The 576,716-nt window shown below is 41.3% G+C and overlaps 3 protein-coding genes and 3 long non-coding RNA genes across 22 annotated transcripts in view; 1 reads left to right on the top strand and 5 right to left on the bottom strand.

The window, feature by feature from the left end:
* The first annotated feature begins 42,631 nt into the window (after positions 1-42,631).
* Positions 42,632-347,944, top strand: NTNG1 (netrin G1). 11 transcript variants are annotated; one of them, XM_065554304.1, is made up of 10 exons: positions 121,815-126,448; positions 133,197-133,900; positions 221,859-222,499; positions 268,597-268,769; positions 280,908-280,934; positions 291,154-291,219; positions 293,287-293,346; positions 297,910-298,077; positions 305,082-305,219; positions 346,709-347,944. In XM_065554304.1, the coding sequence occupies exons 2-10, from the start codon at positions 133,655-133,657 to the stop codon at positions 346,933-346,935; spliced, it is 1,746 nt and encodes a 581-aa protein (XP_065410376.1). In that variant the 5' UTR covers positions 121,815-126,448; positions 133,197-133,654; the 3' UTR covers positions 346,936-347,944. The 11 variants fall into 11 exon arrangements, with proteins under 11 accessions (XP_065410374.1, XP_065410375.1, XP_065410370.1 ...); XM_065554298.1 differs by lacking the exons at positions 121,815-126,448; positions 291,154-291,219; positions 293,287-293,346; positions 305,082-305,219 and adding exons at positions 42,708-42,727; positions 43,050-43,135; positions 44,445-44,485; XM_065554302.1 differs by lacking the exons at positions 121,815-126,448; positions 291,154-291,219; positions 293,287-293,346; positions 305,082-305,219 and adding exons at positions 42,632-42,727; positions 44,445-44,485.
* LOC135973035 (uncharacterized) lies at positions 103,659-108,896 on the bottom strand. The gene is made up of 2 exons (XR_010589725.1): positions 108,064-108,896; positions 103,659-104,726 (listed from the first exon to the last, which is right to left on the bottom strand). It is a non-coding gene; the product is annotated as an uncharacterized LOC135973035 (long non-coding RNA).
* Positions 347,945-382,998: 35,054 nt separating the features above from the next.
* VAV3 (vav guanine nucleotide exchange factor 3) overlaps positions 382,999-576,716 on the bottom strand; it is a 258,222-nt gene continuing 64,504 nt past the window's right edge. Inside the window, exons 3-29 of one of the 7 annotated variants that reach the window (XR_010589724.1) lie at positions 549,411-549,469; positions 545,794-545,862; positions 543,924-544,032; positions 539,577-539,669; positions 539,397-539,465; positions 528,081-528,184; positions 524,502-524,601; positions 523,361-523,456; positions 520,241-520,309; positions 517,981-518,067; positions 517,457-517,542; positions 516,909-517,041; positions 516,412-516,521; positions 493,894-493,995; positions 491,302-491,402; positions 484,815-484,837; positions 480,927-480,972; positions 456,276-456,412; positions 438,469-438,534; positions 432,485-432,519; positions 430,222-430,338; positions 429,448-429,535; positions 425,909-425,945; positions 423,809-423,938; positions 413,300-413,451; positions 412,160-412,302; positions 408,572-411,482 (exon numbers count right to left, since the gene is read on the bottom strand). Coding sequence is in view for 3 of the 7 variants with exons in the window: in XM_065554295.1 (XP_065410367.1) it covers positions 411,441-411,482; positions 413,300-413,451; positions 423,809-423,938; positions 429,448-429,535; positions 430,222-430,338; positions 432,485-432,519; positions 438,469-438,534; positions 456,276-456,412; positions 480,927-480,972; positions 484,815-484,837; positions 491,302-491,402; positions 493,894-493,995; positions 516,412-516,521; positions 516,909-517,041; positions 517,457-517,542; positions 517,981-518,067; positions 520,241-520,309; positions 523,361-523,456; positions 524,502-524,601; positions 528,081-528,184; positions 539,397-539,465; positions 539,577-539,669; positions 543,924-544,032; positions 545,794-545,862; positions 549,411-549,469 (2,223 nt within the window). In the remaining 4 variants the exon portion in view is untranslated. Of the gene's footprint in view, positions 383,058-408,571; positions 411,483-412,159; positions 412,303-413,299; positions 413,452-423,808; positions 425,946-429,447; positions 429,536-430,221; positions 430,339-432,484; positions 432,520-438,468; positions 438,535-456,275; positions 456,413-480,926; positions 480,973-484,814; positions 484,838-491,301; positions 491,403-493,893; positions 493,996-516,411; positions 516,522-516,908; positions 517,042-517,456; positions 517,543-517,980; positions 518,068-520,240; positions 520,310-523,360; positions 523,457-524,501; positions 524,602-528,080; positions 528,185-539,396; positions 539,466-539,576; positions 539,670-543,923; positions 544,033-545,793; positions 545,863-549,410; positions 549,470-576,716 lie in introns of those variants that run through there. The other 6 variants (XR_010589723.1, XR_010589721.1, XM_065554296.1 and 3 more) reach the window with 6 other exon arrangements.
* LOC135973034 (myb/SANT-like DNA-binding domain-containing protein 1) lies at positions 397,721-408,433 on the bottom strand. The gene is made up of 2 exons (XM_065554305.1): positions 399,451-408,433; positions 397,721-398,456 (listed from the first exon to the last, which is right to left on the bottom strand). Exons 1-2 carry the CDS (start codon positions 400,025-400,027, stop codon positions 397,981-397,983), a joined length of 1,053 nt encoding a protein of 350 aa, XP_065410377.1. The 5' UTR covers positions 400,028-408,433; the 3' UTR covers positions 397,721-397,980.
* Positions 446,575-447,147, bottom strand: LOC135973037 (uncharacterized). The gene is made up of 2 exons (XR_010589727.1): positions 447,013-447,147; positions 446,575-446,852 (listed from the first exon to the last, which is right to left on the bottom strand). It is a non-coding gene; the product is annotated as an uncharacterized LOC135973037 (long non-coding RNA).
* Positions 494,099-516,405, bottom strand: LOC135973036 (uncharacterized). Its single transcript, XR_010589726.1, has 2 exons — positions 512,180-516,405; positions 494,099-512,121 (listed from the first exon to the last, which is right to left on the bottom strand). It is a non-coding gene; the product is annotated as an uncharacterized LOC135973036 (long non-coding RNA).

Raw genomic sequence — 576,716 nt, forward strand, 5'->3', positions numbered from 1 at the left:
TGCCCAAGACATCTTAAAATGTTATTTGCAGTGGAATTTAGTATATTAAAAGTGATAAAAATATGGGAATCCCATGGACGGGAAATGGCAAACAATATCCTGTCCAAACACAAAGGTGGAAGAGATAAGTGTCGTAAGAGCTTTCCCCACCAGTTATATTTTAACAGAAAAGATTATTTTGTCCACTGGATCAGAAAAATCACATGTTATGTTAATCAGAAACAGCCTAACAACAAATATAAGCAAATGAAACAAACTTTGCTTCATTTTCATTTCTTTATACATCACAAAGTTTTGTTGAGGTCTGTCACATACTAGATAGCAGTTCCAATAGCATTCATTGTAAATAACACATGGTTTTATTTTTGATTTATTCCCAAACAAAAAACAGTTTTAGAAAAGGGTTGAGATTTAGGTGTTTTATTGGAGTCCAGCTAACACTCAGAAAACAATATTAAGTTTTGTTTGCAAAAAATTCTACATCCTTTAAAAACTCAAGTGTTAGAACGTCTAAATATGAACCATTAAGCAATCCAGACATTTCCCTGCTGCCATATAATCCTTCGTCACCCTTTATGACTCCACCCAGCTTACCCTATCCACCAAACCTTAAATTGGCCTTCTACAGTTTGCAAAATCCACACTGCTTCATAATACCTCACTAAGCCAAGTTCTTCTCCTAGTTAGTGTTGCAACAACAAATAAACTCTATTGACTTCAGCAGAGTTATTCTGGATTTCTGTCTGGTGAATTTAGAGCAGAATTTAACCCAGTTTTCAGTTGAACTTAGAGCAGAATTGGGCCCATGTTCTCTAGACCTGGAATAATGAATGCATAGTCACCTACTGGGTGTGGTGCTCTGTCCCATCTTGTAACACCAGTTGTCGGTGGGCGGAATTGGACCTCTGGAGCTTAGTGCATGAACCTCTACTGCATGAACTAAAAGCCACGTGGCCCTTAGCTAAGGCTGTAGAGCAGACTCATTAATCTCTCTCTACGTGGTCTCGGTGCCTCTTGATGGGACAGAGCACCACACCCAGGAGGTGTGTGGGTTACATGTAATGTCCATATGTAGAAAAAGAAAATCTGTCTTTAAAATTATATAAATATTGTAAGTCTCTCTATGTCTACTATAAACCATAGATATTTTAACCCCTTATAAAAGGCTGGAAAGCTCTGAGGCTGCTAAAAACATATATTTTTTCATAGACTTATTCTTAAAGTCATTGTAAAGTGATTCTAGGAAAATATTTTCTGGAGCTAAATTTACCACTGGGAGTTTAGTTTTCTGCCATCAGTTTATATAATTTGTTTTCAGAACTGACCTATTCAAGGGCAGAAACAGAGCATATATTCTAACGTGCCTTCCCTATGCACCTGCCTCTAGTGCGCCTTTTGGTTGGTGATCTTCAGGGAGACTAATTTAGCAGGAGTATAGTAAAATCTGTATAAAAAGTTTTACTGGATTTGGACCAAATAACCAGATATAGCACTGCTTCTTGTATATTCAGAAAGTGAGTGCCAGTCTTAGGCTGATTGTCAAATACAACTCACAGTTTTCTTAGCATCACATTTAATTCCCATCTCTAATGCATTAAAGACAACATTTTCAGAGGTGCCTCCTCATTTTGTATGCCCAACTTGGCACCCCTAAGGTTTTATTGTCAGAGGTGGTAAGCACCTGAAGATTCCATTGACTGGAGTCATGGGTGTTTTTCTGCATCAAAACCAGGAAGCAATGCCTTCTTTATGGCAAAAGATATTAATGTTAGCATTAGCTCATTCATTAAAGCTGTGCAAAATTGTTAGAACACAATGCAAAATTATTCAAAAATGTTATCTTTGATTTCTTTGCCAAAAAAGCCCATCCTCTATTGAAAATGAACATATTTTTGAACAAGGAGGTCTGCACATTGAAAATTTGGAAATTCATGGTTTTGCATGTTTTTAGTGAAACCTTGCCATTTCATTGAAATAACTTGTGAGGAAACTGAGGATTGCCAAATCATGCCACCCATTGTCATATCAAATTCTGCAAACTACATATTTTTAATTTTGTACAGTCCTGTTGCTAATGTGGTTTTTAGTTCTTTTTCTGAGAGCATCAGTATTGGTTAGTACTACAATCAGACCATTTACTGAGCTTTGTAACACAATCCATCCTCCTCCTTTATCTAGAATAAACTTTATTGCCTAATAAGGTAAGCCTTGTCTTGTTAAAATCATTATCCCTGTCATTTAGATTTACACAGAGCAGCAAATCCTTCTCACATCCATTCCTTTCTCAGTTTTTCATATTCTGGTTTAGCGATATGTATCTCTTCTATGACAATTATATTAGAATTCTGGAGGGGTTTTTTTAATTATTTTTTTTCTCTTTTAAATTGGATCATTAAGTCCATTTGCATTCCAAGTATTCCATCACTTGGAAACCTTTTTTTATATCCTCTTCTCTTTTGCCAAGTTTCTCCCATCTATTCCTTTCTATTCTTACCTTTGCATATTTAAACCTGCAAATTCAGATAGGGACAATCGCTGATCAGACTGCCACACCGCAGCAATCTCAACATTAGCAAGGATCTTAAAAACACTTCTATTTGTCTTATATGTGCTTATTTTCAGGGTTACACAAAATTATGCTCAACATTGCTAGTTGAGATCAAGCAGAATACATGAAATAAGCACCAATCGGATACCCCAGAGACAGGCCTGACTTGTGCAAACCTATGGAGACTGAAATTTATAATAATAATTGCCTAGAGGTTTTATAATTTTCCCTTTTATTTTAGGAGTGTCAACTTTCATTGATGTCATGTTAGGATCATCTTAAAATAAAAATCCTCAATGGTGAGGAGGCTTGAACCCTAACGCATTTGGAAACATAGAATCCAACAGATATTCAATGGGAAGTAATGCTGAAAGGGTCCTACTGGTGAAAGCAGGGGGCATAGAGGTGAAAGGAGAAAACAAATTAGTATGACTGCAACGGAATGCAATGGAAAATGGAAGCTTAAAAAAAAAGCCAGTGCCCCTTTGACCTGCATGCAGAGAGGTATCACTTCACAGAGCATGGAATTTATTTATCCTGCAGTAAGACATCACCTAAAATATTGTGTTTTAATATCAGGAACCTCAGAACCAGAACTTTATAGACGAAGTGGAAAGAGTTCAGAAAAGAGCAACAAAAATAACTTGAAAGATTAAAAATATCTTAATCTGTATAGTGTGATTGAGGTGTCTGCGATGGGGGCATATTGGTAAATGTGAAGGATGTAAGTACTAGATACGTGCAAAATAGGGTGATTGTTAATTTGTTTTAGCAAAATCTTATCTGTCAGGGTTGTGTTTTGAAAAATAGAACTGTGCTTTTCCAGATCCACATCATGAATTATCTGAAAATTCAAAGTTCAGGCATGGCAGCAGGGTGGGGACAGTTTCAATATTCGCACATCAGAACACCAAGAATGGAGAGGGAAAATGTGGGATGGTATAAAAGGGTATAACTGTAAGTTGGGGATAAAATAAAGAACATGGGAAATCTCAGATGAATATCAGGAAAAATATCCTGACAATGAGAACTGAGGTCATTTAGAACTTTAAAACTAGACTGAATAATGCACTATGGAGAAATCCTGGACTGGAAAGGAGCTGGATTAATTGACCTATCAGGTCTTTTTCATCTCTAATTTTTCTTATTCTATGATTCCCACTGAAATAAGAGATTTTTAAAATGCACTGAACTGAATACCATGTTCCTTATTCTGATCTCACACTAATTTTACAGTGATGTAACTCCATTGATTTCAGTGGAGTTACTTCTGATTTAAAGCATGTAAATGAAATAAGTATCAGGTTCTGAGTCTCATCCTAGAGTCTTGAAATTTGTAGTTATACTTCTCCTCTCTTAGTATTTAATTTTGAGGTTCATGACTTTCTAGATAAAAAATGATCAATTTTGTCAGAGGCACAAATCAAAGCAGTCCCATTAACTTTAATGACCTCTATTGCAACTCAAGGTTTTTTTTATAGTTTTCTCAAGACTTGTTTCACTGTTGGAACTCAAAGCACACACTATGGCAAGAAAGCAGGAGGATGGTTAAAAATTAGCTGAAGCAAGTCAGTAAATGCCAGTACTTTTGAGCAAGAATAGGTTCAGAGTAGAGCTGGACAAACCTTACATCTTCGGTGTGGAATGAGTTTTTGATTTCTTCAGTACTAGAACCCCAAAGTTTTTGAAAAAGTTCAGTTTCAACAAATCAGGCTTTTCCATGGTTAAATAGCATAGAAGATCTTTGATCAAGGATTGGGTTTAAATGGGTTTGAATAACTTCATATCAATTTGCACCAGTACTTCAGAAACTAAAGAGGAACCAGTTGCCAGAATGCAATCTGCCATGTGACTGTCCAACTACCCTCATTTGAACTCAAATGCACTGAGAACAGCAGCTTCACAAAGTTCACACACATCCAGATAGAATACAATAAAATTCATATCCAGAGAGAAAAGTCTGTGGTCTGGACACAGACACATTTCAGGAAAACCACTGCCAGTACATGAGCACATCTCAAGGTCACACCAAGGCTGATTTTGAGTATAGTTGAAGATGTAGCTGAATGTTTTGCATACCTTCAGAGAGCTCAGTAAAGGGTACCTTTTACCCTTCTTATGTTCTTACCTACCTGTGTTAGTAACTATTCACAGAATCATGGAACTGTAGGGCTCAAAAAGACCTCAAGATGTCATCTAGTCCATCAACCCATTCTGTGGCAGGGCCAAGTATACCTAGCCCATCCCTGGCAGATGTCTGTCTAGCCTGTTCCTAAAAACTTTCAATGATGGGATTCCACAATCTCCCCTGGTAAAATTAATTTAACCTAAATCTCCTTAGCTGCAGATTAAGCCCGTTTCTCCTAATTTATGGCACCCAAAACTGGACACTCTACTCCAGCTGAGGCCACGCCAGTGCCAGGCATAGTGGAACTATTACCTCTGGTGTCTTATATATGACACACTTGTTAATACACCCCAGAATGGGGGAGAGGGCTTGGATCAGCGTTCATGTTGCACTCCCCGTCACTACGCATCCCAAGCCAGGGAAGCTAATGATCCAACCAGCGGACCAAATTCAGTGATGAATCCTAATCACGTGCCACCTGAGGCAGGTTGCACATTTGCCCAGAATGACATAATACTTTTTTGCAATTGCATCACATTGTTGACTCTCATTCAATTTATGATCCACTATAACCCCCCAATCCTTTTCTGCAGTATTACTGCCTAACCAGTTATTTTTCATTTTGTATTTGTGCATTTTATTTTTCCTTTAAGTGCAGTACTTTTCATTTCTCTTATTGAATTCAATCTTGTTGACAAATGGGAGAATTGATTTGAAATCAAGGTATTTTTGAATTCTAATCATGTCTTTCAAAGTGCTTGCAACCCTCCCAGCTTGGTGACATCTGCAAATTTTATAAGCATATGCTCCATTCCATTATCCAAGTTTCATTAATGAAAATATTGAATAGTATCACACCAAGGACAGACCCCAGTGGCATCCCATTAGATATATACTCTCAGTTTGATAGCACACCATTGATAACTACTCTTTGCATATTGTTTTTCAAACAGTTGTGCACTCACTTTATAGTTATTTTATCTAGACCCATCTCCCTAGTTTGCATATGAGAATGTTACATGAGATTGCATCAAAATCCTTACTAAAATCAAGATCTGTCATATCTTCTGCTCCCTCCTTTCCCCCTGCACATCTGCTAGGCCAGTAACCCTATCAAAGAAGGCAATTAGGCTGGTCTGGCACGACTTGTTCTTGACCATTCCATGTTGGCTATTTCTTATCACCCTATTATCTTCTAAGTGCTTACAAACTGATTGTTCAATAATTTTCCAGTATCTTTCCATAGATGAAAGTTAGGCTGACTGGTCTATAATTTTCTGGATCCTTTTTGTTCCCCTTTCCAACACAGGTACTATGTTTGTCCTTTTCCAGTCATCTGGGACCTCCCCTATTCGCCATAAGTTCTCAAAGATAATCATGAATGGTTTTGAGATTGCTTCAGTTGGTTCCTTAAATACCCCAGGGTGAATTTTATTAGGCCCTGCCAACTTGAATACCTCTGACTCATCTAAATATTCTTTAGCCTGTTCTTTTCCTATTCTAGCTTGTGTTTCTTTCCCTTCGTTGTAAAAACTAATTGTGTTACATATCTGATCATAATTAACCCTTTTAGTGAAACAAAATAGGCATTAAACACCTTCTTGTCTGTTATTAGCTCTTCTTCCCACAAGTAGTGGACCTACACTTTCTTGCATCTTTCACTTGCTCTTAACTTATTTGTAGCTATTCTTATTGTCTTACATCTAGCAAAGGAGAGATCTCATTTTGTGTCTTAACCTTTCCGATTTTGTCCCTACATGCTTGTTCTATTCTTCTGTTCTTATTCTTCGCAATTTATCCATGTTTCCACCTTCTGTAGGATTCTTTTTTATTTTTTTTTAGGTAATGTAAAGGGCTCGTGATATAGCCATATTGTGTTCTTACTGTTCTTCCCATCTTTCCTTCACCTCAGAATAGTTTGTTCTTGTTCCTTTAATATTGTCCTTGAGAAACTAACAGCTCTCCTGAACTTCTTTTTTCCTTAGATTTTCTTCCCATGGGACCTTACCTTCCAGTTCTCTGAGTTTGTTAAAGTCTGCTTTTTGAAGTCCATTGTCCTTATTCTGCTGCTCTCAGTCCTTCCTTTGCTTAGAATCATGAAATCTATGATCACTCTCACCAAGTTACCTTCCACCTACATGGTAAGTGCCAGCAAGTTTCTGGAAATTCTGGAAGATCCAACCTCTAAGTGACAATGTCAAAAATTCTAATGACCTGGCACAAAAACTTTATTAGCAAAATAACTTGTTTCAGTGGTTTGTTGCCCTAATGCTGCAGTTTGACATGACCAAAGACATAGCCTATGTTGGGCAGAGCTGCAGATATAGGTGGGCACTGGAATGCAGCAGCTCTTTTCCTTTCTCTTCAGACTTGACTCCAACAGAGTTAAGAATCAAAATACTGTAAACATATCTTATGAGATAGCCTTTAGTGACTGTGTCCTGTAAAGAACAAATGTACATTTTTAAAAGTACTGTAAATTGGAAAATATACATACATTGTGGATTCATCTAATGAAACGTTTAAATCTGCAGACTATGGATTTTTCACTATTTAAATAAAATGCAAAGATCATTTTTTGTGTACTTCTGTGTACAAGCTGAAACCACTAATATTCCCTGATTTATATTATCAATATTGTGGCCCAAATCTGATATTCAATAAGATTTTATAATGCTTGCTTAAGAGAGAATTTTAAATACAGATTATGTGATTTCTTCCTTGTAATAGTTTCTGCCTAATGCCCTTGTTCTGCAGGGAATTTCATTAGCATGTGCCCTGATCTTGTCCTCCAAACTCTCATTGCTTTAGACAAGCATGGATTTAATTGAGAGAATACCAAGCTGTGACTGTGGCTCAGGTGTGAAGTCTGTTTCCCTCAGCAAATTAAACCCAATGTAATGACTGAGCTTTCTTTTTCCTTACTCTTCACTTATGAGAGATTTAATACTGCATATTAATTATTATTCTGGGCTGTCTTGCTGCGATGTTGTTTTTCCCATCTTATTTTGAGAAAGATTGATGCACAGATAAAATTGACTGTTTAATGTACTGTGAGGTTGATTAACACGTTGTAGTTGGATCGCAAGGTTATTACAAGTCACCAGTTTTCACATGGCTTCTGCATGAAACCCTGAGCCAGGATCTCCCTTCCCTTTTGGATTATCCAACTCCCTGCAGCTCTCAGCACATCCTCTCATACGTTTTGCAATATTCTGGTGTGTCTTACTGGCCTGCAACCCCCTTGCCAGTTATCTTAGGAGCAGAGGGCTAGGTTGCTCTCCCATCTTCTATATTTGATGGGAACTGGCAAAGAACCATAAACTTCTTCATATAAATCAAATAAATTGATTGATAGATAGTGGACTACCTATCCCCATTCAACAGCAACACTACTGTAAATCCTGCTGTTGATCCTGTCACCACCAGCTTTATTACCCATAACCCTGTCCAGAGACCTCATGCACCCCAGAATATATTGAGTTACTAGGGAATCTGTTCTAACGCTTACCTTCCCACCACCCTAAAACAGAAGATAGAGATGTGGGTCAGCTGTATACCCTTAAAGAATGAAGGGGGCCAGCTGGAGACACTAGACCAGCAGGTTGAAGGTGAGAAGGTCCCCTAAACACACCAGAAGACTGCAAAAGACAATGGAAAGTCCCAGATCTTGTTAGGGAGATGGATCAATGGCCTGAATCTGGAATTTCAACCCTAGTCATCTGAAATTCATCCCAGGCTTATTGAAAGATTCTAAACTTCAGCAAACTTGGACTGAATAACAAATAACTAATCAGGTGAAATTTACCTGACATGGAACTTCTCTGAAAGATTTGTGCAGCTCTATTATATAGCAAAGTCAGTGATAATGCAATGATAGTGATAAGGTCTCTATGTATCACCTCTGATCATCTGGACTGAAACAGTTTTGTACTAAATGGAAGTTGTCTGTGACTCCAGTTCATCTATATGGCCTGGTATCAAGTTTATGGACACACATTTATTTTCAAAAGATTATTGGATCAGAGATTAATAAGCAGCCAGTAAAAACAGTATTAGAAGAATTAATATATGAAACTGATACTCCATCCAAGGATTTTAGCAAAAGATCAGTTTTAGAGACAATGCACAGCAGTGAGTTAATTAAGCCCTTTATCTCTGAAGACCAAGTTTCTTACTGACCTAAAATCTATTATTTATGCTTTGGGACATGGACTATGTCATCAGATATGTCAGTGTCAAGAAAAAGGGGCCCCAATCATGGCTGGGGCCTCTGGGCTGCACTGCAATGATACTACTACTAATAATGATAATTAATAACCATATGTATAAATAATATCTATATTATCTCTCTCTATTGGTCCTATCTGTCTAGATTCTTATACCTCACCCCTCAGCATGACACCTGAGTATCTACATTTAAATGATAAGAAAGAAATTTGAAGATCTAATCAAGTCTCTATGGGATTATAGTGCTCAAACAATACAGCATCTTACCACCCTTTGGTTAGGAGAGACACAATTCTGGAACAGCAGTACTGCTGAAGGCTAGAAACGGGGGCTCCAATCCTATCCTATGTTGTGCTTGCTTTGCACTTTGATAATGTGAAGCAGCCAGAAGAGCAGCTTAATCAATCTCCCAGGTGGGGGCTCTATGTCACCTCATTCCTGGCCTCCTGGGTAAGGCACTCGGCCTATAGAAAGGGGATGAAGGGAGCACTGGAAAGCCCTGAGTGCTGGCAATTCCTGGGTGCTGGACCAGCTTCTTTGAGCCCTGGGCAGACCAACGTAATTCAGAACATCCCTGAGGCCACTCTAAATAGCTCTAGGGATTGGCCCGCTCCCCAGGATCAGGGTGGCAATATGTGGAATAAAGTTATTTTTGCCCTCATCCCCCTCCTAGACTGCATTAAGTGCAGCTCAGAGGCGGCCCACGATTGGGGCCAAGGTGTACTGGCAAAGGTGTGTATGGAAGCCTGCATTCCTCTTGCCTTCAGCTAAGGTATGATATGATTTAACAGTGGAGTACTGAAGTTATCCACTTTGGAAGGAGAGGTTTAAATTGTATGCTGCTCCTACTGAAACCTAGGTCAAAACCCCAGCATTTCCAATAGGAGCTAAACTGGGTCCATAACCTAACATGTATCTTTCAGATTAAATTGATATCGTATAAAACTTCTCTCCAACAAACCAGACTGGAAGGGAAATTTAAACTATTAAGTATCTGAACTGACTCTTTTTCTCTGAGCATTCTGTTCATGTTTGAGACTTGCTATCCATTATAAGTTCTGTTTTTGTCCCCCCCCCCCTAGAAAATCTTCCAAAGCGTCTTTCCACTTCACATTTTGCATGTGCAATCTGTGACTGTGACAGTCTTTTGATGAAATTGAAAGTAATATGAACAAGCTGTTTTTATGATATGGTCCTTCATAAAAAAATAAGCATTAATCATGTTGTGAAAATTCTTCTAACTTTTTTTTTGCCACATCTTCTCACAAAAAAAAAAATGGTCTTAAAAATTTCAAATGACATTTTATTTGAAAGATCTTGGCAAGATCTAGGGCTCTGAGTGATTTCAATGAGCTTTGGATTAGGGCCCTACTGCATATAACCAATTTGGAGAGAGAGAAAGGCATAGTTGGAAATTAGTTCATTAGTGAATTAGGAATGTCATAATGGTTTCTGCTAATTTAAGATGCAAAGGGGGCAATGCTGACCTAAGGATGGCAGCAGCTATCTTAAAACTGTGTCCTTTCTAGAATAATATGGGCCCGATTCTTAGCTGGTTGTAAATTGGCATAGCCTCTTTGGCTTCAATGGAGCCATGCCAATCTACACCAGCGAAGGATCAGGCCCATACTTTTAAGGTAGTGTGTATTACTCACAGAGCTATCTAAGGTGTTCCACCTTGATGCTGTGAATTGTAGTAAGTCCCCATCCTCCAAAATATAAAAAATATGCTGCAGGTTGTCCCAGAATTTCTAATTCTTTTCAAGGCTTTGCTACAGCGGCTGAGTAGAAGTTTTTTGGAGTGACCTTATTTGTGCATCAATAGTTCAGCATGCTGGGGTTTCTTCCAAGTTCAGCCTTAACATTTGGTAGCTTTTTAATGGTTGGATTTTTATAGAAAGAACAACATTATTGTAAAGTTTTTCACCCTTAAATTACTGCTATGTAGTCTCAACCTTAACAGCACCTTAAAGCATTTTGTCTGGGAATAATAGAAATTGAAAGGCAAGAGATTGGATACTTCCTCTTTGAGATTTCCTGAAAAGCCCCCAAATGATTGAATTAAAGGACAACACAGTGGAAACTGAAGGTAAGGAAAGTGAAAAAGCCTATTGAATCAATTTCTGCTGCAAGCACTCTGAAGAGACTGCTCTTGGGTCATGAGCCTGGGTTTGGTTTTGAACACCCTACTCTTTGGAGTAGTTAGCCTTTTGGTTTTCTCTGTTAAGAATAAAATAATCTAGCTGCCAAGACTGTAAGATGGTATTTCAGTGAATATCTTTTTTTTTTTTTTTTTTAATATTTCCAACAGATGCTCTTCTTTGGTTGAGACCAATCTAATAAAAATACCCAGATTTCTTTTGTGGTTGAATGTTGCACAGGGAGAACGTGTGTAGAAATGGGTGAGTATTCTCATATGACCCTTCCTTTTTAAAAAGTTCTTCAAAAGACATTCATAGCAACTAGCAATCATGGTGCTTCTAGTAATATTAGAAAAACCCAATGCTTCTTTGAAATAAGCAGATATCTTATATCAATAGAAATTAACAGTTGTGTAAATTCAAAGTAAGTATGAACTCTACATATAAAAACCTTTAAACTGTTTGGAATGTACAATTATTACATATTTCCTTAAGCAACAGTGATAATTATTTATTATTAGCAGTATAAGTCCGGAAGTGAAGAATACTTTGTGCAGTTGAAACTGCGAGGGTGAATTTAGGTCTAGGTTGATCTTCTCCAGCTGAGGATCTGGCCTGTTATTCCCCAAATTGGAATTTGGCCAGTCCATCAGGATGAACTACTCTTCTCTTACAAAAAGTGACAGGGATATGTAATGACCACAATATTCAGGAATGCAAAGGTATTCCTCATTTGAAAGCTGTGCATTACAAACAAAGCACATGGAATTCGTTATGGATGAATGACTGGATGAGAGGAGTTGATGGCCTTTTTATTATCCCCAGAAAATGTCCAGCACCAAAATCTTTACTGCTGATGTAAACCACAAATGTTTAAAATAATAATGAAGCATATTGGTTTTTATTTTATTTGTGATATAGTTTCAGTTAGTTTGGGAGTGTCTAGAAACTTAGGACTCAATTTAGAAAAGTTCTTAAGCATGTGCTTCAAGTTAAGCATGTGCTTAAAGTTAAGCAAGTATTTCTGTGCTTTCCTGAACAGAGATGTGTTCTTGAATTGCTGCCTTGATGCCCTATATAGATTGCTTGAATCATCTCTCTACATTCCATTCTGCATGTAATTACATAGAATGTGCCAATCCTGACTGTGCTAACTAAAGTCCAATGTGCTATATGTTAACTGCCAAACTGGGACATGAATATATTTACATCTATAGCCCATATTTGTTCTGCTGATGTTATGCTGCTGATGTCATCTCTATATACATCTTGTAATGCTATTTTTGCATCACAGAGAATCACTGATCTGAAGGAAAACCGTGCAAATGAAAATACTACTTTGTAGACAGATGGCCGAGATAAGGTTATTATAATAAGTATTTGAAAATGTAATGTTATTGGTATTTTTTGATAGATTTGCTTAGTGTGTAAACTCAGTGTCTGTTCTGCCTGGCCAACAGAGAACAAACTTCACTCTGAGAGTAAACACCAATCCATTTGTCTCAGCCCTTAGTCAATTCCCTTCCTTTACAATACACCCCACCCCCGACTCTCTCAGCAGTATACAATTTAAATCACAGAATCTAATTTTAAAAGTAATTCTTAAATCTCTGAGAAAAGAGAACAAGAGCAGGGCATGTTAAGAGGATGTTGTCAAACCTGTAGCCACAGGGGGACCCCAGTTTACGCTTTTTTGTTGTGCTCCATTTCCCTATTATTGAGTATAAGCAGTTTCTCGCTGACTAAGATAATAGCTTGAGGGTCCTAGGGAACTGGGATTTCTCTCTCTATCATGTACTCCCTGGTTGGAGTACATCACCCTCTCCTTCAGTTGAACTCACCCTCCCAAACACACACCATTTCTGGATTCATTGCTTACTGCCCACCCCCCACTAGGGCCATACGCTCCTACTGACATGACTTAGAAATTGGGGCACAAACAATAATATTACACACTTGGGCTTTGCAACCAGGTGCCCAATGTAATGGATTTGGATTGAACCCCAGATTTTTATTTTTATGTTTTTTAAACCAGCCCTGTTCAGAGTTAGGAAAGAGATTGAAAGCTCATACCATTAGAAAGGTACCGTAGCATGAAATATGGGGCCAGAGGCACTTCCTGGGTCATGGCTGTTTATGATGGTAAGTCCACCTGAAGCATGGGCACAGCGGACTCTCCACTGTTGAAGATACCTAACCCAGCTGGCACGCCCCTTCCCTGAAAAGTGTGGTCCAGAAGTAGATGGGGCCTGGATGGCCAGGAGATTCATGATTCAGCACTTTTCCTGGGCAGCCTCTGTTGGCAAGGCTGCTACAGATCCCTGGCCTGAACAGATTTTAAAGCTGTCCTCCCATGGCTGTGCATCTTCCTGCACTATAGATGCTGCCAGAGGAAAAGGGGGTGGCATTCTACCCACAAACAGAATCTTAGTTAGGATTTTACTTTGCTTTCAATTACTTTGTTTCCAATTACCCTTTTTATTTTCAGAGAGCATCCCATTGACTTTAATAGGAGATGCTTAATTAAACCCTGTTCTCTGCTGACAATTTATCCCAAATGCTCTTTTTTAATTTAATTTGGTTTTACAGTGGTGTTGTGTTTTTAATTCAATGTTCTGATCATTTTTTTAAAATCATTTATTTTCCCAATAGCCTGAAATAGCTTTATCAGCTAGATCGGGATTTCCTGTCCAGTAGATGGAATAATTAGTTCATCTGGACTGATCCCAGGCAACCAAGTGAATATATGTTTGTAAATCTTTTTCAATGCATTGTTGAACTGTCCCAGGCACAATTTTCTGCAGGCAAGGGATGAAAATTCAAGACCCAAACTCAGCTCTTTCGTTAATGCTGGAACGCTACAGAAAGCACTGCATGTCGCTCTTTAGTGACATCTCTGGCTATTCTGAAGAATGGCATTGACACGCTCTTCTTGTCTTGTCCTGCTCATTAGAGGGCAGGTTGGAAACATGTAATGCCTTTGTGTGCAGGTTGATGTTGAGAAACATAAGGATAACTAAGCCCATTCGTTTTCAGTTTAGATGGATTTTTACAAAAAAAATCCCAGGTTTTACAAAATGTATTGTTTTTTTCCAATTTTCACCCCACTTTTGTATCATTCAAATATATAAAAAATAACGTGTTTTACTAGGAAAATGCAATACGTGGCATGAGATATATGTATTACGATAATATATTAGTCTGTTTGTATATGCAAAGCTGCCTGTTGAAGTAATGCTATGTATTAATCTAGAAGATACACACAATAAACACACAGGAAGGCACGCAAGCTCTGAAGTGTGTGAGCATCTGAACATACTGATGACTCTCACGCCCACCATGTACACATTTTAAACTGTTAGCAGATAACGGTTCAAAGATTTGACACACTAAAATGAGAATCAAACAAAAATCTGGATCAGAATATGTTTCAGAACACAAGGAAGTAGTCCAAAGTTTAAAAAAAAACAAAAAAACACCAGGAAAAGAGGATGAAGTTGAGTGTATGCACTGCAAATGGTGTGGCTTCAAAGTTGACACTTGGGCTGACTGGATTAAAGAACATTTGGAGAGCAAATGACACTTAAGACTAAAACAAGGCGAAAATAAAAACAAGCAACTCTGGAATCAGCATATCCTCTGGGCATGGCCGAAAGAGCAAGATCAACACGATGTAGTAAGTGAATTTGTATGTGCCCTCTGCTTTTCAGGGCAGCCACTAGATCTTGCTGATTATGTTAAATGATGTTGCTCTGGCCAACAAAATTAAAGATAGGTCGGCTGGAAATATAGTTAGTTCTTTGATTTTTGACAAATTGCCAGATGTTCTCAACTGTCCTACCCTGGTGATTTTGTTTTCATTTTTTGATTTTGTTGAGGAGAAGCCTGCGCTCATTTTGCCAGATTTGGTGTTTGTAAAGTTAGCAAACAGTTGCAGCTTGTGTCTGTAAAACTTTAAATGAATACGCACTTACCTGGAATCTATGTTGACAGTGACTGAACAGGACAACCTCCCAAAAGCTTTCAGAAGTTTTTACGAAATGCTGTCAAAAAAGTGGGAAACTACTGTCACTCGCAATATGTCCCCTGAAGCTTTTCACAGCAAATCATCATTCTGGAAAGTCATTGTTCTGTTTGATCCTCATTGTAAAACTGTGGCCTCAGCTGATAAATTTAAAGAATGTGCTCGTATAATCTGCCCTTTTGTGACTTCTGACAAAGAAGGTGCAGAACTGGAAAGTGAATTCCACATTTACATGGCAATGCCTTCCCTGGACAACGGCTCCAGCGCTCCTCTTGAATTCTGGAAAATCCACTGCACCGACTTTCTGATGTTGAGCCATGCTGCCTCTTGTATCCTCAGTGCTCCACTTGGCTCAGCTGATGTGGAGAGAGTATTTTCTAAATTTGGTTACATCCAAGACTGTAGGAGAACAGGTGTTGGAAAAGACTCCTTAAAAAGATTGCTGTGAGCCTGCGCTATGCAGGACTTTTGGAAATTAACCTGAAGGACTTCACAGTGAGTGTTTATAAATGTTTTAAAATATTGGGCTCAATTATTAAATGTAAATATTTATAGCTAATAGTTCTAAGTCTACAACAGTGAACTGTTTATTCAAATGAAAAGTTTGATTTGGGAATTGGAGATACATATTGTTTTCTTAAACTCAGAGGTGGCATTGTGTTTTGAGTTCTGTTTTAGTTCTGCAGCAAACCACAATGAATTCCATTCATCGAAGCATAAAATCTACTGAATATTTTTCTTGTCCTTCCTTCCACCAAAATAAACCCCAATATTTACCCAATATTTTATTAATAAAAAACATTAATAGTTTTTTGCACCGATTATCAGCTGGTTTTGGTTGTAGTAGTAAACACTGACAAATTCCCGAGAAAAATTAAACAAAATAAAAAATGAAAATAAAGGGCCCTAGGAATACTGAATGCTCCTAGAGGTGCTTAGAAGAATCTCCTTCCCCCCCCCACCAAACCCACGCACACACTCCTACCCACCGTGAAAGGGAACAATTACAGTCTGTCATGTCAGAAAACTACTGTTCATGTGCAGTGGCCACTCTGCAGAGTTAAGTGTCTTGTTTAATTTTTATTTATTTCAAAATACTAAAAGAAAATGGGTCACATTATGGACTAAGCATTTTCCATATTTCTCTGAGTACAAAAAAGCTATTGAAACTGTGAACCTGGAATTTTTATTTTATTTTTATATATAGATTTCAAGAGCTTTTGTATTTTTAACTGATTTTTTTTTTAATTGTAAAACAAAATGTGTTCCTAGATTGAGCCTTTTTGTGGTCAGTTTCAGTCAATGGCAAATGTTCACAAAGGAGTTCTAGCCCACTAGAAATGGAAGGAGTGCTGCAAATTGTGAATTCAAAAAGTCTTCAGGATGATGGAAAGAATACAAAAGTGGCTTTGGAAAGATATGCAGAATTTTTGGAAGGATAAAAATAACAATGTTTCAGTGACGTTTCAAGGGAATGTCAACATTATTATGGATCTGTTGGAGTTAGGCAGTGGAATTGAAAACATGTGTTGTGCCTCTGAAACTATAAAAATCTAACGAGCAAGGCAGTCCCAGAGATTGCATCCTTGTAGTTCCAGATCTAGTTACGAATGAAATCATGGTTTTGTTTCTCAGCTGTCAGAAACCCTCTATTCCTGTTTTGATTGGTATTTTGGTTTCCTTCATTTCTAGTAGATTGTTTTGTTTGTTTGTTTGTTTGAAACCATGCCACATAGACTCCCTGATCATTTTGTAATGGGTCACTTAGAGCCCTGATCTGCACTCCACTAATTTTGCTGTTTGCACTAATGATGCGGGTCAGGTTGAAGTTAAATAAGCTATTGGTGTTTGTGTACCCCAAATCCAAAACATGCTTTTATTATTTTTATTTTATTTCTTTTATTAAGGACTCACATAGTTCCCCAAATATACATGTTTATGCATCAAGCAAGTGTATCACACTATTGACATTTCTCTGGCTGAAAGTAGATAATGAAATATGCAGTGTAATCATTGCCCCTGGACAGTACAGGAATGGTATCTATATAAATACATCTAATAACAATTCATACTAGAATATGACCAGGTATAAAATTGTAATTAACTATTTATTGGGTTTTAACAAGAATGAAAACTAGACATTAATTATAGTCTGAAACACAGTGTAATGAAAAGCAGACCATCTGGGCAATGGATAGAGTACAAGAGTGGGTGTCAAGTTCTAGTCCAAGTTGCCAATGACTTGCAATGAGATGCTGGGTCACTTTGGCAGTCATTTACTGCAAAATTTAGGTATGCAACATCAGAGGTTACTTTTTAAAATGTTGCCTTTACCCTCTCTGGACTTCAGATTCCTTATGTGTAAAATGATGTTAATACTGACTCATGTCTGTAAAGTGCTTTGAGATCTACAGAAGAAAAGCCCTGTATAAGTGCTAAGCCGTATTAGTATGTCACTAAACAACTGACTGAAATACCCTTTACCATACTTTCTAGATAAGCCTGGTTCAGCAACATTCCATTGTCACTCCTTTTCATAAATGAGAGAAAACTGAGGTGCAGTAGAATTTTGTCCATTTTTTCCACCTACATCAAAGATTATTCACTAAGTAGTAAAGTACATTTATGATTCATAGATAACCTAGGTTTTAAATAAGACATTCAAAGATTGATCACTTGTTAATGAAAGTGAGTGATTTTGTATAATGCCTTAAATGAAGGTGATTAGTGAGAGTGGTCTTTTTAAAATAAAAAATCCTATATCCTCTTCAACTTTAATGGATGGCAGGTTATTGTTGGTTAAGTTTGGCGACCTATGCTTGGGACCTGAGACATTAAGATGGATCTGTAATTATTTATCAGATAGAAGTCACTCTGTTACTGCCCCTAATATGCTTTCTGCTCCCCTGGGCACAGAAAGAGTTCACCATAGACCATTTTACTCCCTTCGTATTCATGAACATACACACATAATGTGTGACCATTTTAATGCACCTTTACGTAGAGAGGGTCAAATTATTTGCTGGCATAAGTCATCTGAAGTCAATGGAGTTATTCTAGCAGAAAACTTGGCTAAGGTGTTTATTCTTAATGCAAACGATGCCATTGCAGAAAATTCTGGTAGATTGCCACATTGGCTTCATTCAAGCAAATCTGAAGGAATAATACAGAACATATAAAAATCTGAGAAATAAAATATAAACAAAACATGATGATAGAAATCTAAAGCCCTAACACCATATAGTAATAATTGGGGGACTGAAATTAAGATCTTTCAGGGGCTGAGGCTGGGTGGTCTTGACAGTTCAGGTATACCAGGTATGTGATCCAGAGTTTCCAATGAGTCCAAGTGCTGCCTGTGAGGTAATGAGTCATCCTGAACTAAAGCCTGATTAAGCCACATGCAGTGATGAGTCCTTCCTGTGTTAGGCTCCAGTCAAGCTACAAGCCAGGAGCTGGTCTGGTGACTCTTAGGGCAGGTATATAAGCCTCACAAGATAACTAGTAACTCAACCTGCTTAATGTTGCTTTATGGCTTAGAATGTTCCTCTGTCTGATAGTGGTGACAACTCCAGTGGCCTTGGCCTGCTCTAGCCTTGTTCTTAGTCCTGTTTCAGCCTTGCTTTTTTTCTAGACATGTTCCTAAGCGTACTATTACCTTGTTCCAACACCACATTTGACTCCTGCCTCTAACTTGTAGGCATGACTTCCACTGCTCCAGCCATTAGTGCTGACCATCCTTACCTCAGTTTCTGACATTGCTTTAGCTCATCCATAAATAATTTATAATAAGTATCACTAACAACAATGATAATACCTTATAATTTGAGGTAGGCCCTTTCACCCAGAGGTGCCCTGAGTCTTTTATAGTCTGCACTCAAAGGGATAAATCTAGTCTCTATAAGAGGGTTTTGCTTCTGGAAAAGGTAAAGGAAATATACTGCTAAAGGACTCATCAGTATCCTTGGTTGGACCTCCACCTCTTTGCACCAGGTGGTGTTCTGATGGTTTCTGGGTGACATGAAGGCAGTTAGTCAGCACATACCAACCCAAGGTCAGATGGTGGTTGATCTCTAAATTCCCAGAACTTCTGCTGAGGCCAAAATGCTGTGATTATAAGCACTACCACCATGAAAATTAAGTTAAACAGACTAGACAGGTTATAATCTGGGCAGGCCACAATGAAGATAGTCTTTGATTGCTAGAGTGAAAGCCTGGCCCATTGAAGGCAGTTTGCTTTTGACATCAATGGGGACAGGATTTTGCCTCTAAACCCCCTCTACTGCCTTAAACCAGGAAATAGATACAAGTGCTGTGAAAAGTTAAAAATGATCTCAAATGGAATCTTTTTATAAATGGTGGTTTATAAAATCTAGTGGTCCACACTCAGAACTGGCACAAAGAATGGACCTGCCATTAATTTCAGTAGGAACTGTTTCACTTATTGTAGGGCTAAGTTTGTCCCAACCTGTCATCAATTTAAAAGTTACTTTGTGGGTGAGATCCATACATTAAACATAAAAAAGAGAATGATGATAAATACACTCAAGAGCTTTGTCATAGCCCATTAACAGATAATGATTTTTTCATTCCCCAAAACATATTTATGACTTGTATATTATTATGAAGCATAATCACCAGATGTTATAGCCAGCTCCCATTGAAATCAAAGAGGAATGTAAATAAGTATAACACAAGATCATTCCCAGGGTTTTCTAATTTAACAGATGTGTGGCCAGGTTTTTAAAAGAGCTCAGAGCTATATTTTCTAGTGCTCAGCACCCATAATTCAAAAGATCTCAGATCCCATTTAGGCACCTAAATAATGGACAGATTTTCCAAAATTCTCAGCACCCAACTGCTTCCAGTGGGACCCTTATGGTCAGATTTTTAAAAGAATTCATGCTGAGCTCTTTTGCAAATCTGGTCCCTTTATATTGGTGCCTAAACTGGAGCTGAGCTCTTTTGAAAATCTGACTGTTGTTGTAGGTACAGAACTTCTTTTATAAATCAGGCCCGTAGAGTGTTCTTTGGATTATTGACAAGAATCTTGTCTCTTTCTCAGCTGAATCCAAACAGACAGACCAACAGTGTGACCTGCTGTGCATGGTTTATACAGAAGCAGAAAGCTTATTGCTGTGTCTGAATGTGCCCTGGCATCCTAACTATACATGGAAAAAAGTAGGTTGTTTCCTGTGGCTTTTTTGGTTTCTTGAGTAAAATGCTCAGGTCTCTAGAAGATGTTATGCAATTGTGCATTAGCACTTGACAGCCCACACAAAATGAGCCCTTTAATATTATATTGTTTGCATGATTGTAGCACCCTACCAGGATCAGGATCCCAAGATGCTAGCAACCATACAAACTAAAGCAATAGGAAGAGGCGGCCCAAGCCCTGAAAATTTAACAATCTAAATAGAAAAGATAGATAAAGGATAGGAGTGAAAACAGAAGCACAGAGAGGTCAAGCAATTTGCCCAATCTCACACAGCAGGTCAGTCACAGATCTGATAACAGAACCCAGGTATCCTGACTCTCAGTTCAGTGCCCTATCCAATAGACTGAACTCCTTCTCTACTTCTCTTGTTCAGGCAGGATTTTTTAAAAAAACCCAGTAATTATTGCATTGAAATCTGTAGATCACATTTTAATTGAAAGAAAGTTTTCAAAATTAACAACTAAGACAACCATGAGAACCAAGAGCAGAATGGAAAGAAAGGCATGTTGTCATTTTGTACAATACAAATTGTCACAGGATCAGTCTGGCACATACGGTAAGGGAAAAAAAGAACTGCATGTTGAATATAAAATTCATCTTGTACATTGTGCATGTTTCTTTAAAGGTTTCAGAGACTACAAAGAGACTTTGGGAGTCAGAGATATTTTACCTGAAGGTAATATGATTTATACACACGTCCTTCTGCATCCAGATGAATGTATGCACACAAGTATCCAGAGTTTAGTAACACAGATATTTAAATGTAATATACAGTAAACAGCATTATGTTCGTTACTGTGTTAACTTATGCTTCTTGGATATGCCAAGGATAATATTGAACACTGGAAAACAGTGTGAATATGCCTAACTAGCTAATAAAGCAATGAGTTGTTTGATAGTAAATAATTCCAGATATTATGAATAAGAGATTTTTAATATTGGTGAAGGCAAATAGAAGTTAGTTAAATAAGGCCACATTCTAGCAGTTGCCCTGAAAAGATGCCAGAACCCACACATTCAGCAGGAGGAACACAAGTTAGCCATGGTCCCCGACCATGGGCTATCAGGTTCTAAGTCCCTTACATGGAGGTTTAGGCCTCTTCTAGCTCATCCTTTCAGCCACACTTAACAGTTTGAGGAAAATTGATGTTTCTCAGGTGCTCACATACTCCCATGATGGGGTCAAATAAGTAAATAATAAATCTCAAGAACTGTTTCCCCTCAGAAGGTTGGATTTAATCCACTGATCAGAGACTCCAAAAACAGTTAGGAACCTTTTAGTTTGCGCCTGTATGATCCACACAGGGGAGTTATAGCATAGCACTTTGGTGTGCACTGTTATTCCAAACTGTAGTCCAAACTGCTGGGCAGTGTAAACAAGTCCTTAGAGACATAGGCAGATGCACACCAAGACTGTGGGCCAGATTCCAATCATACTTGGGTGTAAATTAGGAATAAGGCTTTTGAAACCAATGGAGTTACACTGCTGGGATCAGAATCAGGCTGTAAATTTTCCATTCGACAATGCACAACGTTTATTTGAATGAACTGTCGTGTTTTATTAGTGCACTAGTGAAATTAGTATAAGAAGGCTGCAGTAATGAAGACTGAGGATTTCATTGCTGATAAGCTGGCTATGATCAACATGAAAGAAATCATTTTTATCTTGTTTTAATGTTTTCAAATTACTTTTAAACATTGACTGACATGATACACACTTCTAAAATTACCATAACTGTTACTATAAGGAAATGCTAAGAAAGAATTTTCCTCTTTTTCATCATCTTCATTTCTTCAAATAAAATGGGATGCTTCAAAGACATAATAATAATATTGAAAAATGCAACATAAACAGCTGTTAAGTGACAAGATTCGCTGGCTTTAGAAAATGACTAAATCCCACTTGTTTTTCATTTCTCCTAGGGCTGTTAAATATCTTAACTTACATAATCCAGAATTTTAGAAATCTTACTTATGTTATATATTGGCCTGAGAGAGACCTATTCATGATGCATTGGGTCAAATTATTATCTCAATTGCACCACTGTAACTCTAGAGCAGTGGTTCTCAAACTGGGGTTCGTGAACCCCTGGGGGTTTGAGAAAGGTTACAGGGGGTTCCTGGGGAAAAATTCCCTAATGGCGGACAGAGCTGTCCCTAGGGACCCCAGGCAGCATGGGGCCAGCAGCCTGGAGCCCCTGGACTTCTAAGAGCTAAGCAGATCAAAGCAAGCACATCTATCCCACTGAGGAGATTTAAACTTCAAGACTTCTTATAAGAAATGGAAAGGGAGGTGGATATCTTTTGCTGTTTTTAAAATTAAATAGGCAGCTAGTATTGTTTTTAAAATTATTATGAAGAACAAGTTTAAGCTTTGTTGTAATGTGCATTGTTTCCCTGGACTGTTCAAGACCTGAATGCTTGTGTAGAAGGAACTCTTTGAGTTGGCTTCTTAAATACCTTCATGCTGTTTCACATCTGATACTCCTTGATGAAACATAGGAGCCTTGTCTTATAACAGGCTTATTGAAAGTGATACAAGCTACGAAAGTGAGATCTTGGAAGAGTTTTGCCATTTTCATAATGTAATAAAAATAGTGTAATGATTAATAATAAAGAGTGTGTAATAAGCATGTCATAAAAACAAATTTTATATTTCCAAGATCACTGCTTTTATAATTTATACTCAGGTAAAGGAGAAAATTCCTGGAAATATTCATTTTTAGGAGGGGGTTCGCGAGACTTGACCTAGTGAAAGGGGTTCACAGGTTGTTAAAGTTTGGGAACCACTGCTCTAGAGTAACTTTATTTATTGTGGAGGAGCTAAGCTGCATTTACATTGGCCAAACTGGACAGTCTCTACGCAAAAGAATAAATGGACACAAATCTGACATCAGGAATTATAAATTCAAAAACCAGTAGGAGAATACTTCAATCTCCCTGGTCACAATAACAGACTTAAAAGTTGCAATTCTTCAACACAAAAACTTCAAAAACAGACTCCAATGAGAAACTGCAGAACTGGAATTAATTTGCAAACTGGACACCATCAAATTAGGCCTGAATAAAGATGGGGAGTGGATGGATCATTACAAAAACTAATTTCCCCATACTAATTTCCCCCTACTATTACTCACACCTTCTGGTCAACTATTTGAAATGGGCCACCCTCATTACCACTACAAAAGTGATTTTTCCTCCCTTGGTATTCTATTTTTGAGAATAGCCCATTTCCACTTTAATTGAATTGTCTCGTTAACACTGACCCCGCACTTGGTAAGGCAACTCCCATCTTTTCATGTACTGTGTATATATACCTGCTACTGTATTTTCCACTCCATGCATCTGATGAAGTGGGTTTAAGCCCACGAAAGCTTATGCCCAAATACATTTGTTAGTCTCTAAGGTGCCATAAGGACTCCTCGTTGTTTTTGCTGCATTTACACTAATGCAACTGAGATCAGGTGCTGGCCCTTACTTTGTTCATTATGGTTTTGAACTTCAAATCCTGCTGTTCTTACTCTTCAGAGTAGTCACATGTGAGTAAAATAGGTAGTGTGTGGCCCTCACACTTGAAATCATGCAAAGTGCCTCTTCAATTATGCTGGTGCCTTGGTTCTAACAAGCCAATATATCTGTCCCTGACGCAGGGAGAACACAAACTGGATCTTCTTCAAAACTCCCAGGGTGGATCTGCTCTTTGGGGAGTTCTAGAGGCCACTGAGCTTCTTCTTCCAGCAGTCTCTGCTTGGAGGGCGCTTCTCTGCATTTGCACCCTACCATCAGCTGTGTTTAAATATGAGAAAATTGAGGCTATAAAACATAGCTGTTTCCATCTTCAGAATTCTCTGCTGACATGAACTAAACAATCCCTACACCATAGGTACATGCTATTATCCCAGACTACAGATGGGGAAGCAGATAAAGAGAAGTTACGAGACTTGTCCAAGACCATAGAGGGAGTCAGGGTCATAGCAAGAACTCCCTGGTCCTAGTCTTGTGCTTGTCCCCTTTCTAGAACAACCTTCCTTGCAGGGTTTCATTAACGTTTAGTCCCTACCCAAACTAGGAAGTCGTGAGATATGTGAAAATGAAACAAGTTTATCATAATATTTTGAACCTTCAGAGCTGTAAATAAAGGGTCAAGTTGGTTCTAATTTTAATTGAATTAGTCTGCCCGTGCATAACTATGCTTGAGTATTTACCAGAATATTTGGCTTCCTCTCCTTTCCTTTTAATTTTAGAGCAGAGATTGCAGATCAGTCTCCATTTATAATTGTTTTGACGTTCTCACCCTTTGCAGTTTTTCCATCCTCCTGTGTAGTAAGGAGAGCTATAATTTTTGTTGCTGTTTTGTTTTAAAGGGTTTAATTAATATGAGTCATTTTGTAAAAGACTTGGCAGTAGTAACTTCCCCAAAATGATGATTTTGCAATTCTGCTTCTTAAATTGTAATGACAGAAGACTGTTTCAGTTGCTGCAAAATTAACAAAGTTGGCATCAAAGAACTGTCTCCCTGAGACTGTTTATTCTTATCGACTAATCTTTTAGAATTCTTATCAAGTGAATGATAAATTATTAAGATGTAAGACAACAAAGCCTCCTCCTGCTAGAATGATACAAGAAAGACATTCTTATAATTCTAAAGTCCTGCTAATTACTGGAGAAATTGAAGCTGGCAGGGAGATTCATCCCTTGAACATGGGTATTTAGGGTCTTTTGAAAAGAGAGTGACTATGCTGAACCTGAGTCCTTTCATTACACCCCATACACACACCTTCAGATAGACTGCGAAGGTGAAAACTGCTGAAAGAAAAGGTTGTGGGCCAATATTTCTGTTGGCAAAATATGACCATTATAATTTATTTTATCATCATAATAAGCCTTGGCAGTATAGCCTGACTCACAATACAACATATATTTTAAATGCCTTTTTAGCTAGACAGTTTGGAGAGCTATGCAAAAATAAACCACAAGTAAGCAGTTTCAAATCAGGAGTTAAAAGCAATAGTAATTGTTACTTAATTCCTGCTTGTTTTCAGCTCCTACTGTGTGCAGCAGGGAGGGGGACACAGTGAGCAGCCAATGGAAATTCATTACTTAAGCACAGGTGATATGTGAAAGTCAGCAGCCATTGTAGCTGTCAAGACAGACAATCAACAAATTTTCATTAAAGGGATGCATTTGCCTAGTGGAATAGAGCTGAGAAATCCTCGGGGAGGATGAGACAATGACTGACAGTGAATACTAATTGACTAGTGAAAAGACCTGCAAATTGGAAGTAAACAGAAGTTTCAAAAGACTGAAAAATGCACACATCAAAATCATCAACAAGCTTTTAGCCTAGCCTTAACTTTGAGTTTCCTTGTTTGTGTGACTCCTTAGTGTTGCCCTGGAATACTATACTGTAGTGAGATTATTCTTTTTCTTGCACCCCCACAAACATAATACAGTTCTGCTGTGACCTAGAATCCTACTTTCAATGTCTCCGCCTCAAGGAATATTTCCAACACACCACTGAACAGCACACTGACCTAAAGAAAGCTTCCTACCAACACTACAAAAAGAAGAAATCTGCGTGGACTTCTACATAGAGTGCTTCCGTTGATGTGCACGGGCTGAAATTGTGGAAAAGCAGCATCACTTGCCCTGTAACCTCAGCCGTGCAGAATACGCCATCCACAGCCTCAGAAACAACTCTTACATCATAATAAAAAAGGCTGACAAAGGCGGTGCTGTAGTCATCATGAATAGGTCAGAATATGAACAAGAGGCTGCTAGACAACTCTCTGACACCACATTCTACACGCCATTACCCTCTGACCCCACTGAGGATTACCAAAAGAAACTACACCATCTGCTCAGGAAACTCCCTACAGAAGCACAGGAACATATCTACACTGACACACTCCTAGAGCCCTGACCAGGGGTATTCTATCTGCTACCCAAAATCCATAAACCTAGGAATCCTGGATGCCCCATCATCTCTGTCATTGGCACCGTAACAGCAGGATTATCTGGCTATGTAGACTCTCTCCTCAGGCCCTATGCTACCAGCACTCCCAGCTATCTTCGAGACACCACTGACTTCCTGAGGAAACTACAATCCTTTGGTGATCTTCCAGAAAACACCATCCTAGCATCCCCAATACCATCACAGCAAACCTGAACTTTGTGGTTGAACTTTGTGACTTTGTCCTCACCCACAACTATTTCAGATTTGGAGACAGTTTATATCTTAAAGTCAGCAGGACTTAGAACAACGCTTACTCAGCTCTCGTCCCTTTGCACCCCTACTCTACTTTCACTACATTGATGACATCTTCATCATCTGGACCCATAGGAAGGAGGCCTTGAGGAATTCCACCAAGATTTCAACACTTTCCACCCTACCATCAACCTCAGCCTGGACCAGTCCACACAAGAGGTCCACTTCCTAGAAACTTCAGTGCTAATGAACGATAGTCACATAAACACAACCCTATATCAGAAACCTACTGACCGTTATACTTACCTACATGCCTCCAGCTTTCATCCAGACCACATCACATAATCCATTGTATCTTAGAGCTTGACTGTAGACAATCACATTTGCTCCGATCTCTCAGACAGAAAAAACACCTACAGGATCTCTATCAAGCATTCTTAAAACGACAGTACCCACCTGGTGAAGTGAAGAAACAGATTGACAGAGCCAGAAGAGTACCCAGAAGTCCCCTACTACAAGACCGGCCCAATAAAGAAAGTAACAGAATGGCACTAGCTGTCACCTACAGCCCCCAACTAAAACCTCTCCAGCGCATCATCAAGGATCTACAACCTATCCTGAAAGACGGTCCCTCACTCTCACAGACCTTGGGGGGCAGGCCAGTCCTCGCTTACAGACAGCCCTCCAACCTGAAGCAAATACTTACCAGCAACCACACACCACACAACAAAAACGCTAAGCCAGGAACCTATCCTTGCAACAAAGCCCATTGCCAACTCTGTCCACATATCTATTCAAGGGACACCATCATAGGACCTAGCCACACCATCAGGGGCTCGTTCACCTGCACATCTACCAATGTGATATATGCCATCATGTGCCAGCAATGCCCCTCTGTACATTGGCCAAACTGGACAGTCTCTACGCAAAAGAATAAATGGACACAAATCTGACATCAGGAATCATAACATTCAAAAACCAGTAGGACAACACTTCAATTTCCCTGTTCACTCAATAACAGACCTGAAAGTGGCAATTCTTCAACAAAAATCTTCAAAAACATACTCCAATGTAAAACTGCAGAACTGGGATTAATTTGCAAATTGGATACCATCAGATTAGGCCTGAATAAAGACTGGGAGTGGTTGGGTCATTACAAAACCTAAACCTGATTTCCCCAATACTAATTTCCCCCTCCTGTTACTCACACCTTATTGTCAACTGTTTGAAATGGGTCACTCTCATTACCACTTCAAAAGTTATTTTGCCTCCCTTGGTATCCTGCTGTCAATTGAATTGTCTCGTTAGACTGACCTCACACTTGGTGAGGCAAATCACATCTTTTCATGTATTTATACCTGCTCCTGTATTTTCCACTCCATGCATCTGATGAAGTGGGTTCTAGTCCACGAAAGCTTATGCCCAAATAAATTTGTTAGTCTCTAAGGTGCCACAAGGACTCCTCATTGTTTTTGATAAAATTAAAAATCTGCTCAAAAGACATTTTCACCTAGGAGATACTTCTTGAGACTGCTCTCCCTTATAACAAAGGACTGGCCTGGCACACAATAAGCTCACGCTCTGAAGAGGAAGACAGTATTTCCAAATGGATAGAGCACTGGACTGGGATTTAGGAGAGCTGGGTTCTATTGCCAGTTTGCCTTTGGCCTGTTGGTAACGTTGGACAAGTTACTTCATCATTCTGTGCCTCGGTTTCCCCATCTATAATGTGGATAATGATACTTCCTTTGTAATTCAGTAGATATTGTTATTAATAGTAATCACTTTGCACCTTTTTCTCCCTCCTGCCCTAGTTGTGCTATGTGTATCCAAGTAGCAACTGAAAATCTAGGCCAGGGTCCTGAAAGTGCCTTTACATTAGCCATGTTGCCCATGTATAGCCATGTTGCCCATATATAGAATTGTATTCTACAACTTTTTTGTTCAGTGGTATTTCATGGTGTACATTTATGTGCAAAGTGGTCAAGCTGACATTACTGTCAGAACTTAACTTTTGCTATTTCTCTTTTCCTTTTAACTATGCAAGCTTCAAATTGCAGTTCTTTGCATCTGACAAACCTGGAAGTTGCTCCAAAGAAAATATACATTTTCCACATTAATACAAGTGTGCATAATTCTCCACTCCGTAAGAGCCAAATTTGGTCCCACTAAAGTCAATGGCAAAGTCCCATTGACTAGGGATGGGATTTGGCTGTAAGTGCATGTGGCTCCTGTGAATGCCAACAGGAGTTACACGGAAAAGTCTAATAATTTCAATGTGCATTTACCAAATAAATCAACAGATATAAACCACTGTATCCACAATGTACATTTTCCAAAATGGTAGGCTAAATCTTCATGTAAATCAGTGGAGCTATGCTGATTTACAAAAGCCATGGATCTGGCCCCTATATGTATCAAATTATGTATTTGTGATATGTACCATAATGGCTCTGAGGAAGAAAATGTACATCAGAATATTTGTGCACCTAAATATATGAGGGGTAAATAATATATTTGTAAAATCTTTCTCTGTATATATATATATATATATTCATATTCTGGTTTTACAACTTAATAATATACAGTAACTCCTCACTTAATGTTGTAGTTATGTTCCTGAAAAATGAGACTTTAAGTGAATCCACTTTCCCCATAAGAATTAATATAAATAGGTGGGCTTAGGTTCCAGGGAAATTTTTTTTTGCCAGACAAAAGTCATTATATACATTTTAAACAATTTTAAACAAGCAATTTAATACAGGTATTAAACAGGCTGGTAGTCCCCCTATCAACTCCCCTATGCCTCCCCTCCCCCCAGCGCCTCCCACCCACCGGCAGACCTCGTGGATTAGTGCCTTCTCCCTGCTCCCCCCGCCTCCTGCCTGTGGCAATCAGCTGGTTTGTAGCATTCAGGAGGCCGGGGAGGCTGCACGCCACGTCCTTGCTCCTCCCCCCAGCCTCCTGAACGCCACAAGACAGCCGATTGCTGCGGGCAGGAGGTGGGGGAGCAGGGGGAAGGAGCTGATCCTCGGGGTTTGCCGGTGGGTGGGAGGCGCTGGGGGGAAAGGGGGCGCGTAGGGGAGCTGATAGGAGGGCTGCCAGCCATGGACAAAGGAGGTGGCCAAATGACATTATAGGGGACCATTGCTCAACTTTAAATGAGCATGTTCTGTAATGGAGCAGGGACGTAAGATCGAAACAACGTTAAGCAAGAGGACATTAAGTGGGGAGTTACTGTACCTGAATAAGAAGCTAGCTATCAAGGCTAAATACCTGATACGAACTGCTCTCAAAAATATACTCTGACCCTTGCCTTCAAGGGACAGATAGGTATCTGAATGTTTAGACAAGCTGTGGTAGTGCTCCACACTCTTGATCCCATAAGGGGATGAGTATCCTCAATTCTCAGTGAAGTTAATGGGAATCTGAGTGCTCAGCACATTTCAGATTGGGCCCAAGGTCACTGAAGAATAGATACCCTTAGGAGATGTTCTTAATGGTAATCTGCAGAACAGCCAGCTTGGACAGTAAGAGTGAGGAGTTTAGAGAATAGGTAAAAGGACAGGAAAACTGGAAAAAAATAATTTGAACATAAATCTTTAAATAGCTAAAAACATAGGCTAGCAGCTAACGCATATGTTGAGCAAATGAGCTATTTTTCTTACTCAAATAGCACAGCAACATGCATTTGGGGCCTGTTTGAAGAGATTATAGTGGTGATAATATTAGATTCAGTAAATAACTAGGGTACGTAAGATACTATCATTCAGCATATTTTATTACTTAACCCTTTGAATAACAATTAGTCTTCAATTGAATTGGCCAAATTAAGTTGGTAGAAAATTTTTAAAGTGCCAAAACTAAGGCATTTTATTGATCATAAAGGTTTTTAATGCAAACTAAGGACTGCTGAGGTAGCAGAACTGTCTACAATAGGTTACAGTTTACAGCGATAAACTTCCCATCTCCTATCAAGCTTTCAACGTGCTGTTCACTATGCAGTCTTTATCTTCACATGCTGACACATGTAATCTAACATTCTCACTTTGCCACAGTAGGAGCAATTGCTTGACAATTTGATTATGGTTTGCTGTCAGCTCATACGTAGAATATTTCTTTGAGCTTTCAGAAATTGCAAAATATTTTGATTTTACAATGATGATAATCTTCTAGGGAAAACATCATTTAAAATATTGATTTCTGATAGCAAACCTTCCCCAGATCTGCATACAGCAAACAGTTCTGAATGTCTACAGCCTGGTGTGCTGTGCAGCTACATGAGGAGAGAGGCAGAAATGAGAGTAATGTACAAATAACAGATAGAATGAAGGTTTGTGAATGAAAGCGTTTACCATTTGATGGCTGCTCTGCAGTCTGTATGAAATGAGGTGGTGGCTCAGTCCAGGTCTTAGCCGAACAGGCATCCTCACCACAAAACTCCAGCACAATTTGCAGTCTCAGCAGAGAAGCCAAATCCTGAATGGATATGGTAGCCCCTCTTATCCCTAAAGGGTGATTCCTATAAGCCATGACTAGGCATATTGGTAGGGGCAACAGGGCAAGACATGTATTGCTGCTGTCCATATTGTACATGTTATTTGGACAAATGGAGTACTCCACTTCCCATTGCTCTCAATCTGGCATATTTGCTTCCCTTTTTTTAAAGGAACTTTACAATGTAATTGTAAACTGTGATGTTTAAAATGTAACATCCCAGATCTAGGGCTGCAGCTAAAGAGCCCATAGCATAACTCAGTAGATGTGGGTAAAAGTAGATCTAACCCACCTTTGCACTCCCCCAGTCTATGTGCTGAGCTGCTCCCCTACTAGGCTCCTCTTTACAAGAGCTGCCAAAATTCTCAAGAGGACAATATGGCATCCTGAGACCAGTTGCATGCAGGGGAGTCCTGACTAACTCCCCTCTGTCTCAGCCATGCCCCTACACTGGCCACAAGTAAAGGCTTGGAAGGATTAGATTTTTGTTGGTAACCATCAATTTCACTGCACACACACATACAAATACAAATATTTCCATTGATAATAATTGAAATTTACAGATAGGCAAAGTTAAAAAAAAATGATACTTGAGAAATTATTAGAGTTTGATTTAAGGATATTTCCTGTGTATATCTTGACCTGTGACATTGTTAATTTGTGTTTTAACAGTTATAAAGCTTTAACTATTTGAATCTCAATATCTGCTGTCATTAAATAATTATTCTCTGGTGCCCCTACTGTCCAACATTCCCTAACTTTCCACAACTGTGAACATTTAAATAGATTAAAAATGAAAAAAATGCTTTAAAATAAACTTTGCTAGTATCCTCTAAAACAGGGGTCGGCAACCTCTGGCACGCGTCTTACCAGGGTAAGCACCCTGGCAGGCCAGGCCAGTTTGTTTACCTGCCGCGTCAGCAGGTTCGGCCAATTGCGGCTCCCACTGGCCGCAGTTCGCCATCCCAGGCCAATGGGGGCTGTGGGAAGCGGCGCAGGCGAGGGATGTGCTGGCCGCGGCTTCCCGACTGGTGCTTACCCTGGCAAGCCATGTGCCAGAGGTTGCCGACCCCTGCTCTAAAATATAAAAATATAAAAATTGAATTCATCATCAGAAGATGTTTCTACTCTGGAGTGAAAACCGTGTGAACAAATATGCCAGCTTTATGGCCACCTTGTGCTGGCAGCATGGCACAAATTGGCCACAGCATATCTGATGAACTGGGCCTAAGAATGTATTTGCTTTTAAACTGAGGATAAAAATTTCAAAATCACCTAAATGACTTTGGAGTCTTGAATCTGTTAAGTCATTTAGGTGCCTTTGAAAACGTTCCCTTAAAGCCCAATTGTCTTGACACAACAAGGTTTAAAGTAATTTTACCTCCTTAAAATGTAGAACTTGTTTGTGTAAATTGCTGTGTCTAACAAGATATCAGAATAGATTTTCTTTTCATTGTCGCTGTTGTCGTCATCATCCCTCGGGCATGACAGTTACATGAAAGATAGCAAGAAAACAGCTGCAAAAGGAGCAATGCAAGACAGGTCGCAGTGTGGGATGCCTGGAATCAAACTGAAAAGCAAAAATTTTAAATTAAAAGGGGGGGAACGATCCCCAAAAATAATCCTATGACTGCAGCTCTGTGCCTTCAGCTAATTTATGTGCACCCTGAAACATATGTGCGCACCATTAAGACAATCAATCACCTTACCTGGAATTCATCAACTCAGCAGTGGAATAGTCATACATATACCAAGCTGTTCAGCTACCATTAATCAAAGAGCTTTTAACTAATGACTTAAACTTTTAAACAACAATTTGAGCTAGTCACAGTAAATCGCCAAATTGCTACTGCATACCTTCTTTGACAACAAGCATACAGCTAAACATGCTGCCCTCTGATGAATGGTAGAGGAAGTAGCAATTTGTGACACGAAAGGAGCAAATTCACATAATGGGGAGAGCAGCAACTATTGCATTCTCCCCATGGGTACCATGGAATCTTCTCAGTACGGTAGGGGTTCTGTGACTTTTAGAAGGGTAGAGCAAGGATATCAGAGGGGGAGGAACTGAGGTGAAACTCCTTTCTGTGGCACTCACATACTAGGCCTGAGTGGCTTAGTCATGGCCTCAACTGTATCTCCCATTATTTAGTAGCAAGGAAGCCATGCTGCTGTGGAAGAGAGAAAGGCAGGGGAGCTGTGAAGAGGTCCTTCATGGATGTACCTGACCCCAGCAGGTAGAGAAGAGAAGAGAATGACCTGGAGTCACTCCAATTTGGTGCTCTAAGAGGAGGATATCCATGTCTGTCCAGGCACCCCTGATGGACCTTACTGAGGTCTGCCAGCTGAGCAGAGCTGAGCGGGACCCCGGCTGGCAGGAACCAGCAGACGGAGCCCCAGACCGGCAGCGGGCTGAGCCGCTCAGCCTGCTGCCGGTCTGGGGCTCCGTCTGTCGGCCCTGCTCAGCCCGCTGCCTGCCTGGGGTTCTGATCATCCAGGCAGGCAGCGGAATGAGCGGGTCAGGCGGATGGGACCCTGGAAAAAAGGCGCGAAATGATTGTCTGCCATTGCTTTCACGGAAGAAGGGAGGGAGGAGGGCCTGATGACATGTACCCAAAACCACCAGGGACAAAGTTTTTGCCCCATCAGGCATTGGGAGCTTAACCCAGAATTCCAATGGGCAGCGGAGACTGCGGGAACTGTGGGATAGCTACCCACAGTGCACCGCTCTGTAAGTCGATGCTTGCCGCGGTAGTGAGGACGCGCTCCACCGACTTAATTCGCTTAGTGTAGACATACGCTAAAATAGACTGTATAAAATCGAATTCTAAAAAATCAACTTCTATAAAAATTGACCTAATTTCGTAGTGTAGACATACCCTAAGTGGCCATCAGTGGGTTTAGGGACAGAGACTCTACCTCGATCTACAAAGGTAGGAGCAAGTCTTTATTCCTCATGGGAGCAAACTCCAGGAAAATTCCTGAGGCCTAGTTCTTCCCTCACTTAGGCTTTGTCTACACTGGCAACTGAATGACAAAACTTTTGTCTTTCAGACGTGTTAAAAAACGACTCCCCCAAAAGACAAAAGTTTTGCCGATGACAAGCAGCAGTGTGATCAGCTCCTGCCGACAAAGCAAATACCACTTGTCGGGGGTGGAAGTTTTGTCAGCAGTAGAGCTCTCTCCTGCCAACAAACAGTGGCTACACTGCATGCCTTTTAGCGGCACAGCTGTAGTGACAGCCGTGTCGCTAAAAGCTGTGCAGTGTAGACATAGCCTTAGAGTTACACCAAACCAGTGCAGAGCAGAAGAGAAACAGGCCTCCTAGAGTTTTCTGTCTGTCTACAACATCAGGGAGCATGTGGTTCACCAATTCCAAAAAGCATGGGGAAGGAAAGTAGCAATTTGATATGCATGTGACAGAATAAAAATCATATAGATAAAACTGCCCAGCCTCACTGCATCTTATTTTAAAGAAGAGTGATTCCATTGAAATTCATTGTAACTTCTGAAATGGCTGGAATAGTCTCCAAGGTCATTCCAGAAATGTGTCTGATATAATTTTTATTCAGCCCATTTAAAGATGGATTGTTAGTATATGAACACAGAATGGATTGCATCAGAAAGGAGAATCAATCATCTGCAATGGCAGTGTACTTCGACATATGGAGTTTTGCATTAATTTAAATTAATTGAAATTCTTATCTTTTTAAAACAATTATTTATACATTTTATGATCCATGCCAATATACACGTATGGCTGCAATTGCCAACAAAAAACAAATCCACAACAAAATACAACTCAACTTTTTGATTTCTCATAAAACCTCCTCAATTTAAGTTATCCGAAGTTTAAATGGGGTTACTCTGCTAGGACCAATGTGTACAGGCTGCACATAAATCACATGCAGAGCTTGTTTTCTGCTTATCTTCTGCCTTAACTTCTTGATTACTGACACATTATCAAATCAACAATTACTGCATTGTCTTTCAGAAGCAGACCGGAGTCTGTAGCGGTGCTGCCTAAGGAGCAACGCAAGACCAAGACACTGGGTGAAATACTAGAGTTTCACCCTGTAATTTTTATCTTCCCACCAAATTCCCACTTTTTAAACAAATTGCATCCTTGTTGGAAGCCTCAGCAGTGAGGCCAAGAACTGAGTGAGCATCAAGAACTTATTATCCCTAGAAAAGTTTGTCCTGTTAATCAGGTTTCGTGCATATAGGGAGAACAGTATAGGAAATTTTCCAATACCACTGCTGCCTGTGCTCTGTCTGTTCAGCTCTCATAGGCACTAAATTTAGTTAATAAATGAAGAAAATATATTTTTATAATTGCAGCAGGTGTGGAATAAGGAAACTTCTTTATTTATGTAAATAATTAAAAACAAATGTCAGACATACCACATCCCTGCTCATTTAAGTCATTTTGGTGATACATGAAATATAAAAGAAGGCTTCACTAAAGGTCTCTAAAGAGAAAAGGGCAACACCACTAAATAAAGAAAGATTATCATGCTGGGGCAAACTTGAAAGGAGATGGCATTTATACAAAATGCAATTTACTTTGACAGTAATTTTCTGTATTTCCCCTGCTATTATTGAAGATATATGTGTTTGAATAAGAGCTTTCTCCTTCTGTAGCCAGCTGCTCATTCCCTTTGGTCCTGCAGTGAAGTCACAGCTCTGTGTTAATGGCTTCACAGTTTGTTACCTGAGAAAAAATGATTATGATGTCACAAATTTGTCATTTTTTACTTCACTGCAGGGTCAAGCAGGAGAAGGAAATGGCTGTGAGGGAGAAAATCTATGCTTAAAAAGAATTTTTTTAAATAATGAGCAAAAAGGGTAAGGAAAGCTATAAACAATGCCTGAAAGGTACAAGACTTTATGTGAATGTTGGAGATAGATTTTTTTAAATGTCCCTTCACAAGCCTCTTGTTATTAATGGTGCTGAGAATACTGTTTCCCTCCAAATCAGGGCCAGTCCTCCTCCTCTTCTGCCTCTTTATTCAAGCTGGTCAAACACTCCAAAAAATGTGTTTGTAAATATTTGTTCCAATTCTGAGAGCCCATGTTCTAACTCCCTTTTACTTGCTATCCACAAAAGGAGCACAAACAGAGTTTTGCTTCTGTGAATATTTGAGGAAGATCTCTTCATATTAATATCTGGATTCACACGTGAACAAGGGTATTTGGGTTTCAGAGTAGTTGCTATTTAGCATTTGTTATATGTCGTATTCTTTTTCTGCTCCAGCCATCTAAAAGATGCTGTTCCAGTTCTTTAGACAAAGAGCAATATTTTGTATCCATTTCCTCCAAACAATAACCGTAATAGAACTTCGTACTTAAACAATGACTTATGCATTCAGACACTTTATACATGTTAACTAATCCAACACAACACTCCTGTGATGTAGTGAACTAAGTACAGTAGTATTATTCAGAGTCAGAAGCAGACCTGGAACTAGAACCTAAGTCTCCAGCATCCTGGTCTCAAGCTCTAATGACTAGATCATGATGCTTCTCTAATAAATGGATTGGGTGTGGCCTTGAGTGCCAGTTTTAGTTTGAATGTTAACTACAGGATTACTCACTGTCATCTTTCCTTATTCTTGACCTTCCTTAGCCTCATCAACAGTTGGCAGACCCTCCATAGATTGCCCTGTCCCCCAAACATGGATTTTCTCACATGCTGCACTGGATTGGGTGCTCAGCAGATCCTGCTTTTTGTTCCACCTCCTCAACTTCAACTTCCAATGGATTGCTGAGTTTCATCATCTGTCATCATTTCATGCACAATTTTCCAGAAACCCAGCTTTCAGTTAGGGTGAATGTCAGGTGGTGGGCTCTTCAGCCATACCTTCCAGTGACTCTACTTACACTAGAAATAGAAATTGGTCTTAGGTCTTATACAAATAGAATTGTCAATATGTGCTATTCACCATCACAGATTAAGGAGAATTTATTTCAGCATGAGTGATAATTCAGTAATTTATCAAGAGATGTATGGGAGAGGAATAGTACAGATTTTAATACAAGAAAAACTAGAATTTCCATGCAGAGTTACATTTAATTCCTTACCCCGGTTGCACATGTGGGGTTAACTGACATTGTGGGGGAAAGCATATTGAAAATCACAATTCTAATTGTTTTCTAGTTTGTAGTCATTGGAATTCTTTAACTGGTTTCAAATATACAATCTTAAAAGCTAAAAGTGGTTGACCCCATTTAATTTCACAACCTTTGAATTCCATATACCCCCAACAGTGAGGATTAGTCTTTACACTGAAAAACCACCAGAGTAAGATGTAATGAGAACATATGCAATTAAAATGTTTGAGTTTGTTCAATGCGTGTTTAAATGTGAATGAGACATAATCATTACAAAGTCTTATTTTATCTATAAACTGAACCTAGCACAGGCAAGTGATTAACAAACCATCCCCAGAGATGATAGCCCCCTAACATAAAGGGTGAAAATATTAGAAAGGTCACTAGTGCAATCTTCTTTACATTGACCTCCACGTTGTCCAACAGGAATCATCCTCCAGGGACAAATTATTAATTAATTTCTAGATAGCGTTGATCCTAGGCCTCTCCTCAGCAAAGGGATAGAATTATACATTACTTGGAAGATATACATTATTGTCCATTGGGGCTTTAAACTGAACTTATCAAATTCATTCAATGGGAATTCAAGGCTCTGAAAAAGAAAACTATTATCTTGGTCACATGAGTCCATATACATCAGGCTGACAAAAAAAATAGTGTGATATGCTAGTTAGGGAAAAAAAAAAAAAAACAGGAGGTGCTCTGGGTCAGATTGCTCCTTCCCATGGATAAACCTGACCCCGGCAGAAGAAAATGACATCATGTCCTTCTCACTACCAGATCTACACTACCACTGCCGGTCGATCTAAGCTATGCAATTTGAGTTGCGTTAGTAGCGTAACTCAAGTCAACGTAGCTTAGATTTATTTACCACTATGCTATGTTGACGGGAGACGCTCTCCCACCAACATTGCTTCCGCCTCTCGTTGAAGTGGAGTTCAGAAATTGATGGGAGAGTGCTATCCCATCGATTGATCATGTCTTCACTAGACCCGCTAAATTGATGCCATTGTATCAATTGCAGCAGCACCAATTTAGCTCCATAGTGACGACAAGCTCAGTTTGCACCAGATCATTCTGTAGTTGTCCTTCACTTCACTTTCCCTTCTTTTCCTCCACATTGCAAGCAGTCAGTTTGACCAGCTCCCAGAACCCATGGATCCTCAGAGATCTACTGGAGGCATTGCTCATCAGAGGTGCTGCAACAATGTTTACAGTGGAGGTGCTAATGATGGAAACCATGTATTTGGTATTTTTACTACTTCAAGCCAGGGGGTGTGGCAGAACCCTCACCACCCTTACTTCCAGTAACACTGTTGCTCATCTGTGTACAGAGCCCAAGCCTCTGCACTGGCTGCAGCACACCCTGTTTCTCCATCCAGGCCCTATCAAGACAGTTCTGGTGGAAGTAACCATACTGCCAGGGACTCTCCTAACCACTGCCTATGGAGGTTCCTTGTTTTTTCACAATGATCATTTGCAAGATGTATAGACTCTGGCATATACCCTTCCGCAAGAATGGTCACAGCAGTTTTACTGAAACTCAGGATCTGCATGTGTAATATTATCAGGCAGAAAGAGGAACTTGTCCATTTCTATGTGTTCTAGTGTTTATGTTACTGGTTGCACAGTTTTACAGATGATTTTTATTTGAAATCTCAAAAATCTACAGCTCTCAATCCCTAACACACTTGACTTTCTTGCTTTACTCATCTACTCTCATACTAATTTTACCCTGTCAGGACATAAGTATAAGGGGCAGCATGTTTCCACAAGGCATAATGACAAAGCTGTCAAATATCAGGAGAGCTGGTTTGTTTCACAAGAAGAAATTACACATAATAAAATTCCAATCACAGAAGGCTGTTGCCAAGAAACCATTTTCTTTAACTATTTAGTCCATTTCCTGCACAATGTACTAGATTGTTCCCGGATTGTAGAGGTAAAGGGGTCGACATGGCCAAGAATAATCACAGTTCCTAAATGCCAGGGATTACAGGCACTTCTTCCTCATAGCACTCTTCTGGGCAAGTCACCACTAGGAGGGTGGAGAGTGGCAGACAGCTGGTCAGACTATAGGTACGTCTTCACTTACCGGAGGGTCCGGCAGCAGGCAATCGATGTTCTGGGATCGATCCTGGAAGTGCTCGCCGTCGACGCCGGTACTCCAGCTCGGCGAGAGGAGTACGCGGCATCGACGGGGGAGCCTCCGTGCCGCGTCTGGACCCGAGGTAAGTTCGGACTAAGGTACTTTGAATTCAGCTACGTTATTAATGTAGCTGAATTTGTGTACCTTAGTCCGAAGTGGGGACTTAGTGGGGACCAGGCCTAAGTCCTATCTCTCATCTCTCTCTCTAATCAGGGCCGGCTCCAGGGTTTTGGCTGCCCCAAGCAGTCAAAAAAAAAAAAAATAAACTGCGATCGCGATCTGCGGCGGCAATTCGGCGGGAGGTCCTTTGCTCCCAGCGGGAGTGAGGGACCGTCCACCGAATTGCCGCCGAATACCTGGACGTGCCGCCCCTCTCCGGAGCAGCCGCCCCAAGCACCTGCTTGCCAGGCTGGTGCCTGGAGCCGGCCCTGTCTACAATGACAGCAGAGCTGGCTAGCTCTGGCAAGCTTCACTATCCTAAGGGATGATGGAGCATATGTATCCCTTCCACATGCCAGGGAGGTTCTGTTTGGAGAAACAGCTAAATATCTAGGTATTTACCTGTATTATCTAAAGCTCTTATATGTGCAAAATGGGGCTAGAAATCTTGTCATATGGGCCCATGTAGAGATTAGTAGCACTGCTGGTGTACTGGAAAGGGAACCCTCTGAGAAGAACCATCCTTCAGGACTTCCAATCTTGAGCATGACTAAAACCACAGACACATGCAAAATGTAAAACTACTTCATAAAACCGTTTGATCAAACTTTCTGGAACTCTAAAAATATTTTGGTAGAGCTCTTCAACTGGTTCTTATTTTATGCAAACAAGTTCTTTCATCATTTGCTGACAATGGGAGATAGAAATTTTCAATTCAAATTAACAGGTTCTCTAGGTTCATAGTACAGATGATAAACCTTTCATTTGTAGCAGCTCTCTACATGAATGTTGTCATTAAGCAAGTGTTCATATTCAACCATACTGAAACCGAAAGACATTACTTGAATAGAAAATAGTTATAATGGCCAGTGCCTAGTGGCCATGGTCCTGTTAAGTTCTCTGCAGCTACAGTCCTCCACCTGCTCTCTGAATTCTTCCTCTCCTCTTTGGTGGGATTAACCCATCAACCACTTCCTCTCTCTTGCAGAGAACCCCACTGGGTCCCTTACCCTATCCATGATTGTTCAGTTGCTTACAGCATTCATATTCACATACATTTTTGTAAATGAATAGGCACATTTAGTATTTTGTTGTGTCACAAAAACAGATGTATTCCATCGCTAACTGGCAGTGAAAGAAAGTCATCAGCATTTGAAAATTATTTGGTGGCCTATGTGAAATGAGTTGATGGTCTCAATCCAGTTCCCAGCGAGCAAGAAACCACATCATAAAAAACACCATCCCAGTTTGCACCCTTGCCAGCAGTCTCTGCAGAGAGGCTAGGGACTGAGGGCTTGATCCTTCAAAGTGCTGAGCACCTTCTGAAGTCAGTGGAAGTTCTGCATGCTCCTTAAATTGCTATGGAGAATGAACTGCTAGAAAAAGACTATTCAGGTCAGAGCTGAAGCATACAGTTGAGGTGAAGAGGATCTCGACAAAGCTGTGCCTGTTCAGTGAATATAGTGAGTACTTCAACCTCCAGTTCTGTTATTTTGACACCTTTCACAGGCATCAATATCAGCTTAACAATATTCAGGAGACTTTTTTACACTACAGTTTAGCGGCAAGCTTTAACACTGCACTGTTTCTAAAATGTGCTGTTGACAGAGCCCAGGTAAGCCTGAAAGCACAAATGTGGGTCAGAAAATGTCATAATGTAATCTAAAACATCTTTGCCACTAAAAATAAAGCCCTGTACTGTATCTTATGGTTGGTGAAGTAAAATGAGGTGCATGCAAAGTAAAAATTATGGCTGTCAAAGCATTAGAAAACAAACGACTCATAATTATGTGCATAAATGTTATTCCAATTTTGCTGATGAAAAGTGTGTGGGTATTATTAATTAATGTCATGGGCTGGTAAGAGTAAGCCTAGTTACCAGAACACCCGTTGACCTTGTGTAGCTCCAGGATCACCGCAGATGAGAATTGTTTCATCACACAGCAAAGTGTTCATGTATAGCATTATGTTTCTGATGATTATGAAAGGCAGAGGGGTCATTTCGTCCAGTGATTTCCCCAGAGATTTGAGAAGAGTGGAGTGGGGAGGGGGGCGCAATTTAAACAGCTACCTGCTGACATGTTGGTTTATGCCGTAATTACCATAATAAATTATTCTCACCTGAATAGTCTGCGCGGTATTGCATGTATAAAAAGGTTCCTTTATTGTTGGGATTGAATATTGGAACTATTTAGTGTATAATTTAAGTGCAATCTCGCCTCTACTTCTTCACAGGACGGAGCCCTTTAGGGATAAAATACCTACTTGGTGTTAGAGGGAGGAATAGCTCAGTGGTTTGAGCATTGGCCTGCTAAACCCCAAGGTTTGTGAGTTCAATCCTTGAGGGGGCCACTTAGGGATCTGGGGCAAAATCAGTAGTTGGTCCTGAAGGCAAGGGGGCTGGACTTGACTCCATGACCTTTCAGGGTCTCTTCCAGTTCTAAGAAACAGGATATCTCCTTTAATTTAATTTATTATTTACATGGCATGGCTGTTCGGCGTACAGCTCCAGGAGTCACATTGGGTACTCGGGAGATCCGTGAGGGGTGAAGGAAAAGTAGCCTTCCCGCAAACTTCATAGCAGTGAGTTTGTGGGTTTGTGCCCTCGCGGCGCTGCTTCTCCGCCGCAGGCAGTGGCCACTGGGTAGGACAGGATTCAAAGCGGGCCAGATCGCAGCAAGGATATTCAGTTCTGCCCCAGGATCGCTCTCGCGGCCCGCTCAGGTGTTAGCCGGCTGCAGGCATTTCTCTGCAGTTGCACCTACTGGCCACGTGGGGCGCATGTGGCACCTGCTGAGGGGGCAGCCAGTCTGACTCCCCCGCAGCTGGCTCACAGCCGGGAAGGAGCCCCTGGGACGCGGCGGCGGCGGCAGTTTGTGAGAACTCCAGCACCGGCCCCAGGTTCCTTCAACCTCCAGCGACCTACCCTAAGCTCCCCCAGCACAAACACCATCCCACACACCTAGGCAGCTAATGCCCTCCACGCCTGCCAGCCCAGGCATGGTAGTGCCCGGCCAACCGGCATCTAGCTCCCTGAGTGCCCTCCCCACCCACTTCACTGGCCCCAGACAGCCCCCAGCTTCCCCTCACACCCGCGTGCTCTTCCCCAGCCGCACAGTTTTGTGCCACTGACTGAGGCTTATGGGGCTATGCAATATTCAAACAGCACGTGAACTAATTGGCATATGACGCAGCCTCACACAGGGAGCTGTACACGGGGCAGCTGTGTTGGCATGGGCTGGGCTCCTCAAATCCCCTTCTCCCCAGTGCAGCTGCGGGACTTCCAGAGGGGAGGAAACAGAATTAGCATGGTAAGAAAGCAAAGAAAAATGACTGGGTTCAGCTAGGTGGTTTGTTTTTTTAAAACAAAGCAAAATATTTAAAGTCAATGTGAGATGACTTACGAAACATACAAGAATTCTTTAGTGGCTTCTTGTTTACTAAATAATTAACCCTTCAGAGTCAGAAATAAGGATCCCATATCCTAGAAATGTTGCCTTTATCAGTTAGCTCAGAAGAAACTTTTCTGGGTTAGCTTACTCTCTTAGACCCATTACTGTTTAGGAATGAGAATTTCTAAATAGCAAATATTAACTGTTTTGCAATTAATGTAACTTTTAATTCCTGATGTAGGTGAGCTAAGAGATGTACTTATTTATATTTCTGAGAATACTCTGGAAGGTCAGAAAACCAAGAATATTCCCTGCTCATGGCAGGAGGTGGGTACTACCTTCTTAATAACTGCTTTGAAATGCTGGTTCTGACACTCCCTTTCCTATCTATAGGGCTCAGGAGAAATATGATGCCATAGTAAGATCATACTGTGTTCTCTAATGTCTAAATAAGGGCATGGCTTTTCCTAGCTGACAAAAAATTTAAACCAACTGTGTTGTGGGCCAAAGAAATCTCTTAGGTTTTTCAGCCTGGTTGGAAACCCCAAGTCAAAGGCTCAACTTTTTCTGCCCTCCCTATACTGTCACCAAAGAAACCCACTTGGATAAGGCATGCCATGTCTTTCCAATGGTGAAGGAGAACGCATATCCATCAGACTTCGGTTCCTGGGGCAAGATCTCTTCTCCCACCATCTCCTCAGCAATTTATACTGAAAGAAGCACAACTCCAGGAAAGAAAGAAAAACTAAACCGCTAATTCAGCCCATTGGTTGGCCTGGGGACACATTCATCTTCTCAGGATCAGGGCCTGGACTTGGAAGTTTGTTGCAGTATTATTTTAGGAAAGGCCACAATCTATCTTTCCAGATGCATTCATACCTAATATTGTATCCTCTGGCTCTCTTAAGTTCTTTTCTGAACTTAATGCTGATGCTGATGATGGAGAAATTGGATTTGGACACTTCAATTTAAAGAGTTTCTTTAGCTTTTGTTCATAATAACATTTGATGTGTGAAAGGCAAAATACACCTTTATTAACTGCAGCATATAATGTGGTGGTGTGTAATATAATATATAAAAAGATAAAAGCTTATAAACAGCCTGAATATAAAGTGTTACCATGATGAAAGTTGTCCCTCCCATTGTAAAAGGAAAAAAAAAAAAGTGTAAATGATTTATTACTGACACAGCTGACATGAACATTTAAACCAAACAAAACCCTTCCCCTCTGTTTCAAGATGATCTCAGACTTATGAAATGCAAACTATTAATATATTTTATACAATAAGTAATTTGTATTCAATTTAATTGATGGTCCCAATCCTGTAGTCTGATCCCCGCAAGCATGGAGCTTCCACTGATTTTGACATGGCTCTAAATAGGTTCAAGTTCCTCTTGTGCACATCAGTTGCAAGATTGAATCCTCTGGCCCCAGACCAGTAACTGACCACCACTAACCCATCTGCACCCATGTGGAGTAGCTTGCAGGACTGGGGCCTATATTTACCCCAAAGGTCTTTCATTTCAGAGTGGGGGTATATGAATGCATGAAACCCATTTACACCTGTTCCCAAGCCTTTTCCATTCTGGAATATATTCAACCCATCAATACTACTGCAAATCTTTTGTTTTTCAGATGCCTTGTTTTGCAAACCTCAAAGTTTTGGAGGGAAAGAGGTAACCAAGTTTGTTTTTGTTGTTTTCCCAGCATTTAGTAGTAGTATATGTATGGATATCACATATATAAATATATACATGCTGTCACTTGAGTGCCTCATGGGAACAAATGAGATTCTGTCAGTCAAACTTATCTTGGTGAGCTAAATTTTAATTAAATGCTGGAAAAGGAATAGATATGAAATCACTAAACATGAAAGCACTCTCCTCTTGAAATAGTCATATGTAGAAACTTCATTCAGAATAGCGTCTTGCAAGTGTCAGCTATATAGCAGGTCAAGGGAATTTAAGGAGTAGGCAAAAATAAAGGAATAAATATTGAATTTATACCACCATATTAGTTTCATTCAGCAACAATATACTCTAGAAGTGATCAACATATACATATGCTTCAATTACATGGTGAGTATTGTACACATTCATACGAGAAAATGGCAATAGAAAAGAATGTTAAATTCACTTTAGAAATTATACACTCAACCTGTCTGTAGACTTGTGATTTTTTTGTAACATCCGAATGGAAATTATTTTGAACATGTACAATGCACCTAGAAAAATTGCTTAGGAACAGTTACCTGCTTATGGCACAATAGTACTAAAATCAGTATTTAGATCTTAACAGAGCAAGTTGCATAGAAGTTTTTTTATAAAGGACTTACCTTGGTAAATCAAGAATAAAAAATAAACAATTAGATGTTCTTTTGTGCCTTAAAATACAAGACAAAAGATGACCTGATTGTTCTGTAAGATTGTGTTTTGTCCAGCAGTTGATTGTCCTAGAGGTTTGGTTTTGGCTTTGTCATTCACTGTTGTCCTGTTCTTTGTTTTTTCACTTTAACATCAGTAAAGTATTTTTCCAACTAAAATTATGACTAGGGAGGAAAAGATAATGCTAAGCATCCATTGACATACTGTGCTAGACCTGTGACTGGTGTAAATCAGCATAGTTCCCTTTAAGTCCATAAAGCTAAATCGTTTTACACCAGCCAAGAATCTGGCCCATGGTCTTCTCTATCATAGGAGCTTTGAGACAAAAGGTTTGTTTATCAGTATGCCAACTGTATTTTTTTTTAATTCACATGTGCTTTCACTCCTGAATGGCACTGCTGGGGTGATGGGCGAATCATTTTGTCTAAAATATGCAATGAATTGAACCTTTTGTGTGAAGCTTTAACCAAACCTTACTTGAGGTTTGAACCCCGTCTTTTCTCTCCCCCTCAAACATGGGTTTCTGTGTTAGTGGTAGCCTGACCCTCTGCTGGTGAGGCAGTATTTTAGTTGTTAATTTCTGCTTGGAAGTAAAATTGGCATTAATTTTAATATACCACTTAGCAAAAGATAATTTTCTTCCAATTTTAGTATTGGCATTACTTTCTCTATGTAATTCTTATATCTGCAAGAGTCTAAGTTTGGCATGTTCCAGGTTTGAGCCTAAGAACTATCTGTTTGGTCATGGCTTTGTTTGTCTTACTAGTACATCAGTTTAATAGCCATGGCCGGCCTTAGGGAAGAACGCAAACTTGTATTTTGGAACCCCAGGCCCTTGCTGCCTCCCTGGGCTTCTCCCCCCCACCCTTTGCCTCAAGCTCCATTCTGTGGCCTTGCACCCCAGGTCTACCCTACTTCTTGACCATGACTCCCCCACCCTCCCCAACCACAGGACCTTGGGTGGTCACCCATGTTACCCACCTGTAAGGCCAGCCCTGGTAATAGCTACTAAGTCTTTATTTTAAGACTTTATTTAATTGGTGTTATTAAGTCTATAGTTTGAAGAGCTTATTTCATTGTTAATGACTGCTTTTAATGATTTAAATCAGCCATGTGCCCATGGGATGGGGCACCATTATACAGGTCTGAAATATCAGAATGAGGCTGTCATCAAGCAATTCTGCTTTCCATACTTTAATCCTTAGATTTAAAACAGTTTTTCTTCAAAACACTCACTACCATGATTTTGAATTACATCAAACTTGCTTTCGGCAGCACATAATCAAAACTGCATAATTCACATTAGTGAAATCTCTAAATCTGGTGAAATATTCTGGCTGCCATGCCTGTGGATGAAGTCTGTTTTCTGCAAAAATATGTGATTTCCAGTTGTGCAATTCCAGTTCTTTCCATGGTTTGTTCCCCAGAGTTTCAGTTTTCATGTCTTCTTCAGGGGAAGCTGCCTTTAATATTGTAATTCACTGAAAAATGTGTATGTGTTGCAATTCCCTCTAGTGGATAGGGCCAGAACCGCTCAATTGTGTGTTATAAGCCCTGTGCAGCTAGGGGCCTGTGCTTCTGGAGCAGGAGGATCCGCCATCTAATGTCATTATCCCTGGGAAATTCCAAAATGGCCACACTGTATAGAGTGAGCCATGACTACCTAGTTGGCCACTTATTTCTTACACTATCCTCCTCCTTTTTTAGATCTAGTAAATAATTCTCCTTTTCTGTTCTGGCCTCAATACAGGTAACTCTCAAACTTTCCTACAACTTTCAATAGCTTCTATTTGCCTTGCATTACTAATAATCACTCCAATGAGGCTGCAGCTAATTTCTAGCGATACTTTGACATGAAGATAAATTGTCTGACTTCTGAGTATTTTATGGAAAGTACAAAATTAATGACTACAATATTGAAAATCCTTTTATACTGAACTAAAGGAAGTCTCATTTGATCTTTTTATCATCTAGAATATGCAAATAGCTGCATTAAATACAGTTGCAATCACTTTTGTTCTCATGGGTCTGTATTCTTATATTTTAGTGCAACAAGAAATATAGCTATTGCCATCTAAAGAACAGGGACTAGTAATTCACAAAAGTCTACCTTTCTTTAGCACTCTTTATGTACTCAAGAGCTCTTTCTTTCTCCTGTGAGGCTGTCATATCTGTGTGTCAGTACTTAGTAATATAATGCCACTCAGCTGCAGTATAATTGCTCATAAGATGCAATGAAGAGTTCTTGCTGAGGAGAGGTTTTATTTACTGACTTATTTGAGGAGATTACTACTGAATAAGACAAGAGCCATGTGGACTAATAGGTCAAAATAAAAGAAGGGGGGAAATTGTTTACTCAGCATTAATGTAAGTATAAAGTAAGACTTGAAAATAAAATAATTGGGATTTTAGTACTCATGCAACTATTAAAGATCAACATACTAAAATTGAATAATGTATTTAGAAGAAGCACTGAGATCTGAGTGGGTCCTGATTATTCTTGCAGTATAATGCAAACCCACTGACAAAGCCCTCATTAAGTATATTGTAAAAAATGGTGAATACCTGGTTAATAGCACATCAGTAATGTCTATTGGTTTGGGGAGTAGGAAGGTTGGGAAATAGGTTACTGCAGTTATTCATTGAGCACACAGTAATAATATAAGGTATACTAAACTTTATACTAAAAATTGTATACAGAATTAGTAGTGGCCAAGTCCCTCTCTCTTTCAACTTAATATGAATTTAGTCAACAGGGGCAGGCAGACCTGCACTGGGCGCCATTCCAGGTGACCAGGTAATTGCCTGATGGGCTGGTCCATCTGGCTGGAGTACAGTTGCACTCTCAGCCCAACATGTGCACATTGAATGAAGTGGTTGCCTCCAGCTGCTGCTGCTCACAGGTTCTGACTGAGGGCACTCTTCAATAGTACTATAATGGCCATCACCTACATTGCAGCCCAGACCTCTCAGCCAACTATGGCAACCCTGCGCTGCTGGTAGCTGTGTCTCTTCTCCAGGAATTAACAGAAGTTGAGAGTGAGAGAGTGCAACTCCCTCTCCTGTGCTAAAATCAGAGAGAAAATACCCCTGATATCTGTAGCTTTAGAGGAGCTCACCTCCCCCAGAGCTCTCCTTTTTTCTACATCTTCACTGAGTGGGGAACTGAGGATTCATGAGGTGGGAGATCCTGGAGTAGGGACAGCAGAAGGTGCTTGGCTGGAGACTTTATGGACCAGCTACAGCAATGTAACAACACCAGGGACTAAAATTCCAGTGTAGACAAGGACCAAGATTCCAAAGCTAAACTGAACCCTTATGCTCTGCAAATGTATACAAATAAGGGCACTTTAAATGTCCTAATATAAACTGTATTCTCCAAGATTAAAAGATTTGTTTATAATGCCTATATGCCTTTTTAGAAAAGAACAGTGAATACAGAACCACGCAAAACAAGTACATGGAAGGCTTACATTTTGAATGCTTCCTGCCATAAGTGTGTGCTCTATGAGATTGTACAGGAATCATGCCATACAGGAGTTTATCTCGATCTTTGTGCTTCTTGATAGTTTATTTATCAAGATGCTGATTGTTTCCTACAATTCAGCTTTAAGATGGCTTGTAGTAGTCAATAAGAGTCATGTCTCGAGCAGTCAGAAATATGGTTGCTATATGGCTAACTGCACAATAGGCTGAGTATTGAAGAACTCTTATGCTGTTCACTTGTTCTGTGTTGTAGTGTCAGGAACCTGGTGATTAATCCATTTGTCATCCACTGCTACCATAACCAATAAAATTTGCTTCTCATAACTATAATCTATTCTGTTTTCGTCCTGCACTTTGTCAATTAAACCACCCATGTGGATACCTTTTTCAGGCAATTATTTTTCTACTGAGCCATTCCCAGTACCACAAATGCTAATTCCGCTGATCATTTCCCAATATAAAATATTCAGTTATGCTGTACTGTATGTGAATGATGATTACTAGAGGTTAGAACTAGGGGCACCCAGAAGTGATTCATCCATACTCTAATTCAGTGACCTCCTCACTCCTTGTCAGGTGATATGAAGGAACAGATTCATCAAGAACAATGGCCACATGTTTACAGATGTTTCTTGGTAATCATCCTTCCACAGTCAGAAATGTGCTGATAAATTGATGCTTGATTTTTTTTTTTTAGTTAATTTCCATAGCACAAAACATGCTTATAATGAATCTGTGGTTCTCCCAAACCATCTAACTCAAAGGGAGGACACAGAAGCCATATGCAACTATCATTCTGAGAATGTATTCATAGTACATTGGAAAATATTGTGACCGAAAGAGTATTAAATTATCTGAGAAATGCAAAGAAGCTTGTGAAGAATATTGGATGCACAACACATCAGAAAAGGATTTACCAGCTTCTCACGATTAAACATGAGAAAGCTAATAATGACAGGGTATTTTCAATACAAGATCCCTTGACTCAGGGACCTGCGTGCTTGCTATTCACCTGGATTTTCAACTTTCAAGTCATGCTGCAAAGCTTATCTATTCTCACAGGCTTCTCCAAGGGGGTAGGGTAAATGGATTAATAAGAAGGACTTCATTTTAGTGGGTTTAGAGAGTTTTTATTGTGGATGAAAATACTTCTGTATTTCTTCATATTTGTTTTTCGTCATAATCTCTCTACATATAGAGTAGATGGGCGCAGTCAAACAATGCACTTACGCATATGCTTAACTCTCAGCACTTGAGTAGTCCCATTAAAGTAGTCCCGTCTGCATAAAGTTAAGAAATTCCTTAAATGGTTTGCCATATTGAAGTCTGAGAGAGACAAGAAAAGGTGTTCAGGAAATTCAGAATGATGGGCAGTTAACTCATATTTTATAGAAAATAACCTTTTTTTATCACCTCAGGTTTGTGAATAATTAAAAATAACTAGAGGATCCCACATTCATATGGAATGTTGTATGTGGGTCTAAATTTAGGAGTTTCACTTGTAATGAGTGACAGTTGAGTAGGATGACCAGGCAGTGTGGTTTTCAGGAATGCATCCTAATTTAAAGTGGCTGCCACAATGTCCCAGCAGATTGTCAAACTAGGATTTTGTCACAGTTTTAGTATGACTGCTTGGCTGGCCCAGCCTGCCACTGACTGGCTGTTCTGTTTCCCTCTCTTTCCCCTTCCAGTGGATCTGCCTTTCACCTAGGAAAAGGAGGCACTAAGCGCAATAGGAAGGTGTTGAGGGACAATATCCAGGGCATTACGAAACCAGCTATTCGCCGTTTGGCTTGTCAAGGGAGTGTGAAGCTTATTTCAGGTCTCATTTACAAAGAGACTCTGAGTGCTGAAGGTATTTTTGGAGAACGTGATCCGAGATGCTGTTACTTACAGCGAGCATGCGAAGCAGAAGACTGTGACTGCCATGGATGATGTTTATGTGCTGATGCACCAGGGTCATACTCTGTATGGATTTGGAGGCTAAACTTGTACCAGTAATTCTCAGAAAACATCTATAAACCTCTTCCTTTATTTACAGGAGCTCAATGGGAGTCAGGCACCTAAAAACATTTGAGGATCTGGGCTGCAGGCCTCAGATGCCTCTCTGCTGGTCCCAAGCATTCAGTTAGCCATGATCTCTGATGAACTGAGTGTACAGGTGGAAGGGTTTATTTTAAATCTGGGAATACCCAGATGGTAAGAGACATCTCCGAGCAAGGGACATCTATAGCAATGAAATCAGTGTCGCTATTGATGGATTTTAAAAGGGAATTGAACAAGTGAGAGACAGAGAGGAATATTGGGTCAGCTGGAAAGAAAGGCCCAATTTTTCAAAGGGCCTTCTAAGTGTGCTGTTGGAAATTGTGAGGTGCATAGTGCTCTGAATATTCTATACATGCAAAATGTTCAGGTACACAGATAGGTAGGCCTGCTGAAAATCAAACTCCTGAGCTATCAAAGTATTGCATCAAAAGCAATATTAGCTAGGGGCCCAAACAACAGGTGGTTTGCACAGCTTAAGGATCACCCTTTTAATCTACTTAAAGAATGAAACAAAAAAGCTAGAAAGGACTCTTACAGATTTAAGATCTCAAGGTTCATCAGCTGAGATGCGATTATAAGAGAGCTAATCAGTTTAATCTCAAAGTAGCTGATACTATATTTTCTTTGGAAAGCGCCTCAACTAACTCTTGTAGTCTCTCTTTCTATTCCCCCATCCTTCTCCCCCCACGTACAAACATTGTAGCCAGAAGAGTTCATTTTAACTGGAGGAGGGGAGGTATATTTAGAATGTTTCCTACATCCTGACCATATGTCAATTTAATACCATAATAACCTTAAAAATCTGAAGTAAGAGCTCTCTGAGAATTCATCATCATTCTCATTTGCATTTATGCTCATCTTACTGCTCTGTTCAGTTTCAAATGAAAAATATTTCCAGAGCAGGCAGTGCCATGGAAGCTGCTGAAATTGGCTCCACACCTGGTTGTTAATTCAGTCAGAAATCAGCCAGCCCATGCAAGATGTGTGTAGTGTCTATACTGTGCCAAGCCAAGGGAGTGCAAATATGTTCTTCTCCAATGGACTAAAGTCCAGAATTCCCCAGAAGCTTTGATCTCCTGCCAGAGAGAAGGGTAGCTCTTCTTCATAAGCCTGGATGGACTCATTTAAACAAAAACTTGAAAAATTCAAAGCAAACTAAAGCTGTGGAACACAATTAGCTAAAATGATTGTCTATAGAATTTCATTTTATTGGTCTTATTCAGAGTGATTTTCAGTAATGGCTAAAAGATACTTGGTGGTCTGGAAGGTGTGTATGGCAAGTACAAAAATGGTGGAAGTTTCCTGTGTAATGCCATCCTTGTCCCCTACCTGTCCTACTTGTGCCTTGCTAGTGAACTGGAGGGGTCAAGTCTAAGGGCAAGAGGATAGTTCAATCATCATGCCTATTCAATCCTTTCCTTTCTTCTGAGACTAGCAGGGGTGTTGGTGCCAATTCTGGTAGCTGGTTTTATCAGCTGGATGCCTGTCTACTAGGAACCTATTTATTTCACATGCAGGTCAGCAATCAGCTATCACATGGTACTAATTTTCTATCACTACTCATCTGGGAAGGCCTCCAACCTGCCACTTAGAAGTTAAAAGCTCCCTTAGCAATTGCTTGAGCAGTCTACTCCTCCTGTTTTAAAATATTTTTATACTTTAAAGCTTGTTGCACTTTAAAGTTTTTACCTGAACAATGAATGATGTGAGGCTCCCTGGTATCATGTAGAAAATCATTTAATGTTGAAAATGGGTGCATGAAGTACTAAGTCCCTAGCAAAATAGTCCTCATCTGTAGTTTTGATAAGAATTGGACTAGGCAGTTGAATGTATACATAAACTTACTAGGCCAAATTCAGACTTGACATATGGGTAATGTAATTTAAACTTCCTCACACTTAGGCCCCGATAGAGCTGTTCACGGTGTGTCCATTTACTCACGTGTAGGAAATCTAACCTGGTATAATTTCCATGCTAAGGCACTGGAAGCTGTAAGGTAAAGTAGGTGAGCTCACTTTCACTTACTCATGGGTTCACAAATTTTAAATCCCAAAGGGACCATTAGATGATCTAGTCCAACCTCCTGTATAACACAAGCCATAGAATGTCAGTAAAAGAACGAGGAGTCCGTAAGCTTTTGTGGGTAAAAAACCCAAAAGCTTATGCCCAAATAAATCTGTTAGTCTTTAAGGTGCCACCGGACTCCTTGTTGTTTTTGTGGATACAAACTAACACGACTACCCCTCTGATAGAATGTCAGTGTTACTCTTGTGTTAAGACCAGTAAGTTATATTTACCTAAAACATATCTTCCAGGTAGGCAGCCAGTCTTGAGTTCAAAAAGACTTCAAGAGATGAAGAATCCACCACTTCCCTGTGTAGTTTGTTCCAATTGCTAAACACACCCACTGTTCAAATAGTGATGCTTTATTTTTTATTTGAATTTGTCTGGCTTTAACATCCACCCACTGATTCTTTTTATACTTTTCTTTGGTTCGTTAAAGAGTCCTTTACGGGTACTTTCTCCCCCTAAAGGCACTTATGTCCCATAATCAAATACCTAATTCTCACACCTTCCTATTAACTGCTTTTTGCTGTACTTCTCTTTTGTATTCTTTCTACACCAACATAAACTCAGTGAGCCAAATTCAGAGGGGATCTGTAAGAAGGCAGCATAAGTTACAGGATACATTGAAAAGTGAGTGTGAGTCTAAGTAAATGTAGGGTTACCATTCGTCCGGATTTACCCGGACATGTGCTCCTTTTTGTACTAAAAATAGCGTCCGGGGGGAATTTGTAAAGCACTCAAAATGTCCGGGATTTCCCCCCTCCGCCCCGGCAGAGCAGAGCGAGCGGCTGGGAGGGCTGCAGGAAAGTCCCGGGCTGGACTCAGGAGCAGCTGTAGAGGAGCTGGATCCGCCCTGCATTCTGAGCAAGTGTATCAGCACAAAGTGCAGCCCTCCCCTTTTGCAACTGGGAGCGGTTTCTGCCATGCAGCGTAGCAAAACGGGAGCGAGAGCACTTTGTGCTGATACAAGGGCAGCTCTTCCCTGCAGCCCGGTCCGGGCCAGGGACCGGGTTTTGTTGTGCAGGGTCAGGGACCGGGTTTTGTTGTGCTGGGGAGCTCAGCCACGTGTCCGGCTCGCACAGAGCCCAACACCCTGTTCTGAGCAGCAGGGTAAGGGGGCCAGGGGGCAGGAAGGTTCTGGAGGTGGCAGTCAAGAAACGGGGGGGGGGGCTTTTGGGAGGGAGTGGAGAAAGTTTTGGGCAGTCAGGGTACAGGTAGGGGGTAGGGTCCTGGGGGGCAGTTGGGGGGGGGTCTTAGGAGGGGGCAGTTAGGGGACAAGGAACAGGGAGTCTTAGGTAGGGGGTGGGGTTCTGGAGGGCAGTTAGGAGCAGGGGTCCCAGGAGGGGGCAGTCAGGGGACAAGGAGCGGGGTGGGGGGCTGAGAGTTCTGGGGGGAGCTGTCAGGGGGCAGGGGTGGGGAGAGGGATCGGAGCAGTCAGGGGACAGGGAGCAGAGGGGTTTAGATGGGTTGGGAGTTCTGGGGGGGGGGCTGTCAGGGGGCAGGAATGTGGAGAGGGATCGGAGCAGTCAGGGGACAGGGAGCAGAGGGGTTTAGATGGGTTGGGAGTTCTGGGGGGGGCTGTCAGGGGGCAGGAGTGCGGAGAGGGATCGGAGCAGTCAGGGGACAGGGAGCAGAGGGGTTTAGATGGGTTGGGAGTTCTGGGGGGGGCTGTCAGGGGGTGGGGAGTGGTTGGATGGGGCGTGGGGGTCCCAGGGGTCTGTCTGGGGGTGGGGGTGTGGATAAGGGTTGGGGTAGTCAGGGGACAAGAGGCAGGGAGGCTTAGATAGGGAGTGGAGTCCTGGGGGGCAGTTAGGGGCAGGGGTCCCAGGAGGGGGCAGTCAGGGGACAAGGAACGGGGGGAGGGTTGGGGGTTCTGGGGGGGCGGGAAGTGGGAGGGGCTAGGGCGGGGCTCCTCCCGTCCTCTTTTTTGCTTGCTGAAATATGGTAACCCTAAGTAAATGGAGCCTAAAGGGAATCTTAAATTGATGTAACACGTACATTGGGCTGGGAGGGGGCAAAAAAGGTATAAACTACACTAACTTAGATTTCCTCAACATATTGTCTTTACTTACCTCTAAATTTGGTTCATTGTTTCCAACTGGAAGTGGATTCCTCTGTTTATTTCTTTACAGCAGTGTAGCGGGGTGGTTACCCGCTCCAGCCCTGACAGGGTAGAAGCCAACCCTGGGAGAGGGCTAGGAGAAAAAGCCCAAGCTGATTGGGGAAGGAGCTACACCTGGGCCACACCCCAATCAGGGCAGCTGGGCCTTATAAGAAGGCCAGGACAGCCAGAAGCAGATTCTCTCCTCTAGCTGTGGAGGGAGACCGGCCTGGCTGCAGGGGAGTAAGAGGGTACCTGGGAGTGAAGCAGGGCTGGGGAAGAGGCAGGGGAGCTCTAGCCTGGCAACTCCCCAGGCTGCAGGGTCTATCACCCAGGCTCAAAGAGGTACTGGGTGGTAGAAGACGGCAGCAGGTCAAACCCCCTTGCCTGTGATAAGTGGCTTTTATACTGCAGTCTGCCCCAGTGAGTGGGCTAGGTGAGGACTGGCAGTAGCCCAGACTGAGGTGAGGTGGGGGTAGTGGGTGAGGGCTCCCTGGGGAAGAGAGACACACAGAGATTGTTGGGGTATTGCCAGAGAAAATGGGGCTTGGGGGGGGGGGACATGGGGCCTCGTTGTGGTGGATCCCTGGCCTGCAGAGGGTGCTCCAGGCTGGAAATTGAGCTAATTCCCTGACAGACCAGCAGGAGGTGCTGCAGGGGTGAGTCCACACGCTTACAAGCAGACATCGCTGTTCGGTTAACTCTACAAATAGTGAATCATCAGGACCTGTTTAAGTAAATCTGGGGCACCCTGCAGACTCATTCAGTGGTAATCTTAGGCTCCACATGCAATAGTCTCTCAATCATCTGCTCCAATATCCTGTGGTAAGGCTGCTAGAAAGGTTCAACATCACAATTTGTGTTGGTGGAAATAGACAGTGGGCCTTAATGTTCCATTATGCTGCACATTTTGTGGCCATTAAAACAAGTGCAAAGTGGATGTAAAAACACTACCAAATCAGAATGGCAGCAGTTTACATCCACTGTGCATTGGTGTAAATGACTAAGATTCAGGGCAGTGGAGAATCAGGAACATTGTCACCAGAATTTGTATATATGTTTGTGGAGGGTTAAGGGAATAGTTGATGGAGATTTCTAGTCAACTATTAGAGGGTGACCTTTGTTTGAACCAGCTCTGTTAATCAAATACAGAAATAATTATTTTAAAAGATAACATTTGCTAGCAGTTACCATCATTTTTCCTACCCTTAGAGTAGGATGCTGTAAATATGCCACTGCATTTATACTAGTTCATGGCCTACTGAATCAAGAAAAAGTTAAGTCAACTCCTCAGGTTCATGCTTTCACCCTTCAGATGCCTTGATATAGCTCCACATGCTACGCACTTCTGAGAACAGCATGTCACTCTCAGTAATAAGAAGAACAGGAGTACTTGTGGCACCTTAGAGACTAACAAATTTATTAGAGCATAAGCTTTCGTGGACTACAGCCCACTTCTTCGGAATGTGGGCTGTAGTCCACGAAAGCTTATGCTCTAATAAATTTGTTAGTCTCTAAGGTGCCACAAGTACTCCTGTTCTTCTTTTTGCGGATACAGACTAACACGGCTGCTACTCTGAAACTCTCAGTAATCTGTCTGATTTGTCTTATAGATTCTTAAACTAGTCCTACCATTTATAATTTGATTTACAACCAATATTACAGGTATTTCATTGGCCTCCATTCAGGGAAGTGCTTAAGCATGTGCTGAAGGAGATCCTTGTTCAGGAAAACAATTCGACATGTGCTATTGATTTCAATGGGACATAAGCATGTGCTTACGTGCCTTCCTGAATAGGGATGCTTTCATGAGTTAGGGCCTGAGTGAAGGTTCATAACACATGCCTCTGTCAATAATATGTCTCTAATATGTTCATACTTCTCTATAGCTGAGGACAAACCTGATGTTCATGAAGGGTACAGACCACTCATCTTGTGATCTCAAAGGAATTGTATTGAATTGAAAAAACACTCAACATCAAGCCCTCCTCCTAAGGTCACTGGGAAATGAAAAGACACTCAAGGGATGGAGCAGTGCAGACCCTGTTATTTAGGGGCACTGAAGGTCATTTTAAGCCACTTTTGCACTATGCTGATCCTGAGCTGCCCGGTACTGGGCAGCCCCTTGCTGTAAATTAGTTACTATGGGTGAAATCCTGACCTCATTGAAGTCAATGGAATTTTTGCCATTGATTTTAGTAGGGCCAGGATTTTACCCCATAAATCTAGTTATCCAAAACTGAATTTCATAATTGCCAATCTGAAAAGCCCAATCTTGATTCAGGGACACTATCTAATGTATCAGCATTCCAGTCTTGTGTAAATGACCTTATCATAGAAGTCTAAAGTTGCCCCTCCACACATGGCGCCATATGTGGGCTAGGGCTACCTCCATTCTCTGAGATAGAGAGAGATGGGGTGTATGTTCCTTGAATGACTGAATGAGCTGATGTGTAATCCTGGCTCCATTGAAGTGAATGAGTATTTTGCTGTTGACTTCAGTGAAGCCAGAATTTCACCCCACATCTTCAACTGGAGTAAAGTGGTATAGCTTCATTGACCTCACTGGAAGGCTGCTGATTTACACCAGCTGAGGATCTGGCCTAACTTTTCATCTTTGCCTCCATTTTCCTGGGTGTGGGGGGAAGCATTACAAAACAATCTGTACTAATTACACTTTACTTTTTTCTTTATCATGCACTGATGAGTTGTTGGGAACTCATGTGAGCTGCTTACTGACATTGCTGACCCTTGGGCCCTGTAAAGGATCACTCCTTTTTTTTTTTTTTTTTTAATTTATTATGAACATCTGTAGTCCTTTTTCTTGCAAAGATAGTCCTGGAAATGTAATCTGCTAAGAATGAAAGGACTAGGCAGCTGGGCTCTCCGCTGCAGCAGAAGACTGTATAAGTGTGTGTACACAAATTATTTTGGATAAGTCTAAGGGAGTTGCAGCGGGAGAACTGATCTCTCAGGTAACTAGAGGCATATGCATAGAGGATTTAGAATATGAAAACAGAAATCTTGAATTGGAATTTGTCCAGTGGGGAGCCAGAGCAGTGAGCAGAGCACAAGGATGATGTGTTGATGACAATCTGTGTTACTAAGCAGATAGGTGGTTGTGTTTTGTAGCAGTTGGATCACTTTCAGGGTGTTTTGGCTTGATTTCTAAATATGAATTGTAACAATCAAAGCTGGAAGTCTTGATTGTATGGATCACCATGGCTAGATCAGTTTAAAAAAAGTGGGGCTTATTCATCTGGTCAGTTGCAAATAAAAGTGGGTGTGCTTTAAAAATAACAGGTGACAGGATATAGCTGTTGGATTATCCCCATCACACAAGATGTGTCCTGATATGTTGGAATAAGGCCCATACTCATCTACAGGGGAACCAAAGAGTTAAATTACAATGGTCTCCTCTTAAATGAAATACTTTGTTAAAGGAATAAACCAGGAAAGAATCAATTTTTATTGCTTGATCATGCTTCTAAACTGATTGCTACTGTAATAAAATTAGGGATTCCATTTCATTTAAAGCAAGGATAGTAATTTTATTTACTTTTTTCCGTCACATCCCCACACAAGCGCACACAGAGCAATCAGCTGCTGCACTTGTTAGTTTGCTGATTAAATACTTTGTCACTTAACTCTGAACTAATTAAAGAGAATTGAAGCTGCTGTGTATCAGCCAAGATGGTATTAACTTTAACCGAGATTCCCGTGCGTTTACTCTTCCACTGCCTGCAGATTTTTCTTTCTTTTCAACTAAATGTTTACTAACAAACTCAGCCTAAATTGGCTGGGTTGTGGTTTCTCTGGTCAGTAGTTTCGTTGGCATTATTAAATAAGCTGTAATTCCAGGTAGTTATAGGCTGTTCAGCTTTGCAACACAGAGGTTTATGGTTTCTGACTAGTGGGAAAGCACTGGGGCAGGATGACTAGGGATTAATATGCTTCTCCAGCAACAAACAAGGGTGCTGGTATGATCTAACACCTAGCTATGGTATTTCTAAGACACCTATCTCTAAGAGCTGGGTACCAAAGAGTCTAATGTACTAATATAATTACTGATTGCAAGGACTAATTCAACCAATGCCAGTGTTTTAGAACTGGTCTCCCATCTCTTTTTTTGGATGAGTTTCCTCCCAGATATCTGGCAATTTGGATCCATTGATATGATATAATTTATTATTTGTATTGCAATACCTGTTAAAAGTTCCAATCAGGACCAGTGCCCCTTTGTACTATGGACTGTGCACACATAGCAAAAAAGATGGGGGCCTTGGTCCAAGTAGCTTACAAATTCTTTGTTTTAGTGGCTCGCCTTTCCTATGTATCACAAGCATGTGAAGAAATGAATGTATTCTATATGCTGAATACACTGAATTGTTTCTGAAATTATTTCTCCTATAGGCCTCACTCTACACCAAATGTCATAGACAGTCCAGTATAAGTTTGCTGCAAAAGTCTTATGAATGTACTCTGCACATTCTGATGATCAGTTAATTATACTTGGTTCATCTTCAGGTGATCTCCAAGGGTCTGAAGATTCACTTGTGCATCTGTTTTTAGAGAATGTATGGTCCCAAGTCATTTTTAAAAACATCCTTCAGGTGATGCTCACATTATGAACAGAAAAAACTTCAGGAGACAATCCTTGCAGGGTGCACACTTCTCCCCAAAATCTCAATAATAGAAATAATTACTAGTAAATAACAAAACACATTCATAACCAGGGTTATCTTGGTTTTTTAAAGGATACTCAGTGTATCAAAGCCATAAAATACTGGTGGTGTATTAAAAAGCAGAGTATATTCCAGGCATTCCTACCTACCTAATAAAAGTTTTAGGGGAAGTGGGTGACTCTGGATATTGGTAATTGGATAGCCTCTAGCCATCCGTTTATATCTAGCCAAAGGCTCATTTCCATTAAAGTCAATGCCAAAACTTGCATTGACTTCAGTGGCCTAAAAACAGCCCCCACGTTGATAGTGAAGGTCATTATCCTCTAATGGTCACAGTGAGAGAAATGAGTATGATGAGAAATGAGCTGGCCAACACAACTCAGATTTGAATAGATCAGTGTCCCCATCACTAACACGCTAGCACAAATGGCAGCAATTGACATCTTTATAGGCAGTCTGAGCAGAGAGCTTGATAAGGAAGTTTTAAACACCCTCTCCTCCTAGAGCTGGACCCTCTAGGTAAGGGCAGAGGCAAATTTTAAATTCAGATATAATTGAAAAAAAAGTAAATAGGTCTCAGTCCAGTCTGTAGTTTGAAACCCACAACTAATCATGTCCACAATTTTATGCTCTCACAATGTATAGTGTTGTGAACTCACAACTTTATTGCAAGTCTTAGTTATATTTGGTGTTTCTGTTAAAGTCCCAGCTTCTGGAATCATGTGAATAAGTGAGAATCTTTTTTTTCTTACTAAGTTTCTTGTCTTCATGGCTGTGAAGAAATGCTCAAAAACGTGAATCCTAAAAGCTCAAAAACTAGAAGGCAAGGAAAATGAATTCAAAATCTATTATATTTAAAATATCCTGATTTTAAGCCAGACTCATGAATTTGGTGGCTTGATTTATGAACTTTGAATGTTTAGAGTTAGCAGTACTATTGCAAATGGAAAATTGGCTGTTTGTTTTTGGGTTTTTTTAAAGTGGCCCAATAATGCCAAATTTATTCTAAAAAATAGAGCTTTCCTCTGCCCAAACCAAATCAAATACAATGTATTCATAAAGACAAAGTAGATTGTTTAGCGAAATAGGTATGTGTCTGTAGAATTTAGGAGATTGTGATGTAGTGTGCTTAACAGAGATGCTAATTTAGACTGATATAATGAGTAGTATTCTCTGTACAAGTTTCACAGTCACATTTTTCAGAATGTGACCAAAAAGGTGGTACACAGAACATTAGAACTCCTTTGCCATGTATTACTGAAGGAGTAAATGTGCTTTTTGTCATGTCATGTCTTGCAACACTATCATTAAGGCTGTGTCAGCCTTTCTACTATAAACTGTAACTTTTAGGAGTTTGACTTGTCCATACAAATTCACTCTAGGCTGAAAATTGGCATATGAAGTCTGAGTCCAAGAGCCCGATTTTTGTAGAAGAAAATAACTTGAAAAACAGCTGAAATTATCAAACTTGCTATTTTTAAGCTTTTCCTTGTGCGCACATAACTCAAACCCAACCTGTCTTATACAAGTAAATTTTTTGTTCTTTACGTAAATTAATTACTTTGCATATTTTAATGCCAATCTTTTATTTTAAAGTTATGCCTACAGGGCAATTTTTGATGACTGTACTTTTTGCATGTGTTAAGATTAAACAAGCCTACAAAAACTGAAGCTCAAAATTAAGGCTACCACTCATGCCATAGAGTTTACTCTGTAGCAAAATCTAGGTAACTCTCAAATAAGATACCCCAAAATTGATGCTCCCACAGTCACTAGTCATTTTCAAAACTCTTGGTCCCTTTTTCTTAGAAAAATAATAAGGGTGTAAATAATTTTTTTGAGACTTAAAATATAAGAAACTACCTAACCCCATCTTTGTTAACACTGATCTTATGGTGGCACTACCTGGCCCCAATACACAAGGCGTTAACTCCAGTTTCCCTTTCCTCTCTCCTTATGGAAGGTGTACAAGGGAAGGAGAATAAAAAGAGCTGCTGGATAGTCTCGGGGGGAGAAAGTGGGATTCTTTAGCTGACATTTAGGGCTGAGTTGATCTCCAGACTGGCAAAGTTTGTTGTTGCTTACTCTTTTTGCCAATGTACCTTGTTTAGAATGTATAGGTGTTCTCTCCTGCTGAACAGACCTTGCTGCCTGTCTGTTTTTCATTTCTGCTCAGTCATCCCTCCAACTTACAGAGCCATCTCTTGTTTTTGTTGGAGCCCTGCGTAAAATAATCAGTACAGAGCCACATCCACCTCCTACCCATATAACCCCAATTTCCATGGCCTGTGGGCACTCTCCCTTCACCTCTTTTTGAAGCTCTGCAGGTTGGAAAGTGGATGAGAGGAGACCAAGAGAACACAAGAAAATGTAATATTTCACAGATGTTTTCTCTATCATTATGTTCTTTGTTGTCTCTCCAGTTTCCATTCCCCTCATGATCTTTTTTCATTTCTCCTTATGTTCTTTGTCTGAGACTGCAAGCTCCTTGGACTTGTCTGTAAAGTGCCATGGACATATATATGAATAATGCACCATGCATGCTATATAAATAGCCAGGCATGCCATATAAATGCAGTTTGGCAGAAAGGTATACACACTGCATAAACTATGCAGGCTGTGTTATAATGCTGGGCAAAGTGTATGTAAAATGACATTCCTAAGCTACTTCTGAGCATCAGTGCAGGACATTATACAGACCAGGACAGCCAATGCCAATACTATGGCATTGGGGTAGGACAATATAACAGAATATTTTTAAGGAGAAAAATACAAGAGACACTCTCAACTACAGGGGGTACAAGAAAAGCTAAATTCATCATCTAATTTGAACTGAATTAACTGATGTGGGCAGCATAGGACCTATGACTGGGTCCATCAGGACACAACTCAGAAAGGTGCTGTGGGCTGTAGCTGAATCACTCTACTCTGTCTGGCTGAGACATTGACCAGCTTCTTCTCCCCTATCAGTAATACATGTTGTACAAAACCTAGTTGGGGGCACAAGCCAGCTGGCTGGCATGCAAACAGGCAAAGATGGAAAAAAGATGAGGGAAGGAGAAAGTGGCTTTGAGCTATCTTTCTGCCTCTCTCAATCCTAGGGTCCCAAGGGCTGTATCACCTAAATTAGGTACCAGTGCACTGGCTCTGAATTGGGCAGAGCTACAGGCTTGCCAGTCCATCCCCTCCTGTCCCCAGTGATGCTCCAAATGTGGAGTGTGAGGCGCAAATGGCATAGAGCTGGATACACTGGCTTTACACTGTCTGCTGATCAGGTGCATAAATTGATCCTCAGTGACCTTTTTAGGCCAGCGCTTTCAGTGTTCAACACTGGATCAGGGGCTGAGGATTGAGCCGGCCATGTTTAACTAGGATGAAAGTTACTAAAACCAAATTCATGTGCAGAAGACTAGAGAATAAGTCTGACATCTGTTGCAAAGCAGGATTAATTAGATATTACTTCAAATGATGATTCCTGGCCCATTCCCATGTGAGCAGCTGGTAAATGCACTGTTCTAATCAGGTTTTTTGGATCAAGATATTTTGTTATACTCATGCAGTCTATTAAGACTTTTATTAGTTTAAGACTTTTATTAGTTACATCAGACTACATTCGTTTGTTACAGACTGTATCACAACCTCCTAAATAGCACTTGTATTCCATGCAGAAGAATGACATTTTTAAAAAAATAGACTGAAAAGTGAAGCATTTAAAATTACAAAATGCCAGAATTAGTGCTACCTTAATTTGGCCCCCTTGTGTGCATACATTATGATGCAGTCTTAAATTACATAATCTCATGCTATTTTTTTTCCCACTGGACCCCTGCCTTATTCAGTGCACAGTATGGTTGGTGCTCAGGGAATGACAGGTGTTCAATATTTCTTTCTATCCTCATCAGTCAGTGTATGGTCCCATACCTTATTAGTTGCACACATCCAAAACATGCACAGAATAAGGAATTTTTAATTCTTCATGGATTTTTCTATGGAGCTCTTTATTGGCAGACCCAAGTGCCTCATACCAACAGTAATGAACCTATCTGCAGAGTACCTTTTGAGGTAGAAAGGTGGTGTTATCCCCATTTCTCAGAACAGTACGGAGACACAGGAAAACTAGAGCTCAGATTTGCAAAAACGTTCCCCAGACTTTTGGTGCTACAATAATTGGGCAGCGAATTGAAACACCGAATTTTCAGAGGTGCTGAGCATCCTTAGCTTGTATGGACTTCATTTGGAGCTGAGTGCTCAGTAATTATGAAACTCAAACCCTTGGTGTCTCAAGCTGGGCAGCCAGAAAATAAGACGCATACAAGCAGAAGTTACAAACTTTGGCTGAAATGACTTACACACGTTCTATGTGATGTTGGGCAACAAAGCCAGGAGAAGATCCTAGATCACATTTATCCTAATCCAGAGCTGTATCCCTTTCTTTTTGCGTAGCTCCCATCTTATTTTCCACACACCCATTCCTTAGTCACCATTCATCCTCTGCACTGAGTAACACCGGGGGTGCTGTGGAATAATATGTGATCATGTAATTAAAGACTGTATTATAACACATGTGCACGCACACAAGTAGACAGAATTAAGGTTGCTTGGACTGCCTTAATTCTGGCATTTCCTAATTTTTGCAACCTTTATAATATTCATTTAGTATGGAAGTTTCGAGGATCTATTTTTTTAAAGAGAAAAATGGAGGAAAAAGCCCAGTTCCATCATGTGATAGTATTTACTAGGCATTGACTTTTTGAGGCCACAACCATTCCTAACCACAGGCATTTCCTGTGAGGAAGAGATTTTCCCCCTTTGCCACTCACTTCTGGAGAAGCAATGTTGCCATTTAATTTTTAGGGTTTGGGTACAGCCCCCTTCTATGCAGAGCAAGGAGCTATCTCAGCCACACTGTCACTGGCTGAGTCCCACTCAGGCTTCTCAGAAGGAACCCAGAGGGAGTAATACAGTTCTTCTGACTAGGATTTTGTGAATGGGCAAGTGCAGACTAGAGGACAGTGTGACAGAGAGCGTTATCCATCTTGTTTCACGCCCCTCCGACTCCCAAACCACCTCCAAATCCACTTGGAGTGGCAGCCATATTAACCCCAATTGGAGGGGCTTCTGCATGAAGTGGGCACAATACTGCTGAAGTAGCACTCCCCTATTCTGCACAGAATAAAGAGATCCTCACGTATAGGGCTCTTTTGCAGATGGATCTACCTGGGATGCTCTCAGGCCAACATTAACAATTTAAGGTCATAGTCATTAAAAAGCAAATATATCCAGCTTCTGTGCTGTGTAAGCCTGTGCTGCAGAAAATAGAACTTGAGTGCTATGCTGTGGGCAATTCTGGTGTATTTTTCTCAATAAATGCAACCTATTTCCATAACATTATGGATAGCCAATGACTAACACTGCTAAACTTTGGGCAAAATTCTGTCCTGATCTCCACACGAGTCCATGGGATTAGTGAAGTAACTGATATCAGAATGGTTGCTTGGGCATAACTGAAGGAAGAAATTGGCTCAGTGATTCTTAAATTACACTGCTCTACAGCCAAAATGCTTCTGAAATAAATGTAGTCAAACTTTACTAATTCTGGGTCACTGAGAACGAAAATGATGCTTAAAATTGTTGATTGGCTCTAGTTCTCAAGATATGCTATTAAGTCAGTATATACGACCCTTGACTTGGGAATGGCGGAGGATAAGTGAGTTCTAAAGGGAAGGGATCTCAATTTAAACCAGAAATGACTAAAATACATCTTTGACTGGATCTATGACTAAATCTATGACTGGGTTTGGACAGTACTTGCTTTTTAGGCAAAACAATGAATGATGCAACCTGAAGCTGGTATTGCATCATACATGATATGAATTGCATCATGTTATTCCTAGAAGTCATGGATGATGCAATCATAACGAAGCTTACATCACTCTCCTGAACAAATTGCCCTATATCAGCTCTAGAAATCATACATTGTCGTGCTCTCTTATTTGTCAGTGTTTGATTTTGCAAAGGGACACATTTCTGTTTAGCCAAAGTGAGCAGAGATGCCTCGTACTTGTGTGAACAGTGCGGATAACTTCTGATATGTTTGTGATGAAGTGACTTTTGCATCACAAAAGCGCAGTATAACCACTATGGTTAAGAAAGCCTATCACCTTTATTTTGGCAGCAAAATTGGAGATCAGGACAAGAGGTGGGCCCCACCACATATGCTGCAACACTTGTGCAACAAATCTTCGCCAGTGGTTGAACAGGAAAAGGAAATCTATGCCTTTTGCAGTGCCAATGATTTGGAGAGAGCCAACAGATCATACCAGCAATTGTTACTTCTGCATGGTGCCTCCAGTTGGGAAAGGCGTGTCAAAGAAGAAAAAGTGGACTGTGCATTATCCAAACATTCCATCAGCTATATGCCCAGTACCCCACGGAGAAGGACTGCCGGTTCCTGATGCACCAGAATCATTCTCACTTGAGTCAGACGAGGAAGAGGATGAAGCTTGATCCTGAACCATCAGTGTCACAGGACCCACATTTTCTCCCATCCTCCTCCTCTGAACCACTCCTCATAACACAAGGTGAACTGAATGAGCTTGTCAGGGATTTGGAACTACCCAAGAGTAAGGCAGAGCTGTTGGGCTCCAGACTACAGCAGTGGAATCTCCTGGCAGGTGATGTTAGGGTTTCCATGTTCCGTGACCGTCAAAAGGATCTTGTCCCATTCTTCTTCATGGAAGGTGATCTTGTAGGCTGCAACAACATCGATGGTGTGAGGCAGCCCTCAACATCGTTCACGATCCAGATGAGTGGAGACTGTTCATTGATTCATCGAAGACGAGTCTTAAAGCTGTTTTACTGCATAATGGCAATGTTTTGCCATCAATTCCAGTTGGTCATGCAGTCCATATGAAGGAAACCTATGACAACATGAAACAATTTTTGAGGTGCATAAACTATGACCAACATCAGTGGCAGCTTTGTGGCGATTTGAAGGTTGTTGCTCTCTTGCTTGGTCTGCAGACTGGATACACAAAGTACTGCTGTTTTCTGTGCAAAGGGATAGTCGTGCAAGAGATTCCCACTACATCAAGAAAGACTGGCCACTCTGACAGTCATTGGAGCCTGGGAGGAAAAGTGTTCAGCATCCACCACTTGTTGAATCAAGGAAGATTTTGTTACCACCCTTACACATCAAGCTGGGTCTGATGAAGAACTTTGTCAAGGCCATTGACAAACACAAGCAGCTTTCAAGTACCTCCGTGGAAAATTTCCAAGGTTAAGTGACAGGTTAAGTGAAGCTAAGATAAAGGAAGGTGTCTTTGTTGGTCCTCAGATTCGTGAACTTCTTCGAGATGATGCATTTGACGATTCACTGCGTGGCAAGGAAAAGACGGCATGGAAAGCCTTCCAGTTAGTGGCAATAAATTTTCTCGGAAACAACAAGGCAGACAACTACAGGTTGTTGGTGGAAAACCTCCTCAAGGCATACAAAAACCTTGGTTGCAACATGTCACTAAAGATACATTTTTTGCACTCTCATCTAGATTTTTTTCCACCGAACTGTGGAGCAGTGAGCGACGAGCACGGCGAGTGATTTCACCAGGACATTGCAACAATGGAGAAACGCTATCAGGGTAAATGGAGCCCATCAATGCTTGCAGACTATTGCTGGACAGTGACAAGAGATGCTCCATTTAATGAATACAAGAAACAAGCCAAGAAGCGCCAAGTAGACATTGAATAGGACTAAACTATGTACATAATAGTTTTTTGCCTTTTGTTTCATAGTAAATTTTATTTATATAACCCTTTTGCTGATTTTTAAAGTGTTACATAAACAGGACAGGTGAAATATTATCATGTAAAGCAACCATAAACACATGAAAAGACCTAGGTTTACAATTTATGATTAAAACTCTACTATCTACACAATATACATAGACATATAATGTAAATATCTTAACAGTAGCCAATCAGTTGTTTTATTTGTCATATTTGACTTCAGCACATCAAAATACATAATAAATAGCACATTTTATCTCTGAAGCAGACTACTTCTCAAAAATTGTAGACCAGTGTTATAACAAACTATGGGTAAAGTAGTATTCTAATTTTCAATAGTTTCTTACTTATCATATCATAGATCTATACTCCAAACTACAGGATCAGGTCTTTTAGAGTTAATTGCTCTAAGTTGTTTCAGTTTATGTGCCCAATCCTGCTCCAATAAAATCAGTGGAAATTGTCATTTACACCAATGGCGGTAGGATTTAGTCCTATATGCACTACATTTTATAGTTAAGGTAAACATTCTGTAGACTAAGCTCTTTGGGGCAAAGATAGTCTTTTTGTCCTGTGTTTGTACAGTGCCTACTGCAGTGGGGCGCTGATTCATGTTTGGGTTTCTTAGACACTATTGCAGCACAAATAAACAATGAGGATGATAATACAATGATGCTCAAATATGTTCTATACCAAAAACATCGTAGCTGATCAAAATGCATGTCCCTTTGGGCATCAGATATAAAACAAAGTGCCTTGAACATGAGTGATTTTTCTCTGCCAACTGTCTATAGTTATTTAATCCCTCTAAATCTTCCTGTCCTGGTATCTTTGGTATCTTCTTTGCCACTGTAAAGATTTACTCTGATTACGTATTGCATGTCTCTTAGAAGAAACGATACTCTGAGGTACCCATTTTTCAGGCAATTAATATGCACGTCAGCATTTTTTAAGACCGTTACTTTGACCGTTTCAATTTGTTATTGTGTAAAATATGGGAAATATCACTTATTTTAAAAGGTTATATTTAACACAGAAATTGCATTCGTATACAGTTAAGGTTGTGACAAGCCATGAAATGTGTCAAATTACGAATAATGCAAAACTGACTTATTAGTCAATGGGGTAAATGTTCCAAAGTTCATGATACCTTTGCTTCCCTCCCAGGTGACTTATCAGCTCTGAAATCAAAGTAGGCTAAATAGTTGGTATTTTGCCTTGCCATAGGTAAAAGATTTATTTCTTTTTACTCTCTATGGAAAATTATCTTCAATTGTATTGTAATGCTGCGCAAGTATCAAGTTTATTCTTAGCAGTATGTCTCTCAAGTCATGTTGTGAAAGTAATTGTAACTAAGGGAGTATAAAATGTATTATTAGTAATAACATCTTACATTTATACAGAGCCTTTCATCCAGAAGGATTCCAAACCTTTTTTGTAAGCCATTGGCAACGTTTTGCTCTTATGTCCTTAAGGTAGCTCTCAACTCCAGTATTCTGCTGTTACTGCATGTGTGGCGCTTGTGTTGAGAATAATGGGAGTTAAGTACATGCAGAGAAAGCAGAAAATTGAAAGCAAGATTCTTTGTGTGAATTGGAGATAAGATTTTTGACTACCTCTTCTCCACAGGAACTGCTTTACCTGCCATTATACATGTCTCCTGGAGGCTTTGGGGGGAGAGGGGTGGTGGGAATTTCTCAAGCCCTTAGAGCTGTCTCCAAAATCTTGTGACTGTTGGTGTTCCTTTGACTATCATGTTGAAGGTAGCATATAGACTTGCTGTGGGTGGCTGTTGCAATCATGAAGGTGACATTAAAGTAGACTAGAGGAAAAAGAGAGCTGGGTCCTGTCCAGAGCAGCCTAAAGAGGATCATTCCTACCATTGGCTGGATTCCCTTAAAGGGAATATACACCTCTACCTCGATATAACACTGTCCTCAGGAGCCAAAACACATTATAGGTGAAACCGCGTTATATCAAACTTGCTTTGATCCACCAGAGTGCGCAGTCCCTCCCTTCCCCCCCTGGAGCGCTGCTTTACCCCATTATAACACAAATTCAGATATATCAGGTCGAGTTATATCGGGGTAGAGGTGTATTGTGGGCATAATAATGCAGGCAGCAATCTTGGTGGTTGTCTCACTCAGAAGCAATATATCAGCAATATAGAAGCAAAATTTTCTGCTTTCCATTGTACTCGGGTATATCCACACTTATCTCCAAGGTGGAATGTGGTGACTATATCTTGGCACAAAGCAATATTACATGACTATTTAAGACAAAATATGAAAGTACTATATTCTATTAAAATTTCCTCTGTAGTTTCAAGCAGGGTATTGTAATTATCTAAATGGAGTTTTCTGAGGAAGCACCCCTACATTAAAAAAGTGCTATGAAATCTTTATTAAACTATAATGGTCTATGACCTCAGTTTTATTTCTCTTCCAAAACATGGTACATCCAGGAGCAGCACCAGCTAGGGACATTGATTTAAAAGAGTGACACCTGCTGAATCAACAGTACTACTTTCTGCAGTACCTTCTGTTTTCCATAGGCTTTCCCATCCCAGCCCTGACTAGGACTGACTCTGCATAACTTGTATAACATCTGATCAGATCACATCTTGAGATTGTATGGCAGCAAGTAATGTCTTCAACATGAATTTTAGTTAAGAAAATGTTTTGTGTATTTCCAGTTATGGTTTTGTATCAAATTCATTCAGCTATTCCATGGACAGGTCTTATAAGCATCATCCCTAAATAGGATTTCAGGTTTCAGTCCACTCCCCCGCATGCAGCCAGGTGCTCCCTTAAGTCTGTGAAAGATTTTGAAAAAACATCTATAATCGCAAAGAACTGGGACATAAGTGTTTAAATCTCTGGATGAAGGAGGCCAGAAGAGGCCATCAGATCTAACACAGTCAAAGTGTTCTGAGCAGGCTAAGAGGAGTCTCCTGGAGCAGAATAAAAAGGGACAGAAAAAACACACTATTTGGGAACTGGGGGTGGAAGGGGAGAGAAATAAGCTAGTATAGCACAAAGGGAAAGGACAATTTTGAACTGACAAATGACAATGAAAAGCAAGGGAAATGTGCATGTGCGTTGTGACATTTCATCAGCACTACAGCTGACATTATCTTGGGGAAGTGGCTAGGCTTGTGTACTAGAAGATGCATATTTTTTTTACCTGTGGTTTTCACTCATTCATTCAGGTTTCTAGCTGAAAACAAATGATTTGGCCACAATAGGGTTTCAAGCAAAAAAGTAACCTTCATTGTGAGGATGCAAATTCATATGCACAACATCAAAGCAAGAGTTCAAGTAAAGACTGTTATACTAAATGGTTTTGAGCAAATTTTCATTTATTTTTCTAGCTTAAAACATCACTAGTAAATTCATATAAAATCAGTACATTGACTTTGGATCCAAAGTGAAGGGCTTCATTTTAACCTAAGCCTTGGACCCCTGCTAAATACAACCATATTAATACCTATTTTGACTAGAGATGAGCCTTAACTACAAAACTAAAATTAATCTCCAGACTTCCCCATAATTAGAGGAAATTCAGCTCTGGGGCTTAAATCTCCTCTGCCTTACACCATTTTTAACACCAGTGTAACTTGAATGAAGTTACTTCTGATTTACCCTGGCACAACTAGTAGGAGAGTCAGGTTCTTGGCATTTGACTCAGATCCATTTATAAAACTTTGCCCAGGCCACTAAGCTGGAGATCCCACTCCCAATTCCCTGGTGTTTTGGCCCCACTTCTGGTGTCCATCTCCTTTTCTAATTTTGATTGAAGGAATGTCTACCGACAAATTGAATTAATGTGCACGTACTGTACTTACTCTGTCGTGGTACAATAAATGTATGCTGTGACAAAGCAAATGTGTGTATTACATGGGGTAATTAAAATGTAAGATAGTTTTCAGAGTCAGTAAGTTCTGAAGAAACCTCTCCCATCTCATCCTATAGTTATTCAGCAATGTTTCATTCTAATATACAACACATCAATAATACAAAATATGTATAATCCTTAAAATCTGCACGAAGTACAGTTTGGTGGTACAAAGTATTTCTTATGGGATCTGACTACATATAAAAACTTATTTTCTATAATTTGCTTTACTTTTGAACAATTTATAGTGTGTAAGGAGAAAAGTATACTCATTCTACAAAAGGCTATAATTCCTTCTAGGGATTCTAGTAAGAGCACAAACAATGATAGTGCGGCTCAAGAGATTTGTTCATATCACCAGAATTTCAAGATGAAATTACACCCATAATATATGTGCATATTGGGAGAAGCTAATTTATGGGTACATAGTTTAAAAGCTACTCCTGTCCTTCACTAATTGGTCTCTTGTCCTCCTCTTCTCCCTATTCTGTAAACCCTAAACAATACACTGTCACAATGAATCTATCTTTTTGCTAAATTAAAATTCTTTGGAATTTATAGCTTTGTGATCCCACATAGGGATTTGCCCTCACTATGTCCCTTTATGCTCTGAGTGAGATTGTAGCTCAGGGGAGTCTTACCACTTGCTAAAAAGCAATTCAGATTGTTTGCTAAAAGTAACCTAGTCAGATTGGAAAGCCAAAGTTTAGCAGTAGTGGTAAATTCACAGTATTCCTTTACTACTCCTCTTGCATTATTTTTTTCTTGCAACATTTTATTGGTAAGCTAGTAAAATATGTTTTTATAGAACTGCAAAAAAAAAGTTCTGCAGATGGTTAAAGCCAGTTGATCTGGGAAGGTCTAGGTTGCTCTTCACATGCTTTTGAGGGATCTCCAAATCTGTGAGGGGAACCTAATCTTTAACTTGACCTGATTAACACATGCAGTGTCTTGGACAAAGCATACTTTTAGAACAGACTTCAGAACACAGTCTAAGGCTTTTGCTCGGCTAGGATTTAATGGCATGTCCTAATATGTTCTAACAACACATCTTTAAATCCTAGCCTAGTAAAGCCTTAGACAGTGTACTGAAAACATGAAGAAGGTGTGATAGGTTCCCTCCATGGTGCTGCCTGGAAGTGGGGTATCACTGAGCCCTCTGAATCCTCAGGTTCCTCATTGACAGGCTAGAAATCCCTTTAGCCTGGGTCCAGCACTTCCCCCAGTTCAGTCTTTTGTTACTTAGGTGTTTCCAGGAGTTTTCTTGTGTGGGGCATGAAGAACAGATGATGTCACTTCCTGCCTTATAGCTTTAGCATATGGTGGGAACCCTTTGTCCCAAACTCAGATTGTGGAAAAATACTGACATCCCAAGATGGCGTCCAGAGTCATGTGGCCTGGTCACATGCCCTTGCATACCTTGCTGAGTCATAGTAGCCATTACTTACAGGCTGTCTGGAACATTCACAGGAAAGTTACGTTCTTCCAGTATCCATTTTCTTTGCTGATGGGCCATCAGCATTGACTGGCTTTTTCATTGTTGTACCAGAAAGGCTAGTTGTGAATGTCACCCAGAGTAAGCACAATTGAAATACAGATACATAGTCAGTATTCCTAACTTTAGATACAAAAATGATATATGCATACAAATATGATAATCCTATTCAGCAAATCATAACTTTTCCAATGATACTTCACATGATCCATATTGTATAAAATGCATCATATTTATGCCATAATGATGATATCATAATATCACTGTGAAGAATATGGGGTGCGGTGCCACAGAAGGATCTACACTTATTGTGAAAAAGCAGTGAGAAAGAGAACAATAAAGTCTAGCCCTCAGTGTTTGTCTTCCACTTACTTACTTCCCACTTAAAGTCAAAGGTGGTCAAAAATTTTTGACTGAAAATTTTTCCTGTTGCAAATGTGGTTTTTGTCAAAATTTGAAATTTTCTGCAGGAAAATCTTTTTATATATATATATATATATATATATATATATATATATTTTCCAGTCAGGAGAATCAGAACAAAAAGCCTCATTTCAAAATGGTTTGTCTTGGAATGTCAATCTTTTTCATTTTAAAATGTTAATTTGAAGTGAAAATTTTGTTTTGATGTCAATTCAAAATGAAGATTTTATTTTGTTTGTTTCATTGTGATTGTAAAAACAAATTTTTTATATTTTCAGTTTGATTCAAAACTTTTTGGAACTTTTTGTTTTCCAATAATGGTCAATATTTTGACTTTTCGTTTTGATTCAGAATGGAAGGAAATTTCAAAATGTCAATTTCCCATGAAAGAAAAATTTCATTTTTCCAACAACCTCAAACTATTTTTTTTGTAAATTGCAGATGTAGGTGCACACTTGCACTCTTGATCAGTTCATTTCTTGCATTTTCTTGCTTATATATTCACCTGTGTTTTACCTGGAGGGTCTTAAATGTGAGCACGTGGCTTTTTTATTTATTTTTTAACTATCCTTATGCTGTTTTAGGCTAACATGATTATTTTTATTTATTGCACTTACAAGCACAGGTTTACACAGTATATCTAATTTTTGTACAGATATGGGAGATAAATAAGGTGAGGGAGCTAATGGCATCCTAAAATCCCTGCGAAGGAAGGGGAACTATGCCCAGTTGTATTTGGCTACCTACCCTGTCAGATTCAATGCACATTTGAAAGAGAGCTATAGCAAGCTTTGCCAGCAATTCAAAACCTGGCAAGCAGTCCCCTCAGCACTCCCCAACTCACTGTGGTTCACTGACTCACAAGGCAGACGGGGGAGAGCATAAACATCTCCTGAAAACTGTGCCACTGAGCAACCAGGAAATTCAGCTTGTTCCAAGAACGGGAGCTGAAACCATAAGGTAACCTTGGAATGAGGCCACAGCATTACTATTTCATTGTGTATATAGCTAGAGTATCAAGAAGGCTGGGAAGGGGTAGGAACTTGGCAGTAGAGGATCACTGTAAAGGTTTTCCTCTTTGAGGCTCAGAAAGGCAGAGAAGGAGAGAGGGGAGTGTGGATTAACCCTTCAAGGGGCTGCTTTTAAGTATATTTTCACCCCATGGGAGAGTTCATGTTTAATTTTTATAAGAAATCAGATATGATAAAATTCACCCACAGGTGTAAAGATTCAGGAGCCCCCAAGCTCAGCAGTAACTGCTGCACTGGGGTGTGGGCAACTGTGACGTGGGCATATAGGTGAACTCTGCGCACCCTAGATGCAGGGGTGCTAGGCTCTGAGTTTGGAGTCAAAACCAGGTATAGTCTCTGGTCACAGTTACACTGTGGGCTCTGGGCTCCAATAGCAATGAGTGACAGCCCTCCTTGCTGGCTGGTTTCACCAGGGGGTTTGAACAAGGTGTCTTTAATGCTAGACGCATTAGTTTGTAGTCAGTGGCTGTTGTAGATTCCTTACCTTCCTACATAGCCTGACCATTACGGAGGGGCAATGATGAACACTATAGTAATGTGTGTTAAATGATCTTATCTGATCTTTTGTGATCAAGGGTTGGTTGGTGGTGATGTCAAATATCACAAGTAAAATTATGTCAGGCTGGGCCAATCCTAAGGTGGGAGACAGTCCCTGATCCTCAAGAAAAAAGCAAAGATGCACTAGCAAGTACTGCTCCTTCAGAAGCAATACTAAATAGAAGACCCTGCCTGGTGCTAAGGGATACAATGTTGCTAGACGTGCCTCTTTAATAATAATAATAATCATTAATAAAAAAGAAGGGATAAAGAAACAAAGGTTCTGGATGTAGTGGTCATTAAAGAGCCCATGACATTTTCTGCATGTGTGTGAGCGGGGTGTTAAACACAATGGTATCTGGGAAATAGTCCATTTGGATAAATTTAAATTCTTTCTGAATCTTCAGTCAGATGCCGTATTATTTTTTGCTCACTGTCCTAAATTGTTGTGCACTCTTACTGTGTGCTACTAAAGGCGCTATCATGTTTCATTCCAGAAGTAAGTGGTTATTCCTGCCTTTAGGATGAAAGGTGTTCTATTTATATAATGACGAAATATCATACCATGAACGCTAATACTGTGAGTATATTTTATTCTTGTTTGTGCAAGTAGTCAGATAAATGTGTGCTGGGGTTGGAGAATACTTCTAATTAAGTCTCTCTGTAAGCTTAACATGGTACCTGTTAATAGAGCAATTTAGCTTTACCTATATTTTCTAGGACTTCCAGGCAGCAATTAAGCTGAATGTATGTATTATGCCTTGTGGTGTACAGTGTCCCTTGCCTATTCAGGTGATCAAATATAATTCAAATGGGAAACCGAAAAAGAGTGAGGTAATGGCAACTCCCATTACAATGGATTGCTCCCCATAAGTGTAACACTAGCTTCTCAGTAGCATTAATGTTAAAATGTTCAGCTCTCTGGTGAATTATCCAGCAAAACTTTTCCTGGAGAACAAATAAGTATCATTGAGTTACTCCTACCTAAGAACAAAAAATGAGGAGAGACATTATGAGGCGGTCTCCCGATAAGTACTACAAATAATACTTTTATTGAAATATGCATATTTTTTTCAAAGAAAATTTAAATATTAGTAAGTTATGATAAGTAGACTAAAAAGGTAAAATATATAATATGGTCTTTTCCCCCAGATGTTACAGTTCAGATATAAAGAGGGAGCTGAATTTGGAACCACTTATTTTCCAGTGAAAAATATTTTTCTATAAATCAGAAATAGCTAATTCTTTTTAAAAAATATATCAGGCCATTATTATTCATCAGTCTTCATTTAGGGGGGAGGGATAGCTCAGTGGTTTGAGCATTGGCTTGCTAAACTCAGCGTTGTGAATTCAATCCTTGAGTGGGTCATTTAGGGATCTGGGGCCAAAAAAAAAAAAAAAAAAATCTGTCAGGGACAGTACTTGGTCCTGCTAGAGAAGGCAGGGGACAGGACTCAATGACCTTGCAAGGTCCCTTCCAGTTCTATGAGAGAGATATATCTCCATATATTTTTTTTCATTAACCACATTATAATAATGTATAAACAATGGGTTATGTATGAGAAAATTGCACTGATTTAACTTGGTTTTTAATTGAATATAGTAAACTTGTGCAATAGGCTGCACAATTACCTATAGTTCAGTTTGTCTTAAACCTATTCCTAATTGCTTTGAGCTAAACAAAATGCGCCACTTTTAAACCAGAGTAAGTGTGTTCACACAGCCTTTGGCACTGGTTTAACTGCATCTGTTTAAATTCACACCTTAAGTTAACCAAGGCAACTTTTCTGTGCAGGCAAATCTGTAGTTTCCAATTATTGTGATGTCACAATCCTAGTTCTCCAAACATTATCAGAGTCCTTCTGGAAGGACCTGAATTTCAGGACCAAAACTTCTTGGTATTTGTAATGTAAACAAGCAAGAAAAAAAAAGATAAAAAAAGCTGACCTGTTTGTAATATATCCTCAAAGAGCATCACCTTCTTTTCCTTTTCAGACCACTGTTTACTTATTTATTTAGTGGTTTTTGTTATTTATCAGGTTGGGTACTGAATAAATGGATACTCCTGTTCGGAGGAACAGGAGACTGTAGGTTAAAAGCAGTTGCCTGAATTTGAGTTTCATGACTCTTTGTGATTTAAATCAATTATGACAAGGGGCAAGAGGAAATAATGTGTAGTGGCTAGAGCAAGAGACTGAGAGTTAGGGCTTCTGGGCTCTATTTCCAGGTCTGCTATCATTTCCTCAAGATGACCATGTGCAAGTCACATGAGCTCTTTGTGCCTCAGTTTACCCATTTATAAAATAGAATTCAAGAGTTTGAGGCAAAATAAATGTTTGGAAGACCCTCAGGTGAAAGGTCCTATAGAAATGCAAAATAAAATATCTAAATATTATTCTATGCAGGAATGCTGAATCTCAAAACACTTTACCCTGTATCATGAAAAGCAGGACAAAATGTGACTGGTTGGGTTGAGCATCTATTACTGGCTTCTCTACCATTGATTTCTTCCTCCATCTAGGAGACAATTAAGCTGTTTAATCTTAATCATTGTGCTACCTGCCAGTTTTGTGCTTCCTAAATTATGGTGTTCTCTTTGGAAAGAAGTAAAAAGTGTGTATGTACATGTACACCTCTACCCCAATATAATGCGACCCGATATAATATGGGTTCGCATATAGCGCGGGTAACCCTGGGGCTCTGGCAGCGGGGCTCGGGCGGTGCTTTAAAGGGCCCGGGGCTCCGGCTGCTGCGGGGAGCCCCAGACCCTTTAAATCACTGCTGGAGCCCTGCTGCCGCTACCCCGAGGTAGTGATTTAAAGGGCCCGGGCTCCCTGCATCGGTCGGAGCCCGGAGCTCTTTAAATCACCGCTGGAGCGCTGCCGCCGTTACCCCGATATAACGGGGTTTCACCTATAACGCAGTAGGGATTTTTGGCTCCTGAGGACCGCGTTATATCGGGGTAGAGGTGTATATATAAAAACATGGTGGGGGCAAAAGAGAAGTGTGTGGTGGGCAAGGAAGTTTTAGAGTCAGTGGTTGTGCCACATGTGTTTATTAAAGCATCAAGAATCCACTGTTACTTCAGGCATTATATACAAGACTTCACTAAAACAGTGTAGGGGCTAAAATAACCTAATGTAGATCATGTTGGCTTACAGGGAAAGGGGTCATAAAGATGGGTCTGAGTGTGAAGAGAATGAATGGGAATGCGAGCGAGACTGTTGGTTATAATAGTAACCACTGGAGACTATGGATACTGACCTTTCTCATGACAGGGATATTAACCTTTTGCAGCCTTGATACATCAGGTACAAAGTGCCAAGTAACAGCACTCTTAACCACACTCCTGTGTGACACACCTTTATTACAGTGGCACAGACAGCTCTGGTTCCTCTCTCAGGCAATTGACTTTAATGTCCCTTGTTGACACGGAAGGTGAAGCTGGCCCAAGTCTTGAATCAGCATCAGAAAGCCATCCAGGTAGCTAAGCCAAAAGCCATGGCTATTTTTAAAATCACTCAAAATTAGTTTACTTGAATCCACAGTCGGATGACCAGATAGCAAGTGTGAAAAATCAGGACGGGGTGGGGTTAATAGGTGCCTATGTAAGACAAAGCCCTGAATATTGGGACTGTCCCTATAAAATCGGGATAGCTGGTCATCCTAATCCATAGAAGATTTTGTTCTTGCAGCCGTATGAGAGGGCACCTCTCCTTTATTGAAAGCAGATATGCTGCTACTTGAAGGGAAGAGCAGCAGAGAAATGAGGGCATTGGGAACGGAATGTTTGCAGAAAGCGACAGCAAATTGCTACTGCTCCTACCTGTTGTATTGGTTACAAGCTTGGGGAAGACTGCTCCCGCAAGCAAAATCCAGTCATGAAAAATGAATAGCAGTATGTCAATCTAAGGAAAAGCCTGGGAAGAGGAAGCAACTGCCATGGACTTCCTTCCCCACAGGAAATATTAAGAGACTGTTCATAATAGAGAACAAGCATCTGCAGCCAATTGGCCATACACAGATAGAGTACTCAGGCAAAAGTAACAAAACAGCAAATGTAAATAACAAGGAGCACAGGAATGCTGAGTATTCAGTGGAAGGCATATTTTTGCATTAAGGCCTTAACCACAGTGTGCACAATAGCCCATGTCAATGGATGTCTGTAGGAAGGTTAGATGGGGTATTTCTGTGGGACTTTTAATATATTAGTAACCTTTTAAGGTATCAAGCATGAGGATGAAAGGAAGGAGAAGCTTCCCAGCACATATATTAGCTACATTACCAGGAATTGTACATAATCTGCATCTCTCTGCTTGCATGGGTGTGGAATGCCACCAGCACCCCCAGGGTTCTTTGTGGCTGCCCAGTTCCTGCAGGTGTCACGTGCCAAAAGTTAGAGTGTAAATTGATCATTTATGAAGCATCTCCTCTGATGTCACTGCAGTCTAAGGCTATGAGGGTGCTGCCCAGGAGTCCTTGGAACCTTCTTAATGGGTAGCCCAACCCCGAAACAAACAAACTTTCATATATGTGTGAACCTAGATAAATAGGTTTGTGATGAAAATCATCATTGGATCCAATGTGAACCAGAGCCAATAAGGTTCCTGTAGTTCTAATCCATAATTCTAAACACGTGAAATATAACATGAATAGCAACTGTCATTCACGTGAACCATATATTTTAGAACACCAGTGTTTTTAGATCACCAGGTAAATGAAAGCATACACCCAGGTGGGTGTAAAAGTTTCCATGGTCAAAGTAGCAGGATGAGAGAAAAAAAAATAAACACTAAAAACACTGAAAACTTGGAAATGCCTATGCCCATGACTGCACTAGTCTTTTGTGTATAGTCAATCTTCAGCATTGAGGCAGGTCAGAAAATTATAGAAATGGTCTGGAAGGGACTTTGAACGCTCATATAGTCCAGCCCATTTTGCTGAGGCAGGACCAAGTAAACCTAGACCATCCCTGACAGGTGTTTGTCTAATCTAAAAATCTCGTATGTTGGGGATTCCTCAACCTCCCCATATAATCTATTGCAGTAATTAACTACCCTTATAATTACAAAGTTTTTCCTAATATCTAATCTAAGTCTCACTTACTGCCCATTACCTTCAGTGGACCTGGAGAAAAATTGATCATTGTCCTCTTCATAACCGCCTGTAAGGTAATGCATTTGAAGACTTATCAGGTCCCCTCTCAGTCATCTTTGTTCAAGACTAAATTTGCCCAGTTTATTAATCTTTCCTCATAGGTCAGGTTTTCTAAACCTGTTATTGTTGCTCTCCTCCAGACTCTCTCTAATTTGTACGGGTCTTTCCTGAAGAGTGGAGCCCAGAACTGTACACAGTACTCCATCTGAGACTCAGCAGTACTGAGTAGAGCAAGACTATTACCTCCATGTCTTACATACAATTCTCCTATTAATACACCCAGAATGCTATTAGCCTTTTTCACAACTGCATCACATTGTTGGCTCATATTCAATTTGTGGTCCAATATGACCCCCCAGATCCTTTTCAGCAGTGCTATGGCCTAGCCAGTTCCCCATTTCATATTTGTGCATTTTATTTTTCCTTTCTAAGTGTATACTTTTCTTTATTGAATTTCATCTTACTGATTTCAGACAAATTCTCCAATTTATCAAGGCCCTTTTGAGTTCTAATTGTGTCCTCCAAAATGCTTGCAACCCCTCCCAGATTAGTGTCATCCACTATTTTTATGAGCATACACTCCACTATCCAAGTCACTGGTGAAAATATTGAATAGTACTGGACCCAGGACAGACCCCTAGGTATGTTCTCTCAGTTTGACAGCAAGCTATGGATAACTACTCTTAAGTACTTTTTTTAAACCAATTGTACACCAACCTTATAGTAATTTCATCTAGACCACATTTCCTTAGTTTGCTTATGAGACGGTCATGTGGGACTGTGTCAGAAGCTTTACTAAAATCAAGATATAGCACCTCTACTGTTTCCCCCCATCCATTGGGCCAGTAACCCTGTCAAAAAAGGAAACTAAATTGGCATGACAATTGTTCTTGATGAATCCATGTTGGCTATCACTTATCACTCGATTATCCTCTAGGTGCTTACAAGCTGATTTCAGTATCATTCCAAAATGGGAGGGTTTGCTTGGAAAATTAGATGAAAATGGGCATGGGGCAATCATTTTAGTTGAAATCTTCCATGGAATACTTCAACTTCTCATTGGAAAAATTGAAAACTAAAGAATTTCAATTTGGAAAAGCCACACTAGTGTCTCATAAAAGTTGTTCTGGTGCCTTCATTCTCTCCTTTGGTTTGGGTTCTTCAGCCAGACTATGTCTCCCATGATGCCCCACAGGCTCTTCTGTTGCTGAGCCACAGTGGTGCATCAATGGAGTTTCTAGCCATGGCGCCTCATGGAGATGTAATCTGGCTGGGGAAGCCTGGTCCATAGTGGAGAATGGGGGCACTAGGCATCAGAACTACAACTCCCATGAAGCACCGTGACAGCATTTCTAACTTATATTTTTTGGTTTTGCAGTGTTAGGGTTTTTTTGACGAAAAGTTGAAATTTTCCATCAGTTCTACTCAATATTTTTTTGATGGTCACTTGCATTAACTGTCTTATCCACTTAAAAAAAAAAATCACTCTTGCACGGTATGGGGAGAACATGCTGTTCTTCTACAGGCCCTGTAAGAGTGTTTACCTGCTAGTAGCTTAGCTACAGAGAGGCTGCATTTTTTGAGTTTGCAACTAGCAAGGTGTCTCCTTCTCCTAGGACCTATGTGTATGGTTTGGGAGCAATGAGAGAGGCCTTATTTGGAGGCTGGGAAAGAACCCTTTGTTCCTTGAATCTTTTCACAAGGCCTGTGAGTTACTGCAACTTGTGGAGAGGCTAGTAGAGACTCACTCTTCCTTCCCTAGCCCACTGATTAGGACCAAGGAACAATGGAAGAGACAAGAGTTGGGGTGTAGACAGGTGGCCTTCTCTTTAATTTCCAGATACCTGCATTGTCCCAAGAAGCAATAAGAGCCTTGAGGGGTGGATGAGGCCTTATTCTGAATGAACCCCAATATGAAGGGCTGAGGAGCAAAAACCTGAGGGACATTCTTTCTTTCCCCCCGCCCCCGAAGAAGGCCATTGAGCAAAGGGAGACTGGTAGGGGTATAGCTTGGGACAGATCGTTCTTTACTCCCAGATCGGTGTATGGGGTCAGGGAACAATGGCAGTTGGGCAGCAAGGAAGTAGCCACATTTCCCCAAGACCCCCCCAGTAAGTCCCTTGCAGGAGTTTTGATATTTTCAGGACCACTCGCTCTCCCCTGCCAAAAAAGACCCTTATGTAGAGCAATAGGGAAGTGTCCATTTCAAATGGATGGGTTTTTTTAAAAATTTTGGAATGTACCACTTAAATGGTGTGCTATCCTAAACTCTATTTAAAAATATAGACAGTTTTCCAGTGTCCCTTGAGGAAATGGCCCCCCTTAAAACATTTGGTCAGCTGAGTTGACTTTCTGAAACAAAGTAAATAAACCATGTAGAAGATGGCTTTCTACATGCCCAAAACACATGATAAAACTTAGAATCAGGATTGAAGTGTGTTTGTCATAGAGGCATTGAGTGGATTTACTCATAGGTTGCCAGTTTTTGCAGAGAGAAAACACCCTTTCCTTTTTTCTTCTTATTATAAAAAAAAAAAAACCTAGAGATAATGAGTGCAAATGATTTAAACTAAGTTGCAGTCTGTATTATAGAAGCGAGGAGCAAGACCAGTAAAATCCCCAGAATGGTGTTTGGAATTAAATTTGATGAGGACAGTGGCCTAAGTGGGAACAAATGACTTTTAAACAAATCAGTTGCAGAATTTCAGCAGATGAAGGTGATGCAAGTACAGTATGCCGCATAAGAGTGAAAGTTCTAGCTCCTGACACCACCAGGACCCAGTAGTTTTTAGAAGGACAAAGAACATGCTCAACCTTGTGCCAGTCAGGTACCTTCTGCCAGATGGGAATTAGTAGCAATGTTACACTAGGGAGTTAAGCCCATGTTGCTGACTCGGTATTTGTTAGTGCGGTAGGTCATTCCGGCACAGAAGCCAGCAATGACCATGCTTTGCAGAATTGGAAGCAAGACAGAGGAAGAATGAGGGTCATTAAAACACTTGCAGCTGAAAAAATAATATTTTTTAGACTGGCAAGCTTTGAAACCACTGTAGTCAGTAGAAATTCATAAAATAAATCTTACCGTAAAATGTATCTTCCAAGAGTTTCCTTTTTATAGCAGGCTTTATTTTTTTTTTAAATTGATATTCAATCTTGGAAGATATTTACAGCTCTTAGGAGCACAATGATTCCTGCCTTTCTTACTGTTTTGATGTTATAGCTTGAAGAACACCGTTTGACATGCTGATCTTTATTATCAACCCAAGCTGGATTATAAAATCAAAGGAAAAAGACATTGGCTTCCCTGTTTCTTAGGGTCACTCATTACAAAATATGCATAAGTGGTGAGCACCCAAATCTACAGATGAAGTAAATATGGAGCTCTGGGTGCTCAGCACCTCTGAAAATCAGGCTCCTAATATTTTGTATTAATTAATCACATCTGAGACATTGCTAGGGGTCTGTTTGTAGAAATTTAACTCTGTACCCATGAAGTCTAGTCACAATTCAAGCTATAACTAGCCACTATTTGTTGCATGCACTACTCAAACCTCCCCCAATAAGCATTACCCTTATAAAGACTTTAAATCCTTCCCTCCAGAGCTAAAAATGGATGTTGGCTACATGAAGGGATGGTCTCTTGATTAACTGACAGCGACTCATATTGTGACCAAACAACTTTGCTTATGGATGCTACTAGAGGTGAAAGTAAGCTGGTCCAGTCTGGTGTACCGGCAAGAGCCGGTATACCCATGCCGGACCGGCTTCTCCAGTGGTGATTTAAAGGGCCCAGGACTCCAGCCGCTACAAGGAGGCCCGGGCCCTTTAAATCCCCACCGGAGCTCTGGCAGCCAGGCTTGGGCGGGGAATTAAAGGTCCCAGAGCTCCGGCCCCTGCCCCTGCCCTTTAAATCACCACCGGAGCCCTGCCACTGCTACCCCAGCCCTAGCCCAAGCCCTGCCGCCCCGGTGATTTAAAGGGCTCAGAGCTCCACGGCGGCCGGAGCCCCAGGCCCTTTAATTCGCCCCTGAGCCCCGGGGCTCCAGCTGCCTCTGCAACTGGTAGCTCCGGGGTGATTTAAAGGTTCTGGGGATCCAGGGCCTTTAAATCTTGAAAGGCCCCGCCTCTTCCCATAGAGGCCACGCCCTCTCAGGACTCCAGCATACCAATAAGTCCTTTAAGTTACTTTCACCCATGGATGCTACAAAAAAACCATAAATAGATCATTCTCAAATAGTCCAAAGTTTACCGAGGAAATTAGTTCTATTGTGACCGATCAGATGAGGGAAAATATTTTTCCCTTTCCCTTTTATCTTACCATGGCAGGAACCCAAAGTTTACAAAATAAGATTGTTCCATTCTACTAATAACGCTATTAAACCCAGGTATCTAGTGCAAGATATTCTATGGAATTTAAGTTGCAAAGGGGAAATCTAAAAAGATAAAAATGGGTTTGGGAGGAAAATATCTTAGTGTAACAATACCGTGGGGGTATTAAATGAAGTGCAAACTGGGACCACAGCTATAGAAAGATTTAGAATGAGAAGACTTGCATGACTGATACCTAACAAATGAAAACTTATTTGTGTCTACCACAATGGAGAAATTCAAACTTCAATCAAAAGAGATTGTATATTGTGGCAAAGCTCTGTCCTTGTCTCCATGGGTCCCACATTTCCTGGTGGATTTCGCTAGCCTCAGAGGCTCATTGTGACCCTCCACGTAGCCCTTCTCTCTCTACAGGCAAGGGTCACAGCCTACTGAGCTATTTTCATCATAAGCAACCAAGGGAGGTGAGGAAAAGCTATCCTCCCTTGCACAGTCACTGTTGTCTCCCAGTCTCAGTGATAAATCAGTGGGGCAAAGGGGAGAGCCAGGGCCCACCCTCTACTCCGTGCTCCAGCCCAAGGACCCTAATAGTATCAGTTATGGTAGCTGACTTTTTAGAGACAGGACATGTACAATTCCCTGGGCTACTTCCCCACAGCAGTCCCCACCCCCACTTCCTCAAGCTCCACTTCGCCCTTACCTCAGGGCTTGCTTCATTCCTTGTGCCTGATATGGTGTGTATGCCTTAGCCTCTCCAACAGCACAACTTCCTCCTACAGCTCCTGACATGCGCACCCACCTGACTAACTGGGAGGCTTTTAACTAGTTTCAGCCAGCCCCTGATGGGACAACCTGAAGCCAATCAACCTAGTGTCCTCCCTGCCTTCTGAAAAGATCTTAATTGGCCTCAGGTGTCTTGATTAACCTGCAAAAAGCAACAGAGGGTCCTGTGGCACCTTTAAGACTAACAGAAGTATTGGGAGCATAAGCTTTCATGGGTAAGAACCTCACTTCTTCAGATGCAAGTGACTTTCTTACCCACGAAAGCTTATGCTCCCAATACTTCTGTTAGTCTTAAAGGTGCCACAGGACCCTCTGTTGCTTTTTGCAGATTCAGACTAACACGGCTACCCCTCTGATACTTGATTAATCTGCAGCAACTGCTATTTTGTTACCATGATAACAGGGATTTGTTTAGCCTGGGGCTAACATACCTATTTCTCACTACTTCCCTATAGCCATCTGGCCTTGCCCTGGCACATATCCCCCCACTCTGCTCAACACCAGAGTTGGGCAACTTGGGATACCAGGCAGTGTGCTCGTGACAGACCATCAGTGTTGCCGTGGTGGAATCCAGCCCTGTGCCGTATGTGGAACTGGAACAGTTGAGGGATAAGAACCACCTGGTGACCCTTGCATTCTTTTCCTTATTCTGCTGCATCCACTGGAGCGGTGCATGGTCGGTCACAAGAGTAAATCGCCTGCCTAAGAGGTAATAACGCAATGTCTCCGTAGCCCATTTGACAGCAAGGCATTCTCTCTTGACTACTGCGTACTTCTGTTCTCTTGGGAGCAACTTTCTGCTTAGGTAGAGGATCGGGTGGTGTTCTTCTCCAACCATTTGTTACAGAACCGCTCCCAACCCCACCTCGGAAGCATCTGTTTGTAAAATAGATTCCTTGTTAAAGTCTGGTGCTATGAGTATGGGGTCATTACAGAGGGCCATCCAAAGGGCTATGAATGCCCCCTCTGATGCGTTGGTCCACTTCACCATGTCTGGACCTCAGACCTTCACCAGGTCCGTTAGGGGATTTGCCCTAGTGGCGAAGTGGGGAATAAAACATCTGTAATAGCCTACCATGCCTAGGAACGCACGGACCTGCTTCTTTCGGGTCGGCCGGGGTCAGCTTTGAATCGCCTCTAGCTTATTCGTTTGGGGTTTCACTATGCCCCTTCCTACAATATCTCTCAGGTACCTAGCCTCTGCTAGCCCTATGGTGCATTTAGCGGGATTAGCGGTGAGGCCAGCCCGCCTTAAGGTGTGCAGTACTGCCTCAAATTTCTCCACATGGGTTCCCCAGTCTGGCGTATGGATGATGACATCATCTAGGTACACAGCTGCATAACTAGTATGCGGCCGCAGCAGTTTATCCATGAGGCGCTGGAATGTGGCCAGGGCCCCATGTAACTCGAAAGGGAGGACAGTGTACGGGAATAGCCCGTCGTGGGTGGAGAACGCTGTCTTTTCTTTAGTCAGTGGAATACCCTTTTGTCTGATCCAGTGTAGTCAAGAATCTGGCACTACCCAGTCGATCAACAAGATTCGTGATATGGGGTATGCATCGAATTGGGATACTTCATTCAGTCAGCGAAAGTCATTACAGAATCTCATGGTACCATCAGGTTTAGGCACTAAAATGATTAGACTGGATCACTGACTGTAAGATTATTCATTACCCCCTAATTCTAACATTTTCTTTACTTTGGCCTTGATTTCTTCTCTTTTGGCTGCTGGGATACGGTAGGGTCTCAATGTTACCTTGGCTCCAGGGATCGTGTGGATATGGTGATAGGTCTCAGTCGTCTGCCCTGGTTTTGTAGAGAACACATCTCAGTTGCGATTAATTATGTCGGCTGCCTCGATCTTTAGGATCGGCATCAAGTTGGGTGATATCCTCACTTGCTCATGTAAGTTATCCTCCTGGGGTAGGGTCTCCTGGGTGACTAAGCATGCCTCTCAATCGTGCCAAAGTATTAGAAGATTGATGTGGTAAATTGCTCCGGTTTCCTGTGGCCTGGCTGCCGCACCTTATAGTTCACCTCTCCCACAGCTTCGATCACTTCGTAGGGTCCCTGCCACTGGGCCAACAGTTTACTTTCTGCTGGGGGCACCAATACCATCACCCGATCCCCTGGTTGGAACCGTCGAAGCTTTGCTTGGTGATTATAAGGGATTCATTGGGTCTCCTGTGCTCTCTCCAAGTGTTCCCATACAATGGACGTAACTTGGGCTATTCGAGCCCTCATCTGCAGTACATGCTCGACTATGTTCCTTCCAGGATTTGATGACTCTTCTCTGGCTATATCAAATATGCGCCGGGGGTGGTGCCCGTATAGTATTTCGAACGGAGAGAAACCCGTGGAGGCTTGCGGAACTCCCGGATGGCGAACATGAGGTAAGGCAATACTGTATCCCAATCTTTCCCATCCTGGCTCACCACTTTCCTCATCATGGCCTTGAGGGTCTTATTGAACCTTTCCACAAGGCCATCTGTTTGCGGGTGGTATACAGAGGTCCACAGGGCTTGTACATGGAGCAATGAACCGAGATCTTTCATCAGCTTGGACACAAAAGTTGTCCCTTGATCAGTCAGTATCTCCTTGGGTAGCCCAACTCGGGCAAAGATCTGTACTAGCTCCTTAGCTATTGTCTTGGAAGCCGTGTTGCATTGCAGGACAGCTTCCAGGTTGCATAGTCTAGTAAAACCAGCACATGTTGGTGGCCCCAAGCTGTCTTCTCTAGGGGCCCAATCAGATCCATGGCTATGCGTTCAAATGGTACCTCTATTATTGGAAGAGGTATCAAAGGGGCCCGCAAGTGTGGGCGAGGACTATGTAGCTGACACTCTGGACAAGAGGTGCAGTATCGCCGGACAACTTCGTGTATTCCTGGCTAGAAGAGGCTCTGCAGGATCTGTGCCTGGGTTTTCTCTACCACTAGGTGTCCTCCAAATAGGTGCCTGTGGGCGAGGCTCAATATGGCTTTTTGATGTTTCTGTGGCATCAGAAGTTGATGCATCTCTTGCTCCTGCATTTGCACCATGCGGTACAGGAGATCTTTCTTCACTATAAAGTAAGGTCCTGGACCTCAGACCTTCCCGTCCATGGGTATCCCATCTATCTCATCCACCTCTTCCTGCTATTATCATATCTAGGGTCCTCCACCTGGTCCTGCCCAAAAGTGTCTCTCCTGGGACTAACCTGCCTGAGATCCTAGGGGCTGGCTTCTGCTTCTTCCAACGGTTCGCTGCCATCATGGCTGGGACCAGCCTCCGGCTCACCTTCCGGGGTGGTAGTTTCTGTGATAGCTGCTCGTGTCCATCTGCCTACTAGGGCAGTCTTCTGGCCCTGGGTCAGGATCTGGGTTCCCAAAGCTTTCACAGGCTTCCTCTTTTTTTTGTCTTCCGGGTCTTTTGGGGGGCTGAGAACAGATCCTGAGAAATCTCAGTGAGCATTGGGGGTTGACATTCCCCCAGTGACGAGTCCCCACCTCCCTCCAGCCTCTCCAGGGGGAGTAAATTATCAAACCCCGGATAGTCCCTCCCAATGACTACAGGATATGAGAGTTTAGGAACTATACCCACTGTCAGCTCAATGGGATTCCCCTGAACCTCTATCTCCACTGGGATGGTGGGGTAATGGCTCATGGCCCCATGCATGCACATCACTGCTACATGTTTGGCTTGTAGCAGCTGGCTACTTTTTACCAGCTTACCCGATATAAGGGTGATAGCACTCCCAGAGTCCACAAGCGCTGTAGTCTCTGCTCCATTTATCTTCACCGTCCTGGTGTAGTTATGCGGGGCTAATGGGATGCCCTCAAGGTGGATAAGGGATGCCCTCAAGGTGGATATGCAATCCCCCAAGTTACATTGCATAGGTTCCACAGTAGGACACTGTGCTGCTATGTGTCTCCACTCCCCACATGCATAACATCTATAATTGCTTCTAATCATTCACCTATCATGTGGGCTAGGGGGGTTCATCCCAGGGTTTTCCCCCCACTCAGGCCAATCCCTTCCTTCTGGGGTCCCTGCTGGTTTTCGCCCCCCTCCCCTTCTTCCACCTAGGACTCCCCAGGGGTTTGGCTGCCCAACCTTCCAGGGTTGGGGTCGGGTGCTTGCTTTGAAAGGGGCCTTCCTTGGGTAGTCGGGTCAATTCCCTGGCTGTCATGCATCTTTCTACCAGCATGATCATCTCATCATAGGTGGACGGATCGTTCTGGCCTACCCATTTGCGGAGATCTGGTGGCAGTCCTCGCATGAAATGATCCATGACTAGGGTCTCCAAAATCTTCTCTGGACTGCACATGTCGGGCTGTAACCACTTCCACGCGAGGTGTCTGAGGTTGAATAGCTGGGACCTTGGGGGTTTGTTCCCCTGGTATTTCCACTTATTGAACCTCTGGGCCTGTACCACTGCCATCACTCCTGATCGTGCTAGGATTTCTGCCTTCAGCCAGGTATAGTCAGTGGCATCCATGGCAGGCATGTCAAAGTAGGCTTTCTGGGCCTCTCCACACAAAAAGGGGGTGAGAATGCTGGCTCACTGCTCCTGGGGCCACACTTCCCGCTGAGTAGTCCTCTCGAATGAGAGGAGCTATGCCTCTATGTCATCTTCCGACATCATCTTTGGCAGACAACCAGTGGCCCTGGACCCCCAGGCCTGGGTGGTGAGGATCTTCAGCTGGCCCACTACCTCTCATAAGAGGTCGCCTGGCCCGTCAGTAATTGATTGGTTTCCTGCTGTAGACACAGACTCCTGTTGCGACATTGCCTGAACCCAGGTGGCCTCCTGCTGGGCTGCCATGGCTTGTACCAGAGCTCTTACCACCTCCTCCATTGTGGTACAAAGCAAACAAACAAAACAAATATCCAAAACCCCAGTGCACTTTTTAAAACAAACAAAAAAACCCCTCTTTCTTCTGCCATGCTGTGAATGATTATCCCGCCCCTAACACCAGTTGTGACAAAGCTCTGTCCTTGTCTCCGTGGATCCCGCATTTCGTGGCAAATTTCGCTCGCCTCAGAGGCTCACTGTAACCCTCCATGTAGCTTTTCTCTCTCTACAGGCAAGGGTCACAGGTTACTGAGCTATTTTCATCATAAGCCAGCAAGGGAGGTGAGGAAAAGCTATCCTCCCTTGCACAGTCTCTGTTGTTTCCCAGTCTCAGTGATTAATCAGGGAGACAAAGGGGGGAGCCCGGGCCCACCCTCTACTCCAGGCTCCAGCTCAGTGACCCTAATAGTATCAGCTATGGAAGCGGACTTTTTAGAGACAGGATGTGTACAATTCCCTGGGCTACTTCCCCACTGCAGCCCCCACCCCCACACTTCAAGCTCCACTTCACCCTTACCTCAGGACTTGCTTCATTCCTTGTGCCTGATATGGTGTGTACTCCTCAGCCTTTCCAATAGCACAGTTTTCTCCTACAGCTCCTAACATGCACACCCACCTGACTAACTGGGAGGCTTTTAACTAGTTTCAGCCAGCCCCTGATTGGCTTCAGGTGTCCCAATCAACCTACTGTCCTCTCTGCCTCTGGAAAGATCTTAATTGGTCTCAGGTGTCTTGATTAACCTGCAGCAACTACCATTTGGTTACCATGGTAACAGGGATTTCTTTAGCCTGGGGCTAACATACCGGTTTCTCACTACTTTCCTATAGTCATCTGGCCTTGCCCCGTCACAATCTAAAAACATATTAAAATAAAGGAAGTTTTTCTTTTTCTTTTTTTTTTTTTAAGAAGAAAAAGAAGATTGGTGAAGGGACTATGGGAACCTCGCAGGCATGTATTATCATTCATTACGTCATGTAGCACATCAGGAAAAATAAATCAAAGAATTTGGGTGAAGGCCAGAAACATTAGTAGCACCCAAAACAACAACTAATCAGGGTGAGCCATAGTACTCTTAGAAGGCTGAAATCCAGGTGTTCAGCTTTTTAATCTTCATTATCTCACAACATGACCACATATTGATGTAAAGGAGGGGTTCACTTGCCGAGGCTGAGGAAACAGACTACAGATGGAAACATAACTGTGGAAGAAAATTAGAAAGGCAGATACAGTAGCATCATCCTGCAGAGGCCAAAGACCACTGTTGCATCTGCTTCCAACAGTTTTTCTGACCTGTAACAAAATTGCCACATGGAGAGGGTGTGGGAAACAGAGTTGAAAAGTTATACCCTTCCCAGTCACTGACACGTGAAATTTAGCAAGTGATTAGTGAACTAATTCTCAGCTGTCATTCTTATTAGTGCAAGTGAAGTGTAGGCAGGAACACAAAAAAATACGTGAATTTTGCTTATTCTGCATTAAGTGTAGTGGCACTCAGCCTGTCTTCCTTCCCTACCAAAGATTATCACACTGTTACAGTCAGTGCCACTGACCATATGTGTGAAATTCACAAGGCCAGGAAATATAACAATCTGAATGGACATTTTCTCCCTCTTCCCCCCAACTTTGTGATGCAAATCAGGGTCTCCTGGTTAAAAACTGCTTTTTAAGGTTTTATTTCTGCATCCGAGTGCAATTGGTGCTGGTTTGAGAGCCTTGAAGACTGAAACTCTTTTTATCCACAGAATGAAAGAGTAGGGGCAGCAACAATGCATGCTTCCCTGCTTGACCCTGTCAATGTTTTCAACCCAAACCTGAGGATGCAGTGAGAGGATATTTCCTTTTGGTTGCTTATTGTCCTTGTTTGTTTCCCTCAGGCTGTCAGCAAAGGGAGAGCAAAGGCTGCCAACTATGACTTGATGAGGAATCATGCCCATTAGGAAATTAACTGAGATCACATACTTACTACACGTGTCACTGGATGGGGCGAGGGGAAAGGGGGAACCCATTTGGTTTTGCTCATTGGCAATGCAGTAAAACTGTTCCCAGGGGGCAGGAGGGGATTGATTTTTGTGTGTGTGTCTGTGTCTTGTCATAAACTTGTCAAAAAGCAAATGTCACCAGCTACCTAGTGTACATGAACATTCTGTTAGTGCCTATTCGCTAGGGATAGAAAGCCTCAGCACTTCCCAAAACATATTTAACATGATGGGAGTTAAGCCATCTTGAAACCTTTTAAAAACATCACATGAAACTGACTCAAAGCTGCAAACCCAGAGCCTTGCTGTGGATAATGAGGAAGTTAAATCAACTTTACTCTGGGATTACCTTGCCCTTCCAGGTGTCCCCTTGGTCAGGAGTAATTTATTAGAAGATTACCTCTATTAAAAAGAACTCTCTATCCTCCTTGGAAGCATTTTCTTCCAAAGACTAAAGAGCTTATGTTAGTCTTTAAAAAGCTGGTTAATCAAAAGGACGTCTGAGTTAATTTCCCTTCCATTCTTTGAAAAGAGCTGGCATTGTAGGTGGGTGTCCAGCTAACCACACCAACCATTCACCTCCATTTCTTTCCTAAACAAATATACACATTCAGTCTGTTCGGAAGCTTTTTGTATGTTGTATTACATTGTATAACTTCAGTCAAGTTCGAGTGATGGGTCAGCTGTCTAACAGCAACCAATTTCAATTTGCATTTTAAAGTTATTAATTAACAGTACATTGGCTGAATTTCTTTTTTGCATAGCTGCATAGTAAATAATACAACATAGGGAGGCGTTAAGATATTCCCAAAGTATCCTAGCAGACAGGGTCAATGGCATATTTATTAACTTAAAAAATAGATCAATCTGTCCTTGTAGGAGCAGGATAAAAGGTGGTTCTGTCAGTAAGAAAGTATTAAATCTCCACCTGTTAACTCAGAATACAGAGTAAGCAGAGGGAGTTTAAATAACAAATCAATGCTTACATGATCTGATAGTCACATCTGTTCCTCTGAAGTCTGTATAACTATGTCCCTTAAATGGGTGAAGATAATTATATCTGTTTCTTAAATAAGGACAATAAAATATTAAAATAATGTGAAGGTCCTGGTTTGAGGGGAGAAAAAGCAACAAAAGGAAGGAAAAATTCTCACTCTTTCTTTATATATTAATAATAGTATTTAGCACTTACATAGAGCTTTTCATTAGTAAAACTCAGAGCATTTTGCAAAACTTGGTAAGCATTATTGTCCTCATTGTGCAGAAGGGGAAACGGACACACCGAGATGTTCATGTGATTGATGCAGTCACAAAGTGGCAGAGCCAAGGAGTGCATCCTAGGTATTCAAACTGAGGTCAAAAAGCTGTCAGGGAGTCAGTGGGAGTTTCAGGTGCACAAGGAATCCTTGCACTATAACATGCTCAAGTTATTCTTTTGCAAGTTTGGGTTCATAATTTACTGTTTCACTTCCCAGGCTGTAAGGGGCAACACAATCTGGTCAATACACAGAATTCAGGAAGAGTGGTCCAGTGGACAGAGTATCACTTACCTGATACTCCCTGACAGTTTTTTGACTTCAGCAAGAATTTCAAGTGCATTAAGAACTCAGGATCAGTCCCTATAAAATAAAGGATGCAGAGTAAAACAGTTAACTCTGTGTATTTGATAGTGCACCTCAATACTCTGTAAATGTACTAGATTTTAGTTGCATTGTAGAAAAGGAATCAGCAAGTAAAATATGAAGAGAAAAATGTAGCTTGGCAATGGAAAAAAGGCAGAGTTGACACAGTACTAAAATGAAGGCCACCGGACTAGAGGGTTTACTGTGTATTGTGCATAAGCATTTCAGTAAAGCACTTTTATCACTTTGGTGTATGATCTGTGTCCATGGGAGGGGTATTGCTGGCAGCATGCAAATGCCAGCTACATCTTATGGGGCCCACATATGCAATCCTCATGCACAATGAACTACAGTTAATATCCAGAGGCGTTACAGGCTCACAAGGAGTCATTAATGAATATTTGCATATGCTGAATATTCATATCCTTTTAGCTTATGTCACCAACCCCAGTCTTGAGACCCTGTCATCACATCACATCTAAGTGTAAAATTATGCATTAGCAGTTTCTTAAAAGTTGCATGAAAAAGTACTAAACCATGTTACGTAGGCAGATATAAATATTGAAAGTATTAACCATTATAATTTATCATCCTTATATCCTCTGCATGAATGCCACAACCTATTTCTTTATGTGTAGCATACTTTAAAGAATTATTTAGGTCCCAGTCCTGCAATGAACTGTCTAGGTCAGGGATCGGCAACCTTTGGTACGCGGCTCGCCAGGGTAAGCCCCCGGTGAGCTGGGCTGGTTTGTTTACCTGCCGCATCCGCAGGTTCGGCTGATCACGTCTCCCACTGGCCGCAGTTCGCGGCTCCAGGCCAATGGGGGCTGTGGGAAGCAGCGGCCAGCACATCCCTCAACCCACGCAGTTCCCATTGGCCTGGAGCAGCGAACTGCGGTCAGCGGGAGCCGTGATCATCCAAACCTGCGGACGCGGCAGGTAAACAAACCAGCCCAGCCCGCCATGGGGCTTACCCTGGCGAGCCGTGTGCCAAAGGTTGCCAATCCCTGGTATGGATGGACTCACTGTACTCAGGTGGAGCTCATTGCAGGACTGAGTTTTTAGTATGGAAAAGGATTCTTACCAAATATCAGCCTGAGATCTTGTAAACCCTGCTCCTATGAAACTCTCTTTTAATTGACTTCAATCTTTTTAAAGTCATTGAGAGTTTTGTATGTAGAGGTGGCACAGAATCAAGCCCAACATAATAATAATTCTGGTGGCACCTTAAAGACTAATAGATTTATTTGGGCATAAGCTTTCGTGAGTAAAAACCTCACTTCTTCGGATGCATCCGAAGAAGTGAGGTTTTTACTCACGAAAGCTTATGCCCAAATAAATCTGTTAGTCTTTAAGGTGCCACCAGACTCCTTGTTGTTTTTGTAGATACAGACTAACACGGCTACCCCCTGATACATAATAATAATTAGGGCTGTTGATTACTCACAGTTAACTCATGTGATTAACTGAAAAAAATTAATCATGATTAATCGCACTGTTAAACAATAGAATACCAATTGAAATTTATTAAATATTTTTGGATGTTTTTCTACATTTTCAAATATATCAATTTCAATTACAACACAATACAAAGTGCACAGTGCTCACTTTATATTATTTTTATTACAAATATTTGCACTGTAAAAATGATAAACAAAAGAAATAGTATTTTTCAGTTCACCTCATACAAGTACCATAATGCAATCTCTTTATCGTGAAAATGCAACTTACAAATGTAGATTTTTTTGTTACATAACTGCACTCAAAAACAAAACAATGTAAAACTTTAGAGCCTACAAGTCCGCTCAGTCCTACTTCTTGTTCAGCTAATCGCTATGAGAAACAAGTTTGTTTACATTTACGGGAAATAATGCTGTCCACTTCTTAATTATAATGTCACCTGAAAGTGAGAACAGGCATTCGCATGGCACTGTTGTAGCTGGGCATCACAAGATATTTACGTGCCAGATGCGCTAAAGTTTCATATACCTCTTCATGCTTTGGCCATCATTCCAGAGGACATGCTTCAATGCTGATGACACTTGTTAAAAAAATAATGCATTAATTAAATTTGTGACTGAACTCCTTGGGGGAAAATTGTCCGTCTCCTGCTATTTTACCTGCATTCTGCCATATATTTCATGTTATAGCAGTCTTGGGTGATGACCCAGCACATGTTCATTTTAAGAATACTTCCACTGCATATTTGACAAAATGCAAAGAAGATACCAATGTGAAATTTCTAAAGATAGCTATAGCACTCGACCCAAGATTTAAGAATCTGAAGTGTCTTCCAAAATCTGAGAGGGACGAGGTGTAGAGCATGCTTTCAGAAGTCTTAAAAGAGCAACACTCTGATGTGGAAACTACAGAAACCAAACCACCAAAAAAGAAAATCAACCTTCTGCTGGTGGCATCTGACTCAGATGATGAAAATGAACATGCCTCGGTCCGCACTGTTTTGGATCGTTATTGAGCAGAACCCATCATCAGCATGGATGCATGTTCTCTGGAATGATGGTGGAAGCATCAAGGGACATATGAATCTTTAGCACATCTGGCATGTAAATATCTTGTGACACCGGCTACAACAGTGCCATGCAAACATCCGTTCTCACTTTCAGGTGACATTGTAAACAAGAAGCAGTCAGCATTATCTTCTGCAAATGTAACCAAACTTGTTTGTCTGAACAATTGGCTGAAGAAGTAGTAGGACTGATTGGACTTGTAGGCTCTAAAGTTTTACATTGTTTTGTTTTTGAATGAAGGGATTTTTTTACATAATTCTATATTTCTAAGTTCAACTTTCATGATAAAGAGATTGCACTACTGTACTTGTAGTAGGTGAATTGAAAAATACTATTTCTTTTGTTTTTTACAGTGTAAATATTCATAATAAAAATAATATAAGGTGAGCACTGTACACTTTGTATTCTGTGTTGTAATTTAAATCAATATATTTGAAAATGTAGAAAACATCCAAAATATTTAAATAAATGGTTTCCTATTATTGTTTAACAGCTAGATTAATCACGATTAATTTTTTTAATCGCTTGACAGCCCTAATAATAAGTATCATTATGTTATTATTAGGTCTTATCATTCATAGCTCTCAAAGTACGTTGCAAAGAAGGTTAGTATCATTATCCTCATTTTATAGATGGCCAAACTGAGAAACAGAAGTGAAGAAAATAACAGACTTATTAGATAAGGGAAATGCGGTGGACCTAATATACCTCGATTTCAGTAAAGCGTTTGATACGGTACCGCACGAGCAATTATTGGTTAAATTGGAAAAAATGGGGATCGGTATGAAAATCCAGAGGTGGATAAGGAACTAGTTAATGGGGAGACTGCAGCGGGTCATACTGAAAGGTGAACTGTCAGGTTGGAGGGAGGTCACCAGTGGAGTTCCTCAAGGTTCGGTTTTGGGTCTGATTTTATTTAATCTATTTATTACTGACCTCGGAACCAATTGTAGGAATGGGCTGATAAAGTTTGTGGATGACACAAAGTTGGGAGGTATTGCCAATTCGGAGGAGGATCGGGATATTCTGCAGGGAGACTTGAATGACCTTGTAAATTGGAGTAACAGGAATAGGATGAAATTTAATAGTGAAAAGTGTAAGGTGATGCATTTAGGGATGACTAACAAGAATTTTAGTTACAAGCTGGGGACGCATCGGTTGGAAGTAATGGAGGAGGAGAAAGACCTCGGAGTCCTGGTAGACCGCAGGATGACTATAAGTCGACAATGTGACGTGGCAGTGAAAAAAGCCAATGCAGTCTTGGGATGCATTAGGCGAGGTATATCTAGTAGGGATAAGGAGGTGCTGCTTCCGTTGTACAAGGCACTGGTGAGACCTCATTTGGAGTACTGTGTGCAGTTCTGGTCTCCCATGTTTAAAAAAGATGAACTCAAACTGGAACAGGTACAGAGAAGGACCACTAGGATGATCAGAGGAATGGAAAACCTGTCGTATGAAAGGAGACTCGAGGAGCTCGGGTTGTTTAGCCTAACCAAAAGAAGGCTGAGGGGGGATATGATTGCTCTCTTTAAATATATCAGAGGAATAAATACCAGGGAGGGAGAGGAATTATTTCAGCTCAGTACTAATGTGGACACGAGAACGAATGGATATAAACTGGCCGTGGGGAAGTTTAGGCTTGAAATTAGACGAAGGTTTCTAACCGTCAGAGGGGTGAAATATTGGAACAGCCTTCCGAGGGAAACGGTGGGGGCGAAGGACCTGTCTGGCTTTAAGATTAAGCTAGATAAGTTTATGGAGGGAATGGTTTAATAGGATAATATGATTTTAGTCAAATCAACAGCGTGCCATCGCTGGTAAATAGTATCAATGGCCAATGAGGGTCTGGCTGGAGAATCTTGCCTACATGCTCGGGGTTCTACTGATCGCCATATTTGGGGTCGGGAAGGAATTTTCCTCCAGGGTAGATTGGCAGAGGCTCTGGAGGTTTTTCGCCTTCCTCCGCAGCATGGGGCAGGGGTCGCTAGCTGGAGGATTCTCTGCTACTTGAAGTCTCTAAACCACAGGACTTGGGGACTTCAACAGCAGAGTCAAGGGAAAGGGGTTGGGACGGCTTTGTGGCCTGCATCATGCGGGAGGTCAGACTAGATGATCATAATGGTCCCTTCTGACCTTAAAGTCTATGAGTCTATGAGTCTATAAGTGACTTGCTAAAGGTCACCCAGAAGGTCAGTGGCAGACTGGGAATAGAATACAGGTCTCCTGATTCCTAGTCCAGTGCTCTAACCACTAGTCACAGTGCCTAGTTCTGCCTCAGTTTAATCCCACCATACACACATCATTTAAAAAAGAAAATATGAAACTTATCTGCCCATATTTTATACTGTGCCTCACACTCTGTACACTTCAGTGCTCTTGCTAGTCATGTAAAATTGCCATTATAATAATGAACAATTTACTATATATTTTAAGATACACTGGACACTTTATGGCTTACCACCTGTACAGAAACACTGGTTGTTTCTCCTTTTTTGGGGTTAACAATAGCATTATTCTCCTGTAATTTAAGCAAGCTGATTTCTCTCCTTTTTGGGGGTGGGGCAGAGGAGGGGGGAATGATGTAGCTCCTTTTTCAGTCTTATGGCATTTGAACAATTTCCCAAACTTTTAAGACAACTCTATGAAGCCAGTGAACTAACTCCAGATCTCCACTCTTTAACAGTTCTGATGAAATACTGTCAAGATCAGGTGCTTTATTATTTCATAACTATGTGCGACTGCAAACATCACTTCCTCTAATGTCACCAGCTTGTTTTCTGCAGGGTTCATTTTTTAATTAAGTTGTAGCTTATATTTTACATAAGTTGTGTATCAATATCCTGCAAGTATTTTCCATTTTAGTCCTTAACTGGTGAAAACCATGAGACTGGACATCCAGTTAGTACATTCAAAGTCTCAAATATACATTTCTGGTCATGTCTTTCACAGGCTTCCTCAATGCACTGTGCCATACTATTCCACCATTGATTATGTTCATTGTGACAGGCCCTCCTGACTCGTTCAAGACATTTCTTTTGTTCTATAGCCCATTTCCTCCCCTCTTCACTTCTCAACTCTGATCTTCCAGTGCCTCCATACTGCACAGTCATTTTTTCTCTCCCACAATTTGATGGTGTTATCTGTAATCCAATGTTGCTTTTTCATTCTACTTACCCCCCAAAATAAAGTCTGCTCTTCCTCTGTGACAGACATCCAGTCATCCAATATAGAATATTTGTTGGAAATCGCTATCGTGTAACTATTTAGTGATTGCTTCATTATGAAGCTTATCAATGCTAAAGCGTTTTGATGCAATAGAACCCATCTCTGGAACTTTATCAGGAGCCAATGACCAGATTCTGGAGCAATATCAGCACTCCTAAATACACATATATCCAATATGAGTTTAATCAAGTGTTTCCAAACTAGAATATGATCTAAGGTTGCATTGTCACCAGATGAATATTGAAATATTCTTACGGCAGTTCTTGTGCTGAAAACACATACCCATTAAAAATAGTCTGTGTGTGGAAGCAAATTCTAATAGATGCCGACTGCTATCTGTTCTCTCTTCTGTTAAGCTGTGTAGTTCCAATACCAGCTCAAATCCAGTTCTATCATGGCCAATTCTCATGTTCAGATCTCCTAAAATGTCAATATGAAGTCAAGGTGTTGCACTAATACAAAGTCCCCTAACATGGCATAAACAGCATCTTTTTCAGCATCTGGACTTGGATCATGTGGAGCATATGCACTGATAACTACTATGCATCCTACCTTTAAATTCAAAATGGTGACTATCAGGCATGGAGAATAAGTCTGCCAAGTCTCTAGTGCAGATTACCCCCCTCCCCAGACAGAACCAGAGTAACCCCAGTGTGCCCATCAGATGTATAGCAGGCGTGGAACACTTGAAAGGTTTCCACAGGAGCCTTCAATTAAGGGGACATACTAGGGAGAGGCAAAGATGGAGCAAGAGATATGGCAGGCATGGGCCAAACCCCAGGTGTGAGATTCATAGATTCCAAGACCAGAAGGGACCATTGTGATCATCTAGTCTGACTTCTTGCATAATCTAAGTCATAGGTTATTCCTAGAGCAGATCTTTTAGAAAAACATCCAATCTTGATTTTAAAATTGCCAGTATTGAAGAATCCATCCTGACCCTTGGTAAGTTGTTCCCCTGGTTAATTACTCTCACTGTGAAAAATTTACACCTAGTTCCAGTCTGAATTTGTCTCTCTTTAGCTTCCAGCCATCGGATTGTGTTATACATTTCTCTGCTAGATCGAAGAGCCCATTATCACATATTTGTTCCTCTGACAGAGGGCTGGGCAACAGCAGCTGAGCCAACACTCTGATCACTGGAACTCCAATTAGTTGCCCTGGAGCATACCTGACTATGGAAATTCTGCCCACTTGATAGATTGGGATGGGATGGAGACAGTTAAAAAAGATAATTAACTCATTAGCCCAGAAGGTACAAAAGGCACAGAAAGGAAGTGAAAAAGGGGAAGGTGAGAGTGAGTGGGGGGTTGTGGTGAGAGAGGAATGGGAGGGCGCAGGCTGACTGGTTTATTTGTAGCATCAGAGGCATGAGATCTCTCTCCCTTCCTTGCCGCAGGAGCTCAGAGCACCATGTTAGTCTTGGTATAAGGCAGCATAGTCTGTACAGGTGGTGGAAAAGAACACTGTAAATAAACCACACAAGCTGTTTTACCCAAAGGTCTAAGGGGTTAGAAAGTAGGTAGGAGCAAGTCTGCCCTGCCACAGTTCCCATTTAGGTACTCACAGAATGTAATCAAGTCACCCCTTAACCTTTTCCAGTTAAGCTAACTGGATTGAGCTTCTTGAATCTAATGCTGTAAGGCAGGGTTTCTAGTTCTTGAATCATTCTCCTGGTTCTTCTCTGAACCCTCTCCAATTTATCAGCATGTCCAGGGCCAATCTGAGCCCCTCTGATTCTGTGCCCCTATAGCAGCCCACATTGGTGAATCTGTCACAGTGTCAGGTTAAAAATCTCACCAGTAGGAGAGAGAACAAATTGTTTTAGCTATGTTACAAACAACAACTTAGTTTACTAACACTGAAAGAATGTTTTTAAAATCTATTTTACTCATTACCCATTAGCACTTTTGTTTACTGCTTACGTCTTCTTAGCGAGCCCTTCGCTCACTTTAAAGCAATGGAAGATGCTGAGTACCCATCAGTAGGGACAGTAGGCAGCAATCCTGCAATCTGATCTAAGTAGGTGGACCCCTGCACCTGCCTGAAGTCCCGTTGACTTTAGTGTGATTCTGCACAGATGTAAGGAAATGGCTCTGCTCATTAACTTGTAGGATAAGGCCTTCAACTTGGACAATGAAAATAGACAACTTAGTTTTATTTTTATTTATAGACCATTTAAGATCCTGGTATTTATATACTAGTGCGGTGCTGCAGTATTTGGGCTGCAAATATGGCAGAGGAATTTAATATTTAAAAAATTATTGTTTAAAAATTCATGAAACCCCTCTGTCTGAATATTAAGTTTTGTAAAAATTCTTTCCCTGAATAACTATATTTTGAGCTTGCACTGGCGGTACCCTTTTAAATCTCCTCATTTAATAGATCCCTGTAAACTTATGATTCAAAATATACAGTATGTCAGGGTTTGTTTTGGTCAGCCATTCATCTAAGATTAATATAAATGTACATTTTCCCCTACATTTTCAGTTTACTTGGTGCATTTGACAGCACGGTGTACATAATTGGTTCCATTATGATCAGTGTCTCTTGTTGGAGGGCATACAAGCTTGCTTTCATACAACTTTGTTGAAAGAAAAACATTTAAAAATGTGAAAATGTGGTTGGAACACCCCCAGAAATTGTCAGGGGGACTTAAGAGGATGAATAGTATTTGAAAGTGTTTGTTATTTTTTTTTAAATGACTCAATTTTAAGTACAGAGTTCCCCTTTAAAATATTTTGTTAGGATGCTCCAATGACTAAATTTGTCAAAAGTTTAAATTATTGTAAATAAATTAATATCTAGATTTTACACAAAATAATATGAAATAATTTGTTCTTAATGTGTTAGAGATTATCTCTATGATGTAAAATATAAATACAGAATTTACTTTATCTCCATAACCCTTAGCACCCATTTTTATTCCTTTTCCCTGTACACACATCCAAATCAAAGTGACATTGCAGGGCTATGCAGAAGTTAGGAAATCTAGAAACCAAAGCCCCAACAACTCAGGATCGGGCTTCAGAGCTGCAGTGTACTTGATCACTACAGCCTGTGCACTATACGAGTGGCCACTGCCCTCAGTTTGGTGGCTCCCGACCACTGAATCCACATATGCATGGATCCAGCATCCCTTCCCAGTGCCTATCCTCCATATTCCCTTCCTGACAGCCTGTTTACAGGTAGGTGATGGGTGGGGTCGTAAGAATCTAGACAGAATGGAATGGAACCCACCTCCTCATCAATAACTTGAGTCTTATGCATGACTTCTGCCAGGGGGTGAACTTCACCTTAAGTTAACAAAGTAGCAGTTCTGGTATTTATTAAGTACCCTATTTAACACTTCATACACAGGCCAAACTCCTATCAGAAAGGAGTGTTTCTGAAAGCGTTTTCCCTGTGTGAAAACTCATACTTTGTATTTCTGTTCCGAAGGCCAGATAATCTGTACATCCACTGGAAAACTAGAATAGGAAATTAAAGCTGGTGTAGAATTGGCTGCTTTCCCATAGCACTCCCTTCTGTGCTATGGGTAGCTATATAGCAACATTTATTGAGGATTTTAATCTACTATTTACTGTAGATTTCAATAAAAGCAATTGCTCTGGAAACCCTTGTGCTGGTTGATAAGTGTGTTACCAATACAATATGTACTGTAGTGCTTCTTTTAAAAAAAGGCCGCACCAGACGGTGATGTGATGAAATATTGTATCAGCAACTATTTTTGTATAATTATACATTTAATTTAGCAAGAGAAAACCTAGTGGATCAAATTCTTCTCACAGTTACAATGGTGCAATCCTACAGACCTCCTTGGGATTGTGTAGATGTAAATCAGAGCAGAATTTGGCACAGTATCCTGTGGGGGGAAAATCTCAATATTTTTTGAAGAAGAAAGGAAATGATCCATGTTGTCATTCCATCACTTACCCATCAAGCAAAACAGATTCTTCAGATACTAGTGATGACAACATCTTTCATAGTTAGTCCCCAGGGTCAGGAAGCACTCCAGACACCTGCTTCCTTCCCTCCTTTGTGCTAATGCCTCAAACACAGTAGTCTCTCTTCTCAGTTTTTAGGAGTCTTGATAATTCTCAAGAAGAAAATTACACACCACAAACATCTCAGTGTTTGGTAATTATCTTAAGTGCTAGGCTGGGAACATGGGGAATCACCATGAAACATTAGATCAGCACTGGGAATCTAGTCCAGATGAGAGATGAAATTGCATGTCGTATATGTAAAATTATATACCTCAGGCAGAATAGCAAACAATGCAGGAGCTAAGTGGAGAATGGCTGATCTTGAAAGTAGCAAATCTGATAGCAAATATGATAGCAAAACAGTGTTACACTGTTGCTAAATAAATCGAAACCATTGCCAATTCTCAGATGTGTATGTTGTACATAGAGGAAAATCACACATGTAAAAGTAGGGAGGTTTTAGGACTATTCACATAGCATATTTTATTGCATCCCTTAGGCTTGGTTATCGAGACTTCCCTGGAATTATTCTAGATTCAAATTCTAACAGGTTTGGTTCTGCCCTTCATCTTCCAAGGTAAATAACTCAAGTACCACGTAGTTTACCATGTGGGAGGCAGTTTGTGAATGATTTCTCAAAAATCAAAGTGCTGTCTGCACTACATGGACATTAGAGGTTTCCTAGCATTTCTCTTAAGAATATGGCTTCTTCTTTGGGTGGTGTCCCTGTTGATGCTCCACTCTAGGTGTCGGTGCGTCCCTGCACTGGAGATCGGAGATTTTTCACAGCAGTACTCGGTCAGGGGAAGGGCACACACAGGAGTCGTCTCATGCAGCCGTTGGCGTCTCCTGTAGCGCGCACCCCCGACCGTCCCCTCAGTTCCTTTTCAACCATCCTCGGCTGCAGACGGAGCTCCACGGCAGTGCTCTCCTTGATAGTTTCGTGTGGAAGGGGGGGAGTTACAAGTTACATAGGAATTTCTTATTAGTCTATACATAGTTACATAGTTTTGTTAGTTCCTCTTAGAGGTATTTCTTCAACAAAAACAAAAAAACTTTTTTCTTTACTTAGTTCTCCGTTTAGGAATAGCTCTATGGTTTACCACTTCAATTAACTCCCATCCTCATCTATTGCAGGGGGCTGGGGAGGCTTAACTGAAGTCATGCCGAGCTCAATGGGGTTTAAAAAGTGTGACTCCTGCCGTGAACCAATGCCGGTCTCTGACGGCCATGTATCCTGCATCCGCTGTCTGGGAGAAACTCATATCTCCCAGAAATGCATACACTGCAGCAACTTGAAGTCAAAGTTTGAAAGTGCTTCTTGACAGAGCATACATCATTCTCATTGTCCCCACATGGCCCAGACAGACTTGGTTTCCGTACCTCTCACGTCTAGCAGTCTGTGCCCCACAACTGTTGCCCTTATGGACGGACCTCCTGTCCCAGAACAAGGACCTGACACTCCATCCAGACCCAGCGAAGCTCCATCTCAAAGCGTGGCTCCTGTGTGGTTCCAACATGGAGAATTGAACTGTTCAGAGAAAGTAAAACAGGTATTACTAAATAGCCATCACCTCACCACTAGAAAGTGGCTACACATTTTCATGTTAACCAAACAATACAGTTACCTGCCTTCTATCCCAAGTCACATAAGGACTCTCAAGAAGCAACGTTACACATGCTAGATGTCAGATGGGCTGTAGCCTTCTACTTGGACAGAACTAAACCATTTCGCAAGTAACCAAGACTGTTCATCTCTACAGCAGAGCACTCCAAAGGCTCTACAATATCAACCCAGAGACTTTCCAAATGGGTCTCTTTCTGTATTCAAACTTGCTACCACCTACATAACAAAGAACCTGCTGTGGACATCAGATCCCACTTAACACAGGCCCTGGTGACATCAATTGCATTCTTGAACAATGTCCCCTTAATAGACATTTGCAGAGCTGCAACCTGGACATCAGAGCACACTTTTGCAAAGCATTACACTATCACCCAAAGCCTTATCTCAGATTCTATCGTTGGCTTCAGAGTGCTCTCATCACACACTTATACATAACTCCGAACCCCTGCCACCCCTGGTGGGGCACTGCTCTACAAGCACCTAGAGTGGAGCACCCACAGGGACACCACTTGAAGAAGTTACTCACCTTGTGCAGTAACAATGGTTCTTCAAGATGTGTGTCCCTGTGGGTGCTCCAGGGACCCACCCTCCTCCCCTCTACTTCAGAGTTCACACAGCCAAGCTCTGCGGTGGAGAAGGCACAGAGGGGACAGTCGGGGGTGCGCACGCTACAGGAGATGCCAACGGCTGCACGAGATAGCTCGGGTACCCGCCCTTCCCCCGACCGAATACTGCTGCGAAAAATCTCCAGCTCAGGGACGCACCAACACTCAGAGTGGAGCACCTACAGGGACACACATCTCAAAGAACCATCGTTACTGCACAAAATGAGTAACTTCTTCTTTTTTACCGTGGTATCCTTGGCCAAAATTCTGTCTTCTCTAGTGTCACAAAATGTAGAGTTCACTGTTACTACTGCCACTTCCAGAGTGGAAGTATTGTGTGGAAATAGTTTGTGAAGCACTTTGGTTGAAACACACCATATTAGTACAGAGTATTAATATTACAGGAAAAAAATCTTGCTCAACCTGACAGGTTTGTCACAAAATGTCTGTAGTATTCTGATACATCAGGCCTTGAACTATAGTAAAATTAATGTGCTGCAGTAATAACATTTCCAGATGCCTCTGTAATCAACATAGCAACATGATTAGAATGGTAGAAGTGAAAATCCTCTTAATGTTTACTGAAATGTTGTTTCATGTTTCCAAATATTTAGAAAATTAATTGTTTTATACTGTAAATTCTTCTTCTTTGTGCTGTCATTTTTCTGAATTGTATACTCTCAGGGGAAGTCTGCATTTGTATTAGGCTTGGTTTTCAACCAGTGAACTCTGTTCTCAGTAGGAGATATACAGTACAACTGCATTTATCCAAAATATTTTGGGGACATCAAACCTATTTGGATAACAGGATACTGTATATGATTGAGAGATGTAATATTACTTGGCACTTTACTGTTTCAAGGTGCTGTACAAACATTTAACTAATATATAAATTTTCTAACTGGGGGTATAACCTAGATTTGAATAGGAGAAAGTTTTGAATTGAAGGGGTTTTGCTTAAACAGGCTTATTTTGTGCATATTATGCTTTCTTAAAAAGACTTCCCTACAGAACAGAAAGGTGAACCTCTTATCAAAATTGTCCATTTCCAGAATTGGTGCGTATAGTGTTTCTGAGTTTTAGTATAAGCATTTCCTTCTTAGTATGAGCTGTCCACTTGTTTAGTGCTAATGTGAACTGATTGGAACCATAGCTATTTTAAACCAACGTTATCACAACATATTTACAGGAACTACAAATGCTAAAAACAACTGGCCGGTAAGATACATTGACAAATAGTTATTGACAGGCCTTATCCAGGCATGAATTTCTAAAAACTGTCAGTCCACTTTTACAACAGGCATTCTTGGGCGCGGGGAGGAGGAGGAGAGAAAAAATACATGTGTAAATTATGATGCATATACAGTCTAAGGAAAGTATGGATCCTAAATTTGCAAAGTCTGTAGCAATTTTCACAGATAACCTCTGGAAAATGAACGCGCTCTCTCTCTCTAGATTTTTGTTAAAATGTAGAATAAAAAAATTCAAGCAAATGTATTGCACTGCTGGCTATAGTAGCTTTACAGCATTTTAAACAATTGCCCTTCTTATCTCTCACCCCATCTCCCAACCACACATGGAGAGCAGGGACCACCTGCAGATCTGTGTTCAGTAGCATGCAAAGGATGGAGTCTCCCTGAATAGTCTCTCTGAATGTTGCGCCCCAGTTACAGTGGAACTGCATTGATTCCATTGCACTTAGGTCTGTCTGCGCAATTGGGGATGAAAAAGGATAGGATTTGTCCTTAGAAATTTTGGATTCTGAAGAAGTTGTGTTGAAGCTGAAAGGAATCAGTCATATAAAAATTAAAAAGCTTTTTTGTAAGGTTTGGATTTACCTAGCACTCTGTAGAGAAAAACTGGGTCGCTAAAATCACTTATGGCCTCATACTGTGTCTATTTAAGTCAAGTGAAAGACTCAGTGGAAAGATTGCTGTTGACTGCAATGGGCATTGGATTGGGCCCTTACTTGCTGTATTGCAGAATCACTGAATATAAAATTAAAATACATGAAAAAGTAAAGTCATGCTCTACACATGAAAAGGCTAAATGCTGCCTCAAATGCTTGCAGTCAAAAGCTCTATTACCTACACAAGTTCTGGTTTTTTAACCTGAAGCCACACCAAAAACAGGATTCAGACACTTGCTGCTTTTCATCAACCTAGGGACAACTTTTGAGAACAAAATGTGGTGTCCTTAGTGTTTACAAAGTACTCCCATGTGTTTGTCTTTTGAATATAAAGGGATCAGATCCTCAGCTGTTGTAAATTGATGGAGCTATGCTGGCTTACACCAGCTGAGGACTTGGCCCAAACTTTTTGTTGTTTGTTATTTTCTCGTCTCAATACATAAGCATAGGCGTAGTTTGTCTTCTGTATTTGAGGGGGCATCTCTGGCCACGCGAAAGGGGGGGAAGAGAGGGGAGGTAAATTCCTCATCTGCCCAAGGTTTGCAATTTGGGGGGGCAATGCCCCCCCATGCCTGCCCACCCTAAACTATACCCATGTTCATAAGTATAAAGCTTTAACACTTAGCAGTAACATATATTTGTGGAACCTATGCATGCATATCTGGAGTAGAATATGTTATATACAACACACAGTTTACATTGTAGTGATATATATTAAATACTGTACCTGATCACAAAGCCATTCCTTACTTGGTCTTACTTGGGTGAAATTGAAAGTGGCCAGTTTCCTAGCCTTTCTTCGTAGAATTTGTATTCCATTTGACAAATGGTTACTTGCCACAACTTTATTGGGCAGCAGACCTCTCTACTAATGATTCCTGGTGTTGCCAAAGCTAAATATTCATCTCCAATCCAAGTACAGAATTAGGGGAAGAGCTGCTCAAGGAATATTCCTAGGGTAATTTAACACATTTTGCAATTGTTGAATATAATATTCAGAAAATACTTTTTTCCAATGTTTATCCATCTATAGCTGAAATCGGTGGGATGTGGAATATGTCATTCAGTAAGAGTAGGGACAGTGGGGTCTTTGCAATCAAGCACAGATTAAAGCCAGCCTGGGGTAATGCGCAGCTCTTCATAGGAGCAAAAGTTCAGTTGGAGGACTTCAGTTCAGAACCAGATTCTGTTATGGGAGGCTGTCTGAGATCTCTGCCTATAGCCTGTTATGGCATTGTTCAAGAAAGTAACCACAGTAGAATGGTAAGTGGAACAGGCATTTAAAATATAAAAAAATGAATGAAGTTTCAGCCATTCAGAGAACGGCTGATTCAGAGCTCATTGAAGTTGATGAAGAGATTGTCCTCAATTTGAATGAGCTTTAGAGAAGGACTTTAAACTGTAACCAGGTGTGGAGCTTTTATTCACTGATGCCAACACCAATGAGCTTGTACATCTGAGTGGTGGGATTTTAAAAACACCTAGCATTGGCCCAATTCTACTCCCATTGATGTCAAAGTAAAACTTCCATTGATTTCAGTGAGGGCAAGCTTTAGCCCAGGAGATGAGCACTTTTGAAAATACCCCCTGTAGTGGGGTAGTTACCCGCTCCTGCCCTGAGGGGTTTGGAACAACCCTGGGAGAAGGCTGGGGCAGGGAAGCAGCTACTGGGCTGATTGGGGAAGTAGCTGCACCTGGGCCACGCCCCAATCTGAGCCCAGCTGGCCTATATAAAGAGGCCGGGAGCCAGGAGCTTGCACACACACACAAAAAAAAATCAATCTCAATGTAGAGAGAGAAGGGTCTGGTTGCAGGGAACTAAGACAGGGTACCTGAGTGGAGCAGGGCTGGGGAAAGGCTGGGGAGCTCCAGCCTGGAAAGCCCTAGGCTGTGGCCTACTATTAGGCCAAGAGGTACTGGGGGTTGCAGAGGGCAACCCAGGTGTAGGCCAAGGCAGCAGGTCCAAACCCTCCTTGCCAGTGATGAGTAGGCTGATACTGCAGTTTGCCCCAGGCGTGGGGCTAGACAATGACTGGCAGTAGCCTGATACTGAGGTGGGGTTAGTGGGTGAGGGCTCCCTGGGAGGGGAGACCCAGTGTGTGTGGGTACTGCCAGGAGGCAGCACCCAGAGCAAGGGGCACTGGGGTCTTGGGAGGGACACGGGAGCCAGTAGGAGGACAAGGCGGATCACCGGCCTGCAAAGGGCGCTCCGGGCTGGATTGAGCTAATTCTCTGGACAACCAGCAGGAGGCACTGCAGGGGTGAGTCTGACCTCTTACACACACCCCCATCTGTCTTTTGTGTCATTCTGTTATGTCTCCCTTCACTCTATAACACAATGAGCTAACAATGAAGCAGTAGCCTCTTCAGTATTACTGGCTTTATTTGGTGTTTGTTAATCACATTCAATGGGAATTTGGCAGCTATCATCCCTTCTTGCCTTTGAAAATCTCCCCCATTAGAAACGTTTAATCATATTGGACCAAATCCATCCCTGGTGTTACCCTGTTGCCTCCAAAGTGCTCAGATGTGATGGTGATGGGCACAATATAAGAACCTGGATTGAGAAGTAAGATAAAAGGGATGCATTTTGGCCCCGTCTTGTTTTTGTATTTAATAAATGTATTTTGCCCAGATTCTTAAGTGGCTATGAGTAGAACAAAGTAAATCCTGAAATCATCTGTCCTTTGTGAGTTTATATTCTGACAATGTAAGAGAGTGTGAAACTTTCATCTGAAAAAGGAGTATCTCTACATTTTATTATTCTCTCATTGGCATATAGTAACTGAACCTTTATAACAACAATACAATTGGGAAATAAAGATAATTAAGAAACATAAAATATGTCACTCTTCTTGAACCCAGTTGGAATCTAAGTTGTGTGTGTCTCCTAGTGAAAACATGAGCTTTAGTTTTGTCTGTATTCTCATAATTTTATGTAATTGACCATTTGCAATCCTCCATAATCTAAAATGTCTAATAATTATGCTCAGAGAGTGAGCCCTTTTCATAATATTTATAAATATTTCATATGAGCTGGAGTTAATACAATTTATTTATCATGCACAGGAGCCTGCAATGGGTTTATAAAAAATAATGGGTGCTAACTGCAGTAGTGATTTAATAATCAAAGTGATTTCAGAAAAGTAATTAATAAATAATGGAGATTAGCTGGCTCAGGTGACTGATAATAGGACATAGAGGTTTGGCTCTGGAGAGATGTCTGAGGTGTACTTGGCACAGCTTAGTGGGAGGTGCCGCAGTAGCTTAGAGTCACAAATGCGCACCCCCAACATCCTGAAGTCATCTGTTAGCCCAGTACTCAATGAAAATTAGAGTAACCACCACAAAAGCCATTCTGCTGACCAGGGATCACCAGGGTACAGGGTCACCATGTATGCTGCCCTTTTCCTGACCATACTCCCTCTTCCAAAATCTGGGAGGGGAGGAGGATGATGGCATAGGATTTGCTATGGTGGTTCTGTACCACCTGAGGTTCCCCCTGTGCTGGGCCAAGTCCCTTCTGTCATGGAACTACTAAAGAACTATCCTGCTACGTGTAGTTTTATACCTCTGTTGACTAATTCACAAATATGAGGGAAAGTTGTCCTTTCCGATCCACTGTGTGGATCTTTCTCATGCTCTCCACTTCAGGTGGGAGAGGAGAATCTGGCCTACAAAATCCTACAGATGGGGATATCAGATGGATTATGACTTCAGATTTGGGATCCATAAATCAATACATGGTTCCAGTATTGCATAAATTATGACTATTTGTATTGTTATAGCACAATGGGGACCCAGTTGCTAGCACTGTATAAACACACAACACAGACAGTCCTTGCCCCAAAGATCTTACTTATTATCTTCATCAGTTAGAGACATCTTGATCCCCCTATAATATTAAGTTCAAGAACTTTTGTACATGAGAATACAAAATAGAAATGGCTTATACTGTGCAAAAAGAACAGGAGTACTTGTGGCACCTTAGAGACTAACAAATTTATTTCAGCATAAGCTTTCGTGGGCTACAGCTCACTTCAGATACATCTGAAGACTACAGCTCACTTCAGATACATCTGAAGAAGTGAGCTGTAGCCCACGAAAGCTTATGCTGAAATAAATTTGTTAGTCTCTAAGGTGCCACAAGTACTCCTGTTCTTTTTGAGGATACAGACTAACACGGCTGCTACTTTGAAACCTGTCATTATACTGTGCAGGTATTCATTCTGGCACTATTGTTTTGGATATTAACAATCATAATTACCATATGAGATCACACTTTCTGGTCATATATATGCTTAGATCATGCAGTTTCAGCTACATATTGTTTGTTATACATTACCAGAGACTAATCACAATTTCTAAGATGGTCCAGTGATGAAATGACACTTACTTGCATTTTCTCACAATTTCTGCACTGCTCAGCACGAATAAGCTGCGAAATGTATTGGGAAACAATGTTTTTAATGACTTTATTTTAAAACACATTTCAGGTTATTCATGCTGAGAAATGCTTATCTTTTGAACTCTCAGACTGCTGGGCTGAGCAAAATGGGGCCAGTTTTCTTTTAACTGTTTCATATCCCAAAGCTTCAATGAGAATTTCTTATACAAAATGGGAGATGGGTAGGCAGCCATTTCATAGTATTTGGGTCAAGTTTCTCAGAAGTAAAAGGAACCTCAGATGTTGACTTGTGATATGACCTGACTCAAAAAGCTGCAATTCCCATTGCCAAAGGTCTGATTTTAAGTATCTTGTACATTCAATTACATTTAAATATGATTATAAAAAACACTAACATTAATTTACTGTAATAAGTTACCCACAAACATAAGTGCTTTCAGGATCATGGCTATGATATATACTGTGCCACCCAAACAATCCCATAAGCCTATTTTGGTTATTCTCTCTCCTGCCCTCTATTTTCTCCCCCCTCTCCTCCCCTCCTACGCCCACTAACCTGTTATTTCCCATAGTGTCTTGTGTGTAAAGCATCATTCACATCCGTGGTGCTAAATAGATACGAATGTTTAATTAAAAAAATATATTTATGGTGCTGTATAAAGAATGCGTAGAACGTTGTAATATATATGTCAACCACATGGTATTACTGTTTTGGATGCAATTTGTGGTTTGAATAATAAGGCACAGACTATGAAAAATGGGGAACAATATTTTAGTTAATGTTTCCACATATCTTGGCTAAGCTCTTTGGGCTCTGCAGTTTCAGCGAGCACCTGTTTGTTCCTCACGTAATTTAATCACTATTGTTGTTTTGGCGGGGAGGAGAGGGAAATGACTAAGACCATCATTATGGACGGGACAACTAGAAAGATGCACATGATCAACACTAAAAAATTACTGCAAACACTTGTGTGGAATCTGGTATGAACTGACCATTTTTGTAATAAGGGAGATATGGAAAGTAAAGGCCATATTCTCACTTGGTGTAAATGGCATTAATGTCAATGGAGTTCACACCAGGTGAAGATCTGGCCCCAGATTTGCAAACAAAGCTTCAAATATCAAATAAAATGTGATAGTAGATCCATTGAAATGTGGAAGTTGAGTCTCTGGATTTTCAAAAGAGACAAATACGGGGTCTGCATGTATTTAAAATATTGGTAGTTTTGGCATTGACTGCAATCAATGCTGGATGTAGCCCTTGGCATTTAGTTCTTTCTCTTATTTTCCAAAATTCCTGTTTCAAAACCTCTCTCTTTAAAAGTTTATGTATGATGCACTATTCTAAGTAAAATTAAATTATGATCAGTCATTTCTCTTCTACAGGTCCTTTCCCTTTTCTCTTTTATTATTTATGGCTAACCCATAAACCTCTACAGTCAATGACGCCTTTGTTATAACCTGGCCCACTATTCCACTGTACAATCAGCGGTCTGCTGCAGGTGGACCCATTCACTGGGCCCCATATGCTTCCATGCCAATTATGCCTAGATGGAACTGAGTCACATTTCTAGTTCTGGGTTTACATGGCACACTCTAGGGCTCAGCCATCCTAGACCCTGAAATCAGTATTTGAGGCCTATGAAGCCTCCTGATTGCTTACACACACTTCCTCAGAGCTGTGGGCAATTTGAGATTCAAGTTTAACCCTTGTGAGGACATTGTGGCAGGTAAGCAAAGAACTCAGGCTTGGCAAAGTAATTCCTCAATCACAGAAACTACTCTTGAAAGCACTTGAGAGTTGTAGATCTTTGAAACAACAAAGAGTCCTGAGAGCTCCATTTTCTAGTCTGTCAGAGTCCTAGGAAAGAAGGTAGCAATTTTAAATTGTTGTCTCTTGGGACCTAATCCAACACTCATGGTCAGTGAAACCAAGCCCTTAGAAAACAAAGTTCCCTTGGGTAATGGGAGTTCAAATTGCCTTTTCAGCTATGTATTTAGGTAATGTACCACACTGTTAATGTAATAGAAATAAATAATAATGGTGTAACATAATAATAGATCTCTGCATCTATTAATATCTTTCCTGTGAGAGTATAAATATGAAACTTAAATACCAATCTGGACCTTCAGTTCAGTTCCATTTATTGTCTGTGTTGGTTTACTCTTTCTAGAATTTTTGACATGGTCTCTCTGGCTTGGGAATCTGAAAATATTCCCTTCACGGACCATAATCTGTCCATCAGTCGGTCAGAAAATGTTGCCATTTTAATTTAATACAAGAAGTCTTGAGGAAATTCTATAGGATCTTCTTTTAAACCTTCCAAAGAACCACTATCATCGCCCCCGCCCTCCCCCGATGAGTTTCATGATCGAATATGAGTTAAGAACTAAACTGTAGCTTGGAATGTAAATGAAGTTTGAACACATGATTAAATTCAAATGATTTGTTGCAAGAGCAGCGTTTACCATGGTTCACATTCAAAATTCAGCACTTTGCACTCTCTGTAACTGACTGTGGCACTACCATGGAATTGACACCATCACTGAAGGCCCTTCACACCATTGAAATTATGTAGTACACCTCTACCTCGATATAACGCTGTCCTTGGGAGCCAAAAAAATCTTACCACGTTATAGGTGAAATCGTGTTATATTGAACTTGCTTTGATCCACTGGAGTGCACAGCTCCCCCCCCCCCCCCCCCCCCCGAGCACTGCTTTACCGCGTTATATCTGGATTCGTGTTATATCGGGTCGCGTTATATCGAGGTAGCGGTGTACTCTCGCGTTAGGTGAGAGAGACTGGCAAAGAAACAACATGCAGGTCCTTCCAAGCCATATATACCTTCTTACGAGGGTGATCACACTTACACTAAGACAGTGGTCAGGGATTCCTGTGGAGGGGTTATGTAGGGGAAACTCCTAGGCTGGAACAGAACCCAATGTGAGGCTGGATTGAAATCCCATAGTTTATCCATGCTTTTGGGGAGTTGATGCTTCCCCATTTTAATCCTCATTAAATTTCCCTTTTTATATGGCTTTATATGGAGAGGGATACATTTCACCCTTTAAAGCAAACTTCTCCTCTTCTCCATTCTGCACGGCAGATTTCTGTTAATTTTGCTGGTATTCTGTATAGACAAGATGCCTGCAGACTTGAGAGGAAAGTTTCACATGAGCCATTTAGGAAAGAATTTGTTTTATACTGTGATCTGAAAATTTCTAGCATCATTCAAATGAGTGAATACTGTAATGAGGCAGTCTGCTGGTTGCACTTCTTTGCCATTTCTGTCTGAGAAAATCTAACTTCTGTCAGTGTCATTCCAGGTGTCCATTCATCCATTTATTGCTCCACTATTGACAGATTATACACAACTCATTAAGTATTTTTATTACAACATCATCTTAGCTTCTTTTTTAATAACTTTTATTCCCAGCGGTCTTCTATTGAATTTACAAACTAAAGCAAGCTAGAAATCCTGATGTTTTTGGCTAGTAAATGCATGGCCCTATCTATTAACAAAAAGAAAAAGGAAAAAAATAATAAAGGGCCAGTTCAACCATTCCCATGGGAAAACCCAAATCAGCACCATTCCTCTCAGCTTGTTCCATAGTATTCTTCTGGGGTGGGGGGTTGGCTTCCCATATAAATTAAGGGGAGGAGGGGCCTGCCCACAGACCTTGTGGATCTTCCTTTCCTCCCTCCCACCCACCCCAAACCCCATGGCTGCTGGAAACCAGGGATTGGTGTAGAGTTCATGTGCCTGAGCCACTTTTTGGGACTCTGCTCATACTCCAAGACTGAGGAATGCAACTCCATTAGACCCATACTGCCAGGCATACTCCACTGGCAGCTGCCCCTACAGCCTCATGTTAAGGGTATACAACTTTAATATGGATTTTCCAGGGACTCTGATGGGTTAATGCATTTCCCTCTGACCTCTGCTCCCTGGATCTGCAATTTCCTCCTGGAAATCCAGGTGCCCTTTACTTACCTGGCCAGTGGCAAATCTGTTTGTGGAGGGTCACCTTAGCTGCAGATTCAGGGGCTACGATCTGGTCTTAGGTCTTCCTAGAAGGAAATGCCAATAAAAGAATCAGAAAAAACTGCTACAGAAATACCACTGAAAATACTAAATTGGGCAAATCAGTTGAGAATTATTGCTTCAAACAGTTGTAAGTACAATTTTACTGCATGATGTGAACTCACTTAATGTAAATGTTTTAGACATAAAAGTAAGAAAAAAAAATAAGCTTTTATTCACCAAGTAGCAAAAGTTTCTACTGACTTCAGTGGGAGAGTGGGTATGCAGTGAATGTTGCATTCCTTGTGTTCACAACAGACATATAATAATTACTCAAATCTGTTATATGCCAGAATTTCTGAGGTTAAAGTAGAACCTTTTGGATTACTAGGCAATGGCTTGACTTGTGGTTGGGCTTTACACTAATTTTTATCATGTGTCTAAAATGCTAATCTGTGGCGTGCCATCCAAAGGCTCGGTAGAAATTATTTGAGTCAGAACTGGCTGTGGGGTTCTGAGGTGCTGTATCTTTTACTCTCCATATCTGGGGACAATGCTGACTCTGTGGTTCTACCTCAGAATGGTTGGGTTTCCTAAAGCTACAAAGGACAACATGAAAAGAGAAAGTAAGAATGAAAGTGTGTGAGTGCTTAATATATATGAACTGAACCACAACAACTTTTTGTTCTTCAGCTCTAATAATGTTTTTTTCCAGCAATAGAATAAAATATTGTTGGTTGTAAAAGAAACTGCTACAATGTAATATTACTGAAAGCAGTTTGAAAGTAGATAGTAGCCATAGACTTGATCACTTCTTGGCCTTTTTTTCTGCCAAGTGTAATACAGTATCAATCTAATATCTGATGTGTCTTTTATATGGGGACTATCCCATGTATGCACTTAAGGCTCTAATAGGACTTTTATATCTCTACATTTTATACTCAAGACAAATCTTTCAAATATGTTTATTTTTAGAATGGTGCATATTTATTATTTTTACAATTAAATAGGTGCAGCTAATCATGAAGAACCTAAAATTACAAACAAAACAAAACAGCCCTCCTTGTGTTAGAACCAAGGGCCTCTTTTCATAAATTCCTGTGTTAAAAGAATTTATAAAATTTACATGGAAGAAAAGCCACTTTTTGTCTCCCAAAAGAGATCTTATCACAATTCTGTATATTTAATTCATTATTCCTTCTCAAACACCAGGATAAAGAAAATAGCATTTTAAAAGTTCACACCAATTCATTTAATCATTTACAAACATGAATAAAATATGCAAGGACTGATGACAATTCTTTACAACGTAATTCATGTTCGAGAGTGCATGTGTGTATTCTACAATATATGCAATGTCTAGTTCGTACAAGTCGTTATTTCAAAAAAGAAAAGCTATTTGAACTTAGACTCAAAGACAATTACACTAATCTAATTTACGAGTTTACTTGCAAACAAAGATTACCAGCAACATTTCTAACACATTTAGTATTCAGATGTTTGAGATTGAGTTACTGTCCTATCTAAGCTATTGTACAATTTTGCTATGTAGATTTTATGGCATAATCTAATAAAGCAATTAAAGTGACCACTCTGTTGTAATAGGAGAGCTTCAACTCCTCAGTAACTGAAATGCCCTTAACAAAAGTTCATTATAACTAAACTGCTCATTTGTAGCCTTAGTTTTTCTGTTTTTATCAATTTTAAGAGTCTTCTATAATCTTTATTCAGTACTAAAATGGAAAGACACTAAATTAATTGTAAATCCAGTCAAACCATAGAGGTATATGTTATTTAAAACTTTGAAAACAATTAGTATTTTTTGTTACTTAAAACAGTTGGTTAGTGCTGCCCTTTACTGGTTTGTAATGGTATATCACAAATCAAAAATAATGGTTAATTGACAAAATATTATGCAGACCTACAAAATGTTATGCATGCCATTTACACTCAAGTGACACCGGATGACAGAAGGACCTGTTCAATTACTATTACTTATTATGTATTGTGACAAAGTTCCTCCTCTATCTTGGTGGGTCCTGCGCTTATTGGCGGATTTTCTTGCCTCAGATTCACCATGTGGATTGGGGAACAGCCCAGAGACCTTCCCCTCTGGAAGAACCCACAGTCCATGTCAATGGGGAGGTTTGGGGGGAACCTGGGCCCACCCTCTACTCTGGGTTCCAGCCCAGGGCCCTGTGGACTGCAGCTGTCTATAGTGCCTCCTGTAACAGCTGCATGACAGCTACAACTCCCTGAGCTACTTCCCCATGGCCTCCTCCAAACACCTTCCTTATTCTCACCCCAGGACCTTCCTCCTGGTGTCTGATAATGCTTGTGCTCCTCAGTCCTCTAGCAGCACAACCTCTCAGCTCCTAGCACCTCTTACTCCCAGCTCCTCACACTCACACCACAAACTGAAGTGAGCGCCTTTTAAAACCCAGGTGCCCTGATTAGCCTGCCTTAATTGATTCTAGCAGCTTCTTCTTAATTGACTCCAGGTGTCCTAATTAGCCTGCCTGCCTTAACTGGTTCTAGCAGGTTCCTGATTACTCTACTCTAGTGCGGCCCCTGCTCTGGTCACTCAGGGAACAGAAAACTACTCATCCAGTGACCAGTATATTTGCCCTCGACCAGACTCCTGTACCACACTGGTCTGGGTCTGTCACAGTATATTGCAGTAGCACTTAGATGCTCCAAATTAGATCAGAATCTCATTGTACTAGGCAGTGTACAAACACATAATAAGAGACAATCCCCACCCTAAAGAACTTGCAGTTAGAGCTGGTTGAAAAACAACTTCACAAAATATTTCAAAAGATTGAAACTTTCTTTTGCAGGGTTCAAAATTGATCAATTTTCTGTTTTTGGGGGGGAAAATCAATATTTTTAGACAAAATATTTATCAAAGTTATTTTTTTATTAAAATCATTATTGAAAACTTGGTTAGAAAAAACACATTTTCTTTCTGAAAATTGTTTTTGCAGTAAATGAAAAATTTAAATAATGTTAAAAAATTTTTTGGTTATGTTGATAAAATGTTGAATAGGAAAGTCCATGGAAAATGTCACAAAAACAGAATTTCACTAAAGATGACAATTTTTCACAATTTTTTTTATAAAGGCCATTTAAAAAAAATTGTGTGAAAAATGTGGATCATCTCTATGTACAATGTGAGGTCCCAATTTTGTACTGCACTGCCTTTGGTGCCTCACTGAAGTTAATGGGGCTCCATACTGGTACGGAGGACTGATAGCGTGAAGCTCAGTGCAAAATTAGTGCCTAAATAGACAAGACAGACACAAGATTAGAGAACAGAAATACTGTCCTCTCCATTTTACAACTGGTGAACCGGGGCACAAGGAGACTAATGAGGAGTTTTTCAAAGGAGGCACTTAAAGTCTTTCACAATCTTCCCCCATGTGACTTGGCTGAGGTCAAACAGCAAGCCTGTGACTGTAAGCAATGACTGAATCAAGATTTCTTGATGTCCAGTCCAGTGCCTTAACCACAACACCATCCTTGCAGTCAAACCATGTTTTCTCTCAATTAACAGGGTTTGGTCCATGTGTATCCCTTAAATATAGCCTGCAAAATTGGGCTGCTGCACTTTTATGATGCATAAAGAAGGCCTGGAAAGGTTTTGTTTTTAGTGGGGTTTTACCTTAGGAATGTCAAGTCTGACCTTTCCTAGTTTTGTTGGGGGACTGTATGGGGTTTTCAGAATATTTGTTAGCACTTATGTCTTAATTGAAAGGGATAAGGAAGTTGAATCTTTAACAAAGACATCCTTTATCCAAAACATTCATTTTAGTTCAGTAGTTCAATAGATAGTAATTAAAACTGGTTTTTGGTTGAGTTTTTTTTAACAATCAAAAATCCCGTCCTCTTTCAGTAGTTCAGGTTTCATGTCTCCTGTAATGTCACTATTTCACTAGTTTTCCAGTAGTCATAGGCTTGGTCTACACTAGAAAGATGATCCATCGGCAACAACAGATTTCCGTGATATGTGTGGCTGAATATAGTTTAGCTGCAGATGTAGACAGAAAAAAACTGCAGTCAGCTCTGTTTCAGAAACTGAGGTTAAACCATGGTCTAGCGATGGTTGGTAAGGAAAAGGTACATCCCAGATGCTAGGGCAAACACCGGGCCAAATGTCAAAGCATGCTCTAAAGCATGGAAGTGCTAGAGCTTCTCAACAGTACAGTTGTAAAAAAATTTTAATTTGGGAAAACAATGTATTTTCCCTTAACCTTGTTCTAAGAAATGGCTGAACCATTTTTGCTAAAAATAAAAAAAAAAATTAGGCTGAGATGAGTGCTTCTATCAGTATAGCTAATGTAGTCCGGGGAAGTGGTGCTACTGCACCAACAGAAAAATGCCTTTTGACAGCATAAGCTGCATCTACATTGGTGGGCACTGCTGGTATAGGTTTACCATAATAACTATACCAGTAACATATTTTTAGTGTAGATGAGGCCATAGGGTGTTTCTGTCCCATCGTGCACAAGAATGCTGAAATGGACTTAAATAATTAGATATCTTTAGCAGGGGTTTTTTCCCTTTATTTTTGTGTTGCCTTTCATATTAGGGTTAAAAATAATGTGTGTATGTGTATGTAATTATATAAATAATTACTAAAATAGAGCAATAAATAGTATTAGAAATGTAGACTCAGAGTAAAGCCACTTGGGCGAAAGATGAAAGTTTCACCAGCTAAGAACTTTTTTCACTTTCAGAATAATAAGGTAGACTGTGGTTTGGCACAAGCCCTGTATGTGAGGCAGCACAGAATTGCATTTACCTAGCAGCAGACTGGGAAGTAGATTGTGTCTCAATCTGCTTCCTGATTTCCCCTAATTCCAGAGAAGGGAAGGGCAAGCCCTGCACATAGCATAATATCATTCATCCCTGGTACAGTTGGGCCTGCGCATGGGAAGGACAGAGCCCCTGCCTGTCCACTTCCAACCAACCTGTCCAGGAGGTGAAGTGTGGCTCTGTGGAGGCTGTTTCTTCACCACCTAGCAGATATTTGGTCCAATAGACAAAGAATTGTCTTATATCTCTTTACTCCTCTATGCAGGTGCACAGTATGGGCTACAATCCCTAGATTTATATCCTGTTTTTAGTTACAAAGACTGTGTTCTGAGCATGATCTTTTTTTAAAAGGCTGGTTGACTATTTTTTTTTTTTTAAAGATGAATTGAAGGGTGAATTCACTCTTTTAAAAGAAAAACAGATTAATGGAATATTTGTTGAGACACCTTCTTCTTAGTATATGTGCAACATGTGTCAGGTGGCACGTGACCAGGATTCATCACCAAATTTGTTTCCGCTGGTTGGATCATTAGCTCCCCCCGGCTTTGGTTGGGTACTGACAGGGAGTGTGATATGAACACTGATCCATGCTCCCCATTGAAAGTGGCATTCATGTACTACACATGGGTTAAGCAAAGTGGTTGCATGTATTCTGTTTTCTATGTGTGGTGAGATGAGACACCAAACCACCACAGGCAGAAAATAGAATACATGCAACCACTTTGCTTAAGTCAAGTATAGTACAGGAATGCCACTTTAGAAGACACATGTATGTATATCTGGGATTCGATTTCACAATTATAGGCATGTGACATTTTATTAATTGTTGCAATACATACAGAAAATGTTAACATTCACTGGAAAACAAACTGCTAAAGCAAAATCTGAAAAATTGTCAAGTCTTTGTACATAGTGTCATGTGTTTGTTATTGGACACTGCAGGGATCCAGTGTTTATTATTAGAACAAGACACTTTTTCATTGATATTTTGGGAGTAGAAATCAAATCTTTATATGTATTTTTTATCAAAAATTTGATACTTAATTTTAACCCTTTGTACACTGAGCTTGATTTCTCCATTTCTCTAAAAGTTTAATTTATGGAATTCTTGGGCCTTATACTCCAGTGAACTGCATAAGAATAAAAACCATTCCTTCCAATAGGTCTGAAATGGTTCATTTTCTATCCAAACCCTAGAAATGAATAATAATGTTCCATGCTGTCCCAATGAGGTTTATTAGACAGTCTTTCTTGGGGTTTGTACATACCCAATGTAGAGATCTCACACCAAGATGTCCAGCACACAGAAACTCTTATCCCTGAAACAAGATTGGGAAAGATCTCCTTTCCCTCTCAGGGGAACAAGTCATTATCAAACTGCATGAAAACATAGGAAGGAGTAAAATGTCAGACTCGCGTACCTCTTTATGTATTGTGCATCAGTGCAATATCATACTCCCAGCTCGCCAGACAGATTAAGTTACACATTGGCTAGAAGGCTTTCAATAGCACTCTGTGCCTTTTCCACTAAAATTTCCCAGCATTGCTAACACTGGTCATCTCTGGAAATGGTAGCAAAGATGGGAACCTATTCTACAGAAGGCACTTGTGGCCTCCAGTATTTGTCATTGTCATCTATCCCTTCTCAGAGCAAACTTTTTACAAAGCATACCTGTGTGATGGAGGTTTCCACAGGCAGAGATGAGGTATATCATTCCGTCCCCTGCCCCTGTGGTGGCAGTGGGGTAGTAAATGTCTTTTTGAGTGTTGTCTGTTCTGCTGTTTCACTGAACAGTTTTAGGGGTTTGTGCCCTTCCTACTGAATGTAGTAACCTCTTGATTTGTTCACGTATCTCCAGTGCAATTTTTCAAACATTCCTCTTCCACTGGGAGCTAAAAATGAAGCAGCTGGAGGTAGTAAAGGTGCAAGCCCAGATCAACATTCAAATCATCACTGATGGATTGACAGTGTTGGAGGTTAAACTACTATGGGCAAAGCAATGAGAAAGCAGACAGGCCAGCTCTGCCCTTGGGGAAATCTGCTGCTGTTTGGAGATTTGCACCCTTTGCCTCAACTATAGCTGGGTGGTTGTGGAGGGGGAGCAGGTTAGCAACCCTCCTCCTGCTCTCTTGCACACAGTCTGCCTACTACTTTGTTCAAAAAAAGTCTATTTCAGCTGCCAGTTGGAGAGTTAGCAGTGTGTGCTCAATGCATTGGAATAGTGTGTGCTCCTTGCATAGCAGAGTGTGGAGTAGAAAGTTGCACTGCACAAAGGACCATAGGACCGTCACCTGAGCCATTCTTCCAACAAAGGGCTTGCCCCTCTAAGCTGCTCACACCTCCTATAAAGTGCTGAGTGCTCTCAGTTCTCATTGACTTCAGTGGATGTTGAGTTTGCACAGCGTGCGGGAGGGGGAAAATCAAGCCCAAAATGTATGCAGCAGTTGCCATTGTGCAGTGGGCCAGTCGGGCATCAGCCCTCCTCCAGTGTGAAGGATGACAGCACCCAAGATACAGGTACCTTGTCACACCAATGTCTAATTCTTTCATGGAGCTTTGGGCTTCAAATACTGATCGATTTAAATGCTATTTTTCAGACGACAAAATTCCCAGTGTCCCTAAATACTTATAGGCACAGTAACTCTCTGCTCCATCCCACTGGGAGAGTTGTAGGTAACTGGACATGGGGAATACACAAATACCTTTACAGTTTCCTTAGAGACAAAGACACAGGATAGCTCAGGTAATGGAAGATTCATAATGGCCCATGGGATGACATTTAGAGATGTGTGCAATGGCCACAACACAGCCTGAAATCATGCAAAACTTGATTAGGGTTTTGTTACAAATTCCAAACTCGGCCTAGTTTCACTGAAAGGTTTGCAAACAAGGATAGTGCTTCTATAGTCGAGGTGTGTGTTGTTGCAGTTAGGTCATTGCTGTGGATAAATACCCTACTTAAAAGTGCCATACTAGGTCAGACCAGTGGTCTAATTAGTTCAGTACAGTAGTACCTAAGAGTTATGAACACCTCAGGAATGGAGTTTGTAGCTTTGGAATGTACATAACTCTGAACAAAACATTATGGTTGTTTCAGAAGTTTACAACTGAACATTGGTTTAATACAGCTTTGAAACTTGACTATGCAGAAGAAAAATTCTGCCTTCGCTTTATTTTTTAGTAGTTTAGTTTAACACAATACGGTATTTGCTTTTTTTGGTCTCTGCTGCAGCCTGATTGTGTACTTCCCGTTCCAAATGAGGTGTGTGATTGACTGGTCAGTTTTTAACTCTGGTGTTTATAACTCTGAGGTTCTATTGTATTCTGTCCGACAGTCCAGTACCAGAGCAAGATGTAAGAAACCCTGCTGTAGGCAATTATGAGAGAACCTAATCTGCAGGGAAGTTTCACCCTATCCCCCCATGATTAGATGTTGGTTTAAGCCCTAAAATTTTCACATTTATATACATCCAAAGCTCTTAGGGGGTTGGGATCCCCCCCCATACTTGTTGTTAAAACTCTGGATATTTTCTTGTTATCCATATATACATGTCTCATCTTCTTTTGAATCCTGCTAAACTCTGGTGTTGATGTCTTGTGGCAATGAGTTCCACAGTCTCAGTACCTATGGTCATTCTGTTAGGCACTATTCACAATGGAGCTGTGTGAAACTCAGCAGTTTTGTTTCACTGGCGTTTATGCAAACATTTTCTTTTTCTTTGTGGGTCTTCAATCACATATAGTTTAAGCTTCTAGTTCTAACAAATATAAAAACTCAAAGAGAAAATGAGTCCAAACCACTGGATTTCACCTGCTGTCCTATCACAAATCACAACTTGCATGCAGTTTTGACAAAGAACTATACTTTATGCAGCCTCAGGTTTGCCTTCAGCTGATGCTTTAGATAAGGACAAATTCAATCATTCTAGCTGCAGTAGGGCTCTTCCTGACTCCTTCACAAAAAATCTTGAAGCCCTCCCTGCTGGGTTCTTGCCGAAATAGAGAATGTTTAGCTGCTCCTGTCATTCCAGAAAAAGTCCAGTTCTTGAGACTTCCATGGTCAACAGAACTCCGATCCAGCCAGATTCAGTTACCAGATGGGTGTGGGAGGTCGGGATGGGTGTGGGTTGTGATCTGGATTATTTTGATAGATTAGGAGAAGCTGCATATGACCTAAATTTAGATGGTAAAACTGGGGAGTATGCAGACCCAGTAAAAGGCGATGGGTGCCAAATTATAGTTTTTGATTCTTTCTTGTACCAGAATGTTTTGTGGTCCTTCAATGTCTTGTTTTATGACCAAATTTTGCCCGGATCCAGATGCTGAACCTGAGTTTTGTGATACTGTTGTACTGGGAAGCTTCAGGGTCTGTGTTTTTAAGGTGCACTAATAACAGCTAAACATGTTTTCTGATCAGGCATGAAACATAGGTAGATGGGGCTAAAACCTGCCAGGATCCAGCAGGACCCACCTGATGGATCCAGGGTTTGGCAATGCAACTGAGGTGGGATGTATCAGGGTATTTGGTGCAATTGGAACAGCTAGGCTTGTTCTTCATGGAATTTGGAAGGCTGGGCTAAAAATCGGCAAGATCCAACTTGTACCCTGACCCTTTAGTCCATTTCTGATCGAAGGCTCAGGCTTTAGTGTCTTTTAAGCCCAAGATCTTAAAGGCTTTTCCTAAGGAACAAAAAGGAGGTGCAAGGGGGGAATGCAGCAGGAGATATAATCGGTGTCATGAGTTAATAAGGGACTTGTGCGAGTGGCAGGCACGGAAATGCGGGAGAGAAAGATGGAGATCTAAACGGCGTTAGGACCGCTCGGCGCGCTCAGGTCTGGAGGTGGTATAAGGTTTGCAATCCCTCTACTTGCTGGCAGTTGCAGGAGAAGATTGCTTTTAAGTGAAACGTCCCTGCCACCTCTCTGAGGTTTCATCCCCCATAATAGTGTCCTGCCCTTAAGTTTGAGAGCTCCTTTTGCGATGCAGGGTCCGCGCTGATGCTGAGGAGGAGGCACGGGAGATTTCCAATCCAGAAGAATCGCTGGCATGTATATTTCATCCGATGGACTTTCCATGTGGCTCATCTCCCTGCCATCAACGCTATATGCAGTGACACTTTTGACTTGAGCAGAGGAATGCGCGGAGGAAGCTCCGGCGAAACTGGTAGGAGAAGATCTCCTCGGCGCCACTGCTAATTGTCGTGATTTATGTCCCCTCCGAGTACCTTCCACGGCTTCATCTAAAATAAAACGAAAGCTGGGGCCACCCAGGAGCGCAGCCTTTGCAGAGCGTCTCGTCGCTGAGAGCCAGGGAACGTCCTGCAGCTTCCCGGAGCCCCAGTAAAAGTTTAATGCAAAGAAGTGGCTTGGGCAGACGGGAGACCCGGCGGTGCAGCGGGGCTGGCAGGAAACCCTGAGCGGCTGCTGCTGACTTGTTCCAGGGAGAGCGTGGGTCCTGGCTCCCCTTCTCTGATCTGCCGTTCGCCGAGCTTTGCAGTGGAGCCGGAGGAGTTCCTCCCCCTTCGCCCCGGGGCGAGCTCCGCCGGGCAGCTCCAGAGCAGTCTACAGTTCCCGGGGCAGGGGCGGAGAAGGGGGCTCCGACCTGCCGGCTGGCGGGGGCTGCTCTTCTCCAGCCCTTGAACTCCTCGGCGTTCCCAGGAACTTTTGTTGGGCGTGCGGCACACGGCTGCCAGGCTTCCCGCGGCTGGGGGACGGGGCACAGCGGGCGGAGCAGCCTCCCACCCCTGCGCCGCTGGCTCCCATGCTCCCGCTGCCGGAGGGGGATGAGGCTGGCAAGGTCCCAGGCAGCGCGGTGTCCGCTCTCCTCCCCGCTCTAACGAGAGGGATTGCTCCACATGGTGAGTACAGCTCCTTCTTCCCTGCCTCGCTAGCGAACCGCTGCTGCCTGCCATCGCCATGCAACGGGCGGGCAAGAGCCATGGCTGCGGGCGGGAGAAGAACTCTGCCCAGCCCCTCGGGAGCGCCCGCTGTGGTTGGCTAGGGGGGAAGAGTTGGGGCTGGGCAAGCTGGACTTTGCTTTGAAAAACTTGGCTGCCCGGGGGCTAGCGCAGTGGCTGCACACGCTGGGTCTTGGAAGCTGGGCTGTGGGAATCCCGCGCGCCGCGCTGGGGCAGAGGGCTGGTACCGGCCGGGGTGTGGTGGAGTGATATGTGTCCCTGGGTTTGCTCCTAGCGGATGAGCGATGGGAGGGTAGGGAGAATTGCATACACTGGTAATTCTGCCTCTCTGTGGGTTTAGCTTGAATACCGCTATAGGGTTCTCCCTCGGAACAGATCTACATGGATCAGGTGGAGCTATTGCCATCTTATTGGACCCCACGTAACCAATTAAGAGATTTAGCAGGAGGGTGGGGGTGGAATTTAGATACAAATAGAAACTGCGCCCTCTGCTGGTGCTGTGGCCTCCTCGCTGGGGAGCACATTTCTGTGTCTGGTTTCCAGTACATTGCCCCTGTGCTTTGCAAAGGGAGGAAAATTACTAGCGCGTATTTCAAAGGCGCTTTCGTTAAAAGAGCAGGCGATTGCTCGGTTTGTTTTTGCATCCTGAATGGGCACCTGTAGACACAGGTATTGCTCCCACCCCTCCCCCCACCTACAAGTCGATTAATCCATTTCTGATACATTGTCATGCTATTGAATCTCCTCTCTGGATTGTTTTCTAAATGAGCTACCCTCCTACCTCAAACATAGAATTACATTTTGGTTCACATACAAACCTTCGATCTGTTCTCATCAGTTTCCCGGCATGGAAATCAGCTGTGCACTTAAAAAGAAGATGGAGGGCATTAACTTCAAACCGGGAAGTAAAACAAAAACAAAACTGAAACACACCAGGATTTTACAGAACTGTGGAAATGAGTGGTTATAACTTCCGATTTTTTTAAAATTAAGAGTATTAAATAAGCCAACAAACTGGCAAAGGAGGGAATGAAAGAGTTTTTGAAGTGAATTCAGAAGGATTCTGCCAAAAGGGGGTCATTTGCTTCAAACAGTTTGCAGTCTATGAATAAAGATTTTTTTCTGCAGAAAAATATCAGAAATCTAATAAAAAGGGTGGAATTAATGGTTTGTAGAATAACCCCAATCCCATGGAATTGACAGTTCACTTATTCAACTAGGAATAATTCCCTGCTTCAGATCAGAAATGACAAGCAGTTTACATAATCATTCAAAAAATAAATGAAAAATCATTCATCAAAAAACAAATGATTTGCTACATGCTGAATAGCTAAGGCCAATAAAATGAATGGTCCTGTATTCTCTCCTAAAGTTCATATGTTTGTTGGCTTTAATGAACACATTTATATTGCAGTGCATTAGGCTTTTCAATATTTTGTATTTTGTGTACTAAGATTCAGCCTAATTTTTGCAAAGATCTGAAAAGAGGAAGTGAATTAAATAAGTGAATTAAACAGATGCTTTTAAAGAGGCAGCAAGTTACAGTTTTGCCTCAAGCATAATGCAACCCAACGGTTAGACACTGGCCTAGGTAAGACTTCACATTTTTTTTTTTTAATTTACATGGAAAAAAAATCAAAGGTGACAGTTGGTGCTTTAAAGGATGTTTCCCAGACATTTTTCACCAATTAATGTCAGTAGCCTGATCTTTCCTGTTCCTTGTCCTCTGCCCTGCACCGCAGTGGCATTGATAAGGAGTGGAACCAACTTCCTGATTAGAGGTGCAGAATTTGGCAACAGCACAAAACAAAATAGGGGTATTTTTTTTTCCAATGCTAAGTCCTTAACATAACTTTCTAAAGCTGCTAAAATTATATTGAGTTTACATCACAATCTGAAGACTTTACTATCACTACACAATAGATGATCTAGGAGTAGCTTTTGACAAGAGCCTGTTACTTTTTCTGTTAGGAATCTTATTTCTGTAAACCGTTTTGATTGTTCGTCTTAAGTGCATAACACTTGCAAAATAATGTAATTAGTGCTACAGAGTTAACTTAACCAATAAAAGATGGTTAAAAAATTTACAAAGGTTTTATATTAAGAATTTACAGCAGTTAAAAATGAAAGTTTATGAAGTATTTTCATTCCATGCTGAATGTTGATGATACAGTGTAAGTGGTAATGTTCATGTGCTATTTTACAGGACAAAGAAAGATTTAGGGCAACCTAAATTTTTTGTAGGGTATTTTAGAATCCCTAGTTTTATTTTTAGAACTTCATATTCTGTTGTCTTCTGTTAATAGATCTTAGAAGTCTTATTACTCCTTTCTCCTAAAATAGAGAAGAAAATGTTTCCATTTTCATCAAATGTATTTAACTACTTAATAGAAAAAGAATGTGAAGTTCTTCTAGTATAAGTATTGATTTTGAAATATCCTAAGAATTTTTCAGGGGCTACATTTAATCAGATAGGATGTAATATAATTAAACACATGAACATATTTAATTTGCATGGATGAATAACTGCATTTATGAAATGCTCAGATTTAATATATCACAGTATGTCAGTATACCACTGTATGCCAAGTTTCATAAGTGGTAACAGTGAAAATATATATCAGATACCAGTTGTATTTTGTAGTATACACCATATTTTATTCATCTTGGGGTAAAAAGTGATTTAGAAATTATAACCAAAGCAACCAAAAATCACCTTTACTTGTATTTTATAGGAAATATTAATGTACTCTGATTGTAGATGCAAAATTACAATAGATTTCACTTTAAACTATTTTATATAGTCCTACTATTATCATACACAACTGCCATTGACTGAGTTTTTTATACCTCTAAATGTTATTTCTTACACCAGCAGATACTGGAATATGTTATCAGATAACTGACTTTTCACCTTTCTTTCTAATTCATGGTCTGTACAAGAAATGATCAGTAGTTGCTATTTTATGAAATCTGCTGCATAACTGAGTTTTTGGGAGAATCTATAATGTAAGTACAGCAAGTTCACACCAAGAGACTTCTGCAACACAGCGAATGCTAAGCTGCTAGGTGACAATTTTTATAATGAGAAAATTATCATAGTGTGTGTGGGAGGAGGGAAATATTCACAGTGACCAAAACAGATACAAGGAGCGGTGTTTACTAGCATATCCTAATAAGAATTGACAGCTTCTTTTACCATAATTAATTACTGCTGGAATATACTTTTTGGCTGGAGTTGGGCTGGGGCGGGGGAGGGTAACTGAGCAGTCTACATAATTAAAATGCTGTGTGATGTTGGCCTGACTCAAGTGAGCCACCTGGAAACAGATTCATGAGTGTAAAGCCCCTTTTACAGACGATTTTAGTCTTGGTCAACTAATGCCCTTAATGTAGAATTGCTGATACAGAGGTATACATGAATTTATCTTATGTGGTATATATTCACTACTTTACATACAGAGAAATAGTTTGGAAGAAAGCCGAGACAACAGGGGCTTCAGCATTGTTGCTCCACAGTTGCCCAGGGAATGCCTGGTGTTTTTCAGGCAGGAGTTAAGGCACATGTGAAAATTCAAAGGCCTAAATGTTCTACAATTAATACAGTTATTGCCAAGAAAGGTTAGCTCCAATATAGCATGTGCCACAATTTTATTGAATACAGCTAGCATAATCAATGTTTCCAGTAGTTTGCAATCGCCTTTCCTTCTGTCAGTGAAGATGTCAGTCTCTGTATGTCAGACCTTATGGATCGTTTCAGTTTAACACAGCAGAACACATGGTCAGTTGCTGAAGAGAGGACTACAGGGTACAGAGGATTTGGGCACAAGAAATGCGTCGGTTATTATGTTTGGTGCGTTTTACTCCATAGGGCCAAATGTGTATGTATTCATGAAAACAAATCTTGGTTTATATTACCCACAGTTTGCCATGCAGTTTAGAGCTACAATTGGTATTGTTTTAAAGTTCAGAAATGTAATTTTAAAATTTTTGCAAGGTAATTTTTTTAAAAATTAGATATGTTTGGGAATAGACAACCAGGAACTAGAATGCACATAATGAATGACACTGCAGGCATAAATATAATAGAGCTACACAATTTGTTTCTATTATAAAAGCCTCTGTGACCCATAGCATATGATATTTAATGTGCTTTGGTCAATATCTTTCTCTATGTCAATGGGAGCTCATTAAAAGAAGATACTGCAGAGTAACTGAACCATGCCATATTAGTTCTTGCCAAAGCCTGACATTTTTAATACATTAATAATATATCTGTAATATAATGGAAGACTATTAATCACAACTGGTTATGTGCCAGAAATTTAAGCTATAATTGGCTGCTTCTTGTCAGGATTGTCCATCACTCAGTCCTATATCTTCCCAATACTCAAATATCTCGCACTCCACTGCACTTTTTCCTTGTCAGTGCACTAAATTTGATCAATGTTATAGTCTATAATTCTGTGTAATGACCATCATTATGATGCTGACTTTCTTTAATGAGAATTGGTTATATAGTGAGAGTTGAAGCACAGTGGGTGTTGAGATAACAGCTAGCTTCGCATTCATTCTCAATAGCTATATTCTCAATTCCAGTTAATACATCTGTTTATAGCCCTATCTAGTCCCACTTATTTGTAGATTGGCAATGACAGCAGGTTATAGAGGAAAAGAAAAACTAGCAAAGAAAACATTAAAAAAGAGTATATTTCTGACTAAATGAAAAAGGCTAAATTGAAAGGCTGTTTAAACATAGTAACTTGTTGTTTCTATACAGTAACTTAACATTCACTTACTAGTTTTACCAGCTTTGCCCAAGCTCAAAATAGTTTTTCTCATCCTTCAATACTGAATATGCACTGATTTGTCATGATCGTTTAAGAGACTTTGTAAGTTTTTATTTAGAAACAAAGAACGTTCTTTTTCAGGTCAATTCCTTACTTATAGATGTTGACCTTTGTATTAGAGCTGTTTTTTTTTCCCCTCCAAAACAATAAAATAGACTGGAAAAAGTGAATAGAAACCATGTAATTTGCATGCCTTTAAAAAGTTATTTGAATTAATTAATTCCAAAATAACAAGTTAAATATTGCCAATGAAAACAGGAAGAATGGAAGGTGTTTAAAAAAGCCATGATACTTAATGGTCTGATTTTAAAATGTATTTAATTTTTGTAAAGTATCTGAAGTTTCTGGTTTTGTAGCAAATTCAGATTTGAAGTTTACATGTATTTAGACAGCTAATTATTGCTACATGAAAATTCAGATATTCAACACAATTTCCAATAGAATACATCACAAATCACAGCTGTATAATAACATTTTATGAAATGAATATAATGGAAAATTGCACTTGCGTCCATAAGGCAATTATTGTAAATTACTTTGCTATGGAAACACACTTCAGCCATCTGTTGGCATTTCATAGAGTGTGTGTGTGTGTGTGTGTGTGTGTGGCTTATTTCAGTTTAAGATGGTGCAGTATTTAAATATAGTCAACCCGTTTGTGAAATTGCTTTGAAGACAACTTTTGCTTTTTCTTGAAAATGTGTATTATAAAACAAAGTGTATGTGATGGAGCTCCTTTCATATTTTTATGGCATAGGAAGATTCATCATACTAACTAGAATATTAGACTGCAGACATTAATTGAGCGATGCAACATTGATTTATAGTTGTCTGTAAACATGAAATTTAAGAGGTTGTTTAGATTGTAAGTCAGCTAAAGAGTTGAAAAGCACAGTAGTAGCTGAATGCATCCTTTTTTTCCACAAAGGGGCTGATCCTATTCCCATTGAAGTCAGTGGCCAGACTTCCAATATCTTCAATTGGAACAGGACTGATTGCAAAATTAGAGAAAACTACATTGACTTACAAATTCAGAAGTCATTTATATAACATGTTGTTGTTAAGGTTTCGTTTTATGTCCTGTTATTTTACATCTTACAACAATATACAGAACTGTTTGGGGGGGGGTATTTCTGTTGTAGAAATAAACAAGAGGTAGATATGTAAAAATAATTAAGAAAACATGGGACCCATGTTAAAAGGGAAATTGTTAATATAATAAGCTACAGATGAGCCAGTTGTTATCTTTATCGTTAAATGCAATTTAAAAAAAGGAGCAAAGCTTTTTCAATACTAATGAGAAAATCCAAACAGACAAATGTGTGCTCCTAATAATTCTCTTATTAAGCTAACAAAAGCATAGAAGCATACGAGGCATTTTGAGCTCTCCGAGGTCCTCGTTCCAAGAGACAAAAAGCACACCGGTAGTTGTCATCTTTGTCACTGTAATAAAAGATCCGCTCTGCTGTTCTCCTTGGTGGTTTAGGTTTCCCCTGCCTCATTGGTTATAAAATATGAGAAATGTTTAAGTTCTGTTGTTTGCCTTTCAGGTTTTGCCAAGATGGAAATGTCATTTTTGAAGCAAAAACCTGTAGCTCACCTGAAACGTTATAAATCTGTCTTTGTTAGAGAAGAGTTAAATCCTTCATGTTGAAATACTTTTCACTCTGAATGATTTTGGTAGTTTGTTCATTCTAGCAAAGCACCCACAGTAAAGGTTATCTATATTACACCAATTTGCTTTATATTGCATCAGACCTCCAAAATGTCAACATATCATATATTTTATAATGCATTGATTCTTGGACAATAACTCTTACTCTTATTGTTTTTAAAAGGGTGTTGGTGCCAGAAGAAAAGAATGATTGATGGGAAACAGACACCAGGCTGTAGACACTCATCCTTTTGCTTCAGATGCTGATTTATCAGTGCGTCTAGGTATCCCTTGTGAGCTTTGAACACGGAGGATCACTCAGGGTTATCGACAGTACAAGTGAAGACCTACAACTTTGCTAAATTATTATCTGCTCTCGGACATCTTTTACAAAAAGCCCTGATAGACACATGATAAGACAAAGGACAAGCTTCAGATTTCTGTGAAAAGCTGTCCTTTGAATATGTTAGGCTTCCACCAAAGTCTTCAACTTAGTAAAGCAAGTACCATATTCTAACGCTTCACGTTCAGTTGTGGAACCTGTTTTATAAGATACATACATAAATATATGTGTACAATCTATAGACTGTCCTTAAATCAATACTGGTTATAATTATCAAGGCAATTTCAAAGGATTTAGAGATGTATTTGTCAAGATTCCTGTCACTTCATGCCCTTTGGGTTACTGTATCTTCAGTGATGCAGCATTATCCTTCAGTGTGGGGACATTATGATGTGTGTAAGACTCAGATTTACACAGAAGAAGGAAAAATTTGGGATTACATGGCCTGTCAGCCGGAAGCCAGAGACATGATCAAATATGTGAAAGTGACCCTGGATCCCCCTGATATAACATGTGGAGATCCTCCCGAGACCTTCTGTGCAATGGTAAGGCAAACTTTTCAATGCTTCTTTCCTAGATAGTTTCAGGATGTTTCTGTAATAGGCAGAGGCAAAGTGGAAATCCCCAGTTAAGATCCAGGCAAAGCTACATAATATTATGAGCTTGTAAATGTGAAAGGCTTCTGAGAAACAAAGCAATAAGAAATAAGCAATCTTCATTAAAACATATTAGGCTGTAGGATAAATGGTTCATTTAGTTAGAACCCAATGCTGTTTCAATTGAAATCAATGGCAATGCTTGCAGTGGACTTAAATGAAAGCAGCATCAAGCTTCTAGTGCACTAACCTTTCACCTGGGTGTCTTTGCATGGGTTATTTGTGAAAAAGAGTTTGGTGGCTTGATTTTAGTGTGTTCACATCATGAAACCACCATAATGTGGTGTAATTAGGCATCCTTGCCCAGTAGAAGCCTGCAATTAGAATACTTAAACTTTATTGCAGGTTTAAGGGGGAGGGTGCATTGACAGCATTTTCAAGGAAGTATGCACAGCTCTAACCATTGTTAATGCTTCTTTATCACGAGCCATAAATGTTCACAGTTGTCTTTATGGGCAGCATTAAAAGAAACACCATTAGCTAGGGTCTGATTTTTCAGAGGTGTTGAGTACCTGCATTTTCCTGTGACTTTAATTAGATTTGCGGGTGCCCAGCACTTCTAAAAATCATGCCCAAGGGTCTTAAGCCAGACTTTCTGCATCTGGGGTCCCTAAAATTAGAGGCCGATTGTGAAAATGTTGCCCTTGGTAAATAGTTGTGCCAGCTGTAAAGAACTAGGCACTATGTATGTGTCAAAACATTACACCTGAGTAAAGCTGTATGCATAAATGTTTGCCAGGTCCGATCCTAGGAGATTTTTAATGTTGGAAGAAATTTTCAGCTTGTAGAGGACTTTTTTCCTTACGTTATATAGAAAATTTATTTTCTCCAGTAGAATGTTAATTTCTGTTGAAAACTATTATTCCTTGATAGGAAAATGTAGTTTTGAAGTATAAATATATATGTTATACATGGTTCATTTTATTATGATATCAGTAAAGCAATAGAAATTTGTGTAATTTTAGCTAATAATTTAGCTCTGGGAAATTAATGAGTTCTTATTTATAAGTTTACTGTAAATTGCAATAAACTACTAAATATATTTGCTTGCCTGTATATTATCCGTATGGAGATCATTATTACTCAGTGACAAACAGGTCTATTCTGGGGAAAATTAACTTTTGAATAGCTTATGGCACCAGTTTCAACGCCCAGAACTCTTGAAGGTGTTCAGGTCCAATCACACACGCATTTAGGATGTTGTATGCATGCAAACATACACTGCGCTGATATGTGAAGCAATTACATTGGTTTTGTACCTTTTGATTGTACCACTTGCACTCTGCCTACTAATCTCTCTCAACTAACATTGTTTCAAACAGACACCATTTTTATTTTAATAAACATAACTTGCCAGTGTAATATTTCCTTCTCTCTTCCTACTCAGGCTATCAGGTTGGGCAGCACAGCTACATACCACCCCTTCCTGAGAGCTGATTGATTTTGTTTAGAATCTAACCCTTATTAATATAACTTTTAATTCCATTACTAATCCCTGGTTCATAATGAAACCCCTCTCAGACTTTTACCTAGGAAACCCCTAGTGGCTGCTGCTGTAGTTTGCATACAGAACTGAGATTGTTATGAACGTGTGTATAAAGCTGAAATGACAACATAAAAATATGATTTGCTGTTTGTGTTTAGACAAATTTGGCTGTCATAGCCCAATTCAACACCCCAGTGGCTTAAAAATGGTAAAATTATCTGCAATTATCTGCAGCCTGCAGCTAATTTTCTGGATAGGTTAAACAGAAGCTTTGAAAAGAAGCCTACAGACAGAAGAAGTCATCCGCATTTGTACAATTTATGGAGCAGAAGTGCTGATGACAGTAGAAATTCAAGCCCTAGAGTGCTCCTCTAGATTTCATAGTCAATCAAAACTAAATTAAGAAACAAAGATTATTAAAAAGTCTTCTGTGCATGTAATTCTGGCATAATATTATGAGGTGGACATTAAATGTTTCCCTCTGAGACTTTCAGCATCATTAATGCAGCATGTCTTTAATTACAAGTAGGCTCATATTACTAAAAAATAGGGGAAATAAAGTACTCTGTGGTATAGTTAGCAATGCCATTATTGTGTTTACTGAAATAATTAAAAGAAGGGATATCATTCTTCTAAGTAACTTATAAGTCAAAATGTGCAATGAAAATGGAAACACTCTTATGTATGCAGCATAACTGAGTATAACAATTTAATGCAGTGGTATAGAAGCATTATTAAGTATAATTCCACCTAGCAGAATTCCTAGCAGATGTTATTGTGAAAGGCGTTTTTTTCTTCTTCTTCTTCTTCTTCTTTTTTTTTTTTTTTTTTACGGTTTGTAAATATTAAGGTACAAATTCTACTCTGTTACATCTGTGCTAATCTGTTAATAAGCGTGAGATTGTATGGGTTTATTTGGCTAAAGTTGAGGCTGTAGTGGATTGCTTAATGTGAATCTTCATACATGTACATTTGAAGAGACTATCTGAACGTGAAAGGTATTGCAGTCTTTACCTACATTACCTGAATTAATCCATCTATTTTCCATACCTTTTTAATGCTTAGGTTTAATTAACAGTAATTAAAGTTAGCAGTGTTTGCAAGGGTATCTTATGTTCAGATAACAATGTTTTTTGCCTTGGAATTTCCTATTTTAAGAAATATTTTATTATATAGTATAATAAAATTAGGAAATACACTATGTGCACCATGTGATTGTAGGGAACCTTTGCCAACCTCTGTCCCATCTTTCAGCCTCATGTGGAGACCAATCACAATATCACTTCTTGCATTCACTAGAGCATGAGGACTGTGCCAGGGTGAGTGGCTAGCCATTTTGGAGTGGATGAGAAGAAGGTGACCTTACACTTGTCCAACAGGTCCTGAGTTGGCTAACCAGTACAGGGACTACACATTGCGGCCTCATCAGGGATGATACAGAGGTGGCACTCCCTCACATGCAAAGGAACTCCTAAGTGGTGGTGTGCCTCTCTCTCAGCTCCCAATGTGGAAGTGCAACTTTAGTCTTATGAAAGAGAAAAAAGTAAATGTATGTAATGACAGTAGAAACAAAAGATGGCTTGGTGGAACCTGCAGGATGCTTGTTTCCTTTGCAATATAAAGGCAGCTGAAAAAAAAAATCCTCAAGTCAAAATTTAAGACTCGGGTTATGGGGAAATCAGATTTATTTATTTCATTTATTAACCCATTTGAAGGCTCACTTGTCAATTATTGACAAGAATCTGTAAATTTGAATTTAGTGCCAAATTTACATTTTGTAAAAACAAGTTTTTACAAAACCTAAGCTAAGCAGAAATGTGCCAATGAAATTTTTAATGTGTTAAACTGTCTTTCAGTGGAAACAGAATTTTCTGAATCAAACCTACCCTTGCAATGTTTGCACTGTCCTGCAATGTTTGCAATGCAGCCACTGCAACAATGTACCAAGTGCATAAACAAGTACTGTACAGTGTGTGTTAAATGTTTGTTTATGCCTATGTTTTTTGTTTTTCTTCAGTATGTCAAATTAACTGTGAACATTAGATTGTAGCTAACAACCCCCTTTACTGTCAGTAGATGGTTACTGCAATAACTGTAAACGTGAACAAAATAAGGAATTGTAGTGTCACCATGTAAACATTCAGAAGTAATAAGAAAAAATTAGCAGAAAATTATATTAGTGCTCTTACCACCTGGAAACAACTGTATAATGTAACAAGTTTACTAGAGAGATAGCGGTAGACACATAGATTTTCTTTGGTAGACTTAATCGGACAAGCAACATAATTCTTACTCAGATTGTCTTAAATACCCATAGGGAACTAGTTTCTATAACTAGAGTTGGGCTCTGTCCACAAACAAGCTTTCAACCATCTTTGCAACCTTATGAGTGTGGTTGGTTCCAAACATAGGGTACGTCTACACTGCAGTTGAATGTTTGAGTTTTGCCCATGTAGACATAGCTGAGCTAGCTTTAATCGAGTTAGCATGAGTAGCAATAGCCGGGAAACCATGGCAGCAGAGGCTTCAGTGTGGGCTAGGGTGACCAGATAGCAAGTGTGAAAAATCGGGACTGGGGTGGGGGGTAATAGGTGCTTATGTAAGAAAAAGCCCCCAAAATCAGGACTGTCCCTATAAAATTGGGACATCTAGTCACCCTAACGTGGGCTAGCTGTCCAAATAAGTACCTAGGTTCCTGGATGGGCTTGTACAACACATGATGCCACAGCTTCACTGCTGTTGGTACTCACACTAGCCACATTAAATCTATCTTGCATATATCTACACGTGCTGCAGTCACACCTCCAAATGCAGTGTAAACATACCCATAGTTTGCATCCACATACAATGTGGTTATAACTCAGTTCTTAGGTGTGGCAGCTAACAGCATTTCAACCTTGTCATGTGGCACAGAATTGTCTTCCTGTAACCAGCATGCTATTTTCTTTGCTGTGTGGGCAGGACCCTCCCACCCCCAATATGTTGGCTGGTTTTCATTATTCCCAGTTTTCTGCACACAGGACATCCCAGAATGCATGGTCCCACATGTTGCTGGTGCAGCTCTGAATGCACTCTCTTACCTTCTGGGGCATTATGTATCATGGTGGGTATGGATTTGCAAACACAGCATCAGTTTTAAAATAAATAAAATGTATTCCTAGTAAAATAATATTTATTTTAAAAAAAACATTCCTGACAGATTCAGTTCCATTCACAGTTGAATTATAGTGGCTCACTGTCAATATAACTGTGTCAGGAATGTCCCCTGAAATCTTAATATCAGCTGTAATAAAACATATATATATATAAATAAACCCATTTCTAGTAATATACTGCAAACTGCACTGCTACTGCTAAGGTGCAATTGATCTTGAGGCGATGGCTCATGGATTCCAAGCTTTAGGGACCCCCTAAGAACAGGATTTGCTGTAATAGAGTAGTATAATCTATATAGTAGTGTCCCAACAAACGCTCACTGTCTGAGGTTATGTTGTTATGGCGTAACATCATTATATGGCAACGATGTATCATTAGAAACCCCTACTTTATTGTGTGCAGGTGCACTAGAACACAGCAAACTGTAGAGTTTATTTTTGCAAGGGGTGAACCCGAACTGCATCCCAATACAATACTTGCTTTATGACATTATTCCATTGCCATGCCAGCCAAGGAAAGCTTGTGCTATAAAAGCCCATTCCTGGATTACAATACCTACTGAACTCATCTGGCATCTGTGGATTCTTCAAGTCCTGTACAAAGTCAAAAGAACCGTTACTGTTACACTGTACCACAGTAGGATGTTCATATGGGTTCACTTTTAAGATGACATAAGACAGTTTCCAAATATTAGCATTTATTAACACTTTGGTTTTTGATTTTTTTTCTTTTCAGTCATAAAGTGACCAGTCCAATGCATAGACTAAGGTTCCATGCAATCACTCCTGCAAACACATAACTGTGTACATATCTTTATTCACGTGAATAGCCCCATAGTGTTAAATGGGGCTATTCATGTGAGGTGTTATACATGTGCATAAGTCTTTCTAGGATCAGAGCCTAACAGCCATCTCATTCCCTTTGCTTCATGGAACGGAACAGAGAGGATGAAATGCATAGAAGCACTAGCATCCCCTGCTGGCAGTTACAGGTTGTGTTTGAAACCATTTAAGCAAGTTATCCTTTACTCCACGTGGAGAAAAAAAATTCATTACATTGCCTTGCTTAAGGGGACTAGGAAATGGTGAGACTGTAGGTGCTGTTACATTTTCCTCTGAGTTAGTGCCACTCACCTTCATTGTTTTTATTGTGATTCAAGGTAGAAACTGTCTTATGGAGACTGAAATTTCCTGTATGTGAAAATAAGTGTGTGTATTTCCAGATGTCCTGCAAGTAGCCAAAAGCAGGCCCCGGATATTGAAATTATTAAGCTAGCTGTTTCCTCTATCAGTGCAGAGGCCATAATATTCTACCCTGAAAAATGGATAATAGCCCTCGATTCTGTTATGTTCTTTGACTGATGAGGCAAAGGGGCCTTTGCACTTAAAAATTTCTTCTCGATAGACTGAGAAGTGCAACACAATCCTCTGAGCTAATTTACCTGAAGAGACAATGTCCACAGATCTAGATTTATACAGTTTGATTTTGTATACATTTTTCCTCTGCAGGTTAATATATCCACAACAGTCACATGCAGTGACGCCATTTGGATATGTAGGTGTGAATATGGCTATGGATAGTGTATTTTAATAATATTTTTGTCCTATGAAGCCAATGATTTCATGATTTTTGTTTATTTTTATATTGCTCCTCTCCCTCGTCCAGTCCAGTTTCTTCACCGTGAACACCCAATTGCATGGATATGGGAAAGGCCTTGCGTTTTCACCATGCAAATACTTATGCATGCAAGTAGTTCTACATCAGTGCTGTGGTGTTTTCCATGTTCTGTTTTCTATAGAATGTTTCTGTTTCTCATTTAATTCTTTAAACAGTTTTTTCTACATGGACTTTATAAATAAAAAGAGAAATGAGCTGAAGTGAATTTTAATTGATTACTCCATGTAAAAACCAGTTCCCTGGTTGAGACATTTTGTCAAGTTCCAGACCAGAGAGAATTTTTACTGCCAAGTAATTGTAAGGCCTTTAAAAGGGGACAGCGTTATATAAAAAGAGCATTTTCTTACATGTAAATACAGTGTCTTTCCTGTGCTTGTTATATTTTTATCTGAAAAACTGTCAAGAGCCATCACTGTAACTCATCAGTTTGATTTTTGCCATCTATACCTGCTCATAAGGCACTTTCCTCCAGTGAAAACTAGAAACAGAGCCGATTATGGATGACATTTACAAATGACTGCAAAAAAATCTAACTAAATAGCAAACAACATTTTTTTTTAAAAAGCACCCTGTGTATAACCAAAAAGTACAGAATGTGATTCTTGTAACTACTAAAACAGTTCTTACTATATGTTCCATTTTCTACTTCTATTTTTATCTGAGCCCTCCAAAATCTGGTAGACCCCTCGGCTTCGTTGCCCAGATGGATCTAGCAAACAGAAACAATACTGTAGGGATAGCCTGCAGAAATATCCTGGAGAAACTCTAACAAGATGCCTCCTATACAGGAGTATGTTTAAATTTTGTGTAATGGCACTGGAAATTTGAACAGTGCACTCCCCTTTCCCTGTCTAAAAATCTGGGAAGCTCATTATTCACTAGAAAGCCATTTTTTTCATCATTTAGATGATGATGAAATAAAAGTAGCTCTTGAAAATAATAGGGGCTACGTACAAGCTTTCTGCCCATACCCATGCATTCTTCAGTTTGGACATCTCAAATTTTATATTTTCAAGCAACCAAGATGTTGTGCTTCTCTTGATATCTATATTTGCTACCATCAGCAGGAAAACTTGTCATTTGAAGCTGGGAGAAAAGCTTGGGTTTGGGGGAAGATTTAGAAGCAACCATGTAAAGTGAACTTTATTGGTGATGCATTGGTTTTGATTTTTTTAAAAATGCTGTCTCATTTTTTCCTATGGAAAAAGATGTTTAAGGGTAAAGCATGACCTACACTTTACCTTTAAAAGTAAGTGGTTGAGATTTTTTATGTGGTCTATAGAGGACTCTGGCAGACACTAGCTTAGTCTCCTAAGGGCTGTAATACTCTAGTTGAACTCATGTTACTTGGGTCAATACAGAGGTAATTAGGTGTTTAGTGGCCTGTGATGAGCAGGTCAGACTGGAAACTGGAGGTTCCCTCTGTCTTTAAACTCTATGACGGTATAATTCTAGAGGGAGATTTTCAAAGCCACAAATAGCCGTTAGCATTGAAAATCTCCTCCTTGGAAACATATCCTTCATTAAAATTAATTTGCACCATTTAAGGACCTGAACCAACATTGATTGAAGTAAATGGAAAGACTCCCATTGATGGCTGGATCCAAAAATCTACTTACATATGTCAGTTGTGTAATGAAGATATGTGTCTAAATCCCCTAGATTGCTTTGGAAATCTCAATCAATGACTTTCATATATTCATAGACTCTAGGACTGGAAGGGACCTCGAGAGGTCATCGAGTCCAGTCCCCTGCCCTCATGGCAGCACCAAATACTGTCTAGACTATCCCTGATAGACCTTTATCTAACCTACTCTTAAATATCTCCAGAGATGGAGATTCCACAACCTCTCTAGGCAGTTTATTCCAATGTTTAACCACCCTGACAGTTAGGAACTTTTTCCTAATGTCCAACCTAGACCTCCCTTGCTGCAGTTTAAGCCATTGCTTCTTGTTCTATCCTTAGAGGCTAGGATGAACAAGTTTTCTCCCACTTCCTTATGACACCCTTTTAGATACCTGAAAACTGCTATCATATCTCCTCCCAGTCTTCTCTTTTCCAAACTAAACAAACCCAATTCTTTCAGCCTTCCTTCATAGGTCTCTAGACCTTTAATCATTCTTGTTGCTCTTCTCTGGACCCTCTCCAATTTCTCCACATCTTTCTTGAAATGCGGTGCCCAGAACTGGACACAATACTCCAGCTGAGGCCTAACCAGAGCAGAGTAGAGCGGAAGAATGACTTCTTGTGTCTTGCTCACAATACACCTGTTACTGCATCCCAGAATCACGTTTGCTTTTTTTGCAGCAGCATCACACTGTTGACTTATATTTAGCTTGTGGTCCACTATAACCCCTAGATCCCTTTTTGCCATACTCCTTACTAGATAGTCTCTTCCCATTCTGTATGTGTGAAACTGATTGTTCCTTCCTAAGTAGAGCACTGTGCATTTGTCTTTATTAAACTTCATCCTGTTTACCTCAGACCATTTCTCCAATTTGTCCAGATCATTTTGAATTTTGACCCTATCCTCCGAAGCAGTTGCAATCCCTCCCAGTTTGGTATCATCTGCAAACTTAATAAACGTACTTTCTATGCCAATATCTAAGTTGTTGATGAAGATATTGAACAGAGCCGGTCCCAAAACAGACCCCTGCAGAACCCCACTCGTTATACCTTTCCAGCAGGATTGGGAACCATTAATAACAACTCTCTGAGTATGGTTATCCAGCCAGTTATGCACCCACCTTATTGTAGCCCTATCTAAGTTGTATTTGCCTAGTTTATCGATAAGAATATCATGCAAGACTGTATCAAATGCCTTACTAAAGTCTAGGTATACCACATCCACAGCTTCTCCCTTATCCACAGGACTCGTTATCCTATCAAAGAAAGCTATCAGATTGGTTTGACACAATTTGTTCTTTACAAATCCATGCTGGCTATTCCCTATCACCTTACCACCTTCCAAGTGTTTGCAGATGATTTCCTTAATTACTTGCTCCATTATCTTCCCTGGTCCAGAAGTTAAACTAACTGGTCCGTAGTTTCCTGGGTTGTTTTTATTTCCCTTTTTATAGATGGGCACTATATTTGCCCTTTTCCAGTCTTCTGGAATCTCTCTCCCGTCTCCCATGATTTTCCAAAGATAATAGCTAGAGGCTCAGATACCTCCTCTATTAGCTCCTTGAGTATTCTAGGATGCATGTCATCAGGCCCTGGTGACTTGCAGGCATCTAACTTTACTAAGTGATTTTTAACTTGTTCGTTTTTTTATTTTCTCTTCTAAACCTACCCGCTTCCCATTAGCATTCACTATGTTAGGCATTCCTTCAGACTTCTCGGTGAAGACCGAAACAAAGAAGTCATTAAGCATCTCTGCGATTTCCAAGTTTCCTGTTACTGTTTCTCCCTCCTCACTGAGCAGTGGGCCTACCTTGTCTTTGGTCTTCCTCTTGCTTCTAATGTATTGATAAAAAGTCACCTTGTTTCCCTTTATTCCTGTTGCTAGTTTGAGCTCATTTTGTGCCTTTGCCTTTCTAATCTTGCCCCTGCATTCCTGTGCTGTTTGCCTATATTCATCCTTTGTAATTTGTCCTAGTTTCCATTTTTTTGTGACTCCTTTTTTAGATCATGGAAGATCTCGTGGCTAAGCCAAGGTGATCTTTTGCCACATTTTCTATCTTTCCTACCCAGCGGAATAGCTTGCTTTTGGGCCCTTAATAGTGTCCCTTTGAAAAACTGCCAACTCTCCTCAGCCGTTTTTCCCCCTCAGTCTTGATTCCCATGGGACCTTACCTATCATCTCTCTGAGCTTACCAAAATCCGCCTTCCTGAAATCCATTGTCTATATTTTGCTGTACTCCCTTCTACCCTTCCTTAGAATTGTGAACTCTGATTTCATGATCACTTTCATCCAAGCTACCTTTCACTTTCAAATTCTCAACGAGTTCCTCCCTATTTGTTAAAATCAAATCTAGAACAGCTTCCTCCCCAGTAGCTTTTTCAACCGTCTGAAATAAAAAGTTGTCTGCAATGCAGTCCAAGAACTTATTGGATAGTCTGTGCCCTGCTGTGTTATTTTCCCAACATATATCTGGATAGTTGACTGCTGAGCTAGAATTGATATGCAAACTAGATACAATCAACTCCGGTTTGAATAAGGACTGGGAATGGCTGAGCCATTACAAACATTGATTCTATCTCCCCTTGTAAGTATGCTCACACTTCTTATCAAACTGTCTGTACTGGGCTATCTTGATTATCACTTCAAAAAATTTTTTTCTCTTAATTAATTGGCCTCTCAGAGTTGGTAAGACAACTCCCACCTGTTTATGCTCTCTGTATGTGTGTATATATATCTCCTCAATATATGTTCCATTCTATATGCATCCGAAGAAGTGGGCTGTAGTCCACACCAACATTCCAATCATGCGTATTATCCCACTAAGTTTCGGTAATGCCAACAATGTCATAGTTGTACTTATTTATTAGCACTTCCAGTTCTTTCTGCTTATTACCCATACTTCTCGCATTTGTTAATAGGTATCAAAGATCCTGCTTTGATCTTGCGTCCCAGTTTTGCCCTGACCCTCCTTTCTCTCTGCCATTATAGCCCACGCTCCCTCCTATTTCTAATCTATCTTATGTAAAAGCACAATTAGGAATATGCTTTCTGTGTATTTACATTCCATGTCATGAGTACTTTGACTAAAAAGCTTTTTTTCAGTATATTAAACCTGTTTGTTTATTGTGTAAATGTTTGGTTTTGGATTTCCTCACCTACAGAACTGTTGAAAGCAAGGGTCAAAGTCTCCAGTGGCTGGACAAGATTTGATTACTGGGATACATTTTGTTCTTTGATACTTGCCCTAGAAGTGCAGTAAATGTAAGAATGCTCAGATAGCATATTTTAACAATTTTTAACTGGAAAGTGCCATGTCACACATCCGAGAAAGACAAGGTGGGTTAGGCCCAGACCTGAAGAAGAGCTCTGTGAAGCTCAAAAGCTGGTCTCTTCCACCTTTGGTCCAGTAAAAGATATAACCTCACCCACCATGTCTCTCTCTCTTATCATGGGATCAACACCGCTACGACATCACTGCAAACAAAAATGTCACACATCGCAGTCTGGATATTAAAATATATTGTTTTACTTTTGAGTCCCACAGCTTATTTATAAATAACTAACAAGAACAGAAGAACCTATTAATGAATAATCTCCCAATTTTTCTCCATAATTATGCCATCATTAATTGTGGCACTGAATAGTTAAGTATCTCTAAGCTCATCCTTTATAAGCCCCAATTCATGGGTTTAGAAATAGGTCTCAGATCAGGAGTAAATCAAAATACTTTTTTAAAATTAAAAAACAGTTGTATTTTTAGCATAATTAGTTGACTATTAATAATGAAAACTGTGTCCTTTTTAACAGTAAAATAATGGCCAAGTTACTGATGTGTGAAAATGCTTGGTTATTTTTCATATCCAAATTTTTTTAACCATCCACGCATTTCCTTTTCTCTTTTGCACTGTTTCAGGGAACTGAACAAAGTCCCCCTTTGGCAAAAGGCAGAGAAAGAAAACTTCTAAGTTTGGAGTGAGATTATTCCCATATGCTTTGGTTTTAGTGCCAGCAAAGGACTCAGACCTTGCTGTCTGAACTGGTACCAGTTTTGCTGAGCTGCAGCATAGGAATAGAGCCAGCTAGCTCTCACAAATATGCTACCGTTGGGTTGGTTCTCCGTGTAGTGTTCTCAGACACTGTGGGCCAGATTCTCAGCTGGGGTAAATTGGCATAGCTCCATTGACTTGAATGGGGCTATGCTAATTTACATCAGCAGAGGGTCTGTCCCTGTACATATGCTGCTTCTGTTGAGATTCAGGCCTGATACAATCTGTCTCTGCATTCTTCCCTGGGTACCAGCCCTTCATGAGTTCTTCCTTTGGCCGCACTAAAATAGTATCCTCTTCAAAGTGGTGAAAATTGAAAAAAACCCTGTCCTTGCAGAGAATACAAAAGACCGAAAGCTGGAGATGCTTCAAAGAACGCAGTGATATTACCTGTGCCCCCCTGACTGTACATGGTGGATTCTGGATCTGAGAATTTTTCCTACCACATACTAGTTTGAGAAGAAGCCACAACCAAAGGATTTCTCCCTCCTTATCCTCTTCCCTCTCTCTATTGGACAACATAATCTTCCACCAGATGGAAAGGCTTCTATCTACACCCTCAGAAGTCTATGTCCCTCCAGACCCAGGTTGTCAACCAGTGGCAGGTACTTAAATCTTAAGGTCAAACACTTCAGTGGCAATATGATAGAAGTGTGCACTGAAATGTGACTTGTATTATGAGATCTCTCTCAGAATGCCATCTGTGAAGCAGCCACCTTCCCCATATGCACACTCAGAGGAAGTAAACATGCTGTGCAGCAAAAGTACACAGAAAGGCCCAGAAAGTTTAGGGTTTTTAATAGGCAATATTTGATTCTTCTAATCAATACTAATCTAATGAAGAATTTGGAGCAAATATCATTCTGGTAGTTTTATCTTGTCAAGTGCTAAGTAGTGCTAAAACGTGAATTTGGAATGATAAAATTACTGCATAATATCAGACATACATCAGTGAACAGCAAAACAGCACTGACTCCAACAGAAACCTGACATTTTTGTCCCTTTTTCTCAATTCCACTTTCAGAGTAATACAAGGTAGGTAGAGTATGCTAATACAATTTTCCAGAGTCTTGTTCTTCCCCTAGGGCACTTCCTTCTGAAACCTCACTTAAAGCAGAGGTCCTCAACCACCATCACAGTTGTCACTAATTGGTGCCCTTGCTAGCCATCTTAGCAGAAGCCCCAAAAACTGAATGCATGTGAGGGAGTCTTCACCCCATAGGGGTTTTCCCCACAGGTTATAATTGAAATACTGCCTGGGAAGCGTTGGGAAAACTGTTGGTATTGCTAATTTTACTTTGGATCAGCTCTGGGCTTATGCCATACGCATGAAACCTTTCATAAGCACTAAAACATATTTTTAGAAAAAGATAAAATAACAACCTAGGTGTTTAGCACCATCTTATAAATCTGCAAAATACTTTGCTGTGAAGATGTTCAGGTCAATAGTAAATTGCTGAGAAAGTTTAGTTGCCAATTTTTTGCTTTGGGAGTTGAGTACTAGATAGCTCTCTTCCTAGGCAGATAGCCTTAGAGGTCTTTGGTCTCTGTCTCCTGTCAGGAGTGGTAAAGCACTGATACAGGGGAGCTTGGTGATAAGTTAGCCTGCATGCTCAAACCTTATGATAGCAGTGCACAGATTAATGTTGATCCTTCTGCCATAGCCTGTTCCCTGCATTCTATTCCCACAGCAGGGATACAGGGAGCAAGTACAGGTAGAGGATCCAATGAGAACACAGCTCCCAAGCCAGCTGTACTGCTGGAGGGTGGGTGCCATCAGTGTGTATGTTATAGCCTTCAGAACAGTGGGACTGAGATCTACACTTTTCACTACAGATCTCAGGGTTTGTAGGTGTGTTCTCTCATCTCCATGGGAAGTCAAATCCCCACTTGTCTTACGTGCAGGATACCTCAGAAATTCTGGCAGTGCTGTCTCATAGAAACTCTGTTGGAGGACACGATCCGGCTCATAAATACTTAAAAGCAAAGAAATTCATAGTTAAGCCTGAAATACCTTCTTGCCTTATATTATTCCCCGATGCCTAAATATCGTATTTCAGAGGTATCCAAACGGTGTTCTTATACTGTGGTTGCTATTATTTATTCCTTTATAGTCTTCTGCCCCGCGGTTCAGAATGCTTTTCACAGAAAAAGTAGTGCTGTAAATAAAGACGCATAACACAACTGAGAATATCAGAAACCACTTTACAAATAATGTGCAGGGACTGTAAGTGAACAAAAAATTAGAGTCCTTTCCTACAGTGTCTCCTTGCTCTGGAACTCCTATGAAATCCCATGCATGGTGAACATGCAGCTGCAGCCATACAATAGAGCCCTTTGTCAAAATAGGGTTTTTTTAAATTCTTTTTAAGAAATCATTTTAAAATTTACTCTTCTAGGTTTGAATCAGACTGCACTATTTTTATAAATTGTGTGTGTGTGTATGAATGTGATATAACATGACAATTGAAATTGTAAGAAATCTAATTTTAACTTGCAGTTGATTTATGAAATAATGCTGAATTCTTTGACTTTGTGAAAATAACATATGATATTAATAATCCTTTAGAACTGATTTAGCACCAAATCCTATTGGAGTGCCAGTAGGAAGCCAAGGACTTGTAACAAATCAATCACTTGTAGTGACATTTTTATTACTCTTTCAGAAATGCCATGCTTTAATTGTCTCCCCACTTCAAATCAACTGCTTAGTCTGGTTTAGCAAAAGCTTTCTTCCCAGATAGCCTGCTAGTTGTGACTGTCCTAGCTTTTGGAAACCTAAGCTCTGTATACCTTCCTGGCATAATTACTGCTGGCAGGAGCAGAACCAAATACCTGTGAGGCAAGTCTCAGTGTGCATGCAATTTAAGAGAGTGACAATGCCATATTGATTACTAGTCACATTTTCACTAATTTTTTTTTTAAGTTACTGGGCCAAATTCTCTGACTTATAGCCCAGGGATTGAAATGGGTATAAGTCAGCTCAGAATTTGACCTTTTTATTTTAAACTATGTGAAATTTTCAGCAGTGGTGTACAATTAAAAATGGCTTTGTTTTTATAACAACGGGAAAAATACTTCAAATGCTTTTGCATCCTTTCTAGCACAAATCCAAAAGATGAACTGAAGTGCAACTATAAATAGAAAATAAGCTTTAAGACACTGTTTCAGCAATGATGTCTTTGCCAGCTTGTAATAAAAAGGTTTCTTTTTTCCACAGACCCATAAAGGACTCCTGATAAAATCTTTCTAATCTCATTTTTTGTTCCTAACGTAGATTAACCTTTTTATGGTTTACTGAAGCCAAAATACTGATTTGTCTCCAATTGGTTTGCAAACTTGTGAGCTGAACAAAAGTAACATGGCACCAAGGTCATGTCATGTAAGTGATAAACCTCATCAACTCTGGCACTCCAGAGGTCAGTGGTTTTGTTAACTCTGAGCTCTTGCGATTCTGGACTTAGTGGTATTATTATCGTTTCAAATGAGCAGATGGATTTTTGTCTGTGTTTTTGCAGACTTTGAAATGCTGGCAATCAGCAATACTGAAAGAAACCCGTTTCCTGTGTCTTCTGCCTGTGATATTATTGAAAGTCCACACAATGCCAATACAGTAATGGTAGGTCAGGGGCATACACAGTTTGACACCAAAAACCACATCGGCAATTTGTCAAGAGCTGCATGTTAAATAAAATGGGACAAATTGCAACCAACCTCATATTTAATATATCAGTGCAGACACAAAGAGTCCGTGCATGCAATGTTCCATCTCTACACAAGCAGAAAGCTATTCAAATTAATATGGACCATGGAATGCAGGATCCTGTAGACTCTGCATATCCCATTTCTCTCTTTAAGATGAGGACAGCGAGCAACTGCACTGTAGAACTACAAGGCATACATTCCACATTTGGGCTGCACTTTTTCCACCCTGTACTAGATGGCTGGGTAATTATTTTGGAAGTGAATGTTTATGTCAAATCTACCTTTATTGTACTTTGGTAGGACCTTCAATTTGTGCCACCTTAGAGGACACTCTGACTAAAGTAAGATCTGCATTCCCAATCTTGGCATCTGATTCAAGGACAAAAAGCTGGGAAGCAAAATAATATGTGTGCCATGAAAGATGTGAATACTCCATGTAAGAAATTGTGTGTGCAGGTCCAGGACTGCTTTCTGATGAGAGTAATGAAGTTTGTGCTGGATACTTCATTCAGGGAAAATAACTTATGATTGTATAAAGAGAGAGTTAGATTTTTAGGGACTGTAGGGTTGTTGACACAAGTTTATTTTTGGAAGTTAATATTGGATGCTAAGACTAAGTTATGGCAAAGCTTGTGACAAATGGATATATACAATGTGCTGTTTGGCACTGCTGAAAAAAATGATGATGCAGTTGACTTGAATCAGGTAAAATAGCACTAGTGGGTTTTTGAGAGAGGGGAGAAGAGGTTTTATAAAGTTTCAGTTCCCATCTTGGAAGTGTTGTGGAGGATGCTTCTAAGTAATAGCTGTACAAATAATCGCAAATTACAGTGTCATACAACTCCATTAACTAGGTGAAGAAAAAATAGCAACATTTTCATTTTAATGAGATGTCAGGTCTCTCCCTCGCTGTACCATGCATCTTAATGTACCTTGCTGTCTGTACTGACTTGAGGCTCCAAGGCTTTGTCATTACTTGGCGATTCCTTTCTCTAATTTCTTGTGACACATGGTGCTTAAATCCACAAGAAATGTGAGGTAAGGCAGGATTCCTGCAGACTGACTCGCCTTAAGAAGAGCCTTCATTTGCATTATTCATTAGATAAAGGCATTGATTTGCATCTCATTTTGGTTGTCTCAATTTCCAGGCAGAGGATGTAGGAGAATTCTCAGGATTGCAAATTTTTTCTTATATTAATAGCATTCATGTGGGAATAAGTCTCCATTGTTTGCTGCTCTATATTTTGTCTTACACTTATCTTAAATACCTCCAAAAATGATGTACCATTGGTCCAGGGGTGGGAAAACTTTTTGGGCCAAGAGCCACATCTGGGTGGAGAAATTATATGCAGGGCTGGGGCATGGGGTTGGGGTGCAGGAGGGGGTGCAGGATGGAGTGTGGGGTGTAGGAGGGGGTGCAGTGTATGGCAAGGGGCTCAGGGCAGGGGGTTGGGATACAGGGTATACGAGGCTGCTCAGGGCAGGGAGTTGGGGTGCGAGGTGCAGGTAGGGGGCTTAGGGCAGGGAGTTGGGGGGCAGGGTGTAGGAGGGGTTCGAGCTCCGGCCGGGTGCCGCTTACCTAAAGCGGCTCCGGGGTGGCAGCAGCGTGCACTGGGTCCAGGGCAGGTTCCCTGCATGCCCCGGCCCCGGCCCAGCGTCGCTCCAGGAAGCCCTGCGGCCCCTGGGGGAGAGGAGACGGAGGGCTCTGTGTGCGCTGCCCTTGCCGCGCCTCCAGGTACCTCTCCCGAAGCTCCCATTGGACGCGGTTCCCCATTCCCGGCCAATGGGAGCTGTGGGGGAGGTACCTGGAGCCAAGGGCAACACATGGAGTCCTCTGCCCCCTGCCCGGGGGCCGCTTCTGAGAGCAGCGCCGGACCCGCGGCGCCCTGGGGGGCAATCCTGTAGGCCGGATCCATCCCGCAGGCCGTAGTTTGCCCACCCCTGCATTTGGTCCTTTAATAGTAAAATATAGATCTCTACTCTTCAGTGAAAGGTATTAAATTGCTATCATTACAATTTTAAAAGTTTATTTATTTGAAGCATAATTCCATATGTAGTCAATAATTGTAATTAGATTGTAATTGTCTCGTTTCTATTTTTATAAGGTTATAAAGCTCAGATGCAGAGGCTTGTATAGCTGTAATGGTTGTGTATAATTTGATAGTATCTTAAGGTTTTTTCGCCATTCATTAGTCTGAAGCAGTAGCATGTTAAGAATGTTATTCATTCTGTTAAATAACACAGCTGTTAAGAAACACAGTAACCCAGATAACTTTCATCAGTGCTTTCTTCTCTCCTTCTAAATCTTGCTAACTAATTTGCCTTATACTTAGCTCCTCCTTTTTCAAATCCAGCTTTCTGAATGAAACGTTGAGAGAGAAAGCTAACAGGTTTCACTGTTCTGTCTGCAGTATGGTGTGTGTGCGTTCATTATCAGCAGCATTATATGAGCTCTGTCATCCTAAGGTATTAAACACAGAAAATGGTCTTTCGTTATGAGTGATATGTCCCTAGTGAACTGAAGCAGGTTTAATTATTTGGTATATATTCTTTTAAAAAAAAAAAGTACAAAAAATACAATTAACCAGGAAAGGCTCTGAATATCCTGTGCCGTTCCTTTTTACACCTCCATCAGGAGCTAATGATTTCATCACGTGTAGGTCTACCCAAGCTAGCTTTCATCAAGTGTGCTAAAAGTAGCAGTGAAGCTGCTACAGCCACACATGCAGTGGCACAGACTAGCCCATCTGAGTATGTACCCAGGGTCCCAGGTGGGATTGTACTCCGGTAGCTACCCTGTGCTGCCACCCATGCTGCTGAAATGAGGTCACTGCTATTTTAACGAGCTAGCTAGACCAAAGCTAGCCCGGGTATACCTACACTTGCTGCAATCACACCTCCCAATTACAGTGTAGACCAGGAGTTCTCAAACTTCACTGCACCACAACCCCCTTCTGACAACAAAAATTACTACAGGACCCCAGGAGCCCGCTGCCCAGGGCTGGGGAGGGGAACAAAGCCCGAGGACTTCAGCCCCAGGCAGTGGGAGGCTATAAGCTGAGTCTTATCACCCAGGGCTGAAGCCCTTGGGCTTGGGTTTCAGCTCCGGGCTGTGGAGTCGGGTTTCAGCCCCAGATCCCAGCAAGTCTAACTCCAGCCCCAGTGATCCCATTAAAATGGTGTCATGACCCACTTTGGGGTCTCGACCCACATTTTAAGAACTGTTGGTGTAGACATACCTTTAATAACCTACATTCACCTCCTTGGATAGTGGCTCACATGGCTAAAACAAATTATTTATTAGTAGTAGTTTTAGTATTACCACCAAAGACCTCAGTTGGGTTGGGACTCCATTGTGTTAGGCTCTGTACAAAAACACTGGAAGACTGTATCCTTGCCTCAAAGAGTTTACAGTCTAATTTGAAACAAACTGCAGCACGAATGAAACAAGCAAAAGGAGGGAAGGGCCAGCAGGATGAGGGCAAGACTCCATAAGATCTTGCAGTTACATAGACTATTTATTTGCACGATATGAGAGTTCCACATTATTTACAAGATTTTAAAAGTAAATAATATGTATTCATGACTGTCACTCAACCTCTCTATCATCAGATGGTTGATTTCTTGGAGGTGTCACTGCAGAAGTGAATCTGGAGGAAGAATTTGAAAGAGGAGAGGATAGTACCTTTGCACATGAGTTCAAGGAGGGCATTTCAAGCGTACGAGACAGTGTGGCAGAAAGCACAGAGTGCAAATACATTGCAGTGATACAATCCCAAAATGATACAGGTTTACTTTAACGCCTTGTCTACATTGTATCTTTTAACTGAATTTGCCTCTAGTTAGTAACTTGTCTGAATCTAAACATAGTTTATATCCACACACAGCATAGTTAATACATGGTTAGTAACCGCATCAGTTCTTGTCAATGACCAAAGCTGGCATGTGACTCTTTCTGTAACAAGGCAAAACAGTTATTTTGCTGTGTAGAAGGAACTCCTATCTATCCAGGCTGGCCAGTCTGTCTTTCTCCCAATTCTCTGTGCTATAGGAAATCCCTCTGTGTACTGGTGTGTGTCCTTCATTCCATGCTTATGTTCTCTGGGCATGCAGAGTATACTGGGGCACTATGGGATAGCTCTCCAGATTTGTCCAGAACGTACAGATACAAACAGGGTTAGGCCTTGTGGTAGGTGTGGACATACAAATACAATTGGCGCACAGTTGCATTATATAGACCTAAATGAACAACGTTTTTGTTGTGAGTGGGTAGGATTGACTAGAATGCCCGGTTGAAAAGAGCCCTGGCGACTCCAGTCGGCACCGCTGACCAGGCCGTTAAAAGTCCAGTTGGTGGCACAGTGAGGGCCCAGGGCTAAGGCAGGCTCCCTGCGGGTCCCAGAAGTGGAGGCCAGGTCCCTATGGCCCCTGGGCAGCAAGGGAGGCTCCATGCACTGCCTCCATCCCCAGAGCCGGCTCTGCAGCTCCCTTTGCTCAGGAACCGCAACCAATGGGAGCTGCGGGGGCAGCGCCTTTGGGCACTAGGGAAGTGTGCAGAGCCTCCCTGGCCGCCCATGCGCCTAGAGGCCACAGGGACCTAGCAGCCACATCCTGGGAGCCTCAGGAAGTGCCGCTGGGACCCTGCACCTCAAACCCTCCCAACCCCTGCCCCAGCCCAGAGTCCCCTCTCGCACCCAAACTCCCTCCCAGAACCTGCATCCCACTCCCCCACATACCCCCAGCCATAAGTCCCCTCCTGCATCCCAAACCCCTCGAGCCCACACCACCAGCTGGAGCCCACATCTCAACCTCCTGCCCCAGCCATAAGCCCCCTCCTGCACCCCAAACCCCACACTCCCAGCCAGAGCTCTCGCCTCCCCCAACGCCCCCAACCTCCTGCTGCAGCCTGGTGAAAGTGAGTGAGGGTGGGAAAGAGCAAGCAACGGGGGCTGGGGGAGGGAATGGAGTGAGTGGTGGGGCATCAGGAAAGGGGCAGAGTATTTGATTTTGTGCAATTAGAAAGTTGGCAACCCTATGAGTGGGTCTTCTGATGCAGTTATGGTTGTACTGGGCCTGAGAAAGAAAAAGGATGGTATAACAGGACTTCTGAATTCTAGGCTAGGGCAGTATGCTATGAGGCAGCAAATAGGTTTGATTTTGGGCCCAGTTAAGTCAATGGCAAAGTTCTCATTGATGTCATTGCAAGATCAGGTCCATAGAACACATGGCTGAGCTTGTTGAAGCCAACCAGGGGAAAGGGCGAGGGAATACCATTTAATTGCAATGAGTGTGTTGTGAAATCTCCTAGTTTGTTTGAAAATCTCAATATCTGTGTACGGACTTTATTTTTTATACTGACTCTGGTAACATAGAATACCAGGTTTGGCCAAGAAGTGATCTAAACCATTTATTATTCACTTGTGTTAACATGCTCAGAATGTTCTTCCCTAACTGCTGTTTGTACTGTCTGGATTCTGTGATTAATACTGTAATGCAAAGTAGATACTTCTCTTCTTTATAGCAGAGTCTGGCACCAGTGCTATATTTAAGGGTCTTCTGACATTTCCATTATAAAGTCTGTGTTTGAGGCTGTCCTAGTTTGTATCAGGCTGAAGGTTGGCAAACACAATCCAATCTCCTGCAGGATTTATTTTTTGTAAGTAATAGCAGCTTAAGCCAGGTCATCGAAAATATAGGGTTTTATCAGTTCAAGATTCTTAATTTTGTCATGCTTTTTTTCTTAGAAAAGTCTAAGTTTTAAATAATTAAACCTGTCAGGTACTTAGGGCTAAATGCTGCCCTTCACAAGATAAAAAGTGCTTAAACTGAAGTTGTGGTGACCTACGTGCTATATAAACAATAACATTTCTTCCACAATTAGAATATACCTTTTCTTGAACACAGATCCCCCTGATAGTGCTTACAGAGCTACACTTGTGAAGCACATAGTCGGTATTCAGCCAATGGCTAGCTCCATATCCATACCTAACAACTTTATAGCGGTTCCTAGTTCGGGTTTCAAAATGTAGAGTGGGGTTCCAAGCAGTTTTTTTTAACTGACGGGACTCTGTAAAGACTATTTCTAACTAAGAATAGTTTTCTGAAGCATATTTTGAAGTCAACATGTTCTCCAAAGGCTTTTCCACAATGAATTATTCCAAATAATATTTATCAAAAACAAAATGTCCTATCACAGCTTGGCCAGTGCAGCGTGAGCAAAGCAGCTGTTCAATATTTATTTTTATCTTTGCTCTTCAATGAATGTTGGATCTCTGCCTCATCTAATGCCCATTCCTTGACCTTTATTGCATTTACTGAATAGCCCTGCCTCATTTGCTACAAACCTGTCCACTGATGCCTTATCTGTGCTCTCAGCTACACCTGTGTAAACTTGGAGTAAGTCCATTGAAGTAACTAGGTTCAGTCCCAAGCAACAGAGAGTCCTGTGGCACCTTTAAGACTAACAGATGTATTGGAGCATAAGCTTTCGAGGATGAATACCCACTTTGTCAGACGCATGTTCAGTCCATAGCCCCTGATCTGGCTGCCCTGTGCTGCCTTAGCAGCATGAAGTAGCTGGAAAGTAGCCTTAAAGAGGCAGCAAAGGATTCTTCCTGTCACAGGGAGATTCCTGAGGTGGCATAAAGCTGGCAAAGCCATTTCTCTACCATCTGTTCGCCTGGTTTCTCTCCACCTAGGAAGTATGTCAAGATAGGGGCCACGCCAGAGTGGGAAGATGTGGGGCAGAGCACATGGCATCCTGCCAGATCTGTAGTCAATGCGGCAATCCCACAGGGTTGCTCCAAGTTATGCCAGAGGCTGTTTCACACCATAGCCAGTCTTATCCAACCTGTACACTGAATGAGGCAGAGAGAGTTGTATGTAATCATGCAGTTAATGACTGTATTGTAAAGGACACTGTGATGGGGTGTTACTAGGGAAGGGGTGGGGACTAAAATGTGACCTGACTGGAGAGCTGAGTCATGCAAAGAGGCAGACCACAGCAGGACTGGGCTCAGAAGGGGGTCCTACATGGGAGAGAACTGCTATGCCACACCCAGCCACAAGAGGGCACTTTAGTGATGAATCCTCTCTTTTACACACACACAAAGGGGCACAGTTCAAGCTGCATAGGCAGCCTTAACTTTGGTATTCCCTGATTTTGAAGAGAATATCCCTTCACTCCAGGATGAAAATAATCCAAGGACCAAAAAAAAAAAAAAGATACTATCCAAAATTTTCAGAAGTGACTAATGATTTTGAGTGTCTTCATTTTTTTGGGTTCACAACCAAAGATACGTTACAGAGGCCATATTTTTGATAAAATAAATACCAGTAGATATGCTGCAAATAATGAACCATGAAATTGTGTTTTATACCAGAGATAAAGAAAATGAGGATGGAATAAAGGCACCATACTCTAATAGCAGTAAGCCATGCCAGAGCATAAATAGGTCACTTGTTGGCTGTCTGAAGGCACCTGACCTTCAGCCTTGTGTTCATTGAATACCCAATAGTACACCTGCCTACTAGCGCGCACTTCCTCTTGTGCCTTACTAGTACAGTACATCCTGGTTATAACAAGCCCCTTGGGATCCAAGCCATTTGTTCGTTATAGCTGTCAGCCCCTGCTGCAGCCACAGGTCTCGAGGTGGGATCCAGGGGCCAGGTTCATTATATCTGGAGGTTCATTATTATGAAGGGCGTTATAGCAAGGGTGTACTGTATTATAGAAAACTGTCCCCAATGTGTTCACCCTAAAAGCTGGAAGTTTTGGAAGCTGATTCCAAATTTAATTTTCAAATATATTTTTCAGTTTATTCTGAGAGGAGCTTCTTATCTATAGAAAATTCAGAGAACTCATCTGAGAGAAACCATACGAGCAACATGGCAGGGAGAGCGTATCTGTTACAGTGTTTTGGAAATCCACATAATGTGCCTGAGTGCCACATTCTGCATTTGGAGCTCTGATGTGAAGGAGGAGGGAAAGAAAATTCATGTAGCCAGAGAGCTCCCTAATGTTTACACATCTAAGGATCAAAAGCACAAGTCTTTCAAGCTAAGACTAGCATTATCTTAAACTCAAAATATACACTCCATGTGTTCCCTGTTTCAGTTTAGAGCATATAAATAAGTGTTGCTTTTGGCTCATTTCACCCACTTTGGGTCAAACTAAACTACTTGGGATGGCAAAACCCCTGTATATGTGGAAGACATGAGCATTTGGATATGCACACGTTTTTGGGCCAATTGATATTTGTGTAACTGATAAATGCATAAATAAAGCCAAAGGACAAAGGCAGGGAATGTGGATCTAAAAGTGGCAGCCGATCACTTACAATGAGCCAGAGCCTCTCATGTTTTTAAAAAAGCATAAAGCTGCTACTTTTGAAGAGCAGCTACAGTGTGCACACAATTTCTATGTTTCCTAATGACTTTTATTACCCTTACAATTCATGTAATGGATTGTATGTGTGGTATAAAACTCTATCGCTTTCATGGGACTTTCGATAATGTGATTTACATTGTCATAATTCAATTCACATCATATTTGTCTGATGTAAACAGACATATCTTGCAAATTCACAGTATTCTCAGTATGCAGCATACTGTGACTGAAAGGCCAATTCCTACATCCTTTCTCATGCAAACTACCATTGAAATCACTGGCATCTTTGCCTTATTAAAGAGTTCAGAAGCAGGCCTACAATGTGCAAAACGCTAGTGAATGCTGTGATTAGGGTCTCCATGAAGGAAAATTAATATAAAAGGAAGATGGCAGACTGTAATTCAGCTCCCCTACTGACTCATTGTTCACTTCCAATTCCTTTACAAAACTAAATATATGTTCAAAAAATTAAGGAATATTCTTTAAATTCTGAAGCAACTGTTGCATAGAAGCCCCTGACTCATGTGATGCTTCTAGCTCACAGCCCCTTCAGCAATTCTCAGAGTACCTTTATTTAATTGCCATGTAAGGAATCAAAGTTAAAAGAATATTAAGATTTTAAGTAAACACCACAAAAATCAGGCAATGCTCAAGCTACAGTTAAAAGGATTGATTTACAAGCTATTTATTTTTAATGCCTCTTTCTTATCACTTCTTATATGTCTCCTCTGTAAACTAAACGGTCCTAGTCTTTTCATCTAGAGTCTTTCAATGGGTATGTCTACACTACGGGATTAATCCGAATTTATATAATTCGAATTTTGGAAACGGATTGTATAAAGTCGAATGTATGCGGCCACACTAAGCACATTAATTCGGCGGTGTGCGTCCATGTACCGGGACTAGCGTCGATTTCCGGAGCGTTGCACTATGGGTAGTTATCCCATAGCTATCCCATAGTTGCTGCAGTCTCCCCTGCCCGTTGGAATTCTGGGTTGAGATCCAAGTGCCTGATGGGGCAAAAAACATTGTCGCAGGTGGTTCTGGGTACAGCCTCACCCCTCCCTCCATGAAAGCATCGGCAGACAACCATTTCGCGCCTTTTTTCCTGGGTGAACACTGCAGACTCCATACCACGGCAAGCATGGAGCCTGCTCAGCTCAAGACAGCAGTCATGAACATTGTAAACACCTCACATGTTATCGTGCAGTTTATGCTGAACCAGAACCTGCAAAACAAGTGGCGAGGAGTAAGCTACAGCAGCGCGGTGGCGAGAGTGATGAGGACATGGACATGGAATTCTATCAAATCGCAGGCCCCAGTGCTTTGGAGTTCATGCTGTTAATGGGGCAGGTTATAGCCGTGGAACGCCGATTCTGGGCCTGGGAAACAAGCACAGACTGGTGGGACCGCATAGTGTTGCAGCTGTGGGACGATTACCAGTGGCTGCGAAACTTTCGCATGCGTAAGGGCACTTTCATGGAACTTTGACTTGCTTTCCCCTGCCCTGAAGCGCCAGAATACCAAGATGAGAGCAGCCCTCACAGTTGAGAAATGAGTGGTGATAGCCCTGTGGAAGCTTGCAACGCCAGACAGCTACCGGTCAGTCGGGAATCAATCTGAAGTGGGCAAATCTACTGTGGGGGCTGCTGTGATGCAAGTAGCCAAAGCAATCACTCAGGTGCTGCTACGAAAGGTAGTGACTCTGGGAAATGTGCAGGTCATAGTGGATGGCTTTGCTGCAATGGGATTCCCTAACTGTGGTGGGGTGATAGATGGAACCCATATCCCTATCTTGGCACCAGAGCACCAGGGTACCAAGTACATAAACCGCAAGGGGTACTTTTCAATGGTGTTGCAAGCACTTGTGGATCACAAGGGATGTTTCACCAACATCAACATGGGCTGGCCGGGAAGGGTTCATGACGCTCGCGTCTTCAGGAACACTACTCTGTATAAACGACTGCAGCAAGGAACTTACTTCCCAGACCAGAAAATAACTGTTGGGGATGTTGAAATGCCTATAGTTATCCTTGGGGACCCAGCCTACCCCTTAATGCCATGGCTCATGAAGCCATACACAGGCAGCCTGGACAGGAGTCAGGAGCTGTTCAACTACAGGCTGAGCAAGTGCAGAATGGTGGTAGAATGTGCATTTAGCCGTTTAAAAGGTCGCTGGCACTCGTTACTGACTCGGTCAGACCTCAGCCAAACCAATATCCCCATTGTTATTGCTGCTTGCTGTGTGCTCCACAATATCTGTGAGAGTAAGGGGGAGACCTTTATGGCGGGGTGGGAGGCTGAGGCAAATCGCCTGGCTGCTGATGCGCAGCCAGACACCAGGGCGATTAGAAGAGCACACCAGGAAGCGCTGCACATCAGAGAAGCTTTGAAAACCAGTTTCATGACTGGCCAGGCTACGGTGTGAAAGTTCTGTTTGTTGAAAACCCGCCCCGTTGATTGACTCATTCCTTGTAAGCAAACCACCCTCCCCCCTTAAATCACAGCTTGCTTTTAAAGGAAATAAAGTCACTATCGTTTAAAAATCATGTATTCTCTATTAATTGATTATAAACATAAGGAGAGAACCGACAAGGTAACCTGGGTGAGGAGGCTATGGAACATGGTGAGGGGGGAGGGAGGTTATACAGCGGCTGCAGCGGCAGTCTGTTATCCTGCTGCCATTCCTGAAGCTCCACCAGACGCCGGAGCATGTCCGTTTGATCACGCAGGAGCCCCAGCGTTGCAGCCTGCCACCTCTCATCTCGAGCGTCCCTCATGACCTCACGTTCACTGGCATCTGTCCTGTACTTAGATACCGTGTCCTTCCACTCATTCAAATGAGCTCTTTCATTGCGGGTGCATTCCATTATTTCCGAGAACATCTCGTCTCGCGTCTCTTTCTCTGTCGCCTTATCTGAGAGAGCCTTCGGGATGGAAAAAAAGAAGAGAAGTTTTTAGAGATACATTTTACAGAACAAAGCTTATACTCTTTCATGGTGAACAACACTATTCACATTACATAGCACATGTGATTTCAGTACAAGGTCGCATTTTCCATCTTAATATTGATTGCTTGTGGCTTTGGTATTAGAGATCACAGACGCAGGTCCGGGCAACAGAATTTAGCTTGCATGCGGCCATGGTAAGCCATTGTCTTTCAGCTTCTGCGCCCTCCTTTCCCACATACCAAGCAAAGCCCGTTGACTGCTGCGGTTTTCCTGTTAACCTTCAGCAGCAGAAAACAAACTAACCCCCCCCCCCATCCAATTCTCTGGGATGATCGCTGTACCCCTCCCCCCACCGCATGGCTGGTATCAGGGAAGATCCCTGCTAGCCAAAGGCAAAAAGCTCAGCGCCAATTCACCCCCCACACACACGCTTGGCTAACTGCAGGGAAGGATTTCTTTTCAGCCACAGGCAAACAGCCCAGTAGGAACGGCCACCTCTGTCCCCTTAATTAAATTCCCGTATTTCAACCAGGTTACCATGAGCGATATCACTCTCCTGAGGATTACACAGCGAGATAAAGAACGGATGTTGCTTGAATGCCAGCAAACACCGGGACCATACGCTGCCAGGCTTTGTCATGCAATGATACCAGATTACTTGCTACTAGCATGGCATGGTCAAGTGTCCTACCATGGAGGACGGAATAAGGCTGCACTGCCCAGAAACCTTCTGCAAAGGCTTTTGGAGTACCTCCAGGAAAGCTTCATGGAGATGTCCCTGGAGGATTTCCGCTCCATCCCCAGACACGTTAACAGACTTTTCCAGTAGCTGTACTGGCCGCGAATGCATCCCAAGTCCTCAGGGCAAATTAATAATTAAAAAACGCTTGCTTTTAAACCATGTTTATATTTTAAAAGGTAAACTCACCTGAGGTCCCTTCCATGGGGTCATGGTCTTGGGTACTGGCTTGGGAGGGTACTTCAGTCAGGCTGAGAAAAAGATCCTGGCTGTTGGGGAGAATGGAGTGCTATGTGCTCTCCGCAAGCTTGTCCTCGTCCTCCTCCTCCTCTTCCCCGTCTGCAGAATCCTCAGGTATGGCTGATGAGATTACCCCCGCCTCGGAATCCACGGTCAGAGGTGGGGTAGTGGTGGCGGCCCCCCCTAGAATTGCATGCAGCTCAGCCTAGAAGCGGCTTGTCTGCGGCTCTGACCTGGAGCGACCGTTTGCCTCCTTTGTTTTCTGATAGGCTTGTCTGAGCTTCTTGACTTTCACGCAGCACTGCTCTGAGTCCCTATTGTGGCCTCTCTCCATCATGCCCTTGGAGATTTTTTCAAAAGTTTTGGCATTTCGTCTTTTCAAACGAAGTTCTGCTAGCACTGAATCCTCTCTCCATATAGCGATCAGATCCAGTACCTCCCATACGGTCCATGCTGGTGCTCTTTTTCGATTATCAGCCTGCATGGTTATCTGTGCTGATGAGTTCTCTGTGGTCACCTATGCTCTCCTATGCTGGGCAAACAGGAAATGAAATTCAAATGTTCGTGGAGCTTTTCCTGTCTACCTGGCCAGTGCATCCGAGTTCAGATTGCTGTCCAGAGCGGTCACAATGGTGCACTGTGGGATAGGTCCCGGAGGCCAATACCATCGAATTGCAGCCACACTAACCCTAACTCGAAATGACAATATCGATTTTGGCGCTACTCTGCTCATCGGGGAGGAGTACAGAAATCGATTTTAAGAGCCCTTTATTTCGAAATAAATGGCTTCATTGTGTGGATGGGTGCAGGGTTAATTCAATTTAACGCTGCTAAATTCAAATTAAACTCATTGTGTAGACCAGGCCATAGCCTCTAGTGATTTTTGTCACCCATCTTTAGAAAGGAATCTGAGTTGTTTGAGCAATCAGAGTACTATTAGGAGGACTGACTACAGTGGGATGTGAAGGGTTGTGGGAGTTTGCAGGGTAGGGTAAGGACTGAATGAAGAGTGTAAATGGTATTAAAGAGGCACCAATAGAGTGAGCTTAATGGAGGCTAGTGGTAGTCAATGCTAAACTGCTGTGCCTGACTGTGTATTCAATGAGCAGTTCCCATGGTAGCATGGAAACCGTAAATCATCTGGCAGTTAAGATGATGCATTGCTTTCCAAATCCATCACCTAATGTGCATAAGAATCATGGGATTCTGCTTGTTTTAATTCATTCTGTGCACCACACATTTCCTGTTACTTTGGTTGTTTTCTTCATCTGCAGCACCACCCTTTTTTCCTCAAGCTCCAACTGTAGTCTCAGTCTCTCATTCACCTTTTGCAGTCTCTGTGGTAACTGCCCTGCTGCCTCTGTAGCCACATTCTCTGCTTTTCCAGGGTCAGACAGCTTTCTCTACATTTTAAATGGAGGATCAAAGACGCTCTCATCCTTCAACATTCAAGTTGTGTTTCCTTTGTCCATTGGATACATCTCTGGAGGAACAGATAGGCCACTCAGATGGCATCTTCAAGACCATTTGTATTCAGGGAACCCAGTTGTGACTGCACAGACTACCAAAGAAAAGCAAAATTAAGATTATATTAAGGTTTAGTACAGCAGAAAGTTGCAAATTTGTACTGCAGCTGTGGTAGTCAGAGAGAGGGCTTTCCAGAGGCCACTGCATGGTGTGGTCCCAGAAGGATCACCAAGAAAACTCAATATACTTTTACCTAAATTCTTCCACAGTTTTAAGGCAAGATGTATTTACTGTATTTCCAGAGCTCTTATCACCATAGAACTATACTCAAATAAGATAGTATGGGGACTTAACTCAATTAAATCATATTTTGTTTTACTTTTGGGGGTGATGTGAGCCTTACAATGGGGTCTGACCAACTCTTCTTTAGATATCAGCCAAGGAAACTGAATGGAAGATAACAGGCCCTTCCCACAAACTTCAGTGAGGATTATTCCTCTGACACTCCTGTCACAGAGTTACTTTTTACAGTGGTCAAAATAAATTTGGACTCAAACATATATAATAATGATCATGGCTGATTCCCTAGCACAGTGGAATGAATATGGCAGTTCAAAGGTGACTTAGAGAAAAGTGGCATGAGTTGGAAGTTGGCTTAGCGAATGCCTGAGAGAATCACCACTCTTACTGACAGTGGGATATTGAAGAAATCATAAATCCAGGATCACTTTTATCCATGCCAATCATTTGTCCCGATTTTGCCCATAAGCAGTAATGGATTTATTGCACAGATTAGTAATTTGTTGCCTGTGCCATTGATGCCCCCTATAGGCTTTAGTGCAATAAATAGATTTGGCTGTTTGATTGGCTTTAATACTCTTTTTGTCCATTTGATAATACTGTTTATCAAATTAGGCAGAGTTTGGTCACCGTTTGAAGACCAGTGGGAGTGGGGTATCCATGGCGCATCTGCCCCCACGGGCTACCGGTTCCTTCAGAACAGTAACAGCAGCCAGGATTCAGGTTCACAGCAGAGGTGGAAAAATAACTGCCAGCAATAGGAGTATTATGTCTAGCTGGATTAATACAGCATTTTAAGGTAAGGGGGAAAGCAGCCAGGGAGCAATTGGTGCTCTTGTTGTCCATGTTCAAGAGCCAGAGAACTTAAGTTCTTACTAGCAGTAGTATCCACCATTTCAATATGAATAATAGTGGTGACCAGTGGTTCTAGCCCCAGGGACCTGATTTCACCCACCCTTATCTCTGATACCCACAGTAAAACACTGAAAAATAAAATGAATAACTCCTTTATACTGTGTCATGAGGGCCCCATATCTCTCAATAGCTTGTCTCTCTCTTCATTGGGTTCCTCTGCTGACCAGTCTGCAGTCTCTGAGACAGCCCCTTCCTGTGACTTGCTCTGCCCCTTGTTCCTCTTTGTCAGGCTCCTCCTATCTCGTGTTCACGTAGACAGTCACCTCACTGGATGGCCTGCCTGTGAGGATCAAGTCCAGCTCCTCATAGAAGTGGATGGCCCCTTTCAGCCTCTTTAATTTATGTCTCCACAGGAGGGCACTGCATTCAGTGCTACCACCTCAGTGAGTCACTGAAACAGTTGGATGTAGATCTGCGTGTTGTAGATACGAACTCTTCTTGGATCAGATCACCTCATCACTCCAGATGGCAAGCAAGGCCAGCAGGCAACCTGGTCAGAGGCATTCAATGAAATTAGGCATTACTAGAAGCAGAGCAGTTAGCACAAGAGCTAGTGACCTCACAGAAGTGGGTGCTGGTGACGAGGTGCATGGCATAGTTAATTGCAGTGAGTGCTGAGCATTACATACAAATAAGGGGCTTCCTGAACAATTGCTCTATGAGATATCTGGGGCACAGGATGTTATCGCCCCCTTGTACAGAGCAGTTGCTGAAAGGTAAGATGTTTCTTTAAGAAATGGGGAGGTGGGGGAGGGGGAAGGGACTGACTGAATAGCAGTAGCTGTCATAGCTGAGCTTTCTTGCTCCCATTATTGGAAAGTGGTGTAGACTGCACAGCTTCAGCTGGACTGAAGCTAAAGACTGGCTTCTAGGTGGTACTGTGAGTTGTTGGTGGCAATGCTGCCTAAGATGGCATTTTTGTGTGGTCACAATCTCTGTTGATACAAACAATTTCTTTTGCTAGAGTACAAAGACCCCAGCAACCAAATCTGTTCACTGTAAATAATCTTACTGTATTTGAATGCTTGAGCCTTACATTGATATCTGTTGATATATTTAGGAATAAGGTAAAATGGAGAAGCAATCTAAACAAAACCCACCCTGAAAATGATGAAATCTTGCTGATTTTACCAAAATTCTTTGTTTTCCTGTGCCTCTGGCTATCACCAGTAAGTATGAATTCCTGTGAATGGCCAATGTTACAGTATTTTCTTTCAAATATTTCATGTGGTTACTTGTGTGGAATGTTCAGTATGCCATCTCCAGATGTTAAATCTTTGAAGCAAAAAATTGAAACAAGTGTAATGTACTCGATTGTGCTAAATAAGACCAATTCAAATGAGTATATAAATTGGCTAAACATTAACAGTCAATGAGTTTACAAGAGATTGAAGCTACGTTCCGTGCAAAATATGAGAAATGTAATGGCTGAAATGAAAGTAGAATTCTCCCTGCCTGTGAAAAGTCTTTCAGCCTGGAACAGTTCAAATGACCTTACAAACTATGGCCATGTCCATCAACCCAAGTAGCTAAACTAACAGAAGGGAGCTTTGCAGAGGCTGACGGGGAAGCCACCACTGCCCCTACACACACACTCTGCCCTGAGTAATGCCTGGTGGATACTTCGGGGATGGGGGGAGATAGTGGTAAACCTACCAGCTTTACTTCTTCCTTGGCCTGTCCGAGCTCTGCCTCCACACTTGCCTTCTTGAAGAAACAGAGGAGGCTCCAGTGGACTTTGGCTCTGCATCATGCTGTGGGTGTGGAACCTTGTTTGGATTTCTCAAATACTTCCTCTTCCCTGCAGAGCAGAATTGTACCAGGTCTTCTGCATCTGAGGAATCTGCAGCTGAACAGTGGGCAAAATTTGGCCCTTTATGAGCAGTGTGAGTGTGTATATCTATCTTTTCCTCCCACTCTTTTTTTCCCCTTCTTCACAATATCCAGTATCCAGTTCGTTCTTCTTGCCCTCCATTGCATTGTCATATATCACCTCCTGAGCACCCTCCCCTCCTTCTTTCTCTTTTACTTTGATTGTGCGCTCTCTCTCTCTCTCTCTCTCTCTCTCTCTCTCTAAAATCTTCATCCTTGGGGATTTCAGCCTCCATAGTGATGACCCCACTGCCTCTTGCTTTCTCTCATTAACTTCCTCATTCTGTTTGCTCTCTGCTCCTTGCAAAGGATAACTTTCTTCAACCTCGTCTTTGCCAATACAACATGTACATAGATAAACAAACAATCCCTGCATCTTAATTGTAGGTCTTGTCCTCCCTTCCCTCTTTTGTCTGTTGTAAGTGGTATCTAAACTCTGAATGCTCGCAGTTTTGTCTGTATTCTGTAATATAATAGTCAGTCACTTCACCAGGCACTACTGAAATGCAGCCAGTGCTGGGGTAAAATAGGACAGCTGTTTAAAAGTGTACAGCAACATTGCACTGTAGTTTAGGACAGTGAAGAGCATAAATTGTAGAAAGGTCAAATGCAATGTTCAGTTAGTAAATGGACCCTATCCAGGTCTCCATTTTTACTTGCTTTGTGCCAGATTGTGCCTGATTCTTGCATGGGTCCACATAGAAATGGGAGTGGAGGATGCATGGAACTTTTTTTCACATTCCACATGATCACAGAAACTAGGCACAAGCTCAGGCCCTGCACTTAGGCAGTGCAGAAACTACTCTCTTGCTTGGACACAAATCACCCTAGAAGAAGCAAGGATGAAAGACGATTATGATCTCTGCCTCCTCCTTCAATGCCCAGCAGAGCTGGCCTGGGGTGATATGGGGAGCATGCTGCACAATTATAATGGACAGTGCAGTATGCCTACCCACCCAGGTGCTCCAGGAATTACTCCTTGAGGCACACTTCTTCCAGGAGCTTCTCTGGGATGGGACGGCTCTGTATCACCCTTTCCTTTGGGCAGTGTCTTAATAGCACAGTCGAGAGACCTGTTTTTGCAATCAAATTTTAGGCAGTTTTTTTTTTCCAATGTGATAATTTGAAGGCGCTGAGTCTTCAATTCTAGATGCGTCCTGGGACTAAAAGGTCAAGATATTAGTTTATGCTGTTCGTTTTGGAAAATACAAGAAAGTGATTTTTATTACAAATCTACTTGGTGTGCCCGGGAACCAAAACTGTTTTGTTATCTTTTTAAATTGAAAACAAACACTATGAAAAGGCAGTGTTGTATGACTTGATGAGGAAGTTTGCACCATGGCTTGAGTTATAATAATTACAATTATAGGGCTGTATTTCCCCAAATACACCCTTTTTCTCTAATTAAACCCATGGAAATGCTTCATTTTCTGGTTATTGCCAAAATGAGTGTGAGTCCTATAGAAGGGCTTGATTGTACTTCCATTAGGATTCTGTTTCTTCAGGCCATACAGGTGCAATGAAAGAAATAAAATTAATTAAAACTGTCGACATGTTTATCCCCTCCAGGTGTCATAAAATGTACTGGCTGAGACATTTTTCAAGTAATTAAGTAGACAGTTCTGTGTTTTCTAATGAGGTATTGCCCTTCCTTCTTCAATCTGTGTAACAGATTTTATCATCTAGCTATTGTCAGATGATGGAATAATTCCTATTATTCTTTAGCTCAGCCTTCCACTCTCACCGCAGTGTGTTAATCGAAATCAGAGCATTGCTGCAAAGAGGTAGTGACATGCAGGTGGCACATTTCCAAACCCAGGCTTCATATGCCAAGATTTTTCCATAATGCAGGCTAAAAAGTGGATAACACCATTTCACTTTAACCATATGTGGTTTAAATAGATTGAGCTTTTATTCAAGGCACCGTAGAGCTTCTGCATATGCAGCTCCCTCCCCTGCAATGAAAGCAGCGGATCAGCAGAATTTTACATATTGCTCTGTTTACAGGTTTTTCTATATTGTTTTTATATTCATATATATGCTTTCTTATTTAGTCAGAATAATCACACATTTACCATGGGACATTTTGGGTCAGATTGTCACACGTTCGCATCATGAGGGAGAGTTCAAGTTACACGTACAACCTTAATAGTGGCATTTTCTAGCTGTTGAATGTTGTAAGGGTCGGCTTGTGGCCCATTCTGTTTGTCCACCCTGGGGTTTGTCCCTAAACTCCCTGGTACCTGCTCCCCATACCATAGGGGAGGCTGTACAGAGTGGTGGAGAGCGTAGCTTCCATGGGAACGCTATTCCCACACCCCCAACCCAGCAGGAGCATGGAATGAGAGGAGCCTTGGCTCAGTTTTCCCCACATACACACCTGCACACCATGAGATGTATACTGGACCAGGTATGTGGCTAATGCAGGTTAAGTCTGTTTGTAGTGGGAGGGCAGAAGGGGATGGTAAGGCAGCTTTGTGACTCTTGAGTAACAGCCTGCTTCCTTGTCTGTTCCTGAGGCAGAGCAATGACACACTGCCCCTTACGCCGGGCTTGTGATGAACCCACATTAAGCCCTTAATCTTCTCTTACCATAAATTCTGATTTTCAGAGGTGCTGAACACCCTCAACTCTGAAGTTATTGGGACATGAGGTTGTTTAGCACTTCTAAAGATCAGGCCATTTTTAGTTTGGTGCCTACACATGACTTTAGGTAGGTGACCAGATAGCAAGTGTGAAAAATCGGGATGCTTTTTGGGGAGGGCGGGGTTATAGTTGCCTATATAAGACAAAGCCCTTAATATAGGGACGTCTAGTCACCCTAGCTTTAGGTGCTCCAACTTAGGCACCTCTTTTGTATGGAATTTATTTCCCTTTTTGCAGTTTATCTTAAAAATAATGGGCCGGATTTTCAACTGCGTTTCACCTTACATAGTGATTTACACCTGTGCAAAGTGGGTGTAAATGGTGCTGTTCTGATCTGGGAGAGTTTATACTCGTGCACTCAGGTTGCATAGGAGTATGACAACTCATGGTGCGAGGCAATGGAGAATCATTACATTTGAATAGTTAGAAGAAGTAATTAATCAAGTTTAATTTTCTTTCTCCCCTGGATACTTTGATTTTTGTAATCACTATTGATTGCATGCTTCCTAGTCGAAATCAATATGAGTAAATGTAAAATTGCTCAGTCTTATGTTTTATACACTATACAAAATGCAGCACCTGATCATGCAAAAAATAAATTTAGAAAGTTCATGTCTGAAACAAAATTAAGGAAGTAGTTCCATTTAGAATTAATATTCTACTCAAATCACTTAAGAACATGTGTTTTTGCTGCTTGATATTTAATGTTCTAATTTTATTAACTTGGTATCATTTTAATTATAATATAGTAATATTCTCCTACTCTCTACAAAGTTATCTCTTGCAAGGTCATCTCTGATATGATTAATGTGTTTGACTAAAATGCACAAATATAAAAGTCATATTAAAGCACATGGGAATGTACTGAGAATAACAACTCTGTTTGAACTAAAATCAGTAAAACCTTGGAGATAAGATACACATAAACTTTCAGAGCCATATTCAGCCTTGGTGTAAGTTGCACTTATAGATTCATAGATTCTAGGACTGGAAGGGACCTCGAGAGGTCATCGAGTCCAGTCGCCTGCCCGCATGGCAGGACCAAATACTGTCTAGACCATCCCTGATAGACATTTATCTAACCTACTCTTAAATATCTCCAGAGATGGAGATTCCACAAGCTCCCTAGGCAATTTATTCCAGTGTTTAACCACCCTGACAGTTAGGAACTTTTTCCTAATGTCCAACCTAGACCTCCCTTGCTGCAGTTTAAGCCCATTGCTTCTTGTTCTATCCTTAGAGGCTAAGATGAACAAGTTTTCTCCCTCCTCCTTATGACACCCTTTTAGATACCTGAAAACTGCTGTCATGTCCCCTCTGTTTTCTCTTTTCCAAACTAAACAAACCCAATTCTTTCAGCCTTCATAGGCCATGTTCTCAAGACCTTTAATCATTCTTGTTGCTCTTCTCTGGACCCTCTCCAATTTCTCCCCATCTTTCTTGAAATGCAGTGCCCAGAACTGGACACAATACTCTAGCTGAGGCCTAACCAGAGCGGAGTAGAGCGGAAGAACGACTTCTTGTGTCTTGCTCACAAAACACCTGTTAATACATCCCAGAATCATGTTTGCTTTTTTTGCAATAGCATCACACTGTTGACTTATATTTAGCTTGTGGTCCACTATAACCCCTAGATCCCTTTCTGCCGTACTCCTTCCTAGACAGTCTCTTCCCATTCTGTATGTGTGAAACTGATTGTTCCTTCCTAAGTGGAGCACTTTGCATTTGTCTTTGTTAAACTTCATCCTGTTTAACTCAGACCATTTCTCCAATTTGTCCAGATCATTTTGAATTATGACCCTGTCCTCCAAAGCAGTTGCAATCCCTCCCAGTTTGGTATCATCTGCAAACTTAATAAGTGTACTTTCTATGCCAATATCTAAGTCATTAATGAAGATATTGAACAGAGCCGGTCCAAAACAGACCCCTAAGGAACCCCACTTGTTATGCCTTTCCAGCAGGATTGGGAACCATTAATAACAACTCTCTGAGTATGGTTATCCAGCCAGTTATGCACCCACCTTATAGTAGCCCCATCAAAATTGTATTTGCCTAGTTTATCAATAAGAATATCATGCGAGACCGTATCAAATGCCTTACTAAAGTCTAGGTATACCACATCCACAGCTTCTCCCTTATCCACAAGACTCGTTATTCTATCAAAGAAAGCTATCAGATTGGTTTGACACGATTTGTTCTTTACAAATCCATGCTGGCTATTCCCTATCACCTTACCACCTTCCAAGTGTTTGCAGATGATTTCCTTAATTACTTGCTCCATTATCTTCCCTGGCCCAGAAGTTAAACTAACTGGTCTGTAGTTTCCTGGGTTGTTTTTATTTCCCTTTTTATAGATGGGCACTATATTTGCCCTTTTCCAGTCTTCTGGAATCTCTCCCGTCTCCCATGATTTTCCAAAGATAATAGCTAGAGGCTCAGATACCTCCTCTATTAGCTCCTTGAGTATTCTAGGATGCATTTCATCAGGCCCTGGTGACTTGCAGGCATCTAACTTTACTAAGTGATTTTTAACTTGTTCTTTTTTAATTTTATCTGCTAAACCTATCGTCTTCCCATTAGCATTCACTAATGCTAGGCATTAGTTAGGAATGTTAGGCATTCCTTCAGACTTCTCGGTGAAGCCCGAAACAAAGAAGTCATTAAGCATCTCTGCCATTTCCAAGTTTCCTGTTACTGTTTCTCCCTCTTCACTGAGCAGTGGGCCTACCCTGTCTTTGGTCTTCCTCTTGCTTCTAATGTATTGATAAAAAGTCTTCTTGTTTCCCTTTATTCCTGTAGCTAGTTTGAGCTCATTTTGTGCCTTTGCCTTTCTGATCTTGCCCCTGCATTCCTGTGTTGTTTGCCTATATTCATCCTTTGTAATCTGTCCTAGTTTCCATTTTTTTATGACTCCTTTTTATTTTTTAGATCATGGAAGATCTCGTGGTTAAGCCAAGGTGGTCTTTTGCCACATTTTCTATCTTTCCTACTTGCTACTCCAGGTGTGATTTTGCCCCTCAGAGACTTTGTACATTGTTTTTAAAGACAGTTAGCTATTTTAAAGGGATATTTAAAAACTATTTTAAAACTATTTTAGTGCCAAATTCTACTTTCATTTAAACTTTAAATTTAGTGCAAATCCAGAGTACCACCTTAAATGGAGTTACTCTCTCCTTCCTGCTACTGATTGGTTTATGCCCAGAGCATTTTACTAAATTCTTGGCCTCAATGAGATATTGTAGCAATGAGTTCCACAGGTAGATTGTGCAGTGAGTAAAAAGTATTTCCTTTTATAATTTTTAAATTTGTTGCCTCTGAGTGAATGGGGCCTCGTTGTATTATGAAAAAGGATAATCGGAGAACTCTATGTACCCTCTTTGTACCATTCCATCAATTTACCTTAGCCATATTCACTCTTATTTATCTCCTCTCTTAACAGAACCAGTCTTTTCAGTTATTCTTCATATGAAAATCCATCCATGCCTTTAATCATTTCCATTGCCTGTCTCTGAACCTCCTTTACTTCTGTTATGTCCTTTCTTTGAGATAAAGTAAGCAAAAAGTGTACACAGCAATCCAGGTGAGGGCATTTGAGTGATTTATATAGTGGGATTACAATATTTTCAATATTATTTTCTATCCCATCTCTCTGGCATCCTAACATTGCGTTTGCTTTTTTGACCTCTGCTGCACATTAAGCAAAGGTTTTCATTGTGCCTGATATTGTTCTACGTGGGGTTTTTATTAATGTCTCTGCACTAGAGTTTACCCTGGAAAGTATTCCCAAAACTGTTTAATAATATCTAAAGTTTTAGGAGTTTAAGGGTATTTGGTAATACGTATTAAATGAAATAGCGTGAACACTTTCAAAGTCCATCAAGGAAGGAGTTTTTCTGAGAAAATCAGTTTTAACAATTGATATATATTAATCCCTTATTGGGAGAGAAATATGCTTGTTGCATCCTGGAAAACATTCAGTATGGTAGTCAAGTTCTTTTAGAACACTCACTGACAACCACAATCTCTTACTGTTTTTTAAACCCACACATAGAACCCCTTTATGTAGGCAAGTTTCAAGTACCAGGGGCACCCTTGTTAGGGATCAAGTTTACTAAGGAATAAGGGCTTGTCTACATGAGGAAATTGCCTGAAATAACAATTGAAGAGTAAAGTATTCTGCTATTCTGGCTTCTCACGTGGATATTCTATTCCAGCATAAAAATCACTTTGTTCCAGAATAATTAGTGTTCCTCCAAGCAGGCTAATTATTCTTGAAGAAAATCACTTTTATTCTAGAAAAAAATGTGCACATGGTGAGCTATTCCAAAGTAGCTATTGTAGAATAGCCTGTCTGTTTCTCTGTATAAACTAAGAACTTTCAATATAATTAGTAATTAGAGATGGTAGGGAATAAAAATTTCCTGGGGAAAATTACAACTTTTTGGTGAAAAATCAAAACTGAAATATTTTGACTATAAACAAAAATATTTAGCTTTGGAAATGCCACTTCAGTGCCATATGTAGTTTAGGTTCCTCATGTTCCCATTCTTCTCTATAGCTCAGGCTTCCTGTTCAGACCACAGTTTTCATTGTGCACTATGATCTCCCCTCTTGATGAGGGGAGGCAGTGCATCATGGGAGTCCCTAGCTCTGGTGTATCATGGGAGATGTAGTCTGTCCACAGAGCCCTACCCATAAAGGAGAATGTGGATATGAGGCAACCAAAGTACAACTCCTGTGATGTACCCTGACAGCATACCAAAATGGAATATTTCCAGTTTGGGGTTCTTGTTTTTTCAATGAATAATCAATATTTCCTTCAAAAAGCAGACAGCTTTCACAAAAATTTTAGGTTTGTCAAAAACCCAATTTTCAATTACATCTGTTTTGATAGAAAATGTTTGACCAGCCCTATTAATATAATAGGAGATGTAATTTTTCTTCAATCTTTTATGTGCATAAGTGAGCCTGCATATTCTGTTGCAGTTCATGAGACCATTTGCACTGTGGGATATACCCACCTCCATACTGCCCCTTTTCATTATGCAATGTTAGCACTACCATTTCAGAGACAGTATTGTGGTACTATGCATCACAGGAGACATTCTGGGAATCACCTTGCTGCACGCTTCTGGAACTGTACATTGCCTTCACGCATTTGGCAATGGCAGCTCCCACTCACTTCTCTCTTCTGCCAAAATGTGTGGACGACGTGGAGCAAGTCCATGAAGATGTGGTTCTGCTGCTCGTGGGACAAACATTCATGCAGTGCCTTTCCAGATACTGGGGGGAATTGGTCCAGAAATATTTGAGATGCTGGCCAAGAGGGTGAATGAAAATCCAATGGGGTCTCATGGAGAAGATGTCTTCAATGCCAGGATTGCAATGCTATACCCATGGATGGACTGCTGCCTCTGGTTCTGGAAAAGCAGCATGATGTGGTTGGACCACATCATCTTGGAAATTTGGGATGATGACCAATGGCTGCGGAACTTCAGAATGAGGAAGCATACCTTCATATAGTTGCGTGAGCAGCTTGCACCAACCTTTCCAGTGCCTCACCACTCATTTTTGGAAGCCCATATCGGTGCAGAAGCTGGTGGCTATTGTCCTTTGGAAGCTGGTAAACCTAACAGCTGCCAGTCAGTTGCAAATCAGTACAGGATTGGGGAGTCCCAGTAAAGATTGTACCATGGGGGGAAGAAGGGACTTGGTTCTCCAAAAACAACATGGGTTTGTATCCACAGTTATTTTGGGGGACCCCACATAGCCATTCTTAACTTGTTCACGAAGTCTTATCCTGACATTACCAACTCAAGAAAAATTGAGTTCTCCAGGCTGAGTAGTTGCAGAATGGTGGTTGAGTGAGCTTTTGGGCAGCTGAAAGCACATTGCTGATGCCTGTGGACCCATCTCGATGCCAACACGGTTTCATAATCGTGGCTTGTTGTGCCTTGCACAACGTATGTGAAACAAAAGTGAACCTGGAACTTGCATTTTAAGGAATACAACAAAAAAGACTTGATATGGTAATACACCGGCCTAGGCATATGATTATCTCCCTATTGCCTGGCCCCGTGTTACTGTCTCTCAGCTGATGGAATTACTTATTTACTGTAAGTGGTAGGGGCTTGTGCTTTTGTGGCTGAAAACCCTGGGATCAATCCCTATGATGATCTTAGGATGCATATGTGCATGTAGGTACTGTTCACTATGCTAGTCTTAAATTGTGCATTTTTCTAATTGGATTGTGCAACACAAACACTTTCTTCCCTCATTTCACTAGTTTTATCCACAATGGCATTTTGCAGTAAAGCTTTTCTGCCATACAACATTGTTGATAAAGCTATTTTATCATTGCCTTTTCACATACTTCAGAAATTATGATTTTCATTTGTGCGCATTTGTTGAAGTTTGATAGTCACTGGGCTGGGAGCGTGACCTCAGAGTTTTATATTTTCAAGTTTTCAAAAGCCATCAGCATTTGGGCAACCAAGAATTACTGTGACTGACAGTTCAAAAATACAATGATCTGTTGTGCCTAGCCTATGTCATTCTGGGGAATATTTAAATCAATAATAATGCTATCGGAACTGGAAATCAAATGCAAAATAATTCCCCTGGCTTCCTGTGTATAATGACATTTGCTCTTTTGATGAATTGCTAATGTGTTCTTGGACAGAAGAACTGGCAGAACAGCCAAGTCCAGGATATAAATGGTAGGGCTGGGATAGTGGTGCTGTTATTGCATTTACCACTATTTACTCCTAGCAAACAATAGGGCATTCTACGCATGCTGCGTCTCTCTATTATGAATAATTCAATTTCTAAAAAGTCTAAATAAAATGTAAAGCTACTCCTTTAATCTTACAGAAATTGTTTTCTTAAAGTAAACATTAGCCTTTTTTTGTTTAAATTAACTTGAAATCTAATTAATTAAAAATTAGTTTGTTACAGTTGTCCTCCTGACAATTTTTGTGATTTTTACAATCACATTTCCCTATTTTATTACATTTGTTTCTCTTCCCTGTTGATATGTGAGGGAACCACACTAACAACAAGGGGAAACTGCCTGACTGTAGATTGGAAACAATGAAACCTACTATATTCAAAGTATTATCAAATGCACTACATAACAAACTTGGGGGGGGGGAAATTCTAATCTCTTTCATTTAGAATCATAGAATATTAGGGTTGGAAGAGACCTCAGGAGGTCATCTAGTCCAATCCCCTGGGGGTATTTGGTAAATTGTATCATTGCTAATAATTCTGTTGTAAAACATAAATCCTAGGTGTTAGCTATACTACAAAACCACAATAAGTGATGTCAGCATTTGAAACACTAGTTCTGAGATTTTTCTAAAAGGAATACTGTAGTATGGTTTCTTTTTAAACTGGAAACAATTTTAAAAAGCATAAATTATTTGTGGCTCCCCAGTGATTCCAGGTTTGCTAAACATGTTGTTAGAAGATTGTAGTGAGAGTGGTTCCCCCTTCTACCTCCTTCCCCCCCCCCCCCATATGGCATTCTAATAAATATTTGGCAGAGTGCATTCTTTGATCTTGCGGTAGGAAAGGCTTGTCACGCTGGATTCAATCTTTATACTAATTGATTATGCGTAGTTCCTTAATTAAACTAGGAAAATAGTTTACATCATATTTTATAGATTTGTTAGGACTATAATGTAGCCACAGCTAATAGGTTTGGTTTAGAATAATTGAAAACCCTCTTAACCTTTTTCCAGAGCAAATTTTACTTGATTGAAATGTTTTCTACTGTGTATATAAAGTTTTCAGTAGTGGGAAATAAATTTACACTTTCCTCTTTACACACATTTACTTCTTCATTTTCCTTGACTTTCAATTTAGACATCATTAAGTTTTTGCTATGGAGTGATGTTCACACTGCAACATCTCAGATAGAAAATTTAAAATAGATTCATTTCAAAATTAAAATAGAAGATCAGCAATATTTTCTTTTGTTTTAGTGCATTTTCAAATGAATATGTGAGAGGGAACACTTTCACACTGAAGGGTTAAATGCATCTGGGATATAAAATGAGTAGAAACCTTATGTGAGGGGAAATAACCCCTTACAGTGAGAGGTTATTATACATCAATGCATTATATACAGGCATAGCAAGATTTTGATTACCTAGAGTTAAGGTTGCCAGAGGGCTTCTGATTTAAATTTCTAAAGCTTGATCACAGCATCATGGGGATTGTTGGAAATTCCATTTCCCATTACTCCTGCTATCTTGCAATCTCTAGTTCTGTGCTTTAGAGAAATTACACAGTATTTTCCCCCTTTCCACTTATCCATGCATGTAGGTGGATTTCTCACTGTCGCTTTACAGCTGTTTTTGCAATGCCGGACCTTTTTAGAATATCATTTTGATTGAGTGGAGTTGTACAGTGGGGCCCCACTCAGTTGGGGCAGCTATTCTAATAATTACATGAATGGAAGCCTCATCCATTTGGGAAAAAGAATTTATGATGAAATTCTGGCTCCAATGAAGTTGATAGCAAAACTTACCTTGACTTCAGTGAGCTCATGATTTCTCCCTTAGTGTGATGCTGAAAATTTAAGAATTCCCATTTACATTCAGGTGCTGATGAAAGCAGGCCCTAGTGCCCTAGGCATAGCACAAAGGGCTTCCTGTAACTCCACCCCTGCACTGTGGCTCTGCCCCACCATTTGGAGGATGGCTTCCATCCCAAGGAGCTAGAGATAGTGGTATGACAGGTATAGCAGCAGGGACTCCTTCTCCTACCCCAGGAGAGGTGGGGTTGGCACTTGTATTGTTTTATCAGATGTGTGGGCTGGCCCCTGTGCACTTTTCTACTTTGCTGGAATGGTGTTGGTGTGAGGAGGGTGCAGAGCAATGCGTTTTGGAGCTAGCGCCACACTGAGATGCATGGGACAATGCATAGTTCTCAGAGCTGTTTCATGCACTCTGCAGAGTTAGGCAGATACTCTGTCCCTGTGTTGGTTTCACTTGTCTGTCTTCACTAGCAACGTTAAAAGCGCTGCCGCGGCAGCACTTTAACGTGGCTGTGTAGTCGTGGCACCACGAGGGGAGTAGCTGGGGCACTATCTACACTGCCACATTGAAGCGCTGAAACTTGCAGAGCTCAGGGGTGTGTTTTTTTTCGCACCCCTGAGCGAAAAAGTTGCAGCGCTGTAAAGTGGCAGTGTAGACAAGGCCTAGTCTCAAGCTTTTCTTTGCATCCATCAGGGCTAACAACTTAATTTTTTGTAAAGGAAAGTTGAGATTCTGATGTAATCACAGGACTTCAGCAGCTGGGGCCCTAAGCACTGCAGTGCCTATGCCATAATCCAGCCCTTATTACCAGGGCCGGCTCCAGGGTTTTTGCTGCCCCAAGTGGCAAAAAAAAAAAAAAAAAGGTGGGAGTGAGGGACCGTCCGCCAAATTGCTGCCGAATAGCTGGATGTGCCGCCCCTCTCCAGAGTGGCCACCCCAAGTACCTGCTTGGCAAGCTGGTGCCTGGAGCCGGCCCTGCTTATTACATCCATTTAACTGTAGGAGTTTCCATTAAGACCTACTTAATTCCCTAAACTTGTGCTAAAGAAACACCAACTCTTATGTACAAGACCACAGACAGCTCTGACCTACAAATTGAGGGTCAGAACATACCAGAGAAACAAGGTTTTCTTTAATGATTGTCAGAATTGCTAACTTGACCCACAAATGTGAAAGCAAACATAGTAGTGACTCTAATATGCTCATATCAGGTATGAATTCCAGCCTGTGTGCAATAATGGTCTGATCCTGAGAGGTAGTGTCCTATGAATCCCAGCACCTCAGAATCAATCCCCAAATTCTTACATTAGAAGGCCTAGAAAACTCCATTTTTAATTCAAAGGAACCATCCTGGGGTGGGAGGGATATTACATATTATATTTCACTGCAATAAAGATCTACTGGATATACCAATCCACTAGAGGCAACATGTACATTCCTGAACTAGGTGTAGTTTGCGTATTTGGAGAGACAGAGACATCAGATGAGCAGTCAGGCAAAGAGTGAACTTGCATTCTGTACCTCTGTGCTGTTAAAGTGCTAACACTGAGCAATTAGTAAACAAGAAAAATGTTTTAAACGTGGTGCATTCATTTTGCTTCCATTAATTTGTAATATAATAATTCCATCATTTTCTCTTTCATTTGGCAAAACAAGGGAGTGGTGGCTGCTTGATTTATTTCTTTGCTTACATTTTTTTCAATGGTCTTGAATTTCTTCACACGAAGGACCAGATCCAAAGGCCTTAGCTACACTTGGAGATGTACAGCGCTGTGAGTTAAACCTGACTTCGTACAGCTGAGTAGGGAAAGCGCTGCAGTCTGTCCACACTGACAGCTGCCCAGCGCACTGTCGTGGCCACATTTGCAGCATTTGCTGCGCCATTGGGAGCGGTGCATTATGGGCAGCTATCCCACAGAGCACCTCTTCCCATTCTGGCGCCATGGGTTGTGGGAAGGGGGCGTGGGTGCAGGCCATTCTGGATCCTGTTCCAACGCCCCGTGATGCATCGCTTCGCATCCCAGAAATCCCTTTGTTTCCGTCCACCTTTGGCGCCATCTTTCAACAGTTTCTGTACAGCGCGATCTGTCTGCGGGAAATGAAGCCCGAACTCCTGAGGCGTATGCTGACTTATCTCGCCATCACGTCACGTTTGGCTGTCGAACTATTCCTTAAGATCCAAAGTGACAGTGAGAGTGAGGAGTCCAACGATGCTATCGAGCCGCATAATGCGTACGACACGAAATTGCTTGTGGCATTCACGGACACGCTCAGCACCGTGGAATGCTGCTTTTGGGCTCGGGAAACAAGCACCGAATGGTGGGATCACATTGTCATGGAAGTCTGGGATGATGAGCAGTGGCTGCAGAACTTTCGGATGAGAAAAGCCACTTTCATGGGACTGTGTGAGGAGCTTGCCCCCACCCTGCGGCACAAGGACATGAGATTGAGAGCTGCCCGGTCAGTGGCGAAGTGGGTGGCTATTGCAATCTGAAAGCTGGCAATTCCAGACAGCTACCGGTCGGTCGCAAACCAGTTTGGAGTGAGGAAGTTGACCATTGGAACTGTGTTGATGCGAGTTTGCAAGGCCATTAATCGCATCCTACTCAGAAGAACCGTGACTCTGGGTAACGTGCAGGACACAGTGGATGGCTTTGCACAAATTGGGGTTCCCTAACTGTGGCGGGGCGATAGATGGGATGCACATTCCTATTCTGGCACCACCCCACCTAGGATCCGAGTCCGTTAATCGGAAGGGGTATTTCTCTATGGTTCTCCAGGCGCTTATGGATCACCGTGGGCATTTCATTGACATTAACACAGGCTGGCCCGGAAAGATGCATGACGCACGCATCTTTCGGAACACTTGGCTGTTCAGGAAGATGCAGGCCGGGACTTTTTTCCCAGAGCGGAAGATCACGATAGGGGAATTTGAAATGCCCATTGTGATCCTTGGAGATCCCGCTTACCCGTTAATGCCGTGGCTCATGAAACCCTACACAGGGAGCCTTGACAGCAGCAAGGAACGGTTCAACTACAGGCTGAGCCAGTGCTGAATGACTGTGGAGTGTGCCTTTGGCCATTTAAAGGTCCGCTGGCGATCTCTGTATGGGAAGCTGGACTTGGCCGAAAACCGCATCCCCGCGGTTATATCCGCGTGCTGTGCCCTCCGTAATATTTGTGAAGGGAAGGGGGGTGAAAGCTTCACTCAGGCTTGGACCTCCGAGGTTCAACACCTGGAGGCTGAATTTGTACAGCCAGAGAGCAGGGCTATTACAGGGGCCCAGCGCGGGGCTGCAAGGATTAGGGATGCCTTAAGGGAGCAATTTGAGGCTGAAAACCAGCAGTGATATCTGGTGCCCTGCAGGGGAGTGAAGTGCAGTAGTTCCAATCTTTAGGAATCAGTGTTTGCTAAGCAGACAAGCAGACTTGCAGTGCCTGTTTATTTCCTGGGATAAGGAGTCTTTCACTTTATGCAATAATAAAGAATGTTTTCAAAGCCAAAAAAGTCCATTTATTGAAAAGAAACAAGGGGGTGGAGTGGGGAACAGTACAATCACAGATTCGCGTATGTCCTTTCTGGTGTGCTGTGCAGTGAGTGCTGCACTTCAGGATAGCTATACTGCATGGTGATGGGGGTTGAGTGCAGAGGGTAAGGGTCGTGGTTTTCGGGGCTGGGTGGTGAAGATACTGGTGTTGGAGGCAGCTGGTGGCGTGAAGAACACGGAAGTTGGGGAAAGTGGGTTGGAGGTGACAGTGGGGCACAACGAAAAGAGTTTTGGGACAAGGGCTGTGGGGGGGGTGGCGTTTGCGTTTGCCGTACTGCTCCTTCTGCATGGCTATGAGCTCCTGGATAGCGTCTGTTTGGCGCTCCAGGATGCTTATGAGCCGATCCGTGCTTTGCTGCCGGTGCTCTGTGCTTTGCCGCCGGTGCGCTGCATTTTCCTGGCGGATCCTGCTTTCTCTCTCCCTCCAGTTCTGTGCTTTCTCATTCTCTTTAATAGATTGCCGTATCACTTCTTGCAGCATGTCTTCTTTGCTTTTTCGCGGTCTCTTCCTGAGTCTTTGCAGTCTCTGAACAGGTGATGAGAGGGACGGCTGAAGTCTCAAGGTTGATGCAGCTGTATAGGCAAAATGCAACATTTAACAGAGGCAGCAGTGTTTATACCAGACAGAGTAATGATTTCCCCCACACTTAAGGAGTAGAAAACACACAGGGTCTACCTGCTCTTCTGTTTGTCCTCCACCAAGTACCGGCCGCTGCGACTGGCTACCTTCCTCCTGGCTCGAGAAGAGCTCCTGGCTGCATGGCTCCAGGGATTCCGGGGTGTCTCTATCCGGCCCACTACCCTCACTCCCGTTTTCCTCCTCCTCCCCCTCCCTCCCCGGCTCTGAAGTGTCCATGGTGGTGCTCGGAGTGGAGGTGGGGTTAACCCCAAGTATCGCATCCAACTCTTTGTGGAATCGGCAAGTCGCGGGGGGAGCACCCGAGCGGCCGTTTGCATCACGGGCTTTGTTGTAGGCACTCCGCAGCTCCTTCACTTTAATCCTGCACTGCAGGGCGTCCCGGTCATGGCCCCTTTCCATCATGTCCTTTGATACCTTCCCAAAGGTATCGTAATTCCTATGGCTGGAGCGCAGCGGGGACTGTACAGCTTCCTCCCCCCAAACACTGATGAGGTCCAGCAACTCGCCATTGCTCCATACTGGGGCTCGCTTGGCGCATGGAGGCATGGTCACCTGGAAAGATTCGCTGATAGCACTCCACACCACGCGGGGCTGAGCATACAGGAAGGGGATTTTTAAAATTCCCAGGGAATGTAGAGGGTGAGTCACATGGTTGGTTACCTGAGGCCAGGGCAGTAGAGTTCGAACTGATGACCAGAGTGGCTAGAACAGGCATTGTGGGATACTGCCGAATACTTCTGGAGGCCAGTCACAGCGCATTGGGCGGCCACACTGGCGCCACAGCGCCGCAGCGGCAGTGCAATACACGCTATTCCTCTCGGGGACGCGCTGCAAATGCCTTGCCAGTGTGGACGGGGAGTGAGTTACAGCACTGGGGGCGGCTTTACAGCGCTGTAACTCGCAAGTGTAGCCAAGGCCTCAGCTGGTGTATGTTGGCATAGTTCAAAATGTCTTGAATTTTGTATCCACATCAGAGACTACAATACAAACTGCTGTTGCTTTCTTACCACAGAAAGACACCCTGTTTGTCTCTTAATACAAGTGCAGACTTTACTTTTTCAGTGTGATAGATTATATAAGAGGATTTTCACTTAAAAATTCTTTTTCAGTTTTCTCCACTGATTCATTGTTTTGAAGGATCCATTCTCTCTCTCATTTTCTGTGCCATCCCGCAAAAGGTCATCATATTGTTTTTTGGAACGTTTTGAGGAAGAAATCTGGCTTTTTTTTTTTTTTTTCCAGAATCAAAAAAATATTTCCACAGCTGTTGCAGGAAAGGTTAAGCCTGTATCAGCATCTAAAACAATTAGTACAGGATACTTTGTTTGATGGTTCCTAGAGAACTAGTATGCAGTACTGAGATGTTAGAGGTTTCATTTTGGATTCTGGCAAATATTATGTATACTGTGCCTAAGAAAAAGTTCTTGGTATCAAAGCAGTTTTGCTAATAAAGTCCTACCTTCTTTTTCCCCCCACTCCACTGATATTGATAGAGCTTTATCAAGACAAATAGTAAATAATGTATTCAATACACAATAAATCTTTTATCTGCCATTACATATACAAGGAAATACCCACCACCTCCTTGTATTTTTAATAATCAACTATTGGCCACAAGTAATTTCTTTAATTGACAAGCCTTGTAAATCTTCATTTTAGAAACTGAACATTTTGTGAACAAGTTGTTAGATTTAAATAGATTACTGTACATTTGAGGGTTTTAATTATCAGCTGCGCCTGTAATATGCACCTGCATCTAATGCATCAAGAACCTTAAGCAAACCGTATGCAATAGTTTGTCTAGATTAATTGAGCATACATAATTTACCATTTCAATTCACACAAAAAGCATATTTTCCTCATTCATGCAAATATACAGCCCATCTTTGTTGGGGAAAATAAGTGATTTTTACTTTAAAATTCAAGGGATACTGTCAATGTCATATTAATATATTTTTTAAATTCTTTACGTGTCATCATAGATGATTAATGAAAGAATTGTTTTTAATCTAATTTACTTTTCACTATGATTTATGTTTCCATTTTGCTTTTTATTCAATGTGGGTAATAAAAATAGACTGCTCAATTTCAAATACATTTCAAGTTAGTTTCATTTTCTAATTCTAAAGCAGTAGTAAAATGTTGATGTCCTTGTAAAATAAATCAATGCAACAATGTTAGATTCACAGAATCACACAGAAATCTTGAAATTAAAAATTTATTTTCATTGAAAAAGTTTTGTCTTCAATTTATTAAAATATATTTACTCATACTGTAACAGATTTTTAAAAGTTGGAGACTTGGCAAACATAGGGCATGATTCTGGCTGGACTCTTGGAGGAGCTGCACCATCCTAATAATGGTGCCTCGAAGGTGCCTCCGTTCCTATGGGACTTTGGTCTGGTCTACATTACAGAGTTTGGAAAGAGAAAACAGTTAAGGACATAGAGGTGAATGGTAATTGGGATAAAATACAAGATGGTTTTACAAAGGTAGATTGTGCCAGACCAACCTGATCTTCTTTGAGAAGATAACTGATTTTTAGACAAAGGAAATGCAGTAGATCTAATCTGCCCAGATTTCAGTAAAACATTTGATTCAGTCCCACATGGGAAATTATTAGTTACATTGGAGAAGATTTTGATTAATATGAGAATTAAAAAGTGAATAAGGAACTGGTTAAAGGGGTGACTACAGGGGGTTATACTGTCAGGCTGGAGAGAGGTTACTAGTGGAGTTCCTCAGGGATCGGTTTTGGAATCAATCTTATTTAACATTTTTATTATTGATCTTGGCTCAAAAAGTGAGAGTGTGCTAATAAAATTTGCAAATGACACAAAGTTGGGGGATATAGCCAATGTGGAGGAGGACCGGAATATCATACAAGAATATCTGGATACCTTGTACACTGGAGTAATAGAAATGGAATGAAAAGTGCAAGGTCATGCATTTAGCGACTAACAACAAGATTTTTTGCTATAAGCTGGGAATTTATCAGTTGGAAGCGACAGAGGAAGAGAGAGGCCTGGGTCACAGGATGACTATGAGCCGTCAGTGTGAAGCAGCCGTGAAAAAGGCTAAAGCAGTCCTAGGATGCATCAGGCAAGGTATTATACAAGGCACTGGTGAGACCTCATCTAGAATACTGTGTGCAATTCTGGTCTCCCATGTTTATGAAAGATGAATTCAAACTGGAACAGGTGCAGAGAAAGGCAACAAGGATGATTAGAGGAATGGAAAACCTATCTTATGAGAGGTGACTCAAAGCTTGTTTAGCCTAACCAAAAGAAGGCTGAGGGGAGATATTATTGCCCTCTATAAATACATCAGAGGGATAAATACCCTGGCGGGAAAGGAGTTATTTAAGTTCAGCAGCAGTGTGTACACAAGAACAAATGGCTATAAACTGGCCATCAATAAGCTGAGGCTCAAAATTAGACAAAGGTTTCTAACCAGCAGAGGAATGAAGTTCTGGAACAGCCTTCCAAGGAGTGCAGTGGGATCAAAAAAGTATCAAACTCAGTCTTGAAGTCAGTTAAGTTTATGGAGGGGATGGTATAACACGACTGCCTACAATGGCATGTGGCCTATCAGCAACTGCCAGTAGCAGAAATTCCCAACTGCTGGAGACGGGACACTAGATGGGGAGGGCTCAGAGTTACTGCAAAAAATTATTTCCCAGGTATCTGTCTGCCCACATGCTCAGGGTCTAACTGATCACCATATTTGGTGACAGGAAGAAATTTACCCTAGGTCAGATTGGCCGAGACCCTGGGTTTTTTTCCCTCCGTCCTCTGCAGCATGGGCCTAGGTCACTTGCAGGTTTACACTAGTACAAATGGTGATTTCTCTGTAGTTGAAGTCTTTGATTTGAGGACTTCAGTAACTCAGCCAGGGGTTAGGGGTCTATTACAAGAGTGAGTGGGTGAGGTTCTGTGGCCTGCAATGTGTAGGAGGTCAGACTAGATCACAATGGTCCCTTCTGACCTCAAAGTATATGAGGTCTGCCAGTACTTCCCTCATCTCAGGAGCCATGGCCCTGCCCAAGTACAACCCCATTGGGGCCACTGAAACAGGTGGCATAGTCCCCAGCTCATTCAATGCTAGGCTGGATTCTTAGCCAAATTATGCAGCATTGGCATATAAACTGCCTGTGCCTTCCCTTCTCCCCTCCATTAAGTTAGCTTTAATATGGCCCATAATGCGTAAGCAAATGAAGCAATCATCATGCACTCCTGAATAGCTCACACACAGCTCCACCCTCTAGAGTCTATTTCGATGAGGGGGAGGGATGTTGGCCAGGATACAAGGGTTGTTGCATACTCTTTTTCATATTGTCATAGGAGCTTTTTTCCCCCCCTGAGCTGTCACTAGAGTTGGACACGAGACCTCCCTTTCACATCTCAGCTGAAGGAAAGTACCTCATTTCAGCACCTCCTCCCTGACCTGTATTCTCCATAGCAGTGTTTTCACTGGGTGCAAACCTAAGATCTTCTGGGCCAGAGATGAAGGAGCTTCCACCTATTCCATTTCAAGAGCTGTAGACATCAGGCAGGCTTATGTAGCTTCTCCAGATACATAAGCATATGCTTATAAAATCTAAATAATCCTATTATAAACATAAATTATAGTTTCAACTTTTGTTCATACATGTTATTAATTGATACCTGAAATCTTTACAACACATACTTCATTAGTTCCTCACAATTTTAACTACACCTCTACCTCGATATAACGCGGTAAAGCAGTGCTTCGGGTGGGAGGGGGCTGTGCACTCTGGTGGATCAAAGCAAGTTCAATATAATGTGGTTTCACCTATAACGCGGTAAGATTTTTTTGGCTCCCGAGGACAGCGTTAGGTGGAGGTGTATGTTTGAAATATAGACGTTCCTTGGAAGTAGAGAAATGAATTCAGAAACTGTTATAATTCTAGGTTTCAGAGTAGCAGCCGTGTTAGTCTGTATCCGCAAAAAGAAGAACAGGAGGACTTGTGGCACCTTAGAGACTAACAAATTTATTAGAGCATAATTAGAGCTTATGCTCTAATAAATTTGTTAGTCTCTAAGGTGCCACAAGTCCTCCTGTTCTTCTTGTTATAATTCTAATTTTATCCTTTATGACATGAAACTGCCTTTTGGATCAGTAAGTATTATTTTCTAGTTATTCAGGTTCACATTCTGTTCTCATTTGCTCTCATAATATAAATTTAGAACACCACTGACTATGTAAAGTTACTCCAGATTTACACTTGTTGGTTCCATTATTTTTATATAATAATAATAAAAGTAATAAAACTAAGGGCCCCAGTCAAGGATCCAGGTCCCACTGCCCTAAGTTTGTGTAAACACTTAATTAGAAAGATAGTCCTTGCCCCAAAGAGCTTACAATCTGGGTCACAACAGAATTTAACAGGGACTCTTGCTATGGCTGAGAAGTAGGAGGGAAGGAAATTAGTCTGTCATGCCATGTGCAGAAGAGGAAAACGGAATTTTTTTTTAGGCTGAATGAAAGAGAAGGAAGGGGAGCGCTCTGAAGCTGTGGAGAAGAGTGGAGGGGGATTTGAGAGTGAGGAAAGAGAATATGAGTGTAGAAAGAAAAGAGAGAGGCTCTGAGATAGAAGAAAAAATAATTGTAATGAAAAATATCTAAGGTGATATGTGGGCTTTATTATTTTGTTTGTGCTGGAGGGCTGTCCTTCTCTGATCCTCTTTCAGTCTCCAGATGCTCTCCTCTAGTCACCATACAATTTCTGCTTTTTCTTTCTTTATGAGTGATTGAGGTTGTTATTAATAATTGATTTTTCCATTGAAATGTGACTCCTCAAGGTGTACCCGTCAGATTTCTTGGCCCTTGGGCCAGGTCTGCCCTATCATGTACAGTATCAAACTGGTATAATATGCTCCAGGTGAACTTGGATTTAAAACCATGGTTATAATGGACCACATGACACGAATTTTCATTGTAAGTTGAGAAGACTGTCATGAAGAACATTTATCCAGATTCCCCTAGGGAGTGTCTGCCCACTGCCAGCTATTACCAGCTTTCAGGAAGGAAAAGGCAAGGGATTCTTCTTTTTTTTTTTTTTTCCACCTTCAAATATAGAGGCAAGCTAAAGAAACAAACGCAGTGAAGTAAATCCCATTCTTGAATGCATCCAACATTGGAAGGCAGTGAGAGTTGCCTAAACTCATGGAAGGAGGAACTTTGCTCTTTCAACATGTTGTTTGTTTTGTTTTGTTTTAAAGGTTGGTGTCAGGTTGATTTCAGGCCAGTATTTAGATTTTCTGAAAACAAAGGTTTTATAAAAGTTAAGATCAATAGAAGCAACATGTTTTCATGGGTTATTGTTCCTATTTTTAATACTCATGGAAACTATATTTTCATATTGTATTTTCAAACTGTATTGTTCATATTTAAGGAACCCTCCACATTTCAGGCAATACAAACACTCCTGTGCCTGTTAATGCAGGAGAACAAAAAAAGAAACTGCTTTTATTGTCCAATCATATTGAACAGAAAGCTAGACTTTTGAAATTGCACCTTTAAAAATCGAAGGTATCACTATATCATTCAGAACAGGACATTTGCAGTCTTTTTCAAAATCTATGCAGCTGATCCTCAGCTGGTATAACTCCATTGAAATGAACAGAGCTAGGCTGATTTATGTCAGCTGAAGAGCTGACCTATGATTCTTAAAATGACAGGGTCCCTTTAATTAAAAAAGGAAAAAAATGTGCATCTGCCTGTGTTGAGACTGTGGCTAAGCAAAAGCTTTCCCCACCATTAATCTCCCATTTTATGTTCAGAGACCACAATGGCTTGTCTGATGTTTTGTGGTTAGAAGTCTAGATTCAGAGCACTTGTCCTTTTTGTTCTGCTTTGACATTGACATTGTGTTTTGCTTTAGTCTGAACACAAAGGAACAAACAACCTGCTCTGCATAAACATTTGTGTCACCTTTTCCTCCTAAAATTAGTATTCTTCAAAACGGGCCAACATATTTATGCTGCATATGACATCCTAACTATGACAACTAAGAAACAAAGTAATGTACAGTAAGCATGCCAGTTGAAGCTGATTATATTAATTGCTATTCAGGTCAGCACTTAGATTAATTATTTTGTTTATGTAGTATGTTTAAGTGATTGCCTGATTGCTGTTCAGTAGATTGATTACTTGTTACATTTACCTTGTGGTTTCTGCGGGGAAAACATCATTTAGATTTCATCATTTTAAAATATACTGGGGGCAGGGAGGGAAAAGGGAGATGTGGGTGTTCATTTCTTAACATATAACTGCATTAATATCAAGCAGGAAAATGGAAAACGGGCCTCATGAAGCACGCATTTTTAAATGTGCCCAAGCTTAGAGATAATAATGTACCCTTTAGATTCTGCAGTATCTAGAGCAATAATTGGGAAAGAGGAGAAATTAAAAAACATGCTATTAAAATACAGACAACAGTGAATGGGCAGGGTCAACATTGTGTCCACTGAGGATGGGCAAAGTGGTTTGGTTCATATAAGAACCACTGCCATGTCCTTTGCACAGACCAAAACCCAAACCTCTGACCCTTCAGTCTCACCTTTTGATGCTATTGAGGGCAAACTCAGTGAAATTTAACTCTTTTTTCCTGGAATTCTTCTATGAGGATTGAACACCCTGTAGAATAAGCAAGGGGTTCCCATGTAACAAAGCTTTTGCAGGCAGCAAGAGGGATTCAGAAGTTGTGATAACTTCAAGGGGATTCCAGTAAAGCCAGAGTAGGCGGAACCCCAGGATATGGTGAATCTGGGTAGCAGAGGATCTGCATGGATGCCCTTTTTCACCTTTGGAGAATCTGAAATCTGTGGCTTAAGGGGATAGAACCCAGAGCAACCCCATCTCCTTGATATATTTTTTCATATAACAGATATTTGATCATGACAAACCACTTACCACAGTGGAATTATGAAGAGTTCAATGGAAGGCAGGAAGGAGAAAAGGAAACAATAAATACAGAAAAGGAGATTTAGACCTTACATGGTCTAAATGGCCTTGGGAACAAGGTTTTTTCAAGGACTGTCTATTGTCATTTCAGGATATAAGACTAATTTGTAAGAAACCAGGGATAACCATGAACTTTCATTTTGTATTTGTGTGTTTGTTTATTCCCTTTCCTGCTTTTCATTCACCTTTCTTTGTTTCCAATGCAACTGGTGTTTGATCAAACCTCTTGTATTTTGAAAGAATAAAATAAGTTAATTTTAAAAATGTATCCAATTGAAAGCTCTTAGCAAACAATTAACACCCCAGAGACCCTGACGTAAGCCTTGACCTTACAGACCCATCCCAGTGGAGCGAGTAGAAGTTCCAGTCACAAAACGTTTATAGAATCAGGCCCTAGTATATTGTGCCACTGTTCTTATTAACAGCTTGATGAGCTGGATTGTTACATTTTATTCCTTCATAAATTAAAGATAGCCGCCTTATTTGATAGATGTCACCAGAATGGAGATGTCCAGATGCTGTGGTGATGGGCATGCAATAGCTGCCTAAAATAGATAGATAACATTGACTTGTTTTGACCATAGATATTAAATCCCTATATACTGCAAATCAATCTCACGGAGTGACAGCCCAGCTGTTCTGAAAGTTGTAGATGCCTAGTGTTTCCCCATTGACCCTTGTCTGTCTGAATGAATTGCCTTTTTCTGTGCTGAAAATTTTAGATAACAGGAGCTCAGTTTTGCAATTTGTCAGACTCCTTAAGAACAGCCCTGCTGTACCCTGGAGTTGTCTCAGACTGGAAAAACATTGTGTCAGTGACTGTAACTGCCAGGCCACTAGTTCTTGTTTCAATGGAAACACACAAATCTTCTTAACCATGTTTACTGTATCTTTCGCTCTTCTTTTTCCATGCTATTTGTTTTGGGCATAGTGTGGGGATCTTTCTCTACAATGCAAGACTTCAGAAAATAATGTGTGCTCAGGTTCCCTTAGGATTCTTTCCCATAGATGCTTCAGACATGCACACTACACTACACTATATAAAGGCATATCTAGTCTTTTGAGGGCAGGGAGATGAGTGGAAGAAAGAGCCTTTGGATAAGGGCTGTGCTCCTGGCAACTGTGAGAGAAATCCTCTTCCTTAGGGCTTGCTACATCCACTTAGCACAATGTCTTACAGGATGAGGAAAAGAAAAGATATTGGTGAAGGGCGTGGGGATGAATAACTTAATGGTAATTCTTTCATGTAGTCTTCTTTTCCAATCCTAGTTCATCCAACCACACCTCTAAGGTGTTTTTTTTTTTTTTAGGTTGTGAGCCCTTTATTTTCTTAATACTTATTTTTTTACTATAAATTTCTTGTTTGAAGTAGAAGTGGGAAGACTGGCGTTTTTGCTGGACTTGTCTGGCAGCTCTTTTGCATCAGAGTGTTATGGTGAAGGTTGGCTAAAACCTCACTGAAGCTGGTGGGCCTAACAGCTGCCCCTCATTCAGGATGAATGTAACAAATAGTTAAGCTCCTTTTTGGAGTAAGATAGCTAAAACAATAGGAATCACCATCCAAAAGACAAGTCACATGCTAGACAGGTCAGAAACTGAGCTATACAGAAGGAAGAGTTTTTTTGGATATTGTTTGATGGACATGTTTGTGTCTGAAAGCAGAAGCAGCCAGATAACAAGCAGAGAGAAAAAGCCAATCAGACAGCTAGTGGAAATGTGACCTTGAGAGAAAGTGAAGAGAGAGCGCTTTTTGAGCAGAGTGCTAGCTGGAAAGAGGCTTTGAACTGTGAGGAAAGAAACTGCCTGCTGCTGTTTGTTTAATGCTGTGTTCTGGGGAACAGACTTTACATACATTCTTTGTAAGTAAACCAGATTGCCACAAAGAAATACCTGAGACTGTCATCAATTTCTCTTCCTCACGGAAACATCAGACAAGACATAGAATACTTGGCTCAGGTCAAAAGGGGTAACAATAGCTTCCTAGTAGATAAAACCATAACGTTGAGAGCAATGGCTTGTAAGTGTTATAAGATGAAGGAGGAAAACAAAGACAAGCAGAATTGCCATGAAGTCATTTTCTCTGTTTTTAAAACTTCTGTCCTTTTTTGCCCTTTTCTCACCCCCTCAATTCTTCACACCTTCCCTTTTCAGCTTCATACCATTATCACCTCTCTAGTTTAGTCTTAGCCAAAGTTGCCTACAATTATCACTGTTATGTTCCGGAACCTCATTCTACTCTTTCCCAATAACTTTCTTTTCAGGCTAAACCTTCAAAAAAGAGCACGAGTGCAACTGTAAATATCCATGAGCACAGGTTGTGCTGACTAAAACCTGCATTGCAATGAGCAAATGTGAATACCAAGCTTAGACAACTGAGCCCATACTGGATTTGTGAATACTGTCACCCCCTGTTCACACTGGTTGCTCACAGGAGTAGCTCCATTGATTTCAATGAGGCTAATCCTGTGAGTTAATGCTCACTATTGTGAACAGGGGATTCACAATTTGGGCCATAGTTTTTTGGGGGCACAGTATTTGCTGCAGCATTTTTCAATATGCACCTCCTATTTATTGTAATTGAAAATGACTCCTTTTGAGTTCTGATCCACTGTCCATGAAGTTTTACATATTGAAGAACCTATTCTATAGTCCTTCCACAAACAGAAATCTAAATGATGTTAGTAATGTTGATGTTAGTTCACTGGTATCAGTAGAAGTTCTGAGTGCTAAAGGACAGTGTAGACTATAGACCAAATTGTGTTCTTGTTTGCACCTCTGTTAGTGTGAAGTAGAGATGGTTGAAATTTTCTGAATTTTGAATTTTTGACAAATTTTTTTCATAGGAAAAATTATTTTCCAAGGAAACCCTCCCCCCAGAAATCTTCAATTATGAACATTCCTGTGATTTTTTAACTATTTTTTACCGGCTCTAATGTGGAATTCATTCAGTGAAGTCAAAAAAATTGTCAGATTTATACCAATGTATCTAATAGCATTTAACTAAAAATGAATGCAAGCAAAACAGTCCAGATTTAGATCTAATCTTCCCCAACACTTGGGGATGTTCAAATCCAGAGGTTTCATTCAGCTATTATAGAAGAGAAGCCAGCTGTAAACTTTTAGTCCAGATTTGGATTCAGATCTGAACTTCCCCACAGTTTGGAGATAGTAATATTTGGTGTTTTGGTTCAGACCCATTTCTATATATAATTTCTGCTTTATTCTGTCATGTGTCAATGGTAGAGCATCACTTTCATTTAAAACTGAACAAGGAACTTTATCAGTATAAGGAAAACAGTATTATCCCTAAAGCTACTCGGCCTTGCTGCTTCATTGCAGAGATGCTGTATGTAATCTTCCCCAGCCTCCTTCCTTGTATGGCCTCCTGCTACAGTTTTAAAAAAACAGTACACATACCCTCATACATTCCTCTCTGCATTTTCTTGACTTTTACGTTTTCTCCCATATTGGGTCCACACTCTTATTTTAAAAAGTTCTGAGCCCCAAAACAGTAGATATAAGGAAGCATTTGAAGCTATTATTAGAATACTATAAAAATTTTACAAGGACACTTCTTTATGTTGAATGATTACTTTTCACTGTTTCACAAGGTCAGAAAGTTTAAGATCCAAAATATGGCTCAGATTCATCATTAGCATCTATTTTACTAACATTTGCATCCAGCAGACTAACAGAGTACTAGTTATATTTGCAGAACATTTTGTCTGTTCATATTTTAATTAAACACACTTTGCTGAATTATTTTAAATTTCATCCATCATCATTTGTGGATTTTTTAAAAATGCAAATAGAATAATAAGGAATACTTAATTTTACATAAAATCAAGTAAATTCCAAGCAATAAAAGGCAGTGGGATAGATGTCTTCATTTACAATGAATTAAGGGACACATCACCTTTTATCAGTATATCATTCTTTTAACCTTTAGGGTTATGTACCACTAAAGGATTGATATTCAGTAGATCTCTGTTCTCCTCCCCACTCGTATTTAACACAAGCACTGTATCTTCCCTCCTAGCACTAGTTACCTCCCTTATCCAAAAGAAGATTTCCCAACTACCAAGAATCCTACCATTATGTATGCACATTGCAGCACTGGGGCCCAATTCAACTTCCATTTAAGTCAGTGTAAAGCGTCCCACTGACTTCAGTAGAAGTTGGGTAAGACCTTAAAACAGGGGTCAGCAACCTTTCAGAAGTGGTGTGCTGAGTTTTCATTTATTCTAATTTAAGGTTTCGCGTGCCAGTAATACATTTTAACGTTTTTAGAAGGTCTCTTTCTATAAGTCCGTAATATATAACTAAACTATTGGTGTATATAAAGTAAATAAGGTTTTTAAAATGTTTAAGAAGCTTCATTTAAAATTAAATTAAAATGCAGAGCCCCCCAGACCGGGCAGTGTGAGTGCCACTGAAAATCAGCTCATGTGCCGCCTTCGGCACGCGTGCCATAGGTTGCCTACCCCTGCCTTAGAATAAGGTATCTGACTCTCCAGTAGTAGAGAAACCATACCAAATGTGTACAGGCTCAGACTCCCTCCTACTCCTCTCTGTGCGTATGCTTTCTTGTTGCTTCTGCTGCTTGAATTTTGAATTTTAATTTCAGTTCCAACTCTGTTGCTGGGTCACTGCTAAACACCCTTTTGCAAGGTGTGGGAAAGTGCATGCTCATGGACTCTTCAAAGAGCAGCACATGAGTGATGTCATCATGGTAGTGTATGAGACAGGAAGACTGCTTTCTGTATAGACAGTGAAACTCTCTGGCTGAGTTTACAGGATAACAGGCATTGGCAGGAATAACACAGGTGAACATTCAGTATGATAATCCACTTCATATTTGACCTACGGTTTGACCTAGGCTTCAATTTCTAGGACTTTTCCTAGATAATTTTTTAATGAACTAAAAGATATCACAATAACAGATTTAAATAGTCTGAAATGTTTTTATTTTTTGTTTCTTTTGTAAACTAAAGAAAAAAAGGTTGAATAACTTGGGGCTGAGTGTACTGTGGAAGGGAGTGTGGGGAAGAACCTGTTTAGCATATATCCCCAGCTAAAGATTATGGTAATCCCAAACTTCCTGTGAGTAATTATGAAGTAATAAATCATACTGAGTCAAGACCAGGGTGCACTAGGTATCTTTGTACTCCTCTGCTTCTGAGGCAGTCTGTGATAGACCAGTCCCCCTGGTCCATGCTGCTCTAACTTGTGCTAGCTGCCAATGACCCCAAAGGGCCATTAAAGCAGTTGGGGATTACTAGGGCACAGGAGAGTCCTGGTTAGGACTTGTTTCTCACAACCAATCCCCCTGTACCGACTGTAGGAATGGGAACTGGCATAGGAGCTGCAACAGTGACAGTGTGACACTTGAGAAACTCCCTATGCTGGGCACACCCGCTGCTGGCAAATTTGGCAAGTTTTAGGGAAGTGTTGTTGTGCTGCTGGAGCAATACAAAACCACCCTTAGGCACTAAAAGATATGGGCCCTCATAAATGATGGGACAACTCCTGGAGCCCTTAGTAGTTCAATTCTTTGTCAGTCAGAATGACCATTGATATCAATGGATTTTTGCTTGAATACGCAATGAATTAAATCTCAGCATGGACTTCAGGATTTCACTCATTGTAAGCACCTTCAGATTGCTGAAATAACAAGAACATAAAGACCTAATGAAAGTATTTTCTAGCATGCTACCATTTTACAATATGATAAATATTTGAATATCTCATCATATATTCACCATGGTTGCTGATTAACAATAGCTTTCTTTTTGTATGCTGGCAATGTTACAAGAAAAAGTCAACCGTTTCTTATTTTGAAGAAACCAACATTTGGATATTGGGTCGGTTTCTAGTCCTCTTGAACTCATAGTCAATCTCAGTATTGCTGGGATTCCTAATGAATAGGGAGAAGATGGGAGTTAATACAAGAGCAGAGATGAAGCTTCTTTGCAGAACCTTAATTCTGAATTTCCTGGCTTTCAAATGTTTGTCTCCAAAATACCATGCCTGATTAATCTCAATATTAGGGGTGGGAGGGGTGTGGTCTCTAGAGAACCTGCATGAGAAAGTTCAGGTAGAAAGTTGAGGGAGTGGAAGAATTGGTTTAATTATAGAAAGCTAGTTACCACTTTAACCTCAACATCTATATCTTTACAGTATATAGATAAATATAAATAAGAATAGATATATGTTGATGGAGACACAAATGTTTGTTTTTGAGAAGGGGGTAGGAATGAAACAATAGTTTTTTTTAAAATAGCTTCTATAACAGACACATTTTTTTCAGCTTTGATTGTAAAGTTACATCGCTGAGTTATTTAAAATCTCCTTAATAAGCGGATATCAGTTATAACAGTTGCAGATAATTAAAAACTTTTTATCTTTTTATGTAAATTTTTAATGGTTTATTAAGCCTTTACAGTTCACAATGTTCCCACAGAATAACTATTTATTACTTATTTTTTATTGAAATATCACGTTTTCAGATGACACAATAAAATTCACAGAAGGAATTTTAAATCTGTTTGAGATGACTTGGGGTTTTGTGTTGACTTCAGCCATCAACTAGATTTAAAGTTATATTTTTACATTGATTTCTGTGAGGCACATATAGTAGGTGCCCTATCAAATATTAGCAGCAATTAAGACCATACATCTTTTGAAGTTTGCTGCATTAACAGATCACAGATGGTCACATTCATTAGGAATTTTTTGTATTCTATGTAAAGCTTCTGAGTTGTTATAAACATAAAGTAAATCTACACATCATCTTACTTTTAAAACAGCTTTATTAGGGTTGCAATGTATTAGTTCTTAGAGGTTAAATACAAGTATCTCTGTATAAAGATAACTTATAAATCTTTAATTCGGCATATCTTCCAAGAAAGACACACAAGCTTTTGGTTTACAGGATAGTATAGGACTAATTTATGGGTCCGAAGACAGACTTGCTTGTCTTTCCCTATTGCTTTTATTTTTGCACCCTTATAAATAAAACAACCCCTTTTCCAGACAGCCAACTTTCAATCTAATAAATACAGTGTAATACAAATGTATTTGGTGTAGCCCCTTTCATGCAAACTAAAACGCTTTACAGAGATAAATGTTATATAACAGTATATTGGTTTAAATTACTGAGCAGTGGTAGAAATACATTGGCCCAGAACTTCCAATGTGTTACAGCAATTTTGTACCATTCTGGCATCAGAAAGCTGTCTTATCCAGCCAGAAGGGGACATTGTCCATCGACATAGCTGCCGCCTCTTGGGAAGGTGGAGTACAGATGTTGACGGGAGAACGCTCTACCATTGACTTAGGATGTCTTCACCAGACCCGCCAAATCGACACTGCTGCATCAATCGCAACAGTGCTGATTTAGCCAGTAATGTAGACACTACTAAGGGGCATAACCATCACTGGAGGCACCATGGAACTGACTGCATGTAGTGCCCTGTTTATCTGGTCACATTCACACCTCCTCCTGCTACTCCTACCTTATCCCTCTAGGGTGGCTAGTGCCCTAGAGCAGTGGTTCTCAAAGCTAGTCCGCCGCTTGTTCAGGGAAGGCCCCTGGCGGGCCGGGCCGGTTTGTTTACCTGCCGCGTCTGCAGGTTCGGCCAATCGCGGCTCCCACTGGCTGCGGTTCACTGCTCCAGGCCAAGGGGGCTGCAGAAAGCAGTACGGGCCGAGGGATGTGCTGGCTGCCCTTCCCACAGCCCCCCTTGGCCTGGAGCGGCGAACCACAGCCAGCGGGAGCCGCGATTGGCCAAACCTGCAGACGCGGCAGGTAAACAAACCGGCCCGGCCCATCAGGGGCTTTCCCTGAACAAGCGGTGGACCGGCTTTGAGAACCACTGCCCTACAGTACAAGTAGGGACTTAGAAACACCTGGACTGCAGATATACCTGGTTTCTGCATGGAAGCATAAGAAGGGAGGTTCTTTCTCATTCAGTTTCCCATGTAGTAGCTGAGCACCCATTCTAGCCCATGGGAATTTTCACGATTGCATGTGTTTTAAATGTTAGTCAATTATTCATAAGCATAATGGATAATACAAACCAAAAAAACAACGACCCCGGAATATAAAATTCTATACCAGTATTACAAAATACAACCATATCACTAGTGCAAGCTGTTTTGTTTTAGGGCCTTACTATATAATATTATAGTAATTTTTCAAGGGTGTGCAATTATTATTTTTATTATACTTCTATGTCAATGTACATGTAACTATATATGCCTCTCAAAGGCTCTTGGAAAGTTACTAGTGTGTTCCTGGGTGTTACAAAGTTTGGTCATCCTTGCTCCAAGGATATTGAATGGCTTTTCTTTCACTAAATTTAGTCACATTTCTGCAGTAATCTAATGTGGATTTGATGAGTGCCTTTGTTCCTTTTGAAAACTGTGTGATCTATAATCCAAACATGTAGAGATGGCGAACTATTCTTTGTGCATGCTAATAAGAGATCATTTGTCTGTGTGATAGGATACAATTTTTAAATTTGTTTTTATGGAAATCCCAGATTATATAGGTGTTCATTGTGATTCATTAAAACAATATTTATTTTATCCTCAAGACCAACACAAATGGAGGCAAAATAATCTACCTCACCTTTTAAGAGAAGTGAAAAGGAAATTGGATTTCATTTACAGTTGTCACTTTTATTTATGTTACCTTTCCTTCTCCCTTTAAATGGTTCATATACACACAAGGATCCTCTGAGTATGGAAATTTTGAAACAAAAATGATCAAATACAACAGAAACAAGTGCTGAATTCTGTGGCAATAAGAAGACAGACTTTTTTATATTAAAAAACAGTGTTTCCGCATAACATCAGCAATTCTAATTGTGGTGCTTGACATTCAGTGCTAATCCACTGGCTCTAAAGTTTATTAAAAATGTCAGTAGACACATTGGTAGCATAGGAGCAGGTCAGAAATTGTCAAGAACAATACTACCGTTAAGAATCTGAGATAAAATAATAGATGCTGTAGAAATATGATTTTACATATAATCCACAGGCATAGAATCAATAATACACCGGGGTAGAATGAATAGTGCCTACAGATGCAGACAGCCCCAGCAGCACAGCTGAGAGATCCCCAACAAGAAAAGAACTTCTTTTGTCTTTTTAGCATCTTTCATTTCTTGGCTGGCTCTGCAGTTTCTCTTCTCTGTGGAATTAGCAATAGAATTAACAACAAAGAATAAATACGAATTTTTGCTCCTAAAAGAAACAGCCCCATAGGGCCTTGGAATGGGAGTCTGGATATCTGGATTCCATTCATGGCTCAGCCACTGATTATCCCTGTGCAAACTACATCACCATTCCATGCCTCAGTTTTCCCATCTCTACATCTAGGGTAATGATATTTACCTCCTTGTAAGACATTTTGAGAGCTACAGATTAAAAGTTATACAAATGAATGTTTTAATATTCTTTCTAAAATGAATGTACTGGAAAGGGTTTCCAGTGACTTATAATGACCCACTCTTATTCACCCATACTACACAAGCAGGAGTCCTCTTGAAATCAATAGGACTATGTGTGTATTAAGTACTATTCAGGGTGAGGAAGGGTGGCCCAATTTGGCCCAGTATATGGTCATGAGTAATCCACTTTCAATAATCCCAAAGAGAAGGAACCTTATGATTTGGGGAACTGTTTATTTTTTTATCTTGAGTATTCAGGAATGTCTTTGTGCAGTTTAGTAAAGTGTTCATTCATTATTAATTAAGTAGTGCTCTTATGAACGGGATGTCCTCTATTGAGTACAGTCTGCTGAGGGTATTAGATTGGGTCATTTATTCTGAGGTGACACTTTTCTTTTAATATAAATAATTAAAGTAGAGGGCCACTTCTAGGATTTTTTAAGTGTCTCTGTCAGTTTTGCATCAGATTTGACAAATAAGTTATCTCACTGTTGCCACCACTCACGAGCCCTTCCTAGCAGTCTTAAAAACCTCCCACTGAGTAAGCAGGAACCATCCCAAGAAAAATTAGTAAATTAAGGCTGACACTGGCTTGTCACAAGCAGCCATTAATGAATACCATGGAGGATTGCATGCCTTTCTGTTGGTTGTCTTTCTGTAATTTATATCCAGTATCCCACGGATTATGCAGAGTAGATGTATGAATACTTGTAGCTGCACATTTAAGCAAGCAAATAGGATTTTATGAATTGGTGGAAGTAGAAGTGAAAAATAAATTGTAGAGTCTGCTTCCTGAGGGTGAATATTTAAACAAAGTACATATCTTTGAAAAGGCTCGGGGTTTTATCAGTGTTGGTATTGTTTGGTTTCATTGCATGCAAAGGGTTCAAGATAAACATTTAGTGCAGTATAGGTTGGTATGATGCATTATGACACATCATAATTTTTGTCATGATAATTCACAAATATTTCACTAAGCAAAATATAAAACCCAGAATTACATTTATGTAAAATAACATAATGTAACTGCCAGCAAAAGAGATGTACTTTCAAGCTACAGTGCATTCTGCATCTCCAGATTTCTTTCATTTTAAGAAAGAGAAAAATTTTCATAGGTAGCAAAAAGAAAAAAGCTGAACACACAATACAGAGGGAGAAAATTAGGGTATTCAGAGAAGAAAATTAGGATTCTTTACAGCTGAATTCAGTTTGCATGGATGTTACTGGGTTTCTTCCCCTAGCAGTGCACATATAAATTCTGTTGGTGCTTATAGGAGTTATGTTTGCATATGTAAGGAAGAATAGATCCCAATGTTGTAGGGTCAAATCCTACAGTCCTTAGTAAGGTCAAAATCCTAGTGATGCATCCAAGGGACGTTTGCGGTGAAAATGATTGTTTTGGGAGCACAGATCCATGGTTTATGGTCACAATCATGTCTGTCTTTGAAAATATGAAGGTTTTCTAACCTATGAACTCAAATCCTGCAGATCTCACTCGGCCTTACAAAAACACTCTTCCCATTGATATCTGTGAGTCCATTATATAATGCATTTGTGCCCCCCAAAACAGTCTTTTACACAATAAATGGCACTTGAGCACACAGTTAACCATTTTTATGTGCAGATGTTCATATTGCAGGAAAAAAGGATATCCCGTACACATATTTTGCATGTGTAGCCACTTTAAATATGTACCCTCAATATACATACAATTAATCATAGCTTAATAGGAATATGGTAAACTCTGTGCTACTGTTCTGTATAAATATTTGGGGCTTCATTGAATATGTAAAATAATTACATTATAAAAAATACTAATTGGACAGAATATTAGCTGCTGCACTGTCATGTACCTGATCTGTAAGCCAAAAACAATGCCCATCCAGTGCTGACACCTGTGCCAGGTACTGTAAATCAATTTTAATGGGGTGTCATTTAATGGGACATTAGCACTTCAGAGGAACATTACCACATTCCAAAGTGGCACAGAAGCCAGTGGCATAAAGGTTAAATGGGTATCTTTTGAAAACTATTTTTTTCTAATTCATATTATTTGCATCTGTTAACACGGGCTTGTCTTTAGTGGGAGCAATTAAAAGTGTGTGTTTGTTTGTGTCATTCCAACTCGCCCCCACCAGCAGTGATTGGGTCTCTTGCCAGTCTCAAACTTTGCCTCCTGTGGTCCCTCATTCCTGTGGTCTTGTTCTGTAGCACCCTGTAACTTCTGAACTGCTGCTGAAACTGCTTGTGTTGCAACAGCACAAATAACGGCAATTAATTCCTGTCCTGCCTCCCCAATCCTTAATGCTCATTGTGCTGCACAGGGAGGGGTTTGTCCCCTGACAACCCCTGCTACTCGCATGTGGAAAGGGGTCTCCTGTCTCCAGATGGGTTCATGTCCCCTTCATTCCCCATGCTGCCTACAGCCCCCCCATCAACCCCACATGCTTGTGGGGGGACTTCTTCCCCTTCTCGATCAGGCCCCACCTGCTGGGAGAGGGAGATTGCTTTCCCCCCTTTCTGATCTCACCACTCGGTTACAAAAAGTAAGCATCTGGCATTGCTGGCAGGCTGCTTACACATGTAGATGCTGCTAACACTGGAAGCCTGCAATCCATGCTACTGCTGATACTCTGTGGCTGCATGGGCTATAAATAGCTCCCCCATACACACTCTTCCAGTCAGCAGGAAGGGCAATGCAGTGACCTTGCCCTGATCTGCTCCAATTGCTTCCTGTTGATCCTGGTAAACTTTCTCCCTTTGTCCCCATCTACTTTAAGGGAGCCCTTTAAGGGGCAATGACTCTTTTCTTCCAGTTAGTTGCACAATGACCTACTCAAATAAAGGTTGTAGTGGGCACATTATATCTCTCAAGGCAGCCATACCTTTCAAATGGAAACAAATGTTTAAAGGGCCCTCGCTTTACTGTAATCATCCTTCAGATCAGAGGTAAAATATAGGCCCTGGCCACTTTCATAAAAGTTTGGCTGTTAACCATAGCATGCCAGCCAAGTTGCTATATACATATTGCTATATATATGCCTCTACTTTGTATCTCTTCAGATATACAGGTTATTCTGACCACATCAATCCTGTCCTCTGCTCACTGCACAGACTTCCCATAGAATAATGAGTGACCTTGAAGATTTAGGTCCTTATTTTCAAGGTGCTCAATGGCCGGGACCCAGGACATCTAAATGACCACGTAAACCTCTGGGAGGCATGGTCCACTCTGCTCCTATGACACAATGGAACTTTGTATCATAAGGGTAGAGCTCGACTCTTTGGAAGACAACTTTCTCAGGAGCTGGTCCAAGATTGTGGAATGAACTCTTCCAGGAACTAAGGACCATCACAAACCTCAGCATGCTCTGCTCAGAAAACAAGGGGTATTTAATCAACCTGTCTTCTCTTTCTACGATAACATATAGCAGCACGTACATTAAAATAATAATAAAAAACTCTACCAAACCAAAACACTCCATTCTGCATACATTTTTCCCCAGAGGAAAGGATAAGCAAAAGAATGAACCATATGACAGATATTACTCACATTGCTAAATGCACCACTGTGAGCTGCTCAGTCATTGTTAAAAATCTATATAAAATAGAATAGAACAGAATTGAATAATCTACACTAAGACTATCCCTTTTTCTAGAATGATTGCTGGCAAACTAGCTCATACATTCTCCACTCTCTATTTATGTTCTCTCCCTACTTTTTTTCTCATTGACTATGCTATGAAGTACATTACTATTCTGAACCCTTCTGCTGTCTCCTAAATCTAGTTATTAACTCTTCCATTTCTGTTACTTCCATCTCTTATTAATTCCCCGTTCCCCAAAAGATTTCCCTGTTTTTTTTCTCATCCTTAGACCTTTATTGTATATCAAATAATCTGAATCCAATACACAGAGAACACTGTCTTTTTAGGACTTCCTCCAATGTTCCAGTTCCCTCTTCCAATACTGAGATCATCTCTCAGTAATATTGCTGCGAACGTCAGTTCCACTTCCTGCTCTCCGTGTTGCTGCTCCTGCTATGTCCTCAGACATTGATTCCTGCCAATTGCATTGTTCTAAATCAGGGGTGGACAAACTTTTTGGCCCGAGGGCCACATCGGGGAATAGAAATGGTATGGCGGGCCATACATGCTCACAAAATTGGGTTTGGGGTGCAGGAGGGGGTGAGGGCTCTATTTGGGGGTGCGGATTCTGGGGTGAGGCTGGGGATGAGGAGTTTGGGGTGTAGGAGGTGCTCTGGGCTGACACCAAGGAGTTTGGAGGGCAGGAGGGGAATCAGGACAGGGATGCGGGAAGGGGTGCAGTTCTAGCTGGGGGGTGCAGGCTCTGGTGTAGGGCTGGAGATGAGAGGTTTGGGATGCAGGAGGGTGCTCCGGGCTGGGATTGAGGGGTTTGGAGAGCAGGAGGGGGAACAGGACTGGGACGGGGGTTGGGACGTGGGGAGAGGCTCAGGGGTGCAGGCTCTGAGCGGCGCTTACCTCAAGCGGCTCCCAAAAGCAGTGGTATGTCCCTTCTCTGGCTCCTATGTGGAGGTGCAGCCAGGTGGTTCTGCACGCTTCCCCATCTGCAGACACTGCCCCTGCAGCTCCCATTGGAGTGCAGGAGGAGGCCATTGGAGTGTGTAGGAGCCAGAGTGGGGCCATGATGCAGCTTCTGGGAGCCCCCGGCCGGAGCACCGGAGCGGGGCTGAGCCGTGTGGTGCGGCCCGCAACCCAGTGCCCCAGCCGGAGCACTGAAGCGGGACCGAGCCACATAGTGCGGCCTCCAACCCCGCTCCCCAGTGGGAGCTCGCAGGGCGGCTTAAAACAGCTCAGTCCACGGGCCATAGTTTTCCCATCCCTGTTCTAGACTCAACCAATTTCCTTCCTTCTCCCCACCCAAATTTGAGGTAAGGAATTTCACAAAGAAAACTATTTCCTGTTAATTATCATTCTAAATCATGGATATTTCTAAAATTAACAAGACACAAGTAGTGTGATTATTCGTATCCAATCAAAAAATGTAAAGCAAGGAATACCAGACATTCTTATTAGTGACAAAGGAACCAGTTCTCCACTGCAGAATTTCAAGAATTCACCAAGACCTCCTTCATCTCCTTGCCAAAATTCCTACAGCATAACAGAATGGCTGAGAAAGCTATTCAGACAAAAATATAGTAAAGAAAACTGCATAACAATAGAGATCAATATCCACTGCTCTTTGGTTTAGTAAATGCATCAGTAGAAGGATTGGCTTCCCCATCACAGGTGCTAATGTACAGACAAACAATAATGTTGTCCCGTATGAGCAAAAATAGGGATAATCTGCTCAACATCTTAGATGTCTATACACAAATGCGAGGAGTATGGGGAATAAACAGGAAAAACTGGAAGTATTAGTACATAAGATAAATTATGACTTAATTGGCATCACGGAGAGTTGGTGGGATAAGTCTCATATTGGTATAGAGGGGGTATAACTTGTTCAGGAAGGATAGACAGGGTAAAAAGGGAGGTGTTGCATTATACATCAAGAATATATACACTTGTTCTGAAGTTCAGATGGAGGTGGGAGGCAGACCATTTGAGAGACTCTGGGTAAAGATAAACGGGATAAAAATAGGGGTGATGTCTTGGGAGGGATCTACTATAGACCACCAGATCAGGAAGAGGAGGTGGATGAGGCATTTCTAGAATAAATATTAGAACTATTCCAAAAACAAGATCTTGTAGTAGTGGGGGACTTTAACTATCCAGACATCTGTTGGAAAAATAATATGGCAAAACACAAAATTTCCAGTAGGTTCTTAGAATGTATTGGGAACAATATTTTGATCCAAAAAGTGGAAGAAGTAATCAGGGTGAAAGCCATTTTAGATTTGATTCTGCCCAATGGGGAGAAATTGGCAGAAAATCTGAAGGTGGAAGGCAATTTGGGTGAAAGTGATCATGAAATGATAGATTTCATTATTCTAAGGAAAGGAAGGAGTGAGAGCAACAGAATAGGACAACGGACTCAAAAAAGCAGACTTCAAACAAACTCAGAGAACTGGTAGGTACAGTCCCATGGGAAGAAAATCTAAGAGAAAAAGAAGTTCAGGAGAGCTGACAATTTCTCAAAGAGACAGTATTAAAGGAACTGCAAACTATCCCGATGCAAAGGGAAGATAAGAAGAATAGTAAGAGGCCAATATGGCTCCATCTTTAATGACCTGAAAATCAAAATGAAATCCTACAAAAATTGGAAACATGGACAAATTGCTAAGTAGCAGTACAAAATAATAGTACAAGCATGTAGGAACAAAATCAGAAAGGCTAAGGCACAAAATGAGTTACACCGAGCAAAGTACATAAAAGGCAATAAGAAGAGGTTCTTTTAATACATCAAGAGCAAGAGAAAGATGAAAGGAAATGTAGGTCCTCTACTTAGTGTGGACTCAGAGTGAGAGCTAATAACAGGTGACATGAAGACTGCTGAAGTGTTTAATGCATATTTTACTTCAGCCTTTACTAGAAAGGTCAACACAGTATCAACAAGGGAGAAGGAATGCAAGCCAAAATAGGGAAGGAACAGGTTAGAGAATATTTAGATGTATTTAAATCAGCAGGGCCTGATGAAATTCTTTCTAGGGTACTTAAGAAATGAGCTGAAGCAACCTTGGAACCATTAGCAATTATCTTTGAGAACTTCTGGAGGATAGGTGAGATCTCAGAAGAATGGAGAAGGGCAAACATAATACCTATCTTTAAAAAGGGGAACAGAGGATCCGGGGAATTATAGACCAGTCAGCCTAACTTCAATACCTGGAAAGATACTGGAATAAATTATTAAACAATTTGTAAGCCCAAGGAGGATAATAGGACTATAAGGAATAGCCAGCATGGATTTGGCAAGAAGAAAATCTGCCAAACCAAGATAATTTTCCTTCGTTGACAGGGCTACTGATCTAGTGGATAGGGAGGAAGCAGTAGATGTGAGAGAGCTTGATTTTAGTAAGAATTTGACAGTCCCACGTTACTTTCCCAAAAGTCAACTAGGAAAATGTGGTCAAGATGAAATTACTATAAGGTGGGTGTACAACTGGTTGAAAGACTGTACTCAAAGAGTAGTTATCAATGATTTGCTGTCAGACTGCAAGAGTGTATCTAGTCAGGCTCAGGTCCCATGAGAATTAGTCCTGGGACCAGTACTAATGTTTTCATCAATGTTTTCATTAATGACTTGGATAATGGAGTGTAGAGTATGTTTATAAAATTTGCAGATGACATCAGGCTGGGAAGGGTTGCGAGCTCTTGGGAGGACAGGATTAGAATTCAAAACAACCTTGACAAATTGGAGAATTCATCTATCCTCAACAAGATGAAATGTAATAAAGACAAATGCAAAGTACTTCACTCAGGAAGGAAAAGTCAAATACACAACTATAAAACGGGGAATATCTGGCTAGGTAGTACCACTGAAAAGAATCCGGGGGCAGGGTATAGTGGATCACAAATTGAATATGAATCAACAATCTGATGCAGTTGAGAAAAAGCTAATATCATTGGTGTATATTAACAGGCTTGTCTTATGTAAGACATGGGCGGTAACTGTCCTGCTCTGCTTGGCACTGGTGAGGCTTTAGCTGGAGTATTGTCCATTTTGGGGCACTACACTTTAAGAAAGATGAGGATAAATTGGAGAGAGTCCAGAGGTGATCAACAAAAATGAGGAAAGGTTAAAAAAAACTGGGCATATTTAGTCTTGAAAAAAAGACTGAGAGAGGGTACCTGATAACAGTCTTCAAATATGTTAAGGGCTGCTATAAATAGGACTGTGATCAATTGTTCTCTGTGTCCACTGAAGGTAGGCCAAGAAGATTCGGGCTTAATCTGCATCAAGGGAGATTTAGGTTAGATATTAGGAAAAGCTTTCAGGCTATAAAGGTAATTAAGCTCTGGAATAGGCTGCCAAGGGAGCTGATGGAATCCCCATCATTGGAGATTTTTAAAAACAGCTTGGACAAACACTTATCAGGAATGGTCTAGGTTTACTTGGTCCTGCCATAGTGCAGGAGTCGGGACTTTATGACTTCTCATGTTCCCCTTTAGCCCTACATTTCTATGATTCTATTACTTTGGTTACTCAAACTTAAACAAACACTGGACAGAGGAACCAGAGAAATCATAGAAGATTTTCTTGACACGGTTGAGACATATGTTTGGCCAGCACCTATCAATAGTGTCCCAGTCTTGTTGGCCTCTAGGCATTACCCCAATATAAACGTTAATAATAATCATCTCAGAAACTTGCTGATACAAAAGGAAAAGGCAAATAATTCATTCTTCAAGGAACAGAAAAGAGCATAGCAGAATCTGTATTAGTCCCAGTAGATTTGTTAAAAGGCACCGATAATTCCAAAATCACCAAGTGGCAAATCATGGCTGGAATAGCATGAACAAGGTTGCCAAGTAAAAGTTAGGACTGCTACACACAGTACAATCCACTCGGAATGAGTAGGCTGTGTCTGAGAAAGCAGCTAGAGACCTGGGAGTGAAATAGTCTCTTTGTCTAATCAAGTGACTTGAAAAGTGTGTCAAAATCTATTATCCATGTTTTTTTTAAAGACAGAAGTGCAATTAAAGTAGCTAAAAACAGAGAATGTACAGACAGGCATCAAGTGGCTATGCTAGTGTGATGATGTATATTAATGTGGGAGTGACACTGCTAATCTGTATTAAATTTCTGATTATGGCTGGTGTGAGCTAGAAGTTTTCAGAAGTCTAAGCAGACTCAGACTGAGCAAGATACTCACTCAGTTAACATTTGCTCTGTCTTTTCTCCTGACAAACTAGAACCCTTAGTTACTATTTAGCATCGCAGAATAGGCACAATGAGAGGGAAATATATATCTTTATATATAAAGAATCCGGGGGCAGGGTATAGTGGATCACAAATTGAATATGAATCAACAATCTGATGCAGTTGAGAAAAAGCTAATATCATTGGTGTATATTCTTAAATGGAAACACAAACATTAAAAAGTTGCTGCTATATTTGTGGCCCATAATATTCAAGAGAGGCATGGTCTAGTAGCCAGTGGAGCCAGGAATGCTTCCAACTGAATGGCATTGGGCAAATCATTAGGATCTAATCTGGAAAGATGCAGACTTCAACCTGCAAGGTGATGCGCGCTCCTTAGTTTCCACTGATTTTAATCTCTTTACTTCTTTCTCCTTCCTATGTAAATTTGGCATAAGACATATTTGCCTGTGTCACACAATAACATTTACCTCACAGAGGACAGGGGTGTTATGAGGATTAATTAGTTAAATATTGCAGGATGTAGGACCCAAGGGCCAGATCTTTAGGCACCTAAATATGTTTAATACCTGCCCTCCCCCCGGACCTAACCACATGGATTCCACTGTAAGATTAGAGCCTTAGTTTGTAATACAGTTTGAAGATAAAAAGTGCATGGAGGTGATAAGTATTAATATTAATATTTAGCAAACCAGTCTTCCCTAGTTTAATCTTTTAAAATCTCTGTAGAAGCTGTTGATGTAGAAACTTTCTTTTCCCCTGGTTTTGAAGAATTCATGTGGCTCAGCTTGTGGCTCAAAGTTCAAAGTGCCTTTTGACCCTCCAAATACTTCTCACTTGGGAGCTCTGTGGAGAAGCATCAATCCTCCATTGCGATTCTAATACTTAAATCACTTTAACTGAAAATGCTGACAACCAGTGCAGTGTTTAAAAGGTTATTGATGCTGAAGTGTTCTTATCTATAACCATCCCTGTTTTCATAATATCAACAATAATTCTTAGCACTTAAATAGCGCTTTTCCTCGTGAAAGCTCATGACACACATTCACTAGTGTACTATCAACTAGTTAATGTTTGCAAGGTGCTTTGAAAATGTAAAGCATGATGGGACAGATTCTGATCCCCTTACTCACATTGAGTACTACCTCATTCTGTGAGTAATGTATCATGCAGCCTGAGTGAAGCTATCATAATCTAGCTCTATAAAACTGAAAATATTATCTATGTTTATAGTCACTTTGAAGATGTAAAGTGCTGCATAAGTGCAATTGTTGCTATTAATTAAGTAATTAATCATCCACTAGGTACAGCATGATACTTAATGTCTTTTTCTTGTGATGACCTTTCGGGAAAGTAATAAATAATGACTGTCCTATTATTTCCCTATTATTTATTTTAATGCAATATTTTACTACAGGACCTGACTTTAAGTCTTGCTTGATTCAGTCTATATTTATTCCTTGTCTAGTATATCCGAGCTAACTACTTGGAGACAGCAGTATAAAAATCAGTTTCTGTGACTGGCTTCTTGAGAATTTATTTTGCTCTTTCCTAAAATCTTGGCCTGCTTGACCTCTGCGGCCTTCACCAGTTTGAAAATCCAAGCCATAATCCTCTGTAGGGATTTAGCCAGGTGTCTATTACAGCATGTAATCTGTGATACAGCTTCCAATATTCACGCTGCAGAAAGGTTAAGCCCCCCTGTCTTTGTTCCTGAGTAAAAAAGTCCACAAGGTGTTAGTGTGTACAGGGAGCAGATTGAAACAAGCAACAGCTTCAATCAAGTCCTAAGCCTTTGTATATGCCACAGAAGAATCTTTGTGATGAGAGGAGGGAGGCCCCTCATCTGAGAAGGAGCAATCAGATTTTAACCCTTGAGCAGCAATTGCAAAACCCCTTTTCACTGGTACCTCCATTATAGCTCCACTACTGAATTGCTGTAGATCTTTGCCTTTAACATGAATACTTATTTCAAGGTCATTTTCCCATTTGTTGCCATGTTCTCTAGTGTTACCAGTGGCAAGCCATGGAAATTTTCCAATGAGAAGAATAAAATGTCAGCTGTAGTTCAGCTCTCAATGCTTCTTTCTGTGAACTACAGTCTGTGCAGCCAAGCAGAGCAACCTGAGGGGTTTTTTTCAGCCTTGTCTACTTCACCAAATGTTATTGTGTTCAAAAACCATTGTGAAGATTCAAGTTCTCTGACACAATACAGACCAAAACTAACCAGTCAGTGTAGACCAGAACAAATTGTATTCAGCTAATCATGATGAAATCCTGCTGGGACCAGTCAGACCTGGACAGCATTGTGTCAGCTAACCCAGCTCTTCTCAATCATGTCTGAACATGATCATATTTTGTAAGAGAGAGAAGCCCCAAAGAGTGCTGCTGCAGTAGAGAACAAGTCCAGTGCTCTTTTAAAACTTTTCCAATGTGTCAGAATGTTTTGCTAACATCCTGACTTCTCAAAGTGTCAGGAGGCAAAATAATACCAGCATTGTGCGACTGGCTTTCAGGTGCTAATTAATAACAACCTCAGAGAGATACTGTAAAATAATACACTTCCTTTAGAAGGTGATAATGTGGGGAAAACCATCATCCTTCTATTCTTATTATCAGGAACTATTTAGAGGCATTATCTGTTTAATTATTTAGAAAATTCTAATGGTTTAAATATTGCTTTAAAAAGTTGTAAGTATTTTCCACCTTGTCCAGCTGAAGAGCTGTTGCATGGAGCACTTACATTACAATGTACTTAATGCTGCCTCTTGGTCACAAAATAATTACTCAATGCCGTAGTCTGTTAGATGTTGGTAACAAAGAATTTTCTTAGTTTTGACAAATAAGAGAAAGTTCCTCTTTGATGTCTCCATTTTATTGTTAGTGGTGTTAAGCAGGATTATCACCGAGATGAAGATATTAAACTTTGTAATTCATCTTTTTAATGGTGATTGTTTTCATACTAACTTATTCTAAGGACCTGATTCTCATTTACACTAGGACCCCTTTATTCCATTCTGGCAGCGTAAAGGGGGCTTAGAGTGAGGGAGTAGAATGGTCCCACCCCCAGTCTGACAGCCTTTGCGCTGTTGAGGAGGATGACAATCTCAGGGAAGGAGAACATTGAAGTGGAGCAGAGGGAAACAATCCCATACTTGGGACCCTCCTTCCAGATGATGATGTGGTATTCTCTTGCACTTAGCATACCTCTTCAGGGGAGGGAACTCCAGATATTAGGAAGAGACAGGTAATAGTTAGGGGGGATTTGATCATTAGAAACATAGATAGCTAGATTTGCGATGACCAGGAGAACCGCATGGTGACTTGCCTGCCTGGTGCGAAGGTTGCAGATCTCTTGAGACATCTAGATAGACTTATGTGTAGTGCTGGGGAGGAGCCGGTGGTCGTGGTACATGTAGGTACCAATGACATAGGGAAGGGTAGAAGAGAGTTCCCGGAGGCCAAATTTAGGCGGTTAGATAAGAGATTGAAGTCCATGATCTCCATGGTAGCATTCTCTGAAATGCTTCCAGTTCCATGTTCAGGGAACTGCAGGGTCTCAATGCGTGGATGAGATGATGGTGTAGGGAGGAGGGGTTTAGATGTATTAGGAACTGGGGAAACTTTTGGGAAAGGGGGAGCCTATACAGGAAGAATGGGCTCCACCTAAACCAAAATGGAACCAGATTGCTGGCACTTAAAATTAAAAAGGTCATTCGAGCAGTTTTTAAACTACGGGCCGGGGGAAAGCCGACAGGTGCAGAGAAGTACATGGTTCAGACAGAGATATCCCTTAGGGGAGGTTCTATTAAAGGAGGTTCTCTATGTTCTAGTAAGGAGGAGAGGATGGAAGATGATAAAATTCGGGTAGAATCTGATGAGAAACAGTCAAATGAAAGAGAGTCCCATTCAATTACATCATGTAAGGCAGACAGCTAAAAAGTGACAAGTTTTTTAAGTGCTTATATACAATGTGCTTATATACAAATGCTACAAGTCTAAGTCCGTGGTCTCCAAACTTTTTTGATTGCTCACCCCATCAGTAAAAAATTTTTGAGCACGCACCCCCTGGTCCCAGCCGAACTGTCAAAGCAAAAAAAGAAAAAGCCACTCGGACTCCTGGCCAAACTGCCGAAGGGAAAAAAAAAAAAAGGCGGCGCTGCTCCGGCGGCACTCCTCCTGCCGTGCACCCCGAAGGATCCTCTTGCACGCACCCCACTTTGGAGTCCACTGGTCTAAATAATAAAATGAGTGAACTAGAGTGTCTTGTATTCAATGAGGATATTGATATAATAGGCTTCACAGAAACTTGGTGGAATGAGGATAATCAATGGGACACAGTAATACCAGGGTACAAAATATATCGGAAGGACAGAACAGGTTGTACTGGTGGAAGAGTGGCACTATATGTGAAAGAAAGCATAACTAAACTGTTCCATAGAATCTCTATGGATAGGAATTCCATGCTCTAGTAATAACAATATAGCAGTAGGGATATATTACTGACCATCAGGATGGTGATAGTGACTGCTCAGGGAGATTAGTGAGGCTATACAAATAAAAAACCCAATAATAATGGGGGATTTCAACTATCCCCATATTAACTTGATACATGTCATCTCAGGACGGGATCCAGAGATGAAGTTTCTTGACACATTAAATGATTGCTTCTTGGAGCAGCTGGTCCTGGAACCCACAGGAGGGGGAGGCAATTCTTGGTTTAGTCCTAAGTGGAGCACACAATCTGGTCCAAGAGGTGAACTGGACCGCTTGGTAATAGTCACCATAATATAATTAAATTTAACATCCCGGTGGTGAGGAAAACACCACAGCAGCCCAACACTGTAGCATTTAATTTCAGAAAGGGGAACTACACAAAAATGAGGAAGTTAGTTAAACAGAAATTAAAATGTACAGTGCCAAAAGTGAAATCCCTGCAAGCTTCATGTAAACTTTTTTAAGACACCCTAATAGATGCTCAACTTAAATATATACCCCAAATTAAAAAACATAGTAAGAGAACCAAAAAAGTGCCACCGTGGCTAAACAACAAAGTAAAAGAAGCAGTGAGAGACAAAAAGGCATCCTTTAAAAAGTGGAAGTTAAATCCTAGTGAGGAAAATAGAAAGGAGCATAAACTCTGGCAAATAAAGTGAAAAAATATAATTAGGAAAGCCAAAAAAAAATTTGAAGAACAGCTAGCCAAAAACTTCAAAAAGTAATAGCAAAAAAATTTTTTAATTACATCATAAGCAGGAAACTTGCTAAACAACCAGTGGGGCCACTGGACAATCGAGATGATAAAGGAGCACTCAAGGACGATAAAGCCATTGCGGAGAAACTAAATTAATTCTTTGCATTGGTCTTCACGAGGATGTGAGGGAGATTCCCAAACGTGAGCCATTCTTTTTAGGTGTCAAATCTGAGGAACTGTCCCAGATTGAGGTGTCATTAGAGGAGGTTTTGGAACAAACTGATAAACTAAACAATAATAAGTCACCAGGACCAGATGGTATTCACCCAAGAGTTTTGCAGTCTGTAACCTATCATTTAAATCAGCTTCTGTAGCAAATGACTGGAGGATAGCTAATGTGATGCCAGTTTTTAAAAAAGGGCTCCAGGGGTTATCCTGGCAATTACAGCTGGTAAGCTTGATTACAATACCGGGCAAACTGGTTGAAACTATAGTAAAGAACAAAATTGTCATACACATAGATGAAAATAATTTGTTGGGGAAGAGTCAACATGGTTTTTGTAAAGGGAAATAATGCCTCACTAATCTACTAGAATTCTTTCAGGGGGTCAACAAGCATGTGAACCAGGGGAATCCAGTGGATATAGTGTATTTAGATTTTCAGAAAACCTTTGACAAGGTCTCTCACCAAAGGCTCTTAAGCAAAGTAAGCTGTCATGGGATAAGAGGGAAGGTCCTCTCATGGTTTGGTAACTGGCTAAAAGAAACAAAGGGTAGGAATGAACGGTCAGTTTTCAGAATGGAGAGAAGTAAATAGTGGTGTCCCCCAGGGGTCTATACTGGGACCAGACCTATTCAACATATTCATAAATGATCTGGAAAAAGGGATAAAAAGTAAGGTGGCGAAATTTGCAGGTGGTACAAAACTACTCCAGATAGTTAAGTCCCAGGCAGACTGTGAAGAGCTACAAAAGGATTTCACAAAACTGGGTGACTGGACAACAAAATGGCAGATGAAATTCAGTGTTGATAAATGTGAAGTAATGCACATTGGAAATCAGAATTCCAACTATACATATAAAATGATGGGGTCTAAATTAGCTGTTACCACTCAAGAAAGAGATCTTGGAGTCATTGTGGATAGTTCTCTAAAAACATCCACTCAATGTGTAGCAGCAGTCAAAAAAGCAAACAGAATGGTGTGAATCATTAAGAAAGGAATAGATACTATGACAGAAAATATCATATTGCCTCTATATAAATCTATGGTACACCCACATCTTGAATACTGTGTACAGATGTGGTTGCCCCATCTCAAAAAAGATATGTTGGAATTGGAAAAAATTCAGAAAAGGGCAACAAAAATTATTAGGGGTATGGAATGGTTGCAATCTGAGGAGAGATTAATAAAACTGGGACTTTTCAGCTTGGAAAAGAAACAACTGTAACCCCTTTGGGGTTTAGAGAGCATGGCCCTTTAAATCTTTTTCCTAAGGTGGAGGGGGAGAGTAAGGAAAAAGGAGGAAAACTCCAGGGAGCAGCGCTGGAGCTCCAAGGAGAGGGAAAGGCAGCCTGCAGGCCCTGGAAAAGTGAAGCAGTAGAGAACCTGCCCGAGGCCTGAGACGGACAGGGCCGATCGGGGACACCCCAGGACAGGAGCCAGGAGGAGCACTGTGCCAGGGAGGAATTGCCGAGAAGGCCAGGCCAGAGCTGGACCCAGTATCACTGCTGCCCAGAACTGCATGGGGCTGTGAGTACTGGGGCTTCTGACTCTGCATTGGGAACAAGGAGGGAGGTTGCTAGATAGTTAAGTGGGGAGGTGGTCGCTCTGTGTGGCTTTGCAGAGAGCGGCAGAAGAGGGCACGGGAGAGGTTTGTTGGGGGAAAGTTCACTGGCGCCGAAGACGACCAGGAGCACCCAAGACTCACCACTGGACTGGAACTTTGCTCAGGACTCCTGAACTCTGTATGCAGACACATTGCTCAGTGTCTGCCCTTCCAGACTGTGCTACCACTGGGCCTGTGGGGCCTTGGCTCGGATGCAACCCTGTTTTACTGCTCCCCCTATATTTCCCCTTGTTGTTTTTCTCCTCTCATCCTTCTGTAAATAAATATTTCCCTTGTTATATCCACTGTACTTTTCCTGTGGGAGTATGTGTTCACTCTGGGGGGTTTGGAACAGGTGCCCCTGGGGTGGAAGGGATTTCTCCTGCTGTATTCCTGCGCGCCCCATCTCTTGGCCAGAACTGCCTGCAGAGCAGACTCCATCTTGGCCACGAAGGCGCTAAAGTTATACTTGGTGGCCCGTATGGGGACTTTGCAGTACACACACACACACCCCTACGTTGTGCACCCTGGGCTCTTCTTCACAGAGCAAAGAAACTCCTGAGTGACTTTCATCTCAGTTACAAAAAAAAATGGAGAGAGGATTATTAGAAGACCTGTGCCGAGGGGCACGAATCCCAGTAACCAAAGCTGTGCTGGTGGCGGGGTTCCCAGAAGAGATGGAACCAAATGAAATTGAGGAGAGCTTAGATGCAGCTGAAATACTGGGGAGAGTAAAGGTCCACACCCGTATTTACAACCACAAAGTGAAGGGCATGGTAGCACTATGTACTCACTCCAAGGAAACAGATCTTGATAAAGTGCCCAAAGAGGTGCAAGTAGAAGGTATTACCAGGACAATTCTGGGGGCGGAGCAGTCCCCTCCTAGTGTGCCTGTGTCACTTGACGTGGATTCTTTAGCGCAGAAATTGCAAGCTCTGATGGTGGATGAGAAGCGGACAAGAGAAGAATTAATTTTGGCATTAGGAGGGGCTCCAACACCTGCAGCACCCAGCCTGGTGGGATGGGCCAAAGAGCTGGGAAACACTCTCAAAGATGCATTGAGGCCGGTATATGAAAGTGCTCCATACAAGCGGGTACGTTCATTCTCGGGGGTGTCACCTGTACCCCCAGGGGAGGAGGATTATGAGACCTGGAGGGATTTTACGGTGCCACTTGTCCAAGAGTGGGAATGCTCTGATGCTGAGAAGCGGAAACGTGTGCTTGAGAGTCTGAGGGGACCTGCCATGCGAATTATCCGAGCCCTGAAAGACTCACAACCAGCTGCCACAGTGCAAGACTATTTAACCACTCTTGAGAGTGTCTATGGTACTACTGGTATCAGTGAAGACCTGTATTATCATTTCCGCCATACCTATCAGGAGCCCCACGAACGATTGTCGGATTTCATCAGGAGACTAGAGGATTTGCTACAGCAGGTAGTGCGGAAGGAGGGCATCCCCACCAAGCGCATTGATTCCGCTAAGTTGGACCAAATCCTTCGGGGCACCCCCATTTGATGTTGTGGCGACTGCAGCTGAGGGAGCAGGCCCAAAACCCACCCCCATTCCACAGCTCATTCGAGAGATACGTGAAGAGGAGGAGCGATTGTTGAAAGTGGATGCAATGGTGCAGCCGCAGATGGCAGGGAGTCGCACCACCACAGTGCTTGGAGAGATGGAAGATGCCCCGTCAGTGGCAGCAGCACTGAGAGATTTGACCCGAGAAGTGGCCATGATGAAGGCTCAGGGACATACTGTGCCATCCTCAAGAGGGGAGAGTAGCAGGAGGGGTGATAGCCAGCGAGAAGGTTTCTGTTATAACTGTGGAAGAGATGGTCACTATGCCTTGGACTGCCAAAACAAGACAGATCATGCAAGGGTATCTCAGAGATTGCAGCAGACCATTAGGAAGCTTCAGGGAAACACCAACAGGGCTTGGGGAAGGAGCAACCCAAGACCCTGAAATTCCAAGGCTCCTCAGAAAAAAACACAAACAGGGGTTACACAACTAAGGGGGGTATGATAGAGGTCTATAAAATCATGACGGGTGTGGAGAAAGTAAATAAGGAAGTGTTATTTACTCCTCATAACACAAGAACTAAGGGTCACCAAATGAAATTAATAGGCAGCAGGTTTAAAACAAAAGGAAGTATTTCTTCACACAGTGCACAATAACCTGTGGAACTCCTTGCCAGAGGACGCTGTGAAGGCCAAGATTATAACAGCACTGAGAGTAAATTAGAAAAAGATCAATTTTATTGTAATGTAATCAGACACCCTGAATTTTAACATTATCTTAAAACATAGGGACAGGAAGACAAATCACAAACAGAGGCACGTTCCCCATTGCCTGAATGGAAGTGAGGGAAAATGGATATTCATATTTCATGAAACTATAGCTATCCAGAATCATTTACACTAATGCCCATTTAAACCGCTGCTCTGGCTGTGTAAAGGGGCCTTAAAATGGATATCAATATAACTAGGGTCTACCAAATTCACGGTCCATTTTGGACAATTTCACAGTCATGGGATTTAAAAAATCATAAATTTCATGATTGTAGCTATTTAAGAACATAAGGACAGCCATACTGGGTCAGACCAAAGGTCCATCTAGCTGAGAGTAGTCAATGGCTATTAGCCAGGATGGGCAGTGATGGTGTCCCTAGCCTCTGTTTGCCAGAAGCTGGGAATGGGTGACAGAGGATGGATCACTTGATGATTACCAGTTCTGTTCATTCCCTCTGGGGAACCTGGCATTGGTCGCTGTCGGAAGACAGGATACTGAGTTAGATGGACCTTTGGTCTGACCCAGTATGGCCATTCTTATATTCTTAAATAGCTCCAATTATGTAGTAATTTTTGTTGTCAGAAGGGGGTCGCGGTGCAATGAAGTTTGAGAATTGCTGATTTAGATATTTTATTGTTGCTAGCTTCATGATTTTATTCCAAGTCCTATGGTATTTAGTGTTTCCTCCAAGTCCCAAATCTTGGAATCTTGTGAAAATATGAGACTCTCAGCCTTCATTTAAAACAGAGTAAGCTCCTAGCCCTGATAGTTGTTGAGAAAAACTTGAAAATGTGAGCCAAGTGCACCCTAAAGATTCAAAAACCAAAAGGCAAATAAAAAGAAGCCAAAGGATGGATGGATGGAGATTTTAAGTCAATCTCATGTTTTCTTCAGGCCATGATGTTTGAACACTGAGTTGGCAATTCTGACAGCGGTAATGATTACTCTTTGTTTTCAGTGAAAAAACTCAGAGGGGGTGAAATCTACCCCATCCATTGGACCAGGCTTGCCTGAAAATAGGTTTTAATTAATATGAAGTGGTCCATAGGATTTGTGCTGACCCTCAGCTCAGGATGAATTTCATCCCCAATGAACTGAGTTCTCATTTGGACTCTTCACAGAATCAATATCTGTTTGGTATAAACCCAAAAGATCCAATATTTAATATCTAGTGGATTTTTATAAGGTCAGTAATAACTTGAATTTATACAACATCTTCCATCCCAAAGCACAGTATAAACAGATAGGAATTAAAATGCAGCTCTCTCTCTTGTGAAGAATAGCAGCACTGGCGACACATAGAGTTTCATTAATTATGGAATATTTCATTTGCATTGTGCATGGAAGCCTGGAGAGAGCAATAATACAACAATCAGAGATCTCACAAACAGGATTAGGGTGGCTTGGTAGCAGTCAGACTACGTCTACACTAGGAGCACTTTACTGATATGAGAATACCAATATACTGTACTGGCAAAGTGTTCCTAGTACAGATGCAGCAATACCAGAAGCTGCACTTTGTACCAGTATAGTAAAGTACAGTTTTGCTGGTATTACTGCATCTATACTACTGGCTTCTGCCAACACAGCTGTGTTGGTTAGAGAACCACACCTCTTCACATCCCTGAGAGATATAGCTCTGCCGGCAGAAGTCTGTAGCATAAACCTGGTCTCAGCAGCACATTACAGAATTTGCCAACAAACAAGATCAGCCTTAAATCTTTTGGTGGCCCAACCACATTAGACCATGCTGATCTCTAAAATGTAGAGATCGGAGAGTTTGTTCCAGTAAAGTTTGTCTGACTACCTTGAAGTTACCTGTTTTGATTGTCCCTAAGGCAAGCCCTGTCACTGGAAGGAGGTTGCATTCACTGACTACATCTGCTACATACATCATTAGCAATCATACAGTTTTGTGAAGCCTCTTCACCTGCCCAAAGATTGATCTGAAAACAACAAGCAAAGTTCAATCTTTTCCCACCCAATCATCTAGTTAATTTCATTGTACAGTTACTGTCTGCTCCAGTTACTGTAAGGTAAATAGCCTTCCTTTATCCATTCTGGTTCATGAAACATAGTCTCTGTTGGTATCCTGGGACCAGTGGATAGTTTTTAACATAAAAATGACAACAGATCCACATGTGTGTTTTCTGGCTGTGCTGTAGAAGACCAAAGCCATCTTTCTGTTCTGCTTAATATAAATGTCTGTAACTTGCTATCCAGTAGCTTTGATTTTCTCTGTTTTGATATTCCTGAACTCTAGATTAAGTAGCTTTTGCCAGAAAGGAGATTGTAGCATGCATGTTCATGGCTATACTGATAGCTTCACATGGACAGACTGAAGTGACCATATTGTTTGAGTAAATTTCCAGTGATAACGCTGACCTCTTTCTGTAAAGTGCACATTTATATATAATTAAAATATATAAATCCTTACAGATTCCACAGTATTTATAGGCTTCCTGAAAAAAGCCCGAGCAAGTTTGCAGATCTTTGCATTTGTGTCTCTGAGTATGTTTTTAAACTGAGTTTAAAATATAAAAAACTTAGTGGCTTATCCATCCTGCTTAGACTATATTGTTATTTTTCCCTCTGCTTTATTTCGTCCCTTCTAGCCCTATGATTCTATAATGGAAATAGTGATCCTGAGCTTGAAAGCAGGAAAACTGTAACAAGGATCTTCTCAGTTACAGCTACATGTTTAGAGTCTGTCAATTTAATAAGCAATGTTCTGTTTTTCAAATAACCCATTTTCTTCTCTTGCATTATATTTGAGTCTCAATGAATTGTTGTCGGTTTTGGGATTCAGCTACATTAATGGGAAAGAATGAGAGAAAGTATTTCTCTGAGTAGGAAGGAGAAAGTTGCCTCTAGGGAGGTCAGAGTAAGTGCTTAAGACTTTTTTCTTGCATTTAACTTGAGTATGTCAGGGACTGTGGCAGTGACCAAGGTGGAAACTCATTATTTGAGACCTAGCTCATTCAGTGGGTGGGATTGCAAAGCTTCAGATCCCTAAGGTCTTGAGATGGAAACAAACATAATTGGAATGATAAGAAAAAAAGAAAAGAAAATTAATTACATAAGGGACTATTCTCCCATCAATATGTGAGTCGAACTTCTGTTAATGTGAGGAAGAGGAACCTTTATGCATAGATGGGACAGTATAGATGCCCAGCCGCTGCAATTTAACTCTAAAAAATACAGAGCAGTAATTGTTTTCTGAAACAAATAATGAATGATTAAGTAGCCAAATATTAATGTACTGATGAAAGCTTCTAGATTAGGTAGACATGATCCAGGACAGCTTAAAGTAGCCAATAGCTTGCAATGGTTTATCAAGTTATCCCCAGCCTCCAGATGAAGTAGCTTTTGTGAGGAGGAAGAAGATTGCAGTGTGCAAGTTAGTGCATCAAAAGGCCCAGAGCAGAATAATTCACTTTCACCTTGCTATAGAGGACAAGTACTAGTAAAAGCTACACATTATTGGTAAGTTTATGTGGTGGTGGTGTTTTTTTAAACTTGACACACAGTTCAAACCTCCAGCCACCTCAGCAGCCTTCCAGCTGGGCCTGCTGACGTGACATCTCCCACCTATTCAAGTGGTGGATTATCTTGTCCTGATAAATTGGAGCCCGTGTCTGGTAAAAAGTCTTTCCTGAAGTGCTTCGCTAGCCCGTAGCTAATAGGGTGGTAGGTGTCTGGATCAAACTCCAGAGCTTGTAGTGCACTGTGTTTCTAATGATTTGTAGTGAACAGTGTAAACATTTTAAGGGAAGACATTACTAAACAGGAGCACAGTTAAGCGTGATAAATTTGAGGCCAGGGGAAAAGGAAGCATGAAAGCTGTAGTGGGTATTGTTTCATATTGCACACATAGAGAATGTATTGCTGATTCTAAAGCACTTCTCCTAAAAGTGACTTTTTTATGAACTGTGCTCTTGAGGAATGTACTTGTGTTAAAAAGAAATTCTCCTTGCTTCGCTGCTACATCTTTCTAAGAAGAATCAGAGTTATTGAGTCTTTAGACATTTGCTCATTGTTCTTGTGCTTTTGTGACTAGATTACTGGCTCAACACATTCAGGATAAATAAACTGTTTTCTTTCTCCAAAACCACTGAGAAAGCCACATAAATTACAAAGGCAAAGAATCTGTGTGTGAGGGAGAAATCTAGTTAAGATAAACAAAAATCTTCCCTACAAACATTTATTTTCTTTCTTAGATTTGCTCATAAACAATAAAAAGGCAATTCTAATTTGTCAAGCAAAGAATGCCTTTATGTACTGTAGTCATTCATATAATGCTGCTTGTAAAACTGTTTTGTTCTTCGTTCATAGGGGAATCCCTACATGTGCAATAATGAATGTGATGCAACTACCAATGAACTGGCACATCCACCTGAACTGATGTTTGATCTTGAAGGAAGACATCCCTCCACATTTTGGCAGTCTACAACTTGGAAAGATTATCCCAAACCTCTCCAGGTTAACATTACCCTCTCCTGGAACAAAACCATTGAACTAACAGATAACATAGTTATCACCTTTGAATCTGGCCGTCCAGACCAAATGATCCTGGAGAAATCACTTGACTATGGGCGAACATGGCAACCATACCAGTATTATGCCACAGACTGCTTAGATGCTTTCCATATGGATCCCAAATCAGTGAAGGATTTATCACAGCACACAGTCCTAGAAATCATTTGCACAGAAGAATACTCCACTGGGTACATGACAAATAGTAAAATCATCCACTTTGAGATCAAAGATCGATTTGCATTTTTTGCTGGACCTCGGCTTCATAATATGGCTTCCCTGTATGGCCAGCTTGACACAACCAAGAAGCTGAGAGATTTCTTTACCATCACAGACCTGAGGATCAGATTGCTCAGACCAGCAACTGGGGAAATATATGTAGATGAGCAACACTTGGCACGCTACTTTTATGCAATCTCAGATATAAGGGTATATGGAAGGTAAGAGAATATGAGTCTTTAAGAAAGGGTAAATATGTCTGGCCTTAAAGGATATCCACAATTTTCTATCCTCCCTCAAAATGTCAGCAATTTCTACTGAAATGTTTTCCCAAAAATGTAGCTCAGTAAAAACCAGTTTCTGAAAGCATTAGACACTTTTGATTCAGCAATTCTAAGTCATCAAAGTTCTACTGTCATTAAACTTGACAAATCTCTGTACATCTTAAGAGTGGAATACTTTTAACAGCTTCTTACACTAGGTCAGGGATGTCCAACCTTTTATGTCTGAGGGTGAAATTCATCCCAGTTTAACAACAAGGAGTCCTGTGGCACCTTAAAGACTAACAGATGTTTTGTTTTTGTGGATACAGACTAACATGGCTACCTCCTGATATTTGATCTCAGTTTAAGGGACATTCCACAGGGCTCTCCAGGCCAGGGTACCTTTATGCCTTTATGGCCTAAAGCCATTGAAATCACTGGGCTTTAATTCAGGCCCTTGCTGTAAGGTGTAATTGGTCTGAAGGGCCTTGGATGAGACCTCTGCAGTGGGGTGAATTTCACCCTTTCTGCAGGGTATAGTTCTGTTTGAGAGAATGAAAACCATGCAGGCTAGTGTCCCTTACAGATGCTTTAGACTGTTCTAGAATGGAGTGAGTAAAAAATAAACAAATGGTTTGAATAACACAAGACTAATTTAGATAGGAACATAGGCATTGCCACATTGCTTTAGACTGGGGTGTGGAGGGATAGCTCAGTGGTTTGAGCATTGGCCTGCTAAACCTAGGGTTTTGAGTTCAATCCTTGAAAAATCTGTCTGGGGATTGGTCCTGCTTTGAGCAGAGGGTTGGACTAGCTGATCTCCTGAGGTCCCTTCCAACCCTGATATTCTATGATTCTAGGGGTTATCAAACTGGGTTGGGACCCCAAAGTGGGCCATGACCCCATTATAATGGGGTTGCCAAGGCTGGTGTTAGACTTGCTGGGGTCCAGGGCCCAAGCCAAAGCCTGAGTCCAACTGCCCGCGGCTAAGGTTATATGCCCCCCACTCAGGGCAGAAGCTCTTGGGCTTCAGCTTTGGCCCCTCCCCCACCCACCTGGGGTGGCAGGGCTCGGGCTTTGGTCCTCTTCCACATATCCCCCCTCCCCCCCGGGGGGAAGGGGGAAGAGGGTCATATAGTAATTTTTGTTGTCAGAAGGGGGTCATGGTGCAATGAAGTTTGAGAACTGCTGCTTTAGACAGGTGGCCATCCTGTGTCCAGCAATGGCTAATACCAGGTATAAATGTCTCATAATAGAAATAGACATTTGTGCAAAAAGTGCCTATGCAGAAAGTGTCTTCCTAATACCAGGAAGCTAGGGGTTAGTTTATTATCTGAAGCATGAGGACTGATATCCTCTGAAAACGTTAATCATTGCTACAGTACTGTAGTTGTTGGAGATACATTTTTTTCCCCCATGACTGTCTAAACCTTTTTTTGAATCCCACTAAGCTCTTGACCTTATTATATTTTGTGGTAGCAAGTTTCACAGATTTATTTCCCATTGTGTAAAAAAAGTATTTCTTGTTAGCAATTTTGTGTGTGTTATTTTTAAATATGTTAGGTGTCCCCTTGTACTTGTATTATCAGATGAGATAAATTGGACCGCTTCCATATATTTTATTATTTTACTTACCTCTTTCATGCACCTTGTGCCTCTTATCCATATCCTCTTTAAACTAAAGAGTCCAAAATGTCTTTTTTAAACAACTTTATTTTCAGAGTTTATTGAGGACTGATGCAATATCAATAATCTTTGATTGCATACAAACAAAAATCCACTTAACTTACTGGAAGGATAAAGAATATCATGTACATTCTGTAGTAAGCAAAAGATAATTGACATTAATGCAGTAGACAAGGAGATTATATAGCACGCTATTGACTGTGTGTTTGTTACTGTTGTTTAGTGGATTACTTAAGTGGGTATTTTTAGTCTCTTTTATATGGAAGACATTGCATGTCTCTAAGCATTTTCATACATGCAAGGAAATCAATTTTATATGTTGCAAAAAATTCCTGGCAGAATTAAACGAATACAATTTTGCTTGTATTTTTAATATTCATCTAAAATATATAAGGCAGAAAATCTGCTATTTACATGGCTCTGGATTTATCAGTGCATTTTCTCAATGAAAATATATTTTTAATGAGCAAGAACTGTGCAAATCTAAATGAGTTTCGTTGCACAGTTGATTTGCTACAGTTACAATTATTTGTGCCCCATGTGAAATACATAGATACAGGATGATTAATTAAAAATACAAAAACATTGGATCATTGCTTTTGCATTAAGAATTTTAATGTAATACATATATGTAATATTGCCCATAGACTAATATTGTTCATGAATCTTGTAATAAGCTTAGTGGAACATGGGAAGCTTGTAATAGTGGTTTGGATATCTACTATAGTAATCAGAATTACAGCATATAGTTCAGTTCTCCTGTATCCTTTCTTCTATCATTTCCTCACTCTCAAGTTGACTAGATGTAGAGATGGACCAGAACAAAACCCAGGGTTAAAAAAACACCATACTTTGAGAAGGTGCAGGTCCACATTGGAAAACCTCTGAACTTCGGCAAGCAGTCTGTCTCTAATTAGACTATCAGTGTCTCATCCCATAAATCTGAAGGAGAAAGAGAGTGTTGTAAAGGAATCCAAACAGAAGCCTTCCAAAACATAGCTAAAGGAAACAGTAATCCCATAGCAAATTGTCTATAAAAATTAAGTGTGACTGTACAGAGAATGTATCTGATGGTGATGCTTGTTGGCTAAACTACAATAATCAGACACCAGCTACCAGGGGTTATCTGCTATGTAATCCTATCCTAGTAGATTAAATTCGTGTGAGTGCCTTTATCACTCTGTTGCTAATGAAAAAAGAAAAACACCTCTTGCTGGGCTGTTTTTCCCCCAAAGTATGCTGATAAATTAATAAATAAATAAATAAAATTAGAGCTTGATCCATCCCCATGCACATGTCAGGGTGCTCTCAGCACCCTGTGAACCTTTGGCCACTCCAAGAAAGAGCAGGCTGTAATATAGGTTTGCCAACTTTGCTTGGATGTATTCCTGAAGGTTTCATCAAGACATAATCTTTAATTAAAGATTAATTTTTAATTCCTGGAGACTCCAGGACAGTGGTGGGCAACCTGCGGCCGCATGCGGGTAATCTGCTGGCGAGCCACAAGACAGTTTGTTTACATTGGCCGCCTGCAGGTACGGCCGCCCACAGCTCCCAGTGGCCACAGTTAGCTGTTCCCGGCCAATGGGAGCTGCGGGCTGGCTGCCGTTTCCCACAGCTCCCATTGGCTGGGAACGGCAAACCACAGCCACTGGGAACTGTGGGCGGCCGTGCCTGCAGACGGTGAATGTAAACAGTCTCGCGGCCCGGCAGCAGATTACCCTGACGGGCCGCAGGTTGCCCACCATTGCTCCAGGACTGTCTTGGAGGGTTGGCAACCCTATTGTAGTACCACTGCCATCCTCCATCAGGGAAAGACAGCTTTAAGCATCACCAGTGCTCTGCAGAAGACCACTGACAGAGGCTGGCCTGAAGAGTCTGTGAATCAGCAGTACTCCCAGTTGCCTTGTCTCTTACCTGACCGCTGGCCTCACTGGGCAACTTGGAACCCCAAGTGTTACTCCACTATATATCTAATCCAGGTGGATTTTCCACCAGTAGTACCTGAATCCAATAAGTTAATTGGGCCTTAAAGTTTAGCCATGATGTTTGATATTCTGGATATTGAAGAGCTAGTCTGGGCTATTCCATAAGGATAACATGCAAAGAGAGGTTACTGAGTAACTTGGCATGCTGTGGAAGAGTGATGCTAATAGACTCTTTTTAATGCTGTAGCTTATGCTGTAACATTCATCTGTAGGTTGAGGATGGTTAAAATAACCAATCATCTTAACAGCATATTTTTAAAGGAAGCTGAGTTTCTGTGTAAGTTGTTTCCTGTTGAATTTTAGGGATCAATGTCTGTGAAAAGTATTTGTCTGAAAACTGCCATGTTAAATATGCAGCTTTTTAATACCTTGCAACATATTCAAGCTAGCAAATTTGCCCATTTAATATATAATTTGTTTTCTCATTCCGTTGCATTTTGTTGTGAAATGAGCTTGATGTTTATTGTATTAGAGATGAAAACCTCTTGATTAAACCCTTCAGTTTTTCTATTACCAGTTGTTTATTCAGCTTTCATTGTGTGTTTGTTAAGATAATGAAAAAAGAGGAAACATGGCTGTTAGCAATTTCAGCAACCCCATTGCATGCACATTATTCAAGAAACCTGATAATCCTCATGAACTAATTCTGACTTATGGATGGTCTGCTTCACTAAATCAGGGTGATTTTCTCTGGTGAATAATGGACAAGTGTAGTGTGCCAGTACCTTAATTAAAGAAAGCCTCTCTTAGTCTTGATCTCATTTTAATTTACAGGGTAATACTACAATAATATCACTAATGGAAGGTACATTAAAGGGCATCAAGTAGCATTAACTGTATTAAATTATGGCACTTGTGTTAATTAACTGCTGAAGCAAGATGGTCCTAATGGCTAGAAAGGTCAACTAATGAATAAATAAAGCCTGTCAAGATGGGCAAGTAAGAGAGGGTAGACATTTGCTCTGTTCATCTCTTTTTGAGCAGAAAGAATCAAAGGCTGGTCCATGAGACTAAACTCTAAATTTTTTTCTTATTACGCTGCTTGAAGAGGAGGATTTTATGGCTCTGAATATCTTTGATTAATTGAAAAGTTATGTCCTGACAGTCACTTGTGAGTGACAGTCACTTATGCTTTCTGTAGGAAATGTTCATTAAGAGTCTAATACCAAGTCTTTGAAGCCCAGGGAAAGGCTCCTATTGACTGAAAGGGGCTTTGGATCGGGATCCAGAAGGGTAACCATGTTAATTCTTAGAGTACAGAATAAATAACTGTTCAGTTTTACTGTTATACTTTTAATGGTATGTGTGTTATATGCTGTATATTGACTAAAGTTCAGGTTAATAATAGTGGAAAATTATTGCCCCCATGGTTTGAAAAATGATTGGCAGGTTAAGGTGAAGGACACTTTTGCTCATTGGTGGTTAGTTTTTCAATCTAAGAGCCAATACTTTCCTCTAAAAGCTAAAATATCCAGACTCTATACAATATGTATTGTTACGCCCTTTGGAATTTATTTTTAGACTCTTCCTCTGCTTGAGGCTTCTGTATTTGAGCTCCAGGTTATCTGACCCTGTCTCAGCTCCAGTTTCAGCAGTAATAGCAACCTCTGTCTTACATTACGTAAGTGAAAATTTTCCTCAGTTTTAACAATTTCTCTCCCTCACATTGTCTGTGCTAAATGTAATCCACCCAAGAGTCTGAATAAATTACTCTTGGGGAAAGCATAGTTCCTGTTCTCTTTGTTTCTTCAATCAGTATGCCCCAAAATCTGCTCTGGCTCTAAAGTGTCCATTTTTTATAAGACCTCACTGTTTTGGAAGTGGGTGACAGGGCTTAAACAGCCACTTGAAAAGAGCAGAATCTACTATCCATGGTCTGTGACCTGATGTGCAAATTGCAGTGAATGTTCACAAAGAAATGGCTCAGGTTATAATGCTTGTATTTTCTGGCTTATGCATAAGTGCCCTATGCTTCAGAATTTGTCCCCAAGTGGGTTAATCCTGCCCTCAGTTACATTGTTGTAAATCTGGATAACACTGTTTACTTTAATGGCAATTCTCTGTATTTTACCCAAAAGCAGACTTTGGGCCCCACAGAACTTTCAAATTTTAGAGGTACTTTAGTTAACAGGAAATTTTCTCATTAAGCTTCAATTCAAGCCTCAAACCCTCAAAATAAAGATATGCTAACAGCAAGATTTTAAGTGGACAATTGAATGCCATTTTTTTTTTTGGAGTACTGTATGTATTTACTGTACTTGAGGATTTCTTGATTTACAAAGAGAATACTTGTATGAACAATTTGTTTTCCTTTAAAAAAAGAAGAACAGGAGGACTTGTGGCACCTTAGAGACTAACAAATTTATTAGAGCATAAGCTTTCGTGGACTACAGCCCACTTCTTCGGGCTGTAGTCCACGAAAGCTTATGCTCTAATAAATGTGTTAGTCTCTAAGGTGCCACAAGTCCTCCTGTTCTTCTTTTTGCGGATACAGACTAACACGGCTGCTACTCTGAAACCTTTTGTTTTCCTTTGAGGTTTTCACAAGTGATTGGAGTGAATATATCAAATAATTCCTGCAATTAAATTATGAACTTCATTAGAGGACAGGAAAAAAGAGCTTATGTATTTAAGAGCTTGTCAGTTTATCCTTAACTCCCAAGTGCCAATAGAAAATGATTTTTGTATATCTACAGTAAAATGTATTTTAAAAGGAGCCTTCATTTTCTGTAAACACTTTGAGGCTTTTTTTAAGCAAAACATCATGAATTGAAGTAATTAAATGATTTCAGTATTCATTCACCCAGATAAACAGTCTTTCCAAAGGTACATCAATTTATTGTGTACTACCACTCATGTTCTCAAATAGTTTTTGTTCTCAACTTCCATGCTGGTATTTAAGTACTATCAGTTAACTCAAAGGTTAATCAGACAGGCCCCAATCTTCCAATGACTGCAAAGGGAACCTATGAAACTGAGGGTACAATTGGGTCCTTAATTTCTAATGTATAATTTAAGTGCAGGTGTATTTAAAACTTCAATCTCCACTAACCACCTTTGTTATTTGATCGTCTTCTTTGGCCCGATTTTATAAGGAGTCAAGAGTTTCCATAAAAACTACTGACCTCCATCAGCTCCCTTTTGAAGGTGCTCAGCATCCTATAGGATCGATGTTTTTGTGAGGAATGGAACCAGTCACTTTCATTGTATAATTCACTTTGTCATTCAACGTTAAAGACACATAGGGGAAAATCCTAATGAAATGAAATAGAAGTATCCCTACTGTGTTACTTTGGAGTCGAATTCATGGTCCAAAGCATTCAAAGAGCCTTTGTGAATAACTTCAGCGATTCCAACACAAATCATTTCAGGCAGGAATTTTCTTTTCTTCAAGTTTTTTATATCAAAGAGTTTAGGCAAACACAAACAGTTAAATAACCTTACAAATCTATTCATCCATGTGTCTGAAAGGTTCAAGGCACTAAGTGTTCTTCAAAGTTGAGGTTATAGTTACAGCAATATAGTTTATTACTGTGTTAAAAGTTTAAAATCTTTCAACTATTTTACAGGAAGCAACAGCAATGATATCTTCTGTACTGAAGCAAAGCATAGTGTTTTTCCTACTCACACTATTGTCTTTTTTCAGCACTTTAAATGCCATGGTAACCAATTCTAAACTTAACACACTGATCCAGAAATAAAGGGACTGATTCTCTGTTCCACTAAGGCCCCTTTAGACCATGCTAGTGGCACAGAGGGATCTTAAATGAGACAGGATGGTCCCTAAAAACACACCCTGCACTGGTGTAAAGCTGCAAGAGCAGCTCTATAACTGCTCTGCTCCCAGGCTTTGTCATAGTTGGCTTGTAAAGGATGTGCATTGTTGGGGTACAGTGCTCCAGCTATTCCCTGCTGCCCATGGCCCATAGGAGGCCATGAGAAACAGGGTGTAAGTTAGATGGGTCAAAGTCAACCTTGTCCCTCTATGCCCACCCTTTGTTCATACATGGAGCACAGGGACAGATTATCTGAGAATCTCAGTCAAAGAGACACGCAATGAAAATCACACACAGTATTTGAGTATGTGTGTTGTCATTATACCATCACCCTTTGAGGAAGAGCCTGTCTGATAATTAGCACTCTGGTTCTCTTCCCAGCTGCTAATCTGTGATCCCAGTCACCACTGATAGTGTGCATGCAGTTATTTTTGTGCACTTCATTAGGGAGAGAATTACACATGCTCAGGAGTCGATTTTTCCTGATACTGATCAGTGCAGGAAGTACATCAGTGGTTGAGCCCAGAATGTTCACTTGTTTTTCTTGACACAGATGATTATTATCTCTCTTTGTTAATCTCTTTGTTACTTGTAACAAAGTATCATTCTGCCACTGTGATTTATGGAAATATTTAAGGGACTTTAAAAAAATCAATCTAATGAAAAAAGTCTAATTTATCTGAGTTCATCTTTAATTGTATCTACATTGTTCAAATGGTTAAAAGAAAAAGTTACTCCAGTTAACTTTTCTTCATCTCCTGATGCCACTTTTCTTCATCTGTTACTGTGCTGTGGTAAAAGTTGTGCATCATTCTGTACAAATTATATGAAATGAAGTATTGAAATAAGAGAGTATGATCTCAGTTAATCTCCATGTAAGTCAGAGTTAACTGCACTGAAGTTGATGCACTGCCATAAAACTATCAGAATTACGCAGGAAAATTTTAGTCAAAATGTTATAAAAAATAATCCCGATGGAGCAAGCTAACGCTGTTTCTATTTCAAATAAACAAAAACAAAGCTTCTAACCTTCCTATACTTTATGATCCCCAGATAGTAGCCCAGATCCTAAGCTGCTGTAAATTGGCATCATTCCATTGACTTAAGTGGAGCTGTGCTGACTATCTAATCATATTGGAGCGAATTAGAGTCATGCACTTCAGAAGTTAGTAAAATCAATCAAAAAGGGCCAAATTCTGTTTGCCTCACTCAGCAGAGTCATCGCATTTGTGGCTCGTGGTAGCTCTTCCTAGCCTTCACTCCTTCTGTGTCCAGTCCAGGGATTTATGAGTCTGATCGCTGCATCACCCAACAATAACGCAAACACACAGTCAAAGAGAAACTTTGAGTCAGACTCTTAATTCAACACAGTTAGCCTGGTTCAGCGGCCTGAGTGCAACAGAATCGGTTCCAAAGATCCTCAGTAAGGCATCCTCATCTTGTTTAACTAGGCTGAATGAACAAGCTCAGTTTTCAACTCAAAGTTGATCCTGCTTTCATTAACTATAAATAATGTTTATAGAAAACGAGAGCTGCAGAGGTAAAAAGACCTCTGTCAGTGCTATGAATTTAGGTTAGATTCTGTTTTTTGCAAGTAGAGACATGCTAGGAGAATGGGGAAAGAGGGACTACACTTCTGCCAGATTTCTTCCCCTGGTACTTCATTTAGATTTTTAGCAAACAAAAATGGTATATTGTAGAAAAGTAAAACTCCCAATGGCATTATTTGGATTTGGAAATATTGGCGCACAGAAAATCACATAGGAATTGCATTACAGATGTATCTCATTGACTTATTTGCAGACATTTTTGTGACAATCCTTACCACTGCAACACAAACCTAAAACCAACATTCAAACATGAGGCTGATAATCAATAATTGCCATCATGGGGCCTATTGTAGATAATGCAAAACATATGGTTTATAGTTACAATATGTTTGAAATAATAATGGTCAACCTTCCAAAGTTTGCTTCTGTATCTGACTCCATCCTGACTGATGGTGATCCAGTTGCCCACAGCTGACTGTTCCTTCCCTGCAAACTTCTAGTAAGACCTTGGTTCCCCTCTCAAAGTGTCCCACCTCTTCCCGTATACATCCCTAGACTCATTTCAGTCTTCCAAGAGGTATCCTGGACCATAGTCCCTCCCTGCTAGCCAACCCCACACTACACTCCAGCAGCCTCCCAGCCCATAACTTGAGCTAGGCTCTGAGATATCAGTGCTTACAAAGTACTTTGAGATCCTCTGAAGGAAGGTCCTATATAAAAGTACAAAGAATTATTATAACCTGCCCTCCGCACCCATCCCCCAAATTACAGGCTTTTAATGGGAATGCTGGTACAGATGTAATTATACTAGAACTATCATAGTGACAGAGGGATGTCATGGTTCAGGTTTAATTGCTGTCAGTATTTCTGTTACACTGCACATTAAACCTGTAAACTATCAAAAAAATAAAATTTGGTTACAACAAGGATATGTACATTAAGATATGTGTCTTCACACTCAACTAATTAGTTGCCACTGACTGTTTTTTCTTTGCTCAGTGACATGTGGTACATAAATCATTACAATATGTTAAATGCAAATGGTTGGTAATAGGGTAACCATCTGCTCAGTGCTGGAAAGTTTGCAGAAAAATGTAGTAAGCCTTAATTCTAATAATGATGCAAAATGCATGTCCCCAAAATACCAAATATCTAAAAACAGCTGCCTGTGGTAATGCCAACATTACTAATACATCTCTTACCCTTTTCGTTTTCACAAGCAAACTATGTATTGTAAAAGATAATTTTATACTTCAGCTTGAACTTGACTTCAAGGCCACATCCTTTGTTACAGCAATCTGAACCACCATCTCTCAGAGCCTGATTTTTTCCTCAAGTTGCATTGAGCGCTTTTGAACAGCCAATACATTATACACTCTCCTCAGGACATCGTTTCTTCCACAAATATAATTGAACCCTCTTTCTCCCCTACCCCTGCTGCTTGGCCCTTTTCCATGGATGACATTATTCTGTAAGTGACAGATCATCAGTATGTTGCTGACTGATAATGTATTACACTAGACACACTCTAAGTGTACCTTCCATCTAATAATCTACCATACAGTATTAGTATTAAACAGCGCCACTGCAAGAGAGGATTGATTATTTTAAGATAGACATATATTATTGGAGGCTGTCACTTGCCTTCCTAATGAACACCTCTGGGGACACAAGTGACAAGGTAATGCATGGGGAAATTAGTAGTGGGACAAAAGTGAGGGACTGTACCTGCCTAGGCTAATGTTGCACCTTCAAGGTAAAGGAACAGCTCCTTTATCCTTGCCTTTCCAATCATTTCCTGGTCAGGGTCACTATCATGATGCTTAAGTGCAAGCTGCCACATTAGTGATCCATTGCATTAATACCTTATCAGGGGGATAGATCTGTTCAAATGATTAATACTGTACTCAAAACATGGCCTTGACCATAAAAGAAGCTCAGAAATTAATTCAATTCACATTGACGGAATAAAATCAGCAGGCACATGACTTCACTGAACTCAGATACTAGAGCTACTGCGCCTTTCTTGACCCTGGTTGTTGTTGGTTTCTGTTTGGAAGGCTATGTGGGTGTTAACTCAAATACTGTAAGATTGTGCTTCTAGGGAATCACCTGCAGAAGAAGAGGCTGCAGGAGAGCTCATTAGCCCAGCAGATTCTGTGTCTCTGGATGAATTGCACAATACAAAGCTTGCTCCTCAGGATCCTCGAGAACCTGGAGCTTTGTGTAGGTGTGAAGTCCTGCAAAGCAATACAAGCTTTTTTAAAATAACTATATTTGCTAATAGGAGAGATTTTTGTACTGAACACGTTTTCCTTTGTTAGCTCACATGAAAAGAAAAGCTGTCTGAAGGCTGCACGCATCTGGCAACTCCATTTTGACTCAAAACGAACACTTGTCGGGTTCAAAATGGAGTGGCTGCACTTTAAAGTTACACAGAAACATTCAGAGACAGAGCTCCTGCAATAAGTAGCACTTCAATACCTTAAAGGCATAATGCCACAGTCAGGAATTTGATAAGCTAGGGTATTGAATTGGATTCCAACAATGGTCATGTGTCTTAGGAAGTTCTCATTTTAAACTGCAAGCAAGGGAAAAACCAAGCTTCCTACCCTTTTAATTGCATTAGTTTTATTGAACTGTAGCACTGCTTCAGTCTCTAGAACACTGTATATATATTTTAATGCAAGTTACCAGGGATAGATCAGCAGCAGGAATATTATTTCTGACTCTTATTTTTGATAATGCTGATTTTATTTATTTCCCCTTCTAACTGTCTTGTGCATTAGGAATCTGTAGGCTTTCAGGATGGTGTTTACTGAAGTTAATACAGGCATATTAATTTTAACCTCCTTGATCTGGTGTTACTGCTTTAGTGTTTTTGCTTAGGCCAATCCAGAAAAGGCAGAGAGAACTGGAAACCAAACAAACAGGAATTGCAGAGAGTTGGACTCCATCAACATGTGTTGAGTCTTTTGTACAGCAGAGTGCATTAAAGTCCTTGCCTCTGAAAAGGATTCCTTAGAGAGCCTACTGCTGCTCACTGTGACACATGCACCCTGGCAGTGTGGGCAATCAGATGCTTTCCAACCATTGTTTTTGGGGGTTAGAAATTAAAAAAATATCTGCCTTTATTTCTGTAGCCTTGTCATGCTGTAAGGGGTTCTAGATTCTCTCACTGCGTTTATGAAACTGTGGGCCAGTCCATCTCTCTTACTTAGTATCTACAATGTCTAGATGCCCCCTCCAGACCATAGCATGCCCCTGGAACACCCCTTCTAATAGGAGGGGACTGGAGCTAGACAGCATAAAGCTGGCTACGAGAACTTTAAAACATCGTGGGATGCCCCCATGCAACTGGAACGGCCAGTTTCCCTGTGAGGACAACTCTTTCCCCTTTGCACCACAGGAAGAGAGCTGTCAGGTTTGAGCTGGGGCCAGAGTTCTCTTCCTGGAACTGTTTGTTAAAATGAATAGGTAGACAAGGGAGAGTATAAGAATGTCATTTAACTTCCAACATTCTACAAGTGAAAAAGCTTGTCCTGCATCTGAACCCACCCCACACCGTGATTGTCAAAGCTGTGTTATTTTTCTCCCCTCCTTCGTATTTGGCTGATTGCTGTAGTGGTGAATGGTGACTAGAGGAATATAGTAAAAGAGAAACAGCTGCATGGGATGGAGAGGCAAAAAAAATTTACTTTCTATTCTAAAAGTGTTTTGTCTGGATGGAGGCACCTAAGGCTATTTAATAACCCTTTGAGGGGACATGGAGCCATAAAGTGAAGAAATCCTCATCTAACCAATTGGAAGGTGTTTGTTTTGGCAGTGTACTCCTCTTCCCTGAAAGAGAACATAGCAGATTTTGAAGGTTTGTTTGCACAGGGTTAACTTCACCTCAGTTAGTAAATGAACTGCCTACAGCATTTATACTCAAGTAGTATAGTCTTTATCAGAGATTCTTTTTTCAATTAATCTCCCTATGTAAACCACATTGGATGTCCTAGTTCTCTAAATTTATAAACATTTCATGCTCTAGATTTGGTCTCCTAAAATATTTGTCTTCGTGTTTCAGTTCTCCTTCTGTTCTTTCAATTTTTACAAACCTGGGATCCAGTAGTTTTGGAGATGGAATGGGTATTATCCATTAACTTCAGCAGCTACTATTAGAGAATACCTTATACTTAAGCCGCCGTGGACTACATTGTTGTTTTGGTTTTTTGTTTGGTTGGTTTTTTGTTGTTGTTATTGCTGCATAAAACAGTCTTTAGGATTTGTATAGTAGAGATGTTTTTTCTAACTAGCCTGAATTACCACTAAAATGTCCATGGATTTTCAATTAACTTCTTGACCCCAAAAAGTAGATTAGGTGTTCCAGACCCTAAACCTAGTTTGGTATCTGGTGCAGTGTGTTTGCTTTCCCCGGGTTTGGCCATGACTGGGACTTGGCTGGGAGTTGGCTGAAGCATAATCTGGGTAAAACTGAGGTGCTGCTAGTGAGCTGGGAGAAAAGCTAGAACAGCATCTGGAGCCTTGCTGTGGTTACAGGTTGTATATTGGTTATGAAGTACTTAGAGACGTTTTTGTTTGTTGTATGCTTGTCTATGCTTGTGTTTTGTTATAGCAATGTTTTGGGGACATCCCTTCCAGATTCCAGACCAGGTCCTTAGAACATCCAAAGGAGAGACTGTTCCTCAACAGTCCATTCCAGGGTGTACACTGACACCAATGCATTCTTTTTTCAGTGCTGTGTGAATGAATATTCGTGTAATGTAAACCTGATCGCTAGTTAAATCCCAGTGCTTTGCATTAAGGAGCTTTCCAGTAGCCTGGGGCATAACGCGTAGATATACGTATCTTCTTTATATATTTAAAAGAAAATGGATTTCAGAGATACAACAGATATACTTATAACACATCAAGAGGACAGAGAAAGAATGGCCCTAAGAGAAATAGGTGAGGCTTGAAGCTCAGAGACTTGAAGACAGCAGCCAAGGGCACTTGTCAGCCAGACAAGCCCCTTGAGCAGGTGACAGTGTCACACTGAGAGGCATGAAGACTGTTTTGTCAAGAGTGTTATCACAGTTCTCTATCCAGAGTACATTTGTTTCCAGGGGAATCTGTGCATCTTCTATATATTGAAAATACTTCTTTTAAAACACGCTCTTTGTCTTTAGAGATACAGTAGAAGTTCAGAGTTACAAACACCAGAGTTATGAACTGACCAGTCAACCACACACCTCATTTGGAACCAGAAGTATGCAATCAGGCAGCAACAGAGACCAAAAAAAAAAAAAAAAAAGGCAAATAGAGTACAGTGTTAAATGTAAACTACTAAAAACCTGAGAGGAAAGCAGCTTTTTTTTTCTCCATAGTAAAGTTTCAAAGCTGTATTAAATCAATTTTCAGTTGTAGACTTTTGAAAGAACAACCATAACGTTTTGTTCAGAGTTACGAACATTTCAGAGTTATGGACAACCTCCATTCCCGAGGTATTCGTAACTCTGAGGTTCTACTGTAGTTGGGCAGGTTAAAACACAGAGACAACCATGTAATAAGGGGTAAAATTGTCCTGAGGCTTTGAGGTAATGTGGCAAAAATAGACTAAAAGCCTTGAGTATGTAGAGAAAGATGAATAGACACAGTAAGTGTCTTCTGCTAACTGGTTGGCCAGACCATAGCAGCTTGTTCCTGATGTGTGATGGGATTATGTGGCCACACAAATCATCCCAAACTTTCTTTTGGTCAATTTGCTTCACATAATGATAAATCTTTGTACATCATGAAATCCACTAAAAGCTGTCCTTTTCTGCTCTTGAGGTGCACTACACCCTTAAAAGATGCAGAAAGAGCAGCTCCATTGGGGTTTAAGAAGTCCAGATAGCACATACCTGGCCTATGGAGCTTTCCAGGAGGAACACTTTGGCTGGCTATAGGTGTGGGTAAATCTGACCAGTCTGCTGTAGATGGGGTCTGTAGTACTTGTGGGGATAGGAGAACATGGCTGCCACATGGAGCTCCTAAATCCTGTCAGAGCTGCTTGCCTGCTGTTCCATCATTCCCCTAGCCTTTGCAAGACAGAAAACTGTCTCTAAAATGTATCAGTAGCAAATGTCAACTCCCTCATCCCACAAAATTAAGTTTATCAGAATATTTCCTAATCAATTAACTTTACTGCCTAATGTCCAGTGTGCTGCACAATTCACAGGATTTCTGGTGCATAAACCTGGTCTCATAATTTAGAGCTGATGTGCTGCCTTGTATAAAGGGGCTTGACTACGGAAAATTTGCTGTAAGCCTCCCCAATCACCCCGTTTGCTCTCCATTATGAGGCAGATCTGTGACAGTCTTCAGAACAACACATTCTCTCTTCTTTTCTCTGGCTGCAGAGCTCAGCCAAAGAGTGCCTGCTTTGGGCTGCAGTCTCCTTAAATTCCGTCCCTGGCTAAAAGAATGCCAGGCCATAGGGACGCAAGGTGGGTGAGGTAATATCTTTTATTGGACCAACTTCTATGGGTGAGAGAGACAAGATTTTCAGCCACACAGAGCTCTTCTTCTTGTCTCTATGACCAAAAGAAGTTGGTTCAATAAAAGTTATTACCTCGCCCACTTTGTCCTTCTATTATCCTTGAACCGACACAGCTACAACTACGCTACATATGGCATAGGGAAGTGTTTATTTCCTCTTCGAATGTGCACCGCCTCAGGGCAGTGAGTTCAGTAACAGTGGGGGTAAAACAGTTATAGGGTTCATTTTATGTTTATACCATGTATAATATTTTGAGTGGTTGGAGTTTTCGGCTTTTTTCCTCTTCAGGTTAGCTCAAATGTTCTTTGAGAATAGACACAGCCTTTACATTTTTCATTGGAGAGTATGATTGTGGGAAGCCTGAATGACATTTAAAAAGGGAAAAGAGGCTAAAGGGTTTTAAAAGCTAAGTTAGGCAAGATGGAGATAGAAAGGTTTATTCCTTAATATAAATATATATACATTGTTTTTGTCAGCAGTATTTTACAATTTGTTTTCCCCTATGATTGGAATAAATTATTCATAACAGGCAATCTATTCCTAAAATTTTCAGTTAGCTATAGTTATGCTGGTAGGGCAATACAAAATGAAGGGAGATATTGATTTGAAACTTTTTAAATATAAATGAAGTTGTTTGATTCTTCTAGTAGTGGAATATTAAAGCAACTGGATCAGATTCAACCTCCCAGCATGTCTGGTTTCAGAGACAAGAAGAACATGCTTATAACACCTTAGTGGACAGTGCAGTTCAGCTCTAGTTGTATTCTGCTTCCAAACATTCTTTGATTTACTCATGACTTATTAAAAATGAAACATGAACATCACTGTAATGAAATAATAAATAACAAATGTGTTTCTGGATTTTAAGACCAAAAGGGATCATTATAATCCTCCAGTATCATCTCAGAACAGAACCGTGAACCTTCAGCTCCAAATTATAGGCATCTATCGCTTGAGCTAAAGGAATAACAGCATCCCCATTTTGCAGAGAGGGTGCTGAGGCACAGAGACACTTGTATGATATTGCACAGGAAGTCTGTGGCAGAAGCAGGAATTCTGTAGCCACAAGACCATCCTTCCTCAAATACAGAGACCACAGACCATCTATTAGCTATCATGTACAAAGCCAGATTTATCCATAGTATAATGCCATTAAATTTGACCCATAACAACTTAGGCATCAATCTTGCTAACACTCAATATTTGTAACTTTACTCCATTGACTTCAACAGAATTGATGAGAAAGATTGCATATGGGCTTAAGTGTTTGCAGGTTCAAGGCTTCCAGACCTTACTGTAGGGAGCAACAAAATTATGTCTAAAATTAAGCAATAATCACATATATTTTTGGAAAAAGAAACAAAATGGGCTTTCAGCTATGGGGACAAAACTGGTCATGGAAAAAGAGTGAATGAAAGAAGGATTGGTTCCCCGAATTACAGAAAAAGACATAGTGGAAGCCTTACTTCCTGTATGCTTTAAAAGTAGACCAAACAAATAACTTGAATGTGCTGTATTTCTGCGGTAGTGGGGCTAGGAAACAAAACTGCCTGATCAGTCTTTTCTGTATCTAACGTCTATGATTCTATGATACTAGGTTGATTTTAATGTACTGTGCATAGTACACCAAGTAAAGCCATTTTGTTTTTGTATCATTCTAAATTTTTCAGTGGCAAATAATTCTTATCACAGTTATTTCAGAAGGAATTACACTGTGAAAAGAAACTTCAGCACTTTGGAGTTTACAAGTTAAAAACTGAAGATGGCTACTTTAGCATGATAGGCAGTCAGAAATGTTCTTTAAATTTCTTATGTTTTTGTTTGTTTCTTTGTTTTGATTTAAAAATAAAGAAGGTAAGGCCCAAATATTCAAAAGTGCCTGGATTATCAGAGGAAAGAGCACCGAGTGCTCCCATTAATTTTAAATAGAGTTAAAGGTTCTCAGCATTTCTGAAAACCAGGCTGAAGGTAACTCAAGGTAGGCACTACAAATGAGAACCCACTTTTGAAATGTATCTAAATCCTCATACTGGCAACACATATATAGGGCTCTGTTGTGGCCTTTTGTTCTCGAGCATCTTCCCATTGACTATTTGAATTGATGCTAATTTGAAGAGTATTTCATCAGTCATATAAATTGTGTAAAACTGATGAGAGGACTGTCCCTTACTATGCATGTGTACCATGTTTAGCACAACTTTTATTTATGTATTTATTTATTTTAAGATTAAAAATTATATCAAGGATGCAGTCCAAGACTGTGGGCACCTTATGACACCATTATCCCTAACATTAACACAGTAAAATCCCAGCAGCACTAACGTAATAATTTCAACAGGAATTCAGGTGCCTACAGTGACACTCTTCCATCCTGGCACTGTTATGGGAAGCAAATCCTCAGCCCTGTCTGACAACCTAGTCAAACAGGTGTCTTTTGAAAAGTGCCCAGAAAGTCAACAAATTTGGGCTATTTCAGGCTGGGGGTCAGGAGGTGGAGCAAGTCTTGGAGCCCTCAGAGAATGCCCTGTCAGCCACCCCCTAATTTTTGTAATGAAGGGGATCCAGCTCGGATGCCCGTGCTGACTGCAACTGTGGCATTATGGCATGGGGAAGAGAATCAAAGATGTCCCTGATCTCAGGGCCTTTTGGGTGCTACCGTAACACAAATAGTGATTACTGGGATAGCAAAACATTGTGGGGAGCAGGAAGAGGATATTTACTATTACTATTAATAATTATTACTTGTATTGCAGTAGCAACTAGGAACCCTAGTCATAAACCAGTACCGCATTATCAGAGGTGCTGTACAAACACAGATGAAACAAATGGTCTCTACCCCAAGAGGCTTACAATCAAAATACCTTCAGCCTCTCCCTTCATTATGATTGCACCAACATTTCTTTGGTATTGATATTACTACAAACGAATAACCAGCAGGACTGGAAGAGGGGACTGTGAAATAAGATAGTTGATACAGTTAGAAAAAATAAAGAGATTATACATTTGAGTATAATTCATATAAAACTAGTTAAATACACAAATGAAAAACAATCAACAGTCCAAGTCACTTAGGAGGCACGTGTGCCATTAGCTGTCTTGTCCGAATTAAGACTCGGAAAGCCTCCACCACCCCACACTCTGCCCCAAGTATCTTGTCAGTATCTAGACCTTTCACGCTGGCATTCACTGAAAATTAGAGCGTGATTTTACCATTTGAATATTCCCAAAAGAAATAAAAAAGTTCATTTTCTTTCTGGGAGAGTTCCAATCCCAGGCTTTTCAGGAACATTGCCTGGATACAGCTCATGTATGACTATATTTACTGCAGAGCATTAATTGGTGCCAGGACTCAGCCTTGGTACTTGAGTGGTATTTTGTTGCTGGCTGTGTATTGTTGGTACACCTGGAGCAGAAGCTGGCAAGCATATGTAGGATGAGGAAAAAAATCTGATATATTCAGTTTTTCTTTTCTCTTTTTTCTGGCTACCTTCCAGGAGAGGACGGCATGGACATTTCTCACCAACTGCTTGCAGCTTTGGTGCTGTCCCCCAACACCAGCTCTGCCTTCATTTTCCTGGCAGTTCCCATATTTTTCTCCACCTGTTAACATATGAGGCCTGCTCAGTTTGGCCTGCCAGATATTTTCATAAGATCCCCTTGAATGAACTGCTCAGCCTTTGAATTTTTGTTTCTCTGACAGGATTAGTCAACTTGAGTAAATGGTTCTGTTTTGCATTTTTTTTCTCTTGTAACCATGGCTCATTATCTCTTTAGAAACAAGTCACTTCCTAGCTGCTGTGTATTTGGTTAAATGGAAGGTAGAAGTCTCCTTGTTAGGGTATAAAGTAAAAATGGGGTAAAAAGGGAAGAACACAAATGGTAGCAGTAGTGCTAGACACCCAAGGGGGGCAGTGACTTGAAGATGGGATAGCCTATGCCACTCCTGGAAGGGTTCCTTCAGAGCACCAAAGGCATTGTCTCTCCTTTGGAGGCTGATCATGAGTCATTGTAGCTAGCTAAGTGCCTCTCTACACACCCTTACTGCAGCAGTGGCTATTAAGGCCCAATCTAATCTTTAATATCAGTACTTAGGGGGCTCTTACACAGAAATGCTTTAAAATCTATTGAAAAGAGCAACAGATGTACTGCTTCACTAAGCTAGTTTCCCTAGTGTGGGAACACACCACTGATATTCTCCAACACAGCTTTTTCCTTTTGTTTCCTTCAGGAAATTATATAAACCAGTTTAAAATTAACCTTGCTTGTTTCTCTTGTAGCAGCAATACAGTTCACATGACAATGATTTTCATTTCTGTTCACAAATGTACTGTATTCCCTATTGTGACACCGTAGTTGCTACTCCATGGCTCTTCTCTAAGCAGAAGATAAAGATACTGCCACTTCAGTCAGATCTGTCCAATAATTATGGTTGACACAGATATATAACAACTCACTTGGGTCTCTCTGCATGTAAGAACAAAATTTTCCCCTGACAGAGTTAAGTGACATTTTTGAATGGTGCTGTAACCATGTCCACTCAGATGGTAATATAATCTCCACAATTTTAGACCTCCCACACAACAAATTGTTCCTTTTTAGTGGCACAGTGGGGGAAAGGGTATAGGATGCTGGGGAATACTACTTACAAATAAAGATAGGAAGTTCAGTGTAATCACTTGCATCTTAGAGCAACTTTCTTGGGATTGCTGCTGAGCAGATGTAAGACTGGTGTTAATTAAAGAAAAGAAGTGTCACTAAATAAAATTAAAGTGGTAATGCACACTGATCTTAATCCAGAAAATTAAAATCTAATGTTCACTTTTGGTCCTTCCTTTCCAAAGCAAAAACTGTGACACTTAAGGATTTTTTAAAGCTGTGATTTAAGGGTCACAGTATAATAAATCTCTTTACTGACTTAATACAACACCTTTCACAAGAGGATCTCAAGTCACATTTGCAAACAGTTTGGTCAGATTATAATACAGACTTCATTGGTACTGTAGTCCATAACTTTTAGCACACAATGGTATCTGAGATACTACAGTAATGCCTTGTGCTTAAAATAGGATCTAAATATGTGATAACTATTGGCAAACACTAACTTTTTAATGGTGACCTCCATATTTTCCCTATTTTATACATGGGCAAACTGAGGCACAGACAGATTAGGCGATTTGCCTAGATTGCCACCACCTTTTGCAATCAGAAGTTTCACTGGATTATGGCAACCAACAACAAACATATCACAAATGGATAACCTCATGATGATGGATAGAAGGTAAATCTCAATTCCCATGCAACTTTGACCTTTCTGTAGAATCAAACAGTTGATCTCAGGGTTCTACCGACCTGTTTACGTGATATAGCTGTGTAAACAGCACAACATTACAGTTCCAATAGTAATTCTTCTCAAACAGGACCCACAGAACAGTAATGGGTACTCTCCAAGAGTCCTTACTTGTAAAGTTTGACAGGGTTCTTTTCTGTCCACTTCCTCTTTGATACCTATATGAAACCTCTGAGAACAGTTAGGGTATGTCTACACTACGAAATTAGGTCGAATTTATAGAAGCCGGTTTTATAGATATCAGTTTTATACAGTCGATTGTGTGTGTCCCCACATAAAATGCTCTAAGTGCATGAAGCCGGCGGACCGCATCCACAGTACCGAGGCTAGCATCGACTTCCAGAGCATTGCACTGTGGGTAGCTATCCCACAGTTCCCGCAGTCTCCGCCGCCCACTGGAATTCTGGGTTGAGATCCCAATGCCTGATGATGCAAAACAGTGTCGCGGGGGGTTCTGGGTACATGCCGTCAGGCCCCTCCCCCTCCGTCAGAGCAACGGCAGACAATCGTTTCGCGCCTTTTTACCAGATCATACCACGGCAAGCATGGAGCCCTCTCAGCTCAGCTCAGCTCACCATCACCATATGTCATCTGGGTGCCGGCAGACGTGGTACTGCATTGCTACACAGCAGCAGCTAATTGCCTTTTGGCAGTAGACGGTGCAGTATGACTGGTAGCCTTCATCGGCTGTATAGGTGCTGGCAGACGTGGGGCTGCATTGCTACACAGCAGCAGCCCTTTGCCTTTTGGCAGTAGATGGTGTATTACGACTGGTATCTGTCGTCGTCGTACTCCAGTTCAATCATAGGCATCTGGGCAGAAATGCTTTGTCTCCTGGAGACTCAGTCCTGCCAGCAGTCCTATTAAACCGTCTTGACAATGATGGCTAGCAGTCATAGTACAGTATCTTCTGCCAAGCACCCAGAAGATGCCGAGGGCTATCAGTCATGCTGCACCGTCTGCTGCCAGCTTAAGATGTAAAAAATAGATGTATTCATTTGCTTCCTCCTCCCTCCGTGAAATCAACGGCCTGCTAAACCCAGAGTTTTGAGTTCAATCTTTGGAGGGGGCCATTCTGTGTGACAGTTGTTTGTGTTTCTCCCTGATGCACAGCCACCTTTGTTGATTTTAATTCCCTGTACCTGTACGCCATGTCGTCACTCACCCCTCCCTCCGTCAGTTTCGCGCCTTTTTTCAGACCATTCGCCATAGCACTGGGATCATGGAGCCCGTTCGGATCACCACGGCAATTATGAGCACTATGAACACCACGCGCATTGTCCTGGAGTATATGCAGAGCCAGGACATGCCAAAACAAAACCAGGACCAGCCGATGAGGCGATTGCAGCGCGGCGACGAGAGCGATGAGGAAATTGACATGGACACAGCCTTCACACAAGGTACGGGCCCCAGCAATGTGCAAATCATGGTGTTACTGGGGCAGGTTCATGCCGTGGAATGCCGATTCTGGGCCCGGGAAACAAGCACAGACTGGTGGGACCAGTCTGTTGCAGATCTGAGATGATTCCCAGTGGCTGCGAAACTTTCGCATGCGTAAGGGCACTTCCATGGAACTTTGTGACTTGCTTTCCCCTGCCCTGAAGCACCAGAATACCAGGATGAGAGCAGCCCTCACAGTTGAGAAGCGAGTGGCGATAGCCCTGTGGAAGCTTCAACGCCAGACAGGTACCGGTCAGTCGGGAATCAATTTGGAGTGGGCAAATCTACTGTGGGGGCTGCTGTGATCCAAGTTGCCAGGGCAATCAAAGACCTGCTGATATCAAGGATAGTGACTCTGGGAAACGTGCAGGCCATAGTGGATGGCTTTGCTGCAATGGGATTCCCAAACTGTGGCGGGGCGATAGACGGAACCCATATCCCTATCTTGGCACCAGAGCACCAAGCCACCGAGTACATAAACCGCAAGGGGTACTTTTCAATGCTTCTGCAAGCCCTGGTGGATCACAAGGGACATTTCACCAACATCAACGTGGGATGGCCGGGAAAGGTACATGATGCTCACGTCTTCAGGCACTCTGCTCTGTTTCGAAAGCTGGAGGAAGGGACTTTCTTCCCGGACCAGAAAATAACCGTTGGGGATGTTGAAATGCCTATCGTGATCCTTGGGGACCCAGCCTACCCCTTAATGCCATGGCTCATGAAGCCGTACACAGGCAGCCTGGACAGTAGTCAGGACCTGTTCAACTACAGGCTGAGCAAGTGCCGAATGGTGGTGGAATGTGCATTTGGACATTTAAAAGCGCGCTGGCTCAGCTTACTGACTCGCTCAGACTTCAGCGAAAAGAATATCCCCATTGTTATTGCTGCTTGCTGTGCGCTCCACAATATCTGTGAGAGTAAGGGAGAGACATTTATGGCAGGGTGGGAGGTTGAGGCAAATTGCCTGGCCGCTGATTACGTGCAGCCAGACACCAGGGCTATTAGAAGAGTACAGCAGGGCGCAGTGCGCATCAGAGAAGCTTTGAAAACGAGTTTTGTGACTGGCCAGGCTACGGTGTGAAACTTCTGTTTGTTTCTCCTTGATGAACCCTCCGCCGCCCCCCCACCCGGTTCACTCTACTTCCCTGTAAACCAACCACCCCAGCCTTCCCTCCCCTCTTCGAGCACCGCTTGCAGGGCAATAAAGTCATTGTTACTTCACATTCATGCATTCTTTATTAATTCATCACACAACTAGGGGGATAATTGCCAAGGTAGCCCGGGATGGGTGGGGGAGGAGGGAAGGAAAAGGACACACTGCAGTTTAAAACTTTAACACTTATTGAAGGCCAGCCTTCCGATGCTCGGGCAATCATCTGGGATGGAGTGGCTGGGTGGCCGGAGGCCCCCCCACCATGTTCTTGGGTGTCTGGGTGAGGAGGCTATGGAACTTGGGGAGGAGGGCTGTTGGTTACACAGGGGCTGTAGCGGCGGTCTCTGCTCCTGCTGCCTTTCCTGCAGCTCAACCATAGGCAGGAGCATATCAGTTTGATGCTCCAACAGCCGGAGCATCGACTCTTGCCTTCTGTCTGCAAGCTGACGCCACCTATCATCTTCAGCCAGTCACTTGCTGTGTTCATCCCGCGATTCAACCCGCCACCTCTCCTCTCGTTCATATTATTCTTTTCTGTAGTCTGACATTGACTGCCTCCACGCATTCTGCTGTGCTCTTTCAGCGTGGGAGGATATCTGGAGTTCCGTGAACTTAACATCCCGAGCCCGCCGTTTTCTCCTTCTAATCTTTGCTAGCCTCTGTGAAGGAGAAACATTTGCAGCTGGTGGCGGACAAGAGAGAGGTGGTTAAAAAAGACATTTTAGAGAACAATGGGTACACACTTTCACGTTAAATTTTGCTGTTCACATTACACAGCACATGTGCTTTCGTTACAAGGTCACATTTTTCCTCTTATATTGAGGGCCTGGCGGTTTGGTGTGAGAGATCACTCACACGGTGCCAGGCAACAGAATTTGGCTTACAAGCAGCCATAGTAAGCCATAGTCTTTTGACTTTTTTAACCCTCATAACATGTGGAAATGGTTTCAAACAGTAGCGCCCTCATTTCCCATACCAAGGACCCCTTGGGTTGGCCATTTAAAATGGGTTTGCAATGTAAAAGGAGGGGCTGAGGTTTCCGGGTTAATATGCAGCACAAACCCAACTACCTCCCCCCCCACACACACACACACAATTCTCTGGGATGATCCCTTCACCCCTCCCCCCCACCACGTGGCTAACAGCGGGGAACATTTCTGTTCAACCGAGCAGGAACGGGCACCTCTGAATGCCCCCTTAATAAAATCACCCCATTTCAACCAGGTGACTGTGAATGATATCACTCTCCTGAGGATAATAAAGAGAGATAAGGAATGGATGTTGTCTGCATGCCAGCAAACACCGGGACCATACGCTGCCATGCTTTGTTATGCAATGATTCCAGACTATGTGCTACTGGCCTGGCGTGGTAAAGTATCCTACCATGGCGGATGGGATAAGGCAGCCCTCCCCAGAAACCTTTTGCAAAGGCTTTGGGAGTACATGAAGGAGAGCTTTCTGGAGATGTCCCTGGAGGATTTCCGCTCCATCCCCATACACGTTAACAGACTTTTCCAGTAGCTGTTCTGGCCGCGATTGCCAGGGCAAATTAATCATTACTCATTAAACACACTTGTTTTTAAACCATGTGTAATATTTACAAAGGTACACTCACCAGAGGTCCCTTGTGTGCCCTCAGGGTCTGGAAGCACGCCTTGGGTGAGTTTGGGGGTTACTGGTTCCAGGTCCAGGGTGATAAACATATCCTGGCTGTTGGGGAAACGGGTTTCTCCGCTTCCTTGCTGTGAGCTATCTTCATTGTCTTCATCATCATCATCTTCCACGTACCCCGAACCTGCTTCCCTGTTGCATGTTTCTCCATTGACGGAGTCAAAGCACACGGTTGGGGTAGTGGTGGCTGCACCCCCTAGAGTGGCATGCAGCTCCGCGTAGAAGCGGCATGTTTGCGGCTCTGCCCCAGACCTTCCGTTTGCCTCTCTGGCTTTGTGGTAGGCTTGCCTTAGCTCCTTAATTTTCACGCAGCACTGCTGTGCGTCCCTGTTATGGCCTCTGTCCTTCATGGCCTTGGAGACCTTTTCTAATATTTTGCCATTTCGTTTACTGCTACGGAGTTCATCTAGCACTGATTCGTCTCCCCATATGGTGAGCAGATCCCGTACCTCCCGTTCTGTCCATGCTGGAGCTCTTTTGCGATCCTGGGACTCCATCATGGTTACCTGTGCTGATGAGCTCTGCGTGGTCACCTGTGCTCTCCACACTGGGCAAACAGGAAATGAAATTCAAAAGTTCGCGGGGCTTTTCCTGTCTACCTGGTCAGTGCATCTGAGTTGAGAGTGCTGTCCAGAGCGGTCACAATGAAGCTCTGTGGGATAGCTCCCGGAGGCCAATAACGTCAAATTCCATCCACACTACCCCAAATCCGACCCGCAAAGGCCGATTTTAGTGCTAATCCCCTCGTCGGAGGTGGAGTAAAGAAACCGGTTTAAAGGGCCCTTTAAGTCAAAAGAAAGGTCTTCATCGTGTGGACGTGTCCAGGCTTAATTCGATTGAACCCTGCTAAAGTCGACCTAAACTCGTAGTGTAGACCAGGCCTTAGACACCAGAAGCTGTGCTGTTAGCAATATGTTGATGACATCAGCTTTTATATTTCCTTTGCAATAGATGCAGCCATTGCTGTGGATGAAGACCAGTGGCTTATACTGAGTTGGATAGGATCATAGTGATTCTAGTGAGAAGGGAGAAATGTTTTGAGGAACTAGCTCAGAGGCATCTATCTACTGTCCTTATACTGAAGGCAAATGTTTGGCAAATGATATAAGGTCTGATTTGCCCAGTTAATCATTAACCTTGAATGACTAGTTAGCTACAGTGGCAAGAAATGTTTTTATCCACTCTCAGTTTATTAGGAGACTTTGCCTCTTCTCAGAAGGAAATCTGACCACAGTGGTCCACAAATATGGCACCTCCAGATTAGATTATTGTAATTCCCTGGGTTTAAAGTTTGGAGCAACAAGGAGGCTCCAAATAATGCAGAACACAGTAGCTCACCTTCTCAGTAGTCTAACTCCCAAAAGCACATCACTCTTGGATTTCACACTCTTCACTGGCTCCCAGTTCACATCCTGTGTTAGTTCAAGATCTTGGTCCTGACTTTCAAAGCCATCAAAGAATAATCAGAGATCATCTTTCCATCCATGGCCCACTAAGAAAAATGTGCTCCACTGAAACAATGCAGCTACCAAAGCCCAGGATGAAAATGTATGAAATCCGCAGATACATTCGTCAGACTCTGTCCTTTGAATTAGTTCCTTGAGATCAATAGAGCCACACTGATTTACACCAGCTGAGAATCTGGCCCAAAGTGTTCTCAGTTAAAGATGCTTGTGAAAAAAGCTGCCAGCAAAAACAGACTGATTTTTAGAGTGTGCTGCTTTTCCATCAGAACTGAAATCTTTAAGGAAAAACAAAAAATAATACCCAGTAGAGATTCCTAGATCCTTGGAAAGCCAAAGAGCAGAATTCTCTACAAGATCCACAATGGACACTTCCATGCTGATCTATTTTACCAGCTGAGCACCTAGATACTGTAATGATTGGCATTATAAAAAAGCGGAGAGGAGTCAGTAACGGAATTTGGAATAGAACCCAGGAACCATGATTCCAGTCCATTGCTTAGAGACACTCCCTCACTTGTCCAAATCAGGAAAGTCCTTAAGCGCTGCAATGGGCCTATAGCCGTGGTTTTCAAACTGTGGGTCACCACCCAGTACTGGGTCATGGAATGTAAGGCACTGGGTCACCGCGACGGTGGTGCTGCCCGGCTAAGGCAGGCTACCTGTTCTAACACCGTACTGTGCCCCGGAAGCGGCCGGCAGCAGGTCTGGCTCCTAGGTGGGGGGGCCTCTGCGCACTGACTCCGCCCCAAGCACCGGCTCCACACTAGGAGCTGGACCTGCTGCTGCTGCTGGCCGCTTCCAGGGCGCAGCGTGGTCTGCAGTGCCAGGACAGGCAGGAAACCTGCCTTAGCACCCCTGGCTGTGCCACTGACCAGGACCCGCCCAAGGTAAGCCCATTCCCCAATCCCCTGCCCCAGTCCTGAGCCCCACCCAAACCCAGAGCCTCCTCCTGCACCCTAAACCCCTCAATCCCAGCCCCACCCCAGAGCCTGCACCCCCCAGCCAAGAGCCCTGACCCCTCCTGCACCCCATCCCCCTGCCCCACCCCAGAGCCCCCCCACACCCTGAACCTCTCATTCCCAGCCCCACCCCGCAGCCCTCATCTCACACCCCAACCCTCTGCCCCAGCCCTGAGCCCCTCCCAAACCCCTCATCCCCAGCTCTGTTGGGTCATGGGCATCAAAAATTTTCTTCAACTGGATCCCCAGAAAAAAAGTTTGAAAACCACTGGCCTACAGCCTAAATGTGAATTATGCATGTACTTAACTTAAGCACCCATTTACATTCTTTAATAAATAGGGTTGGGGAACTAATAGGAAAGAGAAACTAAAAGGAAAAGTTGAAAAGTCATTGGGTTCAATCCGCTCTGTTAAATAAGTCTGTATTTAATGTGAAAATACATATTTTCTACATGTTAGACCTGAAATGGCTCTGAACTAGCTGTTCTGGTCTAGTGCGTACATGGATAGCTTTTTTTTTTAAATGCTCTTTACTTACCTAAGAGACTGGAATGGCTCTGAAGCTGTTCTTTTCTATTGGTAAAATATATTTCTGATTTTTTAAAATGCTTTTTATCTAGTCAATAAATCAGAGTACCTTCAAATGCTTAAGTATTTAGATCCTTTGAAGAAGTTTACCTAACTTCTCTTGTGTTTCTCCTGTGTTTTGCAGTAGTTCTACACTTGCTGGCTCTAAACACTTGCACTATCAAACATTTTCAATTCTTCCTTTAAAAAAAAAGATGTCTCACTTGAATGTCACATTTTGAAACAGGAAAGCTAAAAATTCATATGAGGATTAGTAACGCTATATGTACTGTAGCAGTCTTCTAAATATGGGCCATATCATGCCACTCATATTTAAGTAAGTTATTCGTTTGTACTAATATCAATACCCAAGAAATGTTGGTGCAATCATAATGAAGGGAGAGGCTGAAGGTATTTTGATTGGAAGCCTCTTGGGGTAGAGACCATTTGTTTCATCTGTGTTTGTACAGCATATTTAAGAGGATGGAGAGGAAGTTAGAGGAGTTGAAGTTGTGGAGTTTCAGAACTTTGTGCCACATCCTCAGTTGGAAAAGTTAATGGAGCTATGCCAATTTACAGCAGAGGATCTGGCCCTCATTATCTGATTTCAGGGTGACTACTGGATGTCATCATGTTGTTTAGTGAATTGTGTACTTCAAAAGGCTGGAAGTGTAAGTTCAGGATGCCTACTTAGCCAAAGCTTATCTGAACCTCTTTGGTCTGCTGTAACAAGATTTCTTTCAAGATGTAGGTAGTTCCCATTTTTAGCATAGCCAGCAATATCATGTGAATGACTTTTGGTATTTTGCCACTTTCAGTTCTGGTCCTAGCTAAAACCCAAAAGTGCAAAGAGGTTCACAACAAGGGAGAATAATGGACATTACATACATGGGTCTTTACTAGGGAATGAGCGGTATCAACTGATTCAGCTGGGAACTGTAGAAATGGATTGTGCTATTCCTTAAGGTCCTTTTGGTCAGGCCAGCTGCCATTCCCACAGAAGACTCAGTTGTATTAGGTGGAGTCGGGTCTGTTCTGGAAGCCCCCTATAAAGAGACTGTGAAAGGAAGCACATCACTATATACATGCAGATATAGGGGGCACAATTGTTCAGCCTGTGACAGATATGACACTATCCTGCAATATCCTGGGCAAACCTTATGGAATTAAATTAAACCTTATTGCATTACTTTTAATACCGTTTGGGTCCCTTGTATTGAAAATGCAAGTGTTTGTGTACTGTTGTAGGATTGTATGGAACTTCTTTACTGGGGACAAGGATTAATACACTCTCTGGGAGATAATCTGAACTGCAAAAGACTAAACTGAACACACAGCAGATATGATTCATCTTTTGGGACAATATGTGTGAAGTGGAATTCGTAGGATGTACAGGGGAGGAGGGAATGGCAACCCCCACCTAGGGACTCAGCCTTGGAAGCTTTGCACTGACGGCGGACCTTTTGTCTATTGAGCACCTGTTGAGGACAGTTTAAAGATCCAATCTGGATTCACCAGGGACCAACAGACAAAGAAAGAACTTTTGAATAAATGGCCTGATCTTAAGCTGATTCAGGACCTTCATTCTGATCCAGCAAACAGACAGAACCTCCGGTCCATGAAGAGCCCCAATCATTAAGGAAGGGTTGGAAGGACTGACACTAGCCAGAGCCCTTGTAGAATGGGCTGGGGGTGATCTTGAGAATGCATGTAGGTTCTTTTATTGTTTTTAATACGTTTTCTTTGTAATGCTTTTATCGTAGGGATAAAATAGGCTTCCTTAAAAAAAACTGTATGTTGTCTTATAACTGTAGTAATTACACTGTGTACTGTCTCTGAGGACAGAGCTGAAGGCCTGAGAGTAGATGCCTTTACTGAACTGCAAAGGGGAAACGGAGGTGCAGTTGCCCTGAGCTGTGACAGAGCCCTTATTCACATTGGTAAGCACTGAACTCAGGAAAGTATCTCCGTTCCTGTAAGCAGAACTCATGTAAGTGTTCACCAATGTGACCAGCACCACAGAGAGATATTATTTGTATTTAAATTCAGCGTTGTCCAGCCATGTTATTGTGCTGGTTGGATCTGAATCAGGTGCAGCAGCTCAGTCTCCATTAAGTTTTATTTCAGAATCACATTTTTAGTTATAGGAGGCCCAGGAGTAGTTTTACTCATGAAGTACAGTGGATCGTGCTTGACCTTTGGGATTTTATTTGTAAAATTTCAAGCTCTCCGAACTAGTTAAAAGTAGACCATCAAGAAAGGAAAGTATGCTCCCTTTGCCTGGGTTATACATTCCCTGCTAGATATATTAAACTCCACAGAGGGGGAATCAGAAAGAAGCTATTTTCCCCAATTTTCCATACTGCCTGTGGGAATCTAATTCAATTTCCACCCAAATTTAGCAGTGAAAACTAAGCAGTAAAGAATAAGGTTGAAGAGGCTTCTGTAAATCACTGGATTCTAAGGTACTGTACTAAGGTGCAGTAGGATTATTGAGCACAGGTTAAACTTCTTTTCCAGCCACAAAGCTACTTACAGATTTAAGAAGCTTAAAAAGCTGATCCAACATTAGTCCTTGCTTTGCAAATGAAAGAATAATATATCTCTATATATAAAGTTATATTTATTATTAGTGAAACCATTTTTTCTTTAGTTGTGGATGCAGACACTTTCTACCAAGAATTTCATGTTTAAGAGGAGAGATTCTAATACCTTAAGTGCATTCAGGCACGGGGACATGGGGGGGGGAAAAACCAGTGAAAAAATGAGATTATATATATATATATAATCTCATTTTATATCTATCTATATCTATCTATCTATTAGATAGATAGATAGATAGATAGATATGACCCATTTTTCCAAGTGTATTTATAAAAATAGCCTGCATTTATTACAGATCTTTAAATATGGCTATTTTTTAATAATGGGTTATATGACTACGAAGGTCAAGTTCAGAACTGCTGGAGAAGGATGTAACACCATTGGCTTAATAGAAGTTGCACCTCTTACACCAGGTCTGAATTTGCCCCTGAGACATTCCTATGGCTCTGAAAATAGTGAAGAGTCCAAATTGGCTTTTTAACTCTAATGGAGTACAGTAGTTCACTAGATCTGTCCTTATAGCAGATGACCACCAGGGTCATTTGCTGATTGCCAGTTGTCCTTAGTTGTTTTGAGTCTTTTAGCTCAGAACGTCCTCAGATTGACTGGTCCTGAAGTGAGCAGCGGCAGTGTAGATTGCAGGAATTATCTTGTTGCCTCTTTTATCTCTGTATTCCCCTGTTACTCTCCAAAAGTTATCTGTAAATTAGTCAGAGATGATTTTATTTCTTCTCAGCACAGTGCTGAGAGCGAGCACTTGAGCCGGCACTCTGGTCACTATTAGTACTAATTAGGTGCCTCTGGAAAAGGCCTAAGTGGACAGAGGTGTACCAGGACAGATTGGGGCTAGTGAGGCAATGAGCCAGTTAGCCCTTTAACAGGGAAGCTTTATAAAAGGACACAGGAAGGTGGGTTTGGGGGGAAGAGAAATAGAGAGACAGAAGGCTAGGAGAGCCTGACAAAGAGAGTCCTCAGAGTAGAGGTACCTTACTTCCCCTCCCCTTTTGGAGAAGGGGTTAAAAAGTTGAGATACAGTGTAAAGGTGTGGAGGCACTGCTATGTATTAGTGGAGGGATTAAAACACTGTAAATAAACAACACAATGGTGTTTACAAGCAAGAATGTCCCCTGGGAATCAAGACTGAGGGGAAAAACAACTGAGGAGAGTTGGCAGTTTTTCAAAGGGACACTATTAAGGGCCCAAAAGCAAGCTATTCCGCTGGTTAGGAAAGAAAGAAAATGTGGCAAAAGATCACCTTGGCTTAACCACGAGATCTTCCATGATCTAAAAAATAAAAAGGAGTCATATAAAAAATGGAAACTAGGACAGATGACAAAGGATGAATATAGGCAAACAACACAGGAATGCAGGGGCAAGATTAGAAAGGCAAAGGCACAAAATGAGCTCAAACTAGCTACAAGAATAAAGGGAAACCAGAAGACTTTTTATCAATACATTAGAAGCAAGAGGAAGACCAAAGACAGGGTAGGCCCACTGCTTAGTGAAGAGGGAGAAACAGTAACAGGAAACTTGGAAATGGCAGAGATGCTTAATGACTTCTTTGTTTCGGTCTTCACTGAGAAGTCTGAAGGAATGCCTAACATAGTGAATGCTAATGGGAAGGGGGTAGGTTTAGCAGATAAAATAAAAAAAGAACAAGTTAAAAATCACTTAGAAAAGTTAGATGCCTGCAAGTCACCAGGGCCTGATGAAATGCATCCTAGAATACTCAATGAGCTAATAGAGGAGGTATCTGAGCCTCTAGCTATTATCTTTGGAAAATCATGGGAGACGGGAGAGATTCCAGGAGACTGGAAAAGGGCAAATATAGTGCCCATCTATAAAAAGGGAAATAAAAACAACCCAGGAAACTACAGACCAGTTAGTTTAACTTCTGTGCCAGGAAAGATAATGGAGCAAGTAATTAAGGAAATCATCTGCAAACACTTGGAAGGTGGTGAGGTGATAGGAAACAGCCAGCATGGATTTGTAAAGAACAAATCATGTCAAACCAATCTGATAGGTTTCTTCGATAGGATAACGAGTCTTGTGGATAAGGTATGTAGTATACCTAGACTTCAGTAAGGCATTTGATACGGTCTCGCATGATATTCTTATCAATAAACTAGGCAAACACAATTTAGATGGGGCTACTATAAGGTGGGTGCATAACTGGCTGGATAACCATACTCAGAGAGTTGTTATTAATGGTTCCCAATCCTGCTGGAAAGGCATAACGAGTGGGGTTCCGCAGGGCTCTGTTTTGGGACCGGCTCTGTTCAATATCTTCATTAACGACTTAGATATTGGCATAGAAAGTACGCTTATTAAGTTTGCGGATGATACCAAACTGGGAGGGATCGCAACTGCTTTGGAGGACAGGGTCATAATTCAAAATGATCTGGACAAATTGGAGAAATGGTCTGAGTTAAACAGGATGAAATTTAACAAAGACAAATGCAAAGTGCTCCACTTAGGAAGAAAAAATCAGTTTCACACATACAGAATGGGAAGAGACTGTCTAGGAAGGAGTATGGCAGAAAGGGATCTAGGGGTTATAGTGGACCACAAGCTAAATATGAGTCAACAGTGTGATGCTGTTGCAAAAAAAGCAAACGTGATTCTGGGATGTATTAACAGGTGTGTTGTGAGCAAGACACGAGAAGTCGTTCTTCCGCTCTACTCTGCGCTGGTTAGGCCTCAGCTGGAGTATTGTGTCCAGTTCTGGGCACTGCATTTCAAGAAAGATGTGAAGAAATTGGAAAGGATCCAGAGAAGAGCAACAAGAATGATTAAATGTCTTGAGAACATGACCTATGAAGGAAGGCTGAAAGAATTGGGTTTGTTTAGTTTGGAAAAGAGAAGACTGAGATGGGACATGATAGCAGTTTTCAGGTATCTAAAAGGGTGTCATAAGGAGGAGGGAGAAAACTTGTTTACCTTAGCCTCTAAGGATAGAGCAAGAAGCAATGGGCTTAAACTGCAGCAAGGGAGGTCTAGGTTGGACATTAGGAAAAAGTTCCTAACTGTCAGGGTGGTTAAACACTGAAATAAATTGCCTAGGGAGGTTGTGGAATCTCCATCTCTGGAGATATTTAAGAGTAGGTTAAATAAATGTCTATCAGGGATGGTCTAGACAGTATTTGGTCCTGCCATGCAGTCAGGGGACTGGACTCGATGACCTCTCGAGGTCCCTTCCAGTCCTAGAATCTATGAATCTATGAATGTCTTAAGGCAGCCAGTAGTCATGGAAAATATGGGAATGCGATATGCTGCCTCTATCACAACAGTAATATGCTCTATACTTTCATCCCTACAAAATCCCTTTTTAATAGCAAAGCGATGTAGACAGTGAGTAAACTTTGGAAATTAGGATGAGCCGTTTTTTACATGACATGGGAAATAGGCTGGTGAAGTTTCTGTCTATAAATGAACCACTGTCTGAAAATGTTTTACTTGCTAGAGCGGTTTAAGGGGAAAAATAATTTTCTGGAGTTCTTTGGGTTGTGTATCTTGTGCGTTTGACAGTATTTTATGTATAGCCAGTTTTACTATTTCCCTCTATAGTCGATTTTTTAAGTGATGGTCCCTATGTATATTCCTTTGTGGGTGCACAGGCTCTCCATGCATTTGAGACCAAAAGATGCTCACTAACAGTGTCCTTTCATCCATGCCTGTGCCCCTCACCTTGTGCGACGAATGGAGGGCATAAGGAGCAATGCAGATCAACCACCTTTTCAGTTCCTTTCTACTGCCAGTGGTCTGAGACCAAACCTCTTCAGTGACCGCAGCAGTTGCTGCCTGGCCCCTGAGCTCCCGGCCAGGGAGCCTAGTCCCCGGCCCCTCCCCCACTGTCCCTCCTCTCCCGCAGCCACGCCACCGTGCGGGCCATGCTCTGGCCCGCCGCTCCTGCTGGGCAGTGCAGCTAGCTCTGGCCGGGTGTCGCGGATGCGAGCTCCTGCTGCTGATAAGGGGGCGGGAGGAGTAAGGGAGCGGAGGGTCCTGGGGGGCAGTCAGGGAGGAGGGGGCAGTTGGATGGGGCAAAGGTTCTGGGGGGGGCAGTCAGGGGATGGGGAACAGAAAGGGTTGGGAGTGGGAGTCAGCGGCCGGGAGGGAGCGGGGGGGGTTGGATAAAGGGGTGGGATCCCAGCGGGCAGTTAGGAGCGGGGTTCTCAGGAGGGGGTGGTCAGGGGACAAGGAGCAGAGGGCGGTTGGATGGGTCAGAGGTTCTGAGTGGGGCAGTCAGGGGGGGCAGGAAGTGGGAGGGAGCGGGGGCCAGGCTGTTTGGGGAGGCACAGCCTTCTCTACCCGGCCCTCCATACAGTTGTGCAACCCCGATGTGGCCCTCGGGCCACAAAGTTTGCCCACCCCTGTGCTAACTTCTTCTGCATCTATCTGTAAATATTTGTAAATAACTTTTAGGTAATTTTAGATAGTTATTAGATAATTAGGTAAATGTAGTTAGGGCCTTCGGGGGTCTGCCACTATGTAAACCCCTCCAACCTGTACGGGGTAACTAGCATGCCCAAGATCCCAGGATTCAAGAACTACATTTTCTGCCCCCAGGCTTTCCTGACGACGACCACCTCAAGTGCCTCTACTACCTTGGAGTAGCTCATATATTAAAGTGTACTATTTGCCAGTCCTTCCCAAGCTGAACCTGTCAAGCCATCAGTATAAACTTCAGAGACACCTGATAAATCAAGCAATGAGGCTCAAATCTGACCATGGCACATAAGGCTCCCCATACAACAGGTAGAGGTGCTGAAAAACACCCCTTTGAGCATGGTGATCTCCAGCCCGGGGCTGAAAAGAGCAGAGCTAAGGACCTCTCCAAACAGGGACATGAGGAGGGTGGGGAAACACTCTCACAAGAAGCAAGAGAAATCCCCTTCCAGGTCCTCCTCCAAGAAGAAGACCTCTTCTTCGATAACTTCCAAGTTGAGTGAAACACCACACCCAAGTTATGGGCGTATCAAGAGCTCAGAAGAACATGGTACCTGTCTCCCAGCTCCAACAAGTAAGAGCACCTGAAACCATCATTAACCATTGGAGCAAGACCATCCCAGTACCAGTGAGAAAGAAATGGAAGTACACACCTCGTTAACTGACGGTACCTTCACACCATGGTAAGGGGTTGTGAGACCACCTTTACCACTTGATGACTATAGGCAATTTCAGGACCTGCTAAAGAGGATCACAGATCCTCCAAATCCCTCTGGAGGAAGTGCAGGACACTCCTCAAACTCCTGGACATTCTCTAAAGTGCCAGACCAAGCAAAGTGGCATTTTCTATTAATGAGGCCATCTTAGAACTGGCCAGCCATGTGCACCCCCACTCTGAAAAGAATGGAGAAATACTTTGTACCAGCTAAACTTTAAGGAGTAAAATTTTTATTTACACACATTGCTCCAGATTCATTAGTAATTCAGTCATTGAAAGAGGCAGACAATATCACCCTATATCCACCCCTTACAATAAGGAAGCTAAATGCTTAGATCTCTTCTGGATAAAGATTTTTATTTCAACCAGCTTACAGTTCTGCATAGCAAACTATCAAGCAGTAATGTCAAAGAATGCTTTTATTAATTATACTAAATTAGCAGAACTCACAGGAGGATAGCCTGCAGTTCAAAGTGCTCATCAAGGAGGTTAAATTGCTTGCTTGATCGTCCATCCAGGCCTCAGTAGATGCAGTAGATACAGCCTCCTGCTTGATGGCAACATTTATAGTCATGTGTCGGGTATCATGGTTTCAATCCTCCAGAGTTCCCAAAGAAGTCCGATCTGTGGTGAAGGATCTGCCCTTTGAGGGAAATAGGTTGTTCAGTGAAAAGTCAAATGAGTCAAGGGCAACCCTAAACTCAAGGGCAACACTCTGCTCAATGGATATCTACACTCCAGTGCCACTGAGGAAATACCACAGCTATCAACCCAACAAGCGGCGACCAGCCCTTCAAACTTTTTATCATCAAAAGGGTTATGAGCCACCCAGGAAACAACAGACGGTGCAGCATGACAGGCAGGATGTCATCCCTTCACCCTCCTTCCAATCCCAGCTTTCCACTAGAAAACACTTTTGAGGGGACCTTCAGGAGCTGCAAATCAATCCCTCTACCACATCCCTCTGTTCAGAACTCCAGTACCTAATTTGGTGGCTGCCTAGCTCATTTATCCCAAACTTGGCATCTCATATCAACAGACAAAGAGGTTCTGGAGATCACTGATACTGGCTACACCACAGAATTTCTCTCTCTTTCCCCTCCCAACCCCTCTTTCTCTTGAAAGACCTCTCTGATGAAAGGAGGTTCCATCAAGAAGTAGTCTCCCTGTTCCATCTGGGAGTCATAGAACCGATATTCCTCAACACAGGGGAAAAGGATTTTACTTGAAATACTTTCTCATCAATTTTCCCATTCCATGATGACTGGTTACTGACTGGGAAATCTCATCGGGAGGCGTGGACATCAACTCTATAACTGCTCAATCTTCTGTGCTCATTGGGACTCTGCCTGTACAGCGTCTTGGGGAACCCTGGACTCTATCAAGGCCAAGGCATACTTTTCTTAGGACAGGTTCCAATCCATGAAGGAGCTTGCTACTCACAGCTGGGTGAGCCCACGGATGTCAGTCCACTCATGTCTGATCTTTCTGGATCACGTGGCTTTCTGTACCAATGTGTGACACCGTTTACAAGACTTTGCCTTCATTGTCTATAGGCTTAGCTATGGAGAGTATACATGCCTAGCTGACAGAGTGCAGATAAACTAATCTTGCTCCCCCACAGAGTGCAAGCTTCCCTCTTCTGGTAGGAGAACGGGGTGTATTTTGGGGGTCCCCTTTGTTCCTTCACTACCCAAGAAAAGACTGATCACTGACACTTCCTTGCTAAGGTGGAGCACTCATCAAGATAAGCATGTAGCAAAGCAGGCATGGACTTCTCAAGAGTCTTGGATCTACCTAAAATTCCTGCAACTGTAAGCGGTCCATAAAGCCAGCAAATGATTCCCACCATTCATTCGAATCCTGCATGTCCAAGTCAAGTCAGACAACAGTGTTCTACATCAAAAAACAAGGGGGGAGCAAGATCCACCCCTCTTTGTATAGAAGCGGTAAATCTTTGGATACATCCATCCATGCATCTATATGCAACTCTTCTTGGACCAATTGACCCAGGACAAAGGCCCAGATCAGGCATTCCAATCTGGCATCCCTCTACCTAACAGCGTGGTATTTGAAAGGGTAATGAATCTAGAAAGGACATGTTTAGAAGCAGTTCAGTCCATCCTTAATAATAGTAAGAAAGCATCCACAAGCAAGTATTACACAGTAAAGTGCAAAAAGTTTTCTATCTGATGTCAGCATTGTTGGATAACACCAGAGGATTCCAACATTCCTGTCATCTTGGAAAATCTCCTCTCCTTAAAGATTTCAGGTTTATCTTAGTTCCATATGAGTGCACTTAATGGCTGTCAGTGCCAGTCACCCTCCAGTTGACAACCATTCTATCTTCACCCATACTGTGACAGTCCATTTTCTAAAGAGTATCATTAGAACCCTTTCCCCAGTACTGAAACTCACCCTAACTTAGAACCACAGTCTAGTCCTATCAGAGTTAATGAAGACTCTGCTTGCACCTTAGCCACACATTCTTTAGTCAACCTATTGATGAAAATTCCCTTTCTGGTGACCAGCACGGCTGGGAGTCCTTATAGCTGGTCCACCTTACATGGTCTTCCGTAGAAACAAAGTCTCCCTGAAATTACACCCAAAATTCACCCCCAGTGTGATTTCGGGACTCCATGTAAATCAGGCTATTCACTTATCTGTCGTTTTCCCAAAACTACAGGCCTATACTGAGAATAAGAAGCTTCATTCTCTGGATGTCCTTCAAGAATTGGCATTCTACCTACAGAGAAATCTTTGGGAAATCACCTAGATTATATATATTCTTTGCAGAGCAAGGATGAAGCAATCTCATCCCAAAGACTGTCTACACGGATTTCAGGTTGTATCCAGCTCTATTACTAGTTAACAGAAACCCCTCCCCCGGAAGAGCTGAGGGCCCATTCATCTAGATCCTACTCTGCATCAGTAGCCTCCCTTTAAGAAGTCCCTCTCCAGGAAACTCTTTAACAGGGAGCTCTGTTCACACTTTCATGAGACATTATGCCCTGGTGCAAGCTTCTATCTTGTTTGCAACCTTGGCAGAGCAGTCCTCCATTCAGTGGTACAGCAGGGGTCTTCACACCCTCCTCCTCCTCCTAATAAATACTGCTTGTGAGTCACCCACAGTGAGACTCATAAGGTTACTTACCTTACAATAATTAGAGTTCTTCAGGACGTGTGGTGCCTATCTGTATTCCGCTACCTGCCTCCAATCCCTCTGCTGCATACTTTATCCTAGGTTAATTCTCAGTAGAATGATACTGGAGAGGTGATTGGTCCATGTTGTCCCTTATGACCTAGCTAGTAGGAGAGAGGCACAGGTACAGACCAACAAACGCTGCTAGCAAGAATATTCCAGTCTCAGGTACATGGAACATATGCATACCTACAATGGAATGCAGATAGGGACCACACATCTCGAAGAACTCCAATTACTATAAGGTAAGTTACCATTCTTTTCCATTGTTGTTAGAGTGAGTTTCCCACACAACACAACAGAGGAGAGGAAAATATAAAACAAAATTAAAAAAAAAACCTGTAACTGTAAAATACAGAAAATAGCAGGAGTTCAGGGGCAGGTGTTTATCTGAAACTACTTTGAGCTTTTTTTTAAAAAAAATATTGACAGTGTTCCTTTAAAATGATGGCCCATCTATACTCCATCTTCATCCATGACAGGGGGAAACTTGTTACGTCATTACAACATGAATTTCCAGCCTCGTCTACATTAGTGATTGTTGTACAAGATCAAAAAGCCCAATGTTGCTAACACTGGTGAAGTTGCCCCATTGTTTGCAACCTTGGCAGCATTCATATAAATGGCTCTCCGACTCTGGCAGCCATCTTCAGCATGGTGTCAGCTCACCCTTTTCAGAGCAGGTGTAACCAGCAAGGTGCTGTAAATAGCTGCTGGAGTTGAAGAGTTGCCTATACGAGGTCGCACAATGCTGCTAACACTCAGTCGTTTTGGTAAAAATTCCCTAATGTAGACAATGCCTCCAAAGCTTTAGCATAGTAGGATACTGTTTATATCCTGTCTACACTACATAAAGGAATTGTGTGGAAACTGGGTTCAGGAGTGTCTCTGTCATGGTTGGAGTTGTAGCATTAGAAGGGCTCTATACAGAATCCTGTTCAAGTTCGAGGTTAGCTGACAGAATACTTGGGGTGAAGAACTGGCTGATGCAGATCTATTTTATGCATGCTTCATTTTGCATAGCAAGTTGTTTTTAAGTTGATTTGTTAAACTTTGGCAATGACATCAAAGGATCCAAAAATGTGTTTAAGTGAGGAACATATGGCTTGTCATTAAAAATGTATCAAAGAGCCTCTCTCTCTTTTGTTGACATGAATGATCCCTCATGTGACCTCCAGTCTGCTGGTTGGCACTTACATGCAAGTGAATCAGCATGCTGTTAGCAATTACCTCAGTGATATTTACAGCATTTTAATGTCAGTTGTCTATATGTAAATAGAATTTGTGAGAAACTCAGGATGCCAAGGCTTCTTTCTCCCACTAAAGCAGAGCTATTCCTTGAACGCACCAGAATGCTTCCTACACCTTATATAACTGCCAAAAATATCATTTGTTTGAAATTGCTTTATGACAAAATAATGAGTCTGTCAAAGATGAGTGGTCAGAAAAACAATTTTGTTCTCCTACACAATTAGAGTGGAGTTTATAGTGTTGGACAGTGATATCAATCTCTGGCTATTCAGAATTAAATTTGCACATTGAAAAGAATTGTATTCTTGTGTATGCCCTAAACACGACATTTAGGCAGTAAACATTCTCACAGGTTGGATTGGAAAGATGAAAATCAGCTGAGCTGTAGAAACATCAGGATGTAAGTTTCCAAATATAGATAAACGTTGTGGAGAGTTGGTATTCACTTTCACAGGCTCAGCTCTGACAAGGTGGCTGCCATAATGACCGATAAAGAGAGAGTTTGGAAAACTGCTTTGTCATCAGATGTAACAGACAGATGAAACCACTCCCTTTGGGCAGACAGCCAGTGTGGGGCCTCTCTCTCCCCCTTTTTCTTCTAATTGCTGGTGGAGAAGTCAATAGCTTATTGAAGGGTTATGAAGATGTGGGAAAGCATTAAACCTTGCCATAACCTCTTATTTTAAATATATGCAGTACGAGACTTATGTTTTGTCTTTAACATCTGCTTTATTCTTACATGATGTACAGTGGGCTACTGAGTATATCCTCGTCCATTTGCAGCATTTTACCTACATTCTGATAGCTCCTCTGTTTGTTCGCTCTGCTCCTCCCCTCAACACACCCAAACAAATTGTTGCATGGTGTGCCAGAGGTAGCTGGATTTCTTTATATAAAAAGTTATGTGCATATACAAAAGTTTGTGAAGCACTTCGGATTTCTTTGGACTTAAAAAAACTCTAGACATGAAATTTTATTAGGATCATCTAACACTTGCTTTGTAAACAGGATGGGAAAAGACTTTCCAGTTTCTATTACATGTCTTCACATATTCTGTCAACTGTATCTGTACAAATACTCATGAAGGAAGTAGGTCCGAGAAACACTTTCACCCTCCCTTCTCTCCTTCCAGCACTCAAGTCTTTCCTATTGCTCTTTTGTGAATCCCCTGCAGTTTATCAATGCATGCATCAAGAAATGCCCAGAACTAACTGCAGGATTCCAAGTGCAGTCTCACTAGAGCAATATAGAAAGAGAATATAGACCCCTTCTCCAGAATGTGATGTTTCTCTGTGTACAGCACACAACTTCACTGGCTTTTTTTTTTTTTTTTTTTTTTTTGGTAAGCATAATATATTGAAAACTCATGTCTAATGTGCTGTCCACTATTATATTTTGGTCTCTTTTAGTATTATTGCTATCTAGGTTTCACCCTCTCAATGAGTAGGGGCCTGTTTCTCACACTGGTTGTTACTCAGGTGTAACTCCACTGAAATCAGTGGGGTGACACTGGCATAAAGGAGAAGAGAATCAGACCTTATGTTTTTCAGATTATCTGACTCACAATTTATTATTTTTCTGCCAGTGTTTCTACTCTCTGGGTCAGGTTGTATGATTTCATTGATATACACTACTCCCAAATTAGTATCCTCTTCAGATTTCATTTAGCACACAGTTTAGTCCCATTTCTAGATCATTAACAATGGTGTTCCAGAAGATCAGACTCAACACTGACATTATCCCTGCAATAGTACTTCATTAAAGATCTTTCCGCAGAGCAATACAATGCCATTAGTCTTTGGGTTTCTTTACGTTGCCCAACAGCATGGACTACAGGGGTGTGACCTGCAGTCGGCACAGAAGTGTTGTGTAGGCCTCTGTAGATCCTGTTAGCGCAAACTCAAAGATACCTAATTTGTGATAATGTATTCCAATTTCAAACAGGACTACATTAATGCAAACAACATACCTTGTAGTTCTTGTTAGCGGAGTCTACACAGGGCAGTTATAGCGCAAAAGTTGAGCACAGCCACAGTTCACATCACAGTAGTTCACAATGTGGGGCTGGGTAGACAAGCCCTTTATCTTTTGTTTCTGGTACAGTTTTTCAGCTAGTTTTCCAATCATGTGAAAGTGTACAAGAAAGTATTTTCTACAATCCAAATATGCTATGCTTGCTTCATCCCCTTCATATTTATGGTATCATTGTGACAGGAAAAGCAGTCAGTTTTTTCTTACATGATTTATCCTTTATAAACATATTGCTACTTATTGCAGTCATGACTCCTTTTTCCTCTAGATGAGGTGGTGATCTTTTTCATGTGATAGTTGTTCCTGTATTTCACTTGGGCTATCCTCTGAGCACTAACTCATTTCTTCTTCTTCTTCTTTTATTTCTTTGCCTTTCTCCTTTTCCTGAAAGCCTTAATTGTTTCTGAGTATTCATCTTTTTGACTCTCCCCTTTTATAATACCAGTTGTTGTTTTTTTAACCTCTGATCTTTAAGTAATCCTTCATGAAATCACATTAGCCACTTCTTGTTCCTTGCAGTCTTCTTCAAGGGAACTGTAGACAGTTCTGTCTGAATAACTGTTGTTTTCAGGATTCCTCAACATTGCCTACGCTTTATGTTTAATTATCAATGTTATCTGAATCACAGGTCTTTATGTCTGTCTCTGCTCTGCCCCCATATATTCACTCAGCCCCCTCAGCACTCTTGAGACAGTTTTCATTTCCAGTCATTCAACATTCAAATTTGTTACTGCTTCTGTAATCCAATTACAATCACTGATCCTAGAATTTTACTCTCTCTCTTCCTATTTTCTACTCTTCCCTTTTCCTGTAATCATTTGGTGCTTGTCTGAGATTTTCTTTCATATGTAGATGCTACATTATTATATTGTTATTTTGTGGGTGATTCTACCATGAGGGTTTTAAACACATGCACTGGACAAATTCTCAGCTGGTGTAAATCTGCATTTTTGTATCTGGCACCTATATATGTATTATGGCAGAGATTGTAATGCCACATATAGTTAAGGTTGCCCAACACTGTGCCGTGGGGGAGTTGGTCAGAGCTGGAGGCTTGTCGGAAAAGGAGGTGGTGAGCTAGAGTTGTAAGATGTGCAGTGAATGAGAAATAAGAATTTCAGGAAGAAAAAAGATGGTCTTATGGTTGAATGCCGCACTCTCTTTGCCTCTGCCAGAGTTCCTGTGTGTGCTGGGAAAGTCACTTAAATTCAAATGTTCAGAGTTGCCCCATACTTATGTGTTCCTTATTGCCTGGGTACCCAGTGTGAGATACTTAAGGCCAGATTTGCAGAAGTCCTGAGCACTCACAACTATAACTAAAATCAGTTGGAGCTGTGCCATGAACATGTAAGTGCTATAAAAATGCTAAGTACTCTGAAAAATCAGTTCATAGGTAGGCTCAAATTGGCCACCCAACAATTAGTGGACACTTTTGACCTTAATATTTCTGGGCTTCAGTTCCCCATCTGTGAAATGGGGATAATAATACTTCTTTATCTCAGAGGAATGTTATGAAGGTAAATTCATTAGTGTCTGTGAAGCACTCAGATACTATGGAAAGAGCACCATAGAACTGTCCATGAGGAAATGCATAATTTTGTATTCAGTACAGGGGCTGGATGGTGTGTATTAAATAAGGCCTCATGCCATACACTGAATGAGGTGGATAAAAGATATTAAATAACTGCTCATTCACTGAAAGAGGCAGGAATTTTGTGGAATAATAGTATGTCATTAAAGACTCTATCGTAATGCACGTACACAAAGGGGCCAAATTAAGGCTACACAGCATTTCCTATCTCTTGAATGCTTGACTTTATAACCTAAACATTCTTTTAACATAGCAGTTTTGGATGTACTACATATATAGAGGATACCATCAAAGAAAGGTGCTAATGTTGTATGAAAAAAGGTCCCTTAAGCAAATTAGCACTACAAATAATTCACTGCAAGCAGTATGTATATGCAGGACACAGCTCATAATTAAATACTGTTTGCTTAACAGTCTCTCTTCTTATTTTTTTTTCAGTCATGTTTAAAAAAAGATTTTTTTTGCAAATTTTAATTTAAAAGGTGTTGATTATATTTCCAGCTAGAGTGAGCATTGTTTAAATAACAAGCAGTTCACTCTGTCTCCTTTCTAACAGTGAGTAGAATGCATACAGCATCTTCTGTATTGCAAATTCTAGTGGCTTTTCTCCAGCTGCCACTTAAGGCAACTGCAAGTTTGTTTTACCCTGGGGATGTGTGTGTGTGTGTGTGGCCACTTGCTTCAGGTCATATTCCTTTTAAATGGAAGTCAGCTTGGCAGCTGTTAATTTGCACTTGTTAAAAATCTTGGCTATTCCATGTGCTGCTTTGCTCTAATTACTGGGCACTGTATGGAACAGGTAACAAATGCCCACATGAGAACCTTTTAAATCACTGGATTTATAATCATTAGGAAAACAAAGAACCAAAGTTGCTAAATACTAGTTTCCTTTCCAGGGCCAATAACAAGGAGATTTTACCCATTTCTGACATCTACTGGAAAGAAATAACGATGCCTTAGTGTCTCTGAAACTAGCTTTTTCCATTCCTGAAAATACCAACTATTTTAAAAACAGTGTAGTTCAAATTCTAATTCATTTAATGGTTTTTATAAGAATTGCGGTTAGTTTATTTCCCATTTTGAAAAAAACACTTCTACCAAATTATTTTTTCTGCCCTTCAGGTGCTATAATTTTGTCAAATTAATTGTCCTTTCTGAGTAATTGGACAGTGCTTAGTACAATACAAAGTAATAACTTGCCTCTTCAACAAGTAAGTTGGCTTCTACAATTTTACATTCAAATATGATGTGGGTAACATATTTTTGTGGATATTGCATATCCGTTGGTACCTGCTATATATCTCTATCTTATCCACAGCCATAAAAACAGGACCTTAGCAAAAGTTTTCCAAACATATGTAATGCAGTACTTCTTGTTTTGTGTAAACATTTTCTTTCAGAGTAATTGGGCTTATTTCCTGGAGACTTTCTAATTACTAATTTATTATCCACTGAATCTGTGTTTCAGAACCTGGGAATTCACACTAGCTCTCTGAGAACATTTTTTCTGGCATCTCTGGTACATTTAAAGCACCATTTTATTGGTTGTATGTATAAAAAATACATCTAAAAATGTTTGCATTTACTGTATAACTGTTCCTTATTAATAAAGAATGGGTATTGTAGAGTACATTTAATGGAAAACCTGTGCTTGAGATGTGACTCTTATCTCACTTTGGGCCAGATCCTGCAAAGATTGAAGCACATGACTAATTTTATCCATGTGACTAGTCCCACTGAACTCTTTGCAGGATGATAGACCAGTGAAAATTAGAAGTAACTCCATTGATTTCAGTGGAACTACACCAGTGTAAAAATGGTGTAAATAAGAGGAGATTGGCCCCTTGGAGTTCAGGTGAAGCTATTATTGTCAAAATGCTGCCAGACAGCAGGATTCCATAATGTGGCATTTATGCATGAAACCAATTTAAGCTAGATAGATTTCTTTGGAGACATGTTAAAACAATAACATCGCAAAGTTAGAGAGAAATATATTGGTTGCCATAAGGAGTATTTTAGTAGGATCTTAGTAGTCTGACATCAAATGTCAACTTGACATAACACCCTACCTTTTCTCTGATAGGTGCAAGTGTAACCTTCATGCCACTGGCTGTAAAGAAGAAAACAAAAAATTGTTTTGTGAATGTGAGCACAATACTACGGGCCCAGACTGCGGGAAATGCAAGAAGAATTATCAGGGTCGACCTTGGAGTCCTGGCTCATATCTGCCTATTCCTAAGGGCACAGCAAATATCTGTGAGTAGTTTTGTACAACAAGGCACTATACATCAATATAATTATAATTCTGGTCCATATATTGATTGTGAGGGGAGAAAAATAGTGCTAGCCAAAGTTTGTCATTTATTTGGGATCCAAATGTGAAACAAATCGATGTCTATAATTTGATGGAAAGATAAAAATATTTAATTGCAAGTCTGGATTAAACTCTGCCCTCATATGCACGTAAACAACTCTGCATGAGAACGGTGTGTTTGCGTTCCAGGGCAGAACTTGGCCCCCTACAATAAAATTGAGTGCTATCGGGGTGGCGGAAGCACCCTAAAAGTGGGGGGCACTGGTGCCTGAACCGTGGCCCCCATCAACTGAGGCCCTGTGCCCTGCTCATTCTTCTCCACAAGACCCTGCCCCCCCACTCACTCTTCTCCCCCTACTACCTCCCTCACTCTCCCCCCCACACTACCTCCCTCATGGCGAGTAAAAAGTGGGGGGGCATGGCCTTCTGGTCCCTCCCTATACCACACTGCGGATCTTTGTTGCATGTTCTCCACTATGTTTCCACACATGGAATTTTCATTAGAGATCATGTGAAGGGTAGGAGATCCACAGTGCAAACTGGAGAAAATTTTTCCCTAAATATGTAGAAAATAATTGAAATGTCAGGGTTGGAGATTTTGGATTGTTGTTGTGTTGTGAATGGGGCAGATGTTTTCATAAATAAATTTCTTCAAAAATTTTGATGCAAACATGGATATGATAAGATAAGTATGCCATAGTATGGTGCAATTTGAAGGTCACAACTTTATTGAAAATCCTTAACCAGTGAGGACCACTCCCCAAACTACCCAACAGGACTGTATCAGTGCAGATTCCAGCCGGGAACCAATGTCCCCGCTACTACAATCCTGGACGGCATGAGGGCAATAACGCTTTACATGAATCCCTGCCCAGGGATTCGGGCTGGAAGCCAAAGCCGCAGACTGTTCTCCTCCTTCACATAGGAAGTAAGAGAGATGAGATAAGGGGAACATTATACATTGTGTGAGACATGGTGGAAGCGTACCCACTTATGGTGCATCATTGTGCTCTTGGCCCATGGGTTATAGGGACCTCACATTGGACCCACTTCCTCCACCCAGCAGTGAGGGGGGGAAGGGCTGGGTATTCCCATTGCCTACAGACCCATAAAAACGCACCCTGGCTCGTGAGGTCAGTCTTTTTTTAAGGTTAAACTTCAGACCAAGTCTTTGTGACCTTGGTGGGTATAATAATAGGTTTTATACACTGTGAAGGAAAATTTCAGATTTTGAGCTATATTCTCTGCTTTGATCCAGATTCATTTATACACATACAACCTCTTTGATTTGTGTGGGATTGCCAGGATATAGGCAGTGAAGGCAGAATGTGACCAGTTGTGTCTGTATATTTCTAGCTCAACACTAGCATAATTGCCAGTGTAAGATGCTTAACCACCATTACAATACAACTTTATAGGCCATCTACTCCTATTTGCTTGATGTTATTGAGAGTCATGTGCACAGACTGTAGACAGGATATGGAGAAAAGGGGCATGAAAACAAAAATACAGGCATCTATTCTCCTATTTATGCATTCTGGAAATATACAATAATTCAGTTTCCTCTAATTCAAGTTATGCACCTAAATCCCTATGAGGAAAAGAAATAAACAAAATCATCAAACCTTTTGGACATCACTTACTAGCTGCTTTAGAGAAAAGGCTGGCATTTCGCCCCGATTAAAAGCAAAAGGCTGGTTTTAGAATATAACCATTCACTGAAAAATTATTTAGAAGAAATAGAGTTATGTACTGCAGTTGAATGAAAAGTTTAAAAATCAGTAGCAATGTGCAATGCTTCAAATGTTATCTAACACTTCAAAACAGCAGCAGGTAGGAATCAAAACTCAAAAATGAATATCACAGGAAGCAGGACCTTATCAAGTGAAACCTGAGAGTAATAGACCAAGTAACAAACCATGAAGTGTGAGGCATGAAATTATGAAAAATTCTTACCAGGTAGAAAAAATGAACCTTCAAAAAGAAAAGGGGAGGGGTACTTTGTAAGAGTATTCTCATTTTTCCATGTTGTAGAAAAAGTGATTGTCTAACTATGTCCGGCAAAATTTTGAGAGCCACTGTTTTTGATCACACGCTCTCTACAGGCTTCATTCAGCATCCCAACTCCAAAATAAACTTGCTGTGCTTGAGTCTAGGGGTAAAATACATCGGTGTGTGAAATCAATGTTCCCTCTACCTCCATATTTGCTGTGCCGTTTATGTAATCGTACGTCAACTGAGCATGTGCCAGCAAAACAATGGCATTGTCACTTGGTATAGATTACTGACTGGCGCTGGTTGGAGAAACTTTAATGGAATCATATTCCATCAGAATGTGCAGTTACATCAAAATGTTTCTTGAAATTGGGTCAAATTTCCCCCAATTTTATTTGGGGGGAAAAAAAGAAAAAGTCCCAAAAATTACAACAGAAACAGGTGTCAAAAAATCCTGTGCTGACATTTTCTGAACAAAACATTTGCATCTTTTGTTTTGATTTTTTTTATTTTGAATTATTAGTATATAATACAAAATTTAAAAGTTAAAATTGAAATGAAATGTTTTGAAGGGCTAGAAATGAAAAAAATGGAATTTTCCTTCGAAGAGAATTTCAATTTTTTTTAATCTTTGCTCCAATTTGGAACAAATGCAAAGTTGAAAATCTCTAAATCCATCATGAAATAAAACTTCTGTCCTTCACTTAGCTCTACTGCTGAAACCATCACAGCCAGCTTTTGTTCATGAAACTTAATAGATCAGTCTACCATAGTCTGAATTTTGGGATAATCCTGTTTTCTATGTTCTTAATTATCATCAATTGGGTTTTTTTCTTGACTGTGCAAAATATTTCCCCTCTTTGCTTTTGTTCCTTGTGAAAGGGCATTGGTTAGTCCATCACTTACTGGAATGACTGATAACTCTGTATTTACGGCTGCTTAACATTTCGAGTTCCATCCTGTTTACTCTTTTGTGTCTCCTGATGCTGTCACATGCCATAGTCAGTTTTATTATGCAACATGTTTTGACACTCCAAGTGATCTTACCAGATTTCCCACGTGCCTGCTATAGAATAGCTTTTCTAGTCAGCAGCCACAAACGTCTGACAGCATTGGTCTTTTCTTTCTCCAATTGTTTAGGTTTTCTTTCACATTCAGGTGTTACCTACTTTGCTCAGTTGAATAATGGTATCTAAGACTATTTTGGGTCCTAGCCACCAAAATGTATCCCATCAGTGAATAAACTGCACCAAACAGTCTGGACACTTCAGAATTACACATCTCCCTACTTCTGCCAGTCCTTCTCCCAGGCCATAGTGTCACATGAAATGAGGGATTGATCAGGACAACATGGACCTAGGTTCCTTCCCAGGCAACAGCCAGCCATAAGCAGCTTGCTAAATTACATCTGCACTGGGACTCTCTCTGACAATAGGACCTGGATGTCAGCAATACTGCCTTAATCCTTCTCTGCCTCATAACTCTTTTTACTTGCAATGTGGCACAGCTGTCACAGAGAGGGGTTTTGGCAGAAGATATGACACTTGAGATAGTATGCTGATTTCTCATCCAAACTCATCTCTTTTGGCACCCATTCCTATTAAAATGTGATGATATAGTGCCATTTTAATGGAGTGATATGAGTGAAAGGGTCCAAGAGTTTGTATATTAGCAGGATTCCTAGTCATGTCCCTAAATAGCTACCCATCTTGTTCATGCATGCCCACAATTAGAGCGAGATCCCATCCCTATTCCTTGTCAAAGCTAAATTAGCTTCACTGAAGTTAGTATCTGAGGTTGGCTCAAGAGACTGGAAGTAGCTTTCTAAAGAGATCCTACTTCGATCTGTAGGTTGGAAGAAGCCTTTGTGGTATGATATGAAGTATGGGAACCACGCCTGCTTGAAGAGCAGTGTTGTACAATGATGATAGATCCATGATAGGCAGGAAAGATGAGATAAGTGGGGTAAAATGTTACAAAATAGAAATGCTTCCTGTTGTTCTCAGCATGTACAACTTACTGAACTTGGCTAGCTCATGAGGACTTAGAGCAGGTAGTAAGCCACAGAGAGAAGTTGGAAGACCTGATGAAGGGAAAAGAAAATAAATTGCAGTGTATTTGAGCTGGGGCATTCAGGGAAAGAGAAATGTCAGGATAAACTGCAGTTGATAAACTGTCTTCCCTCATATTAGACATCAACTTTAATGGTTAATAAAAGGTTCCAGATTCACACTTGAAAAACAATACACTGTAGGTAACATTTGCTATATTTTTTAAAAGTGTGACTTGCAAAATTATTCTAATGCACTGTTCCCTCTCCACTAAGCCTTTGCAGTTGTTTTTGATAGTTATAGTGACACCTACTGCTGGGAGATGGAATACTTCAGTTTCCCTGACTGACTTGAAACAAATCTGTTTACATAGGGTAAAATAAACTGCAGCACTAAACAGTCACTAAATTCTAGCATAAGAAAGCCAGGTAACTGTTGCACAAATTATTAAGAGTCCGAGAATGGATTGTGTTTTATTTGTGGCTTCCAAAAGTTCTTCATGCATTGTGCTTTCTTAGAAATAAAGTATGCCCAGGCATAAAGTATGCCTCTACACACCCAAAACTCCCATTAACCTCAGTAGGAGCTTCCTACATGTAGAGACTGAAAGACTGGGCCTGAGAGACTGAATCATCAAGGGAAAAGGGCTTATGTTTTAAAACAGGGGCAGGCAAATATTTTGGCCTGAGGGCCGCATCGGGTTTCACAAATTGTATGGAGGGCCGGTTAGGGGAGGGGGTCGTGGCCCGGCCCCCACCTCCTATCTGCCCCCCCACCCCGGGGACTCCTGCCCCATCCAACCCCCCCTATTCCCTGATGGCTCCATCCACACACACCCTCTCCCTGTCCGCCCCTGGACTCCCACCACCCCATCCAACCCCTCCTCTCATTCCTGACAGCCCCCCCGGACCCCTGCCCCCATTCAATTCCCTGTTCCCCCCCGACCCCTATCCACACTCCCACACCCTGACCACCACCCTGAACTCCCCTGCCCTCTATCCAACCCCCCCCCCCCTTGCCCCCTTACTGCGCTGCCTGGAGCACCGGTCGCTGGCAGCGCTACAGCCGCGCCACACGGCTGGAGCCAGCCACACCGCTGCCGCCACGCAGCTCAGAGCACTGGGTCAGGACCAGCTCTGCAGCTGCGCTGCCCCAAGAGCTCACAGCCCCGCCGCCCAGAGTATTGCACCGGCGGGGGAGCGAGCTGAGGTTGAGGGGGAAGGAGGACAGTGGGGCAAGCCTCCCGGACCAGGGCCGGACGGTCCTGCAGGCCGTAGTTAGCCCACCTCTGTTTTAAAATACTGATCAAATATTTTCTCATGCCTGTTCAAATGAAATAGAGACACATTTCTAGTGATATTCCTTGGAGGAGCATGAACACAAAATAAGTGATAATCTTCACATACACCATTCTCTTGCAGTGAATTAAAAAATTGTGACTTTCTAAAGCAAACAAATGCAATTTTTACAGTAGCAGGAGTTCTAGGGCTATTACAGGGAAACACATAAGCCAGGTTTCCTGATAAACGTATGTTTTACTGTGTGTAGTCCTCTGGCTCAATAGAAATTTGAAAACACATGATCATAACTAATCAGTCCCCTTGGAGGATTAGAAGAGGCAAGTTTCTTACAGCATCTCAGGATTTTCAATCACTAGGAAATTTAGAGCTTCTAAAATTGATGCTGAAGTTATGATGCTGTAATCATACCTCCACAGGGGATTTGAAAAAGGAAAAAAGACTCACTGCCAGGTCATGCTGCAGTACAGATATTCTAGCAAAGCATCAGATGCGGAACTTAACAGCCCTGAACTGACTCCTTGGTACAGGATCCAAATTTAATTCACCTCCAGGTGTTAAAACATGCACTGTGGAATGCTCCAATAACAGGAAAACATCCTTTTCAAGAAAGATTCTGATATAGTTAATAATCAGCAGTTACTATCAATCCATCTTTGAAAACAATTGTTTATTGGCTGATATATACTTTATACAAACCTGCAAAAGAATTCTAAAATTTATTTTCTGTGTGAGCATCTGATTTTATTAAATTTCTTTACTGTGTAGCTAAAAAAAGTTAAGTATAATTTTCCTTCGATAGGCAATAGAGAAAAATTTGAGATTTCATAAAAATCAGATGAGTGATAATTGGAGAAATCCAAGTTATAAGCCTTTAAAAGGAAAACTCCAGATATTTTCTATCAAATATTGTGTGTATATGTATATATATTTACAGTGAATTTGCTTCTAACAGGTCAAATCTAAAAATATAGATATTACTAGAGAGCTATCTGTGGCAGTACATGGTTCTGAGCTTTACTTATGGAGGTTGCTAATTTCCCTGTGATCAGATTAACTGACAGAGAGAATCTCTTTCCCATTGATTTCAGAGGGGAAAGCATTCAGATATGAACACTGTATTTAGTTAAATTTAAATGCATTTTAAAGCGGTGTATAGGAAAATGCAGTTTTGTTATAAATTAACTTGGTTTTGTTTACTTTTTATATTTAGATGAGGAGTGGGAGTTCTATATCAAGATAGATAATGGGTCTGATTCTCCATCACTCTACAGCCTATTTGCACCATTCCACTGGTGTAAAGGGGCCAGAATCCCCGTTAATCAGACCAACTAAACATTCTCCCAGTGACACAGAAGCTTTAGGCCAGACTCTCCCCAGAAGTCCTGCCATGGCAATGTGGTTGTCTCTCCACTCCAGTTATTCCTGGATGCCAGAATGGCCCATTAGTGCCACAGACAGGTGCATAGTAGAGCAGCCATAAGGTGCAAACTCCTACATGACCCCAGGATCAGCCACAAAAAAAAAAAGGTACCTTAAACTTTCCTTTTGCTCATCACCTTAAGTGCTTGCAGCAAGCACAGCTCAACCAGAAAATCAAGTCTAATATATGCCTCCAGAACTCCTGACAATTGATGTTACCATAAAGCAGGGGTTCTCAAACTCCACTGCACTGCGACTCTCTTCTGAAAACAAAAATTACTACAGGAGCCCAGTGCACTGTGTTACTCTGAAACAGTTAATATTTTAAATAAAAAAATGCACTACAAAAAAGTAGCACTAAATATTTAAATTCACAAGACAATCTTTATATCCAGCAGTAAAAAATAAATATGTACCTCAGGGGACGGGTAGGCTTGTATTGATGAACACAAATCCTCGAAGGGGGCTCTGTGTGGCTGAGATAAAGACAGAGGTCATCTTCAACAGTGAGACAGACCCTGTATTTGTTTTTCAGTAAGGTCAGTGCTAAAAAGCCAGCTACACTCAGGTAGGTGGACGAAAATGGCCTAAGCGCTTTCAGTGCTGCAACTGACAGCTCTGGATATTCTTCTCACACAGAAATCCAGTAGTTAGCAAGAGGTTGTTCGGAAATCCCAGCATCAATGTCTCATCACAGGAAAGGTCCATTAACATTTCTTTCACTGTAAGTGACATAACAGCACTTCTACATTAAAGGGATTTCTAATCCACACCTCTGTTTTCTGATCCTTTTCAGGGAAGTACTCCTGAAACTGTAGTTTAAGGCTTTCCAGGTGGCTGATGATAATGGGTTGCAAGTCATGCTTTGGCAAGGCATTTTCATCCAAAAAGTCATCCACTAAAAAAACCCTTCAAAATTGCCAGTATCCACACACATACCATAAGGAAAGTTTCTTGCTCCACCTGTCAATTTTGTCAGAGAGAGAAGTGAGGTATTGAACTCATTTAGGCATTCAAAAATGTCTGCCAGGTAAGCCAGCAAAGCAAGCCACTTAGTATCTGCAAACTTTTCAGCCAGCAGGGAATCTTCATCTGAACTCAAACAAACATTTGAAAACCTTTCCCCGAGACAGCCACCAAACTTTTCTGTGATGAAGTAACTGATGGTGCTCAACTCCCATCTCACCACACAAAGCTCCAAACAGATATACACTTGTTGAGCTGCTCTTGATTAAGTTGACTGTGCGAACAGCTTCATCATGAACTTGTTTTAGAACAGTTGGCTTTTTGTTGTTGTTGCAAATAGGGCTTGCCTGTGTATAAAATGGTGCATCCAAACTGCTTGCGGTGCAACAGCCTGCACTCGGGTGACTGGCCCGCTGTTTTTTCCAGTTATTGCAGAAATACTGTCACTGCCAATTCCTACACAGCACTGCCATTCCAAGCCAGAACCAGAAACAAAAGCATCGAAAAGTGCAAAGAGCTGTTCCCATGTAGCACGCTGTAGTAATGGCCGGCAGAACAGAAATTCCTCTTGGAGTTTTTCATCGTTCTCAAATTTTACATATGTCAGCACCTGAACAGTCCCCGACACATCTGTTGTTTCATCAAGTTGAATGGGAAAAAAAGAACTTTGCTTGATTTTGGCAATCACTTGTTTAGTCACATCATTTGCCATACTGTGAATACACCTGGCAATAGTGTCATTAGACAGGGGAATTGAATCAAGTTGAGTCGCAGCACCTTGCCCCAATATAATCAAATCATTCCTTGGCACATGGCAGAAAACAAGCTTCTTCAGTAGAGTGTGGTTTCCCAGTTTTACCTATCCAGTATGACACAGCAGAAGATGCCTCAAGGACTCTCTCATTTGTTGTAGCTCCCAAACTCAGTACTCTCTTCTGGCCCTGTAGCTCTCTCAGCTTTTGCTGAAGAAAAAAAGAAATCAAGTAGTTTTGTTTGAATAGAACTGCACCATGTCTCCAAATGGGTGCCACATTTTAGATGGTTTTAAGCTCTCCTTTGCCAGAACTTCACCATACACCAGACACTGTGACCATGGCTCCCCCTCAAAATCAGCCCAGTAAATCCCTATTCCAAATACTTCTAATTGTATTTTTGGTTTCCTGGTATTTTACTGCTGCTTAGATCCTCATTGTGAGCTCTTCTTTTGCTGCAAGTGGCAACTGACTCCCATTCATTGCCTCCCTTTCCTCCACCTTTCTTCAGAAAACAGTCCCTTGCTAAAATTATTTCTACAGCAACTTTTCAAACTGGCTTTAACTACAACACGTGCTGATTCCTTGCTAGGTGCTGAGTAGAGGAAGTGATGCACAGAGCTGGGGTTAAGAGGTGGGAAGCAGGGCAACTACCTGTGGCCCCATGCCACAGGGTGCGCAAAGCTAAGTTGCTCAGGCTTGAAGCCCTGCTGTGGAGGAGCTTGGGCTCTGGCTGTCAGCCTTGCCATGTGCAGAGCTGAAATTTGTGGTATGAAACTCAGGGGGGCAGGTGCCCCCCACCCTCCCTAAATGCCCCCCCCTGTGGCTTCAGTCTGAACCTGATGATTGCAGGACTCAGGGTGGGGCTTTCTGCCCTGGTTCCTTGCCAGTCTAACGCTGGCCCTGGCGACCCCCTTAAAACGGGGTAGCAACCCGCTTTGGGGTTGCAACCCACACTTTGAGAACTGCTGCTATAAAGCGTTTTCCTGTTATGTGCACAATTTATTTTTCTGTCTCCTTCCAGGGCCAAACATATGTTAGGAGACAGAGAAAAGTACACTGTCACTCAGAGCTTCTCTTTCCTTATTGAGAAATCTGTATGGAAATAGCAAAAGAAGCTTCTCAAATAGGGAATGTGAAAACAAGCTAACAAGATTAATGCAAAGTCCTTCAGGCAAGCAGTTACCTTGTTTTCATTACTCCTCATTGCGAAGGAAATGTTCATTGTTATTTTTCATTGAGATTTTTGAGATACAGTAAAGGAAGAGAAGTACAAATAAATAAGAAAACCTCTCCCCACCTTGCAACTTGCCTTGGAGAGGAAGAGAAGGTGTGTGGGGGGTATGTGTGTATATTTGTTTTTTTGTGAGTGTGTCTGTGTGTGTGTGTGTGTGTGTGTGTGTGTGTGTGTGCGTGTGTACACATAAAAGGGAATATTAAAATACCATTTCACAGGGGAGCTGTGAGAATATTACCTGCCTTTTTATCTGTACAAGTCCCATCTGTGTATAAAGAAAATAAAACATGTTAATTAAAAACATGACTAAACTGCCACACAGAAATGTTACTAAAGCTCATCTAAAAATAATGTTAAAAGTTGAGTTCCTTTTCTATTTAAAACAATGGGAAAGAGATTCTATCATTGTTAATCTGTTTCCAAGAAAAGATGGCAGCAGTGGAATGAGAGGTTTTTTATTTCTATAAATATAATTTTAATTTTCTCTTTAAAAATATCAGTGTTGTAGTCTATGATACTAATTATATGATTCTGAAATTTTGAAACATTGCTGGAGTTTCCCTTTAAACATCAGTTTATTTTCAGGAGAAGTAAAATACATTATTTTATAAATAGTGTTTGCATATGGAGCCCAGTCCTGAAAATTGCTGAGAGCCTTCTATAAGGTGATACTCTGCACCTCGCATGACTGAGCACATAGAGTTTCCAAACAGAATATAAGACTTTTAGGGCACAATTCTCACAAGTGCCCAAAAAGCGCCATCTGTAATTGAGGTGGGGAGTCACAAAGGAGCAATTTATGATTCCCTGACTCTGGTGCTAGTAGTGCTACATGGCCCCAATCATGACATAATTTAGAGCTGCCTCAATATGTACTCCTTTTCCTCCCAGCCATGCTCCTAAACCAGATTGCCGTGGGGAATGTACAGGCAGGCCTCAACTTTATGATGTGCTACTTAAGACGAACATCACTTACAACATTTCTGAATTGACATACTGATTCGACTTACGACCATTGGCTTCGATGCTCAGTCCCAATAGTGTGTATTGCAGTTCCAAGTTACAATGTTTCGACTTACTACGCAATTTTCAGGAACCAATTGTGTCGTAAATCCAAGGACTGCCTGTATTCGGTTGTGTATTCTACATCCCCAGTGATGCTGCCACCCTGGCAGAATTCCCAGCAGACTTGAGAAGCCCAAGGCTCTACTGGTGCAAAGAATCTGACAGGGCCTAGGATATAGCCATAATGCAGAGTAGGTTACTACCTAATATATGATAATGAAAATAATTATAATAAAATAAGCCTGATTCTGCAATCCTAGTCTACACTGAGTAATGCATACTCCTGCAAGTCATTCCCTTGAGTAAAGGTTGCAGAATCCATCCCATAGTTTCTCTGCATTAAGAATTTCAGGAAGGAATTTTAAAGGATAGTAGATGCTAATGGAGAAATAGATTTCTACACTATAATCCCATGCCATCAAAAGTCAATAAAACTTATAAAAGGCAAACTATTTAACTGAGATGATGCAAGTAGCAGGGATTTAAATACTGATCTGCAGTTTGTGACTTTAGCCTATGGTCCTGTAAATAGTCTCATAGACATGTTTCACTTTAGCTAAGGAGAACTATATTGCAAGGAGTATTGCACATCCACATTTTCTACAAAGTCCAGTCACACTCTAGAGTGGTTCTCCCACATTATTTCAACTTGAGAATTGAAGTGAGAGCAGAAAAATCAATGAGGGGCATGATCAATATGAGTGACCTAATGTGTTGTATTATTTTGCTCAATTAAATTTCTATTACATAGCTTAATCCAGACAACTGACAGGTAAAAGAGGAACAAAAATGATAGCTAGATAAAGTTAATCTAATAAAGAACCAAATGATTTTCAGCAGTCAACTGAAGCAGCTAATAATGCATCTAGACCTGTATTAAAATAGTTTCCTAGATATACCTGATACATCATGGCCTGTATTTATTGTCCAGAACAGAAACCTAATAACTGTTTAGTATGAGTACAGAATTGTTCTGAACAACTGCATGAAGTTATGAGAGCAGAAAAAAGCTGAATGTCTCAGAAATACTCCAAATGTCATTTTTGAACACAACAAATACCTTCCAAAATTCCCTGCAATCTCATATTAAAGAACCCAAAGCCTCTACAATTAGAAATAGAAGGCTTGCATGATGTATGTGCAAGTGCTTGATTCTAGCTGTTAATTGATACAGTATTCTGAAGTTTATGGAAGTATGAGAAAAGAAGTTCCAAATATTTGATGTAATGCTGTAGCCTTTTAGACACCTACAGTAAACCACTAACTGTGCCCTTTTTGCTCTCTTTTTCTACAGGTATTCCCAGTATTTCCAGTATTGGTAGTAAGTAATAAAAAGCAAATCTAGACTAGCTTTGCTGTGTTATTCAGCTTCTTAGCTCTATTTTCCCAACATCCATTTCTGTTGTAGATAATGTTTCACTGAAATGTGCTTTACGGTAAGGGGACTATATTATTGACCTTGCCATGCTGCATTTACATGTAACTGCATTATGTGATCAAAGAGAATATGATATGTAGCTCATGACAGTACATCTGTCTGAAAACACAGCTTCTTGATCAGCAAATAAAAGCGTTAGCATTACAAATTGGAACATCAGGATGGCATTGGGTAGAAAAATATTATCAAGTACATTTTCTAAAACATCAAACTTTATTAATACCCAAGAAGAGTAGAGCCCTTAAAGCTATATATACAAATAGACAAATATAAGGGGAAATGGAAGAATGCACTAAAATGTATTTCTTTTTGTTTTTAATCTAGTGAATGTAATGTATCAATCGGAGTCTTTCAATTGATTCATAGATTCCAAAGCCAGACAGGGACAATGGTGATCATTTAACGTGATCTTGTATAACACAGGCCATAGAGCTAAACTAGAGAATATCTTTTAATTGACATCAGTTGACTCCAGCTCAGGCCTTGAACAGAATAAATAGTTTCTTTGTTGAGATTCATTTTATTGTATAAAATGAAAACATTTAAAACAGCTAATAAAATACAAAATTGCCTTTTTAAAAAAATCAGCTATTATAAATAAAAACAATGCAAAAAAATAAGAATATGGTCTTTGAGTCAAACCATCCGACAGTTGTGAAGCGGGTATAGTCATGGAATGATAGCTAATTAGAAATAAAGCGCTGAAGCAGAAAAGGTATCATTCAGTAGCTGAGTGAAAGCCTCTGCTTTGCATAGGCTTTAGGCACAGATTTTGTGCTCTGCAGGTCTATCACAATTTTAGCAGTGTCAAAAAAAGATTTGCAATACCTGATATCTGGCTGAAAAGCAATATTCTAATAATTTGGATAAAGCAGCTGCCTTGCTTCTTATAAATGCGTGGTCAGGTCTTTCCATTTATAAATCAGTTCAGTTTACTTAAGCGCATGAACAGGCTTAGGCACTGATTTGTTAAGCACTAGACAGCATATTAAATGCCATCAAAACTAGCCTCTTTGTAAAGGGGAGTAGTGTTTCATGTCCATTTAGATGCCAGCTTAATCCTGTCGCATCCAGTTTGCCACCTTAAATAGCAAAACAGCATCAACAACAACTTGCCAATGAAAGTCTTCAGTTTTGAGAGTCTAATTTTTCTGCTTTAGTGTCTCCCTCGACATTTGCCTCACTGCAAATGCACAATGATGTGCTACTTTCACAACCTTGACAATTGCATTTGCACATGTATTTTGTATCCAAAAAAGGAACTAAATAAAAGGCAATAAAAAGAGATTATCAGACTATTATTATCTGGAATCCCACAATCATAAGTAACAGAAATGGATAAATGGCAAAATAGCTTTTTGGAGCTCAGTTGTGCTACTGTTTGTCAATACTGTGTTGCATGGACTACATCGTTGTGATTTTCACTTTACGCTCCATACAGCCTTCTTCACCACATTCACCATCTCTGAGCATCAGCAGATGTTGGCCTTTGAATACTTAATAGGGAAACTCAAATATTTTTTTAATCAATGGTGACCTGAAAGGATGCATTGTTGACCTCTTAATTCTGTGAACTTTTACAGTGAGGTGATTGGTGTCATTTACTTATTAAAATAGACAACATTCAGTTTAACATCCCTTAGGAAATACAGTAGTTACTGCAAGTCTGTGTATTATCTTAAATATATCTGGTATAGATGTCCTTTGAATGAGATGAGGCAGGGTTCAACAAATTTTCCTACCCATGTGGAATGCATGAAGCATGAGCACCAATTTATGAGTACACAAAGAGATGACTACATTGTTTGGCTTCTACCCACTACATTCCTCCTCCCCGACAGGGGTATTGAGTAGCTCGGGGGGAAAAGTGGCTGTTCATAGCACAATTTTCTAAAGGCCTTTCCTATATGATAGAAATAACAGAATTGTTGTTAAACAATGGAGAGCCCCTTGACTTCTTGATTCTACTCCACTATGTAACTATGTTTTAACAGAATTACAATCAATACTTAAAAAACAAACATGATTAATTATTTGAGGCTGCTTTAATGGATTCTGCATGATTTCTTTTCTTTTTGTCTATGCTAATACAATATTTGTGTTCATAAGGGTAGATTTCTGTCCTCAGCTGGGGACAGGAAATTATTCTCAGGTGAGACCGTTTTTTGCCTGCTATGAAACAATAAACTGGTGTATTGGCTTTTGTATGCTTCAAGCTTTTTCCAGTTTAATACGGAAAAAATGAACACAAAACTGCCAACATACAAAAAAAATGTCACTGCAACAGATGTTCATGTAACACCCATAAGACTTTTACGATCAAAGCATGCCCAAAGAAAAATCAACGATGTATATATTTATCTTTGTGTACATATATGTATAATACTGTGTTCTCTTTGATCTCAAAGCATCTCATATTAAAGCAGCATATCATTAAAGTTTAAACACAAAGAAAGAGTGGTCATTAAGTAAACATCCTTTCTGATCATCTACACACACAAAAAAAATTAAACCAGAGCTTTCCCATTAAGGTCATTTGTACCTGCTGTTGTCTATCAATTGAGTAATAGGTTCTTTGATCATTTCCAGCATACTTGATTCCAGTGCTGGTCTTTACAGCATTTTTCAGCCGTAGCTGGAAAAATATTGGTGAGATTGTTAGCAATTTATGAATCCCAAAACCATTTCATAATTATGTAAGCTTTTATGATCAGTTATGCCTTCATCCAAATTTGTAAATATTATACAAAAAGTTACTCTGACTTACTTTCAACAATAATTGTGTGTAGGCAAATATATTAAAATGTATTTTATTGTGACCAAATAGCAAAGTTATTAGCTTGTACCTGTATGCCTGACTTTAAAAAACTTTAATCTTCTATCAGATAACTTCTATCCTTATTCCTGTGGAGCATAATTTCACTAATTATGCTAAACAGTTTGTTATAAAGAGTATAATTAGACATGGGATAGGATTGACATGATGTGCAAATAGCTTTGTGTGGGTGATTATCACCTCTGAAGCCTGCTGGTGGCAGATGAGTCAGAGTTTAGCGACAGACCATATATTGAAATGCAAGATGCAATCAAGATAATCAAATGGCATTTTATGTTTTGTTTTGAGTTTGTTTTTTGTTTTTCTAATTGCCAATTTCAAATAAACAGAAATCTCTCTTGGAATGATAACCAATTCAAGACACAAAAGTAAAAAGATTGTATTGGCATGACTTTCATGCATTGCTTTCATAACCTTAAAATATCAGCTGGGTGGTTTTCAGGCTTGGCAACAGTGTCAGGATGAACACTTTTTTTTAAGTGGTCTCAGATATGCTTATACGAATTTGCATGTTACCCAAGGTTTTTGCTAACAAACAGTTGAGTTCCAGTTCTCTCATTATTTACATCACTGTAAATATTATGGTCCTGATATCATGCACCACTGAAGTCAGTAGGAAGTTTTGTCATTAACTTCAGGGGTTGCACGATATGCATCCGAAGAAGTGGGCTGTAGTCCACGAAAGCTTATGCTCTAATAAATTTGTTAGTCTCTAAGGTGCCACAAGTCCTCCTGTTCTTCTTTTTGCGGATACAGACTAACACGGCTGCTACTCTGAGCCCTTTTTGTAGAGCCAAGTTCTAGTCCTGAATAGACACATGCAATCTCCATTAACTTAAAGTAGGAGATTCAACGTGCATAATGAAGTGCAGAATTTGGCCCTTGCTTATTAATCTCTATTATTATTTGAGTTGATCTATTAGTGCATAAAGAAAAAGTTTCTCCCAGAAATCCATCCCCCTGACAAGAGACTTCTCAAATGTTTTTCTCCTTGAAGACATTTGAAACTGGCTTGATATTATACAGATGTTGGTTTTGACACAGCAACAACATATTCTGATTTAGATTTTGTTTGATACAAATGTGAATTGTGAATAAAATAACAAGGTTAATCATCTTCTTAGCCAAGCATTATTATTAATCATCATAGTCATAACATCAAAGGAAGCTACAGTATTTGTCCCCACACTCCCTCTGCCTTTGCTTTAATACTTCTAAATCCCAAAAATAAGTTTAATTTTAATTGCTCTTTAACTAATTAGGTTTTCTAGAATATAAAAAATTAATTGTGCAAGTAGAGCATTAATTTGAACTCCAGATCTGGAGGAAAACCTTAATTTCCCATATGAAAAGAGTTTGGGAGTCTTTTATACCATTTCTTCAGTAAGTCTCATCACAAATCTATTTCACATTTGTACAACCTACAGCACTTCCTGAAATTGAATGAGCAAGGGAACTTAACAACTACTTAACCCTGGAAGAGAAAATTCCCATGTGGGGTGACAGTAGTTTAGGAGAATGTATTTGCTGCAACATTGTGAAAGGTAAACAACAAAAGTTTTATTGGGGCGCAAAAAAAAATTTTTTTCACCAGATCCACCAACATCACACATCTGAAGAGCCTGGCTTTAGCCATCAGTAGACACAGCCAATGGCACTTCAATATTTTTCACATTCACCATTTTTGAAGGTGCAATCTTTATCACCTCCAGCTAATTTCAAAGTTACCATGTCAGAAAGATTCTTTTTGCAGCACTATTTTAACTGCCTACACTATAGGAACTGCACTGCTGTCTTCAGTTTAATTGTTAATGAGGTAAAAGCAATCAAATGATGAGACACTGGAGAAAGTATGAGAATGTCAGCAAGCATTTAATCTGTGCAGAGCTGGCTGTTCTTATTGCAAAGCCACAGAAAAATGTATAGCTAAGATGACTAAAAGAATATGAAATTTTTCTCTACCACTCTTTCCCCACCTCCACCTCTTCCTCCTCCTTCCTAACAATATTCAGTGAATTCCATAGAGTATAGAAGACTGAACTCTCCAAATCAGCTCTCTGACTTTTAATCAGATCCTGATTACAGAGCGAGCGAGAGAGATCTTCTGCACCACAGTCTGATACACCAGGTCTTCAACACTTAACAGCCAATTTCACCAGTTCTGTAATAGACCAAAATAATCTACTCCATAGGAAAAGATTCAGCACTCTCCTCCTCCATGAAGTATTTAGCTCTACTATGTATTCTTATTACTACTTCCCTTTAGATAACTAGAAAATGCCATCAAGCCTGTTGAGTTTGAAGAGACCCAGACAGTCTGCTGGTTAGAAACAATGGATTTTTTCTGATTTATGAAAACTTTCCACCACAGGCTCATCGGGGCCCATTGAAACCACTTCTGCAGAAGAGTGCTCTCCTTCTGTGAGAGAATAGCTGGACACCCAAGCCACTAATTCAATTCAAATTCTTCCAACAATTGTAAAAGCTGTTAGGGCTGAGGAGCTTCCAGGCCAAATAAAACAACTCCATCTCCCCTTTAATGCAGAATTTTCATCCGTCTAAGGAACAGGTATGAGATGCCCTACATTGCCCAAAAAAACCAGTCTAGCTAGCACTGGTTTACATTTTTTTAATTTTAAATTTTTGAATTTCTAAAATGAGGGAGATTTAGACTAAATTTTGTAACATTTCTTCTTTTTTGGCTCAGTTTTATTCTATAGTATTCTATTAACCTGTGAGAAAAAGCTGATTTCATCCCTAAGGTAAGCTTATCCCATGAGGTAGGCATCACCCTAATAAGAAATACAATGAGGGGGAAATAGTGTTCTCCTTGTCATCGTTTACTCCCCGAGAGTGATAAAAATATCACCTGATCTAATTATACCCATTTATGCCAGCAATTCATATACAAATCTTCCACTGATTTAAATAGGAGTGACATATTTTTTCATTTATTAATTATTTGTATTACAGTAGCACTCAGAGGCTACAACTGAGAGCAGGCCCCTTTGTGCGAGGCACTCTACATACACACTATAAAGAGACATGCCTTTAACTGAACTTACAGTCTAAGAAGACAATAGCAGGGCCAAGCCTAAATGAAGCTTTACTTCAACTTGGAATGGTTTACATGAAATTGGATTGTGATTTTTTTAAGCCTTCATGCTTTTCTTACTTTTTAAATAAAAGTGGTTTAAAAGCTGAAGACTTTAAAACAAATTTTCCCCAATCACAAAATTCTAAATTTCTCAGACAGTTATGTCACTGCTATTATGTACCAATCAAATGATCACTTGGTTATTCAAGTGGCCCCTGTCAACCTTCAGAGTGAACTAAACTCAAGACTACTTTTTATTAAATTATTTTTATTAATAATTGTAAGCAAATGCAATCTGTGTGTAATAGTAATAGCTTAGGAGACAAATACTCTGGTTAGGCAAAGAACATGCATAGCACATGGAGCAGTAATATCCTCTTCCACACACTCCATCAACAACGTTCCTCAACGTTCCTCTGGAAGGACAGCACCTTGGATTGAGAGCACAGTTTAATCACCATGTCAACTCAGTGTTTGGCCACTTGAAACAGCCAATAAGGGTGATGCTTAATTTCTGCTGACTGTGGCAGTGTCTTTTGTGTTCCAGTCCGTCCAGTTGGAATTGGGCTGAAACTACCAACTCGTTTCACATAAACCCTCCAAATTAAGACCATACTGTGCCAGTTGGTCCAAATTTTGATTTCCAATGGCCATTTGATACATATTCCCTCCGTTCCTTTAGCACTACAGATTGTTCTAACATTGTTATAAAAGAATCCAGTGAAAAGAAAAGCAATAGGGAAAATTCCTATTGGCCTTTAAATCTATGAGTAAGTGATTATGCACTTGTTAAACATCATACAATAGTTTTCTCCTTACTACCTGAGCAAGATGTTGCAGCAATGCACTGTCTGTACCTAGATGGATTAACCAGCAGTACAGAATTTTTTTTCAAGTAATATTTAAAATGGATTGTCTGCTAAGCTACATGTCTCATATCTCTCTACACTTAAATGTGCCTAAAGTACTTACATTTTTAAAAAGATATATTCAAAATGTACTTTCTGAAATCACAATTCCATAGCTTTCCTCTTAAGCTTAACTTAGCTCCTCCTGTGTTCTCAGAACTGTTATTGTTAGGTCTTGTCTATACAGGAAAATTGACACAGGGATAGCTATTGTAGAGTGAACTATTCTGAAATAGCCCCTATGTGGGCACACTATTCTGAAATAAGAGTCACTGTATTCTGGATAAATTATTTAATCACAAGTAATTCTTTCGTAACAATGTGATTTTTATTCCAGATTTAAAGTGCCCACATGGAGAGCTATATTGGAATATATCTATCCCAGTCAATTGCCCCGTGTAGACAAAGCCTGCCTATTAGTAACTCAGGGAAAAAAAAGATTTTCACAAATTGCTGTAAATGAATTGTGTATTAAGGGATTCTGACTGGTGGCTGTTCAGAGGCTGACTAATCTGTTCCAGTATCTAGCTTTTACAGTATGCATGCAATGGGCTCCTTTGATGACTCATAAACTCTTCTACAACTGAGGTTAAAAAGAGAGAACCTAACTGCACAGGAAAATATGCAATTACAAGAATGTGCTCCTACTACATAAAGCCACAGACACGATAAAATACATAATAGAAGGATCCTGTAGGCTTAAAAGCTTAATTTCTAGAATTAACATCTACATTTTTAAACATACATAAAATAATATCACTTTCACATCATGGAATACAGCCCTAACACACTCAAGCCCAGTCAACACAAACCTTTTACCTGTGGATGTTAAAGGTCAGTACCAGATAATAAGGAGGAGAGTCTATATTCTTTGTGAGGTGAGTCTCACATGGAAGTTTTGATAGAGCAATAAAAATAGTACCCAGAAAATAAAACATTGGGTTTCAGAGATGAGAACAAAGGCTCTTCTTGAGAAATTGAAAATCTTGGTGATGACAAGTTCCACCAATAGACAGGGAGGTAACAAAATAAACCTTCTACTCATCATGGAGTAGTCAAAGGAGACTTTTCTAGAAGAGAAGGAAAAAATTCTAAGTAGGAAAACTAAACCGGTCAGTGCATTAGTTACATTACCAAGGTCCAAAAGGTTTATATTTACTTGTACACATCAGGTGTATTTGCCTGAACACTGAGTAACCTCCAGGCACAAAAATGTTCAAAATTACTTCAGTTATAATACAAACACACATTTATCATGTTCTTGTGCATCCCCTTGGCAAACTCATCTTACTGTAAATAAATTTGAAAGGTCATTAGAGTTGTATTTTCTATCCTGGTTCATCCCCTATTTGTGGTCCATAGCTTAAATAGGTTTTCTGAAACAAGCTTTCATAATATAATCTACAACACTTGAGTGAAAACATCCTGTACGGCTATCAGCAATATTGCTGAGAGAACTGTAAATTGGTTGATATCTCTAGTCATGTGATTAGTAGTCTCATTCAGACAAGAGACTGAAAATATAGGTCTCAAAGTAGGAATTGCTCTGATTACTATGATAAGGCATATATTTCAGTTAGTGACAGATCCTCAGTAGGGCTGGTCTTAAATGTATTACAGAGCTTTAGGGAGACAAGGTGGGTAAAGTAATATCTTTAATTAGACCAACTGCTGTTGGGGGGGAGAGAGGCTTTTGAGCTTAGGCAGAGCTCTTCTTCAGGTCTGGGAAAGGTACTTGTGTCACAGCTAAAAACAAGGTGGAACAGATTGTTTTGCTTAAGTAGTTAACATATATTTCAAGGGGCCATTTAAGGGAAAGTGGCCCTTTAACACTCCTCCAGTCATAGGGAGGAAGGGAAGGGGGGAAAAGCAGCTGGGAGGGGGGTCGTTAGTGGGATAGAGAGAGCATTGTAGTAACCCATAAATCGAGTGTGTCTATTCAGTCCATGATTTTTAGTATCTAGCAAAGTTATGAATTTAAGCTCCCAAGTTCGTCTTTTGAAAATGTTGTGCAGATTTCCTTTGAGCTTTGTCATAGTATGATGTTATTGCTGATAATGCCTAGGCCATTTCAGCTGATGGCCACCTTACTATTCTAATTTTTGGAGGGTATGTGCCAAGAAGAGAGCCATTCTGCTAGACGTAACTTTAGTCTGTCTCAAAGATTTTTGATGTATTATTACACAGTGGCTAGGGGAGTAAAAGGATCAGATCCTATCAGACCACAGATAAGACAGCTAGGAGATTCCTATTCTCTTTATTCAGACCGTGCGTGCGTGCATATGTGTGAGACATACAGAGGCTATATTCACAGTCCCTTAACATCTTTAGATCAATCCTCAGTTATTCAAACACAAAACCAAATAAAGTAATTTGTCGACTTGCTTTTGGTGATCCTTTATCAGAGCTATGTCAGTACTCTAGAAAAAGGGAAGCTATCTCACAGGTGCATACAATTCTAGCCACTCTTTCATCAAGTGCTATGGTGATCTCTCTACCTCTACAAATACACGTTTTGATACCTTTCATTCATGTTTGCTCCCTTTCCCATTGGCTCCTGCCATGCACTTTCTATATGTGTGAACTGGTGCATCTGACGAAGAGAAGGCGGGATTCATCTTTTATTGGAAAATCTGTGGTTTGGGAACCTACCCAACTAATTCAGAAATCTTTCCCTTTAATGTTTTTAAGAAAAAAATAATTTCCTTATTTATTTAAAGGAAATCAAGCTATATAAGATATTGATGGAGCAAGGGGAAAGAGATACAAAACACAAAATTAAGAACAAAATAACCCACTCCCCTAGTAAATATAACTTGCTGATAGCAGAAGCTTTTTTTTAATATAAGTATATGTAGGTTTAAAGTCCTTAAAATGAGATGTTATGGTAAGAAATTACTGTATTTATATTATATTGTCATTTTATCTCTGGACACTAGGTTTAAAATAATAGCATGAACAGAAAGGTTCCTGGTTTGGGATTAGTGTTTTATATATAGATATATATTTCTTAACACTGCAGTTAATATCTAAAATCCTGAAAGATAAATTGCTATATACCGTATTTAATGTCCATTCAGTGTTTTGGGAATCATCAATTGCTTGTTCTTGTTCAATGTGGGAGTAACATATTGTTCAAGTGCATCATAGACAAGTCCAGTAGCAGATGTTTGTGGTTTATGTCTTTGTCCATACACTTCTCTGTTTAGAACAATATCACATATGTAAATAACAAATCATGATTTTTCCTGATGCATGCAGATCCACCAAAGTTTGATAGGATATGGCCGAATATTTCTTCCCTTGAGGTTTCTAAACCAAATCAAGGTAGGATTCTGTAAAATTCCTACTGGTCGAAAGTTACTTAAATTGCTTTAATAAAATCCCACATGTTGGCAAAAAATAATAATAATCCAGCTCCTTTTTCTCTTGGTACTAAGTAATGGTATTGTCAAAACCAATCTACTGAGAATTAGCGTAAATGAAATTTTACATGAAAAAGGCTTTTTTTAATATATAGATTCTGGACTAGAAACACTACTGCAAAAAGTATGGAAAAGAAGCCACCAAAGTTGTAAGCAATTTCATAGATTAAATTTAAAGTGAGTCTCTGGAGAAGCCTAGAATTGTATAGACATCACCATTTGCTTTATGAGAAAGTTTCAAGCCTTTTGAGTGCCAGAGATTTCCATTGTCTACATCAAACCCATTTCTTAATGTCTCTCTTTCACTTTGTTTTCTTAAGTGAACTGAATGTTATTCCCATTTGTATTCAGAGCTCAGCTGCATAGTCCAAGACAGTTGGACCATAGTCTCCTGGAATTTATTTTAACAATCTTATATACAGTATTTTCAGAATTTGGGTTTTCTTCCTTTTTTTTTTTTTTAGCAGGTCAGGTCACAGAAGAGATGTTTCTAAGTATTCTTCATTGTGCTCTATAAGCTACATTTCCTCTAGCATTGACAGCAATCTCTCTGAAATCCCTAGTGCAATACTTCTGCATCTGAATTCCAATGACATACAAAAAATTACAGTGACAGACTGTGGCATGATGATTACTGCAGAAAGGGATAGAGTGATTTTTAAGAGTAATAAAATATAAAGTAAAATGCTTTTTCATTTGAATTTGTGTTCATACTAGCTTTTATGCTACAAATTTTGACAATCAAATGTAAGCCCGTTCATTATTTAACATGAAATCCCCTTGCTCTCCCCAACCTCCCCTACACCTTCCCCCCAGAATTGCAGAACTCTGGCCTGCAGCTTGCCATGGTTATTCACAGGATGTTCTTTTTAAACTCTAATGAATACAGATGGAGGAGGAGGAAATGAGCAAGAGGAAGATCCAGGAAATGGCTGTTAAACTAAACAAAATACATTAGCAATTTGTTGGGGAGTTATATTGTAAGAACTACAGTATTAGCCCTTGATCATGGTGATGAAACTGAGACTGCCCTAGATACACATAGGTTACTAACAAATAGAATCATCTTAACCAGCTAGTCCATGTTATATTTTCCAAGTTTCTGCATGTGTTCCTTAAAGAAGAAAAACAAATTGATTTCTGCTCTTCTGCTTTCTTTAAGGATTAGCAGCAAAGTTTAGTTTGTTATTCATATGCATTATCAATCAAAACATCCTCAACAAAATGACACTTAGCATTTCAAATGGATTTCATAGTTTAACAAATTATACTGCAAGTGATTAACATCACTTCACAATGCATCTTGAGCAGTACAAGATTATGCATTGTTCCCACACACAAAAAGTTTTTCTTTAGCTTTTACATGTTAGGAGAGAACACAAAGAACAAAAAACTTCAACTATTTTGTGGTTAGATTACTTGTTCGGAGCATATTGTTAAGAGTTTAATATTTATCAGAATTAAGATCCTTGAGTCAAGTATATGAAGTATAATATATGCACATCCTGATTACAGAATGCTGCCCATACCTGTACATTATTTATTATGCTTTTCTTTATAGTACAATTAGAACAACATCTGTACATAAATTTGATAAAAACTATATAGACCATGAGGCATATTGTATAGTCAGTAATTATGGACTTGGGAAGAAACTCCTTAGGTCATGTATAACATCTGAGCCAAAGCCAAATAAGAATGCAGATATGACTATTAAAACCCTCTCCTTCCTGTTTTAAAACCTTTCATCATTTCCAATACCTTAATCATTGATAGTGCTTCACCCATTTTCACCTCAATATCAACCTTCCCTTTCAGAACAGTAAACAATGAAAAAATACTCACTTATGTTGAATTTTTTAAAGCTAATTAAAAATGTAGTGACTAAAGTAATTCATTTTTAAGCTTTTTTATTTGTTCCTATATGATACCTTTCTAATTTATTATTCATGTTTTTAAACCTATCCAGTTGCTCCCAAATTAGCTTTGTCAACTGTTTCGTCAGTTCAAGTTGCAAACCACAAGAGAGGTAGGAATTCTTGGATTCATACAGTGATTTCCTAGTGTTATGTGTTGTGAGAACATTGCACTGTATGAATCTGGAATATCTGTGAAGTGTACCTATCAGTTTATTGGTGAGGCATGTTTATTGACAGCAATAAAAGCATTAAGTATCACAAACAACATAAGCCATAGCGAAGAACAGAATAAATATGCTTTATAGACAATCTCTGCTTGTATATAAAATAGTGGAGCATTTGTTTTTTGAAAGAATTAAATGTGAGTAAGAATATGGCAGTCCAGGTTGTTGTTTAGAAAACTAACATGTTAGCCTAACGATTATCTTTGTCCTTAATTTACATAGACTGTAAATGAGGAAATGTAAATGAATTAGTTGAGGGCAGGCAATACGGAAATGATCTCTTGTTCATATCCTCTAGAATAAAACAAATACCATCTGGTGTAAGGATATGATATTCAAAAAAGTTTCCTATTGCACTGGTAGTATACCATACATCTCCGTTGTATGTTAATAAAGTACAAACTTCATTTATAGGCATGCATTGGTTTACATATCAACAGATATGATTTTAATATAAACATCACAGAATTATATTGGCATTTTGAAAGGATAGCAGTATTGCCTTGATGACTTAAAGACAAGCAGTTGTAGCTAAATATCTGTCATTCACAGTCTGAAATCCATCTGAGAACTTTTTCCTCATCATTTGATCTGTCTGGTGTATGTATAAAAGGTGTTCTGTTTTTTCTCATTTATTGTTGTCAACAGCTCATTATTCATGAAACATGAGTTACTAAGGCATAGGTTTATTTAACAAAAATCTGAATTAAGTTTGACCCAGTCAATGAAACTGATAATGAACCATACTGTTTGTTATGAAACTGAAGCAGCTTATTTCTGAAGTTATAATGAAAATCTAATTTGCTAGTGTGTAGTGGAGGAAGAGGGAGAGAGATCTGTCAGGAAATGAAAAAATGAGACTTTTTTTAAAAATTCTCTCTTGAAAGAGTCTTGTATTCTGTTAATTAAAATAGGGAAGCAGCAGGTGTCTCACGCATCACCTAAGGAATGTCTTTTTTCAAAAATTATGATTCTCTTCCATATACCTCTACAGCTGTTCATGTGACAGTTTCACTGGGAATGGTTCAAGCCTGAGCTGGAGCTAGACTCCACAGCACAGGACAGTATCATTTCACACATGTGACTGCATAGCTGCATTTCCTCATCAAGGAATGAGAGGTATTAAAACTAGCAGCGGAGAAGAATAAAATAATTGATGGTTGATATTTTATGCATCTCCTTTAAACTGCAATTGTATCTTGATTTTACAATATTGATGGGATTCTTTTTATAGAAAAGCACCTTTAATGGGTCTTCTCGTTCATCCCTTTGCATTTTGATAAGGGATTTGATAATTCCTGATTCATCCAGAGAGATGGTTATCGAATCTGGACTTGACTGTCTCTGCACTCCTTTTCTGTGCTTTAAATATACCCACCTATCTTAACCTTTCCTCTGAGATTTTATTTTCCAAACCATTTACCATTTATTGTTACTCAGCTTTAAACTCTCTCCAATTTGTCTGTCTTTTCTGACATGTGGTGCTCAAAACTGAAAGCAGCATATGCCAACATTGTAAGCACTTCTCATATTTTTTTTGTTAGTGCTTTAGCACCCTAGCTTTTACCACCTTTCCCCCCCTCTATATCAGTGATTGAATGGCTTTGCCTATGATGGAATTCTGCCTTGGCTGCCAGACAGACCTGTGAGTCTAAGAAACTAAAGTTGTATTTCAGCCTATACTAATCAGAGGGTAATAATATCATACTCTGGTCTTTCAGTGTAAGGGTTAGGGTGACTCACTTGTTCCTATGCCAGAAAGGTGAGAAAGCTGCAACGGTGGCAATATGCATTATCTTTAGATGTGGACAGATTAAATGTTTATTGTCAAATGTCAGTAAACTTCAATGTCACTGTACATACACATACCAAAAAAATCCATCAACAATAATGGAAATATACAGATAAGCAAAGTCAGAAAAATGCTGCTTAAGATCTTATTAAAGTTTGATGTAACGATATTTACTGTGTATATTTTGACATGTGATTTTGACAATTTGTGTTTTAATGCATCTAACGTTTTAACTTTTGGAATCTCAGTGTCTACTACCATTAAATAGATATTGTCTGACCCTCCTATTGTCTGACACTCATCCCCATAATTTCCAACTGTGAACATTTAAACTGATGAAAAATGAACAATCCTTTAAAATAAACATTGATATTATCCACCAAAAATATCAAAAAACAAAAATAGAATTCTGCCAACCCTGTTTTATCGTCCTAGCTTGTAGGATATAGCATGCAATTCTAGGTACTATGTTCTACTGGGCTTTGATAACAGGCCTAATATTACAAGTGGAGAAATTACCTGATCCTCATTTACATGAAGACCCCTTTACACCATTTTCACAATGTAAGCCCATTTTAGGGCATCAGAACAGTGTGAAAGAGAATTAGTGTAAATGAAAATCAATCCCAATGGCTACAGGCCAAGGCAGAACGCTCACTATTGTATTAGCAATTATCTTATTTAATGATAAAGAAGCTGTGGTTATTTCTTTCACTTTCCACCACAGCTTACCCTTAATCAGACAGTAGACTGTCTCTGAGGTTAATTTATATCTAGTAACACTATCAGTCTAATGGCCAAGGTTCCCAAATCTTCACCTAACCTTAATGGAGTAAACTATCAGGGTTGGCTACACATACAGCACTGGAACACTTAGTGAAGATTCGGTCTAGGCGAGAGTTTCTTCCATTGAGGTGGGTATTCCACCTCCCTGAGAGGAGGTAACTGGGTTGACAGGAGAAGCCTTAACTCACAAAGCTATTTCTCTCATGTAATAGAAGTATCAGGGTCCATGTTAGTGTGATTAAGTACAAGACACAGTTTCATTTTTTTCTTTAGTACTGATGAAACAAGAACAAGTGCGTGGAGTCACCTATGATATGTCTGTCAGAGTGTGTGAAAAAGAGGGAGAGAAAACTGAGTCAGCCATAACTACAGAATGTGCTTCTTTAGTCCAAACTATATTTTGGACCAAGTTCTGTTACAACACTTTAATGAATTTTTATGCAGCTTTGTTTTTCCTAGCTTTGTAAGAGTTTATGATATTATTGTATTGAAAGGTTACATCACAGGGCCATGCGGGTGAGTTTTGCAGTCATTCATAGCACATTCATTAGCTTCCTCTCTGCTCACTAATAGATGTTAGCAATCATACCGTCAGATTCCCTACCTCCCCTTTATAATGAACATACTTTCATTACCTAATGATCTGATATTATACAACGGCTGGTTGGAAGTTGGCAAAGCAAGGTAAATTATTTCTTCCAAATCCACCTACAATATGACTTCGTTGATTGGCCAGTTGGCTTGATTGTAGGCTCAGTATGTTTGGTGTCCTCATCCCAGAAATTAATTATGCCACAATAGCAGACCACAGAGTCTCTGTCAGACCAGAGAGAAGGGTACAGGACTGCTTCAAAATCTTGTGTTGCTAGCAGGTCATTACACAAGCTAAGGACAAGCTGATCAGACATCTTAGCCTTATGTGTTATGCTTAGTTACAACAACAACAAAAAATTGCTAATAAAAGTTTAGGATGACTTTTTTGTGCCCAAGTCATAAATTGGTTTTATAAATAAAGACAGAATTCCAATGCCTGTTATATTTTTTCAATACAATTATAGTGGCTAAAGCGGGCACTACAAGTTAGATGGCTATGGTAACCATTCTTCCTATTCTACACAAACGGAAGAATTTTCCATGATATTTTTGAAATGCTAAAAGTTCTCTCATCGGTATAAAGATAGGTTGGGTATTGACTCAAGATGACAGTTTAACTGGCATTAAAATGGCACTCATCTCTGTTCCTTTCTGTCCTTACAAGTTAATTGTTTTGGGAATGCTGGCCAAAATTTTCTAATTCGGGTGCATTATGCATCTCAGTGAAATAGCCTGATTTTCATAGGTATTCAACATCCACAACTTTTATTTACTTAAGCACGAGTTATGCTTATTCAGCATCTCTAAGAATCAGAGTGGTTTATTTTGGTGCTTAACTGTGGATTTAAATGCCTGACTTTGGGCACCCCAGTTTGACAATTTTGTCCTATGTATTTAACATTTTGTAATTTTTTTAAGTGTAAGAAAGTTTTGCACGTGTTTTGAGTATTTCCATATCAAATGTGCAAAAGATATGCATTTGTAAACCGAGCCTACAAAACCCTTGAAAGGTTTACAACTGCAAATGCGTCATTTCCATCAGATCTGCTGAGGAGAAGCAATCTTCAGAGTCATGAATGTCTGATCATTTTAACCTGCCTGAAACAGATGTCATGTTCATGCTAGTCAAACATCTGTTGTTGTCCATGTGTTACACTGACTAACATGTATGTGCTCCCATTCATCTTCTATGCATAGTTCATTTTAACCAAGCATGTAATGTGCTATTACTCTGCTACTGTATACATTTTGTATACATTTCTGTTCTTCCTTGCAAGACTGTGAATGCTTCGGCCACTCCAACCGGTGCAGTTACATCGAGCTGCTAAATACAGTCATTTGCGTGAGCTGTAAACACAACACTAGAGGGCAGCACTGTGAGTTATGCAGGCTGGGCTACTTCAGAAATGCTTCTGCAGAGCTGGACGATGAAAATGTATGCATAGGTCAGTTTCATTATAATTCCGGCTTTTGTTCTTTGCCTTTTCAGCTATTGGGAGCTACTAGTGAGTCAGCTAGCAATTTGTACCACTGCTATATATATTGGCCAGCTGACCTAGAATGAGCTTTTTCAATGGATAAGAGCATCTTCTGTGTAGACATTGTATGCATTTTGCCCCTGTTTTAATTGTGGCCTTGGGGCTGTATTTTGAATGTCTATAAGAACAATATAAAGCAGCAAAATCATTGCTAAAGCTTTTAGGAAGCTCTTCACAGGAGCTCTGGGATAAACTGATTGTGCAGTGCTTCCACACAGAAGAAATCACATGGGAGTTGCAAAACATAAGGACTGAGCCTTAAGTTATAAACTCAGATCTTGCAGTTGGGCCAATGCGTACAGACCCTTGCACCTACAGGGAGACCCATAAGAGTTAATCTGAGGGCAAGACCAGTGTCTATATTTGTAACAACATAATTTTTTGCATCCAGATTTCAAAAATAAACATACTGTGCCCAATTGTCTTCTCAGATAAAAGGGTATAAATTCAGAGTTAATTCCCTTCACTTTTAACGTATGCCCTTGTAGCTGAGAGCATAATTTTTCAAATCAGTTATATCCAACAAAATAAGTCAGATGCTAAAACTCACAAAAAAAAATTCTGAGAGCCATATCTGATAGTTTTGAAGAAAACTCCTGAGGGTCAATGATGCTTCAAACATGTATACACTATAATCCCATGAAAACTTCCAAACAGCTAAAACTAGGAGAATGCCAGAACAGAACACCATTAATAAGAATGACATACAGAAGAGAATATAAGACATTAGTTGCACTGAGGCAGACTTACATTATCTCAGATACTGTTTAGTGAGAAAGAGGTTGGACTATCTGGATGAAAATTTAACATATAGTATGTTGAAAGTACAGGTTCATTCTATGGCCATTAGTTAACAAATGGCCTTAAAAGCTTGTTCCAATTATAAACAGAGCTAAAGTGTGTTTTACAATATTGCTTATAACTATGATCCTCATTACAGTCAGTCATGGATTGAAACTATATCCATTCACCCCATCTACAAAGCAGGATGCTTTCTGTCATTAATCAGAGAGTAACCAAAGAGTTAATACAGGACTGAAAAAAAGGAATATTTTTGTGCAATTCAAAAATAGACTGTGGACATTTTCATAGTAAGTCACATTTCATGTGACTTTTTTTTAATTCATTGGAAAGATTCAGCCAAAACATATTTAGATTATCATTTGTTCCAATCTGCAACTTATCAATATATTTTTTATTTAATGAAAAACAAGACACAGGCATACTGTATTTCATGTGTCCTTTTTAACACTGGTTGATACCATGTGAAATAAAGTGCATTATTCCCTTTGACGTTAATTAAACTGAGCTAATATGAACTTCAGTATGACAACTAGAAAGTCAGCAGCTCACATTATCCTGTTAAATAAAATAAACATATGCCATATATAGTACTGTTGAACAGAACTATCCCTTCCTAGTAAATTGTTTGCTGTGGACAAGGGACATTTTCTTTATGACAACAGGGTTGTGTACTTTAAACTGGCTAAAGAAGCTCAGAGATATGGAAAGATATCTAGTAACCTTTCCTTTTTTTCCCCATAGACACATTCACTAGATTGTCACCTAATATTCATTGAAATACTGGGGGGGGGGGGGAATCAATAGTTATTGCAGTGTGGGCAGCATGGAGGGGTTAATAAAGCAGGAGCCAAAAATGATGACTTTTAAAAATAATTTGCAAGCAATACATTTAGAATTAGTTCACAAAATGAACAACTGAACAGATTTCAGCATTCCTCAGACTCAGCAGAAATAAAATTTTAAAAACTTTAATCAGGAAGATTCTTCAGAAAATAAAAATATACAGAGCATTTTCTGACCTTCACACCCTAATGTAAGCAAAATTCTCATGGACTCCTATCGGCATTGTACCCTGTGGGATGACTGCAAAAAGGGCAAAATAGTACCTATCAGACAATGTCATTTTAAATAAAAAATATAAATCAAATATAGAACAGTTCCTCAAGTTTGCAGTTTATCATACTGCATACAAAATCTACATATGCTGACTGATGCCCCGACTCAGGAAAACGTCCTTAAAGTCAGTTTGACTAATGCCAAGTCTACACTACAGACCTATAACAGTACACCTCTACCAATATAACGCGCCCCAATATAACAGGAATTCAGATATAACGCAGTAAAGAAGTGCTCGGGGGGGGGGCTGCGCACTCCGTCCTCCGTCGGATCAAAGCAAGTTCAATATAACGCGGTTTCACCTATAACGCGGTAAGATTTTTTGGCTCCCGAGGATAACGTTATATCGGGGTAGAGGTGTATAACTACATTGCTCAGAGGTGTGGAATACACACCTAACCCTCCCCCCAACGTAGACAGCACTATGTCAACGGGAGAGCTTCTCCCTCCGACACAGCCCTTTAGCGGAGGTGGATTAACTACACCATCAGGAGAAGCTCTCCCACCAGTGTAGGAGCGTCTTACTAAAGTGCTACAGTGGCACCTGTGCTGCTCTAGTACTGTACAAGAAGACAAGCCCTTAGGCACAAACTGCAAAACTTTCCTGAAAAGGGTTGGATGTAAGCATGTGCTTGAGTGCTTTCCTGTGCTGGGGCTCTAGAGACTTGTTCCTGCAAGCCGCTGCGCACTCTCAACTCCCCTCAATTTCAGTGAGAGTTAAAGATACTCAACACTTCCGAGATTCAAGCCTGCAACGTGTCTCACTCTATTGGAAATGCTCATTTGATTACCCAGAGCCTGAGAGCCACTCAGTGTTGTGGGTTTTAATTACACATTTAGTAGATCGGTGGACAAGCTAATAAGGAGATTTGCATTGATATTTACGTATGAATATCTTATTTTTCCAGTGCAGTAGTTTTTCCCATTTCCAGACAGAGTGTTTAGGAAAATTAAAAATGTTTGGCTAAGCTAGCTTTATCAAGGGAAATATTTATTGACATTATTCAAACCAAGTAAAAAATATGCATGGTAAGTGTATGGATAAAAAAAAAATGACAGCTACATAATATACATTAGTCAAGATTAGACCAAATGGAGGAAACACCATATGTTGCTTTTAGAAATGACAGAGATACAAATAACTGAGATACTGAGAATGTTTTTAGCTGTGAACTCAAATAAGAACATTTTATACAGTGAGCTTACATCTGAATCAACAAGCTCTTACACTGAAGGAACAGTAACAGTATTTGAAGACTTACACTTAAATATAATTTGCACAAGGTCTCAAAAGCCATATAATGCTTTATTTTGCAGAGGCCATTAGCTACTTTGTACTGCATGTACATGGTGATTAGTTGTTTTGTAATTACTGATGAAGCACTTGGCTTTTCTATATAAACTTCAAATACAAGTACCAGGTCTTTGAATTATGCAATTACTCTGTGGTGTGATACCGTAATTACATGAAGGTAACACATTTAGTGTCATGTGAATGAACCTTTGTAAGCAAGAAGCTGTGAGCTACCTAAAAATGCAGTTCCATAATAATACCATGGAGCATACATAACTATATCATACAATGTAGTTACAGACGAGACACCAAGTATAGCCATTTCTTTTGCCTCAGAAAGAGATACTGAAATGATGATTTTTTTTAAACTTTCTCAAATAGGTGCCAATCCTGTAGACATTAGGCACATGCTTAACTTTACACACGGGAGTAATCTTACAACCTCCATGAGACTATGCAAATGCACATAGTTAAGCACATGCCTAAGTGTTTGCAAGTGTTTAAATTTTTTTTTTTTTTTGGTAATACCCCTTTAACGTATCTTTTTTAAAGAGGCTTGTCAGAACAGCACATTTATAAAGAGGTTTGTCATAACAGCTTTTTTAATCCAGTATATATTGTCCCCTTTCGTCGCAAAATATAAGTCTGATACTCTTTACTTATTGATGTGATTCAAGGCAATGGGAGTTTTTCGTTGACCTTTAGATCAGGCTTTCCATTTTGTGGGGCAATATATTATATACAGATAGTCTATTCCATGCTTGACTCTTCTCCCACTTATACTCATTTTACATGAGTTTAATTCCACTGTGTTCAGTTGAGTTACTTTCAGTTTAGTGAGAGGAGAATCAGGCCATTTCTTTATAATATTCAGTGCTGTTAGCTTTTGACTTACACTTCTTTAAATAAATGTGACGGTCTGCATTTAGTACCTCAACCGTATGCCTATTTACATAAAGGTTTTGAATGTCTGATTAACATCAGGAGTGCCAATTTTTTATATGGCACCCACTGAGGCATAACTGTGCTCAATGTTCCACAATGTTTTTTTGGGGGGTATGTCAGTATTCAACTTCATTAATTAATGTTGTTGGCTAATTGACTGGATTATTATTGTGGAACTGTGTTTGCCAGAGGTAACTATTCTTCTCCAGCATGCCAAATGTTTGAAATGTCCTCTTTAATTTAAAGTTAATAAGCAGTAAGGCAACAGGTGACAAATTTGTTACTGGTAATATTCCTTTCCCCATAAAAAAAATTTCCATTGGATTTTAAAATATTTTAATGCTTTTTCCTCTTCTGTCATTTGTAATATTGCTGCAATTTAATATAGTCCTAGCAAACAATAGCAGCAAGGTAGCTTGATTAAAAGGAAAAAAAATAAACAATGCACCCAGCAAGGTTGCCAATGGATTTGTATTTCTTGCCTTTGATAGCAGCAGAGATCAGATGTGTGGACAAAATTATTGTTAGAGGTAGGGTGTGGCCTCAGATACAACAGTGGAGTTACTGTAGGTTTATGTTGGTGTAAACGAGATCAGAATTTGGTCCTTACGCTTAGAGAAAATATACAGCTGATCCATAGCAGTGCCAGAAAACTCAACACTGCTGTCAATTATCTTCCTTCTTCGAAGGGCTCTCACCTGCCGTGGAGCCCAGAGCTGAGCACTGCATTTGTGATGGTGTTAAAGAGAGAAGTCTGTGGTTCAAGTAACTCCCCACTTAACGTCCTCTCGCTTAACATTGTTTCGATCTTACGTCCCTGCTCAATTACAGAACATGCTCCATTTAAAGTTGTGCAATGCTTCGCTATAACATCGTTTGGCTGCCTGCTTTGTCCACAGCTGGCAGCCCCGCTATCAGCTCCCCTACGCCCCTCCCCCCCAGCACTTCCTGCCCTCCATCAGACCTCGCGGATCTAGGGTGACCAGATGTCCCGGTTTTATAGGGACAGTCCTGATTTTTGGGTCTTTTTCTTATATAGGCTCCTATTACCCCCACTCCCTGTCCCGATTTTTCACATTTGCTGTCTGGTCACCCTACGCGGATCAGTGCCTTCCCCCTCCTCTCTCTGCCTCCTTCCTGCAGCAATCAGCTGGCTTGTAGCATTCAGGAGGGAGGGGAGAGGAGCTAGGACTCGGCACGCAGGCTCCCCCTCCCACCCCTGCCTCCTGAACACCGCAAACCAGCTGATTGCCACGGGCAGGAGGCAGGGGAGGACGGGGAGAGCGGAGTCCTCGCTCCTCCTCCCCCCTCCTGGCCCCTGAATGTCGCAAGCCAGCTGATTGCCACAGGCGGGGGGGGGGGAGCGAGGACACGGCGCACCTTTCCTGCCTCCTGCCCGCGGCAATCAGCTGGCTTGCAATGTTCAGGAGGGAGGGGGAGCCTGCACGCTGTGTCCTCACTCCTTCCCTCCCCCCCGCCTCCTGAACGTTGCAAGCCAGCTGATTGCTGCGGGCAGGAGGCAAGGGAGGGAGGAGTTAGGAGCGAGGACGCAGCATGTGAAGTAAAGGGGGAAGAAGAGGCGGGTTAAGGATGGGGACTTGGGGGAAGGGGTGGCGTGGGCGGGCTGAGGGTTGAGCCCACCACCCATGGTGCTTGCAGAGAAGGGGAAGCTGCCGCTGCTGCTGCACAATGTGAATCTCCTAGCCTACAGCACCTTCAGCCTCCTTGCCTGCCTCATTGTCTCCAGTGCCAGTGGGCTGTGCTTGTGTGGAGTAAGGCATGGGGCACCTCCCAACTATACTACAATGCTGTACGGCAAAAAAAAATTCCCTGGAACCTAACCCCCCCATTTACATTCATTCTTATGGGGAAATTGGATTCACTTAACATCATTTCACTTAAAGTCGCACTTTCAGAAACATAACTGCAACATTAAGTGAGGAGTTACTGTATTACCCTAGAATAAAGGTTGTGGAAATAAAGGGGTCAACCCAAACCACCACAATTTACTACAGTCTTTGGTCAGGTTCAGGCACATGAGAGAAAAAAAAAATCTATATTTGGGTGCTGGAGTGCTTCACTGGATCTTCCATCCTCACATCCACCCCCCACCCCTCATGGGAGTGGAAGAAGAGAGGTAGAATGAAAATGACAGCTAAAAGTCAGTACTGACAAAGTCTTGTAGTATTTTGCTCCCCACCTCAAGGTTGTTTTGGAATATGTGAAAGGCGCATTGTAAATTCTCATCACTACAATGGCAAGTACCTACATAAATAAACATACTACTCCTAAATATAAAGGGAAGACTATCTTGGAAATAAGTAAAGTGCATTTATATAGCACTTTAAAAATATTCAGCAGAACTCGAAGTATTGAGTGATACAGCTACACCTATTTTAATAATTTAAAACAGATTTCATCCTGATGGCATATCGATTTATCCTTGCTATACAAATCTCTCCTTCTGTTCATTAAACTATACAAAACCTCCTTACTAAAATGGAATATCCATTATGATCAGTTACCTTTTTACTCTACATCTTTTCTGTTTAGTTTTCCCCCTCACATAATCAGACAGAGGTCTGCTCTTAAAAAGACCAAACAAATGAAAAGTGGACCTGTGGTAATTATTCTCTCTCCTCCAAATGTCATTAATAGACAGTCTTCCTTTACTTTTAAACACTAGAATTGCTTCCTTTATTGCTATTGTTTGAATTATGGCCAACGTATGTGTGTTGTCTTGTTTCTGCAGACTGTAATTGTAACCCTTTTGGCTCTGTCCATGATCGCTGTAATGACACAGGATTCTGTGAGTGTAAGGAGGGAACATCAGGGACTAAATGTGATAAGTGTCTGCTGGGATATATCTGGCACAGCTTAGGCTGTCAACGTAAGTAACTGAGAGCTGCCCTTTTCCTGCACCTTTGCTGTCTGTGCTTCTGTATCCCAGCATGTGCAGCTACTTAGAGTTGAAAAAGAGCAAAACTTTTACAAGCTTTAAAAATGCCTTACTGCCTGAACCTTTATAGATACTTCCAAATGAGGGCAGTAAATTGACTGTGCAGTCCATTTATTTCATTATGCTTTTAGTGCCCTCTCCCCTTTTCTGTGCTAATGCCTGGAGGAGCTTGTACTGAAATATGCAGATCTGTGTGTCTTGCCCGCTATCAATTAATTTGTGTGAGCTAAACCACAAGTGCAACTTTCCAAACTTAAAAATTCTTACTGAAAGGCAAAAGGTGATATCTAAGTGTATTAACATATTTCTGTGACTGAACTTCTGCCTTTTTGAGTAACTTAAAAATCTGAGTTCATAAATTAAATTACATCTATATAATATATATAGACCAGCGTACTAACTCATTACTTCATATTATAGCGCCTAAACCAAAAATACAGTCTAAACCAGAGTTAATAAATCTAAAGATTTTAACAAAAATAGCATTTAATATTAACTTTTAGTAGCAGATGATCAATATTTAGCTATACAGTAAGCTTTTTTTCTGGATAACACAAGCAAATGCCACACCATTACATATTGGGCTAGGGTGCTGCTGCTGGATTCTTTGTATTAGCTCCTTAATATTCTAATCTCTAACACTACTACTTTTGAGGATTTAATTCTACAAACGCTTGAACATCCTTTTATTTGTTTCTTTCACCTTCTCTCCCTGATTCTCAGCATTTGTGTCCCTATCTCTCTCTCTCTCACACACACACATACACACACGACAGTTTCTGCAAGAAACACTTGCTCCTGGTTAGTAAGATCTAGAAACTCATGAAAGAGAAGAAGAAGAAGAATTACTGGCATAGTGTCTTAGCTATAGATTCTAAAATACTCTAAAACCAAATACAAATGATATATCCTAAGATTACTTCGCCTCCTAAAATACAACTATGGGGGGGGGGGAGGAGAGAGAGACCTTGGCCTTCAAACAAGCAGACAACAGTTCCAAAGCGAGGAACTTGAAAAACTATCAGGAATTGCACGTACGAAGACTATAACTCCCAAAATAGAAAGTATCAGCTACTGAAGGTTTGCCATAGGCAGTCTATAGAGATGAATGACCTATTCACAGCAAACATTTTATTCAATGAATTTGGCCTGTTTCTACATTTGTGAATTATATGCACACAGATTTGATTTTAACATGTTTGTTATTCAGTAACTGGTTTATGCAAACATATTTTACAGCAACTTTCAAGGTTTTGAAATTTGGTTTCCTTCCTCACTGGAACTAAAACAAAATTTTTCAAATGCTTTTAAGGAAAAAACAGAATTGTGTCGAATTGTACATTTTGAGACTGAAACCTGAGGTTTTTGATTTGGGAATCAGTGTGTCCCCCCCATGCCTTGGTTCAATTCCCTGCTCTGCCTGATTCAGAGTGGTCCAGGATGAAAAAAAAAAACTGCAGTGAAGCAAGCTGAGTAGGGACTTGAGTCTCCTGTACCCTAGCCCAGTTCCCTAACTATCAGGCTATGAACCATGTAAGAGCTCAATTTCCTCATCCTTCTAGTGCTGGGTCCACATAGATTACGACAACCTACTATTGCTTTCAATTACTCCTTTAGCTCAAGTACCAGAGGTCTGTGCAGTGAATCTAAAGGTACAAACCCTCTTGATGAATTATCTGGGTGTCAATATTGTGCCACATGATGGAATTTCAGTTTGCTTTTTTTGAAAACCTAGGAAATTAGGCCCAATAAAGGAAAATTGAGGATGCAAATTCAAGCACTCAAAACCTTAATTTGCCCCCTTTCTGCATACATATTATCATACAGACTTTAATTACGTGATCATGTACTATTTTTCCAGAGGATCTCTGCCTTACTCAGTGCACAGGATGGACTTGCTCCAGAAACGATACAGGAGGGAAGGAAAGGAGGCTGTTCAACCCCTGCTTAATTTGTTGCAGAAGTTGGAAGCTGTATAGTGAATGAGCCAGGGGGACTACAATAAGAGAAAGAATGATCTCATGATTAAAGCAGTTGACTGCTGCCCTGGTGAAATGGATTCTCTCCCTGCCTCTGCCGGAGTGCTTATGTGATTTTAGTCAAGTCATTTATATCAAACTTTTCTCACATGGTCAGTAATTGTGTATATCTTATTTCCTGAGTGCTTGTCCTGAGACCCTGGGGCCTGATTTGCAGAAGTGCTGAGCACTCACATCTACAGCTGAAGTCAGTGAGGAGTTGTGCTTTGAACACATAAAGAGCTATATAATGAAAAAGAAGGTTCTAGGCATCTCAGATTGGACACCCAAAATTAGTGGATACTTCTGACCTTTATCTTTCTGTGACTCAGTTTCACATCTGTAAAACAGGGATAATACAATTCTGTTATCTCACCGGGCTGCCATGAAAATAAATGCAATAATATTTGTGAAGCTTTGAGGAGAGATTAAAAAGACTGGGATTGTTCAGCTTGGAAGAGAGAATATGATAGAGGTCTATAAAATCACGAATGGTGTGGATAAAGTAAATAGGGAAGTGTTGTTCACTGCTTTAAATAACACAAAAAATCAGGGGTCACCCAATGAAATTAGTAGGCAACAGGTCTACAATAAACATAAGAATATAAGAATAGCCATACTGGGTCAGACCAAGGGTCCATCCAGCCCAGTATCCCGTCTACTGACAGTGGCCAATGCCAGGTGCCCCAGAGGGAGTGAACCTAACAGGTAATGATCAAGTGATCTCTCTCCTGATATCCAACACCACCCTCTGACAAACAAAGGGGAGGGACACCATTCCTTACCCATCCTGGCTAATAGCCATTAATGGACTTAACCTCCATGAATTTATCCAGTTCTCTTTTAAATCCTGTTATAGTCCTAGCCTTCACAATCTCCTCAGGCAAGGAGTTCCACAAGTTATCTGGGCGCTGTGTGAAGATAATTTCCTTTTATTTGTTTTAAACCTGCTGCCCATTCATTTTATTTGGTGGCCCCTAGTTCTTATATTATGGGAACAAGTAAATAACTTTTCCTTATTCACTTTCTCCACATCACTCATGATTTTATATACCTCTATCATATCCCCCCCCTTAGTCTCCTCTTTTCCAAGCTGAAAAATCCTAGCCTCTTTAATCTCTCTATATATGGGATCCGTTCCAAACCCCTAATCATTTTAGTTGCCCTTCTCTGAACCTTTTCTAATGCCAGTATATCTTTTTTGAGATGAGGAAACATCTGTACGCAGTATTCAAGATGTGGGCATACCATGGATTTATATAAGGGCAATAAGATATTCTCCGTCTTATTCTCTATCCCCTTTTTAATGATTCCTAACATCCTGTTTGCTTTTTTGATTGCCGCTGTGCACTGCGTGAACGTCTTCAGAGAACTATCCACGATGACTCCAAGATCTTTTTCCTGATTAGTTGTAGCTAAATTAGCCCCCATCATATTGTATGTATAGTTGGATATATGTATAGCTTATGTTCTTATGTAACCCCATGCTCTTGGTGTCCCTGAGCCTCTGACTGCCAGATGCTGGGAGTGGATGGATCACTTGATAATTGCCCTATTCTGTTCATTCCCTTTGAAGCACCTGGCATTGGCTGCTATTGGAAGACAGGATACTGGCCTAGATGGACCATTGGTTTCACCCAGTAAGGCCATTCTTATGTTCTGTGTTCAGAACTGGATTGGAATAGTTAGTGCAGCAAATAAAGCATGAAGGCACATGCTGAACAACAAGGAGAAAACAAAACTATTGAATTGCTGTTCGACGCTGGAAACTTACATTGGCATAGCGGTCTCTCTCAGGGATGTGAAAAATCCACACCCCTGAGAGACGTAGGTATTCTGACCTAACCCTCGATATAGACAGTACTACTGCCTCTTGGGCAGCTGGATTAACTACAGCGATGGCAGAACCCCTTCCTTTGGTATAGGTAGTGTCTACACTGAAGTGCTATAACAGTGCAGCTGCTGCTGTAGCATTTCAAGTGTAGACAAGCCCTAAATGAGCACTGCCCATCCTATGGACTGAATGAGGCAGGAGTCCTGTGGGAAAAAAATATTATGTGATCATGTAATTAAAGATGTATCATAATGCACATGCCCAAGATTAGGATTAAGGATTAAACAGGCAACCTTATTTCTGGCATTTCTTACCATTTGAGAGCCTGAGTTTGCAACCTCAATTTTCTTTTAACATAGTGTTGGCATTCCCTCCGATACCTTAACCTCCCAGCAACTCAGCTTGACTCTGAACTAGTCATTTAGGTTTCTTTACAGGTATACAGTAAAACTACACTGAGTTGATCAGACTCTGCTAGCACGGAGGTTGACACAAGTCCAAAGTACATAATCATTAATCTAATTATATATACATTCCCGAAAGAGAATGCCGTGTGCACATTTTATTTTACATCATATCACGCACTCTGTGATTGGTTCGTTAATTTCTGGGAACCATACTCCATACAAATCATGAACTGTTCACATGCCACACATCTGCCATCCATTACACATTAATCACTACTCTACTATTCCCTTATCTAATAGTTACATATTTATAAGTACTGTGAACACTGCTGTCAATTCATGCTTTGTTCACTGTCTCATGTCCTGGGTCAGAATAGACTTCTTCATAGTGGTTTTTGTGTGTAATATGTAGTTAAACTAAATTTTGTTGAATCAAAGTTCCCGCAAAATATTTTTCAGGATATCTAGTTAAAACACTAGAAGACTGATATATTCAGAAAGTTAAAATGCAGCAAGGGATATTTAATAAGTTTCTTTACTTGGCACAAAGGAAACAAATACCAACGCTCATCTATTCAAAAGTCAGAAAAAACTTGTTTCTGAATGCAGTTGTCAGGGTTATAGGATGGACATCAGATTGCCATGTATTCAACATATCAAGCTGAGTACACACTGATTAAAATCCGCTGTCTGATATTTCAGTGTGCAGCAGAGGAGTCTGTGATCTAGTTGCTTTTGCAATTGGCCCATTTTTTTTCCAATTAATTTCTGTCTGGAAGATTTTATTTACTATTTTCTTCTAGAAAATTACATGAAAACCAAAATCACTGCACTGCATTATCAAGACACTGGAGGGATTATTTGCCTGAGCATGCCAAGGGTGGTGTTGATCTAATTCCCTGTAACAGCTTTCTCTGGGCCATGATGCTACAGAAATATATATAAAATATGGCTTATTTACAAAATTAGGCATATTTATGTTTAGAGAGCTTTCCCAGTGTGTAGTACTGACCTACTGGAGCCAGAAATTTGACCTGCTATCACACAAATCCATATTCTATGCCATGTCAGTTCATAGTGTAGATTTAAAGTACTAAAAAACATTGTTATACATACCAAGTGGATAACATTCCACAGTTGTTAATCCATTTCTTAAAAAAAATTATATACAAAGGCCTATTCTGTTTTATGGACCAAGGTGCTGCAATATTTTTTATAAATTAAGGTCCAGATTGTTCTTAGTACTGCATGGACACAAGTGGGAAGAAGGCATAGAGACACCTAGCTCACCCCTTGCATCCCTGTTCATACAGGGGCCAGATACAATCTTGGTCCTTGCCTTCCAGATCATAAGTACTAACATTAGCAGCAGTAACCTCAGAGTTCAGGGATTCCACCATACAGACATAGCATCTAGCAGAGGTGTGCTGGTTCAAGGAAAATCCTTGTACTAAATAAAAGGGTGCAGCTGATGTGACTGCTTTGTGCCAATCACCCATTTCCATCTCAGGTGCGCACACACACACCACCTCCCCTCTCTCTCTCACTCTCCTCCCCCAAAGTCTAGGAAATGGGTGAAAAACAGTCTAGCCCTTAAGCTTGTTTAGAGTTTGAGAAAGTGACCCAGATTATCAGAGATCCTGTTTTTTATTTTGCAATTCTAGGAATTAAATAATCTTGAATAAAAATAAATACATACATACAAAGCAAGAAGACCAACCACATCTTTGCACATTAGGTCCCAGTCCAGAGTGGGTTCTTAATGGCCTGTGATAAGAGGAGCCTGAATCAGAGTGGGGACACATCTGCATCTAGACAAAGGCACTGTCAGTTTTAAAATTAAAGCTGAGTGAATAATAAAGAGCATTTTCCACATTACATTTCTACATATATTTTCTTTTGCCAAAGTCTCACCTCTTTTGTGTTCAATTACCATACAATTTCAAGGGATTTTACTTGATATATGCAGGAATATTTACAGAAACGAGTTTTTAATTTCCCCTATGCAAGGAGTTATGCTGGAAATATTTGCAATCAGGTAACAGAAAGAATACTTTAGTAGTGATTCTTTCTACCAGTGACAACTTAGCAACACAGTTTGATCAACTCACGGAGTTACAAAAAAAGAGTTTGAAAAAGTCAGATAAAAATCAAACAATGGATACAGTTTAAAAAAAAAAAAACAGCAATCTGCTCCCAGATATTCTGTGAGCAGGTAAAGCAGCTACTGCAATGAGATCCTGGCAAGAAGATCCTTGACTCGTCACTGAGCCCAAGTGGGGATTTGGGGAGGTGTAGCGGTCCCTCTGTAGATCTGATTACATTATTGTTGTGAAGTATTGGATCAGCTCTGTTTATCATCTGTTGATTTAACAGTACAAATCTTAAACAATTAGCAAGCATAACATTCCTTTCAGAAGTGTGGGTTTTCAGTCAGATACCTAATGTTAAACTCTAATTCTTCTTCGAGTAGATGCAGACGTATATTCCAGGTAGGTGTTTGTGCGCCTCTGGATCCAGAGATTTTGCCTAGCAGTACCCGTAGAGGGGTGCCTTGTGTCTATAGCCCTTCCCCTGAATATATGAGGCAGAGCCGCCCTGACCCCTCTCAGTTCCTTCTCAGTACCCATCAGCTGGAGTCAGAGCTCAGTGTGGTTGTTGTCTCACAAACTCGCATTCATCCTTCTTAGCCGAGTTCATTGTACATAGTTAATAGTTAGTAATTAGTGTTAGTTTAAAAAAAAAAAAAAAGCGAGAGTAGTGTTAGCGGTAGTGATGCCCTCACCAGGGCCCAAGCATTGCCTTTTCTGTGGAGTGGCAATTCCCAACGCCTACACAAGATGCTTGCTCTGCCTTGGTAAAGCACACCTTAAAGTGCGCTATTCGATCTGTAGATCATTCAAAAAGAGGGCTCAGTGGACGCGGGACCTTCGCCTCAAGCAGCATCTGCTTGGACAGGCCATGTGGCCTGACTCAGTACTGAGGCCTTTCTCGGGTCACAGATCGTCCTCGGAATGGCTGCTGAAGGAGGATTGTTTTTGCAGCATGGGAAACTCCCACAATTGACCTATTTGCGACCAGGGAAAACAAGAAGTGTCGCCATTCTACTTTAATGGGGAGGCTCAGCCTGGGCTCCATCACCAAACTCTTTCCACTGCAGCAAAAAGTTCAAGGTGGATCACCCTGATGTGGCCATGATAGCTGGTTCTTGGGCCTCCTCACCCTGTCAATTCATCCTCCCATACTGCTTCCTCTTCTTCCTGACCTCCTCACACAGGATGACGACCACATCCGAATCTGGTGATCAGCTCCCTGCACCTTATGGAGGAGGTACTGCATAGCTGAATGAAGAAGAGCATTGCTTGGAGGCAGACCAACTGTTCTTACGTAACAGTAGGAAGCCTTCCAATAAGATGGCCTATTTGACTAAGTGAAAGAGGTTTTCAGTGTGGTCCTTGGCCCATGGGGCCTATCTGGCTGGAACTTCAATCCAGGACATCTTGGAGTACCTGCTACACCTTCAAAATTGGGGTTGGTAGCAGTATTGGCATTTCATCCCCCTATCCAAAGGAAATCGTTTTTTTCCAATGCCACAGTGATGAGATTTCTGAAAGGACTTCTTTGCTTGCATCCTCTGGTCCAAGAGCCCTTTTCTGAGACCTGAACACTTTTTTGCAGCTCTAATGGGGCCTCCATTTGAGCCCCTTGTATCCTGTCCACTGCCCCTCCTGTCTCAAAGAACTACATTCTTCATAGCCATTGCCTCTGCTAGGAGGGTGGGTGAGTTGCAGGTACTTGAAGGCAGGGCCTCCTTACATGCAGCTCTCCAAGGACAAGATAACATTCCAGTTACAGCAGAAGTTCTTATCCAAGATGGTCTCTCAGTTTCATTTGAACCAAGCGGTGTATTTCCCTGTATTTTTCCTTAAGCTGCATTCCTCTCCAGAGAAGCAACGTTAGATGTTAGATGCTGCCTAGCCTTTTATCTGAACAGGACTGAATAGTTGCAAACAGGAAAGGAGAAGCACAAATCACATGCAGACCACATGAAGGGACAAGCAGTCTCTGCGCAGACCATCTCTAGATGGATAATGTCTTATATCAAGACAGTGTATGAGATAACGTGGGGTATGCCTCCTCAGCAGATATTGACTCATTTCTATGAGGGCACAAGCTACCAAGGACAAGGTAACATTCCTCAGTGAGACATTTCCATATTGGACATTTGAACGGTGGCCACATGGTTGTCTATAAATAGGTTTATGCAATCACTGCTTCTTCCAGAACAGACACTAATGTTAGAGAAGTGGTCCTGCAATTCCTACTCACATAGACTCCAAGCCCCACTCCAACAGAGGGTGCTGCTTCTGAGTCACCTACCTGGAATACACGTCTGCATCTACTCGAAGAAGAAAGGTTACTTACTGTAACTGGTTCTTTGAGATGTGATGCATAACCCGCCCTCCGTCCCATCTGCATCGGAGCCTTACCCTAGATGTTCAATGTGAAGGAACTGAGGGGGGGGGGAGGCAGTGTGCCTCATATAGTCAAGGAAGAGGCGATACACACAAGATGTGAATGCTGCCCGTCTACAGATACTGCTAGGCAAAAGCCTCTGGCTCCGGTGTGCAGGGCACAAACATGCCTACCTGGAGTACATATTTGCATCACATCTTAAAGAACCACAATTACAGTAAGTAGCCCTTTCATATATTTTTTGATTTTGCTCCTTTTTCCATTCTTTAATAATTTTAATTAAGGCAGGCAGAGGATTACACTTAAATTCTCATCTCTGATGTTCAAACTATACAAACTGCTTGCATCTGTCTTGTAGACTGAACTTATATCATTCCATAGAATGCTAGATTATTCTGTCAGTATGCCTTCTATATATTACCTGACTATTTAAATATAAATCAGCTTCTTTTATTGTCTGAATTTTGCCATGAGTTACAAGCATTAGCAGCTAAAGCATTTTATGAAAATCATCATGCAGGATGAATTTCCAGAGAAAATCAAACATGAAACCATGAGCCAATGAATTATATAAACATTGCTTGTAGGAAGTTAACATTTGCAATTCAACAAAAAATCTTTTGCTACTGAGAACTTCCAAACATGTCATTCTTAAAAGACATATTACAGCCTTCTGTTCTTTCTAAATAGTTGAAATAAATAAATGCAGTTGTCCTATAGAAATCTCGCCTGCAGGGATACTTAACATGTATATATCTGTGTAGGAAGATACACGTTGTACATCACCCTAAATACATATACATGAATCTTATGCATATGAGGAAGTTATACTGAAGAGGAAGAAGCACATAATTCAGAATCAGGAAGCCTTGATTTCTAATGCAGCTCTGACATGGTCCTGCTATGTACCTTGGGCAAGTCACTTACCCTCTCTACTTCAGTTTCTCCATCTATTATGATTGAGATAATATTTACTAACCTACCTCACAAGCCTGTTGTGGTGGTTCATTAGGTAGTGCTTTGAATATACCAGACCAAATTACACCAGTTTAAATTCAGAGTAACTTGACTGAAATTAATCCAGAATCACACTGATGTCCCAAGGAATACTATTATTGAAACATGTAAAGATGTGCAATCCAAGAACAAACAAGGCAAAATTATGAATCCCCACAGAGTTATTGGGTCAGATTCTCAGCTGGTATAAATCAATGTACTTCAGTGGAGTGTGCTTAGCATGAAGAAGGTGAGAGGTGTTTCAAATGTTGAGATTGCAGTGTAGAATGTAATGAAATCAGTGGATATATATTGGTAGCATTGGTAGTGCTGGCATAGGCTAAGGAGCGGTGCTGAAATAGCATTTTCCACTCTACAATGATTTCATTAGCAATCTACTCTGACCTACAGAGAAAGTGGCATTGTGTCTGCTCCTCTCCATGGACGAAAGGTTTCCATAACAACGCATGACCAAGACATTGGTTGTAAACACAATGGTCAACAGCTAGTGATGTCTACGGGCATTTCAAAGAAAGTCCCAGAAAGATGACAGCCCACAAACAACTGGAGAGGGAACAGAGTAAAGAGTTTGCATCACACTGCTAGGCCATTGGGTTCTAGTGAGCAATAACTCTCCTTTTAAAAGGGCTAGTGTGATCACCTGGTGTATTTTCCCCCAAAATCAGAGCACATTATACATGGACAGTATTTATAAAACCACAGCACCAATCTGGCCATTTAAGAAAAGAAAAGAGCTCCCTTACCATCATGATGCTATGTTTTTTTCTACTCCAATTGCCTTCACAAAGGTGTCAGCTTTCAGGTCTTTCAGCCTTACTAGGGTAGCAACTATTTTTTTCGGATTCCATCATATGGTTATGAGTATTGTCAGCTGTCGAGCTAGCTATTGGAATTTTGACCAAACTAACTCAATCCATTTTTAAGTGGTCGAGAAGCAAAATGCAAAAAATAGGGAGGCTCACAAGACCTAACTACTGAAAAAAGATAAAATACTAATTTAATAAAAATAGGCAGTGCTGCAGGAATTATATTGTACAGATGCGAAGTTATTAACCTTTTATTGAATACATACATAGTATTACAGTGGAAGCTCAGAACTGACCAACCACACACCTCATTTAGAACTGGAAGTGCAACAATCAGGCAGCAGCAGCAGCCCCCAAAAAAAAAAAAATAAAAAAAAAAAGGCAAATACAGTACAATACTATGTTAAACATAAACTACTATAAAATAAAGGAAAAGCAGCATTTTTCTTCTGCATAGTAAAAGCTGTATTAAGTCAGTGTTAGTTATAAACTTTTGAAAGAACAACCATAACGTTTTGTTCAGAATTATGGACATTCCAGAGTTATGAACAACCTCCATTCCCAGCATGTTCATAACTGAGTTTCTACTGTATATGCAAAGAGCCAAAATAAATCATGCTGATTGATATAATAGCAGTGCATTTCAAAGCAGCACTCTTTAAAGAGTGTGCATACAATTTTTTGGTTCATCGGTTTTTGTTGGCGGTGTATTATGGAAGTTTTCTGCATATCTAAATATTAGGAAATTCATAAAAAGTTAAAGTATCCTATTTGTTTTCTTTAGTCAGTATAATTTTAAAATGGTTAATATTTGATAGGTTAATAATAAATATTTTAATATAGTATATTGCAGTCAGGAGTAGATCAAAAGGAGATACAAAGTAAGCTCCAAAAGATAAACTTTTATTAGGCACATGAAATAGAACATAAAGCTTGATAGCAATTACCATTTAATCTATTCATGTTTGGAAACATATTGAATAGGAAGCATATAACTCAGTTAATTGTTATGAATTATTAATTGCTCATTTCAACTGTGATGAACAGGGTAGCTCTTATTGTGAAAACCTCTCATGCTTCTCTTTTAAACCTACTCAGTGGCCTTAACCTTTGTGTAATTTGCTTGCTACCATTTCATGAGAACAAAAAGAAAAGATCCATTCAACCAGTACTGAGGTTTTGATCACATGGGTCTAAAGGGGACAATATAGGTTGAAATAAAACAATCATCATGTTTAATTAGAGACAAAAAAAGATTATTGACCTGAGTTAATCAAAGGTACTTGACATTTCCTTGCCATCCATGTTATTGATGCAATACTGACACAAGTGCACACTAACATGCACAAATATTTCCATCAGTGCCTAAAGTCGCCAACAAGATTTTTCTGTTCATGATAACACTTGCGTGAGAACCAAAGGTTAATTTAAAGGGAGCTGATTAGGCTCCTAGATAGACTGGCTTACCTCCAGCTGATTCTGAAAGGTTCTGGACCATATTTCTTATTGAGGAAATATGACATTTTATGAATGTTAATAAACGAAATCAAGAAAACATATCACTATAACTAAACTGTTAACACTCCTAAACTTAGAATTAAGCAATACAGTCATCAAGTTACAATTAAGGTAAAATCAACAAGTTAACAGTAAGATTGGATTAGAATTAAATCGTCAATTTAGTCAAATCATCAAATTAATACAGCAGATAATCAATCCTTATAAGTCCCAAAACCAAAATTGTGAACTTTCCCTGTGGCACTACTATAAAAATTTAACTGGTTTTATATTTAATATTAAAACCAAATTGTAATTTAATATCTTAAGTCACAACCTCACAGCCAGTGAAAGCTTAAGTGTGTTTTACTGCAATGTGATGGCTAACTCTTTTCATTCCCTACAATACTGACAATGGAAGCCTTAATAGGACCCTTTGATGAGCAGAAGTTTAACCAATCCTACTTAACAGCTTACAGCTGACAATTTAAAGGTTTTATTGGAGGCTTGCACAGAATGAAGAACACTCGTAGCAAGTATTTTTATGAGGTCTGTTTATACCTGGGAAACTTTCTTACTGGTGCCTTCCCTCTGTGGATTTTACAAGTGCTCACACACACATGCATGCAGACAACCACCCTTCCACATCCTAAATTAATAAAAGGTTGGGATGTGTCTCCATTAATAAAACAAAGGACAAAAATAGCAAAAGGATAAATACTATACTTATAATAATAATGGTTATTGCTTCAGCACTCAGAGTCTATTGATTCACATGGTGTAGGAGCTTGATCTGGAGTGACAGTCAAGAAACTATATGGTGACGGGGCTGGAACGGGGCTTCATGTTAGTGGGGCCTTTCAGGTGCTGGGAGACTTGTCAGAGACTGGCGTAACTTGTTCATTGTTGCCTTCCTGTTCCCCTTAGGAGGCTCTCCTCAGGAATCAGAAGCATCAATCTCCCCTCAAGTCCCACTTCAGGAAGCATTTAAAAAAATATTCATTGTTGCACACCATATGCACTGTGGGCTTGTGACCCCCAACATAAAAAGGCACAAGCCTGGTTTTGAGGTACTTGCCATAACCCTTGCTCCTTTTAGGGTGACACGAACATCTGCCCCCCACTTGTAGGTAGGGTGACCAGACAGCAAGCGTGAAAAATCAGGACGGGGGTGGGGGGTAATAGGAGCCTATATAAGAAAAAGACCCAAAAATCGGGACTGTCCCTATAAAATCGGGACATCTGGTCACCCTACTTGTAGGGGAAAGAGCCCTAAACGTCCTATAAAAATAACGATTTGCAGAAGACCCTCAGAGAAAACACCAACCACTCAACATGCATCCATCAGCAATACTAAAAATTAATATGGACATCTCATGACAGATGTCACCATCTTTTCTTGCAAACAAGACAATTTGGCAACCATCATCTTCTAAAATGGTGTCAGAGGTTACACAGCTTGTGTCTGGAATTCCCATTGTAGAGCAGCAAGTTACTTTAAAGCTTATCAAAATAACCCATTTAAAACAGAAATAATTAAATAATTAATACAAGGTCTGTATTCTCATATATGATGTTTCTCTCACACTTAAGTGTTCGAGCGTGCAAGGTGCTGAGGGCCTCCTGAGATGAGCTCCCTTCAATTCTTGCTGAAGCCAGTGTTTTTACACTGTTTATTAACATTATACTTTTTACATTCCTGCAGTCTCCAAAAGACACTATCTGGCCTAGTTCACCTGAAAACTGAATGGTTTGCAATTGGCTTTTTAAGTTCTTTTAAGTTCAGGAGGCATTACTAATGTTACGGTGCATTGACTACTGACTGGACTTGAACATACTAGAAGGATGTAGTCCTTAAGTATCCAGCAATTCCTTTCCCAGGCCGATTCTCTATACAGTATATTTATATTGGGCCCAATACTGCAGTACCTGAACAGTTGATGAACCATATTACTTCCATTTTGGGCATTTTCTGAGAGACTTTGGACTTTTTCACCCATGCACAATATTTGTTATGAATACCCAAAAAATCTTCTGAAACTGAATACCTATTTTATTAAATCTGAGCTAAAGGATTTATTGCTTGGTGTCAGTAGATTAACTACTTTATATATAAATGATCTCCTGAAAATAAATGAAGGCCTGTCATTATTTGCTTCCTTTATGGAACACAAGAGATTAACTTTCACATATCCTTATCTGATTCCTACCTCAATGTATTTTCCCCAGAACCCCTATCTAAGCCAAACTATTTTAAGGACTTGATTCTGAAAACCTTTACTCCTGCAAGAAGTCTGTCTATCTTCAAACTCATTTGGGCCCCAGTACCTGTAGCACCTTTAATGAATGCATCGTGACAACACTGTGCTGAAATAGGCACATTAGTAATCTCATTGACTTCAAGTTTTGCTGACAGTTAAGCATGTGAGTGTTTTCAGGATCAAGGCAAAGTCGCACAAAAATTCAACCACAGAACTGGGAATCAAAGGCATATCTCTTGAGTGCCGGAGTCCAGTGTCTTCACCAAAAGTCTCATAGATTCATAGACTTTAAGATCAGAAGGGACTCTCCTTCAGAAGGAACTCTCCTCTCTCCCTGGTATTTATCCCTCTGATGTATTTACAGAGAGCAATCATATTTCCTCTCAGCCTTCTTTTGGTTAGGCTAACAAAGCCAAGCTCTTTGAGTCTCCTCTCATAAGGTAGGTTTTCCATTCCTCTGATCATCTTTGTAGCCCTTCTTTGCACCTGTTACAGTTTGAATTCATCTTTCTTAAACATGGGAGACCAGAACTGCATACACAATTCCAGATGAGGTCTCACCAGTGCCTTGTATAATGATACTAACACTTCCCTATCGCTTCTGGAAATACCTAGCCTAAGACTGCATTAGCCTTTTTCATGGCCGCATCACATTGACAGCTCATAGTCTTTTTATTGGTTGATCTCAGGATGACTATCATTCTTCCCATGATTTCAGTGGAACTCTTCATCTAAGTAAGGACTACTCACATGAATAAAGATTTGCAGGCATCCATACAGCACATACATGTTAAAATGTTCTACAAGATATTAATATTATTACCCCCTTTCATTCTCTTTCATCAATATGATTTCAAGATACACATCTGTTGATTACCAGTTACTGTTTTCTTACATTGGACCAAAGTTAGTGGCAGAATGACTAAAAGAGACTTCACTGGAAGCCAGATCCACCTTCACTACCATTATCTTCTCTTATAAAGAAAATAATTAAATCAAAAATAAAACCTTAACCTATGATCATGAGATGAGAAGGGGATGATGAGTTACAGTACAGTACACTACATTACAGAAGTTACAGGATTTCAACAGAGAAAGGGAAGGAGATTGATTGATTGATTATGAACCTATTACTGGAAATTGGTGCTTTTTGAAGATCACTAAAGACAAGTCTACACTACTGACTTATATTGGTATAACAGGGGTGTGGCCTGAAAAATCCACACCCCTGAGCGATGTAGTTATACCCCGGTGTAGAAAGTGCTACTTCGGTGGGAAAGTTTCTCCCATCAACATATCTACCACCTCTCACAGAGCTGAATTAACTACAATGGGAGAATCTCTCCCATCAGCATAGGAGCATCTTCCCTTAAGCGCTACAGAGGCTGTGCCAATGCAGCATTTTAAGTATAGACCTGCCCTAATAGTTGAGATCAGCTTGGTAAAATACATTAAAGGAACAGTCCTCAAATATCAGGTATCTCTGTTTATGTCTGGAGCCCAGTAAAGGGTCTGCAGTGTTTAACGCATTGTGTCCAAAGCCATTTCTTGCTGTATGATTACACATTGGACAGCTACATGTTTATAGATGCTATTCTTTCTTTCCAATGGTTATCTGTGCCCTCTTCGTGGACCAAACTCTGCAGATAGTATTTCAGAGCAGCATATTAACATTCAAACAAATACCTACCCACTGAAACTAGAAACAAGTGTTTAGATTTAGATTTATATTATTTTAATGATCATCCATTGGGTCATTTTGACCCTACCGGTTCTTTCCCACTTTTCAGACAAATATAAAACCCAACAGATCTTCCTGGTCTACAAAGAACAGAAGCACGAAAGCCAGATCTTAATACTCATTTATGAGTGAATAAACTAAAATATTGATCTGCTCTGGGGTGCTTGAATAGAAACTGCAAACATTGAGCTGGTGTTTCAAAGCTACAGAACATACACCCTGAGGCTACAGCTAAGCTGCACTTCAGTACAGGGAACACAGTCGGCCATCCTGTTCTTGGTTTGTCCCTGCTTAAATTAGAGCAACTTTAAGACTTCTTTAATGGACCCACAGAGTCATTCCAGCAGCACCTCCCTTTATGGGGGGATCCTTCACTGACTAGCTATGCTGGCTTTAGGGCAGCTTTGGAAAGCAATGCTGAGCAGCCCTAAGGGAAGCACTAGGCCTGGAATCTAAAGAGCCACCAGGCTACCTGACGTGTGCTTACCATTTTCAGTTTCATTTGCATTGACAGGCAACAACAAATATAAACAGCATCCTCATTAAGTCCACAGGAGACAGTTCAGCAGGGTGTACTGATAACGAGATGCTGCCTCATAGTGTTCTCTGAATATTATACATATTTTAAGAAGAAAATGAATTTCTCTTTTAACCCAAACGATCCTTGAAATGGGACTCTTACTTTGAAAAGTTTAGAGTTTTATTTCCAAGGGAGGAAAAGAGCTTCATCACATGTAGCTCTTCCTTTCAAGAACTGACACTGAATTTGGATAATGAGGCTATAGAAACTGAATACTACAGTGAGGACAGGTTCATATCACAGGGTCCCAAACTGCTTCCACTGGCTAACCTCCTACTGACTTCAAGGAGAGCAGGACTGTGCTCACAATAGGATGTCAACTGGAGTCACTAGTGCAAGGAAATTCTTAGACCAGACACAGCACACTAAAATCAGTCCCACTGCATCAGTGCTATGCAACACACTGCAGTTCTGTGCCATCAAGCTTCAGTTCACAGAAACACTTTCCATCCCTGGGAGCTTCTTTACCAATAGATTGTAATGCTGCATCACATACAGTTGGTGCACATAATGGCTCAGATATTTCAAAATGCATCTGCCCAATTTTCACGTGCACAAACTCCCATTTGGTGCACAACCTCTCTCTGCATCCCTATATGCATATGGAAAACAAGGGCAGCATGTGTGCAGCAGAATTTGTGTATGTGCAAAGTTTGGAAAATATGGCCCGATATTTGCACCTCTCACAGAAATAGGGCCAAATATTGTGTGCAGCCTGGTTACCATGTACTGGATCAGAACAGCCTCAGGGTTTCTCTAACTCATGCCAGACTGCAATGGGGTGAAAACACAACTAAGGATAAGTTAGGGCACCTCATTCTCTCCATGCCCCCTGTTCCCTTGTCTGGCAGCATAGGGTAGCCTACAATGCAGCTGGGAGGTGCAAGTCCCAGCATGGCTAGACAAACTTGCACTAGCTTTGCTCAACCTAGCATGCTAGAAAACAGGGTGAACGTTGCAGCTGGATGGCGGCTCAATCTCCCCACATAAATCCAAGCCTGCCCAAGCCCCTCAGAGTGCAAGTTCACAGGCTGATCTGAACTGCTGCCCCTACTGCGCACACTGCTATTTTTAGCACAGTAGCTTGAGCAGAGCTAGTGCGAGTCTGTCTACCTGTGCTGGGAGTCACACCTTTCAGCTCCAGCATAGAGACACCCATGCAGACTCAGTAGTGTAAGGCTGCATTGTCAACTCTACACCACTGGAGGATCTTGATTGTGTTGTAGATACTGTTCAGTGGTAAAGTTTCATATGTATGTTATCCCAATATGCCAGCCAAGGTATCTGACACACTTTTCCTACCCCTCCCCAGCTCCGGTCTTGAGGGGGCCATTTAGGGATCTGGGGCAAAAATCTGTCTGGGGATTGGTCCTGCTTTGAGCAGGGGGTTGGACTAGATGACCTCCTGAGGTCCCTTCCAACCCTGATATTCAGAAAGCCACCATCCCAATCAAATCTACCACATTGCCACACTGGATCTTGGAGTATGATTTTGGTAAGGAACAGACTGAGGCCCAGCATGGGCATTGCTAGTGAACCCACTGGAGGGAAGTCACACACTGGAGCAGGTGGTGGTATTACTTCTTTGAGAGAGGGTAAACAGGGAGGCTGGCTGTACGAGTGAAAAAGGAATGTGGCTGGGTGGAGCGGATAGGCTGGCTGGCTGAGGAGGAAGCATGATCCAAATATTAACAATTTTATTTCCAACTTTTATGTGTGAGAGAAAGATCTAAAAAGATGTAGCTATTTAGTAAAGTAGTAAAGAATTAAAGAATAAAATTGTCAGACACATAGAAGAACATAAATTGTTGGGCAAAAGTCAACATGGTTTCGGTAAAGGGAAATCGTGTCTTGCTAATCTTTTAGAGTTCTTTGAAGGGATCAACAAACATGTGGACAAGGGGGATCCAGTGGACATAGTGTACTTAGATTTCCAGAAAGCCGTTGACAAGGTCCATCACCAAAGGCTCTTACGTCAATTAAGTTGTCATGTGATAAGAGGGAAGATCCTTTCATGGATTCAGAACTGGTTAAAAGACAGGGAACAAAGGGTAGGAATAAATGGTAAATGTTCAGAATGAAGAGGAGTAACAAGTGGTGTTCCCCAAGAGTCAGTCCTAGGACCAATCCTGTTCAACTTATTGATAAATGATCCGAAGAAAGGGGTAAACCATGAGGTGGCAAAGTTTGCAGATGATACTAAACTGCTCAAGATAGTTAAGACCAAAGCAGACTGTGAAGAACTTCAAAAAGATGTCACAGAACTAAGTGATTGGGCAACAAAATGGCAAATGAAATTTAATGTGGATAAATGTAAAGTAATGCTCATTGGAAAAAATAACCCCAACTATACATACAATATGATGGGGGCTAATTTAGCTACAAGTAATCAGGAAAGAGATCTTGGAGTCATTGTGGATAGTTCTCTGAAGACGTCCACGCAGTGTGCAATGGCAGTCAAAAAAGCAAACAGGATGTTAGGAATCATTAAAAAAGGGATGGAGAATATCTTATTGCCCTTATATAAATCTATGGTATGCCCACATCTTGAATATTGCGTACAGATGTGGTCTCCTCATATCAAAAAATATATACTGGCATTAGAAAAGGTTCAGAGAAGGGCAACTAAAATGATTAGGGGTTTGGAACAGGTCCCATTGAGAGATTAAAGAAACTAGGACTTTTCAGCTTGGAAAAGGAGAATAAGGGAGGATATGATAGAGGTATATAAAATCATGAGTTGTGTGGAGAAAGTGAAGAAGGACAAGTTATTTACTTGTTCCCATAACATAAGAACTAGGAGCCACCAAATGAAATGAATGGGCAGCAGGTTTAAAACAGATAAAAGGAAGTTCTTCTCAGACAGCGCACAGTCAACCTGTGAAACTCCTTGCCTGAGGAGGTTGTGAAGGCTAGGACTATAATAGGGTTTAAAAGAGAACTAGATAAATTCATGAAGGTTAAGTCCATTAATGGCTATTAGCCAGGATGAGTAAGGAATGGTGTCCCTAGCCTCTGTTTGTCAGAGGGTGGAGATGGATGGCAGGAGAGAGATCGTTTGATCATCACCTGTTAGATTCATTCCCTCTGGGACAACTGGCATTGGTCACTGTCGGCAGACAGGATACTGGGCTGGATGGACCTTTGGTCTGACCCAGTACGGCCATTCTTATGTTCTTATGTTCATTTCTTTTTCTTTATTTCTTTTTCAGAGAGTATTTTTGAGATAAGTACAACATTCTTATAGCAATCCTCAGATGTGACTCTTCCTTACCTAAGTTAAGATAAAGTAGTCACAGGAGTTTGTAGTGTTACTACGTGTACCCCTCCTGAAATGTTTGAAAGCTATTAACCTAATACTTTGCCACTAATATCGAAAGACGACAAGGCATTAATGTTGTATCTATGGTATTATGAGTAGTTTAGAGAGAAAATATTATGAGTATTTTAGTTCTCATTTAAAGCTCTTTAGTTGGAGGTATAAGAAAAAATCCTCAAAATCACACTTTTAGAAGGTGCGAGTGGGAGACATTTCCAATACAACAATTAGTCATTTTCATCATAACATCTAAGGTATTGGTGCAGTGTTTTAAACATTAAATCATTGATCTTTTTTCCTTCAACATATTTCTAATAGCAGTCGAAAATGTTCCTATTTTTGTCTGTTGACTAGATTAATGGGGGTGATATAATGGTCTCACTGTTCAACTCTTTGACACCCAATGACAATCGTCTAAAATTAGGAACTGCCAAGCTAGGAAAAAATAGTGGAAATAAAATGTACATTTTTAACAGTGAGGGTAATTAACCATTGGAACAATTTAACAAGGGTCATGGTGGATTTTCCGTAACTGACTATTTTAAAATCAAGACGATGATTTTCTAAAAAGATATGCTCTAGGAATTATTTTGAGAAAGTTCTATGGTCTGTTTTTTACAAGAGGGCAGATCACAGTCATCCTTTCTGGCTTTGGAATCTATAAAAAGCACCAATAATTGGTAATATTTTAAATGGAGCTCCTCAGAGCTTTCCCAAATTGCAGCACTGCAAAAACTGACCTGTCAGTGTTGTGTCAGCACATCTGTAAACTAAGGGCACTAGTGAAACTGACAAGAACCAGGTCAACATAGCCCTTCTGCTGTATTAGCAGCTTGTATATAGCATCCTACATAAAGATATCTACCTTTTTGTATGTATGCAGCAACCTTATAAATTTAACTGTGAACCCATCTGTAACTTGCTCTGAAAATACAATAATTAATATTTTTGAAGAAAGGAATAAAGTAGACTAGATAGATATAATTTAATAAAGTTGTAATACAAGGCCTGTGCTTTGATATAGACTTCTTTTGGATATTTATGCTGAATAATACTCAGATTATGAGAAAGTAGAAAATATTGGGCTAAGACATTGACGATCATGATCTCATTTGGGACATCGTCACACCATATTGGAAAAGAGAGGTTAGTATGACCACAGAGGATCACGTTGGAATGCATCCCACATATCTTTTGCCTCTAGTGACTTCTCCTAGTGAGGCTAAGCACACAAAGCACCCTAGAGCAATCTTCCATGTAACAAGAAATGCTGCTGATAAAAGTTATCCCAAAGTGGCTAATAGCTTTAATTATTTGATGCATTATTTTATTATTTCTCATTTTTTTCATTGAATGTTCAACTACAGCTGGTTATCTGTATATCCTGTCACTATTCTGGTAAAATAGGGTTACCATCTTTTAGTTTTTAAAAAGGAGGACACTCCATGGGGAACCGGCCCCGCCCCTTCCCCGCCCTCAGCCCTGCCCCAACTCTGCCCCCTCCCCTGAACGCTCCGCCCCCTGCTCCTCCCCCTCCCCTGCTTCCCGCGAATCAAATGTTCGCGGGAAGCCTGAAACAGGATGCAGCAGGTAGGCTGGGGCGGGGTGCAGCGTGGCCCAGTCCGGCCCCCCTGGCCGAGCGGCTCCCTTTGGCAGCCGGCCGGCCCAGGCCAAGAGGCTCTGGCCCCGGCGTCTCCAGCCCGGCTTGGCTCCCGGCCCAGCACTGCGCCCCCAGCTCCTGGCCCTCGGCCCGGCCCCGCGCCCCCGGCTCCTGGGCCCCGCGCCCCCGGCTCCTGGGCCCCGGACCCCGGCCCGGCCCCGCGCCCCTGGCTCCCGGCCTGGCACCGCGCCCCCGGCTCCCGGCCCGGCCCCCGGCCCGGCACCGCACCCCTGGTTCCCGGCCTGGCCCCTGGCCCGGCACCGCGCCCCCGGTTCACGGCCCGGCACCGCGTGCCCGGCTCCTGGACCCCGGCCTGGCACCGCGCCCCCGGCCCGGCACCGTGCGCCCGGCACCGTGCGCCCGGCCCGGCACCGGCCCCGGCCCCGCACCCCCGACTCCTGCCGAGCACCGCCGGCCCCGGCCCAGCCCCGCACCGCCAGCCTCAGAGGCCCTGGCCGAGCACCACAGAGCCCTCCTTCTCTCCCTATTTTCCCAGACATGTCCGGCTTTTGGGGATTTCCCCCCGGACGGGGATTTGAGCCCCAAAAAGCCGGACATGTCCGGGAAAATCCGGACGTATGGTAACCCTAGGTAAAAGACAGTATGGAATAATACATCCTCCCAAATTGGACTCCATTTATAGTATATTGTGCCAGCATCCAGAAAAAGTTGTTCACAGCAGGAGTGGTACAATTAAACTAAAAAAAACCCTACAACTTTCCTTTTCCTTAAAAATCTGTTTATAGTTAAATTTAATGGACTAGATCCTCAAATAATTTAGATCAGTGTACATCACTCATGTACCAGCTCATGAGCTTGCCCAATAGATTTAGCAAATAAAGAGGTTTCCTTTATTTTGATGGAGAGACTACAGTATAATTAATTCTCATTCTTAATGCTCTGTTTCACTGTAATATTACAAAAAGAAAGGTTAGGTAATATTTTAACACAGAGAAGGCTAAAATGCAGCCCATGGGCAAAAACAGCCAGTGGAAGTTGTACAGTGTCCTTGTTATGGTAAGTATGGAGATGCTGAAGCTCTGATTGCCCATGTCAAGCTAAAACATTGCATGCTAGATCCTGTAGTTAACTCTTTATCAAACAGGGGTGTCTACCTATAACCATTTGCAAATGCTTTAAATGGGCAAGATTGGATACTCCTCTTTTCACATTGCACTTATATGGCATTTGTCATCTGAGAATCTCAAAATTACTTTGCAAAGATTAATTAACCCTTCCAACACTCCTGTTAGGCAGAGTGATCCAGTGAATAAGATAGCAGACTGCAAGTCTCAAGACTGGGTTCTTTACCTTGTTTTCCTACTGACATTGGGAAAGTAATGTAAGTTTCCTCTGCCTCAGCTTCCCCACTGGTTAAGTGAGGATAATAATTCTTATCAACCTTTGAAAAGGATTTTCAGACCTGCTGGAGAAGTATTATTATCCCTGTTCTACCAGTGGTTAAACGGAAGCATTGAGAAGAGTCTTATCCAAGATCACACCATGTATCAATGATAGAACCAGGAATAGAATTTATGAGTCCTGATAACTTTGCTCTAACCAAGAGATTGCTCTTCATTCCATTTCAGCATATTCCTGTTTTACAGGGAACAAATACAATGTAATTACTAATGTAAAACATGTAACTATTAATGATCTGTATGGAAATTCCCAAAATATCTGGCAATGGGATTTTGGTCTTCTGTACTAGAACATTATCATTAAATTATCTTCACACTTCTGACACAGACAGGCAATCAACAGAAACATGTCATTATCCATGTATCTGGTCATTTTAATGTAGTAGATTATGATTCACCCCTGTAAAGTATAGTGATAAATGTTTAAAATAATTGAAAACGTGTTTCCTTTCATTAGGTTATTCGGCCCTTTCCCATTATAACAGCTTTTCTGTTCATGACCCTGTAGCTAAGGATCGATGGATGTTTCCATTATACACCCCTATTATATGTGATTTATAGTTTGACCATAAAGACTCATTTCCAGTTCAGAATTTTTTTGCTACTAATTTTCAAAACAATTAGTTCAGTTGCTTTTAAGCTAAAGAAACATTAAAAAGTGAAGAGTTGCCAACAACAGATGATTTTTTGCTCACATATAACGAAAGAATGCCAATGATTAAAATTTTAAATGGGCATGAAAAATCTATACTGGAATCAGATGCAGTTTTTATTGTGTAAAAATATAAATCCAAGGGATTTTGGCTTTAAAAACTGGCTAGTAAATTGTGCAGTCATTATTTTCAAAGAAATTTCATAAGCAGTTTTGCTATGCACAGCATGTGTCCTCAACAAAATTTTACATAACAGACCTGACTTTTTCCTTGGGAGCCATTCTAAACACTTATTAAAATGTGTCTTTTTCATAACAAAAAATGCATACATAGTTAAGCCAGAACTATTCTAGCCTCTCAGGCAACAATACAGGTTTATGTTTAATTGACATTCTTCATGTTTATTAAATACATAATAAGCATGTTTAAAACTACCGGAATACATGTGGCTCAAACCAGAACGGGGCAGAAAAAGCCCACTGCTGTTAAACAGCTTTAAGAGGTGGGCCTGATCCTACAGTTCTCTCTGCACAAATCTCATTGAAATTATCTCTAATCTATACTAGAGACCTTATAGTGGCACAGCTGTACTGATGCAACTGCACCGCTGTAAGATCTCTCATGTAGCCACTCTATGCTGATGGGAGAGAGCTCTCCCATCAACATAATTAAATCACTCCTAACAAGCGGTGGTAATTATGTCAGCGGAAGAAGCTCTCCCGCCAACATAGCACTGTGTACACTACCACTCACGCTGGTGAAACGTATGTTGCTCAGGGGGTGTTTTTTTCACCCCCCCAAGCAACATAAGTTTTGCCAACATAAATGGTAGTGTAGACATGACCTTAGTTGAAGTTTTATCTGCAAAGCACTGAAGGTTGAGGCCCGTGAATGTTTTAAAGTAAACTAGAAGAATGCCAAGGCATGCACAGGCAGGGCCCAGATTCTACCTTCAAACTGACATGTCATAACTTTTTATTGGCAAACACATTCTGGACCAGGGCTGTCTTTAGGCATGCATGGCTGCTTAGGGCATCCGAAAATTTGGGGCACCCTTGGGTCTTAGTGTCCAGCCGTCCGCCTCTTCCTATCCCTGTTCTGACCCTTTCTGCAGGCTCCCACAGCTGGCTGCTGCAGCCTGGTGAGTCTTCCTCCAGAGGGGATCTAGTAACTTAAAAGTGAAAAAGCCTTCCAGCCTGCCAGACCTATTAGCACAACCTTGAAACTGTTAAAGAGCCATTCGAGTGGTAATGAAGCCATTTAACAGGCATTTGCCAACCCCCAGATATATACTGTCAGTTTCTGAATTTACTGACAAAAACAGTTGTGCATTACTATAATACAGGGGTAGGCAACCTATGGCACACATGCCAAAGGCGGCACATGAGCTCATTTTCAATGGCACTCACACTGCCCGGGTCCTGGCCACCGGTCTGGGGGGGCTCTGCATTTTAATTTAATTATAAATGAAGCTTCTTAAACATTCTAAAAGCCTTATTTACTTTACACACAACAATAGTTTAGTTCTATATTATAGACTTATAGAAAGAAACCTTCTAAAAACGTTAAAATGTATTACTGGCACGCAAAACCTTAAATTAAAGTGAATAAATGAAGACTCGGCACACCACTTCTGAAAGGTTGCCGACCCCTGCTATAATATTTACTCAGAACATGTTAGTCTACAGGACCTTAGTTTAAAATTTGCTTTAAAAATATTTGATTAGTGTGTTGCTGAAGATGCTAAAATCACATCTCTAAAAAATCCTTGCATAGATTTTTAGATGCACAATCTGAGTATTCATCTTTAGCCTTAAATGCTTAGATCTTCAGACATATGGTTTTTAAATAAATCCCTCAAAGGGCCATCCTTATCTAAAATACACATTTTAATTACTATAGTTCAAAAAACTTGCTTCCAAAGTCTTCCTGTCCTTTCTGTCCATCCTCTTCTCCCTTCACCCCCTATTGAAGGGAGCCCTTAAAGGGACAACACCCCTTTTCTTCCAGATAGCTGGACAAATGAGCTTCCCTTTCTTTACTTCTGACTATTTGATGAACTAGTTTTAAGAGAACCCTCCAGCAAAATCAGTACCTTAGTAAGCTATAAAATCCTTTGTTATGCCTAAAATCTTTGGAAACATGTTTATGAAATTTCACCAACTTTAAAAAATGTCTACTGTTATGGAGATCACACAAAGTAAATTAGTATTCCCTGTTTCTAAAAGCAATGAACATTGTTATGAACACACTAAACCTCTAACTGATTAATTTAAAATAATGTCTTTGTTTCAGTGAGTTAAATATGTAGTAATCTGGAATGGTTACTTTATGAAGGCTTAAGAGTACATTTAAAATATAAAAAGCAACAGAGGGTCCTGTGGCACCTTTGAGACTAACAGAAGTATTGGGAGCATAAGCTTTCGTGGGTAAGAACCTCGCATCTGAAGAAGTGAGGTTCTTACCCACGAAAGCTTATGCTCCCAATACTTCTGTTAGTCTCAAAGGTGCCACAGGACCCTCTGTTGCTTTTTACAGATTCAGACTAACACGGCTACCCCTCTGATATTTAAAATATAAAATCAGCTTAGAAATACTGATTAAGAAAACATAAAACAGAGAAGAGCTGCATCATGTATTCCATAATATTTAATGTTGTATTAAGCAGGACAGCTGACTCGCCCTTTCTACAAAGTTTTTGCAAATAAATCTCTGACAAACTTCAGGGTATATCAAAAAACCTGTGACAGACATATTTTATTCCCAAATTTAGTGCTTTTAATTAGGTACCTTCTGCATGCCCAGTCTTCACCTTCTGGCATGCCGTGGAAAACATGCTCCACTTTCTTTAGAAAGAAATTACAGAAGAGTGCTGTTTTTCAAATGTCATTTGCTTCATTTGGGTTTAGGGATTTGGCTGGAAGGGGGTGAGCAGGGTGGGGGAGGGAAGGGAGACAATGGGGAGAGGGCGGGGCCTGGGCAGAGTGGGGGCAGAGAAGGGATGGAGTATGGGTGGGGCCACAGGCAGAAGAGGTGGGCTGGGGAGCTAGCCTCCCCAAGCAGCAGCTTCACCCACCACCCATGACAGCAGGTAAGAGCGGGTGGGCTCCCGCACACCTAGAGTGCACGGCAGTCTCCTTAGGCAGGGGCCGTATTCACAGAGCTGAATGCACCGGTGCTGCGCATTCTGCATGTGGGAGAGGGTACGGGGATCACTGCGGGGAACTGTGACTCTCTGCTGCCGTGAGGTGGGCCGGGTGTCTCGGTATCCTTTGCTGCATCTCTCCCCCCACCTCCTGGACTGCAAGTAGGGTGACCAGACGTCCCGATATTTGCTTCTTTGTCCCGCGTCATTGGTCAGGACACTGGACAAAAAAGAAATTTTGCCCTCCGCTCTGGCACTCGCGCTCCCCCCACCCCCCATTGGCTCCCTCCCCAAATCCCCGCCCTGGCCCCGCCTCTTCCCCAACCACGCAGCATTCCTCCTCCCTCCCAGGCTTGCAGCATGGCGGCGCAAGTCTGGAGGGAGGGGGTGACGGCGGTGCCTGGATCCTGGAGCTGGTGAGTCAGCTCCAGCACCCGGGCACCGGGCGGGCAAAGGGGGGCTGGCAAGGGAGGGAGACAGGGGGGCTCAGCTGTGAACCCCCCCCCGCTGCGCCAGAGGGCTTCTGCCCGGGCTGCTGCACCCGGGGCCGGGAGCGCAGCCTGGAGGCTGCTCCAACCCTGCAGCCCACGGGGCAGCGCGGTGGGTCCGGTCAGGGGCAGCGCGGAGCGGACAGGGGCCAGGTGGGCGGCGTGGGGGCGTGGGCCGAATCCCCGCTGCTGCTGGGGAGCCCCGCGCCTCTCCCTCCCGCTCGCGGCTGCGGCTCCTTCCCGGGATGCGCCCCCCCGGCCTGCCCCGCGCACATGCGGCGCGCGTCCAGCTGCTCCTTCCCGGTGGGAGGGAGACTAGGCGCGGGGGACGCGCGTCGCATGTGCCCGGGGCAGCGGGAGGCGCATCCCGCCGGGAAGGAGCCACAGCCGCGAGCAGGAGGGAGAGGCGTGGGGCTCTCTGGCAGCAGCGGGGATTCGGCCCCTGCCGCCCACCCGGCTCCTGCCCGCTCCACCACGCCCCGCATATGCCTGTGGCAGGCCGGGGGGCGGGAGGCTCTGCGGGGAGGGTAGCGCGCTGGGCCGGGGCCTGCTAATGCCCCAGGCCTCTTTAAAACTCTTTTTTTTTTTGCTCCGACCCCCCCCCTTTTTTTTTGCTCCGCCCCCGTCCCAATATTTTATACTGCTAATCTGGTCACCCTAACTGCAAGCCCGGGCTGCCTTCAGGCATAGGGGCACCAATTTAATAATACTGTGTAGAGCCCCATAAATCCTAAGGGCGGCCCTGTTCTGGACACTTCCTCTTGCTCCTAGCTTCGAAATTTTTGTCAGATGTGATATCCTTCATACTGTTTCACTAATCATGGGCAATTGGGCTGATATTTGGATTATATTTATTTTAGGGGTCAAATTCAGGAAATAGTTGGATTTGGAAAAATAATGGAAATAAATATGGGTAGAATAGGAATTACAACATGCAGGGTAATGAAGGCTTGTTACAAGAGCAGGCAGAGAACCATTTTTAAGTGACCATTTTCGTGAATCCTGCCATGACATCTGTTGCTTCTTCCTGTTGGCACAGTAATCCATGAATGCTATGGGGCCTGCATCAGTATTAACAGCAGTGTTTCTGTCATCAGGTCAATCCTATGCACTCCCAGTCTCCGCCAATCCCTTCCTGCCATTCCAGGCAAAGAGTTTGTGGAGCCATCAGTTAAAGTGATGCTAATCACTGAGACAGCCTGTGACATCTGTAAAGTCTGTGGCACTGGTGCCATATTAATTCTGAGAGCTAGAAGCGGCAATGCTAATGTCAACTTTTATTTTTTAAGTACACTTCTAGCCCTTACCTTTTGTAAATACCCTGGCAAATATAAACCAATCACTGGACCAGGAGTGGAGTTATGATCTGGCTCATGGGGTTGCAATGCCATTCACTCAGATTTGGCCTACCTGGACTCCTGGCATCATGACGGCTGGGCCTAGCCTCAGTGGTGCTGGGACTCCTGGACCAGGGAGGTGAGCCAGGGCAGCTCTGCGCAACAGGAGCTGCCACGCGACCCTTTGAAACATTTTGGTGACTCAATTTTGAGTCCCAACCATGGGTTGAGAAACTCTGCTTTTGGGGAGTCTCTTCTTATCCTCTAACTTTCATGCTTCCTACATAATGGTGTTGGCATATCTTTCTCCTCCAAGAAGATGGAAATAATGACACCGCCACCACATACAAGTGTAATTGCTAAGTTGCTGCTAAAAAGAGGAAAACACCACAGAATCCTGGCCTAGCAACATTACTGTGTTTCTCAGAGCTGAATATCTTTTGACTGTATTCCAGTGCTTTATTTGTAATAAAGTGGTGCCGGGGCTTACGCAATTTCTTTACGTTCATAACGGATGTGACAAGCCCAGAGGTGCCGGGGCTATAAACTGCCAAATCTAGAGGTGCCGGGGCTCAGCCCTGGCACAAATTAAGCACTGCTGCATTCAGATATTATTTAAGGGTGGGATTTTCAAGAGCACTTAATTGACTAATGAGCACAAGTTTCACTGACTTTCAGTAAGACTTATGCCCTAAGTCACTTGGTGCTTTTGAAAATTCCACTCAAAAAACCAGAAAGGTGATATTAAACATTTATAAACTGATATAAACTATTTACACCTTGTAATCTTTAGGGAAATAAGAGATTCCTTCTTACAAAAGGTGGTATAGAAAGACACTGTAAGCCATGACTATTAAAGCTCAGTAATACTAGTCTTCATACATATATGTACCATAAGTAACCAGGAGCAGTACAAGTGTGACCATTTCAGTAAGGTATTTAAGCACATATCTAACTTTAAACATATAAGGAGCCCCACTGATTCCCAGAGGAACTATTCATGTGCTTAAAAAGTTAGGTACATGCTTAAGTACTTTGCTAAATCAGAGCCCAAATGAGCCCTGCCATCTGTCTTTCAATGTCCTAAACCCAGTAAAGTAGTATTTTTGGAAGCGTTAGCAACTAATAATGAAGAAACAGAATCTGAAAACATTTGTATTACAAACTAAACATTTTCCAGTACTGTTTGGAGATTTGTGACAGACCAAAGATTAAAATCTAACAAAAATGAACAAGCTTTGCACATTCAAAATATATTAATTGCATACGTGGGGCAAAACAAAGATTGAAACAACTTAGTTTTCATGATAGGGTCAAAACAATAGCTGGTGTCACTCAGACTTCATAGGCTTATTCCTAAGCCCTGCTACAGCCCCTTTGTGCTCCAGATAAACAGCCATATAGGATTCCCAGTTTAGAGGGAATTTCTGAGTGGCTTAAAGCTGGCACACCCACCCCTTTCCCAGTCTCCATCATTGTGGGGGAGATAGGAGAAAGAAGGGGCATGAATACAATACTGCACTCTGGCATGCCCTAGTTATCCATTTGTCCCTTTTGAGCTGGGGCATTGTTTAGAGCAGTCCTGAAGCTGCTTTAAATTACACTATGGGGCACATTGGCTGTTTGTGGTTCTTCCACCTGTGTTGCACTCATATTGGACTCATTGAATGGTGAATCTAAATGCATACTTGGATTTTTGTTGAAGCAAAGCTATCTACCTCTTCCACAGACTTACAGCTGTAGGAATGGTCATCTCCCTCCACATAAATCCAGACAGATTCAACTATGGCTTTGAGTCTTATTTTTCAAAATAACCTATTGACCAAAGCAAAATATTTTTCCTTTCAATGAGACAAGTATACGTGACTGTTTTAGAGTTCTGAAAGAGTAATACACAAGTTATTATAGCAGCTTTAAGAACTTAATTACAAAATGACAGGGATCCGCATATAATCAAACCATTAAATAGCATGGATGCAGCTGAGGGTTTTCCCTCCCCTTGGGAACCTTCTAACTGAAAACACTTGATCAGAACCAACTCAGTCAGACAATCATACAGCTCCATTACCCATTTCCTTAAACTGAAAGAGATAGGAGCGCTCTGTCCACTCCTGAACAACAGTAATTCTTAGAGGAGTAATCTTGGATTTATTTTCAGTGTCACCCATTTTAGAAAGCAATCTCCTGTTATTTCCTACCAGGCCTGCTACAACAGCTCCATGATGTGGAACTATAGATTCCAGAATTTCAGTTATTTGTTCCACTCAGTGAAAAGGAAGTCCTGAGAATCCTTGCACTGTAGTTTGATAGATTGTATGGATCTTTTCTAATTGTCCAACCAGGGGTTTTAGAGAGAATGGAGACACAGACAGTACTTGTGGAAAAAAATAAGCTATCATCTTTGCTGACTCTACATCACAATTGGAAAAAAATCCACCTTTTCTCTCCAGAGGATTTTGTTCTTACAGGAATGGGACATAATGGGCCAAATTTACCCACATGGATGCCAGAGAGTGCAATTTGCACCTGTGCTGAAGGGCAGGTAGGTAATCACCCCAGTGCCACCACCATCCTTGGACCAGGGGAGAAAGGATAACTTGGAAAAGTAGCTGTGGCACTACAGGAGCTCCCCTGGCTAGGAGAAGCTATGAATGCTAGGTGCACCTGACTGTTTTTGGAGCTGTGCTGGCTGGCTCCAGTCCCCTCCTCTCTGTAATGTTGCCTCCCTTCTTCTCTCTAACTTGCTGCCAAGAGTTTGCCTGAAGCCTGGTCAATGCCGGTGTGACTAGGGAGTGAATAGGAATCAGTGACATCAAAAGTTGTGAGTTAGGGAATAATCTAAAAACCAATTGCTGGCGATCAGTGGAGCAACAATAGAACAGCAATAAAACAAACAATAAAAACAGCCTACTCTGCTAGGGTGACCAGATGTCCCAATTTTATAGGGACAGTCCCGATTTTTGGGTCTTTTTCTTATATAGGCTCCTATTACCCCCCACCCCCTGTCCCAATTTTTCACACTTGCTGTCTGGTCACCCTATACTCTGCAGCCCACACTTTCACATACCCTGGCAATGTTCTTAAATTGGTAAATAAAACAGCTTCAACTCAATGGAGCGTCCAGCAGGAATCCCTAAGACAGGTGCTATCAGTTTTCACATGCCACTCTCATCTAATTAGTATTCATTTTCCCAGATTTGTTTCTAATGCAATGTAATTAGTCAGGACATTGTTTCATATTTGCACCAGAGACCGCCTTCTACAGTTTGTCATCTTATGGCCATTATCTTGATGATGTAAGATTGTCTCCATAGGCTTCCACTTATGAACACTGATTATTTCTGACTTGACTTTGGAATGTTGCCTTGATAGATTTGCACAGAAATGGTTTTGTTTTCATGTTATCAAATCACCTACCTTGACTTGATTTGACATTGTCATAAGGGAGTTTTAATGATATGCCCACTGCAGCAAACATAATTATGAATAGTTACTGTTGTGCAAGAGCAGTAGCTAGTCTTCATATTTTATCTCCGCTTAAACCCCCTAAGAAAGCCCAATCAACATTTAGAATTACTAAATAATGCTATATATGGCATCAGAAAAATTAAAACATAAAAAACCACTTAATCCAAAACTAGATCCAAGTTATATTTTTGTTTTTTTCCTATTTTGTAAAAATCCTTGAAGTCAAGAACCCTAAATCAGTTTTCTGCCCTGTATAATTTCAGATAGGTCAGATATTAAACCCTCAAAATTCCGAGTTTATCAAATTAGCTGTAGCTAAAGCAACATTAATTGCAGAGTCCTGACTAAGGACTATCATTGTAACTTCTGAAGTGATAAACACAACAATGGTCACTCTCAAAAACTAGGCAAATTTATCTTAGTTATGATGGCCCGGGTTTTCAAAGTATTCCCTGTACTTTCCTATGGCCTGAATCCTGCAATTGACGCCATTCAGGCAGAGTCTTATTTAAATCAATGGCACTCTGCATAGGCAGAGGAGTCAAACACAGGTTGGAGGAGCACAACAGGTTGTAGGACTGGGCCTATAATTGCTATACAGAACACCTAGAAAATATTACGGAAACCAAGGTAATCTTACTAAGGGATCTACAATAATTTGGTAAGTTTTTTAATTTATGTCTTAATATGTGATTTGCTGGGGAAAAATTAAAACCTATTAGCTAAATCAGTGTAGGTATTTCTCGTGGCCCTATTAAACTAGTATCAATTTGATAATTTATGGATAAATTCTGCTTCTGCCCCATGCCTGCAGAGGCTCACCTGAATATATGAGAGAGAGAGAATGTTTATAATAGAGAGAGAGACAGTTTCTTTTTGGTTGATTTCTCCTTTCTCCATATTCCCACCAGGGGTGGCTCTATGTTTTTTGCCCCCCGAAGCACGGCAGGCAGGTGGCTTTCGGTGGCGCACCTGTGGGTGGTCCACTGGTAACACGGATTCGGCAGCATGCCTGCGGGAGGTCCGCCGGTCCCGCGCCTTTGGCATACCTGCCGCCGAATTGCCGCCGAAACCGCGGGACAGGCAGACCTCCCGCAGGCATGCTGCTGAAGGCTGCCTGACTGCCGCCCTCATGGCGACCAGCAGGCCGCCCCCCACGGCTTGCTGCCCCAGGCATGCGATTGGTGCGCTGGTGCCTGGAGCCGCCCCAGATTCCCACACCACCAATTTATTGACTTAAGTGAACACATTTTTTATAGAAGAATACTTGTAACAGAGCCTTTACAGTACCTCTAGTTACTCACTGATCTGCATTTGGCAGTAAAGTTAAACCTCTTATATTGCGCTTTGATACAGTGACATTGTTATGCCAAAGTGAAATGAATGTCCCTAATTTTTTCACTGCATGTAAATGTGCTATTTGCAGTTCCACACAAGAGCTAACTGCTCTTTCTATATGTGGACAAACACACACACATTCTGAAGCTGTCTGTGAACACCTTTACTTAAATCTGGGTTCCACTGTAACTGCTCCTCTTCCACGTGATATGGTTTAACAGAACAATCAGTCTGGACACGTGCACACAGGTAAGTATATCAGCATACTGAAAACCTATAGTAAACTAAACTATTTAGATTTCTGCAAAGATGATGTTAAATATCATTCTCAACCAGTGAACATGGGACAGATGTGCACAACCTTGCAAGTGGGACTCATATTTCCCAGCCCAGTGGATATGCATGCTGTCAAAACATGCACCAGGCATGAAATCCTAGGACAGGTGAAGTCAGTTGCAAACTTCCAGTGGATCCAGGATTTCACACTTGGACTGTTGAGGAATGGTGTAGCTAACGCACCATTCACAGGGCCTGATCCATAGTCTATTGAAGTCAAAACCATTAAAGCTGACCAAGATAGGTCCTACAGTGTAGTCAGGGCTGTCAATCCATCCACTCTTGAAAGGTGATACTCATATATTTACTCTGTCATGCTTTTACCCTCTACAACTCACTCATCACATGTATTTAGAGGATTAACAATACCTGTACTCCAGCTCCCAAGAAAACTAAGGGGAGCATGAAGAAGAGAGGACTAACCTCGGGGTGGAGAAATAATTTAGGGAGGTAGAAATGGGAAGGGATTGTGGAAGGAATGCTGTAATAGACAGAGGACAGAGAGTGAGAGAAGATACTGAAAAAAATACAAATAGGCAAGAGACAGATCAGAAAAGAAAAATATCTTGTAGGAAAGAGAGAGGGAGGCTGTAGAGAAAATATGAACTGAACAATTTCAAAAGGATGAAAAATTCTGAAAGGAAAAACTGCAGAGACCTAAAGATGAATCAGGATATAGAAAGAACAAAGGGAAGAGAAAAAAAATGAGACACTAGCTCTATTTTATCAAAAGTTTGCTTTCCATAACCTTTTTACTCTGTCATTTAATGGTCCTTTTAATGTTTCTAGCACACACACATACAATGTGAAGATTGTCCTAGTTTCGGATGAGGAGAGGCAACTCCCCTTTTTCCTGACTCAAACCTTGTTATCACCTTCATTTTCCTTTTGAAAAACTGACTGTTCTCTCTCATATCTATGTTTCTGACCCACCTGCCTATCCTTTTTGGCATTATGATGCTATTTTAAGTAAGCTGTATATAGTAAAAGTAGAAGAAAGTGTCCCAGAAAAAGGAGGGGAACACATTCTCTTCCCTGAACTGACCTTCATACAGGATATAAGGGTACAAAGAGCTCATAATTGGATCCTGCGGTCCCCACTTGAAAGAAACACAGTAATTTTGTATATAATTTTCCTCTGATTTGTAGTAACATCATCTATATAATTGCTTCGTAACTAACAGCAGTCCTGATAAAATCTTTGTTTTTTTTTTTAACTTGCAAATGCCTGAAAGTTAAGCTTTAAACAAACTGAGAAATTCCTCCATGCATTATTCATATGTGAATATTTAAGAATACAGTATGAATTCGTTAAAACTTATCAATTATTCTCTCCTGATAATTAACAATAATGTAAAATCAATATGTTTGATTAAGTGTCCAACTAAATTGTGTGAAACATTATTGTACCATCTGCCATTTGAACTGCCTGACCTGGTTGGAAGAACAGGGCAGGCTTTAAAATTGCCTTTTTTATTATATTATTATTATTATTAAATGACATCGGAATTACAAAACAAATGCTTTGCTGGAAGTCACAAAATATTCACAAGAAATCATCTTTTCAGTATTTATGGAGGTCTTAACCTACAAACATTTTCAATATTTTATTAATGATCACTTTGGGAAAGATGCCTAGTTTTAACTTAGAGAATTAATTCTCTAAGTTAACTGCAGTGTCTTTCCCCTAGGTTGGCAAAGCTTGCAAACTTTGTTCAGTTTTGCAGGTGGCTTTCATCCATCTAGTGCAGTGATCTGAGAATAGCATAATCAGAAGACTGTAGTCTACATACTAATTGCTGACACAAGGTGGGTGAGGTATTATCTTTTAATGGGCCAATTTCTGTTGGTGAAAGAGACAAGCTTTTTGAGCTCCACAGAGCTTTTCTTCAGATCTCACCCACTTTGTGTCTCTAATATCTGGGGACCAACACGGCTATAACACCACAGCAAAATACTAATTTCTGAGTCACCAAAAGCAGCTTTAAATATGCAGGTCATTTCATCAGAAACCATGGAGACCCTGCTGAGAGGGAGTAATCAATACCCCTGAATTCTGCAGAGATCTCCTGCATAGATCTTCGCAGCTCCGATGTGAAGGGTTATTATTTATTTGTATTACAGTAGTGATTAGAGGCACCAATTGAGATTGGTGCTCCATTTTGCTAGGCACTATATATACACACACATAAGGTAAGAATCCCTCACCTGAAGAATGTACCATGTAAATAAACAAAGCAGACAACAACAACGAAAGAGTATCCCCATTGTATAGATGAGTAACTAAGATGCATAAATGTTGAGTGACTTGTCCAAGATCTTACAGGGCATCTGTAGTAGAGCCAGAAATTGTACCCATATCTCCAAAGGGTCAGTCCAGGGCTTCAACCACAAAACTTCCCTTCTCCAATTCAGGATAGGATAGGGATTTGACAAGTGGACTTCTGTATTGTGTGATTCACTTTGGGCACAAAATCCCATGTAGGATGATCAAAAGCACACCATACATCCAATACTCCTCCCCCTAGAATCCATCCTGCTCTGCCCATCTCATTCCTTGTTACATATTAGGCTAGGCACTTGTGCCTCAGGATGGATATACTAGCAGTATATGATCCCATAAATGGTCCTGCAGAGAAAAAAGGCCCTTTTCTTTTCTTACATCTTGAGAGCATTTGCTCTGTGGTGGAAAACAAGCTTGCTTTTGGGGTGGGGGGAGGGAGGAGGGAAATGTGGGGAAACAGAAAAACAAACCTATTTGCCTTTTGGAGGTTTTTTTCTGAACCTGATTTTTTTTTAAAGTAATCGTAGTGAGACCAAAAAAAAAACCCCACTGTACTGTATTGTGCCTGTATTGCATCTTAAAGATAGGTACATCTGGACTGCCTGTCCCCACAAACACCCCCTACTCGCCAGGGTCACTGCTGTTTTCCCCTCTCCCTTCCCCCTGGCTGGGAGGGGGACAAGCTTGCAAGTTCAGAGCCTGGGAAAGAAATTTCCCGAGCTGCTACTGAAACCCGGCCTGGAGTATAAACTGCTGGAGCCGAAGCAGGAACTCCTGCCTGGCAGTGCCTGCATGCTGTGCTCGGGAGGAGCAGCTCAGTTTTAAAGGACCACAGCCTGCACCCCGCACCCACTGGCACTACGGTGCCCCAGAGTGCTTCATTCATCAGCCTTGCAGACGGGCTAGAACCAGCTGCCTGTCCCCCCCACCCCAACTCACCAGACAGCCACTGCAGAGCTGTGAGCCCCCGCTCCAAGCAGTCCGCTCTGAGGAGCATCCCATAATGGCTTGCTCAGAGTTACAAACAACCTCCATTCCCCAGGTGTCAGTAACTCTGAGCTTCTACTGTATTGAAGCTGCCTAAAATGACTCATTTTAATATTATATATTTTTTAACCACACACACACACTGCACCATGCCTCCAACACTAAAAGCAAATAGCTAATCTTTTAAGGTCAATGGAGTTGTGTCTGATTACTCCAGCAGTGAATTTGTTCCCTGGTTTACAGTTCTGGGTAAGGATATAAGTTTGGTGGGATCATCTTTGTCCTATGTATGTGCATTAGCAAAAAATCCACCACACAGTTTGACAGAATTGCCCAGCAGATATCTGCCAGGTTATTAATGAGGTACATTTGTGTTGACACTTAGAAGAAAAAATAAAATTTAAAATTCATTGCTCAGGCACAGCTGACTCTGGACTCTGAAAGCCCTACATAGTTATATTCAAGACATTACATATAGTCCTTTTCTCACTACAGGAGTGACTGCAGACCTCTTACTAAGGCATGGCTTATCTGAATGGTGTCAATAAATGGAAGCAAAAGATGGTACCACAAACTCTGAAAATAACCACCACTAATTTAAAGTAGCTGGATGGGTACTTTGTGGATCTTATTCCTAGCCTAATACATACAGTTGTTTCCACCTTGACGTTTCTTTAATAGAAACAAGAACAAATAGAGCCTTGTTCATTTCACAATGTTGGAAGGGGGATGTTAAATTTTTATTATTGTTTATCATTGGGTTTGTTTGATAGGGAGCAAGTACATAATAATACAAGTATCAGGGTAAACTCTCCTGACAAAATATTGTATTTAACATTTAAAACGTAGAAGATTGGAAAATCTCTTAATTTTTTCCTAACTATAACTAACGCATCGGCCCTTCTCTTGGTCTTTGCAGTAAGCTGAGTAGGCTTAGTTAAGTGAGCAACTTTGGTCACAATTTAAGTACAGATACATAGCTTTGTGCTACTTATGTGCTGGAAACATTATCTGAAGTTAATGCAGGTTCTAAGTCAATAAAATAGTAGCAACATAAATAATGGTAATTTGAATGTAGATAGGGCTTGTCATTTTCATAGCCATTTGCAAACAATGCATCTTTCCTACCAACACCACTGTGATGTAGGTTAGGGTATTAGAACTGATTGGAAAATTAAAACAAATATAAAATTATTAGAAACCAGCAATGAAATTTCATGAAAACTTTCACAACTGTTTGCCCCCATCCTCCAAAACAATCCTAATTATTAGCTATGTATTACAGATGAGAAAATTAAGAAAGAAATGAAATGACTTGCCAAGTTCATAAGAGAAGTCACTGACATTACAAGGATTAGAAACTCGGAATTACTAACTCCTAGTACTTTGCTCAGGCATTAAACTATGCCTTTGTCTACTTTCATTAGCCTTTGTATGTGGTTTTTGTGAGTACACAAAAAGCATTGATGTTGAAACTTTTTATGCAGCAGTTCTTTTTATGACTTAAGAAAACATCAGATATAATGAAAGATATTGGGCCTAATTTTAAAAAGCATCCTAGGTGATGTTGCATCTGCAATTTTGTAGGTGCAAATTATTGTGGGGATATTTTATAGCAGTTAGATTTCTAAGTGCTTTATTGTGTCTGTAGATCAGGTAGAGTTAGCAGTGAATGTGCTGTGGAATGCTACCACAATAATTCACACGCAGAAAACTAGGGATAAAAGATCAGAGACTATCTTAAAAATCAGTGTGTCTGTCAAAAACAAAAATTTTAAATAGAAAATGTACTAGCAAATAAACTTGTTTAATTGGCTACTTGGAAAAGGCAAACTTTGGTATATATCTATCTAATTTGGATTCAAAACCAAACATTAAGAAAAAAGATCTCATCTTCTATTTAAAAAGAGTATTTAATTAACTATTGATTTCTACTCAATTATTCAAGGCCGGGGGGGGAGGGATAGCTCAGTGGTTTGAGCATTGGCCTGCTAAACCCAGGGTTGAGAGTTCAATCGGGGGGGCATTTAGGGATCTGGGGGAAAAAAAAAAAAAAAAAAAAACCTGTGAGGGACAGTACTTGGTCCTGCTAGTGAAGGCAGGGGACTGGACTCAATGACCTTCCAAAGTCCCTTCCAGCTCTATGAGATAGGTATATCTCCATATATGTATTTATTGATATTTCACCACCACTATTGCCCAAATCAAAGAAAATGTTACAGGCTTGTTACATTAGAATAAGCAAAGTCCACCAGCTTTATCTTTAAATAAGACAGTATTTTGTATTTGATCTTTGCTATTGCTATGATTAAGTTAATACTACATAAATTGTATGTATATATAAATATTTTTGGTCTTCATTATAACAGACAACCAAATATTCAATTTTACTTTGAATATGGAAAAATTTAGTTTACCATTCTGGATTTGGTACCATTGTATTCAGTATTATCCCAAACTGTAAATCTCATCAAATTTACTTTATTATTATTCCAGTTAGTTTATATTCATCATGTAAAAATAGCCAAATGTACTATACTAAAGAACACTGAAATGCAGACATATGGTCTTCCTTGTCATAATATCCTGAATATACTGCATTAGTTGAACTTTGATAATCAGTTGAGACACTTATTGAACAAAAACTGTGGATGCTTGTCAATGTTATATTAATTGGTCAAAAAGAAAGAATAATTGAGAAAGGTGTCAAGTGAGAAACTTGGGTAGATGTTGCCTTTTGGTTATTTTCATATTATTACATGTTAGGGAGGAAGCGCATCAACATTTGACTCATTTGTATGAACTGAATTAGAAAGTGGTTATGTATGAGAAAGGATATTTAAGGATGAAAACAACTCATGGTGTTTGGGATGGTTGGACTTATTTGTTGTTGTTTTGGTTCAAGAGGATGGTGTTAAGATGGGGTAGATAAAACATAACTTGGTTTTTGACAAATCAAAGGCATTTTTAGAAACGCTTTGAGCCAGACATTCGTAAAGCTGATGTAAATCACCATACAGCCTTGGTAAAGCTATGTAGAGCTTTACCAAACAATAACATTTGAGAATCTGGGCCACCTGTTTGGATTTTAGCTTTCATGGTATTTATACACTTAAAAAAGTGAAGCATTTATAAATCTATGAATGTAAAGAACAATTAGCATATCTCACAGTGGAAAGACTGGGAATAATTTCTTTTTCTACTTTGCCTCCTTTAGGGTGTTCTCTGGATGTTCCATGCTTAAGCAATATATAATATTGTTCCAAATCCCGGAGGCCTTACACTAGATCCAATCATGTTTTCCTTTATTCAGGGCAAATTCCTAATGATTGCATGGGAATTCTGCCCAAATTAGGAGTGCAGGGTCAGTCCCTTTGTCCTCCTTAAAGTAAAACTAAAATAAACAAAGATCTGCTCTAGGAATTATTTGGAGGAAGTTCTATGGTCTGTATTATACAGGAGGTCCGACTTGGTGATCACAATGGTCCCTTCTGGCTTTTGAAGCTATGAAAATATTCCATTAAAATGGGAATATAATTTATAGCATATTCTACTCTATAATATAATCTAGAATGTATAGTGAGACAATAGCACGGTGTGCCTGTACACCCCCTTATAGGGGAATGTTTCAATCCAGTTTTGTTTAAATAATGGAAAGCAAAAGTCTAGTGACCCTTTCTCCAGTAGCTATCTTAGGTATTTCTAAATTGTGTCTCGCCCTGGTACCTAAGCACCAGACACAATTAAGAAGAAATAAGTAGGTTTTTAATGAAAATGGTGCCCATTCTCTCTGTTCTCACATTGACACGGTGTGTGAATTTAAACTAACGTAGTTTAATACCCATAGAGCATGCTGACTTTCCCATGCCATATCCCCTACTGCTTTTTGTTGATCTTCCAGAACATTAATACATAAAAGTCACTCCGTATCAGGGTCAGATTTATCATACAGTTCTATTCATTTCACCTCATTGTGTTGCATTTTTAATTGCCATTAATGTTTTTCAGGAGCTCTGTGATGCTAGCATACACAATGTCCTTTCAAATAAGGCACTCACCAAGCATTCCAGTTCAATAATAGTAAAGACACTGACAAACAGTAGATATTAAGTAACGTAGTATTCAGTTGTCTGAAATGGAAGCTCATATACTCTAAGATTAAAGCAAGAAAAATGTATGGGAAAATAGCTAAATGATCAAAAATTGTAAACTGCAATTGTTGGGAAACTGGAATCACATATCTATTTACATCTCTAAGGAGAAAAAAAATGTAAGTTCAAAGCTTTCTGTAACAAATGAACTTAAGCTTATTCTGCTCTTCTTCTATTTTTTCCCCTTGTCCTGTAGCAAATGTATGTGACAAAGAACTACTGCAATGCCAGAATGGAGGAACATGCCTCAAAAACATGCGATGCCAGTGCCCTCCAGCCTACACTGGCATTTTGTGTGAGAAGCTGAAGTGTGAAAGGGATCCAGGAGGTTGCAGCCAAAACTCCGGCAACATGGCAGTATCACATGGCCCTCTATTACCGCTGACTGCTCTACTAGGAGTAACTGGGCTTTTCATATTCTAGGCTCCGTCTGGTTGATGGCATCACGTTCAGACTGCTTCAGAAGGAATGTGCCACAAAAAAAAAAAAAAAAACCCCAAGCATTTGCTACTAAAATTTTAAAAAAGAAAAAGAATAAAACCACGTATAAACTAAGAAGGCCCAACTGAACTAAGCCATATTAATCAATTGTGGACAGCACTCTGAGTCAAACGACTGTTAATTTCTGACTCAAGACAAGTTGGCAGCTGCCAAGTCTATTACTACAAACAACAATGCCAGCTGCAAAGAGTACACAGGATTGAAAAGGCTTTGACAAGCCCCCAAAATGGAAAATAAAAAACATTTGCCACTTTGATATGGTGCGCTACTGTACCTCTGCCCAGTGTGTGGACCAACCAAATAGAGGCATTCTTTGCTGTCAGTGCATTGTGGGTATAAGGAAATCTGTTAAAGCTGCCATATTGGCCTGCTTCAGTCCCTAAATCCCTTCCAACCTGTGCTTTAGTGAACGTTGCTCTGTAACCCTTGTTGGTTGAAAGGTTTCTTTGTCTGATGTTAGTGATGCACATGTGTAACAGCCCCCCTCAATAAAACTCGAGACAGTCATATCCTTGTATATTTTAGCAGCACCGCATCAGTAAGATGCTGTGTTCATCTACTGTACAAGAGTGGCTATAGGACAAAAAGTGTATTTATCCTTTTGTATTCAAATGAAGTTATTTTTCTTGAAATAATGTACAATGTAGATTTTTTGTATTATTGACAATTTGTGTTACCAGACAATTTATTAATGTATTTAATTCTAATCGGATAAGAAAAATTACTTTTTATTTAATCTTTTTTTTTCTTTTCTCCTTTCATTTAATTGTGCAGAGATTTCTCTGTATGGGCAACGTGCTGGCATCAAAGAATATCAGTTTACATATATAACAAGTGTAATAAGATTCCACCAAAGGACGTTCTAAATGTTTTCTTGTTGCTTTAACACTGGAAGATAAAAAAAAATAAAAATTCCTGCATAAACAAACAATTTCAGGAATTTGTATTGCAATTTCTTAAGACAATTTTTAAAAATTATTTTCCTTGATCCTTTTACTGTCTGCTATATGGATGAAATACAAATTCGGCGTCAGAATTTAGTTCACAATGAAGTCTGTTTTCTTCTCTATCAAACCACTCTGAATAAAAAGATACCTTTTGTTTGAGGAAAATGTTATAAAAACACTAAATCTGTATTCACCTTAATCATCGCCAGAATTATTCCAAGGGTAATTTACAAAAGTATTAAAGAATATTTTCTTTAAATCATGCAACTTTTGTGGATTGACAGTAATGAAGTCGATATAGCCCCTGCTTAAATGTGTCTCCTAAAGCTTCATTAAAATGAAATGTTTATCTATATAGAAATATTAGTCTGCCTCAGAAACTGCAAAAGCAGTGACAACCCCCTACACACAGAAAAAAAAGTGCAGTGATTCAACTTTTAATAAAGTCAGATTTAGTATTTAGAGGGAGTGTCAAAATATACAGCAGCAAGTAGATAAAAAGTGCTGTTCCAGCAAATAAAAGTTTGTTTTAAGTATTGCTCAAGGTGTAATAAATTCTTGTTTCTACCTTTTATTAGGCCAATTACTGAGTGTGACAGCAAAGGATAGAGAGAAAAGTACAAATAAACCAAAACCATGGCTATTGCAGAGACAAGGAAAATCAAAAGACAGCAACACTGTGTGGATTCATTTCCTAGCAGATTTTCATCATACATAATGTAAATATTTTACCAGTATGATAGCCTAGAATGGAAAACAATTAATCAGCACAGGCAAAAATCCTAACAGCAATAGATTCTACTTGGCTACTTACTCCCCTGTGGTGAACAGACTGTGAATTTGAAAATTACCTTCTTTGATAGCCTCTCCACCTCCAGTGGGGAAAAAGCCCATTGTTGGCAGATACCTTGTAGGAATATTACATGAGGAAACAGCATATCTTAACAGTTTTTGTTTCTAGAAAAACTCATCTGGAGATTGACAATACAGGTAAACAGGTAGTATTTGTTCAAGCTACCACCTCAGCCCCGCCTATGGAATGTTTGCTAATCACACCAGCAGTCTCTTTTAGTTTACAAAACAAGGGTGAGATAAATTAAAGGTTTGGCTGTGTGCCAGCATGGCCTACGTGAAATTGTAGATTTATATTAGACGCATACTCAAGACAATAAACAGAAAATGATATTGCAGAATCACTGCGGAATATAAATGCAAATATAGGTGACATACAGATCTGAAGATTACTTATAATTAAATGGATTTCTAATATTAAAATGTGGAATTTAAGTTGTCTTGAAGTTTATTAACCCAGACCAAATGCAGACCATGTAATTATTGGAAAAGATGCACTTTAACTGTCATTATACAGTCAAGGCTTTGTGAAAGTGCTCAGGAAGCATGTTGTGCATGTCTGATTATACTGAACTCTGCTAGACAATACTAAAGTATAATGAATATCAGATCTTAATCAGCTCATCTGCATTTCAATTTCATGAAGGTACAATCATCTAAAACTATGTGGAATACATAGCTTTCCATATATTTATATAGCATTTTCTGCATTTCACCACATAGGTCAGCCTGCTTTTAATAAAATGCCAATTTTAGGTACATATCCAATGGAAAGTGAATTTTCTTTTCAATCATCCTTTTCATCAAACCTCATTATTTTTGCCATTGTACACACTGTAAAGGAACTGCAGTATCTGAAGATTTTTGAGCGTGAATTCTGCTATAATATTCAGAGTATATGAATAATTATATAATGCACATACACACAATGAGATTTCCGCACTGCTCTGTATTGGTTTAACTCTGTTTCCATTGAAGTCAATGAGGAATTTAGGGAGGCAGAGTGTATTTCCCATATTGAAAATTGGTCAGAACAACAGACATCTTGCTGAAATTGCCATGGGATCTTTTAGTGACCACAAATAGTCATTGTGACAGAGATGGCAACTTCCTGCAATATCTGTGGGAGATCTTCCTCTATTAAGAAGTAGCATTGTGGGCCAGGGATTCTGTGTAATTCCATGGGGGAGGGGGCACCACAGCTCCTCCAGAAACTAACAACAGTGTGGTGGGGACTTTGGGGTAAAGAATCTGAGTTTAGACTGACTCAGGGCCTTCTTTCTGATCCAGCAACTGGACAATATCTTCTGTCCAAAGGATACCCCAATCCTTCCTGGGAAGGATGGGAAGGACATTGGCCTACTAAGGCCGCATAAGACTGATGGATGACATCAGATGAGCTTTTAGCATGCATATAGGAACTTTTATTATTTTTTATGTTTTCTCTGTAATGCTTTCACCATCAGAATAAATGTGCTTGCTTATAATGGGCTGTGTGGTAACTCATAACTGTCAGCAATTACACTGTTGTAAGACTTCGCAGACAAAGCAAAGCACAAATGTTGGACTGTTTAGCCAGTCTGGGTTGGTGGGAATACCACAGTGCAGACAGGGAACTATTCAGCCTGGAAAATCCCTGGATGCAGGTCTCTACCCAGAAGAGGTGATGGCTAAGGAGCCTAGAGTTGGCACCCTCAAGGAACCATAAAGGGGAGAATATAGGTGCCACTGCCCTGAACTGTGACATATAGGGTGTCAGCATGTGTGGGATCTATGACTCGGTGAATTACCATAAGTCCCAACAGCAGTGAAAGCAAGTACCATGGAAGGGAAAAGCAAAAAGAAAAGTCTCAGTTTTTTAGGGAAAGGAAGAGAGAAAAGAGAGACAAAGAGAATGAATTATGAACAGTTGAAGACAGGTCAGATGCTTGATCTATGCAAAGAAAGGCAGCTCAGCAGTAAGGATCAGACAACAGTACTGCTCGTGAACTTGCAGTATGCTGATGACCAGGGGTGGGGAGGGGGGAGAATGATGGTTTGCAGGACACATCCAGCCCACCAGGGGAAATCTTGGAGCCGACTCCCGGGAAGAAGGCCAGAGAGAAGCTGACAGAGGCAGCAACCACATTCTGTCCAGCCCTAATGCATCACTGCCAGTGGTGGTCCAGGTGCCTGCAAACCAGGATGAAATGTGAAATTATGAAAAGTAATGACAGAAACACCATCCACAGAAATAAACCTGTCCAGGAAATAAGTCAATGGGTTTCCCTAGGATGTAGGTCAAACACAGTAGTTACATCCAGTTCATTAAGGGCAAGATGTGGCAATCTCCTGCAATATCTCTGGGAGAACTTATTGTATGAAGTTTATGTATCATTGTGGGTCAGGGATTCGACATAATTCCATGGTAGAAGGTGACCACAGCTCCTCCAGGAACTAAGAACACTAGGGTGTGATTAGGCAAATGTATTTAGGTACACCTCCAGAGAAGTACCACCACCTACCTGGACAGGCTCACATATATTGGTTCAAACTGGATTCTCCAGAGACCAACAGACAAAAAGAACTTTTGAATAAAGAGCCTGAGTCTAAACTGACTCAGGACCTTCTTTCTCATGCAGCAAACAGACAGGACCTTCTGTTGAAAGGGGGCCCCAATCCTTCCTTAACTTCTTGTTCTCTACCTTTCTTATCTTTATTTTGGAAACAAGCATTCCAGGTACCGGTCTGTGAAGGTACCTCCCTAAAATTTCCAGCTCTTATTTTGAATACTACAGTCTAAGTGTTGATGAGCCATAAAAGTACTCCTTAACTGTACGTGGTACAAAGTATTCATGCATCTTTGTTTTTACAAGTTTCTTATTTTCTAATTCCAAAGCTGACTTCAGTTTTGCAGAGTGTTGAGAGATACTTGACATGAGTGAACAGAATTGTGAGAAGAGAATACTACATTCAGTTAGATTAACTTCACAACACTTATGAATATAAAATTAATATCATGCATATAACACCTATTAACATGGTGTATACTACACCTAACATACACGCTGGCTAACTTCTGTAATGCTTTCACCTTAAAAATAAATGTGCTTGCTTATAAAGGGCTATGTGGTAACTCATAATTGCTGGCAATTATATTGTTCATAAGCATGGGAAGAGAAAGCAAAGCACGGATGCAGCGCTGTTTAGGCAGTTTGGCTTGCTGGGAACATCACAGTATAAGCATGGAACTGAGCAGCCTGGAAAAACACTGGTCAGGAGGGAGAGACACTGGTCTCAGTCCAAGACAGGTGATGGCTGAGGAGCCAAGAGCCTAGAGTTGGTGCCCTTAAGGGACCACGAAGGGGAAGTACAGGAGCAGTTGTCCGGAACTGTCATGACTGCTGATTTATATCTTATCTGAAAAAGCACACCTTCCAGTTTCCTGGCACAGGAACCTTGCCCTTCTTTTACTAAAAATTACACTTCTTTAGTGCTACATAAATTGTAATACTAATACCACCAGTGTTCCCTCTAATTTTTCCCACACGTGTGCAGAAACTTTTTGTTATGTGCACCAATATTTAAAATTCATGAGGCAGGGGTGGGCCTGAGGGGTTAGGCGTGTGGGAGGAGGGTCAGAGCTGAGGTAGAGAGGGTTGGGGTGCAGGAAGGGGTGAGGGCTCCATCTGGGAGTGAGGGGTTTGGGGTGCAGACTGCCCCAGGGCTACGGTGGGGAGAGAGGACTCCATCCAGCTCTCTCCACCCACAGCAGCACCTGGTCTCGGGGGGAGAGGTGCCTCTCCCTGCTGCAGCAGCCCCGGGGCTGGGGCCACGGGATAGGCACCTCTCCTCGGGCTGCATCTGGTCCAGGGGGGCTGGGCTAGGGTGCCTCTCCCCCATCTACAGCAGGTCTGGGAGGCTGGGGTGGCAGGGCCGTAGCAACAAAGAACGTGGCCCCCTCCGAACGGTGGCCCCCTCTGAACATATGTCCGGGCGGGGCCCCTTACAATGCAGAAACTGGAATGTGGTATTTATTTTGCCACTTTTAGGGGCCCCCTTCCTTGCGTGGCCCCCTCCGATCGGAGGGTACGGAGGGTGCTCGCTACGCCTCTGCGGGCTGGGGCCAGGGGAGGGTCACCACTCCCCAGGCCACGGCAGGTCCGTTTACAGTCCTGGCCGACAGTGATGGTCTGCTACTTTAGTCTCTGTACCCCAGGGGAGCCCAAAGTGGCAGACCATCTGTCACCGGCAGCTCGGAGGAGTGACAGCAGTTGTGGGCTCCTTTCCGCCCCTCCTGCCTCCCCCTCCCGTACACAGCTGGACGGCGGCTACTGCCTGCCAGTGATGGAGGACGGGGGTGGAGAGAGGAGTCCTCAGCCGACTGTCTGAGAAGAGCGCGGGGGCAGGTCCGGAGACGAGCCAGTGCTGTGGCCACTGGGCTGCAGTGCATGTGAAGTGGAGCACCAGGCCGGGCTGGGTCGGTGCCTGGGGAGGGGTGCCACAGCAGGTCCAGGGATGGGGGAGAATTCATCTCTCCCCACCGCAGCCCTGAGCACATGCACAGCGTTTAATAGGCTGCTGCATGGTCACACAGCTTAGAGGAAACTTAGAATACCACCATACTGAGGCTATGGTTCTCCACTAGATCAGAGAGTATAGTGCCTGCTGCTGAATTACCATTATTATTTTCTGCATCCAATAGACATTCCTTGAAGTTTTCCCATCCAAGTGCTGACCAGACTTGGCCTTGCTTAGCTTCAGATTACAGTCGGAGGTAATGTGACTCTAAACCCAAAATTTATGCACAGGTATGTTAGTTGACAAAACAATCCAAACTTAGTTATTTCTGAACAATTTCCAGGTTTCCTTTCTACTAACTATGGACTCAGTTCTGATCTCAGACTCAGAAACATGCACGAAATAATAATAAAAATAATGAACAAGTTATACATTTGAGAGTCTGACAACAGTTTCAGCTCAAAACTACCATTTTCCTAAAGGTGCATCAAGAAAGCTATGTATGTCTAACATATCTGTGCTGTAAAAATAAAAAAAAGGTCAGTTTGACTCACCCAAACTAATACCCATTATCTCAACCTTCTTATGGGTTGAGGTAAAACCTCATTGAGATTGACGGGGTGTGAATTCACCCTTTACTTAGCATAACTAAGGACAAATCTCAGACAAAAGGAGTAAGTGAACCAGTCAGGAGTTTTGGATTGTGTGTGTGTGTGCGGGGGGGGGGGGGGGGGGGGGTTGCTGTTGTTTTGGTTAAGGTTGTGTGTGTCTAACACAGAACCATTGGGGAAGAGGGGTCAGAGAGACTCAAGAAATGCAAGGAGAAGCCTGGAAGCACAGCATGACCCTGGGAGAAGATAAAGAGAGCTTTGGGATCAGATGCTGGCTAAAGAGGCTTAGGACTGCAAGCAAAGATGCTATCCCCTGATTTTGGGTCCGCCTGCATTTGGAGAAGCAGGATTTTGTACAATCCTTGTAATTAAACAAGATTGTATAAAAGAAAATGCCAGACTGAGTCATCAATTTCTACTCCTAACTGAAACTTAAGAACTGGCATATTGGGTCAGACCAAAGGTCCATCTAGCCCAGTATCCTGTCTTCTGACAGTGGCCAATGCCAGGTGCCCCAGAGGGAATTAACAGAACAGGTAATCATCAAATGATCCATCCCCTGTCACCCATTCCCAGCTTCTGGCAAACAGAGGCTAGGGACACCATCCCTGCCCATTCTGGCTAATAGCCATTGATGGATCTATCCTCCATGAATTTATCTAGCTCTTTTTGAACCCTGTTATAGTCTTGGCCTTCACAACATCCTCTGGCAAGGACTTCCACAGGTTGACTGTGCGTTGTGTGAAGAAATACTTCCTTTTTTTTTTGTTTTAAATCTCCTGCCTATTAATTTCATTTGGTGGCCCCTAGTTCTTGTGTTACAAGGAGTAAACAACCTCTTCCCTTATTTACTTTCTCCACACCAGTCATGATTTTATAGACCTCTATCATATTCCCCCCTTTGTCGTCTCTTTTCCAAGCTGAAAAGTTCAAGTCTTATTAATTTCTCCTCATATGGCACCCATTTCATACTCTACTCATTTTTGTTGCCCTTTTCTGAATTTTTTCGAAGTCCAATATATCTTTTTTGCGATGGCATGACCACATCTGCATGCACTATCAGGGAGGCTCTAGCTTTTTTGCTAGCCCAAGCATGGCAGGCAAGCTGCCTTCAGCGGCGTGCCTACGGGAGGTCCCCGGTCCCGCAGATTCAGCAGCTTGCCTGTGGAACATCCACCAGTCCCACGGCTTTGGCGTATCTGCCACCGAATTGCCGCCGAATCCGCAGGACTGGCGGACCTCCCGCAGGCATGCTGCAAAAGGCTGCCTGACTGCCGCCCTCGCAGGGACCGGCACGCTTGCCGCCCCGGGCACGCGCTTGAAGCAGTGGTGCCTGGAGCCGCCGCTGTGCAGTATTCAAGATATGGGCATACCATGGATTTATATAGAGGCAATATGATATTTTCTGTCTTATTATCTATCTCTTTCTTAATGATTCGCAACATGCTGTTTGCTTTTTTGACTGCAACTGCACAGAGTGGATGTTTTCAGAGAACTATCCACAATGACTCCAAGATCTCTTTCTTGAGTGATAACAGCTAATTTAGATCTCATCATTTTATATGTATAGTTGGGATTATGTTTTTCAATGTGCATTACTTTGCATTTATCAACATTGAATTTCATCTGCCCAGTCACCCAGTTTTGAGAGATCCTTTTGTAGCTCTTTGCAGTCTGCCTGGGATTTAGCTATCTTGAGTAGTTTTGTATCATCTGAAAATTTTGCCACCTCACTATTTACCCCTTTCTCCAGATCATTTATGAATATGTTGAATAGGACTGGGCCCAGTGCAGACCCCTGGGGGACACCACTATTTACACCTCTCCATTCTGAAAACAGACCGTTTATTCCTACTCTTTGTTTCCTATCTTTTAACCAGTTACCAATCCATGAGAGAATCTTTCCTTTTATCCCATGACTGCTTACTTTGCTTAAGAGCCTTTGGTGAGGGAGTAGTAAAGGGGGAAGTAGTTGATCCCACTGACGGAGATCCTGGGTGGGGAAGCATCGCAACATTCCCTTCAGGGTTCGATTAAAACGTTCGACTAACCCATCCGTCTGGGGATGGTAAACTGAGGCTTGCAGTTTCTTAATCCCCAGCAGGGCACATACTTGACGGAACAACTTAGAGGTGAAGTTGGTCCCTTGGTCAGTAAGTAACTCTCGAGGGAGGCCTACCCTGGCGAAGATCTTCACGAGCTCTGCCGCGATAGTGCGGGCAGTGATACTCGTTAAGGGGATAGCCTCAGGGAAGCGGGTGGCATAGTCCATCAAGACAAGGATATACTGGTAGCCCGCCTGACTTTTCGGGAAGGGTCCGACCAGGTCCATCGCTACTCGTTCAAACGGAACGCCCACTGTTGGCAATGGAACCAGGGGGGCCGTCCGGACCCCGGCCGGGGCGGCGCGTTGGCAGTCCGGGCATGACCCACAGTAATCCTTCACCTCGTGGTGGATGCCGGGCCAGAAGAACTTGGCCAGGACCCTAGCCGCGGTTTTCTCCGGTCCTAAATGGCCTGCGGCTGGGATGTCATGGGCTAGCTTTAAGACCGCCCGTCGATGAATGCGGGGAACCACAAGTTGGGTCCGGACCTCTTGAGTTTGAGGGTCCTGCTCCACGCGGTAGAGACTATCCTGATCAAGTTCAAATCTAGGCCATTGGGTCGCGTGCTGGGCCTCCACGACCTTCCCCTCTACCCGTGCCAGCTGTTCATAGGCAAACCGGAGCGTAGGGTCCTCCCTTTGGTCTCGGCTAAAGTCCCTAATGTCCACCGGGGGGGCCCCTGTCTCCTGGCCGTCCTTCCTGGGTGAAAGGGATGGGTCAACGCTGGGGTCGGGGCTCCGCCGGGGGCCTGGGTCCGTCGCAGAGGGGGCTCCCTCAAAAGCCTCTTCCGGAGATAGGGACCGGAGCACCTCGACGAATTCTGGCCAGTCCCAGCCCAAGATGATTGGGTAGGCAAGGGATGGGGCCACAGCCACGTTCATTAACTGAGTTGCCCCATCTACCGTGAGAGGGACCTGCACCGTGGGGTACGGTTTCACATCTCCATGTATGCACTGTATCCGTACCTCCCCGATGATCTGCTCGGTGTCCGGGAGGAGGGACTGGCGGACAAGAGTCTGCCCACAGCCCGAATCAATTAGACCCACAACAGGTGTCCCGGCGATGCTCATGGGGGCCGTCAGTTTGGCCGTGGACGGCGGGCGGGCCCGGCGCTCCCCGGTGTACACCTGGCCAAAATCGCATTCCATCGCCGTACAGTCTCGTTGCAGGTGGCCGTACTCACCACACCGAAAGCAAGGTCCTACCTCTGTGCGCCCCGGCCGTGCAGGGTCACCCGGGTGGCCGCGGGGTTGCCCGGGGCCCGATGGACGGGGCGCTAGGGGGCGGTGGGGAGCTACGAGGTCACTGGCCGGCCTGGGTCATGCCTCCGTCAGCGGGGAATTAGCGGCGGGGCGGCCGCCAGCCAGAGTCTGTAGCGCGCCCCTCAGGCAGGGGGGCGCCGGCAAAGGTCAGTAGCGCGCCCCTCAGGCAGGGGAGCGCCGGCAAAAGTCAGTAGCGCGCCCCTCAGGCAAGGGAGCGCCGGCAAAAGTCAGTAGCGCGCCCCTCAGGCAAGGGAGCGCCGGCAAAGGTCAGTAGCGCGCCCCTCAGGCAGGGGAGCGCCGGCAAAGGTCAGTAGCGCGCCCCTCAGGCAGGGGAGCGCCGGCAAAGGTCAGTAGCGCGCCCCTCAGGCAGGGGAGCGCCGGCAAAGGTCCCGGCGTGGCTCGGCCGGGTAGGGGAACGCAGGCCCATCCTACACCACTGCGTTCCAGCCCAGGGCCCTGACAGTGGCAGGACGAGGGTCCCGCCACTGGATCAGCAGGGTCCTTCCGCAATACAGACTCACCACTGTGCAGCTCTGTCCCTGGGCTACTTCCTACCCGATTGCTCGTCCGAATCCCTCTGGTCCCGCCGGTGCGTCGGGGTAGTCTGCTGTTGGCAGCTCCAGCTCCCCCTCAGGCTCAGGCTCCTCCAGCTCCTCTGGGTACTCGGCTGCTGGCGGCTCCAGCTCCCCCTCCGGCTCCTCCAGTTCCTCTGGGTACTCGGCAGCGGGCAGTCCTGGCAGCCCCAGTCCGTCCTCCAGGTGAGGTCTCCACTGGTCCAGGGCCTCCCCTGGCGTGGCAGCAGGGTCTGAAGGGAGCAGCCCACGGTCTGCGTCTGCCTCCCTCCCTGGTGCTGCTCTAACTGAGCTAAGGGCCCCGCCCTTTATACTTCCTGTTCCACCCCTCCCCTTCCGGGGGGTGGAGCGAGCTTGGGCTGGCCCTGCCCACTCAGGCTGAGGGAAAGGCCCTTTACCCTCAGGTTCGGAGGGCAGCCACCCTGGCTCCCTACAAATATCCTCATTTAATACAAGGCACTCTAGTTCGCCCATCTTATTATTTAGACTTCTATCACTGGTATATAAGCACTTTAAAAACTTGTCACTTTTTAGCTGTCTGCCATTACATGATGTAACTGAATGGGACTTTTCCTTTTGACTGTTTCTCATCAGATCTTACCTGTATTTTATCATCTTCCATCCTCTCTTCCTTATTAGGACATAGGGAATCTCCATTTATAGATCCTCCCCTGGACTTCAATCTCTTACCTAGCAGCTTAAATTTGGCCCCCAGGACCTCTCTCCTATCCTTCCCTATGTCATTGGTACCTACATGTACCACAACCACCAGCTCCTCCCCAACACTACGCACAAGTCTATCTAGATGTCTCAAGAGATCTGCAACCTTTGCACCAGGCAGGCAAGTCACCATGCGGTTCTCCTGGTCATCACAAACTCAGCTATCTATAAAAAGCAACAGAGGGTCCTGTGGCACCTTAGAGACTAACAGAAGACTAACTACTTCTGTTAGTCTCTAAGGTGCCACAGGACCCTCTGTTGCTTTTTACAGATTCAGACTAACACGGCTACCCCTCTGATACTCAGCTATCTATGTTTCCAATGATCGAATCCCCTACTAATACCTGTCTCTTCCTAATAACTGGAATTCCCTCCTCCAGAGAAGTATCCTCAGTGCGAGAAGATACCACATCATCATCAGGAAGGAGGATCCCAACTATAGGATCGTTTCCCTCTGGCTCCAATTGGATGTTCTCTTTTCCTGAGGCTTTCATCCTCCTCAACAGCACAGAGGCTGTCAGACTGGGGGTGGGACCATTCTACTGTGTCCTGGGAAGTCTCATCTATGTACCTCTCTGTCTCCCTTAGCCACTCCAGCTCACCCACCCTGGTCCCCAAAGCCTGTACACGATCTCTGAGGGCAAGGAGCTCCTTGCACTGAATGCACACGTATGGGCAGGTAATCATACGTGCTGCACTGGGTGCAATAAACTGGGTGGCCCCTACTCTGTTGCTGGACTTCTGCCTGCATTCTCTTTTTACTCCTGCAGCTGGTTCCTTTTTTGTTGTTTTGTTTTTATCAGGGGATTTTTTTAGCTTAAGTTTAAAGAAGTTTAAGGAATGACTCCCCCTGTAAACTCCCTCACAAAATGCCCTTGTTAGCGGCTCCTGTTCACTAACTCCTCTGGTCTCTTAGGAGCAAGCTTTTTAAAGTCCTCAGAGACCCATTACTCCTGAAGGCATTCTGCACCAAACATAAAAAATTCTGTGCCAAAAAATTAAAAATCCTGCATACAATATTTAAGAATTCTGCACGTTTTGTCAATAAATGACTTCTGAGGCTCCAGCATGGCAGTGGGGAGCACAAGCCACTGGCTGTAAAAAGATGGGATATCACCATGTAGCTCCCCGCCCCCAAGACATGGACTCCGTGATGAAGCTGCACCCAACCCTGACACAGCGCAAGGCCTGGGTCTGCCCCAGAAACCCTGGGGCCCTGCCCCTCTGCACCAGGTTCGGGGCAGGCACACTCAACCAGGTAGGATCCAAATGTGGAGGGGCTCAGTGTGGGGGGCATCCAGGTGAGGGGTGAGAGGATTCTGGGTGCGACAATCTGGGTGCAGGCAGCTCAGTGGGGAGTCTAGGTGAGGGGGGATCTGGATGCACAGAGGCTTATTGGAGGGGGGGTTCCAAGTGCAGGGGCAGTGGGACACTGTGGGGGCTTCCACGTGAAGGCGGTTGGGACTTAGTGGAGGGGTCTGGGTGTGGCGGTCTCAGCAGGGGGGTCTGGACGCTGGAGGAGTATGGCTTCTTGGGGTGGGGGTCTGGGTACAGCTAGTTGGGGGTCAGTGGCCTGGGGATCTGGATGTGGGGACTCAGGGTGGTGCAGGGAATGGGGCATCAGGGTGGGGGTTTGAGTGCAGGAAGCTCAGGGGGCAGTGGTCTGAATGCAGGGATGGGGGTCTGGAGGCAGGGGGTCTGGGTGCAGGGGGGCTCTAGATACAGGGGTTGAAGTTCAGTAGGGGAGTGCTGGATGTACTGGGTGAGACTCAGCAGGGGTGTCTGGGTATGGGCAGCATGGATTCATGGGGATTGGGTGGATCAGGGAGCGACTCCCTGTCCAATAACCCCTTCCCCCATAGCTGAGGAGCAATGGTGGCAGGAAGCAGGGGAGGATGAGGAGTTTCCTGCAGCTGGGGGAAGTTTCTGCGGGGGTGGGTCTGACACAGCCCCAGCCACTCCTTGCAGGGGAAGAGGAAGTCCCGTCCTCTCCTGCCTCCAGCCCAGACGAGACTGGAAGCTGATCCTGGCTCAATGTAGGAGCTACTGGCTGAAGTGTCCCCAGTCCCGCAGTGATTTACCTCTCTGCTGGCTGCTCCAGGTGCCTGAAACGATGTACCTGCACTGTTAGGGACTGGTATGTGACTGCTCTTGCAGATTCCCTTCGCTTCCCTGTCAGAAAATCATTTTTCTGCAGGGAAGCAAAGAAATCTGTTGAGGACATGAATTCTGCACAGAATTCCCCCAGGAATAAGCCATGTGGATTTGTTATAGCCTAATTGGGATTGTAGGTTTATTAAATACTGAATTAACAACTCATTCGTGCACGGAGTTTATTCACCTGTGAGAGATAATTTGAGTCATATTTTTCACCCAATAAGTGAGACCAGACTTTCAGCCAGGCCTCAGCCCTGCCTTCATGTTTTCTCTTGCAAACACGTAGTCAGAGATCTAACTACTACTATTTGGTACAGCAATTTAATTTAGGTGCCCAATTGTGAGTGCAATTATTTATGAATGCAAAAAGGCACTCATCACATAGTCTAGTGCTTAAAATCTGGCTTATTGTCTGGGTTCTAAATATAGATTAGAAATTAGGGCTGTCGCTTAATGGCAGTTACTCAGTCGATTAACTCAAAAAAATTAATCGCGATTAATGGCACTGTTAAACAATAGAATTTTATTTTTTATTTTTATCTTAATAATGGAGATATCCTATCTCCTAGAACTGGAAGGGACCTTGAAAGGTCATCAAGTCCAGCCCCCTGCCTTCACTAGCAGGACCAAGTACTGATTTTGCCCCAGATCCCTAAGTGGCCCCCTCAAGGATTGAACTCACAACCCTGGGTTTAGCAGGCCAATGCTCAAATATACCAATTGCAATTTATAAAATATTTTTGGATGTTTTTCTACATTTTCAAATCATTATATTTTGATTACAACACAGAATACAAAGTGGACAGTAGTCACTTTATATTTTTTATTACAAGTATTTGCACTGTAAAAATGATAAACAAAAGAAATTGTATTTTTCAATTCACCTCATACAAGTACTGTAGTGCAATCTCTATCATGAAAGTGCAACTTACAACTGTAGACTTACAACTTACAAAAACAAAACAATGTAAAACTTTAGAACCTACATGTCCACTCAGCCCTACTTCTTGTGCAGCCAATCACTAAGAGAAACAAGTTTGTTTACATTTATGGGAGATAATGCTGCCCCCTCCACCTTAATTACAATGTCACATGAAAGTGAGAACAGACGTTCGCATGGCACTGGTGTAGCTGGCGTCACAAGATATTTATGTGCCAGATGCACTAAAGATTCATATGCCTCTTCATGCTTTGGCCATTGTTCCAGAAGACGCTTCCATGCTGATGGCTTTAAAAAAAAAAAAAAAAGTGTTAATTAAATTTGCGACTGAACTCCTTGTTGTATGTCTCCTACTATGTTTTACTTGCATTCTGCCATATATTTCATGTTGTAGCAGTCTCGGATGATGACCCAGCACATGTTGTTCGTTTTAAGAACACTTTCACTGCAAATTTGACAAAAATGCAAAGATTGTGAGATTTCTAAAGATGGCTACAGCACTTGACCCAAGATTTAAGAATCTGAAGTGCCTTCTAAAATCTGAGAGGGATGAGGTGTGAAGCGTGCTTTCAGAAGTCTTAAAAGAGCAACACTCTGGTGTGGAAACTAGAGAACCCAAACCACCAAAAAAAAGTCAGCCTTCTGCTGGTGGCATCTGACTCAGATGATGAAAATGAACATGCATCGGTCCGCACTGCTTTGGATCGTTATCGAGCAGAATCCCATCAGCAGCATGGATGCATATTCTCTGGAATGGTGGTTGAAACACAAAAGGACATATGAATTTTTAGTGCATCTGTCACGTAAAAATCTTGCGACGCTGTGTGAATACCAGTTCTCACTTTCAGGTGACATTGTAAACAAGAAGCAGGAGCATTATCTTCTGCAAATGTAAACAAACTTGTTTGAGTGATTGGCTGAAGAAGAAGTAGGACTGATTGGACTTGTAGGCTCTAAAGTTTTACATTGTTTTGTTTTTGAATGCAGGTTTTTTTGTACATAACTCTACATTTTTAAGTTCAACTTTCATGATAAAGAGATTGCACTACAATACTTGTACGAGGTGAATTGAAAATACTATTTCTTTTGTTTTTTTCCCTGTGCTAATATTTGTAATAAAAATATAAAGTGAGCACTGTACACTTTGTATTCTGTGTTGTAATTGAAATCAATATATTTGAAAATGTAGAAAACATCCAAAAGTATTTAAATAAATGGTATTCTATTTTTTTTTAAATCATGCAATTTTTTTTTACCGTGCAATTTTTTAAATCGCTTGACAGCCCTATTAGAAATATAAATCAGTTTATTTATCTCTTTCATAATACTATGTACTAGAAAGCACAAGAGAATGGAAATTACTTGTGCAAAACATGAGAGCGTACTGCAGCATTTTGTAGCAGTGGCATCTCCCTGAATGAAATGGAAGGCACACTGCTTGTATTATGGTGTGCTAGAGACAAAAACCCAACTTGTGGTAAAGCCATCACATCACTATGTATATAGAACCAAATGTGCATCAGGCTCTTTTAAGACAAATATGACAAGGCCACAGATTCAAAAGCTTTACAATCTAAATGAACAATATAGAAGACTGATATTATGCAATAAATAGAAACAAGCAAGGGTTACCATTGTGCCTTGTAGACTCCTCTGCATTTGTTTTCTGCTTACCTAATACATGTTTTGAAAGAACTAGGATACCGGCCCCTCAATGAAGAAATGCATTTGAAGAAAGGATTCAAGAACATGCATTGTGCTCCAAGTCATGGAAGGCCATCTGGAAGAAGGCATAGAGTTGGACATGAAGTGAGTGCTTAATTGTGTGTCTTGGGCAGAACATAAGTGCTAGGTGGATTAGATTAACTAAAATATTTACTACATGTTCCAAAATGCTATATCAGCAAATGTTTGCAATATATTGATAAAGTATGTTATCAGCAGTGGAAACGTGCCATTTGTAATTAAAGTGAGTAGTAACTATGAAATATTTGACAGAAAAAGCAGTTTCCACAAAAATCAAAATTTCCAAAGAAAAATTTTGATTTTTCAGAATTTTTTTGATTTCCTGTCGGGAAAATTGAAATGAAATATTCTGCTTTGGGTCAGGTTAACCACATCAGAACATTTGAGTTTGTTTAAATGAATCAAAACTTTTCATTTCAGCTCAGTTTGACATTAATTTGAGTCCACCTGAGCTGCCATGGTGCCTCATGGGAGCTGTTGTTCAGGTAACTCATGCCCTCCATTCTCCACTATGGGCAAGGCTTCCTGACTGGACTACATTTCCCCTGGTACACTGCAGTCTCCCATCTGGGTGAATTGCAGTAATGCATAATGGGAGTCACATGACCACAGCACATTATGGGAAATTAAATCTGGCCAAAGAATTCAGCCTATACTGGAGAATGGGGACATGAGTCACCGTGACAGCTCAGGGGACACAGATTAATGTTGAAATAAGCCAAAACAAAACCTTTCAACCAATCAAATTTTTTCTGGACTCTCCATTCCTTGAAAATTTTCAATATTTTGTTTTGTCCTGATTCAAGAAGAAAAATGTTGAAATATCTGTATTTCCTTCATGGATTCAAACATTTTTCTACCAGCTCTACTAAATATTAATTTAGGTACCTTTCTTTAGGCACCCATGTTTGAAAACTTTGACTTTAGTGTGCCAAAAGATATATCTGCAACTTGCACTATTTTGGTACACAAATCAAAATAAAGTCCTATTATAATTTATAAAGTGCAACAAAACCCACAATGAGTCTGGCTGTCATACTCTGAAGAGTCTTAACCCAAGAGCCACACAACCCTATTAGTTACAAAAATGATATATCATTCCTAATTGTAGGTAGGTGTATGCACAGGATAAAAGTGACATTAACATACAATAGGATGTTATGAGAAGCAGGAACTGTCATTTACTATATGTTTGTACAGGGCCCCATGGAGATCTCCAGGCACTACTGCAAGGTGAGTTTAAAATAAATACTAATAAATCATATAAACATGAAATAGAATTTGATTTCATATTAAAGCCCCAATTCAGCAATCAATGGGACTATTCACATGCTTAAAGTTAAGCATGTGAATAAGCACTTTGCACACCCACAGCCTGATCCTGCATACCCAATGCATTCAAAACTCATTGAAGGCAACTAGGAGTTTTAGGAACGCAAGATTAACTTGGTAGATGAAGTGTTTCTGTATTGTGGGATGCACATACCTGACATACTATTTGAAAGAAATGTAGCTGCTTTACTATTAGTGGAGACCCTTTTTAAAATAAATTAATATAATTGTTTCCATTCTAACATGGCATAACAATGACTCTGGGCGACATTTTAAAAAATAGGTCCCTCAGTGGGAAAAGGAGGAAGGCTTCCTCCATTTTTTTGGGCATGATTTAGACATAAATAGTCCAGTATATAATTAATACATTAATTCCCTCTTTGCTTTCTCCCATCACCTAAAAACCAGTTGTAATAGAATGGTAAATTGAACAGAGTGGCACCATTTAAGATTAGGAGATATTTTATTAGCGTTCAATAATTGCTGGCAAAATAGGCCAATATTTTGCAATACCTAATTATGCTAATACTAAATTTTTACTTCCATTTTGTTACCCAAGTCCTAGAATTTTCCTTGGATGTCACTTTTAGTATTCTTTAATTAGTGAGCTATAAATGGTGGGGGGGAAATGCTGACACTGGAAAATGAAAGAAAAAATTCTGCCTTTGGCTGTATCGTCCTCTAGATTTTTATACTGCAAGATCTCTACCTCTTCAGGTTCCCCCTCCCCTCCAAGGGGACAGAGGGAAAAAGAGAGAGAGAGAGAGCCTGCTGCTTCTAGGCTCTCCCTCCAGGCAGGGGAAAAGGGAGACCCTGCCCCAGTTTCTATTTCCCTAGCCTGATTCTGGGGGAAACTGTTCAGGCCCCTCATAGCCCATAGTGAGGAGAATTGTTGGAAACACAAGGGCTGTCCCTAACTAGGTACAAATGCTGCATGAATGAAATATGCGGTCAATGCTGTTTCCACACTCTGGCACTTTGAGTGCAGAAGTTTGGGGCCTGCAAAGACTCTAAAAATACATACCACTCCAGGCTTGTATTAAACTCCCAAGGCTACAGCTTTTCTCAGACCTTGGATTGGTAGATGCTGCCACCACCCAACTGCAAAACCCCTTTGGGAACCCAGGAAGGCACACTTGGGAATTCCTTCCTGTGGGGTACCCTCAAGCCCTTTCATCCCCATCCGGGGAAGAGCAGAGAAAGAAAAACAAAGGAAACCAGCTGTTGCCACCAGCTAATTAAACAACTTGTGCACAAACCTCTTAGGACACAAAATCCAATTCTGTTTTTTTTTTTAAAAAGGTAAATTTTATTAAAAAACAAGAGGAAGAAAATACATCTGGGAACTCAGGCTATTGCTAGATTTAAAAAGAGCAACTACAATGATTAAGCATCAAGAATAGTTTCTTGAGGTCCAGCTTAAAGGTTACAAGCAAAACAAAAGCACCTGGGGTTAGCACAGAGGAGTCCACAAGCCATAAAGAAATAAAAAAAGGAGAAGCCTAATCGCGTCTTCCTAGACATTTCCTGACCTACTTACATATCTGGGGTTTCAAATGAGGAGCTTCTAGGTATGAGACCAATGATTTTTCATACCTGGCCCCAAGCTTCTTACCGCATAGTTGCAGTCCTGTCTGCCTCTCCCCAGAGAACGACAGACAGATAAAAGGGGAGTCTTGTTTCAATTTTTAGAAATTCTAGCCTTCCCTTGGCTCTTTTGGCCAGGTGCCCACTCACTTCCTTTTACCTAGGCAGAGCAGTGAGACTTTTTAATCCTTTACAGGTAGAGCAATTAGAGAACAGCTACTAAGAGGGATTTTATAGCTACTGGCTGGATGAGTGTCCATAAAAGGGAGCTACTCCCAGGGCCGGCTCCAGGCACCAGCCCACCAAGCTTGTGCTTGGGGCGGCACCTGGAGGGGGGCGGCGCGGTGCTCCAGCTCCGGGGAGAGCGGGGCCACGGCCAGGGCTCGCCGCCCTCCCCCCGGGGCTCCGGCCGCCCTCCCCTGCCGCGCTGGGCGGGGGGGGGGGGGGGAGAGATGGCGGCCGGAGGCTTTTTTGCCTGGGGCAGCAAAAAAGCCAGAGCCGGCCCTGGCTATTCCCTCCCCTTCATTTATCACATGTGCACATGAACATGTATGTATTTGGACTGGCTGTGGATGTGCTTGAGGACATGTACTCTTTTCAGATAGATTTATTCCCTTGTCCCTATTGTCTTCCTCATGTCATGTCCAATCACACAAGACAATGTGGTGTCTCTTCACTACATGATAACACCTAACATGACAAGCACTGAAACTGGTAATTCCTTGGACTCCTTAGATCATTCTGTATTGTCCTTGCTCATTCCTTTTTCCTAGCACACACTTCACACAGGAGCAGCCCATTTTTTCCCCCTTTTTCTTTCCAATATCTGAGTCTTGGAATTCCCTAAAATATAGTCTAGTTTTCTTATCTGTTCTTCCTGTGCTTGAATTCTTTCATTTTGGATTCCACTAAAGCCTTTAAATGTTAGATTTCTGATTGGACCTGGGCCAGTTTTTGATCTTTAACCTGTAGATGGAAGCTGGTTATTATTCTGGGGGTTAATTTTCTTTTATTGGCCTTCAGTTTTCTTCTCAGTAAGATCATCTTCTTCAGCCTGGATTTCAATTTGCATTTCTACATTTGACCTTCAGGGAGGAGGAATTTAGAAGTCCAAGAGTTGTTTGTCTGATTTCCATTTCTTGTGATCTCGTCCCAGTTCTCTGATCTTATTACTATAGTCCTTCAAATCTTCCTTTGGGGGCTTTATGATTTGCACCAATTTTTGGGTTACAGACTCTTGACCTTGTAAATCTAGTTTTAACTAACTATTTGAGTCCTTCTTTGCAGATTCTAGGGAGAATTTAATAGATTCACTATTCTTAAGCTAAATTGTACTAGCAAAAGGTAAATAAGCAACTACATTTGTTTTAACTGGAGAGGTCCAGATATACTGTCAGTCATAAACTCATGATATATTCCTAGCATCAAACACACAATCTTATTGTGCTCAGGAAATCCATTAAAGTTTATGCTGAAATTTATAAATATGATTGCTAACTCTGCTCTATAATTCACTATGCAGTTAACATTTCAAATAGATGTATATATCATAAGCATCGTGAATGTCAATAGTTAATCGAGAAAAATTGATCACTGTACTCCCATGACTTCTGTTATCACCACCAATGGGATGAAAAATCAATACTGATGTGACAAATGTGGGGATTTTCTGTAATAGTTCATAAAAATATCTGTATGACTCTGTACCTATCCACTTCGCATTAATGCTCATTGGAGTCGGGAGTTGGTGGGGGAGGGGGAGAGAATTAATTTTCTCCCTGGGAGATGGAGAGATCAGGGCTAGCATTTGAGACATACTTCTACTAGGTCTGTCTGGGCTGGAATCAACACGTTTGAATGGAAGACCTTACAGAGTCAATGGAAGCCTCAACCACCACACATTTACTCCCAGAAAAAGGTTAATTTCCCCCTCACCTCTCTGCAGGGAAGCAGAGCAAAAATTCCCTAGCCAGAGAAAAAAGACAAGATGTATCTTGTGACTGGATGTTAAGGTTGGTGATGCAGACAGAGCAGGGACAGAGGGATTAGGAAAGCCAACTGGGATCTGAAAACAGCACAGATCTTGTGCCAGGGCCTCCACCAATATGGAAAAAGAACAGGAGTACTTGTGGCACCTTAGAGACTAACAAATTTATTAGAGCATAAGCTTTCGTGGACTACAGCCCACTTCTTCGGATGCATATAGAGTGGAACATATATTGAGGAGATATATATACACACACATACAGATAGCATGAACAGGTGGGAGTTGTCTTACCAACTCTGAGAGGCCAATTAAGTAAGAGGAAAAAAACTTTTGAAGTGATAATCAAGCTAGCCCTGTACAGTTTGATAAAAAGTGTGAGAATACTTATAAGGGGAGATAGATTCAATGTTTGTAATGGCTCAGCCATTCCCAGTCCTTATTCAATCCTGAGTTGATTGTATCTAGTTTGCATATCAATTCCAGCTCAGCAGTATCTCGGAGTCTGTTTTTGAAGTTTTTCTGTTGTAAGATAGCCACCCGCAGGTCTGTCATTGAATGGCCAGACAGGTTAAAGTGTTCTCCCACTGGTTTTTGAGTATTATGATTCCTGATGTCAGATTTGTGTCCATTAATTCTTTTGCGTAGAGACTGTCCGGTTTGGCCAATGTACCTGGCAGTGGGGCATTGCTGGCACATGATGGCATATATCACATTGGTAGATGTGCAGGTGAACGAGCCCCTGATGGTATGGCTGATGTTATTAGGTCCTATGATGATGTCACTTGAATAGATATGTGGACAGAGTTGGCATCGGGCTTTGTTACAAGGATAGGTTCCTGGGTCAGTGTTTTTGTTCAGTGATGTGTGGTTGCTGGTGAGTATTTGCTTTAGGTTGGGGGGTTGTCTGTAAGCGAGGACAGGTCTGTCTCCCAAGATCTGTGAGAGTAAAGGATCATCTTTCAGGATAGGTTGTAGATCTCTGATGATGCGCTGGAGAGGTTTTAGTTGGGGGCTGAAGGTGACAGCTAGTGGTGTTCTGTTATTTTCTTTGTTGGGCCTGTCTTGTAGGAGGTGACTTCTGGGTACTTGTCTGGCTCTGTCAATCTGTACCCAGAAGTCACCTCCTACAATTTCTGCTGAACTGGAATTGATATGCAAACTAGATACAATCAACTCAGGATTGAACAAGGACTGGGAATGGCTGAGCCATTACAAACATTGAATCTATCTCCCCTTGTAAGTATTCTCACACTTTTTATCAAACTGTCTGTACTGGGCTAGCTTGATTATCACTTCAAAAGTTTTTTTCCTCTTACTTAATTGGCCTCTCAGAGTTGGTAAAACAACTCCCACCTGTTCATGCTCTCTGTATGTGTGTGTATATATATCTCCTCAATATATGTTCCACTCTATATGCATCCGAAGAAGTGGGCTGTAGTCCACGAAAGCTTATGCTCAAATAAATTTGTTAGTCTCCAAGGTGCCACAAGTACTCCTGTTCTTTTTGCGGATACAGACTAACACGGCTGCTACTCTGACACCAATATGGACTCTGTCTTAAGTTTACCTTTCCCATTCTAGCCTAAGGATTCTCCAATGCTGTATTCCAGGTCAATAAGAAAAGCTACCTTGTTTTGAAAAGGCTGCCTTGCATGACTGCAGATACTCACTGTTTGCATTGCTCCTTAAGAAGGAAAAGCCTCTCTCAGGAGTCTGATCTTGGTTGGACTCCTGTTGTGAGCCACTGTGAGAAATAAGGAGTACTGGTGTGAGACAGCCCAGGATATAACCCAGAGCCTGTAAATCCACACAGCCTCTTTGGAGGATGGGGCAGGGGAAATCTTATGGACACATTCATTTTTATGTCCTGCTGTTGTCTTAGTAAAGAAGGGATATTTCTCTTGGAACCCCATGCTGGCCTGTGTGAAAGATGTGGGTCTGAATGGTGGTGCATGTTAGGCATGGTTAGGGTTTTATGTCATATCATAGCTCTAACCAATATAGTATAAATTGTAACGGAAACATGTCGCTATTAATGACAAAGAATTTTTGCATCAATTTTGAAGGCTTCAGCATCACACTCTACATTTTCTACCTGCTGTTCAAGGATACCCACGATGATGGCAAAACCTCATTTGACTCTGTAGCTGTTGTGGGATGGTTGAAAATGGACAGTGAAATCCTTGTTCATTAAAGTCAATGGCAGTTTTGCCACTGACTTCAGTGGGGCTGGGATTTCACCCTGAATGTATTCTAGTGTGTGTGTAGAGTGGGTAAAGAGTTCCTGATCCTCCACAGTTACCAGAGAAGACCAGAATGTGTTGCAGCAGGGAGCTTAACAAATATAGGAATTTCCTGGTTATGGAGTTCTCTAATTACTGCTTAAAGCATGGCTCTCTGTGTTTGCATCCTCACACTACATGGTATCAGAAGTGAGGTGAATCCTGCTCTCTAAACAAGGAGTAAAGGAAAGAAAAGAACTCCCCAACCAGGCAGTTCCCAACAAAATCCCCAAAAGTATGTTCATAGTCTTGTGCAGAATTTGAAATGGGGATTATTTTACTAAATGTCCATTTTTTCCGTTAAAAGATTTGCAATAATGTTTCCATTATTAGCATTATTGTCCTCCAGATGTATCCCTCTGCACTACATTAACTAACGGTCTAGAAGAGCAGCTATGAACCATTTTTATGAATATCATTCCTCCACTGGGATCATTCAGGAATCTCCTTTATTTGACTTTCATGGTTTGCCAAGTGACTGTAGGTAAAGCGGTTCATCATATCACTAATGGGTAAATATCCCTCTCTCTCTTACCTATTTTCTAAGATAATTTGAATTAAATTGGTTTAATGGGAATTATATTAGGTAATGCAAGTGTCATGAGCCATAGCTAGATCTACAGTAGTAACAAATTGGTCTACAGACAGGTTACATTCATGCACTTAGTTTTGGAAACTTGGTGTTCTGAAGACAGAAATATAAATATTCCCTTGCGCTTTTTACCATTCTGCAATTGTTTTAAAGTTACCTCCATCTACTTTTGTAGATGTTCACCTCCTCTCACATGGCTGACAAGCTTTCCTTGATGGACACCAAATTCTAGCATGGGAAAATACTGAAGCTGCTATAGTATAAATGAGAGATCCATGCATTAGTGTTACTTTTCATTTAAAAATTGGAGATGTATGAAACAGAATGAGTGAGCTCTGGAATTTCAGATAAACCACTGCATGGCAGCTAATCTTCCCATTAAATAATTTGGGTTTTAAGAGATTCATGTGCACAAAATGTCAAAAACTAGAGTTTGTACATTTCACAGAAACATACAGACTTGATTTATCACTACATTTCTAAGGAACCAAAAAAGAGCTAAAAAATGTTTTGCACATCTATAGCATCTTCCATCCAAGGATAAATTAAAAATACAGTTGCAATCAGCAAGTTCTTATCCCACGAGATAGTGTTCATAACAAGAAAGTAAAATAAGATACAGAAGCAAAAAAGTAAACAGAAAATGTCCTAATTTGAGGTTTGTTCATCAGGGGCTAGACAGTACTTTGGAACATCTCAAAAACTTCAAATATTAATGCCTAAAATTGCCCAACACAAATGTGTGGTCCCATATAAGGGTAAAGAATATTAATCCCCATTTTATAGTTTGCAAAAACTGTGGTACAGAAGGGCTAAGTTGCTCAAAGTCTGAGGCAGAACCATTTATAGAATTTAGATCTCCTGATGCCTGGTTCTGTGATTGTCTTCTTCATAACTACAGTTTAGCAAATATGAACTAGTTAACAATTCAAAGGGGTTTTTTAAACTCAAAACAAAATTGGAGTGGGCAAGTTCTTTGAGATTCTGTAGATAACACAAAAATACCTTGTTAACTGACACAACTGAGTAGAAATAGAAAGATCATCCTAAATGATTGTTCTAATTAGATGAGTCAGAATTACATTAGGCTGGTATAGATCCAGGTTTATTTCATGAGCTGCTTTTAAAATAAGCAATGAAGAAAGCATAAAAACATTAAAATAGCTATAAAAATACAAGATCTGAGCAGCAGTAGCTGGAAATATACATAGGGCTGCACAGCATAACATTTATATTCACAAATACCAGTAACTACTGTCAGTTCATGTGTTTGTAAGCCACACGCAGGGTGACATCCTGGCCCTATTGAAGTCAATGAAAGCTAGTAAAAAGAGGCAAAAGCAGGAGGAGCTCTAGTATAGGAGGCCTGGTCTACACTATGAGCTTAATTTGAATTTAGCAGCGTTAAATCGAATTAACCCTGCACCCATCCACACAACGAAGCCATTTATTTCAAAATAAAGGGCTCTTAAAATCGATTTCTGTACTACTCCCCGACGAGCGGAGTAGCGCCGAAATCGATATTGTCATTTCGAATTAGGGTTAGTGTGCCCGCAATTCAATGGTATTGACCTCCAGGAGCTATCCCACAGTGCTGTCCAGAGCGGTCACAATGGTGCAATCTGAACTCGGATGCACTAGCCAGGTAGACAGGAAAAGCCCCGCGAACATTTGAATTTTATTTCCTCTTTGCCTAGCACAGGAGAGCATTCTCCCCAACAGCCAGGATCTTTTTCTCAGCCTGACTCAAGTACCCTCCCAAGCCAGTACCCAAGACCATGACCCCATGGAAGGGACCTCAGGTGAGTTTACCTTTTAAAATATAAAACATGGTTTAAAAGCAAGCGTTTAATGATTAATTTGCCCTGAGGACTTGGGATGCATTCGCAGCCAGTACAGCTACTGGAAAAGTCTGTTAACGTGTCTGGGGATGGAGCGGAAATCCTCCAGGGACATCTCCGTGAAGCTCTCCTGGAGGTACTCCAAAAGCCTTTGCAGAAGGTTTCTGGGCAGTGCAGCCTTATTCCGTCCTCCATGGAATGACACTTGACCATGCCATGCTAGTAGCAAGTAATCTGGTATCATTGCATGACAAAGCCTGGCAGCGTATGGTCCCGGTGTTTGCTAGCATTCAAGCAACATCCGTCTTTATCTCGCTGTGTAATCCTCAGGAGAGTGATATCGCTCATGGTAACCTGGTTGAAATACGGGAATTTAATTAAGGGGACAGAGCTGGCCATTCCTACTGGGCTGTTTGCCTGTGGCTGAAAAGAAATCCTTCCCTGCAGTTAGCCAAGCGCGGGGGGGTGGGGGGCGGCGAATTAGCGCTGAGCTTTTTGCCTTTGGCTAGCAGGGATCTTCCCTGATACCAGCCACGCGGTGGGGGGGAGGGGGTACAGCGATCATCCCAGAGAATTGGATTGGGGGGGGGTTAGTTTGTTTTCTGCTGCTGAAGGTTAACAGGAAAACCACAGCAGTCAACGGGCTTTGCTTGGTATGTGGGAAAGGAGGGCGCAGAAGCTGAAAGACAATGGCTTACCATGGCCGCATGCAAGCTGAATTCTGTTGCCCAGACCTGCATCTGTGATCTCTAACACCAAAGCCACAGGCACTCAATATTAAGGTGGAAAATGCGACCTTGTACTGAAATCACATGTGCTATGTAATGTGAATAGTGTTGTTCACCATGAAAGAGTATAAGCATTGTTCTGTAAAATGTATCTCTTTAAAAACTTCTCTCCTTTTTTCCATCCCTCCAGCAGCTGCAAATTTTTCAAGCCTCCCTCCTCTGTCCCGAAGGCTACCTCAGATAAGGCGACAGAGAAAGAGGACGTGAGACGAGATGTTCTCGGAAATAATGGAATGCACCCGCAATGAAAGAGCTCATTTGAATGAGTGGAAGGACACGGTATCTAAGTACAGGAAAGATGCCAGTGAACGCGAGGTCATGAGGGATGCTCGAGATGAGAGGTGGCAGGCTGCAACGCTGGGGCTGTTGCGTGATCAAACAGACATGCTCCGGCATCTGGTGGAGCTTCAGGAACGGCAGCAGGATCACAGAGTGCCGCTGCAGCCGCTGTATAACCTCCCTCCCCCTCACCATGTTCCATAGCCTCCTCACCCAGACGTGTAAGAACACGGGGGGGGGACGCGAAGCTCCGTGCACCCTCCCAGTCCACCCCAGTGGACAGCCCAACCAAAAGGCTGTCATTATATTGAATTTTACTTCCCTCCTATCCTCCTCCCAAACCCCACCCGGGCTACCTTGTCAGTTCTCTCCCTATGTTTATAATCAATTAATAAAGAATACATGACTTTTAAACGATAGTGACTTTATTTCCTTTAAAAGCAAGCTGTGATTTAAGGGAGGAGGGTGGTTTGCTTACAGGGAATGAGTCAATCAAGGGGGCAGGTTTTCAACAAACAGAACTTTCACACCGTAGCTTGGCCAGACATGAAACTAGTTTTCAAAGCATCTCTGATGCGCAGCGCTTCCTGGTGTGATCTTCTAATCGCCCTGGTGTCTGGCTGCACATAATCAGCAGCAAGGCGATTTGCCTCAGCCTCCCACCCAGCCATAAAAGTCTCCCCCTTACTCTCACAGAGATTGTGGAGCACACAGCAAGCAGCAATAACAATGTGGATATTGGTTTGGCTGAGGTCTGACCGAGTCAGTAACGAGTGTCAGCGACCTTTTAAACGTCCAAATGCACATTCTATCACCATTCTGCACTTGCTCAGCCTGTAGTTGAACAGCTCCTGACTCCTGTCCAGGGTGCCTGTGTATGGCTTCATGAGCCATGGCATTAAGGGGTAGGCTGTGTCCCCAAGGATAACTATAGGCATTTCAACATCCCCAACGGTTATTTTCTGGTCCAGGAAGTAAGTCCCTTGCTGCAGCCGTTTAAACAGAGTAGTGTTCCTGAAGATGCGAGCGTCATGAACCCTTCCCGGCCAGCCCATGTTGATGTTGGTGAAACATCCCTTGTGATCCACAAGTGCTTGCAGCACCATTGAAAAGTACCCCTTGTGGTTTATGTACTGGGTACCCTGGTGCTCCGGTGCCAAGATAGGGATATGGGTTCCATCTATCGCCCCACCACAGTTAGGGAATCCCATTGCAGCAAAGCCATCCACTATGACCTGCACATTTCCCAGAATCACTACCTTTCGTAGCAGCAGCTCAGCGATTGCTTTGGCTACTTGCATCACAGCAGCCCCCACAGTAGATTTGCCCACTCCAAATTGATTCCCAACTGACCGGTAGCTGTCTGACGTTGCAAGCTTCCCCAGGGCTATCGCCACTCGCTTCTCAACTGTGAGAGCTGCTCTCATCTTGGTATTCCGGCGCTTCAGGGCAGGGGAAAACAAGTCACAAAGTTCCATGAAAGTGCCCTTACGCATGCAAAAGTTTCGCAGCCACTGGGAATCGTCCCACACCTGCAACACTATGCGGTCCCACCTGGGCCCAGAATCGGCGTTCCACGGCTATAACCTGCCCCATTAACAGCATGATCTCCAAAGCGCCGGGGCGTGTGGTTTGATAGAATTCCATGTCCATGTCCTCATCACTCTCGCCGCCGCGCTGCCGTAGCCTACTCCTCGCCGCCTGGTTTTGCAGATTCTGGTTCAGCATAAACTGCACGATAACGTGCGAGGCATTTGCAATGTTCATGACTGCTGTCTTGAGCTGAGCAGGCTCCATGCTTGCCATGGTATGGCGTCTGCAGTGTTCACCCAGGAAAAAGGCGCGAAACGGTTGTCTGACGTTGCTTCCCTGGAGAGAGGGGGAGGATGTACCCAGAACCACCCGCAACAATGTTTTTGGCCCCATCAGGCATTGGGATCTCAACCCAGAATTCCAATGGGCGGCGGAGACTGCGGGAACTATGGGCTAGCTACCCACAGTGCAACACTCTGGAAATCGACGCTAGCCCCGGTACATGGACGCACACTGCCGAATTAATGTGCTTAGTGTGGCCGCATACATTTGACTTTATACAATCTGTTTCTAAAATTCAAATTCTGTAAATTCAGATTAATCCCATAGTGTAGACATACCTGGAGAGACCTTCAAGTCTAGGGAAAGGAGGAGGAGGAAAACTCTCACTCTGCTTTTAGCAAAGGAGGGGGAACTGTGCTCCTAACATGTTACCCCGACTATGATCCTGCTCAGCAACTGCAGTTTGCAGGTCAGCTGTCAAGTCAGACTCTGATGTGACTGACCCAGCATCTCTAGCCTGTTTGAGTTGTTTGCGCCAAAGCTCTTTATAGATTGTTGGTTCAACCCTCTAAATTGCAGGTGAGATTTCCATGTGGATTCATAGGGAAAAACTTGTGAGATAGCTACCTGGTCAGTTATTCGCACCCTCACATTTGGCAATACCAATTAGACCTGTCTTTAGCTGCAGCCATTTATTGGCCAGTAGCTGCACCAAGCACCACTGAATGGTTACCTTGACTCCTTTGTTTCATTTCTTGCAACATCTGCTGTCGCTAATTGCTGTTGCTCAGTAGGATAGGAGAAGAGGGTACAACAGAAAATATGCATGGGTAATTATATTTGTTCTTGTCCTCTCTAATCCCATCCTACATCCCTCTTGCCTCCCTGTCTCCGAATATTTTTATGCCCTCATTATTTTGCTCTAGACGTCTTCAACTAGAAAAGAAGTGGGTGTATCGGTGTTTACGTACTTGCCTTGACAGAGATCTTTTGCCTCCCTTCTTGTGGTAGGCAGAGCCATAATAATCTCTGCAATTGTTGGGTAGGGTATGATAAAGTGGTGACTAAACCAGGAAAAATTTACTGGTGAATAATTTCCACAGCGTTAATCATTGTCTGAGCACCTCACAAACATTACTGAGTGTCGTCAGTTCACAGATGGGGAAAGTGAAGCAATGAGAGGTTAAGTGACTTACCCAGTCACTTAGGCCTGGTCTACACTGGGGGAGGAGGGGTCGATCTAAGTTACGCAACTTCAGCTATGTGAATAATGTAGCTGAAGTCGACATACTTAGACCTACTCACCGCGGTGTCTTCACTGTGGTGAGTCGACTGCTGCCGCTCCCCAGTCGACTCCGCCTGCGCCTCTCGTGGTGGTGGAGTACAGGAGTCTACGGGAGAGCGCTCGGGGGTTGATTTATCGTGGCTAGACTAGACACGATAAATTGACCCCTGCTGGATTGGCGGGCAGCGTAGACATTCCCTCCCTGACTCACTAAGAGTATCAGGAGAAGAACACACATGTCTTGACACCCAGTCCCTTCCCCTAACTACTGGGCACAGTGCTTCCTGCTTCACCAAATTTTTGTAAGTCCAAAATCAAACATCTACAAGCATTTTCCAGCCAAAAAAAATACTTCAAATAAGCTTACTCCAAATCCATTTTACATTACACTTTCCATAACGTCATCTTTGCCTGTAACGCGTGGAGTCTCATGATACATACCACAAGAGGCTCGGAGTACTTCATATATGTGATTCTATTCTTCTTTTGCTGGTTCCCATCCTACTCTTGAATCTAAGGCTGGGGGGTAATCCACAGTTACGGCATCCACTCAGAAATGGGATAAGAGCCAAAGTAATGCAGATTGTTTTTGTTCTTTAGAAAAATAGTAAATGCTCCATATTTCTTGCAAAAGAAAGAAGATGACTATATATTATTTGCCACTTTGATTTTTTTGTTGGATTTATTAGCGCTTATATAATCATTTCTATAATAAGCTTATAAATTAATATACAATGTCTTTTGCAGCTGTAGAATTAAATTTATTCCCAAATGCCTTGGTTTCTGACACAATTAGGTTTTGATACATGGATGTTTCTGCTTACTAGAAACTTGGTAGTGAAGGACTCTACATTTTGAATGGCCTCATAAATATATATTAAATTTAATTTTCTAAGACACAAAGACCATTTTCCTTGTATTTGGGTGGTTTGGGGGCTGGTTGAGAGAAACATTTTCTATAAATATTTTTGTTGTGTACAACTAATTAGTTCATAAATCAATATGTCCCAGTATGGTGCAGATTATCCAAAAGCCAGCAAAAATAGTTGAACATAACTGAATTCTTCAGATTTTTACCTCTCTCTAGTGCATACTTTTTACCAGACTATTAACTTTTGTGTACCTATTTAGCTGGTCAGTAAGCATTTAGTAGTGCCTCCACATTTTCTCATTCTACTTCCTAAAATTTTATTCCTATTTTTTTCCTTCCACTTCATTCTTTATCCTAATACATGCAGCACTCCAAGCAATTTTAAATCATTACTAAACATGCTCCAAGTATTTTCCTTATTCTGTGGTATCCTGATGTGAAACCATTAAGCAATAATCAATAGTAAGAATCACAGAATGAGCATTCTGAGTCTGTAGTGAAAACTCCCATAGTTTTCCATCTTCAGCTCTCTAGTAAAAGCATCTCTCGGTAAGCAGGTGAAAGGAGATATGAAAGCTACAAATATAAATTCCTGATGGATGGCATGTTTCTTTATACAGGCTCAGCTGATCAATTTAGGCTCCATCAATGTTGGAAAATGTAATCCCACTGTCCCTGCTGTTTCAGTTCTGTGGAAAAACAGACCCTTCATTCTCCAAAGGTTGGCTAATCTGCATTCACCAAGGATCTGATCCAAAGTCCATTGAACCCAATAGAAAGCCTTCCAATGACTACAACAGGTTTTGAATCAGGCCTTAAATTAACTTGAACAATAACAACTTCAAGAATAGATTAAATAGGGTTACCATTCGTCCGGATTTACCCGGACATGTCCTCCTTTTGTGTGCTAAAAATAGCGTCCGGGGGGAATTTGTAAAGCACTCACAATGTCCGGGATTTCCCCCTCCCCCGGCAGAGCGAGCGGCTGGGAGGGCTGCAGGAAAGTCCCGGGCTGGACTCCGGAGCAGCTTCCTCCTCCCACCCCCCCCTCCCTGCATTCTGAGCCGGCAGCAGCTCCTCCTCCTGCAGCCCGCTCCGGCAGCCCTGTGCAGGGCCAGGGACCGGGTTTTGTGTTGTGCAGGGGAGCTCAGCCATGTGTCCGGCTGGCACAGAGCCCAACACCCTGTTCTGAGCAGCAGGGTAAGGGGGGGCAGGAGAAGGGACAGGGAGGTTCTGGAGGGGGCAGTCAAGAAACGGGGGGGGCTTTTGGAGGGGAGTGGAGAAAGTTTTGGGCAGTCAGGGTACAGGTAGGGGGTAGGGTCCTGGGGGGCAGTTGGGGGGGGGGTCTTAGGAGGGGGCAGTTAGGGGACAAGGAACAGGGAGTCTTAGGTAGGGGGTGGGGTTCTGGAGGGCAGTTAGGAGCAGGGGTCCCAGGAGGGGGCAGTCAGGGGACAAGGAGCGGGGGGTAGGGGGCTGGGAGTTCTGGGGGGGAGCTGTCAGGGGGCAGGAGTGGGGAGAGGGATCGGAGCAGTCAGGGGACAGGGAGCAGAGGGGTTTAGATGGGTTGGGAGTTCTGGGGGGGCTGTCAGGGGGCAGGAGTGTGGAGAGGGATCGGAGCAGTCAGGGGACAGGGAGCAGAGGGGTTTAGATGGGTTGGGAGTTCTGGGGGGGGGCTGTCAGGGGGTGGGGAGTGGTTGGATGGGGCGTGGGAGTCCCAGGGGTCTGTCTGGGGGTGGGGGTGTGGATAAGGGTTGGGGCAGTCAGGGGACAAGAGGCAAGGAGGCTTAGATAGGGAGTGGAGTCCCGGGGGGCAGTTAGGGGCAGGGGTCCCAGGAGGGGGCAGTCAGGGGACAAGGAACGGGGGGAGGGTTGGGGGTTCTGGGGGGGCGGGAAGTGGGAGGGGCAGGGGCGGGGCTAGGGCGGGGCTCCTCCCGTCCTCTTTTTTGCTTGTTGAAATATGGTAACCCTAGATTAAACCACCACCACAGAAGCATTATCCCACAAATGCTATTTTATACACATTTGTACAGGTCCATTTATTGTGCATTATCCTACTTCAACATTGAAATTGTCCTCATCTGAATGTTTTCACAGCCACAGCCCTATTCGTGACAAACATCTTCATTTTAAAATCACACCTATATGGCAGGCACCATTTCTATGTAACTGACAAAAGGAACTCCCTAGCTGAAGCTGTTTTCACCTACTGTTTGTTTGCCAGCAGCATGTTTTTCTGTTTAATCTGTGTTAACATTTTGTTCAGTTATCCTAACTGGCATGTATTTTATCTGATAAACATCCCCTTCTTTTCTTTTTTTCTATACAGAAACATTATTTATGACGTTATTGTTACAGACAACTAAACAGCCAAGAGGGAAACATTTGCTTTCCTACATGTACCAGCACATGCTTTTAAACCTAATTCAGTCTTCTTACAGAAATATATAAAACTTAGTAAAAGTCTTCATGGTGTAACTTTGGACTCCAGTGGGGACAGGGAGCAGGGGTAGAGAAGTAGTAAGTGTTCAGAACAACAGGAAAACCAATGCCATTTCAGGCTTTTTAGGTAACATATTAGTCAACTTTCTCCTTTTTAGGCCCAATTCTTCACGTCTCAACAGTTAAATGAACTAAACGTGTATTTCATAATATGAATCAAATGTATAGCTGAAAGTATGAGAGACTGAAGTCTAATCTGTTTAATTTAGCCACATACTTAAGATTGCGTTTGTGTGAAGGGGCGGGGGGGAGAGATTTTAATTTTCTCTAAATTGTCAAGGTTTTCAATTTCATTTGAATGGTTTCTGCTGGAAAGCCTCACTCATTTCATCTCATCTGATCTACCTGGTGTTCATGAACTCCACTTCATGGTCATTCCCTTCATCCAATCAGGGACCATTTCACAGTGGGAGACAGTACTATTAACATCGTTCTTTCTGCCTGGTCTCAGTCTCAGCAACATCCACCAATGACTGGATGTCTAGGAGTCTAATGGACATATCTGGACTCACTAAGTCCCAGTAGTATGCTGTGAAGTAGACATCTGTCTCTAAAGAAAAACATCTAATTAACTGTAGAGACTGAATTCATGCACACTCATGCACACTGCACTGTCTAGATGGCCAGTTTTCTTTCCTCTGTGAAAGCCCCATTTGCCAAGGAACTAAAAGCTCACCAGTCTTTGTAATTGTTTTACTTACTAAAGCACTGAAGTCCTTCTGCAGCCTATACACTTTGTATCGCTGCATGGTTAAGATGTACACAAATTGAGAATAAATCAAATTCACATGATCACTTATATCACTCAGTTGGAGGCTGGAATTTATTTCCTGTTTTACCTTTTCTAAGTGATACATTATGGGACCTTCCACAAGCAAACAGCCTTGGAGATGAACTTTTACTATATATACACACACACCTAGAATGAGTAACTCACATGTTTTCCTTCCTGCTACCACTACTTTACTAAGGTGTTTAAGCCCAGAGCAGTAAAAGGAAAGCTGCTGTACAGAACAGATAGTTCTCTCTGCATTTCCATTCAAGCTCTCAATATCTCTGCTGAGACTGCAAACATGGGAGCCAATTTCCATGTCAACAGGAAGTCTGGCTCACAGCAGATCCATGAGGAGGTAACAATAGTCACAGCATTACAAGGTGGTGGCACCTATCTGGCCAGTTAATGGCTACCCAGAATGGTCTGTCTGTACTCTCACAGAACTAGAGGAAAGAGACATACAGGAAGATTATAGAAATGTCAGGATCTAGGAGACAAACACCCCAAACAGACTGTCACCAAGTCAATTAGTACCAAATGTTGGTGTTTTTGACATGAACGCCTGCCAGTGGGAAATGGACTCTGAGCACTGAATTAATTTCATGCGTGCCACCAAACAGCCAGTATCAAGTTTCAGTCACTACTACCTTGCACTGGATTTGATTTGATGACCTATCAAATGCTCTGGATCCCATTACCATTCCACTTCTATTCAGGATCTATGCTACTGTGAACATATTTAAAAAAAAAAAAACCTTAACACGTTACCTTTCTATGGGTCTCCCACTATGTTTGTATATAAGTGCTCACAATGTGCTAGGAATTTTGCAGACATATAGGAAGGAATGGTTCCTGTGCACAAACTCAGGACAGAGAGGCAGGTGGACAAAAGTTATGGCCAGAGGCATAGTGAACAGCAATATTTTAATACCAGTTAATTAGATTCACTACTGACAGCAGGGCAGAAATCACCTTTTAAGGGGAACTAAAATGAGGACAGAGTAAAGACCTTCACAAATAATACATACATATTAATATATTATATGTGTGCATTTTTACAAACCCATCAATACTTTGGACTGTCTGCCATTTGAAGATCTCTAAGTGACTTACAAATATTCACACCTCTATGAAATATTATTTATATGCATTACACAAACATACACAGAGAATAACTGAATCTCTATCCATCCACTCATTCGCAAGGTATTTTTGCTAGCACATTGCTTTTTAACCTAACCAATCTTCTCTTTTGTGCACTTTTCTTGTCTAAAGGACTTTTTCACCCTGCTCCTTACCATGGAGCACCAGGAGGTCTCCCAAGTGCCCTTTGTTAACAGAATCAGCCTTTTATCTGCAGTGTCTCCCGCAATGAAAAAGAGACAGGACTCAGGTGTAGTAAACACAAAAGTGATGCTGTACTGAGGAACACTGGACAGTACTCAGCATCCTAGCTCGGTAACTCAGACAGAGGAGCATAGCTTATGCTATGTAGCGTAGTCACCCAACCACTAGAATGGGCTGACTCCATACCTGCCTAATTGCCCAACAATGGGAGTCTGCAGGACAACTTGTTTCCCACCACTGCAGCCAGAAGGCACAGGAAGGACAACTCACCCATCTGCATGCCTGCTCAGGAGGGAGACGCACGATGAAACAACAGATGCTTGGACAGGGGTAGGTGGAAGGATCAGTGAATCTGCATAAGAAAAGAACATGGAATTGATGAGTATATTCAGGGTGGAGAGGGAGAGGAGTGTGTTTTACCCAGAAAATGTCACAAGTATCACTGAGTGATGTGGAAAATTTTTGGAGGAGCCCCTTGTTAAAATTTGGCAGCACATCACAGCCTCTTAGATCAGCTAAGGTAGTTGATATGTTAATAAACCTTCCTGCTCACAGAACTCTGGAGCAGCTTTCAGAAGTTAGGCTAACCAGACAGCAAGTGTGAAAAATCAGGGCATTTCTTTTTGGGGGGTGGGGGGGGGGGTGGGGGGAAAGAGGTGGTACAGTTGTCTATATAAGACAAATCCCCTAATATTGGGGTGTCTGGTCTGGTGTCTGGCCTGGTCACCCTAACATAAGTATAATATAAAACAGCATTTCTGGTTGCTGAAGGTAATGTATAATCAAAGCAATGTAGAATGACTTCAGTAAATTTGTGAACAGGTATGTGTAATAGTGTTGTTTACAGTTTAAAATATCTTCTGGGCAACATCTAGCATGTATGGGTGAGATTTGCAAAATCACTCACTGCTGGCCTAATTCTGCTCCCAACGTGACCATTTGAAAATCCCAACCTGTGTCTGCCTGTGGCTAGTACATGTAACTTAACTTTATACTTTACTTTTAACCCCGCTACACGGGGTTTTTCTGCAGAACAGTTTCAACAGCCACAAGATGTAGGATTTTCAAAGCATCTTAACTGAGTTAGGTGCCCAAATCTCATTGAACTTCATAGAAGTTGGGAACCTAACTTTTGGCTTATTTAAAAAGCCCAGCTCTAGTTATTCAATTGTCATAATTTAATAAACACCTAAATTCTATAGGTAAAACATTCTCCCACACTCAGTTTAGCCTGACATCTTGTGGCCACAAAGAACATAACATTCTGCAAACCAAGCATCTGTACACTGTCATTGATGCACATGAGCATGCTAATGACTGCATTATAATTTACACAAAAACAAAATAGCTCTGGAGCACTGCAAGATGCAATTATTTCATCTAATTAAATGTGGTATTGGTCTCAGTTTTGTGTGTTAATGGGACAAGTTGATACATAATTTTAAAGACAAAATGCATTACAAATAATCTGGGATTTTGGTTAACTAAACTATTTCACTATGCAGTGTTGTTGTAGCTATGTCAGTCCCAGAATATTAGAGAGACAAGATGGATGAGTATTGGATCTTTTATTGGTGAGAAAGCTTGTCTCTGATATTGCCTCATTCTCCTTGTCTTTCTAAAGTATTTCAGGTAATATTCTGAAATCCTAAAAATTGATCACATACATTCAAAACTATTATTTATCTAATGTGAGATGTAAATGGCCAAAGCATCTGAAAGTTTTCCTTTGAAATTGTGACTTTTAATATTGCCTTGATTTTTGCCATAGGGACTGAATTGCTCTCTGCAACAAGACTAGAACATGCAGTGCTTTAGTGCAGTGGAGTTTAAAAAAAATCCCTCTCAGACAGGATGATAAATAGCTAATGAAAAATAGTTTTCTTGACTACAAACATACGAACAGTTGGGGGTAGGAGGAACCCAGTGATGAGTAGCTTGTGTTGCTTTTCCCAAAGAGAGGACTATTGATTCAATTTAAAGAAAAATACATTTAATCTTGTGGGGGGTGCAAGGGAGAGAGGGGCTCAGACTGGGAAGATTTGGAGCACTGCCTGAAGAGGTTTGACGCTCGCTGCGACTTCTCCTTTTTGGCATAGCAAAGAACAATTAAGCAATAACACAGTGAAAATAATTTATGCGGTTTGATTTCTTTCCATACCAGATGTTCCCACATTTATTCAGATCTCCCCAAGTCTTTTTCTCCAGCCAAGAGAGTGAGCAGCTGTTACTTCTGAAGTCAACACCAAAGCTGGTTAATGGATCTGCTAGCTGGAGATTGCTACATGACAGATCCAACTGCACTTCTCCCCGGGGCCTGCTCCTGTTCCCATTGAAGTTAACAGCAAAACGCTCATTGTCTTTAGAGGGAGCGGGATAAGGTTGCTGGAGAGCAAGGGCATCAGTTAGCGAATGCACCTGTTCTTCCACCAAGCCCCAGCCAATGATTTCAGGTTCACTTGCATTCCCTTGGCATTCCAGCTGGCACCATAAGGCTTTGCAGCTCATCAACTGGCCAGCTCCCCTTTTCATTTTTTTTAAAATTAGGCCCGCATGGAAAAGATTTTTTAAAAATAATTGCAACATTCAAATTAGAACCACAGGTGGGTTTGTTAGTTTTATGTTAGTAATGAGCATAAAGTTCAAGAAATGGCAACTACAAAGCTGCATCTCATTAGCATCCTGAATAACCTGAAATATTACTGACTACACACAATATTGGGGCCAGAGCCTCAGCTAGCGTAAACTGGAAAAATCTGCATTTTTGACTTCTGTGAAACTACACCAGTGTGTACACCAATTGAGAATCAGGCTGTTGGCCTTTAAAGGGACAATGCTAGCTAATTTACTCCAAGTTAGCTCTTGTTCATCATTTTAAAATAAAGCAAAAGTCTTCATAGAAGTGTTGTCATGACTTTGTATTTGTACTAAAAGCATTTTGTTATGTATGTTTTGCTTGGATTTAAGTGTTCGGTGGCCAGCTGCTGATGACAGAGACTACAAGGCCCAAGAGGGGCTGAAAGGAAGATTTGTCCCTACTGCTAGCCCCCTGATCTCTCCTTGTAGTTCTGGAAAAAAAGGGGCATGTAACTGTTATGCACCTTTATATTTGTAGGAGCTATCACGTCTGTAGAAACAACAGCCATTTAATTCTCAGAGTTGTTGCAACCTACTACATGAGACACACGGTCTCTTTCATGAAGAATTTACTTTAGTTCTTTCTTGTTTTCCTTTATCCAAAAGGAAACTATTTATAGGCTAGTGTGTTTTTGTGTATAGAAGCATAACAGGTGGAGCTGGAAGGAACTCATATGGGACAGTGTTACCTGAGATACCCCCTCCATTGCAGGAACATGCCCCACAGGTCCCCAGCCTCAGCTCCCCCTGTCAAAAGTCCCTCAGACCAATGGTTCTCAACCAGGAGCCTGGGGGCCCAGAGCAGGTTTCAGGGAGTCGGCCAAAATAAACTAGAGAGCAGGGCCAGCGTTAGACTTGCTAGGGCCCAGGGCAGAAAGCCGAAGCCTGAGCCCCGTTGCCTGGGGGTGTAGTCAAAGCCTGAGCAACTTTGCTTTGAAGGGCCCCAAGTGGCATAGGGCCCCAGGCAATTGCCCTGCTTGCTACCCCCTAACACAGACCCTGGTTTTTAATCTATTGGATATACAGAAAAACAGTTGTTGTGGCACTGCTGGGCCCCAGAGTTTTTATAGCATATTGCGGGAGGGGCTCAGAAAGAAAGGTTGAGAACCCTTGCGTCAGACCAACACGCCATAGGCTAAAGCTACCCTTTCTTGTAGGCTTATTTGTTAACATAGAGACTTCAAAATAACCTAAAATAAAGTCCAATATCATAACTCAAAAGTTCTTACTTGGCTCTGTCATTTTCTGCCAATCCAAGCTCTTCTTCTAGCCCACTCATCCTTCAGAGTGGATGGCCCCTGGGCTTCCCCCAGGGGCTCTTAATAGACCCCAAACAAAGGAGTCAGACAAACAGTACCCACCTGTCCTGGAGCAAAATGAAAGTCCTGTGCAATCAGTGTCCATTCCCCTGAGCTTATCCTCCTCCTACTACATCCTGGATTCTTCCCCCATACTCTGCTCCTAAGCTTTCCTGCTCCCAGAGCTCTTTTCCCCAGCACCTTTCTACTGCTTCCCTTACCAGGACCCTCTGGCAGGCCACACCCTTCCCCCCTCAATCAACTGAGACCCCACCTGCAGCTCATTATAGGGAGCACCTATTCTCTTCTCAGCTACATCTCATTAGTAAACAAGGCTGGCTGGCTGGCTGGCCTCAGCCCTCTGGCCCTTAAAGGGGCAGACCACCCTATTACAGACAGCAATACTCAGCCAGAGCTCTTGTTGCCCACCCGTGGGGTCTACCAAAAAAGAGTAGAGCCATCAAACACAAGCAGGAGAGACAGCCTGGGCTGCTGGTCAGCAGTAACCACAGTGAAGGGCAAAGTTTAAATGCCCAGGGGCGACCTTAGCTAGATTATTACATAAGGTTTGACAGACAAATCAGGGGGCATGATTCCCATCACCAAACAGCAATAACGATAGTAGAGTGGTGTTGGTGGGATGAGTAAGGTGATAGAGCAACAAAATTACAGCAGCTGCATAGCAAAGAATGTGGGTTTGGCAGATGGTGGAGTGGGCCACCAGGGAGAATAGCTGAAGGGACGCCCCCTAGCCTAGAGAAAGGAAGAGGGTCTTACTGGACAGTGCCACTAGTACCGTGGTAAGGGCGAGAGAGTGGCTGGCCTACCTAGTCACAGTATCATGGCTAACTTGCCATACTAAGGGGCAGGAGAGGCTAGAGAAGAGCAGCACAGTGGGGTAAAGGGTGCAGGGAGAGCATGGTTTGTGTCTGAGCACACTGCCAGTGGCCAGCGAGGGAACCCCACTGGTGCATAGGCATGGGAACTAAGAGTGTGGGGGGTGCTGCAGCACCCCCAGGTTTTGCATGGGATCCCGGCCACCAGCCCCCACCCACCCACACAGAGTCCTGGCCACCAGTTCCATGCTTGGGGGCTCTGCCTCCGGTCCCAGGTCCCAGCTGCCGGCCCCGGTCCCAGCTGCCAGCCCCAGTGCTATTGGTTGGTGAGCACCGCATGAGAATCTCCTGGGGAAGAGGAAGTTGTTCTCAGGACCTGCCCAAGCAATCTGGTACAACAGTGGTGCCATTTAACCGAAATGCTTTCATGGGCGTGACATGTCACTAAATTTTAGAGGTTAAACATTCTCCTGGGGTATTTGCAGCCCAAGCAATGTAGCACCGTGCAGGTGCATGAGAGCCAGAGTAACAGTGAAGCAGACCAGAAAGATAAGAAAACTGACCAGTTGTTTTCTTTGTCCAGGTTCATTGAAGTGAAAGAGGGCAAACGGTGCAAAAGAAAACAGGTAAGTGACATGGTAACATTCTTTCACTTTCAATAATTAAATGTAAATTAATAGACATGGACATTTGGAGTTTAAGTATAAAATTCTGGTCTTACTGAAGTTTGACTTCAATGCGGCCAGAATTTCACCCTAAGTGTACTGAGCTAGATCCTAACCTGGTGTAAATAAATGGAGCTATGCCAATTTATACCCTATGAGGATCTGGTTCTAGGTTTTTAACCTTTAACTATGCTGTGAAACTGTTTGTATTAATAGGAAAAAATATTTTACCATATTTTTGCTCTGCTTACATCATACAGTTTTAGGGCCAAATTCTTCTGTTACACTGCTACAAGCTCCCACCGGAGTCACTGTGAATGAGAGCAGTGTTTGTCCTGTTTTGCTTATACTCCTATGGTCTGAATTTTAAAGGTATTTAGACATCTAAAAATGCATATAGGCACCAAGTGGGATTTTTCAGAAGCATCTAAATACCTTTAGAAATGTGGCCTTTTGTCCACTAGTGATGAAACAAGACACAAGATGTCTTGTGGTGTTGAACAACGATAAACCATCTTTGTTATTTTATGTCTTTGAGAGGTGACAAGTGGAAGTGAGTATTACATCAAACACATTAGAAGGGTGCAGTAAAATGTAGCATATAGGAAATCTTATGCTACTTAATCCAATGCAACCCTCCCCCCCAAAAAAAACACTTTGCTGCATTTCTCTCAATGAGAAAACCCCCAAACAAACAGAAACCTTTCTCTTCACCAGTGCCTCCTTAGAATACATGGCAATCAAATGGCTTTCTTCACTCCAACTGCAGCAAGATCATTTTGCTTGCTCAATTATAAACACAAACACGAAAAAAAGGTATATTTTGTGAACCTGGGAGAGAGCAGATGTTAATTGCAATGAAATGGTATAAAGGCCAAACCTGAATTTGTTTTGTTTTGTTTTGCATTAGTTCAGCAGCTCTCTTAAACAGCACGAACTGCAGTGTATGCAAATCTTGATAGCTTGACAAAGATATATGTAGCCTTGCCCATTCTATATAGCCAAATGTCACTTATGTAGTTATTAGCAATCGCCCTTAAGCTAATGCATCATATGTCTTTTTGACAAGAAGAATGGCTGGGTTCTGACAAAGAATAATTTTGATTTCAACACCAAAATGTTAAAATGTACCACTTATCCAGCTAAGTAAAATATAGAAATCAAACATGAAATTATTAGTGAGAAATGTAAGCAGAAGAACGGGGCTTGTATAATTTTATTAGAATGATATGTCTCTGGACTGCCCCATGTGATAGGAGCACTCACTCTTGAGTGCCTCCTAGTGGCTGAGTGTGGTACCACAGTCCTTTTCTCAACCCTGGCACCCCCTGCAGGCTGCCAGATGACCTTAGGGGGTCTTAGTGGGACTGAGTCACAAGTCCAAATAACAAAACTATTTATTTGCCCTTACTAGGGCCTTCAAGCCTAGCTCTGAGTCCCTTTAAATACAGCCCTTTTTGGGGGCTCAATCCTTTCTCCTTTGTGGGGTTTATGCCCCATTTACTTATGGCTGGTAGGGGAACCTGGGCCTGCCCACTACTCCAATTCCAACCCAGGGACCCTATACACCTCAGCCACATACTGCTTACCTCAATCCTTCACTGCACTTTCCCTCAGCCTCTTCTTGCTGGCCCTTTTATCTCCAGTCCTATCTCAGGGCCAACATACTCAGGCTCTTCTCTTTCAGCAATCCCAATTATGTAAATTCAACCAGCGATATCCTCTGGCTAGTTGTTGAGCTCCTTTGGCCAGAGAGTACACTTCTGGTTTCCAGCCTGGAACTGACCTGCTAAGGCCCATGACAGGATTGGAAGCAGACCTTCACTGCTCCTTTCTAGGGGAGACCATGTGGCCTCCAGTAGGGAGCTGCCAAGGCCAGGCACATCCTGTCATGCTGTAATATAGTTCTAAACACCATACAGTAAAGTAAATGACACAAAAAATGGAAGCTATAGTATTTTGAGACTATACAATCATTAATGCCCCAGGGAACTACAGCTCTCTCCCTCAGATGTATGTCAACACTTACTAACCAGCCATCTACAGCACTCTCTGATCACAAGCAGTTTTCCATAGAGGAAGAAGTTTGCCCTTCTACAATGTGCCCCGAACTTAGTTGGTTTCCAGGTCTTGTAGATCCTCCCCTTAGGCTAAGGGGGGGGGGGTCCTTTAGCAGTGGATGGGCTTATGCCCGCCCACTTCCTGGATCCCAATAGGTACAATGTGCTCAACTATGACCAGGAAAGGAAACACTTGCCAAAGCAACTGGGGTTAATCTACACAACAGCCAACATATTGAACAATTCACTTGTCATTTGGACAGGATCTTAACAGATCTTAACAGACTAGAACATGCAGTGTTCTTAAAGTCCTGGAAAGTGGAGAGCACCCTCAGCCCCAACTGAAGTCAATGGGAGTTGAGGGCACTCAGCAATCTATTGGTTTGGGCCTTTAACCTCTACCTCAATTTCCCTATTTGTAAAATAAGGCTGCTAATACTGTGCATTTGAGATCAGTTCACTTCAGATCAATCTAGAGTTTATCCTTCTTCTGTACAATGCTTTTATCTGGGCATTCAGAGAGCTAAGACTTCGGCCAAGATATGTTCTCAAGCATATACACAGCAAGAAACAGTTACCCAATGGGGAGAAAAAATATATATATACTAGCATCAGCACCTACTCTGTAATAAGCAACCAGAGTAGTAATAAGCAGAGCAATTACTGTTAGTGGCTACAAATAAGCCCAGGCATCACCCTTTAAGGTGACAAGTAATTGACCCAAAATTCTAGATTGCTAGTCAAGATAACAAATTTTGTTTTTTTAACCCAATTTCCTTTTGTGTATAGAGATAGGCAGAGGTCTAGTGGCACGGGCCAGCCTAGACATAGCTACATTGTAGAATAACTGGTGCTTGCATGGGAAGCAGTCACATTCTGTTATGTCACAGGTTAATCATTGTCATTTTACACAACAGCCATATCACACAGTCTATTAATTATTACTTAATGTCACTTCTCCACTAAATGTTTTGATGAATTCTACTGGTAATTAAAACTGTTCTTCTAGTGACATTCAAATAAAGCTTCTTGATGTTCACAGTGTAACACTGATGAAGAGGCAGAAAGAGAAAATATCTAGTTTTATTAGTGTCATACTGACTGGATGCACCTTATTTGTAGTACAGCTGTTTTCTGTAATTATTGATTCATTTCACTGATAACTACAATATATTCAGGACAAGTCCAAAAATCAAGAAAAAATTCATTTGTGTCTGCTAGATAAGCCACTGTAGTTATGTATACACATTAAGAATGCAGAAAAGACGATCCCATAAGTTTGAATATTAATTTATGTTAATAATTCTAGGGATAGTCAGTCAATAGAAAGATCTACTTTCATATCTCATACAGAATTAACCATAGCTTTTTACTTGTTTAAATATTTATGGTAAAGTATTTTATGATAATAATACTTAGTATAGGCCAGATTCTGATCTCAGGTATGCCATGGATAAACTCTTTTGAGTCCATGAATTTACTCCAGATTAACACCAGTGTGAGATCAGAATCTGGCCCTATAGGTTCATATAGGTAACATTTGTCAGTGATTCTCTTTTTATATTATCATTCTTTTCTTCACCTACTCTCACTATACTTATGATTTAATTTAATTTTAGTAATACTTAAAGGTTTGTTACATCGCAAACACTAAAGATGAAAATTCCATCATCTTCCTAGAATTATCCTTGGAAGTCTACTTGGTGTGCTGAGTTATAACAAAGGTTCTCCCCAACAATAAGGATGAACATTATTAGTAAAGGATTGAAGTGCAATTGCCCCTTACAATCTAAGTGCCCTTTTTCCAGAGCCAACCTGGCTGAGCCAATACAATTTCGGAGTTGGGCCTACTCAGCTGGGTTTTATTACCTTCACCCTGAGAGGTATTACCACTCCTCTCCTAAATACAGTACACTTAGCATTCCCTCACACAGAACACTTCGGTTTTATCTAACTTGAATTGAACCCGAGAGATAGTCAGTGAATGAAACACTACAAAAACCATACAATTTCAAAAAGTTTAATCCCTTAACTTGAGAGCCTTTCCTGGTCTAGTGAATCTACAGCTTACTTACGGAAAGCAATTATGTAAGGCATTCAGAAATCCATGAGTGAAATTCTGAAACAGAGTGCATGCCTGCACAGGAGAGTAAAAAACCCTTAACTCGCTTGTGCTTACTACCTGGAACTTAGGGCATAAGGGGAGATGCACACCCACTTACACTCCAGCCTCCTGAAGAAGGCAGCTAAGGAATAGACAGAGTATTGTCTCTGTCCTCCCACCCCCAATTCCCATGGGATAGATGAGTGGCACATTACTACCTGCCTAGAGCAAAGTGATGATGGGAAAGGATCATGGCATCCTGGGTCACAGTTTCTGCTCTGCACTGCTCCTGAGGGCTGGTCCACACTAAGCCCCCAGTTCGAACTAAGATACGCAACTTCAGCTACGTGAATAACGTAGCTGAAGTCAAAGTATCTTAGTTCGAACTTAAAGGTACTTACTGCGGGTCCACACGCAGCAGGCAGGCTCCCCAGTCGACTCTGCCTACTCTGCAGGATTACCGGCGTCGACGGCAAGCACTTCCGGGATCGATTTATCGCGTCTAGACAAGACGCAATAAATTGATCCCAGAAGATCGATTGCTTGCTGCCGAACCAGCGGGTATAGACGTACCCTGAGATAGCTCAGTTACGTGCTGCTTGTTACTGTGGGCTGGGTGCCCTCGACACATAATCTAGCCTTATGTGTTACCCTCGTTAGAGTTCATGGTTACTGCTTGACCTGCAATACCAGACACTGTAGATCTCATGCCAGGCTCTCAGAGATCTTGATTCACTTTAAAATGTATTTATCCTTCTCTTACATTTAACAATAGTTCTACATTTCCTTCTTAGGAGAAATCTTTCCCTTTGGCCCTACACAGTTTATCTTAAGTAATGGGGAGGAACAGAGCAATGGAGGGAGGAGAAAGAAAGGAGAGAGAAACAGGGAAGCAGGATGTAAGCTCGATTGGCAAGAACTCTCTTTTACAAAGGGCTTATCTATACAAAGAGTTAGTGTGCACCAAGCTGGAGTGTAAATCTACAAGGCAGCCTTGTAAGATTTACACTCCAGGTTGCTGCACACTAACTCTTTGTATAGATAAGCCCTTTGTGACTAGCCTGCCATGCATTTATTGGCCATGTAGACCAGCTACCATGCACTAAAAGTTCCCTTCTGCTTCTTGACAGGAATAGATCAAAATGCACTAGGGAACTTTTAGTGTGCAGTAGACAGGGTCGCCAGAGCCAGTTAGTGTGCAGCAGGCAAGTGTGCTGTAGATTGACACCTTACCTTGCTGTGCACTAACTCTCCATTTAGATAAGCTCCAAGTGTTTGTATGGTGCCCAGCTCATGACTGGGGTCTCTGGATATAAATGTTACATACGACTAATGGAGGAAAGGGGAAATGGGCTAGAGAAGCAAAAGGGGAAGATTCACATACAGCCAGGAAGGTGGAAGACAGAAAAGTCTGTGAAAGCAGGTAGGAGGAGGAAAGAGTTGTTTTTATACAGGACCTGGCAAAATGGGGCTGGGGCTCTAGACACTAGCACAATACAAATAATAATAATACTGACTGGCTCCAGGGCCAATGGCAGTAAAATGTTCAAGAATATTGTCAAGGCCGATTCCCCACTCTGGCACTTCGAGTGCAGAAGGTGGGGGCCCACAAGGGTTTTAAAAATTAATACTGGCCACTCCAGGCTTGTTTTAAACTCCCAAGGTTACAGCTTCTCTCTGACCTTGGCTTGGTAAATGCTGCCACCACCCAAATGCAAAACCCCTTTTTTGAAACTCAGGAAGGTGCACTTCAGAATTCCTTCCTTTGGGGAAGAGCTAGGGTGACCAGATCACACAGGTGAAATATCCGGATGCAGGGGGGTCGGGGGGGGAAAGGTAAAAAAAAAAAAAAAAAGAAGCCGGCAGCGGAGCAAAAACAAAAAAACGGCCGCCAGGGCTCCACGCCCTACCCCCCCCCCCCCCCCGCACCAGCATGCCTCCACTCCATCTCCATCTCCATCTCCCCCCTCTCTTCAGCATTTGCGCCGCCATGCAGCTGATCAGCATAAGCCTGGGAGGGAGACGGGAGGAGGAGGAATGCGGCGTGCATGGGGAAGAGGCGGGGCCAGGGCAGGGATTTGGGGAGGATCCAATGTGGAAGGAGGGGGCGGAGTCGGGTGGGGGGGGTACGTGAGCCTCCTCCGGGCTCCGCTCTGCCTGTGAGCAGAAGCAAAATATCGGGACAATTCGCATCCCAACCGAAGGTAGGTTGGGACACGGGACAAATAAGCAAATATCGGGACAGTCCCGATAAAATTGGGACGTCTGGTCACCCTAGGAAGAGCTGAGAAAGAAAACAAAGGAAATTAGCTGTTGCCCCCCAGCTAATTAAACAACATGTGCACAAACCTCTTGGGACACCAAAAATCCAATCCTGTCCTTAAAAAAGGTAAATTTTATTAAAAACAAAAAGAAAGAAAATACATCTGGAACTTAAGCTTTTGCTAGATTTTAAAAGAGCAATTCCAAAAATTAAGCACACAAAATAGCTTTCTTGGGAGTTCAGCTTAAAGGTGATATGCAAACAAAAGCACCTGGGGTTAAGCACAGAGGAGTCCACAAGCCTTACAGAAAGTAAAAGAAATAACCCTAATTGCGTCTAACTAAACGTTCCCTGTCCCAGTGAATTCTTCTAGGTATGGATGGTGGATTTTCATACCTGGTCCAAACTTTACACAGCATTCCAGCTGCTCCCGTTTCTTCAGCCCAGAGAGAACAACAGAGACACAAAGGGAAAGCTTTTTTCCCCATTTAAAAAAGTTCTAGCCTTTCTATTGGCTCTTTTGGTCAGGTGCCCACTCCCTTTTCTTTACCTGGGGGACTTTTTAACCCTTTACAAGTAAAGCAAGCAACCACCAAGAGGGACTTTATAGTTGACTGGCTGGCTGGGTGTCCATAAAAGGGAGCTCTCCCCCCCGCCCTTTCATTTATCACATGCCACCCAAATCATAGACAGTGCTGGCCAGCCTGGTTTAGGTCGGGTCCACACTGACTCGGATTTTTTCCTGGAGGTTTAGGAAACAGAGTTAATAAGATACATGCACTTCTAATTTCACTACTAATTACATGAAAAATTAAACAGTACTTCTTACATTTTAAGGACTACAATGACTTAGAATACAGGGACATTTTTACCCGGTTGATTCTGGGAAACCTTCCCGGGAGAGTGCAACAGCCACGTTGCTAGAGGCTCCTGAAATGTGTTGTCTTTCAAAATCAAAGTCCTGAAGAGCTAAACTCCACCAAAGAAGTTTTTTGTTAGGGTATGTCTACACTACGAGAGTAGTTCAATTTTACTTAAATCGAATATTTGGAATCGATATTGCAAAGTCGAACGTGTGTGTCCACACTAAGGACAGTAATTCGACTTTGTGAGTCCACAGTAACGGGGAAAGCGTCGACATTGGAAGCGGTGCACTGTGGGTGCACTGTGGGCAGCTATCCCACAGTTCCCGCAGTCACCACTGCCCATTGGAATTCTGGGTGGAGCCGCAAATGCCTTCTGGGTAAAAAAAATGTGTCCAGGGTGCTTTTGGGTAACTGTCGTCATCCGTCCATCACTCCCGCCCTCCCTCCCTGAAAGCGCCGGCGGGAAATCAGTTTGCGCACTTTTCTAGTCAGTGACAGCGCGGACGCCACAGCACTGCGAGCATGGAGCCCGCTGCAACCATCGCTGCAGTTGTGGCCGCTCTCAACGCCTCTCAGTTTATCATCCACCTTTCCCTGAGGCAGATGCAGATAAGTCAGGCGAGGAGGCTACGGCACCGCGGTGAGGGCCTGAAGTCTGAGAGTAGCACAGACCTCTCAGAAAGCACGGGACCCAGCGCCGAGGACATCACGGTGGCAATGGGTCATGTTGATGCCGTGGAACGGCGATTCTGGGCACGGGAAACAAGCACTGAGTGGTGGGACCGCATAGTGCTGCAGGTCTGGGATGAATCCCAGTGGCTGCGAAACTTTCGCATGCGGAAGGGAACTTTCCTTGAACTTTGTGAGTTGCTGTCCCCTGCCCTGAAGCGCAATGACACCCGGATGCGAGCAGCCCTGACTGTCCAGAAGCGAGTGGCCATAGCCCTCTGGAAGCTTGCAACGCCAGACAGCTACCGGTCAGTCGCGAACCAGTTTGGCGTGGGCAAATCTACCGTGGGGGTTGTTGTGATGCAAGTAGCCAAGGCAATCGTTGATGTACTGCTGTCAAAGGTAGTGACCCTGGGAAACGTGGAGGCGATCATAGATGGCTTCGCAGCGATGGGATTCCCAAACTGCGGTGGGGCCATAGATGGAACTCACATCCCTATCCTGGCACCGGACCACCAGGCCAGCCAGTACATTAACAGAAAGGGCTACTTTTCCATGGTGCTGCAAGCACTGGTGGACCACAGGAGACGTTTTACCAACATTTACGTCGGATGGCCGGGCAAGGTTCATGACGCTCGTGTTTTCAGGAACTCTGGTCTGTTTAGATGGCTGCAGCAAGGTATTTACTTCCCGGACCACAAAATAACTGTTGGGGATGTGGAGATGCCTATAGTCATCCTCGGGGACCCAGCCTACCCGCTAATGCCCTGGCTCATGAAGCCCTATACTGGCGCCCTGGACACTGAAAAAGAACTCTTCAACTACCGGCTGAGCAAGTGCAGAATGGTGGTGGAGTGTGCTTTTGGCCGTCTCAAGGGGAGATGGAGAAGCTTACTGACTCGCTGTGATCTCAGCGAAACCAATATCCCCATTGTTATAGCAGCTTGCTGTGTGCTCCACAATCTGTGTGAGAGCAAGGGGGAGACCTTTATGGCGGGGTGGGAGGTTGAGGCAAATAGCCTGGCTTCTGATTACGCACAGCCCGACAGCCGGGCGATTAGAAGAGACCAGCGGGACGCGCTGTGCATCCGGGAGGCTTTGAAAGCTAGGTTCCTGACTGAGCAGGGTAACCTGTGACTTTTAAGTTTGTGTACAGAGAAGCTGAATCTGCCCCCATTTCTTTACCCAGTTAATGTTGACTATCCTCTCCAGTTACATACCCCCTTCACCCCCTTCCAACACACGTTTCGAAATAAAATCAGTTCTACTTTGTTAATGAACACCGTTTTCTTTATTACTGTTTTCGCAGGAATTTTTTTAAACTGGGACGCAGACTGTGGTGGGGAGCGGGTGTAGTGTAGTGACGCAAATGAAGCTTCTAAACTCAAGGATTGACAGGCTCCGCTGTGGTGGGATGGTTGTTTCAACGGAGCCTGTCACCCCTCCTGATCGGGACTGTGTGTATGGGGGGGCTATGTGACTTTGTGGCAGGGGGAGGACGGTTACAGATCTCCTGCTGCGTGGCTCTGTGATCCTGCATAAGGACCGCCGCTTAAGATCTGTAACTGCCCTCCCCCGCCACAAAGTCACAGAGCAACCCACCCGCCACCACATAACATGAAAACCACCTCACAGACTGACCAGGGTAACTAGTCACTGCACTGTGTATGTGCCCTGCTGCTGTACCTGCCCCCGCCTATGTACCCTGCCAAAGGTGACTGTCCTGTCCAATTACCAACCCCCTTTCCCCTCCTCCTCCAAAAGAACATGATGGAAACAGTAGTTAACAGAAACGTATTTTTTATTATCAACTACACATGGAACTGGGAGGTGAAACTTGGACGGGGGCTTGTGTCAGGCGGGAAGGAAAGAACTTGTCAAATTTTGGGGAATGGGAGCCTTCTACTACTAGAGCTCTCTGCAGGGGTGGAATGAGAGTTAGCACGGACTCTGCCGCCCCTCCTTCTTTGGACTTTGGGTGAGGTGGGTATGGGACTTGGTGGCGGGGGAGGGTGGTTAGAGATAGACTGCATCGGGGCTCTGTCCTCCTGCCTCCGTTCCTGCAGAACATCCACAAGGCGCCGGAGCGTGTCCGTTTGCTCCCTCAGTAGTCCAAGCAGCGTTTGAGTCGCCTGCTGGTCTTCCTGCCGCCACCTCTCCTCCCGATCCATGTTTGCTTTGTGCATTTGGGACAAGTTCTCCCGCCACTGGGTCTGCTGTGCTGCCTGGGCTCGGGAGCAGGCCATAAGCTCCGAGAACATGTCCTCCCGTGTCCTCTTCTTCCTACGCCTAATCTGCGCTAGCCTCTGGGAGTGTGATGCCAGGCTAGGTTGTGAGACAGTCGCAGATGTGGCTGTGGGAATGGGAAAAAGGGAGTGAATTCCTCAGAAAGATAAATGTAGTTGTGAACAAAGAACATAGTCTTTCTCTGTGAACAAGACCATGCACAGCACCTATCACATGCGCACTCAGCACAAGGTCGAATTCTCGGCCTTCGCATTCAGTGCCTGGGGTCTTGCACAGCACATTTGAGAAGCGGGGCAGGACAACGGAATTTCTGTTGCAGGCAGACATGGTAAGTCGTAGACTTGTGGCAGCTTAAAACTTTAATATTAGAAATGGCCTCATTTCACATTGCTTTCAATGTCAGTCCCTGCTGCCAGCAATCCGGCAAGCAGGAACTCTGCCCCTGTCCCACCCCCTCGCGGCTGTCCCCGGGAACGATCCCTGTAGGCTGCCCCTCTCCCGCCTCCACTGCGTGGCTGCAAAGCAGCGGTTACAGTTCTGTAAAGGAACGGGCAAGCAGTCCCAACACTAACATTCCCCTACCTAATTCAAAGCAGGTCACCATGAGCGACATCACCCTCATGAGGATCTCTGACAGCGAGAAAGAGAGAATGCTCCGGGAAAGCCTCCAAAGACCAGGGCAGTATGCCGCCCTGCTGTGCAGACCAATGATTCCCGAGTACTTGATTGTCTCGTGGCGCGGCAACGTGTCGTACTACGGAGGACCCAATAAGGCCGCTCTCCCCAGGAACCTGATGCAACGGCTTTCCAATTACCTCCAGGAGAGCTTCATCGAGATGTCACAGGAGGATTTCTGCTCTATCCCCGGACATATAGACCGCATTTTACTCTAGCTGCACTAGCAGTGACAAAACAGTAGAGCGGATTGGGCAGGACAATCATGCAAAACCAGACATTGTTAGATTTCTTTTCAATAGTTGCACTGCCCATGACTGAACCATTAAGCGCCTAGGGCAAACTAATCATGAGAAACCCATTTTTGTTATTGTTAATATTCCTGTTTTGTTAAAAATAAATGTTTAGATGTTTACAACACTTACTGGCTGATCCTTCCCCAGATTCTGTGTCCGGGGTAATGGCTGGGGACGGTTGGTAGGGGATCTCTGTAAGGGTGATGAAGAGATCCTGGCTGTCGGGGAAATCAGCGTTCTGAGCGCTGTCGACTGCCTCGTCCTCCTCATCTCCTTCCTCATCTTCCCCATCCGCTAACATGTCCGAGGAACCGGCCGTGGACAATATCCCATCCTCAGAGTCCACGGTCAGTGGTGGGGTAGTGGTGGCGGCTGCACCTAGGATGGAATGCAGTGCCTCGTAGAAACAGGATGTCTGGGGATGGGATCCGGAGCGTCCGTTTGCCTCTTTGGTCTTCTGGTAGCCTTGTCTCAGCTCCTTGATTTTCACGCGGCACTGCGTTGCATCCCGGCTGTATCCTCTCTCTGACATGTCTTTAGAGATCTTCTCGTAGATCTTTGCATTCCGTTTCTTGGAGCGCAGCTCAGAAAGCACGGACTCATCGCCCCACACAGCAATCAGATCCAAGACTTCCCGATCAGTCCATGCTGGGGCCCTCTTTCTATTCTGAGATTGCACGGCCATCACTACTGGAGAGCTCTGCATCGTTGCCAGTGCTGCTGAGCTCGCCACGATGTCCAGACAGGAAATGAGATTCAAACTGGCCAGACAGGAAAAGGAATTCAAATTCAAATTTTCCCGGGGGTTTTCCTGTGTGGCTGGTCAGAGCATCCGAGCTCGTACTGCTGTCCAGAGCGTCAACAGAGTGGTGCACTGTGGGATAGCTCCCGGAGCTATTAGCGTCGATTTCCATCCACACCTAGCCTAATTCGACATGGCCATGTCGAATTTAGCGCTACTCCCCTCGTCGGAGAGGAGTACAGAAGTCGAATTAAAGAGACCTCTATGTCGAACTAAATAGCTTCGCGGTGTGGACGAGTGCAGGGTTAATTCAACGTAACGGCACTAACTTCGACATAAACGCCTAGTGTAGACCAGGCCTTAGTTTCTTTGACTGAGTGAAGCCACTTCAGTGCAACATGGTCAGTCTGCAGGTGGAACCGCCGTCCCCAAATGTATGGGCATAGCTTCTCCAGAGCATACACAATGGAGTAACATTCTTTTTCTGAGACTGACCAGTGGCTTTCCCTCTCAAAGTTTTTTGCTGAGAAACATGACAGGATGGAATTGTTGATCTGGTCTTTCCTGCAAGAAAACTGCTCCTACACCATGGTTGGACGCATCTGTGGTTACGACGAATGGTTGGTCGAAGTCCGGGACCCTTAGTACAGGGTCAGATGTCAACGCTGCCTTAAGCTGGTTAAAGACTTTCTGACACTTCTCAGTCCACTGAACTGTGTTTGGCTGTTTTTTTCCTGGTCAGATCTGTTAGTGGGGTGGCAATTTGGCTGTAGTGTGGTACAAATTGTCGGTAATACCCGGCCAAGCCCAAGAAGGATTGGACCTGCTTCAACTTAGGGACAGGCCAATTTTGGATAGCATTTACTTTAGCCTGTAGGGGGTTAATAGTACCTTGACCCACCTGCTGTCCACGGTACGTTACCCTGTTTAGGCCTATTTGACACTTTTTGGCATTAACGGTTAATCCTGCCTCCCTTATGCGCTGGAAGACAGCTTGGAGGTGTTCCAGGTGTTCTTCCCATGAATCTGAGAATATAGCCACATCGTCAAGGTAGGCAACTACAAATTCCCCAAAGCCAGCCAGAAGGTTATCTACCAGTCTCTGGAAGGTGGCGGGTGCATTTCACAGTCTGAAAGGGAGCACATTAAATTCATACAGTTTACGATAGTCCACGCAAAAGCAGATTTTCTCATCTGGTTTGGGAACCAGAACCACTGGAGAGGCCCATGCATTCTCAGAGGGGTGGATGACACCCATCTGTAACATGTCCTTGATCTCCCTTTCTATTGTGGTTTTGGCTTGAGGAGCCATCCGGTAGGGTTGGGCTCTAATTGGGCAAGCATCACCTGTATCAATGGAGTGGTACACCCGTTCCGTCCATCCTGGGGTGGCTGAAAATATTGGCGTGAAGCTGGTGCACAGGTCCTGGATTTTCTGTTGCTGCCTTACACCCAAGGATCACAGAAAGGCTTACCTCTTCTACGCCACTGTTGCTTTTTCCTTCATAGTAGACTTCTTCAGGCCACTCAGTGTTGTATTTCTCCTGGGCTGTAAACTGGAGAACCTTGGTTTCTCAGGAATAAAAGGGCTTTAGAGAATTAACATCGTATACTTTAGGTTTTAGGGTAGGGTATGGGAACTCTATGAGGTAATTATCAGTGCCCAGGCACTCTCGGACCATAAATGGCCCCTCCCACGACGCTTCCATCTTATTGGCCTGAAGCGCTTTCAGGACCATGACTTGGTCACATACTTTGAAGAAACACTCTCTGGCATGTTTATCATACCAGGCCTTTTGCTCTTGTTGAGCATCCTGTAGGTTTTCTCGAGCAAGGGCTAGAGAGTCTTTGAGGGTGTTTTGCAGGTTGCTTACAAAGTCCAAAATGTTAGTTGCTGGCGAAGATGTAACCCCCTCCCATTGCTGCTTCACCAACTGTAATGGCCCCTTAACTTCGGGGCCATATACGAGTTCACAGGGTGAAAATCCCAAACTGGGATGTGGTACAGCCCTGTAGGCAAAGAGCAACTGCTACAACACTAGGTCCCAATCATTGGAGTGCTCATTAACGAATTTACGTATTGTGGTCCCCAAAGTCCCATTAAACTTCTCCACTAGGCCATTCGTTTGATGGTGGTAAGGTGTGGCAACCAAGTGGTTCACCCCATGAGCTTCCCAAAGATGTTTCATGGTCCCTGCCAGGAATTTAGTTCCCAAATCCATAAGGATGTCGTAGGGCCAACCTACCCTGGCAAAAATGTCTGTCAATGCCTGGTTCATGCTTTTAGCCCCGACGTTGCTTAGAGCTACTGTTTCCGGCCATCAGATGGCAAAATCCATGAAAGTCAGTATTACATCTTTCCTCTCGGTGTCTTCTTAGAGAAAGGACCCAGAATATCCACAGCTACACACTGAAATGGAACCTCAATTATGGGGAGTGGCTAGAGACGGGCCTTGACCAGGTCTTGTGGCTTTCCCACCCTCTGGCACACCTCACAAGACCGGACATAGGTTGAAACATCCTTGCCCATTCCATTCAAGTGGAATGACTTCCCCAAACGGTCTTTGGTCCTGTTCACCCCAGCATGGCCACTAGGGTGATTGTGGGCTAAGCTCAAGAATGTTTCCCTATACTTAGTTGGAACTACCAACTGTCTCTGAGGATGCCAGTCCTCCTTGTGCCCACCAGAAAGGGTCTCCTTGTATAAGAGTCCTCCTTCTATAACAAACCTGGACCTATTAGAAGAGCTGAGAGGTGGTGGGTCGCTCCATACTCCCGCCCCAGCTCCCTTGAGTCTCTCATCTGACTCCTGCTCTGCCTGGAACTGCTCCCTTGATGCTGGAGACATTAGTTCCTTGGTGGGTTGTGGACTTGGGCTTGGTCCCACCGGAAGCAATGCAGGTGATGGGGTTGTTTCTGTTAACTATGAACCGCTCTCTGCTGGTGCACTAGGTGGTATTTCAGGCTCTGGTTGCGCCTCTTGCGCCGGTTTAGTTGCTGCAGCGGGTGCAGGCGCTGTGGTGCCCCTTGGTGCTGGTTCCCCTGACTCTAGTGGGGTTGCAAGCATGGGCTCTGGTGCCAACTGCTCTGCCAGCTCCAATCCTTGGGCTGATTCTGGCTGGGTTCCAGGAACTGGATCTACAACTGCTGCCATAGACTCTGGTTTGGGGTTTGGTTCCACCACCTCTGGCTGGGTTCCTGTAAGAGGCTCAGGAATGGAATTAGGTGCGGATGCCTGTTTAGCCTGGCTGCGGATGACCATTCCCATCCTTTTTGTTAGCCTCACATGGTTGATTAAGTCTTCTCCCAGCAGCATGGGAATGGGATAATTGTCATAGACTGCAAAAGTCCATATTCCTGACCAGCCCTTGTACTGAACAGGCAACCTGGCTGTAGGCAAGTTAAACGAGTTGCCCTTAAAGGGTTGCACTATCACTTGGGCCTCTGGGTCGATGAATTTGGGGTCTACCAGGGATTGGTGAATAGCTGACACCTGTGCTCCAGTGTCTCTCCTTGTAGTAATCTTCCTCCCACCCACACTCACAGTTTCCCTTCGGTCTGTGGGTATTTGCGAGGCATCTGGGCCTGAAGGCTTTCGGTGGGACACCGGGGTGATGAGTTGCAGTCGGCTGGTGCTCTTGGGGCAGTTGACCTTCACATGCCCCAGCTCATTACATTTAAAGCATTGCCCAGCTGACTATGGGCTGGGGCAAGGCAGGTGGTTGGAGAGTGGGGTGATAGGATGAGAGGGCATCTGGGGTCTCCCTGGCTGCGTGTGGAGGGCTCCTCCTTGTGAGATGGAGCCTTCGCTGACCCCAATGGTGGAGTGTCATCTCGGGTTGCCCCTTCTGGTATCCGCACCAACTGCTACTAACTTTCTTCTTCTCCGCCACCTCCACCCATTTGGTTCCGATCTTTCACACCTCGATTACAGTTTTGGGCTTCCCACCTAGGATGTACCTTTCTGTTTCCTCGGGAACACCCTCTAAGGACTGCTCCATTTGTATTAGGAGAGACAGATCTTCCGGAGATTTAACATTTGCTCCTGATATCCAGGCATCCAGTATTTTACAATGTGGTAGATGTGTTGGGAAAATGCCACGTCTGGTTTCCACCTTAGGACTCTGAACCACCAATGGGCATGTTTGGGTGTTAGCCCGATTCTAATTCTGACCTTTTGTTTAAAAAGTTTGTATTCATTCATGTATTCCTTAGACATTTCAGCTGCCACCTCTGCTAAGGGTCCACTGAGTTGCGGCCTTAGCTCCACCATATACCGGTCTGTAGGGGTGTTGTACCCAAGGCAGGCCCTTTCAAAATTTTCTAAGAAGGCCTGTGTATCATCGCCTACCTTGTATGTGGGGAATTTCTTGAAATGGGGAGTGGTACCTGGAGAAGGACTGTTAGGGTTACCTGGTGGACCCAGCTTAGACCTTTCCAGCTCTAAGCGCTTCAGCTCTAGCTCCGCCTCCAAGCGCTTCGCCTGCATTTCTGCCTCCAAGTGCTTCACTTCTTTTTCCACTTACACCTTCAAGCGCTTCGCCTGTCTCCTCTCCTCCGCTTCCAACTCCAAGCGCTTTGCCTCTCTTTTGTCCTCCGCTTCCAAGCACATCATCTGTAGAAAGAAATCCCTGTCTTCCACAGTCAGAACTCGGTCTGGGTTAAGGGCATCCCTCCATTTTGGCACCAAGATCTCAGTTAGGGGAGGGCTGACCCTTCCCTCCTGGGAAGTCCCTATTCCCCCATCTGCTCCCTTCATTTCCGTCATGGAGCTGGATGTCTGGGTTTGATCTGGGTCTGTCTTCTCCGTGGCGTCCAGCTTTGGGAAGACTGTTTTTTCTAAGATTCTGGTGCCTGACCTCAGCCTCATGCACAGTCTGTCCTACTCTAGCCTAAACTATTTTGTTGCCACGAAGCTAGAAAAGAAAAAAAATTAAACTGCTTGTTGGACTCCCTGGCTTGGCAGGCTGAACCCTTTCCTTGCCTGTTCCCCCGCAGGCAGCAAAGAAAAGAAAACAGAAAAAAAAAACCCTCCCTGGTTTTCAAGCATCCAAAAGGAAAAATGTGTTCATTTAAAATCCTGAGGTCTGTGCTTCTGGTAAATTTTATTAAAAACAAAAAAGAAAGAAAATACATCTGGAACTTAGGCTTTTGCTAGATTTTAAAAGAGCAATTCCACAAATTAAGCACCCAAAATAGCTTTCAGGTTACAAGCAAACAAAAGCATCTAGGATCAGGCCCAGTATTCCCCAAAGCCAATCAATTATAGTATCTGCATTAGTGAAAGTTTCAGATTGCTGAAGCATTAAAGCAGGGGTGGCCAACCTGTGGCTCCGGAGCCCCATGTGGCTCTTCAGAAGTTAATAATGTGCCGGGGGGTGCTCACTGCTCAACCCCTGGCTCTGCCACAGGTCCTACCTCCCACTCCACCCCTTCCCACCCCCTCCCCTGAGCCAGCAGTGCCCTCACTCCCCCCCTCCAAGCCTCCTGCACGCCACAAAACAGCTGATAGGGAGGTGCAGGGAGGGAGCGGGAGGCGCTGATCGGCGGGGCTGCCGGTGGGCGGGAGGCGCTGGGAGCAGGAGTGGATGGTGGGCTGCTGACGTATTATTGTGGCTCTTTGGCAATGTACATTGGTAAATTCTGGCTCCTTGTCAGGCTCAGGTTGGCCACCTCTGCATTAAAGGATATCTGGTTCAAAGCCAAAGCTAGCACAGGCATCTGACATATTGGGCAATAGTTTTAAAAAAGTTATCCAGGGTAAGAAATGGTATTAATGGGAAACTTTACACATCAGACTGTAGGATTACAACACACATGGCCTGCAATCAGCTTTGGTCTTCTTATTTCCTGGTCCCCTGTTTCTTTTCAGACAATTTCAGTCCTCTCTAGAGCTACATTTTGCCATAGCAATTTTAGCAAAACCTGATTTCTGAAAGACGCAAACAACCCTTTTAGCAAATAGTCACCTCCTAACCTGTCATTTGTTCTAACTACGAGTTTACTGAAGGTTAAACTGCAACATTTTAAAGTAACTACATAGCTAGCTTTCAAAAGCACAAGATTAAAATTGTAGTCAAAACAAGCGAAGGAAACAGATGTCTCAAACATTTCAGGAGGGTTCTTTTACTAAATAAAATCTAATATATTCAGAGTAAGCAGCAGAGATCCTTATAATGAATGGGTGGCATACTGTACAGTGAATCAGGAATTATAAAACTAAATTAAAAACCCAAATCTAATTTGCTATAAAAACAAATAGCTCCTAGCTCTTGAAAAGAAAGTTGCTGAGATATGCAATGAATCAGTCTTCTGCATTTGGAATTTTGATGCTGAATTCTTTGTATATTCTGTTGTTGAATTACAAATTTCAACATATTGTGAAAAATATATATTATTTATCATTAGCTTCATAAAGCTTTTGGCTGTGATGTTAAAGTGAACCACCAGCTACCGATCACTAGTGGAAATTCAGATAAATGTTAAAAATTCTATAGCCCTTTTCAAGGCGTATTAGAGGACAGATTAACATTTGTTCTCATAATAAAACAGATTCTAAGATTTGATGCTGTAAGAGGTTGAAGCATTGTTGAATTTGCTTACCCAGTTTGCACTACCATTGTTTTTTAAAGCACTGTTGGGATACAATCAAAGAATCAGAGAAATGTAGAGCTAAAGGTGCCTCAAGAAGTCATCTAATCCACCCCTCATGCTAAAGTTATTTGCACAAGATGTGCAGCTAGCGTCTTTCCAATAATCATAAAAGATACTGTTTTCTGTTAGTAAGTATCCTTCAACAGGATCAGAAAAAAATGGCTAAAAACAGTGTGTGTGCGTGCACGCATATGATACGGATCACTGCTTTCTAAAAGATAGAATTAGAACTACTTAGCTGTGTGTCATAAACCCTAGCCTGCTGTGATTCATCTTTAGCTCAAGTGGGAGGAGCCAGTGCTTTCAGGGCAGGAGAATCTGAATTCTATCTTCAACATCAATGTGAATCTCTGAGTGGGCATAGTGTGCAGCAAAGCCACAACCATGAATGTGCTGCAGTATTAATGTAACACATGAAACTGAGTGTGAAAGAGCCCTGGGTTACTGCAGTCATTAAAACTGCAATTGCAGCTTGACTGCAAAATACCATTGGTGACAATATCAATTGAAACCAGAGACATGCAAAACATTTGCACTGAACTTAAACCAAGCCTGGGTCTGAGGTTGCATGTGTTCCACAAACATAGGCAGAGAATGTTTGCACAAAGACAAAGTCCACAATGTTAAGCCCCTCCGAGTGGCACACCTCTCTCCTGCCCCCATATCCTGAACAAGCCCTGGGAACCCCACCTCACCTTTGGAGGAGATTTAGAGCTTGTTTTGGGGTATAGGAAGGAGTGATCTTGGTGGGGGTGATTTTCCATGTTGAGGAAGGAATTTGTCTAACTCAAACCTCCAAATCAACTTTCAGTGGTTGGTTCAGTTCTAATTCCTACAAAGCAAACTATGGCATTCAGAACCCCATCATGAACAGCCCCTACAGATCAATTACAACAGTTTATCTTAATTTCTCACTCAGCAGAGGGCACACCTCTCTTCTCTCTCATATAAGTAAAAGGGACCTGCTGTGTGTGTGTGTGTGTGTGTAGAGAGAGAGAGATAGAGAGAGAGAGATGTTAAGAGCAGAATTTAATTGAAATGCATTCTGTGTCTTTCAAGTTAGGTGTGACTCTTAGATATATGATATGACAGGAAAATTATGCCTTCCATCTGTAGAGATGTTTAAATGCCTCATTAAGTTTAATGATTATCATAAAAGTGGCTCCACAAAGTAAAGCTTTGTTACTGAAAAGTAGAAGTGACACGGTAAAGCCGTTGTTTGATTTGTGTTATCATTGAACTGGCTAAATTAATAAATTGGCACAGTAATTATTCTGTTTGTAAATAAAGGGCTATATTTTCAAAATTTTATGTGAACAGGGTACATTATAAAAAGATAATTTAGCAGCCCAAGAAATTATGCACACAGCATATTTTCAGACTTGATCTCAAGTCAACTTGAATGCACGTGCGTGTGTGTCTAAGCACTGAGGGAATGGATAAAGAGGAGGAGGGATGGGCACATCTATAAAACAAGATGGACAAGAGGAATCTCTTTTAAAGTATATGGTCAGGCAAGAAATTACAAGTGCAGGTTTAGATAGAGGAAAACATACAAATAAGCAATTAACAACAATATATTAGCTGATTCTGAGTATCCATCCATCCATCTACAAAGCTATTCAGGATATAGCACAAGGGACATTAGTCTAAGAAGAAATCCTCGAAGGAAGGAAGGATATACTGACCTATATATGATGACAACACAATCTTACATATAAACAAGGTTTATACAAGTATGGGTTTGATAAACAGACCATTAACAATTCCTGCTAGTAACAGCAATTATTTAAAAAGCCACACAGGAGCCAGACCATGCCTTTACACTACCAAGTATGAATTCTGACACGTGAATTTAAACAAGAAATTAACCAGTTTATTATATTCACATATGTACAAAATATTACAAATTAAAGTACTGTACTAAGTCACTGCATGACAGCAAGGTCTCCATACAGGCAAAAGAAAGCACATTGAGAAGCAGCGGCTCTGGAATAGTTACATAAGTCTTTGGTATTAGAAATATAGTTTAAGATGCAGCGTTTAACTCATTCAATACAGGGTATTAAACAGAGACAACAAAGATATACAGTATGAATACTATGAAAAAGTGTTTAGCTATTACTTTAATTCTTCTCCAAGGTAAATTGCTGGACCCCTGAGTTGCTAAAAAGCACACAACACATTTAGGGTAATAAGTCTACTTATCAAAATAATGTTAAAAAAACCCTAGGTTACTGAACATAACAGATGTGTTTCTTAATCTGTATTGAATTAAACTGCTTCTCCTCATACAAGAACTATATGCTAATAGCTAAGCACAAAACATTTCACAGAGCTAGAGCCTATTCCTTTACCCCTAAAGCAGGCAAAGCTGCCAAAGAACCAGTGTTGTCCACTTAAGGAGTATAGGATCAGGCCCACAACACATAATACTATTGCATGGCAAAATATAACCAGACAACATACCCAAGTCTAAACTGCTGTACAGATCACTTTATAAAATATCTTTTAGGAATCATTTACACATTTACAAATGCTCTAAATCAGTTCCATCAAATAATGTATTCAACTCAATCACAGTTACATAATTTTGAGGTAAACTCCCTGAACGATGCTACTTTGGCGGAGATTCATCCCTAAGGTTAAAATTCATCCATCTGCAGAGAATTTCTGAGAGGCTCGCTGCACCACTCGGCCCTGCAAAGGGGCTGCCTGCAGGATGCAATGTGTGGAAGGAATGGCTGCATAGGTATGTGTGTGTCTCTGCAACCCCCCCAGGATGTGAATGGGATGCCTGTGCTGGCCACAAATAGTTGAGCATAAAAGTGGGGACCACGGGGGAGGGGAGGAGCAGCCCAAGGGAGAGGAGTTGGGGTATGTGCTCATTCTGTGGAGGATCATTGGATATTATGTAGTCTATGGGGTGGATAGCAGTTGCAAAGGGGCTGTATTGCTGGTCTGTGTGCACATTGTGGGAATGGATTCTCCTGCGTTTTATGCTGGAAGGAGGAGAGTGTCACACACAGGAAAAATGCAGTTCAGAATTTTATATATGCAGGAACATTTTGTTTAGCCCAAATTTTACAGGTAAGAGATTAGCTAAATATTAACAATTGTATATTCACACCTGTACAACATCACCACTAACACTTGTTTCAACTTTTTCTTCTGTGAACCAGGCCTTTCAAACTTCATTAAAATTCTGGATCTCAAAGGACAGGTATCACTTGCTCATGCCTGACACCAAGCTTACAGGCTTTCATGCTAACTTGGGGGCTCTTTTTCTTAGGATAATAGACACTTATGCATACATTGTGGAAGGAACAGTCCATACCACTGCATTGCCATAACATCACTGCCACTCTGGGAGAGAAGTAACAATCAGGGTTAGTGTCCTGAAAAACAGAAAGGCAGGCAACAGAAGAAAAAAAAATCTTTAAGAGATTCTTTTACCATGCCCTGATGACCAAGAAGGTATACACTGGATGATACATGCTCTCATTTGCTAGCAAGGGAAAGAGAAAAATCCCTTCATGGAGACCTGATGTAGAAAGCTTCCAAAACTAAAATACAAAAGTGCCAATAGTTTAAGGTAAGTGCAGTACTACCCTTAAAAATGATACCTTCTTTCCCAGTAGATCGGTTCCTGTGTGTATTTAGGGTGAAATCTCCTTGCTTTGCTCCAAAAATATATTTTTATTACTATTTAATTCTTTCAGCCCTGCAGAGCCAATACACTTATGGGACAGTGAGCGGGATTCTTTTTGTGCTCACACAGGAAAGGAACTGTTAACTAAATTCCTACTGCAAAGCCAAATCTGCCACATTATAGGCAGAATATGACCTACAACATGTTTAAACTACTGATGATACATGAGCTATAAAGAACACGTTTTGTCTTTAAGATTCCTAGTTGTGTTTACATAGTTAGTTGCTTATTTGTAAACTGAGTAAAATTAGCTTTGGAGCGCACAACAAAACAAAAAGAGAGCACCACAATCCCATTTTTACAGTCATTTTTTCTAGCAGAACCACACTAAGTAACACTCCCCTTTTTAAAACTGCTGTCATAAAAACAAGTTGTTTGAAAATTTAGGCAGGACTTCAAGTCTGTTATAATTATCCCACACGTACCTTGGAAGAGAAGGCTATTAATATTTACTACATTTCTATTTTTCTCAGAATGGTTTGATGAGTGCACAACTGTTTGTTATGTGATAAGTAACATTGCTTGATGTTTCAAGACAGGTAATATTGACTTTACTTCATGCCCACTGGCATGACTGAACTTTCCTTTTTCTGTATGCAGTGATAACGAGTAATAAGCCTTCATCTCCTCCTTCTACCATCACAGATGTTAGCTACTAGAAAAAAAAGATGTATTAAACATTTACCAATAGGTAGCATTTGCTGTGTACCACCGCATGAAAAGCAGCATAAAGAAATCTGTTTTGCAAGGATCGTCTGGGAAGGTGAGGTTTGGGCTTTATACTGGTCCCCGATGATGGCAAACTGGCAGACTGTTTCTTGCATAGCTCTGGGCAAACCATTAATCTGTCAGCACAAACTTCTGTAGAAATTCCAACAATAAAACTGGAGGGTTTGGACAGAGAGAAAATGCTGCTTTTGAAATACTTAACAAGACTAATAATGCTTTGCAGATTGTTGTATTCCACAGTCCCTGAAATTTCTGGTCAACAGTGCATAGTAAGTGTTCAATTCATTCATCTTCTTCAACATAGGTTGATGGAAACCAGCCCACCTAAAAAAGGCAAAAGCAGAAGAAAAATAATAGATAAGATGCTAATGACATGGGACAGTTCTTTGAAAGGCCTGCCGGGGCAAAAACTATAATGGTTCTGTTTAATAACAAGAGGACACAAAATTATAAAGATAAACTTGATTGTGCTGCTACAACACTTATTTAGAATAACGCCTCTCAACCAAGTGATGCAAATTATTGATCCCATGATTTGGAAACTGCAGCACTGGACATTAAAACCTATTTTTGGAAGATCAGAACTAACCAACTAGCTGTGACTGTGCCCCAAAGCACTAAAACGTGGAAGAAGAAGAAGAGTAAGAGCAGAAACAAGGAGTTTTACTAGAGGCAGGCAGCTGCTATTTCCCTTTGGAGGTGAAGGACATCTAAGTATTCTGCAAAGCTACCATCAGGCTCTCAAGTCTCCATTACCATTATTCGCCTAAATTAAATAGGAACTGATTTTCTTGTCCTTACATGCACTCAAGTCTCAATGGAGTCAGGAGTCGTTTTAAATGAGAAAGAATTGCAGGGCAGAGCCCGAAGTTTTTCATTTATACTGCATTGTTACTAAGTTATTGTATTGCTCATGAAAGAAACTAGACCATTAACCTTGGAGAGTGAAGTCCTATATCTATAGCAGAATGCAACACAAGGGCAGGCTACTTCATGCTGACCTGTCAATGTACCCTGTTCTGGATGAACTATCTCTAGAGAAAGAAGAGAACTCAAGTCCCAAAGCCCATCTTGCTGAGACTGTCAAACAGAATGCCAGTTCCTAATGTTTTTCTTTAGGATGTGGCTGTCTGTCCATTAACACCTGGAATGAGATCATCAACTTATTTCACACAGTACACAGGACCATCAAAAATAGTTTAGGTTTCTATATTGTTTCCAATCTATATGCTTATTTCTTGTTTAAAATGTGCCTGTCTCATGCTCTAGGCACATGTCCAAAATAAAAAACCCTTCAAATAATGTAAAACACAAAATCCCAGCATTCTCCCCACCCTATCCCACAGGACTAACTTTCACTTCCAACCACCATCCAACCCACATCCACCCTCCCTTACCAATTTAAACCATGGATGGATGTGGTTTAAACCAGCCCATTTAAACCATGACCTTGAGTACCTCAATTTATCTCCACTGCAGAGGTATTACATGAGCAGAGTGGTAGCAACCTAAGGTAGAGATGGAAACCATTTAGGGCTTCTATGACAAAACTAACACTTTGAATTGTATCTGGGAACTACCAGCAACCTGCACAAATCTCCGAGCACAGACGTAACATACTCCCTCTAAAAATCACTGCTACATAAGCCTCTTGCCACATTTTGTACTAGCTGAAGTTTCTGAGTGCTCTTCAGGTGTAGCCTCATGTAAATCCTATTGCAGCAATCCAGTCTTATGCTGACAAAGGTATGGAAGGCAGTGATGAAATGCACATCCAAAAGGAAAGATAGTAAAATGCACTCCTTGCCTTTGCTGCTAGCTGGACACCAAGAAGCAACCAGGGATCCAACAAAACCCTGATGTTTTGCTGCTAAGGGTTATAACCTCTGCTACTTCCCCCACCAAGCAGTCTTATCCACTCTGGACATCAGCCAGTTAGTGCTCATCCATGACCCTAGTTCATTTAGACTCTGGGAAAGGTGATCAAGCATACTGTCTGGATTGTCTGAAACAGAGCTGATGGTGTGTCAGATATGCTGTGAGAGAAAATATGTGAAAAAGGTTTATGATGTCTGAAGACGCCATTTAAAAGCGTTATCAATGATTAGCACAAAATTATGCCAAATAAAAGAAAAACCTACCCTTCCATTTACTTCACCTCTCCACCAGCCATTAGCACTCATCTTTGTGTAAATTTTTACCACATCACCTTTCAGTAAGGACAGTTCTCTCATATCTCTTGCACAGAAGTCATACCGGGCAATGGCTATGCCTATTGCTTTTGGACTTAGCACTGAAATTGAACACAGGAAATCAATGTTATTATGATCTGTTAATTGCAGACTAATCAATTAAGTCAATACTGTAAAATGTATAGCAATGATTCCATTACAAAATAAACTGGCAACAATTTTATGTAAATGTGAAAGTAACCACCCAAAGAAATCAAGAAGCCTTCTTTAAAGGTTAATTCAACACAAGGTTGGAGGATTTTATGTGGTTGGGGGTGGGGGGGGCGGCGAAATAGAAAAAACATTACATGAGCTTGAATGTAAATGCCATTAAGTCAAAATTTTTCCCAAGGATTCAAAAATACTGTAAAATTTATTATAGTTTATAATAAAACTTACTGCAAAGTACATACATCAACATATTTTTCAGGTCACTAATTTGTTTCCAAACAGATTATTGGCATTTATTGTTGATATAACTTTAAACCCCTAATGTGGCAAAATAAATAGATTATGGTGCTATTCCTTCAGAGAAGCAAACCAAGTTAAATACTATCCATATAAGGCTGTAGACCAACTCCTTCCAACTAACAGAAAAAAGGAAATGCATTTCTACAGTTTGGGCAAGTCTAAGCCAGCCCTGATGACCCCATTAAAATGAGGTCGTGACCCACTTTGGGGTCCCGACCCACAGTTTGAGAACTGCTGCCGTAGACCAACTCCTTCCAACTAACAGCAAAAAAGAAATGCATTTCTACAGTGTGGGTTATCTGTTGTATGGCCACTGGATCATGTAAACCACCATTTTTCTGGGGATTACACTGTAAATCAAACATCAAAAATGATCAGTTGAACCTGGCTCACAAAATTTCACCACAAAGCAAAAGTGCCTTGATTCAGCAAAGTACCTAAGGCTTGGTCTACACTAAACCCCCAAATCGAACTAAGGTACGCAACTTCAGCTTCGTGAATAACGTAGCTGAAGTCGACGTACCTTAGTTCGAACTTACCGCCATCCAGACCCGGCAGGCAGGCTCCCCCGTCGACTCCGCGTACTCCTCATGGCGAGCAGGATTACCGGAGTCGACGGGGAGCACTTCTGAGTTTGATTTATCGCGTCCAGACTAGACGCGATAAATCGAACCCAGAAGTTCGATTGCCTGCCGCCGAACCAGCACGGTAAATATAGACAAGCCCTTAGTATTAGCATAAGTCTAAGCACGTGAGGTGTCCCAACAAAATCAACACTTAAAGGTTTACAGTGATGCACCGACTTAAAATACCTTGCTGAACTGGGGCTTAAATCTGATATAAAAATGACTTCAAACATTTCTGAATGATACAAATGCAAAAACTGCATGTCTCTAATATGTCCAATTAAAAAATGGCTTTAATTGTAGCAAACTGATAATCCTTTTATGAAGTCTTACAGAATCCAATCCTGTAAGCTGCTGAGGAGTGTCATTTCCCATTAGGAGATAAAAGTTCTCAGCACCTTGCAGGGTGAGACCTATAATTTGGGTATATTAGAAAAAATATACACTGGCTAATACATTAGATTCAGAGGTTAGACCAGCAACTGGCAAAGGTGGAAGCCTAAGGTATGCAAAGAGGCATCCAAACAGTGTTTTTCAATAAAGGCAATCTCCCTTTCAACTGGTTCCATGAGTAAACAGCTGCTGTAGATAGAAATGGATTCCCATTAGTTCTGACTAGCTCCTTACAAAGGGAGCTAGGGAGATGTACAGACTAAAATCCCTATTGAAAAAATCCTGGGTGTATTTGGAGTATGGCCAACAACGGTGAGTTGGAGGAATCATTAAAACCATTCTCTTTGTCATAATTCAGAGAACAAGAGAGCAAGCACATTATTACTAGAGTTTCCCAAAGAGTTTTAGGAATTGCTATTAACATTCTAGTTTTGAAAATGTAATCAAAATTTAACAGTAAAGAATCAGAGCAAGCTGCCTTCTTTGATTTAAAATCAGGGAAATACGAATCATGGCATATAAACTAGAAAATCTAAACAGCTACGACAAAATCAACCACTTAATTGATAGCCTTGCTGCATATACTTTTATTTGATATTTATTGTGACCTCATATGAACAGCAGCAGCTTTTGCATAGTAGATACCGTGCATTCAAATAATTACAACTGTGCGCACATCAATGATTAAAACTGAAATACCTAAAGTCAAATCATATGTCTGAAAATGAATTATGACCTTATTTTTCCACAACATCATAGTGTACTATAACTTTACACTCAGCGTTAGTATTTAGAATCATAGAATCATAGAATATCAGGGTTGGAAGGGACCTCAGGAGGTTATCTAGTCCAACCCCCTGCTTAAAGCAGGACTTAATCCCAACTAAATCATCCCAGCCAGGGCTTTGTCAAGCCTGACCTTAAAAACCTCTAAGGAAGGAGATTCCACCACCTCCCTAGGTAATCCATTCCAGTGCTTCACCACCCTCCTAGTGAAAAAGTTTTTCCTAATATCCAACCTAGACCTTCCCCACTGCAACTTGAGACCATTACTCCTTGTTCTGTCATCTGGTACCACTGAGAACAGTCACTGAGAATATGCCTATAGGATATAAATACGTTATATAGAAGAGAATCAGCAGCTTGATATATTGTTTATGTGCACAATATGAAGATACTGAAGAATACAGACCATCTTGCACAGTAGATTATAATAAAAATATACTACTTACGCTCTAGCAAGTCAGATACCATGACTATTTGCCTATTTACATCAATATTATGTCAAATACCATACTGGGCAGCAGGAATAAGTGGTGATGGGGCAGGAACTGATTTTGCAGGAGAAGGGGTGCAGCAGAGGCAGTAACTGACATTTTGTGGGGGAAGAGGGCACTAGCAGCACTTACTGATTTTGGAGTCAGTATATTGGTGTATGGCAATAGCAGTAACTATTTGGGGAAGGGGATCATTGATTTGGGGGTTATAAGGACCAGTAAATGATTGGGGGAGGGGAGGGGAAGCAGAGAGCCACTCTGGACTCTAGAAAGAGGATAGGACTCAGGAGAGGTCAAGGGGACAAGGTACATTGGGGGAGATGTGGGGGAGGAACAAAAGGAAGTGGATACGAAAGAAGAGAACAAGGGGAAAGGGGAACTGAGGGAGGAAAAGAACTAAGGAGAGGAGAAATGCAGGGAATAGTGGGCAGTAAAATATTGGGGGAAAGGAAGCAGAATTGGAGGAAAGGAGGGGAATATTTCAAATCCTTTTCAAAGTGAGGAGCACAGGGGAAAGTGAGAAAGAAGTAAGAGGAGAAGGACGGAATCTGGAGATAGGGAAGAGAGGATCAGAGAAATAAGAAAAGAAAGAACTGAAAGTAGGGAAGATTTTAAAGAGGCTATGTCTACAGTGCAATTAAAAACCCGCAGCTGCCCCATGCCAGCTGACTCAGGCTCGTGGGGCTCGGGCTAAGGAGCTGTTTAGTTGCAGTGTAGACGTTTGGGCTCGGGCTGGAGCGCGAGCTCTAGGACCCTGCAAGTTAGGACGGTCCCAGAGCCTGCACTCCAGGCTGAGCTTGAACATCTACAGCACAATTTTACAGCCTCGCAAGCTCTAGTCAGCTGACACAAGCCAGCCCCAGGTATTTAATTGCACTATAGACATATCCTGAGAAGACTCACTAATGCTTGTAGCCCCAGAGAACTAGGACACTTTGGTCTGTGTCAGATTTCTGCCTTTGCTTCCATTCAGGTCAATTTCTCATTAATACACACTGTAACCAGTTTGATCTCACACTATGTATTTCTCTTAACTTATGACTTTATCCCCATACAGGGTTGTTTTTGGCTAGTGGGTTCTGTGGGTCTTGAAGCAATGTACATTTGTTTAATTTTACGAAACTGTACATCAGTTCTCGCCAGTATGCAAGCATGGAGAGGATTTTCAAAAGTGCTCACACATTGCTGGCTTAATTCTGCTCTCACTGGCATCAATGAGAATTTTACCACTGACTTCCAACATAAGCCAACATTGAAGGTGCTTTTGAAAACCCAACCCATAATATTTTGGGATCATGTTTTCCATTTATATCATTTAGTTGTGAATTTAATGAAGACTCTTTTGGGCTCTTAAAAAGAAATGATTTTATAAATAATGCAAAGAGTCACACATGGTATCTGCCAGAAATATGAAATGCCATCCAAGCCGACATGATTAAATTACCTAACACTACCTGACACCCCGTTGCTGTTGTGTAATTGTTACAAAGACATGCTTTACATCAGATATTGTCAAGATTTCTTTTTGTGGAGGAGACAGAGTGCAGTTAATCCTTACTAATTACCAACATAAAGGGCTCTGTTGGGACTAGTGCTATGCACGAGGGTAGAAGGGGGGCCAGCCTCCATTCCAAAACCTTGTGATACCTAGGCCAGATAATCCACCCTCTATAAGTGGAAGTGAACCAGCATAAGGAGAGCAAATGCTGCACTCTTTTAGAGGGGGTAGCAGTTGCTGTTGTGTATGCTCCCTCAGGGTTCTCAGAGACTTTTTGCCTGCCACAGGCAAAATTACTGGGTGCAAAGTGGTGCAGCCTCACCATAACTGTGGCTTAAAAGTCACAACAGCATCCTTACTTACTGGTGTTTATTAAAGGAGTGCAAGTTTGCCATAATGTGATTGGAATTGAGATTAGCATGGCTGTAAATTTAATTCTTTTTGTACAGTCTGTTAGTTCAAAATGTTTTTATATTTTCAAAGCAAGAGAAGGTTAAAAGAGAATAAAGAAAATGTGAGTACATTTGAAAAACAGATGAGTAAAATTAACTGAAACAATGGTAGTGCAAAATCTAACATTTGCTACAACAGAACTCTAGCAACGGCATTTTACGACGCTGCCACAATATGGTTTGCTGTAGAGATGGGACGAATACTTGATTCATTCATGAACAGTGCAATTTTCAGGTATGCACATTTGTATGAATACATCAATTAAAAATATAATACTTGCTATAGGATTCCATTACTGAATGGTGAACTAGTGGCCATTTGAGATCTGCTGTGGCTATTCAAATTCTGCTTATAGTAATGTATACTTTTAAAAGTTAATTTTACAAGAGTTTGATTTTATTGGACTGCAAGAACAACAATTTTCTACCCTCTGATTACCTTGTCTTTATAGCTTATCATGTTAACCAGTTACTGAGATTTGGAGTCAGTCTTCAGGGTATAGCATTAGGTGCTATTCTGCATTTAGTCAAGAAATGAAAAAGTAGATTCGTCCCTTCCCTAGTTGGCTGCACATAGAAAGAATTTGCAAACAGAAGCAAATTTAGAAGAAATATAAAAGCGGTAAGCAGTACCTGACCAGAAAGGAGTGGAGGAAGGGGGAACAAAGCTGTAGTCTGGAGGAGTTACAAAAGAAAACCCACAGAACAAAGAGGGGGCTTAGAGAAAGAAAGAGAAAAAGAGAGAAGCAAAAGAATGTTGAAATATTGGCAAAATATTTAAATATTAGTATTTCTATTATGTAAGTCATTGGTAATAAGGAAACTATGGTTCCTCACTGAGGAAGTCTGGAAAGAAATTTACTGTGAAAAGTGGAAAATGTAGATCTATGATTTAATTTTTCACAATTACATTTTTCAAAAACAAAAAATAAAAAAATAAATCCATTTTGGGTTTGGCAGAAAATAATTTTAAACTGTTTTTTCTTACAAATAAAGTGGTTTCTTTTCTTAATACCTGTACATTTTAAAATGCTTTTGGCCCTGACTCAGCCAAGTTTTTAAGCATGTGTCTATGTTCAAGTACATAAATATTGCCATTGGTATTCATAGGATTATTCACATGCTTAACTTAGGCATGTTCTTAAGTACCTTGTTAAACTGGACCTCACACCATGCATGTAGGGATCACAGCATTCTACTCTGATAACTTAACATCAATGGGAATTAGGTGCACGTTTCGTATCCTTTAAGGACTAAATGATGTTTTGGATCCATATATACTACTCACATTCAGTTCAATGGAAGTTCTGAGCACACACAAAAGGCAGAATTTGGCTCAGGAACTTAAACTTGTGCAGCCAGTATGCTAGCCCCTGCTTTGATGGATAAATGTAATGTATCCTCAGGTAATCAAAGGATTAAGGATACACTAATTAAATCTCCAACACATTTATAGTAATCAGGTTGCTGGTCACACAATTGCTCTCCTTTGGGTGACAGTATGTTTTCTACCCGCAAAAGAGTACATGCCCATTTTTGTGGATGCAATCATTGTGCATGCAGAAGCAGTCTGAAATGAAAATTGGGACCAAAGAACATACCACAGCACTGAAACCCATCTTTGTTTGTTTACATTCATTTTAAGAAAAAAGTCAAGTACATCTAGATGTCTTGACATATTTGATAGCTGACGAGGTATCCTCATGCCTACTGAAAGCGTGCAATGAACATCTAAAAAGAGGAGACAAATCCTGGGACATTGGGAGTTTAAAAAGAACCACTGGACAATTTTCTGAAGTAAGTGAAAAGTCAACTTAATTTTAGGAATGAAATGATAATTCAGTCCTAACAACTAAGTATTGAGAGAACTGTGACACAAGCAGGCCAGCTTTCAAATCACCCTTTGTCTGAAATTCTAAGAAATAATATGGAAATTGTATTGAAAGTCATATCAAAAAATTACAGGAGAACCTAACAGCCATTTAATATTCTGACCTTCAAAGGGGAAATAAATAAAACCTTTAAAATAAAACCCTTTTTCCTATCATCTTAGACAATTAGGTGATTTGAAGCTGCCTTTGGATTTCTCAAAACATTTGGCATTAGTACTTGATGGACTTTTGCAATGTCTGTAGTAGAGCTTCCTAAATTTTTAAAAAATGCTCCAAGTCAGAAATGTCTCTCTCTGCTAAACAGGTGTTCATATGAGCTGAGCAGTGAAAAATGTCTCTCTCAAACCTCCAGTCAATCTCAGATTGAAGTTGGAAGCTTTACATATTTAATTGCCTCAGCCTGTGCTTGTGAAAATCTGGTGAACATGGGCTCAGGTTATGCATCCAGCTGGAAAACTGACAAACTGAGGGGAAGGAGGTTTGCCATTCAGACTTCCTCTCAACAGCTATCCCTTCTTATATGAGATGCCTTCAAAGGAGAGCAGGAGGTGGTCAGAGAGGAACTGGCTGAGTGAAGATTCCCTTGGGGAATGAAGTGAATTCAACTCAAATGTCCAAAAAATCTGCAGCAGCTAGTTTGCTTCCAAGTTGCAATCCCTGCTAACAAAATTCCAGGGTACAACTTCTCTAACTGCTTTGCAGATCAAACATTGCAGGGTTCACATATCCTAACTATGAGGGTAATGCCAATTTAGTGAAAACTAACAGGGCAGCATTAAAACTAAACGCATGAGTTGCAGATAATCTGCCAACAATATTTGAGCGGGGCAGAGAAACCCTTTTTCTCCAGTGGCCTTGTAAACAAGCAGTGGATCACCTGAGAAAGGGACTTGAAGCAGCTTCTAGTGATCACCTAATAAAGGGGACTGCAACTTCAGAAAAAATGGCTTGATTCAATAGAAAGGGAGAGAGCAAGAGAGAGCAGCAGACAAGGCTGTGCAGGGGGAGAACAGGGAGAGGAAAATCCTGGACACCAGAAAAGTCACTGACCAAATCCCAAAGGACTGTGGGAGTGGCAAGGAAAGTGAGATCGAGTTTTGTGTGCAGGTTTTGTTGTTTTTCATCATCTGTACCATTTGTGCTGTCTAAGAATAAAGTGTGTTAGTTTAGAAATTCCTTTGCAGAGTCTGTGTGTTACTTGCTTACACTGTCACATAGTCCCCAAAGAGGGAAACAGTAAATCAGCTTCAGTGGAACTCTGAGAGCACGCAACAGCTATTGGTGAGGCTTGGGACAGCTGGAGCTATTTTCAGAGCCTGCCAAGATATGGTGTCTGTATGGAGTGTGTGCCTAGCGGCCCAAAGTCAGAAATAATGCCTAAACTCTGCTGAGCCTCAAGAGAACACTAGACTCACGGTTTGGGTCCAGCACTAAAGTCTGGAGTGTCCAGAAGGAAAAGCTCAATCAGATTTATAACAACCTTCAAATCCATTAACCAAAGTGTCATCCAGGATCAAACAATCTGGGTTTTGTTTTTAGCACTGTGGTAATATATTAGGTTTTACATGGGGAATCTGAGAATTGAGAGACTTTTCATCAATTTGGCCTTGGAGGGAAATTTTCCAGCTTCCACCAGCAAATGTAGTGGAAAAATGTTCGAATTTCAACATAGCACAAAGCCAAGCCTGCCAAACCTCTTAAGTGGAAAGTGCCCCACATTCATTTCTCTTGTTCTTCCATATAATCCCTTTTGAACTCCTGTAATGCAGATTTTTTTTCTGGAGTACAGTGAAGGAAGTGGAATATGCACTATATAAAATCTTGTATCATGAAGAAATTTGCAAAAGTTGTGATATTTCTCCTATATGTTAATACTCTTACATGTGATACAGCTGCCTGCTTCCGGGCCTCCCTCCTATCAGCTGGTCTAAGAAGAAGAGGCAGTGCTTCCTTTCTGCTCCTCTCAGAGAATAACCAAAATAAACACAAAGGTAAGGCAGGCAGGGTACACTCCTCATGCTAGTCACTGCCCTGGCACTCCACGCCAGGTAGGGGTGAGGAGAAAAGAGGATAGAGATTGAGAGGGATGGGGAAAGGAAGGAAGATAGGATAATGGGCGGAAAAGATCATTTGAAAAGAGACAAGGACAGAGAATAACTAGGAACAGACATGAAGTCCTGAGAGAACATGGGATACAATAGGAGGGAGAAAACTCAAAAAACTCATAGGGTTTGTCTACACTACATTTAAACACCTGTGGCTGGCCCATATCAGCTGACTCAGGCTCACCCGGCTATAAAATTGCACTGTAGATGTTTGGGCTTGGGGAAGTGGGTGGGTCCCAGAGCTCAGGTTTCAGCCCAAGCCTGAATGTCTACACTGAAATTTTACAGCCCCATAGCTCGAGCCCAAATCCACTGACACAGGCCAGCCACAGGTGTTTAATTGTACCGTATACACCCAGGGGAAACAATGAAAGAAAACAAGAGAAGAAAGAAAAGAGGAAACAGGATGATAGAAAGAAACAAAGAAAAACAATGAAAATGGATGAAAAATAATCTGAAAATAATGTGTCCTAAAATTCCCCTAATGCTCCTGTTTTACCAAATAAAAATTAGAAAGTCTCTTGGAAATTATATATGCATGTCCATGGAGTATAGCTAAACAAGTGAAAATCCAAGAAGAAATCTAGTAAGTGAAAATGATGGAATAGTTAAAATCATTGCCACAAGACACTGGGCTTGACTGTATCTTCATTCACAGCAGTCTTCATATTCTTGAAGTCATCATTATTTTTTATATTCTTCTCTTATCTGGTGCAGTGCAAAGATAAGGCCATTGCCTGAAATGCTGTGAAGTCTAATGTTCTTTCAGGGAAAAATTAAATATTTTCAACAGACCACATAGCAGTTTTAAATAGCACTGAACTTCTAAAAAGGCAATAACAATTTTATAGACTTTCCTTTAAAATGGAACATGTTACATGTTCATAAGAGCAATATTACACATATTGTAAAAAGCAACAGAGGGTCCTGTGGCACCTTTAAGACTAACAGAAGTATTGGAGCATAAGCTTTGCGTCTGATGAAGTGGGCATTCACCCACGAAAGCTTATGCTCCAATACTTCTGTTAGTCTTAAAGGTGCACAGGACCCTCTGTTGCTTTTTACAGATTCACACTAACACGGCTACCCCTCTGATACTTGACACATATTGTAGCTATTTACTCCAAAAATACAAAGTCTTTTAACAGGTATTTATATGGTATGTATTTTGAAAACTCTTTTAGAAGTGTTGTACAGGCTTGCAAATTATGGCCTTAAAAGACAGGTATAAAAAAAACAAATGAGATGATTCAACAAATGACATATTACTTGAAAAACTTTGTGTGTGTCTTTACTGACACCCTAATTTACAAAAATGAAGTTATATTAGATGACTGATCTCTTTAAATCTCAATATAAGATTAGAAATGGTTACTTATTTATGCATGTAACTGAAAACAGTGCCGCCTATGTAAACATCTGCAAAAACTAGGCAGCCTCCAAATTAAATCTCTCATGTGCATTTCTAATAGATTTTTGAACACTAACCTGATTTTAAGTTTGGCAGCAAGGAAGTCTCACTAGACATGTTCATAAACCTGTTGGCAGATCTGATTATGCTTAGCTGTAGAAAAATCCTAGCTGAACGCATTACCATATTAATTAGTTACATGTCAAAAATGCAAAATGAAGATGTTTATATAAATATCATTATGCTTTTAGTGTTAAAATAACAGCAAATAATATGTAAAATGATAATACTCACAGTTACTGCTTGCTTTATTACTCCTTTGTTCATCTGAATTTTCAGATTCCTTGTATGGAACCTGAAGAGTCGTATCCAAACTTCGGAAACCTTCTTTGAGAGAGTGGTGCTTGTAGTACTCTACAAGTTCCTTTGAGCAAGAGGGAATAAAACATTACTGGGAATTTAATTTGCATCCTTTTCAACAGTAAGATATACAGTTAATGATAGTTTTCTTATACAAGTGATCTTATCATTAGAGCTGAGCAAATAATTGATTTTTCAGTTCAGGGCCAAACACAAAACAAAACAAAAAACACCCTGAAAATAATTGCATTTGGTTTCATTCAAGAAATGGAAATATTTCACTTGGGTCAAACTGGCATTTTATTTTCAAAATGTTGTTTTGATATTTTAAAAATCTTTTTTGCAGATTAAACTTTTTGCTGAATTTTACCTAGATTCACAAACAGTTTCGGTGCCCTGAAAAATGCATTTTTGGTGAGATTATTAGTTGCTGAAAAACTTCCACCCAACTCTATTTATAATGGATAACTGCACAGTAAATATACATAAAGTTTATACATACATGTACATACAAATATACATACATGTTACCTAAAATACCTACTCCCTGCATAGATGAGCTCAACACCCTATTTGTATCACTGCCTTCTATTTAGTTTGTTGTACTGGAGTTACTAATGCTTTGATTCAAATTTATAGGACAAAAAAAATCGCACTTCTCTGTTTGAAAGGAGTATTTACTCCTTTCAATCAGGTTGATTAATTAATATTTGCCTTACGGAACAAAGATAAAAGGGGAGGTCAGCAGCTTGCTAACTACTCACTGTACCTATCTTTACTTTCTCAGCTTTTTACTACAGTGATAAACAATGATCATCCACAAATCTTTTTCTGAAAACACAGACACCAGATAACAGTGTGAGCCTTATAATCAACAGGTGCTTTCTCCTCAGGTATATGGACCACGTAAAGGTTTCAAGGTCATTTCATAAGATAATGTGCATTGTATCAGATGGCATCAGGAATAAGTCCAGAGTACACAGCTTTTCACATTCTCCATGGATCCAATCTGAGAATTTTCCATATGTTTCATAAAATATTTGCCAAAATAGAATATGAAAGCTAAGGAGGTACAATACAATACAGTTCTCATTGTAAATATGAAGGAACACCTCCAAACATTAAGAACTCATGATATTTCTATGCATACTATTTCAAATCTAGTATGCAACTCTTAAAGCTTGTCTGCGTGGTGGGGCAATGTACAAAATGGGTCTGTGATATTTAAAGCACACTAACATACTGTGCATTAAGTGGTCCATGTAGATCCTGTTGGTGTGCATAAGATGTTCCCTACTGCACTTTAATGTATGTTTGTGAAAGCACACTAGTGAACATTTAATGCACACCAGCAGGGTCTACGGAGACCATTAAATGAGCGACATTAGTGTGATTTAGAAATCATACCCCTGCAGTACACATTACTGTGTAGACAAGTCCCTAGATTTGAATGAGCCAGTCTATGGATTGGATCAACAAATTTACGTGAATAAGTTCAGTACAGAGTTTCTCTACAGAGTAAGGAATGAGGGTAAACGTTGAGTAGGAAAATCAAAGCAAACACACTTCAGTTAATTATTCTGTTCCTTCAAGCATGGCATTTCGTTTTTCAAAATCAAATACAGTAATTCATTTATTGTAAACACTTAACTCCCATCACCAATTCATTCAATAATCCCATTTTGTTCTGCCATGTTTAAGTTTCCAAAAACAAAATCAATCAGGCCAAGCTTCAGTGCAAATAAGGAAAAAGCAATAATTTCATTCTGATTTATAAACAAGCCCCCCCCAAACCAGCCTATGCTCTCCTACAAAAATCTAAAGTGGTCCATGCAATAAATTAATTCCAATGAATAAAATGACCCTTAAATTATTCAGCCAAGTTCTAGTGCACTAAGTGTAAGTTCATGAAAACAGTCTTATTGGTAAACTTCTGAACTGAATTTTGGAGCTCTTCAGTCCCATGTTGTACAGTGTTGTACGTCTCAGTAGCTGGCTCAAAGGTAGAGTCTAAACCAAAAGTAAAATCCACACCTGCTTTTAGTAGTTCACAATCACTGACCTCCAGGCACTACAAGTAAACAGAAAAGCCAGGAACAAAAAGAAATATTTGGGATTCCGTTATCTTACATTAACACAGCAGGCATGCTACAATGTCAGCATTGCAAGTGGCTTTCACAAATAATCAGTGAGTACCCAGGCATTCAAATTACCAAGGCAACAGGCACTAGAAGGGGTGGTTTGTAGGCAGCATTCAGAAATGGATTCCCTGGTATATGAAACACCAAAATGAATGGTGTGTAACCTGGTACAGATTAGTTGGGAGGAGTTGATGATGTTTGGTTAAGACAGTAAGTCTACTGCTATAACGAACATATTTTATTAACTGACAAATCAGTGAAATGGCCCCATGCCTAGCAAAATTTTATGTCAGGATCACAGGATATCAACTACACCACTACTTCGATATAACGCGGCCCAATATAACACAAATACGGATATAACACGGTAAAGCAGTGCTCCGTGGGGGCAGGGCTGCGCACTCCGGTGGATCAAAGCAAGTTCAATATAACCCAGTTTCACCTAAATGATTTGAAAAATGATGACTTTAAACATTTGATAGACACATCTACTGTGACAAGTCTAGAGAGAGATGAATGGTCATATCCTCAGCCAATGTAAACCAGGCTCCACTGAAGTCAATTGAGATACGAGTACACAGGCTGAGGATCTGGCCCTATATTACTGGATTCTTACATGTTATAGCCAGGCACCCTAAGTTCTCCACATGACAGCCATAGTTTTCACAGTATATTTGATAAATAAAAAGCAGGGTTGGAGAGCTCCTACTTTTGTTTATTACCTTAAAAGAAATATACAGTGCCATTGCAGGTCATTGCTTTGGGCTCTCATGATAGCTGATTTGGTTTTCCCTACCACTCATAGATCCACTCTAAAAACTAAGTTTGTACTGGATTTACTTGCTTCTTCTGGACAGTATTGATGATGTTCTTGGTCTCTACAGCAAAGTAATTGGTCTATGGCACATGCCAATGGTGCTCACATAGATCCACCAGTCTGTTCTACCATTGCATGGCATACTTTATAATACTACAGTTAGGGAATCAAGCAACTTTTTCAAACTGAATGTTAACAAAGCCAAACTGCTACTGATGGGCCTTTTCAGCATAGGTTTCTGTTATCTTCCCTGTTTGTTGCCTTTGATGGGAGCTCCATTCTTTTGCTTTCGAAGCTGGCAATCCTGTAGTTATTTCTGATTTGCTACGTTCTTTTGAGATCTGTATCAAACACACTGTAAAACTGTCTCACCATCACCTAAGGAAATTCTGCAGGATCTGACTCCAGATGAGATGTCTTGACAAGATATTGATATCCCTTTCATCATTTCCCAAATGGACTACTGAAATGTTTGTTTACCCCTTTCCTCATGCATTTGCAAGTTCTACTGAGCTCTCTTGTTATCAAAACTGAGATCTCTGGGCACACTGCTCTTGTTCTAAGAGAACTTCACTGCCAAGTGAAGACACACATCAGTTTGTGAAATCAGCTTGGAGTGTACTTGCCATGGGGTCTATGCTGCTTGCATTCAAATGAGGATTTTTGAGATAGGATCACACTGAGTGTAGATCTTGGTTTAACTCCTTGTCACTCACAGAATATTCTTGCTTTAAAGACTGGAACCCTTTTTTTTCATGTGCTAAATTTAAATCAAGTCTTAAGACTGTCTTGTTTTGCAACATCCCTCCCAGTTCTTGCTTTGCATTATCCTTCATTTGAATATATTGTTTGTAGAGTGCTTTGAAGCAGTATGCAGGAAAGGTGCAGTGTGTTATTTAACTGATTAATCTAAATATAATATATTGAACTAGCTTCCCTTAACACCATACCAGCAAAAGCTTGCTTGGTGAAATTTTACAAATGCATTTGAGGTACTTCATTCAGACTCCTTATATGTATAAGTATTAACAAAATAAAGGGTCAGGATTCTTATTGAGAAAATCATCCAAAGAAGATTTCAGGATTCAAAAGGTTTTCTCCCCGTTACCAGAGGATTCTGGGGAAACATTTTAAATCAGTAACAAAATGAAAACACACTGTACAATTATGACGACTTGGGCTCAATTCTTGAGCGTGGCTCAGCTGTGCTTGGTGTAGGACCTGAAGGTGGCGGGAGGGACCACTTTTGCATTCCCCCAATCCACGACACTTTGGCCCCCCATCATAAATTAGAGCAGCTGTTTTACTTAGGCTGGGTGACAATGACCCCAATGGGCCATTACTCCAGCTAAGGTTTTCTTTAGTATGTCAGCACTCCAGTCACAGGTCCATTCTCTGGATATGCCCCCTTTGCTATAGACAAGGAGTGGCCAAACTGGGGCTCGCAAGCTGCATGCATCTCTTTTACAGGTAAAGAACACAACCCCCTGTATTCTCTACCTACCAGACTTGGGCAGAGGGGGAAGGGGAGAGCTCAGGACCCCTGCCTTGCAGTGGGGTGGTGAGATAGGGGCTTCTACCTAATGGGGAGGAGGGTCTTGGGGTTTCAGCAGCGCGGGGCATGCCTGCTGGGTTTCGGGGCTTCAGCAGAGTGGGGCTGAAGCCCCGAGCCCTGGCAGGTGCCTCCCGAGGGACAGAAGCCCCAAGCCCTGGCAGATGCGCCTCAGCTCTTGAACTTCTGAAGATTGTCGTATGCGGCTCAGAGGGTCAGTAAGTTTGGCCACCCATGCTATAAAGGGACACAACGCTGGTTATATAGCTTGTGGGACTCCTCAGCTGAAAGCTGAACAGTTTGTCAGTGTTGAGAGTGCCATGATAGATAAGACACAACGTTTATTCTATATACACTAGACATTCTGAACAGGGTTAGACAGAGCTGGTCCCAACAGGGTTAGCCAACACAAAATTGAAAATGCCAGAAACCACCTAGAGCCTTATCAACACTACTACTTACACGGTAAGAGCGGAACCAGTGGTAGCAACAATAAAAAAAACTTCTTTGGGTAGAGACAATCCAAGCACCAGACTGTGCTCGACAGGCACTGGCCTATATTGATGTGTGACAGAAAAACAAAATTTCTCTTCTGGGGTAGCATAGTCCCTATTAGCACAGACCAGGGAATAGGCAGGACAATGTCCCCTGACATTTAAGGCTTATTAGATGTGCAGGGGTCATTGTCCAGCCTACTCCCTGCCCTTTTTGGGGTGGTTAGCATGATAAGGAATACTCCAGGGAGTAATCTCTGCTCTCAGGTGAATGCAGAGACTTCACCAGTTGCTGACCATGTGCAGGTTTCTTCCCCTCTCAAGCATATCACTGAAGGGCCCCAAGCTGGCTCTAATTTTACATACAAATATTTTTAAGCATACACCAACACCATCTTCACTGACATCTAAGACTGAACATGACAAATATATAAAGGAATGATGGACATGATTCTAACCTGAAAGTATTTCTGCATACCACATTTCTGCAAATCTAGAGAGCCACCATGTACTTTAACAGCAATAGTTACATGGGAATTGCACACTGAAAAAACCTAATCAATACTTACCATTAAACTTTTAAATTTCTTATTTTCTGCAATGTGAAAAAAGCCATCTCTTGTTAAAATCTTGATGTGTTTCACTTCGTTATTGTACCTGTGGGCAATTAATAACTTATTAATATAAATGTGTTTTTAATCAGTGGTGATCAATAATTACCCGAGGGCATACCTCAAAAACACTACATGAATAAATTCTAAAGACAAAATGTATATCCATGCCAATACACAGTTGACATCTAATTAACCAAATATATTTATTAGTGTATGAATGAAGATGTAGCCTGGATGCCGAAAAAAAAGTTACTTCCAATCAGGGGATCCCATATTGCTTGCTTTCAAGTTCATATTGAGGATCGATGCAGAAACAAACAAGACTCTCTTAGTAATTTGTGCTGATAGAACACACTCTACTGAAATGTATTTGCTAACACACTCTTTACTGAAATGTCCTAGAAACTAAAGACTTGAACTGACTCCCCTTAACATCAACAGGAGCTGAATCAGGACTAAACAATTGCCTGTTAGTATCCAAGAGGCCACCGTAAACTGGTATCTTTCCATTAACTTCAGGGGAGCTTTGCTGATTTACACTTTTTGTCCTATATGCCTGAACTACTTTTCTAGCTACTGATATTTTTATGTACTAAGTGACAGGATATTAGATGATTATCTAAGCTGCAATGAGATTCATGATTTTCTGTATTTATTGATTACAAACATCTGCCTAGGCAATAATGAAAACAGGAAATCTATTTCTGTAAAAGTGCTTGTCCCACTTACTTAATGCTTATTGCGTATTCTCCTGATTCTTTGGTCCTGTGTCGCACCAAGTAAGTTCTGTTTACCCTGTTAATAAGTTCACTCTCAGCTTGCAGCCTCTCCATTGCTCCTGCATACCTGTAGGGAAAGCAAATAAATACTAGTCATGCTCATCTTTGAAGCTGTGCAGTAGGTCTTTCCAATACACAATTTAATGTTCCAATATTTTACATGAGATGGTGAATGTCAGATATGTCAAAAGCTACTGGTAAATGAACTGTATTTCAAGATTGTGATGGAAAATAATAAAAAGCACAGAAATTTATAAGTAATGGTAAAATGTGCAATACGCTCTCCCACTTTTTGGCACAAAGGACTATGGCTTCTATTCAGAAAAGCACTGAAGCAAAAGATTAAGTTCATCCCGGTTTAGGAAAGCACTTATGCATGTGCTTACTTTTAGGCTATGTCTACACTACGGACCTTACAGCGGCACAGCTGTACCACTACAAGTGTGCCGCTGTAAAGTCTCCCATGTAGCTGCTCTTTGCTGGCAGGAGAGAGCTCTCCTGTTGGCATAATTAAACCACCCCCAATGAGCGGCATTAGCTATGTTGGGACCAGCAATTTTGCTGGTGAAACTTTGGGGTGTGTTTTACCGTCAAAAGTGGTAGTGCAGACAAAACCTTAAACATTTGCCTAAACCCCACTGACTTCAAAAGCACTGAAGTACTTTGCTAAACTGGGGCCTATACTGAAAATATAATTAAGCGGTGGCCTGGATCAGGTGATGGAATTTACTTATTTGAAATATTTTGTATATACACTATGTTATACCAGTCTTGTACTAGTGTAACTCCACTGACTTCAGGTGAAGTTGGTGTAAGAGACTGGAGAATCAGCCAACTGATGCACTAATTTTGTTTTTAAACAAACAAAAATAATTTCATTTGATTCATATTTATGTATTTTACTCTAAATGCTAAAATGTAAATGTGCAGACTAAAACCCAACAGATGAGATTCAAAATCTACTTCAGCCCTAAACTATGGCCAGGTCTGAAATGGTTGAGACAAAAGATTCCATAAGGGTCTGCCTGCAGAGATCTGCTTGCAGAATTGGGGCCTACATTTTTAACTGTGGGGAAAAATATGCATTTATTAAAATGAAACAATTGCTTATTTTTACTTTTTAAAAGCAGAATAATTTCAGTCAATATTTGGAACCAGTACTGTGCACAATTTTTTAAAATGAATACATATAACTATAATACATTAAGATTCTTAATCTAGTTGTATATATAGTTATACTACTTAATCTATCATTAAAAAATCTTTAAATATCACAAAAAAATTCCAATTTCAACTTTAGGGCTACTTTTAGTTTTAAAAGAAAGTATTAGAGAGGATGTTCTTCAAATTATCACAAAATATGAGCTCCCAGGCTGAGACTTTTTAAGGCAAGTTTCAGCCTAAGGCAATTTCCCATGTTTAAGTTACAAATGCTTAGAAAATAAAGTTTTATCCTGAAAGAACCTCAACTTTAGGTTTTGAACACAATGCTATTTTTGTCCTTTCTTCTGTCAAAACTATAAGGAGCATAATTGAATCTAGAATCAAATTAAAAACAGCAACTTTTTCCCTTTGGGATTTTATTCACTGTCTATGAAAGCTTTTTTTTTTTTTTTTGTTTGGATCAGTGGATCTGATTTTGATTTCACTTACTGCAACCCAGTATAAATCAGGAATAAATTTGTAAAAACAGAATCAGTCACTCTGCATTTATAATCCTTTTAAGTCAAATTCACTCCAGAGCAGAGGGTTTACACTACATTATGATTCACTTTGACAGTGGTTGTAGAGTTGATACATTGTCCATTTACATCACTTAATAGATAGCTTTTCTGTCTAACAAAATTTCAGCAGAATTATTCACAAAACAAAATATCACTTTCTTCATTTTGTTTAGCCACTTAAAATGTAAGATCTTCTTGCATAATTCATGTTGTACTGATTTTTTCTTATACCACTTTAGAGACCTCTGGGATACAGACTGTGTATATATAGACTTGTAAACAAAATGTCAAAATCATTAAGCATATTATTATATGAGAAATGCTTTTAGGCAGTGCATATTCAGTGTTGTTTTCCAAAACTGCTACACAATACCTTCTTCAGAAGCCAAGAAAGGTTAAAGCAATTTAAATTAGATTTTGATAAACACAGTTTTCTCTCTATGGCTGTCCATTTCAACGTGATTTTCATAGGACTAGTTCAGGACTCACCATGGTTGGCAAGAGTAGTCTACTGGTTTAGGCACCTAGGGTGTAAAAAGATATCATAGAATATAATTATTTAAAGAATATTTTTCTAATTGACTCACAAATTAGTTAGCACTGATCTAATGACCAAATACCCTACATCAAACCGGGGGGATAAGAATCAGATTGATCACATTTCTTCATCTATTAGTCTACTTTACTCAGAATAAATTAATAGTGTGAATACCTTGTATAGGTCTGAAAACAGGACAGAATATTAAGCTAATGTATTTTGTTGTTGTTGTTGGGGGAGTTTTTTTTTAATTTTGGACAGATAAGTGCTACAAATTCCATATTGCTTTTTTTTCTTAATCTATCTGAAGTGGATTTTGGCAGTGCCTCCACTCTCATTTCATCCATAAAATGCTCATCTAATAGGGCATATTGTTGCAATGCATCATTAAAGTGTGCAACTGAATGTACAATGATGCACACTAAATTCACTAAGTGCTTTTTGAATTAGATTGCCTTGAAAAGGCACTATTCTTAGTTGAAGTAAAAGCTTAGGTGGCATGTTATATAATCTCTTGAGATGGTTAACTGAATAATCCATACATTTCTGAGGTATTGTATGAATTTATTAATACATTTGCATGACACAAGTTTTACTCTTAAACTTGAATTTAAATAGTTGTCCTTTCAAAATGTGTTCCTGCTTTATTTAATTTTCAAATAGTTTAAAATATACTAAAATCAAACATACAAAAAAGGATAGTATATATATGCATATACAATATGTGAATTGAATGAATATTTCCCCAGCTGACTTCCATGCTCCCCACCAACAGATACCAAAACCCGAGACCCTCTTGGAGGGCACAAGTTTGGCTAGCTTGAATTTCCCAACCTGCATAGTGTTGATTTGCTTCCAACCCTTGTGATCCAAATTGTAAGGTTCAGGTTCTGAAATGACCTTTGCAGAGCTCACAGAGTCCTGCTTACTGCCCTGGGCATTTTGTGTGATTGCCAATTTTTCCTCCTAAGTGCTTTTGTAAAAGGTACTTTGGACAGATAACCAGCCTCTTAACCTTATTTGAATGCATCTGAATCTATGATTTTAATGCTGACAATCTTTATTACATTATCACCAAAAACTGTATTTTCCCCAAAGCACAAAGGCGCCACTAGCGTGAATTTGTTGTCAATATGTTAAAGAGTTCTGCTCTAAGAATAGTGTGACATATTTATTTGTATGATAATAAATCTCCCACCCAGGATGGTGTTAAAAGCAATTAGACTAGGCAGAGAGATTGGGGGAGAGAGGGCAAGAGTTAACCAGAACAATGGAAGGCTTTTGTAAAATGCAAAGAGATCAGGAATGGAATTATTGCTAGCCAAATGTCAGTATATGTTGTAAGAGAACAAGAAGGAGAGCAGCTGTGAATCTATAATGGACTCCAAAGCCATGACAGCCTAAACAAATTCAAAAAGTATACTGTCCATTTGTAACACCATTGCATCAAAGCTTAGCTACAACAGACGTGGGATTTAGTTGGTGACACATTCTCTCATATCCCTACATGAACCTCTGACAAGCACTAGGAAAATAAAGCAGCATTATATCAGAATGAAACCAGCTAGGCCGTTGCTACCAACAGCGTAGTAGATAGGACTCGGGCATCATTCCCACCTGGCTGAGAGATGGTATAAACGTTAAAAATGCTGACAGCTAGCACTCCTACCTTCCTATCATTAGTGAAGCTGCTCCACTCAAAAACTGTCAGGAAAAAGCCCAGTGTATATAAAGCCAGTCTTTATATGTAAGATACTTCTATAATTATGTTAGCCTACAGAATTTTACATTTTTGAATGTTTTGTATTGTTAGAATAAAGTTTGGAAAGTAGTTCAAATTACTTGATGTGAGTGTACCAGTGGCAAGACAGTAGTGGCAATTAGGAAGACCACTACCCTCCCATACAGTCCTATATTGGATGGAATCTGAAATTCTGAATTGGTTTGGCTCATCTATCATAGCAGGTCATTTTGGTTGCAAACGGCTAGAACACCAGCAATCATTAATCCTTTTCAACCCAGAGTGTGTTGAGTTGTAAAATAAAGATTGTCCATTGCAGAGAAAAAAGAAAACAATCAAAGATTGTACTAGAAGTTGTTGGCTTGCACTGTATTATACATCCAAATCCAAGCAACCGCAATGAGAAAACTGAACAAAAGACACAGACTCTGATACTATTCATATGGTATAAAAATGTCTGCTGACAAATACTGCATATTGCAATAAGAATAAAGCATTTATAGGTATAGCTGAGAAGGGACTGGAATTTGATATTCTGGAACTCAGCAGTTTTTCATTCAATATTCATTCCTAAAGCCTTTTGATATATGTATTTTATGCTGTTTCTGGGCATTTTTATATTGGCCGGTTGTAAAGACTGTAACACTTAATAATAGTACAAGTTATAATACATTAAAAATCAGATAGATGTTTCGGTATCTTTAACTGCATTGTTTGTCATAATAAGATGTTTATATTTTCCCCTTCCAAGTTAGCAGTGGTGAAGAATCAATTCATCTTTCTTGTCAGTTTATGCCTCTGGTTGCTAACATGTCATGAACAATATTTATTCATACTGTAAAATCATGTTATTTTCATTCAATCCTCTGCTTAATAGTATATTTCTAAATTTAGCAGAAAGCTATGTCACTAGACACTAAGTAATCTTTGTGTTGCTGTGGTAGCTTTAACAGAAGAGTTTTTCCTTAACTATGTGAGTTTCCCACTTTAAACTACAGTGGTACTCTTTCAAAATGAGCTGATTTTGCCTGATAAATAAATATGGTCTCCACAGTATTTACAGTAGCCCCCTATATTTATCTTAGGTACTGCCCTAGAGTGGTGTTTCCAAATCCACAGGGCAACTCCAATGATTGACACTAGCTCAAGGCATGTGCTGACTGTACCCAACACCATCCAGCATGACTGTGGGACACTAAACTGCCATAGCCTTTATGCTTAATAAAATATGGTAATAGGGTTACAAAAAAAGTTAAGCTCTATTACATAACATTTTGATGAGTCGTATATTATCTTTATCAGGCATCTGCTTTGTCACTCTGTTTAACAGACTAAAACTATGTCTAAACCGGCAACTGAACAACAAAAAACGACAAACAGCGGCTACACTGCGCGCCTTTTAGCAGCACAGCTGTAGTGACACAGCCGTGTTGCTAAGAGCTGCATAGTGTAGACATAGCCTTAAATTTAAAGTAACAATGGAATGATAAGTATCTCTGTGAACAGGATTGTGAGATTATAAATAGGGCTGTCAAGAAATTAAAAAGATTAATCGCACTGTTAAACAATCATTTATTTAAATATTTTTGGATGATTCTACATTTTCAAATATATTACAATTACAACAACACAGAATACAGTGTTCACTTTATTTATTTTTGCTTACAAATATTTGCACTGTAAAAAACAAAAGAAATAATATAATATATTTCAATTCACCTAATACAAGTACTGTAGTGCAATCTCTTTATAATGAAAGTTGAATTTACAAATGCAGGATTATGTACAAAAAATAACTGCATTCAAAAATAAAACAATGTAAAACTTTAGAACCTACAGTCCACTCAGTGCTACTTCAGCCAATTGCTCAGACAAACAAGTTTAGTTACAATTTGCAGGAGATGATGCTGGCCACATCTTGTTTACAATGTCACCTGAAAGTCAGAACAGGCGTTCACATGGCTCTGTGGTAGCTGGCGCCATAAGATATTTACGTGCCAGATGTGCTAAAGATTCATATGTCCCTTCACGTTTCAACCACCATTCCAGAAGAAATGCTGATGACAGGTTCTGCTCGATAACGATCCAAAGCAGAGCGGACCGATGCATGTTCATTTTCATCATCTTAGTCAGATGCCACCAGCAGAAGGTTCATTTTCTTTTTTGGTGGTTCGGGTTCTGTAGTTTCCGCATCAGAGTGTTGCTCTTTTAAGACATCTGAAAGCATGCTCCACAGCTTGTCCCTCTCAGATTTTGGAAAGCACTTCAGATTCTTAAACTTTGGGTTGAGTGCTGTATCTATCCTTAGAAATCTCACATCGGTACTTTTTTCGCGTTTTGTCAAATCTGCTGTGAACGTGTTCTTAAAATGAAAATGTGCTGGGTCATCATCTGAGACTGCTATAACATGAAATATATAGCAGAATGCAGGTAAAACAGAACAGGAGACATACAATTCTCCCCCAAGGTGTTCAGTCACAAACTTAATTAATGCATAATTTTTTTAACAAGCATCATCAGCATGGAAGCATGTCCTCTGGAATGGTGGCCAAAGCATGAAGGGGCATATGAATGTTTAGTATATCTGGCACGTAAATACCTTGCAACGCTGGCTACAAAAGTGCTAAGTGAATGCCTGTTCTCACTTTCAGGTGATGTTGTAAATAAGAAGCAGTCAGCGGTATCTCCCGTAAATGTAAATACATTTGTTTGTCTTAGCAATTGGCTGAACAAGGAGGAGGACTGAATGGTCTTGTAGACTCTAAAGTTTTAAATTGTTTTGTTTTTGAGTGCAGTTATAGAACAAAAAAAAAATCTACATTTGTAAGTTACACTTTCACAATAAAGAGATTGCACTACAGTACTTGTATGAGGTGAATTTAAAAATTCTATTTATTTTATCATTTTTACAGTGCAAATATTTGTAATTAAAAATAATAATATAAAGTGAGCACTCTATACTTTATATTCTGTGTTGTAATAGAAATCAATACATGTGAAAATGTAGAAAAATATCCAAAAATATTTAATACATTTCAATTAGTATTGTATTGTTTAACAGTGTGATTAACTGCAGTTAATTTTTTTGAGTTAATCGCGTGAGTTAACTGCGATTAATCGACAACCCTAATTATAAATGGTAAAAGATATGTTGATCTGCTGTTAAACAATATTATGATGTATTACTAATGTAGAGATTTATTTTGGAGCTAAGGTTTGATCTCAACCTTAAATGCCTATCATAATGTGTCAAAACTGTTGTATCCATTAAAAGGTGACTCTACCTAATAACATTACCATCATGATGACATCTTGAATGTTGTAATCAAAGTAGATTTATTAATAGAGTTGAATTTAGTTCTGAATCAAGTTAAAGCATGTTTACAGCAAAGCAAGGGAGCCCCTTAACCATTGTATTATTCTGGTTTAATACCAATGTAACTCCACTAATTTCAATGGAGTTATACTACATTAAATCTGGAGTAACACAATGGTGATCTGATCCAAAGTATTATGGAAAGTCACAATGAAGGAGTGCAAAATATATTAACATGCTCATACAAAAAATTAGGAGTACATACAGTAAATTAATTTTTCTTATCATTATCCTGCTGCAGTTTTTAGTATTTTGAGAGTATTTGTCTTCTTAACACAAAACACAGGCAGGTCAAAGCATACAGGGACACAGAAGTATGTTGAAAGATCTGGTTGGAGGGTTTATTTATTCATTTGTTTGTTCTTTATTCTATTTTTACTTTTACAGGGTTTTTTTTAAACTCACTATTTATGGTATAATCTTTCTCTGTAATTCAAAGTGACTGGGAAACAGATTAAAACCACAGCATTTTCATCTCACTGTAAAAAAGCCAACAGCTTTACTGCACAATATATTTGTTCTATAGTCTGACTGTATTAATCTAAAAGCTCTTTAGACAATTTATTAAACTCCCAAAAGTTAAAATCTCTCTCTTGAGCATGTTTGCTTAACACTTACAATTTAAATCCAATAACCAAAAGCATTAGAATGTTATATTTTTAAACAACATCAAATGTAACATACAAACACAAAAACTAAAATAATGCTTCCCACAAGGCAGGATTAATGAACCCCTGGTATGAACCAGGCAACTTTTCCTATGAATGTTCCTGAGGAAACTATTATTCCGACAAACACAATTAAACATTTGTACTTACGCATGGGCAAGGCTTTACGGCATCACTTGGAAAGTAGCCAAGCTCCCCTGTGACTAGATTTCTACCCTAGAAATAGACAAAAAGTTCCCATTGTGAGCAAATGACTGTGTAGATTGGAAGCAATCCTGTATGCACAGGGATTCATTTAAATAAACAAACAGTAAAAGTTCTAAAATTCAGTGCCAGTCTTACTCAAATTTTGTAAAGTAATAATTTCTTGACTTCTGTAACTAAGTAATAATTACAAATGGTTAAATCTGAGTGGTCTGGTAGATAGGGTGAGAGGATTAGACTCAGGAGATCTGGGTTCTAATTCCCAATTATGTCACTGACTCATGTGGTTAAATCTTCATTGCAGAGTTAACTCGAATGTAGGTAACTTGAGTTAACTATTCTGAAGTGTGAGCAACCATGCTGCAAAGTAACTCTTGAGCTGCACAGTGTGATTGTGTTAGGGCCTGTCTACAAGAGAAGTTAGTGAGCACCAAGCTAAGATGGTTAGCACTTTAAAGCATATTAACCTAAAGCACACAGAGGCACTTCTGATGCATGGTAAGATTGTCCACATGCAGTGTAAGTGCAGAGTAGCTAGTGCTGTAAATTCACATTGTAGCTTGCTGGGCACTAACTTCCCATGCAGACAAGTCCTTAGCAGTTGATCAGTTGTGTTAACTCCAGACGCAGCCAGTACCCTCAGCCAACTTGATTTAAAAGCACCACCACACTCGAGTTAAGAGTCGTTTATTAGGGGCATCACTTGAGTAAACACTGCAGCAAAAAAAATGTGATCTTGGACAAGTCATATAATCTCTGCTGTGTGACAGTTTCCCCACCACTGAATGGGGATAACAATACTGACCCACCTAGCACTTTGTGATCCTTGAATGACAAAGCACTGCTGCTATGTACTGCAAAAAGATGATTATTCACCTTCTCGCAACTGTTGTTCTTCGAGATGTGCTGTTCACGTCCATTCCAATCAGGTGTGCGCGTGCTGCGTTCATGGTCGTCGGAAGTTTCCCTTAGCAGTTCCCATTGGGTCGGCTGCGGAACCCCCTAGAGTGGCGCCTTCATGGCGCTCAATATATGATCCTGCCAACCCGACTCCCCTTCAATTCCTTCTTGCCGGCTACTCCGACAGAGGGGAAGGAGCGTGGGTATTGGAATGGATGTGAACAACACATCTTGAAGAACAACAGTTACGAGAAGGTGAGTAACCGTCTTTTCTTCTTCGAGTGCTTGTTCACGGCAATTCCAATCAGGTGACTCCCACCCGGATGTGGGGTCAGAGTTAAGGAATCGCTGATTGGAGCACCATCCTGCTGAATGCTGCATCATCTCTGGCATGTTGGGTGATCGCATAGTGAGAGGTAAACGTATGCAAGTTGTTGCTGAAGATCTCGTGTCAGGATCTGGGCCAGGAACACAGCTGACGAGGCTTGTGCCCTTGTGGAATGTGCCATAAGAGTTGGGACTGGGACCTTGACTAACTTGTAACATGTGCGGATGCAGGATGTGATCCAGGAAGATATTCTTTGAGATGAGACCAGGAGTCCTTTCATCTGGTCTGCTACCGCCACGAACAGTTGGTTTGACTTCTTGAATGGTTTTGTGTGCTCAATGTAGAATGCTAGTGCTCTCCAAACATCTAGTGAGTGCAGCCTCTGCTCCCGGGTACTGGTGTGAGGCTTAGGATAGAAGACGGATAGAAAAATGTCTTGACCAGTGTGGAATTGGGACACTACTTTGAGGAGGAAGGCTGGGTGAGGCCTGAGCTGTACCTAGTCCTTGTGAAAGACCGTGTAGGGTGGGTCAGAGCTTTAATTTGATCACCCGTCTGGCTGATGTGATGGCTAGCAGGAAGGACACCTTCTATGACAAATAGAGCAGGGAGCAAGTCACCAGCAGTTCAAAAGGGGGCCCTATGAGCTGGTGAGGACCAGATTAAGGTCCCATGCAAAAATTGGTTGCCTAATCTGTGGATATTGGCGTTCCAAGCCCTTGAGAAAACATCCTACCATGGATTAGCTAATACGGAGCGTCCAGATGTTCCCGGGTGGAAGACTGAGATAGTAGAAAGGTGCACCCTGATGGATGCTGCACCCTGATGGATGCTGCAGCTAGGCCCTGCTGTTTGAGATGCAGAAGGTACTCCAGGATGAGTGGTATAGACGCCTGGAGTGGGGGGGGGTGTTGCTGGGCACACCAGCAAGTGAATCTCTTCCACTTGGCTAGATAAGTAGCCCTGGTGGAAGGTTTCCTGCTGCCGAGTAGAATCTCCCTTACCGGCTCCAAACATAGGTGCTCCATGGGGTTTAACCATGAAGCTTCCAGGCCATGAGGTTGAGGGACTGGAGGTCTGGGTGATGGAGGCGACTGGTCCTGAGTGATCAGTTCGGGGTAGAGTGGTAGCATGATTGGGGTGTCCACTGACAGCTACAGAAATGTGGTATACCAACGTTGACGGGCTACGCAGGGGCCAGCAGAATGACCTCCACTGTGTCCCTGCAGATCTTGAGCAGCATCTTGTGTACAAGTGGGACCGATGGGAAGGCATACATGAAGCAGTCCCCAGGGTAGCAGAAATGTATCCATGATTGAACCCGGACTGTGTTTCTGGAAGGAGCAGAACACTGGGCACTTCTTGTTGCTCTGGGTTGACACCCCTGGCAGTCGGCAGAATTGAGGCCAGGGTCTGCCACAGGGTCTTTATGTTGTTTTGAACAGTTTTGATCAAAGGCAGAGCTACTTGTGATGGACCTTTGGGAGCGAGAATATCCACAATGGGGTCCTCGGCCTTAACCACCTCCTCCACTTGCAACCCCATGTGATGGGCAATCCGCCTAAGGAGGTCCTGATGTGCCCTATGGTCAATCGGAGGAAGGCCCGAAGCTGACGCCCTTGCCACAGCTTCATCAGGGAAGAGGACAAGGAAGCCAAAGGGGGTACCGGGTCCTCCTACCCCTCCGATTCTCTGACCTCCTCTTGGTCAGTGAACGCCCCTGTGGCGGTTAGCTAGTGCCTGGGATGCTGTATCCGGACTCTGTGACTGGTCCCGTTTTGGGGTCGCCTCTGCTGAAACTGGAGACTGAAGGGGCAGTTGGGACAGAGTAGCCTTGGATCCCCGAGGCATAGACCTGTCCCTAGGAGAGTGGGGTGACCAGTGTTCTGATGCTACTGATCTCAACCCCCTTCAAAAGGTACCCTGGGCCTGATGGTAAGCCCAGGGGGTCCAAAAGGGCCACTGAGCCGGGGGCTGCCACTGCAGCTGCCAGGCTGGCGGCACCTTCCTTCATCGTCTCTTGGACCTATGTTGACTGTGCATCGAGTTGTACAAGTTGGCATCAGACTCCGAGGAAGCAGATACCAATTGCGAGGACCATGGTGGTGCAAGGGCCCAGGCACCGATGACTGGTGCCGTGATGAACTGGGGGACCAGTTCCTGGATGATCTCGCTGGGGACCGGTGCCTGGGATCCAGTGATGGGGACCAGTAGCGGGTATCTGGTGCCGGCGATCAAGGCTGAATGCCTCGTGCTGTAGGTCGGTGCTGATCCTCTGCTGGCACCGGGGATCAGTCTGGCCTCAGTGCTGGGAACAGGGAGTGTCGCGTCGCCGGTGTCAGAGGTGCTCTCGTGGGGCTTGGTGCCGATGAGCAGTGCCGCGGCGAAGGTGACTGAGAGCGGCGCTGGGTATGGTGCCGAGCCGGGGACTGCGAGCGCCACACCATAGCGGCCTTGCCTCTAGACCATACTGATCTTATCGGCACCGGAGGCTTGTTCCTGAGAGCTGGGCGCTGTCCAGCCGTCATCTTGATGAGGTCTCTGGCGGCTTCAAAAGTGTCCGGGGTGGAGGGTGGCTCTAACACCTCCAACTGGCACTGCCCTGTCGAAGAGTTGCTACGTGCCGGATTTGATGGTTCCCTGTGGGGTACTGAAGTCAGTGGCACCGACTCGTGCTGACTTGGCACCGGGTCCTTTCTGGGGTGCGCCCGTGCATCTCCTAACTGTCCCACAGATATCAGTACCAGCGAGTGCCCTCTTTCGGTCTTCTTGTGTCTCTTGTGTGGCACCAGGGAAGTTGAGCGGTGCTGGGCCATTATCCCTCGGTGCGGTGCCAGGGAGTGCTGGTGCTGAGGGTCTTTTGTGGTACAGTCCTTCCTCGGCACCGTGTTGCGTACAGATGCTGGAGCACTCCGTACGGGCGCACCTGGTGCCGGGTCCTGGCGGTCTGCAGTCAGCTGTGAGCGGACAGCAGATTCCCTTAACAATTGTTTTAGTTGGAAATCATGCTCCTTATTGGGTCTTGGATGAAAAGCCCTGCAGATTTTGCACCATTCATTTTGGTGCACTTCCCCCAGACACCTTAAACAAGAGTTGTGGGAGTCACTGATGGGCATAGGTTTATACAAGCACTGCAGGGCTTAAAGCCTTGTGCTCACGGCATGCCGCAGACTCCAAGGGGGGTTAGGGATTGGGGAGAGACCCCGCTCCCAACCTACTATCTAAACTATCTATACTACATTAACTAGAACACTAACTATAAGCTGTAATGACTAACAGAAGAACGCTAAGGGAGTACTTGCTGAGTAAGTGAGCACTGTTCCAACGGCGGTCATGGACGGTAGGAAGGAACTGAAGAGGGGTTGGGGTGGGTCGGCAGGGTCATATATTGAGTGCCATGAAGGCATCGCTCCAGCGGGCTCCACAGCCGACCCGATGGGAGCTGCTAAGGGAAAACTTTCCGATGACCGTGCACGCGGTGCGCGCACACCTGATTGGAATGGACGTGAACAAGCACTCAAAGAAGAACTTAATTATTTTGTTGTCCCAGCACTAATCCTTTCAGTAATCAGAGAGCCTGAAATAGAAGATCTGGGGAGCACAGAGTGTTTTCCCTGATACAGATCTGGTAGATTTATGCAGGAAATCCTCATTAAAGATAATGGACGTTTCCTTTCAAATCCATCACCACCCTCAAAACGTCTTGATGGAAGAGCATGCACATTCATTTGGGAAAATAAACCAGTCAGCATGATTTCAATTTGCCAGATGATCAGATGGATAAATACAGTCAGTTTAAGAGCTGCATTGATGCAGTAACCCAAAACCAAAGCTTCTTTTCAAAATATCCTGACCTGATTTATATTAAATTAAGCAAGATCCCTCATGTGCCCTAACATCTAAAAGCTTTTAATAGACCAAAGATGGTTTAGAAGAAAGATTCAAATGGGACCACATCCCATGCACACTGGCAATGATTTTTTAACAACATTCAGAACAGGTCAATTCACCAGAAAAATTCAATTTAAGATAATCCACCCAAACTGAGCCCTGGGTTCAGAGTCTTCTGGAAAGTCTACTTGAATGGAGTTATATTGAAGCAAGGCCAAATGTGAGCAAATGCTAGCAAGGGAACGGGTATTCATAGGGCAACTGAAACAATGTATTGACTCCTATACAACCCAACTGCAATTATTACCACCTATTCTCCCCATCATGTATCACCACTAGTTAGCGACAAATCAAGATCGCTTTTTATAATGGGCTTTACCTAACTTTAATAAGTATATGTCTCCTGAGCCACATACTGGAAGTGGTCCAAGAGTCACAAATCCCTAAACATACATGCACTCGGTGTGTAAAGCTATAACTACATATTTTGGGAATACGTGAAAGAATCGCCTTGGAGTTCAACTCTTACATAACCCCTCATATTTCCACTCACTTTCTTACCAACTCTTCATAACCAAATGTAAACTGTTCATTAAAGCACCATACTTTGGCATTTACCAATGGATTGATTGCCTTCTGAAAGTAGGGAAGCTAGAAAAAAAATGCCTTTCAGATCCATAAACTGCACATCTGTGACCAGGTCTGGCAGTCCTTTTCACAACTGGGCTAGGCCAGCATTCTCAAACACAAGTGCCTAAAGTTAGGCTCCTAAATCCATCTTTAGGCTTTGAAGTCCAGATTGTTAAAGGTATTTAGGCAATTTAAGATCCAGAGAGGTGCCTAGTGTGATTTTTGAAAGTGCTGAGGTGCCTAACTCCCATTGAAATTAATGCACCATAACACACCACATGAACCATCATTCAGGAATTTAAAACAAGGGTGGAGCTAGATGTAAAAAGGAGCAGAATTAATTAGTGTTCTTGAAAAAATGGAAGTTTTCTTGAATTGAAGTGCCCTAAGCATATTCAATGGGAACATTATCTTCCTGGGAAGATTGCTATGCAATTTATCACACCCAGGTAATGATCATAGCAACTGTCACCAATTCCAAATAGAAAGAAATGTGTAGGAAGGTGAGGAAGGGGTAAAGAGCACTAGTTAGAATATAATGTGTGAGAGAATTATTGATATGCATTTAAAATAAATCAAAATAGGGGCACATAAGGAAGCAATTCTTGCATCTCTTAACCCATATGAGAATATGATTTTTCCTCCCATTCCTTACTAAGTATTAGCTATTCATGGTGTTTATGTATTTTCTCATGTTCTGTCTATACCCCAAAGTGAACCTTTTTACAGATTTCAATGTCTAACCACCCAGGACTGTTACTAACTCAGGGCCCAGGCCAGAAAACTATACTCACAGTGCAGGATCTTATTCATCCCACAACAGTCAATGAGAATACTTAAGTGCGTAACATGTATTCATGTGAGTAAGGATTTACAGGAATGGAACCCTACAACATCAACTTTGCATGTGCCCACATGCTATACAATCTGGAATATTTATCTAAAGCAAAAGACATCAATGATACCCACACAATAAAATGACACAGCAAGTAACATACTTACAAGGCAATTAGAAAGGCGCCTAGAATCAAAATTTGATGAGCTAATGAACAGACTATTGAGTTACAGTTTAAAAATGCAGACAAACATCTTCACAGAAATCTCTATGTATGGTCTCTTTCAAATCACTGGTAAAGGATAGGCCTCTAATAAATATTTAGATGTTTAACTCTGATTTTTGTACAAAAAACTATTTTTGTCCAGCTAGAATGTATAATGCATTTCAGTATTAGGCTGGTTCAACTAGCATTGCAGCATATTAAACTAAATTGTTCTATTACCTCAAATGAGGAAGAGACAAATCTGGGATGTGTATAATCTCCCTATTGCCTTAATTTAGTACCACACATATGCACTTCTGATCTCCCCTTGTAAGTGTTCCGCATTTAACTAGTCAGTGGGGCACTCAGCAGAATGTGTGGTACAAATGGCACAAGACACTCATACATTCTTATGAAATATAACAAGAGATCACACTGTCAGTGGACATCCTTGCATGTGAATTACTGTACAAGAAGTCTTCCCACGAAATTCAGATTGCTGTAGGATGCATCCACAAGTGCCAGAGCAGTCCTGTGAGGTCACTATTAAGAACCATCCACTTCTCAAAACATACTCCTATGTGGCAGCTGTTAGTCAATACTGAATCTTTAATGCTAAACACCATACCTCTAACAAGGTGGCATATGATGTGACTTCAGGTACTGGTGGCACTGCCTAATGGTGAAAGCATAATACTGGAAGTCAAAAGTTCTGAACTGTTTCATGACCCTGAAGACAATATTTAACTTCTCTGTGCCTCAGTTTTCTTATCTGTAAAATGGAGATTATACATATTTAACTCAAAGAGAGTAATTAACATTTGCTAAGCTCTGTCAAATCCTTAGCTGGAAGGTGTTAGATAAGTACAAAGCACGAATATTGCTATTTCCTATAGTACTTCTAAACTCATTTAAACACTTCGGGGAAAATTCTGCACCACTGACTAATTGACATCTGGCTCAAAATTCAGAAGGCACAATGGTAGCTTTGCTGTAAGTGAGATGAGTGAAGGGGGTGCTCTAGGGTTGCCAACTTTCCGAATGCAGAAAACTGAACACCCTTGCCACGTCCCACCCTACCCTTTCTCTGAAGCCCTGCCCCCCACTAACTCCATCCCCCTCCTTCCAATGCTCGCTCTCCCTCACCCTCGCTCACTTGCTCATTTTCACCAGGCTGGGGTGCAGGAGGGGGTGAGGTCTCTGGCTGGGAGTGCGGGTTTGGGGCTGGGGCCAGAAATGAGGAGTTCATAGTATGGGGGGGGGTGCTCCGGGCTTGGGCAGGGGATTGGGGTGCGAGGGAGGGTGAGGTCTCTAGCTGGGGATGCAGGCTCTGGGATGGGGCTGGGAGCTGCGGGGTGTTGGCTCCAGGCTGGGACTGAGCTATCCAGAGTGCAGGAGGGGGTATGGGCTCTGAGAGAGAGTTTGGGTGCAGAAGGGGGCTCAGAGTTGGGGCAGAGGGTTGGGGTGCAGGAGAGAGTTCAGGGTGCAGGCTCCAGGTTGGCACTTACCTCAGGCAGCTCTTGGAAGCAGCCAGTATTTCCCTCCAGCTCCTAGGAGGAGGCGCGGCCAGCCGGCTCTACATGCTGCCCTCGTCCACAGACACCGGCCCCTGGCTGTGGAGCCAGCGCTCTGGGCGGGGGCAGCGCACAGAACCCCCATGGCTGCACCTCCACCTAGGAGCTGGAGGGAAATGCCGGCCACTTCCAGGAGCCTCACAGAGCTAGAGCAGGCAGGGAGCCTGCCTTAGCCCCACTGCACTGCCAAATGGACTTAACAGCCCGGTCAGTGGCCAGGGCCGGCTCTAACTTTTTTGCCGCCCCAGGCAAAAAAAAAAAAAAAAAAAAAAAGAGCGCCACCCTGCCGTAACACCCCCCACCCCCGAGCGCCGCGTCGCCGAACCCCCCGCCCCTTCCCCAGCGCCGTGCCGCCGAACCCCCCCGCCCCTTCCCCAGCACCGCGCCACCGAAACCCCCGCCGGGCCGGGCCGCGCCACACAACCCCCACCTGAACGCCGGGCCTTGCTGGCCCGGGCCACCCAAACCCCCGAGCACCGGGCCGGGCTGTGCTGGGCCGCCCAAACCTCTGCCCACCCCGAGCGCTGGGCCGGGCCGCCCAAACCCCCGCCCCCGCCCCGAGCGCTGTACCGGGCCGCCCAAACCCCTGCCCCACGCGCCAGGCCACCCAAACTCCCGCCCTCCCCGCAAGCACCGGGCTGTGCCAGGCCACCCAAACCCCGAGTGCCGGACCGCCCAACCCCCCGCCCCACCCCAAGCACTGGGCCACCCAAATCCCGAGTGCCGCGCCAGCCCCCGCCCCCCCAGGGCCGCCAAAATCCCCACCCCCCCGAGCGCCGCGCCGCCCAAACTCCCGCCGAGCGCCATGCCGCCCAAACCCCCGCCCCACCCCCGAGTGCCACGTTGCGCCAGGCCGCACAAACCCCGAGCGCTGGGCCACCCAACTCCCGCCCGAGCGCCGGGCCTCGCCGGGCCGCCCAAATCCCGAGCGCCAGGCCGGGCTGCGCCGGGCCACCCAAACCTCCGAGCGCCGGGCCGGGCCGCCCAAACCTCCGCCCACCCCGAGCGCCAGGCCAGGCTGGGCTGCCCAACCCCCCGCCCCGAGCGCAGCGCCGGATCGCCCAAACCCCCGCCCTCCCCGCGAGCACCAGGCCGCGCCAGACCACCCAAACCCCGAGCGCCGAGCCGCCCAACTCCCTGCCCTCCCCCCGAGCACTGGGCCGCCCAAATCCCAAGTGCCGCGCCAGCCTCCGCCTCCCCCACCCCCCCAGTGCCGCATCGCTGAAACAAACAAAAAACCTCGAGCGCCGCCCCACCGAACCAAAAAAACTTAGGTGCTGTGTTTTTGAGCACCCCCCACCACCCCAAGATGCTACCCCAAGCATATGCTTTGTCGGCTGGTGCCTGGAGCCGGCCCCATCGGCGGCGCTGAGTGAAGCCAGGATCCCTTTTCGACTGGGAGTTCCGGTCGAAAACTGGATGCCTGGCAACCCTAGGTTGCCTAGAGAAGTACTCCATGTTCCCTTTGCAGTATGGCACACTGCTCCATGGCAGTTCTCTCTCCAACAACACAGAGCGGTCATTTTGCTGGCCTGAGGCGGGGAGGGGATGATCACTGGCTTAGTGAACTATACAAATCTATGTGAATGCAGGAGGACACCAGTTGACATGGGAGCGGCATCCCGTGAGGAGTGGCACAGGCAGGGGCAGGCCCATGCAAATGGGAGTGGGGATCTCCTGTATTCTGGGGATGCGCCAGTGGCCACCTTAGTGCGGCTGCATGGTATTTTATGTGGAGAAATAGTCATCTTCCCACTAGGTCATCCATGCATGGAAGGAGGATATCACTCTGATTACTTTTTCAAATCAACTATCAACAAAGTTAGCCAACACAAGGTAGCTGTCTTACATGTTAGGAAATTAGCATGATCATAGCACCGCACTGCCTATAGGACTATCTGCACTTCTAAATAAAAGCTTTGCATGTTTCATATAATTGTGTGAGTTTTAAAATCCAGTGTATAAAAAGTACAGCAGGCTGAAAGGAGCTTTTTGTTTTTAAAATTCTTTGCTAATTATAGGATTGATCTGAATAATTTTATGTTCATTCCTAATTATGTTTAAAATACTAGATTATTGTTTACTTTTAGACATCCTGCTAAATCCCTCAAGGTGCTCATGTCACCTTGTATAAAAAACTGTAATGCATGCTGTCAGGTATATGACTGCGGATTTCTGTACTGAGTGCATAGGCACTAGACTATCGCAACTAGCAGTGGATTTGTCGCACCGCTGCACCTCAAGTTTGCTAATCATTTCTTTCAACTGCACATGTCTCTTCCTTGTTAACTGTTTCTCATGCAATGAGTAAGTAGTAAATTTCCTTCTAACAAAAGCCTTAAAGGCCATCCCAAATGCACTAGTAAATGTCTGGGCTAAATTGCTAAAGAAATTATATTATAGAATGCTTGCAGCATATAAAGAAGCAATGAACACCTTCAGATTGCTACTTTAAATGACACTTGTCAGTGAGACTAGAGGATGATTCATTATTCTTGAACCTGTTTTAATGGGGAGGTTTCCTGGAACCATTTTGCACAGTAGCCCTAAATTTCCAGAGTGCTGCCTGAGGTTTAGATCTGCAGCTCCCATTAACTTCAATGGGCTCATCCACAGCTAGGACTGTGCACAGCTGAAAAGTTAACCCTAGGTTGTACAGTATCCAGTTTCCATCTTATTGTTTGGCTATGGCTAAATAAATCATCCTCTGATTGAGAAATTGCTAATCTCTCCACGGATAGGCAATAACAGTGAAAAGAAACCAGGTTTTATAATTTAAGCTGGTCAAAAAATGTAAAACATTTCTTGTAATCTGAACATTTCCAAGCAATTTTCAATTCTGCAAGTTTAGAGAAGAGGAATAATTTTTCACTCATTTAAAATCATGAAGATTTTTATTGAAAAAGCCTATTTAGTTTACGGGTTTCCTTCCTCTTCTGCTTTTCTACCTTTCCTCCACAGCTTTTTTCTCTTCATTTCCCCCTTTTTTGTTTTTTTTTTCACATTTAAATGAAACTGAAAAATGTAGTCATTATTTAGGGTTACCATTCGTCCGGATTTACCCGGACATGTCCTCCTTTTTGTTCTAAAAATAGCGTCCGGGGGGAATTTGTAAAGCACTCAAAATGTCCGGGATTTCCCCCCTCCCCCGGCAGAGCAGAGCGAGCAGCTGGGAGGGCTGCAGGAAAGTCCCGGGCTGGACTCCCGAGCAGCTGTAGAGGAGCCGGATCTGCCCTGCATTCTGAGCCGGCAGCTCTCCCCTGCAGCCCGGTCCAGCAGCACTGTGCAGGGCCAGGGACCGGGTTTTGTTGTGCTGGGGAGCGCAGCCACGTGTCCGGCTCGGCTCACATAGAGCCCAACACCCTGTTCTGAGCAGCAGGGTACGGGGGCCAGGGGGCAGGAAGGTTCTGGAGGGGGCAGTGAAGAAACGGGGGGGGGGCTTTTGGGGGGGAGTGGAGAAAGTTTTGGGCAGTCAGGGTACAGGTAGGGGGTAGGGTCCTGGGGGGCAGTTGGGGGGGGGGTCTTAGGAGGGGGCAGTTAGGGGACAAGGAGAAGGGAGTCTTAGGTAGGGGGTGGGGTTCTGGAGGGCAGTTAGGAGCAGGGGTCCCAGGAGGGGGCAGTCAGGGGACAAGGAGCGGGGGGGTGGGGGGCTGGGAGTTCTGGGGGGGAGCTGTCAGGGGACAGGAGTGGGGAGAGGGATCGGAGCAGTCAGGGGACAGGGAGCAGAGGGGTTTAGATGGGTTGGGAGTTCTGGGGGGGCTGTCAGGGGGCAGGAGTGCGGAGAGGGATCGGAGCAGTCAGGGGACAGGGAGCAGAGGGGTTTAGATGGGTTGGGAGTTCTGGGGGGGGCTGTCAGGGGGTGGGGAGTGGTTGGATGGGGCGTGGGAGTCCCAGGGGTCTGTCTGGGGGTGGGGGTGTGGATAAGGGTTGGGGCAGTCAGGCGACAAGAGGCAGGGAGGCTTAGATAGGGAGTGGAGTCCTGGGGGGCAGTTAGGGGCAGGGGTCCCAGGAGGGGGCAGTCAGGGGACAAGGAACGGGGGGAGGGTTGGGGGTTCTGGGGGGGCGGGAAGTGGGAGGGGCTAGGGCGGGGCTCCTCCCGTCCTCTTTTTTGCTTGCTGAAATATGGTAACCCTACATTATTTATCTAGTTTATCATTCCCGCCCCCCATCCTTTTCTCATTTTCCCACTGAAAAGGTTGGGGAAATGGAAATGGAAAACGATAAGCTGAAAAAAACCCTTAATTTTTAATTTGTTCAGGTTAGTAAAAAAAAAAAATATGAAACATTCATTTTTTGTGAAAAGGGCAGGTTTTGTTTTTAGAAAAAAATTGTTCATAAAATTTTAGACTATGTTCAGATCTAGTTTACTTGTATCATGCCTGGCACAGTTATAAGTAGACACATTACCAAAATTAAAATGAACAAATGCTGTTCACATTCAGCAAAAAATCACATCCTATCTCTGTCTCTCCCTGCTCCACTCTCTGATGATGGGCCCAAATTAAGGAAAGACCCAAACTGAACATGTCTGCACCATGTCCTAAAAGTCACCTAAATGGCACGCCAACAGGAGGAAGAATCAAGGCTCCTTCCACTCCCTGAAGTTTGATTTTGGACAGAGAGCAAAAGTGCTCCTCTTGAATGCTACAAAGGGGCATATAGTAACAAGTAAATTCTGAGACAATCTGATCCAGTTCCATTCAGAGATATGCAAATAACACTGATTGGTACCTGAAATTTCATCTACAGGTGTACTAAGAGCTAGGGCAGAGTACAAGACAGATGGTAAATATTCATGTACTATACATTGTTCATGTAGTATACATCCATCCCACCTATGAGGTGATGCCCACATTCTGTGTTGATGTTTCCAAATGGCCATCAGAGGTAACACAGTGTAGAACATGTTACATGCAATATGTGATGTATAAGCAACATACAAAAAGGATAATAAATTTCACATAGCACAGATTTCCACTGACAATGAAAATTAAGCTTCTTTTTAAACATTAAGGCTGAGATTTTCATAACTACCTACAGGATTTGGATAATTTTAATGGGATTTGGCTGTCCAGATTCCCTAGATAGATTTGAAAATCTCAGCCTAATAGCTCTACCAACCTAATGCATTTTCAAAAAAGACTAACATGACTTGATCCACACTTATGAACGGACACAACCTGCAAAATTGCACCTGAAAATGTTTACCCATCAACTCTTCAGCAGGCACCAAAGAAGATTTTACACTATTACTATAACTTACAGGAACTTACAGAGTCTCATAACTTCTGGCAACAAATGGGGCCAGAGCTTGGGAAAAATCCCTGACACATCTCCTCATTTGACACCACAACAGATGTCCTCAGATATATCTTGAATCAGCCCTAGCAATATAGATCAAACAGATGGCAACCAAACTCATACTAGGACAAAAGCAGTTTGCAGACCTACTTTGGGCTCAGGTTCTCTACAAAATTTCTTTCAATTCAATTTCAAGACAAAATAGAAACATTTCATGAGACTGTGCATAGGATCCTCAGTTACTTTCTTCCAAATGTGGGTCATTTATGGGGAAATTTACTGAATAGTCAATCATAGCAAATAGGTAACTACTCCCTAGAGACCCCCACATGCACATTTCCCCCTGTTAAGTATAGTATATGTATTTTCATATATAATTCCCCAATACTGGAAGATTTTTTTCCATGTGAACAATGTTATTATGCTGGATGTTTTGTTACTGTAGATTTGATGTAGACTGTTTTGTTACTATAGATTCAAGCCAGCAAGTCTCTATCTATTCTCCCTTCTTGCAGTGACCTCACATAACAGCACTGTATCTTAGTCCCTGGTGAGTTCTATCTACTACTGGAACATAGAAAATTTCCCCCCAAAAGGAAAAGATTTAATTTTTCATCCAAGAACAAATGTTCACAGCACAGTTATTGTTCTTAGGGAGTTAGATTGAAAATGTAGGGGGACCATTAATAACAGTGGCATTAGCCTGGACTTCTGTAATAGCAATGAATTGCTACAGGTCTTAGTCTGTATCAAAGAAGTGTTGTTTTTCACAGTGGAAGAAACTAGTACAGTGCACATTTATATGCTTTTGGCATACATGGAAAACATGATTGCCCTGAGGACAGTGTATAATTGCAATGGAAACCTGTAAAACCAGCATTACATCACACCTTATATGATATATCCTGTCACCCCTGAAAGCTTACCCTCAGGTTAAGTAAGTACTTTGCTCTGAACAAACTCAAAAGAAGAGGAAAAAAACCACATCAATAATAAAAATGAGACTCTGCATTATTACAGCTGCACCAACCAGCAGTGTTCCAGATAAGGGTCTTAAATTTCCATTTAAAACACCAAATTTTCTCTCTTTCCCTTCTCCTTTTCTTATTTAATTAACTTTGTGAGTGATTTTACTACGTGTAAAAGTGAAGGATCAGTAGTACCAGCGCAAGCCACACACAGATAAGCTCTGTGGCTATTCCACTTCTGGACCTTGAGCAAAGAAAACCAGTCATGCTAACTGGTGTGCCTGGATACTACCATGAGACCACCTCACTCATTTTCATTTGTGACAACCCAGATCTTCAGCTGGACGTAGTGGACTAAACCACTGTGGCATCAACCCCCCCACCCTCTCTCATTTTCAATGTTTCATATTAAGGCAATTTATATTCCCTGGGAATTTGCTTTCGATGGTTCAGCTGAGAAAGTACAGGTGCTGGGTTTCTCCTTCTTATGCACTGAGACAGGCCAAAAGATGACCTATCACAATCCAGAATTTTGCTGTCCTCTAGGACAATTCATGTTTATCCTGCTTGTGAGAGGGAGTAAAGAGGAGGAACCCAGGATGTATACAGTCTTGACTGAGCCACAGAAAATGACGATAAAAAATTTGCTAAGGACTGAGACCAAGCATACAAATATTTCACTTGGGAAGATTTTCTTAACATTTATCAAAATGTATTTGGTTGGGTTTAAGTTATTAGAGAAGATGAAACCATATTTTTTATTTATGTATTTTTTTAGGTATGCTGTAAAGAACAAAAAACCAAATTGCACATAACTGTGCATACAAACATTTATTTATTACTAACATCTGAGCTTCTGGTCAATTTATGAATCTATAGTATCCACAATGGTCTTTCAGGTCAGAAATAAACTATTCCAAAATGTCCCTTGAGTAAACGTCAAGATGTTAATAAAACCTTGTTTTGCGGTTACTTCTTAATATGCATTACAAATTGCCCAAGACATCAGAGTATGTCTTTGACAACATATCCGAGAAAAAAATCACCCAAAGATGCTAATGGGGATGACAGTTCCCATTAAGGTTGAAGGCTAGTATTAAGATTGCTGTGGAGATAGCTTGTTGGCACACAGCATCACCCACTTACCAGTCTCCCTCCACTAGCTAAGCATAACATGTTTCTGCTTAAATCCTTTAACATGACAGATTCAAGTAATATCAAAGAGATGCTCCAAAAGCCAAAAATGCCAGATATACCAGTGTGAGGCCATGGATTAATCCTATATGTTGCTGGGAAATCTGGTCCTATCCAGAGAAGCCTAAAGCATATGCTTAACTTTTAAGCATATGAGGTGGGACTACTTTCATGATTAAAGCTAAGAATGTGCTTAGGAGCCCCTCTGGATTAGGCCAGAGTGTTCAGCATCTTACAGGATTGAGCCCTACATGTACACAATTGAAAAACTCCCAACATACAAACGTACATAAGCCAATGTTTGAAAACACACTTGAATGTCTTTACATAGTACAGGGGTCAGCAACCTTTCAGAAGTGCTGTGCCAAGTCTTCATTTATTCACTCTAATTTAAGCTTTTGCGTGCCAGTAATATATTTTAATGTTTTTAGAAGGTCTCTTTCTATAAGTCTATAATATATAACTAAACTATTGTTGTATGTAAAGTAAATAAGGTTTTTTAAATGTTTAAGAAGCTTCATTTAAAATTAAATTAAAGTGTAGAGCCCCCCAGAGCGGTGGCTAGGACCTGGGTAGTGTGAGTGCCACTGAAAATCAGCTCGCGTGCCGCCTTTGGCATGCGTGCCATAGGTTGCCTACCCCTGACATAGTATATCATGTCATGAAGCTGTCATAGTCTATCTGGTAACTGTATTTTTTAGAATAGTTTACATTTCACATGAGAATCTGTGGTCCCAAGACTATGTCCTGCATGGGTATACACAGGTTGCTGGGTATTCTTTTGTGAGTATGCTTGAGCATCTTGAGTGATCGGTTTATAAAACGTCTGATTCCTGCTGTATAAGGATATCTGTTATAACTCATAAGCAAGAGTCATGTATCTGATCCTAAAAAGAATCAAGGAACCGCAACTGCCACTGAAGCCAGTTAGACTTGAAGGCTTTTGGCACCTCACAGGATCAATCAATCCTTAAGTGAACAAATATAATCTATAAAAATCAAATATGTCCAAAGATCCCCCCCCCTCACCCAAAAAAATCTTGCACGGTATTCTCAATATATTATTCATTAGGTCATTGCATTCTCAAAGAAAAGACTCAACAACAAAACACAGGAACAGCTATACTAGACACCTTTCAGATGCTATTAATTTTCAAATTGTCCATTTTGTGCACACACAAACACAATCCCCCCATTTTGACAAATTAAAAACAAACAAAAAATATAATTCAAAAAAATTAAAATTCTTATGCCTGTCTTTAGAGCAAAATGTGAAAGCTGCCGTTGTTTGAATCTCTTTTTGGTATGAGTGTTCAATAAAGAAAACAATCTCTGTAACAGAAGTAGCAACTAGAATCATGTGATATTGAGTTGCCATGGAAACAACTCCTTTATCCAATCAATATATTATAGTTTTCCTATAAACACAAAACAGTCATTTGATTTAGGCTTCCCCCAAACAAATTAAAACAATTCTGTCTCAAACTCAGATAACTATTTTATCCGCTATTCTTGTCCAAGTCAAATATTTTATCTGGTTAGCATGCCCCTTAGTTCTATTGTCTGAGAGGACTTGGGAATTCAAAGCACACAGGGTACTCTTGGTGCTTATGTGCCATGCATTTTCTTCATTTTAAATCATTTAAGTAAAATGGTTCACACCAAGGGCCCCATCTTGCAAACTTCCTCACTTAAATGAATACAGTTGCAAGATCAATCCCTTAGATACAAAAAGCAGTGGGTAAGCACTGCTGGCATCCAAAAGGTGAAATTCTTACATTAGACGTGTATTTTGGGTAAAATGCATAAAAACTAAAGGTTTTGTTGTTGTTGATGATGATGAACATAAAAACAGGGTATAACAGCAATGAGCAAATAACAGTTTTCTCTCTCAAGCAATGGAATGGAGCCATTGCTAATTCCATACCTGCCAAAACCTGCTATGTGCATCTCCTTTGATGAGTTCAATAGTGTCTCCAGTCTGGATGTGTAATGGTGGGCCATCATGTAGAGCTGGCTGTGGTACCCCATTGTAGTTTCTAACGACTTGCATTTTTGGTAAACCTGCCAAAAATTGAATACAGGTTTTTGGTCAATGACATGGCAATCTAAGAAATTCTAATGTGCATAAAATAATAAATATAATAGATAATTATTAATAATAATAGTAATCGTAATAGTAACAGTAATAATAATAACAACAACAATAATAAAGATAATGTATCAATGTTAGGAGCTTAACTAGCAGTAGTTGGGGGAGGAAGTAAAAGCACATTTCACCAGGTACTGTATTTGATATTTGAACAAGTAATGAAATGAGAAATTTCTCTCAGCTCATCACTATATTTTTTTAGTTCAAGAAAAATATTTCTCTTTAGGCTACTGCTTACTTCAAAAAAGCACAACACATACAGTTTAATGGAAAAGAATAGTTTTTCCCCCATCAACTCCATCCCTACCGCCTCTTTCTTTCCTCTTGGGGCACTAGCTGATTTCATCACTAAGGGGGCTCATCCTTTTCTGTGTATATGTAACACTGGCCTTGTATAAGGTTCAAATCTTAAGGTTATCTTTGTAATCCAAAACAAAAATGTGATGGATGTGATGAAGTAATACTTAAGACATTGAAATGGAGAAACTCTCCAGGCTCGACTCAATGTTCCAAAAATGGTGCCACTAAATGGAACATGTCTATGAGAATCAGAGTGACAAACATTCCATGCTTCTGATGCAATCTGTTTTTGTTTTTTTTTTAAACTAATTTTTCTTAAGTGTTATTGGATATATAGTTAATATTTCATTTTAAAAAGCAGAACTCATGGTAGCATTTTGGCCCTATTGCACCAATATTGGCTGCATCTGAATTGTGGTCTTTTTCAAAGGTGAAAATGCCATCTCCTGAGACACAAGCCACTTAAATTTGTCTAGTTTCAACTTTCAGGCATTGGATCGTGCTACACCTTTCTCTGTTAGATTGAAGAGCTCATTATTAAATATTTCTTTCCCATGTAATACTTATAGACTGTAACAAATTCAGCCCTTAACCTTCTAATTGTTAAACTACACAGATTGAGCTTCTTGGATCTATCATTATAAGGGAGATTTTCCAATCCTTTAATCATTCTCGTCGCTCTTCTCTGAGCTGTCTCCAATTTTTCAACATCCTTCTTGAAGTGTGGACACCAGAACTGGACACAGTATTCCAGCAGTGATTGCAGTAGTGCCAAAACAGGGATAATATAAATACTCTTCTCCTACTGGAGAGTTCCCTGTTTATGCATCAAACGATCAAATTAGCTCTTTTAGTAACATTGCCGCACAGAGAGCTCATGTTTACCTGATTATCCACCATCACCCCCAAATTGTTTTCAGAGTCACTGCTTCCCAGAGTAGAGTCTCTCACTGTGTCAATATGGCCTACATTCTTTGTTCCTAGATGTATAATTTAAATTTAGCTGTATTAAAACATATATCGGGGTAGTCAATTATTTTTTGTCAAGGTCCAAATTTCTTGCTCAAGGTATAGTAAAGGTCCAGACTCTAGAAAAAATAATTTAAAAAACCCCAATAATGATAGTAAGTAAATAAAAAGATTTCAGGGTCTGTTTAAAAGCATCTGGTAATCGAGATTTGGCCCGTGGTCTGTCTATGGACTACCCTTCAAATATATTATTTGTTTGCACACAGTTTACCAAGCAGTCCTCATTGCTCTGTATTAATTACCTGTCCTCCTCATTATTTACCTTTCCCCAAGTTCACAATGATGATTTTGTTTTCTTCCATGTCATTGATAAAACTGTTGAATGGCGTAGGGCCAAGAACAGATCCCTGCAGGACCCCACCAGAAAAACACCCATTTTTTGGTGCCAAAACTGAAGTTTCCTAAAAGAACTGGCTAACGCGCTGGACCATGGATTAATGATGCCAGTGACACAGGCACTGAGCACTCTCATTGCCCACTTCAAAACTTCAGTGGCAGCTGTAGGAACTCAGTCATGTCACCTGACTATCTCGAGCCTACTTGCCATATTTGCCTATATAAATAATGAATAATTTTTGTTGTTACTTACAAACACCTCATGTTAATTTAACTTCTGAAATTTGCTTTGCAGCTAAAGTAGAATAATTTAAAAGAAATTTTTCAGCTCTATGAATATTGGCATTTTAAAACAAAATATAAATTGAAAATGAAACATTTTCCTTAAAGTAGGCTGAAATTGAAGGTTCAATATAAACTAATGTGCTTTTTACCTGTTGTAATTTTTGAACACATAATGTATTTAACGCAAGACAGATACAGGGAGACATATATTTACAATTCAGCAAACTGAAAATAGTCTCAATATATTATTCATTAGGTCATTGCAGTCTCAAAGAAAAGTCTCAATAACAAAACACAGGAACAGCTATACCAGACACTTTTCAGATGCCCTATAGAACCCTATCATTAATTTTAAAAGTGTAGATTAGCAGGTATAAACAATTCAGTTGAGTTTCACGGTAGTACAGGGGCAAATTTCTATAAACTGAAACTAAATGTTGGTAATGCCCATTATTTTCAGCAACATATTCTCAGGTACACCTCACTGAGAGGACTATGAAAGTACAAAACATCTTCAGTAGAAACAGAATTAACAACTAAAATTGATAATGTAAAATATAGTTCTAGAGACATTATCACTGTGAGGTATTACAGCTGCAGTACCAAAGAGATCTGGCATATTCACAGAAAGCAGTTTGGGAGGTATATATCTGGTGCAAAAATAGGTGCTTGTGAATGGATTTAAATGCACATAGAACTACTGTAACAAAAGAAAAGTGATAGGCTGAAATCATGGCCCCACTGAAATCAACTGGAGTTTTGCCATTCTAGGGCCAGGATTTTACCTAAGTGCTTACACGTCTATACCAGTAAACTTCCCAATACGAACAAACAAAATCAGTGTGCCAACGTCTGATCTTTAAAAAGAAACAGCTACAATATCGGCCTTCATAAGCCATCAAATGGCTGAAATCATGTCCCCTCTGGCTGCCAGACTAAACTCGACACTCCAGGTGAACGACACTTAGCAGCCAAGACCGGATGACACAAAAGGCTGAGCTGAATCACAATTCATGAAAAAACAAGGGATGAACACAGGTCTGTTGTAGTCATGTTTTATAAAGTACCAAACTGGCTACAGTGCAGATTTTACCTTTAATTTAAACTTGTATGACACATTTGAATATGTTCTCTGGTAATTACAGGACAAGGAAGAAGGCTCACATATTCCATACAGTTTTAGTTCTAAAATGAGTATTAAGAGAGAATACCCATTACATTAGGAATAAGCTACATCTGTGCATTAAAGCATCTCTATATCTATGAACAGCCCTGAAGGTCCATCCGAGTCAGATACAAAGATTCCCCAGGAGGAATAAGATATATAAATACTATCCCTTCCTACAACAGGAGTCATTCATGCCAGTGATAACCCTGCCAGAGCAGACCTCAGCATCTGTTATTCCTGAATAATCAAAAGTTTGGTTTAGGTTTTAGTCAGAGATCATTTTATCATAGAGAATGATGGAACAAAAATATAGGAGAATGGGGCATATTGGTGAATTTATGGTCACACTATGTTGTTGAGTGAGCTCTGTTTTCACTGAAAGTTCAGTGCAAGTTAATTTGAATCTTGAGAATCAGAAAGAGGATCGGGTTGACAATGATTGTCTCATGATCCCTTCTTTATGGTTGGAGTCTGTTTCATGAATTTTCTGGAATCATTCAAATATTTGGGGTCTGATCCAAAGGCCATTAAAGTAATAGAATGAATTCTACAAACTTCAATGCACTTTGGATCAAGTGCTTAATATTATACTGTCAAGTGTATCTGAAGGAATGAAGACAGACCACATTCTTTAAAAATAAATAAATAACTCAGCCAGAGCCCTAGCTCAGCAGCACCCGCCTCCCCTGGAACTGAAGACAGGCTGCTTTGCCTCCCACAAGACTTTGTTTCAATTCTAGTCCCCTAGGTGGGTAACTCCTCTCAAGCCACATCCACCTACAAACCAACTAATTGGGGAGAGAAGCCCATTCCAATATTTTGTAAGTATGTAACTATTGAGGTTAAATGTCAGAAATGTGACTCAGAATATTACTAATCATGTAGAAGACCCAACATAATGATATACTGGGAACCAAGTACTAGAACTTAGCTAAATCTGTGAGTTTAAGCTTTTGATTTTCAAATGATCATCACCACTTGAATTACAGTAGCTCCCAAAGATCCAGTTGTGGTGGGGACTGTACAAGCACATATAAAGTCATGGCCCTTGCCCTATAGAGCTCTCAATCTAATTTAAGATTTAAAAAAAGCAACAAGTGAGCATAACAACAATGGAGGGAAAGCAGATGGGATGATGAGAGTAACGAGAGAAGCATGTGAATACAGTGAACAGCTATGTTCACAACTTGATGGCTCTGAGACATAAAACATAAAAGTCAATAATTTCTATGAGGCCAACTACCCAGCCACTATCATTAAAGTGCAGTAATCCAATTTGAAAAGAACATTTAATGCCCAATTCTATTCTGAAAGGTGACTATGCAAAAACAAGGCCTTATTGTACTCCACAGATCTGATGATGACTCTTCAGAGTCATGGCTGCTGACTTCAGTGACAAAAATATGTTCTTACTACATGTTACTTCTGTTTACACTGCACTGATTAACGATACTGAGCCAATATACATGGAACATCCCAACACAATCTTTTTAAGGGTACTTTTCAGAATAGAATGGGGATTTAAGAAATATAATTAATGTTGGATAAAACTACTGAATATGTGGTAGAAAGAGGATCAGAAAGAGGATGCATTAAGTGGATGTTTGGTTATCCTTCCACTTGTATCATTTACCACATGTTCTCCTTCACTTGGCCCTACATTCATTATGGTTCCTTTCAATCTACAAATTTGCTAAATCTGGCTTCTTGCATATTTAACATTCAGCTCCTGCTTTCCTCCATTAACTGTTTAAAGTTCCACTCATGGAGGCATTTAGACAGAAGATTCCCTGGCAAGGCTCTCTTTGTATCACTGCATTGCTCTCTTGCCTGAGCACAGAATACTCTAGTGGGATATGGGGGCGGGGGGAGGAGGAAGGGGAGCTGCACCATCCCATTCCCCCATCTCAGCTGACAAATTTACAACATACACCTCTACCCCGATATAATGCAGTCCTCGGGAGCCAATTTTTTTTTACTGCATTATAGGTGAAACTGTGTTATATTGAACTTTGATCCGCCGGAGTGCGCAGCCTCTCCCCCCCCCCCCCCCCCGGAGTGCTGCTTTACCGCGTTATATCCGAATTCATGTTATATCAGGTCGCATTATATCGGGGTAGAGGTGTAGCTCCAAAGCCTAATTGAAAAATATTTACATTTCTCTTCCCTCCACTTCCACACAGATAAAAGCTTTTAAAGTTCCATCCCCCAGGACAGATAAATCTACTAGAGAAATTCAAATTCTTTGCAATCCTAAATCTATTCCCAGTGACATTCTGATTCATCTTTAATTTACTCACTCCAGTTCTCCTTCAACACTTCCTAGTACAGTATCTCTTTAAATTCCTCCCTGAAGCAGCAGTCTAGGTCCCCTGCCAATCTCTCCCTAGTTTATCCTCCCTAATTGTGGAACTTGGAGCTTTTGTAAGGACTGATTTTCTACCTGTTACCATTTACTGCATCAGCTACTCTTTGGATAGCAACTTCTGAAAAAATATATCAGCGAGCAACTAAAGTTCAAGGTGTGAGGGGAAAAATTCTCTGCTAACACAGGCTGATCAGCATTCATGTCTTTATCAGAAATGGAAAAACTTTACAACTTCAAGAAGCCCTTTTGTTATATTGTGTTTACAAGATTTGATTGTTAACAAACAAGTTTGCAGAGATTGTATCTTCAGTTTACAGAACTGAGTACAGTGCATACCTATATCGTGATGAGCATATCTTGTCATAAGAATACACCCCATTTTTTAGCCAAAGTTAGAACACACATAGCAACATTTGGGATCTCAAGCATTGATTTTAGCTTTTAGTTTGCATCAACACATTACTTTAGGATTTATAAAACATCAAGATAAATCCCTTCCAAGGTGAAATTTCCTAGTGTAAGAAAGTCTCGGCACAGGTAAAGATTTTTTGGAGTTTTTTATTTATTTATTGGGGGGGGCGGGGGAATGAAGCAACCCCTATTGCATTTGCTGAAAACTTCTGTAAATCTGGCCCATAGGAATCTAACATTAGCCCACTAACTTTTGAGAATCTAGGTTAGACAGCCTAATCACTGACAACACAGATGGCTCATATGGATAAATGTGGATTGTAGAGGAAGAGACAGAAGTTAAAGCAATAGAAAATCCATGCAAAATTGAAACTTGGGTAGACAGCCTATACTCAACATTCAGACATGTGTGCTTGGAATCTTAATATTCCTCTTTTGTATTTTGACTTCCCAGTTAATCCCAATACAATACTGGTTGGCTTCAAAAGAAAGAGGAGAAAAACTAGATAACATGCACGCCTTTGTGCTGTGGTAATGATAATACTCCCAGGCATTCAAATATTACAATGATAAGCATGGTATAAAAGGTGGAGACATTAGACAGTACATAGATTTTCTTCGCTGATTGGCTATGAGTTCTCTTTCATGAAATTTCCTCTTTCAATAGACATGTATTAAGAATAATTTCATTGTACATATTTCATTTCAAACTCACATTCAAACAACCATTTTTTACTTCAAGTGACTTGAATGAGTCTAAGTAAGGGTTTTCAGGGTCATGTCTAAATGTTGAAGAATCTCAGTACTTTAAACTGACAATGGAAATTACTAACTGTTGGGAGTTAACAAGTAAGAACACACAAATGAAAAAGAGAACAATACCACAAAACATGCACTTTGTTCATTTACTTTGACAACTGAAAGGTAATTTAAATAATTTATATTGTACTGGTATAGTATAGTTTTACAAATAATGATGTATTAGAAATATAAGCCTTCACTAAAAACTTCTGCTATTAAATCTTTGCTAAGAAGTGAGGAGACAATCTTTTCTGTGGTATGTGAATTAATAGGTGTGGTTTATTGAGGTGCTATAGTATATGAAAGCACAAAATGGCATTTATTAGATGCTGAACAAATAGAAGGTGTTATGTTGACTGTTATTCCTTCTAATATAGTGGCATAGGTGTGCAGGACTTTACAAACACTTTTGTTTAAACAGGTACCTGCCCTGAGGAGCTCACAACTTAAATAGGACAAACAAAATTCAAACAATTAAAGGATGAGCCATGAGGGCATGAGCAGACAGGTCAGTGGATGATCAGTAACGCAAGACTTGGCAAGAGAAGTGGGAATGAAGCATGGAAGAGTTACTAAGCAGATATTCCAGAGGACCTGCCTATATTTTGTGTAGTATATTTTGTGGGCTGTTCACTTACATGTACATTTTAAAGAAAAGTATGGTATATGATAAAAGGGGAAAGAAGCTTTGCTTTGGCAGACAGGATCTTGAGAATGTGAATGGAAGATTTCACTGTGGAAAACAAGACATTGAATACCATGAGGTGTACAATGCTGTGGGTCTTGTATACAGCCTAAACTTGTGTACATTGTTGAAGAAAATATCCTGGTACACTCAGGCAATAGATGCTTTTGGATGGAAGTTGGTTATTTGCTTGGAGACAAGTATAATGATGATAAGGAGTGGCTTCCAAAATGTGTAACAACAAGAATATGACAGGCATGGCTTATGTGCAGTGTGACTCAAAGTATATTAAAAGCATGACAATGGGAGAAGGCCCTGTTTTCCATATGTCAGTTCAGCAAAATGGGTGGTTAATCATCATATGGGCAGCACTACACAGATATTTAAATAGTATTCATGGCGGGGTAGCCTAAATAACTGTGCACAAGGAAATCTTTGAAAATGCAGTTTTAGGACATTTAGGCTCTCGGACTAGTTTTCCTTTTAATTACAATGTATAATAACATTTACACAAACACACACACACATATTGCAGAAGATGTATCCACTGATGGTTTATAGAGAACAAATTACAAAACTAAGTATTAGAAGGAGTTTAAATTCTTCTCTTTTGCACTCAGTGCTTAACAATAGCATCTGCCTTTCCAATAATAGATTTAATGAGCAGTTGATGTAAATACATTCTCATAAGTAACATATTGTGCGTGTCCACCAAGCTCCATTGAGAAAGGGTTGTAGCCGTAACACAGGAGAGAAAAAAGTTGGGAGAAACCTGACAAGGTGGACAGGATTCTTGCAAATATTTATAAAATCTAAGACATTCTAAATGACAGAACTGGTTTCATTTGGACACCGGACTTTTCAGTAATGCTTCTGAATGCTTCAGCTATGGATTATATTATCATCTGCCTCTTCCACAACCTTTTACTGTGGCCTCCACTCTGATTTTGATATGCATGCCCTTTACCACATACCTGATAGCTGTTATCTTGCACACAATGGGACCCATCCTGATCTAGATGGATTTCGCCATATGTACATGGCAACAACACACCAGCAAAGTAATGTACAATAGGTATTCTAGAACACAAGGAATGGAAGCAGACACAAAGAAATCAGATCTTCCCTTCATCCAACTCTGAAATCTGGTCCACTTTAAACTGTATCAGCTTCTAGTGACCTGTTTTCTAGATTTAATTGGTATACCCTGTACAGATGAAGAACATGACTGCTCAAGAGCAGACAGAGTCAAAGTCCAATTGCCCATACCATCAGATGACGAGACTGTGGGTCCAGATGAATGATCCTGACCTTCTGCTGGGGTAGATCTGGGGACAAAAGAAGACACAAAGACTCCGCCAGACATTTGAAGGAGATCAGTAAACAACAGTTGATGTAGCCAAGCCAGGGAAATGAGAATCATCCTTGCCCTATCATGACATATCTTTCTTAGTACTTTCTGGATCAAGGGAAAGGGAGGCAAAGCATACATCAAGCTTTTCCCTCAGTACAGAAAGGAGGCAACTGAAAGGAATTGACTGTCCCTGATTAATCTGCAATAGAAGAGGTGACACTTTTTGCTGGACCTTGTTGTGAACAAGTCTACATCTGGTCAACCCTAGCTGGAGATAGTTTGAACCAACTGATTTTTTACAGACCATGTATGCATTTGGGAGCTCTCTCGGCTGAGATGATCCATGACTTCATTGTTTCCCCCTGTTAGATATAGGGCCACAGGATAAACATCATGATGGATACACCAAACCCACAAACTTTGGATAGGGATATTCTATTTCTTGAAGCAGCACCAAGGATATCAAACATTGGGTGAGAAGTCTCTTCTACAGACACTGCTGGAAGATTTAAAGAGGACACTATACAATCCATCTAACTGTGGAACTGCGTAACATCCTTGGAGGAAGAACCAGATCTTGGAGACCCTGTAGGGGTCCTAGAAGGAGGAAGCATGGGATATTCCAGAGTAAGTACAGCAGCGTCTTCTAGTCTCTTCTTCCTAACAGGGGATGAGGAAGAAGATCTTGAAACTGGGGAAACATACCTTCTTTTGGAAACCCTGTGCTTCCCATTTCGAACTGACAACTCCATCAGAGCTGAAATGTGAATCTGGTGAAAGGTGAACCAGAGCTGAAAGGTGAACCACGGTTTCAGAGCTCTCTGGAACTGTGGATGTAATTGGAACCGACTCAGTAATCAACAAAGGATCTGAACAACCTCGGTCCGACATTATACACAAATCCATCTCCCTTGCTACTATAGATGAGTGGAACAGATCTCCGCTTCGGAACCATAGCAGTTCTCTCTGAATCATGCAGATGCTACAGCTCTGATGCACAGGAACTGGCACTGCTAAAAAATTTTTCTCTATGCCTCTTTTTTCTTTGGCAGCTCAACAGACAGAACCAAAGGTGCTAAAAGCCCAGATTCTGACACACTGATCAATTCCATCTTCCTCAATCTGCAAGTGGAAGTTGGGACCAGCCCTGGTCCTGCAGCAGCAGGGGTTCTGTCAGGGCTGGATTACTGGGGGGAAATGAGGTAGCCAAATTGTCTCTTGACCTCTCTTGCAGAACCAGAGCAGATGGACCTGACCACATGGCCCTCAGTTCAGTCATCTGTAACCTTGGGGGCTTGACTGAGGGAGCTGTGGGAACAGAATCCAACCCTGACAGGGATTGCAACTTCTTGGGACCCTGCAGTCAGTTCACACTGGTAGCCACTGGGGCAGAGACTGACGTCTTAGACCTAGGATCTGAGGCCTGATCAGGTCCAGAGGGTCTAGTCTCAAAGGCTTTCTTTAGAAGAATAATCTGCAAACAAGTTTCCCTATCCTTACAGGCTCTGGGAGTAAAGGTCTGGCAGATCGAACACCCAGAAAGCAACTGTCCTTCTCCGAGGCACTTGAGGCACCAGCCTAAGTCATCAGATGCCAGGAAGACAGCCAGACAGGAAGGGCATTTCTTGAATCCTGGCTTCCTCTGTTTCTTCGGTTCCACCATAATCTGGAACTGCTAACTATTAATTCACTACCTATACTAAATGGGCTATTTCTAAGCAGAAAGAAACTCCAACTCCAAAGAGCAGTCACATCCATCCAAGTATGGAAGAAACTGAGGTGGTGAGGGAGCTCTGCCCCTTCATATGTGTCATGATGCTGAGGGGACACTTCTAGAAGTTCTACCATAAGGCACCACAAGGTGGTACGGTACCCATAAATGGGAATATGTAGAGCCACTCAAAGAACAGAAAATTAAGATAAAATACATAACGAATCAATAATAAGCAGTATAAAGGAATACCCCACAACTTTACAGATGGAAATTTACAAGATAAAGTCACCATCAACCACTCAACCCCTATGGAGAATAAAATAGAAACTATCATCTTACCCTCTCTCAAGCAAACATTGGGTAAATCAGAGGGAACATCAACCTGACTCCAGCAGTCCAACAATGGCAGTTATCTCCAGAGATCTTTCCATCAAGAATATTCCTCCCCTCAAGTGGTCCTGAGTTCAAATCTAGGAATTTGTCAGCAAGAACACCTCAGCTGATCATTGGCTATCTCTTACTTTTCTTGATCTAGACCATAATCAGTACCATTGGAAGTAGACAGTACCATATGCAACATACGTGCACAGAATCAGTTTTGGATTTAAATCTTTAGATTATGGGATCTTTTTCCTTTTCAGTCTTTCTACCTGCTCTTCATTTAACTCAATGTTCTGCTAAAGCAAAGGCCCAGAGTCCTACAGTGGACAAGCATTAAAGCAGTGGAAAGGAGATCGTATGGCGTGAATCCAAGGCGATTGCTGTGCTGTAAACATAAATCATACTGTAATGATAAGTACATTTTCAAGCAAACCCTCACTGGCCTAGGTCACATGTTGTTCTGGAAGGAATGCCGTCATCTACCTATGAAGGCTTTGTTGATATATCATACTTCATACAATTTGCTGCCATCAAATTCAGTTAGGGAAGCAATTCAAAAGCAGCTTTAGACATGCAGGTCTACCACCTGAACTAACAGAGTGGCAACTCCAAATGCTTCCCTCCCCCACATGGGTTGGTTAAAGAATAACCCAAAAGATTAGTGAAAACAGGGTGGTGTTCTCAATGCTTAAGATAATGAAGTTACTTTTTAATTCAGTGCTGTGTGTTAAAGATTAAGAAAAAGTTAAATACTTATGACAGAGCTGGAGAGCAAAGTCTTCTGTTTATTCACAGAACAGCAAGGGCTACAGCAATACTAGTTTTCCCACACCTCGCTGCAAATGTGCCCGAGCATTAACCTGAAGGGTACCATCCTGAAGGGATAAAAGGGTTCATTAATCCATCCTCAGATACATTCAAATCAATGACTCTACTGAAATAAGAAACAGGTCGATTTCACTCTATTCCTGCTTGGGAAAGTTCTGGAGCAGCAGTTCGGGTAGACATTGAGGCTGTTCACTGGGGAGAAGTCATCAAAACCTGAGGCTGGGAAAGGAGTGGAGAAGTGAATACACTCCCATTGTTTCAGAAACATATCTGAAGAGAGCAGGTGAAATATGCACATCCTGTGCAACAGCCATGAGGCTCTTCAGAGGTCTTTACACTTATCCAACCCTGCAGTATTGCCAGCTCTCATGATTTTATCATGAAAGTCAATATTTAGTGTTTTTCTTAAAGCTCCAGCTTCTAGAGTCAAATGATTACTGAGAATCTCAGCTTTCATAAAAAAAAAAAGAGAGAGAAAAAATTCTAAGTACTAAGGAACTAGCCCTTACAGTTACAGAGACAAGCTTGAATATGTGAACCCCAAAAGCTCAAAAACCAAAAGGCAAATAAAAAAACAAACAAAATGCATAATTTTTAAAATCTCATTATTTTTATTCCAATAGCTTTGGGGGTGGGGGAGAGGGGAAAGAAAGAGGCTGACTTGTAACTTCTGAATGCTTGTGCTTGGCAATACTGAGACAGCTACTACTCAATAGCTGGTATGAAAGATGGATCCCCTTAACAAGGCCCATTGATAGCATCCTGGTAGAAATCCCAGCAGCCAGAGGAGTGGATGTAAGAAGATTACAGATTTCTCATCTGGGCATTGCCCCTGGACATTAGGGCTCCCACTACTTTCCATATCAGCCTCTGGCTAATAATCTTCTAGCTGTTAGGGGTATCTTGTACACTTTCCAAGAAAGTAGTACCAATGAGTGGAGGTGTTTGAGTGTGTGTGTGATGAGTCTATATAGAAATTGAGACGTATGGTACTAAGAAAGAGTCAGTTTTACAAAGATTATGGGGGAGAAATGAAAGAAAAAAAAGGAGAGACAAAAAGATGGGGGAGGAATAAAAGAACACAATGTAAGGAAAGGAACTGACATAAGGGAGTGAAGGGAGAGAGCCAGAAACCAAGCCAGAAAAAGTTGCATCCTAATATACTATAGCAAAAATAAGACAGAAAATGTGGAGTGCAGCCAGGAAAGGGAAGGAGGTCCAACAAAAGGAAGAGAGAGGCACTAGCTAATAAGTGTCAGATACATTTTTCAGGCCTTGACTATTATGATGGTACTTCTTGTGACATGGATACTTATCCACCATGATCTGAACTGAAAGCACCAAGTTCCTTTTACATAGACCACAAAGTTGATACCCTCTGATAGTTGTTTTCAGTTTACATAATTAGCACCTGTACAGAAATTCATTTCTTTCTTTTGGTAACAGATAATGTGCCATGGAAGGGGAAATTAGTTACCAATAATTCTGTTACATAGTCTACCATATCTCTATCATGCAATGGAAACTAGGCCTCACTTAACACATTATGGGTTCATCTACCAGAAGGAACAGCCATGTAAATGTAATGTGTCCTAATGTAAAGATAATGAATCCCAAATATGAAAAGTAAAAACACTAAATAACAGTTATCAGTTACACTACACTATTCATTTTAACAAATCAGTCTCCCAACTCTGAGAGATAGGGATATTAGGTGCCTTACCAAGTTATTTCCAGTTTTAGAGCAATTCCCTATACCTAAAACAAGGAATACTGGCAGAACTGGTAACTTCTCTAGAAACAAAATGACATTTTAAAGCCAGAAAAACTCCAAATTCACCAGAAGGGCAACTGGTGTTTCTACATGCCCCCTATTACCTACAAAAATGGTTTTGGACAAACACCAGGCAGCTAAGAATCCATGGGTTTGCAGGACCTTTGCCATTCTTGACATAGGGGGTAACTATCTTGCGTGGCATGCTTCCATCAAAACCTTCTAGCTTTGAAGGTAGACTCAGAGCAGGAGTATTACTGCAACAAGCATGGGTAGCAGAAAACCCCAAAAGATGTATAGATCAAGCTCTCTATTGAGAAGCATCACAATTTCTCAGCAGGTTCCCAAGGTTTGAAGGCCATTTCCTCTCCCTGTCACATGGCCACAAAACCTTCCCCTGATGAGGGCAGGGTGCATCAGCAACTCTGCGAAGTTCTCCTAATTGAGTTTTAGCAGTATTTCTTCTCCCACAGGAGGGGAACATTTAGCTCTTAGAAATTTTTACAATGTTTCCTAAATTCTTTGTGTAAGCATTACTCTCAGTAGTGATCAAATTAAAGGAATGACTCACAAAAAATCCATATCCTTTTGAGTAATATTAAAATTCAGTGACTTTTTATGATTATTATAATTCATTGACTTATTATCTCTGTTTTGCTTTCTGAGAATGCTAGAACTCTAACAATTAAAAATAGACATGGAAATATACAGGTAAGTGACATTCTACCCTTGCAAATTAATGGGAGATTTACAAGTCCCTGTAAATAACAGTTTTGCTGACATGCCATTCTCTTCTACTTGCCATCTGACAACACTAATTAAATTCATATCTTAAATTCATGACATTGCTAGCTACTAAAAATCAAGGACTGAATAGAGAAACTGGATTTATGCTTATTACCACAATCTATAACCCTCCCAAGCTCCCCTGACCGCAGTGACTGGAGAGGTGTTAACAGGCAACTTCACCTTGAATGGTCCGTTGAAATATGTGTTAACGACTTTTGCTTGTATTTAGCTGTGACACACTGAGTACATTTCCCAGTGGTGAAGAAGAGCTCTGTGTAAGCGGGAAAGCTTGTCTCTTTCACCAACAGAAGTTGGTCCAGTAAAAGATATTACCTCATCCACCTTGTCTCTCTAATACTGAATAAAAGCAACTCTGGGACATCTTTAATTTGAACACTTGCATTTTTATAGGGAGTGTATTGTTTTTTGAAAAGCAGTATTCTATGGTTTTCATTTATTAGATTTGTATGTCCATTTGTGCCTGTTCACTCTAATCCCTCACCCCCCATCCCCATGTGCCAAGTCCCTTTTAGATATCACATTTTGCACTGAACAATCCACGTTAATATAGCATGCTTGTGGACGTAAAAGAAGGGTTTTGAAGAACTTTGACCTTGGCATACATTAAAAATGCTGAACACAGGGTAAACATTGCATTCCTTGGGAGGGAACTAAAACCTGTTAGTCAACCAAAGCAAAGTAACAGCTCCAAGGAATACAACCAAAAAGTTAGAGAAAATTAATTACCCACCTGCAGCCTAATCTTGCAATCTAACCAGAAAACAATGAAAGAGTTTGACAAAATAAATATGTTTCATCTTTTGGCATCTGGGTCTTCTGATGTTTAATTAAAAGAAAAGGATGTATCCTAGCGGCTATGTTCTGCTCTTAATGCTAGATCGCTGCTTAGATACTAAAGCAACAGGCACATTGAAAATACAGATACATAAATGTAAGTAACATGAATGCAAATGGGAGCTATGCAAATATATTGAAATAAAATATATCCATTGTGCTCAGGTAAATGACATCCCACTACCATGAATCTCAAAACAAATTTTATTTAAATACATTAACCCAAATAAAGGACAAGAAACCCAGACTGAAACACTTTACATGGAGACAAAACTTGAGTTACTGGAAAATATCTTTGCATTAGGCAAGTTGGTTCTTGTGCCATCATGATACACTATTCTGGGGAGAGGAAATACCTACACTTAGCATTAGTGCTACAGCAAAAGTAGCAGTGGTATTAAACCCTGAGATGAGAAATCACAATATAGGTTAGCAGCCATCTAGCTCAATATTTAATTGGGTACGACAGCAGATACTTTTTTACCTGATGGGTTCAGCACGCTTTAGGGGTGGTACACATCCTAACTCCTGTTTTGTTTGCAGTGTGTGAGAGACAAAACTGTTACAGAACCGTTTTGGGGAATCTATTTGTGCTACAGCATTCAAGGAAATGGGGCTGTAACAATTCACTAAAACAGTTTTAGAGCCATTTTATCCCACCCACATTACACACGAATGTGTCAGAAGACAGCTGATCTTACTATGTTCTGGTAAAGTTACACCTGAAGGGCCAGATCTAGGATCACCAGAGCACAGAGTTTAATGCCCTGACATATCATCCTTGGATATGAGTACTGCACCTCAACAACTGGGCAGGAAATGATTTTCCCATCCAGAAAGAGTTTTCTATTTCGAAACATTCCCCGCTCCCTCAAACTGGGACAAAAAGTTGAAATCTCAAAGATTTTCACAAACCAATGATAAAAAAAAAAATCTGATTGGGTCAATTAAAACATTATGTTTCAGTTTTGACCTTTTTTATTGTAACTTTTTTTTAGTATAAATTAAAATTTCAAAGCAAGATTTTCCAAAGCAAAAAACAAAACTTTTAATTTCAAAAATGCCATAAAGGGACATTTTGACACATTCGAAACTTTTTCCCAAATATTTTTTCAAATCAGGGAGATCTGTGGAAACTGTCCTTTTCTTACAGTTTCAGTTTCAACAAATCTGTATTTTTCCAATGAAAAAATGTGTCACTTAAAAATTCCCATCCAGCTCTAGCTGTAGCCCAGGACAAAGGAAAATGAAGCTATTGCCCAAGCGTATTCACAGAGTGTCACTTTGAAATAACACACACTAGCCCACTGTTCCAGCTTACAGAAAAAGGTGAAATAAAAGCAGATGTGAAGATCGAAGAGGTAGCAAATAAACATGGGGATGAAAAAAGAGAAAGGAGCAAAATAAGGATCAACAATAGATTAATACTGGGATTGACTTTTTTCCCTCAATAAAATTAGATATTTTAAAAACTTCTTCCTGTGTTACTTCCAGACTGGTTTTCAGGAAAATCACTGCCTAGAATTTTAAACCAATAATATAATTATGTTCCATATTACCTTTTATTCAGTATTCAGTATTTCCTTATGTATAATTGCAACCTACTAGTGATGTTCTATCCATGCTTACAAATGCATACAAAATGTATTGTTAGATTTGTCAATAGAAATATTACAGTGAAGTTGAATAATGTTGTATATCGGATAAACCATAAAAGTTAAACAAATTTCTTAAATGTGTATCAAAGCCCTTTTCAGTTTTAATAGTTTAATCTATTACAATGAAACATTTTAGTGAAGACTTAGCAAGCATAAAGCTACATAGTGTGAAAAAATATCTCCAGTAAAACATGCAAATGTACGTGTTCTGTTTTTATCATAGCTGCTAATTATCAGGCAACCTACTCTTCCAAAAACAGTAGAAGTTAAAGAATTCCTTCAAGTCTCTACAATGGCCTCGAGAATACTTTCAGCGCTTTCCAAGGGCTTGTCTTTACAGTGCTAACAAAGTGCACTAAAGGTGTGCTCTAACATGTGGTAGTCCAACTGCCCTGTGTACATTTAGCTCTAAAAGGTACCTCATTTGCATTAACGTACTCCTAGTTCAGGACTACATTAAAGGGAACTAGGTAGCTTTTAGAGCAGTGATACTAAGAACTCAGTGGTTCAGGAGCCAAATTAGCAATCAACACTACCCAAAAGAGGCACAGTAGTGTGAATTCATTGTTTCCTTTACTATGGTACAAGATATTCTTATTTAAACAGTAAATATATATTCTCACAGCAAAATGTCTAACCAAGTATTATTATTTTTTCAATTGGTTAATAACATAATAAAAGCATCCTGATTGGTTAATAATTAAATCACACAATGTTTTAATATCATGTGCTGCAAAGAGCTGCAAGAGACACATTGAAGGGCCACTGAGGCTCACAAGACTCAGTCTGAGTATCAGTGTTTTAGACAGCAGGATCTACCCGGGGCAGTTAGAGCATTTTACAGATCACAACCTTGTGGTACATTTTGCTGCACCGTGTAGACAAGCCCTAACTTTATTCTGTGTTTACCATGCTATAAATAAAGTAAAATGGTTGTTTTTAAGACGCCTGTTATTCTAGTCTCCCCTGTTTGGATTGGTAATATTTTGGCAGTAAGGTTTTTTTTATTATCAGACCTACACAGTATGTTTGAAATACTAGTCTCATTCAGCAATTTGTTTTAGCAGCACTTCTAATTAGTAGCATAGTCTTTTAATACTATACTTCTGGTATGGTGCTTTGAAAGTCCAAATTATCTAATGCAGCATTTCAACAATGTTAAGAACATAAAATTCATTATTAAATGGTGCTATACGTTTACAAAGTAAAAAACAGCAGAGGGTCCTGTGGCACCTTTAAGACTAACAGAAGTATTGGAGCATAAGCTTTCGTGGGTGAATGCCCACTTCATCAGATGCAAGCGTCTTGCGTCTGATGAAGTGGGCATTCGCCCACGAAAGCTTATGCTCCAATACTTCTGTCAGTCTTAAAGGTGCCACAGGACCCTCTGTTGGTTTTTTTTTTTTACAGATTCAGACTAACACGGCTACCCCTCTCATAGTTTACAAAGTAGTATCCATATTCATGACCCAATCTAATTTGTTGAGAAAATTTAAAACATTAAAAATGCCTCAGATTTCTACACCAATGATTCTCATACTGTGATCCACAGAAATTCATAATGATGAAGAATCCATCACTCTTCAGTAAGGATGCTGAGCCCAGCTATTACTCTTAGGGCCAGTCTCTGATCACCGGTATAATGGCATATAGAAGGCTTTCGTTATGTTACTATATATTTATAAAAGCACAACAGAGATTGGAATCTGGCCCTTAGGCTTTCTTGAGGTTTAAATAATAAAACAAGATAAAACAAGCACCTATCTGCGTCCTGTGTGACTACTTCAGATTTTTGGGGGGCACACCCAAGGCCCTCTGAGGCATGATATATATAGCCACCTTCTAACACAAAATTTCCTCACTGCTTTCCCTTTGCTTAGGGGAAGAGGGACTTGTAATTTATTGCTGGTTTACTGCAGCAGCAAATCACAACCCTACCACAACAGCTAACCTGACCAGTGTTGGGAAGACGGAGCAAGCTAAGGTTCCGCCAGATTCCTGCCCTTCCCCACCCATTTGTTCTGGGTATGGGGAGTGCTGAGTGCACAGGGGAGTTTTATACCCCAGTGTGGCTTTGCAGGGATTTGAATATCAGTACAGAGACCTTGAACTCGATTCTATATTCTATGGGGAGCATGATGGTAACATGTTCACAATGACCCAGGTTAATAACCAGACAGGTTTTGGATCAGTTAAAGATTTTCCATGGTATATGGCTTCATTTCTATCTCTAATGAGTTGCAACAATCAAACCCAGAGGTCATAACTGTGTAGATCACTAGGGATAGATCTGAGTCTGACAGGCTGGATCATAATCTTCTTGCCAGCCACAGATTGAAGTGGGGGTTTGTCTACGGCTATTTGCTCTTGGGTGCTCTTTGCTAAGATCCTGTGCTTGGTGTCCTATGACACTGGCTCTCAACTATGACTATGTACCCCTTTCAGGAGTCTGATTTGTCTTATGTACCCTCAAGTTTCACCTCACTTAAAAACTACTTGCTTACAAAATCAGACCTAAAAATACAAAAACGTCACAGCACACTATTACTAAAAAATTGCTCTCTCATTTTTACCATATAATTGTAAAACAAATCAATTGGAATATAAATATTGTACTTACATTTCAGTGTATAGTATATAGAGCAGTATAAACAACTCATAGTCTGTCTGAAATTTTAGTTTGTACTGACTTCACTAGTGGGTTTTTTATAGCCTGTTGTAAAACTAGGCAAATATCTAGATGAGTTGATGTACCCCACTGGAAGACTTCTGCATATCCCTGGTTGAGAACCACTGTCCAATGATATTCTGCCAATGATATTCTGTTTGAAATAAGCTAATGCTTTGTAATGGGATGTGTTGTGTTTGCGGTAAATGACAAAAGTCTGTATGTAGCAATCATCCAGAGCCTTCAAGGGCTTGCACATTTTTGCCTGGATAGGTTCCGCAGAGGAGAGTATCAGATATGCAGAAATTTAGTATTTGTAATGAAAAGTGATAATTAAATAGAATTCAGCTGTAACTGCAATTTCAATGCACTTAACAATTGTGTCAATGCTTAGCAAGAGGTTACAGTTAAGTCAGGACAATTAAACATTTGAATAAGACAGATTTTACTCTTAGATATACCATGCTGGGGTGAGGCTCCCAATGCAATGAATCAAAATGAATCGGACATACATATCACAGGGAAAAATATCTCCCATTATGTTGAAACATGGTATCAAATTCTGTAGTATGCTTATGACATATACTTGGGAAGGGAAAACGTCATTCAGAATATATTGCAATATTTCCTACTTTTCTAATATGAAAAATAGACATTCACTATAATACATAAAATAGATGAATATTTCTTTTCATTGCATATATTTAAATAACACAGGGAATTACAATACCACACTCTGGTTATGAGATTTCACAGTCTAACGTGCATAAAAACTCTAAAGCATGCTGTATCCAACCTCCCACTATATCTTATTTAAATAACCATATCTCTGTTACTTTATTTCCAATTGCACAGCTCCCAACGTATGTTCTTCAAGCAATAACCTCACACTTTCCTTCAATTCCTTTCCTTTATTAACAGTGTATAATCAGTATTAAAGACTAATTTTGCAAAGCATGTATAGACCAGACATTGACCAGATACATACATACATATATATACATATATATATACATATATATATATATACACACACACACACACACACACACAATTTTGTAAATATTTGGAAATCAGATGAAATGTTACAGTGAATTCTTTAGGTTTTCTTGCAGTAAACTGTGAGATACATATCTTCATTTTGCCCCTCAATCCAAAACTAAGGTTGTTTTCCAAGATTTAATCCATGCTTGCAAGAAAATCAGCTATTTTAAAAATCAGAACACGTTCGCCATAGCCTTCTTTCACAGATCAGATTTCAAGTTTCTCTGCAACAAATCTGAAGTACAAGCTTCTAGTGTTCCCATTTTTGCCAAGTTTATCATACTGACATGAAATATGTTTTTTACAGTTTTAGAAATTAAAGTCCCAATATTTGCATTAGCATAAATGTTTAGGGTAAACTTAGTTTAAAAACACTAAACAGTGAATCCATTACATTTTAGCTCTATACATACCAGGAAATAAAAGGGACAGCCGACAAACTTGCAACATTCCACTTCTATATCAAAGAGAATAATTGTGTTTTTACAAATACTGGGGACCAAGCTATTTATGACAATTTTTCCTTATTAACAAAAAGTGTAACAAAAGAAAGACATTATAGATGTTCAGCACAGTGCATGTTTTTATCAAAATAAGCCCCGAGTCATACAAATCCTCATGCACATGTTTAACTTGAAGCATGTCAATAGCATGCTTAAATTAAAACGTGCATATGGGTTTGCAGGATCCCTCTTCAAAATGCAAAAAATTAGAGTTATCATTTCAGATTTCCCATTCCAGGCAAAGTTTCCTGCAAACCTAAATCACATCTTAAATCCCCTTTGGTACAAACTTTCATTTCATCTTTTGTATTATAAAGAAAATTCAAACACTGGGCCAAATTCTTGCTTGCTTCACAGATGTGCATAAATATGCCAGCAACACACACACACACACACACACACATTTTGTTAACTGCAGTGTAATGTGGAGAATGGTTGCCCCAAGCCTGGTACCTATAAAAACCAGTGGCTAGACCATCCTCAACTGGACCCACATGGGGAAGCCACAAGGCATAGGGAAAGAATCAAACAGTAGACCATATGTTTTTGCTTTTCAGTTTGCTTTTCTTTTGCACAGGTACACTCCCTTTCTGCTGGCTCTTCCAGCGGCTACCAGCTTCTCCCCTTCCTTATCTGTTGCCCCTCTGGCCCCATCTCTTATCCTTTCCTCTTATGAAGCAGAAAGAGTGACAAGTGAATATCTTTAACTCTAAAAGGAATCTGCCAAATGCAACCACATAATCTTTAAAGAGAAAAGCAGACACTATCCATTTATCGTTTATAGGGTAGCACAGCTGGGCTAGGGATCTTTCTTCACCAAAGTAAGAGCTTTGCCAGAAAAGAAGCAGAATTACTTTAAGCCAGGTGAAAATTCCAATACCTTCACACTAATTGCTACTTCCTTAGGGCCATATACTGCCCACAGTCTCCCCTCCAACCTTTTAATTGATCTAAATCCCTGTCACTGGGGATTGCATAGTGTAATCCGGGGCAGAATTTGGTCCTTATACTCCAAAGACAACTCAGTTTCTATTAAGTTGGGGTCTACCATAGACCACTCTTATTTTTAAAATAGCCAGACACAGAACAGAAGCAGGCTACAGCAGATTTGCCACAAAAAAAAAAAGTGATGATTACATAGAGTATCTATTGCTGATATCAACTAATATTTGGACATTGCAAGGACATGCTACTGAAAAACAGCAAATATCAGCTTTGTTAAAAATATGGCCCAGGCTTCAGTATCACAACACTGTGGGGAGCAAAACACATCAGATCTCTCAAACACGTACTAGACTAGGCATTTTTAAAGCCTGTGTATTAAAGTTTAATTGGTAACTTTGACCTTGACTATCACTTTCAACAGAAATATCACAGTAGTGCTAGGATTTTCAGAGATTTATGATCCTGTGTTCTTGAAAAGATACTAGCACCGCTGTAGTAATGCATGTCTGAAATAATTGATCTGTCTCTTACAAGTGTTGTTCTCTTGATTGCACATTGCTTTGAGAGATAGAAGCTGCTATCTGATGGAAACACTACCAGTCAACAGTACATTTAGAAAATGCAAAAAAGATGCCAGGATTCAACCCACAGACGTTCTTGTTTTAAAATGTTAACTCAACCAAATTATTGCAGTAGCCTCCAAGACTGTGTGCTAGAAGGATACAAATAAGATAGAGATTGCCTTGCCATTATGCCATTAATTTGAAAATTGCCACATTGCTTATACAGAAGAATGTGATCAATATGTAGTTTTCAGCTATGTTTTGTTAGCTCTTATTTCAAATATATGTAATAGCAGAATCAATTTTGCAGAAGTATGAAGATTCAAGACCAACATTTTCAACCAGGGGACATAAACTTAGGTACCTAAAAAATAGTAGAATGATTTTCAGAGGTCCTGAACTTCCACTGGCTTCCAAAAAACAATTGAGGACCAGAGCCTGCTATCAATACTAACGTTGAATGGACTTCAACCTCCAGAATAAGTTATTCGGAGAATCTGGGCCTTAATAATTTAGGCCCTGATTCAGGAAAGCACTTAAGCATGTGCTTAAATCCCATTGCTTCAATGGCATTTAAACACAGGCTTACGCCACCTTCCTGAATAAGGGATCTCAATAATTACTGACGTCAATGGGAGCTGAAAATGCTCAAGTTACTTGTATTTAAGTGGCTACACAGGGACTTGAGCACCTAACAGTAGACAGCAAAGTTTAAAAATTAGGGCCTAAATGAGAGCTCACACACACGAACAATACGCTTAAAACATCAGTTTGTATAATTGAATGAGTAAATAGGCAATAGCCCCACTAGGCCAATGGCTTGTTACTCTTTATGCTGCCCCTTCTGACAGCAGTACACATTAAAAGTTTTGGCTTCAAGTTTCCTTGAGTAAAACGGCATAAAGGCTGACCTAAGTGCAGAGTGAAGCAAGTTTTGGCTAGAGGCAACAAAGCAACTGTAAGTCTTCTAAAACATCTCATAATCTGACATGAGTAAGAAGGGTGTGGATTGTTTCAACATTTAGAACCTGTGCAGCTGAACATTTGGAACGATGGCAGCCTAACCACCTCACTTACTCCTCAGCAAACACACAGCTTTACCAGGTTTTGAGATGGTGCAAGGCTGCTAGCCCATTTAGTGTTCTACTCAAATTGTTCTCAGGTATCTACATTCAGAAACATTTAAAATAGTTGTTCTGAATAAAACTAAGTTATCACCATAGGCATAACAAATCTCCAGTAATTAAACTGTGAAAAGAAACATACAAAAGACAAAAGCATAATTACTGTAAAAAATGTCAGTGTTAAATAGAAGAACTATTGAATATTCTATTCAGACAAATAATTGGTCTCCAGAGGAGATGCTCACCCAGTTAGTAGATAGTTTGTAATTAAACCCTTAATTTTCTTAAGAGCCAGTGTCCATGATTCTATAACAAACTATAGTGAGAAATCTAACAACTATAGTGGGAAATACAGCCTTTACGAAGGTGTATATAAAATTACAGACTATTTATGGCTTTTTTGGAGAGCGGCTAAAATCCAGTCCAGCAAGGTACAGATAAATCCCAAGGCAGGTTGAAAGCACCGAGAACTTTGCAGGATCAGAAACTAAGCTTTATACACAGCTGCCTGTTTTTAACAGCAAAGTACACAAGGGTGGAGAAACTGCTAACCAAAAGCCCAGAGGCTTTTCAATGTGCAAACAAAGCTGAACAAGCACTGCTTATAAACATGCATGTAAAAAAACCTGGAGTTCAGTCAGTTATATGACCATACCTTTGAAAACACAGCCAAGCCATTGATTTAGACCTGCAAGACTTTAGGATCCCAACAGAAAAATAAGCAATGTGTTCTCAACGCTGCGTGCAGTGTAATGCTGATCATGATACAGATAATGTTATAGTTGAAGCTTTCTTTTGCCTTTTTAATTCAAAAGAGTAATTAATAAAAGATATAAAACAAACCTGAGTCCATCTGTCTGGAGTTTCTTCGAATTCCATTAGTTCTTTTCTGCAAAGCAAAAATACAAGTCAAGGACATGTATAAACCAGTTTTAATTTCTAAGTACAGTAGAACCTCAGAGTTAAAAACATCACAGTTATGAACTGACCAGTCAACCACACACCTCATTTGGAATCAGAAATATACAAACAGGGAGCAGCAGAGACAAAAAAAAAAGGGGGGGGGGGAATTCAGTACAGTGCTGTGTTAAACATAACTACTAAAAAAATTAAGGGAACGCAGCATTTTTCTTCTGCATAGTAAAGTTTCAAAGTTGTATTAAGTAAATGTTCAGTTGTAAACCTTTGAAAGAACTATAACATTTTGTTCAGAGTTACGAACAACTTCCATTCCCAAGGTGTTTGTAACTCTCAACTAAACTAGTGTTTGTAGTCTATTAGGCAAAGCTAATTTTTAAAAAGTTCTCTTCCATCATACAGTGGGGTTAATACAGAAATATCATGCATTAATATTTATTGTTGGGGTGCAAGTGACACAAAAGGTTCATGTGTTAGCCTGTCACCTCTTGACATCTGGGTTGAAACTCTACCGAGATCACATGTGAAAATGATTGTAATAACTCAGCCTATTTTATAGTGGAAAAATACACCACACAGTTTGGCATTGTCTGCCTCAGGGAAGGTCCAGGACTAAGAACAGCAGCAAGAATGCATGTGAATGAAGTTGCAATTCCAATAGGGTGGGAGCCTTACACCTTTGTACTTAAGCTCCTTACAGTTAACAATGCCTGTTCCATCTCTCAAATGAGTATTTGATTTTTTAAAAAACATGAAGTAGTAAACTTTTATTCTATTTTTTTTAGTTTAGTTTAGGCAAACTGGAGCTATATGAAATCCCAAGTACACTGTACAAACAGGATGGTTTATTATTTGGCAAGTGCTGATTTGTACCAATTGCACAGACCTCTGCGTTTAAATAGGCCCCGAGGAACTTCAGTGCATAATAAGGTATATCTGTACGTTAGTCATCTCCTCCTGCTACTTGTTTTAATTAGTAGCTTGCATGAGGGCTCATACAAATCACAATGTTTTACTCAAGCCAAGCAGAGCAAAAACAAAGGGTGCAATCAGGTTTTTTTTTTAAATTGAGACTGTATTGTTTATTCACACTGACACAGAGAGGAGAGGAGCCATAAGCTTGGGGTGAGGGGAAAGCGGGGAAAGCTGAGGGGAAGTTATTGTGGTTGGTTGCAAAATGTTTCCATGGCTTAACTGGAAAAAAAAATGTGATAATTTATCAATGTAACAATAAAATTACATACACTAAAGGAAAGAAGAGGGCATAAAAATATTCAAGGAAGTAAATGTTGGGAGGGTGTGAAAATGTAATGAATGCTTCATCTTATATTATTATCATCAATAGATCATCACATTTTCTGTAACATAAATCCATCTTTTCTTAAAAACCTGATTTCATTTACACTAAGTCCCCTTTACACCACTCTGGCAACATAAAGGGACCTTAAAGACATATTAAATACATTTAAGGCCCCTTTATACTGCCAGAACCATTTAAAGGGGCCATGGCACAAATAAGAATAAGGCTCCAATTTTACATTCTACATAAAATCAAGGTATAGAAACATCAGGAGAAGGAATTTTTTCTTACAAAAATCTCAAGAATCAAGTTAAAGGAAGAGGCATGCAAAGAGGAGGAATAAAACAGAATTAGGATAAATATTATCTCATCCAGCCACATATGTTCATCATTGGTAGTTTTACTCACTTCTGGCAACCTTGTCCATAACATACCATAAGCAATCTGTTTATAGATTCTTCAATACTGTATGCCATGTGTAATGATCAACAGACTTTTAAGCAAACAAACCATGCTATAGTTTTGGTGTTTAAGATGTTCATGTTTAACAGTTTACAGAGAGATTTAAAATGTAAAACAAACAAACAGCACATGGCAGAAGGTAAGGTAAGCAAGCTGCTGGTGAGGATTCTATTAAAATGAGCACATGCAACAGACATTTTAAAGTGAGCTTATAGCACTGGCAACTGAGGTCTTCTACTTAACCATAAAACATGTATAAACGCATGCCAACCACTCCTCCCTCCTCCCCTCAGAGTTCTGGCAATGTTTTTTTATCCTTATAATGTGTGATCCCCTCAAGGAAAACCAAGTAGTTCTATACCCATTAAATCCTGCCCCGTCCCATAAACCTATCAAAATAGGGCAAACTAATGTCAACTATAAGAGTTGTTTTATGATATGGACACCTGCCCACTAGGGGCTGAGCTGAACTGAATTCACCATCTCATTACACATAGGCCACTGAACACTTATCAAAAGGTAACAGTTCATGGTCCATAATGACCTGTGCCAGATCTTAACATTTAATGGGACCACACAGGTGAAAGATTCCATATCTATTTACCAGTCACCTCAAACATCCGGGGCCCCTAACATTACACTTTAATTATCCAAAGCACTAGGTTTTCTAAGCTATATGTGACAGAAATGTATATCCTCCATGAAATTCTCCACAAGTCAAGGGAGTAAAAAAACCTGTTACCTGCTCAATATAGAGGGCTTATATTTTCAGTCCTAGATTTCCTTTTACAATTCATTTAGCCACTAGATCATGCAACATTAACATTACTAAAGTTGACGGACCTGTATATAACACTTCTGTTCAGGTAAGTGGTGTAAAACAAAACCAATTGTCAGTGGAGTTCTATTAATTCCTCCAATAGGTTTTAAGGAAATTTAAATAGGTCTCTTAACATATGAATTTCCAAATAGCAATTCGACAGTGGAAACTTGCTAAAAATGTGCACTATCCTAGGAGCAGGCTGAGAATACACAGTCTTAATTATGTAACATTTATTAGCAGTCAGCATTAATCTGCCATTATATTTTTATAACAGTAATCGTTTTCTTTTGATTTGCATTGCCAACCTGAGTCATGGCAGGACAGCATGCAAGTAGAGACAATCACAAACCTGAATAGGTAAAATTATCATCATTATACAAATGCATATGGTGCTCATAACCGTACTGCCAGCTTACAGAATGAATTTACATCCACTGATCTAAAATGGATGCTGGAAATGCAATGTAGTGTCCTGGGTTTAAAACATAGTCTGTATTTTGTCAAAGTTAGTGGGAAGTAGGACTTTTACTTCTTTCTGTACCATAATGGAAAGACATCAGCAATATGCAGCGAGATACTTCACTGTGACTTGCAATATTCTTAGAGCTTTGTCATGACATATCATGCATACTGACTAACTTCTCTGGACATTAGTAGTTCATTTTACTGTCCTGTCAGGATTAAGCAAATTCCATGGTTGCTGAGTGACACTAAGGAAGAATATGATTATGTAAAAAGTCAGTATTCCACTGCAAATATTGCAGCTTACTGTAGGCTGAAGAATTGCGGATTTATTAGTCCATAGTAGTATATTATTATTGCAGAATTTGCTGAAATTTACCTAAGGATAGTTTTATCTCTGTTGCCAAATTTGGCCTAGAAGCGCTAGAGAACTGTGATCACTGATATTCTGAGTTAAATTAACAACATTGTTTTACTTTCCCCCTATAATTTAAGAAAACTTACATTATTTCCGTATCCTAAACACTGAAAAATCTCAATGAAAATTAGGTTACTCCCCTGCAATTTAATACAGATATATCTAATTGTTAGTGCATGTACATGGAGTCACTTCTACTGCTAGAGTTTGCATAACTCTAAATAAATGTAAGTTAGCTGCAGAAAAATACATTATTTATTGCACTGGCACAGCCATATGCAGTAAATGAACAATTTGTAAGCCATCAACAAAATAAATATCGCATAAAAATTGAAAATGAATCCTTACCTCATGTTTCAGGGTTCCGTGTTCTGAAACAAAAGTAAAAATGGGCATTATCAGTGCCTGTCAATTTGTTCTTTTATATAGTAATCTCTGTCTGTGCTGCGCTGCATGAGAACACACTACTGCTTTGTTTTGCTAACTGATACCTGTAATATGGTCCGACAGCCCTGGAGCTGAGATAGTTATTGTTTTGCAAACTGTGTTCTTAGAGCTGATTGGCTCTTGTCAGGTAACACTGAACTAACGCTATAAATGGCCTGTTTCTGAGTTATGCTGAACTTTCCAACAGTTGTATGCCAAACAATCAAATCATTTAAATCTTTAGAAATGGTTCTACTGAGTTTCAAAAACACTATGTAACCGCATACACCTTTTGGGAAATTCTATAGTTAAGATTTCTATTGCAACTGTAATTTAAACTTCCTCTAATCCCTTTGCACCTAATAATATTCTATATTGCTGTATAATCAGTTCAATGTTTTGCCTACTGGTTGTGGTGGGAACCTTAGCTTTGAAGTTTCCTGAGATTCAATATACTTAAATTCTCAAGTAGCACTGCACTAACATACTATAGGAGGGGTTTTTTTTTGCAATGAGTTTTCTTGTTTTCTTTTAGTTAAAAAAAAAGCAGCATGAGAAAAGGATAAAGAAAGGTACTCTTGTGGGTTATCAGAATGGTTGCATCAGTGTGTTAAAGCTGTGTGCATACAGAGCACCACATATATCTATGAACCCAGCAAGGGTTTGGGGAATGGGGGAGGAGATTATGGAGTGTGTGATCTGATCAGCATACTTTCTAATAAAAACATCACTGCAGCCTAGATTTTATTTTACTGCCTTATCACACAGCTGTGTTTATTTCTATGTGGCATTCTCCAGGCCCACTCCTGACGTCTGGTAAGGAAAATTATGTATTGCACATGTCCAGTGTTTAGTTTACAACCACAGACAATTTCCAAACTTTTTCAAACATTGGTGTGACAATCAGGGTCCAGATACCTCAGGGGGTCTGAACCCCAAAGAATAAGCAATTGAATCAACTGACTGTATACAATATTATTGTACTATAAAAGTGTACTGAGTAAGATGTCATAAAAACTGGTGATAAATTGGTCGCGGATATTACTGCATGATCTATGTACGGGTTGTGTATAAAGAATTATGTATGTGTCCTGGCAGTATGTTCTTAAAATGTATTTTAGAAACAGTGCATAAATCAAACCTGCCCTAGACAGACAAATGTGGATTTATCTGTCTGACTGGCTTGATTACAGGCAGAGGATTATGAAAGTATATTTACATATTGGGTAAACAAAGCAATCAAGAAAAAAGAACAGGAGTACTTGTGGCTCCTTAAGAGACTAACAAATTTATTTGAGCATAAGTTTTCGTGGGCTACAGCCCACTTCTTCAGATGCATAGAATGGAACATATAGTAAGGAGATATATATACATACAGAACATGAAAAGGTGGAAGTAACCATAACAACTCTAAGAGGCTAATTAATTAAGATGAGCTATAATCAAGCAATCAAGCTAACTAGCAACAGAGGGGGAACAGAGTCAATACCCCCATGAAGTCTTCTGGCTTTTGAGGCAAAGACACTGGACTTTGCAAAACAGAAGGGGATCAAAAAGACATTCTAGTTGTCCCTCACTTAGGGAACACAGTGGTTTATGGTTCTGAGTGTCCTCAGCAGAGCATCCCAGTGGCAAATCACGCATTTCTTACCAAGGACCATATACTGAATGAGCCAAATATGAAGCTCTAAATCTAAACATTTTGATTTGCTAAAGCTAAAAAATGGTACTTATTATACGAAACAAACCTCTTGGTTACTCACATTTTATTTAAAGATAAACACACTTGTTGACAATAAGAATATGAACCAAGAAATCTCAGCAGGAGACTGGAAGGACAGAATGCTACCAAGTAGGAGCAGTATAATTTTCCCCTCATGGATGAGGGAAAAATCATTTTGTCACACTAAGGGAATTTTTTTAAAAAAAGGTTGTAAAGATTTTTTTTCAGCCTTCCCAAAAATATTCATTCATCTTTGTGTTGTAAAAGAGCAGGGAGAGAGGGGGAAGCAAAGAAATAGTTTTGAGGAGATTATTAAGACTTAGATTTTCAAAGGAGCCCAAGGGAGTTAAGTATTCAAATCCCACTGAAATTCAATAGGATTTAGGCATTTAACTCTCTTGGACTACTTTGAATATGCCAACCTATGGTAAGGGCACGAGGGTAAGAATGAATTACCTTTTTGGCCTTTACTCCTGTATAGTTTCACTACCGTGGTGTTATAAAGGACTTCAAAACTGAACTAAGTACCACGTGAGTACCATGAAAATGGAATCTTTATAAAAGTTCATTCCCAATCATCAGTTCTGTTAGTGTTTTATCATCAGTCCCCATATGTCTCAAATATTAGAGTGCACTGGGTGCCTTTCTGTCCTGGTGTGGGAGAGTTTATAGGAGGAGACTTGGGCTTTATGGATGACACATGAAAGTCCTGTGAACTGTTTTGCTTTTGAGTGAAGAAAGCACCTTGTCTTAATAGCTGCTGTGGCTTATTGCTGCTTTTTTATGAATATCATAAACACTAATCTTGGAGTGAGTTTCAAAGTTCACTAGGATAAAGTGAGTTCAGTATCCCAATGTTGTGATTTGATATAGAAAGAGAAGCTGAATGATTAACTTCTAATATTTGGTATTCAGAGAGATGCAAAAAACCAGTAACATAGAAAGGCTATAAATATCCCTGATAGCTACCTATGAGTTTTACTGAGAGAAGAATTTATGGTAATAGGTAACATTAGTGATATTTAGTGTTCAAAGTAAATACTATACTACTCCATTACCTCAAGCCAGCAGAGATTTTGTTGTTAAAGACTGAGGGCCAAATTCAAACTCAGCATAAGCAAATGCAACTCCACTGAAGTTGACAGTATTTCATCTATTTACTCCATGTCTGAATTAGACCATAAAACTTTGCCAACCTTTTTTAACAATTCTCTCTTTTTTCCCCTCCCTACAGCAGCTGCAAATTCCTCAAGCCTCCCTCCTCCATCCCGAAGGTTATCACAGATGAGGCGTCATAAGAAGAGAACGCGGGACGAGATGTTTTCTGAAATTATGGAATCCAGCCGCAGTGACAGAGCTCATCTGAATGAGTGGAAGGAAACAGTTTCAAAGTATAGGAAAGAAGCCAGTGAACGTGAGGACAGGAGGGACCAACGTGAGGAGAGGAGGGACCAACGTGAGGAGAGGAGAGACGCTCGAGATGAGAGGTGGCGGCAGGAAGATCAGAGGAGGCAGGATGCAACGCTGGGGCTGCTGCGTGAGCAAACAGACATGCTCCGGCGTCTGGTGGAGCTTCAGGAACGGCTGCAGGAAAACAGACTGCCGCTTCAGCCCCTGTTCCACCCTCCCCCCTCCCCATGTTCCGTATCCTCCTCACCCAGACGTGTAAGAACGCGGGGGGGGGAGGCTCCGTACACCTTCCCATTCCACCCCAGTAGACAGCCCAAGCAAAAGGCTGTCATTTTTTTAACCTTTTCTTACTGGCTTTTTCCTTCCCAGCAATCCTCCTCCCAAATACCACCCGGGTTCCCTCCCTCTTTTTCTAACCTATTAATAAAGAATAAATGATTTTTAAATGATAGTGACTTTATTTGGTTTGAAAGAAAGCTGGGGGAAGGGGGAGGGTGGGTTCCTTACAGAAAATCAGTCAATAAAGGGGGCGGGTTTTCATGAAGGAGAAACAAACAGATATTTCACACTGTAGCCTGGCCAGTCATGAAACTGGTTTTTAAAGCTTCTCTGATGCACAGCGCTTCCTGGTGTGCTCTTCTAATCGCCCTGGTGTCTGGCTGCGCGTAATCAGCAGCCAGGCGATTTGCCTCAGCCTCCCACCCCGCCATAAAGGTCTCCCCCTTACTTTCACAGAGATTGTGGAGCACGCAGCAAGCAGAAATAACAATGGGGAGATTTCTTTGGCTGAGGTCAGAGCGAGTCAATAATGATCGCCAGCGACCTTTTAAACGGCCAAATGCACATTCTACCACCATTCTGCACTTGCTTAGCCTGTAGTTAAACAGCTCCTGACTCCTGTCCAGGCTGCCTGTGTATGGCTTCATGAGCCATGGCATTAAGGGGTAGGCTGGGTCCCCAAGAATAACTATTGGCATTTCAACATCCCCAACGGTTATTTTCTGGTCCGGAAAGTAAGTCCCTTGCTGCAGCCCTTTAAACAGAGTAGTGTTCCTGAAGACGCGAGCGTCATGAACCCTTCCCGCCCAGCCTGCGTTGATGTTGGTGAAACGTCCCTTGTGATCCACAAGTGCTTGCAGCACCATTGAAAAGTACCCCTTGCGGTTTATGTACTCGGTGGCTTGGTGCTCCGGTGCCAAGATAGGGATATGGGTTCGTCTATCGCCCCACCACAGTTAGGGAATCCCATTGCAGCAAAACCATCCACTATGGCCTGCACATTTCCCAGAGTCACTAACTTTCGTAGCAGCACCTGAGTGATTGCTTTGGCTACTTGCATCACAGCAGCCCCCACAGTAGATTTGCCCACTCCAAATTGATTCCCGACTGACCAGTAGCTGTCTGGCGTTGCAAGCTTCCACAGGGCTATCGCCACGTGCTTCTCAACTGTGAGGGCTGCTCTCATCTTGGTATTCTGGCGTTTCAGGGCAGGGGACAGCAAGTCACAAAGTTCCATGAAAGTGCCCTTACTCATGCGAAAGTTCCGCAGCCACTGGGAATCGTCCCACACCTGCAACACTATGCGGTCCCACCAGTCTGTGCTTGTTTCCCTTGCCCAGGATCGGTGTTCCATGGATAGAATCTGCCCCATTAACAACATGATCTCCAAAGCACCGGGGCCCGTGGTTTCACAGAATTCTGTATCCGTGTCCGTGTCCATGTCCTCATCATGCTTGTCGCTGCGCTGCCGCCGCCGCTGCCTCCTCGCCTCGTTTTTCTGGTCCTGGCTCAGCATAAACTCCACGAGAACGCGCGAGGTGTTTACAATGTTCATGACTGCTGTTTTGAGCTGAGCGGGCTCCATGCTTGCCGTGGTATGGAGTCTGCAGTGTTCACCCACCCAGGAAAAAAGGCGCGAAATGGTTGTCTGCCGTCCGTTGCTTTCATGCAGGGAGGGAGGGAGGGAGGAGGTGAGGCTGTACCCAGAACCACCTGCGACGATGTTTTTTGTCCCATCAGGCACTGGGATCTTAACCCAGAATTCCAATGGGCGCGGGAGACTGCGGGAACTATGGGATAGCTATGGGATAGCTACCCACAGTGCAATGCTGCAGAAATCGACGCTAGCCCCGGTACTTGGACGCACACCGCCGAATTAATGTGCTTAGTGTGGCTGCATACATTTCGACTTTATACAACCTGTTTTCCAAATTCGAATTATATAAATTCGGATTAGTCCCGTAGTGTAGACATACCCTAAGTCACAAGAGTAGATGAGGTACCAGGGATAAGATGAAAGTGGAAAGAGGAGGACGAAGCTCTGCAGGATCTCAACAGAGAGGAAATAGAGAAAGCTGTTCCCAGGGAGTATAGGTCTCTAATGGCAAACAGATCATATACATTGCTTGTTTCAATGGGGGGGACGGATAGCTCAGTGGTTTGAGCATTAGCCTGCTAAACCCGGGGTTATGAGTTCAATCCTTGAGGGGGGCCACTTAGGCATCTGGGGCAAAATCAGTACTTGGTCCTGCTAATGAAGGCAGGGGGCTGGACTCAATGACCTTTCAGGGTCCCTTCCAGTTCTAGGAGATAGGTATATCTCCATATATTTTATTTATTTAAGAAGGGAGAGCCTCAGACAGATACACTGAAGGAATGATTAGAGAGGTAGAAAGAGAATCAGGAAAGCCTAGAGTGACATAGGTAGGGGAGAAAACCAATGGGGAAGGAGTCACTAGGTGGGATGAGAATAGAAATGAAGTCCTTAGATGTGGACAGTAGTAAGCCATCAATTACGTTAGTGAGAACATTTGAGTGGAGTGTGTGGGAACCATGGAAACCAAGGAGATCGAAGAGAGAATTAACAGGGAGAGGAAGGTGAGGCAGCACAAACAAATAGCTCAAGGAGCTGATGAGAGCAAAAGAGGAAGATTTAAATGGAGACATTGGGGGTGGGGTGTGTCAAAGGATGGTTTTCTTTATAACAGATGTTACTTATGAGCAGTTCGTGATTAAAACCAGAACAATCTGTTGCTGTACAGGAACACTGCTATGTCCTACAGCAGTTCTCACTCCTTTCCTCTCTTACATTTCAGTTTAGCAAGAATAAAAGTCACTATGAATTTTAAATGCAATTCTAATTGTGCTTATAAATGGTAGTTTCAAAAGTATGCATGTTACAATAAACACAAATTAGAGGTAAATTAAACCTTAATTATATCTAGCAAGTTTTATGTCCTAATTAAAAACAGTATTCCAACAATAAAAATGACTTACCACCTGAATTAGCTCTGCCACAATTGTCTAATCTCCCTAAACATTCTTTGTGCGCCCCAGCTCCACACTTAGAACATAAATAGCCTTGATAAAATGTTCCTCTGTAAAGTAAAATTAGATAGTGATACATTAAGTGATAAAAAGCTGCATATATGAAATAATTAGCATAAAGAAAAAATTAAAAAATACTGCAGATGGCAGTAGAAGTCATTTGCTGTGCTGCACAATGATTGTACCTAAAAGCTTGAGGAAGAGTGGCAACAGATCATGGGTAACATGGAACTCCAGTCTCCTTTTCAGAACTTCAAGCCATTTAGAGCCAGATATTCCACCAGTAAACCAGGGGAACTAACACACTTCATATCAATTGGGCACAAAATGGGGTTTGGCATGGTACATGCCAAAATTGTACCAAGTATAAATACCACAGTGTCCCTATTCTATCACTGATCCACACTCCATTTGATTTCAATAGGAATGTATAATGAACATGCATACTAGGACAGGATTCATTTTGGAGGGATTTTTTTTTCAGGATAGAAGATTTTATTACCTATATTATTGACTATAAACTGCTTCCATTAAAAAGAAAAGTATAAGGAAAGCCGTTGATGAATGTTAAGAGCCGCTGGGCACACCTCGGAGAGCCCTGCGCTCTCGCCTGGAGGAAGGGTATGCCTACACTGCAATTAGACACCCGCAGCCGGCCTGTGCCAGCTGACTTGCACTCAGAGGGCTTGGGCAAAGAAGGTATTTAACTGCTCTGGAAGCCTCCCACCTTGCAGGGTCATAGAGCCTAGGCTCCAGCCCGAGCCTGAATATTTACACCACAATTAAACAGCCCCTTAGCCCAAGCCCCACGAGCCCATGTCACCTGGCATGGAACCAACAGTGGGTTTTTAATTGTAGTATAGATAGAGTTGCCACCTTTCTAATTGCTGGTAACCAGACCCCTCCCCTCCCGAGACATGGCCCCTGCCCCACCTCTTTCCCCAAGGCCTTGCCCCCATCATTCATTCCTCTCTCCCCCTCCCCCTGTTGCTCACTGGATTGTCTCCGCCCCCCCACATCTGGGCTCCCTCTGCTCCGGGGCTGGGAGGGGAGCTGCTGCAGCCTGACAAGGAGCCTGTATGCAGGTGGGAGGCTGCCCCGGTTGAGCCGGGGCTGGCGAAGGTTAATAACCTGGCGCTTCCCCCGACCCCACAGTAACTGGACTTTTGGTGTCCAGTCAGTACACTTGACCGGATACTGCCAGGTCCCCTTTTCGACTGGACTTTCTGGTCAAAAACTGGGCACCTTGCAACTCTAAATGGCACCCACACACAGATGCCAAAAACCAGACTGTCCAGGTAAAACCTGGATGGCTGGCAACCCCTAAGTATAGACATACCCTAATTCTCATAAATTATAAGTTCAATTTTGAAGCCCTTTGAATTTCAAGTGGGGTTTAGATTCAAGCCTACCCATGGCTTTTATTCCAAGTCTGACCCACTAGGGAAGTAAGGAGTTCATTGGTACATGCTTCGACCACCATTCCAGGAGGACATACCTCCATGCTGATGATGCTTGTTAAAAAAATAATGTATTAAATCAATTTGTGGCTGACGTCCTTGGGGGGAGAATTGTTTGTCCCCGTCTCTGTATTTTACCCGCATTATGCCATATATTTTGTGTTATAGCAGTCTTGGATGATGACCCACTATATGTTGTTCAATTTAAGAACACTTTCACTGCAGATTTGACAAAACGGAAAGAAGGTACCAAAATGAAATTTCTAAAGATAGCTAAAGCACTTGACCTAAGGTTTAAGAATCTGAAGTGCCTTCCAAAATCTGAGATGGAAGAGGTGTGGAACATGCTGTCACAAGTCTTAAAAGAGTGACACTCTGATGCATAAACTACAGAACCCAAACCACCAAAAGAGAAAATCAACCTTCTGATGGTGGCATCTAACTCAGATGATGAAAATGAATGTGTGTCCATCTGGACTGCTTTGGATCATTATCGAGCAAAACCCATCATCAGCATGTAAGATATCATTTTATATTGTTTTATTTCTGTTATCTTTTTACAGTTCATATAATTTGTAATAAAAAATAAGAATATAAAGTGAGCACTGTACACTTTGTATTCTGTGTTGTAATTAAAATCAATACATTTGAAAGTGTAGAAAACATCCAAAAATATTTAAAGAAATGGCATGCTATTATTGTTGAACAGTGTGATTAAAACTGCAATTAATTGCAACTATTTTTTTAATCTTGTAATATATTGTGATTAATGTTTTAATCATTTGACAGCCCTATTAACAACTTATATAAAACTGAAGAGCTGGAATCAGGAAATAGAAGAGGAAAGAGTGGTGCTAAGATGCTTGGTAGTGATGGGTCACAATGTTGCAGGCCTTTCTGCTCTCATTTTGAGATCTGGTAAAACTTTTCAATACCAAAAAAAACTACATAGGTTAGGTTTCTTTTACAGATAGTCTATCTTGGACAGTTCTCTCACCATGCATGTCATTTCCATACTCTTTTTTTCCCAGCAAGGTACTTGAATTAAATTAAAGTCAATACTTTACACTATAAGACTTACCTCAGAAGCATTTGACAGACTTTGCAGGATGTGACACGAGTGAAGGTGTGCATTTTGAACTCATGAAAATTTGTATCTGCATTGTCCGGTCTTATGTTGGATCTGGAGAAAAGTAAATTACATTATTTGATAATACGCTTTTAATTAAAGAAATTTGGGAATACGGTGCACCAAATCTAAACAGGAAATCTGAATCCACACACTGTGAGCCTTATTTTTGCATTGATATTTCTTTAAGAGACACAGTCTGTGCCACAGACCATGAAACAAAATATTTTATTATCCAAGCCTGTTCCTAAAAGACGTACAGCCATTTCTTAGAGACTATAGTAACTGGGAAAATAGCCACACATATCAGAACAACCATAGTCCGTTTTTTCCTTTCTATTCTGAGGACCACTTCATATGACAAGGATCATCTCGTGAACCTGCCTCTCCTTCCAATTCTCCACTGCTTGGGTCTCAAAATGCTTCGTTCTGTGGATCATCAGCAAAGACCATGTAGGACAGACTGAGAACCACCGCATTAGAAAATCCGAGCAGCATATGCTGGACAGAGTTGAGTCACAGTTATCCAACAACAAATTAGGTGACTAAAGCTATTTCAAAAGTAATTATAGAATATTTACTGTTCTTTAGCTAGTGTTCTTTGAATGAGTTTCCTAATGCCTACAGATGTCTCTATACATTAATTTAGCCAATAAAATGGAAGACCTCTAGTTATGCTATTATAATATCAGCTTGCTTGTGGGAAACATGTACCTACAGAACTAATACATCTATAAACACATGTGGACTATTTGTTGTGATCATATGCTAGTTTATCTTCCCCACTGTTTCTCTTTAAGCAGTACTAGCTTAGAGAAATTCCATTAATCATTTTGTTGCATTGTTACCTTGTTGAGGGTTTAAAAAAAAAAAAAAAAAACAGTCACTTTCTTGTAACTGTTGTTCTTCGAGATATGTTGTTCATGTCCATTCCAACCAGGTGTGTGCGCTCCATGTGCACTCCAGCCAGAAGACTTATCCCTTAGCAGCGTAGGAAGGGTCGGCCTGGGTGCCCCTGGAGTGGCGCCTTCATGGCACCCAATATAGGGCCCTGCCAACCCTCCACCCCCTCAGTTCCTTCTTGCCGGCTATTCCAACAGAGGGGTAGGAAGGTGGGTATTGGAATGGACATGAACAACACATCTCGAAGAACAACAGTTACGAGAAAGTGAGTAACTGTTTTTTCTTCTTCGAGTGATTGTTCATGTCCATTCCAACCAGGTGACTCACAAGCCAAAGCTTAGGAGGTGGGGTCAGAGTCATGCACTGATTGGAGCACAGCGTGTCCAAAAGCCGCATGGTCTCTGGCCTCTTGTGTAATTGCATAGTGTGTCGTGAATGTATATATCGAGGACCACGTGGCCGGTGGGGACTTGTGCCAGGAACACGGCCGAGGAGGCCTGGGCCCTGGTAGAGTGGGCGGTAATTGGCAGGGCAGGCACCCTCATAACACTCCCAAATGCAGGATGTGATCCACGACAAGATGCATTGAGAAGAGACAGGGAGACCTTTCATTCCGCCAGGGCCACAAAGAGTTGGATGGACTTCCGGAATGGCTTAGTCCTCTCTACGTAGAAGGCTAGGGCCCTACGTACATCCCGTGACTGCAGCCTGCGCTCCCTATCGGAGAAGTGTGGCTTGGGATAAAACACTGGGAGGAAGATGTTCTGGCCCATGTGAAACTGGGAGACAACCTTAGGGAGAAAGGCCGGGTGAGATCTGAGTTGGACCTTGTCCTTATGAAAAACTGTGTAAGGGGGCTCGGACGTTAGAGCCCAGAGCTCCGATACCCATCTAGCCAAGGTAATTGCCACGAGGAACGCGACTTTGTACACTATGCTCCTAACAAAAGCTACTTTTTTCTTTAACATTTCGATTCAGAGCAGGATCCAGTTTGTGAAGGTATTTCAAGAGTACCAGCTCACACACTCAGGCCTTGTCTACACTATCAGGGTAAGTCAATCTAAGTTACGCTACTCCAGCTACATGAATAACATAGCTGAAGTCAGTGTAGCTTAGGTCAATTTACTGCAGTGTCTACACTGCACCACATTGATGGGAGACGCTCTCCCGTCGACTTACCTTACTCCTCTCGTTCCGGTAGAGTATCAGTGTCGACTGGAGAGTGCTCCGCGGTCAATTTAGTGGGTCTTTCACTAAACCCACTAAAATTGACCCCTGCTGCAATGATCACAGCAGCATTGATCCTGGTAAGTGTAGACTGGCCAGAGAGACTCAAAGTACTTCTAAAAGTTAAAAAGCAAATCAAAATAATCCCAAGAGCCTGATCATCTTCCCACTGAAATCTAGGGCAAAATTTCCATGAAGTTCAACTGAGCAGAATCAAGCCTCAAAGTAACAAGTATAGTGGGTGAACAGAGAAGGGGACAGTAACACACGCAGTAGGTCAGCTATTATTATACTGCTTTACCATTTGCTCTGATACGTATGCAATTGTCCTACGCTCTCCTTTCAGTCTGTCTGCAAAGATTCTAACTTATACAAGCCGCTTAAAACACACCAGCTAGTAACAGAACACATAATAACCTTATGTGTATGACCTACATTGTTATTTTTTAAAATAAAAATTGATTATCCCAAAATGTTTTTGTATGTCAATTCTAACATGGGTAACACCTATTTTACAGTCCTCAGTAAGAGAAAAAATGTTGCCTCCACTATCATGTTAGTAGAGAAAGCAAAAATCAAATGTGTAAAGGTCAAGAATTTTACAAATGAAATGAACACATTAGTACCATATTGGCAAATATTATGTCATATTTCTTTTTCTTTTTTTTTTTTTTACTACATACACCAGAAGCTCAAGTCTAAATCCCAAATACTTGTGTCAAGGAAGAAAGATCAGCTCCAGAAAACCAAGTATTTTGTTTGAATTTCTTACAGGATGGACTAGACTTGGGCCATTGAAATCCTTCCATTGCATATCACGTCTTAGCTTTAAACAGCTTCATGAAAGTGAGTTCTTCACGGTTTATTTTTAACTCACATAATGGTCTAGATTAGAGGTTCTTTAGATCAACACTTCTGTCTAAACCAAGAGTTAGGCCTATCTTCTCTATGTCAGATCTGCCCACAGCAATACAAGCTCTCACAGTATTTCCTTTACATAAAAATGTATCTCTGGGTTGCAACCACTTTGGCAAGAGGAGTCTCTGAAATCTTTGTTCTTGAAAGACATGAGCCTCATTGGATCTTCTATGAAAACAAGGCAGCTGTTTGTAAGCCAAAGTAACTTTTAACCAGGTTAACTTCTCTTTCCCTACCACACAGGAAATCACTCTTCTTTCATTTTGCCCAGGGCCATAATGCCAAAAAGGAAAAGCATGACACATGCTAGACGTGAAAAGAGCAGATAAATTATACGTTAGTACAATCAGTTAGTTAAGGTCTTTACTCCTCTCCCGCATACATAATGCCTGAGCCTGAGAGCATCTAAAATCTCCATAACTAGGTGGATCAAGTGCTGTGTCATTGAAGTATATCCAGCCACAGATTAAGTGATTCTAGACGGGATCAGAGCCCACTCGACACATTGCACAGAGGCCTCCCGTGAGGAAAAAGGCATATATGAAAAGAGAGGAATACTGAAAAGCTGGAACCTGGTCATCTATTAATACTTTCTCCAGGCTTGACCTTCACTGCTCTGCAGAAGCATCCCTATGAAGGAAGATACTTCCAAGCAGTAGTTTCAAAATAGATGAATACTGATATATTTTAGAAAAGTGGGATCATTTTTCTTCTGTTTTATCTCTCGCTCCCTACTAATTTTTCCTTACTTTTTACAGCATCCTATTTGTCTCAGAATGGGGATGGGACAGGTTCTAGAGCAGGAATTTGTTATTTGGTAATTTCCTTCCTGGGACTGACATTTCCTCCAGCTTACCCACCTGAAATAAGTTCTCAAAGGGTGAAATCATGACCCCCATTAAGTTTCAAAGGGGCCAGGATTTCACCCCAAGCAGCTACATAATTGATAGTCTCTTCGGGGTTTATTTACAGTTAAACTACAAAAATTTAGTAGTTCTATACAGCCTTGAAGGACTTATCTGGTGTGATGGCAGAAGGGGTATAGCCATTCCCTGAAGCGTCCTGGTCAAATACTGCTTCCAGTATTTGTAGGAAGAAAGACACAGCCCAACTGTACCAGATTGGGCAAGAGGTCATTTCCAGAAAGGAAATTATCATGTAACAAAATTTCTAGTTTAGTTTAGGGATGCTTTATCAGATGCAATATTAGACAATTAACAATGTAATGGTAAAAATAAACGTTGTTCATACCCTGATGACATAAGGAGGTAAAGTGATCACAGTATGAAAAGCTAACTAAAGATACAGTAACAAATCAGACAAAAACTGTGGATAAATAAAAATTTTAAAAACCTGATATACAGTAACTCCTCACTTGTTGTAGTGATGTTCCTGAAAAATGTGACTTTAAGTGAAACGATGTTAAGCGAATCCAATTTCTCCATAAGAATTAATGTAAATGGGGGGGTTAGGTTCCAGGGCAGCTTTCCCTACTCTGCAAGCACCAGGGATGGGGGGCTCCTCAACCCGCCCACTCCACCCCTTCCCCCAAGCCCCCACCCTTGACCCATCTCTTCCCCCCCCACACCTTCTCCCCTTTTACTTTGCACGCTGCGTCCTGGCTCCTCCCCCCTCCCTCCTGCCCGGGGCAATCAGCTGGCTTGCTGCTTCGGGAGGCAGGGGAGGGAGGGGGAGCCTGCGCGCCGAGTCCTCGCTCCTCTCCCCTCCCTTCAAAACGCCACAAGCCAGCTGATTGCCACGGGCAGGAGGCAGGGGGAGGAGGGGGAAGGCACTGATCCGCGGGGTCTGCCGGCGGGCAGGAGGCGCTGGGGAGGGCGTAGGGAGGCTGCAAACAACGTAAGAGTGGAGAAAGCAGGCAGCCAAACAATGTAAGAGTGGAGCATTGCACAACTTTAAATGAGTATGTTCCCTAATTGATCAGCAACATAACAACGAAACAATGTTAAGCGAGATGACTTTAAGTGAGGAGTTACTGTATATATATTATCCATTGTGTTTTCTGCTTTAACAAGGAAAAAAACCCAAAACGTCCTTATTTAAACAAAATACAGTTCATCACTAGCTGTGGGTATGAAAACTCTTTTCCACATATCAATATACCATCCAGTCATAACATATTATGTTACAGTGAGTTATGTAGTCACATTACATGTAGCATCAGATGACACTGAGATAATGTGATATGAGGTACTACAACAGCATATGTCAAGTCACAAATTTCTAGAAGTCTCCTTTCCTAAACTGAAATTTGTTGAATTCTGTTTCTTGATTTCGATGCACTTCTTTGCTAATGATTTTCAAAATATGTATTGTGTAGTTTTTCAGACATTTGGCACATACTACAATAGCTTAGAGCAGTGGTGGGCAACCTTGTGGTCCACATGCGGCCCATGAGAATAATCCGCTGGAGGGATGCCAGACAGTTTGTTTACATTTGCACGGCCGCCTGCAGCTCCCAGTGGCTGCAGTTCACCATTCCCGGCCAATGGGAGCTGCGGGAAGTGGTGGCCAGCACATCCCTGCGACCCGCACCATTTCCCATAGCTCCCATTGGCCTGGAACGGTGGACTGCGGCCACTGGGAGCTGCGAGTGGCCATGCAAATGTAAACAAACTGTCTGGTGGCTTGCCAGTGGATTACCTGTGGATGCTGCAGCTTTTTGGTGCTTGAACTGATTTTTTTCCCTTCTACTTCCCAGTGTAGAATCAGCTGATGGCTACGGTCTGTGGTAGTGGCAATGATATCCCAGAACATGGACAAGTGTGAATGTCAAACTCGGTTTCTTAGAAGGATGATGTATTGATACAAACAGAAGAGCAGGAATCACAGCACATGAAAGAATACCTCTCAAAAATTCAGACTAATGGTGAAAACAATAATTTGTGTGCATAGCTCTATGGGGGGGGATAGAATTTGGGATTTATTACATATGCCCCCTCCACCAACCGCAAGGTAACTAGCCAATTCCTTTACAAACTTCTATTAGGGAAGAGTCCAGACTAATACAGCTGGAAAGTTTCCTCCAGGATAACCTCAATGTTATGCTAAGGTAGGCCATCTCCCCAGACTTCAGGAAGACTTATTATGAAACTGTTTAATAGGGTGTCTGTGAGGTGTCCAGCATTAAGTCCCCCTGCTTTAAGTCCTATATAGTATATCATATGATTACACAACATTTTACCAGTGACATGAGGTCAGTGTTTTTAAAGGGGGCTCTCACATTTCTCCCTTACTCTGTGAGCCCTATGTAGTAATAGTGCATGTTCTTATAAAGAGAAGGAATGAGCCATGTTTCTAATGTTCTCATTTAGACAAACACGCCCTCTAATAGCCACAACAAAAGAAAGAAGAAATATCAATTGATAAACATATTAAACTGCAGTCTCTCGAAATATTTTGGTCCTGAAGAATGTACAGAGTATATAGTATACAACAGAGTATGTCATACTCTCTCTCTCTCTCACACACACACACACACACACACACACACACACACACACACACACACACACACCCTTGCAGATTGGTGTGAAGATATTCCACCTTGGGAATATATTTAAAAACATAACTGGTAATTTGGTGCACTCTAAAGGAAAAATATTCCTCGTTTTTAGTCTTCTAAGAGTCCCAGAGATGTCATCTCCTGCTGGGATGAATTAGCAACATACAAAAAAGGGATGAAACCATAAACAGAGAAATCATCCCAATTCTCATTTCAATCAGCAGCAGAAACTTTCCAAAGGACAACTATGAGTGCCCGAGAGCTCTCTTCAGCACATAGCTGCATTCTGCTTCCCAACTTTATTCTTCCACCAGTCTTTGCTTTAATGGCCTTGGGCTGCCCCTCAGCTTTCTTGGTAAAGCCTTTTCTTTCCTAGTGACTTACTGAACATTAGCCCCGCTGGGACCAATTCACTGCTACCTGATCAACCCAGGGGACCTTCACATACTTGTCTTGTTATCCTCCCTTGTCATTCAGATAATCTCCTCTCCATCAACCATACAAATAATTGTTCTAGGATCAGAATCTCCATTATCTCCTCCAAAGCCTTAGTTTTTGAACAAATCCATTTCTTGCATAGTTCTCATAGTTCTGTACTATCAGCTTCCCAGATATTGCACATGACAAAACCCTCATACCACCAGAGCTTCATGTGTTAAGTCTTTTTGCCAACATCATACTTGTGAAATACTGCCACGTTTGAATAATTATAATTCCAGATACTGAGTACTACCTGTTCTCTTTGAACCTTACCTGTCAGGAGAGAAATCAAATGAATAGACCATGCTGTCCTTAGCCACCCACATGAAACTCAGCCACTTTCCAAACCATGTCAGAAAGTGTTACTTAGTCCCTTAAGCTTCTGCAACCTGAGTTTCTCCCAACAATCATTTTGCCCTAAATTAAGGGCAAGAGAGACCGGAGGTAATGCCATAGGTTATTTAAGCAGCTCAGTACTACTCTGTCAAAGGGACACACTCTAATTCTTCACATGCCTACACAATATGGAATAAATTCTCATCATCATCAATACCCACTTCAAAATACCCAGCCATCGCTGAAAGAGAAATTACACCAATTGATTGAAAAACATGTCTAAAAGTACAGTAGTTTAAACATGATTATGAAAGAAAACTGGGTGAGACAGCAAAACATGCTAACACTTAACATTCAATGCCTAATATAATGTGTTTGTTCTTTTCTACTATTCCAATTCATAATCTTTTGCTTCAGTTTTTCATGCAACAAAGACCTCAGAATTATAGACGATGTATGTATATACAAAATATAGCTGATTGAAATACAAATGCAAATATGAGTATGATGCATTCTTTTCCCACTGGCATGGCAAAGTGGGAGAGTGGTTCAAATACTGAGAATATTCTAATAACCTGGGAATATGTACTTTCCAAACTCTGACACTCCAAGCAATTTCTTCAAAAATACATGCCTAAATGAAAACATTGATACTCAAGTCAATATGAGCTGTTGATGTTCAGGAACCCAGAAAAATCCAGCCACTTATTTAGGTGCCTAGCTTTAGGCACCCAAGTTTGAAAATTTCAGGTCCAACAACTTTTCCATAATGTAAGCCACAATGAAAGCGGTACAAGAGCTATATCAGATCAGCCATGTTATGACATTTCTTTGCTTAAATAAGGCCATAATCTGAGATACTGTGAACATAAGATGAGAACAGTGTTCTAATAGTGATGGAGTACAGTAGCATTTGGCTTCCATAGTGGCAATTTAAGTTTTTATTGTCAATTTTAGGATTATGTTTATTATCAACAAGAAAAAAATACCAAGTACCTTTCATAATGAGAGGTCAGACTAAACAGATTAATTGTTATTGAATAATTTCTCTAGTACGTTAGGCACAAACATGCTTTTCCTTACCATCAATTTAAACTTCCTCTGCACTAAATCTTCTAAATAAATTGCACCAAGACTACTACTAAACTTGCAGCCTTAACACTCCATCTTATATATCTCCAGTATGCACTACCCTAAATATGTAATTATTATTGATAGCATGACCCAACAGGCTAGATAAGGAAAGGGCTGAAACGTACAGTATTCTGGCTTCCCCCACAATGTGGGAATAAGGACATCAAAATCTCTGTTTTCATTGCTCTGAAAGGGCATGTATCTAAAAATATAAATGCTCATATCCCTATTGCAAAAGTTCTCAAATACTGAAAATGTCTCCAATCATGTTATATTTCTAGTAGAGACTCCTGAGAAGGAATTTCAGTCTACAGATTTCAATATTAGTATAACAGACTTAAAGATCTTTTGTTTGCTACAGGTCTGAAATTGTTCTGGATGAGGCTATTAAAATAAGTATTTATAAAAAATAATGCAAACAAAATTATAAAGAAAATTTGTTTCTTTAAGGACTAGACACTATAGCCCTCATTACAAACAAAGAATATCAGCTGCCTACATATCTGCCATAAAAAGAAATATGGTAAGACGTATGTAAAGCAACGTGATATGTCCGTAATTAATCTTCCTAAATTCTTACAGATGTATGAAACTTAAAATTTCAAAAGGGGAATGACAAAAGTGACAATAACATGATATAATAGTGAAAGAAAGAAGTGAATGTCTTAGAATAGAAAGCACTGGAAGAAAGAAGCCTCTGAACTCTTGTTATAGGTCTGACAGGCTATTAATGACCAAAAGTTATTCTCCATCCAACAACTCTCACAGCCTATGAGAAAAGAACTGTGGTCCTCAGTCCAGATTGTGGTGGATAAATGTCCACATCACAATTCATACCTCTTCAGGAGGGCAGAGGAGCAAGACCAGGTATTGAATGGGCATGAAGAAGGTATTATCTCTTATTTTACTTGGGGTTTAAAAACTTATTTACCATTACCATTAATGGTACCAGTTAGGATTTTAGTTCAAAAACTGCTGGCCGTGTGCTGTCCTCTGCTACTCAGTGACTGGTTCTCTACCTCTCTCACATATTTAAGGGCCATTTCTTTTAATTGCTTCTCTGGCAGCTTTTCAATGCTAGCTAGGTTTTGGCAATTAAAACCTGTACAGATTCTCACCTCTCTCAGTCAAGGCCATTGTGGAGGTTTTGCTTAAAAACATTTCAATTAATCTTGAAAAATTGCTTCTCTGGGGCACTTAATTAACAACTCAACTTTTCCCTCCAAGATTCCAAATAACTTCAATCTAATTTATTTTCTTCATAATACAAGGAAAAATGTATTGCAGAACAAAATAGAGAAAGAGGATATGTCCCTTGGACATTTCTGTGTATCAGATTTCCATGAAGGGAGCAATCACATGTCGTACTGCAAGGATCACAGCAAATCTAGGTGACAAAACTAAACACAAATACTTCACAATTAAAATTAAATAAATGCAGAGGCAACCCAGAATGACCCAGCATGCACCCTAAGTAGCCATAAATGGAAATAGGATATCAAGAAAAACAGCCACTGACCTAGAAATTGTGGAATAAGCCATCTCTTCTGCTAAGAGGTACAAAGAGGATGAAAGCAGTGTAAACACTGACCTAATCTAGCCACTACCCACATGGTAGAGAGAAGATGAACCTCAGAGACATCATCCAAGATCCCTCCTTTCTATATGGATACCATTCATTTGGGACCACTCAAAGTTGTCTACCCCAATGGCAGCCTGCCCTCATGGGAGACTCGGGGAACCATGCTACTGTATGGATAGGAAGACCACAGGAGCTGCAGCAAGCCCTCAAATATGGATGACCTACGGTTGAGGATTGGGTTCCCAATAGATCTTTGGCAGAATCTGTGTGATTGGAGGGCTAGGTTCCTGCCCCCCATACTTGCCTGCAAAACTCTCTCCTAGAAGGAGATGCTATGGTGGGATTTTCTGAGGTTATGTCAACTTTTTCTTCCTAGTCAGATTTATAGAGGAGGGTATGATTTAGCTTTTTTTGTTTGTTTGTTTTTGTTTTGTAAAACACATATTCCACATCAGCTCCTCCAGTAAGTCAGGCTAATTGTTTCAGCAGAAAATACTCTGAAACTTGGGATCTGATTTCAAGAAGTTAATAGATATTTGCATATCAATAAAATCATTGTCAAAAATATGACATCTTGTTTTTTTAACTGTTGTGCCACTTCACTTGATTAAATCTTGACTGAGGAGAATCATATTTAATACATGCCAATCAGTGAGCCCTAGTGGCATATCAAATAAGTATTTATATGAAGTATCAAGCAAGTAGTCTGTGGTGAATTAAAACTGTTTCAAGTATTGAAGAAGAAATGCTACAGGGAGTTAAAAAGAGTTCATTGCCTTGAACTCTGCTCTACCCCTCAACCTTGTGTCAGACCTTCTCAATTAAGAGCTCTGTTATTGTTCTGCAGTTGGTGTTTTGCTTATGAAAATTTAAAACACTGTGAACGTTATTGGTGTGAATGATGAATACTGAGTTGGCACACTCAGCATAAGCTGCTCAAGCAGTTTAAAGTGTGTTTGATATATGAAGTCGGATATTATATCTATCATTTTTGGCAGCATATAAAGATCATACAACCGGATATCCAAAGACAACAAAACTTTCCATTCCATTTGGTCTTACTTATTATCTTAATACTAGGTATCACTGCAAGAAACAAGGCGATTTATCTAGATCTGCACTAGGTGTTTTCCAAGGGCCAAGATTTTCAGAAATGGCTGCCTTAAGTTAGGTACCTCAATCATACTCTGGCACCTAAATAAGTAAATAGCCTTATTTGCAAAGTGTTGAGCACCCAGAAAGTTAGCATTGACTGCAGTGGGAGCTACTGTGTGCTCAGCACTTTTGAAAAATCAGGAATATTAATTAGACCCCCAGATATGGACTGAGGAACCTCAGGCAATCAGAGGTGACAGTGGCTGATATCTGAATCTAACCAAGCCTCTGAAAGAAGCGCACCCTCCACCTTCAGTAAGACTAGAGATGAGAGAAGGGCATAAATCTCTCTGAATGGAGTCATCAGCATACATATACTCAACACAGCTCTGCCTGTTCAAGCAGACACTTCTACAAGCAAGCAAGCAAACAGCATCAGCAACAAGACAGCTCAGAAGAATAAAAGAAGCTAAAATACACCATTAAAAGAAGCAACCTTCCAGCCCAGCGTGGTTTCTATATTATAACATCACTGAGACTTCATCACTGGTTAGACGAAGTTTGCAAAAACACTGTCAAGAGAATAGATTTAATTTTTTCTTTTAATCATTTTACTGGAATATTGAAATGCTGTTGCAATTTAAGATATTTACAGAGTCTCCAGATTGTTTAGATTATTGCAGGAGAGGAGACAACATCTAATCTTGTTAAACACAAAGAAATAGTGTAAGATTCTTAATATTAATTAATTTGCTCAAGATTTCTCCTTGAAGGGCTTCTTTTCAATAACTGAAATAAAACTTTATTTACTTTCATAGGACTTAGTTAAGATTACTAACCACTGCCCACTTATTAACTGTTTAAGTAATCCATGTTAAACCAAACAGGATCCACCAACCCTTAAACAAAATTCCATTTCCCATTGATTCTGGGAATTAACATGCTTTCATTTTAGTTTACCTAGAGAAGAGAATCTCTGACAGTGTAGACCCACTCACAAAGGTAGGATTCCTGTTGAAAGCTCTCCACAGACAGACAAAATAATTGTAATTGAAGTAACCATTGTTTATTATTTGTATCTGTTTGGATTGTACTTATTTTTACTCCCCACCCCTTTCTTTAATAATCAAATAATAATTTTGATTAATTTGCTGGTCTTTAACTCTGGTGTCCAGTAAGGCATGGAAAGACCCCTATGTGACTAAAACAGTGAGAGTCAAATTCCCAGATTGCTTCAAGGGAGATAATTATTAAGATCTGGCCTCCCATTTCTTGTTTCTCTAGACCAGGGGTTCTCAACCTTTTTCCTTCTGAGTTCCCCTCCTCCCCCCGACCCTCCACATGCTATCCACGGCCCACGTGTGCCACAACAATTGTTTTCCTGCATATCTAGTAGATTAAAAGCTGTATTAAATTGATAGTTATACAGTTAAACCCACACACCTATATAATATAAAAAAGAAAAGGATAATATAAGTACTACATAAAAAAACTAAATATTATGGTCAAATATTAATATGCCTGAGCCCTGCCGCCCAGGACTGAAGCCAAAGCCCAAGCCCCGCCGTCCAGGGCCCTCTGTGGTGTGGAGCACCAGGTAATTGTCCTGCTTGCTTCTCCCTAACTACACCGGCCCTGCTGAAGCCAACAGGTTTCAGCATATCAAGCAGGAAAATTAACATGTTCTCTGGTTTAAAAAAAAAAAAAAAAAAGCAATGTGTCCAAATAGTGCAAGGTGAAACAGTTTTTATTTTTTGTATGCTCTCTGGTTTATTCTGGCAGACTGCCTGAAATTCTCTCATGGTCCCCCGGGGGCCACTGACCCCCAGTTGAGAACCACAGCTCTAGACTACATTTTTAGTAATGTATCAGAGGGGTAGCCGTGTTAGTCTGAATCTGTAAAAAGCAACAGAGGGTAAGACCTCACTTCTTCAGATGACTTGCATCTTCAGAAGTCATCTGAAGAAGTGAGGTTCTTACCCACGAAAGCTTATGCTCCCAATACTTCTGTTAGTCTTAAAGGTGCCACAGGACCCTCTGTTGATTTTTAGTAATGTTGGGGATAAAATTATGTGTAACTCAACAACTTAAAACACCTCTTTCTTCCCCACAGTTTTAGTGAGTAAAACTAACACTTAGCTTGAGTTCAGGTAATTTAGGGTCATCGCCTAAATTTTCCATTTTGAAGAAATAACCCTGCCCCTCTTTACATTATCAGTGTGGGACCAGCAGAAACACTAGGTGCACCAGGAACTTCCTGAAGACAAGAGGATGCTGATCCTTCCAAGAAGCATCATCCTTAAGAAGACTTATGGTGTGGGGAAGGAAGGCGCACTATGTCCATTTACAACACCTATTCCCTTGCCCCCAAAATGCCAGGAGGCCATGCATCCACAAAACTGACAAACCTGGAGATGCTAGGCAAGCAGATGGTGATAGAGGGCACAGGAGGGAAGTACTGTTCATGACTGGATAGCAGGCAGTGAAGCCAACATGAGCTCCTCACTTTTTCCACAGCACGTAGCTGCAGCCTGGGCCATTTTAATCCCTACCCTCTATTCTGCCACTGGGAAGACATCTGAGCTCTCTTTCTGTGGCCCCTCCTCTACCCCCATTGATTCCTGTTTTTTCAAATAAGGTACCATTTGTGTTACATTAGCTGTAATGCATGACTCAGATTAACAACATCTATACCTACAGAGGTAAATAACACAATTCCTTCTTCCATTTCATACCACTTCAGGAAACAGGCAGGATATCAAGGATATCCAGACAGGCATATTTGTGTTTTGCTTTGGTAAACTAAGTGAACTTAGATCCAGTTTGTTAAAAGTGAAATACTTTTCCAGACTGTTTGGAAAATGCAGTGTGTAGCTAAAGCTTTTAAAATGCATCGATAGCAACAGCTTTAATTTAGTATGTCAGTGTTCAATATGTCACAGCTCAAATAGTCTCTCAGAAGGAGTTTTAATGCATATGCATTATTTATGCAGTATCTGAGGGAGCAGGTCTATCTGAGTTGGCTTTGACCAATAAGTCATTAGTCACAAAGCATAAAGCAAATTTGGGAAATGGAGATATAATAATAGATAGGAGAATCATTTTCATTTACCCTGTCTCTAGTACTAGTTTAAAAAATAATCATAAAAAAAACACTCTAGGTAACCAAAGGACTATATCCATGCATTATGCAGCTTTCTTAGTTTAAAATGTAGGTGTGTGCTTATGCAAGGTGTGATGCACATATTTATCAGGTTTGTGTGTCAATGAATTTCAGGATTGTTTTCTTCCATTCAGATGGACTGTTCTGGCTTTCTTGTGTTAGAGAATGACAGCTGGTGTCCAAATTAAAGAATGAGTTTTAAAAACTAGCAGACTAGATCATACCTCTACTGCAGCACAAACTACTTAAGAACCTATTATCACCCCAAAAACTGGACACGACACTGTTAAAATTAAAAGCACAACATCCAGTAACTCTCTTTCATGAGAGAGACAGCTTTCAAATATTTAAGAATGCTGCCCAAAATGAGAGATTTAAGATAGCTCAGTGAAATATTTGATTCTTCCTAGGACAAAGAAACAGTTTAACATCCAGTTTTAGGCTTATCTGGAACAAGATTCCATAGTCTTGTGAAATTGTTAATATACTAAGCGGGTCCTGCATAAGATGAAGTCAGTTTTATGTAAAAACATAAACACATTTATTTTGGACTCATATTAATACTACACATGGGGACAACTGGCCCATAATATACCCTAATCACTACAATGTTCAAAACAGCACTTATAATTCAAAATCTACTGTTCCTCACCACAAAGAGAATTTGATGATAGCATATAGGACTCAATGGATTTGGAGAATGTTGAAGATAACAATGTTACATGAGGTACTGCAATATTCTTTGGCTCTATACATCTTGGAACCCGTGCAGCACTGTTTTATACAGCGTATTTCTTAATGACTTGAAAGAAGGTTTGAATAGTGAAGCTGAAGTTTGCTGATGGAAAAATTTACAGTAGATTAGGCAGTGAGAAAGGCAACAAGAAACTACAATAAGACCTAATGAAATTAGCAAACTGGACATCAGGATGACAGATGAAATTCAGCACAGACGGGAGTGCAAGATTTTGCATGTTGTAGTTACACTGATGGGTTCTGAGTTGCTAACTCAATGTGTAAATCTAGTATGCAATTGTAGTCTTTCAGGGAAAATATCTAGATGTTACTGTGAACACTTCATTGTACAGTGGTGGTCAAAGAATGCAAATAAGTTCTGCATTAAGAAGTGAACACTGAATAGCACAGAAAATCTAATGCCAATATAAATCAATATTGTGCATCCCTGCCTTGCTATCACTATGTAGCTGATTCCTGTGGGTGGAGTAGGCCCATCACACCTGGATCATATCAGGTGAGTCCAGTACAGCCAATTAACAGGGTCTGGGTCACAGTTGGAATAGACTACCAAGAGCGGTTGCACAATACCAGGTCTTGACGTTTTTAAGAACGGGTTAGACAAATGCCTGCCAGGGATGGGCTAGGTTTACTTAATCTCACCTCAGTGTAGGGGATGGACTAGATGACCTCTCGAGGCCCCTTCCAGCCCTACATTTCTACGATTCTATGAATACAAGAAGATAACTTGATAAAATTATAAAGAAAAGCACATTTAAGTCTGATAAAAAGGGAAAAACATTTTAAGTAAAGCACAGTTAACTTTTGGAATTCATTGCCACAGGGTCATGTGAAGAAATTAGCTTGTAAGAATAAGAAAGGCAGCTGCAGTAGAAATAGCTAGAATAAAGCTGAAAGAGCCATCAACTCTCCTGCTTTGTAGCAGAAACTTAATACTGACTGATAACGAGGAGGGATCTTAACTCTGCATTTTGTATTCTTTTGCATAATTATTAGGTTCATCATGGGGAATTTAACATTTTCACTGAATCAACTAGCACTGGTCACTCTTGGAGGAAGGATAATGGACTAGATGGGGAATTGGTGTATTCTAGAAAAATAATGCCTTCGCACTTTAGCTTTATAAGCATAACAAGAAACAGTGGATCTTATCTCTTAGGTCAAAGCTCACTATTATTACTTTTACTATACTTACATTGTATGTCATGTAATAATTTGGCTGAACACAGTATCAGTTTCTTAGATATGTAATGCCTTTCCATTAACATCTACATTATTAGGCATGCTGAAGATTGCATGTAGCCTACCACTTTGTGTATACTAAACACTTTTTGTAGCACTTTTTCTTTTAAAAACAACAGTACACATTAAACTACATAGCTATAATCTAATCCAATTACTAATACAGCTGCAAAAACAAAACACCAATTGACTGGATTTATTAGAACTGCTTTTAAGGAGCACAACTTTGTTGAAATAACATGTGACACTGCACCCCATATTCATCATAGTAGTAATATAATATGGTTATGGCATAATTATGATGCATTTTATACAAGATAAGTTATGTGAGGTGTCATTGGAAAAATTATGATTTGCTGAATATGATATCCAATTTGTATGCCTGTATCATTTTTATATCTGAAGTTATGAATATAGAATAGTGATCTGTATTTCAAATGGGCTTACGCTGGAAAACACCCACAGCCAGCCTTTCAGGCAAAACAATGAAGAAGCCAGACAGGGCTGATAGCCCATCAGTAAAGACAATGGACTGTGGAATAGCTTAACCTTCCTGTGGGCGTTTTGGACACCCTGTAAACACTTTAACCTGTCTGGCCATTCAATGACAGACCTGCGGGTGGCTATCTTACAACAGAAAAACTTCAAAAACAGACTCCAACAAGATACTGCTGAGCTGGAATTGATATGTAAACTAGATACAATCAATTTAGGATTGAATAAGGACTGGGAATGGCTGAGCCATTACAAACATTGAATCTATCTCCCCTTGTAAGTATTCTCACACTTCTTATCAAACTGTCTGTACTGGGCTAGCTTGATTATCACTTCAAAAGTTTTTTTCTCTTACTTAATTGGCCTCTCAGAGTTGGTAAGACAACTCCCACCTGTTCATGCTCTCTGTATGTGTGTATATATATCTCCTCAATATATGTTCAACTCTATATGCATCCGAAGAAGTGGGCTAGCCCACGAAAGCTTATGCTCTAATACATTTGTTAGTCTCTAAGGTGCCACAAGTACTCCTGTTCTTTTTGTGGATACAGACTAACACGGCTGCTACTCTGAAACCTGTAAACAATAGCTGCTATAAGAGGGCAAAGGCATAGGACCAGACCACATGACTCTGGACTCCATCTTGGGATGTCAGTATTTTTCCACAAACTGGTCTGGGAGCCAAGTTTTGAAACAAAGGGTTCCCGTCATATTCTAAAACTATATAAGGGAGGGACTGACATCATCTGTTGTTTTTCACTTCCCACACAAGATGATGCCTGGAAACACCTGAGGAAAAAAGACTGAACTGGGGAAAGTGCTGGACCAAGACTAAAGGGATTTCTTCATGAAGACCTGTATATGAAGACCTGAGAAACCCAAGCTCTAAGACTAAAGCAGCTTGTGCCTTAAGAATCTATAAGTCCACCTGTACCATCAGTTAGGGTGAGAATCTTCTAATTCATAGCCAATCTATGTAGTATATTAAGCTTAGTTTGCATTTTTGTTTATTTGCTACGTAATCTGCTTTGATCTGTTTGCTATCCCTTATAATCACTTAAAATCTATCTTTTGTAGTGAATACATTTATTTTATGTTTTAATCTAAACCAGTGAGTTTGGAGTGAAGTTGGCAGGGGAGGCGAACTCTATGAGCTTACACTGTACCGTTCCCGGTGTACCACAAGATGGCATAATTTTGGGTTTATGCTCCAGGGGCGTGTGCGTGCCTGGGGAGCTGAGAGTTACCTGGGCTTTAGCCTTTCTACTGTTGGTTCGTGTAGTGGCTAGTCAGAGAGCCTGCATGTAACTGCAGCTGGGTATGTCCCTACCTGTGTGAATGCTGGAGGAAGTGTAAGGACAGGAACGTGTCTGCAGCTCGTCACAGCAGTACAGTGTGAGAGGGAGCCCAGGCTGGTGGGTCAAAGGGCTCAATGGTACCCTAATTCCAGGTGGCACCCTGGGGGGAACCCATCACACAACATATGATTTTGTTCTCCACCTGTGCGTGCACAATTCCCATTAATATTAATGAGAGTTAAGCAGATATAGAGAGAGAACCCTAATCCCCTCAAAATGGAAAAGCTACTGTTAAAAACACATCGGACTACTCTTTGCCAGTTACATTTATTCATGTGCAACACTCTCACAAACTCATCATACATGTTAGTCTATCAAAAGTTCCAGCTTTAGGAGGCCAATTGTGATTTTTAGTGTGCTGCCCCAGTGGCCCACTTCTTTCTAATGCTGCCAAGAAGATCCAGCACCCCTAACTAACTGACAATTTTGAAAGGTTGTACACAATACATTAGATTCAAGGCCAGTTGAGCCAGCCTCAATTTTGTAGATTAGTGTGAACAAGTCAACAGCATTAAATTTAGTGCTGTGGTGTTACAGTTTATCTCGTCACTGAGGATGTAGAGCATCTGTACTAGCTCTCTTATTAAAAATACTTAGGAAATTTTCATTGGTGATAAAAGTTGAGGTGCATAGATTTTAGCCATTTTTCTAAACAAAATAATAGTCTCAGAATAACAGTAAATACAGACACAGTGACAGGAGAACTGCCACATAAATGGAAATAGTTAAAAATATCTTAATGTATTTTATATCTTCTTGCAGCAGTGCCCATTGCTCTCAAGCTTCCCCCACAAGATGACCTGTCATATTACCATAGATCAGGCCAAGAGTTTGGAGTATCCTCATGGGGATAAAAAGTATTCCCAATTTTCTACATAAAGAGCTGTTCTAATCTGAAAAGTGACAATGCAGGGTTCCATGTTTATTTTTTCCTCAGTGTTTTCTGGATGAGATCTGCTCATTTTCTTCCAGTCTTGCAAATTCAGCCTAGGTTTCTGAGAGAGAAGTTCGGTTCTTTCCATTATATATTTCATCAGTAATGTCAGGCTCTGCACAAAGAGGGCCAAATTCTGATCTCAGTTACACCAGTATAGATCAGGCTTGATTCTACTGACACTTCAGTATATTTAGGGCTTGTCAACTAGAAAGCTTATAAATGTGCTTATTCCAATATAGGTTATTCTAACTTGGGAAGCAAAATAAGGTATACCAACATAAGGGACCTTTGTATCAGTGCCTCTGCCTCCACGCTAGGGCTCATACCGGTATAAATATTTTAGTTTAATTTAAACTGAATGGACAGTTATATCTGTAAAACTTTTCTAGGGTAGACTGGGCCCTGTTCTTAATTTAAACTGATGTAAATGAGATCTGAATTTCCTCACAAATTAGGTTCTTATAGTAACACCTGGGCAGCCCTATCTTCATTCAGGAAGCTTCTCAGACGGCAGTGGGTTTGCATAGATATAACTGAGTGGAAGGTAGTAAAATGCTATTTCTGATGCACAGGAAAGAATCCAGCTCAATCCTTTTCAGCTGTGTTGATTTTGCAGTCCTAAATACATAGTTAAAATGTTTTGCCTGTTAAGTCAGCAACTACAATTCTGAATGTGCTGAAGAAACTGTCATTTTATTATAATAATTTTTCAGAACAGAATCAAACTTTAATAGACACCCTATATAGTAGGAAATACAACTGAAAAAAAAAAACAGACTCACCAAACAATATGGAAAAACAATGGAGTTAGTTTATTCCCAAAGGCAGACTCCATGCTTCAGCATTTATAATTTCATTAGCACACTACATGCTGAGGTAACTCATGGAAGTAGGAAATCAGGGATCCTACCAAGGGGAGTGCAACTTTTGGGAGATATTCTATAAAGCCAAAACCCACAAATAACGAAAAAAATAAAAAGGTATGAGATTACAAAATTGATTAAATGCTGCAAGTTCTTTTAAATCTAGTGAGTTTTAGTGGTTCTACAAATAAGGGAGCAATAATACTGGCTAGAGCAAAGAATGTTACTATGCAAGGTTACAATTCAGTTCTGCTAATACAACTCAGCCCTGACCTGCAGTAACCCTATTATTCCAGCCCTGTGCTGCTCTAGATTATGACTGCCAATCAAGTGGAATAGTGTTAAATTGTGGTGTGGTTTATGAGGTGGACAAATATCCTAAGGGACAAGGCTGAGACCACCAAATCTCATTTTCACTGGTGACCTAGGCCAGAAGGGAACCCAGGTGAAAGGCTATTGTATTAACTCATTGAACTCTCAAGCCCTGTGTTCTGATCATTTATGATAATCAGGAACAATAAATTACCTTTCCCAAAGCACTATTATGAGTAGCGCTATGCCTTGGTTAACACCTACCACTTTTATAAGTATGTGTGATTGCATTAGCTCATCATACAGAGAGAGAGAAACAGGATAATTTGAAGATATGAAAACACCAAAACTTTCATGCAAACATTGGCCAAAATTAAACAAGTCCCTGCACAGCATCAAATACACTGGCATTTAAAGTGGGTCATTGTGCTCTTTAGTTGAATCACAATATGGGGGTGCTGGAAATCAGGTTTAACATGGCTGCAAAGAAGTTTGGGAAGGGGTGAGGGAGGGAAAGGGAGCATAGGCCTGGGGATGGGGCAAGAGGGAGGGTCACAGGAAAATGCGGCACAGAACCATGTTTCCCAGTATTGGCAGGGTGCCTCTGAGGCAGGCAAGAGGAGGGACACATGGATTTGGGGGAGGACACTGGTGGGAATAGGATGAAGAGGGTGCAGGGAATCCCAATAGCACAGAGAAGGGGAATAGGGAGAGGTGACATGAAAAAGGCATGCAGGGAACCAGGAAAGGTTCTGGGACAAGGCTGTAGGTATGTTCCTGGGGACGGGTGTGGGGGGGGGGAGGCTGTTTTACTGCTTTGATTTATTAGCTGGCTGGCTGAGCTAATCGTTATTTGTATAATTATGGCAGGGTGGGCATTATTTTTAATTATAAATCTAATTAATTAGGAGCTTTTAATAGGGATACTTTTATTGTTATCTAAATATAAAGAAATATCAACAATGACAGCATAGGCAGTATATGCAGGAAACCAGAGAGACATGGCAAAGAGCTTAGTTTTCGATGTATTTGGCCAATTAAAAGCCTCTCTGCTCCCCACCTATCACACCCAGGAACAACTCCCACTAGCACACATACTCCTACGGATTTGATAATGTCAGCAGGAAGGGAAACCATATTTGGTGGGCCTCAGAACATATGGCAGAGCAAGGCTCTCTTCTTGCATACCTTCTATGCTACCCAATTTAAACTCTTGGCTCTCATTAAAAGAAAAAAGGGAAAAAAATTAAACAAAAAATATAATTAACAGGTTGTAAGTGTGTTTCAATGGAGTGCAGCTAACGACAACCCTTTCACTCAACTAAAAATTCATATAAAGTGATACCCTGTCTTTGTTAATTTCACCACTCTTAGGGGAATATCCCTCTGTATCCCTCTTTACAAAAAAATGCAGTGACTGTATCTTTTCCACCTGATTTCTTTGTTCCTGTGTTTTAAATTTAATCAGAATACTTTCAGTACCAATACCCATGTTTGTTTCTCCAACAGAATCGGAAATAAAAATAAAGCTGAAAGCACATAACTATAATGCAATCTGAAGTGGTATATTCTGATACATTACTTTTTGAGAAGTCTAACATATTCATGCTATTTTTTTACGTTAGAAACACACACACACACACACACACACACACACACGCAATGTCAAGCAATGGAAATCAAACTTAATAAACCAAGCAACTTGATCCAAATGCTACATAATAAATTAGTTTAAAGCCACTAGGAAAAAAGCCAACATCCCCATATCTCTTAAAATGTATTTCAATGTACCAAGAAATAAAGATGGAAAAATCAGTCACCATTATGTTAAATATTTATTGCTAAAACAATTAATATTTTCCCTAGGTGTTTCAGACTGTATTTTTAAAACAATCTTACCAGCTATGCTAGAAAGCAAAACATAGCTTAGAGTGCCCTCTATCTTTTCCTAGAAGCGTTTCAGGGAAATACTCTTACATTGTAGATGTCAGCTACGAGTTCTGTTTTTAAAAATTCAAATAAAATAGTTTCCTTGCATGTGCAGAATTATTGTTACGATTTAAAATGCATATTAAAGCATTATTTAAAATAGTCCTATATACTGTTTAAGGAAATGATTTTACATAACAGAAAAGTATATACTTACAGTGCCATTTCAAACTGCTCAAGCCACTTTTTTTTCAAATCCTTAGTTTTGCAATAAAATTCCAACCCATTTTGTCCTTGTATGTGGATGAGGTAGAAGCCATAAGACCACTGTGTGAAAGGTATTGCAATTCACTGGTTAACAATTTAATATTCAGGCAGAAAGAAGACAATATTTTTATATTCATCGTATAACACCAACCCTGAGTTCGGAAAAATGGAGGTCATACTATTTTGCACCTCTGTTCAGTTTAATAATGGCTCATTCATATCCCTTCATTACATCAGAAATTAACATAGTTGAAGCCCATTAATAGTCATCTACTTTAAACCACAATGTCCAGTGTGTTTTTGATACTATATGGCTTTAAAATTTAAAAATATATATTCAAATTACTGAAGTGTGGTTGCAGAATATTTCATACACTCAAGACCTACGGATTTCAAATATTTAATAGTGGCATATATTTTGTATATAGTAGTATTATAAACATTTACCTTTTTATTTTCTTTATCAGTAGTGGGATTATTTGTGATTTTGTACTTCTGAAGATCTATTATTTCCTTCATTTCATAATTATCACCTCGCCGTTTGCACACAATTACAGCTAAATCAAATAAGAAGATATGCCTATGAAAACATAATATATAAAGGGTTAAAAAAATTGTCTGTATGCCAGTACACTAATCCTTTTAAAATAATACACTATCATATAAAACATTGCCTGGAGCACTTATGATTTTAAAAGTTAGCAATTAAACTATTGGGTAACAAAACATGAACCATTTAAAGTACTTCTGCAAGAGGTGCATAGGGATTTAGATGTTAATGTAATGGCTAACTTCTCATGAACCACTTTGAAAATTTACTTCCTTGGCATTAATGTTAATAGGAGCACTGTGTGTATAATGAAAGGAGGATGTATGCACAAGAATTCCTGAACTGACACCAAATTTCACAGGCATATGCCATGCTGTATTTTACAAGCATTTATCTAATACCAATTCTGTCTTTAGCAACCCAAGTACTGGATCTATATTCTCACCTGTCTTGCCTTGCACGTTTGTCTAATGTAGTTATCCTTATTTCACCATCACCTTGTGGTCTTCCATACATTAAGAGAGAATGGTTCTAAAAAGAAAAAAGAAAATAAATTCATTATTTAACATATATGCCAGCGAAAGAGTAAAGATAATATCTGACATTCAAGTGTCAGTTGGTCATTATACTACAAAGCCAGATTCTCCAAGAGTCAAAAAGAACTTGGCACTTTTTGGTCCTACTAAGGATGATAAGGCATAAATAAACTCCTTTTATTCCACCCACCAAGGGACTTGGGGCACTGTGCAACAAAACTGATTTAGCTGCATGCATCTAAGGAAATGGAGAGGAAGTCACTGTATACAGATATCATTCCAGGCCAGCCAAAAGAACAACACATACACATACCTGAATTTTACCCAGGTTTCTAGTATTATATAAGATGGTAAGGAGCAGTAGATTTCAGTAAAGTAGAACAATGGTGAAAAGCTGGGATAAACAAGGGTGTAAATATAGCCTATCACATACCAAATTCTCTATTGATAACTGAAACTGTTTAATTTCACGGAGGGATTCATTATCTCTCTTCACTTCGTTTACATATTGAGCCAAGTCCTAAAGCATAAAAAAAGAAGGAGGGGGGAATATTTCAGTCAGAAAAATTCCAATACATTATTTTAAGCAACTGTCTTTATCTTCTTTATTTTGCCTAATCTGCACAATAAGGCTTTTAAAACGTTATTTTAAGTGTTCAGAAGTTGCTGATATACCTGCTGAAGAATGCAAGCTTTTAAAAAACTGTCTCTATTAAAGCTGGGCAGAAAATGATATTCTCATCCTGTAAAAATTTTGAGAATTAAAAAAATATTCACATTCTGCACTAAGAGGAAATCTAGACCTTTGGAATTTTTTGGCAAAAGACTCCCGGAATAGCCAACAGCCCAACGGTTCAGGAAACTACCTAGGATATGGGAGACTCAGGTTCATGGCTGTGCTCCAAAAAATATTTAATTATTTATCCAAAGTGAAAGAGCTCCAATTGGACAGACTGAGAGCGACCTACCCCAAATCAGCCAGGCACAAAGAAGCACTGCTATCAGCTGGGCTAAAAAAAATGTAATAGCTAAATAAGGAATGTCATCTCCACCTACAGGAACCAGCATTTAAGTTAAAGGTGGAGTGCTTCTTTCAGTCTGGGATTGGGATACCTCCTTTGGTCTTGATATTTGAACATGATTTCAGAGATCTGATGCCAAGGCCTGCGTAAAAGATGTAACCACGTCGAGGCTCTAATTGCTCCTATATGCAGTAATCATGGCTAGGTTTAGTAGGGTGCCCAAATATCTACAACTTCAAGACCCAGGCATATAATAAGAGGGCAGTAATGTCTGAATAGCAAAACAGAAGGTATATCATAGCATACCAACAGCCAGCTTTCTCAGGTCCCATGAACAATAATGTGCCTGACTGACACTGGGAAATAAATCTCTTGCACCTATGTGTTGGGATCTGGAAAAAGTTTAGGTATGATCTTAAGCCGTGGACTGGTATATCTTCTATATTTGTGCTCTGAATGTGCTGGTAAATTTGCTGCTTATCTTTCTCTATTCAACATAAGGTGTTTGTCCTCATTTGTGTGTCCTCAGCAATATATAATCTGTAATATCTAGGAGCAAAAAATTTTTAGGAAATTTGTACTAAATGGAACAATTTTCTAACATATTAACCAGGAAAAGGATAGAATGGGAAAATATAATGAAAACAATAACTGAACTCAGTGCACAGCGTCAGAAGAAAAGGAAACTAAGAGAGTACAGGTAGTTCAGGGGTCGGCAATGTTTGGCACGCGGCTCGCCAGGGTAAGCACCCTGGCGGGCCGGGAGAGTTTTATTTACCTGCTGACGCGGCAGGTTCGGCCGATCGCAGCCCCCACTGGCCGTGGTTTGCTGTCCCGGGCCAATGGGGGCGGCGAGAAGCTGCAGCCAGCACATCGCTCGCCCGCGCCGCTTCTCACCGCCCCCGTTGGCCCGGGACAGCGAACCACGGCCAGTGGGGGCCGCGATCGGCCGAACCTGCCGCCTCAGCAGGTAAATAAAACTGGCCCGGCCCGCCAGGGTGCTTACCCTGGCGAGCCGCATGCCCAACGTTGCCCTGAGCTAGTTGCAGAGGGAATTGCAGACTGCCACGGGATACAGCACCAAACATGTAAGGAGATACTGCTATTTTAAAAAGCACTTGTTTGTGCCATTTGCAGTAGCATGTGGAGTAATGGTCACTAGGAGAGATATTAACGCCTTCTAGCCTAAGGCAACAAAGACATCACTAGGATATAAATTGTGAGGAAAGAGAATTGTGTTTATCTCACTTGGAAACTGTTAACCAAAATTTGAGGTGATCTGCAGTAATGGAAGTTTTACCCATTTTGTAAAAGACTAGTAAAACTGGGAAAGGCAAATTTTTCGGTTAGGAGGCTGAAAACTATGGGACAGAATGTAAAAGTTAGGATATTACAAGTAAATAGAAGCCAACCATCTCTACTCCATACCATATATAACCTATTGACTCAGTTACTAAAATCCTGTAGCAATATCCTTGATTTAGCCTCCTTACACAAGAGTTTGTGGCTAGTTAACAAAGATTTGCTAGCTCTATTGTGAATTGCAGGACCTCCTTCAGTAGAAAATATACTGTGAACTTCACTTCTGCATGCCTGTGTATTCTGAAAAAGGCCCCAACCATTTTAACTGGCAGTGAAGATGTAAACATCTACCTGCCATGGCACACTTACCTTCATTGCATCAAGTGCCAGCTTCAGATTTTCCTTCTCATTTGGGTCAGTAGTGTGCTTCACCAGTTCCTATTTGGCAAAATGCAGGGATATTTCTTATAACAACTTTTCACTCAGCCAGCTGCCAATCAGTTTACACATTTATCACTGAAATAAAATGACTATTGTGCACTGGTCACTCTTAAAAGCTTGCCAATTTTGCCTTAAATCGATAACAGCCCTAGAATTTATTTATTTTTCTCTATGATTCCCTATACGTATCACAACTAGGGATTACCACAAATAGTTAAATAGCAAGTGTTAAGTGTGAGCACTGTTCTTCCTAAATACTAACAATATTGACAATGAACAGTCAGTAAAAGCTAATTCTATTCTGGTAAGAATTAAAATTTATCACTCAGATCCTTACTGTATATATCTGTTACTCCTGGGGAAATTCTGCGTGACTGCGCACCTACAGAAAACGGTCCTCCCGCAGAATTCCTGTGCTTCCATGCAGAAAACGGCAAGGAAGCAAATGGAAGACGCATGGGGGGGAAGAAGGGGTACAACCATGGGCACAGGTGTTTGGGGGGAATTGCTCCTCACCAAACAGAGGTGAGGCAGGGGGAGGCACACAGGGTTACGTGCCACTGCCCCTGGCCCTCCCCCATCTCTGCAAGCGCAGAGCTGCCCAGCTGAAGGAGGCTGTGTCTGGGTTTTGCTGACTCTACAGCTGAACACCGCCTCCTGGGTCCTAGTGCCAGTCATTCCCCTCTTCTGTGTGCTGGCAGCCTTTGTTTTCTATGCAACAGTGAGTGCCAGCGGTGGGGCTGGGAAAGGGGGAGGTGGAGAAATGAGGGAAGGGGGAGATGGAGGGAAGAGGCAGTGGGGAAGGAAGGGAGTGAAATAGGGCAGGGGGAGGGGAATGTGGGAGTGAGGGGAGGGGATGGAGAAGAAAAGGGGATAGGTGAATCATGGGGGGAAGCAGGAGCCCAACATGCAGCATCGCATCGGCAGCAGCTGGGGCTCTCCCATTAAGCAGGCCCATCGAACCCTCACCCTGACAAGCCCTACCCCACTACACCTGCACCCCTCCGACAAGCCCCCCACACTCAGACCTCCACTGCACTGATTCCCAACCAGCTACACCTGGACCCCCACTCCCACAGCACCAGGTCCCCCCACTGAGCCCTCACACCCAGACCCCCCTGCCGAGCCCCATCTCCCCACACCCAGACCCTCCGTGCTGAGTCCCAACCATCTTCACCTGGATCCACTGCAGAGTCCCATTGCCCCTGCACCCAGAACCCCCCAACAAGTCCCTGTGCATCCAGATCTCCCACTGAGCTGCCTGCACCCAGATTACCCTGTCCAGAAACCTCTCACCCCACACCAGGTTCTCCCCACACTATGCCCCTCCAAACTTGGATCCTGCTGGGCTGAGCCTGCCCACCCACTCTCAGTGTGCCTGGCACAGAGAGGCAGGGTCCTGAGGTGTTTTTGAGGCAGGCCCAGCCCTTGCACTGTGTCAGGGTCAGGTGCAGCCTCACCGCCAAGGCCCTGTACTGGAGGAGGTGGGGGCTTCAGGGTGATCTCCCACCTCAATGCAGCCATGGCCTGTGCTCCCCACTGCCATGCTGGAGCCACATTTATTTATTGACAAATACAATTTGCAGAATTTTAAAATATTATGTGTATACCTTTAACAATTTTTGGCACAGAATTTTAAATTTTTTGGCACAGAATTCCCTGAGAGGTAGTCTGTGCTGAAAGCCTAGGCAAACAATATTAGATAGTTTTCATGTTACTAGCAATAACATGAATAGTCAAAACTCCAAAATATGAGTTTGTTTGCAAAGATGAAGTAGGAATATATGCTAACAAAAGCTTTAGCTAAAATATGTGACTAAGCATAATGAGATAGTCACTACTCTTAAGTACAAGTTTAGCTGCATTTATATAATATTTTATAGACTTGAATGTGGATGACATATCTTGACAGTATAAGAATGTTAAGCTATTTGCTATATTTTAAAAGATACATAGCCCATCTAGAATCTAGAAAAATTAATGGGTTAGTTAAAAGCAAAAAAGAAAATCCAGAGAGAAATAAGACGACTATATGTTGTAACCAAACATAATATATTGCTAAAACACTAGAAAATGGTGGGAATAGATGCTTCTACTTAAAAGTGCAGTTTTTCTAGCAATTTTTGTGGATATTTTTCTCCTGAAAATACTGTGATATATTTTGACACCCCGTTACATACCTGATTGTAGTTTTATGATGCCTCACACTTTAAAACATTATAAGTGACATAATCTTTCATATTATTTTTTCATAATATACAATTTGATTATATTGCTTTGGTTCAGGTCTCAAATGTTTTAAGAAAGTGGTTCTGTCATCAGCTTTGGTTTGTTTGTTTGTTTTTTCGTGATTTTCTGTTGATCAGAATATTGATGACTTGCATTTATATAGATATATTTCAAGAAATGTAATAAGTTTGAATTACACAAAGCACTGCAGAGTCAAAATTATGCTTCACATAAAGGTAGTAGCCCTTTTTAAAATGACATTTTACAAGTATCAGCAAGGTTGACGATCTAATACAGTAATATATTTCTTTGCTGCTGAACTAATGAGTCTCCTGGAACAGCTATCAAATTAAATTTATAAGACTCTCCACCCTCATTATAAGACTAACTGTGGAAGCCAAGAGCTTTGTGGGTTATAACAAGAAGCATTTCAAAATAAATATGGTTTTATTATTATTTACTATAGCAGGGAAGTATCTTAAAGAATGGTATAGTCTCATTCAGCTTAGTCTTTGGGGGTAGTGGTCTACATTACAAAACCACCATTCTCATAGTTTGCCACCACTAACTTTTAAATAAGCCATTAAATGAAGAGTGATTGTTATTCGCAGATATGCTTCAACTGTGTGGAATGATCACCACAGAGAAGGCTGAACTGCACTGGATTTAACTTCCAGACAGCTAAGTCGCAATTCAAGTCAATAAAAATGTTAATCACTGTCCTTTAATAAAGACACTGAACCCTCATTATAACAATCCTCTGATGATAAACCATCACAGCTTTGCACTTAATCACTTTAAACTTCAAAAATAAAGTACCTGCAGCAGCAGATGATATTTCAGAACTCGTTGCATAGGAACCACTAGAAGATCCCGCAAAGTAAATTTCCCATTGTTGGCCCTCTTGGAACATTCCTGGTTTTTAAAAATAAAATAAAAGATTGAACTTTGATTCTTGCAAAATAAAAATAAGATACAAAGTACACTCCTAATTTTTTTAAGTAGATATATAAGTTTGCCAGATCACCCAGATATTAGGATACTAAATACCACCATAATGAGGAAAAAATCATCTCCATAGTGATAAGCTGAACCAAAACCCCTGAATTTTTGAGGTTTCCAAGATCCTGATCCAGAACCAGATCTTATTCTTCAGGTGTTCAGATGACTATGGTAAAAACACTGTAATTAGAGATAAGAAACCACACAGAGTTTTGTTGATTTGAAGCTGTGAGTGTCTATAAGAGCAACAGAGATAGCAGTTGGAATCACTCTGGCTAGTGCCCAGCAGGTAGTTCAAGTGCAACACTGCAGGTAAATAGAAGACTCTTTTTCTTATTAGATGTAGGCATAAATAGCACAACAGGCATGACAACTGTGTGGATTGAAGGTGACTAGTAAACCTAAAAACTAGAAATCCTGTTATTACAGATGGGATCATCAAACTCCCACCCTGCACATTCACTTCCCCACCAAAGCTGATGGGCAGTATGCTGTACCCTATAAAGGGCTGTAGCTGATTATCCAAAGAGGAACTGTGCTTCCAAGGTTGTCTGAACATCTGCGGTGGTGCGTCTTACACACGATCGCTTGTGCAGAGATGTGCCTGGGGCAGAGTTTAGTCTTTACATGTTATTCTAATTATAACATTAACATATTTTACTCTCAGCTACCTTCACACTCACCTAAAACACTATGAGAAAAAAGTGTTTCATTGACAAAACCACTTCTTGGGTGAAATCCTGACCCCACTGAAGTCATTAGCAAGACTTCTTCTAACTTCACTGGGACCAGGATTCAACCTCTTCTGTCTCTACCTGACACGTTCATTTGATCAGTTACTCCAGTTAAAAAGGAAAAGAAAAGAAACTCATAGACCCACATGTCAGAATGGACAGTTTTCTTTTTGGGGGGGGGATGGCAGATATATATTTGTATATAAAAAAATAAATATCAGTACCTCTAGCTTCAATTTAACATCTTCTTTTGTCTTAGAGATGTTGTCTAAGCAGGATATGGCTGTCTCCACTTGACTGCAGTACTGCCCATAAATAACCATTCTAAACCAAAGCAAGAGAAAAAAAAACAAGCGAGAGAGTGTGTGTGGTTTTTTAAAAAAAAACAGAAACAGTCTTTGTTCACACTTCACAAACAAATATATGGGTCACATTCTTCCCTTCAATTGGGAGCTGTACCTACATATCCAAATGTAATAACTTGGCCCTAAATGTGTATTACAAAGCTTCCCCAAGAATATAATCAGGTGCATGTTTGAAAAATCCTAAAGATCATAATCAAAATGCTGTAAAATCATTTCAATTCACTTTAACACTGACATGCATACACTGACACAATAAAGCATTTGTTTCAGGCTGCAAAGCAATGTAACTGCTCCTTAACAGCACCAGAGCCATTAGTATTTACAATGTTAAGAGACAGATTTCAAGGGATGCAATGAATAAATTCTGTTACATAGGATTAGCCCAGGATTAATTACATCCACTCTTTTTACAGCAACAGTAGGTTTTGCAAACTGATTTAACAGCTTCTATTGAGTTTACATTCCATGAGGCTTTGGGTCAAGATAATAGCTAACATATGTAAATGCAAGAAATTCTTAACAGCAGTCAGAGATCAGCATGGTAGCCACTGGTTGATTTTTGTAAAGCTACTGAAAAGAATCCAGCTTTGTACCAGGAACTTCCCGTTCCCTTCAGTAACGATTCATTCCACTCTTCTCAAACTGTTCTAAATCTTTAGAGGTGACTCCTCTTTAAACTGCAAGCTCCATCTTTGGGGATCTACAAGCCTCAGTTCTTGCCTTCTATTTTTAATCTTTTTTTCCCTCTTGATCATCTTCTGTTTAGCCTTAGCTTCCACTTCAAAAGTGATGATACTAACTGCCCATCTTTCACCTTTAATTATTATTTTAAACGTATACTGCAATACAAATAGAGCTAGAGCCAGTATCTCTCCTCCCTTGACAAAATAAACTTGTAGTTTCCTCTCAGCTTCCTTAAGTTACATTGCTTCTTTTGGAGAAAAGGAGCATCCTGAGACCCAGCTCCTGCTCCTGTAGTTTCCCTCTACACTCAGACCTGCCATTTGCCGTCACTGCCCATATCCTTCCAATAATCACCCTTTCCCTCAGTCTGTCACCATCTACCCACACACACATACCACTGCCATAAGCTCCTCCTCTACTGAAACTTTCATATATGGCTTCATTTCCACTCAATGTGATTATGGCAACCAGGGCCGGCTTTAGGCCAATTCAACCAATTCCCCTGAATCGGGCCCCGCCCCTAAGAGGGCCCCGCGCCCAAGCCCAGGTACGGTGTACCGGCAAGAGCCAGTGTGCTGTACCCGGGTGGCCCGGCTTCCCCAGGGAGCCCCAGGCCCTTTAAATTGCCACCAGAGCCCCACTGCTGGAGCCCTGGGGTAGGGCTGCGGGGCTCTGGGGGCTATTTAAAAAGTCCGGGGCTCCTATTGCTTCTACCGCCCCGACCCTTTAAATAGCCACTGGAGCCCCGCCGCTTCCCCAGGGCTCCCGCGGCTATTGAAAGGGATGGGGCGGTGGAAGCAGGGGATTCCCGGGCCCTTTAAATAGCCCCCGAGCCCTGGGCTGCTGCTGCTGCTACCCCGGTGGGGGAGGGAGGAGGAGGGGGCACTTACCGTACAGGGTGGGCTGTACCCGCACCCTCTGCCCGCACCAGCCCCGCATCCCTTGCCCTGCCTGTAGCCAGCCCCTGTCTCCAGCCAGACTCACACCCCCTGCCCTGTCTCCAGCCCCACACCCCCTGCCCTGCCCGCACCAGCCCGTCTCCAGCCAGCCCCGCACCCCCTGCCCTGTCTCCAGCCAGCCCTGCACCCCCTGCCCGCAGCCAGCCCCTGCCACACCCCCTGCCCTGCACCCCCTGCCCTGCACCCCCGTCTTGCCTGCAGCAGCCCCGCACCCCGTGCCCTGCCTGCACCAACCCTGCACCCCCGTCTTGCCTGCAGCAGCCTTGCACTCCCTGCCCTGCCACTGCCCGCAGCCAGCCCTGCACCCCCCGCCCACAGCCAGCCCCTGCCGCACCCCCGGCCCTGTCTCCAGCCAACCCCTACCGCACCCCCCCTGCGGCCCTGCCCAAAGCCAGCCAGCCCCGCACACACCCCTTCCCGCACCAGCCCTGCCCCCCCTGCCCTGCCTGTAGCCAGCCCCGCAGCCCCTGCCCTGTCTCCAGCCAACCCCTGCCGCACCCCCCTGCCTGAAGCCAGCCAGTCCCGCACTCCTCTGTCTCCAGCCTTGCCAACCCCTGCGGCCCTGCCTGAAGCCAGCCAGCCCACCCCACACCCTCTGTCTCCAGGCAGACTCGCACCCCTTGCCCTGCCTGCAGCCAGACCCTACCTCCAGTCAGCCCTGCCCTGCCTCCAGCCAGCCCCATGTCCAGTGGTGCCCTGCAGTTCCCAGGGCATAACCCTGCACACCTGCTTCAATGAGGGGGGCAGGGAGCAGCTGGGACCCACACATGTGCACACCCCCCCCAGGGAGTGGTGGGAACCCACACATGTGAAATGGAGCTCATTTCTAGTTCAGGCCCATCTTTTTAAAAAAGAACTTTAGATAGGGTTAACATACATCCGTATTTTCCCGGACATGTCAGGCTTTTTGGTTCGTAAATCGCCGTCCGGGAGGAAATACGGACGTATGGTAACCCTATTGGTACAAAAAATACATACTGTGGCACAGCCCTTAAATCAGAACTTTTTATAGGGAACCGGTTGCTAAGTAATGAAAGGCTTTTTTGACTTTTTTTTTATAGTCATCCCTGCTGGGGCCCCGCCGAAAATGTTCGAATTGGGCCCCGCATTTCCTAAAGCCAGCCCTGATGGCAACTTCCTTTCCCATCATCTCCCCAAAAATCCAGCTTTCCAGATTCAGGCGTTTTCTGTTAGCTTATACCTACTTTCTCACAAGCATAGTGTGACTGCATCACTTCTCAAACAACTCAGTTGGCTCCCCAATTATTTCAATTTCCAGTTCAGAAGTGACTTCATTAACACCTTCTATGGACCCCCTCAAACTCTCCTCTCTTCTCCTCAGCCTGTTTTACCCTTCTTTCTGTCCTCCTTTCTGCCGTCTGGAATGCCTTGCCTGTATCTTTCTGCCTTATTTTATTTCTCTCCCCATCTCTGATTATTTTATCTCTGTACCTGTATTGTTTATCTCTATAAAGCATTCGAAGATAGTTTTTATGCCAGAAGCTGTGCAAAATAAGTTATATGATTTCATATAAAATATGGATGCTATTTTTAAATGAAAAAGCAGCGATAAAAACACTTGGAGGAAAATGAACAATCCATTCTATAAAATAATAATAGCACTTCCTTGGTACTTTCCACATTCAAAGCCCATTACATATACTGATGCTGTTATCCATGGATATCCAGTTCAATTATATAAATGCTTATGGAGTATTTAATCATAGAGAAACACTTCAATAGACTGAGTGTAGGTTATCACTAAAGTATGTAAAATTTAGTGTATAAATATTACCTTTCCTTGTAGTTAATAAAAATTTGATACAGGTTCTGGTCATTTTTGTTTACAATGGAGTCAAAAATGTCCTGCATTAGACTTCTGTGGGTTTTCACCAATTCCTTAAAAACAGTAAAATAAGAAAAAAATTAAAATGCAAATAGAACCCCATAGCTTCCAGAATGAAGATTAGTGTCTCCATGTATATCTGTTAATTCCAACAAACTAAGACACAGATCACTTATGAGTAGCTGCTACTTTCAACATTTGCTTTGAAATGCCGGATCTTCCATACAACATGACAAGGGAAACTAAACTCAGAGACCTATTAAAGGCTAATTTATTCCAACTTGAAATGTGCACTGTTAGTTCATCTTCATTTTATAATGATAATTTTAAAATTAAGCAAGTCAAGTCAATGTTTTAGTGACAAGACCAAAGTAATGATTCGTTTCCCTGAGCTGTGAAAAACCAGTTTTGTACATTACATTGGTCAATTAGTGGCATCCTGGTGCTAAGTTAACTGCAATCGCAATGAGTTTCTTGATACAATGGACCACTAATGGCACAGGAATAAGACAAGGATGCTGAAGAAATATTTGAGCCAAGCTATACTGCCGCAGAAATTTTAAGATTTTCAGTTCAAGACCAGTATATAAAAACCAGTACCTAATGACAGTACAAGATAACAGTCAGAGCTTCAAATGCAATATATAGAAATGCTTCAAGGTGAATATATTAAAATAGGGATACATTTTCCTAGACTTGTGCAGGACTTTAACTAAACTGCCATGGAATCAGAGAAACAAGGTGGGTGAAGTAATATCTTTTATTGTACCAACTTCTGTTGGTGAGTGAGACAAGCTTTCATGCTTAGACAGAGCTCTTCTTCAGGTCTTGGAAACGTACTCAGAATGTAACAGCTAAATATACGGTGGAGCAGATAGTTTAGTCTAAGTAGTAAACACATATTTCAAGGGACCAATCATGATGAAATGGCCCATTATTTTCCTTAAAGGACTCAAGAAATACTGTTAGACCATGTCTACACACAAACTGTGTTTGACGCAAGTTACATCAGCGAACAGCCACAGAAGCTAGTACATCACTCGTGCATATTTGGCTGCGCATGTAAGTGCTATGAGTACTCACTAGGTGTGCTTGTGTCGATGTAAAGTGCAGTGCATCACAAGTCTGTATCCCAATGTGCCACATGCCACCGTCCGGCACAATGCCTTTTGGGAAACATTCACAATGTGTTGTGGGAAAGAAATGACTTTCCCAGGGATCTCTGGAGCTAGAGGTCAAGTTCTCATGATGCAACTTTCTCCATCCAGCAATACCCCAAAATTTTTGTGCCTTTTTAAAAAATCCCCCAAACTTGTGAAGTAGGAGGATCCGGGGAACTACAGGCCAGTCAGCCTCACCTCAGTCCCTGGAAAAATCATGGAGCAGGTCCTCAAGGAATCAATTCCGATGCACTTAGAGGAGAGGAAAGTGATCAGGAACAATCAGCATGGATTCACCAAAGGCAGGTCATGCCTGACTAAACTAATTGCCTTCTATGATGAGATAACTGGCTTTAGCAACGCTTTTGATACGCTCTACCACAGTATTCTTGCCACCAAGTTAAAGAAGTATGGGCTGGATGAATGGACTATAAGGTGGATAGAAAGCTGGCTAAATCGTCGGGCTCAAAGGGTAGTGATCAATGACTTCATGTCTAGTTGGCAGCCGGTATCAAGAGGAGTGCCCCAAGGGCTGGTCCTGGGGCCGGTTTTGTTCAATATCTTCATTGATGATCTGGAGGATGGCGTGGACTGCACCCTCAGCAAGTTTGCAGAGGACACTAAACTGGGAGGAGTGGGAGATACGCTGGAGGATAGGGACAGGATACAGAGGGACCTAGACAAATTAGAGGATTGGGCCAAAAGAAATCAGATGAGGTTCAACAAGGACAAGTGCAGAGTCCTGCACTTAGGACAGAAGAATCTCATGCACTGCTACAGACTAGGGACCGAATGGCTAGGCAGCAGTTCTGCAGAAAAGGACCTAGGGTTTACAGTGGACGAGAAGCTGGATATGAGTCAACAGTGTGCCCTTGTTGCCAAAAAGGCTATTGGCATTTTGGGCTGTATAAGTAGGGGCATTGCCAGCAGATTGAGGGACGTGATCATTCCCCTCTATTCGGCATTGGTGAGGCCTCATCTGGAGTACTGTGTCCAGTTTTGGGCCCCACACTACAAGAAGGATGCGGAAAAATTGGAAAGAGTCCAGCGGAGGACAACAAAAATGATTAGGGGGCTGGAGCACATGACTTATGAGGAGAGGCTGAGGGAACAGGGATTGTTTAGTCTGCAGAAGAGAAGAATGAGGGGGGATTTGATAGCTGCTTTCAACTACCTGAAAAGGGGTTCCAAAGAGGATGGATCTAGACTGTTTTCAGTGGTACCAGATGACAGAACAAGGAGTAAGGGTCTCAAGTTGCAGTGCAGGAGGTTTAGGTTGGATATTAGGAAAAACTTTTCACGAGGAGGGTGGTGAAGCACTGGAATGGGTAACCTAGGGAGGTGATGGAATCGCCTTCCTTAGAGGTTTTTAAGGTCAGGCTTGATGAAGCTCTGGCTGGGATGATTTAGTTGGGGATTGGTCCTACTTTGAGCAGGGGGTTGGACTAGATGACCTCCTGAGGTCCCTTCCAACCCTGATATTCTATGATTCTATAGCACTTTTCAGTGTCTGCCCTCTACAGGATGCATGATTCTCCTGTCTTTGCAGGCCTGCAGGAAGTACCACAACAATGGGGCGACATGAGGATTTCTTCAAGGACAGTTCGCTGAGGGGCATAATGAAAAACAATTCAAGGTTATTGTTGGTATTCATAGAGCAGCTGCAGATGGTAGAGCGCCACCTCTGGGCCCAGGAAACAAGCACTGACTGGTGGGATCTCATCATAAAGCAGGTTTAGGATGAGGAGCAGTAGTTGCAGACCTTTTGGATGCAAAAGCCCACATCACTGGATCTGTGTGCTGAGCTCACCCCTCAGTGGAGAATTGAGTGGTGATCAAAATTTGGAAGCTGCAATGCCAGATTGCTACCAGTCAGTGAAGAAATCATTTTGGAATTGGGAAATCTATAGTGAGAGGCCATTGTCATACAAGTCTGTAGGACCATTAATCATCTGCTTTGCAGGACTGTGACTCTCAGCAACCTGCAGGAAATAGTGGATGAATCTGCAGCAATGGGGTTCCCGAAATGCATTGGGGCGAAAGACAGCATGCTTATCCCTATTTTGGCATGAGCTCACCTTGCTACAGAATACAACAACAGAAAGCGCTATTTTTCTCTGGTTATGCAAGCATTGATAGATCACCAGTGGCCAAGGAAGGTGCACGATGCTCGCATCTTTAAGAACACAGGACTGTTCAGAGAGCTGCAAGCAGGGACATTCTTTCCCTGCTGGCAGATTACCATTGCCGAAGTTGAAATGCTGATAGTGATTCTGGGGGACTCAGCCTTTGCACCTCTGGCTCATGAAGTCATACACTGTCCACCTCAATACCACCAAGAAAGATTAACTATTGGCTCCGCAGATGCAAAATTACAGTTGAACATGCTTTTTCTAGATTGAAGTGGCACTGGTAGTATTTACTCATTAGATTGGATCTCAATAAGAAAAATATCCCAATGGTTATAGCTGCTTGCTGTGTCCTGCATAATATTAGTGAGGCAAAGCTGCCACCAGGGTAGAGGGCAGAAGTGGATACAATTCTTAGCAACACAAAGCTATATGGGTGAGGGAGGCTTTGAAAAAGCATTTTAACAGTCAGCCACAGCAGTGTTCTCTGGGCCTGGAGCTTTGGTGCTGTAAAGATTTGTATAGCATTTGCTGTACAATTATAAATACAACTAGGTATTTTCCTGAAATTATGAATACTGTGGTGTTAGATGTGTATTTACAATTACAGTTTGCTTTGACTATCTCTATGCATTCTGCAATATTTGTTGTGAACTAAGGCCTGGTCTACACTAGCAGGTTATGTCGAATTTAGCAGCGCTAAATCGAATTAACTCTGCACCCGTCCACACAACAAAGCTATTTAGTTCGACATAGAGGTCTCCTAAATTAGACTTCTGTACTCCTCCCCAAAGAGGGGAGTAGCGCTAAATTCGACATGGCCATGTCGAATTAGGGTAGGTGTGGATGGAAATCGACGCTAATAGCTTCTGGAGCTATCCCACAGTGCACCACTCTGTTGACGCTCTGGACAGCAGTCCGAGCTCGGATGCTCTGACCAGACACACAGGAAAAGCCCCGGGGAAATTTGAAAATTTGAATTCCTTTTCCTGTCTGAGCAGTTTGAATCTCATTTCCTGTTTGGACATCGTGGCGAGCTCAGCAGCACTGGCAACGATGCAGAGCTCTCCAGCAGAGATGGCCATGCAATCTCAGAATAGAAAGAGGGCCCCGGCATGGACTGATCGGGAAGTCTTGGATCTGATCGCTGTGTGGGGCGATGAGTCCGTGCTTTCGGAGCTGCGATCGAAAAGACGGAATGCAAAGATCTACGAGAAGATCTCCAAAGCCATGACAGAGAGAGGATACAGCCGGGATGCAACGCAGTGCCGCATGAAAATCAAGGAGCTGAGACAAGGCTACCAGAAAACCAAAGAGGCAAACGGGCACTCCGGATCCCAGCCGCAGACATGCCGTTTCTACGAGGCACTGCATTCCATCCTAGGTGCGGCCACCACCACTACCCCACCACTGACCGTGGACTCTGAGGATGGGATATTGTCCACGCCCGCTTCCTCTGAGATGGTAGTGGACGGGGAAGAAGAGGAAGGAGATGAGGAGGACGAGGCAGTCGACAGCGCTTACAACGCTGATTTCCCAGACAGCCAGGATCTCTTCATCACCCTCACAGAGATCCCGTACCAACCGTCCCCAGGCGTTAACCCGGACCCAGAATCAGGGGAAGGATCAGCCGGTAAGTGGATTAAACATGTAAACATTTATTTTGAAAAGAATATTAATATTAACTGTGGCTTTTTCATGATTAGATTGTCCTAGGCACTTAAAGTTCTAGTCTTTGGTAGTGCAACTGCTGCAAAAAAAATCTAACAATGTCCGGTATATCTTGATTGGTTTGCCCTAGACACTCTACTGTTTAGCCCTTGCCAGTGCAGCTACAGTAAAATTTGGTCAATATGTCCGGGATAGAGCAGAAATCCTCAGGGGACATCTCCATGAAGCTCTCCTGGAGGTAATTGGAAAGCCTTTGCATGAGGTTCCTTGGCAGAGCAGCTATGTTGTGTCCTCCGTAGTATGAAACGTTTCCGCGCCAGGCTACCATCAAGTACTCCGGTATCATTGCCTTGCACAGCATGGCAGCATACGGCCCTGGTCTTTGCAGGCTTTCCCGAAGCATGCGTTCTTTGTCACTGTCTGAATTATGCATCAGAGTGATGTCGCTCATGGTGACCTGCTTTGAATTAGGGGAATGTTAGTATTGGGACTGCTTCCCTGTTCCTTTACAGAACTGTAACCGCCGGTTTACAGCCATGCGGTGGAGGCGGGAGAGGGGCAGCATAGAGAGATCTTTCCCGGGGACAGCCGCGAGGGGGTGGGACAGGGGCAGAGTTCATGCTGGCCGGATTGCCGGTAGCAGGAACTGGCCAACGATAGGAGCATTGCTTTGAACGTGAAAGTAGGGCAGTGCTATTATTACAGTTTTAAGCTGCCCAAGTCTACGGCTTACCATGTCAGCCCGCTACCCAATTCCGCTGTGCTGTTCCGATTCTGTGATCTGCACTGCAAGACCCCAGGGACTGAATGCGAAGGCCGAAAATTCGACCTTGTCCTGAGTGCGCATGTGATAGGTGCTGTGAATGGTCTTTTTCACAGAGAAAGACTATTTTCTTTGTTCACCCAAAAATTTATCTTTCTGAGGAATTCACTCCCTTTTTCCCATCCCACAGCTGTGGCTGTCTCCCGACCTACCCTGTCATCCCCCTCCCAGAGGCTGTCGCAGATTAGGCGTAGAAAGAAAAGGACACGGGACGACATGTTCTCAGAACTTATGGACTGCTCCCGAGCCGAGGCAACCCTGCAGAGTCAGTGGAGGGAGAACATGTCCCAATACCAGAGAGCACACAGCGAACGGGAGGAGAGGTGGCGGCAGGAAGACCAGCAGGCGACTCAAACACTGCTTGAACTAATGAGGGAGCAAACGGACACGCTCCGGCGCCTTGTGGATGTTCTGCAGGACCGGAGGCAGGAGGACAGAGCCCCGCTGCAGTCTATCTGTAACCACCGTCCCCTGCCACAAAGTCCCATACCCCCCTCACCAAAAGTACCAAGAAGGAGGGGCTGCAGAGCCCGTGAAAACTGTCACTCAACCCCTGCAGACTGCTCAAGTGGCAGAAGGCTGTCATTCCCCAAAATTTGATAAGTCCTTTCCTTCCCGCCTCACCCAAGCCCCCATCCCAGTTTCATCCCCTAACTGTCCATTTGCTAATAAAAAATACGTTTCTGTTAATTGCTGTTTCCATCATGTTTTTTTAGAGGACAGTCTGTTTTAAGGGGGGGAAAGGTGGTTGGTACAGACACGGGGGCAGGTTCAGCAGCAGGTCACACACACAGTGCAGTCACCAGGCACCCTGGTCAGTCTGGGAGGTGGTTTTCATTGTCTGTGGAGGGGGCAGCTATGTGACTTTGTGGCGGGGGAGGGCGGTTAGAGATCTTATGCAGCGGTCCTTATCCTGGATCACAGAGCCACGCAGCAGGGAATCTGTAACTGTCCTCCCCCTGCCACAAAGTCACATAGCCCCCACACACAGAGTCCCGAACAGGAGGGGTGGCAGGCTCCGTTCAAACAATCAGTCCGCCAGTGCGGACCACTGTAGAAGCAGGAGCCTGGCATTCCTCGAGTTTAGAAGCGTCCTTTGCATCAGTACACTACACCCGCTCCCCACCACAGTCTGCGTCCCAGTTTCAACACTTTACCGCAAAAACAGTAATAAAGAAAACGTTGTTCATTAACAAATTTTCAGTGATTTTATTTTTAAACGTGGGTTGGAAGGGGGTGAACGGGGTGAACAGGGTATGAAACTGGAGAGGATAGTGAACAGTCACTGGGTAAAGAAACGGGGGCAGGTTCAGCTTCTCCGTAAACCAACAAAATTGTCACAGGTTACCCTGCTCACTCAGGAACCTAGCTTTCAAAGCCTCCCGGATGCACAGCGTGTCCCGCTGGGCTCTTCTAATCGCACGGCTGTCTGGCTGGGCGTAATCAGCAGCCAGGCTATTTGCCTCAACCTCCCACCCCGCCATAAAGGTCTCCCCCTTGCTCTCACACAGATTGTGGAGCACACAGCAAGCTTCAATAACAATGGGGATATTAGTTTCGCTGAGATCGGAGCGAGTCAATAAGCTTCTCCATCTCCCCTTGAGACGTCCAAAAGCACACTCCACCACCATTCTGCACTTGCTCAGCCGGTAGTTGAAGAGTTCCTTTTCACTGTCCAGGGTGCCTGTATAGGGCTTCATGAGCCATGGCATTAGCGGGTAGGCTGGGTCCCCGAGGATCACTATAGGCATCTCCACATCCCCAACAGTTATTTTGTGGTCCGGGAAGTAAGTACCTTCCTGCAGCCATCTAAACAGACCAGAGTTCCTGAAAACACGAACGTCATGAACCTTGCCCGGCCATCCGACGTAGATGTTGGTAAAACGTCCCCTGTGGTCCACCAGTGCTTGCAGCACCATGGAAAAGTAGCCCTTTCGATTAATGTACTGGCTGGCCTGGTGGTCCGGTCCCAGGATAGGGATGTGAGTTCCATCTATAGCCCCACCGCAGTTTGGGAATCCCATCACTGTGAAGCCATCTATGATCACCTCCACGTTTCCCAGGGTCACTACCTTTGACAGCAGTACATCAACGATTGCCTTGGCTACTTGCATCACAACAACCCCCACGGTAGATTTGCCCACGCCAAAGTGATTCGCGACTAACCGGTAGCTGTCTGGCGTGGCAAGTTTCCAGAGGGCTATGGCCACTCGCTTCTGGACAGTCAGGGCTGCTCGCATCCGGGTGTCCTTGCGCTTCAGGGCAGGGGACAGCAACTCACAAAGTTCAAGGAAAGTTCCCTTCCGCATGCGAAAGTTTCTCAGCCACTGGGATTCATCCCAGACCTGCAGCACTATGCGATCCCACCAGTCAGTGCTTGTTTCACGTGCCCAGAATCGCCGTTCCACGGCATCAACATGACCCATTGCCACGATGATGTCCACGGCGCGGGGTCCCGTGCTTTGTGACAGGTCTGTGCCACTCTCAGACTTCATGTCCTCATCGCGCTGCCGTAGCCTCTCGCCCGATTTCTCACCATCTGCCTCTGGAAAAGGTGGCTGATAAGGTGCGAGGTGTTGACAACGGCCATAACTGCAGCGATGGTCGCAGCGGGCTCCATGCTCGCAGTGCTATGGCGTCTGCACTGTCAATCACCAGAAAAGTGTGCGAACTGATTGCCCGCCAGCGCTTTCAGGGAGGGAGGGTGGGAGTGACGGTTGGATGACGACAGTTACCCAAAACCACCCTCGACACATTTTTTTCCCCAGCAGGCATTAGGGGCTCGACCCAGAATTCCAATGGGCAGCGGGGACTGCGGGAACTGTGGGATAGCTGCCCACAGTGCACCGCTTCCAATGTCGACGCTTGCCCCGTTAGTGTGGACTCACACAGTCGAATTACTGTCCTTAGTGTGGAAACACACGTTCGACTTTGTAATATCGATTCCACATATTCGATTTAAGTTATATCGAAGTACTCTCGTAGTGTAGACATACCCTAAGAAAGATAAATTTCATTCTCCACAAACTGAACTTTACTGAGTGGTGGAAAAACAGTGCAGAAAATCAATGTGCAAAAATAACTACAGGCAACATTACACAAATGTTTAACATAACTTAACAGAGTGATAATTTAAAATTAGAAAGGATTTAAATATTTATGTCCATTTGAGTGCACAGATATAGACCACTGTGGCTACAAATAAAAAGACTGTGATTCACAATCTGTGTATGTGAAGCTGTGGTTTTCCTAGCTGTTCCCTAGCATGGAGTGGTAAGGATACTGATGCACTCCGTGATGCCATGTGGTATGTTTGGAAGTGTAGGAAGCAGTGACTATGGAGTTCTCCAAGACTGAAAAGAGTGGACATATAGGTTAACCAAGATCTGCAGCATTTGGTTTTCTGCCTGTCAATTCCCATTCTGTTGGTCATATTGACCCCCCAAGTCCTTTCTTCATGGTCCAAAGCAATATTTCCTTTTCTTTCTCCTCATCAGGGTTAGGTGTTCTGTAGGTGTGGAAGGGGCACCCTCTCAAGGCCACCATGCCCAGAAGCTGCTGATAAAAACAGGCAGGTACCACTAGATTTACAGTCACCACAGAAAGGGAACCATATGTTTCAAAACTCCCTACCCTTATTCCTATGGACACTTTTAACAAGAAATGCTTATTCACACTTAAGCTTTGGGTCACGTCAGCACAAACGGAGTATGGCCTGCTAAAGGTGGTGGCGGGGGGAGGATTTTCTATTGCATGAAGCTATAAAATGTCAGTCTCTATTTCCATGGTTACAGCTATAGAGCAATGGCACTGAATATTGGCACTATTTTTCCACAGGTGGTGGTAATTTTAGCTGATATCTCACTCCTGAAGGTGACAAAGGCACAGAGAACACAGCTGTGACTGGCACCCCGAAGCCACCCAGGCCTGTACACCTCAAGCCTGTTGACTGTAAAGGTGCCAGCCGAACTCATCGCAGAGTGGCATTGGAAAGTGTCCTGCCATGGAGGAAGAAAGAAGACAGCCATCCCTAGAAACCTGAGGAAAGGATTGCAGAGTATCTTCATGGAATTTGTATTGAGATCACTCAGAAGGATAAAAGGCACATCCCTAGACATGTAAACAAAGTGCTCCACATGGCCCCACTTAATCCATGGGGGAATGAAAGCACATGCCAATTCTACCACTGTTTGTAGTACCTCTATCACTTCTTATATGATTAAAACAGTGAAGAGTCAATGCCTTTTTCTTGTCCATTTGGGAATGGGCCAGGCACCATCTTTAAGGGTAAACATTGTAAGGAAAAATGCATGCACAAACTTACTCAAATTCCCTTCCCCTTCATTTGGCTCATTCACGTTCACCTGGAAGGACTGGCTACACTGTGGAGGAGTCTTAAACAGGTCCTGATTTGCAGTAAGGCTGGACTCTCCTCCCTGCACTTCTCCTTAAAACAGGGTGCTTACATTGGCCAGAGACAAATTCAAGTGTAGACACATGCACACACAGGTCCCCACAAGGTGACTTACATCGAAGTAACAGTGTAATGTAGACCATAGATCATGCCTAAGACAGTTACTAAATTTCTGCAACTGTAAGTTATCAGCACCAACTTAAAAAAGTTGGAATTGCACCTTTTTTGTGAGTATGCTGGATTGCAAAGTCTCCAAAAGTAAATGTGATTTCCCAAAGCATATGGAGTTCACACAGGTAACCTCAACACATTTCAACTCAATAGGAAGTTTCTTAGATTACAGAATTTCTTTTTTTTTTTTTTTTACAACTTTCCCTGTCAAATTCTGAGTATAAGGCTGTAAGCTATATTGATTTTTAAATGTCTTCAGTGACAACACATCGAGGGCAGATACCAATGAGAATCTGCAAGCTTGCTATAATGTCTCTTCAGAAGCATTCCTTCAAATCAAAATAATGTGTAAACATTCTCTACATTGATTCAACGCTCAAGTATAAGGCTGATGATGGTCATGTGCTTTGTAAATTTCTGAAGAGAGGTTTTCCATCTTATCTACACAAAATATGATCTATGTTTCTCTATTATGCATAGAAGGATGTGAGGAAATTCATACATGGTTAATGTCTAACTTAAATTCAATCAATAAAATACTTGCATATAACACATCTTCTAAGAGTTACTGTATGGTTATAGTGCCAGATCCTCAGTTGGTATAAATCAACAAATATACTCCAATGTATACCAGCGGAATATCTGGTCCATACTATTGCTGACAATCTACTGTGGCTGTATGCAACATTTTTTTCCCCTCACAGTAACTATCAAAAGATAAGGTCTAAAATCATTTTCACTAAGATGTACAGTATCCTACTGCATATTCAAAAAAGCTTTGAGGGGAATTTGCACATCACATTTCAAGTCATCACTTTGTTCAATGGCATGTGACTGCACAAAATGATAACCAGACACAAATTCTCTGCCTTTTTCTTTAAGTATACGATTACTTACAGGAATGTTGATGAACACTATATCAAATTCTGATGCTGACAGAAACCTTTTCAATGGCACCATGAAAAACTGTTAAGAAAAGTAAACATTGACTGGATTAATATATTCTCTATTCCATTATACAATTACATTATTACTATATAAATAACTATTCTATTAGCATAAAGTTCAGTGGCTTACTTTCTCTATTGACTCCAAAGTCTCAGTGTATTTCTCTTCAGTCTGTTTTATTTCAGTAAGGCAACAGCTTCTTATGTCATTTTCAGTACATTTCTGCAATTAAAAGCAAGTTAAGTTTAATTTATTTGTGGACATCTCTTGTACAACAAACTTATTTGTTTACTGCTTGGCTACTAAGACACATTGCTTGTTGGAAATTTCTCAGTATTGCAGCTTCAAAAGATTGTAACAACTACAAAGGGAATAGTTTTTAAAAGTGCAATTAGCTGGCAACTTCTAGAATTTTAGTAGTCCTTGAATTTTGATAAAATTTGGCATTCAGTATGTTATATTTTAAGGTAAACAATAACTTAATCCTTCTTATATACTTTTAAAAATAATATAATGAGATTAAGATGAAATATAGATCCATATTTATTTAATTTGGGCCTTTATTCACAACAGTGAGAAGTTACTCATAATAGTTAAAATCAATGAGACTCTCATGCCAGTAACTGCTGTGAGTAATGGGCTCGCATCTAACTCTTTGTGTTTGTTTATAATTTTTCCTTTTACCTTTTCCTTGAAAGGAACTTGCATTTAGGCCCATATTCATAATCTGTTCTGAGTCAAGGACAGTAGCTGGATCTTAGGGCTCTAGTCTGCAATTTTTGTATGTTTTTTGTTGTTGCTGTTGTTGTTCTTTATAGGACTCTGGGATTGCCTCACCCTAACAGGCCTGCTTCAGTTTCCTGCAGGTGTGAGATCAGCAATATAGTGCATGTTGGGGCATCACACAGAGCAGAAGCTGATGATCGTGTTAGATTTGAACATCATGGGCCCAATGCAACATCAGGCTTATTAAGGCTGAGCATAACATGCATGCACTGGAGTTCAGAATTCCAAGGTATCAGAGTTCTTTTTCCAGGATATAGACAAATATGAAATAATGTGTTTCGAAAGATTCTTAAAGAAACATTTGGGCAGGTGTTGGCTAGCTTGGAGACTGGACACAATTCCTGGATTGCTCCTGCATGGACATGTATTGTGCATGTCATTGTCATGATTGGATTCTCCACACCCAAAAAACCTCAGCAAATAATAAAACAATAATAATGTAACTTGTCTCCTCTAAAGTCTTCCCACCTGTTCCCTGTTTCCTTCCAAATTCTATCCAAGCTCCTCATTCACATCTCCAAGGCTTTTCATGACTGTTGCCCTGCCTGTATCTCAGCTCATTGCCTACTGTAATGAATCCATGTGCAGCAGACAAAGACAATTACTAGATACATTTGTTTCACAAAGAGGAAGTCAGGACTAGAACCCTGAGACTTTAGCTTAAAAAAAGCACACTAGCCTCTAACCCTTGAGCTAAAGGAAGACTCCTATAGCTGTTGATCATAGTAGAAAGTCTACATCCACTCCATAGTCTAGTTACTAAAGAGCAATGTCACTCACTCAGACACAAAAAGTCACACTACTATTCCCCAACCCTTTCATGTTGTCTGTGTATTTTTCCCCCTGCCTATCACTCCACACCTTCTTTCAAGTAGTTCCCTACATCTGCCTCCACTAAACCACTTCATTCTCTTCCTGCAAATCCCTCCTTCAAACCTATTTCCTTCAGCCTAGTGAGAAAGATTTAGATAGTGTGGGGAAGATGCTGTGTTTGGTGCATTTCCTTATCAGTTTGAGGCAGAATGAAGTTCTCTGTGAGGATGTAGAGTCTGTCACAGTCAGTGGCAACCTGGTGTGTGGACATTAAGTTATGATTAAGAGCTGTCCCAAAACGTGGTATTTCCTTGCTATCAAAGGTTTGTATTGGAGGGAGTGTCACACTTTACCCATGTCTGTTCCTTTTAAACAAGTTTTGGGGTTTCAAATTATTATTTTGATTGGAGTCTATCTTTAATCTCTTCTTTGTGAGCTATTTTGTAAATAAAACGTGTATGAACTGTAGTACATTTCCAAAAGCGGTTTGTATAGCTTGGGACCAACCCTTATTTATGTTGCTGAGCACTAATTCATGAGAGCAGCCCCAATGAAGAGCCTGAGTCAACAGGACTGATCTTGTCTGTTAGTGCTCACACAACACAAATTAGGGCTGCCCAAGCGGGCTCTTTTTGTGAGTGTTACTATTTAACACATCAATTTGCCGTCTTTAGCAGATGCTACAATATCTTGGAATTTGAATGCAGGAAGTAATGACAATGGTCAAAGGGACTAAAAAGGGTGGCGAAAAAACCAACAACAGTCTGCTCAGTACACTGAAAAAATTGCTCTGTGGCAGCAGTCTGCTGGCACAGGAAACTTAGGTACCTTAGTTTACATTGTGAGGCAGTCACATCAAATAAAAAAGGAAGGTATCGTTTTAAACTGATACTTCTCTAACTATTTAGAACATCAAACACATATTTCTAAAGCAGTTTCATTCTTTTAAAATTGATTTGCAATTGCAAGTCACCTCTAAGTCCCCTATGCTAGTGAATTTCATTTAAAGGACTCAAATGAAAGAATGGTGCCAACGTGTAATGTTACTGTGCATCACATTTGCAAATCTAATAATAAATGATTGCATACTAAGACAGTCATCAAATCCAACAAAGATATACAATGCCAATGAAACAAACATAATACATCCATTCTTACCATATCAGGTATAAAAATATGTAGACATAATGCAGCATGTTTTAATCTACTGTTCTTTTTAATTAAAAAATTAATATTAAACATTTTTAGATCTTTAGTATTATTTTTTCTTCCCATAAGCAAATTCAGACTACGGCTGCCATTCCCTCCTAAACTCACCCTGTTATGTCCACTAAAGCTGCATACCCGATGGTATTTCATTTGTAATAGGCAAGAAAGAAACAAAGTTTGCAAAGTGGAAAATATGTCAGGCGTCATCAACTGCTAGGACTGGGAGAAATATCCATAATGATACCTGAAATTCACATTGGTTCTGAGTTTCATTGCAAACTCAGACTAAGATCATTGAAAGATCCACTAGTTAACACACATTTCAAGCAAACAACTGGGCCTAGTTGCTTGATCTGACTTATGGTTATATATTGAAATCATGCAAAACTTGTACTTTTAACTGAGTTTTGGCATAGGTTACCCCAAAACTCAAACCTCAGGAATTGATCAAATCTAAACAAAACATAAACCACTACAAACTGAAGCTCCCAAGTTTCACAATATTTTACACATCACTTATTTTACTTTCAGAAACTTGCATCACCTTAAAGTAAAATGTGCTTAGTATAAAAATGTGTTAGAAAAAGTGATGATGCTCTTAAATTGTCATTAAGATGCATAGTAATTGGCAGAGTCTAGACTTACATGAATCATATTGAAACAAGTCAAAAAATCTTTCCAAGGAAATAGTCTTCTCACGACATAATGGTAAATTCTCAGGACCACAACAAAAACACATTGTATGAACCACACAAGATACCTACAACTTGCTGCTTTTATAGCAGCAGAACACAGGAAAACAACCTTCAGACCTTTTCATTTTCTCACTTCTCCAAGTTACTATATCACTGGAATTTAATCTGAAAATGTAGATGGTGAGCTTCCACCTTAAAACACGCAACTTCCTTGAAAAAGTGTGTGTCATCACAATAGCAAACTAAAGTTTTGCAGGTAAGCCAAATGAATGCTTGTAAAGAGATGGATAGTAAGTTATTAGAACAGGTTTTGACATCACACCCCTCCCAATTACCAGTCCATTAAATATAGCTATTGACTAAATTTTGTGCATGGGCATGTAAATTTTCATGGCAGTTTTGTAAAACTGACACACATGTATATCTATATGTACAATATACATGTTAGCTCTCTATTTAACTAGTTCATGACTAATGTTGCAAAATGGCCAAAATTATATGGGGAACACTTTTCTTTTCTCTTTCTTAAGTAGCATTCTTTTGAGTATTTTTTCAACTGGTCTTAACTCAAGTAGCTAACAAATCTTAATATCCATACCTAACTGGATCTTAACTAAATAACAATTTATTTTAATGTTCTCTTTTTACTGTTGAAATAATGTTAGTATTTCTTTCACAGAAAGAATTACCAGAGTGAATCTTTGACCCTATATATGTAAGAGAATGTTGGATTTCATAGCAGGATGATAATGTTATGATCCACTGCATATGTTACATGGTTACTGCACACAAATGTGAACTCAACCATAACAACAAAGCAAATTTGAAATATCTAAATTTTAAAAAAATTACTTACAGTGTTAGTGAAAACAGCTAACAGTTATTTAATGAATGTTAGTAAAAATTTTACTTTCACACTACCACTATTTCTTTACGAATATGTCTGTAGTCACTCAAAAAATAGAAATCATACAGGTTGATGTGCGGCTTCATCTTTCATTAAGTCTTCATATACTTCCCCACCTTCATCTTCTCCATAGACACAATCATATAACTCTTCATCCTCATCGCCACCACTTTCACTAAAAGAAAAAAGGAAAAGCAACAACATAAAGGATTAGTGTATTGAACATGGATTATAGAGTCAACACTAGGAAACAGAATTTACCAAGTGTCTGGGTTTTTACAGTAAATCTAAAATAGATGAATGAAAAAGAACTCTCAAACTGAACTAAACCACAAAGGCACTATACAATCAATAAGATTTTTTTTTTAACCTCAACACATTTAAAATCTGACTTTATAAAATTAACACAAGTTTGAAGAAAAAGAATTAAGTTTTGAACCATGACAGGACTTGAAGTAAGGTTTCTAAGGAGAAAATGGGGCACTGAGTTCTTGCTACCTAAGTTACAGATGGGCCTCAGCGTCAGGTCAAATTAAAATCTATCCTAAAACGAGTGAATCCCCATGTACTAAATGGGACTGTCAGGTCCTCCAACACCATTTGGACCCAGAGAGAGATCATTAAGGTGGAATTATTCTTGTAAAATAAACTAGTTAGGGGGAAACCCCAGCTCTCTCGAACTATTTATATTTCTTATGAAATACATACTTCTTCCAATTGTTTCAGATCTATATTTTAGAGAGCATCTAACTATTATAATCCAGTATATGGTACATGCTACCTGACATAATAAACAATCCGAAATAAATCCATTGCAGATTTTTACATGTGAATCCTATAACAGTGCATCAAAATAGAGGCTATTGCACCTAATACTGTAATAGATTTCTATTTTAGAAGCATATTTAGGAACTATACACCTCTACCCCTATATAACACTGTCCTCAGGAGCCAAAAAATCTTACCGTGTTATAGGTGAAACCGCGTTATATCGAACTTGCTTTGATCCGCCGGAGTGAGCACCCCCCCCCACCCTCTCCAGAGCACTGCTTTACTGCGTTATATTCGAATTTGTGTTATATCGGGTCACATTATATCGGGGTAGAGGTGTATTTTTAATGCTGATGCACATATTGCAAAAAACTATAAATTTTAAATGGTAACTTTTGTATGTAATACCAAACTTCTTGTTCTTGCTGAAATCATATTTCTATTCCTTTGTATTAAGATTCTGTGTTTAATAATATTGCTATAAATACAAATTTTGGCAGAGCTGTATGATTTTCTGCATTGTAAATTGTTAGACTCGGGGATTTTAACTGCTAAATTTATAAGTGTCATTAGGATTTTTCCACAAGATTTTAGTCCTTGTAAAGTGAGAGAATGTCAAGATCTGTTATAGCCTGCTCTGCTACTCAAACAGAAGAAGCGGGATGGCTAAAATATAAACCCTTTTTTCTTTTGACTTTCCCTTGTACAGCAATGGACTCTGCCCAAAACAGCAAGCATCCTGCAAACCCTTAACTGCATGTGGAAATTTACTCAAGTGACGAGTTCCATTGGATTCTGTGGGACTACTTACATGAATAAAAATACATATACACATAATTATCTGCAGGATCAGGGAAAAGCATTCACTGAGGCGGTCATTTAACGTAAGCATTCTGATGATACAAACAAATAATTCTAGAGAGTGCACTGATACTTTAATTCATCACCAGACCCCCTCATGAAACCTTATTTTCATATGTATGAAAATCAATCATTAAACTAAAGTGCTTTTTTCTGGACAATTAATTCTTCCTTTCTAATCAATCCTTGGTCAATCAGATAAAATAACTTATTTTAGAACAGTGTATTTCATCACGTCATTTAAATAATAGCTACATATCAGAAAACTAAAAGCTTTCATTCTGCTTAAAGATTTACAACATACTCTAGTAAATCAGGAAGGCCTTTGTAGATATCTTCATCATCATCAACACTTTCTTCTGTGGGGAATGGCCTAGAGAGACAAAAGACAACAGTATTAATCAAAGACAGAACCAGCATGGGTGTTCAGTTTGGGTGGTATGCTGCTGAAATTTTAATCTGGATTAATATGTCTGTCAATCTGTGTGTGTGTGTGTCTCTCTCTCCCTTGATATTGTGGTTTATATGAGTTAACAATTAAAAAAAAATTGCCACACATACAGGATGGAACTGTTACATGTAATCATGAATATAAATCAGAGATTTTAAAAGCAAGTGTTAACTACTCTGTATTTACAATTAAGTCTAAATTCCATGATTTTCAAAGGATTTTTTGTTCATTTATTTTTAAAGCCTTGACTTCTGATATTTGGGTGGGTGAATGTGATGATCGAGAATTGAATCTGAAAAGCTTGAAAGTGACCAAGTCAAAGTGTGGGCTGCGTGGGAAGGTGAGAGAAGGTATAATTATGGCTCCTAGTTTGTCAAAGTGGGAGTATCCAAATGCCATTCTAATTTTAGGAGGGGGCGAGCAGAGGGGCTTTGAAGCTTACTGTCGGGCACAGGGTGGCTGGCCTTTTAGGGCAGTTGGGCCCAGCCTCACCTGTGATTAATCAGCTGCCTTCCAGCTGAGGCTGTGAGGTCAGGGTTCAGGTGATAACTTGGAACATCACCTGGTCCTTGTAAAAGCCAGCAAGTAGTTGAGTTGAGAACTGCAGGAGTCCCTGGATCAAGGAAAAGAACCCAGTTTGATACGTATGACTCTGAGGAAGACAGCATGTAGAGCATAAATCTGTAGGGAGCAGGCTAAGATGGAGAAGGGAGTCAGGGGGTTCACCCAGACTCTAAGCAGATGTCCTGTGAAGCGCAATCCTACAGGGAGCAGATAGGCCTTTGTAGAAGGCCCCCAGGTGGAAAGGAGATGGTTGATTGTATAAACACAAGTTCAACAATTTTGGTTTGAAGAAATAAAAGTGAAGCCCTGAAGAAAAAGGAAGAAAAAAATCCGGTGGCTGGAGAGTGTTCTGCAGTGCATGGGCCGGTGAGATCCTCCGTGCCCCCACGGCAAACACTTACACAGAGTGTTAAGAGGAATCTGCACAACACTGCTGCTCCTGCTACCTTTGCAGAGAATGAGGCAGGACAGCAGCAGAGCTCTCATCTGTCTGTTTCCTGCACTATTGCTACACGGCTGAAACAATAGGCAGTGGGCTATGTACACAGGAGGCTCATATCACTGACATCTATGGGAGCCATCTGTGTGCATTATAAGGCAGTTTTTGACCCTTACTAAATAATTATTTCCCAACCGTAAACTGTGTTTCTGTAATGTTGGCCATTCACCAGTTCATCTTCTGCCTTAGCACCATGTGGAAGGCCTAGTGCTCCTCAGCAAACATACCAAAAGGAGAGGCAGAAAATGCCCTAGTAGGCTCCACAGAGAGTTCAAGGTTCAGAGATCCTTGGTTACTTGTCCAACGAGGGAACCCAGGTCATCATCCATGAGGTGCCTAATAATGTCCGAGTTAATGGAGGAAATTTCTTTTGCCTTAGGGGATGCCCTGTATTTCTTGCTTTCCCTTCTCTTTCTCTACGCTCTTTCAGTTTTACAGGTGAGGTGGGTAGGAGAATGTACATTGGGAAAAGGCAAACTGTCCCAGTGTGTTGAATACCAGGAGCAGATAAATGCTGAAAATTCACCAGACACCTATTAGCTGGCCTACTAACTAGACAGAGACAGAATCATAGAAGGGACCTTGAGAGGTCATCAAGCCCAGCTCCCTGCACTGAGGCAGGATCAAGTGTTTGTCCCACTTGTTCTTAAAAACATACAAAGATGGGGAGTCCACAGCCTCCCTTAGAAGCCTATTCCAGATCTTAACTATCCTGTAGTTCGTAAGTTTATAGTTAGAGCATTAAAGAAAAGAATGTAAGGTGAGGGCCCCACCAGAAAGTGGCCTTGAGATGGGAATGAGCTGGTGAGAAGCACAGTCATGTTGTGCCTAATGTTAGGAAGAGGGATTTCTATCCGAATGTCATGTGTTTGAGGGCTCCGTCCTTTGTGTCAAGTTCTGACTCACAGGTATCAGATGAACATGAAACTCCATACTCTCTTTCTCACCCCCTAAGATGCTGGAAAGGAAATGGAGATTTCTGTCTCTTTTCCCCATTCATTACTCCCCAGCTATTGCGAGGGGGAAGGAGGCGGTCTCTTCCCGAGACTCTCCTTTTTCTGATCCTCCCCAGGCATTAAAAACTCTAGGCTTGCCTTTGTTGCCATTTACAGCTTTCCCAAGCAGTAGCATGAAATTGATATTCTTGATATTTTAACTATTGCCCATAGGGTTCCAAAGAGCAGTAATGAAAATTGAGTAGAACCTTGTAAATTTTGCTCTGCTGCTGCTTGAGAAATCTGTCAGCTGCACCAGAGGCACTGGGAGCTGCCTACTGGCTCAGGAAAACATCTGAATTTGGTTTACATTCAGCTGACATTTGGAAGGTTATCTTCACAGCCATAATTCTTGTAAATATGTTTATTATTATTTGAAAGAGAGCTTTAATATTTTTAAACTAATGAGGTAGGCCCCAAATACTGTAAGAGAAAGCATCTCAATAGCCACTGGTGAGTGCCATTTTTGAGCCCTACGCAGGAGTATTAGTTCACAACATATGTAAATACTTTGTGAGGAAGTCTCATTATAACATACTTAAAACATGCACAACAATTCCTTTATGCTGTATAACTGAGTACACACATACAGCAGGTTATCAATAGAAACCCAATACAATTTCTTCGAAAAAGTTATTGGTCACAAGTTATATTGTTTTAAAACAAATATTTTTGTCAAAATATTAAGAGCAACTGGACTATATATTATAGACAAGCCATTGGATCAATTTCAAATTTTAAGTTGTTTACATGCAAAAGAAATAATGTTTTAATAACTTATTTTTTGTTTTATCTACAACTATTTATAAAGAGCCAAATATATATTTCAAATATGGTTTAAAAAGCTGGGAGTGAGACTTAAGCTGTTATTTCCATTCCAAAGTGAATTTGAACAGACAAATTATAAACTCTTGAAAGCAAGTGTTTTATACAAAAATAGATATCGGTCTTTAGATACAACAACAGCACAAATGGCTGTTCCTTAATATAGATGTTTACTTCTAAATATAGAGAATTCAGACAAACCCACAAAAAAGATAGAAACAAGTTTCCGGGTGATGACAGGGGAAGGAAAGGAGGCAGCTTCAGCTCTTAATTCTGGAAAATGTAAATTCTCACTGCACGTTGCACAGTAGCATGAATTAGCACACTGGAGATTCAGCATGAGGGAGCTCCGATTTGCGGGCTATGTGATAAGAATTTCATTTAAAGATGTAGAGTTTTAACGTCGGAACTACTGGTAGTGCTACTCTAGACAAGAATGGACCTCTATATACAATTAAAAGCACAGAAAAAAGAAGGCTAAACAGTGCAACTGAGATCATATTTCTTTTAATTGTATATCATGGAAAATGTTACAGTACTTGTTTTATAAATGATAAAATGGAAGTTTAGTAGCACTAATGTCATACCTTATTCCTGTTGCTAATGCCACAGAAGTGCGAGAAAGTTTTGATAGTGTTTCTATGACCTGCAGAAAAAGGGAACAGAAATATTTGTTTAGTTGTGGAACAGAAACTATATCATACTTTGTACTCTATTTTTCAATTCTGTAATGAGATCCTGCTTAATTTGCATCATACACCACAGATAGTAATAGGGTTACCATCTTTTAATTTTTAAAAAGGAGGACACTCCATGGGGCCCCAGCCCCGCCCCAACTCCACCCCTTCCCCGCCCCCAGCCCCGCCCCAACTCTGCCCCCTCCCCTGAACGCTCCGCCCCCTGCTCCTCCCCCTTCCCTGCTTCCCGCGAATCAAATGTTCGCGGGAAGCCTGAAACAGGGAGGCAGCAGATAAGCTGGGGGTGGGGTGCAGTGCGGCCCAGTCCGGCCCCCCTGGCCGAGCGGCTCCCTCCGGCGGCCGGCCGGCCCAGGCCAAGAGGCTCTGGCCCCGGCGTCTCCCGCCCTGCTTGGCTGGGCCCTGGGGCACTGGCCCCCAGCCAAGTGCCCGCGCCCCCGGCCCCAGCCGAGCACCGGGCCCCCGGCTACCGGCCCCAGCCCCCGACCCAGCACCGCGCCCCCGGCTCCCGGCCCGGCACCGCGCCCCCAGCCCGGCACCGCACCCCCGGCCCGGCACCGCGCCCCTGGCCCGGCACCGCGCCCCCGGCACCACGCTCCCGGCCCCTGGCCCCGCGCTCCCGGCCCCACACCCCCGGCTCCTGCCGAGCACTGCTGGCCCCGGCCCAGCCCCACACCGCCGGCCCCAGCCCCAGCGGCCCCGGCGGAGCACCGCCGAGCCCTTCCTCCCTATTTTCCCGGACATGTCCGGCTTTTTGGGATTTCCCCCCGGACGGGGATTTGAGGCCCAAAAGCCGGACATGTCCAGGAAAATCCGGTAACCCTAGATAGTAAGCACTCCAGATCTGGCCCTGCAAAGTGCTGCATACCCTCAACTCCCAAGGTCTCAGCAGCTCCCAAGAGTAGGTCTTTAGCACTTTTGGAGGGTCGGGGGAGGGGGGGAGTGGAGAAATGGGCTCTTGATAAAGAGTTAGTACGTTTAAACAATTTAAATAGATTCCAGAGTAAAAATAAAATAATATTTTTAAATCCATAACTAGCAGGTTCAATTTGCATTTAGATATGAATGAAATGTTTACTAGATGTTATCCTGAAGACCGCCACGAGAAGGCTGTTTTTTTAGCCACCAAGAAAGAAAAGAATATTAATTCCAGCTATTCCACCAACTGACCAGAAGAGGGAACCATAAGACAAATCATTCTTAATGTGTTTCTGCTAAAGAAGTTGGCAGCAGACAGGAAGCAAGTCCCAGCTCATCTCTAGAAAATGAAAACGTTCTTAGATTTCAGAGTAGCAGCCGTGTTAGTCTGTATCCGCAAAAAGAAGAACAGGAGTACTTGTGGCACCTTAGAGACTAACAAATTTATTAGAGCATAAGCTTTCGTGGACTACAGCCCACTTCTTCGGATGCATATAGAATGGAACATATATTGAGGAGATATATATTAAGATTAATTAAGACATGTCTGTACTGGGCTAGCTTGATTATCACTTCAAACGTTTTTTTTTCTCTTAATTAATTGGCCTCTCAGAGTTGGTAAGACAACTCCCACCTGTTTATGCTCTCTGTATGTGTGTATATATATCTCCTCAATATATGTTCCATTCTATATGCATCCGAAGAAGTGGGCTGTAGTCCACGAAAGCTTATGCTCTAATAAACGTTCTTAGAGTTTCATTTTAAGGAGGGTGCTCAAGAACATACATAAAGAAAGAGAAGGATACAGGGGAAAGAGGGAGAGTTAATTTGATAGTATGTGTGGAATTATTCTGCAGTCATCTGCAATACAAGGCCACCTTGTGGTCTGCCCACCGTTAAGATTTGCTCTGTCACGCATAAGTTCTCCCACTTTGAGCACTGACTGTTGACTGTAAGGCTAGCAATTATTGTTTTCCAGAAAAATTGAGTCAAATGAGACCCAATGTAAATGCCTGCAACTCCACTGAAGCCATAAGAGCGACACCCAGTTACACCAGGACTGAATTGGGCTGATTGTCTAGTCCATATTAAGCTAAGCCTTGCATATCAGAGGAAATATATTTAATATATTTCTAGGAATGCCACATTCTATAAGCCTGGCGTTGGTTGGACATAGCCCTCCACAAATAATTAGTATAGTAGCCTGCTGATAAAACTGCAAATTAAGACCTCATCACCCACAACAGAACAGCAATGCAATGTTTACAGAGAAAAACAATGTGCTAAAACACACACAGTAGTTATCAACTCACTGCACACACTGCAGATAAAAAAAACCTCCATGGCTAGTAAGAATGGCTGGTTGAGAAATGTTCGACAAAACTTCTTTCATCAGAAAATGCTGATTCATTGAAACCAAAGCTTTTCATGAAACCATTGGCTTCAAGTATCAGAGGGGTAGCCATGTTAGTGTGAATCTGTAAAAAGCAACAGAGGGTTGCAAGTACTTACTTGCATCTGAAGAAGTGAGGTTCTTACCCACGAAAGCTTATGCTCCCAATACTTCTGTTAGTCTTAAAGGTGCCACAGGACCCTCTGTTGCTTTTTCATTGGCTTCAATTAAGCTTTAGTCGAGAAGGTTTCTCAGGTCAAAGGGAGACACCCACCCGAGAATAGCCAACTGTCAGGTGGTGAGGGCACTCACCTGAGATGTAGGAGACCCTGGTTCAAATTTCTGCTCCAGATCAGGTAGAGCTGTGAACACCAGGCTAGAGAGTCAGTCTCTCTCTCTCAGACCAATGAATATTTGTACATACAAAGTAGAAGAGCTCCAACATGAGACAGTGAGAGAGAGAGAGAGAAAAAACACTAACTCTACAGCTCAGAACACTTGCCTGGGATGTGGCCCTTATCAGAGCTTTGCTGAAATCATACCACCTCTGTGAAACATTTCACTTTAGACAATTGTGCAAATTCCAGTGAGAATTTTTTCATCAGAACTTCTCCAACTAGCTCTTGTTAGAAGTACTTGCTATACACACACAACATTTTCTGATTTTACAATATTTCATATGATAGTAGGTTATTCAAAGCGTTGTGCAGGAAGCTACAATACATCTTAGAAGAGGCTCCACACTCAGGATTACAATGTGCCCTATCTTTAATGCCCATTACATTGTATTTCACGCTGTATTTCATATTATCTCCGTCCTTCATTCTTATTTTTCAGAGGAACTGAATATTCTGTTTAACTGGAATTAAGGAATCTTTTAGGATTCTCAGCTTTCTTCCCCAGACGAATACTTCCTCCCAGCAAATCATAGGCACAATAGGCTACATTGCACAACTGGACTTAGCTGGATTTTAGCTTTAGGTGCTAACTTGGATTGTAAGATTGGGGCAGGGACCATTTTTTTGTTCTGTGTGTGTACAATGGCCAACACAACAGGGCTCTGATTTAGGACTGGGGCTACTAGCACTACTGCAACACTAATAAACAACAACAGGAGTGCATGGGACTTTGCTCCCCTCAGAGACAAGTGGGTGGGGAATAGGCCGGAAGAAAGCAGAGTCATAACTCTGTGCTGGTTGACTACAGGAGATGTGGGGAAGAAGTAAGTTATACCCTTAAAAGAGCTGTAACAAATTATTCATCCAATATAACTGGGGAGGCACAATGACTCAGGGGATCCCTCCAGGGACAGTGCAGCTACAAACTGCTCCTTATTCAGGGTTGATTCACAAATGCACAACCTAGATCTATTGTTGTTGTTTTTTTAAACACTTCAATATTTGCGTGTGAGGTTTTTGGGTGAAAAGATTTAATTAGTCTAAGTTTACTACAGCTCACTACACAAGAGAAAAAAACCCTTCTGACACTTTTCTAGCAGAACATGGGAGCCTTCAGGGAAAGAGACAGTCAAACAAATGAAGAGGAAGCTCTGCCGGTATGCTATTTCTACATTTCCTTTACAAGCAACTCTAAATCTTTGAGTATGAGGTTATGCACTGCTTCAGAAGCACTTCGTCACATCAAAGCCAAACTCTCATTTCTAGAGCATAACACCCAAGACTGTTTTTCAGTGCATGATGAGTTTATGCAAAATAGGGCATGAAATTCAAACACAGGACACTCCAAAAGGAAGTGTATCCTCGACTGCTCCCCAGTGGGTGATGTCTTCCTGATTCATATATTTCAAGCATAGTTGGCAGAGTGAATGGGTTTGCACGAAACATTAACTTTTACTTCATGAAGTTCTCTGACAATAGTTTTTTTGGGACTTAGTATTTATTATCGTTTCACCTGATTCAAAACCAAAAACTGCAACAACTTGGATACACGTGCTAAACAGTTGTATATTAATAGGTTAAGAAGCCATTCACTTGTTAGCTGTTTGTGTATGCACATCTGTATCCTCTGTTGAAATGTTATTTTGTAACTTCCTGCAGCAATATTCCTCAGTAAGTCACATCAGCTATTCCTATGTGTAGTTATAGCAACAGTACTGTAGGGTGACTCTTTTTCATCTTTCTCCAGTCATGGAGATTTCTCCTAGTTTAACTGTACTATGAAAAGGCAAATATGAGTGTTGTTGTGTTGATGGTGGTGTATTTTTAACAACACTGTCAACCTACAAGTCCTGCAGTTCAAATACAGAATTAGAGTGTCTTCTTAAAACCCTTTCCCCTCTGATATTTAAGAAGACGGCTATAAAAATAAACCATATTGCAATGTAATACTGAGTCTACATTCATCCTTTAAACAGGCAACAGTTTAAATACACTGAAGCACCTGGCCACACATGAAGAGTATATGTACAATTAATTAATCTGTGTTCATTTACTATTTACAGTATCTCAGCAATTAAATGCTTTTGTTTACTGTAATCTTTGGGCCCAATCCAGCAAACACTACAGATTTGTGTTTATTATGCTGAGTAGGCCCACTGAGGTCAATATAACTAGACATGATAGTAAGCTCTACACACTCAGGGTTGTTTTCAGGATTGGACCCATGTTTGTAATAAATACTGTATTTTAGCTATATAATAAATAAAATGTTTGTTTGTGGTAATTTCATAAACTGCAAGTTGTCTAATGCATTGACATCTTAATAGCTTTGACTAAAAGTACAGTTATTCTTAGGGTTACCATATTTCAACAATCAAAAAAGAGGACAAGGGGAGCCCCGCCCTAGCCCCACCCCCATCCCTCCCTCTTCCCACCCCCTGACTGCCCCCCTCAGAACTCCAACCCCCCGCCCCGCTCCTTGTCCCCTGACTGCCCCCTCCTGGGACCCCTACCCCTAACTGCCCCCCAGGACCCCACCCCCTATCTAAGCCTCCCTGCTCCTTGTCCCCTGACTGCCCCCGCCTGAGACCCCCCATCCTAACTGCCCCCACCATGTTCTCTGTCCAGACAGTGGAGGGGCAGAGGGTTGGGCCCACACCGCACAAGATGTGGCAGGATCCAGTTTTAAATTTACCCCCTGCCCTTGCTTCACTGAAGGGGGGAGGGGAGAGTTGCTCTTGACTTCTGTGGGGTACCAGGGAGTGGAAGCCCCGACCCCGCCTGAAGTCACTGGTGTAACCCCTCCCGCTCCAGCTGGGGAGCTGCACCTGGCCCTAGGGGTTGCAGGGGCTGCCACTCCCAGAATCTCCCTCCCTTCTGCCGTGGCTGCGGGAGGCTCCCTTGCCCGCCTTGGCGGGCGTGATGCGGCAGCTGGAAGGGAGGGGAGGAAACCCCCCATTCCTCCCCCTCGCCAGGCAGCCTCCTTTGTGAGAGCTCGGCCCTGACGCGCTGCCCTGCCCGAGCTGCAGCCGCGCCGGAGAGCGTCCGAGGGCTGCAGGCAGCGCTGGAGCTGCCGGAGGATGAGTCGGAGCTGGCACCAGCAGGCTGAGCGGGGAGTTGTCCCAGGAGAAGTTTCCCTGCAGGATCCGCTCCAGCCGGTAGAAAGCCGGGAGCCCGAGGGCGCCCGTGCTGGCGGCGCCACAGGGAGGGAGGTTACGGACTTGGGTGCCCAGGGAAACCTCTCCCGGGACAACTCCACACTCAGCCCGCTGGTGTGGGGCCAGCTTCGACTCATCCTCGGGCAGCCCCGTTGGCTCCAGCACTGCCTGCAGCCCTCGGACGCTCCCCGGCACAGCTGCTCGGGCAGGGCAGCACGTCAGGGCCTTGGCACTCGCCACCCGGGGCTGGGACCGGGGGGCCCTGGATGGGTCCGGGTTCAAGGAGCGCCCAGCTGTGAACGTGGCGCCGACCTCAACAGAACCCCTAGCGGCTCCTGGGCGAAGAACCTCTCTGAGCCTTGCAGTCCTAGGACGGGCGCTCAGAGGCTTGCTCCGTCAGGGTTACCATACGTCCATATGCCGGCCGGCCGGGAGGGATTTTTAAATATCAAAAAACCCAGACGTTTTTTAGATATTTAAAAATTCCTCCCGGACGGCCATTTAACAACCAAAAAGCCGGACATGTCCAGGGAAATCCGGACATATGGTAACCCTAGTTACTCTGCAACAAGTTGGAACGAACAGACCTGCTCAAATTTTCAAAGTAGCAGGGTTCCTATTTAGGCACTTAAATAAGCTTGAGATTTTCACAAATGCCCAGCACCCTGCAACAACCATTATGTAGTTTATGGCCAGATTACATGCTGAGCTTTTTGAAGCCCTGACCCTTAATTCTTCCCCTAAAATTAGTTTAATCAGCATAGACAGACAGACAGTAATGCAGCAGCCACTACAGTAGCAACTGCTATGGTTAACATTGCGAAACATTTCCCTTACAAACCTATTTTTACTCTTTCTGAAACACCACGGTCTTTATCCAAATGTTTGGGTGGTTGTTTTTTTAAGTTTTTACATTTTGAACAAAACCTCTTTGACCATTGGATTCAGGAGAAGATAAAAGGTAAATGTACATTTTCCCCTATTTTATAAGTAATTTCAACATTTCCATCACACACAAAACTTGAATAACTTGGGATTTGTGCAGTTAACTGCAAGGGTACTGGGAAGTCACCCCTACTTGCCACAATCTTCAGACAGGCAAGAGGACTACAACACAGCCCATCCACTGCCTCAATTCCTTTCTATGGTTGGAGCAGTGACCCCAGCCTCTGATACACTCGTCTCTTTTTGATACTTCCTCTTGTAGTGCCCTGTGGTTTTGGGTGGGTTTTTGTTTGTTTGATTTGTTTCTACAGGTTAGTACTAGGTAACCGTCTGCCCTGGGTAACACTCTCACACAAACCTCTTTTCTGTCACCCTATCCAGACCATTTATATTTGAAGATGTCACAGGGTATAGCGATGACTCTACTATGTAGTTAATACCCAGATCTACATCTCAGTTCCATCAGATCCAGTCAATGCAGTTGAACAACTTATCCAGTGTCAGGCCAAGATCAGTGCATGGGTGAGAGTCATCAGGTTGAACGTCAGACCACTAAAACCCAGGTAATGATGCCTGCACCAGAAAAAAATGGCATAGCTGCTATGTGCTCCTTCAACTGAGCAAGCATACCTGCTCTCTGTTACCCAGCCAGGAGTACATTTTCCTCATCAGTGCTTGGCAAGGATGTAGCATTCTTTACTTACAAACCTGACAACAATCACGCATGCCTTAGTCACTTCATGCATGGATTCCTCATGGGACTATGCACAGGGCTGGCACTTCCACTAGACGACCCTAGGCGGTCGCCTAGGGTGGCAGGATTTGGAGGATGGCATTTTGCCGCCCTTGGCGCAAATTCGACGGCGGGGGGTCCTTCCGCTCCGGATCTTCGGCAGAAATTCGGCAGCAGGTCCTTCACTCACTCCGGGACCAGCCGCCGAAGTACCCCGAAGATGCGGCACGGAAGGACCCCCGCTGCCGAAGACCCCAGGCCCCCTGAATGCTCGGAGGAGCGCTGCCGCCTAGGGCGGCAAAAACCCTGGTGCCGCTCCTGGCTATGCACCAAGACCACTCAAACTTCAGGTAGCAAAGAATCTACCCACCAGTTTAATATGCATTCAATGTTTTAGATAAGGAACATATTATACTTCTGCTTGCACTACAATCAAAACTTTATAGGTAAAAAACACAACTGCGGATCTAAATGACTTAGGTCCTGATTACCAAGAGACCAGCTCTCGCCTTATGTAATTGCAATCAGATGAAGCACTTCAAGAAACAGCTCTCTGGTTTAAACCAGCAAAATGGTTTCACTGAACAGCCTTCAACTCTGGAAATTTTTCCTCTCCTTCAGCCCAGATGTGTTAATGTTTAGGGCACACATTACATTCTATCTGTTTTCCTAGGCTTTTCCTGAGGGGGGAGTTTGAAAGGGAGCAAGTGGGCTATAGGGAGAGTTTGTTGCTTTTATATGGTGGGAGGGAGACTCTTAGGGATGTTCAGTGGTTTGAGGAAAATAATTGTTTGATGGGAGATTATTTGGATGTATACTTTTATGTTTAGAGCTTTAGTCGGATGCTTGATACACTGGAATAACTAAAATAAAACGGAAAAATCAAATGCCTGTGAGGAAACAAAGATGTTTACAAGCTATAGATCGAGCTACTTACACAACCCTCATCCCCCCTAGTGTCTGAGGACCTCCTATACACTTTATACAGATAACATGCAAGCGACCACAGCCAATGCTGCCACTCAATCTCACATCTCCGTTCTGTCCTGTTCACTCACATAAGGTGTTGGGAAAAAAGTAAGAGAAATGTTCCCAATTTTGCACATCTCAGGAGCATGCAGCTTTAAAAGATAATGCCAAATTGCACAACTTATACATTCTCAGTTGATTCATGCTGAGAAACAATTGTTATCTTTTCAAATTTATGACTGCTGCTCTGAGGAAGAAGGCTGGAGTTTCCTTTTACAAATCATAAACAATACTGGGTCTACATTTTATCTCAACAGAAGGGGAAAAATATATTCATGTATTATTGTACTCCATTTGTTGACTTTTGGACCCACAGTCCTCTCCAGGAAGTGTTACTTTTACATTCGAAGCTCTAATTTAGCTAACAGATGTGAAAAATGACATGTAGCCAAATAACTCCATAGTGACTACTCAACTGCTGATGTGAAGAGCACATTATTTCAGCAAAGGCTGCTGTTAACTTATGCTGAAAACTTCTCTCCGTCTGTCTTCCCTGATAATGTAAGATTTAGCATACTGTGCCAATTCAACCTACTTTCAATCCAACCACAATTCTTTGGGGAAGAGGAAAGGGACAAGGGCTCTTTGAAAAACAAACACAGAAGATATGTGGATCTGAGTAAAAATCTTTTTAAAAAGAAAAAAATAGTGAGCATGATACCAGATCCTCACTTTGGTGCAAGGGAAGCTCTTAAACACATAAATAAATGCAAATTGTGGAACACCAACCATGCAAATCTAATAGTGTCAAATAACACGATTATTGGTACTTGAATTCTACATGGGTATATGGAGATGCACAGAGGTTAAATCAGGAACCCCAGACAATAAGTTACTGGCAAATCTAGGAATAGACTCCAGCAGTCCTGATTCTCAGGCTCCAGCTCTTAACTACTAGCAATATTGCCTCATGTGGTACAAGAACATTTTTTTAGCATTATTTTAAACATACAACAGTTTCTAATACTGTCTGTACTTCCTTCATATCATTTCATTTGTCCCTCACCTTACAATCTCTTTTTGACTTCTTTAGTTTTGTTTTGTTCCTATTTACTCTTTAGTTAAAATGACTAATGGAACATAAGTGGATTATGCACATTCCCTTCTTTATTAACTACTTCCTTTAAAGAAATTCCAATCACTTTTGAACTATTAAAGAAAAAAGTTGTAATTAAAACTGTTTACAGATTCATGGTACATTTTAACTCATTCAAATAAAAACAATACATGAGCACCAGGTGTTGAGCTCTGATAGCAGCAAAATAGAGGAGGATTTTAGTCTTAAGTTTGTACACTTTCTGCATAAATGACCACCAATTCATAGTGGGTTGCTAGCCATTTCATCAGTGACATATAGCTCTGCCTCATTTAGTATGGTTCGAAGCCTCCGTTCCTTCACATCCAGCCTCAGATCTCCACTCAACTATATCTATTCTCTCTCTCTTCCCTGTCTTCTGCCGGAGATGTACCTGGAGAACAACGGGCAGCCAACTTCTCTACACATAAGACTGCTGGTAAGGAAAGAAAATAGTGTGGCCAGCTCCCAAGGGCATGGGTAGAAAAATTCATTAACTGCACACTGAGCCCTGGCTTCTGTGACTGAGAAAGACCTGCCAATGATATTAGATACAAGCCAGATGCCTAATGCCTTGACACAAAGGGCAATGGCGGAGCTATGACTGAACAAGATGCTTGTGGTTCTTTCAAAAATCTGACTCCAGCTTTTATTTGCAAGGATCCTTCAGAGAAACTGACACATCCGTTGAGACAGAGGATTTCTCAAACTAAGTGATATTTCAGAATTAATACAGGGCAAGTTCTTCATTCTTCTATCATGGCCCTTAAAGTGTATATCTGATCTACACAGGATCTCTTGGACCTGAATCCAACCTGTTCTCCTCTAACCTTCTTCCACTGCCTCTTTCATTCTGTGTAGTATCACCACTTTCCCCACAAAAGGCTTTCCCTACAAAGGGTACTCCCCTCCAGTTCATTACAATCAGTGAGATCACCTTTTTTTGTTTGTTTCTGATAATGATTGCATCATGATAGAAGGATTCCATCATAGAAAAATGTATAGAATGGCATGCTCCCCTCTTCATCAATTTAACTGATTTTCAAAAGGCATTTGACAGCCTACACAGATGTACGTTCTGGAATATTCTTCAGTCCTACAGATCCCAGATAAAGTTATCAACATAATCAAGGCCATGTACAGATATGCAAAGTGCTACATAAGTGTGGACAATCAGACAATAGAGTGGTTCAATGTGAACACTTGAATGAATGAGGGCTGCATTTTATCTCCACTACAGTAACTCCTCACTTAACGTTGTAGTTATGTTCCTGAAAAATGCAACTTTAAGTGAAACGATGTTAAACGAATCCAATTTTCCCATAAGATTTAATGTAAATGCGGGGGGGTAGGTTCCAAGGAAAATGTTGGTGGGCAGACAAAAGACATTATATACTGTACAGTACTGTACTGTGGTTGGGAAGTGCCCCTGGCTTACCCCGCACAGGCACAACCCGCTGCAGTCAAGGACGCTAGGAAGTGCCTTGCGCAGCAGTAGCAGCTGCTTCCCCCCAGAAGAACAGGCGCCAACTTTGCCGGGGGATGCTCCAGGCCCTCCTCTTCCCATCACTGCTCCACTCCAGGCTCACCTCTTCCCATCCCCACTCCACCTCCTCTCCGGAGCACGCCGCATCCCTGCTCCTCCCCCTCCCTCCCAGAAAGTCCTTAGCGCCACCAAACAGATGGGGGAAGCGCTGTGAGGGAGCGGGAGGAGGTGGAGAAGAGGAACTTGTGCAATGCTCCCTTGTAAAGTCGCTGCTCTTCCACAGGATCTTACAAGCAGTGGACAGAGCAGGCAGCCAAACGACATTATAAGGGAGCATTGCACAACTTTAAATGAGCATGTTCCCTAATGGAGCAGCGACGTAACTTCGAAACAACATTAAGCGGGAAGACATTAAGTGAGGAGTTACTGTATTTGGCTCTGCCATAGGCTGAATAACGAAGAAGTGTATTAGCAGCACAAACACCAGAGACAGCATGAGTAGATGGCAAATGCTTAGAAGATGTAGACTTTATTGCTGATACTGCACTATTGAGCAACACCCCCAAAAAGTTACAAACAAAGACTGGAAACCTGGCAAAAATAGCAGGTTAAGTAGGGCTCAAAATTCGTTATGCACAAACAAACTTTTGAAACCCAGACATCAAGCAGTAACATCATGTTAGAAGGCAAAAATATCAAGAACGTAGAACCGTTCATCTACCTGGGCAGCACCATATTAACCTAACAGAGATCTCAAAAAGACAGCAACATCAAGGATAGGAAAGGCACCCTCAGCATTTACTAAGCTCAGCAATGTAGGGAAATCAAAGAGTCACAGCCCCAGAACAAAAGTGAGAATTTTCAATTCTAACACAATCTCAGTGGCAACATATGACTGCGAGAGCTGGACAGCGACTAAAACATCAAACAGAAAACTAGACACCCTTGAAAATAAAGGCCTAAAAAAGATTCTGGGTATTGGTTAGAAAGACTTCATTAACAATGAAGAGATCCAAGAAATCACCAACCAGCAGCTTATTCCACCACAATCAGACGAAGCTGTCAAGTGGAAACCAACTAGTAGAAGGAAACGAGGGTGTCCAAGAGCAGCCTTAATAGAGACGGCTGAATAGTCAATCCCAACACCATACAGCAAATGGAAGCAGCAGCAGATGACAGAGAGGAATGGAAGAGACTGGTTTTCACCCTGTGCTCTAACATTGGGCCGGGAAGGATGTAAAAGAAAATAAAAACGACTCTATGAATTATGACAACTCTTAGGCAGCCTGCACAACATCTGCATTGACTTGGAGAAGTCTCGTCTGGCATCTGTTTTCTCCAACAATCTCTTCAATGACATCTTGTATAGAGAAGACGCATTTTTCTCCCAACTTAAACCTTTCGCCCTGGAACTTAACATCCACTCTAGGGATATGTCTACGCAGCATAAGCCCAACCCAAGCTAGCAGTGACGATAACATAGTATGAAATTCAGAATGAACTAGTGAGCCACATACGTTCCCGAGGTGCATTTTGGGCTTATACCAGGTGTGGGAAAACTATGGCCCGTGGGCCGGATCCGGCCCCTCAGGGCTTTGGATCCGACCCGTGGGATTGCCACTCCCATGGCGCCGCAGGCCCCGCACCGCTCCCAGAAGCAGCTGGCACCATATCCCTGCGGCCCCTGGGGGAGGGGGGAGCAGAGGGCTCTGCATGCTGCCCTTGCCTGTGGGTACCTCCCCCGAAGCTCCCATTGGCCGGGAACGGGGAACTGTTTGCTCCAAGTAAGCAGCGCTGGGCTGGAGCCCGAACCCCTCCTGCACCCCACCCCCCAACTCCCTGCCCTGAGCCCGCTGCCTGCACCCCAACCCTCTGCTGCACTCCACACCCCAACTCCCTGCCCTGAGCCCCCTGCCTGTACCCCAACCCCCTGCCACACCCCACACCCCTCCTGCACCCCAATCCCCTGCCCTGAGCCCCCTGCCTGCACCCCAACCCCCTGACGCACCCCACACCCCTCCTGCACCCCAACCCCCAGCCCTGAGCCCCCTTGTATACACCCCACACCCCTCCTCTGCCCCAACCCCTTGCCCTCAGTCCCTTCCTGCACACTGCACCCCCTCCCAGACCCTGCACTCCCTCCCGTACCCCAACCCCCTGCCCCATGGCCCTCCATGCCAATTTCCCCACCCAGATGTGGCCCGCGGGCCAAAACGTTTGCCCACCCCTGGCTTATACCATCCATGCTAAAGCCTGCACTGCAGTGTCTTCACTGTTAGTGCTTCCTGCACTAGCTGGATTCAAGCTAGCTTGGGAAGGCTATGCTCACCATTATAATTACGAAAAAGCTGAAAAATGCACAACACTGATAGTTCTGCTACAATTTTAACAGAACAGGACTAAATTAAACACACTATGAGTAAACCATTAATAAATCAGTATCCGGTTATGAACAATATATATATTTTACTCATGAACAAAGTTGTGCTTAACATCTATTTCCATTTTCAAGTGACAAGATTAAGATTGCCCGTTTTAAAGTACAAAAGCTTCCCTAGATAGTTGTATGAGACTCAGATAATCCAAACTGCATGAAACAGTATATCCTTGCTGATCTCTAGAGTTCTTTCTTTGTCCAAAAGGCTGAGATGTTTAAAAAAAGAAAGTAATGGGGGAGGGGAGTTTTTACAGCAGTTTCCTGTCTGCTTTTGTGGTTTTGACTCTTATGCATATCTTCTGAATCTTTACAATGCCTTAAGGTTGTTTAGATATTGTTTAAAGAATGGCAACCTTACTTTAAGCACTGTTGTAATAAAAACAGAGCATTGTACTGTCCATGAGCAAACGGCTGGAAGCTGAAGCTAGACAAATAAGGTGTAATTTCTTACTTACAAAAGACAACGGCTGTGCTGGTCAGTATCTCAGTATCAGTATTTTGTTTTATACTGAGACTGTGCTCATGCTGCATGTGACATGAAAATTAAAGACAGACGATTCCCAGAAGAGCATACAATCCAATGACAACAACAAAAAAGCAGGATAGACCAGGAAATGCAGAGTAGTAGATTTTGAATTATTGCTGTTTTTAACTCACATCTGTTCTATACACCACTGCTATTTGGTTCTGTGAGACCACTGGACCAAACTCATTTCTAGACTAGAAATGCGGATCCCAGAGCTGGAGCGCAGAACAGCTCCAGAGCAGTGGAGCTGCAGGTTTTTGCCTGGAGCTGGAGCGGAGCCAGAGCACAGCTCCAAAGCCCTGCTAGTAATAGTGAAACATGAAAGTGTTTTAATACAAGTAAAAGCAGTACAGGCACAACAGAATCCTTCTCTCATTTTGATACTATTTTGAATTTAACTATTGGAATTTGTGCACATCGTATTTTAAAAACAAAATACATCAGAAATTGATCATGTGACATCTCTAGCTCTTTCAAGTGTGACGCATGTAGTGAAATTAGCGGAAGAAAACACACCCACTACCTTGTGACTTGATACATGGATGCCATCCTCTTTAAATTCCTCCCGCTTCCACTCCTCCCCACCCATTTATTTGATGGGGGGGTTGGTTATCATCATTGGTGGGTTTTAGAATTTTATTTTCAAAAACATTCTTCACATCCATTCTAGCACCAATTCTTCCACCGCTCCACACAGCAGCCACAAAATCCCCTGGCTTACTTGGGATGTTAATTTTGATGACAAACAACAAGAATCTTTTATTGCAACAGTGTGCAATAGTCCATGGTGATAATTCCTGGCAACTGGTGTGTTTGCTGTTATTTTAAGAACTGCAACAGCAGGTGAGAGTTAGGGCAGATCAAACTTACAAAGCCAATTTCTGAACACGGAAAAGTAAAGTAAGATAGAATTCTAATATTGCTACCCCATCCTTTACAAAATGTACTTCAGATAGGAGACTATTCCACTTCAGTTTTCATTTCAAGTGTAGATGGATATTTTGAATTCTTAATCTAAATGTATATTTAAATATTCATACTGTAGTAAATACAATATAGGCAAATCAAAATTACACATACACACACACACACACACACACTATATAGTGACATTTTGTAGAAGACCATTTCTTAGCATAATATATATTTTATGGGTAAGTGCAATAATTTTCTGTTTCTTTGAAAAGCAAAACATGAGGGAGAAGCCTGACTGTCTCAGGAGGTTGGTAATGGGACACAGAACCTTCATCTAAGGTTGCTGGGAAAATATATGGCTATCAAACTGCTAATACATCATTTGCTCAAACGAAATATATAAACTGTATGTGAAACCCTTTGGGGTACAATCTATTAAACATTGTTTGCAGTGAGAACATTTTCTATTTCTATAAACTGTGCTGATAAGAATTATTTATGAAGATGATAATGGTCTTATTTAACTAGGGAGCAATACTGAAATATGTGTCAGTCATTCAATTATACAGTTAACGTGGTCAGGAAGTGTGGCAACAGCTTGAGCAGATTAGATTTTTATATTCTAACTGTTTTGGGGGGGGGAGGGAAGCATGTTAATAAGCAATTAAAACTTCCCAGATTCATGCTATTCATTGCTGCATATTCAATTTCAAACATAAAAAACAATAGATGCGTTAAAGAATAAAGCAGGTCTACGAATGAATGAATGCTAAGTAAGATCATTGAAACGGTGCCAAGACTTCAAAGACACTGTCAACAACTGGTATGTATGTGTTTACTCTACACTGTTTGTAATATGCTTTTACAAGCTTGACCAAAAAATCCTTTAGTTAACAGATTTTCCCTTTTTATTTTAACAAACATTGATTTTTTCCCCATTTCTGTTTCCATCAGAACAGAAATCTCTTGTACTGCACACATCCAACGATATTCACTTCAGGAATGGACTGATGCCAAAACCTGACTAAGGCATCACAATGCTGAATTGTATAAAAGCCTACTAGACACAGGAAGAAATATTCTGGGGTAAAGTGGAGGGAGCCAAGTGCAAGGGAGGAAGAGAGAGGAAACAAGGGAGAAGAGTGAGATAAAAGTAGGTTGCCAACCCTCCAGGATTGACCGGGAGTCTCTAGGAATTAAAGATTAATCTTTAATTAAAGATTATGTTGTGTGATGAAATCTCCAGGAATACATCCAACCAAAATTGGCAGCCCTAGATAAAAGGGAGGAAAATGAGAAACAAAAGCAAATAAGGAGAATGAAGAGGAAAAGAGAAAGAAAACTGAAAAGGTAGAAACAGAGCTCTTTTGAATCAGTTTGTATTTCACTAGGTACTACATTGTTACAGCATAACTATGCTGTTCTAGATCTATTCCCATTTACATTGAGATCAAGGCTCAGTCCTCAGCCCAGTGCTTTTTTGAATAAACATAATACAAAGAGCTGAGATTTTGTTTGCATGGTGCAGTGTGATTTTTTTTTGGTCTTTGCCCATTGAAATTACCTCAGTTGTCCATCCTGCATGGCTATTAGAACAATACACTTGGTGATGTATATCACATGGGCCTACTGACATTAACACCATGAACAGGTAGAGTATGGCTCTACAAAAACCTCCCACAGCCTATTAACAGTAATAGAAGAGCAGGAAAGAAAAAGGATTCCAAATGAGATTCGCTGGGCTGCTAGTGCACCAGGATCCTCAGGCCATGAGAAGCTTCACACAGAAGAGGATTTTGCCCTGAGGATTTGTCTGCCCAATGTGTGATGAACTCACACCGATCAATGTAAAGCCATCAGACGGTTTGTGGCATTCTGTCAAATTGATTCTTTTGCACAAAGCCAAGGCAGGCTTAATGAAATTGCACACAGCTCATAGCACTTTTGAAAATGCTAACCTTGCTTTCAACATTTTACCTAACATGACAAAATAGATTTACACCAGGATTCAGCTTTTTCCTCATTTCTAATTTAAAATATATATGAACCAAAAATGCATAGTTCATTCAAAAATAACCATTAATGATCAATTCAAGAGATTCCCCTGGCATATTTACTACACAGTTTGAAGAGTGGAGACATGGAGGAGTAGAAACAGAATATAAAATAAAAATATAATGGGCCCAATACAACGCTTACAATAAGCATAATTTGGTTTTGTGAACAGTTCCATTGAGTTCAGTGGGGTGACTCGTGACTAAAGCATATTCAACATGAATAAGGATTGCAGAATCAGGTCCAATATTAATTATGTTCAAGTGGTGAAGTAGCCTCATATGCCATCTAACACCCAATATTAATTAGAGTTCTGCCTATTAGGGGATTGAAACATAGCTTAAAATGGTTTTCAACAACTGTTCCCATTGAACCACCATAGAAAACAGCTCAAGTGCTAATGTAGGCAAAATCATTTAAGAACATACAATTAAGACATGGTGGCAGCAAGTCTTTCTAAAATGGTATCGGAAATGGTTTTGTCCGATTTCCACAACCACCAGAATCATTTTCAGTTCCAGTTCAGAAGGAATCATTTGGAAAACTATCATCAAAAACATTGATTTCCTAGCTTACATGAGTCTTAACTGATCAAAACATCTCCTATGCCTTTATCATCACAACTTATTGTAGACCCTCACTGCATAGGTCTTTTTGTTCTGTGTCTGTACAGCGCCTAGCACAATGGGATCCTGGTCCATGACTAGCGCTCCTAGGCACTACAATAATACAAATAATTATTATTAATAATAATGGATTCTCCCCTCTGCTCCGATTCTGCCTTTTTCTCCTCATACTTTTCCTTTCTGTGTCTTGCAATTTTTTAATTTCTCCTCTTTCCTTCGTTTTCATTTCATACAGACTAATAGGGTGTTAATCTTCAGAACCATCAGGGAACCACTAGCAAAGCTGCAACCTAGAAAGGGAGAGACCAGTTTATATTCCACGCCCACCCTTTCAAACTCAACACTCTTATTAAGGGGGTATTGTTAATTTGGTACTGACAACACTGGTAAACTAACTACTGGATTTAGGCAACTGTGCAAGGCACAGGTGGAGTATCATGTCTCGAGAGAAATGAAATGTTCCCACAAAGACCAGAACAATGAGAAGATCTAAATACCTGCTAACCTCAAATGAAAGACCTTCTGCGAAGTGCTGGATATCCCCAGCTCCCATTCGATTTTGTGCCCAGCCTTTTGCAGGAGGTGCTCTGTCCACTAAAAAGGTCTTTGCCCTAAATTTCTGCTTTAACTCCAGGCTTCAAAATTGAATATATCGTTAATCTAATCCCTATGAAGTGTATGTGAAAACTGTTACTTTTATGTCAGAATATTCTCTGGTTGTGGCGTCTGCCGTTCCTGAATTACATTAATACTTATGTATGTGTGGAGGATGGGATTAGTATAGATTTCCATCAAGAAACAGGAAATAGAGATGTCAACTGCTCCATAAAATCCACATAACCAAGGGACTTTTTACTATCAAGCATTTAGTATTCCAGCTCTTTTCTATGTTTATGTCCTGTGTAACTCCTTACAAACTTTTGATTAAATTATCTAACGTTTGCTGGATAGGAATACCTCAATTTTTTTCAGGAAGCCGAAAACATCATTGCTGTGTTTTAATACACCTCTTACACAGAAAACTTAAATTTATCACTTTATTTTATTAAGAAATTTTCATAGTCAGGGTGCGAAATTATGGGAAAGACACTTGATAATGGAAGCAAAAAGATCGAAAGACCTGGAAACTAATACGGTCTCCATAAGCTTTTCCCACTGCAAGGATGTCTATAGATCTTGTTTTCTGCTGAATTGTTTAGGGTAAATTGAATTAAACCAGTTGCAGATATCTTGAGACTGAACCGTAATGTCCAAAGACAAATGGAGCCCTTGAGGAGTTGCACGTTGTATAACTGCAACAAATTGAGCTGTGCAAGGATATAGTAATAGTTACCATAGGTGGCCAGGATGCGCCTTTAGCTCTCCTAAAGTACCTGCTATAGTACTCCACATGAACGTAGCACAGCAACTCTCTCCCATGAGAACCTTCTACATAGCAGTCCCTTGCTTCCACATGCTCTTATTGCCAGTGTGGTTTTAATGAAACAGGAATAAGAGTCTTGCCTTGTATAAAGCAGAAACAACAGTGCCTATGCCGGTGACTGTGGAACACTGCAAAGACTCAGAATGTGTTGTGGGAGTGATGAGGAGACCCAGCCCAGAGCTTGCATTTGCAGTGATTCAGACTACATACTAAAATGTTATAAATGAGCCAAGCATGCTACCTAGTATGAGCACAAACATTTGAATCAATGTTAGACAGATGCTGGGTCAAATTAATTCCTTGGCGACTGCTGGCATAACCGGCTATGGAGCCCCCAGGGATGGAATATTAGCCTAGAGGGAGGGCACAGCAGCATAAGGTTGCCACAGCACACACTCTATAGATGCACTGATTAAGTGCTCTTATGGGGTCCCATCCAGAACTTCAACTGTCCCTCCTATAGCAAACCTTCCAAAACAGGGAAGTGACAACACTGTCATCTGCCACTTCCCCAGGGCAATTGTCTCACTGGTGAAGATATCTTGCAAGCTTATGAATTGGTGAGTCAAGCCCATCACACACGTATGTAACTGAACTCTTCTTTGTAACATAGCTTTTTGTTACAATTAATTAAAAATATTCAGGTTGAATAAAATAAAATAAAATGGAAATCCTATAATAATCCCCAGAAGACAAAATAGCATCCAAGAAAATCAAAGATAATTTAGCTGCATTCCAGCTGAGGAGAAATCAGATTTTACAATATTTATTTTCTGCCTGCAAATCTGCATTTGATAAGATAGATCTGAAAATATAAACTTTATTCTTCAAATAAAAATCTTGCTTTATACCTTTCTTGGGTGCAAGTATGCTGTCTTGATCAAAAATACATAATAATTTATCAGAAGCTACACTAAACTGGGATGTCTAACCTAACCTCATCTTCACTAGTATTGATTAAACTTTTTCTGTTTGTAAAGAAGGATCAAATTTCATCTCAAAAATAGCTGCCAGTAAATCCTTAACGCCAGAAGCAGCTGTACTGCCTGAATGCCAACTCAATACCCAAAATTCTCAAGTTTATACCGCAACTGATTCTCCACATTATTCACTCTCATGGTGCAAAGTGATTATACGTTGTCTCTCATCGTTATTGAAGAAAGCGGTCTAGTACTTTCACATTCCTTACTTAAATCTAAGCATTTAGGGCCTGATTCTGATGTCATTTAAAATTATTAATCAGGACTAACTTCTTTGAAATCAATGTAGTTACAGTGGAATAAACTCATTTTAAATTAGATCAGAATCAGACTCACAGGATCCTCTCCTGTCCTCAATTATATGGGTACAACTCCCATTCGTTTCAACAGAACTTGCCACAAATCTCTGTAACTGAGGGCAGAATTCAGTCTAGGGTTGTCACCTTTCTAATTGCTGGTAACAGGACCCCTGAGGCCGCCCCTGCCAATCCTCTTCCTCTGTGTCCCGTTGCTCACAAACCAATAAATAGCAGAATTAAAAATCTGTTCTCTTGTTTTTACCTAGTGCTAGAAAATAAACCTCCCCTAATTTCTGAGTAAACATTAGCTATAATGAATATATTTGTCCATAAGCTTTGGACCGGTTTTGAAATTCTGAACAACAAACTACAAACACGAGAAACTGAATTGTAGGTTTTTCTGAAGCAAATATTGGAAGTAAACTTTCTAAATCCTTATTTCACTGTGACCTACATTATATTTTACTCCTCTCTCCCATAAGAGCACTATCAACCAATATTCCCTAAACTCATTTATACAGTTTGGTGAAAGCTGGATAACATCGTGCACGGAATTTCTTTTCTAACATCAATTTGCTACTGTAGGTAGCACACAGCATTCACTCGTACGATGCTGCTAATGTACTTCTGCTCAAGTCAGTTATATATTAGAAACACTTTAAACCTTTTAAGGTTTTAAATAACCCATGAAGTAGACTTTTGGAGGATTAATTATATATGCAAGCGGATTAGCTCTCAACTGTTTTCCTAAACAATTATGTCAAATGTCACTTACAGTAGATGTACAGTAGAAAATGTTTTCTGCTGCTCATATTCAACTTAAGATATATCCATGTCCATGAATAAAACCTTATTTAACCCTACTTTTAAAAAAATAGCCAAAGCTACATGTAAAATGTGCAAAGCATAGCACCTTCTAGAAATGTATAAATATTGTGCTCTAAGAAATAAATTTTGCTCTAAGTGGCATCATGTACTACACATTTCAAGGAAACTGTGTGTTTATGTCCGGAGACTTTTCTGAGTTTTCTCATCATATTTTTGCAGTTTGTTTCCAAAAATAAAATACTAATGTGGCATGAAAGAATTATCATTCTTGGGAAGACTGAATATTACATTAACCTAAAGTTTGAATCTTCTCCAACTGTGCTGAAATTTAAACAAGTTGACTACAATCCATTGTCATTATATGCAAAATATTTATGCTGCTTACTAGTACAGTAACTGAAAGCCCACGCTGTCGCCCAGCTATGGCAGTTAGGCCAAGTACTCCACCATCTATGCAGTCTCCCTCATACAACCAATGATATTGTTGTGTGCAAATTAGCTGCAGAGTAAGGGTAGTGATTGGTTATCTCTGATACGACAATCTAGGACTCTTGGCATGGCATAGATAAATGCCTTACTATAGCTGTACATGCACAGGTGCAACTCATAAGGGCAAATGTCTGAGAACTTATTTGGATGATAACAGAGCTTTGGGCTTTTTTTGTTGTTGTTTTTGGTTTGTTTGTTTATCCAGCCCCAGTGCAAGAAGAATCATCCACTAGAATCTTGTGTTCTTCTTTCCTGCTGCCAGTGTAGCAAGGCAAAAGGGCTATGGCCAGAGCAAAGGGGCCACGGTCCCAACACCCCCTACAACGTACAAATACCAAACTCTGGTTTTGGCCCCTTGGTGCTATTAGCAGATGGTGTTAGAGCAGTGAGGAGGGGAGAGAACTGCTGTAACTCAGAACAGTGAGTTCTGGTCCTGCACGCTGTGCAACTGTAGCAGCCTTCGTATCCCCTCTCTCAATACGCGCTTTGTACTTCTCAGGCACAGCTAGGAATCCTGCCTCGGATGTCTGTTAGAGATTCAGCACACACAACCCCTTTCAATTAAGATGTGAAAGTTCACAACATACAAGATATAGCCCCCAGGAAGTCCTCCAAGAATTAGAGAAGACAAGACTTGAAATTTCTAAGGTAAAGCAGAAACAAACAAACAAAAAAAAGCTTAAAAAGTCATCCTGGCCCCCTTAATATATTAAAAAGAGCAAAAAGAGCACAAGCCAAATTATTTTTAAAACGCTTTGCAGATCACCCGTGTCAGATTAATTGAATTCTACACTTTAACAGCTGCAGAAAAAAGGATTTGGTAGGCAATACTTAGACTCGGTTCTCCTAAATAATGGTCTCTAGGTTGCCTAGCTCTAGCTAGTGCCTGGCTTTTAGTTTTTACTTTTTGCAAAAAGAAAATCTTAATTTTTGATTTATGTCTAGGCAGTGTTAGTTAAAATGAGAAATGTTTTTGTGTTTTAGTCCCCTTTTTAAGAGATAGCCACTTCATGGAGTGACGTTTGTCAGAGCATATGTTACTCATGCAGTAGATTACTCATAGAGGAAAGGCATTCCACATCAGATGAGACACAGCTAAGCAAGAGCTAACAACTCCCTAAACAATACTTCAATTAAGTAAGTGTTGCATTCAAGACTGTCTGGACGTGTGCAATTACATACTATATTAGGATTAAACTACTCTGCCTGGCACACCTGACACATTGTAGCAAAACTGGTGCCCATTCTAAAGAGGACACCACGTTTAATACTCTATTGGCTTTTACTCTTGGAATCAGTATCATAATACCTTACACCTAATGTCACTAAGGCTTGTTTACAGATTTTTTTTTTCAAAATTGGCTTATTAATTCACTATTTCTCTATCACAAATTAAGCTTCAGTATTTACATAAAACTGTGCTCTTAATTTCCAACTTCTGTGGGAACAAGTCACGTAATTTCCCTCTGCCTCCGTTTTCCCATTTGTTCCTCTGTGAAATGGGGATACTACTACTTGCTTACCTATAGGAATGTTATGGAGATCAATGTCTGTAAAGCAACATAAATGCTAGGTGTTACTATTAGCATAATAAAAAACTGTATGCTCTTTTTGTTTTATAATTTGTTTTACAGGAGAATTTGGCATGCAATTTTTTTTAACAAATTGCTCTGACATTTCAGCATGCTTTATTGATTTCAAAGACAGAAGAACTCCAAAGATCTCTGCATTTGTGACATGGGGTGAACACCCACGTTAGACCTTGTGAGGCTTACAAGTAACAGACATCATGGATCAGACATCAAGGATATTATCCACAAGAACAGCCTGTAAGCATTGTAATGCCCATATCACTGTAATACAGTCAGAGTCAGGTAATTGGGGATATCAGCTCTGTACACTATGCACTGACTTCTGAGTCTGGAGAAATTATGTCCCCAATTATGGTGCAAGCTGAAGGAGGAAGAACAAAAGCCCTGCTCTTGCAGAGTTCCTGAGCTCAGATCCTGAACAGATGGGAGGTGGGCCTCTTCAGCCGGGGCCTACTGAGAGATGATGGACAGCAGGAAGTCTCCTCAATCAACACAGGAAAATAGCACCACCAGAAGAGAAGTTTGGATAGACTGTCAGATCCTCTTCCGCAAACTTTGCTAAAAAATTCTCAAACAGAGGAACAGACCTAAAACATTTAAAGTGAGTTGGTTCAATCTGAGTTAAGTTAGGGCAAAACCAGAATGTACTTGTACTGAAAAGCTAGTCCCAACCTTGCTTATGAAAAGAATACAGTCTCTCCATAATAAACTGCACTTGGGCTCACTCCATGCTCCGTGAATTGACACAGGAAGCAAAAGGGAATCTATTCCAAAAGAGAAGAGTCATTCTCTCAAACGTAGGATGTGGTGCTGCATCGGTAGTAGAGATTCTGACACTTTAATCCATTGTGAAGTATCTTCTAGTTATATAGGCCTAAAGTGCAAAGATACTGAGCACTCATAGCTTCCACTGACTTCCGTTGAAGCAACAAGTGTTCAGTACCTCTGAAAGTCATGTCCATAATGTATCACTGAGAAGGGAATTGGCTTCTCACAGGCATCTCCTTGAACATTGAGAGTCCCCATCTTTTCTATCAGTCTTTGGCTCCGAGGGTTAGGCCCTCTGACTATTCAAAATCTGGTAAAAATCTTTAAGCCCTACAGTGTTTGTTAGGGGACATGCATGTTAATGTATGCACATGGCAGGAGTGAAAAAGAAAGGAGACACAGAAAATATAAGAAAGGAGGTAGACAGTACATTGAAGAGAAAGAAACAGATAAAGGATTGAGGGAGACAAGGACATATTATAGAAAAGAGGAAAAACTGAGCAAAGCCATAAAGAGAAAGAAGGTCTAACAAAGGCAGAGCAAGGCGGTAAGTCACATATTTTAAAATCATTAAAATAGAACATTGACTACACAATGTTGCAATGAAATATAGTACACAGCAAAGAAAACGTTTTATTCCTTTAAACCTACATTGCAGAGCAGATATTTTTCACCCTGGCTTGTAGGCATCATTTTTCAAGTCCTTTACACGCCTAATTATCCTCTACATTGAAGTGTGTCAATATCCAAGCACATCAGAGTCTGCTGCCCATTACTTCTTAAGCAACATAAGATGTGGCACTAAGAATAATAGACAAAGGCACAGAGGATTGCTCTCAGCCTGCTTGAATTTATGCATGATGACTGAACGTTTTCTGGAGCCATGGTTTTGTCATCATTTAATAGTGGAATGTCTTGCTTCTGAGTGTGCAATACTAGCCCAGCACTCAAAAATCAACTGAAAAGTTTGAGTCCAGCTGGCTTAATGGAACATTAGATTTTAATATTCCTGATATTGAAAATGGAATCCAAACCATTCAGGAAATACCCTCACCAGAGACACGAATATAAATTCTGAACACAAAGAGAGCCCTGAACCAGTACATGACTTTCCAGCAACATGAGTAAATCTTCTCTCATCCTTCTATAAAGGATGTGCAGTCAACCCTACCAAAAGGCACCGCTATAGAAAATTAGTATCTAAGTGAAAAACACAAAAGATTTAGAACTGACAACAGAGGGCACCTCAGAGGAGGAGTTCAGCCCCGCCTGGGTAAAGCCCTAAAGCATGGTAATCTTCCTCACTGTACAATATATGCTCTGATTGGGTCACAAGCAACCGGGGGGGGGGGAGCCCACTAGTTTTAATGGTTAGACTTCATCATGGATGTTGAGATCTTGTAGCAAAGTGACATTCTAGCATCTTTGTGCTATAAGACATGGCACAGGAGACACAACAGGGAGAACAGAACAAGCATATCAGAGGGGAATCAGTACCCCCTATGGCCAGTCACACACAAAGAGCATGGAGCTGTGTAGAGGGGCAACACTGCTCCCACAACCACAATCCAATATGGAAAGGAGTGGAGATAGAACTGACAAGGCTGTTCTGTTTCCCTGGATAGAGAAGAGTAAAAAGGTGTCCCTTTTCCCACTGAAGGCAACAAGCTTCCCTACTTCCACTCTCTGCCCCCTTGAAAGGAGTGGAAATTACCATGAAATACCTGAAAAAGAGAAGAGAGAAGACAAATTGGCAATTCACAGCTTGGACAGTTCTTCTTCCATTAAATAGATGTTGGTGCTACTGGCAGGTAGGCCTTGGAGCCCTACAAACTTCCATGCTAGGCACCCTTTCCTACTGATGCTACCACTTGAAACTCCCCTACCTAAAGAGGCATGAGGAGAGAGAGATTTAAGGGAACTGAGCCTCCCCAATCCCTGGGGAGCGAGGGGAAGGGAAGCCTCTGCACTCTCCAATGCTCCTCTGTACCTTAACCACTTTTCTGCATATATGATGGTTCTACACTTCTGCTTTGCTGGTCTGATTTCAAGGACAAGCCACTATAAAGTCAGTGGCCAATCATCTCTAATTTGTTGGGTAGATTTCAGGACAAAGGCTTCTATGGGTTAGACCATCTATATAGTTTTCTGGTCTGATATCAAAGCACAGGTTGCCACAAGGTCACTAGCTCAGCAACTTTAGCATTTTGAGCTAAAGTCAAGTCACAGGTATTTGTGAGGCAACTAGATCAACTATGGTGATGAGGGGTCCCAGTTTACTGAGCTAGTCTCGTGATACTGTATTAGTAGGGCCCTACCAAATTCACAGTCCATTTTGGTCAATTTCACGGTCATAGGATTTTAAAAATAGTAAATTTCATGATTTCAGCTATTTAAATCTGAAATTTCACGGTGTTGTAATTGTAGGGCTCCTGATCCAAAAAGGAGTTATGGGGGGAGGGTTGCAAAGTTATTGAGGGGTGGGTTGCGATCCTGCTACCCTTACTTCTGCACTGCTGCTGGCAGCGGCACTGCCTTCAGAGCTGAGCAGCTGGAGAACTGCAGCTGCTCGCCGGGAGCCCCGTTCTGAAGGCAGAGCCTCCACCAGCAGCAGCGCAGAATCAAAGATGGCGTGATCTGGTATTGCCATCCTTTTGCGCTGCAGAGCTGGGCCCTCAGTCAGCAACCTCTGGGTGCCCAGTTCTGAAGGCAGCAGCACAGAAGTAAGGGTGGCATGGTATGGTATTGCCACCCTTACTTCTGTGCTGCTGCTGGCGGGACACTGCCTTCAGAGCTGGGCGCCCGGCTAACAGCCGCCACTCTCCAGCACCCCAACTCTGAAGATAGCACAGAAGTAAAGGTGGCAATATCGCAATCCCCCTAACCCTAAATCTTGCGACCCCCCCCATAATCTCCTTTTGGGTCAGGACCCCCAATCTGAGAAACACTGGTCTCCCCGTGAAATCTGTATAGTATAGGGTAAAAGCACACAAAAGACCAGATTTCACGGTCCGTGACGCATCTTTCATGGCCACGAATTTGATAGGTCCCTACCTATTAGGTTCTAGTGAAACCAGAAATTTGTGCCAAGTTCATTGCAACCTCAGAACATATGGGAGGCAAGA

This window comes from Chrysemys picta, chromosome 8, assembly GCF_011386835.1.
Source record: "Chrysemys picta bellii isolate R12L10 chromosome 8, ASM1138683v2, whole genome shotgun sequence".
Taxonomy (NCBI): Eukaryota; Metazoa; Chordata; order Testudines; family Emydidae; genus Chrysemys; species Chrysemys picta.

Bases quoted from the DNA above. Each gene is read 5' to 3' on its own strand.
- LOC135973034 (XM_065554305.1), bottom strand. From the start codon at position 400,027: ATGCAGAGCTCTCCAGTAGTGATGGCCGTGCAATCTCAGAATAGAAAG. The intron at 398,457-399,450 runs GTAAGTGTTGTA...CCATTCCCACAG, and splicing joins ATCTGGGGAAGGATCAGCCA to CCACATCTGCGACTGTCTCA.
- NTNG1 (XM_065554304.1), top strand. From the start codon at position 133,655: ATGTATTTGTCAAGATTCCTGTCACTTCATGCCCTTTGGGTTACTGTA. The intron at 133,901-221,858 runs GTAAGGCAAACT...CTTCGTTCATAG, and splicing joins CCGAGACCTTCTGTGCAATG to GGGAATCCCTACATGTGCAA. The intron at 305,220-346,708 runs GTAAGTAACTGA...CTTGTCCTGTAG, and splicing joins GCACAGCTTAGGCTGTCAAC to CAAATGTATGTGACAAAGAA.